Source organism: Anas platyrhynchos, chromosome 2 (assembly GCF_047663525.1).
Source record: "Anas platyrhynchos isolate ZD024472 breed Pekin duck chromosome 2, IASCAAS_PekinDuck_T2T, whole genome shotgun sequence".
Taxonomy (NCBI): domain Eukaryota; kingdom Metazoa; phylum Chordata; class Aves; order Anseriformes; family Anatidae; genus Anas; species Anas platyrhynchos.
Genome location: NC_092588.1, coordinates 45,152,862 through 45,640,448, shown reverse-complemented (window position 1 = coordinate 45,640,448; position 487,587 = coordinate 45,152,862). Strand labels below are relative to the sequence as shown.

Here is a 487,587-nt window from a genome sequence, read left to right as displayed (position 1 = left end):
TCCTGTGCAGGCAAAGTCAATGAAGAAGACTTCATTAACACCAAGCTGAGGTGTGTTTGTGGTGGGAAGTCCTCCACCTGTCCAAAATATGGTGTTTTGAAACAGTGAAACTGTTACAAGGTGAGCCCAGGAAATCTGGCCTGTGCCCTTTTTGAGCGATATCTCTTCAGCGTCATTGTAACTGCTCTCAGAAGAGTCCTGGACAATATCTGTGCTTACAGAAGCACCCTCCTGACATGTGCCACACAACGAACACCAGATACGTTGCTTTTTTTCATTCTCTCTACTATTACACACACTGTACCCATCAGGATTGCTTATCCAAAACTCCATCCATGCAGCTCCCTCCTAGGTGCCAAAAGCAAACCTGGCCCTTTGTGCCACCACCAGCAGCACAGCCTCCATGGTGCAGTACAAATGGGAATCTGTTTCCCAGTCTTCCCCTTCTCCCCTCCCTCCCAGGGCATTTGCTAGGGCTCATACCACCTTGACACAGAGGGCACGTGTCACTGTCACAGCTCCAGCTCGTCCTCCCACCATTAACCGGAGGCAACCCCAACTGCGAGGGTGGTGTTAGCTCTGATGTCCTAACATGAAGATGTCCTAATATAGAAAGACAGGATGGGAGAGTGGCAGCAGGTGATGAAGGACAAGCCACCCCAATGAATGAGCATTAAAGGCTGATGGAGAAGCATGAACATGATAGGGGTGGGGGAGGAAGGAGTTTGAAGAAACACTGATTGAGGTCAAGAAGATTTCTATTTTAAAAGGAGACAGAGGAACATTAAACAGGTAATGACAAAGTCAATGAAGGAATGTTACTGCACAGTACAGCTGCATGATAATCAGGAGAGGTTATACAAGTATTCACTAGCTATTTGCACTGATCAGCCCAGGGACTTGGATCATGATGGAACCTGAGCATGCAACAATAAAAGGAGATTTCCCAGGTGATTGCAGGCATGATCCAAAATGAAGTACCTGCATCTTTGTGGCCATGTTGTAGTGGCAGCCACAGAACACCAAATAAAATGCCCAGGAGTTCAAAGGCATACTCTGCACCCTGTCCACCTCTGTTCCCCAGGAAGTGGAGGAAACAACATTTAAAGAGAATAATTATGTGAAAATCAGTATGTACAGCTCTCTTTCTTAGGGACAAATAACTTCTATTGAGATCCGTGGGGCCTAGTCATAAGGGGTTTGGTCTGAAGTCCTTTAAAATAAATGAGAGTCCGTAGCCTTTCTATCTGCTTTAGCAGGTTTTTGTTTGTTTATTTGTTTTGTTTTGTTCATGGTTTTTATTTTTATTTCCCCCCTGAGTCAGGAAAACAAGATTGCTGTTACTTAAGGTAAGGTCTGGAGAGAAGTTTTATTTGCGTTTCTATTAATGTTAAAATCGCATCCTTCTGTAAGCTTAGAAAAAAAAATAATCTTGCAAACTATACTTCTGAAAAACTGCCTTTTGGAGTAGGCAGGACTAGACAAGTCTACCTGGATGAGGCAAGACAAGCTCATTAATGCTACTGTTTGTGAAAAAAACAAGCACCCCAAACACCACTAAAAACAAAACAACAACAACACAACAAATCAAAAACAACCATTGAACCATCTTCCAGTGCTTTAACATGAAAGTAGGCTGCCCAGGAATATATATCTGCATCCTCTCATCTGCACAACCATACTACAGTAGTGCCTGGCAAATTTAATTACAACACAGCATTCTGTTTTCCCCCAACGAGAAGAGGAATTTGTTTGCCTCTTGCCCTGGGCTTTCACATGTTGTTCAGAAAGCTCATATGCACCAGCACGGTCTGGGTGAGAGCTCTGCAAATGCAGGCCAGCTGCCAGCAAAGCTGCCTCCAGCTCTGTTGCTCTCCTCGCGGAGCTGTCAGCCCCGCACTTCCAGGGGAGCAGAGCTGTCAGGGGGCAGCCGGTGCTGCACCGCGCTGCTGCCCTGCTTGTAATCACAGCACATCGAGCATGCAGGCTGCTAGGAATACCTTTATTAAACATGTGCTGCTGCTGTGGCTTTTGCTGGTGCTGTGTAACAGCGCTGGGCTTTGAGCCTTACTGTTTCTGAAGCATCAGCAACTGCATCAGTTGCTGTTCCTGTTAGCAGGGCAGGTGGAAGGGTGGGAAAGAGCCTGAAGCTGATCCAGAAGAAGGCCTGCACCAATAGTGCTTTTCCTGTCTATGTGATGTGGGAATTGTCGGGATGCCAACAATTCTGCTCCTTTTGAACATCTTTTAGCAGAAGAGGCTTCTGATTTCTGTTCCAGTTGAAATGCTTCCATTGGTTTCTCTTGGTTCCACCTGAAAAAAATAGGATTTAGATCAGATCCTTTGGGCAACAGATTTTCTGCACAAGTTATTGATCACTGGAGCCGTGGTTCATCCACAAAAACCCCAGAAAGACCCCAGTGGAATGCCGTCACAGAAAGGTGAACTTGACCTGAAAATGGATTTCAACTTCAAACATCAATGTTAACCAACATGATTTAACTTCCTGGCAAATCCTCTGCCTTTGCAATGATCACGAAGAAGCAGAACTAGCCAGAGCTTTTTGCAGCCTTTAAACCTACCTCGATCCTTCAGCTTCCGCCCATTTATTAGGCCCACATCCAGCTGGTGCTGTCTGCCCACGGCCTTGGAACGAATGCAGTTAGGCCAGCTACTGTGTTTCCACAGCAGTGCCTCACGTCGGGCAGAGGGTACCAAATGGCATGAATCCTGCAGTGGCCTCACACTTTCTGGAGGTTCTCCAGGGCTGAAGAATCCTCGATGGATTAGTTAAACACACGTCAGGGTTGTTTCTCCCTGTCGTAACACAGATCACCGTGACCAGACTTGAGGATGTGCTCCACATCCTTCACAGAGCCCCAACCCATCACATTTCCAAGTGCAGTCCATTACAAGTGCAGTCCAAGCACAAAATGAGGCTCAGAGTACTTCTGGGTAGTACAGTTATGATTCAAAGAATATTAAACTTTTTTATTAGTTTGAATTTTTTTTTTTTTTTTAAATCCAGCTAGGCGAGTAAGATGGCCACCGTTTAACTTTCAGCTTACAAGGAACCTGCTGGTTTCTGCTGAGTCACAATGCTTCACACAGAAATGACTGTTGAAAGTCAAAATGCCAAATTACTTTCCCATGTAGAGGTAATAAGTACATTTCACAAAGGGCAGAAAGTCTGTTAGGACATTTCTGGTTCTAGGAATTTGCAGGCTAAGGAATTTGTGGAGATATGAAATGAGTGAGCTTAGATAGGATGAGACACTCCAGTTACTTTTACCATTATTAATGCGATCTGGTGGATTCAGCCACTTTACTGGAGCCTTTTTCTCCTTATACAGGAAAATGTGAGTTGGGACTTTTTTTCTGACCTGGGACACACGACAAGCCCTTGTCCAAGAAGGCTGCATAGGGTGGCACTGCCTCCCGCCTGCAGGGAGCACAGTTCAGGGACAGCACCGAGCAGCTTGCTGCAGGCAGCATTTAACCTGTAGAAGTGTATGCAGGGTTTTATGTATACATCTGCTACACCTGCTGTGATTTAAGGCAGTGTCTGCCGTAAGGAGGAAGTCACTGGGCACACTGTACTTTGTGGGGATGACCCACTAGGTTCTGGTCACCCTCAACATCCACACAAGTGAATACAAGGCTACTCCAAGTCCAACACCTTGGACTTGTGGATCCCTTCACTCCCAGGGGCTTTGCCACAGCAGGCTCCAGTCTTGCCAGTAAACTTAATGGACAGCCAGCCCTATGAAATCAACGGGACAACATGTGCATTCACAGCTACAGACACGTGCAGGTGTTTGCAGAATCAGTGTCTTCTACACCCCCACACCTTTCTTCCACCTCACTGTATTACAGCAAATGTGTATGTGTGTGGCAGGCTGCTTTTCTCTGCAACATTTAGAAGACAGCCCCAAGATAGGGCTGAATATCTGAGCAGAGTGACTTCAAATGAGCTTGGTTCAGACCCAGGTTCTGTTTTGCTTTCCACAAAGTAGCGGGGTCTCTGTGCTCTCTCCAAGTGTTGTTGATCATCTGCACAAGCAGCAGCACTCTCCCTCAATTTCTGGCCTTTACTAAGGAAACCATTGATCTAACTAACAGCCCGAATTTATCAAATACTGATCAGATGCACCTTTGCTGGAGACAAAGATCTTTTTCATCAATTGCATTGGGAATTTTACATGGAATTCAATATGTGTATGGTCTCTGAAGGCAAAGATTTTCACCGAGTTTTATTCTGAAGTATAAATAGCCTTTGACTAAACTTGTTTTATTAATTTGCAGTCATGTCTCTTCTGTATGTAGACAGGATTTCCAAGTAAGGGCAGATTATCGAAATCAGATTCTAGCAATGATTATGCTGTTGGTTACTTTCCTGCTTGCAGCATGTAGTTGTATTTCTCTTCCCTCCTCAAAGAGACTTAGACCCTTTGATACTGAAATACTAATTACTCTGTCATCTGTTGTTCACTTATTAATGCAGCTAATTCTCTTCAGGCATATTTTCCTCTTTTTGGTTGCTGCCTTTAACACTTCATTCTGTAATTTGTTTGCTGCTTTTTCTAACCTTTTTTTTTTTTTTTTTTTTTCAGACTAGATTCATAATGTTGGGGTTGCTGGATAAAAATCTAAAAATCATTTTTTTTAAAGTAAAAAAATGAGAGATTTTATAGTTTATTTGATATTTAGAACTCAAAAATTCAAGAGACTGGAGAATGCTTACCGTTAATTAAAATTAGGTTTTAAATTTTCTTTGTTATTTAGAATAAGTATTATAGAGGTTTACTTGATTTGCAGGAGCTCTTCACACCAGATGCATTAAAATGCAGCCAAATGTAATTTACATACCCAGAACAGAGGAAGGGAGACTGGGGGTGGTGTCAGACCTACAGAGTGTGTGGTCACAACAGCATGGAAGAAAATATGAAGATCCTAAGAAATAGGAAGTTGGCAGGAGCTCATGGTGCCTTGTCTTTGTAAGGAGCATGGTGTGTGAACTGGTGACTTGTGCAGAGAAAGGATTTAACCACTAAATGGCTTGTTGGCATCACAGGTATTGGAATATTTCATGTCCTTCTGCTGCTGGTGCTTTTAAAAGTAAATGTGGCAAACAAACAGAAAGAATCCAGAACCAAAAAGGGCAAAGATAGGGTTTGGACGAATGCTTCAAAGGCTGGAAGAAATGCCTTGCAGTGGGAGACAGGGAACTGAATCTGCTTGGCTTGTCAAGGAGAGGATTGAGAAGTGACCTGATTGCACTGTGAGGCACCTTCACAGAGGAGGAAAACAAATTCAAAAGGCTTTTTAATCCAGCTGAGAAGGCAGAACAAGAAATGAGGCTGATGGAAAAAGGGAAGCCAAAGACAGGCAAATCCCAAACCAGGCATGTTTTTAATGTTGCAGAAAATTAACTCTTTGAACAAAGAGTCAAGGGGCATGGTTGATTGTTCTTCTTTTTCTGTCTTCAGTCTTCTCTGGGAGATAATGCTCAGTTAATCATCAGTAATTTTGTGCAATACAGTCTTAATGGGGTAACAGTACACGTCCTCTGACATACCAGGGGTTAGCCTGCACAACCTCAACACTTCTGGTGGCAAACGTTATGCTGCTGTGAAAGAAGTGCTGCTTCAAGTGAAGTGTGAGTCTCAAAGGGTTTAAAATCTGTTTTGTAACGTCCTACTGGCTTGAGCAGGGATGACAAGCATGTCTTTTTCTCCTATTTTATTTATTTCTTGCTTTTCCTTTCTCAAATAGCGGACAATGCCACAAGTTTCAAATCACGTCTGTTGGACAGACTTGATATTGAAGTTCAGTGTGTTTTGAGATCCTTGGATCCTTTCAGTATTCCTTCAGAAGTACTGAAAGTTTCGTATGTGCTCTGACATAAACCTATGTGTACTTACAGCTGTGGTGGAGCAGAAGGAAGATGGAAATATTTGTTTCTTGAAGTCTTCTGCTGAATGCCTTCAGGGTACTGTTCTGGGGGAGAAGAGGTGCCCACTTCTATTTGTACAACAGGCAATTATTTTGACCATAGGAATAATCGTAGGAGTGGGGCAAGCCATCACTGAAATTTTCTCTTTTGACAGTCTTCCCAGGAAATGCACCCATTTCACAAGATTCTGTAAAAAAAAAAAAAAAAGTTTATGTAATGATGTAATTGCTGTAACAGTAGTGCTAGACCATTGTTTCTAAGAGAACAGTGACTATGAGATCTCTTGATGAAGAATTGCCACAATGGAGACTTGAGGTCCTTTGGATGTGTAACTGATGTCAGATTTGCTGCTAGTTTTTTCTCGGCTGTTTACTCTTGTAAATTCTGGTTTCATCCAAGTCCTAGCTAATGGAAGAGCCAAGAGCTATGAAGTTATTTTCTCTTTCACTTTGATGATTTTGCATTGAGGGAATATTCCCCAAGGGGAGGTGAAATCATGGAAACAGTTTATGGGTGGACATTTATTGCTTTCGGTTTATTGCAGGTAGGAGTTCCCACCTACACTACAATCAAGTGTGCAAAAGCTTGCAGGAAGTGCTATTGCTTTTGAGTTCATGTAAAAAGGCTTCTCTGCTAAGACATAATCTACAGAAGAGTATTCCTGCGCTGTTATAATAAAAAGAAGCATGTTTTCAAGCTTTGTAATATTTTTATTTTTATTTTTCTTAATGAGAATTGCCTGTAATGCACACAGTCAGTGACTTGGCTAGTGAGCCAAGTGATTTTCCTGGGCTTCACCAGCACAAGCTGGTCAGAAAGACTGCAGAAAGAATTGTTGTCTATCCTTGACACGTAAAGTTTAAACCAATCCAGGAAGTTTAAAAGCAGCATAAAATTTCATGTTGCCAGCACACGTGGTTTAAAACTTTGCAGACATGTTGACAGCTGATTATGATGAAAAATTTTTGTAATGATCCCCTTGAACCTTGAGGCTGGGGATATGTATCAATGGTGAATTGGGTTGCTACTGGTTTTGTGAGGAGAAATTTCCTCTGATATGACAATCCATAAATACCTGAAAAAAAGGTAGGTTTAGCAAATATGCATTGCACTATACTTCAAAGCAGTTCAAAAACCCTACTTCAGGGAAAATCTCAGGATAGGCCCTTCTTATTTGCATAATTAGTTTAATTTCGTCACCTTCCTAAAGTTTAGTCATTGTAGTTTTAGCACAGACAAGTGTTATATCGGTTTCGGTGCTGCAGTGAAGCATTTCTTATTGGATCAGCTTTGTTTCAGCCAACACGTGGAGGTGTTTGCAACTTGCTGAGCAAACTGCTGCTGTTCTGCGTGTGTTTGCAACTTCTCCTCAGCTCAATGAGAGTCACAGGCTGAGCGCCAAGGGAAAGAGAGCCAGTGAAAAACATCTGACCGAGGCCAGGTCAACACGCAAAAGGTTCCTGCTAAGGCCTCAAATACCTACCTGCAACTAGGTGTTGAGTTTGGATTTTGCATTTAGGTCCCTGTTCTTGTTTTATTGGGCTAGGGAAGACTGAAAGGTTTACTCATGTTTTCAGCTATTTTATAACATTTCAAAATATCCAGATGAATCACGTTTGAAACCTCTAAGAAACGCAGGTTCTCATTACTTTGTTTTATCTTTATTTTCCTAGTCACAAGGAACTTTTTGTGGAAGGCTCCCAAGGGGACCATATACTTGTAAATGTTTCTAAAGCAGGTATGAAAATTGTGGCTAAAAAAAAAAAAAAAAAAAAAAAAGCAAGTTGAGAATTGTAATGTTCTGGATGCTAGAATCCATTCTGACGGATTAGTAGAAAGAAGAACTAGAGAAGGTTACTTCTATTATTGCTTTGGTACTTCAATAACCCTAATTTTCCCGCCTGTAAAATGAGCATTAACCTTCCTCTGAAAATGCTAAAAAAATCAAGTTTAGACCTTTGAGAAGCTGACAGGAACATGTGCAAAGCGTGTTACAGTTTACAACTAGCATCCTTTCTTTTTTTCTCTCTCCAATTCACAAAATGGAAACCACTTCAGTAACATCAATACACCAGTCACCTGGTAGGAAACCCACTCCAAACAGGTTTGAATAATTCAGGGCCATTTGCTGTGTGGACATAAACTGTGAATGGATAACATCTGATCCATAAACACCTTTGACTGTCCCTCCTCTCTGCCTTACAAAACTGCCATGTCGAGTTAAATTTGCTGCATTTCACGAGGAGGAGAGGAAGGAGACGAGCAGCCTGAGCCTTGATGGCCAGCAGTACCGCATTTGCTTCATTCTGCCAAATCCCATTTTCAGCAGGTTGCCCTCTTCTGTTGCATGGAGCTCGCTGCACATACACACAACGTGAGTGAAAGTCGGAGGTGAGAATATCAGCAGTTGAAACCATATTGCTCATTTCTTTATTATTTGTGATTTGCATACAATGTGTGCTTTCCTGTACAGCCAGAGATAAAGCTGACAGAAACCAAGCCACGACCCACAAAGCAGCAGTATGACCACCACGCTGGGGCACAGCCTCAGTGCCTTTGCAGAATGACAAATCTATTTCTCTCTTGTTCAGGTTTTGTTGCACAAGCAGAGATGACAGAAGAGCTACTGAGGTTCAAAGCTTATTCCTTCAGGCAGGAGGCAGCCTGCAGCCCACTGCCAAACCCAAAGAGGGGTTGCAGAAGAGCAGAGCAGACCCTCAGGGCACCTCACTGCTAGGCTTGGTGGTGGTTTCCACATGACAGCGTCTGCTTCTCAAGCTGATGGAGCATGGCCCAGCCTAGCTTTTCTGTATGCCATCTCTGTATCCTGTGCAAGATGCTAGGATACTTAAAATAGCAAATATGAGCATCTGAAAGGAAGAAAACATTAAGGAGAGTGCTATTCCCACAACTAACAAACATGACACTCATTACGTGCTCCATCTCCCTCTCTCCTCCACCTGCACATTTAGACACAGAGCAAGGAAGGGAGAAAAATGAAAAAGCAACATTAAGACCACCAAAACAGTCAGTACTCAGACTTCTTACACATATGCCTGTCAACCATTTGTATGCAATGACACATTTGGAGGAAGGATCTTATGAAACGTGCAGCCTCTGGCAGCGAGTGCCTGAAAAGCATTCGTTATGCCTATTTCTCATTTAGTGCATACTCTTGGTTTTGTGAATGCATTTAACTAAGACCACTGCCCTCTTAATAGCCATCACAGAAAAGACATATGGATGATGACTGAGGCTGTGCATATTTTTTTTTTAGAGCAAGTTCCTTCTCACACTAGAAGTTGATGCCCTTCAGGGGATAGCTGTGAAATCCTGCTTTAACTCTTCTTTCCTTTTTAATTTTCAGTCTCTGTGCTGTGGAGCATCCTAATATATGAAGGTAGCTAGCATTGTATATTATGACTTTGTAATTTAAAACTTTTTATTTTTGTAAACTGATCTTCGAATGTTGAGCTTACATTTCCTCAAAAAATCATTTGGAAATAAAACAAAGAAAATAGACCAAAATGAAAAAATAAAATAAAATCAAACCATACTGATTCGCTTTAACATTTATTGAAGTTACTGTGGCCAAAACAAAACCAGAAAACAATACTTGTCAGTATGAGAAGTGTCCAAGTAAATTGTAGAATTTACAGAAACTACAAGTATTAAGAGCTTCATGTAGGAAATATTCTACAGAATTTGACCGCATGATCAGCTCTCAAAGTTATTCTTCTAAAAGGCCAGAAGACCTTTGAAACTTATTTTCCATATGAACATGTGATCTCTGTTGCTTAGGTGAAATGCACATGAGTAAGAAAACCTCATCACCAAGCCAAGATTAATTATTTCATTTTGCAGCTAATAAGTAAAGTTAACTTTGGGCATTGTAAATAAAACAGATGTACCTTTGCACCAAAAATCAGCAATATTTCCATCATTAAAGTAGATTTCATGAAAAGTGTTTAGCATTATTTGTGCCAATTCAGACAAGAGCTCAAATTATTGAATCACAATGTTTCAGTATCCAGCTTGTGTTATGATCGTACATGACAAAACCAATTTGAGGTGCTGAGAAGCAGCATTGCCTATTTGCAGCACCTCGGTGTGTAGTGCTTCCCATCCAATTGTTTCCTTGCTGCAGAGCAGCCTCCAAGCAGGCAGGAGCAGACATTTGGCTGGAGAAGCAGGAGGGGGTCCTTTAACAATTCACTTTTTCAGAAGCACAATAATATCAAGAAAAAATGTGAAATCTTTAGGTCTGTTTCCACTGAGTCTCCATCAGAACAGCATTTGTTCTTCAGCACAGTTACCTTGGTGAGTTTGGATGGCAGGAACTCTGCAGAAATAGAAGTTTCATAACAGCAAATGTAGGCTGTAAAAAAAAACCTCAGACAATACATATCTTTCTGCACATGGGCTGAAGCTACAGGGCAGATTTTTAAAGTACATTGATCACTTCGGCAAAAAAAAAAAAAAGTTCGATTTCCAATTGGATTTACAGCTGTAAGTCTTTTAGGGAGAGATTTTGAAAATCTATTTCAGGATTGAAATAGGGAGGTTATATTCCCAAGGGCTCTCTGGCAGTTGCAGAGGCCAGCATCTTGCCACTCTGCCACCTGGTGCAGCCCTCAGTCGGCACAGGGCTACCCCCACGGGGATGTGCACTGAGTCGGGGCACTTGGGACTGGGAGTACAAGAGAACAAAGAGCAAGCAGAGGAAAGGAAGCCCCTACCCGAAATACCAGTGAGATGCCCCCCTTTGCTATCCACAGCACAATCATCTTTTTGTAAGAAACAGGGGACAATGACATGAAAGACAAAATGTTTTCTTTTTAAAATGGCTTTTCAGGGAAACATGATTTCTTTTGAATATTCCCCACTTCTCTTTCAAGTATACACTCCTACCATCTTCAAATGCAACTGTTATGTCTCAGTTTGTGTAAAATAGTACTTAATGTTGATTGAAACATATTTTCAAATCCACCTATAACACTTATTATACATGGAATTAAAATTTATTTGTACCTGATCTTCAAATTAAGGTTTAGCATGTTTCTGTCATCTGTCCAACAATGTTTATACAACCAAAAAACTCCTTGCAGTGCTGCATTGGATGTAAACTCCACAACCATTAAAGAATCTGACAAAACCAGAGTTTCAAAACAGATGATTAGTCCATTTCCTAACACGAGACTCCTTGAGTATCCTCTTATACCTCTTAAATCCTCTAGTTCGCAAAACTCTCATACAAACAATTCACATCCAACTTGTCAGTTTAATCACACAGAGACATTATTGAAAAATAAAATCAACATTTTATTCAGAAAAAAATGAATTGGAATAAAGTCTGGTAAAAAGAAAAGGATGAAAACTTTTTCAGACTTAACACGAGATGTCTCCCTGTTTCATCTCCTTTGCCATGTTATGATTAAGGAATGTGAAGTTTTGTGTTGGCAAAATTAAGTATGACAGAAATCCGATACTCCTTTGGCAAACCAAAAACTTAACACATCTTTCTCTATTAAATAATTCCAGTCAGTCTGCAGTTGTTTTCTGAATCATGAATGTGATGAGCGGTCCCATATCAATATTATGCAGCCTTTTTCAACTCGAACATCCCTGAACATTTTCAGTGGAGAAGTAAAAACCAATGAGATGATGTAGTACCAATCTATACAGGTATGTAATGTAAAGCATATGTATATTCTAGATCAGTTATGTTGCACAGACATTTTAAATGAAAGTTACTATTAAATGTAATAGAAAAAAAACACAGAAAGGTGTTATCTAGTCCCTCTCATTGGATCAAGGCAGGATTCGCTATACCTCCTATAGTTCATGACAGTTCTTGCCAACATCCTCTTATTTCACCTATGGTAACTCCACAGCTCTCTCAGGCATCAAACATTTGAGAGCTTTAACTCGCATCAAACCCTAATCTTTCTTACACCATTTCAAAGCCTTTGTTCTTATTTACCATATTTTAAGAGATTATTCCCTTCCTCTCTGAAACAGCATGCGCTTGAAAATTGTGATTATTCCTTTCCTACCAATCCCATATTTTTATTCATAAATTTAAATAATTAAAAATATGTTTTCCTCATAGGTTATGTTCTTTACCAAGGGAGACCATGTAATTCTCCTCTGGATGCTCTCCAAGTGTGCCACATTGCTCTTGAAGAGCAATATCCGAAACCAGCCACAGTGCTCCAGCTGAGGTTTGATCAATGATGGGTGGAAAATGGATTTTTCCATGTGTCTTGCAATCTATATATGTCTGTATCTCCCACTCTTATGAGATTTAGGGGGAGTGTTGGCAACTGCACAGTTGAGATTTATGTTTAGCTATACTCTCAGGACTTATCTGGAAAAAATTCCTCACCACTTGTCTTTCATCCTGTTTTGGAGGGGAATGATCCACTAACCAACGTATTGCATCTTATTTGTCCTTATTGAATCCCAGACGGTATTTTAAAATTATTCTTTCCCCCCAGATATTTAAAATTCTACTCTAATCCTTGGGCACACTTGCAGCCTCTTCCACCTCGAGTCATCTTCAGGTTTAGGTCTCACTTCCATTGCCTAAGTCAGAGACCAAATGGGTCAGCATTAAAACATCCAAGAAGTCTCTGATGCTCCATCACAGCTAAGAGGCCTGCTTCTATGCCAGAGGAAGTAAGGTGGCCTGAGACATTCTCCATGAGGAACCAGAAGAAGTTATTCATTATCTTGCAGTTCCCACAATTACTTACCCTTCTATTTCTGCTCTTCCTAGGATCTGGCATCAGGCTGGCCACTCTACAGCTACCAGTCCTCTGCTTTCACCATTTTTCTGAGAGTACTATCCCATCTTAAATTCTTTAGAACTTCACCCATCTTTAGAAATAATCCACAGTACTCTAAACATGGCTTTATAGTCTGTTTTTAACCTTCCAGGCCGAGCTGATTTCAAACCATCTGGCATAGGGTAGGAGCACTTTGTTGCCTCCTTACTGCTGGAAATTTGTGCATGAACTAATAGTTGCTTTTATAAAAAGTTTTGGAAGAGTCATGCAAAAGCTTTACACTACTCATCAATTTTAATGAGTGACTTTCTGAAAATGTAGTGCATGCCTACAAAGGACACAAAAATACTAGAACTCCATGCTTTCACATTTTAGGTGCATTCAGCAGTTAATTAGTGAGTAAAGGGCACAATATAAGATGAAAGTTAGGAGCTCAACAGAATTCCTAGATTTTGATCAGACCCTCCTTGCAAGAAACAATATGCAAAATTAGCTGAACACTATTCTGAAAGCAGGAACCCAGCTGCTTATTGCCAAATCTATAGCGTATTGATGAGAGCAAAGAGTTCTGCTATCCCACAGCTTGTCCTCCCCCATGCTTATTGATCTAACAGCTGTATTATCACTCATATTTCTTCCTTGGTACAATAACCAATGTCTGCAGCAATTCTGTCAATGCCCTGTGTTCCATTTATGAAAGAAGTAAGATTGGGGTTGTTAACAAGAGTCAAAGGTAACATCAAAACTCAGCTTTTGGTTAATTACTAAAACCCTCTGCTTTGTCTGTTCACTAGAGTAAAGTGATAAAGCCAGCACAAGTTTCTAATGACCATTACTGCTTTCTTGCTCCATGACTGCCCTGAATCCCTCCCCGCAGGTGACCCCGTTGCCTGCCACCACAGAGCACTGGTGGACGCCCGAAGAAGCTGCAGCTACAGGATGCTCCAGATGCAGGGAGCCCACAGAGCAAAACGTGAGTATTAAGCAGTGCCATCTAGTGTAGTGCAGGGACTCATTCGCAGGGAAGGAAAGCAGCCTCCAGGCATTGTTACCCTTTAACTGGGCAAGAACCACAGGATGAAACCCATGTGCACCACACAAGGGCTTTGGTGGTAAGTGAGACCAAAGGATAAGAGGGGTTTCATGCCTTTTAAGTCTTGCCTGATTTGTGCCCTGGATACCCAGACACCCCTCCTCCCCCCTTCTTTTTTTTTTTTTTTTTTTGGATCTTTGCCTGAACTACAAATGGGAGAATGGGAGAGGGCATCTGCATAAGCCTCTCTATAGATTTGAGCATTCGTACTGCCGGATTAAGGGACCCATTTCAGCAGCACAATGACAGATGGCAAGAACTTGTTTGGAGGGAGCTACCAAACCAATTTGTGTGTAGCACCTGGTACTGCAAGGCTTTAATGCATGCTCCAGCAAGATCTGAAGTCCATGATAGTAAAGATGCTTTCAATACTGAACTAACAGAATCAGTACAGAAGGGGTTGACATGCTCTCTAGTAGTTTCACGCACTACCCATCCTATGCAGAGTGATAAACTCTTCATCTTCCTTGTAAGAATTTATAGTTATGGCATAGTTTGGAGATAAAAATATAGATAAAACACTGCATAAAAAACACATCAATTGCTGTTACAAGACAACAGATATACCACAATCAAGTATCTCACAGAGATCTGTAACAATTGCTGTAACATAACAGCCTTTTTATCAGCTGAATGTTTTCCTCTCAGCCCTCAGATTCCCTTGAGTAGGCTGGAAGGCTGGGTAGCCAAACTGAACACCAGCAGCGTTTACCCGAGACTCTTCCTAAAGGGACTGAACCAGTCAGAAGCATAAATCAAAGCCAGGTAGGCCAAATCTTACCACCTGACTCTTCCCAGCTCTCTACCACCACCAGATAGCAGGCAGATCACCCAGGTTTGCATAACAGAGCCTTATCCTTAACATGACCCAGTCTCTTTAACCCCAGAGCAGCTCCCTCCCTTAAGTAAGCTGCTTGTTAGCCTTATCTCATCAGCTGGGAGACAGCTGATTAGGTACAGGTAGAGGCTAAGCCCATCTCCTTAAAACCCCATCTCACATGTGACCAGAAGAATATATATATTTTTTAAACTTGCAGAGAATGTCAGTCTTCCTAGGCACATGCCTAGAGAATTACAGGTTACTAAGAAACCAGATGAAATTACGTGACCTGTATTACACAGAACAATGAATTAGATGAGAAATTGGCTTCTCTCTTCTTGAAATCCGTGAATGCATTTTGGTTTGAGCAGCATGAAAAATGCTTTTACTTGTGTCTGATTTGTAAAACTATATCCCCTACTACATGAGAACATTTATGTCACAGAAAAATCTGACTCTTTAAAGGAAATAATTTCTTTGGTAATGGTTATCTACAGAAACTGACAAATTAAAGCTTTCAAAAGTTTTCAGTTCTCAGTTGGGCTTCTAAAATAGTCACCTCTGCAGATAAATATAACCATGTATGTCTGTCACTATTTACAAAACAAATATTTAGAAGTGTACTAAGAAGTTGAAAAAAGTGGCAGTGTGACACCCAAGCCAAGACAAAGGGAAAGGGGAGGGAGAAGCATGTGGTGACCCGATGCTACCCACTGCTGCCCTAGCAAAGGTCACCTGCAGAAGACATTTCTTCTCGCACCTCTGCTCTGCTCCACTGCTTGGTAACTTTGCAGATTTGCCTGGTCTCCGGGGGGCCTGATATCCAGGTTGGGCAATGTTGTGATAACACTTCTCCAGCCACAGGAAGGGGATCAACAGCCTCATGCAGCAGGTTTTCCAGCAGACCCCGTGTGGTGGCATGCGACCTGCCTACCTGCCCTGCCCATGCACAGAAAAGCACATCCTCGCCTCCTTGCTCAGCTCTGAAATGGTAGGAGAGGAATAGGCCATGTGGCTCCCCAGCGTCAGGCTAATTACAACCAGCTCTTGCTGAGGCTCACATCAATAATACAAAACCCCGGAACAGAGTGGCACAAATTTATGCTGTACGCTTGTTAAATTCTCCCTACTTTGCAGTGAGATCTCAGAAAGGCACGTGGAAATACTTTTGGCAATGTGTCATTTATTCAGGAACCTGGAAAAAAACATCCCATATTACTCCATCATGGATCCCCCATCGATAACCTCACAACAAAGATACGGGGTCGATTGTCCCACCGTGGGCTCTGCTGTGGCTGGAGGCTGCTTCTAGCAGCAGTAAGCTGTGGATGTCCTGGTGCCTCGGGACCGCTTGGTAGCCCTGCCCCTGGATTTGTCCCAGTGTGTGTAGACCCAAGGTGCATGCTAAATGCGGTGCTGATTTTTACATTTTACTGCTGTGCAATTTCAAAATGCTTTTTCAGAGCCTGCGTAAAGCAGCCAGGCATAGCATTCCCCTGAGAAACTTCTCTGGACAATGAATGATTTTTACCGATATGTGCTAGCAGCAACTGAGTTCCCAAAGTAGGCACCGTAGTGGAGGTGGAGGTCTCAAAACAGGCAAACCACTCATACCCAGTACATCTCCCATAGCTAAAGTGCAGGTTTATCCAGTAACAGTGATTTGCATTAGAAGCTGGAGCAAACTATTCACTTGTGAGTTTGATTGCAGAATCACCATATTGAAAAATGTTTTTAAAAGTTAAGTGGTAACTGCTTAAGTGTTAGCAATGCCAGATGATAGCCTACCAGTGTTTGGCCAGTATTGCCCTGAGTGGTTGCTTTTTTCCAGCAACAGAAGAGTTCTTCGTGAGGTTATCTTGAACCTCCAGACCATATTCACCCTACTGGGTGCCTTTCTCAAAGGGATGGTTGTTTCTTGCTATTAGCAAAATTTCTGAGTATATATTTAGTGATCGCTATCAACAAAATTCAGCTGGACAAACGAAATACCAGGACGTTGTGGATGTCCTGAGCAACATTAGCCAGGAAGTCATGTCAAAAGCAGGAACTGTCCCAACATTGTGCTAATCGGGGATCACCCTGTAATCACCTAATTGACCCACTATTTCAAATAGGTGAAGCTCTGATTGCTTTTTTATTCTTCCGAAGTTGCCGTTACCTGTTAAATTACACCACAGATAGCAGCAATTTTCCCTCCTTCTACCTCATCCTCCAAAAAAACACTAATGCTTTCCAATGTGTTGCCATTTATTGCTCATTTTGCCACACGAACACTCACACAGCGCTGACTGACTAATCTCTGCTGTTAATGCACAGAAACGCTAGGCAGATCTCTCTGTATCTGAATCATTCTTACCCTGTGCACACCGAGTCTCATTCAGGTGTTCAACACGTTAGTCTAAGTGTAGCTCTACATTAAAGTCATTTAGTAAATGAGTGATTGTTTCAGTCTTCAGAAAGGAAGGTGGGAGAGGCAAGTATTTTTATTTTCTGTTACAGTGTTGCTGCCACCTAACTTGTGCAGAAAAAGCTTGTGGTACCTGGTGTCTGAACTCTTTCCTTTGACTTTGTTCTTGGTTGGTTACAACTGAAGATTATTATTATTTTTTTTTAAAAGTCTCCATTATATTTTGATAAGAAGTTAAGAAAGTGATTATGAATTGATCTTTCTTCAGAATGAGATAAAATCTCTCCCTGCACATAATCATGTGCCATCTCTATCTGAAGAAAGATCAACTTATAATCACCTGATCATGGATAAAAATCACTTGATCATGGATAAAAAAAATCATAAAGGGATATCTTCTGTGAAATGAGTAACTGGCATGAATAGTTCACCCTGTGGATTCTTTAACTCTTTTTACTGCTACTTCTACAACTTCTGGACCTAGAGTGGAGGGAGAGGGCATTATTTTTATAAAGCGAATATGTCATTTCACTTTGTTAAAAAAGCAAAAAAAGCACCATTGAACAAACAGGGAGAAGATCAATTGGTTTTCTCACCTTTGCTTTAGAGTGCATGTTTAACTGTGTACAATCATTACTTTTGTTTTATTTCTCAGCTCAAGTACGTTGTGCTGCATGTAAGACCAGTTCTGTCACCAACACTGTGTATGCAGAAAGAGCAGCAGCATTGTAGCCACAGTAGTTCAAAGACATGAGAGACAAAGTTTGCAGGAAAAAGTAATTAACCTCTTTGATTAGAACAACTGTATTCATTTTTCCAGCTGTAATAAAAGACATTACTCCCCTACTCTTTTATATAGCTATGTGTGTTGTAATGGCTTCACGTGAGCTGTACATAACTGCCTCAAGCTATGCTTTTAAGCAATGTTTATTTACAGTTCTCCATCAAGTTGGTCTCCATGACTTACCATCAAAATATTGAAAGGTTTCTCCTTTTCCTTGTGAGCCCTCATTTTCTAGGTCAAGTAACATTTGTATTGAGCCCTGCATTGCTCCAAGACAAACACGCTGCTGGGTTTGGGCAGTCTGGTTCAATGCAGTGGCTGGGAAGACCTTGCTTCTTATTTCATACACCTAAGTGAGAGGTGATCAGGAATAGAGAAGTCCTGGTCAGACGGGTCCGCTGGCATCTTATTTAACATTTAGTTTTGCACAACAAAATCCATAGTGAGTTATTAATTGAACTCCTGAGTATATTCATTATGGCAAATGTTGCATCGTTTTGGCTCATCCATTGGAATTCATTGAAATCCAAGTCAAGGTGGTTGGTGGCTTCAGTGGTGGCAAAACCTCTGAAAAAACTGTGGAGGGAAATTTCGTGCTCTGGGCTAGAGGTATACAGGCTAGATAATGCCGTAACATTTGTGAATCCCTATGCCAGACAAAATATCCTAGACAGTAAACATGTAGTTTATGTTATAGTCCTTCACTGTACATTTCCCAAGCAAATATAAATAAAGGCAAAATGTTTGAATCATACTTACTAGGTATACTAAGAGAATATAAGACATAGGCAGCTATGCATTAGATACTTGGTGCAAATTCATAGATCACAAAGCTGGAAAGACTATTTGTGATCATCTACCTTTTTTTTCTTTTTTTTTTTTTTCTTTTTCTTTTTTGTCTTCTGTATTACACAGGTTACAGGACATTCTTGAATTAACTCCTGTACGAAGTGGAGAATTTCTCTGAGAAAATCAATTAATTTCAACTTCAAATGTCTAGGCATGGGGAATCTATTACAGTCCTCGGTAAATTGTTCTAATAATTAATTACTTTCCATGGTAAAATGCCTAGTTTCAGATTTCACTGGTTCTTGTCAGACAGTTTTCCACTTGACTGAAATGACATATATTATTAAATTCTTAGTCCTCTACTCCATGACTACAGGGAGAGTGGAAATTTATAAGCTATAACCAACTCTCCCCTTAACCTTGTCTGTGTTAAGCTGAATAGATCGATCTACTCAGGTCTCCCACTGAAATACCTCCCTTCCCCTCTTGTAGCCCTCCTGTGAACCTCTCTCTGTTCCCCACCAGTCCCTGATGGTGGGCACCAGAACCGAGCACTGCTTCAGTCACAGCTGCTTCTCTGCAAGCACAGGGGCAACATGACTTTACCCAGAGGTATGCTTCAGTGCATATGGGGCACTCACCCTGTGACTCATATCCTTGCATTGAGGTTTATCAGATTATTTATTATTATTTTTAAAATATCTCTCTGTATACTTAGAGAGCCTTTATATGTACAGACAAAATCCCGATACCATAAATACATATACTAAGCCCTGAAATGAGCCTGGAGATCCTGAGCCTAGCTGTGTTCAGTCTGAAAGGGGGTGGATCTGGCAGGAGTGGTGTGCAGCAGAGAACTGGATTTATTTGAAGAAGAACACGTCAGCTACTTCTCTAGAATTGTGCCTACTCTATTTCTCTCTAAATTGTGCCTAAGAGAGGGAGAACAAAATGCAGCGAACCCCCTAATAAACAGATTTTATTTTATGTGTGCTCCAAGATCTTGCAATCGTTGCTTGTTTTTCTGGCCAGAATTAAGGTATCTGGATTTTTCTACAAGGCCCCAGGTAGCTTCCTTGGATGTGTCCCCTTCTGGTTTTTTTTTTGTTTGTTTGTTTGTTTTTTTTGGTGGGGGGAATGGTACCTACCATAGCCAGGACACCCAGCAATATCAGAGAAATACAGACAGAAGGATATCTGGAAAGGCCTTTTCCCTGTAGTTATCCTTTAGGATGTATTTCAAGCTCACTTTTTAAAGTGGCCTGAGGAGGGGATACTTGATGTTGGATCTTTGCTTTGGGAGGATTTGAGAGCAGAAAAGAAGTGATACAGTTTGTCTCCAGCACACCATGATTATTTCCTGCAGTATGTCTGTAAACCAGCTCCTTGTTTTCTATGGATATTGCATCCACTGGTGCAATTGTATTTTCATTCATTCTCAGAGGCCTGTAGCAAGCGATATACTATCAAGGTAATAAAGATGATAGAAAAGAGCAGGATGAACAAATGGGCCAGCCTGCATGAGCTAACTGTATGATGGACAAATTTTGGCTCTAGCATGTGTTCCTTATCTGTTACATCTTGCTGATTGGTTAACAAAATGAATACGAAAAGTAGAAAGTCAGTAATTTGACAGCAGGTTTCTTTCTGCCTATGTTATGTACAATGACAGAGTGGGTGGGCACAGAACCAGACTTCCTGCAAATTTGGAGGCAAAGGCCAAAACGGCATTTTCCTTCTCATCAGGGACTGGGAACACCATGGCAGTACTTGATCTTACAGAAAAATTAAATGCAATTTTAATGTGTTTCCTGCCCTCCACCCCAAAACAAAGCAAAACAAACAAACAAACGAAACAACCCAGTAAAACCATTAGAATGGCTTTCTGAGCTCTCCCATGTATGTCCATGCACATCTCTACCTCTCTCTGATATCTGGCATGACCAAGAGCAGTGAAGGCAAGATTTTGCTTCTGGAGTTTAGTGTATGAAACGATGAGTAAAATTCCCCCACTGAGTCATCATTTCTCCAGCATGTAATATCTGTATAACAAGTTGGCCAGAATTTCAACACTGCATATGGCTTCTTCACACATGAACACGTTTCTTATTGCATATTTGTTTGAAAGGGGGTATCAATTTCAGAAAACAAAGTACACCTCCAGTTTAAAAATGGCTGTGTGAGGTACAAAGAGCTCTGATTTTACTTTCTTCCATAAAAACCATTATGCAAAGTTCAATAGGAAAAACATGAAATATATAGAGCTTAACAACGCAAAGTTCAGTTATGTGTTAAACGGAGTGTGGACTTTGCTAAGGCAGCATTGTTCTCTATAGGTTAGTGGTGATAAATACAAATACTCATGCGATCCTTCAAATTTCAGGTGTACTGCTGCCATTATTGAGGTTTTGCACTAGGCAGTTTTTTGGTTGCAGAGCCTTGAAGCGCTATCCAATGAGCTATTTATTTATTTATTTATTTTTCAGATGGTCTTTCCTTTGGGGAGAGAGAAATCAAATTTGTACAAGAGAACATACTGGTTCAGGTGAATCACTCAGTCTTTAGCAGCAATGGTCAAGCCTCAAAGGTACCTTGGAGACTTGCCTTGGGTTAGCATCTGAAAGATAAGGCATCGGGATCATTTTAGCAAAACTGCTTTTGCATTTCTTATGTTTTAGAGTAGGGTCAATAAATGGTAGTGGATAGCAAGTGGAGAAATCTCGCTGCTCTTAAAAGAAGACTTTCCTGAAAAAACACGGGCATTTTTGCTATTTCTCTTTCCACATACTAGCTCAAAGTGAGGGGCCATATCAAAGAGGTGCATGGGCAGAGTGCCCATGGTGCTGCCTGGTTCCATCATATCTAAAACTTCACTGTCAGATGACTTTGATTTTGGCCTTTGCTCTATGTACTATGAATATGGGTTAAAGAAACACACCGTCATTCCGATAAATAAACCTGCTTCTTACAACAATATCCCTCAACGTCTTGGTATAGATAAATGTGGTGATTCTGGCAGAACTCCGGAGACAGAGAACAGAGGACAGTCCTCAGCTCATACCTCGTTTCATTCCTGAGTGCTGTCGTCTTTCACAGTTAGTGCCTCCTTGTTGCACTGCTTAGTGTGGGGCATGGCTGGTTAGAAATCAGAGAGCCGCAACAGTTTCCCTGTTGTTGCAAACTACTGCAGATTTCAGTCTCTTTCTGCAGGTTTCCAGACTGACAAAAGGTTTTGGGAGAGTCCTGTAGTGATGGGAAAATGTAGAGTAGGAGTTTTGTAGCCCCTCCTTGACTACTTACACTAAATAGAACCTGAGAGGAGGTCTGCTCCCGAACTGCATTCCTAAACTGGGAGATCTGCAGGATACAACAATACCTCCCACTCCCTATCCTGGGCATCTTCCACAAATAATGAATCAAAATTCTCTGCCACCTTTGATTTGTGGCAGTGTCCTGCTCTCCTACAGGTGACAGGGACCTACCTTGGTCAGAGGTCCTCTGAAATGGTGCAAGGAGCAGCAGCAGGACGTGGTAACCTTTCCTACAGCCTCCTCCTCTACAACTGATGCCACATGGGAAGTTTTGGCCATGTATGCCTTGCAGGTGGTGCCTCAGGCAATAGCAAAATAATACGGCCAGCAGTGCAACTATGGAGCAGTTAGAGGATGTTGCATTAGGAGACAATGCAATTATCTGAACTTTGCTAACAGTTACGATCATATAGCAATTCAGGGGTACTAGGTGTATCTATACCTCTAGTTCTGATGATGTCTGTGACCAGAAAAACTGCTTTTGCTGCAAAAGTTTATTCCAGGCTGTTCTCTTCCGTGAGTAACCACAATCAGAATCACAGTTTGTTGGTGTAATGGCATCTGTAACAGCTGATTTTGTCAGGATAACCCCATCAGAGCACACACAGATAGCAGGCCAACCAACAAGCAAACAACCAAGAGAACCCTCCAAAGCAAACAAAAATTTCTTCTTGCATCTGGACCATTTTTATTTTTGGTAAATTGAGATTTACACCCCACTTTAATATATAAATCCCCAGTTATTCTGAGAATACTTTCTTATTTAATCAGTTGTGTCGTTTGTGTTTCTTTCTTTCTTTCTTTCTTTTTTTTTTTTAATTAATGATCTTTTGTTGTTATTGTTTGGAATGGGGTTACATTGAGTGAAATTTATTCAGTATTTTAACAGGAACAAGGAGACCAGCATAAGAAGTGTGCAATAGATGAGCTGCATTTGGTGAGCAGGGAAAAGTCACATGAGGGCACACACTATTTATATTCTTCTCTTGCTTAAAGTTAGTGTTAACAGCATTGATTCAGTGTGTTGATGATAGCTTTATTCAGGACTTTAAAATGGCATATACATGTTACTGAGTCAAAAGCTGGCAGAACCAACATTTTCTGAAAGGGCACTTTTTTAGGACCATTCTGTGACCCTGCCCATGGTCTTTTAGTTTAAAAATGCAGGCACCTTATATTAAGGCTACACCAGCACAAATCTGGGACCACTTTGAGCAGATCTCAACTATGAAGAAAGACCAATTAGATTAAGGGCCTGAAAACCACAAACTAGTGAAGGAAGTGATATTTGCAATGAAAAATGACACTCGTTTCTCTGCTTTGGTCTTGAGCTAACAATCCCTTCAATGTCGTGAAGCGGCAGGAGGACCCCATGCTGCTCGCACTCTCTTCCACATCAGATGCAAAAGTGAAATTTGGATGATATTTTACCCTGGGGATGGATTAATGTTGTGTTCTGCCAGATATTTCAGATTGAGTAATTCTCTTCTTCTTTCTCCTTCCTCCACAGTTTCCTCCTGCTGTAAGGTGCAGAGTGCCAGCCGGTTAATCACACTCCACCCCATGGTTGGCTTTGCCTAGTAGCGCCTGAAACAGTCTTCGTGTAACCGTATCTGAAACTTTTTGGCAAAATTTCCAGTGATCACATCTTATTCCACAGTAAGAAAGTCAAGAATGCTAATAGAGAGAGGCTGCTAGCATTTTCAGCACTGCATTGTTAGTTCTGGCTTGGTTTAGACAATGTGCTAGGTGATGCTGTAAACCAGTAGCTGGTTTATATCAGTATTGCTCTTGCTGAGAAAGATACATCACCCACGGAAAGAATAAAAAACCCTACATACACACACAAAAAAACATTCTCAATTCTCTGAGCACACCTTCTCCTTTAGGATAAAAGTTGAATGTAAGGCATCATTATAACGTTAAAGAACATTTGATGCCCACATAGAAAACTCAACACATTTGAAACACTTTTCTTTTTTCAGCATGTGTCACATATTTACTCCCTTTTCCTCCCTTTATCCTTTATTACTAAGGAAATGAGGACATTTGCATGAAAACAAAGGCTTAGGTTCTTAAAAGTTTGTCTATTCCTGCCTGTATTTTCCTCCTCTGAAGGGATCGGAGCCTTCTGTAGAGAGTACTGTAATTGCTTCCAACCCAAAGAGCTGTGATGAATAAGAAGCAGTAACTTTTAAACAAAGACCCTGTTTTCATGCAAATATTCCTAGTAATAAAGCATAGAGTAAAAGGTATATGTGAAGTTATGCTTTGCAGAACTGCTATTTAAAGCAAAGTAGCTTTGTAGAATGAAGTCGAGTATGAATTTTTCTAACTGCAGTAAGGGAAAGGGAGTTTGTGTATTTTCCATAAGAGATTCCAAGTGTCTCCAAATGAGACTGTTGAAAGGCAAATACAGGATATATCTCAATATTATTCTCATCAGCATCATCAGCATCACTCTGTGTGAAAAAATCCTTACCGGAATTATGGCACACGTCTCCTGGTTTCTATACAAGCCCAGGAACATACAGTCTTCTTCCCCCAAAGACTTAGCAATCCAGTTTGTTCTTCTAATCCATCTCTGAGTCATTGTCTTGGTCTACCTACTCTTTATCTTCCAAACTCAGGAATAACTGAACAAAACCTATTGAAAAAATAGAGACATATAACGAATTTGGAGACAATACAGAATGGTAGTATTTACATTCACATTTACATTACATTTACATAGATCATACATAAACCCACATACATACATCTACATTCAACAATAAGGCTTTAATAGTTTAGGCTTGGCTTCACCATAGGGGCCCCTGATAGATAGATCAAACACCCGGAGGCATTCATTTGCTTGTGGTTTTCGTACATTTATACTAGTCAGAATCCACCCGTCTAATTTCTGATCTTCTCAGCAGCCAATGTCATGGATCACCTACATTTATTACAAACGCCAGAGATGCCAGCAGGTGGAATGGTGGCTATTCCTCCTCGTGGACACTACCAGCAGCGGGGTCCTGCCTCTCCCAATATACCATGGTGCTGGATTGCCTAACTGTAGGGGATGCTGCCAGGCACCTGAGAGCAAAGCAAGACAGCAGAGGCAAACCCAGGCGGTGCGTGAACAATGACTTCTGCCTCCACAGAAACTAGGGCTGCCAGAGCTCATTGTTACTGTGATCACCGGGCTGTAAGAGACGCAACAATAGACCTCCACAGAAATTCCCTCCAGAGGAGAGGAAAGGCACTAGAAGACATGCAGTTAAAGGTAAATCATCTGGAGTTACAGTTTCTTTATTCCTAAGCGTATCGTCTCTTGGCTCTAAGAGGAAGATGTGCAGCCTGCACAGAAAGCAGGCTTTTCACTGGAGCTCATGCACATGGCAAGCTAGAAGTGTTAAAATATTTTTTCTATGTCCATGAATTAGAAAGAAAAAACACAGAAGAAATAAAATTCTTTCCCTCAAAGGCTACACTTAACCATCCAGTAACTCCACATCAAGCACAAACTGCTGGAATATTATGGTGAATAGTTTCAAAACACTCTTCCTTGGCAGAACACGAATGATACTTTTCAACCGAAAGCCTTCTCTTCTCTCCCTCTCTCTTTCTCTCTCTCTCTCGCGTTTTTTTTTTTTTTCTTTTTTTTTTTTTTTAGCAAGTTTTAAAAATTTGAAAATATCTTCTCAGCCTTTTCTATGGAATCAGAGCTACGTCACTGCAATGCTATAATTTCATCTTGAAACACTGGTGGTAACTTTAATGAGAGACATCAGGCCTCATTCTGCCTAAGTCTTCACTTTCTATTGCCAGTGGACTTGTTAGAGCTGATAATTCCAAAAATACAATATTTATAACTTATTCATGATTTATTTTAAACCTCTTTCACAGTCTGATGCATACGAGGCAATTTAAATCACCAAAACTCTGTTTTGCAACTAACACTTCATTACAATGAATGGAAAAGTTCACACATCTGTTGGTGTTGTATTGTTTCAGGCTGGCGGCAGAGCAAACAATACAGCAGTGCACTGATTTGCTGTGCTAAGGCTGTCTCCAAACCAGAGGACAGAAGCTTTCCTTTTCTGGAAAAGGGAAGAGAGTTCTGCAGAACATGGCAAAAGAGCCTCAGTCTGGGGCTTCGAAGGACCGACACGGCCCCATTCCCCAAGGATGCTCAGGGGATTCCCTGAAGTTCAGCTGATTGATAATGGGGTGTCGCTAGAAGTCTTGACAGAAGGAGAATCTGTGTCAGCTCCTTTCATTCATTCATTGCCAGCAGAGTCCCATCTGTACTATTAAACCCTGTCAGAGTTTTGATAAAGAAAAAGAAAGGTGAACCTAACCCCATGTAATTTTTTCTTGTTTAAGGTTCTATTTCCAATTTCAGATTCTTGGATGATTTAAAAATTAGAGATAAAAGATTCTCTATTATAAATTCACCAAATATATTCTGCTGAAATTACTGTATATTTAGGGTCCTACATAATGCCTATAGGTTCATAGAGTCACAGAATGGTTTGGGTTGGATGGGACTTTGAAGGTCCCCAAATTCCAACCCCCTGCCATGGGCAGGGACACCTCCCACCAGCCCAGGTTGCCCAAAGCCCCATCCAGCCTGGTCTTGAACACCTCCAGGGATGGGGCATCCACAGCTTCTCTGGGCAGCCTGTGCCAGTGCCTCACTGCCCTCTGAGTGAGGAATTTCTTCCTCATATGTAATCTAAATCTCCCCTCTTTTTGTTTACAGCCACCCCCCTGTGTCCTATCACTATCTGCCCATCTAAAGAGTTGTTTTCCATCTTTTTTATAAGCTGCCTTTTAGTACTGGAAGGCTGCTATAAGGTCTCCCCAGAGCCTTCTCTTCTCCAGGCTGAACACCCCCAGCTCTCTCAGCCTTTTTCCATAGGAGAGGTGCTCCAGCCCTCTGAGCATTTTTCAGGCCCTCCTCTGGACCCAGTCTAATAGCCCCACATTCTCCTTGTGCTGGAGGCCCCAGCCCTGGACGCAGCACTCCAGGTGGGGCCTCACAAGGGCAGAGCAGAGGGGCACAATCACCTCCCTCCCCTGCTGGCCTCTCCTCTGTTGGTGCAGCCCAGGACGCAGCTGGCCTTCTGCATAAGGTTATGGATGCTATGTAAATATTTTCTACAAAGTACGTTTGGACGAGAGTGAAGTCATATACCACACACTTGACTTCATTCAGATCACCATTTTTTTATGATAGGCATCATTTTTGAGTCCTGTGCCGGTGCATTGTTGGGGACAGTGGAGTTCCAGGATGCTCCTGGGACTTCTGCCCAATTAATTGATGGAACCACTCATAAAACATCCGCACCTTTCACCGTGAATCAAACCCCCAAACTGTAAAACAAAGAAACAAACCCAGCTGAGTATTATGCTAGTTTTGACTCTCCATCCCCACTCCACTCCACACTCGCTTTTCATCTGCTTTTATGTGTTCCCACTCCTATCATTTACCAGTTTCAAAAAAAATAACGAGGGTTCCTGGTTTTATTAAGGCATGGTCCCAACTCGACTGAATTTAGGAATTTGTGTCTGCTGGGAAGGGGATGAGGCTCTTTATGTGATCCAGAGCAGCGCTCCTGGGCATGGAATTATTTTCTGCTGTGCCAGAGTGCTCCTGCCTGTTTCCAGCAGCCCATGCGTGCTATAACCCCGTGTATCACCGCTCAGGGTGTGTGGCTCCCTCCTTCCCCCCTCGGTTTGTGACTGGCTTTGGATTCCGGCTCTGCCGGCATGGAAGTTGCTGGGAGCCCCCCGGCTGGCTGGGATGAGCACCATTACACGCCAGCCCCTTTCAGCAGAGCAGCCTTCTCCATGCCCCGACCCCTTCCCAAATATAACAGCACCCTGAAGTAACCCCCCCACACACACCCCACAGAACCTCCTGGGCGGGGGGCCGGGGGTGGGCTCCCCCCACCCCTCCCTGCACAGCGCATCCTTTGTGAGCGCCCCCGGCTCCTCCAGCGCCGGATCGGGGCCGCCGCGCTCATTTCCCGGCCACACAAAGCCTCGGCCCCCCCCCGGGGCCGGTCCCGGGGGCTTGGTGGTGGTGGTGGAGGTGTGTGGGGGGGGGGCACCGCCGTGCACCTGCACGGGAACCACCGGGGCGAGAGGGGGGCGCTGCGGGCGGGGACCGGGGGTGGGGACCCAAAGGGGGGGGACCCGGGGACGCCCCCGCGGGGATGCCCGGACGCCAAGAGCGCGGTGCCTCCTCCTCCTCCTCCTCTTCCTCCTCCTCCTCCTCCTCCTCGTCCCCCACGCCCCGCGGCGGTGCGGAGGGGGGGTTACGGGGAGGGAGGGAGGGGGGGGTCTCCCGCCGGGGTCGCGGAAGCCTCGAGCCCCCCGCCGCGGCGCCGCGCGCGCTCCGTGCTCCAATAAGCGCTAATTAGCTCCCAGCCTAATGATGTGTCAGCTGAGCCGGGTGCGCGCGGGGAAAGGGGGTGGCGGTGCGGTGATGGGGTGGGGGGGGGAGACACGGCATCGCCATGGAAACGCTCCCCCCCTCTTCCACACCCCCCCTTTCCCCATCCCCCCCTGGCTGGGGGGGGGTCTCCCGTCTCCATCCCGGCCCGGGACAGCGCCGCCCGCCGCCCGCCGCCGCCGTCGCCACCGAAACTTTTGTCCCGGCGGCCAATCAGGGCGAGGGGGGGGTCCGGGGGGGGGCGCGGGGGGGCGCGGAGCCCCGCGGGGCACGGCCCGGTGCGGCGCCGCCGCGGAGCGGGGAGGGGAGGGGAGGAAGCACCGGCCCGGCTGGGAGCAGCGCGGCTCGGAGCAGCCCGGCTCGGAGCAGCCCGGATTAGCCCGGCCCGGCTCGGCTCAGCCCTGCTCAGCCCGGCCCGGCTCGGTTGAGCCCGGCCCGGCCCGGCCCTGGATGCGGGAGGCTCGGGCGGGCGCGGCCGCGGAGAGGCGACGCGGAGAGGAAGCGCAGGGGATGTCCTGCCCGGCGTGAGCTGAAACTGTGGCAAAACGGGGAAAAAAAAAAAAAAAAAAAAAAAAAATCAAGATTTTTTTTTTTTTTCTTCGTCCCCCTCCTTTATAAGAATAATAATAAAAAAGGGGGTCTGCTCTGCATCCGCACGCAAACTTACTTGGAAGCCTCGCAGCCGGCTGAGCACGGAGAGCAGAGGATCCCCCGCAGCCGAGGAGTCCTGCATGGGAGCACCATCACTGCCCTGGCACAGCACCCGAGAGCCGCCTCCTTGCCTTCAGCATCCTCCTGGGACTGAGCTCGCTCTCCTCCGGTCCGACACCCGAGCCTGTCTCCTAGATATCTGGCTGTTTGTTTTTTTCCTTTTTTTTTTTTTTTTTTTTCCTCCTCCATCTGCTGGGATGGCAGAGTAAATAAATTGAGGAAAATTCCTAAAAAGGCATCGAAAATTCAATGGGACTGAACAGGAGGAAGTGAGATGCTCACAGACCGTTACAAAAAAAAAATTGCAAAAAAAAAATAATATTAAAAATAGAAATATATGCACTTAAAACGTGGATCGGATGTATTAGGCTTAGAAAATAGCAGGTAAGAACTTTCTTTCTTTCCAGCACCTTCATGCCCGGAGCAGGGAGATGTAAGGCGGTTTTGCCCAGCCCTGGAATAAAGGGGGAGCGAGGAGAGCAGCTTGCCCTTCAGTGCTGCCTCCATCCTGCGCGGCGGGGCTGCTTTAGGGAGAGGCACAGCCCGCCAGGACAGAGACAGAAAGCCTTCCAGAAGGCTGCCGGGCTGGAGGAGGAGGGTGGGATTTTTTTTTTCTTCTTGCTATTTTTTTATATATATATATATCTATATTTTATTTTTTCCCCTTCACCTGCGCTATCCAGGGTGAATCCGGGCGCAGCTGATGCGTGGAGAAGAAGAAGGAGCCGAGTCAATATTTCCTTTTCTCCTCGCTGAGCCGAGGGATGGGATTTTAATTATTTATCCGCCCGAACCCTCTCCGGGCGAGGAGAGGCTGCCGGAGCCAGCGGGATAGTCCTGCCTCGCGCGATTATTGAAGGGACTGAGCACGTACCGGGGGAGGAAGGAGAAGAGGAGCCTCCACCAGCCAGCCCCGCTTCAGTCCAATAATAACAATTACAATAAAAAAAAAATCAAAAAACACACAAAAAAAGAGGAGAACCTCGCCACTCCACCGAACCGACCGCTGCCCCCCACCCCCCTCCCGGCCCCCCCGGCTCTCCCCCGCCCGGAGCAGCCCCACCACACACCCAAAAAAAAAAAAAGCAAAAAAAAAAAAAAAAGCAGCCGGGCTCTGCCTGCCTGCGCCGGGACCTCGGTGCCGTCCCTCCCCCGGCGGGGGCTGCGCGCTGCGGGGCGCACACAGGTGCCGAGCGCGGCCGGGCCCGGCCCGCGGGGGGCGCGCGTGTCCGCGGGGGTGCGCGGGGGCGCGCGCGGGCACCGGGAGACGATGGAGAGCGGCGAGCGGGACATGTACCGGCAGTTTCAGGACTGGTGCCTCAGGACTTACGGGGACTCGGGGAAAACCAAGACGGTGACCCGTAAAAAATACGAGCGGATCGTCCAGCTCCTGAACGGCTCCGAGTCGAGCTCGACGGATAACGCCAAATTCAAATTCTGGGTCAAATCTAAAGGCTTCCAGCTCGGCAACTCGGACGAGGTCAGTGGTGGTGCTGGAGGAGGGAAGCAAGTGCTGTACGTGCCAGTCAAAACCACGGTTAGTAGAGAATTGTCTTCCTTGTTCTATGTCGGCCGCTGCAGCCCGCTCCGGGAGCGAGAGGCAAAGGGGGAGCCGCAGCCACAGTTGGCTCCTTCCTCCCTCTTCCCCCAAGTCATCATCACCATGTTGCGTTTGCCTGTCACATTAGACACCGCCGAGCTCTTTGTGGTCCTTTTCTTTAAAGCGAGCGCGCACCAAACACACCCCGCCGGCTCGCCGCCGCCGGTGCCCGCTGCTGTCCCCGCTGCTGTCCCCGCCGGTGTCCCGGTGCCCCCGGTGGCCGTGGGGCTCGGGGCTGCGGGCCCGGCCCCGGCTTTTGTCCCGCCGCCGGCCCCGGCCATTGTGCGGGGCAGGCAGCTGGCACAAAGCCCCTCTGCCTGCTCCTCCGGGGGGGGGTTTCCCCGGGAGAGCGGGGCTTTCGCCTTTTTTTTTTTTTTTTTTTTTTTTTTTTCTTCTTCCCTTTATATATATATATATATATATATATATATAATTTATTTATTGTTAGACCGCAGCCCTCCAGACGCCGAGCAGGGGGGAACGCGCCTCGCTGGCTCCGGAGCGCGGCTCGGATGCTGGCGGCGGCGGGGAGAGGATGCTCAACAAAGGGAGATGGGCTCGCACATGACCGCACGCCCTATTTTGTTACTCTTCCTGGGATTGCGCGAGTCTCGCAGCCAGAAAGCCCAAACTCCACCGCTGCCATACGGTAGCGTGGCATCCCCCGGCAGGCTCCGGAGCTGCAGAGCCCGGCGCGGGTCTGACAGCGGCAGGGTTATTATGCTCGGCGGTGGCAGAGGCTACAGATTTTCCTATGTGAGAAGATGGGAACTGTTGGCTCCAAGTAGGTTTTGCCTATTGAACTCGTTATTCTTACTTCTTGTGCTCCGGGTCACGCAAGCTAAGCTTCTTTTGTCTGGGTCTGGGGCGGTTGGGGGGGTGTGGGGAGGTTGCAGCTGAGAAAGGAAACCCGGCAATTAAAAATATTCCGGCTTGGGCGCTGGGCTCGGGTGAGCACCGCTCTCTTTTTTATTTGCAGTGGCAGCTTATCCTGACCCGCCGGGGAGGCTGGTGGGTGGCGCAGAGAAGGGGGCTGCTCGGGAAAGCGTTCTGGGCCTGGCCGTGACGTAGGCTGCTGGGGAAATCTGCTGCTGCTTGCTTCGCCCAGGCCACCGAACTGGGCATTCCCTGGGCCTGGTGAGATGGGGCCCCTTGCCACCATCACCTCCTGGCCATGGGTAGGCTGAGCTGGGGGATCCCTTTGGAGGAGGTTATGAATATGAAGACCGAGAGCGAAGGGGAAGCGCTGGAGGGAGCTTGTCCCAAATCTGTGGCTTTGATTCGCCAAGGCGTTCTAGGTGTGCCTATAGAGCCGGGTAATTCGGTGGGTGTCTGTCTGACAGTTAGGTGACTGATGGTTAATCTTGGACCCCAGCAGGTACCGTAGACCAAATTTATTTTTCCATGCAATTTGACAACAAACGGAAGTTACGTAAAAGTTGTCCAAAACAAAAAGTCTCCATTTAGGTTGGAATTTTTTAATATCTCCTCTGCTTCCTGGGATAATAATTGCAAGGAGCCAGCAGGCAAGACCTTTTATTCCTAAGACTGTTCTTTTCACTGCAAGTTCAAAACTGTAAGCAAATTCAGTGTTTTTATGAGTGAAATTATGCTGACTACCCTGCTAAATAAAAAGGCTATCGTTACTTTTATGAGGTAGAATTTAAAAATTAAGGGCTCTTCTGGGTCTCTGAGACACAAGACTCACTGATGATCAACCTATTTATTTTCTCCCACCTTTGCCTGGCCATGAGAGCTTGGAGTACCTCCTTGCATTCCTTTTTAAATGTTATTTTCAGGTCTTTTTTTTTTTTTTTTTTTTTTCCCCATTATTCCATTGGAGATTTCAGTGAGAGGTTGAGTGCCTTGCTGGTCCTACCTTTGCTCATTTGGAGGATCATACCCTCAACTGTGAATATTAGTGAATGTCCCTATAAATGCATATATGTATTTGTATAGAAATAATTGTCTTAGATATTTAAAGCAACCAAGCAGGAATCATCGTAAATACAAGGAAAGAAAGTTAGCATGAAATATTTGTAAGCATTTTCAGAATACAAGCACATTAGTTGAACAAGGACATAAAACTTGTTATGGGAATGGTCTTGTGTTCAGGAAAAAAATCCCTCTTTCCTTCTGCTGTCCAGCACAGATCCTTTGTCCAGCAGAAATGAGAAGAGGCTGTACTCAGCACTCTTACACCGCAGGTAGCTCTGAGAAACAAATGCCCTCCTGGAAACATGAAGCTGGTGTTGCTATCCAAAAAGGCAGAGGAGGTATTTCTGTTGATCTGTAGCGTGGCAATTACATGTGTGAGCTGCTGCTAGGGCAGGGGCAACGTGTGGGTGCTCTGAAATGCCCCATGGTACGGAGCAGGGGTGCAGTGGCAAAGCTCCTGTTGACTTAGTCAGGGGCAGGATTTCACCCAGCCTGAAATGGTGTTACTGGGGGAAACACTGGCTTTGCACAGGACAGCAACTGTTGGTAAGCCTTTAAAGCCCGTTCTCTCATTTCTTTGACTCCTACTAATTAGTTAAGAGTTTATTAATTTATGATCATTTAGAGACATCCCCACGTACCGGGTCTGTTATTTTTTTTCTTGCTGTTATCACGTACAGTTGAGCTTGTCTGGAGAGAGACGCAACTGGTAACAGGTCCCCAAACTGTGATTCCCTCCCTTGTCCTCTCCCTCTTCTGTGCATCACTTGATCTCACCATAGAGGTAAAAGTAATTTCAATTTAAAATTAATCACTGCTGGCAGCATGAGCGCTCCCTCTGCAATAACAGGATGGATGAAATTACAAGTTGGACTCTAAAGTCACAAGCTGGTCAAAAACAAGCAAATAATATTCAAATACTTTGGTAGGAATTATTCTCTCCTTGAAGCTTTAAGATTTGCTGCTCAGCTTTGCTGTCAGCCAGAGAGATTTGCTCCTGATGGTGCTGTAATCCACTGCTGCTGGTAATTAGACATCATTACTGCTGCGTTAAAGGGAAAGAGAGAAGGAGAGAGGACAGGCTGGGGCTAATTAACTACTTGATTCTAATGAAAGGAAGAGAGCCTGATAGCAACTGGGAGGTTGCACCGGAACAGGCTAGATGTACAACACAGACTTAATTGAAGCAAGGGTATCTTGCAGCCTCACACTAGCTGAGGCTTGGTCTACTTTCCTGTTCTGTGGACAGTAGCATGCTAGGTTTTGTTCTGCTTTTTCCTTGCCTGGTTGGTAAGTAAGTCAAAATCAAAGGCCTGCCTTAAATATGAAGTTTAAGCATGCCAGCAAGGAGAATGCATAGATGATTATGTGCTGGCTTAATCTATTTTTGGGTATGGTCTCCTCAAGAGCAACAGGAACAAATCAATTCCTGAATGTTCACATCCCTCTGTGGCCTAGGAGATGCACTGTTGGTCACCAAGCAACAACATCCCCTGCAAAACAGCCATTTTAGGTCCAGAGTGGGACAGCACACAGCACGCTATTTGTATATGCAACTCGGTGAACATCTCACTTCTGCAACTTTTCTGTTACCGCCACACGTTTTCTTTCATTATGCCCAAGCTCTGCTGTATGCGAATCGTGAGCTGATGCCTAGCCTAGACACGCTGTATAAACGTGCTAAGCCAACAAATATGCCAAATGGCTGACAGCAATTGCTATCGAGTTTTGCTGGTTGGTACCCACAACCCATGAGGAGGTGTGGAGCTAATATTACCAGCATAGTATCTTTTCAAACTGTATAGACAATTTTTATGGTGGATTTTTTGTGTGTGTATTTTCTGCATAGTTCTTTAACTGGAATTATTTTTTGATTGCCAACTGGAAAGCAAATTTATTCTCACCACTGTTTTTTTTTTCTCTTGCTTTATGTCTTCCATGGATATCAATATGGCTCCTAAAATCAAGCTTGACTTAAACATAAGTTACAAAATAATGGCCCAAGCTGTATCGGCAGGTGCTAGGCAGAACTTTTCTTTAAAAAAGAAGGACAAAACTGGTTGTGAGATATGGCTCTGATAAAGAACGTGCAATGAGCAAACTAGCAGAATATAACTTCAAATGCCATGCTTAGATTGCTTTTATGTCTTTTTTAATTTGGAACAACTCCGCAGACCTTAATGAAATCCCAAGCCTAATGTACGATTTTTCCCGTGCCTTCTTTCACATTTTCCAACTATAAGCGTAGAATGGACTTCCATTCAGAACACAAATTTTGTTCAGTTTAGTTCAATCTTCAGATCCCCCAGCAGGATCTGGTACCTCTTGGATAGCCGCGAGCGGAACAGGGAGGCTCTCTACGCATGTAGGGCTGTACCACTCAATCTGATTACAGGATTTAGGGCTTACAAATTATAGGCCAGTCAGTTCTGAGGAACAGGGTGTATCCCAGCCCATCTCTTGTTCTGTTAGTGGTGAAGAATAGTGGATGGGCGTTTGAGTTTATGGTTCATTTGATTTTATATAAATTACTTTGCTTATGAACAATAAAATATAAGAAACAGATCACTCTATGAAATAGCTATATGTCAAAATATGGTGCTTCAAATTATCTTGCATTTTAAATTATGGTCATTATTTGGGGGCATTTTCTAGCAATCTGAAAATACAAAGCTTTGTCTTGTTGCATTTCTCTCTGCTTTTGTAGCCAACAATATCAAAAATGAATAAAAGGGTTTCTCAAATATATATTGGTAGTTCTGTAGCCTGCTGAACTGCCAATGCATAATGGGAGCAAGCACCACAGAAAGGTGATATGAGGGTGAGCAGTAATTTGTCCCAGGGTACGGTTCTGCAGTAGTTTACAGTCGTGTTAAATGCACCTTCCAGGCTCAGCAGCTGTATTCAAGCCCTGCAGTATCTGTCCCGTTTATCTGCCAGCCGCATTTTCCCAGTTCAGGTCTCCAGAGCTTTGCCTTCCTCGGTTACCCGCAGCCTCTGTCCTGCTGTTTTCAGATCTCCCAATGGACTCCGTGGGGAAGGAGGCTGGTGAATCAGACAGATAGTGCTGGAAAATGGTCATAGCAGATGGAACAAAACCGGTTTAGTTGGCAACTCTTAATGTAGGCATTCAGCTCAGTGTTCCTGAATAAGGAGAATAGCTCCGTCCTGAAACTGAAAAAAATGTTAGTGGCCATATGTAAGATGTTATCTCCACACGCGTGTTTGTGTGTGACAGAGAGGCAAGGAGAGAGGAGGATTTGAGGTTTCATGGTAACAATATTGAACTAGAATTTTCCAAAGAAACGTGAGCAAAAGAGAGCAAATTTTTAAAAAGGGATTATTTTGAAGTGCTTCTTCTGTAACACTAGTAAATACCAAAACAAAAACTGCTACTGATATATCCACCCTGTACGGTAATGCATACAGTGAGGGAGAGGACAACAGATTCAGTGCTATCACCTGCTAATGGCCAGGGTTGTAGCATGAAAGCCTAAGGAGTTAGACTCGATGATCCTTAAGGGTCCCTTCCAACTCGAGATATTCTATGATTTTATGACTCCAAGTCTCCCGAGTGATCCGGAATAAACACTTCTAGTTTAATATTCATGCTGCTGTGGAACCTTGCTGAGAAAACTGAGGTGACAATGGACTTGCATCTTTGCTGTGCTTCCATAGCATCTTGCCAGGGAAGCTGCACTGGTTTCAGCCTTGATGCAACATGGTAGAGACTGTTTCAGACACTTGCATGGTGACTGTCTTCAAAGGTAGCAAGTATTGTTTCTGTAGCTGCATGGCTGTGTGATCAGTGAGTGGTAAGAAGACACTTTTCAGCAGGCTACTGCTCAAATGGGCTGATATGCATAGGTACAACATAATGGTGTGTCATCTGATCTTTTAAGGCTGATAGTTTGTTTCTTTCCCTAACTTCTGGGGTGTTCAGCATTGTCCTTGTTCAATGCTCCAGAGAGAGAGGAGATGCAATCTGGAGAGACTATACATAAATACCCAGAAAGACTCCACGTAGAGAGCGCTTATCATGAACATGGGAAGAAGGCTATGTCAGAGTTAATGATTCAAATTTAATTTCACTCAATGGAAACAAATTAAAATGGGCTCAAATCAAACCATGAGGTTTGGTCTGCTGTTGGAGGAGGCAACTAGCAGCTGTTGGTCTTGGTCTAATGGAAGTGATTTGGGTCCTGACTTTCCCCAGTACACATGATACAGCTGTTGAGAGCTTGCTGGTAAAAGAGGAACAATACAATCAGGGCAGATATTGAAGAGAGATGTAAATGAGTTAAATCTGGAGAAAGATCATGAGATTGCATGCCAGAAAACATGAATCTCCAGGCGGATCCTACCAGATTCTGCAGCCTCCCATGCACTGCAGAGCATCACAAGAATCCTTTTTTTTCTTTGTTGAGGAGGTGACCCTGGTCAACACAGCACCCAAAATGAGTAGAGTTTTACAGGATGTAAAAGGTGTTTTGCTCATGTATATGTCATTTTTGATTTGCCAGAAGTCTCTCTGGCTTTAAAAACTCATGAGGAGATGATATTTGCTGGTGCATGGGAGTTTTTGGCATTGCCCTGCAGAAGCAGTGAATGTGATTCCTGTAACTTTCTTAAATTACCTTTCTGTTCTGCTTAAATAGATGATGCAAACGATCTTACATTTCCACTAGCGAGGTATACTTTAATCGCTTGTGAACATAAAATATCCAGGTAGGCAAGAAAGACTTGCTACAAGTTATGGCATTGGACATTCTTCCAGATACAATGGATTTCCTTACAGATGATCACCTTAAGCAAAGGTAGTTGTTCAGGCTTCTAACTGCTTATTCAATGATTTTGCAACCTGCACGACCTCACATTTACTGTGTGCATGTGCAGGGATTAGAGCTAGTTGCTGAAATTGAATTGTAGGATTTGAACCATTTAGTTGTATTTGTGGATGCTTGTCAATTTAAGGGCTATCTGTAGTGAACATTTTACACAATAAATCTGATCTATGGCAGACTGAACCTCAAGGAAAGACTTTTTTTTTTTTTTTTTTTTTTTTTTTTTTAGGAATAAATATTCTGTGTAGACTCGGAAGGGCAATTTTTATTAAATGACCTATTTGAGCCTAGGATGAAACTTATTCAGCCTTTTTGACTTGAGAAGCTCTAATTAGGCTCCTCTAGGAAACGAGAGGTTATATATCTTATATTCTAACAAGGCCCGTGTGTCTGAAGGTTTTGTAAATTTTCTCACCCTAAAAATTTTAATACAACAAGGGATGGATACTATAATATTTTGACTGTATTAAAAAGCAAAAAAAAAACAGTTGAGATCACTTGTGCTTAAATAACATATAGCTGTAACTCACCATACAAATTTTAAATTAATAAGTCTCTCATAGTTGCCTACAGACTTATGCATAGCACTAGCAATACAACCAACTGATTTTGTAGAGGACTTTTGTTTAAGGCAGGCTCAGATCTGAAGTGGCTGACACTAAATCATGACCTATTTGTAGGGTAAAGACGCATTGTCTTGGCACATGAGAAATCAGACTTTTGAATTAATTAATGGTTATTACCCTGACCCGGTAGATAAATAACAAGTAAGTAATTACACAACTATTTGATACACCAAGAGAAGAACAGCTAAGGCATGGCCAAAGGTTTCAGCAGACAGAAAAGACAATCAAACAGGATGAAAAGTTTTCACAAAATTTCATTATTCAGTTGATATCTTCTCTGACGAAATACCTATTCTGGGTTTGCATTTCTTGGGTGATGAAACTGAATAACTGTCAGAAATAAAGAAAAGAAATAAAGAAAAAGGTGATGGTGAATTGAGATATTAAATTGCAGTACATCACCAGAATTAATACAAATCCAAGAACACTTTTGAATTCAAGAATGAAATAACCAAAATATTATAAAAATATATAATTTCCCACTATATATGGTGATGATGTTGGAATAATTAGAAAAATCTATTAGAAAGAGGAAAAAAAAAAGTGGGGAATATAGTTGGTAGAAATAACAGACCAGTGAAACATATTTCAACACCAGAAAAATAAATCATTAAGAAAATCATTAAAAGTAGAGTTGTTAAGTGTCAATATGAACTATCTGGTTGGTGTAACTAGTTTACATTTTGGAAGGGTCCGTTACATTCCTCTTACCCATCATATTTGGAAGTCTTTTAAAAGTCATTTTCAAATTAAAATTTTCTTCTGGTTTCTTTCTGAAATGAAAATAGCCTGATAGTGACTTTACTAAAGCTTTGGCAGTGATGACAACCTAAAGCTGGTGAGAAGTCGTGAAACCATAGGAAGAGAGCAAGAACTATACAAATGCAGTCCAATGTGCACATACACACACATGGGTATATATGAAGTATACAGATAAAACCCAGACAAATAAAGAGGTCTCAACACTGGTCGGAGATGCAAATTAATTAGGTTAAGCAAGTCAAGGAAGGATTGAGAAGGAAAATAGAAATATCATAACAAAGGACAAAAGGAGAAATCATGGCAGGCAGAACTCCCTGCAGACCATTGCCAGATAATTTACATTTTATGCCATTGTAACACTAGCTTTTTGAAAGGAGTGGAAGATTTCAAGCTTTTCAATCACATTTAAACTGTATAGATTTAGCATAACATCTCAAGGGAAATATTTAGGAATAATTTCAAACAAATCAATAAGTGAATATCTTCAATAAGCATAGCAGGGGCAATGAAAATCATCATTGGGAAAAGTATAGAGAATGATATTGAAAACTTATTCTTCTCATTAATTAAATGATATGTCCTTGCCTTTAATAACATGCTTAGTGCATTTGCTTCATCTCCAAAAGGTCAAGACAGATGAAAGGTCCGGGGAAGGTAACCGAGCTAATTAAAGAAAAGGGGTACTTCCGAATGAAATGCATTTTAATTGGTTATGCCACACAGAAAGATGAACATTAAGAAAAAAATGCACAATAGAAAAATAGAAAAAAAAATAGAAAAATAGAATGCACAGAAAAGATACAAAAAGGTAGAGAAAAGTTGAGAGATGTGGTGTGGTGTAAACACTGATGAACAACAGAAAGAAAATTCTGCACCCACCCTTTTTAATCCTATTCCATTCTAGTAAGATTTTTGACAACTATCTTAAAAGGGAAATTCAAGGCTAGGCCATTGTTTTACAGCCTTTAGTATTGGGGTTGGAAGGTCACTGCAGCCTCAGGAGAAACTCTGACCACTTCAGCCAAAATCTCTTCCAAGGATTTTACAAGAGAGCGATAGCTCCATGATTCTTGTAAGGATGCAGTATGCTCTTTATGTCCGTTCAGCTTTGCTGGCCCCAGCAGAAGCGAGGGCAAGGTCATGTTTCTGCCCTTCTTCTGTTCCCCTGGGAGCACCAGCACTGCTGATGGCACTTACCTGCAGCAAAGCACCTTGCAGTTACCCGGTGTTATGCTGCAGCTCTCTGTGCACGGTCCCATACAGAATTTATCGGGGTTAATCATGTTCCAGCCCATATGGTCAACACGAGGAAAGACCCGTAGAGTGCAGTGAAATCCCAGCATTTTCCCATGCCCTTCCCCTTTGTACTGAATTTTTGTATTGCTGATGGTCTCAACCTTTCTGCTCTTGCTTCATGTCTAGTTGTATTAGCAAGTTTTAGGCATGTTTTCTTATGTTGGTTGAAGCTAGCAGAGGAAAATAATCTGGTTATTATTGTACAATGAAATTAGATGCATCGTATTTTGCTTAGGGATTTATTTGTTTATTTGCTGATTACTCTGAAACATCTTTTACGGATTCCCTTGGAGACTTGGACTAGATGGTTTGTTGGTCACTTTGACAGCAGCATTTTCTATGGCTCGTTGCTGTAGGGATGTTACTACCCTGGAAGAAGGAAGGAGATGGTCAAATTTCAGAGCTCCAGCACTATCCTGTGTGGATCAGTGCATGAGATTGCAGTGATTTAGATGGAAAGTTTGCAATCAACTGCCTCCATTTTCCATTTTACTCTACCTGTGATGAGAAGAAACATGTTGATTTCACCTCCATATTTTGCCTACATGTGCAAGCATTTTTTTTTTTGTAGTTATTGTTGCAATTATTAGCAAACTCTTACTGTAGTGGGAAGAAAAGTGGAGGGAAAAAAAAAACACAACAGAATTATTAGGGAATTAATTGCAAATATGAGAGGAACTGGCTCATTCAGGTGAATAAAATTTCTGAAAGATTTTGCTTTTGACCAGCCTGACTGGGAAGAATGGCATAAAGCTAATTAGGTGACTCGTCCCACTGCAAGTCTCAAGAAGCAGCAGTGTAAGAAAATAAAGAACGTAACTCATTCTCTTCTCCCTTAATCTACACAGTCAAATATATATATATTTAATGACATTTTTTGATAACCTTTATCTTTTTATATTCTGAGAGTTCAGTAAAGGCCCACAGCCACAGTTGTCATAATACTGAAGAACTCTGTCTGGAGTGAGCAAACAGCTCAGCCATCTTTTGCTGAATACTCTATTCCAATGCCAGGCATCCATCTAAAACCTGTAGTTCAGACAGACCCCATTCTAGTTACCCCTTTTTGTCTCAAATCTGGACTATCCCACAAGGAGTCAGAGTAGTAAGTTCTGCATAGATACATCAGCAAAAAACAGAACTTCTCAAAGAGATGTATATTGTAAACTCAGTGGACTGTGACACTTTTTTTTTTTTTTTTTTTTGGAAAACCTACCCAAATCCTCCACTTTGTTCCACCAGTGCAAAACGCCTGGTTATCATTGTTTTGGTGTAACTCAGAAATAGGTTTGGCATATGGTGAGCTGTCAGGGAGTTATATTTATGCCAAAGCAAATAATAAAACAATAGAAATTAAGCTAGTTCTAGAACTAAATAAAGCCAGTTAAAATAAAATTACTTCCTTTCTTTTTCGTTGCCTTTCAGTATAGCAAATGCTAATGTTATTCTCTTCAAATCAGCCCAATTTTGGCAAGATATACTGGACTTTGAGGAAGTGGTGGAACTGAAAATATTCTTTAACCTGTATTCCTACTTGAATCCTACATTTTCAGTTTGAACCAAAAGAGCTGCTTTCAAAAATGGTGTTAAAACAAATAAACAAAAAGCTGTCTTAAATAGGAGAAAGCAGGTCAAATTTTATTAGTAGCAGTAAGTAGAACATGTTAATTAATAGAATTCTAATGAACTGTGCCTTCTCTGCTATTTACCTTTGAACGTTAATAAATTTACAGGTAATTACCTGATTTTTATTTTTATTTATTTATTTTTTATAAATTTGATTCTTAATAGATGTTAAGTCAGGAGAATTTTCAGTTAAACAAACTTCAAAAATTTTGACAAATTTGCTTTTATCATGTTTGCTTGAAAGCAGGCAAATAAACAATGCTCAGTGTAGAAGGTTGTGTGAAAATATTCAAAGTGAATTAGCAATTTGTCTGGTGGATCCAAAGAGTGATCTACCAGACCTACAAAAGAGCTGAAAAAATGTAGCTGTAGGAAGCTAGAAGGAGTCAAGCTGGTGAAATCTAAGAGCTATGAAGGACCAATTCTGTCATCCTAAATGGCACAGGATAAAATCCACTTGTGGGACAGGAGAAGCAGAAGGCCTGTGAAACATGTTTTTTGGCACAAAGACAATGCCCTTGTTTCAAAGGCACAATGCAGTCCTTCAGTGATGCTTAGGTTTTATGGTGGCTGGTGCCCGGGGAAGGAACCCACCCAAAAAGCATCTACCTTGCGTGCTCAATGCCCTGGCCAGTCCATACTCTGGGCTGGGTGGCAGTGGCTGGGTTTCCAAGAGGATATGCCCAAAGTTCCTTCATTTGTAAAGAATAATTTACCTATGCCAGCTAGCCCTTTATACCATAACATATTTCAGTATTATGGACAGTGTTTGATAAATGTATAAATGTGTTTCTAAAGCTTATAAAAGTATATACGAAGGCTTAATTCCAGCAAGGCCAATGTCAGCTGTAAATACTGCTAGAAGGAAGCTACCCCCACCTCTCTGGTTGGGATACAATCTTCTGCAATGCTGGGGCTGTGCTCATCACCACAGACAGCTCTCCACTGTAGAAATCCCCATACTCTGTTCAGGGAAGGAGCCTGTTCTTAGACTTTTAAACTCTCCATATATTTAAGAACATTACAAGTGTGTATCTCTCATCCTTTTCCCCTCCCCAACTAAACATATGCAACCCATATGTTTATCCTCAGTCATGCTGTTGAGGTAGTTTGATTGTTTTTAAATATTCTCCCGTTTCTATGGATTTTGCATTAGGACAAGTACTATGGGGAGAATTCAGATCTCTTTCCCTTTTCTGTGTCTCTTTGAACTATATTTACATTAGAGAAGAGCTGCTTCTAATAAGACTGAAAGAAAAGTGAGATGAGAGAACAAATGTGGTAAAGTGTTAAAGCAAATAGCGGATAAACAAACTTTCACTTAATAGCTCCCTGTGAGCTCATCCTAATGAAAGTAAGTCAGCTTTGGGAGAGGTGGAGGCTGGGGAAAGTAAAATCAGCTTGGAAAATGCATATTACAAATTTCACAATAGCAATAATAAAACTAATGAAATAAACTAGGTAAAATAAGGATGATGCTTCCTGTTGATTTGGTAATAAGAAAACTACTGATATTTAAAATCAGTATTTATGTCACTAAGCATGCCTGTTGACCACCTATAAATACAGAACAACCTTAAGATACTAATCACCTAACAATTCAAACTGCCTGGAAAATGTGTCGAAGATGAATCAGATTACTTTTTTATTGCATTTTTTTCACTGAAATTTCATTTCGGCAGAATTTAAAACAAATTCTGTGTATTTTCCCCAGTATTCATTTCAAATTGGGTCTTATTAGTCAACATTTAATTTAATGAGTATCACAGAAATGATATAGTAGAAAGTAGCTAAACAGAATGTTGCTAGACTCTAAAAAGCTTGTCTTTATACAAATATGCAACTAATGAATAGGTGCTGGCTATTCCTCGCAATGTTAATGTGAGTATGTTCACCATTGTACAATAGCCCCAATATCTATCTGATGTCTGCAGAGCTACACATTTTCTTTAATCCTTATCATTTGTCTCTGCTGCTGGAGATTATTATTTACTAATAGGCACAGAACATTTTTTTTCCTTATGTTGCCTTTATTTCCAGACGTCAAGGCCTGCTGTTTCTCATTCTGAATTCCAATCTGATGGCAGGTGCCAAGATTCAAATGTATATTATCTATGGGCAGTAGGATCAGCACATTTGTGTAACATCAGCTGAACTGAACCACTCACTGTGCTGGCTGCATTTTAGTATTTTTTATCTTTCTTTGGAAGGCACGCTATTTTGGTGAGCAACCAAATGCAGTCTAAGCTGTGTACAAGAGGAGATCTACAAATGGGTTTCTAAATGTAGGCTTCTGTAAAATCAGAATAAATAAATAAATAAATAAATAAATAAATAAAAACTCAAAAACATGTAACTGGAGAACCTATTAGGTTCAATCCACCCACAACCATCTGGAGCAATAAGTTATCTATCTTATTTATCTAAACAAAACTTTGGACATGACACGAGCAGAAATGTGGTGAATAAGTTGAGCTGAAATAATTTGTAGCTTAATGTTTTCAAATGTCCGAGACCAGGAAGGCTGATTTTAAGAATTACTGAATGACATTACCATAATAATGTGAAATAGACCATTTTAGAGGCAAAAACTGTTCCTGCTACAGTCAATATCAAAATCCCACTGACTACAATAGTAACGGGATCGGTCTTTTAAGTAGCAAACCATGCTGTAAAAAAATAAATACTTCCGTTTCACAAGGTAATATGGATAGCAGTATAGTTGGATATTCTCAGACACTGTAGTTTGTGGATTTTATCTCTAATAATACAGAGGTTCAGCACCTGTCTTATGAATCACGGAGAGAAAGGCATAAGCTGTTTCCAAGCCAATCCACTGGCCCTGGCCAAGACAGCTCTCCAGAGACAGGATGCACCCTGTGTGCCTCCCAAGCGAAGCGCTGCCTCACGGGAGAAACTGTGTTCATCAGCGCAGGTCTCTCTGTGGCACCGATGGCAGGAACTGCCCATTGTGACCCATCCCCCTCCTCCGCAACGCCCTGAGATGGATCAGCTTTTCATCCCGAAACAAACTGAAAAATACACTGGCAGCATTTTTTTTTTTTTTTTTCATTTTCCTTTTACGTTTCATGTATGGTAGCGTGGATTCAAAACCGAGCTGCATCCCATGCATCACACAAACAAAAGATCCGCACAGGTTTTGGCAGAGAGAGGCACGGGCTTTGGGGAAGAGAGAGCATTTGTACCGCTGGTGTGCCCGCTCTCCAGGAGCCTCCAGCTCGCTGTGTCTTGCTCCTGGCGAGGCCCTGCACTGATGCTCAAAGCAGAGCCTCTGGGGCTTTGGGGCACGCTGTACCCCAAAATCTCTGTCGTCTGTGGTGGTGGCTGAGAGGAAGAGTTACCATGCCCCAAATCGGGGCTGGCATTTTGGGGGAAACTGGGGGGTAAAGCTTTGATATTGTGCACTGGCGAGGCGAGGCGCGACGCGGGTGACTGTGACTCCATCGGACATAATGAGTGCACCGGTTCAGCAACCGGCAGACATTTCCTCCACCCCTCCCCCTGCAGCCATATGGTACAGTAAACAACCACCACAGGGTGTTTTTTGTTGTTGTTGTTGTCGTTTTTATTATTTTATTTTTTATGTTATTATTATTTTGTTTCTTCTTCTCGCCCACCCTCCCCACCCCGGCTGCCCCTCGGGGCTGGGGGGAGGCATTTTCTTCCTCTTCATCGCCGTCCTCCTCTTTCTCCTCCTCCTCCTCCTCCATCCCCGGCTCCGTGCCTGGATCCATGGCCGGGGCTGGCATCGAGGGCACGGGGAAGGGGGGGGGGAGAGCAGGGAGAGGGCGCGGCCGCCCCGCCACCGCTCCCCCCGCTCTATCCCTGCCGGTTCCTATAGTAACAGTGCAATACCTCCGGGACACGCTCACACACACGCTCACACACTCACACACACTCATGCACACCCGCCCCTCACGCCCACTCGCGGCAGGCGGGGAGGGAGGGGGGGAACAGCGGGCACGGCCGCGGCGCCCTCCGCCATCTCCCTCCCTCCCGTTCCCATGGCGACGGGCTGCGGCTGCACCTGGGCGGCCTCTCAGCCCCCCCCCGCCGGGCTCCGCAGGGTGCTGTGGGGTGCTGTAGGGTGCCAGCAGGACCCCAGCTGCCATCCCCCAGACCCAAAGGTCACGGCTGGGCCCCTGCTGCCTGTTAGCTGCAGGGCCAGCTGCCAGCAGCCGAGCGGCTGAGGGAAAATGTCAGCTCAGATGGCTGCTCTGAGGGACCCCGGCTGCCCCCGGGGGGTTTGGTTCTCCTCGCACCCGCAGACATCCAGGGGCCAGCGGTTTGATGTCGGGAAGCCCTTGTCTTTGGCAGCAAGGCCTGCATCCCCTAGGAAATCCACCGTACCGTGGCGTGATGCCACATGAGACCTTGCTGGCAGACGTCGGGCTGCCCAGCGGCGCGGCAGCTACAAATACGCCCTGTTGGCAGTGATGTGCCGTGGCTGGCATGGCTAGAGGTGCAGGGGGTGATCACCTTGCACCACTGTCAGTGCCGGTGTTTGCCCTCGCTTGCTGCTTTTGCTCGAACCCGGCACTCGGGACACCTCTTAGCTACAAACCCTGGTGGTCTTTTGCAGTGTGTACATAGCCGTGTGGCGTATAGCACAGGATGGAGTTACACCTATCGCTGAAGGGTAGCGTTGCTGAACTTATGGCCCTCAAGGTGCTAAATGGGCTGTTATGGGCAATAAAAATGCTTGCATGTGGTTGAGATGTGAAAATGTGAGCTCAAGTCTCTGACGTGCAGTTATTAATCAGTCTGAAGTCAGGTCTGCCCCTCTGCAAGTCCCTTCCTCCACACAGCTGGATGGGGCACCCCAGAAGGGATGGGTAGCAGGAATGGCCATAGCCCTGGGTACCAGAGAGGTTTCTCTTCCAGCAGTAGTGTACAGAAACTATTTTTTATCAGCTTCAATAAATGGTGGTTTGTGTGTCATCAAATACAGCTGGAGGACTCCCATTGTCTTCAATGGAGCACAGCTGAGACCTAAAAGGATAGTAAAGCACCTGACCAATAATAGCATCACCCGTGAAAATAACATTGAATTCCTTTGTGAGAAACTAACCACAAAACCCCATCTGTATCCTAAAGATGTTCATCTACAAAAGAGCAGGAAGCTTTCTCTTCCTTTACAGTTGTTAAAATAGCTTTAAAAGGGAGTGTTATCAACTGTTACAATTTCTTTGTGAGTCCCATGGTGTTTGTCATTTTTCTTGAAAAATCACATCTACAGTCAAATGCTCATGTGAAAATTCTACTTTTGTGTTAAAAAAAAAAAGAAAAAAAAAGTGAAAAACAGGCAAAAATCTTTTAGTAATCCTCCTAGCTGTATAGAAGAGATTGTCAATCTTAGCAACAGCTTCCTGTCAGTTCTCAAGATCTCTCAAGGACCCGGGGTATTTCATTATCAATCTTTTGACTGATGAGTGTATAACCTGCTAGTGGATAGTGTGGTTCCAGAATTCTACCAATGCTGTGCTATCAGTAGAAACTGATACTGTTGGTTTGCAAGCCATGAATGGTCAGCAGGCTGCTGTTAGGGAAATTTGACTTTAAAGCCTGCAAAAGTCCCAAGTGGACCCTGTATACTTAGAAATCAACAGTTTGTTTCCTAAATCAGAAGATTTTTCAGACCAGTTTCAGGATTTTCCTTACCCTATCTCACTAATTTTTAATGCTTCAAATACAAGTTAAATAATTATTCTCAAAGCAAAGGCCATCAGCATGAAAGATGAGAAAACAAAGGATATAATTTCAGTCAAATTATTTCAACATAATGCTTAGTAAGCTGTTTGAAAAAAAGATTCAGAAGGTGTTCAAATTAACAAAAACAGTCTAAAATTTAATTACATAGATAGGAACACTGAATGCATCTTAAATTATATAAAGCTCAGCTTCATAATAGGAGAGTCTAGAAGCGTCAGGTTTTGAAGTTTACAAATCAGATTGTAAAAGCATTATTTGAAAAAAGTTGCATGACTACGCTGCATACAGAAAGGCTCTGGAGAAGGAGAGCACTCTGGTAAATGACTTATTGAAGAGCATACTTCTCAGGTGCCATCTCAACCAAGTTCCTTCTGCTGCAACCCTGGGATCATGGGAGGATCAAATATGAAAGCAACATCACTGCTTTACTCCTTGGGCTTTGTAGTTCTAATAACTTGACTTGTGAGGAACCAAAAAATCCAAATAAATGGCTACAATACCTACATCAATAGCACACAAGAATTAATTTAGAGAATTTATGCAGCTTGAGTTATATGTAGTATTAGAGTCAAGATGAACATAATGGTTCTTTTTCTCTAATAACTCATGAAACCCAATATAACTGATGTCTAGAAAGGATGAAGACAAACAATAAGACACTAGACTGGATGCTGTATCATCTTAATAGTTTTATTTATTTATTGTATTTTGGTGAATAATCAGAGCAGAGGCAGGTACGCTGAGTGAAAAAGGAATGCCCATGACCTAGAAGTGGAAACACAAGGAGACACGAAAAAAAAAAAGAAAAAAAAAGAAAAAAGAAAACAACAAAGCAAAGCAAACTAACCAACCATCCAACCAAAAACCAAAACAAAACAGCAACAACAAATAGAAAAAGAGAGAAGGGAGCAGCTGAGCAGAAAATTTAACAGGAAGAAATGAAATGAAGCAGCCTTTTTGTTTCATCATCCAAAATGTGAGGGAGTTTCAGAAAGATATTTTTTTAATATCAGAAATCATAAAATAAGTCTCTCAAAAACCCTGATGAGAAAGATCTCCTGACCCTGGGAGAAAAAGAGTGAAATGATGGCATTGTGTTGTGAAGTACCTTCAGATGGCAGATACCTGTTAAAAATGACTGAGCAAGATTGGAAATGTTGGCAAATAGATAGAAGGGATAAAACCCCAGATACAGAATGAAACCCCATCCTAAACGCATTGTACCAGCTGCTGACAGCTACCTCAAGGGTCTGTTCGCTTCTCTTAGGCAATGGCTAGCCAGCCTGCCATGCCTGTAACATATTATTAAATCAGATTGAATTTAATTTCACACACACGCATACATAAAAAACAAATACACATATTTACCAGACGTGCAGCTGTGCCTGATGTCTCCCCAGAAAACAAATGCCAGGATACATGCAGAATACCCCCAATGAAAAGTTATGCTGGAAATGATTTGATTTGATGGGAAATTACTGTGTCATTTCCTTTTAAAATCTGTAGCACTCAACATGTAGTACAGTAATAGGCTATTTGCAAGAGCAGAACAGGGCTTGTCTGTGTGGACTTTTTAACGTCTTTTTGGTGACCCATGCCTCTTTGGCCACTGCAGAAGTAGGATTTTGCATTTAGTTTTCTTAGCAAGGGAGATCTGGCCTTGTATGTGGCTTGGGTAGCAGGTGTGATTCATCAGTAACATAACAGCGTATTTCTTAGAGCAGACAGGGCATAAGTGATGTAGATACAGTACATATTCAGTCCACACAGCTGACTCCATCTGTTGGTGCAAGTGCTGCAAAGCCTTTTAGGATATTTGAAGTTAGTGATTGCTATAAAGTGCAAGCAAATGAGTGGGCGCAATGTATTTACAAAGAGAGGGATGTGATACAAAATTTCCTACTACATTGGCATCCTTGATTTTACTAAATGTTTCAGGATACACATGATCTTCTTCTGCAATGTGTCTTGGGAAACGTAGTCCAGGAAGGAGCAAGCCTGATTAAAGGAAAAGGTGAAGGTTTGAGGAAAGCAAGCTGCAGCTTTCTGTAGGCACAGCAGTGTCCCAGAACATGAAGTTTAATGTTGAATTGTTGCAGAAAGAAACAAAAGGTCTCACTTTCAAATTCCATTCTTGATAACATTTTGCTCTACAGAGTAAAAAATGTTATCGTTTATGTTGTCACCAAGACGAAAATAGATGTTGGCTCTCCTTGATTTGAAGCCTTAAACCCTTTGCCATCTCGAACATGGGTGTGAAACTGTGATCTCCCTTGTTATTTGTATCAGCTTTGCTGAGAGGCTGAAAGTGCTGACAGTGTGTCCCTAGTCCTTTGCAGACAGAGCAAGATTTTAGAAAGAATAGAACAACTTGGGAGCTTGAGTCACAGTATATTGCAATCAATGTGAGTCTTCAATGGGATTTTGAATTATGTTATTATTCTAGAAGAAATAATTAGTAATTTTCTGGACCCCCTACAAGGGAAGTTTTTTTTTTTTTTTTTTTTTTTTTTTTTTTTTTTTTTTTTTTTTTTTGGCAGTTTTAGGAGCACAGCAGGGATTGGGAGCTGTGGCAGAGCCCTGGGGAGGTGATCACTGATTTCTCACTGCCACCGAGAGGCCCTTGCTGACTTTCTCTGTGGATGTGATCTCGTATGACACTGAGACTGCCCCCGAATGAGTCCTAGGGAGTGTTTGTATAGTGTCTGTCTTCCAAGTGAACATAACTAAGGGACAGTGGCACAGCAGTTTGCAAACATTTTGTAGCAGGCTGTTGTTGTAGGCTCAGCCAACGATTCTGCATTTACCTCTGCTGGTCTGTAAGACAGCCTCTCAGATGAAGTGATGACTGTTACCTCAGAAAAGACATTTAAAACATGACTGAAGAAAGTAGATCATAAAGAGTAGGAGACAATCCCTATACCGTAGGGGAATGGGCCAAGTGACCAGATGATTTTTCTTTCATCTGTAATATCCCTGAGTTTGTATAGTACTATTCAATTCAAGAAATCCCATAGCACATTGCAAGCTAAACCACGAATTACAGCCGGCTCTAGGGTGGATGGCTGTATCAATCAGTCAGGCTGTACACAACATGTGTACATAATGAGAGGAAGAGAAACATTATTATCATTATTATTATTGAACACATCCGAGCGCCGTATCCCATTATCTTAATACTGCCAGTATACACAGAGGAGCGAGAAAATGGGCAAGTTACTTAATATTGGTGAATTATGGTTTTGCTTCAGTTTGAACAGACTAGTTTAAACTAAGATATTAGGAGCCAGAGCACTGAATTCTAGTGAACCTGATGAATAATATAATCATTATACTGTATTTAATACATAATTGAATTCTAATGCTATGTTTCAACTTTTTCTTCCTGTTCTGGTAAACAGCTGAGAAATTTATAACTTTATTCTTTTTGTATAAAGAAAGCAAATGCAGTTAAGGATACATGCTCGAAGAAAAAAAAGAAGTTAATATAGTGCTGGGTTTGTGTTTTGTTGCACAGAGTTGTACTAATAATTATGAAGATCCTTATAGTTTGCATATTAACTGTTACAGATTTGAAAGAATAATCCTGAACTTTAATTATACAGAGCAGACTGTTTCATCTGCATCTTTCCTTTTCTTTCATCAACTGTGCTTTACGTATACTAACATCAGCATGCAAAGCAATACAGTAGTAAATTCGTGGGCATGCGTAGATTAGGGCAGAGACTTGCAAGCGTTTGATTAATAGGGAGTCTTTAACTTGCAAATACTCCAATTTCCTATCTTCTCTCATGCATCAAATATTGGGGAAATCTGGTTACCTGCTTATTCAATTGAATATTTTGAAGTACTGTTGAGGAAGTAATGTTTTCCTTCATTATCTACATATTTCTTTAATTCTCTTTAAAAAAGAAAAGGGATGGTGCTCAGTATTATTACTGATCAGAGTTGGGGTGTACCTCTTGTCTTCACTAAGAAAAAAAAGAGAAAAAAACCTACTCTTTACCCAGTAAAACAGCATTTACAAATTCAAGGTTTCAATTTGCAATTACTGATGTTTTGAACTGTTTGCTGTTTAGAGTTGTTCCAGATTCAATGCAGGGAAATGTTCTGAGGAAAATTCATGTAACTGAAAATCCAACCCCTTTCTACTTGGAATTTACAGTTCAGAGAGCTATGTCCATTTCAGAATCAAAGGAAATAAAAAAAAAAAAATACTTCCAGTCAACTCTCCTGTTTTTACAGACGATGATACCTGTGCATATTAGGTAAGGTTGCCAAATATATACAAGAAAATTCATATAGAGGCATGTCATTCCATGCCTAGGCTTTCAAAGAAGGGGACTGCATTGGAGAAAAGGCCCAAAGGAAGGACAGAGCAAGCATGAACCCACTGAATTTCATTGCCAGTGGCAGAACAGACACGGCTTTTGATTCCCTGCCCTCCGATGAGTGGTGCCTGAGCATGCCTGAGAGAACATGCACACGGTCCCTGTGGAAATTGCTGACCATAAATCTGTTTTAAGCCCTGAAAAATAGTGTTTGGAGCGCATGAGGTGCAGCAGCTAGACTAAAAGAAGAACAAGGGTGAGAAACAGCAAAAAATAGTGGGGAAAATGCATTTTATCTTAAAGCTTCTCTAAGAAGAACTGATATCACTCCCACTAACATTAAGTAGTGTAATCTCATTGCTTTCAGAAGGACATTAAGTAAGGCGAGGAAGGCTTATATTCTTATAGTGATTATTGACGAAATTGTTCAAAGAGTTTATGTGGAGAAAAACTGAGTCTTCTGGGTCTTGAAAGAAGTTAGGGAGACCGTTTTATGTGGTTGTATTCTCCTAGTGCATAACCCCACCGGCCAAAGAGAGTTTGGTGGGCTTTCGTGAAGGTTCATCATTGGCAAGTGTTATTCTAATACCCAAACAGCTTCAAGATAACATTTGATACAGAAGAATGTTCTTTAAACAGGATTACCAAAAGGGGTTGTAAAGGCTCCATTTTTCAGTCACTGCCACCATTTTTTTTCTTAGTTTCTTTTTAGATATATATTTCGTATGTGTAGCTGTAGCAAAAATTAATCGACATGGTGATATTGCAGGCCAGTGCTGAGCATTTATCCTGAGCAAAGTCTGGCTAACATTGACTTCAGTGTACAGTAGCAGCATGTTTCTGCTGAATGGTGATATGAACCCTCCATCTGCAGATGTCAGCCTCCTAACGATCGTGCTGGTCAGGGCTGAACATATGGCTGCGCAGTGTTTTTCAAAACTTGCTTCTGCTGGCAAGGATTGGCCTCTTCATGCTGTAGATTTTGTTTACAGTTAGGAAATGGAGGAGGAAAAAAAGGGGAAAAATTGGTGTAAATGATCTGTCTGCAGCAGTGCTTCCTCACAGAAATGTAGGGTTTTGCATCTGGCACCTGCTCTTGCCTAGGTTACCCAGGAGAGAAAAGTGCTGTTGTAGGAGTAAAAAAAAAAGAATTGAATTAGGCAAATGTAATTTAATTGAAGACCAAGCCTACAAATAAGTTGTTATAGAGCCCCATGCAAATCTGCTGAGGTCATTTCATTTTGTAAAATCTGATCTGCACACACAAATGCACACACATTAACAACTATTATAAAAACAGCAATATTCTCTATTTACCAACTAATTTAGTCTGATGTGCACTTTGAGTGCACAAGCCCTCCCTCAGGTCTGACACAGGAGTAGAGTTTTATAAATGCATTTCTGGAGCGGTAACTTTTGCAACCCTCATAAAGAATTTTCCTGAAAATCATTGTTGGATATTTGTTCACGACATTTGCTGGCTACACTGAAAACTTATTGCCAATATCTGACGTGACATTTGCTACTTCTGTTTCAGACCTGGTGGGAGCCTAATTCTCCCTACAGCTCCTTGCTTGTGCTCCTAGCTCATCAGGGCTGTAACATCACTGCCACTAAAACTGTCTGTGTGCAGACAGAAATAGAGTGTCATGCACAGCCCCGTGAATTCAGTTTTGCACTAACCTGAGTGAGCGAAGGCCTGTATCCCGGATCAGGTAACATTACCTGCATAATTACAGCAAGCCATTCGTAATCCCTGGCCATTAGTCCTTGCAGAAATCTACAGGCACCTCCAGCAGAAACTGTTAGCTTGTACTGCAGGAAACTCCTATCTCAGAAATATCTCTTTGCTCCCCACAAGCAAGCAGCTTTCTCCCAGTGTGGGCAGTGTATTGGCAATGCAAACAGAGCAACAGCCCCTGTGTGGAGCACAACGTATGCTGGAGGCTCCTGTCCCCTTAGGCACTGGGGCTGGGGACAGCTCTCCTTATTCTGTGCTTTGCCTTGCGAATGAACTTGCTGAATCGGCGCCTGGGTTGTACCAGAACCAAGGTTTTGTGTGGGTGATGTAAAGCTGCTAATGTTTTCTCATCCGTCCCTACCATAAACTGCCTGTGCAGCACCAGTGCAGCTGAAAATCTGATCCCCAGTGCCTTTACTGATGTTGCTAATGAGGTTACCAATTAATGGCACCTAATGGTCTGTTGTAGCGGTGGTTTTGGTGATGGAGACAGCTGTCCTCTGGGAGCTGCGCTGAGACCATGAACTCATTTTGTATAAGCAAGTGAACAGCTGTTGCAGAAACATAGATGGGAGAGATTAGGTCACCCACTTCATCTCCCAGCCACCCCAGGGTTATTCCTTGCAGTACAGAGCAGGTGGAAACAAGTTTAAGGGACAAAAGCCCTTGCTGGAGTTGAACCCAGAGATCCAGACACAATAACACTATATCCTATTAGCAGTCTTCTGATCCATCTCATTCCCCTGACTTTTTGAAGTATTTTAGAAATTAGCCAGGCTTTTAAAGCAATTTATTATTATTATTATTATTTTAAGTTTTGTCACTAAACAATGTTGATCCGTGGTGTGGTATCTTCCTGGAACCTGATTACAGTATGTAACTCTTGGCACATACAGATCACATTATTTATTTAAAAAGCTCCCCCTGGGAACACCCTTGTATCAGACAATTATGAGTATTTGGAATATAATTCAAAAATACACATTTAATTTCACAGGCAGCACTTTTGGGTAATGAGTTGTCATCATTTAAACTTCACTTCAGTGTTAGGTTACTTTTGGCATACAGTAGTTGCATTTCATCAGTCTGAAAAAAGGTGGCATTATAGATCTACATTGCACTCCCCTACTGCTTGAATACCTGTAGCACAATTTAAAATATAATTATGCAATTTTTGAAACATCAAAGGAAAGTTAAAAGTTAATATTTAGTTAGTAGCTTTACCATTTCTTTTTGCTGAGCTGATGACAATGCCAGAGATTGTAATTTAGAAAAATAAAAAAAACAACATATCAGACAGGACCAATCTAGGACCAAACCCCATTAATTTTAATATCCCCTAAAGTCAAAAAATATTAGAAGAGAATTAGTTGTTTTATTCTGGTAAACTTATTTGGGACAAACAATCATTACTATTCTCACAGAAATGCTATATAGATACAAAGAAATGCTCCAAGACAAAAGTAAAGCTAAGTTTTGCATATACTGTCATTTCTAGTAACTTTTAGAAACAAAGTCTCATAGAAATTAGTATGCAATGTGCTGAACTTAGACTGGGGAATATCTTCAAAATATCTTCAAAATATCTTCAAAATATCCACGAGTAGCAGCCGACCCTTCCAGCTTCCCTGTAAGACTGAGATGGCAGTTACCCTGCTAAACTTCTAGCTATCTACTCTGTAAAAGTCTTCAGGTAGCTGTTAACAGTTTGGATGATATAATTGTTACATAAAACGTATGAAGAGCACATACACATGAAAAAGTGTTTAAAGAGACTGTAATTTCAGTATTTGTACTACTCATAGTCACTTCTGCTTTGATGGCTTGCTGTCCTTCTGTTTTGGGGCTTTAGCCTGATGATATATTTACATTTTTTTTTAGTACAATTGAATGGATACAGAAAAATTACTACTCAGAATAACATATCTGAACTTTTTAACTTTTTTTTTTTTTTTTTTTTTTTTTTTTTTGGTTTGCTAGGAGAAATCATATTTTATAGCTATCCTAATAATTACCTCTATGCTCAGTTTTACTTTCAGTCAAAGAATAACAGATTAGTGTAATAGGACAAATTTTCACACACTTTCATCATGTTTCTTGGTAGAACTGAAGCCTGGGCTGTTTTTTAAGCTTAAAAAGAGCCATTTCTTAGAATTCACACAATTATAGAAAATTCTGTTCCTCATTAGTCCTCTAATGAATCACCAAGAGGGAATAAGTGTATTAAAACTTTGATCATGAATGTGAGCTCAAGCAAAAAGTTCGGATGATATTTGGTTATGTTACACTCCGCCTCTGTTTGGTTATCCTTCCTGTCCTAGCTAAGTGTAGTACCTCTCAGCTGCTTACAGAACAAAGGGTTTGTAAAGGGCAAGTGAAATCTATTGAATATTTTCAGAAATGCAATGAAGATAAAAAGAAAAGAAAAAAAAAAAAAGATTTCAAAGACAAAACTTAATTAGCTCTAATAGAAAACTAACTCACTAGAAAACAGACAGCATCCTTCAGAGAACAGGAAATAATACAATCTGGTAAATATTACATGTATATAAAAAAGAAATAGTTGTCACTGTCGTTTTAAATATAGACTTCTGCACAAACTACTTGGAAGCAGTGTAAGATCAGGAATTCTCCTCTATAAGGATAATATAATAATCTATAATTCTGTTGTTTAAAATGAAGAATTCATTCATGAATTATAGCTAAATTCAAATCTATCACAAGAAAAATTGCAATTTGCTGAGTTAATTTGTTTTCCCGGTGTTAGAAATAACCAAAAGTGCAAAGTGCAGTCTTCCTGGAGGTGTTATATGTTATCTTCCTTTCTTTCTGTATAGTTCTAGCTTTGGTTTAATTGGAAATTTTCCATACTTTTCACTAAAAATGATGCATATGGGTTTATTGTTCCTATATTAAATATACCAACTCCAGATAGTTCTGTAGACAGAATACAGCACTAACTTGCTTTCTCTGTCAGGAAACAAAGAAAAGCAAAAGAGGCAAGCTGTAATAAGACTAGTGATGAAGGCTTCATCTTTCATTTCAGCAGGCTAAGCAGGCAGGAATTTGCTGGATAGGAGGCAGGTAGAGGGAGTAACATGTCAAATATGGCCTCCATGTTAGAATATGTGTTTGTTCAGCTTCTTCCTTCCTTCTGCTCTCCCCAGTCACACTGGGGCAGTGTGTGCCCCTCAGCTAGATACGTAAGTGACTTCCTCATCTATTTGGGTAATGTTCATCACATTACCCAAAGTGCATATGTGAAAAATGGTGGTTGTACTAAAGAAGCTATGGCTGCACCTGCACTAGGATTTTGGTTTGGAAAAGGAAAATGCACTTGAAACAGATCTCCTGATCTCACTCACTGCCTGTGCTTTGTTTTACCTCCAGTGCTTTTTCAGTGCATGAACTGGATACTTTCAGTAAAAGAAAACTGGCATTTTTAACACATGCGCACCTGGGTTGCAACCAGTGGTGAGAGTCCAAAGGGACAAGCCAGGGACCAGACTAATGCTAGGCTGAAATATATGCAGGATGGAATCAGCTCATTGGTATCAATTGCTTTGCTTTACGGATCTGCTCCTCTGGTGCCGCTCTGCTTGCTTATATAGATACCGCTCATGGTCTTTGGTTAGCCTGGATCAACAGACTTAACAAATAGTCAAATGCGGCCTGTCTTGTGACTCATTTTTATTCAGAATGGTTGTGTGAATGTTTAAAAGCATAAGAAGAAAGAAAAAAGCCAAGTGTCAGTGTGCTGAGGCAAAACAGCATCCAGACCTTAGTTAAGAAATAGCTCTTAACTATGAAGTCTGCAGTCTAACTTCTGTCTGCTTGTCCATCCATAATTCTCCCAAGACAGAGGAAAAAGAAAAGTTTCTGTCCATCTCCAACATGGAAAGAGCTTTAAATATTTCTCTCAGAGACATTGGCCAAGTTATTATCCTGTTCATGCCAAAGGGACAAAGGGGATTCCAAAGATACCTCTGGAGGTACCTTGTCTGTCATGAAATCATTCCCTTTCCCATGTTACTACATTTCAAGGAAATAAAGGTGACAGACCTTCCTTTTGCTGTTTGGCAAGCTGGTTTTCACAATCCATTATCTGTAACTGCTAGAGCTTAATTTAGTACAGCGAATGATTCATACCAAAAAGATGACCTCACCTGAAACTTCTCACTAGGACAGTCCTTTTAAGTGAGATCTTTTACATTCATTTGGCACTCAGCATTTCCTGTGTTATGGTTTGTTGACAGAGATTTTGTTTTGGTGTTTTCTCATAATCTGGACCAGTCCAAGAGACAAAGGAATACAGGACTTATACTCAGAAATTATTTGGTCTCTCTTAGTATTTATTGGGTCTTTTAAGCTTCCCCATCAGGACAACAGAGGACTTTTTTTTTTTTTTTTTTTTTTTTTCCACCTAAAACTTCCATAAAACTTCTGTTCAGAAGAAACTCATAAGCTTTGTGTCCATTGTTTAGTTTTAGTCTTTCATCTCAAATGACGTATTAATTTGCCATTTTACTTCACTTAATTCTTTTAGTTTTCAAGATTTATTTCCACAATAAAATTTGACTTGATAATGTCACATCCAAGCTTTTAGGTTTATTCTTTATAGGGTTTATTCCTCTAAAAGTTCCAGATAGAGGTCTTGTCAGGTGGTAATGGTGTACATCTGCCTTAATGTAACTTTGATTTTTCTTGTCTCCATCTGCTGGTAGAAGATGATACTAGCTGTTCACATGGATCATATAACGAGTAGCAGAAACAATACATTTCAAATAATAAATGCCCCTTTTACTCTTATAGACACCTCCCATTAGGAACTGGATAGAAATGATCAATTTATTTATTTTTACACCACTTAATAACAGCTAGAAAATGCTAATTTTTTTGATCTATTGTAGATTTACGCTGCGTTGACAGGAGAGTTAGATATTCAAATGGATGTACTAATAACCTGAGAATTCAAATCAGTGTACTTATGAAAATAGATTTGTTCGTTTCTATGGGAGCAAGAGACTTTCTTAAATGGTCATCACTCTTCTTAAATACTAATATTTTTACAGTTACTGAGCAAGCAGATAAAGGCAGTAACAAATAACGGGATTTTCAGTGTGATCATTTAACTTATTTCTGCAGACAGATATGTAAGGATTATGTTATACATAAACTACTGGTTCCTGCTAACGCTTATGATACAAAATTTTTCTGTATTCAGTTCAAAAGGAATGAAATACCTGCACACAATCACGTCGTTATGTATGAGCTAACAATGAGTCTATGTTATATGCAGAAATTGTTGTAAGGATATATAGTGCACTCAGGGTACAGTGTTTCAGTCAGCAAAAAGACTGCTGTCTATTCAATGAAAATGCATATGAAAGACAGAAAAACGTGATACTAGGCAGCAGAGGTGTGATGGCATGAATGTGCTTCACCTCTTCTGTAATCTAAACTGGTTTGTGTCAGAAAAATGTTACACAAATATTGCAGCATTCAAAGGAGTCTTACATTTGTGTGTGATTTACGTAATGTAATTAAATATTTAGGTTGATTGTTATTTCCATCTACCCCTAATGATTTGTAGATGTTTCTGACTTTGATGTTTTTACAAGAGGTTTTTATAGATCTGCACATTTTATAAAACCACCAACCAAGCCTTTACTTTTATTTTCCATTTCCTTTTATCATGTGTTTATAGGAAGATTTTTCAAACATTGTAAAGATGCCAATAGTTATATTCATTCATGAAACAAGAGGATGTTTATGAGACATATTTCCCCCATGAAATTTCAACATGAGATGATGCCAGGTATTCTCAAGCAAGAAACTACAAGCACTTTTGTTTTGGTGGTTTTAATTTTAAAGGCTTGTGTTAAATCCTCTGCAAAGTAACTGCTAAAATGATGGCCTTTTATTTAATAGATGTTTTTGCAGTTTGCACTAAGGTTTTTATATGTTTGCATCATTGGCAAGCTTTGCTAGCCCTGCAGGTTCCACCTCAGTAAAGGAGATGCAAACATCATTGTTCAAAGGGATCCTTAGCAGTTTGCGAGAGGTGAACAACTGTCAGTAAAAGTCAATTCTGTCCAGAAATGTATTCTTTATGTCAATAACTAGAAACAAATAAACAACCTCAATCTCAGTGCAAATGCAATTTGTAGGGCTGAAAAGGAAAAGAAACATCTATTTATTTGTATCCTAAGCACATAGGAAGATGGCTGAATAAAGATAAAAACAAGAAAAACCTGCAATGTAACAATGCAAAGAGTAAAATAAAGTAACTTTTTCACTGGTAGAGACTGATCGTATTCCAGTTCCTACAAGGATGAATTGCATTTTGGCAGCACCTACTACATTGATAACCACAGAGGAATCTTTGGAAACTGATTTAGAATAGGGGCATAACTCTGTGATGGCTAAAACAAATGAGATGAGAGTCAGCCTAAAAGATTTAAGAGTCTAAGTCCAAGTTTTGAAGAGAAACATTCAGTGAGGATTCTATCCTTAAGTCATTTTTGAAAGTGGGACTTGGGCTCTTGCCATGATGAAAAAAAAAAAAAAAGCCTTAAAATACCCCAGTGATTTATAAATATCCTTCTTACTCTCTTAGAGCTGTTAGTACCCAAGTTGCTTTGAACGTGGTCTTTGAGGTTCTCTGTCATGGAGTTATCAAGAAGGGACTCAATTAATATCTGGTCTATCCAAGAGAGGATTTACTCAAACCATCCCTGACAGATACTTGTCTAACCTGGTCTCAAAATTCTCCTGTGACAGAGATCCCATAACCTCCCCAGGCAAATTGTTACTGTACTTGACTATCCACGTCTATAGTAAGTTTTTCATAATGTATAATGTAAATCTCCCTTGCCGTGGTCTAAGCCTATTACTTGTCCTGTCCCTTGTGGACATTTCATAGCCTTTCAGACATCTGAATAACATTATCATGTATTCCCTCCTTCATCTCTTTTTAGACTTAGTTGAGGCTAAAAAAATGTCCCCTTAGGCACTGTGAAAATTTTACCGAAAGCCAGCTTATAAAGTAGAGCGGCTTTGTTAATGCCTTTATAAAATAGCAATTTCAGGATAAAAGTGTAGTGTAATGGCACGTGGTATGAAAGTAATACAACTGCATCCACTTCATAGACATTATAGTTTAAATGGAGATTTGGGGTTGTATCATTTACCCAGCTTTTTCCTTGCTGGGATGTCAGTACTGGGATATCAAAAGTCTTAGTAAATAGCTATCTCATTCTCATTCAAGCTACTCATCTGGTGTATTGGTTCTGCATTTTAAGTTGTCTCTGCAGAGTATTGCATTGAGCCAGATGTACTTCACAGCTTACTTGCAGCAGTTCAGCACCTTTTAAACACTGCAGACTTTCTGAAACAGGATCTACCTTATGCAGCACCATGCGGAATGAAGCCTGACCTACTCATTGCCCAGGCCCAACCACATATATTTATGATGAAGTTAGGAGTATAGTTGCTAAGTAATAGTTCTGTCTTACCCTGAAGGAGTTTCCACTTAGTGTACATCATTTTTTCCTACCCTCTTTGACTGACAAGATTTTGAAAGTTTCTATTCATTTTCTGGTATTTCAATTAGAAGGCATGACATAGGATTGTGTACATTTTATTTTATTTTGTATTTTTTTTTTGAAAGGAGTAGTGACACTTGTTGTTTTATTCAGCTGAAAGGAGAAACACAACTTGAAGAGCACATCCACATCATGTCTACCTGCCTCTTTGTGTCCAGTGAGGGGACAGATGGGACTACCAAAAAAGAGCACTGCGCAGTATGGCCACCAATAGCAGCAAAAAGAATTTTCTTTTTGAGGTTCTTCTTTGAATATGTTCTTAATGTTTATGTGTCAGTTCTGCTGATGTGGCATCTCAGGTTTTAAATTAATATCGTTGTAATGCCTTTCTCTTTAATTAAAAAAGAGAGCTCCCCCGTAGGAAATTTCCTAAAACAAAACTCATTAGTAATAAACAGATTAAATCTTTATCAGTTAATCAACACTATAAACTTCTGAGTGTTCTGAGAGTGGTGTGAGATAACACTGTCGTCATAATAAGAGTGTTTGAAATCATTAGGGATCCCACCGAGCTGTTTGGGTGGTGAGAAAATAATGATTGAGGCTGGGTCCCCCTGCAGAGCTCACGTGTGAATTCCCCTAAAGATTAAAACTGCAAAAATCTGGATTTTGTATTGCCCCATCTCTAAAGGTTTTTTTTTTTTTTTTTTTTTTTTTTTTAAATACACAACAGTGGTGGGCAGTATCAAACAAATTCTTACTGATGCTGATACCAGAACCTGCCATGGTGCCACAGAATTTTCATGCAGGTGGTTAGTGAAATTTTAGGAATTGCTCATGGAATGGGAGTCTCTCCATAAGGGCTAGGTGACACTGTTGCTTCCTGAGGTCTAAATACAAAGACTGAACTGGACTGTAAGTGAATTGGCCATTCTCACTTTATTCCTCAAAAACTTATTTTGTACTGCAAAACACAGCCTGCTTCATAGCTGCTTGCCCTGGAAAAAAAGATTCCCAGTTCTTTCCCCTTCATTAGAACTGAATCCATAGACAGCTGTAAAACAAAAAGTCCTCATATAGATGGTCCAAATTGAACTATGCTGATTAATCTCAGAGCCATGGGGGACTCTTTCTATTTAGAAGCCTTTAGCTGCTATGGCACTGTCAGTTTTGGAAATCAGTTGGTAGATGTCCTCACTTTTCTGTCACTCATTCCAATCTGACATCTGTGTTCAAAAGCACACATCTCAGAAATACCTCTTTCTTTTCCTTTTATTGTGGTATGTCTTCATGCAGTACATTTTCAAGCAGGTTTTCTGGGGCTAAATTGTTTATAACAACTTCCTTTGTATTCATAATTACAGTCAGCTCTGTCACCTGTGAATTAAAACCTTTTATTAAATACCTTTATGAAATGCTAGGTACAGATTTACTGGGAGGGGAATGAGAGGATGAAAGAGTTGTTGCATTCTTATTAACAGCCACATAATGCATTTGTGCGCTACGACTGGGACTGCTTCTGCCTTTGAATGTCATTTGTGCATTTGGAGAAACAAACACGGATACTTTTTGTTTCATTTTTGAAATAATGAAAGATCACTTTCTGTCAAGAAACCAAATGCCCTGGCTTGGCAAAACGGACCGTTTGCAAGGGATAGTGTCATATGATCCTTCTGATCATACAACTTTTTTACCTTACTATTTCTGTCATTCACAGACATGTCTGGGTGACCTTCAGATCTCAGAGGAAGGTCTTTAACTCCTTGCTGAAAAAAGAGAATGTGTCCCATGATTATCACCACTTACCTATTCCTCCTCTCCTCCTTACTTTTTCCTTTCTCTTTTTTTTTCTTTTCAGGATGGAGTAGGTGTAGATGAGAAGCTGTCTTTACGGCGGGTAGCCGTGGTAGAAGATTTCTTTGACATTATCTATTCCATGCATGTTGAAACTGGGCCTAATGGAGAACAAATCAGAAAACATGCTGGACAAAAGAGAACGTATAAAGCAGTAAGTAAAAAAAAGACAACAACCAACCAACTAAAAGTAAACAATAGTCTCTAAAAGTGTGAGTTATTTGGGCTTAGTCACATGGCTTGCAATTTGTGTTTTCTGTTTTTTGTTTTATTTCTTCCTTCCAGCTGGATTAGTGCTGCAGCCTTCACCTTCAAATTTATGTCTGAGATCTTTCAATACTGCATGACAACATACAGTTTAGAAATCAGGAGGGCCACACATCCTGTGCTATAAGGGCCAGATGCATTGGCTTCAGTAGAGATGTTCTTACTGGTACAAGCAGAGATTTTATGCTTTCTATAATGGTTTGACAATTTCTCTAATAGCTCAATATTAATTCATTGCTATTAATAGGATGTATTCTGAAAGAAGACTTATAAAGTATTGTCACAACTTTGCTAAATGAGGTGCTGTACTTCAGCATATGAATGAGGTTTCCTTATAGTTTCTTGCTGCTGACTAAGTATTGTTTTTGGCTTAATGGTATGAAAACTTGTAACTTGCTGAAACTGAAAAGGCCAGACAGCTACTAGGTACGACGAGAGGAGTGTTGAGAGGGCAGCTGCCAAATCTGTATACACTGGCTGAGTAGAAAAAAAAAAGAAAGTATTATTTCTAAGATTTCTAATTGTGTTTTATTGCTTGAACTAAACAGTTTGGCCACTGCCATAAAAGAATGGTAAGTAGCTTTTGTGTTTAGTGGCACAAATATAAACACTTTCTTTGCTTATGGAGAACTGACAAAACATGTACTACTCTTTCCCATGGTGCCTGAGATATGCGTGCTTCCTTAGACTCCAATGGCCGATCCTTCATGCACAGGGATGTGATAGTGCCAGGCAAACTGAATGGCTGAACCTGGTCCACCTGCCCAGCTGTTTACAGCTGCTGGACTTTTCCCCATGGCCCCAGAGGGATGGAGCTGGCCTGGGACTGTGCATGGGGTCCTAAGGTGATCCATCACCTTGAATACAGTGTTCTTAACCTTACAATCAACTTGCAGTCATGCCAACTATTTTTAGAGAAATGCACACAAAATGTATTGGCACTTCATGTTTTTCTATCCATATCTCAAAATCTAGCTAGAAGAAATGTCTTTCTTTCCATTACTGTTTCTCTCCCTGATGCACCCCCCCCCCTCCCCCCAGGTATATAACAATCTTTACTATGTATCTCTGAATCCCTTTACAAATATTTTATTTATAGGCTATTTCAGACAGTTTGTTGTGTGATAAGCTCTTGGCAATGCTCCTTATAATTTGTTCCCGGCAGTATTGACCTGAAAGTAGATGTATGAAGGAAGACACCAGTCATCTGGGTGTGCTTTGTAAGGCTTGGAGTGATATTTCAGGATGAACACAAACTGTCTAAATTAATTTTCATCTAACACCTCAGCCATTTTTATACTTGGCACCGTGTTTTAGAAAGCATTAGAAAAGTAATATTTTCATTGACTTTCTATTTTGTTTTACTTCAGTAAGCTGTTCAGAGATATAGATCTCAAACTTTATAGAATAATATATAAGTGTAAGGAATGTTGCCAAGTATAAATAGAGTGCTTCAAGTCATAATCCTACAAATGCATAGGACATGTATAATATTTACTATTATAGATATTTATAAATAATATTTACTAATGTATAATATATACTAACTATAATATTTACTGCTATAAGAATCTCATGATTCCAGGACAGATAAGAATTTTTTTTTATTGTGAACAGCATGAAAGACAAGTAGTGTCTTTTTCGTGAGAACAATTTGTGCAGATTCAATAGCCTACACCACACTCTTCATGTGATGTTAACTTTTATTGTAATTGAGACATGGGTTTACTACATTGCTATGAGCAGATAATCAAGGTGCCCAAATAGAAATTTCTATATCATTATCAAAGTCTGTAATATTTTTGTATTCATTTTATTGCTTATTTGTTTGCTATGGGCATTGAGTCATATTTCCCAAAGACAGGATTTACATATATAATTTTAAAACATTTCCATATATTAAAAAGAAAAAAAAAAAAAAGAGAAAAAAAAATGACTCGAATGCCATGCAGTATCTCCTTCTGTGATGATGCTGCAGGAAAGAGGTAGTGTCTTGGGCAACTGTCTTACAAAAATTGTACCCTAAGAGCTTTATAAATCAAACTAAAGTACTTTGGCGGGGTTTAATTTTATTAAGTGAATTGGAAACAAGATTAATTTAATCTTGTTTCTTTATTCACAAGTCAAAAATGAATGATCCTTAACATCTGTAAATGTATATAACATACATAAGCCTTCACCAAACAGTTTGAGCTAACAATTTTTACAGGAAGCGTTGTTTGCAACTGTATACTATAACTGCTATTTGTTATTCATAATTCAAGGCATGGAATTCCTGGCATTGCTCATATTCATAATTCCTGTACCACATTGCCTCTGCTCTCTGACTGGATAACTGGAATGTTTTATCAGAAAAACAATTGGGAGAAACCCACCCCACTTTTTATACAAAATTGCTAAAGTTTCAAAATTCATAAATACTGTCATGGATTTTCAGTACCTGGATATTTCTAAAAAAATAGATGGCACAGCCCTAAGAGTTGCAACATAGTAATTTCAAGTAATTAATTTGCTTATATATGTATGGATCTCTATTTTCAATTGTGAACCTGCTCCATTCAAAATTTTGAACAGTACTCAAGCATGATTAAAAAGGTAATGAAATTGTCAAAGGTAACTTAATTAACCGCTGCATTTATATGGAGTAAAAAATTTGGAATTGGTACTGTCTTCTCATTTTTGATAAAGTGTCACCCCAGGTGTTGGAGTGCTCAAATTTGTCAGTATTTCTCTCTGAAAACATGTTCAGAACAGCTACAGGCTCAATTACAAATCTCTATTCTATAGTGACTTGTTTATATTAACTGTGTGGAAATGAATGGTGTTTTTGCAACTTATTTCTGTGGACTTCCTACAGTGGTGCTGCACAGGAAGGTAAATAGTTTGTGGTGCTTGGTACCTCTAAAGGAGCAGTATATTGGAAGGGAGCTTACAAAATTTTCATGGTACAGAGATGTACTAAACTCAAACTTTAGGATTTATTGGCACAAATTCTAAAAAATATTAGGAAGGCATTTGTTATTCAAACTTAATCTTAAGTTAATTCAATTTAAGATTAGAATAAGGTCCATTTTTTTCTTCTCTGTACACTAATACAAGAGAAGGGAATTGTACATATTCTGTGTGGAAGACGTGGTAGAGTAACCTTGAAAATATATGAAAAAGGGTGAACTTCCCATTTAGCTAGCAGGTTTCATGCTCATTTCAAGTGCTTGACTTGTATACAATACAAAACTGATGGGCTATGTTCCTTGCCAGAATAACTGTACTTGTAGGTAGACTTACACCAGCAAAAATAAAGACCTGACTTTGATACGTAAAATGAAATCAAGAGTTGTTATGCTTTTCAATTACATCCAGAGTGTTGCAATATTGACATTCATCAAACTGAAGGAGTACTTAATATGCATTTATAATTTTGGTTAGTTCTGTGGTTCCCAGGGAGGGCCTTGTCTGGGAGATGATTCCCTCACAAAGGCAGGATATGAGACACAAGGCCAGGCCAAGTCTGCGGCTCAGCAGGAGGACAAGTGACTAGGAAGGTGGAAGGAGAGTGGCCCTTGGTGCCAAGGATAACAGCAGTGCTCAAACAAGTGCCTTGGCCGTCCTGTTTTCCCCAGATCTTCTGGGCTACCATGCTCCACAGATGGTGGATTGAAACACATGGCCTAGAAGAGCTGGTTGAGCAGTCAGGAAAAAGTGCAGAGGATCCTCAGATGGGTGGCTCTGCTCACACTCATGTACAGCTCAGTGTCCTAGAGGAACTACTTTGCTTTGGGATAGAACATTTTTCTCTCTGTCCAAAAGGACTGTTTGGATGTGTGTAGGCATCAGACCCTGAGTGGAAGGCTGCAGTGTTGGAGCGGAGACAGGAATATACAGAAAAGAAATGTTCAGGTGAAGAATTTGTAGGGCTTAGTGGGAAAGATGTGCAACAAGTGCATAGCTAGCTTCTCTGTGTCTTTGTTGAGCTACATATCTTGATTTACACTATTCAGATGTATCTAAATTTTAAATTCAAGTTTTGAGGAATTGGAAGTGGCAGCAAATGGGAAAGTTGTGGCTGCAGTAGTAGCAGAGTGTAAAAGTCTCAAGCTGTTAGGAACAACTCTTTGTCACTCACTGCAAACCAGGAAAAACCAGTAGCCTTATTAATTTTTTCAAGAAACGCTGTTGTCTCTATTCTGAAGAAGGGAAATATCTCTGCCTCCTCCCAGGTCCAGCTCTGAGGACAGTTAGGCCAGACTTAGTAGTCAAGCACTGTTTTTAAGAGTAGATTTTACTTTTCTACAGTATTCTTCAAAACAAAACAAAAAATAGATTTTTATGTTATTTAAACAATAAACTATGAACAATAAATCCCTCACCTTAACGTACTACATCTCGACAAAGCTTCCTATCACTAAGTGAAACATCTACCTGAGAACAGATAATGCAAGTCTTGCAGCCACCTTAAACACCTGAAATTCTATGCACTTGAATACTTTTACCTGTGAATCTGATATCTGCCTGTTGAGCCAGCATAGCCACAGTGCAAAGCCTTGAAACATTGCAGCAGTGAACTTGAGTTGTGAATGAGGGTTGCGATGTCTGAGCAGGGGAAATAGGTCAGTTAATAAAATTCCCAGCCCATGAATGAAAAAAGAGCACTAAGATGAAGAGCTGGAAGGGAAGTAGGCATGCAAAACATGTGGGAGATATTTATGTGTCAAGGGAAAGTAGCTAGAGGCAAGACTCTGATCAGAAAGGTAGTACATAAATATATATCATCTGAGGAATAACAGGACTCTCTTAGGTGTGGGGCAATATCTGGGGTCCTGTTCTCCATCCTGCTCTTACAGTAATAAATATTTTTCTGTCAACCTAAGAAAAACCTTCAAATCGTGAAACATGACATGACTTTTTTCCACCCTCAAACCAAGAATGTGCTTGTGAGTCCCCTCTAAGTACCACACTGAACATGTTTTCCTTGGGGAAAAAAATAAAAATCACAGGTTGTATTCCCTTCAAGCCCTTCCTTCCCTTCATCAAACAGGGTTAAAGCAGGTTTGTGCCCTAGCTGGTCTCCATCCAAGGCAAACGTTATACGTGGGAAAGCAGAAGAGTGTGAGGTTTGTGCAGGACCTTAGCACACTAAAATACTTGGATCCACACTACTCCTTTGTGCAAGGCGAAACATCCAAGCCCTGTTCACTTTTTTTCTTCTGACTTGTTCCTGCTTTCTTGCAAAGGGCAAGCTTTGAGTGTCCTGGCAAGGAACCAGCTAACATGTGCCTCCCTCTCAGAAAGCCTGTCTTTTTACATGGGGAGGGAGTGGAGCTGTAAAGTAGAAGTTGAGTATGAGAGGGAACAGCATTTTCCACAATATAGCAGGGTAATGAGCTCTTGATAAAACCTCCAGCAGTAGTATATCTGCTTTCTTACATCAGTCTTCTATTCTGACCTCTTGCTTAGGAAAGGAGAGGACTTTCGTTGGCTGGTTTGCCCTCCTGTCATCAAGAAACCAGTTTCTGCCACCTGGTTTGATGGCTCTGGGCCCAGGACAGATTTCCATCCTCTCTCTCTCTCTCTGTCTCTCTCCTCTTTGAATTCTTCTTTGAGTCATCTCCCTTCACCTCATTACCCTTAATTAAAAAAATATACACGCACACCAAAAATTCTCTCTGTTCTGACACATCGTATCATCCAGACTACACATACATTCTCCATGTTAATGCTTTAGGGGTTAATAGGTTCACTTGCAAAATTTCACTCTCTTTCCTCACACTTGTCTTTCCGACTATGCCATATGTGTCCTAAAATCTGCCTTTCAGTTTAGTGCTCATTAATTTTCCAAATAAAAATGGAGCTCTGAAAACTACATCATCACAACGTCCTGCAATTAAATCGTCTGGACTTTGGGGAGAAAAAAGTTAATTTTGCCCATTTTCTCTGCCCGCAGTAACAAAATGGGAAGGCAACGTAGTTCTCATAGACAGTTAAGGCATACTTCACTTAGCTCCAGTGTAAAACAGATTACATGGTCAGCTACTGGATTACTTCCCTCATAGTAGTTGTGTTCTGCATAGAATCCAATAGATAGCACATAGACCAATTCCAGATTTAGAAGGACTTTTTTGCTGGGCGAAGTTTTGGAAGGGTTAATATATGTCAAAATCTGTTGTACTGTAGACTTCTTATGAACAGTGGAATAAAGTCATAAAAGTTTTAACTCTTATGCTACTGATGTCAACTATGTTTTTACTGTCCTTTGTGTTCAGAGTTAAAACAAAATATATCTAGGCCTGCCTGGACTATATTGTTAGGGAATGTTTTGCTTCCTAACCTGTAACTTTTGGGGGTAAACTAAACGCTTATTATTTTGGCACTCTTTGCTTAATGCTCCAGATGTCTAGTTTCTTCTTCATATTTTTTCCCCTTTACAATATTAAAAACATTCAGCTGTAACAGCTATACCTAGCACACAAGACCTAAACATCGACCTGCTCGAATCTGTGTATTTTCTGGTTTGTCCATGAACTGGACAGTTGTATCCAGATACAATGCATTTCTACAAAGGAACAGAAGATGTACTAATGTGCAATAAAACCTCCAGTAAGAATAAGGAATTATATAAGGCTACTTCTAAAGCATCACATTTGAAGAAAGCATGTGTATAATTTGTTTTTTAAGCAACCCAAGTCATGTTTCCCTCTTTGGATGCACCTTGGGATACTTTATTAATACGGTAAATTGGATGCAATCTGGGATGTTATATCAGCATGATAGATCAGTGCTGCATGTTCTCTGGTTGGTAGAGACATATGCATGACCAGTTTTCCGTAAATGATAGCAAATATATGCCTGTCTGCATCATGAGTGTATGGATATAAACAATGTAATATCCCCCAATTCAATTAAATTAACTTTTCTGCCTTTTTTTTTTCTTAAAATGTAAAAGCACTTTTTTGTTGTTGTTGCTTGTTTGTTTGTTTTGTTTTTAATAATTGCATTATAATAGTATTATTTTATTGCAAGGCATCACTGAATGATATGGCCTGGCTATATTTTTGTTAGCTAACAGCCTTGAGAAGAGAACTAGGAGCAGTGCTACAGAAGACAGTGAGAATAGGACTGAGTCATTATTGCTTTCATTCAGACAGAATAGAGGATAGAAACATTTTTTTTTTCTGATGAAGTCAGACCACTAAGGTATTTCAGTGTAGTTACTTACAAAGTGTCATGGGCCTCCCCATTTTGCTCTGAAAAACACGCAAGCCAGCTCCATGAACTACATCAGTCCAACCTTGAGCTCAAGCTGATAAACTCCACTTAGAGGTAAAATACAATATTTTATGTTCAACCTTGTGTTGATTTTATTAGAGATCTAGGCCACTTTTGGTGCTAAGCCAGCTGGTTCAGAGCATAGCCAGAGCTAGCAAGCTGCTATCTCCATCTTATGGATTAGACGTACCCTTCTTCAGTGAGAAAAGCAAACAGGAGTCTGCACTGCTGGGGGGTGTGAGTAGTTTTTTTTTTTTTTTTTTTTTTTTTTTTTTTTTTTTTTTTTAACTTTCTGCCACTGAAAATTGAAAAGAGATTTTATAGATATATTCAAGAAGCAAGATTAAGGAAAATTGTAGGTCATGTCCTCTACATATCTCTTTTAACTTGATACGTATTGTATTATGGCAATTTACACAAGCTGAAGTCTTGGCCTGAAAGTGATTAAAGTGATTGATTCAAACTACAAAGTAAACAGGGGAGGAAGTTGGTGAAAACTGATGTTATTTAGGGAAGGGCATCCTTAAAACTGTGTTGCAGTGGGAGGTTGGAGACACAAGCATCTGCTGTGTGGAAAATTTAGTTATAAAACCTGGTTCCTTTATAGTCAGTAGAGCATACCTATCAAATCTGGGACTTAGCTCACTTGCTTTCCATGGAGGATTTTCATCTTTTCTGAGCAGAAATGGAATTTCGACAGAGATGTTTGATTAGAATAAATGGAGCATTCCTATCAAATGCAGGCAACTAATGAATCCATGGGTAAGCTCCATTAATTTCAATACAGTGTTAAATGTGTTAAATGTTATGAGAGAGAGCTTGCTGCATATGTGCACTTAGCAATTTTCTTAATGCTAAGTTCCATCTGATTTTAAGTAAGTTCTTTCATTTTATATTCCATAAAGTCTGAGTATAACCAATGTTTTCAAATCTAGAAAGGTAAATAGGCATTTGTTCAGTGGTACAAAAAGAAAACAACAACAACAACAAAAAAAACATAGGTAAAATGATCTGAAATATGTTTGGTAGGATCTCTCATTCAGAAGGGATTTCATTTAGTGCCTGCATTTTCAGATAAATTGTTTTTGGCCCAAAGAAAATCGATACCAGTTCTTCTCACAGAACAAATTTTGCTTTTAAAATAATCCCCTTCTTTTCCTCCCAAATGCACTGATCTCTGTGGTGACCAGTGACAGGACCCGAGGGAACAGCATGGAGCTGGGACAGGGGAGGGTCAGGCTGGGGGTTAGGGAAAGGTTCTGCACCCAGTTGGGCACTGGGACAGACTCCCCAGGGCGGTGGTCACAGCACTGAGCTGCCAGAGTTCAACAAGCGTTTGGACAATGCTTTCAGACATAGGTCTGATTTTGGGGTGGTCCTGTGTGGAGTTGGGAGTTCAGCTCAATGGCTCTCGTGTGTCCCTTTCCAAATTAGGATAATCTATGGATCTATAATTCTACGAAGATTTCTGTTACATATTAAACAAACAAACAAAACAAACAAACAAAAGCAATAAACAGCCTGAACAACAATACCATGATCAGGATGGAATAATCCTTATTTTACAATGTGTAATTTCCCATGTTTTTCCAGACCAAACTCATGTCACATCAGGAAAGCACTAATTTAAATTCCACCTATATTTCAAAATACAATGTCACCGATGAATTTGGTCCATGGGGTTTCAGGAAATGTGACTTTCAACACAGACTAAGTAGGTGACAAACAGGTCAAGAGGAGTGTAAGAGGGACAAAGTAGATCATTCACCCTGCTCTTAACATCCTTGTGAAGAGCACAAGCTTTTTGCACAATATTTAATCCCATTTACATCCAGTTAAAGGAAAGTATCTTGTCCTTTCTGTATGCACACTTTCATACAGTCCACCTCCATCTTTCTGCACTTCCTACGTAGACTTGGATCAACATAGCCTCTTGATAGGAAACTGAATCCTGCTGCAGGTTTTGCAGTTAAGGAATACAAGTAGATATCAGTTGATTCTTCTTTTAACCTCTCTTGCTGGGACTTTGTCTTTTGGGGGGAAACATCTCTATTGCAAAACAGTCACTTTGGTTGGGAAAAGAAGGACTAGAGATTCTTCACACTTGCATTGTTCTGTATATATACACATCCTGTAAAATGCGAGTGTATAATAGAATCACAAAAAGCCATGGCTTTGCCTGGCAATGTCTTGAAAACATCTAAGGTTGGAGATTCTTCTATCCATCTGATAAACCTGTACCCTAGCCTGTTAATGGAGAAGTTTTTCCTCATATCTTGTCTGAATGTCCCAAGCCACAATTGGTGGTTGTTGTCAATGAAGTTGGTGACTAAACTCTGAAGGGTTTCTCTCCACAGTTCTTGTAACTCCAGTTCAGGTAGTTGTGGGCTGCAATTAGATCTTTCTCTGCCTCATAACTTACTCTTTGTCACACAAAACAAATCTCAAATCAAGTCCAAGTCAGTTGCTTTGGGCTTCAGCTTCTGTGGTGGTCTGCTACAAGGCCTTCTCCTGCTTCTGAGCCACCTTCTTGAACTGTGGAGGGGCAAACCAGACATGACATTCCAGCTGCTGCTTTACCAGCACTGAGTAAAGAAGTATAATAACTTTTTTTGATCTGCTGGCCATATGCTTTATGTAGCCAGTACAAAATTTGTTTTATCTGTGATCAGAGTTTGCTGTTGGCTCATTTTCAACTTGGCACCAACCATCACCAAGTCCTTTTCAGCAAGGCAAAAATGTCTATAAAGATATATGCATTCCTAGAGAGAAAGTGGGAAAAATGCAATCTTTCAAAACAGCAATAAGTCCTTCCAAGTCCTTCCTCCTCTCCTTTCTCTCTCTCTCTCTCTCTCTCTTTTTTTTTTTTTTAATAAAAATAAAAATTCCTCCTACCCTCTGACACACTTGAGTATGTGGTTGGAAAGAATGATTGTATTGAAAGAAGGAGACAACCAAAACATATTGTTTCAAGGTATCTCCAGGTGATGCAGAATCTCTAAATTTGTGTGACTCCCAAATTCTATAACTGTTAATAAAAATAATTTATTTGCCCTGCAATATAAGTCACAAGCTTTCCAATACTATCTTCACAAATATTCAAATCATCACTGCTAATGCACTGAATCCTGTATCTGTCTACATGTTGTTACAATCAAAACAAATAGAGCATATAAGCCAAGCTTATCTATCTATCTATTTATTTATTTATTTATTTTGTATTGGTTATAAGAAAAATGATGCTTTTCAGCTTGCTTTTTTAAAAATAGCCCCTCAGCAGGAAGCCAGTTATGTATGAATCTATTTGCTGAAAGAAATTGAAAAAAACTATAAACAGAAAAGGAAGCCCCTATTGATAGGAGTGAAATTTTGTTCAGTATCTACTATTATTAGCCACTAGATGAGAAGTAGGCAGATTGGATAGATGTTTATTGAAATTCTGTATAGTACGCAGAACACTCTTTCATTGTACTTCCTGGCATTATATGAAAATATGCCTTATTTGGAAATATAATGATCAGTTCTGTTAAATCATGTTCAATCATCTTATATAATAACACCTATATTTTGTTATTCTTTTCAGATTTCAGAGACCTATGCCTTCCTACCGAGAGAAGCGGTGACACGATTTCTAATGAGCTGCTCAGAGTGCCAGAAAAGAATGCATTTAAACCCAGATGGAGCAGATCATAAAGGTAGTTTTAGTGTCAAATAGCGGAATGTAAAGTAATTTTATTTCTAATACCCATTTATATTTGCCTAGCTTAAGTGAGGGTTCATAAAAATTTGGTAGACTGGAACAGTTCAATAAGTCAGATCATCTCGTTTACTTAAGCTGGAAGGTAGTGAATCTTCTGCTTTTGCTTAAGGACAGAGCGTAATACCATATGCACCCTCAATAGAAAGATGATTCTATCTGGAGGAAATCATTTATTTTGCTAGGGAAATGTTTATATGGAGGCTTAAACATAAGGAACAGATAGACTGCATGTGCTGTAGTCATTTGGGATAGAAGTACTCATCACTTTCCAGGTTTCAAACTTGATTTCCATTTTTCTTCAGGAGATTTCCATCTGCACAGCCCACAAGCAATTGAAAATGCCAAAGTTAGAACTAAATGACATAACTGTCTGACTTTGACTGCCGAGTAGGCTGAAGTAGCCTCCACAACTAACATATAATGCATAATAAATATTTTTATTACAGATAATGGAAAACCTCCAACTTTGGTGACCAGTATGATTGATTACAATATGCCAATTACCATGGCCTATATGAAACACATGAAACTGCAGCTACTAAATTCACAGCAAGATGAGGTACAAAATGAAACCTTTTAAGTTTTTTGTTGTTGTTGTTGTCCTATATTCTTTGTTGCTTGTCTTTGTGGTAGCCAAGGAACTGAACTGAAGGTTGATGTGGATCCTGTCTTTATAATTCATTGCTAGAATAGTAACTCTGAAATCAAACCAAGGCTGTGTGCAAGTAATCAGTTTGAGAGAAAGTGTCATGACTTAGTGCCCTTCCATGGCTGGGGGTAATATGTTCTACTGCTTCAAAGAACCCGAAGGTGCCCTCTTACTGTCTGAACCACTGGAAATGATAAGGGGGGCAGCATGTTTGCCTCAGACTTAGCGCTATGCTCAGCAGTGACTTTCATTGTCCGCTTCTCGAGAGCAATACCATTGACAGCTGAAATGCATGCCATGATGTTCTCAAGGTTAGTAGCCAGGATGCAACACGTTACGGTGAGATAGATGGAAATCTTAGCAACATCAGCTGATATCTTTAAGGCAAAAAGCTTGATAAATAAGAGTAGGGGGTTCTTTTGAAACCTCAAATAAAAAGACAGTGAAAAAAACAAAAAAAAAACAAAAAAAAAGAGCTATAGCCTGAGAATCAAGCTCCTTAGAGAGAACTGGAGTTGAGTTGCATTTAATTCATTTCAAAAATTATTTCTGTGATTTATTCAGATTTTTCTCAGATATTAAGAGATACTTTGTCAATTGGAGAGCACCTACCAAATCTTTTGCAGTACACTAATTTTCCTAGAAATATGTTCATTTACCATTTGAACTGCCAAATATTTAGAAGCCCAGCCATTTGCCAGCCAAATAGCAGTCCTGCTGCTTGACTACAAGATTAAAAAAAAAATCTTTATTTTTTAAATTTAAATTATTATTTTTTTAAATTTAAATTATTTATTTTAATTTTTTAAATTTTAATTATTAATTTTTATAAAGAGAACCTCCCAAAACTACCTTAGCAGCTGCATTATCCCAAAGACCCTGAGTGACCCTTGACTTTTGTGGAGTCAGCCAGATTTGGTTTCATAATAAGTAGCTATCAGCTACTGCTGGAGATGTATGAATTATTCAGCACCCCACAGAATGAGGATTTTGTCACTCTTGTAGAAATATCAGGACCTTTGTTTCACTTTTGCCTATTTCTTCGGTTTGTTTTTGAAAAAAATTATGTATTTATTTTTTTTGGGAAGGGTGTGTGGAGAGTTCCTTGACTCTGGGTTCTTCACACTCACAAATGCAGCCTAGTGTGTGTGCTGGCCCTTTTTAGGAATCTGGCAGCAGGATTTCAAGCAGCAGGAGGTAAGAGGCTTTATCCCTGCAGTAGCCTTAGGAGTTAAAGGACTCTTTGGTTTCCCCACTTCCCCTCTTTCAGAATTACTCAGCCCACAGTAGGGTCAGGCACTCATGATGGATCAGGGCCATCTGCCACAGTTTCTCTATAGCCTGAATATTTTGGTGTTGTCCTTCTGGTCTGATAACTGATATTTTCATTAAACCATTTTTTCATCTGGATGAACCAGCGGCAATGATACACAGGCAGCAGGAAGCAGCATTGCTTGGTATCTCTGTGCCCAGCTCAGTTTTGTAGCTCTGATGTTACCGAGTATGAAATGTTGGCAATGTTGGATTTATAAAAAGAAAAGTAGTTTTTGATATATTTTAGTCATAATGTGTTTGCCAGGGCAGAGTGGACACAAGGAGAGTTCTCAAGATAATCTTTACATCCTTTCTCAAAGAACCATGGCTAAGAAATTCTTTTTAAACACAGGCTGTACATTTCGTACACTGAGAAAAAAAAAATGGCAGTGAAATGTTACAGTACAAAGCAGGAAGATTCCTGGTGCATACATTCAGATTATGTCATGCACTTAAAAACATGCTTGGGTTTATAAGAAGGTTCTGTTTCCAAGGTTTCATCAATCATATCTGTGTTCTTATGGAGGGGGTGGAATTGAGACAGGAGTGAACTGAGATGCCACAACCAGCTAGCACAGTGATTGAAAACCTCCAAGTTCTCTCATCCTCAGTTCATCATTTTTCATCTGAGGCCATTGATGAACGGGAAACAAGCTTGATCTAACTGGAGAACTCATTCACATGTGGGAATTTACATTTGTGCTGCAACTGGTACAAAGGCCAGCAGCTACCAGCTCATGCTCCCCATGTGGGTACATCAAATTCAGAAAGTGTTTTACACAATGTGTACAGTGAGTTGGAGATGCTCTACAGAGGCAAACACAGGCTGCCCATGTATGGTGTTGCTTTTTTATACCTATGCAAGTAGCAGATAATCATAATTGTGTTATTGGGAGCCCGTATAGATTGCCCAGCCTCAGAAATAGAAAATGTAAGCTGCTGCTTGCTGATCCCTGCAGGGATCAATGAGAAATACCACTGTGCCTTAACACTAGCATAATGTTCCAGAAGATCTTAGGGAATTCGTGTCTTGATCTTGCTTTATGAGAAAGCAGCATGCATTTTCCCTAAATCCCAGAACCAGCTTGTTGTGTACCTCAGCCCCATCTGTCTGGGGTACAAGGCTGGTGGACACCAGCTCCCCGTGCCCAGCTCACACAAAGTCATAGCTCTTTTATTTGCTGTTGCTGTATCTGGGGTGCTTAACACCCTGCCTGGGTGAGGAAGAGAAGTACCAACGATAGAAGCCCTCACTCTTCCATTTCATTTTTTTTTAAATAAAACTTTGAGAACAAGCTGTGTTTGTGCCATTACATGACATTGTCTTGCTGTGATGGTGCAGAACAGTATCACCTTGCATGTTGTTCCTCTCTAACCCCTGGATGGCATTTGGTACTGCCATCCTGGTTCAACAAGAAACACCCACGTAAGCTGGAAAAAACACCAAGATCCAAGAGAGGAATTGATCGAAGGGCCAAGTGCTTAGAAAGAGGAAAGCAATGGTAGCATCTGTAGAAACTAGTTCACAGTAAATACATGGTAAATCGAATTGTTAACTTTGCTGTTTTTCTAGGTTACTTCTGGTAAGCAACCCAAACAACAGTCTGTTATTTGTTAAAACAAATTTTTAATTTTGTTCATTTTTTGTTTGTTTTGATTTTAAAACAAAAAGGCTTATGTTAATTGGAAAAGTATTTTAAACTAATCTTTAAGGGATACAAAGTTATCTGCCTTATTTTTCTGTATGCACTTGAAATGGCTTTTCTTCATAACAGGAGTAATTATCTCAGAAAAATTGTTACTGAAAATATAGCACTGTAGGTTTGTATGTTGCCTCCACAGCTTACAGAATAAGACTTGTGAATACTAAATTTTTAATCCATAAATGGTTGCATGAACTTCAGTGGGACCGAAACAAGTGAAATCAAACACATATTATACACATATTAAACACGTATGTGAACACTCATGGGACTAGATACAAAACTGTTTTGCATGTGTAACTGGGGACAAACTTTCCAATTGTGACGTTTTGTACTCTATTACCATCACTAGAAGAGTCTCTGTAATTGGATTTGATGGATAAGTCATATTAAAGATGTATGAGATGGAATAAATTCCAAGTGATTTTCATGTGATTATATTACTTTGGTTTGCCATTGACTGTCGTTTGAGCATGTTAAACAATCTTCATCATTTTCATAGATGCTTCTGTAAACACAATGGCAATGTAAAGGTGATGTCATGATAAGAGAATTTGGTTGTGGTTTCTTATTAGGTCAAGTTGCAATTTAGAAATATTTTACTGTAAGTGGTAAGCACAGGGTTACCTGCCTTGCTTCAGAAAGGTAGAAAATTCAGGCATGGAATGTGGAGAGCTCTCCCCAGCCATGCCTGAGTAACAAGGACTTTGCATGGGGTCTCTAGTTACAACCCTGTTTTACAAAATGCTATGGAAACAGATATGAGTGTGATTATGCAGTATCATCATAGTCGATCAAATTGCATTTGTCAGACTATCATATCACATAAATGTTGTGTATTCCTTGCTCTTTATGTGCTTTGCTTGTTCACTTATATACATGAAGTATTACTATGTGAATGTATTCCATGTCAGGTATAAGTGAAATGAATTAGAGTGGGTGAGCTCCACATATAATGTGAACAGCATACAATATTTTCTGACATGTCTCTGAAACTTTCAATTTGCAGGATGAAAGCTCTATAGAAAGTGATGAGTTTGATATGAGTGACTCTACTAGGATGTCAGCTGTGAACTCTGACCTCAGCTCAAATCTCGAAGAGAGAATGCAAAGTCCTCAGAATCTCCAGGGCCAGCAGGATGGTAAGGTTCTCTTTTCATACAGAAAATGTGGTATTGTCTTGTCTCTCTCCCATTCTGTGCCTTCATTTAGTACCTGCTGTGTCCTTTTCTTCATAGTGAGTTTCATTAGGTAATTTGAAATGTATGTTCCCTTTGTATCAGCATGAAGAGGATGAAGTTGGTTGTGTTTTTCCTTTCCTTTCCTTTCCTTTCCTTTCCTTTCCTTTCCTTTCCTTTCCTTTCCTTTCCTTTCCTTTCCTTTCCTTTCCTTTCCTTTCCTTTCCTTTCCTTTCCTTTCCTTTCCTTTCCTTTCCTTTCCTTTCCTTTCCTTTCCTTTCCTTTCCTTTCCTTTCCTTTCCTTTCCTTTCCTTTCCTTTCCTTTCCTTTCCTTTCCTTTCCTTTCCTTTCCTTTCCTTTCCTTTCCTTTCCTTTTTTTTTTTTTCTTTCAAGTTAATTTACTTGTTGCTTAGGCAACAGGTGAGTGCTTAGATCACTATATGTAAAGTGTTATTATTTTATTATTTTTAAATATGAAATGTGACTATACACAGGCATAAAATGAAATGAAACTCAAACCTTTCCAGGGCAATCCAGAAAGCTGAGAAAGTTGGTTTTGGTAGTTGAAATGAGAGAGAAGAGAGAAGTATATATGAAGAGCAGTTGTTTGAGAGCTAGGAACGGGATGCAATATTCAGAAAATAGGATGAAAAAGACAAACTCCAACAGAGAAATAGATGTAATAGAAGAGAAAATGCAACCAGCAGCATTGTAACTGAATGTTGGTTATTTCTAGGTTAGTTGCAACATGAAGCTAATTTGTTGTTGAAAGAGATAGAAGTTTTACTTTGCACAGAAGGAGCACAAATGAGTACTCTAATTTCGGCCCTCGTTACAGAATGAGTTAGATAGGCCTGGTTTGAAGTGAAATTTCTCCTTGGGGATGGAGCTCATGCACAGCCTCTGCTATACAGCATGTTAAGGTGGCCCATGGGTGGCACATGAATGTGCAACACCCAAAGTGCAGGTGTGTTCTGTTGCTGTCAAATACAACATATTGATATTCTGTACTGTGTAATTTCCTGAACATGTGTGCCAATTCAGAAGGGCTTCTTATATTTCTCCTGAACACTATATATATGGAATTTGGTGGTTAAGCTGGATTCTTTCCCCTTTTTGCATCATCACCAGTTGTTAGCTTGTAAGCTATGTATGTTAGAAGGTGTGTGTGTTGCACAGTGGCTGATAGGATCTGGTTATGGGCAGGACCTTCTGCTGTGTTGCTCTCCAGACGAATAAAGGAGAAGGATGTTTATTATAATTTCCTAGGCAATTCTGCACAAGAAGCAGGGGAAGCCAGTTTGCTTTCCTGCTGAAGTCTGACTTTTCAGGGCTAATATGTAATAATACAGTTAACTTAGAGTTTTCAGGGATTCTTTGGAAGGTGCCTGTTTTATGTGTCTGGCTTCTGGTGAAAACTGTGCTTTAGAGGTTATCACTTACATATATACTCAATCTGTTTCACATATGAAGTATTTCTTAATAGTAACTGCGTGCATGTGTAACTCTGAAGTAAAACTCACAGCTCAGTGCCACAACTTGGAGAAATGCCTATCATACATGTCTTAATACATTCTACAACCAGAGTAACACTCCACATTGATCATAGAACATATGTACAAAAGATAAAATGCTGCTAATCTGTCACTTGCTATTTAAAATCCGTGGCAAATAAATGCACTATGGTCTTTGAACTACAGGTAGTGTAATCTTACAGAATTGCTTTAAGTCTCTCTGCTTTCCCTCCTCTCCTCCCAGATGGCAGTTGCTCACCTTCTTAAGGCAATACTATTTTTTTGTTACTTCTTCTGGCTAAAGCATCTGCTGATAGAGAGATTTAAAATAACAGCTCTGCCTGGCTCATGGTTTTCCTGTGTTAGATGCTATCAGGTAGCAAACCTGAGTGTGGCCAGTTATAGCAATTCTGTGTTTCAAGGTATTGGGGAAGAGGCTGAAGGAGAAACTGGAAGACATTAGAGAATGGGAGAAGGGGGAGGAAAGAAGAATGATAGGAGAGGGCAGGAAAAAAAAAAAAAGAAAAAGGAAATTAATGAACAATGGAACATAGGGAAAGAAGCAGAACAGGAAGGAAAGAAGACAAAGGGGAGCTTAAGTGAACCTAACAGCAGCATTCCTTTTGCTGTCACAGCTTCTACTGTAAAATTTCACAATTTTAATACTTAATTATAGTGTATGCCCACCCAAATTATCACTTAAGCATAGATGTGTGTCTGAAGCGATTCCTTCTCCTTTCCCTTGAACTATTTTGTATGTCCATGAGACTTTATGTCAGCCACCACATACAGTCTACTGGTAAAGACACCTGACGTGTGGTTTATCTGGAATGTGTTTGCTGCATTCTGGCAGGTGGAAACTTACTGCTGTGTGTGATTGCCCACACACACCTGGTTGGGAATGGTGCCTGTGGTGGAACGGGACGGCTGCCACAAACGTACTCTTGCTGGTAGAATGATTTGCTAATGGGAATCGTTTGCTAACGGGAGTTACTGCTGTCTGAGTTGGATTAGTGACAGATCCAGAAGTGGTGTGTTCTGCCACTGGACATTTGCATGGCTTTCCATACAAGCTGGTGTAAGAATATTTTGGGACATCTAGCATTCTTTTCCCACGTATTTCCACTGATTAATGCTACGATATAAACAGTCAGTGTACCCTAGAGGAACGCAGTGGTGGATCTGGCCACGCTAACAAGGGATAGATGGAGACACTTCCAGTTCAGATTGTCAGAGCACCATGAAATGTCAGCCCTACATCAAGGGAACAAAATGCGTTCGTACCCTCTTATCTGCAGCTATACCTGTATTGTATTCAATCATGTATGTGGCTTTGGAACACCATTGCAGAGATCAAGCTAGAAAATTTGGCCTGCAGTTTCTCAACATCTTCTAGTCTAGTACCCTGTATTCTCTGTTTCTTATGGTTAGGTCATTTGAACCTGAACAGAATTAAGGCAAATATGAGAGCAACCCACAGTACTAGGTGAAAGCACTGAAAGCAATTGACTTCTTCATCCAGGAATACCGTGGTCAGCAGGAAACTGCTGAGGAGGAGGACACAGAGAGGGAAGGTGTGTGTTTGCTTGCAGCGGATGCGTGTTGGTACTGCACAAGAGCCCAGGGCTCAGCAAATGTACCAAGGCTTTGTATAATTCCCTGTATAAAGAATATTAGATTGAAAGGGAATGAAGAACTGAGAAAAAAGTAAAAAGTAGAGAGAGATGGTGAATTCTGGCCATAGCAGTGAAACCATCACAGCACCGTGAAGGACAGTTCCCACTTTAAAATTAGCCTTTGTGTGCTTTTAAATAACAGGGCCTTGAGTCACACCTGCTGGTGGATGGCTGAAAATAGCATTGTGAGCACCTGCAGGGCTGCTGCAACTATGGGGGAGGAGTTGGAAAAGAGCTGCTGCTCTTCCCTGGGGAGTTAGAAAAGGAAAGCATCTCTAATATGCAGTCGGTTTGTTCCCCAGCTGGGAATGGGGTAGGGCTATCTGGTTACCAGTCCCTGGGAGCTGCTTTTTCTAGCAGCAAGCTGGATAATAGGGCTGCAAATTGCCAAAGTGTTCCTTTCTCTTTTGTACCCCCTCCTCTTGTTCACCCCTGTTTTCTTGTTTACCTACTCTGGGAGTCTTGTTTGTGTCCTGTCTGTTTCCTTATAGGTATAAATGCTACAGCTCCCTTGTCCTAAGCTGGTTCTTGGGGTGAGTGCTGCACACTGCTCATCTGCAGGCAAAGCTCCCACATGACAGCTGTCTTTGATTCTCCTTTTTTCTAATAATGCTCTAGGGACTTGGATGCGAGTGGATCAAAACCTTTTGCTCTTGTCTCAAACTGCAGGCAGCATGCAAGGTTTGCCAACTGACTCTGAAATAAAGGAGATACACTTTTTCTTTTTTTTTTTTTATAATTAGGAATTCAGTGCTTCAACCTGTACAAAATGATTTCTGTAGCAAAAAAAAAAAAAAAAAAAAAAAGGATCTCTAGACAGGTCTGTCTGAAGGGCAACAAGATGATCTGCCCAGAGGCAAAACGGGAGTCTGGTTGCCCTTGCCTGCTAGCTGGAGCTCTGTGCAGAACAGCTGAGTGTGCTTTGTTCACTTGTGTGGTGGTTCATTGGTGACCAAGGCAAAGGAGCAGAGCAGGGGGGCTCTAGTTAGAGGAAACAAGAAACACGCACAATTCTGTTCCTAGAAGTAACAAGGGGCTAAATTGGATACCTCACCAGGTGAATTATCGAATAAAAATCAGAGATGAGGCTATTTGTAAGTCCATGCAAGATGGAGAATTCTCCTATTTGCAGTTTTTCTCACTCTACTGAGGTGCAGCAAAACATTTGAATGCTTTGTTTGGATTTGGGTCAAGGGATTATGTTCTCTTCAGTCCAGTTTGTAGAAAATGATAGTTATGTGTGTATACATATTTATATAGAAATACCCCTCACAGACTTTGTATGGAGACTGTGCTTATGGAGTCTAGTTATGACAAAATGTGTCATGATTTAACCTTTGATAGGGGTTGTAATATAACCTTAGACATGGAGATCAGTAATAAGCTTTTCCCATTTTCTTTTTCAATTTACAGAAAATTGAGCAATAGTACTGTAATGTAGTGGAGGAGTATTCCTTCAAGTAGCTTGTGAGCATTTGGATGGTGCCAATTCTTTTTTCCATAGCATGCTTAAGTTGCCAGGCTTTACACAGCATATATTTAGGAAGTGTTTGAAGTTTACTTTAGCTGTTCCCTTCACTCATATGGTGTTTGTGGTAGATGCAAGTTTTGGATCATCTAAATACCTGTTTCCTACATCAAAGATGCAATCTTTAGTCAACAGCTTCACTTGAAACAAGTAGCCAATTAAATTGTTAAATCTGTTTGTCTGTGCAAGAGTGCAGAGTTTATTAGACCCATGCTTGCCATTGTTTTGTTGTCTCTGAACTGAGCCCTAGCCAAGTTTTTAATCCATCTTCCCCTTCTGAATTGGTTATACTGTAGTAGTTCTTTCTGCTTTTATCTTTATTCCACTAAACCTGGACTCTCTGTCTTACAATACTGACTTTTCTTTTTTCACAATGTAATTTAAGTGAGATGCATGGGTTCAAACACCAAGTGAGATGTATGGGTTCAGGCCAAAGTGAAGACAGATTGGCAAAGGAGCATACTGGTGTAAATCCTCCCTGCTGTTGCCTATGTTTTGACTGTGCTATTGATGTAGAGTAAAGCGAGTGGTAACAAAGCCAACATGAGAGTAGAAGGTTCTCAGCACTAAACTCATTGCAATCTTTTTGCTGCTATTTAAGAAGTCTCTGTGGAAACTTATTGTAAAATAATTTTGTAAATTAATTTAAAATTAATGGGGATTGTGCCTTTAACTTCTGTTCAAGCATTGAAAGGTTTTCCAGATAGGCTTGTTGTATATGAGGTCTAGTTGTGCTCAGTTTCAGCAACGGACCACAGAATATTAGCCCAAATGTTTGCAGGGTTTGCTTGTCTTTTACTTAGAATCTTGACATTTTTAGGCTTCAAAACAAAGCACCTGACATTTCTATAGTGCATAGGATGGACTGAAATTACCACCCAAAGTCATAAAGATGTAATAGCTTGTGCTATTAAACATAAAATGAAAAGCAGCCTGCTAGTTTTCCTTCATGCAACCTCATGCACTTGTAGAAAGCCTTTTAATGTGGGGGATTTTCTGTGGCTTGACTGGTTTTATTTGCAATTTGTAGATCATACCAACACAGCTATAATGCTATAAAAGTTGCTTATTATGCTTGTATTTTATACAGGACATTAGGTTAATAAGCATTTTACTCTGAAGCACAAGGTAATTTTTGCTTAATAGTGTGGGTTTGGGCTGATTAAGAGTGGAGGATGTAGCACTGTTAGCTTATAAAGAGCATAGAAAAACAACTGTTACTTTACTGGTTTTTGTTCATTTTCAAAATGGCAGAGCATATAAACTTGCCTTCAAGTTGGGGCCAGAAGAGATTCTTAATTTTGAGATATATTCAGACTTTCTGGTCTTGCTCAAGCCAGTGACACCTGTGACATTTTGGGCAACAATTTCTATTCATATGATGAGTAAGGATGAAACAATAAATACTAGCATTCTGAATGAGATCTATGATACCCGTCTGTCTCATGGAAATGGAAAAGAAGAGACACATAATATCAAAGCAGTGTTGATAATGTAGTACCTTATGCACAGTATTTTGCGATCTTGCTCTAATTTCCCTGGAGAGGAAAGCTCACCTGTATGGACAGGTTTTACCTTTCCCTTATTCTGGGAGGTTGAGCAGATGCAGCAGAGGATGAATGAGGGCAACAAACACATAGCATATCCCAAAGATGAGGGCTGAGACAAACTGGCAAGAGGGAATGAGGAAGGTCTCTGCTTCTGCTGCCCAGCAATCTGTTCTGAGGATAAGCAAAGGTCTCCTGTGTCTGCAGTTGTCAATCTGCTGCCTCTCACAAGCACCAGCTTCATTACCAAATAAAGCACGAGATAGCAGAGTCACATATGCATGTTGCTGAATAAGTCTTTGGGCTGAGCTGAAGTGTTATCTTACTCTTGTCAAAATTACAGAGGTTTTTACACAGGGAATCAGGTATAACACATGTCTCTATTTGAGAAAATTAATATCATTTTCACCTAAGCAGAGTTAAAGTGGACCTGAGAACTTGGCGTACAATAATACCATTATTTTGCTTCAGTGAAGCTACACCTGGGGTGATTTGGCCCATCAGGTTTGCTTTGATGTAACTTGATTTGCACAAATACATTTAAGAGAGAAGTTTAAAAAAAAAACAAAAAACAAAAAAAAAAACCTGAAACAAGAACAGAAATCCAGACAATTGTACAAATCTCATTCCACTGGCACTTTAATGACTTCTTTGGAGATGACACGTTATCAATGTGAAAGGTGCTACGAGTGACACTGAAAGGACTCTTGAACGCTGTTACGATGTCAGTGATAATGCATTGTACTGAGCCTGTGCAATGGCTTGATGTATGAATGGCGCTGCTGTATTAGAAACTTTCAGTCCTTGGGATTATTAAGGGTTCTCTGGAGTACTGGATGGACTTTTCAACAAATGAAGTATGTTAATGTACTGGCTACTTACTTACAAGGCAGCTGATACTTGCACTGTCATCAGAGGGCTGAGCAGATTGATGAGGCTCTTCTACAGTCTGATAGATAAAAGCCTGCCTTTGACTCCTTGTACAACTATATATGTTAAGTATTAAGCAACAGTGTTTCTCCGTGCAGATTAATGATAAATGAATACATGGCTAAGACCAGAGCTCCAGTAACTGGGTGGACCTGCCTAATTCATTTGCTGATTGCAGCTTCATAGTCATCTTGTGAATTGGTTGGGCTTAATGACTTTCCCTGTACATTTTAATTCTAACTGTCTTTTCTTATTTATTTTTTATAATGTGTTCTTTTTTTTGACTTTTTTTTTTTTTTTTTTTTTTAAGGTCTTATACTGTAATTAGTTGCAGAGACTAAAAAATTATTAAATGTGAATTATGCATTTCATAGGCTCTCAGCTACAGTGTGACTGGTCTGTTGCAAGCAGGGAACAATCCCATTTCCCGCACCACCCTCCCAGCTGCACAACTGTCACTTTCCATTACGCTTGCCTTGAACAATTGAGTATGGCTTGTAATGACAATAATTGCCTCAAAATTGTTTGTCATGTTTGGCTTGTTAGCAACAAACTACTAACTGTTGGTTACAATCAAGTTCTCAGCTATTATTCCATAATTACATAAGGGAATACTTTCAGCCAATAATAGTTCTGAAATGAGAATTATCTTCTCACAAATAATGCTAAAATGCTTGCAAGCCATTCACTCTATTCACAGCCACTTTTTTTTTTTTTTTTTTTTTTTTTTTTTTTAATATGAGCAATCTAGTGTTAAGTGAAGCCTACTCCTGTGTAAAAGGCTTGCCTCAGACCTGTATCCGTTTACATCTTCAAAACATGTCTGCAGGTTACTTCAGTGTTGTACAAGTCCTCTGTTAATAGATGTCTCACTTTGGCAATAGTGCTAACCCATCAAGCTCTCTCTTCCTTACGTAGGTACCGAAAAGAGCCAATTTGCTTTTAATTTCAATATGCAACTCCTTGTAACAAAGCTTAGAAAGATTTCTGAAAATGTTGGTTTGGTTTTGGTTGATTCCCCCCCCTTAACTTAGCATTCTTCAGGCTTTTTCTTCCCATTTAATTTTGCTTTCCACTTTATCCTTTTGTAGGTAACAGTTGACTTTAGTAGGAGCTATGTACAGAGATGGTTTGATTGAATTTGGTTTGCTTCATTACAGTATAGTTAGTTTTTTGATAATTATGATTAAAATATATGGCAGACATTGATTCCACATTTTTTTTCCAATTACATTTAATGTAGAAAAATATTTTTGTTTCAGTTAAAGTAATGTACTTTAAAGAGGATTAAATATAGCCATTATTTCTTTACTTAACTATATTTTATTTAAGAAAGAAAGTGTTTTTTTTTTTTTTTTTTGTTTTTTTTTTTCTTCCTGAACAGGAAATTCCCTGAAGACACTGGGCTATCTTGCAATTTTTTTTTTTTTTTTTAATGGAAATTTAAAATGTATCTTACTTGATTTTTTTTTTTCATGCTGAAAGTTTAAAATTAGAAGTCATTTGCTAACTAAACACAAATACTTCATCTGCAAAAAGAGAGCAGTATTTTTTCAGCACTACAGAACTTTGCAATATTTAACACAGAGTAAGTAGATATATAAATTTTCCTGAGATCTGTGAAGCAGTGTTTTCAAATAATTGATTTCATCTTGCTAAATAGTAACCATATTCATTATTCTGAGGCAGAGAGACAACCTATTTTTAACACTTCCTAATAACAGGAAGGAAGAAATATATAATCTTTCCAGAATTTTCAGTATAGGCTGAACTTTAACAATCTCTTCCAATTACTCGTGAATTCTCATAACCTGGTTACTGAGAGAAAGCAAAAAGTGATAGTTTGCAGGTTGACTGGAAACAGAAGAAAAATACACAAATAATTAGACAACATCAAGACATATTTAAATGCAGACAGGCTTTTTTAACAAATTCATTTAGCAGTTGGTGACTGGTTTGCAGCTTACTGGGGGGAGTTTGAGGCTCAAGCAGTCTCTTGCATGCCAGGTGGGCACTGGAGGAACACCCAGACAGACAGACAGGCAGACTTCATCAGCTACTCAACCCACCTGGGGAAATGTTGTGGAGGAAGACACCTCGTTTGTGTGCTTTGTGAATTGCACTTAAGTGATGTTGAGAAACCAGTCCAGAGCCTCAACATTAATGATTGGCATTCCCATTAGAATATATTCAGATAAAAGGTGGCAGCATAAAGGAAGAATCCAAATTTATGTTATTTACAATTTTCAGACTTAGGTGTACAGGAAGGAAAGGAAATTAACACATTATGTCAGCTCCGAGAAACTTTTCTCCATTTCCATCATTAAGCAACTCATTAGTGCACTTCATTGCAACTAGAGCATGGCTCTCCAGCAGAAGCATTTCCCTGAGATCAGTCTCTACTGCAGACTTCCTTGGTCATAGGCATATTGGCATCTTTACCTCTTATGTCCTTCCTCAGATCTTCAGTTTCATTTCAGTTTTTACAAACCAATTTCTCATGAACTGAATCAAGGAGTCAGCTTAACGCATGCCTGAGAGAACTAGTGATGGCATCTGCCAAGCTTCTAGCAGTCCTGATGTCCCATGTGCTTTACTGGGTGGGGCTGTTCCCTAAGAAGATAGTAGAGTGATTCCTGTTAGTAACTGTTCCAGGTCCCTACTGTAAACAAAAGGTTAAACTTGTGTATGAAGCAATAATTATATCTGACTAGAAGGTGCAGTTCAAACCTTTATCTTTAGCTTTGCATACTCTGAAACTTGGATTTCACATCACTATAGACATGGGCAAGGATATTTGAATGAGGTCATAAACAAGGAAAAATGATGTGGTTCATTAGCAGCTTTTAAATAAGGCAAGAGTAATGAGTACTTTGGGGTGATAATTGATTAGAAAATTTGATTCTGTGCTTTGAGAAATGGTGTGATAAAACCGTGATATCAATGGACTGGTTTGAATTCTTAGTAATGATAATTTCTATTATTGGTTAGATGGGAGAATAGGAGATAGAGCAGGGAATATTTTTATTTTTTCTTTGCAAAGACAACAACATAGAGCAATGACATTTCAGTTACATGTAGTTACTCTTCCAAGAAGAACCAAAATAAGAACTGTACTAAAAATTTTAATGACTTAAGTGATAAAGACATGCAGTGGGTTTGTTATGTCGCACTGTATAAGTGTCTCTTGGATGATTATCCTGAAGGCAGCTGAAGCTGCAGCCTATCAAAGAGAGGATGAAGAGACAGAACTACAAGATGTGAGGACTCTCAATGTGAATTACCTGCAATAGGGAAAATAGACCCTCTTCAAGAGGTGTGATGCAAATAGTGAGAGCAGCCAGATGGTCTAGAGAGGCTGAGAGTGAATGTAAGCAAAAAATGTTGTGAAGTGTCTTTTAAAAGGACTCCTTGTTTGTGTATAAGGAATCTATAAATAATACTGAATATTTTACAGGTCTATATCCATCTTCTTGATCAAGGATTTCTATCTGTCTAAAAAAAATAAATAAAAACTGGTCTGAAAACTGGTAACTTTTTCTAAATAACCCTTTCAGTTAACTCTCCAAAGACCATATTTTAATGAAATGTTCAAAAGAACTTTCACCCCCTAGTGACCTGACTTTTGGAAATTGCATCCTGCATGATCATGCCCAAAAAATAAGGGTGCAACTAAAACCTTACTAAAGTCAACAGTAAGAATTTCTACAAAGTCCTGTGCAGAAAAGGTTTCGTTTTTCACATTTTCATAGTAGGTCCCAAGCAGCTGAAGAGATCCTGTAGTAATTAATGTGGATGACAAAATTGTCAATGGTTCTTTAATTAAACCACCAATGCAGTTTATGTGGAGATGATAAGCTTGAGATGATATTTAGTGAGTTAGCCAGGCTCTGCCTCTATTCCTGTATGTATCTTCCTTTCTTCTTTCTGCTACATTTCTGCAATTCTGCACTGGGTGTTATGTGTGCTTTCTAGGAACTATGCAACTGCTTAGATTCCTGGCTCAGACTATAATCTCTGCTACAACCGTAATCACAGACTTGTAGTTGCACATATTGTTATATCTCCTGCAAATAGGCTCTATTTTAATTAAAAGCATGGATGTTGTAAAGCCTGTTAACAAGGACAAATATTTTTCTGTTCTCTGGATCAGCTACTCAGCAGCATGCTTCCATTCATTCCCTGAAAAAAAAAAAAAAAAAAAAAAGGACCTAAGATTGCTTACCCAAAGAAATAAGGAAACGGTGGTGAAAGCATTAAAAGGCATCTGCTATTGGTAGATTTTGAAAAATAAGATGACAGCCTGGCCAAGTTCTCCCCGTTGATTTAAAAAAGAGCGTTCTGAGTGATTTTTGAACATAATTTTCTCTGTTGGCATTGTACAGTGTTGATTTCAGTAGAAGCTTACTTAAATGCAGCTTTGCAAAGGAGAGGTTGGACAAGGTAAAACAATTGTTTTTCTGATAAGTAATTCTTCACCAGCTGGGAAACCATGTATACCGCTGGCCTTCCAGCCTTTTACAAGCAGCTCAGACACTGCTATGGCCACACAGAAGAACAAGTTTCTGTGCAAAAGAGCTTCTACTGCATAGATAATTTACTTGAGTGGGTAGCAGTAGATTATTAGGATTTTCTGTTTCTGTTTTTTAGTAGTGTGATTGGTAGTCTGGGGGGCGGTGAGGTTCAATCTATTCAGGCTGGATTTGATTTTGCTTTCTGCTGTTTCTGTTGTTGCTTAGTATGATCCTCTTTTAGTAGAAGAGGATGCTGCAATAACACTTCAGAAGGGAGGGCTGCAGGGGGTTCCACATCTGATATGTGTCCCACCAAACAGGAATGCTATAATAGAAATAAAGCCCATTGCTTCTTAGTTGAAGTTGAAGGTTGTAGGATCTTGTATAGCACAAGGGCTGGCTAATTCCTGCGGATAAACAGACTAGCTAGTAAGACCCCAAACCTACCTTATCATCAAGCACATATTTATGATGGAGGGAGCAAGTGTTGGTGTTACCAGTATCTTTCCCTTTTTTCTTTGTATACAGATAGATGGTCAATAACTTTGTTTTTTAAACCATTTATGCCCTGCACTGGACCACAATTTTGCCCTGAACTGTTATTTCTCTGAATAGCAATGAGTTTCTGAGACATTCCTGTCTTGTGGATCAGAAAGAAATCCAGTTTGACTACTTCTTAGGAATGGTGGAATTAGCTACACTTTCACTATAAATGAAAAAATAAGGAGAAAACCACCCTCCGGACTTTTCCATTGTTTCTGTTCAGACTGAAAACTGTCCTCCTTCAGCACCTTTCAAGGCAGGAAAATGTTATTTATTCTTCTTTCCTATGTAAGTGTGTGGTGGATACCTTCTCATATGTTTCTGCTTGGCTGTATGCACAGATGTGAACAGGAATCGGTTCTGAGGAAAAATCCAGAGAGCAAAGGGTTGAAAAGACTGCTCAGGGAGTCGCAGAAATTAAGCTTGCCAACTTGACAAGGTTATTTTTCCAGCAGTGTTTATTAAAAGTATTTATTAAAAATAAAGTTAGTATCGAACCTCTGGCCCTCTTGTATATTCCATTACACAATATGGAACAAGAACAAAACTAATTCAAATATACACAGAAGTATCAATTTCTGTGAATAGATTTTATGTTTATATATTCTATACCCCTATTTATAAATCTGTGTTACTGTTATCAAATATATATCTCTTTCTGTACTCATCTATTTCAACAAAATGAAATGATCACTGAAAAGAGATAGATCTTTATGATATGGGAATCTGTTATTAAGCAGATGCTACATTTTTATGTGCTCTAGAGACCATCCCAGACTGTTCAGAAATACCATAGACTTGAATTTCTGGAAGGGTCAGTTCTGTGAATGCCAAATCCAATCAGAGCCAAACACTTCTTGAATTTCCATGACACGCACACACACACAAAAAATTATATATATATATATATATAGCTTTCTTGTTGTTCTGATCTGGGTGGAAAAGATTTTGATTGAATGCATTTTCAGACAAGTCACAAGGTGTGTGCCATCTCAGACAGCTTGTGTTTTCCTGTTCAACAGAAGCAACAGCAAGAAATAGTGGCTGTCAGCATCTGAAGCTCTTATCACAATATTGCAGGTTGTACCTGAGAGGCAGCTGTAGCTACAACAGCTTAACAGTGTATTCTTCTTCCAGGCAAGAAATGTCAAAAATAAATCTGGATGACTATCTTGTAGAAGGTTCCATAGTGAAGCCTATGTGAAACCTATCTACGCATATATGAAACCTATAGTGAAACTCTTTCCTTCCCTCAAAATTCTTTCCTATTATAGGATGGTGCCCATATTAAGGGCTTCCTCCTGGAACTGTTTCTGATGGTGCTTTGCAGGTCAGGTCAGAAGTCTCATGGAGAACACAAAGATGGTGTGCACTTGATACTGTACTGGTGAGTAAATGCTCTCCTGAGGTTTAGCCAGGGCAATTCTTTAGGTGTTTTTGTATGATCATAGAACCATAGAATATCCTCAGCTTCTCGAACTCCAGCAGGCTCCATGCCACGACCACTGCCTTGGGGAGCCTGTCCCAGTGCCCAATGATGATAGTGGTAATCAAGGCAAGGATTCATAAACTCCATACCTTTTAAGGCCTGTGCCAAAAAGGAAAGGAGACTCCTGGCTCATTACAGGTGGAAGACTATTAGTTTATTTTTGCTGCTGTGGCAAAGTGCCCAAGTGAGCAGCCACTAACCTAGCATTTTGAAAGGTCCTAAAATGTAGACTGGGTTGAGTAATTTATTGTTGGATGTTTTTGTTACAGAGAGACCATCAGGAATCAATTCCTTCCTCCTACCACCTTTTATTTGTTCACTTTCATTTTTTAAAGACCATTTTTCCATCATGTAAACATCAAGACAGATAGGGAGAGAGATGGACTGGGGACTGAAAGAGTTTTTGCATTAGTGTCAGGGTGATAAAGAACATTTTTTTTTCATAGCTTCCTGTAGTTATTGGTGAAGAACTTCAAGTTTTTTTTTTCTCTCCAGGGTGAGAGTTACTGCAGAAAAGAAATAATTTTCAAAACAATCCTTAGCTCACAGTCTAAGGAATATTTTTCCTCAGTACTGCGTATTCGGTTATTTGCCAACTGTAACCATGTAATATCAAAGAAGAATGGTAGTAAAGGATGGGGACTGGTGGTTGTAAGACATGAGAGCAGAATGAGGTAGAGCAAATAAAAAGGTAAGATCTCTTCGTGCTGATTTCTGCCTGGGATTCCAAGTATGAGAAGAGAAAGGTAGTTTTAGAAGCAAGCAAAAACAGTTTTCCAAAGAGTTGTCTAGAAGACAGGAAGAGAGGCAGCAGTGAGGGCCTGGCAGAGGCATAACTGGTAGTTAGACATCTAACTCCTGCAGAGATGTAGCAGGAGAGAGAGCGCTTTTCTGCCATTTATGCCTTTGAAAGTGCTGCTCTTGGTGAAGGTTTGCAAGTTCTCTTGCAGTGACTCCATGAAGAAGCTGTATAACAGAGAATTACTTGTCAGTGTGTGAAAGGAAAATGTCAGTGCAGGCAAATGTCTTGCATCATATTCTCAGTGGGCCTACACTACTTTAGAACAAATGAGGTTCCGACCTTGTTTAAAAACAGCTGTTATTTTCTGTCCACAATATTGATTTCTGTGATAGCTGATAGTTGGTTGTCCTTACATCCCTGTAAGTATGAAAAATGTAATGTTAACCTAAGATTAGGCACATTTTATAAGTCCAGTGTACTGGGGTAATACAAAAATCTGCTGAAGTTCACTTGCTTTCCCTTCTGATCTTCAAATGGTGAAGAAACCAAATAGATGTTTGTGGTAAATGCTTGCTTGATTTCAGTACAACAAAATCTGTTCGGGAATGCCAGCTAGTCAGTAACACAGCATAAATGGCATGCTGCGTTATGTTGTCTAAATTCCAGAAGAGATGCTGTCACCTCTTCCACCCACCCTGTACATGTGGAATATCTTTTCAAAGCAATCTGAGGGTGTTTGCCTGTGCATTTAAATTGAAGCCCTGATTCAGTAGTTTTATTGTTCCAAGTAGTAATACTAAAGGAAGTGTTTTCAGTTGGGAACATTTGGGGGAATATTACCATCTTTGTCAAATGTACCCATCCATACAACAAGAGTGGCAGCAAATTCTAATGACTCAGAACATCGTTAATCCAGAATGTTTAGAGATATTAGCTGGGATAGCAAAGCTTAGAAAGGCTACTTTCCTATCTCCCTAGTTAAATCTGAAGGCCAATGGAGCTGAGGAAATGAAATAAGGATGAGATTTAGAAGAATGTCTGCTGCCTTGAGTCACAGTACTATATATCTTTTAGAACCTGGAGGTATCAGAAATTGCCACTAATATGACTGAAGGACAGAACATAGATTGCAAAAATTAAAAAAAAAAAAAAAAAAGCTGTAAAATAATTTAAAGACAATACTCCAAAGGATACATTTCAGATTATAAACTTAGTTACCAGTTTGGGGAATTTATTGACACTTTAAGAAATGTGCCCAAGGACTCTGGTGAATGAGTAAAGAAAAGGAAGAATGTTACTATCATATTGCTCACATGAGAGTGAATGGAGGTGTTGGAGTTTTTTTAACATCTATAATCTGTAATAGGAGTGAGTTACAGAGTCAGTGGAAAAAGTTCTATCCTATGTTAAATCTGCACTATTCTTCAACAAGATTTGACAAGCTTTCAGAAGAAAGGATTGGCCCTGAAAACTACAAATAACTTGTATTCATTTTTTTTTTTTTTCCTGGATGTTCACACTGATTCAGCACTGACTATATATAGATTTTTCTATTCTTTTGACAAATCCACTCCTCTGATGTTATTGAGGAGCAGCTTTCAGACTAAGCTGGAAATCTGAATGGTATTTTAAGATCCACCTACATCTTATGAGATAGTCTTTACTACTCTAAATTAGATTCTGTAAACATGTCAAATATGAGAATGGGTGGATTGGCCAAAGGTGTCTGAAGTAGAAGCCTTTTCTTTCTGCATGCTACAGCTCAGCTCAGCCTGAAGCATGATAGGCACTTTTAGTGACACATTCACACAGGAAAGAAGAGGATAGCTGTGAAGATAGGCCAGAAACTTCCTCTGCTTGTTGTATGACATGGTTACATAAAAAGCCATATGGAAGCTGTTAGATGTTAGAGTCCTCAAGGTAGTGCTGAGGCCTTGCTTTTGCATTTTGAGTCGTGACATTTCTCCTTATATCTAACTAGATCCCGGGCAAACAAGTTTTGACTATAAACACAAAACACCAGTGAGTTCCTTTGTTCTTTGTTTTAAGCACAGTCATTGATAAACCCTTTGAAGTACTCATTAAAAAAATAAACATCTGTGACGTTTAGGTTTGAAATCTGGGCCCAGAAAATGCCTCAAACTCATAGCTCTTTACTACTAGTTTTTAAAAGAGTTGATGACACTCTTAGCATTCTTGTTCCATTTCAGGAACATTCAAAGAAGTATATAAGAGAGTTCAAACTTAGTTTCTATTGAGTTTTCAACTTCATTACCAGCACAGATAGAGATGTGATCATCCCATGCTACTCAGTGGTTTTCAAGCCACACCTAGAGTATTGTGTCTAATGCTAGGCCTCACAATTCAAAAAGATGCAGACAGAGGGTCCAAAGGAGAACCAAAAAGATGATTGAAGGGCTGGAGAACCTGCACTGTAAGGAGGTAGGTCTTTTCACCCTGGAGAAGAGAAGGCTCAGGGGGACTTCATCACAGTTTTTCAGTACTTAAAGGCTGGTTATAAAGAGGACAGAAGCTCTCTCTTCACGTGGAGAAGACCATGGGCAACAGATACAAGTTGTACGAAGAGAGGTTTCATCTTGATACAAGAAAGAAAATTTTTATAGTGAAGACAATCAATCTTTGGAACAACTAAAGATTGTACCTGGTGATCTTCTGAAGTCCCTTCCAACCTGGGCTGTTGTGTGATTCAATTGAAATTATGCTGAGGTTAAATGAAGCTGTTCCCTACTGTGTTCCTTGCTACTATTCTGTTTCCAAAGATTCCATAACCAGGAGCATACAGGAAGAGCTGAAGGTTGTGCAAAGGCTGGCTCTCCAGCTCTTTTGGCTCTGAGAAAGCTTCGGAGCAGTGGAGTAAGGAACAGGAATTTGAAGTGTTTGGATGAAGGTTTGTCTTGGCAGGGTGTGTCAAGAATCATCAGAGCTGCAAACTCATCTCATTTACAGACAGCATTCTTCCTGGGTTTGGAGGATCTGGCTGATACCCTGCCAAAGGAAAATGCTATTTGAATAGAGAATAAAGAAAAATAAATGGTGCACATCCAAAGTATGTTCAGATCCTGAGAAGTGTTAAATACTGGGAACTAGGATATTAAAGTTTCCAGTTTGAGGCTGTGTATACATTCAATAATGCAAAGAATCCTTGTAAATAAAATAACCAAATCATGTGGGACTCTTTCCATTTAAAATAGAAGATATGTATCGCTTTTTTTTTTTTTTTTTTTTTTTTTCCCATGCCCTAAACAGCCTTGCAGTGGCAGGTTATCACTGCTGGCACAAAACACAGTTTTTACAGAGTAATATTGCTTCCACTGTTATCCAGGTTGCTCAGCCAAACTTATCATTAACAAGTTTGGCAACACCCTTAGGCAAAGAGATGATTTGATAATGAACAGCCGTCATCCTATCTCAATAGACAGCTATTGGACACAGACTGCCAAGAGATCATCTGCTGAACTCTTTGAAACTATGAATGCTTAACTGCAAATACTTTAAACGCTCTCTTTTTGAACTGCTCAGCCTAAAATAATAAGTCAAAAATAGCTTCAATGAGTATGTATTGGAAGTTCTTCCTCAAGGGAGAGATTTTGACTCTGGCACACATTTGAAAACATTGTGCTTCCCTGTGTGTGCTCAGATCTCTTTGGACTCATTTCTAGAGTGTTTCATTCATTAAGATGATCTATCTTTGATTATAAAGGCTTTAAATTCTTTTTAAAAATCCTGTGGCATGGTAAAGGTTCAACATTTTGAGTGTTGTATGTTCTGCCTTTGTGTACACTAAGGTGTGTAACATTATACATAGAAGATATTTTCTAGATACTGCTTAGGTTCTAAAATTAAATACATGGTGCAGAATTACATTTTTTGTGATAATTTTAGGTGATTAAGTCATCTTGGCACAAAGGTCCATCAAAAGGCAGTGTTTTCATGCATGGATGCCAGGAGCGTCCTTTAAACAAGATTCAGCTTTACTGATTGTGCTTGATTAATCGGTTCTTCACCAGCATATTAAGGAGATCTCAGCAAAAATCTGTTGAACCCAATGAACAACTTTTACTTAGCTGAGTTCTTTTGATTTGATATTTTCTTGAAGATACACCACTGTGAAGAAAACAAAATGATAGCTATTCTGAATCTGAAATATATCTGAAAGAAATAGTATATGGAAACCGACAAAAGTGGAACCTCTTATATGGTAAAATGGGAGGCATTCTGGCAATGAAAGTTTAAATTTCACACCACTTTCTAACTGATGGTGCAAGATGCCAAGTGTATCTGCTTAGGAATCAAAATCCTTTTGGATTCCCATAGAGAAAAAAGTAGTTAATGGTATCTACACCAGCAATTAAGTGTTTGTTAAGCCTAAATATCACCAAAGCCTTTTAACTTGTCACATGAGAAGAGCATGATAGCCAATGTCTGGACACAGATTTTTCTCTTCATCTCTTTGCCTTTCTGCATTTTGCTGAAAGCCTGAAACTTTCATTTTGGGAAATGAGAAAAATAAAAATTATACATGTGTAGTCAGGTCTCTGTTTATCTGAACCACCTGGTCAGATAATGTAGGGAAATTTCATGTTATGCCAAAAGTTCTAAATAGGCAGTTTGAATAAACAAATTATTAAACTTTTAGGCTTGAGAGTCTTATATTCAGGTATTTAGGCTTGAGAGTCTTATATTCAGGTTAAGCTAATGAAGTCTGATTTTTTCAAAGATCATCAGGGCTTGTCATTTACTAGTTCCTTTACTACAAACCATTGAAGGGAATCTTATCTGTTTTACATCTGCTTACAGGCACTGCAGTGCGATAACTATGCCAAAATTAATAAAGAATAGCTAAAATTTTTATTTATTTATTTATTTATTTATTTTTAATCAAATACCAGCTATATGACTATTTATGGCTAGATTAGAGTCACAGCTAACTCTAGCACATGAGAAACATTGTCCTGTTCCCCAGTTCCTTCTCCAAACTAGGGACCTGTCCCAAGCCATCTGAAGATGACTTCTGACTTGCAGGTCCAGGTTTCTTTCTACCAGTGAGCAAAGTGAGGAGGGACAGTGTATGTGCAGCTGGGACACATGCCCAGACTGGAGAGGGTGGAAGTGCTTTCATGTCCCTTTTGAGACTCAACCTGTAAACACCTCTCTCAGAGTGTTTGACAAATATTTTTTAATTAATCTCAGGAAATTTTAAAGCGTCCACTGTTGACTCAACTCAGATTTTGGTTTTGATGACTAGATTTCTAAAGGTATTTAGCTGTGTAACTTTATTAAAACCAATGAGAACCAGGCCTCTAAATACTTGCTGAATAACAGTTATGGAATTAAATATTATTTTTTTATACTTTAATAAAATTTTGCTTCAGTTTTGCTCCTTGTTTTATTTTATTTTATTTTATTTTATTTTATTTTATTTTATTTTATTTTATTTTATTTTATTTTATTTTATTTTATTTTATTTTATTTTATTTTATTTTATTTTTCTGTATTAATTTCAGAAGAAAATATTGGGGAAAAAGAAAAAAGTAATCACCAATTACTGTAATAGCCACTAGAGGTCTACTGATATCAAAATTCTGCCAACATCAATTATTTCTGCAAGTATTAAAAATGCTTCATCCAGAAGAAAGTGCTTCTCATTAAGGCTTGGTTGTTTGTTTTGTGAGGTGTATCATTTAATTCTCCGAATTCTTAACCTCTTCGTGTTGTTTTTAATCAAGCAGTATTTTGCTGAAGTAGGGAAGAGTTACAGTGTAAAACCTACAACTGAAAGGAAACTGAGACTAAAAAGATCTCAAAGTATATTCACCAAGTGAGTATATTATAATGTAAATCCCTGGGCAGAATATTTCTTAGTGGTAGACCTTGCAGCTAACAGTGTTTTAATGAAATTGTTCTACAGTTAATGGCTTTTATAGCATTATTGGTTTCCATTTGCCTTGGAGGATTATATTTATATTTTAAAAAGTAAAAGAATCTTCAAACCCTCTTTTAAATGATCTTAGTATGATGTTTTTTAAATTTCTATCAACAAGCGGGAATTAGATTACTGTATTTCCTGTAGGCCTAGTTATTTATCACAAGAACAGGAATGTATTTGTTGGAACAAAAGGGTTGATGCATTACATTAATGACTTTCCTCCAGAGACTTCTCTGAAATCAGGTGACAAATATTGCTTCTCAGCCAAAAAAAAAACAAAACAAAAAACAAACAAAAAAAAAACAAACCACAAAGCAAACAACAACAAAAAGGTTGATCCTAGTTGCCCTGTGATTCCTGAGTTCCTTACACAGAGTTTGTAGGGAATCTGTCCAGGCCATGAGAAGACCCATATGAGACCTAATTGATGCATAGAATTAAACATGACGTTATCTGTTCCTGTTCAGCAAAATGTTTTTACATCCTCTTTGTCATGGCACAATCCAGACACAAAACAGCAACGTGTTTGCCTCAACTTGTTAATGCATGGATAACATGCGAAGTTTTCATCCCTCACTGAAGGATGAAGGCTGTAACTGTGTGCTGATTTCAATTAGCCGTCTAAGACAGTGGCAGGTAGCTGGTAGCTAAAGAAAAGCCTATAAAATCTGCCTTTCTTTCAGACTATTTATTATAACAGAAAAAAATCTGATGACCACATCTGTCAGTCCATGTTTATGAAGGTATCCACACATTCCTCCTAGTGGTCAGAGTGCTTGGTGTGAGAAATTTCTTTAATAGGACAGGAAGTCATGAGTGTGACAGCAGAACAACACAGAGGAAATCTTCTTACTATGGGATTTGTAAAACCCTTGTATAAACAGCCACTGTATACATCAGTCATGCCCAAGGCAGTTCTCACTTATTGCCCTTCATGGAAATCTTTCATTTTTCTCCCTCTTTACTTTGAAGTGAAAATACTACATGAAGAGGGCAATGCTTTTCCCTACCTGAAGAAAGACCTGTGAAATGAGTTCTTTTGAGAACATCCTTGCTTTCCTCATTGAACAAGGAGAGAACCAGCCAGGTCCTTTGTGCAGAAAGCGGACGAGCAGATTTATGCAAGGCAGTGCTGGGAGGTGTAATCACGTCTCACTGCACCCGTCCAGACCCAGCACCCCGGCAGGGATTCCCCTCCTGGGAGAGCAGGTGGTGGAGCTGCACTGCCCTCCCTTATGTTATGGGGGGAAGGGTAATTTTAAGTTGCTGTCAGGGCTCTGAAGGAGTCTTGCCAGTGAGGCTGGATGGAGCAAAAGAGATATGGCCAGAGTAGCTGGGATGTGTGAGGACAAAGGGTATGCTCTCCAGCCATTTTCTGTCCTAGTCATTATCATCTATTCATCACTTCCTATCTCAGCTTCTGAATGATTTGATCTATTTTCATCTCAGTGCTGGAAGCTAGAGATGATTATTATTACTGTATTTCTATTATTAGTAGTGTTTCTTTCCATAGTGGCCAGGCATTTTTGTGGTGCTAGGTCCCTGATTACCCATACGGAATTTGTGATGTCCATAGCTTTTGTACAACGCTGAGTAGTTCTCTGAGCACTGGGCAGTGGGAAAAATGCTGGAACTCTCTGATTTTCCCTCTGAGCATCCCATACTTGAGGGGAATGTATACTGAAAATGATTAGTGTGAGGGAGCGAAAAAGTATAAGATATATCATGAGCATGGGCCATTATGTTTTTCGTATTTAAGTAAAAACAGATGTAAACTATATGAGGCTAATGGGGCATTGCTTCCAGAGTCTCAATGTAGCAAAACAAATGGAAACATTTTTTTTTTTTAGCTATAAAATATAGTGTTTAAATGGGCTTATATGGCAGAAAGGGTGGAGCCAGTATGGCATTTTTTCCAGATGTTTGAATTCCTAGTTATTCTTGCCCCAGAACTGGTGATTCACCTTTTCAAAGCTTTATTCCCTCTATCTGTGCCAACAATATGTGAACACCTCCACAATTTTTGTTGTTGTTGTTTAGTATGCTTGAGGGAAAAAGGAAAGGGCAACTTATTTCTCCTTCTCTTGGGTAAAATGTGGCAAATTTTCCACTATCTGCCTTCCTTTCCTTGTGAGGAAAAGATGAGAAGTCAAATGACAGTTTATTAGCACTAGCTATGCTCATCCCTGTCTCAGGCTGGGACCTCAGCCAGAAACATGATTCAAGCATTAGGAGTAAATGAGAGGAATATTGTTCACTGCAAGATTCCCAGCCCTTCCTCAAACTCACAGATAAACCCAACAGATTTGACTGAAATTACAATGAAAGCATCCTGAGGACCTTAAAAGATTCATTTTAGCTTTCATTTATTTTGTTTAAATTTTCCAGAAAATGTAGTTGGTTTTAAGAGAACTGTAAGCAGAAATGCAAGACCCAAAGAAACCTAAATGAAATGCAAAAGCCCAGTTTGGTAAACAAAATATAGCTTTCAGGATTTACTCATATGTACATATATAAATATAATTTAGTAATGATTTTGAGAATTCTGAGCTTCTAATTTGAGGACTTGATACCATGAAAGCGGAACTTATGGATAAATAACAGTTTCTGGAGTACTTTTCACTTTATGTGTGGGACCAGAAATCCTGGCAACATGAAGTATTTAAATATTGTGTTCATATTAACTGCATTAATTAAATATCAGAGATTCAGTGAACTGGATATGGATAACATGCTGGTGAAAGCCATCTATGGTGCTGGTTTTATTAACTGAATCAGTGCACTGTATATTCAATTAAGGGTAGGGTGTCTATAGATAGAAAGCCCTCAGGCCTGTGACTTACAGAGAGGAGTTGGGTTAGTGTGCTACAAGCTGGGTGAAAGCAAGTCTTGGAAAAGGTTTCTCCACGGTATTGAGTAATATACATATAAATATGTGCAGGGAAAAAAATGGCTTTCATATGTACCATAGATGCAGTGTCTGGAATATTAATATCCCTGCATTTGAAGCCTTTACTTCTTGTGACAGCCTAATGAGCCACTGACAGTGGCTGCCTGCTTGTCCTGAGCGAGTGTCCAGCATGATGTTGTTTGTGTTGTACTGCAGGATGCTGAAGTGAGGTTGTCTGACTTCCATCCCCTCGGGAACCTCAGGAAGAGATGTATTGAATCTCCCATAAGGCTATCCTGAGAAACTGTTTTCTATCTAAATAAATACCATCTCCTGGGGATCGTTCAGAATAGTAACCACACTATGACTGCCAACATCTTTCCCTAGAGTCAAAATCTAAAAACCTAAACTACAGCATCTTTAATATGAAGGCACAGTTAAGATGCATTCCCTTTTTGATGCTTTATTACTTACTGACTGAACAACACTGGCTTCCTACCTGTTTCTATGTGTAAGTTAATTTGTATACATTTTGTGTTGTTTGGGACTAACCTTCCTTAGGGACTTTTGTTCTACTTCTTTGTTATACAAAAGCTAGGGTCATCTGTGATGTATTTTTTCTGAAATTTCTTAGAGTTACATGCTAAACAGAGGAGGGAGGAGGTTAAGGCATACTTCTGTATTCCTGTATGAGATTTCTTAGCTGGAAATATATACGTGTGGCCTGTAGTGTAAGTCTAGTCCATCAGCCCCAATGATGTGAGCTTCACAAACAGTTTGTGTGCACAGTAAGTGGGATACAACCCGAATACACCAAGTTTATTATTAATGCAGCAGACATTGTGCAGTAAGTTCAGTGTGTTCTGGCATCACTACTCTTTTTGCACACTGCTGCACAATTGATGTGTGCATAACAAATTACACCAGAAAGCCTGATTTTTTTTTTTTCACCTATGTGCAAAACAATTATCACTGCTGTACCTATCCAGTTTGAATGATGCCTTCTAAACATGTTGGGTTCACTATGTACGCCAGAGTATGTTGATTTCCAGCAGTTTGGCAGTCCAGAATGGACAAACGTCCAGAGTTCTCTGGCTCTGTATAGACAAAATTCTTCTGCAGTAGAAATGTCATAAAAAGCCTTTGTGTTTGATAGTTTTATACAGAAGAGTTGCAGGTTTGAACTTTCAGGTCTACAGGTTCTGAATCTTTTATACATAAACTGATCTCACTTTTGTATACTTATGAAGAAATTTTAGCTAAAAGTCTTAGTTGCTTCTGCAAACTCTGCTTAAACACTACAAAAATGTATAATACAGAATAAGAATTCATTATCATATTATGTTTCTTGCCTTTCCTTGAACTTTACTGCATTGCTATACCTTGAAAACTGATGTTAGAAAATAAAAACTGGTACAAGATGCTCTGGGCTTAGAGGAGACACAATGAAGAAAGACTAGAATGGAAGGCAGTGTGGAATAAAGAAACATAAAATAATTTCTTGGGCTCTTCAGTCAGAAAAAAAAAAGTTGTCTGAGAAAGAGGTATGACAGGGATTTGTACAATTGTAAGGGTTGTATAGAGATAAGCATGGTATTATTCTACATTTTCTTATACTGTAGAAAATTGGGGCACTTCATAAAATGAGCAGGCAGTGAGATCGTAAGAATCAAAAGATGGTTTTGGACACAGGCATCATTAAATTGTGGTATTTACTGACACAGAATGTTTCAGAAGCCAAAAATATGAACAGCTCAGAAGTGGAGTGAATGTAGTCCTGAAGCATAGATCCACTGATGACTATTCAGAACAGCTTCTGAAAATCTTAGAAGCTCATGAAGGATTGATAGCTCGAAGCAGCAAGGATGTACCAGAAGAAGGATTATCATATATTTTATTGTTTGTATGGTCTTAACATCTGTTTAGTATTTGGATACTTAGAAAAATGAATCTTTGCTTGGCCCACTGTGATTATGTATGCTTGCTTTTAGATATCCAGGCATCACCTCTGTATGTTAAATTCTTGATAGCACGTGCGGCATAGTATCAAAGAATCAAAAAAAGTCCTGCAGATATGGGCAGTGAGAGGATTTGATTCCCCTAACAGATAGCAGAGAGAGAATCTGTAGCCAAACAGGAAGAAAAGGCAGTGCTCAGTTGCATGCAGTATTATGAGTCTGCTCTTTGATTTTGTGCATACATTGTGCTATTTATCATAATGAACCATATGAATGTTACCTGAATCTCTATTTTACCAGCCCTAATTGTTTAGTATAATTTTTTGTTTGTTTGTTTTGTTTTGTTTTCTATCAGGTGAAATAGAATTCTTCACTGAGAAATATCAGATCACTTTGTAGAAAAATATTTAGTTCAACCATCCTAATGTCTTTTGGATTTTTTTTACTGTTGACAATATTCCCTTCCCTTCCCTTCCCTTCCCTTCCCTTCCCTTCCCTTCCCTTCCCTTCCCTTCCCTTCCCTTCCCTTCCCTTCCCTTCCCTTCCCTTCCCTTCCCTTCCCTTCCCTTCCCTTCCCTTCCCTTCCCTTCCCTTCCCTTCCCTTCCCTTCCCTTCCCTTCCCTTCCCTTCCCTTCCCTTCCCTTCCCTTCCCTTCCCTTCCCTTCCCTTCCCTTCCCTTCCCTTCCCTTCCCTTCCCTTCCCTTCCCATGCACCAGTGGTTGCAGAAAAAAAGAGGTCAGACAGAAATGAAATAGTACTGAAAAATTAACCTTTATAGGATGGTAGGACAAAATGGCTAAGCAGCCACTATGTAAGTGACCAGTGTGCTTGCCCTGCTCCAATACTGAGAGGAGGTCATGAGGAATTGGGGTTCAGTGGATTTGTGTATGTTTCCTAGTTACCTCTGCCCTGGTCACTTAATTTCTCTTTGTCTCATTTCCTGTCTGGAGAGTGAAGGTGATAATATATCTTTAAATCCCTCTATTTTCTGTCTTGTTTGATTTAACTCTAAGCCTTTGGGCCAGGGTGTTTCTTAAGATGTGTATGTGCAAAGCTGGCAAAATGGTGACCTGACAGCAGTCAGGGCATGCAAATGCTGGTGTGCTTTCTTACATGCATGAGTATGTTATACAGAAATACTTAAACAAAAAGCTAGCCAACCAATAGAAAAACTACTTGGGAAAATAAATATATATATATCCCCATATATATACATGTATATATATGGGGAAGTCCTTAGCTATTCACTTCTGCCCTTTTTTCTCTCTTCCTTTTTTGTACTCTGCTGCCATTCTCTCACTTTCTTTTCCTTAACCTTTCTCAGATGGTGAGAAGGCGGCGTTAAAACAAAAGCTTCCCTCTGTTTAATGGCATACTTTAAAAGAAAAAGTAAACTGTGAGGGAATCACTGCCTGAACTGAGCGTGCCTCCTCCTCCAAACACGCACTTGGGTGGGAACTAGAGCGCTGCTTGATGGCTGCTCTGTGCTGCAGCTGGTCCCACCAGCTTGGCTGCTCGTGCCACCCTCGTCTCCCTCTTCTGTACTGTGAAGAGTGACACACTCGTACGTGCCTTGGAGGCAGAGCTCAGTGAGACGCAGGTGTCACGGGCAGCCTTGCAAGGCATGCCTACTGGCAGCGTCAAACCAGCGTGCCAGCTTTGCAAAAACAAAGCAGAAGCACACAGCCATCCTTCTCGTGGGGGAACCAGTACCCTCTAGCACATGCTGGCTCTAGGAACTGGTGTGTCCATGACCTTTTAGTGATATGGTTTCAGGAAATGTGGAAAGGAATTAAAAAATAAAATAAAAGAGGCTTTTTTTTTTTTTTTTTTTTTTTTTTTTTTTTTTTTTTTTCCAGTGAAAATCATTTCCAGTTTTAAGCATGAGATGTGGAGGGAAAATGTTGCCATTCTCATTTTGATGTGATTGACTCTGAGTGTTGGTGGGTAACTGCCCTCCTGAATCATGTTTCCTAGTGGGAGATTAGGAAGCGATGCCCAGATGGGAGCTAGCAATACCCCACACATCTCACCACTTCTCTGCATGGTTGGGGCTAGGCTGGTACCAAGACTAGATCTCAATGTTAGCCTCACCAATTTGGACTCATATAGGGGAATACTAGGCTTGTTACCGTTTCTATTTTAGAGCTACCAGCCATGGGATGGATTGGGAAAGAAATAGCACTTAAATTCCTCAAGATTTGTCTACCCCACCCTATGATGCATTTAGTATAACGGTGAATATTATTCATTTCTTAAATTAGAAGGTCACAATGCCATTTAAGTCACCCAGTGGAGACAAATTAAATCATGTAGGACCCACATAAACCACTGTGCATGTCTGGGTTTTCAGCCCCTAGTCCTGGCCATCCATATCTCACTGAAATCAGTTTTGCACCATGGGACTCCAAAATGGTTTGTTTGGTCACTACTTAGCTAGACTTTGAGCAATTGTTTTATTGTTTGTCCAGCCTTAGCCCAGGTTGTAAATCTCAGTCCAACTACCCTTTATAGTCATTGTCGTAGCATCTGTCCCTCTGTATCTGAAGCAGCCAGACCCTGATGCAAGCCTGCATGACATCAGTGAGTACCAGACTAGGTCTTAATTAAACAAAAGTTAATCAAGGTATTCTGAAATCTCATATGCAGGATATATTTATATAGTCATGACTAGAGAATACAATTAAATGTGTATCTTTGCCTTTTTTCACGGTGAGCAAATTATTACCATTTAAAACATGGATGTTGCAAGATGCACTCTATGAAAAAATTGCTAAATCATTTCAATAATTCTCAGAGACTTTAAATGACTTTGTCATAGGAATTTTCCTCATTATAAATGTAGTGCTTAATCTCATAATGTACTGCAGACCAACTGTATTTAGTCTTACGGAATAAGCAATAAGGGAAATTTTCATGTGATCTGAGAGTTAAGGACTACATTTATATTTTTTATTTGATGTCTTAGGCTGGACAGTCCATGGAAGTTCACTCAGGTAGGTCCCTCTACTGTACAACCTATTAGAAACTGGCTTTCACAAATTCACTATTTGAATATTTGTTTTTCTCAAAGCAGGAAAGGGAAGAATATACATGTATCAATCATTGTCTTGACGTGATATTTATGATTTTTTTTTTCTGCTACCTCACTGTATAATGTCATATGCTTTGAGCATTAGAATATCCTGTGTATCCATTTTTTCCCACTGTTCTCCTTTACAGTGTATATTCTTAGATCAGTTTTACCATGCCATATCCATTCTGTCCCTGTTAATATTTCTTCAAATTTTATGTCTATTTCTGAGAATTAGATATCAGATGTAATAAGCAGCCAAGGTCCAGCTGCTATGGCCCAGACAATGCTCTCATGTCTCAACTTTTGTTTATTTATTTTCCTTATCTGTAATACATAAACCATTTACTGTAGTATTGGTGTCCCCTCAATAATTTCTTCATCTAATTCTTTGAGTCTAATGCCAGGTGAGATATCGAATCAGTCAACTGCTGTCTCTTCCAGTGAGAACGTAAAATAAAAAATTAAAGGGTGGTCTCATAATTCCTGTCTGAGATCCCCACTCTGGAAACTGATTTTAGCTGTTGCTCCTACCACGCCACCAAAATTACTCTTTATATAGCTACCAGTGAAACTTAACAGAGCTTTGGAACCAGGTGGAAACCAGGTGGAGAAGTTAATTTTTCTTCATAATCTTCTCCATGTCCTCTTAACATGCTGTTGCATCAGCATCTCATACAAGTCTTCCTGTGATGCACTCTGCAGCAAAGTGGAGAACTGAAAGTATTTTGATACAGATCTTGGTACTTAAAGAGTTTTAGCTCTAACTGTGTTAGCGGATGTATGAAAAGCATCTGTCTTACGTCTTGCATGTTCTTTAGCTCCATTTTATTCTCTTCTCCAATTTTCATTCAAGTAGTCATGTGCTATTATGGGTACATTTCTTACAAATATGATGACATTTACTGAACCAGAAAAAAAAAAAAAAAGAGTATTCAACATTTTTCCTGTACTAAAAGTTCCTTGATTATGATGTTTTATCAAGCCAGAACTGTTTGGCATAGCTTTCTTGTCACTTTTTGTAGTTATGCAACAAAACATAAACTGCTTCTCTTTTAATTTTGGTACTCTAGGTCTTACACCAAATAGTCATCCACAGATTTTAAAATAACAGATGATTTTTGTAACTTTGCTGGGCCATTAACATAGTACCACTTTTCTTATTTTTCCCTCATCTTGATTCCTCTGTGTGTCTGTCATAAATGGCAGCTCTTGGGGAAACATCATCAGCCAATGTGGTATACATAAAATTTGTTATTTTCTGTGATGTTTAAGATAGAAATTACTTAAAATATTTTTCTCCAGTTCTGAATTAATAAAGCTATTCAGGGAGCATTAAATAGAACTTCTTGCCTGGCATGACTGGGGAATTGGCAGTTTTTGGTCTTTCAAAGCTATTTGTTTACAGAACTTTCAGTCATCTCACTGTGTTGTTGGATCCTACTTTCAGCTTATTTTTAACATCAGTGTCTTTATCCTGAACTGTAGATTAAATTGATAAATGGGAGAAGACACTACATTTTCCTAAAAGAAAGATCCAATATTATATCAGGGAAAAGCAGACTTCATGTTATATTGAAAACAGACCTAAGCGCATTCAAACATAGAAATGCACAGTAGGTCGGTCATCCAAAGCACCGTAGTGACATGACTTGGAGTACCAGGAAGAAAATTTGATGCAGCTTCTAAAATTAATTTCATTTGAAACCATAAGGACTATAAAAAGCATCTACCGTACTGATAATATCTCTTGCAATTGCATTATACTGTGGGATTTTTTTTTTGAAGTAATGGAAAAGAATTTATTCATTTAGAATGTATGCTCCAGTACAGCTATTTTGGCTGCTGGAAAGGAAATATGGGAGAAATATGCACTGACAAGTGGAGCAGGAGAAGAAAGTCCTAGCATATTTAGTGGTAATCCTTAAAATTTAACCAGTATTCTAATAACGTCATAAATATCAACAATGAAGCAGAAATTACTTTTATAAAGCTAATTAAGATTATTTTTTTTTCTTAACTAGTTGTACTACTTGATTTTTGTTTTCAATAACTAATACTTGTTTTTTAAAAAAAAACAGTTGGATATTTAAAATTAGCTGATAAAGCTGGAGTGGGTAGTTTATACAGTTTAACGTAGAGATATTCCTTTCTGACCAAAGTTATGAGCATTAAAAGAAGAAAGCAATAAATGCACTGGTCATCATGATATTTTATTTATTTGTTTACTTTCTGAGAAGTCCAGTCTGATGCTAGCTGTTTGGGTAGATTATGCAAAAAGACAGGTTGTAGAGCAAAATTCACATGAATAAAGCTAAACAGAAATCAACGAGCTTCTTTAATAGAGTTAAATGTAAATATTTGAAGTAACACATACAGAAAAGAAATTATATCAGGGAGTGTATTTTAACAGTGTATAAAAGACAATAGCACTGAATTTGGAAAACAGATTTGGAAATGGACTCTCTTATTTCAGAATGTGAAGAGGTTTTCCTGTCTAAATTTACATTATGCTAAGTGAGACTTTTTGTGATATTACCTAGATGACATTTAATTTAAATATTTTAAGTATCCATGCCCTGATTTTTCTGTTTGGGAATGTAGAATTTAAAGTTCACACTTATGTTTAGGTAGATACAAATGATCTGACCTTCAAAGCATCTTGTATTGAGAGGGAAGATAGGAAATGTGATTTTTTCAGTGTTACAGCTGGTATCCAGGGAACTGCACATGAAAAAAACAGAGGTCTTTGCAGGTCATGTTGGCAGAAACTACCCTGAAGAACAGGGTTACTATGCAGAAGTACAAAATAATGCAGTGTATAAATACAATGTACAAAGAAAGAGTCAAGAGCTCAAACACATTAAGAGCCCAAACTATTACTATGTGAAAGAGCCACTGAGCTTGTGGCTGTTGTAAAGTACATCTATCTGCTGAAATGGAAAGTCAGGGCTACAAGTCTGAGCACTAGAATGCCCAAACATTCACTCAGTTTAGCAGTTAGGTCTCTTCAAGACCTGTGTTGGGCCATTTCAGCTTGCTTGCTCCAATGTGAATCTGTTGTACAGGAGAGTATCCCTCAGCAATGGGGATGAAATCGTAATCCACATGGGTTTCCTGAAGGCTTTTAACAAGGCCCCTCCTAAAGGCTCTGTAGTGTCTCAGTGGCAGAAAAATCAAAAATGGAGAATATGAATAAATATTGATTTTTCTCAGTTGAAAGAGGTCATCAGTGGAGTCTAACTGGATTTGTGGAAGGATTCTTTTTCTCCATAATATTCATAATTATTTTAGAAAGAGGCTGGAGAATGAGGTGACAGTTGTTTTTGACAAGGCTAAGTTACTCAGGATTAAAAACCGAATCCTGACTGTAAGGAGTACAGAAGAATCTCATGGTACTAGGTGATAAAATAGCATAACAAATTTGTCTGTAGTGAATGTAAAGTAAAAATAATGAAGAAATATAATTCTAAATGTATATAAAGTTCACACTGGCTGTCAGCTGGCTGTTACCATTTTGGAATAATATCTTTGGGGGATAGTAAATATGTCTATGTAAATATCAGCTCATTGCTCAGTAGTGGTTGACAAACATGTTGGTATGAATTGTTAGCAATTGCACTAAAGGTATGGGTTAAACAGGATTTGTAGTTAGATGTTAAATCAACTACTGCAGTTGGAGAAAGTAGACAAAATTTTTGTATACAAATCTCGATGAAAATGGGGATGGAAGGGAGAGACTAAAGACCTTAATACAGATGAAGAACAATGGGATCCAGCAAGAAAGAAATAGACAACAAAACAGTGAACAGTAGCATCTGATTTTTCACCACCATAAAAGACAGAACATTAGGCTAAAGAGACTTCCTCTGACCCAACATATACTCCTGTCACATCCCTGTATAAATTTATGTACCTACAGGGCCATTCCAACCTCCTTTCAAAAAATGGTATTGAAGAAAAGGTACAGGGAAGGGTGACAAGGGAGATCAAACAATTGAAATTGTCTACATGATAGAATGGACTACACACTAAGACACTTTAACCCAGAAAAAAGATGTCTTAAGAGGACATGACTGATGTCTGTAAAGTCACAAATGGCAAGGAGAAGACTAAGAAGGACTGTTTATTTGTTGTCTTTCATAATAAAAAATGTATGATGAAATTACCAGAGGTCGTGACCAGAATAAATAAAACAAGTCACTATTTTGTGCATCAGAAACAGAGGTTGTAGATGCCAAATGCTTATACAGGGTCAAAGAACAGAGAAAGAAGACCAGAAGTCTTGAAGACCAGAGTCTTCAAGCTATTCATTGTCTTTTTGCATTTTTTATATGCAGATCTGATCTGTAGGTGATACACGTGATGTCCTTGCAGTTCACCTTCAGGCTTCTTTTGGGAACAAGTCAGCTAAGTCCCTCTGAGGATTTGGACACCACAATGAAATGTCATTAGTGTGCTTTTTACAACCAGCACTATGGAGGATTGTTTCATCATTTGGTTAATTTGAGTTTACCATGCAGATGAGAGGGTTTCAGCATAATTCACTGTGGATGAAGCTAGTCTAGCCCTGAGCAGCACGGACACAAATCAGTCTGCTGTAGTTGGTCCAAAAGACAGCGCTCACTTCCTGGGGAGGTCCACAAGGCTAAGAATGTAGCCAAAGTATATTAGATTGGGTTTTGGAGGTGTCTGACCTAAAGGTGGTAGGACTGTAAGAGGCATGCTTGCTCTTTTCTCACTCTTGTCTCTATTCTCTAGCTACTGCCTGGTATCAGGGTCAGAAAATTATGTTCTTATGCTTTTTTAGGAGATTGGTAAGGGCTCATTTCTGGAAATAACAGCTTGTATTTTAAAGCCAGTCTTTATTTCTATCCTCTTTTTGAATAAGACTGCCTAGCAGACATAAGTATGGTGTAATCTTTTGTTTTTGGTTTCACTCATCAGAGTTTGTATTGCCTTAAACTAGCCCGTGAAATTCACAGAATCACAGAATCTTTGAGTTTGGAATGGAGCTCTGGAAATTGCCTAGTCCAACCCCATTGCCTGATTAAGAAACTGGGTAAATTATTTTTTAGAAGACAGGTAAGCAACAGATATTTGAAAGTGCATATTTATCTTTGCTAAGCCTCTCTACCACTCCCAGACTGATGAATTAATCCTACAGTCCTAGAAGAAAGAACATTTTACTGTATCTTAACTTCTGACCTTTTCTTCCATTTGTAATTTCAATGTAGAAATAATTTTATTTAATGTTGTTAAATGTTGCCCAAGTCTCACAATAGGGTATCTTATCCTTTCAGTAAGTATTTCTACATTTGGTACTACATTCCCAAAACACAAAACATTGTTTTAAGACATGATATTAGTTTTTTTTTTTTTTTTTTTTTTTTTTTTTTTTTAACTGCAGGTTATTTTAGTTTTTCTTTGTAAATTACTTTGGCTATTTGAAAGAAATCACAATGATTTTTGCATATTTAAATATCATCTCTTGAAATGTGTCATCGCTTACAATGTCACTTGATTCTAACTTGACCCTAATTCTGTTAATACCTACTCCTACTTGTAAACCTTGAGTAAAGTCAGTGAATTGAGAGGAACCAGAGGTGTATAAAAACAGTGTGTTACTGGAAATAGATCCTGATTGCTTAAATGAACTGGTGGATAGAACTACAGGAGGAAAAAGCTAAATTATATGATATCTTTCCAAGAATGAGATTGTGTTTAGAATAGTTTTGTTACCTTCTTGAAGTGCAAAAGCAACAACAACAACAACAACAAAATAAAACAGAAAACACCACCTTTTTTAATTTATATATTTAGGTGTATTCTGATTATTCATTTTGCTCCTTTAGTGTTGTGTTTAAAATATTAAAACTGATGTTTGTTCTCAGAAGGTGGTGGTACAGTTCGCACTGGTGTAGACTTCTCATTCTTGATTTATCACTATATTAGAATTGAAATGTAGTCAGTGTTTCATATTAGGAATTCATCTGACAAATGCAGAATCTGAGTTACCAAGATATTTTTAAAGAGAGGAAGGAACAGATAGGGGATTAAGGGTTTTAAAATCCCAAATCAAGGGATTGATCCTGCAAAGTACTGGACAATGTAGCTCTGTAGCTCTGTTCCAGCAAGACTTACATGTGCTTTTGTTCAGGCCCAGTATTTAGCACTGTTAAATTTCAAATTAATAGTTCTTAAAAAAAAAAAAAAGATTTTTTTTTAAATAAATATCTTTCTTCTTGAAAAAGACGATTCATATTCCCTTTCGCCCACAGATTTCAAAGCACTCTTTGAATAGATATATGTACAGAAACTATAAAATAAGAATGAGAATGTAATGGTGAATTCTCAGTTAAACATGGTAAAGAAATAGAAAGGAAATCAAAACAGAAACCTTCATTTTCTTGTGTCAACTTTTCATATTGGACTCACATAATAGCTTTATATTCCTTTCTTTTTTTTTCTTGTTTATTTTCAACATAACACCCTCAGACTCCTCATTTGTGGCCAAAGCTGTGAATTCATGCAGAAATGAAGGACAGGATGCATCTTCTGAGCTCCCACATCTTTTCCTTAAATTGTGGGTGTCTTGTTGAGAGGAAATGTGCTTGCTGTATATTCACCTCTCATCCCCTTCCCAAACGAGAGGGTAGACAGAGGGCAAAATTCAGACTCTACCCTCATTAAAGGGAAGACTGCTTTTGAAAAAGGTAGAGCAGTGGTAGCAGCTTATTTCTGCTAAGGACCGAGAGCTGGCTCATATATTTTTGAGCCTAACCAACATGTTTCTTTTCTCCCAGTATGTTACAGATACATATTGGTCCCTAGTCAGACTAGATTGCTTAAATACATGCCATCATCTTTAATTTTGTCTCATCCCTTGTTCTGGCAAGTTCTACCTGGTTTTATTAAAACAGTTGACTTTCCCTGGGTATGCATATATGCATGTACATATGCAATAGAGATAGCTGTGAGTTCTTGGATGTTCCAGGAGATCTCTGAACTTTGCAGAGTTAAAGTGCCACTGGTTCTCCACGTGTGTGTGAGACGGTGTGTTCCTGTTGAGGGAATGATATGGATATCCACCAGAAATAAAGTCCAAGAAGTTTCAGCCTGAAATGGGAAGAAGATGTTCAGGATAAATTTGGACCCATTTTAGTAACTGGATATTATGAGTTTAGGGTGCTGGCTGGGGAATCCCTTTGTTACTCAATTGCTAAAGGAATACAGTACTTATATTTTGTGTTTGGTCAAAAGACTGAATTTCCAGAAGAGTAAGACTCAGTGTTATTAAATGTAAGTTCTTTACTTGAGCATTAAGAAATGCTTGTTTGCATTCTAAGGGCAATATTTACTGATTTCTACAGTTATAGTTTGTGAAACAAAAAAGAACCAGAACTTCACTTTCATTAGCCATAATAGTAGTTTAGCTATTTTCACTGCATTAATCTTGCTGCTAACTGTTTCTTTCACACTGTGAGAAGACAGTGTATGACAGGAAAAATCTGTAACATCATTCAACATTTGATTATGTGCCCTTTTTCCTCAAAACCAATTTGCATGCCTACAAATATCAGCGTTTCCCAGTGGAATTGAAGGTGTAAAATATTGTCTCTCGAGCTCAAAATCATTTAGCCAAAGATTCTTTAGTATTTGGGAATTCTGGCTGGATGATTTCAAAAGCAAAACCATATGCCATTTACATGATTTGGAATTTCTCCAGTTGCATAGAACATGAGTGGAAAGTGAAAAAAAAAAAAAAAAAGAATAAAGAAAAGAAAACTCACACTAATTAGATGTTAATAAATACAGGTGCTATACTGTGTAGTGTAATTCATCTTCACAGCAAGCTGTGTGATGAGTCAGAGACAGCAGATTCTGAGTGATACTATTTTGTACACAGGCATGTATATTCTCGATACACGCTAAGATCCAAATTAAGGTAAAACTGAAAGGGTTGTGTAACAGATATTTTTCAAAATTCAAGAAGTGCAGTTCTCTCTGGCCATGGAAAAATAATGTAATGCTTTTCATTTGGTTGGGTTTTGTCTGTTCACTCCTCACTGTAAATGCAACCAGGGTAGTAGTTGTATGGCAATTTGATTATAAATCTACCCAAGAAGATCCTGGCCTGACCATCCTCATCTCCTCATTCCCCCCAAGACTTCCCCCAAATTTCCTTAACCATCCCAGACAGTGAGGTGCCTGTAACAAGAGGGCTCCTTCCCTCCCCAACCAAAACCTTATTCCTGGCCATACCTGGTCTGCTGAGACCAAGTTATGTTGGGACTAACCTGCCAGCTCTCCTGTATGACTTGCTGCACAGGGAAAGCTGTTATATGTCTGCACACTGTTTTCACTGTTTTGCTCCCCTCCCCTCCTCAGTAGGAGATCTGGCTCATGTGCAGCTTGTGGGCTCTTTCTCTTTCACGTGTGAGAAAACATTGTGGAGGCTCCTTGGTTTTAAAATTTCAGAGAGAGAAATGGATTCAGATAGTGTAGATTTGAGTCATCTATAGCTCTTTTAGTACTCAGATACAGCAAGACATTTCTGGGTCTGAGGGGCTGGTGTGTCCTATCTGCTGATGCTATGTTGTGTGTGTAGACACACATGCATACATCGCATGCTCAAGAGAGAAGGCACAAAGGAGAAAGGAATCAGTTCTGTGCAAATGGACGGATAAAAGCATGATTAAAGACTGGCCTTACATTCTCAGCTGATGCTTCTTTAACGTGACAGCTCACTGAGATGTGCTTGTGTCTGAAATAACACAAGAAGGCACAGTCATGCTCCAGCCTCCAGGAATTTACCATAATAATATGTTGTATGGTGTTGTAAGAAAAATGAACGCACAAAGAAAAACCCTTTGCATAAAAATTTGATTGGACAATTAAAAATGCATTAATAATTGAAGCGACTACAAAAGCTTTCTACTATTCTCATTGAGAAAAAATGCTTAAAGCAAGGGATCCACACATTATTCTGGGGCAGCAAATAGCTGGTATTTACAGTATGGATTACTCGATTTTCTTTAGCCTGATGAACAGGGCTCCCAAAGCTTATTGTGGCTGTTTTCTCGTTTATATGAGCCACGTGGCTGCTGTGATTTCCTTTTGTCAGCATCCCCTCCCCCCTCAGCATAACCCCCCGCGCCTCAAACACAGATGTTGTACCGTGCTCTTTGTGTGCATGCATGTCTACGAGTGTAAAACCGGGAAAGAAAGGCTGTGGCTAATGCACTGGAAAACCAAAGCTGAAGTGCAGGACTTGGCTTGAGACTTTATTCCTTTATTACAGTGAGATGTTAGCGTAGACTAAGTGTAGGACTAATGTGTACGAACGAGTAGTGTTTAATAGCAGCCACGCTGCTTAGAAAATCATCAATTTAACGTAAGCAGGGATGGCAGTTTCATTAAATAACGCTACGATCTCTCAACCATATTCTTAACTAGTAATCTCCCCGTAGCAAAATACATAGATAATCAACCTCCTAGCCTGCCAGTAAACTTGCAGGGGAATTAAATCCTGGAGGAAGGAGCCTGTAGCCCCGGAGGAAGGCTGAGTGCATGTTTCGCTGTCGTCTTTTCAGCTCATCTCAGTGGTCCCACTGCTAGAATGTGCTCTGTTGTCATGGCAACCCCATCTCCTGCTTCCTACAGGAAAGATTAGCTCGTACTGTGCACTGGAGAGAATTTAGGGGAAGTCAAGCTAATCCCTGGGTGCACTGCGAGAGAAAGGTTGGACCTCGCCTGAGGGATGCTGTATCTGCAATGATAGAATTGGCCTGCCACAGACACTGGTATTTAAGTTGAAGAGCAGAATTCACAGTAAGTGTCAGATCCTCCAGAGAGGAATATTGAATGAGGTTTTCTAAGTCTTGCCGAAGACTGTCCCATGCCAACAGTGGAATGACAGCAGGAGGCTGTGTGTGGAATACCAATACGTTTCACCCGTTTAGGTGGTATTTCAAATACAGATTCAGAGCCTTAGTTCCCTGGAAACTAGGTGATAAAATTTTAAAACATCATCGTGAGACGCGCACCTAGGAACCTGGAGCATGTCTCATTTGGTGCATAACGCTGAACAAGTGATGATGAGCGTGACTTACAAATTGTGTATGCACTGTGCGGCGTGCTTAAGAATTCCTGTGTGCTGAAAAATAAGCGGGAAAGTGTGATTTGTGTGTGCTGCAAAGTCAACTGCAAAAGTGCTGAACTATCAATATTAAGCATGAAAATGTACAACTCTGATTCAACAGTGTTTTTTCTTCATATTAAAACCCAAACAGAGGGAACATGAGATTTTAAAGGTATAGTCATGATACAAGCTTTTATTTGAGGAAAACTCATTTTAATGTAGCTAAATTAAGGTGGTGTGTGACATGATGCAGCATGTGAAATGTGTGTCTGTTTTATTGCTTGTAGTACGTAAACAGAGAGTATTCTAGCTATTCAATTTCTGGTTATTTTAATGCTTTAGCTGTCTTTGATACGGTCCTGTATTTCACTTTAATAGATGCTCAAGTCTCCCAGCTTTAAACTAGATGATTTGCAATAAGGTTTGAACTGTCTGTTTGTTATTACTGTCAGCTTTTCCTAAACTTATTATTTTTAACAGAGTTTTTATGTTCAGCCTATAGATTTTTACAATGTTAGTATGTATATTTTTCCTATTGAGTTTTTAAGTAAAAAAGTAACTTTATGATTATTTAATATATACAAATACTGTCTAATTTAGATCTATTTATGCATATGTTTTACATGTATAAAATGTATGTATGTGTGTGTGTGTTTCTGCACTACATACATGCATATACATATGCAGACAAATGGGGTCTTTGTTTTAATGAGGCCCGTTAGTGATTCATGATTATATATCACTGGGGAAGTAAAAGACCTGTTTTCACTTTGAAGGATAGGCAATTTTCGCATATCTAAAACCTTTCTTGTTGCAAAAACCTTATAAACACACTCAGTTTGCTTAAAGGAACAGCATATGTATGGTTCTCTGTGTGTCTGTAGAGTTAAAAGGGAGATCATCTGGACTGATATGATGAAAAAATACTGTGTTGCCTTTCCAGTGACCTGGGTCCATGAAATGGGTAGTGAAGAGATATTTGTTTTCTTCTACTCCCACCCAGGGCAGCTTAGAAAGGGTCACACATAAGCCCCAGGTTGGTTAATATGAGTGATCTCAGAAAACTTTTTTTTTTTTTTTTTGTCTCATTTACCAAGTATAAAAGCACTGATAATCAAAGAGAATGTCTGTCTTCTCTGTAGATGATAAAATCAGTAGCCAGTGTATATCTATGATATAGAAGACTATAGAAAAAAGCACAAAATGTACAGCAGATTTATGCCATTATTCAAGCTGGCCCTTGAATCTGTGGTAGACATATGGGTGACAGGGAATCCACACAACTGTCAAGCAAACTGGGGATGGGGGTAAGAAAATTTATCAAATGTTTTTCATTAGAGAGAGCACTCAGAAATTATTCTTCATTATCCTTCCAGTTAAAATATGGATTTTAAAAGCCTATTCTGTGGTAAAATAACATACTTTTGCCAGATAATTCATTGTGTATTCTCACAACCTCTATGAGGCTATTTTAGTTACACCTTTTAATATAGCTATTTATACATTTTTAAAAATTGTGAGTGTTTAATTACACAAATTTTCTACCTTTTGTGTCATTTTCTTAAATTAACCAAGATGTTGGACTTTTTTCTCTCAAGGTCATGTTTTGTTACCTTTCTTTCTTTTCACACCCCTAGTGCTTAATTTTTGTATTGTATAAGGTTGGCTGGTCAAACATTGTCTCAACTTTTTCTGTCTTCTGCAAAATGTGGGATTTTAGGAAGTTGGTCCAAGTTTTATTACAGCTGAATTTTCATAAAGGGACTTGAACTCCTTATCTGTATTTTTGGACAATTTTAAGCACCAATTGTAAACAGGACTAATTACACGTGAGAAAGTGCAATAAGGTTCAAAGCATGCACCTAAACCCATAACCTGTGTTGCATTCTCTTCTAAGAAAAGGCTGCCAAAACTTGTAACAGTGTGAGTGTATTACACACAAGGGCAGATTCAAGTAATAGAGACAGTTCAGAATCAGGAGGCCAGGCCTCCAAACTTGAGGGAGTTCCTATATAATCTCTGTGCTTTGATTAAAGAGAACTCATTTCCTAGAGTTGCCAGAAACTAAGAAGCAGAGGCAGCTCTGATTACTGTATATAAAAATAAACAAATAAATAATTTTATCAGAGTTCCTTAACTCCTCAAAATTACAGATGTAGCCCCTTTTACCAGGTTTCCTCAACTGGACTTTTCCTGCTGTGAGAACTCTTTGCTTCCTTACTGCAGCAGGTTACTTCCCAGCCCAGCCTCTTCTCTTCATTCCTGCTCCCTGCAGGTACTGCCCTCTGCCTGAACTGCCTCCTTCCCACCGTGTCTTAGCATTCAGGCTGTCTGCTGGTTAGATGTTGAACTGACTAACATCATGCATCTGGTGTGTCTTTTACATGCATAAAATTGGTGTGATTTAATGTATATACAGGATCACCAGATCAAATTTGAGAATAATGACACCAATCAGAAAAATATTATAATTAGTGCGTTACTCTCTTTCCTTGAAACATTTCTCACTATTGCAAAAATTAAAATTATAATAACAATTAAAAACAAAAACAAAAACAAAAATATTTATAAAGCACAGCCCCTTCCTGCAACCTGAGATCTTCCTCCATTTGGAATTCATGGATAAAAATTTGTCTCTTTCTCATTCAGGTACTAATTCAGGGAAAAGGAGGTAAGATGTTCAGCACTTCCCAGGTGGTATGTTGCACCTCACAGAACCTGGCCGTCTGTTAACACCCAAAAATATGCTAAAATCACAAACTCTATTCTACCCCAGCAGGAATCTTGCTGCTGGTATTCTTATTAAATCAGTAACAGAAATCACATATTTATACTACATACAAACTTCAGGCTACATTGCATCTTTATATACAATGTATGTGTCTCTCCATATTAGAGATTTATCCATCACATTTTAATAAGAAAACGGCAATAGTGATGATATGTTTTTCTTGGTTGCAAGGCATTTTTTTTTCCTGGGGCTTATTTGTCTCTTTAATTCCTTTTAAAATGTATGTATATATCTCATATTTCCAAAGAGACCATAAATGGATTGAAGGTAGCAAAAGTGGCCTTCAATGAAAGAAGAGTATCTTCAACTGAAACAGAAAGTTTAAATTTATTGGGATTTTATTTGTCTTTAAACATAAGCTCAGATCTTTTGATTTTTATTTGTATTTTTCTTATTAAACAATTCGGCAAGGATTTAAAAATATTTTTGTGTTGAATTTGCCTTAATTCAAAAAAGTAATAGCAACATGGCAATATTTTGGATATTTTCAATCTCCTTTATCTTCCTTTTCTTCCCCAAAATAAAACTCTGAAGCCAGTAGTTGTATGTAAATTGCATTAATTTAATGGACTAAATTATTTCCCAGGCAATGCACACTGGCTGCTATTGACTCTAGTGAGATTAAGAACATATATATCCAAAGGTAGATTTCAGCCATGTGTATGGTGTTCTTCTGGCCAGCTTTGTAGCAGTTAATTAAAAAATGTTTTCTCAGTGTTGTGTTTCTGGCTTTGCTGTAATAAGTATTTTATATTAGCTGAAGAATTGGGCAAAATAACAATGCTAATTTTCAGCAAGGCCAGGTATAAGGGGTGAGAAAACAAGATTTCCTGGGAAAATTCGGTTTCTACTGGTAGATGAAATGCCATGTGTTGTCTGGATGTCGGCCCTAATTCTAATGTAAGTGGAATTGTTGTGACCCTAGTGTTCTTGTAATTTTGTAGGTTGCTAGCCATAGCAAAGTGAATTTTTCAGCCTTCTCCAGAGGCCATTTGTGAGACCATGACAGCAAGGGGCTACAAGGAGCATGAGGGGCATACAAGCCCCCTATTGAGCAATGCAAAGGTTTATTTTACGGGCAGAATATAAAAATGTAAAACATTAGTATGAATAATATGAAAATCACAGTTGAGGTAGAAATTTATACAATGGGAATTCAGGGTTTCTCTTGTTATTTTACCAGAATCGTCCACCTAGAATTTTACAGGAGCTAGGAGAGAAAGTGTGAACCCAAAATTTGAGTGATCAGTATTTTCACATGTAGTGCATTTTAATTTCTCATTGCACATTTATTCTTGATAATACATTAGTTATTGGTGTATTCCAGATAGACCTTTAATGGTCTGTGTATAGATAGGTAAGTCATTTTGTGTTTGTCTTTCTCTGTTTGTTATAGTTCATAATGTTTTCTGAAACATGGAAAGTAGAGGAAGATAAGACAATTGTTTTTGTACTGTAGCAAGTTATGTGTTTCATTGTTTATGTACAAAAACAAAAAATTGTGCATGAGTCAACTCTTAAAGTCCGGGGTTCTTTTTCCCTGTAGATTTCAGAGAATATCTATTCATGGTGGGATACTATCAACACCATAAATCCATTATCATTAAGAACAGTTACTATCCCTACGTACTTTAAGCTGTTTATTTGCTTCAGGTTTCCATTGTCTTATCAGTTTCTTTTCAAAATATGTTTTGTGTATGTGAGTAGTCGAACTGAAGTTAGACATAAGGCAACTGAGATGTTTGGCCCTTGCAAGACTGCTGTTTGTGTGGGTTGATGACAACATCAGCAGCAGTCCTGAAAGCATCTGTGATTTGTGAATGCTTTCAGCCAGAGGCAAACCAAATGGGATCTGATCAAAACTGTGTTTTGGAAATTCAGGTCCAAATGCAAGAGAGCCATGTTATTCACTAATGTAATTCCATTCTGCTCTTCATTGTTATGTAAACTACTGAAGATTGTTTTTAACGGCTCATATTGTGGTTACCACATGATGCAGTGATTGCATTAGCAGTACTAGTCCTTCTATCTGCAAAGTGCTGTTAGCATGACTCTACTTCCACTACAAAAGTTAAGTCTCTACTCCCTGTATTTCATCTTAATTTCCTGCAGCAGCAGCAGCTTTATTATTAAGTTTGTCAGGTACGTGTAGTGTAGGAAACTCCAGACACTGCAGATTTCATTGCTGAAGTTAGAAAGAAATGCATTTTGCAAAAACAGACTGTTTGAGAATCTGGTTGTAAAATCTACATAAAAAGGACTTTCACATCCATGATTTTCAGTACAATTACCAAGTATTTCTTGCCTTTTGTTAGAAATATGTTAAATTGTGGCTGTCCCAAGTGTTCTTCAACAGAAGAAGATAACACTGAAATTAAAGCAGCTCTCACTAAATTTTGATCGTGAAAAGCTTCTCAAGTTCAGCCTGAAAGCTTTTGGACCAAAAGTCCAAAAGCATTACAGGACATTTTAGCTAGGGTTAAGAGATGGAAGTTCAAACCTCTTATCTGAATCAAGTTGTGCAGCAACTGAAATTTAAGTATTTTCTGCATCACTGATAATTGCTCCATCTCCGTCTATATGGATTTTTCTCATCTTTGCTCTGTTGATGTGTTTACAACAGCATATTTGTTGTGCAGGGGACAAGCACTGTCTTTGTATCATGCTGTTCTAGGGCTTCATCTGATTTTGGGGGAACAAGAACTGAACTACTATACTTAGCTCTTTGCAGAAAGAGGAATGCTAAGAATATCTTTGAAGTATTACAAACTTTTCTGAAGAGGAAGACAATATTCTTAGAATGCTTTCTAAATGCTTCTCTATTGAAGCTGCTATAGTTGACACAGGCTAATAAAGAGAGGTGTTTTCTTTTACGAAGATTGCCCTTTGGGTCCTCCAAAATGTCTTTGTTCATGTGTTGGAGAATCAAAGATGACAACTATTTCTTTGCTTAGGCAGCTGAAACTTTTTTAAGTACCTGGACTGGTGTATGCAGTATGATTGGTCATTTTGTGTCAATATTTTTCTGTATGTTGGAGACTTGCACTCACTTAACCAGAGCTAATAAAATTATGCTTTCCCTAGATTGATTTGCAATTTTTGAATTCAATGCAATTCAGCATCTATCCTTGAAGTCTTCTTGTGATTCCAAAATGAAACAGTCTCAGAAGCTGCCAAACCTGGAGCACCTCTGGTGCTCTGGGTATTCTGTGATTCTGGATAACATCAGCAACAAGCTTTTCCACCCTAATTTGTGTTTGAAGTGGAAGTAACAGATTTGATCGGAGTACTTTTACTGTTGCCAACTTTACCTTAGATTATAATTTTTGTTGCATTGGTTGTATTATTTCTTCTGATGGCAGTTATTTACTACTGCAGAAAAGGAAAAATCTGTTCTGTGTAAGAGGACACTCTAGGCATTTCAAGCTGTTGAGTATCAACATTACCGTTTGCTTTTGCACTAAATACAAAAATAAGAGCCCACCTGGACAGTAATAGTTGTTGTAAATAGCATTCTATTCATGATCAAGATTGATACCATATGTTCCACTTTGCAGCATGCGTAACTTTTCTGCTTAATCCAATGGTAATAACTTCCACCCAGAAGTAATAAACTTACTCTGTTCTCAAGCCCCGTTTCAGATCCATGTTCTGCTTCTAAATATTTTAGATAAGCTTCTGGAAGACACAATTCCTTCAGAATTGGTACATACTTATTATTTAGGAAGGAAGGAGATCATTTTATGAAGGTGATGATAGAATTGTATAGCAATGGTATGGGATTTGAAAGAACTTCCCAGGAACCCTGTTGTTTTGATGGTCATTTTTATCTTACTTAAGGAGGAGAAAGCAATGAAACTCATTGTTTTCACTGGTTTTGCAAACACTCTATATTGTCCAATTTCTCTGGAAGCTTCGGAACAGGTTTGTCATACACTAATAAAAACAGTGCTGTTTCTGTTTCTAATGTGCATTTCAGTTAGATTGAAGTAGCCATACAAGAATGATCCCTTCAAGATGCAAAGTGTATTGTGGGCCAAACAATCTTGTTTGCAAAAATATTTTAAAGAGAAAACAAATTATACAGAGGATTTTGCAGTATCATTGTCCTCTACTTTGTGCTTTAAAATAACACCAAGCATTTCCCTGAGTGCTCTTGACCCAAGTTCCCCTTTCCTCTCCTAGCTAGCTTGACAACAGCCGTCAGAACGCTTTGTTTACCAGGAGCAGCCTGCCGCTTTCCACAGACAGGGCAGCTGGGCCAGCTCAACAAATGGTCATTTCTCACAATTTTATGCTGTCCTTCATTCTTACCCATTCTGATATTATAATGAGGCCGAGTAGGTTCTGTGGTTGGATACGGCTTTGTCATTTCCTTTTCTAAGCCATTGAGCTTTAACAACTACTTATACATTTTAGTAAGAATTATAGTAAGAACAAGACTGATTCACTGTGATTAAAACTTTCTCAAATACTCTGTTTTCATCGTTAATAGTTCCTCATCAATGCCGTCAAGTGCAGGAAAAGCAGGTGCTACAAATACCTAGGTGGACTCCCCTACACATGAATCCTGCAGTGACACCAGAAGCCTTTAGTTGAAGTAGAAATGGGGACCAGTTAGTTTCTTTCATAAGCAATATCTCCAGTCTGCAAAGAACTGCAAAACCATTCATGGATTCTCGTGGAAGAATGGTATTTTTGCTCTACTTCCTGGCATTGTTGTTCATTCTGGTTTTGAGTCTAGGTCACGATGATGTTTCAGCAAGGGCAAACTGGCTGTTTTTAAAAGGAAGAAAAGTTTTGAAAGTTACTGATATAGTATTATATCCAAGAACACATAGGAGTGTTTCTGCTGGCATTAGCTTCTCGGGGAGAAACTGAAATCATAGTCTTCATATAAAAGTTTTCAAGTTTGTTGTCTTTCATTCATGCTTTTGTTCAAGACACTCTCTCGTACTTGTTCCATTTCGCATCTAAGTGTACTCCATTGCATTGCAGAGTCCACGGGGAGGAAAAACTTTACTCAGGTGGCTCGACAGTTAAAATTTTGAGTCTGCAGATCTAGTGAGAAATAGCAGTGGATGTACCAGAGCTATTTACCGGAGCCTTTGAGCATTTGAATTTTCTGCTCATTGTATCATAGTAACTTGGTTTACCAGAGGTATTGTGCTGACACTATCTAGCAAAATCATTCTCTTTTGTCTTCAGATACCTGTTATTCTAGTTGATTTGTAGATGATGTGTGAGCAAGTGCTCAGCTATACTTTAGGAACTGTAAGAAAAGTATTGACTTTCATATCTCTGCTGAAAATATTTTCTGAAAATGAAGGAGCATGTTTTAATATTGCTAGATAGATTGGAAGCCAACATGTCTATCTGTATCAGTAGTATGATGCACTCAGGGTTTAAAAGTGGTGACTTTAATGAAGGCAGAAAAGACCTCGCTTTAGTATTAACATCTCACAGAAAGTCCATGGTCTTCTGTCTGGTATCATCCAACTGATGATAGACCTCAAATCATGGATATGGATTTATGGATGTAGTTTGCAAATATGATGTTTTTCAATGAATGTTACGTTATATGATTCAGGATTATACTGTCTTGAGTTATGTTATTGGAAAATGCTAGGATCTACGCCATGCTAGTAGGAAAAAATACTAGAAGTATACTGTCATATAACGCTTGTACATCTCTCAAGGCAATTCTGACATTCACTAAATGAGAGAGATTTTTCAGACTGATGAAGATAGGCTAAGCACTGGTTTTCTTCCTTCTGCTTGGTGTTTATAATTGTAATCAACATTCTGGTGAGAATGATGATGTGGTTATGTCACTTATCTCAGGGGCAATATTTTTGTGTTCAGGTAGAGCTTCCATAGCACTGGTGACTGTTGTCAACTTTTGCATTATTTAGCTGATTGGGCTGGTGTTTTAACTTTGTAGATGCATTTATAACTTATAACTGTAGATGTATTTATAACTTGTTTTTAACATATATAGTGAAAAATAAAATTCAGAAGGCATAATGGATGCATCATTCAAAAATGATTGCATTCGAGTTGGAGAGAGGCCAACAAGTTTGGTATTAAGTGTTGTCCTGTGTGACCAGAATACTGCTTTCACTTAGGCAGTGAGGAGACAACTCACTGTAGTTTCCCAAAGCATGCTCAAATCAGGAAACAGTAACATACATGCTGCCAGGGACATCCCTAAACATTTTGGAGTGACAGGATAAAAAGCAAACCAAAATCAAAGGAGACATGTAAACTATGTCCCTCCAACATGCTTATTTACTCAGGTTTGTAACAGCATCTTCCCAGTCCCTGGAATTCTTTATTAAATTTCTGAACTGCAGTTTGTCTATAACAGGATCCTGCACTTGACTCACTGAGACTCTGTCTTGGCAAAAACATTAATTACATTTAAGTTGTTTAATAAGAAAAAAGCAATAAAAATGAGAAAAAATATTAAAATGTTAGGAAATGAAGCATTTTCTATGTCCTCGCTTTCATTGTACACTTGTGAATAACAATAAAATGTCTTTAGCTTACTTGATGCAAGTCTTTAAACTATACTTTCCTGTGTAAAAGCATCAAAAAATTTGATCAATATTTTGATATCCTGAGAGGTATAAACCTGATGGTGATATGTCCAGTAAGTCCAAACTATTTGTAGAAATATTTTTACTGAGAGCTATGCTATTAACTCTTTCTCTCTCTTTAATTTATTATAGAGAGACTCAAAATATAGGTCTGATTGGGTCAGAATGACATTTTGAACTTAGAACTCTGCTTGGTTTTATTAACCTAAATAGCTACTTTATAGCCACTGAGACTGTAAAACTACAAAAATCAAGAAAAAAATAATTGTAATTCTTCTATAGAATGGTTCTAAAATAAAACTTAAAATATAATCACATTTGTTGAACTTCATCAATACTCTTGATTTTCCTATATTCAGGCATGTACATACACCTCTTCCCAATTCTCTTCTGTTTCACTGGATATGTAAGACTTAGTTTTACTTGTTATCTTCCAATGACAGGGAAAATGTTAAGAGACATATGACTTATTCATATTTCAAGAGGAAACTTCTGCTCAGATTTCTACTAGAAATGCAAGCAGGCAGGCAGATCCAGAAATTTATATTGTAAGGTTTGGGGCCTCAAGTAAGAGTTTGGATTAAATGTTGCTAAGGCTATATGAAGCTCAAAGCAACCATTTGTGTTTGCTCTCCAGGCTTCTCTCCTCTTTCTCTCCTGGTTTTACTCACAGAGTGGGCTATAACAAGCTTTAGGTGTTTGGTCTTGTTGCCTTTATAGAAAAGAAGGTAGAGGTTTGATGAGGGGGTGCAGAGCTGTCAAGCAATCACAGGTCTTGCTTGAGCTTGTGTTAAGGGCTTTACCCTTCCAGAATGAAGTGCAGACTGCTCTCTCTGTGTGAACCCACTCAACACACCAAAGCTGGCAAACTGAACTGATTTTTAAGGGCTTTATTGAAAACACCAGTATTTGGGGCAAGCAGTCTGTGGAGAATTTCCTTTACTGACTCCAACTTGATCTTTTGTCTTTGCTTTTGTCTTCTGGCAGATTCTGATAAAATAGAATCTGACATTGCACATGTGCACTAGATACGAGTGGCAGACAAGTTTAGCATAATTCCTTTCAGTCCCATTTGGGTTGATGCTTAGGAACCAAACTTGAACCTACATGTTACTCTTTGGTCTGTTGCTGGCACAGTACTACGTTGTTTTTGATGTGGTAAACGGCTGCTGTCGCCACTGACTTTAGCTAGAAAAGCACAAGCCTCTTCTAGACTTGGCAACTTTCTTTTCACTTTAAGGAAAAAAAAAATATATATATTTTTTCTTAACACATTTTTGTCTCAAATTTCCTTTTTTTGCAGATGTATTCTGTCTGTAGTTGGAATTTCCCTCAAAAATAAAAGATGATCTATCCCAAATCCTGCTTGCCTCCCTGTCTCCCACCCTCCACCAGTCCCTAGTTTTGTATCAGTAAACTTTCTTAGCCTTTAATCCTGTTTATGATGAGTGCAAGTTAATACATCTGGCACCACTCAAATGTTTGGCTGAGAACTTGTTCCTGCAATGCTTGTCCAGAGATGGAGCTCTAAGCCACAATTTTCAATGCCAGATGACATTTTGCATGTCAGATATATAGACTAAAAACTTTTAGAAGAATTGTAGGTTTTCTATATCAAGAACTGCTTGATAGAGCTTTCACCACAACAGTGCCCTAGAGGCTTCTCCAGAATAAAGAGAAAATTAGAAATTTTTCTCCCCAGATGCAGTGTGGGCCACGTCTTTTGATGTGGAAATGCCAAAGCACAAGTATGAACTAGATGCACAGTGATAATAAGACTACTGTGCACCCAGTGAGCTATTCAATTGCTTATTTACATGTGCAGTACCCTCCTAATAGCCATTCTGCTTCATCTCCTTGTGTGTATGCAGGAGCAGAGCTCTGCAGGCAAAGTAAGCTTGCAGCACTCAAGATTTATAAACGAGCCCTTCTCTAACACTTATCAGTGCCGTGACTGACAGGGAAGTATTATTTTGCTGATAGCTATTGGTGCCATGGAGTGGCAGTTGTTCACCGTTCTCTTATTTAATGTTATAATTGAATAAAATGATCTGCCTGTTTTGTGCCTGCACCAAGAAAATAGAGACATTTATCCACGGGAAACTTGTTAATTACTGGTTTTGTTGCTGTTGCTGCTTTGTTTGTTTGTTTAATAACAAAATAAGATTTACAGCCTGGTGAAAGCTGATTCCACTGTGTATGTGCATGTGTACATCAAACCTATAAAACTTAACTTACTGTAGTTTCACTGAAAATGGCAAAGGATTAGTTTTGTAGTTTTAGTTATTTTTTTTTTTTTAGTTCATTTTTTTCCCACCCTTTTCATAAACTGATACAGTGAGTGATCCCAAAAAGTTATTGTTAACCTAATCTGCCACCACTGCAAACAGCAGTGAGGAGTTCACTGATTGGCATTGCATTGGAACCGATGGAAATTGCAGGCTCAGATTCGAGTGCAGCAAGTTCCATAGTTGAATTCACAAAAGCCAGCCATGTCAGGAAAGCTACATGTATCAAAGGGAGGAAAGAAAATGTTAACGTTAGTAATGTTAGCTGAAGAGGATGACTAATACATATTCTTGCAATGAAGCAAATGCAGTCCCACTGAGTTCTTTGCACATCATCTGACTCCTGTCATCTGAAAGGCCCTTGCCCACCTCTTAATTCCAGCTCCTTATTTCCTTGCCACAATACTGACATTTCAGTGGAAACATGGTGGTAGTAACTTCTGTGAAGAGCAGAGAAGGGTACTTGAGATTTACACAGGTTCAAAGAGACACTGGATATTTGCAAGGGAAATAAGTCTGTTGAGTGTCAGTATGCTCACAGAGACCACCTCCAGCTTAGGAAGACCTTGAGTTGAAAATCATGAGGGGCTGGGCAAGCCATAGGGGGAAGAATTCTATACACTTGCCTTATTCTCTTCCCTAAACATCTCCTAATAACCACTGCTGGAGATAGGATGTTGGACTAAGTGGATTTTTGATCTAACCATCTATGGCCATTCTTATACTTTTTGAAACAGGGAATAATAGAGGGTCTGAAATCACCTTTGTACCTCCAATAATTCACCTGCTGTTCTTTATCATAATATGAAAGGGAATGGAGAAGATGAATAGATATAGTTGATTTTGACTGGCTTTTAAGTTATGTATTGAACTCATGCTTGAAACATGACTTGTGATATAAATGAAGCATAACCGAATACATAACTGTGACAAATTGATATTAAACGGTCATTGTGAGAAGTGGTGGGAGTGAAATGTGACCTCGCTCTTTTGTCAGTTCCTTTAGAAAAGTCTCTATAATTATTTTGTAGTACAGAAGTTTCTGTGAGTCAGTAGTCTATGCTACCTTTTTTTTTTTTTCTGATTCACTGTGTTCCTCTCCCCAAATTGCCTGCCATTGGTTGCCACTAGTAGTGAGTTTTTTTCAATAGCTCCAGTTTTGAAGGATTCGTTGTGTGACCTGGGTTTGTGGAATTGCAGAAACAATGTAACTTACTTAGTTATAAATGTTTGCTTTTGTAGAATATTATTTTAATCAGTTAAATTTTAACATATAAAAAGTTAAAGCATGTGCAATGCTGAAGCCAAAGGTTTAAAGAGAACAGCATTGTAACTCAAAACCGGTCTGGAGTCTGTCACTTTTTGGTCTGCAATATTGTCTGTTGCCAATGGTCCTGTTCAGATGAATCAAATTGCTAAGGGTTTAAGCTGTTGTTTACCAAGACCTGGGATGCTGGTATAAATCCCAGAGATTAAAGCAACTTTCATCATACTGGACTTTGGTAGGCAATCTGTGAGAGTGGCTTTTATGACAGACAGCCTGCACTTCCACAGGCTTCAGTCTCACTCTTCCCACTTAGCTCACTCATATCCCACCTCCTCCTTTTAGAAAGAACCATTACCCACCTTACAGTAACTGCAGCTCTCAGAGATGCTCTGTCAACTGGCAACCCACTCAAAGTGTTCATTTAACCTGTGTGCATGCTACCTTGGCGTCTGCAAGCATCAGGCTGTGTTTGGGCTGCATATGTGCCCTTATCCCATCTCCACTTTTTAGAGCAAGACGAGCAAAGTGGCCCCAACAATAGCCTTCTTAATTTAGTGTGATTAATTAGGCTCATTACTATCAGAAATGGTGCTAGCTTCTATGACCCCCACTCATATTGCTAAATTTGCCTCAAAAGAGCCAAAGCTGCTGTAAGGTTAATTTCCTTTCCCTGTGTTTTTGTCTGCTTCCTAAATAATCTGTCTGCTTTGCTTTATAGCAAAAAAGGGACCTGTGTTAGAGCTGCTTTGGTATCATGGGGTTCTCACTTCATTCTTGGTGTTAATGAGAGGGATCCTTAGCTCCTTGAACCATCACCATCCTTTCAGCAGATCTGAGCATCTGGGAGGTGTATGGTCGTGGGGCTGTACTTTACCGCTGCTGTTAGAGCTAAAGGCAAACACTATAGATTTCTGGCTAGTAAAATAAGCAGTAAGTTTCAGGTAGTTGTCATTACAAATCTCAACTATAGAAACTATTTAAGCATACTCTAAATATTAATTGAATTCCAGCTTGACAAGTAATTTGAGGAAGAGGGATGATTTATTCAGAGATCTGCCTTTATATGGAATGATTTGTTGACTCTCTCCTTGACTTACCTGCAAGGAATATGAAAAGTCTGGGTGAATTATAGTGCAAAACTGTTTATTAACAATAATGCAAGAGATCCTTTAAAACATCTGTAGATTTTTCTCTCAAGGAAATAAGCAACACTTGTATGCATGTACCTTAGTTTGAGGTTCACAGTAATTCAGTGATGTTTATATCAGGGTTTAGATCTTAAATTTGTGCTCTCAGAAAACTGGTGTTTGAGGGACTTGTTATTCTAGTCAGATTTCATGCACTCTTCAACTGGCTTTCCTTTAAGCGAGCTGAGAACAGTGTTGAGCATTTGACATATCTGGTCTAAAGACAGTTCTTTCTGGGTAGAAGAATTGTATTTCAACATGTAACAGGAGAACCTCTAATCCTAGCAAAGTGTGTGTTTTGACCATTCATAAATCTACACATTGTGGCAGGAGAACATAATCCTTTAAATTAAGACCTGATTTCCTGTCTAAATCAGTGTTTTCTTAAATTGTCAACTGTCATGGTAATCACCTGCAGAATACAGTGTAAAATATGAAGAAACTGAGTTTTGGCAAATGTTTAGGCCATGCTAATGAGAATGTTTGTGGTGAATAATTGAAGTGAAGAATGCAACAGTTCTGAGAATCAAATTCATATTCAGAGCACCTGTTTGAGCGTATTGTTTGGGATTTCTTTCTTGGCATTGTCTTATCTTTCAAGTTTCCTTAGAAGTCAGGGAGAGAATCTAACACAATGGTGACTGCAACGAACTTGGAAAGTTCTCAGGCATGATTCTAGGATTTCGAAGTATACAAAAACAAAGCTGGTGTTGCTTTGTGTCTGATTGGCCTCATGACATTATAGAAGGATGAACAGGAAGCTTTGATGTAATGTGTTGAATAATGAGAAACTAACATGAGGTAGGAATATCACTGCAGATTTTGTTCCTAACAAAGAGTACTTGGATTGATGATGCCCAGAGGTGCTGGTCAGAACAGGGGATCAGTGTGGAGCTCTGTGCAAGGCAGGAGCAGGAGACGTTGGCAACAGCAGATTTAAGAATTATCAGTATGTGGGAGAGAAGTTTGTGCTGAAGGCTGGACAGTGCAATTTGGCTCAACAGGAGGCAGGGTACTATTCCTTCCAAAGATACCTTCCCTCTGCAATTAACATCACCCCTTTCTCTGAGGCGTGATGCTCTTTAATCCCTGGAAGGGGTCTCTCTGCGTAGCTGAGGCATCCGCTGACTGTTTCTGAGAAGTGAAACACCTGTTTTGCAGACACTCTCCCTTTTCAGGCATCAGTAATAAAAATGGTCACAGATAGGCCTCCAGCCTTCCAGGGTGCTGGGGTACGGGTTTGAAAACTGCTGAGTTCCTAAAGACATCTCCTGCCTTGAGCAACAGTATTTGATGAAGCCATCATTCACTACCATGGCTGATTGATGCGATGCCTGTGGATGGTGGTGACCTGGGGAGGAGATGAAGATGTGAGCTTGATGTTGGCAGGTCCCAGGGGTGCCACCATGTTCTCTGCCCGCATCTCTCTGCCACCCTGGGGCTGGACCTCTGGCTTCTCCCCTGTGGTGCCCACCATTAGTGGTGTCCTTCATGAAGCAACAGCTGTTGGTGAGCTACTCTGGAGAAACACTCCCGGGCAGCCATAGCTGAAAAAAGCCTCAGCTCCCTGAGCCCTCTTGACCCTCTAGGCCCCTGTTGTGCCCCTGCAAGATGTGATAAAACATATTTGGAAAGGGAACAGGCTTTCCTTCATTTCAACTTACTGTTGCTGAGGTGTGGTGATCAATAAAGGCAAGAAATCTGTGCAAGCGAACTCTGCGTGCAAGCCGTTTCAGGGGTGCAGTGACAGGGTGAGATCTCGCCTCCTGCTCCCTTGAGAGTTGGTGGCCGCCAGTGAGATAAGTGTTCAGGACAAGTTCCCACCAAACTTGCATTGCCCCTTGGTGGCCATGCATCATCCATGTGCACTTGCAGGCCCTGTGGGCACAGGAGCAGAAGGTGTTGGGGTCCTGTCAGGAGAGCTGACCTGCCTTGGGAAAAGTGCTACTCCTCTCCCAGGCAAACCCCCCTTGCCTTTTTCCCCAAACCAATTAGTCCTGATGTGGTCTGTGTTTCTGTACCTCAGGCACAGAGTAACTACAGCTTTAGAGTAGCCTTGTTCTTGGCCAAAACAGACCACCTGCCCAGGAATGAGAAATGCACTAAACCATGTAATTTACTTACCTTGGTAACATCTGTAAGGAACTACCAGCACAAAACCAATATTTTTTTCTTGACCTTTTTTATAGCAATACATATTTATGTTTATTTGCAAAAGTGAGCTTTATAGCCATTGCAACCATGCTCCTGAACATTTTCCTGACAGGCAATCTTTCCTGTTTCTAACAAGCAAGGTTAAAAGACTGTAAAAGCCAGTTATTTGACTTCAAAGTAGGACTGAGATTTACCATCAAGTAACAAAGCTTTTTCTAAGCAAAGCCAAAGTCATGTATCTACTGTGTTATTATTTCAAAGTAATATAATATGTGACGACATTTATTCAGTATAGGAGTTTTTCAGTGCTTGTATTTTAGAACAAGTATAAAAGGTCTGTTTATTTTTTTGTTTCACATTGTAATGGTCACAGACAAACAAGTTTTAGTTGTCAACCATTCTTCATATAGGGAAAAAAAAAAGGGGGGGGGGGGGGGGGGGGGGGGGGAAGAGAAAGCTTTATTGTTTACAATTACAAGCCAAAGCTAACAGCCTTGTTTTGGACTTCAGTGTTTCTGGATCTGGCTCCAGACGCAGATCCCTTCCTACTCCATCATTCTCATTTAGCCATCTGTATCCTTTCAGTGGCTCCTCTGTGCTGTGTGATCCAGGACACTCAGATGCCAGCAGACAAAATTGTCCTAGGGGATCAGATTTGAGTGCTGCAGAGCAGGCAGTGACCCCAGCTTTTAGTCAGATCCTCTGGTCACTCACTTGTTTCTTCAATTGTTCCCTACCATAAGAAATATTCTGAATTCTTCAAAGGGAGGAACATCCCCTACCTGGTGAACAATTCAGCAATTGGTTTAAATAATTTGCAACTAACTGTCACTTGTTAAACCGCTAATCAAGAAGCCAATTTTCTGCTAACTGTCCTAAATACGAATCAGCAGTAACCAAAATGTTTCTCTCTTAAATAAATATATCTTTTTCCTGATATTTCAGAGCTTTTAAAATGAGTAATAATAAGTACAGTTATTTGTTTAAAAAAAAAATAATCCCCCATATTTAAATGCCATTTTCCACTCCTGAATTGTAAAATTGTGTATTTATTTCTGAAGCTGCATTTATAATTTTAACCTTTTTTTAAAAGTGCTGTTATTTTTAATGTATTATTATTAAGGCTGTTTAAGACTTAAGTCACAGGGCATGGTAGAAAGTTTCTCTTTCTACCTCTTCACCTTATTCATTTGTGTCACTGAAGTCTTCATGTAGCCCCAGGTCTTAAAATGAAAATGTTTCCATTGATCTGTTGCAAGTTGTGTTGGTGCCTAGCAGATAAAGTTGTATGCATTTAAAAATCCTATTCTTGGAACACTATTTCTTTTACTGTATATACATTTATAATTACATGCGATGTAATTTAGAAGTGGTACATACCAAAAGAGAACATGATTACTATTATTTTTTTTTTAGCCATTAATTATAAAACATTTTGTAAACTCCAAAACTGTTCCAGAGCAAAAGCATATAAAGTATGCTTTTTATTATATATTTATTATATATTTTTATGAAACTAGATTTTTTTTACAGGTTTACAAAACAAAATCTTCAGAATTTATATCTTATGACATAGTACCATTGAATGAGTACAGCAAGCAAGACACTGATGTATGATGGCTCACCTATGGCTTTCTAAGTACTAAATTGAATTAGAACATTAACTATTTATACAATATTTTCTTCACTTTTTAAATTCTGATCTGAATAGTTGTGAATAGTTGTTTTATGCCATATTAACTCTGCAGAGTCAACACTTTGGTCAATCATGGTTTCAAGTGTAAGTATTTCTGAGCACATCCTTTCAAGAATATATCCTGGTGTCTTTTTAAATTCCATGTGTATGTGAATGTGTTTGCTTCTTTTCCATGGAATATGATTAGGAGGGCACAATAGCAGCTGGTGTATTCAGGTACTAATATATTAAGTTCCATTAAATCCTGTACCTCCAGTTTCAGTCTGTACACATGCCTGGCTACTAACCCCCCAGTTTTGATTCCAGCTTCAGTGTCTGTGATAAACATAGGCTTGTAGAGCCCTGGGCAGGAGTTTGCACCATTAGCTAAACCATGTAAGTTGCCACACAAGAGGTGCTTTGGAGAACAAGTAAGCAAGCTGAGGTCCAGATTCTGCAGTTGTTTCATCAGCTGAAGGATGAATTGTTTTATTAAGTAGCCAAAGGACTGTTTAGCAGAGAAAGTAGCACAGTTGGCAAATTCCAGTGCTTACAAACACCGGATACACAAACCCAGAAGCATGTCAAGACGCATGGTAACCAGACAATTTATCTGCAAAATCTTAATGCTAACAACACCAAATCCAGAGTTTTCAGATGTAACTCTTAGGCTGATAATTTAAACCTTTATTAAGCACTGTTTTAAAATGTATTATGACACATAGCAAATGAGCAAAGTGAATAAACACATGCACAAAATGAAGAGAGCATCACTGCTTCTGGATTTGACTTTCCCAGTATAATCACTACTGCCAGCAGTGAATACATCAGATATATTTACATTGTATCTTTGTAAGAGGATGTTTATGGATACGACATATGCTGCTCTGCACCCTTAAAACCTGAGAGCTAGAGTCTCTCTCAATACCATGTGCATCTCTGTTCACTTCAGAAATATGCAATACTGCAGTAGTGAACATGGTAAAAGAATAAATAGATCTATAGACATATGGACAAACAGATGGGTTAAGACAGACTTTGTCACTTTTTCCCTAAAAATCCAGTGTGATACTTAGCTTTTGTGTACACAACGACACTAAGGTGTCAGCCCAGATCATTTCCCTTAACTTAGTAATATTTTATGGATTTACATAAAGTTTTCACTTGAAAATGTGGAGGGGTGTGTGTGCACATTTTGCAGAAATGTACTGGGGTTAGTAATATAAACTTCTCTATTACTTCTTACTTCTATTTTGAAAAACATTGTGAAGGTATAAACTATGTTTGAACTGGACAGAGATGATGATGTGGCATGTGACTGAAAATATATATTTTTTAATAGATGATTCAGCCGCAGAGAGTTTTAATGGCAATGAGACCGTGGGACACAGTTCCAATGCTTCAGGGGGAACACACTGCAGGGAGATGGCAGAAACCAACAGTAATGGCAAAACAAATCTGGAGCAGGATGAGCAGCCTCTGAACCTGAGTGACAGTCCCCTCTCTGCTCAGCTGACTTCAGAATACAGACTAGATGATCACAACAGTAATGGAAAGAACAAATACAAGACTCTCCTAATTTCTGATCTCAAGATGGAACGGGAGGCAAGAGAAAATGGAAGCAAGGTAAGATGCTTCCACATGCTCCAGATATGAAGTGTGTAGCTTAGAAAAGGAAAAGATTTTTGAGGCCAAACCAAAGATTATTCCCAAGTATGCGTTTATGCAATGTGTCTAATGTTTGTCACATCGTTGCTAAAATGCTATACACAGATGTGTATGCTCTGCTGCACACATATGATGCATAAGTACATTAAGGTGTGGGTGTACATGGGTGTGTACATATAGGCATATATAATGTGCTCACCCTGGAAAAAAATATCATTGCAGTTCTCCATCAGACATAAATTTTATCGGTTCATTAATGGAGAACTGTCTACATTATCCATTTTAAGTATATATATATATATAAAATATGTATGTAATGTAATACATATACATATGTATATGTACTGGGATACATATCTATATGTATATGTATAGATGACCATCTCATTACATGTATTATGTATCTGTAGAATGAATCTGCATGAATGTTAAGTGTGTATACCCAAACAAATTACTACATGTGAATTAACAACATCTGAAAGGAACTGATTTGGTTCCTTCCTGATTGTTTATATTATGCAGGCACCTAACCTGAATTAGAACTGACAAGTTTGCTTTAAGAAGCTGAAATCCCCCGAGGGCTTTTCTCTGTAGTTGCCATTATGTGGGTAAGGAGAAGCGAGGGTGGTTATATTGTGAATAAAGACAGATCCTATGGACTAGACAGCTAGCTTGATACAAATATATTTGTCATGAGGGCATACTGCAGGGAGGGTGAAGAAATGACCTGCATCATAGAAATTATCCATTGATCTGCTCTGCTCTTATTGGTCACAAGTTCCTGTTTTCCCTTATTTATTATTTTTATTTATTTATTTTTTATAACTCCCAACTGGATTACCTCTTTTACAGTGGCAGTAATGAGATGTTAGTACTGGATCCAAATACTATTAATGCTGGTCAGTAGCTTTCAGTAGCACACTACAAAATAACCTGAGAAGATATACTTTGAATTGCCACATTTTTTTTTTGCAGAGCTTTGAAATAGGAATGACATGGAAAATCACTTTTACTAGGTAATTCAGAAAGGGATTGTACATAACTGATGTCTAGAGAACAACAGTTATTTACACTAAAGTTTTAACTCCTGTCTTCATTGCTTGTGGAGTAAAAATAAAAACTTGAAATGTTAACTCAAGTGTCTGGTTTTGGTGGGTATAAAAAAGGGAGACAATATAGGTGATTGTTAGTCATTCTCTTTCTTGGCCGTTCAAGTTGAGCAAATCATATATCCCCAAACTTTCTCCATCAAATTTTAATGAAAACTCATTTATGACTTACTTAAGTGACTTTAAACTTATTTGAAACTTTAGTCTTAAATAAGTTTTATTTAAGACATGACTTTAAACTCATTTAAGACTACAGCTATTCAGAACATTTTTAATAAAGTTAAAATTTGTAGAACAAATGTTCTGAATAGCTGTAGAGTGTGTATACTCTCCAGTGCTGGATTTACTCAGTACTTTGACTATTGCACAGTGAGTTCCAAATTGGTGCGTATGAATGGTATTTTCATTTGCTCTGGGGCACATTGTTCCAGTGAACCTTCTATAAGCCAGTCACCCAAATACTGATAGACACACAGGCTCTCTTGCCTGAGGTACATTACTGCTTCTGCCATTACTCTTGTAAATACACAAATAAGCTTGGTGAAGGAAGGGAGGAATTTTAATGTGGGACTCATTTGTAGCTAAGACAAGAATCTAGCCTAATGTTACATTTCCAATTTTAATCAGTTCCAACTCAGATGAAAAAAAAAAAAAAAAAGTTATTGAAAAGTGTTAAAATCTGTTTGTAATGAGTTGAGATGACAATCAAACCTGTCTCATTCTTTGTTATTCTACAAATTTTAAGAGGCCTGAATCATCCCCCACATCTATATACTCTTTCATCACTCACTGTCATCCTACCCACTCTATACTGCGAACAATATGCAAATTTACCTCCCTTTTTTGTCCTAGTGAAACTCATGTTAATGTTTACCGTTTATTTAAATGTATGATTTATTAAGTATGCAGTAAAGATTATTAAATATGGAGTGAAGACTTCAGGAATAACACTCCTGGGATTAAAAAAAAAAAAAAAAAGTAATGTCAGAGGTTTGTAAGCTAAGTGTAGAGTAAAATAATATTTTTGTGGCTACATTCTTATTTTACAGATGTATTCTTAAATTTAAAAGTAGTTACAGAATGTTTTTAGAAGTAACAAAAAACATTAGTGTGTTAGAACAGAATGGGCTATACAACACCTCAGTGTTTCATAAGCATACATATACACTTACATAAATCATTACTACTGGTTAAATCATTACTACTGGTTTATCTTGTGCAGTACCTTATGTGCTAAAGGGTCATAGAATGTTTTACAAGCCCTAGACCTGATCAAGGAGATCCTCTTGTGCTCCACTGGTGATTCAGGATACTGTGACACTCCAAAAGAGTGTTCTGGCTGTGACTGAGCTGAATCATTTTGAACAATGCAGAAGGTCTGATTCCTAGTTGGTTGCAGTACCCACTGGATGCACTTGAGCAAGGCAATCACAAGGAACTAGCCAAAATTTTGTAATTTTCTGCCAAAAAGGAAACAAAATAATAATACCAAAAAAAGAAAACAGGGTTGACAATAAAACAAATTTACTAGGAGCCACCTGTCAACTACCCTTTTTACCCAGAATACATCAAGTACATGGGGTGTTTGTTGAAGACATGTAGGAGTTTTCCTAGCATCTAACAGCACCCTCACAGCTTCTGACCTCCATCCATTCACAGCTGTACAGTTATCAGACATGATTAGACCTGAGTAATGGCATCATTAGTAGTGATGGGTGAGCAAATGTGTTTAGCGTAACCTCTAATCATGTTTTCATGAGAAAAATCATCTGCAGTGTTCACCAAATATCAAATTGATACGCCACTTACTGTAATGTGGAATTCTTATCGTATCTTTTTGTGGCTGAGCTGAGAAAAGTTACATCATGAGGAACTAGTGATGAAAATATGGTTTGTTTGTTTGTTTGTTTGTTTTTTAATAAGGGGAAATATATTTTAAATTATTGGACTAGCATTGCAGGAAGTAATACATTATGCTTCCTTCAGCTTCTACAATGGCCTATTCAGCCTGCAGAAGATGTTCCTTGCCTGAGCTGGCCAAATATTTCTGAAACCTACAGGCAAAGGGACGGTACTGGGAAGATTTTTTGGCTGATGTGTTTCCTACCTGCAATGTCTGAATCACCTTTTTAGATACTGTATCAGATATGCTTTAATTAACTGAAAGGCACAATTTCCCTCGTCGACTTGCATTCATTCAGGCCTGACTTTAGGTTTAAAGATAACTTACGCTGCCACATCAGAGCCAAAAATAAATAGATAAATAAATAAATAATAATAATAATAAAACATTTCATCATATTTTACCTCCTCCACCAAATCACAGGTATCTGAGCTTATTTTTTCCTGGAAACAATCACTTTTCTTGCACTGCATTTTATGTATTTGGTTGTACAACACTATTTTCAAGAGTTTTTCCTTCACAAGTAGTGGTGGGCTCCACCACTTGCCAATATAGTTCTGATTGATTATTTTGTACATGCTGTAGAAATATGATCAGAGGAATTATTTGGAGAGGGAAAAAAAAAAAGTAGTATTTCCATCATATTTTCTTTGTAAATTGGACGGATAATTGGCAAATGTTTTATGAAAGTGGTTACTTCTCTGTGCAACTTTGATTTGTAGAATATCCATCCTGTCAATGCCCATTTTAAGCAGTTATACGCTTATGCTATGTGGAAAGTTGTCTAGATAGAGACCTCATTGTGAAAGTGATGGAGTACCAGATGCTGAAACAGGGATAATTAACATTTTCCTAAAATCAGTGCTATCTAATGTACGCAGAGAAAATCATTAGTGATTTGTAAGAAATATATATTTGGGGGGAATAAATCAGGTTTCCTTGTCTGAAAAGACTCTGATGAATAACTGGAGATTAGATAAGCCTGTGAACAAATTTTAATTCAACTTTCCAAACTAGTTGGGTGTGTATTTAGTCACTTGAAAGTATGACTTTAAAAACTGATGTTGCCAACACTCCTTAAAAAAGAATTATATTTCAGAGGACAATCTAAACTTTCTCTTTGAACCCTAAGTTTCAGGCAGTGAGCATGTGTGGTAACCTCTTCTTGGTGTAAAAAGACCACATTTTCTGTGCAGTGGAGAGGGTTGACAAATTGTAACATAAGCTTACAATCTGGTCCAGAATGTTTACCATTAACTGAAAAAATGTTATACAAGGAAGAAATGTTTTTTCACAGTTTCCATTATATATGTATATATATGTAAGTACATATACATTTATGAGTGTATATGTAGGTTTTATAAATTTTTATTGAGCTGATATTAGGGAAGTGACCTTCCAGTAAGACCCAGCAGTAGAACTTCCTACAACCATTTAGGGCTGTACTGAAATCAGTGGAATATTGCCTACTTGCAAAAATAGGTACATATATATCTTAACAGGGCTGAATCTCTGTACTAGGGAAGAATTATAAAATTACTCACTGTAAATGTTCTGCAAATGCATCTTTGAATTTAAATACCTAAGCAATGAGATTTTTGATTTCAGATTCGTGTTATTGCTTTTCCTACACCATGTATTTTATCTTGAAAACTCATATAACTTTATCTTTTCCACATCATTCATTTCATGAAATATAGCAAGCCCAATCCTATTAAATGATTTTGTTCTTCCTGCATTGGGATAACAAAGTTATTGTGATATAGTATGAGAAAATAATTTTTTGAGATAAACAGCCATACCTATATTACGCTGTATATTCTACCTAGATTAATAAATACTTCATCATGAGTGTATTGCGAAGGACATTCCTCATGTGTAAAACTTCTATTTGGGATTTCCCAGGTAGAAACATGTCCTGCTGGTCATGAATGCCTAGGAGATACAATAAAGTGAGGTAACAAGGAGACACACAATGCGTGTCCATTTTGTCCACATACCTACTAATTGTAGGCAGTTGGCTGTCTTTTTCTTCTGTCAGACAAAATCTGTGATAGTAAAATTGGATGCCTTCTGTTCCTCTGGATGTATGGTAGGCCAAGCTACTATGCATTATCACAGAATCATAGAATGGCTCTGGTTGGAAGGAACTTGAACATTATCTAGTTCTAACCCCTCCTTCCATAGGCAGGGATGCCACCCACTAGATCAGGTTGCCCAGGGCCTCTTCTAACTTGGTCTTCAACACGTTCAGTAATGGGGCATCCACAGCTTCTCTGGCCAGCGTATTCCAGTGCCTCATCACCCTCTGAGTGAAGAATTTCCTCCTAACTTCTAATCTAAATCTCCCCTCCTTTAGTTTAAAACCATTCCCCTTGTCCTGTCATTATCTGACTGAGCAAAAAGTTGCTCTCCATCTTTTTATAATCCCCCTTTAAGTATTGAAAAACTGCAATAAATAGTTATGGTTATGATTTGCTTGAGTGTGTAACTGGCTGCATGGAGAAGTACACAAGATTAGTAATTGTTCTCTAAGTCTGTAAAGAAAACCAATTTTAAAGGAGAGAACAGCAAATAATGATTGCTGCATGCAGTGACCTTCAATTATAATGTGCAGAGCATTATAGTTACAGTGGCTCACAACACGGCAGATCTTTCATGGGGTTTCTGAAAGGGAGTTCTTGCTTTCTATTACTCCTTTAACACTAGACTTTTTAAAGTGTTTCTTAACTTTTTTCTTTCCTTTTTTTTTTTTTTCTTTCTTTTTTCTTTAGCTTTATGTGAAGAACAGTATTGCTGTCATAGGTCACTGCCAGGGGCTGTTAGTCCCCAGCTATTGAAACCAAACTATCGTTGTACTGGATGCATTTACACTGCTGCAGGTTAGCCTGGCAGGCTATAAGTGAGAAAGATCCCAGTCTAAGATGACATTTAGAGACTAACCTTGCCTGAGATCTGAAAGCCAGAGCATATGTGAGATGCAGAATGAAGAGTTATTTGAAGTTCCTGCATGTCATTCTAGGTTAAACTTTTGTCATCTCTGGTGGTTAGTCCAGCTGTAACATCTTGCAACATCTGTTTTTCTGGGACTCACCATTACTGAAGAAAACATATGGAATCCAGGTGATCTGACTGGGAAAAAAACAAACAAATAAATAAACAAACAAAAAAAAAAAAAAAAAAAAAAAACACAGATAAACCTGTTGTAATCTGATGCTACAAGAATCTGTTTTCCAGAAGTGCATGTGAATTTAGCCATCAATAGACTCTGTATCTCTGGAGTGAGATAGAATGAATTTCAGTGTATTTCTTTCCTACTCTCCCTCTCTCTCTCTCTCCCCAGTTTTATCAGTAAAGTAATATGAAAGGTCATTTCAATGTCCAGTGAACATCACATCTGACATCGGGTTTCTGAGGCATGCATAGTCACTGTCTATCCCTATGATTTTTTTTCTGCAAACCCTGTTTGCAGGTTTGCCTTAGAAAATGCTCAGAATGTAAGGATAAGGATAAGATATAAGATCACTTTTTTATTTTTTTATTTTTATTTATTTATTTTTTTCCCAAAGCAGTGGTGTCCTCAGGAGTTACAGGGGATTTTTATATAGGCCAATAGTAGCTTGTTGAGACACTTAGGATGTAATTAAAAAAAAAAAACCAAAACCAAAAAAAAAACCTCTTGATGAAATGTGAAATGGGTATCCATCTACCTGAGGGGTAAACTGTAGGAGTTTGGAGTGTTTAAGGAGTTTACATGTTTATAGAGGAGGAGTTTGGTGTGTTTAAGAACAATGTTAGAGACATTATTTACCTTTCCTTTCCTCCTTCTATTTATTATTATTTCCTAGCTAAAATGTTTCTTATTTATTTTTTAATTCATCATTATTTTATATTTAAGTGTCATAGTTGGGTTTCAGACAAATTGCAGCATTGTCACATAGGGCTTATATTATACATATGGTCACCTCTTCTCTAAGCATGAAGGAAAGCCGGAAAGGATAAGATAGAAGCATCTCATCTTTCTAGGGTACCCTTAAACTCTGCAGGTTGGCTGTTTTGGTACATTGAAAATACCCTTTTGCCCTTCCAGTTTACACTGCCAAGTGTCCATGTTACAGATTATGAATATGGATTAGGAGTTAGTTAAGCCCTAAGAAAGGTTTTTTTGACAGCAGCTCATCCTCTCCACAGAGCTTCTTGCCTAAAGTTGATTCTCACTTCTTATATTTGGCAAAAGAGGAAACTAGATTCGTTTGTTTTTAATTGTTATATTTTACTTCAGTTCCACAGTCAAATATAAAAAGTGTTAAAACAATGACATATTTTACTGACTGCTGTTTTGTTGATGAAAATATCTTAGGAGTCCAGGTGTTTGACAGCCTTATTTTATGGTTTAAACATTAAGCCTAGGAAAAGGCTCAGAATGAAATTCTTTATGTTATTGTTAATGACTAACCTATGAGGAGGGAAACAGTGTAGGCAGGACTTGTTACAACACTTGGTGACATACCAGATTTTGAGACAACAGACAACAACGTAAGAGTGGGGCAGAATACAAAACCAATGTGATACACACTTTGTGGAGCATCAAGACATCAGCCCACAGTAGGTTGTAGCACTTCAAGGGTACAACCTGATTCCACCATTCCAACCACAGCACCAAGAAGAGGATGGTGACTTCTTCCATCTGCAACTGAATTGTTATCTGATGGATTCCATCACTACTGCTTTTCGTTAAGTCCCTGGAAATAGTTTATACTGAGATTCAAAAGTAGAAGTGATAAAAGAAGTGAACTGAAGGTGAAATCCACCCCTGTGGCAATCATGTGTAGGTGGTGCCTGGCTACATTGTCTTTTGGCTTACATCTTACATCTGTGGTGTGTGAAGGCAGGCTGAAATGTTCTGTTGAACTATGCACATTGCTGTTTCTTTGCTGTGCTTGGATTTGTGCAAAGGTAGAAGACACACCAGTGTTTTCCTCAGTTGCTTGGGAGATACACTGCAGTGGAAACAGATAGGCCCCTTTTATTCTACATATGGAACAAATTAATGAAAATAGCAGAAAGGAGTTTTGTGGCATCCTTGTTTCCTACCAAGTAATCTGCACAAGAGTGAGAGGAAGTAGCCTGTTTTCTCTTTCCTATTGATTCCTACTTCATACATAGGGTTTCTATAGGTTGGTCTCATTGTAAAGACTGAGCCCTTTATATTTTGCTTTAGTATTTTATCAGACACTGTGGGTTTACTTTTCCCTACATTTAGAAAATGATAAAGTTGAGAAAATCACAATTTTTTAGCTCCAAAAGTCAGTTTATTGGTTGTTGGGAGAAAAGCTCATAGTTCTATGAAAAAAAAAAAAAGTCTTTTTTTTTTCTTTTTTTCTTTTTTTCTCCTTTGATAGGAGAATTGTTATATGCCCCTGAGAGTCTTTCTGGTACCAAAAATTTGATGTAATGTAAGGATCCTTTTCCATTAAAGAAAAAGTTTATAAGATAGTCTTTTCAGACTTCTGATTTGGGGGTTACCCATAATAAATGTCTAAGCAGATTATTATGAAGAGAAACAACTACAGGTGCATGCAAAAATTAGTGCAGTGTTTGTCAGAAAATATGAATGCTCTAGGATTTTCTAGTAGTCACATTCATCAAAGCCCTTTGTCTATGATAACATCGGTTCTATGTCTAATTCCTCCCACTGGAAGTACATTTAGTAGCTGTTTTTCATGTTCTGTGAAAACTCTTGAAAATGAAATGGGTTTCCTGCAGGGCATTCATTACAATGATGTAAATCCAGAACAATTAATCTGAAGTTGATGATGTTACTTCATATTTACATATCTGCAATGGAGAATACAATCTGGCTCCATATGCATATGAAACCCCAGTTAATGTATAACTGGCATGGAAAACAATAATTTTTAATGTGACCTTTTATAAATTTTCTCAGATTTTTTTTTTAAAGGAAAAAGTGCACTGTGGTCAAGTAGCAGACAGTGGTGCTGTTGATTCCAGATTGCATGTGTATTACTCATAGATCCAGCTGTCTGTCTTCATTTTCACTCACCTTTGGAGCCACTGGTCCCTCATACTGAAACAGCAGCAGTTGTACCTGGAGGGGATACAGGACTTTGTCCAACTTGTTTTTAATGGCTGGACATCCGTTCAGACAAGCGAGAAAGCTCTCAAGAGCAGCAACAATCAATGAGGTAAGGTGTATGAAATTACTATTTTCTTCCCCGTGTACAGCCAAGCATTTTTTATAATTCAGCAGCCTGGGAACCCATGTCTGTACCTTTCAGGAAAATTCCTGTTGACTTGGGTTTGTTCCTGACAGATACCTTCAGGGCTGGGCCTTGTTACAATTAATAATATCTTCAGTGCCTAACTCTTGCTTTTGTGTGTCTTTTCTCTTTTCTTAGGAAGGAAATTGAATTTGTGTTCAAGTCCTACCGGGTCAAATGGTTCACAGCAGCTTTTTCTTCTGTTATCACAGCTCCTCTACCAACTAGAAAAAGACTGGGAGCAAATCTTGGTCTTGGAAGATTAAATACTCTTTGATGGTAAATTGAGCAAAATATAATGGGGCAGCAATAATTGCTACTCACTGCAACTGTATTTAGTCTTAATATTATTTACAGCTGATGAACTGTCACTTTTTTATTTTTCAGATAACAGAGGTTGAAGAACTGATCCTCAAAGCTGATTTGTGATGAATGGCTTGATAATTGGCTACTTCCTACACACTGCATTTCTCCAAAACTATTCTGTTATTTAAGAAGTTGATAATCTCCAAACTATTCCTATTTTTTTCTTATGATACTGAATTCTTTTCTATAAACCAAGTCAGCGCTGAGGAAAGAAGTCAAGATTTTATTTTCCTTTTTTTTTTTTTTTCTTTAATGACTTTTATACCAGCATGTTGCTGAGGTTTTAAAATAAATATATTTGTTATTAGCACTTACAGACATCTCCTTTTCTAATCTTGTATTTTTGTTGAATGAATGCCAGTAGTCAAATGTCTTGCCACATATTTGACACACCTTCAAACATACTGTGCTTTTGTTTGCTCTCCATTTTCTCTCTATAGCAGTTCCTGGGAATAATCAAGCACAATAGAACACTCAATGCTTCTTTTAGATCCTCACTTATTCAGGGAACTGGATTTGCAAGGTGACATAAGAGTGGTTTTAATAATAGAGGAAAGAAAGAGGGGGAAGTAAAATTCACCTTTAAAACTATTTAATCGTTCTGCTCTCTTTTATCTTTCTTTTTTTCTTGCTTGTTTTGTATCCCTCCTTTCACTGCTTTGGTTTTTTCTGTTAACTATCCTCTATTCCCCTCCATTTGCTTCCATTTTTCTAGGAAGACCTAGCTGAAAGTTTGTGTTTATGAACAAAATATTAGATGTAGATAATAATATCAATTACCAGAAAAGAGGACTGCAAGGAATCACCAGAGTTACTGAGTCCTATCCTCTGGAAATGGCAACCTATGTTATAGACTTTTAGTCCAAGAAGGTCAACAGTTCAGCTCACTAAATGCCACAACATCCAAGAAGTTCTGATTAATAACCTTCAGCCTTCTAAGAAACAATAGTGGTGCAGCTGTAACATGCCATGGGAAAAAAGTGAGGTACTGAAGTCATCACTGATGCCCTAGATCCCTGCAGCAGCAAGTGATTTACTAGGTGAATTTCCCAGATGGTCCCTTTCATTTCCTACAGAAGAGGGAATCAAAACCAACAACCTCCAATAATCTCTATCACTTTGCTTGGAGTTTTGTGTGCCCTACGTTTCATCAAAACATACTGCCTTACATTTTACCTCTAACAGTGACTAAGTTTGAATACCTCAAATACATGACAAAATGCTGCTACGTTATTTACCAAGGCAGGGAGGGGTTGCTGATGCGGGTAAGCAGTGGAAGCTCTGAAATGTGTGCTGTGTAAATTTAACACAACTAAACAGCATTGATCAAATAATCTTTCAAAATACATGGCAACAACTAAGCCATTGACTGTTATGTAGATTAATGAACAGTATTCTTTTGCAAGCACAAAAAATCCTGGAAACTGGATTTGAGAAGTACATAGACAAAATTTACTTTTCACTGGGCACTGATGACAGAGTATGAAAGCATAACCAACTATGAAAATATTCTGCCAAAGGTAGGGGTCTATAACAGTTGTGAGTTTTCATTCCAAACATAGAAGTATGACATAAGATGAAACATTTTAATATTGGGTGAATTCTATATGCATCTGTTAGCATACTAAGCTGCTGCTTCTTGGAACTCACAGTATTTCCGTATACTCCGGCTGTTGCTTGGATCTTTACATGGTACAACCAAGTATTTCCCATACATATGCTCAGCTGTTTTGGTCACATATTTTCATTCTAGGTGTTCCTTCACACCTGTTCAGTCTGTTTTCTTAACTCTTCCTATCATGAAGATGCCATGAGCTACTCCCTGGATCTGATGAGTAACAATATACATGCTGCTCTGTTCATATATATACATACACACACAAAAAAAATACATACATACTTTGATATATATGTGTATATCTATTTATTTATATATCCTTTTTTCCCATTGTCTGATGAGAACAATCCTATCCAGTGGCAATGACTTGAAGTTGAAGGCATCATACAGACGAATCAGAAGCATCCGAAGTTCTCATGTCTCTTGTTGAGGCACCTGCAATGGCACACACTTAATCTTTGTGTACAGGTGCTCCAGTAGACGAGAGTGTGTGATTGTCCTCTTTTTCATTTTAATTAAAGTCAGAATGTGATCTTGTATGTTGCTTCTGACTATTTTGTATTCAGTGCTTGGGTAGAGGTTGTGATGTAGTGTGTTTCCTCCTTTCATATTTCTCATGGTATTTGGGAAGTGTCTGACTCCATCAGGAAGATCCTCTGCAGACCTCTTTGGAATTTCTGCCCTGTACACTTTGCCTTTGCGCACCTGTGCTGTGCTGCATCTCAGGCTGAATGAAGGAATCTGCAAGAGAAACGCGGAAAGGTGAGTTGATTTCCTTAGTGGTTAGCATCAATGGCCCCATTATGGCATGTTCTCAGTATTACACTATGAGCTCCACATGAGTGCTCAAAAGACCGCATAGATGTTTTTTTGACCTTTTGTACTGAATCAGTGATATTTCTTTTTTTGACCCCTCAACCTTCCCCCCCCCTTCCCAACCATCTTTGTACAGTTACTCATAAGCTCTTAAAAAATCTTTTACAGATGGAACTCCGTGGGACAGGGCCTGTACCAAAAGCTGTACTGAACAAAAATAAAGGTTTTAAAACTTCCTGTTTTCCCCAGTGTGGTTGCTTAGAGGGAATAGCTGTGTTTAGTGGAAAAAAGGTCAGATGACTCTGGGGCATGTGTGCCATCTTGTACCCTTTTGTCTTAGACAGGAGGTGGAGGAACAGATGAATGAGATGCAGGCATCTAGTGGAATATGCTTCTTGTGATAATGTGCCTTAAATATGACTGTCTCACAAGGCTGATTCTTCCGTCTGATGTAATTCATCAAATGGTTTTTGAAATCCACCTCTATACACAATAATGCAATTAAATGTCCACTCTGCCTTCAGGCAGAATCACGTACAACTTTACATAATATTGAAAAAAGATTTTGGAAGCTATAGTGAATTTGAATATGTGATAAAACACTGAGGAGCTGAAAAACTTGCTACACAAGGATAGAATTACATTTCTAGAGATAAAGCAAAGTGGCAACTTCACAGATTTTCTCATTGGTTCTTACCAATTAGTAGTTTGTCTTTTATTTAGAAGACAGTTACTAAAAGACTCAATGGATGAAACGTTTATTTTTTTTAATCAGGGTGGAATTGAGATAGACCATTTTTACAATGATTGTAAACAACCATTCATATAAAAGTAGCTGATTATTACATGAAAATATTATGTGTAAGACAGTTGTTCTTCTCCTAAATATTTGTTCTACTTCATGTGCAAGGCTTTGGGCATGGTTGTCATGTAGGAAAAGGGTAAAAGGTATTTCCTCCTGTTCAAAAGTTACCAGGTGATGTTCTACAGTGCAGACTTTCTCTTCTGGGCTTAAAATCCATGAATATGCAGAAGTGTAAAAGCCTTCCATACTGCCAGTTCCCTAGCATAAGCTTTTGAAAAACCTGGTCTCAGTGTCTATATCTCACAGACCTTAGTAGATCTTTGCCCTGCATGCATATGCTTTGGGAAATAAAACCCAGTACAGGATATTTATTTTTGCTGCAGTCACCATGCCACTCCAAGATCATTCTTATTAGTATAAGAGGTAAGTAGTTTTTAAGAATCTCTCTAAACTGTGTTGAGATGTAGAGCTTAGGGATATGGTTTAGTGGGGACTGTTAGTGTTAGGTTAGAGGTTGGACTTGATGATCTTGAGGTCTCTTCCAACCTAGAAATTCTGTGATTCTGTGTGTGATTCTGTGAGATCACCTTTTATCTTCTTTATTTTTCCCTTTCTATTTTTTTCCCCACAGGATATTAACAGAGTATGCTGCTTTGCTTTTACTCCTTTTCTATAGATAGATTTTTAAAATCATATTTAATGCTCACTTTCTAGTTATGTTTACAGTGCTAGTCACTTATATCTAGGTCTGTATATGACAAATTAACAAATTAAAAATGAATTTAGGCTCTTTGAATCTACCATTTTATTGTGAGGCTATTGGTTATCTCTACCTGACCTATTCTGCCCATGAGATGTAGGCAGTGCCAGTGAACTTACCATCTTTTGCTAGTGGAGAATTATGTCCCTTTACATTTACATGATGCTACAGTGTTACTTTTTATTTTTGTCATTTAACATCTTTAACTTATACAATTACTTTAATTTTAAGGATATACTATTTCTAATAAGATAATTATGTTCATAACTTTATACAGCAGTAATGAGAAATCTATACCTTAACTGATATATTAATTGTCAGGGGTTCCTATATCTTAATTCTTTGCATTTACATAACATGTATGGGATTCTAAAAACATCATTAAAATAAATCAACTATTGGATTGCTCTTGTGAAGCAGGTATATTCCATCGTCATCTATTCATTTGTAAATACAGGCATGAACATAATTCACTGACTTTCACAAAGCCAACAAAATCCATAGGAAAGCTGGAAAAGTAATTTTTTTCCTGTGTGCAATTACTGAACATTAATCACAGTACCAATCCTTATCTCCAGACATCGCTGTTCAGTTTTGGTGAAGACAAAGTTTGCTGTTCAGTTTTGATAGACGCAGAGCTGACTTCAGTTGAATAGCTGTTGGAAAGGTTCCTCTGGTTTTGTTAGCGTGGCGAAAATTGAAATTAGTTTTAAATAAAATTTTGTTTTAATTTATGCTTTGTCAGAACTGCAAGGATGACAACTTCACTGATACTTTGAAAAATCTGTCTAGCCTTCTTCATGAAAACGTATGTATGTATATACGAGAGATTTTATGGACTACATTACTGATAGTTATGTGAATAAACCTTACTTGCCTTAAAGTTAGATATTTACATTAAATGTAATTATATACCTTCTCTGTTGGGAGTATTCAGGTAATACAAAAATTAGCAGATGTGGCATTTCATCCTGGTTTAGTTCAGTTCAGTTGGGGTTCAGTTGCATAGACATGGGCTTTTAGTACCTTTGTAGGGATGCAGGGTTAATCTGTGCCCAGCAAGCACCTCTCTAGAAGTATATGTTTGTCACACTGTCATCATGGCATATTTCCCTGCACTGTGTAGTACTCTTATGCCACTTTAAAAGAGAAGTGGAGCTCTGTTGCCTTTAAGGTTGTCATCTGTTTCTCTTTTAGGCTTCTGACTCGACAGCTGTGTGAGTTCAGAGTATTTTTGTACAAACCGCAGTTAATTCCATTTACCTTGATGCTACAGTTGTGTTTTTTTTTTTTTTTTTTTTTTTTTTCTTTTTCTTTTTAATATGTTCCTGAGGACAGAAGGTTTGGCCTCTGAACTTCTTTAAATGTTTTTTTCAGAAGTGGCCCTGGCCTTACAGACAGACAAGGTACAGCCACTATTTTGCTGATTATATCATTGATTGAACTAAGTAATTACTTGAGTAAGTAGCCAAAACTGAGAGAACTGCAGAATAATGAGATGGCAGAAATGTCAGAATGAATCTTTGAAACTGTATAGCAGTGTGATTTGCCAGGTAAATTCCGCTTCATTACATATATATATATTTAAAAAAAAATAAATAAAAAAAATGAAGATAATAGTTCAAATCACTGAAACACTGGACTTTAAATCTAGATTTGTAATTTATGTACAAAGTATGAGTGTGTGTGTGTATGGGTGTACCTGTACCTAAGAAATTGTTTGACTTCCTCCTTAAATGTTACTTTTTACTGTACAATCTTTGTTTTGTGGTGCTGGTATATGTAGCTTGCTTGGCTGAGTGCTCTTCAGATTGCTAAATTTATGTCCTGCTTAATAGGCATATGTACTATCCATGTATTTCTGGCAAATGCTTTTAACAGTGTGCCTTTATGCACACCTTTAAATTACAGATCCTTTTTCCAGCAGACCATTTTCTAAACTTACATACTTCAGTCGCTACAGATGCATAACTAATCTTGACACCAAGAGATCCTGCAGCAGATTTGTAAATGTAAAGTTTTTTACAAATTTTTTTTTTTTTGTAAATTTACAAAAAAGCGGAAGTGTAAAATTTATTCATTTTACAGGGGCTGGGCACCGTGTATAACATTCACTGTTTTTTTGGGCAAATGTTAACTGAAAGATATAACATAGAAAACATAAACAGATTGAAAAAAATTAGAGTGGTCTTTAAATAACTAAGAATGTACACAGCTGGGGACAAGGATGAACCTCTGCTACTGCTTCATTTCTCCTTCAGGTCAGAGGTTGGGTGTGCAAGAGTCTCCCTCTTCCTTCTTTCTTCTTTGAAATGGCTTTGTGTCATCAAGACATGAAATTTTCACTGCCATACAGGCCCTTTATTCCTTTAGTTTATCTGACCATCCTTCCTAAGTGGCATAAATGACCATTTATGTTACTGCCTCCTGTCTCCTGTGTTGCAGGGACCTCTTCAATCTGTTTTACAACTTATTCCAACTCAAATATTTTGTGATCATGATTACTTGAGAGAATTCAGCCAAAAAATGGATCCACTTTGTACGGTGGTCTTCTTGTCATATAAAAGTATCCCAACAGATGTTCTCATTAGTTTCAATATCACTTCTTACACTTGTGCCAGAAGCAGAAGTTTCCCCTGTTGCCTCTGCTACAGTACATGAAAGCAAAACCCAACAGAAGAGTCAGAAATGCTGCCTGTTCTAAACCCAGTTCACAGCCTAAGTCTTACCTTATCACTGCCTTAGCTCAGTGACCTTTTCTTGTCATTGTTCATTTCAGCAAATAAAGGTTCAGAAAGAGAATTTATTGACTAGAACAAGTGATGAGATTGGCAAGAATAGAGGAGATTTCCTATCTGATCTCAGGAGCACACATTTTAGGTCATTGCTTTACTTTTGAAAAAATATCAAAAGGGCACAAAATTCTAAACCTGTGGAGAAACTGGTGTACTATTATGGAGACTTTAATTTAGTAAATGGCACCCAAAATGTAATTAATAGAATTTTCACTGATCAGACTTGCTACAGATTTTGTTGAAATTTGGACTAGACTATATTTTAATTATATATAATTTTAATAAAATATATTTTTATTTTTATAATATTTCCACATTACTGTACTTTTAAGGAAGTTATTCCAACAGTTTTTCTAAGTAAAGAACAAGGAAGAAAAGAATCTTGTGTGTAGCAGTTCAAAAGCAAGAAAGAAATGTGTCTGCAAATGGCACATCAGTACTTACAACAGACTTGAACATCAGCTTTGTCAGGGAGCAGCAAGAGCAAGGCTCCTCCATTAGGGAAGGCAACCAGGGAGCTGAAGGTGGCTGTGACACACAGGTCCTCTCTGATGTGAGCCCACAGCACCCCACAGCCAGTAGGGCAGGGCTGGTGGCAGCAGCGGGTCCCACCAACAGCCCAGCAACTAGCAACAAGCAAGAAGGGATGAGCAAGTCCCTGCTCAATGTGGGAAGGGCAGGCAACAAGGCAGGACAAGCCAAGATGACACTGCCCCCCATCTGCCCATGGTATAGAAAGAGAGAAAGAGAGAAAGAGAGAGAGAGAGAGAGAGAGAGAGAGAGAGAGAGAGAGAGAGACAGAGAGAGAGAGAGAGAGAGACAGAGAGAGACAGAGAGAGAGAGAGAGAGAGAGAGAGAGAGAGAAAGAAAGAAAGAAAGAAAGAAAGAAAGAAAGAAAGAAAGAAAGAAAGAAAGAATAAGTCATGTAGTGCTCCATCTTGGAGGGACATTTTCAGTTTCAACAGAAACTGCAAGTTTGTGTGCAATTATGATCTATTTTCTTTGTTATAAAAAGATGATAAATATGTATTACTTGTTTGTTTAAGATATTAGCATGAGCATATTAGAAAATGTTTTGGGAGTGTTGGTAGGGGGAATATTTACTTGTGATAAGATTTCAGTGAGAGGCCTTTGGTGAGGAACACCGTCTGGAGTTAGTGATGGATCAGAACAGAAGATCCTCCATGTCTTTGAAGTCTTACAGCTGGATATTTTACTCCATCTGTTTTGCAAGGTGAGAGTGGACTTGCAAAATTGCAGTGATGTTTTTTTGTAATTGCACTTTTGGCAAAACACTGTAAAGGAAGGTAGATTTAGTGTAGAAATATGTTCCTTCTTCCTCCCTCTGGCATTTGTCAAGGATGGCTTGCAGGGAATTCTTTTGCAAATGAGAATTCTGAGGCAGTAATACGGGGTGGTCTGGCAAGCAGGGTTGTAAGCTCTTCTCTAGTTTCCTAACATTGACAACAATGTTAAGGACAATAGTTTGTGTTTCTTCACTGACTTCTGAAAGGCTGAATGGTAGATAGTAGAATTTTTTGCTTTCAGCTGATAAACCTGTTTGGGTTTGTGTGTGTGTGGTTTTAAAGAAAGCTAAGGCTGGCCTAAAACTCATGTGGAGCTTTGATGAAGCATATCACACAGAATTTATTTGCAATTAAAAACTACTGAATGGTCCATTTGCCGCATGTAATGTTTTCAGAGCAGGGCCTTCAAAGGTAGTGCATCTAAAGAACTGTGGCTCTGTGCAGACGTATTGCTTCATATATTTGTTAACCTCTCATAGGCTTGATAAATAAAAGTAGCTACTAGGAAAGTTGGATCTTTTTAAAAACATCACCTTATCAAATCATTTTTATGAAAGTTATTTCATGCTTTCAACAGATTTTGTATAACCATTGCTTTACATTTCTTGCCTTCAACCAAACTGTGAAGTTAAATTATGTAAAATAAATAAATAAAGATTATCTCCCAGCCCTATTCAGTATAGTGAACTATGTAATAATGCCACAGAATATATTCATACTTATACATATATCTAAAAAATAACAATAATACATGTTCAAAGCACTATGGAAGTGGTTAATAAATATAGGAATCTTCATGGATACCTCCCACACACCACTTTGAAATTCATTTTACCTAGAGCAAAAAATTTCAAAATACTTGTTAGATCTTTTCAGAGCATGACTTTCCATAAAAACATGTTTGGATGTGAAGTGTTCTTTAGAAATTTTATGCCAGACTGTTCCTGTTTTACTCATGACCCAAGTAAGAAATGTTTTTTTACAACTTGGTTACAAGGAGGAGTTTAATCCTGAAAAAAAATAATACTGTTTTGTTACCCATATGGTGTTGTTTATTCTATCAATGAGAAAATATGTGTTTGTTGGGGTGCTGGTCATTGCCTTGATTTCATTTTCTAAGGATATGTTTTCAGCTCTGTCTGTCTGTCTGTCTCTGCCTAACCTTTGAACCTATTGAAAATTTTCAAATCAATTTCATGAAGTGGGAATCTTGGCCATGCTAAGTTCCTACAAATTCAATGAAAATCTGCATTTGGATTAAGTAGAAATATCCAGGGTAATGCATCTGTGAGGGCCTTTCATTTCAAGAAGTAGAAGGTGCTTGGGCAAACATTACTCTGTTAGGTCTCAACAAGCCACAAGCTCTCTCCCTGTAAGAAGCACGAGAGATATGGAATGAAATGGAGAAGGCATGCTGGTGAAAATTTGGGAGTCTAGGTCAACAGGATGTCAAATTTCTTCCATTCTACTTTTTGAAGATGTTTAAGCAACATGTTTAATCTAAGTGTAATAATAAGCATAATATTGGATATTTCTGTATAGGAATGAGTGAGTGGATATAAATGTTACTCCTTTATGGGATTCACAGAGACAAGCTACAACTGCCAGAATGACTACAGAATCCCTGTATTTTGTTTGTTGCTTCGGCGTTGTTGGAAGAGCTTTACTGAACAGAAAAAATCAGTAGCTTGAAACCATGTCATTGCATTCATCTACAAATATGCAGTTGCAAATTTCTTAATGAGACAGAAGAGTTAAATTTATGAGAGAAATACAATTTCTATATACTGTTATTGCCCGTGTGGTGTTACTGTAGTAATGGAAAACAAAGGTACTATGACTAAGACCTTCGTGTGGATTCCAACTCAGTGTGATTATTGGTGCGGTGCACCAGGCATGAACCTATGGATAACAATTGTCCTATGCCACATGTGAACAGATAGTTGTGTTAGAGTCCTATTATAGGTGTTACAGACCCAGGGTCTGTGAAAGGAAATCCTGTTGTATTTACTTTGTTGACTAGGGGATAAGCAGGTAGTTTAGTATACTGGAATTAAAGTAAAATATACAAAGTAATATTACAAATGTTGCTTTTCAGACAGGTAGATGTCACTATTTTATAAATTCTAGCATTTTAAAGCCTGATTACATATATACCTTTAAAAACTGCACTGACATACATGTTTCGGGAAACCTTCTGTCTGGGGACCATTTTATGAGCCATGAAGTTTTTATTTGGATTTCAGAAAATCCATCTGTAATCCCTTAGCTACAAAATAAACACACTGCAACCTTTTTAGACCCCCTACAAATTCCTTCTGGTAAGCTGAATCACAGTTTCACTGAGGACTTCTATATTTAGAGACTCTTGGCTCCTAATGTCCAGTGCCTATTTAGATATCAGCCGAGATGTTTTCTAGCTGTCTCAAAAACTCTTATGTGCAAAAAAAAAAAATCAGTAAAAAAAGAAGAGCATATGAGTTTGTTTTCTTTTTTTGTGCAGTTATCTTTAAATCCACACAGTTCAGACTGTATCCTAACCCTTAGCACATACACTGTTGAATTAATCAACCATAAGGATCCAGTAAAGATCTTGGGATAAAAACTCTTGACGTCTTCTTGGTATGTACATCCTGGCAGCTAAAGCAGCTTCAGGTACACAGGTGCTTTTTTCACCCCTCATGACCTTGTGCTCAATATAGTCAGCTCTGGGCTGTCTCTGATGCAGCCCACTAGGCAGAAAGCAAGTTTTATGCAGGAGAGTGTTCAGAGAGCTGCAGGGATGCCAGGCCGGCTGATCACACTGCATGCGTGTGGCAGGTCAGGCACACAAAGGGAAAGGTTGCCCAGATAGTGCACGTGCAAAATACATCATTCTGCTTAGGTTCATTAAATCTGGTTACTCATTAGGGGTGGGGAACTTTACCAAACTTACCCTTTTCTTTAAGTGTTTATAATTAATTCCTACTTACAGGTTTCCTGTTCTGTGGCCTGGCAACACCACAGAGCAGTGTCATTGCCACTTCCAGTTATGGTGACAGGGGTGTTCACAGAAAATTCCTCAGTCTCTCACATTCTGTGCATCTTGTATTTGGGTTTAGTAAAATGCAATAGATGAGGGTTATGTTTCCCATGTGTGTTCCAAAAGGATCTTATAGCCTGACAAGATCATAACACTGCATGTGTTGAACTCAAGTAGATTTCTGCGAATGAGGATAATGGGTGAGCTCACAGTGTAGGCAGTTGTATCATAAGAGGGGTGCCACTTTCTCAAACTAGACCTATGGATGACATCGTTATTTTTAAAATTATATTCTATTTTGTCTTCCTCTCTGTTGTTCCTGTTTCATCTATGGAAGCTAGGGACAATGAAATAGTCATATCATATAAGAAAGCAAACAGAAATGGACATGAACTTTTAAAGCTTTAGGCCAGCTCAGATCTGGATGTGAACTTTTCAGCTAATTCTCTGTGTGTGATAAGCTGGCGTGGTGTAGGATAAAATCCCCTTTTACCGAATTGAGGAGGAACAAAGTTTAAATGATTTGCTTTGGATCAAGACGCACAGAAGTTCTTATAGCTGTTCACTGTTCCATAGTTAGGCATTTGCTGTGTTGTGATATGAGCACAAGAATATGCACTGCCTGCTCTGGTTTATTTTATTTATTTATTTATTTTTTTCCTGCTATACTTCTAGCTGTTTTTCCTCCCAGTGATCTTTCTCTATATATATGTTGTGGATTGGATGTGGCTTTTGGAGGAGTGTTCTGCCAAATAGGATTTTCTAGTCTGCTAAAGGAATTTTCCATTGCTGGATGGTGATACAAGTTGAGCCCTGTGCAATGGCTTAGTAAGACAGAGTGAATGCATGTAACAAGGTGGTCCCTAGAATTTACAGCTCAAAATATCTCTGCTAATAGAAGCTAGAAATGAATGAATTTAGGCTTTTGCAGACCAGCTGTACTAGATTACGTTGGAAACTCTGCTTCTTGATGGCTATATGGTTCCCTCTGAGCTCAAAGTACCAATGGGACACAAACATTTTGCAATAAAAAGGGGTTATGCAGCTACAAGAAATTACAGGGAATAATGGAGTGAGGAGTCAACTCAGAAGTGTTCTTCTGTGCTGGACAAAGCTGTGTGCAATTTTCTTTCCAAACAGCAGATGCTTTTAGGTGCATACATTATGTCATGTTATTCTGGAGGAAGAAGGACAATTCTCACAGATCTGACAGTTTAAGAGGCAGCATATAAAATCAGCTCCTTCACAATCAGGCCACCCAAAAGCTTTAGCATACTTTAGTATATATTTTTATATATACTAATATATATATTTATATATATAATAATGTATATTATAATATATAATATATAATTTTTTATATACTAATTTTTGTACAAATGAGAAAGTGCTGTACTATCTCAAGCAGACCAAATTATGGGTTACAGTAAGAGTTTCTGTTTTCTTGAAGATGAACCATGGAAGCTGCAATCCAACAGAGATACTTAATTATTAGGGATTTAGAAGGTTACTGTGATCTCTCTGATTCATCTGGGGAAGAGCATTTGTTCTTCCACACAAGTATGTTGCGTGCTAAAATTGGTTCCCTGAAGAGTTTGATCAGGCATTACTTTTTCTTTTGAGAGTTATGTGAAATACTTTTAATAACATTTTACTTCATTTACTACTGTCAAAAAGACAGAACATATTTTTATCAGAAACACAGGCAGTGTGGCTTTAGGACTGAAAGGTTCTTTTGTTGTTTCTGTTTCTTGGTGCTTTTTCTGTTCAATTGCTAAGGACACATTGGCCTGGAGGACTGAAGGCTGGGGACTGCCCTAATGAGGAGTTTTCCTGCAATATTCTTATGCTTGCTGTCATGTGCTAACCTCAAGCAATAGATCTGGCTTACTCTAATACAATGCTTCTTTTGGCAAGTACAGTAAATGTTTTATTTCTCCTCTAAACAAGGAGAGTGAAACTACAAGCCATTCACATAAATCAGACAAAAGATTTATGAGCAGCAGATAAGTAGGGAACTAAGCAATAATCTATTCCATCTGCTTCGGCTACAGACATCTCAGATGCTCTCCTGTCCGTCAGGCTATTGCAAACCAAGAACACTTCCCACCAGTTCAGGAGCCCTGTCTTCATTTGTCCCCTCTTGATTGCTCTCAAGTTCTTAATCTCCCCACCTGGTTCTTAAGCAATAATTAAGACAATTAGCCTCTGCCTCCCTGGGCTGGTTGCTAATACAATCCAGCAGACTTACCTCCAGAGACACTTTATAAAGATCAGTGAATAAAAAGGTTGCTGCTATAAATAGATAAATGTGAAAAGCCAGAACAAGATAGTCTTTCATTCTCCCTGATTGTGTCCCTATACTCCTCTGTAAGCAATAAACTCCTCTGTTGCATGTGCAACAGATTTGTGTAATGTCCCCATTGTATTCCCAGCTTTCCTCAAAAGAGAGATATTTAAGATGTCATGTGATGACTGAGATCAAGTGTAAATGGCTGTTGTATGCATGCTATTAATCAATTGGCTTTTTATTTTTTATTACTATTTTTGAGTATGTCTCTCAATATGTTACCATTACTGTCTTTTTTTCTCCACTCTGTAATGGTTGGTCAGACTAACATGATCAGAAGAGGAGGAGTGACAGGACTGTCTCCTCTAACCTATTTTGGCATATCATTCTAGTGACTGAGCAACACAAACTGAAGGAGGGAGAGCCTAAATTTGTCTCAAGCAATGGAGGCAGGTGAGTTAGAGTTCCTGCCTCCACTGCTTTCACCAGCTGATTTTTAATGTACTTCCCAAACATTTGTATCTTTACTATGGTCGGACTGGAAAGGAGAAAGGTGGGAGAACATCTGAAATGCCATTACATAGGAATGAAACAGGAAGGGGAGCCAGCAAAGGGGAAAACTTAAAATAAATCTGGAAAAAAGCACACCAAGAAAGGTCCTCTTTTTGTACCATTGTTAAACCATTTTCCTCTCTGGTCCTGATCACCAATTTTAGTCTCTCATTATATCATACTTTTGCTCTCTGCACTGTGTCCTTCTTGCTCGTGTGAATCAGGACAAAAATGTAATTCAAAAATGCTGCTCCTCCTTCCTTATTGGAAAATACAGGTCCACAGCTCAGCATATAACCACGTTTTTAACACATCCAGCTGCTCTGCAGTCTTAGGCAGACTTTATAGGGAGTTGCTGAGTTTCTGACCCTCAAAAACCACCCCTTTTGCTGAAGTCCTAGAAAGAAAAGGACAAATGCATCCTTCATCTTTGTGGCTTTCCTTCTTTCTACCTAGTGAAAATGAATGCTCCTCTCCTTTGCTGCTGCTGTTCTTGTGACACACGAGTCCTGCAGTCCTTACCTATTATTATGCCCTGCATCTGTCTCTGCTGTTACTTTCTGGAAGTTTCTTTTGAAACTTTGTGTGCCTACCTCTCTCATAGCTTCCATCTCTAGCTTTCCTGTAGTACACAGGGACGGGAAAGAAAAAGGGGAGCAGGATGAAAGTAAATGTCAAGTAAAAAAATCCTTATTGCCTGTATTACTGATATAATTTAAACTCTTTCACTTGTGAATGTTTGCTCCTTGGGAATTTTGTTCTACAGATATCAGCTCAGGCATATACAAGCTTTTTCTATGGTGGAGTAGGGAACAGTCATAGTAAAGCTGGTGGAGTAAAGGGGCAGGTACACAGTTCTTAGATTCTCTACACCTGTAGTTGTCTTAGCAAGACCTGTGTTTGCAGCTGACAAGTAGTCTTAGATTCAAGGGGCACTCACATACAAGCACATAATTTCCCATTGTAGATTCTTTGAGCCTTGAGAAAATAACCTTATGTTTTATGTTTGTAACTGAGGAATAAAATGGGCTATTGAACCCTTTTGATGTCACAACATAACTTTGTGGCAAGAGGGAATAGAGAGAAATTTAGGGATGAAGATATGAAGGAAAGAGTATGAGGGGAAAGAAGAGAGCAGTGCAAGAGGCAAACAAAGCAATAAGAACTAAAGGCATAAAAGAAAGAAAAGAATGAAAGATCTTAGGAGAAAGCAGGTTGGAAAAACTGGTCTAAGTTGAATCACAGAGCATGAACAGAAGGAGAAAAAAAGAACAAAAAATTGTGGCAATTTTCTAGTTCACTGTAAATGTTTGGTAAAGGGCCTATGACTAAGCCATCAAATTGCATGTGATTTGTATTCCTTGGTGTAAGCAGGGAGGAAGGAGATTTTTCTACTTAGGCTTTCCAGCAGCAATGTGCTCAGGATTGAAAAAGAGAAGCCAATGATGCCATCTTGACAAGAAGTCCTGCTTTTCTGTGTTTATGATCATTTTGATCATTTTGACTCTAGAAACAAAACAGCAACCTTAGGACAATGAAATTGCTACTCAGTAAGTTACTTCTCAATTTCTGCTTTTGCTGATGACAGCTTCATACCTAGGTCAGAGTTTAGCAGCCATGAATGCAGCTGTAGTATGCAGTAGTTACTTTTGTTTTGAAATCCAGTAGCAGTTTGAGATATTTTTTAACATCAGCAGTAGTGCTGTTAGTACTGAGAGGACTCTTTGAAGGTAGATTGAGTTTTTCAGAGGTTTTAATGGTCTTGTGCAAGAGAGTTCCTGTGAACTTCAACTGTTTGTTGCAACCCTACAGATGCTCTCGATTGTGTCTTATTCTTCTGTCACTTAGCTTAGGACAGGATGCAAAGAGAAGAGTGAGTCTTGAGGCTTGAATTGTTATGACTGTCGTTGTGATACTTGGATTTATATAGCACTTCTCCATCCTAGTTTCTTCTTAAATGCATTTGAATACATTATACTGATCACTGTCAATTTAAATTGAACGAGAAGAGATGAATAGCCCAGTCTTTTTACAAAATAGTTTGTAGCTTTTAGCAGCCAGATGTCTAGCAATTGATCAAAGAATGATGGATATGTTTGAATACTTACTGGTGGTCACAAATGCTCGCTGTCTGCCTGTAATGTGAAACTTGGTAGTCACTGAAGCATATTTCATAAGAAAAAGCTTCTTTAATCTGCATGTAAATTGTTGGTATTTCATTATAAAAACAAAACAAAAACAAAAACAACAACTGACAAATGGAAGGCTGTGGAATCAGAGTGAAAACTGTAAAGGTTCTTGGCAAAAAGTCAAAATTTCACCAAAAATGTTGAAATTGACTTTTTCTAATAAAAGTATTTAATTACTACATTTTCACAAAAGCACAAAAAACACATGGGGGGCTCCCAGGCTTTTGGCTTCACAGTGTGTCATGCAAAGTATGCCAGTGCTATTCTTAGGACACCACTTATGAAGTCTCTTTACTTTGATAATAAAACAGGACTTTTTTTTTATTTATTATTTTTTTTAGTAAGGTTGGATCTTACAAGGGTATAACATCTACAGTTCGATCTTCTGAACTGATTCTGAAAGTACTGTAGGAAATACCAAATCCTGTATGGCCTCCTGGTTTGCAGAAATCCAAAAGCTTCTAATGGAGCTTTCTTGTGTGGCAGCCCCGGTTTCTGAAATTCACAGAAGCTCTGTCACATTCTTTTAAAGCTGCAAAATAGTGGTGTATGATGCCAAAAATAATTTAGGCTTTTATTTGAGTCTGTCACCATTTAGCTTTGACTTTTTAACTCCCACAAATGACATTGTATTTTTGCCAAAAACACAGCAGCCACATTGTACAACATGACCGGTTATTGTGAGTTATATAACTAGTGGTTTTTTTTTTCTTTTTTTTTTTTTTTTTCTTTTTTTAAGTATTTGGCTGAAAATATCTGTCTTCCAATATCAATGGCAGGAGTTCTAGAAGTCATTAATAAAACAAGTTTGTAAAATAAAAGCTTTGAGAAATAGGCTAGTCTCCTGCTCTGTTAAATCAGCTCTGCCTTGGTACTCTTGACACTGGTGGGCTGGGGAGGTTTGGACACCCTTGTTCTGATTATCCAGGAATTCTGCTACTCTAGAATGGCTGGGGAAACATCTTTTTGCCAAGCAGGAGCCTTCCTGAGCATGCTGTGTCAGGTAGGAGGAGACTGGTTCTGGATGAATTAGAAAGAATTCTTCAACTATTGCCTCTAAATATACTTCATTCTTCTACTTGTCTGAGAATTCTCAGTTGCATCTGTTTTTACTCTCTACTTAATTTCTGAGGTTATTTCTACTAGACCATAGGGTTAGATTTCAATAATGTTGGTCAATACCAGTGCTGATAGACCTACAATAGACCATATTTTAGCTAAAAGAGAAAATCATGGGAAATCTTTGTTTCAGAGTGTCTTTCAATTATTTCTTATCTTTCAATTATTCAAACTTCTTTCTATCCAGATATATCCTGCTGGAATGAAAGTGTCTGGATAATTGAGAGTTTACTTATTGCTAATAAATGTGCCTCTGTTGAAAGAAATGTTATAGCAAACAGATAATATGATATAGTATGGTCAATTACTGAGAAAGAATGAATAGTCTTGGAAATAGTTACTATTCTCTGAGTGACTACTGTAAAAACAGTAAGTGTGGAGCAAAGACCATGTCAAAGATAGTCAAGGAGGAAAAAGAAATATATATTCATCGTTCAGTTATTTACAATAGGAACTAGTTGTCTTTCTGAAGCACACACTGCTAACTCAAAGCAAACAGAAAAAAACCTTTTAATATTTCAGTGTAATACAGGTTTTGTGTAAAAATGTCTTACACAATGTACTCCAAAACATTTTACATGTCAAAATAACAGTTTTATAGAGTCAAACCTATGAAACCTATGAAGATTTCATCTCTCTATTCTTCCATTAAAAACGCTGTTATCCTCATGCTCCAAATAGCAAAATTATATACGGTGATGCCTTTCCATTATTGAGGGTGAAGTTTTATGAAGAAGCCGGAAAGACTGATTGTGGTGTAACAAGGGGAGCAAAATGGTTATAGCCAGATACAAAGATATGGGTAACATGAGCAAATATAAGTTTAAGAAAATGAGGTTAATTGGATCTTGAAATAAATGGTGAGATATTGGAATTGTGTTTGAGACTTCACAGCCTTTTCTGTAATGAGAAAAAAATGATGGGAAGTAAAGTTCTACACATATGATAGTATGAAGGTTTAAAGGGAATATGTAAAAAGGGTAATGACAGTAAAGTCTGGAAGAGAGGAAGGCATAGGTTTTACGAAGAGTCATGGAAAAAAATGGGTTATTAATGAAAAATCATAGAGAGCTGGACTTCTATCCATAAAAATTCAAAGAGGATTGCTTAAGATAGCTAAGCATGTTTTTCAGTTCTGCCTCCTTCATTACTGTTTGAACTAAGGGGAAAAAGATTGGGATGACTGAATTCATGATTTCATCTCTTTTAATACCAAAAAGGCACATATGTGCCCAAACTAATTTTTTCTAATGTGTTATTTATTATGTATGTATGATTTAATGTTAAAAAAATAAAAATAAAAGAAAAACAAAACAAAACAAAACAAAAAAGCTCCTGTAAGCAAGTTCCATGCAGTATGGAAAATTCAGTTTGTGTAGGATATGAAGTTGAGCTCTAAGCAACAAATGTTCACAACAACTATCATTTTAAGAGGAAAATGTAGGATATAAGTTTTCCTTTAACTTTACAAACTTAACCTTTTAATTTCATTTAAATAAAAAAAGAAAATGCATGATTCATACTCAGTGAGTTCACTGAAAACCAGTATATCACTTTCCTCAAAAACCCACCATATATAGAATCTATTAAAATTATACTTTAACTTTAAAATGTTAAAGTTAAATGAAAATTTGAAATTACATTCTAATTTAATTAACAATTTTGGAAAAACAAAACAAAACAAACGAACAAAAAAATTAAAAACAATCAAACCTGGTGTCACCAGAATATTCTAATCCCTTTTTATATCATAAGAATAATATCTATAAAAATATGCATACACAGAAGCATACGTGAATGTGGATTTGCAAAAGCACACCTAATTTGCTAGAGCATTTGATGGAATTATATTCTTTTGTATATTCAGTGGGATAGATTGACATGTAAAAAGAGAAGTAAGAAAAAGTTGGAGGTACAACTCCGTCTGAGGGGATGAGCAGAACTCCATCATATTTATATTATGAAAATAATTATTTACTTATTATTTTTATTATTATTTATTGTTACAAATATGGAGACAAATTTCTAGGAAGGAATTAGATATACAGAGTAGTGTTTTCATCTCTACCTAACAGTGAATACTGTTTCACGCTTCTCCTTTCCATGCACTATGAAAACCTGCAGTCTGCCATCTCTTAAAATTTCTGTAGTTTTTGAATGTATAATGTAACAACTGAAAGAATTATACACTATGGAATTAAATGTAAAACTGTAAATAATGAAACTTTTTATTTTATTTTATTTAAATTACACTAGGTTTCCTTCAGAGACCTTTTTTCCTGAAAGGGTGGGGTCTTTTTTTTTCCCTTTTAACATTAAAAATCACAGAGCCGTAGTTTTGTTTTTTTTTTTTTTCAATTTGTGGTCATAACAAATAATCAACATCGATTATTTGTTTGTCTCTGAGTAACATTTGGTCCATTCATCCACAACCTTGTCCATACACTTACTGAGATATGCAGAATAGCCAAGCGACCTTTGATATCTGTTGCTGGGAAAAGCCTCATGCAATGAATTCATGTAGTATCATCTATCAAATCATGTCTGATGGCCATATACAAGGGTCTGAGCCTACCAACCACTGGGGCACTATTGGTAGACTGCTTTTATTCATGTTTTAGATTATTTATGTGTTATTTTTCTGAAACTAATAACACAACTTCTGGTGGCAACATTGGGTTTCTGCATTACTGTCTATTGCATATACTGGGTATTCTTTTATCTTGCAAACAAAGTGATGTGCTCTTTCTGCTATAAGCATACAGAAATCATTCAAGCAATAAATGGATATATTTTTCATAGAAAGGCCTCGTGGAATAATGCACATTAGAGTTTTTGGAATTGCTCCTTTAGAAAGTTTCAGACAAAATACAGAGCTTTTACAGCAGCCAAAGAGAATGGTCAAGAATCTGAACAACATGAGATTCAGAGAATGAATAAATTTTCTGGAAGTGAAGATTGAGGGGAGGGAACATGATAAGAGTCTTCAAACGTCTGAAAGATTCTTGTAAGGAAGACAGAGAATTCTCTTTTCTCCAGGTATACATTGCCATATGGGATAGGTGAAAAAGAAACATGCTTAGTACTGTTTATGAAAGTCTGAGGTAAGTGTTAAAAATATCTTAATATTTCTGAGGATGGTGAAACAGTAACCTAGAATATCTGGGAGATAGATGCATGTTAACTCCATCATTGGAAGTCTTAAGATAACTACCAGACAAATGGCTGTCAGGAACTATGTTGTGACCTTATTCTGTGGCAGCAAGATGTCCTAGATCACAATGTGAAGTCCTTCCAGGTCATTATTGTATGATATGATAACTTCCTTCAGGTTACATTTGTTACTGACTTGTGATTTCATAGAACTGTATAATGGTTTGAGTTGGAAAGGACCTTAAAGATCCCCTAGTTCCAGCCCCCCTGCCATGGGCAGGGCCACCTCCCACCAGACCAGGTTGCTCAAAGCCCCATCCAGCCTGGCCTTGAACACCTCCAGGGATGGGACATCCACATCTTTTCTGGGCAACCTGTTCCAGTGCCTCACCACTCTGTGAGTGAAGAATTTATTCTGAATATGTAGTCTAAATCTCCCATTTTGTAGTTTAAAGCCATCACCCCTTGTCCTATCACTACACTTTCTGACAGAGCTTTCTTGTACGTTCTCTTTAGATACTGGAAAACTGCTATATGGTCTCCTTGGAACCTTTTCTTCTCCAGGCTCAAAACCCCCCCACTCACTCAGCCTGTTTTCACAGGAGGTGTTCCAGCCCTCTGATCACTTATTTACTTATTTATTAGAAGGATATTGGTTATTTCATGTTACAAACTCCTGAAACCAGGTTATTAGGCATTAATAACCTTTGATTTTTGTAATGCAGAAGAGTCTTATACCTGTTATTGCAAGAAAGAGATTGAAACAATGAACTCAGAACCTTCAGAAAAGGACAAAGACAAGATGACCGTAATATATGTATCAACATCTCAGTATTTTTAAGACAACTTCATGATTTTCAAGGAGGCAATGATCCCGGACTTACCATTGGACTCGATTGTTCTCCTTGAATAAGTTCTCTTTACTTTTCTATCACTTCCTTTTTGCACCTACATTTGTCAAACACAAAGATTTCATGTGTGGAACATCTTTTGTCTATCTAATGCTTCCATTCCATAATCACTTTAATCTTGCATTGCTGTCAAGAGATGTGTGTTTCCTCTGTCCTCTGCATGCTCACACCCTCCTGCCAAGCCCAAAGGTTTGTAGTTTCAGGTGGTGAAAAGGAACCAAGTCTTAAAGATACTGGCAAAAGGAGTTAAAATAAAAAAAAGAAAAAAAAAAAAAAGGCCAGGGGTAGGGGGAAGATTTTTAGCTAGGATCACTTCTCTAGTCTAGCACCTGGAGGAACACTTAAAATATATGTATTGAGGGATGCAGAGAAATGAATGAGATGGTACCTACCTGGCAAAAGTGGGAGCAGCCTTTTCAATAAGGGTCAACCTTAAGTCATAAGGCTTCTAAGACTTAGAGACAGAAGTGCTAAGGGAAAAGCTGTCCTCTGCCTCTGCTGTCTTACTCTGTTTACCACTGCAGATGCTTAATAGAGTAGCAAAAGAAAATGCTTATCAGTTTTTGCGCAACTGCAGAGTCAACACAACGGAGAGGAACATCCTCTTCCTTCTCTGCCTAAATATTCATTTATGTGTAAATATAAAAATGTAGACATTTTCTTCTTAACTGAGCTTTTTTAACCTCAGTTTGTTGACCCACCAGCTAGGAAAAAAGCCACGATTTTTTCTGCTATTGCACACAGTCATCAAATCCCCAGTGAATAACTACTTCTGCCATGCAACTTTTGCACTTTTGCAGAGCATGCTACTCTATAATTTTCATTTATGACACCAAAGATGTTCTTGAAATAAATATTTTGGAAAAAATATTGGACAAGTCTCTCTATGCAATGTTTTCTTAAAAACAAAACAAAACAAAAAACTATTGCATTTTCTAGTGACAGCTAATACACTTTGGTCTGAATTTCTTTCCTTCACAAAAGCAAATCTCAATCCTGGTGCATAATTTATGATCTTGGCATCAGCCCAAACATATGTACATGTTGAAATCAGTTTTGCATCTGTTTAACTATATGCACATGAGTAGTCTAATTGGATTTAGTCTGATGAAGTGACTCATATGAAATCAAATGTTTGCAGAACAAGGGTTTCAGACAGTAGGGTTCTTCAGGGCAGTAGCTTCTGCTTGATATAACTTTATATGATGCTTAGCACAGGAAATGGATTTTAGATTATCTAGGAGCTCTCTGCATGTTGTATAGCTATAGTAAGTGGTGAAATAAAAAAGTACCAAAGAGCAAGTCTCAGTCTGAAGTCAGATCTTCTACTGCATAGCATTTGTATATAGTTACAATGTGATTTTTTATTTTTATTTTTTATTTTTAAAATCATTCTTCTCATTCCTTCATAACAGGCTATCAGGCTGCTGCTGTTGGCCTTCTGGTAGCCAATAGTAAGGTTAAATACTGTTGCTCATATATGCTAGATTCTCTGATATAAGCTGTTATAAGCATCTTCTATCAGGATGGAACTGGTCAGGATATTCTTCTTGAGCATAATTATTCAATGAATTCACCACCTCCTGCAAGGAAGAGTGATCTGAATAGGCAGCAGTGTAGATATTCATCATCTGAAAATAAAACATCAGTGTGCCAAAGAAGAAAATTGACCTTTTTTTGGTTTGTTTTGTTTTTCTGTCTCTCCAAAGTCATCTTCCCATACCACCTCATGTCTGTCATCATGAACACTGGGATTAGTGGTAATTTTTTTGCCTTGTAACTGTGCAGTTGTAAGAAGAGGAGGAACTGAACTTACTATTTGTTGAAGATATTTGTATCCAGAGGCTGGCTCTTCTGTTTTCTTTTGATGTTTTTTTCATTCTCCCTTTGTCTATTATAAGGGTTTAGGGAGAGAAGAGACTCTTAAGAAGGGGGATGAGAGAGAGGCTGCAAGATCTGATGTTAGAAGCATTAGAAATTAAAAAGTGGAACTCGAGGGGATTTGTTCTGAGAGAATATAGTCTGGGGAGGATAGATAAGGAAGGCTTGGAGCATGAGTGCTGGAAAGGAAAGGCGAGGAAATGAATGGTAGTGACTGCAAAACTAGTGGTGTACACAGGGCCAAGATGAGATGGAAATGAAAATAGGGGAAAAAAATAGGGAAAATAGGGAAAGAAAAAAAAATAGTTGGAGAAAGAATATAAAGCAAGAAATATACCTTAAAGATGAACGTAGTTTTGTAGGCCTTTCCCTCCTACCTCACTGCCCAGCTGCATTCTGTGGTTGATGAAAACAACACTGAATGAAAGACAGTTTTAGGAGGCTCAGAATGTAGAACAAGATGTGACTTTAACTATGTGTATTTGAAATATATTCTTGACTGACACATTATGCTCTTGATATATATTTGTTGATATATATATATATCTTGATATATATGTTGGTGGCATTTAGACAAGAGGCACCAAAAAAATATAGATATGTGTGAAATTCATCATGTAGTACCTGATACAGGACTCTTTGAAGTTAATTGAATACAGTATGCTTTGAAGCAAGGGAGGAATATCTTGAAATATTACAGGATTTTTATTATAGAAGTAAAATAGAGCTCTGAATTACCTAAATGTGAATCTGATGGCTCTGGTGAAAATACTCTGTGATACTTTTGTATGGCTGGTGCAAAGCTTTGATCTTAAAGTGTTACATTGTAGAAGGCTTTTCATTACTGATGTCATTTTGTGTTTTGTCAGTCTGAAGCATATGCAGAGGAAACAGGTAAATGAGGTCTTGATATTTCACAAAAAAATGCACAGTATTGACTCTTTTGATAACTGAAAACTTTTTGGTCTTGGAAGTGGATAGCACTTTAATGAGATGGTCATCTGATTTATACAGTAAGCTGACTATTCTGCTCAGGGGAAAAATCTGAATGCTGATATGAGGAAAGAAAATGGTTTTGCTACATATTTCTCAGCAGAGCATTCATAAAATTAACCAACCTACGCATTTCTAATTTGGTTTAGGTTTTTCCAAGTGAAAGCTAGAACATGATCATCTGCACGTTTTGAATGTTTTGAACATATATTGGCTCTTGAAAATATTTCATACCGATTGAATAAATATCAGTGTTTCCTACTTATATCTGTTTTGCCTTAAAATGGGTAATGTTTAACACTTTGGAATTTTGTGGAAAACTTATTGCCCCTTATTTACATCTTGGCTAATATAAAGAAGTTAGTATTTGCTAGAAACTTCTGTATGTAGTATTTAAGTCTGTATGGCAAGTATCTTGACTATAATTATCATAGGTAATTTGGAAATTTGTTTACTGAATTTGCATCTGGTCACATTGTTTAAAAACACTAAAGTGAATATTATTGAGATTTGTTTACTTTTTTATTTGTTTAAGGACCGTGAGCATACAACGTTGAACCAAGAATAAAAAAAAACCATGGAATTGTTTAAATGTTTATAAAGCATTTTTGATGTGCAGACCTTATTTCTATGGTGAATTTTTACAGATATATACATATCTATTTTTTAAATCTATTTTCAGTCCCCTGCACATAGCTATTCAAGCTATGACTCTGGCAAGAATGAGAGTGTAGGCAGAGGTGCTGAAGATCTGTCTTTGAATCGAGGAGATGAAGATGAGGATGACCATGATGAGCAGGAAGATCCTGAGAAGGTTAATGAGTCGGATGGGGTAGAAGCTGAGCGACTGAAAGCTTTTAATGTAAGTCCTCTTGCACTTGTTGCTTTGTTTACCTCTACTACCTCCTTTTACATTGCTATTTATGGTAAGTTTGACAATATTAAAGGCACATTAATTTAATTTGCTGGAACTTTTTCGATTACATTAATGCACATTAAAGTCTTGCCAACAGATGAAAGTTTTACTGTGTTTTATTTAGAATTTAAGGCACAGTGCCATCTTTACCAGTGAAGAAAACAAGGCTTTGTTTTGTGTGTGTATATGTGCCTGTGTGTGTGGACGTGTGGATGTGCATGTTCAGTCAGTGAATGGAAAGGGGCTGTAGCTAGTTTATCAGAAGACCATTCCAGTGGTCAGCTGTTCGCTATTGCTTTCCCAGTGTATGTAATTATGCATGAAAACACAAGCAATTGTTCAAACAAAGAAAAGTGAGATTCACTTCAATAAAATGATGTAGCAATCACAGCTTATTGTTAATGATGAAACTTAAGTGGTGCCTATTTTCACAATCTGTTCTGGTTTATCTCACAAGTTCTGTATCCTATAGACTATTCTTTTCTTGTCCTTATTTTTTTTTCCCTTAAATTAGCTCCTTCCCACCCCCCAAATAATCCTTTAAAGAACTGTTTGCTTAATATTTCTGGCTTCCCATTACAAAGCTATTCCGTGGATAGAAAAAAATGTCTTCCTATCAGTAATCAAGACAGAAAGCTAGGAAGAGAAGAGAGCAGCCCTCCAAACCCGTCTCCTCTGTCTCCCTCTTGCCAACAGATGTTTGTCAGGCTGTTTGTAGATGAAAACTTGGACCGAATGGTCCCAATCTCTAAGCAGCCAAAAGAAAAGATCCAAGCTATCATTGACTCATGCAGGCGACAATTCCCTGAGTATCAAGAGCGTGCCAGAAAGCGCATACGTACTTACCTCAAGTCCTGCAGGCGGATGAAAAGAAGTGGTTTTGAGATGGTGAGTTTTGATTTAAAACCCAGCCCTAGTTTCCATCAAAACCCCATATGTAAATCCATGACACTATTTTGTTTTCATCTTAGTGTCTTTTTTTTTATTTTCCTTTTTTTTCTCGTTTATTTATTTATTTATTTTTGGTAATACCAGGTCAGAGGTTTCTTTTTGCCTCCTTCATTCTTCCTGAATTTATTCCCCTTCTTCACTGGTATAAAAATTATTTGAGACACTAGAATTCACAAGATGAACTAGTATGGATCTGTAAGAAATGAAAAACAAAACAAGGTATAAGGAGAGAAACCAAACGATGGTTTATATAGTGACTTATTTCCTACTCAAGATTACACTTAGAGATTTTTGCCTGGCAAAATCTTGAAGTAAGATGGATTTTTCTATAAAATGCTTCTGCTAACTGCATTTGTGTGAACTCTATAAAAATTAGATCTTGCTAGAAATATGCTATATCTAAGCAAATGCTCAGTGTAGTAACATTGCATTGGCAATGGTTTGTATTTTCTTTCTTGCACATTTTATCCTATGAGCTATCAGTAATTGTAACTTTTAAATCTTTCAGTTGATATATAGTTTATATATCTATAGTTTTATATATAGATAACTATATAGATAGAAAACTATATAGATATATAGTTTTATATATCCATATAAAACACAGGCAGTGATTTTAAAGCACAGGTATCAAGTTTACATTTTGAGCAGTTTTACTAATTGTAAGTGAACCAAAGACCATGAAAACAGTATACAAATGGCAGTGTTTTCCAACATTAGTATTTTAATATTACCCAGTAGCTTAAGAATGGGAAAAGAATAGCTCTTCTCACCAATTGGCAAATTTATTATCTTTAAAAAATTTTTATATTTCCAAACTCCAGGAAAACTGCAAGAAATTGAGTATCTACCTACCTTATGCTTGATGTGTCTTAGCTATCTCTCTGGCCTTTAGATGACAATGAAATCACTTCATCATTACAAATAGATATCATTTAGTGATCAAACATACCATTTTTATTTTAATGAATCATCTACAAACCCATTGATTACATAAAAATACTGGGCATGACTGAATTTTACTGTTTCTCTCTTTCTCTCTGTCTTTCTCTTTCCTGCAGTCTATGCAGAATGCTTATGTCCATATGTTGTTTTAAAATGGTAGCTGACAGTTTTAAGAACACAATATCAAGTTTATTGTAGGGTGAGACCATTACTGGATACCACAAACAGCAGAGACAGAAACTAAATTTTTGTATGTGTTTGTGACTGTGTGGCTTTATTATTTGAAACATTGGGACAATGTTGTTTCTGAACAATGGAAACACAGATGAAAATAGACAGGTAGAATAAAGGGCAGCTGTACTGATAAAAGTACCACAGATTGACTGGTGGTGTACATGTCAAATTTTATAGCCCTCCAAAATAAAAGCAGGAAAAACAGAAAGTAAATATTTTCCATGATACAGTAAGTAGAATCAAATTATATCCATTCACTCCAGCTGAGAATAATTCAGCAACATCTTGTTCATCTTTCATGGTGCCAAATATTTTTGCTGTGCTGTACTTTAAAATAAAAATACTTATAAAATTAGCTGATGCTAGCAAGTCTCCTCGCTGTTTCAATTTATGGCTTCATTACTATCATTATTCATGCTGATGAGCAGTTATGTAAACTGACTTTTTTAATTTTTATCATCTGAAAGATCTGCACAACTGCTTTTCTGTATGAACAAGGAGTTTACAGTCTGACCCATAAAAGCTAGCTTGGTTTGACTTTAGTGTATTATGTATATTTGCAAAGGTTACTTTCATATGAACAAAGGTTGCAGGGTCAAATTTATTCCTGGGAGGGGAAAAGGAGCAGTGATTACCAGGAACATGATTCAAATAGGCAACCTTTATAGTTCAGAAATATTCCCTATATTTATAATATTACATTTTATGATGGGCTTTATTTCCTTTCAAACAAACAAATTACCCTCTAAAATATTGACTTTGCTGCCCATGAATAGAAGTGACAAGGCACAGGTGTTCATACCAAAGATTGCAGCTTTCTTGGGCCAGAAGGGAAATCTGTCCTGCTTCACTGTTTGCAGGTAGGAAGAGGAGACAAAATGTTTGGAGCAGCTCCCTTTTAACTTCCCGAGAGAACTACTAATGTTTTATGTTTAAGTCTTGAATAATTCTGAAATGTAACACATATCCATTTGTTGTTTTTAATTACTTTCTAGTTTCTAAATTACTCTATTGGTATCTCATGACTATAAGCCATTTAAAAAAAATACTATCATGGACAGAGGCACTTGACTGTATGATTATTTTGAATGTACTCACCATTTTGACAGTGGAAAAGAATCACTTTGTGTCTGGATAACAACTTTTGTTCAAAACAATCATGAAAGGACATGTCAGTGTTGATTTGAATCAGGTGCTACACACAGCTACAGCAAAACAGGATAATGATCTCCTCAGGAGCAATAGTGCTACTGTTGTTATATTAAATAGGATATCAGATAATAATCTCCACAGGTGGTGCCTTTTACTTTAGACATATTAAACACAAGTTTTTCATTTTGTTCAGGGCCAGAATGCCATGTTTCGAGCATCTAGTTGCAAGAGAAAAAGAGAATTAATCTCATAGATGGCGTGTGACAGTTCAGACTATGTGGAGTGGTGCAGCTATCTACAGCGTCATATTGCAAAGTGAAGAGAAAATGTAAACAATAAGTTTAATTAGTGTAAGATTGCATGGTAAAGATGAAAAAGCATGCCTGAAGCTTGCTTCTGTCAGTTATTTGCCATCTGTAATCCAAATGACAGTTCTCACTGCATAACAGGCTAGTTCTAGCTCTGAGGCAATAGGAAAGGTTCTGTCTCATGAGTTTGTGTTGTTAGTTAATATTTCTTCTTATTATTATTTTTAAGAGATGCTTACAGTTATTCACCTACTTATGACAGCCTGGAGTCTGTGGAATCCAAGGCAGCTTGAATAGATTCTTGTTACAAATATTCTTTTGAGGAATTCCCTTTCTGCATTGAAAATGCTTTCCTCATTTGATCTTTAGCACGTAATTTTGCCACTTGCATTTTCATTCTGGCACAACCATATCCCTCAACAAGGCATTGTCAAAGTTTTTCTCACGAATTGCAAGATCACTTTTCTCCTCCTGTTCTCTCTTGCTTATGGTCTATTGAGAACATTCTCTTACTATATTCTGTGATCTTGCTCATAATTTTCCATTGGGAAGGAAGTTTGCCTAGTCCTGAAGTCACTGAATTTTGGATGATATCTCTGGGTTATACTTCCACTTGTGCAGTGCCACACAACTTTAAGAAGTTCTTAAAGAAAATGTTTGTTTTTCTCTTCATTTGCCCATAAGCAAAAGAAAAAATGAATTATTGCCCCTCTCTTAAGGACTGATGTTAATGAGAATTCTTTTCTATATATTAAATGGTTGTGATCCGTGTATGCTAAACAAGAGTTTTCTCCCTGAAATAGTCAAATGACCTATTTCACTAATATTTTAAAAATCTGTACTTTAGACTTGTCCCTGCCTATGTATCTGTGAAAAAATGCCAACTGAAAAAAAAAAAAGAAAAGAAAAGAAAAAAAAGTAATAGCTTCTGAGTACACATATTTAATTACTTAGTTACAATCCAGAAAATTGTAATGTTTGAAATGATAAAATGATAAAATAGAGTTGAATTAACTTAATCACATTTTCTTTCTACTATCTGCTCCTTTCCATCTTCAGGATCGCTTATCGTCAGACTCAGTTTCTGCATTCCATTTGAAACTGCACCTTACAGTGCCTTTTGCACAGATATGCACTTTTTCCCATGTGTATGTCAAGGCTTAAACATAAAAAATTTGGTTTTAGCAAGAGTAATTCCCCCCTGCCCTTGCCCCCCCTGCTAGGCACTACTGTCATACAAAGAAATACTATCAAAGAACTAAGCGTTACTGCTGTTATATATTGGAGAGAAAAGGCTAGTTACAAATACTTTTCATTGTCTGAAGATGTTTGGATGTGTCAGCGATGATGAAAGGAATAACACTATGAATAAAGATAGCTCCTAAGTAAGAAGGAGCTGAGAAGAACAATAACAAGATCTATCCTATTGATTGTTATCTATCAATAACAAATCAGCAACCTTGATGTCTTTTGCTGCTTCTGTGTTTTGTTTGTGCCAATTGGCTGTAAGAGGTGTTTTAACAATTTGCAACTGTGCACATGCTGATCAAGATGCTTTAAATGCATCTAGTGAGCTGGAGTGCTTTTTTATTGTGATCGAGTGACTTCTGTGGGGACTGTTTTTCAGCGGGTGGGATGTCTTCTGAAATCTGCCTCTTTAAAATGTCTCTGTTTTCGAGTTTCAGCTTTACAGTGAGGAAGCTTTCATTTCAGTAATTTAGTTTTGAGTAGTCCAGCTGCCCTTGCAGTCACTTGGCTTTTCAGTCCTCCAGGCCTATGTTGACAGTAAAGGTCATAAGCATGACTGAAAAATTGCAGTAAGTTATGAAATAGGAACTACCACCAGCACTTCCTCCCCCCAACAACTATTTTAGGGAAAGATTAAAATCTGGGATAAAAAGAATGTTCAGCCTGACTGAAATTGAAGATTGAAATAATGAAATCAGGAAGAAAAAAAAAGTACTAAGTATTTCAGTTTTTCTTGTACCGTGATTCTGACATATTATGACCCCTGCTATAGTGTTACTTGATGATATGGCTTCTGACACTAATTTAAGAGTAGGTGACATAGAACACTGTATTTGAATCAGGAAACAATGGTAAATCAGATTCAGTTGTTCCTGGTCCTCTGGAGTTTTACTAGAAAACTGTTTGCTGCTGGAGTGCCCAGTCCAATCTATCAAATCCAAGCCTATTTCAGATATAGTTCAGCCCAATGAACTATGGTGCTCTATCACTCTGTAATACCATATGTATTTAGGATAGAGGTAATCTAACCTACATTTACTAGCTAAGAGGTAAGGTGCTAGAGAAATTAGGTGACTTGGGCTCCCTCAGCTATCAGTGAATCCCATAGATGACACCTTCCTGAGAGATTATCTCCAGCTGTCTTGAGAGTCAACTTCTGGAGATACCTGTCTTTTAAAGAAATAAAAAAGGAGCCTAGATAACTAGTATAGATAAAATACCCAGATTTAATGCAGACCAAGTTAGATGGATCTTATTTCTGTTCTTTACAACAGATAATTAAATTTTCCAGTAGCCCCACTGAAAATCTTTCTTAAGTAAGTGGGCCCTGTACATAGGGGCAGCAGCAACAGGAGAAAAGTAGTTGGCTGAAAAGTATCATATGGGAATTCCTAAACAAAGGAATATGGATGTGTAAGTTTATATATACAAGTATGTTAGGTATTTAGGCACCGTCAAATCAATGTGCAATATGCATTGTTTCAATTAAACGTGCTTTAAAGCTGAAAACTTTTAAAAAGTGATATGATTATAACTGAACATTTCAAAAAGTCTCCTCTACCTTTAAGGAAAAAAATATATATCTAGTTGTTTCTTTGAATTCCTTAGTAGGTGTTACAATTGAGTATTTATCACAGTTTCACTGCAGGCTGCAAGACTGAGCAAAATACATCAAAACCCAGTCAGAAATAGTTGCTGCAAGCATTAAAATGCCAGTCTGTTTTTTTCATATTTCATAGTTCTCTACAAAATAATTATAAAATTACATTCAACAGACTGCGGTATCATACTTTACTGTGTACATTTAAAACTACTCTGCAGATTTTTTTCAGAATCCTTGTAACTGTGCAGTGTAGGATGGTTCTGTGCCATACAACTGCATTATACTGAGTAAAAAAAAATCATCGAAGATAGTCCATACCCTTTCTTAGAAGGCATTGTGGATATTTTCTATTATTAGATACATGTTATGGTTTTTCACACATTGTCTAAGATCTTAATACATTATTATGAAAGGTTTGTGGCATAATATTTCATTTTGGCAATGGACTGGTTTGCAATGCATAAGGAAAAACTGACATGCAGGAAAGCAGTAGGGAGCCTCGCAATGTTGGGAGCACAGACTGCTTGGGTACCTCTGGAAAAACTCAATAACTGCCATTGAGGCATCTCAGCCATTCATCTTCACCTTTGGATGGCCAATTGCCTTGGAAAATTTGTTTTCATGTTTGAGTAATAGATAAATATGTCCTCATTCACACATTTACATGTATATTAGTTGTTAGAGTCTCTATGAACAAAAGAAATTAGCTTCCATGTTTACGTGCTTGCAACTATCTTATACCCCAAGATTCTTCATTCTGGTGTTAACTGACCTAAACTATAAGGGAGTATTTATGCACAAATGTCAGGATATAAAGTTTTGTGTTTTACCAGGGGTGCATGTGTGCCCATTATTTGACATATTTGATAGCTGATTTTTTTTCAGAACAGAGTCAGACCTGTGTAACATGTGACAAAGTATCTAGACCAAGCTCCTGTATGAAAACTTAGGCTATTATTTAGAAGGAAATACTAGACCTAACAGAAAACACTAATGCAGTAACTTTAGAGGCAACAGTTCTGTAACCACAGGGTAGCACACACAGCTAGTTAGAAACCTCTTTCTGGTGAATACACTGCTCCTAGTGGTTTAGACTGAAAATAGTCCCTGTATTATATCTGTAATTGGTAGACTTGCACTACAAATGCACTTTTAAAATTAGAATATGACTTTTTTACTTTTATTTTTAGATTCCCTATAGAAACAAATTCTGTGAACATTGCAAAAAGGGTATTTTATGTTTCCCATATCAGTAATGAAAAGGCACATCACTTCAAACAGAAGACCTGGTGATATTGCATATAATTAATGTGTGCCACAAAATGGGTATTTCACAGCATATTGAAAGTACTAGCCTCTGTTATGTTAGGGAACCAGAGATTATATTAATAGAGTTATTTTTTAGAGGATCTTGACCAAATATTCCTGATTTTAACTATGGAAAAAATCAGCAAGTTTGCAGAACTACTCCATCCCTCCAGAAAGCTTGTTGTAAGATGCTTTGGTTATTGAGAGCCAGATCTAACCACCACCAATGCCTCTGAGATATTTTCATTTTTATTGTTCTTGAAAGCAGACCGATGGTAATTTGACTACAAAGGAAAAACAGCTGATTTGATTTTTATTGAAGAAATATGCTAAAATATATTTGCCAATAGATTTTTTTTTATTTTTTATTTTTTTCAGAAAGACATAAGGGGATAATTTTGTGAAGTTTTTATATTAATTTGCACAAAAATGAAAAAAATAAATCTTAAAACCATGTACAAGGTCCTGTCCAGTATGATAGTTAAGTGTGTTTGTTTCTTTGTCATCATCATCACCATCATTATCTTAAGGCTCTGGGGTGGTCTCAAGAATCAGATTTAAACAGCCTTGTAAGGCAATTTTTGAATATGAGAGGACTGGAGGTGGTCGGCCATCTCCTTTGGGCTACTGAGGGAATTTCAACCAGCTCCTGAATGTCAGTCTTTTCAAAAGGTGTTAAAAAGAGATGCATCCACATGTACCTGAAAGTTAGGAGATTTCCTTTACATCATTTGTCAAAATGCTCTTCACAAACATTGTGTTAAGGTTGAACATGTGTTGGGTGTCAGCCAAAAAGAAGTACAAAAATGAAGAATTATGTGTATTCAAAACGTGGCTGCTGTTTTAGTGCAGATACAGTCAGTATTTCATTTCTAAATACAGAAGAGTTCTGTATACCACTACTGTGTGATGGACCAAAGTGTATAGTCTTCTCCAAAGGTCTATGTTAAGATGTTTTTAAAGATTCCCTTTTTTATTAATCTCTTCACCTGAAAGTTACTATAAAATTGACACTTTCCTCTTTTCTATCTGTCATTGTTTCAAAAGGACAAAAATTATATCCTGCCTTCTTCTATGTGAGTTGCTTGTTTTGATAGACTAAAGATTAGAGGCTTGGTTCTTTTCTGATTTTTACACATGGGTAGTTCCAGTACATCATATTACCTGAGTTCCAGTAAATCATATTACCTGATTTACATCACTGTGAAGTGATAGAAATACAAGTCTGGGGCTATGAATGTTATGTATCAAACAGTAGGTATGTTCTGTCACTTAAAGCTGGTCAGAATTTTTTTTTAATGCCTCTTTCTTTTTTTTTTTTTTTCTATTTTTTTCTTTCCTCCCCTTTAAGAAATATGAATTTGTCCAGTAAATTGAAACCTGTTTTCCTGCTAGACCAGTGGGGAGGTTGTGGATCTAGGGATTGTTTGTGGAGCCTGCGAGCCCTTGGAAATAGGGACTCTGTGGCTCCCACATTTCCTGCTGTAGTCTCAAACATGCAGGAACCAGAGCTCTGCTATCAGCAGAAGGAACCCTGGGAGCCTAAAAAATACTGGTTTGTCTGAGACCTGCAGGCTTCCTTCTACAGAATTGAATGATGTTGCTTTTGCCACATTTTCCTCAGTCTTTCTGTCTCACCCTTGGATAGGGAGTTTAGAAATTTGCAGAACCCTACAGGGACTGGGTTGGCTTTATAGCTGGTAGTCATGACAGGGGTCATGAATAATCAGAAGTATAGAAAAAGTGGAAGTTAAGCTAAGCCAGAAGGGGGCTTTGAACTTAGAAGATGGGGCAGTGACTTCAGTTTATTTAGAAATACATAATAATAATAATGATAATAAGATTACTTCAAAGTGTTTTTTCCCTCTTAGGCAAGGCTTTTCAAAATTGATCTTTTTGACGTTTCACAGATATGGCATTTCATGGAACAGAAAATCTTTTTAACAGCTCTTCGGAGCTGTTAAAGTGACAGAGGACTGTTCATCTTCTCAATCAATGCCAGACTAGGGCTCTGCCCGAGCTGAGTTGATAGAGCGTGAACCTTAATCAGATGATTTTTCTCCTGTGCATTGTTACAGTATTTTAATCCCCAGGTGACTCAACCATGCATTCATTACATTCTCCCTAGGGTTCATTCTAGATAATTCTTGACATGAACATATCAACAGCCGGCTGCAGTGATGTGTGAGAAATTACAGGTTAACACATATTTCAAGAGAAGTATACTCCATTAGTTGGAGTTTAATTCATTTTTGCAGGTATTAATTTTCAATGTTTCAATGGCGAATATAACCGCTACAGTCTTTTTGAGAGAAATGAATATTTGGTTATAATGGTGACTCATTTTTAATATTAATAAACACTTCAATAAACTCATTCTCTGCCATAAGCAAATAATCTAGGGAATTGAGTTCATTTTACCTTTTGGTCATTACATTACTTTCTGGGCCCATTCATTGCCTACTATGTATCCGGTGTGAACGATTGCTTGTAGCTCCGAGCTGTAACTGTAGCTGGAGGAATTAGCCATGTGTTTACACAATATTTTTTCTGGACCATCATTGTGTGGCCACTGCTAGAGGAACACACTGAGACTTTCATGCAGCTAATATAGTTGATGTACCATAGACGTATATAAAATGGTGGCATTTATAGTGATACTTGGCCACCAAATATACAGAGGAATCTAGCGAGGCTAAGTGATGCAATAACATATTCAGGTCATCATCACCAGCATACCACCATTCAAGGAAGCAAAATAATTTTGTCAGTGAAAGCCTCCCTCAAAGGCTTACTCCCTCCTCTGGAGATCTTGGAAAGGTGTCTGCATGTACTGTAATGTTAACTTTTGTAATGACACCAGGGCTTAACATTTGTGTCCTTCACCTTTTGAATGATTTATTTTCAAAAGTGCATGGAAATACATTGCTGTGCAAACTGTAAACAAGTTCAATAGGTTTTGTTCTGTCAAATCAATCCAAATGTCATATTTTATTGCAGTGTTGCTGGTGATTGTCTTTCTTACACAGCTGTTACTGATGCCAGAGAGCTTGCTCTTGTGTGAGGGGGCAGAATTAAGTCAAGACCACTAGAGATGGAGACCCTAAATCCCTGTCTATTTCTAAAAGCTAGTTCAGCCTCTGGTCCCAGAATGCTGTCCCATGCATTAGAGAAGGTACAGCATGAGATAATAAATAGGCATTCTGCAGAGGACGTTCAAAGTCTATAAACGGATTTCAATTTTTAAAGGTAAAAATGTACTATTAGTAATGGCCTCCTAACAGTTTCTGGAATATTATGAAAATGATAGAATCAGATGAGCCAATATAATGAATCTGTTCTAAGGTTGTATAAGAACTGAACAGAATACTTCAAAATCTGCTTCCAAAACTCAATGACATTTCTCAACAGGTTCACAATTATGTTTTGGGGAATAAGAAAAGGAAATCAAACAAACAACACTAAAAAAACACACACACAGAGCTCCACCCAGTCAAAAACAAAACAACAGAAGAAGAAAAAAAAAAAAAAAAAAAGCTCAAAAAAGCTCCATGTATACAGCCAGTTTCTCAGTAGCTGTAAAGTCACACAGTTCTTTTGAGTTCAATGAAGCTTTGAAAATTTATGGAAGTTCAGAACATGGTCTAATAAATTGCGGTCTCTGGAGTGTGCTTATATATGTGTACATAACTGTATCTGTGATGTTGTCCCGATTTTCTTTATTTTCCAGATAGTTCTAATATATCTTTGTATACTAAACAATAAGACTAGTTTAATATTGTGAGCTTCATCTCCCAGATTGTTTGGTATGTAATTAGGAAAAAAGATGTGTAAATAGTCTTCTCAATGAATGTGTGGGGAAGACCATATTGAAATTCATAACTGACAGCAGACTAAAAAATATATCAAATTATATAAAATATATCATTTTTGTTTTGTTTTGTTTTGTTTTTCTGCTTCATTGCACCTTTAACCAAAAGCATGTAAATGCTGTGAAATTCATAATGGAAGGTTTTTTATGGGAAAAATGAACCATATCTAGTTGAACCACAAAATATCTACATTGTTGGAAGGCTGGCATTATCAAGAGAAAAACAGATTATTTTTTTTAAAGTCATTTTAATCACATCAGTCATTTTGCAGCAAGAAATGCAAATGTTCATATACTACAGATTGAGACTCTGAAATGTTCTGACAATCTGTTATGTTGTGAGTGATGTTTCAGTCCTATCACTCAGGGTTTTTTGTTTTGGTTTGGTTTGTTTTTTATGACGATAAAAAAACAATAGTCATCTCTGTCACATGCTGCACAGGATAAAAAGCCTTTCAGTTTTCTTAACAAGAATCAGATGGCCAGGGTGCTGCTGGAACGCGGAGAATATGCCACTGTCTGTTCAAAGTACAGCATAATGAGCCAGACTAAACACACTGGACAATAGAGCTGTGGGGGGAAAGGGCTTCTCATGGATCCGCAGATCAGCTGCAGCTTTAACATCTAACTAGTTTCATTTTTCATCTTTACAAGTTCCATTTCCCTGTTTTGTTGCTATAAGCTACATTTCAATGAGCAGACTTTCCTGCCTAGGTGATGATATTTGTGTGCTTTGATAAGGATATCATGGATTATGCTAGAAATAATTTCTGTTTCTTTTCTCTTTCATAGTCACGACCTATTCCCTCACACCTTACTTCAGCAGTTGCAGAGAGTATCCTGGCTTCCGCCTGTGAGAGTGAAAGCAGAAATGCTGCAAAAAGGATGCGGTTGGATAGACAGCAGGTACTGTTTTGTTTGGGGGTCTTCCACATCCATATTTATAAATCCACTGGACTCATTTACATTGGGTACCATGCAGAAGGGTGGTGCAATCCCTTATATATTTCTTGCGAGCAAGGATAATGAAAATACAAAAGCTGTAGTTCTTTAAATGATATGCCAGCATGTCTTTGTCTATATATATTTACATAAGCTGTATGAGGGTGCCTGGTTTATTTATAAAGTCCATCTGAATAATGTTACATATTTGATTTTTAATGGTTATAAATTTTGAGGACATAGTGTGCAATCTGCCTACTAGACTTACAAGTAACAGAACATGCAGTATATATGTTACATAGATATCAGAAACTGTGCCTGTATACATGAGTCAGAATGTTTAGCTGTGCACATAATCTCTTTCAAATGTTTATATGTATTTGTAACTGTAAGGTGAAATTGTGTATCTTTTTGAAAATGCCTATTTGCCTAAAACAGAAAAGTTATTATGATATATGTATATATATAAATGCTGTCAGGTGACTTACTAGTGAGTTTTTTAACCTCGTATAAATATTTATTTTTGTATGTGATTGTGCACCTGTTACATTGTGTGTTAGGATTTCAGTGTTTTTAAATTGCTAAGAATCACATGTTTTCTTTCAGTATTTTAAAGCCAAACTGGTAGCTCATTTTACACTGATTATTTAGTTGCTCTGAAGATACAGTGAATGTCTAAAATTTTTATTGAAAAAAACTTTTAGGCTTTATTTCTCTTTGTGATTATCAAAAAGCCCAATTCTAGTAATATCTCAGTTGTTTCTGAGATATGCCTCAGTCAAGGTAGATAAACTTTTTGTTTGTTTGTTTTGTGGAATTGACTTCTTTCAGGTCTTTCCCTAGCTAAAGAAAGGATACTTAATACCACACTTAGATTATTGTGTACTTAGGAGCTGAGAGGAGATATTGCTTTTCTGCTCTTATACTTAAAAAAAAAAAAAAAAAAAAAAAAAAAAAAAAAAAAAGTATTTTCATTAAAGCTGTACATTTGCATTAAGATTTACAAACCACATGTCAAAGCATTGTAATGTTAAGTGTGGCTTAGTATTCATTCAGGTTCTGCAGGTTTTATATGCTGTCAATTTTTCTCTGATTTGTCAAGCAACAATTAAAAAAGAAAACTACAAACTCAACGTGCTTGCCAAGGAGACTAAGAAAAGACTTGTACAAATAGCAGTTACTTTCATTGCATTGTCTGGAGACTAACCTGACTTCAGTAATTACAAAAATAGTGGCTCCTTAGTGCAGACAGGGTAAAGCAGAGTTTTTGAGTGATTTAAATTATAAACACATAATACTCTCCAAGGAGTCAGCTGTTGAAACAAACACATTGAAAAAGCTGTAGACAGAAGTCAGAAAGCGTATTAATAGGATTTTTATTAATTTTATTTGTGGTACTACTATCACTGAAGGATTTGGTAATGATTTTCATTGAGGGTAATGATTTTCATTGATGTTGCTTTACTTTTACTTATAGAATTCAAAACTTGTCAGTAGCATGGCTCCAAACTGATCATGTTTCTTTCAAAGGTGATGTTAAAGTAGCAAAGTTGCCTAACAAGAAGATGCAGTGGAGTCTGCTTTCTTCAGTTCCTTCATCTTTTTGTCAGTGAGTTACAAGAACATTGTGGAGACAGTTGCAAATAGTCCCAGCTATTTGGTTCAGTAAACAGTAAATTAGTTCAGTTGATGTAGATTTGGTACTTGCAAAACTATTTGTGAATTCAGGATAAATTTGCTGAATAGTTTTGTCTGGAAAAAACAATGTGAATGTGTTAGCTAGCTCCATAAAGCCTACACTAAGAAACTTACCCTAAAGGGGGGAATAGTTGACAGTTGTTAAAGAAGTAGAAAACCTTGGTTCTAGCCCCAGTTCCATTGAAATGTAATTATTTATTCCAAGTCCATAATATTAACAAAGTAGATTGAGAACAAAGCATTCCAGAATATATCTGACTGGGGTATTTTAAACCAACTACTGTGTTCAATTCTCATGCTGAGGTGGGAGGTGGACCTGTATCTAGGGACAGTCCTTTATAGATAAAAGGACTCTATCCATCTTTTATTATTTTTATCTTTATTTACTTTTAAATTTCATTCACTTTTCTTATATATATCCCAAATGATTTCTTTTTTCAGTGGATTATTTCTTAAATAGATTAAGTTCCTGCACTTTGGTTACAACAATCCTATGCAGTGCTACAGGCTTGGGGCAGAGTGGCTGGAAAGTAGTGCAGAGGAAAAGGATCTGGGGGTGTTGGTCAATACTTGCCTGAACATGAGCCAGCAGTGTGCCCAGGTGGCCAAGAAGGCCAACGGCATCCTGACTTGTATCAGGAATAGTGCAGCCAGCGGGACCAGAGTCCCCCTGTACTCTGCTTTGGTGAGGCCACACCTCAAGGACTGTGTTCAACTTTGGGCCCCTCACTACAAGAAGGACAACGAGGTCCTGGAACATGTCCAGAGAAGGGCTACAAAGCTGGTGAAGGGCCTGGAACACAAGTCCTGTGAGGAGCAGCTGAGGGAACTGGGGGTGTTTAGTCTGGGGAAGAGGAGGCTCAGGGGAGACCTTATTGCTCTCTACAGCTACCTGAAAGGAAGGTGTGGGAAGCTGGGGGTTGGCCTCTTCTCACAGGTAACTAGTGATAGTGCTACAGGGAATGACCTCAAGTTGCACCAGGGGAGGTTCAGGTTGGAAATGAGGAGACATTTCTTCTCAGAAAGAACAGTCGGGCATTGGAGCAGGTTGCCCAGGGAGGTGGTGGCATCACTGTCCTGAGGGGTGTTCAAGGAAAGGTTGGAAGTGGTGCTTAGGGACATGGTTTAGTGGGTGATATTATTGGTTGGGGGATGGTTGGACCAGATGATCTTGGAGGTCTTTCCCAACCTGAAGATTCCTTGATTCTATGATTCTAAGGTTGCAAAGGTTCAATTCACCCTGCTTTTTTTTTTTTTTTTTTTTTTTTTTTTTTTTTTTTTTACTGTTCCATAGCTTTGAAAACAAAAACAAATTTAAAGCAAAACCAAACCAACAAAAAACTTGTTTTCTTGTTAACATAGCTCTAATTTTGCTTTGTAAGTATAAATTTTTAATATTGAGCATTAAACAAATGGGGTGGACTCAGGCTTTAAGGACTCTTCAGTGGAAGTTTGGGAGGAGAAAAGGGGAAAAAAGATGTAGATAATGAAAATTACCACTTCATAAATTTTATCAAGAGAGTTTCTAACAGAGGACAGACATTTGATGGTTCTGGAAAGTAGATTGTTAAGAGGATCTGGTAAGAGCACTCATTCAGCACTTCCCCTCAGACATGAATGGAAGCATTGCATTAAAGATGCGTTATTGCATGCAGCAGAGTGAAGGATTGCCTTTTATTTTTCCTCTAGAGGGGGTAGATCTGCCTTAGAGCAAGATGTAATTTGAATCCTCATCATCATCTTTCGAAGATGTACAAACATACATACATACATATTTTATGGGTAATATTCTGAAATATATTTTTCAGAATGTGGCAAAAGTACATTTACAGATATAGATAGAAAACCTAATGTGTATGTATGGAGGACTTTCCAAGGAATCTCAGTAATTTGATCAGCCAGATCCTTTTAAAAAACAGGGTGGATATCAGAAGGTCCTGGTCACACTGCCTTGTGTGTTCACTCATGTGTTTTCACACGTTTGTTCTCTCATTCTCTGTCCCTGCCTATAGCTATGCAGAATATGTCTATGTATTTATGCTGCTGAAAAGCGCCTGCTGCGGGTATGTTGTCTCTGGCTTGTGGGTTCTATGGAGTGAATGGTATGTGTTTTAAAGAGTTGCAGTGTCCCCACTGAACACTGCCACCTCCACCAGCAAAGGTGGTTGGTGTCAGCCTACTTTCCCATTCCTTGCCTCACTCAGATAGCTTAGGGACACCTAGCCAGTGCTAGGATGATTAGAGTCTGTGTGTTATGAACAACGAGTCATATGTCCAGTCCAGAAATTAAGATAAAACCTCATCAGTTTCTTGAAATCCCTTTCTTTCTTTATTATTATTTCTCTTTCATCTTCTCCTTTGTTTCTTCTCCTCTCCCTGGCATGACATGGTCTCGTAACAAGAAATTGTGAGCATGCTGTGTGTAGGTCTCTAAGGCAAGTCTGTACACCAGTAAAATAATATGACTTTCCAAACTAAATATGGCTTTGCCTACAGTAATAGTGATTTGAATAAATAAAATATATCTGAATTATTGCTCAGCAAAAATAACCAGCTTAAAAGTCAAAACAATGGAAAATTTTAAGAGCTCAAAGACTCTGACTGCAAAAATCCAATTTTGAAAATAAGGTATGGAAGCTGGTCTCACTGGCATCAGTTACTTATTGTCAATTTTTTTTTTTTTTTCATAACAACCATTTATTTCATAATTGCATACAATGTAATCTTGTCTGTAAGGAAATTAGTACCTTTCCATAGTTTTTGAAACTAACAGTAAAAGCATTGTCAGTTTCTGAGACTTCTGGATAAGGAATATAAATGTGTTTACCAGCTCGTACTACAGTGCTTTGGCTGCCTGGCTGTGTTAGATATTGCTCAAGTGATCTCTTTAGCTTCAGTGCATTTTCATTATCTTGAAATCAAGCTCTGTTGATTGGCCTGTACCTTACATGCTGGAAGTTACATATTTGAAATATATTACTTGACTGAAGAGTTCTGTTGCTTTCACTTTTTAATTCTGCCTGATATTAAAAATATTTAAATTCCATTCCATTAATTTTATAGGTTTATATATTGAAATTTGTAGAGGCTTACTGATGCTACTGCCAAAATATGAAATGCCTACAGACTGGCCTGGATTTGGTTGATTTTCCATCGTTCATATGAAGAATGAGGATGCAAAGGCAATAGGGAGCTTTTGTGTTGTTCTCCATACCATCTCTGCAGAGTCCAGATTCTAAAACAGTAACTCCAGTCTTGAATTTTGAGGGCTTTATTTTTTTATATCACATTTAATCAAACATGTAGAAACAATAACTGGAATGACCTTTTATTACATGCTTTAGTCAGAAATAGAAGAGGCATTATCTGAATCTTTATGGTTTCTTGTGCTTTCTATTGTCTTGGTTGGGCAAAAGGAGAGCTGTTAAATAAATAGAAAAACCTGGAAAAAAGTCATCCTGACATTACTGTACTGGGCAGTGAATAGAGATTGTGATGCTTCTTCTATGTACTGCTGCTGTAGAGGCCTCAGCTCTGTGGCTCTCTTTCATGTCACAGAAATGGAAGTTTTGTTTTGAGTGTTTAACCATTGTCAGTCTCTGCTTCTTCAGAAAAGTTATTTCCATGATGTAGTTTTTATAAAACCTCATCATAAGACAGTGTACAGCAGGCTAGGGTACTATGGTGGTTTTACCTTGCTGGGCAGATGAGCTCCTACACAACTACCCTCTTACTTGCCCTTCTCAAAGGGAAAGTGGGAGAAAATACAATGGAAAGGGTTCGCGGGTTGAAATAAGGAAAGAGAGATCATAGAATCATAGAATCATAGAATATCCTGAGTTGGAAGGGACCCTTAAGGATCATCAAGTCCAACTCTTGACACCGCACAGATCTACCCAAAAGTTCAGACCATGTGACTAAGTGCACAGTCCAATCTCTTCTTAAATTCAGACAGGCTCGCTGCAGTGACCACTTCCCTGGGGAGCCTGTTCCAGTGTGCAACCTAAATTTCCCCTGCCTCAGCTTAACCCCGTTCCCGCGGGTCCTGTCACTGGTGTTAATGGAGAAAAGGTCTCCTGCCTCTCGACACCCCCTTACGAGGAAGTTGTAGACTCACTCAACGATTATCATCTCAGGCAAAAGAGACTCAGCATAGGGAGATTAATAAAATCTATTGCCTATTACTAACAGTTTAGAGCAGTGAGAAATTAAAAGCAAACTAAAACTACCAAAACTACCACCCCCCCTATCCACTCTCTTCTACATCCTCTCCCCGAGCAGTGCAGAGGAAGGTGGAATGGGGGCTGCGGTCAGTCCCTGATGCTTCATCTCCACTGTTCCTTCACTTCTCTGCCCCTGCTCCCCCTGGGGTCCCTCCCACGGGATGCCGTCCTTCCCAAACTGAGCCTGCGGGGGCTGCCCACAGGCAGCAGCTCTCCAAGCACTGCTCCCACATGGCTCCATACCATGGGGTCCATCGCCCAGGACCAAACTGCTCCAGCACGGGTCCCCCACGGGTGGGCAGCAGCTCCCCCCAGATCCCCTGCTCCTGCGTGGGCTCCTCTCCATGGGCTGCAGCTCCGGCCCGGGGCCTGCTCCTGTGGGGGCTCTCCATGGGCCACAGCCTCCTCCAGACCACATCCATCTGCTCCACCGGGGGCTCCTCCACCCATGGGGGGGTTGCAGCGTGGAGATCTGCTCCATGTGGGACCCATGGGCTGCAGGGGGACAGCCTGCTCCACCAGGGGCCTCTCCACAGGCCGCAGGGGAACTGCTGCTGTGTGCCCAGAGCACCTGCACTGACCTTGGGGTCTACAGGGCTGCTTCTCACCCCTCTCTCTCCCAGCTGCTGTTGCACAGCAGTTTTTTTCCCTTTCTTAAATCCCAGAGTCCCACCCAGGATAGCTCCCTGGCTCAGCTCTGGCCAGCAGCAGGTACCTTTGGAGCTGGCTGGAGCTGGCTCTGATCTGACATGGGGCAGCTGCTGGGCTCTGCCCACAGAGGCCACTTCTGCAGCACCGTAGCACCAAGCCTTTGCCATGTAACCACAATACAGATAATCTGTGGAAAAAAAAAAAAAAAAAAAAAGTGCAGGTGGATTAGCCTTGTTACAATTCTTTCTGAAATTAAAAAGACCAAGGAAAATTCTTCAAGGGAAGATCTAAGAGCAAATAATAGTTTATGAAAATTAATATGTTCATGTGAGAAGCACCTGCTCTTTTATTTTTCCTAAGGATGATGAAAAGTTGAAATTTTCCTTTGGAAAAGCAAATAGAACAATGCAAGGAAAAAAATGTCTTTACTTTTATGGGACACAAGTGGTTGGTTGGTAGTTTTGTTTTTATTTTTTATTTTTTATTACAAATGCCTTATGTTTCATTGTTTTGTCCCTTAGAACTGATTTTTATCACGTGCTGTCATGCTGCAAAATTTATGAATGAGCATTTTCCTTCTAACTGAAATAAGGTTTTGGGGATCAAGACACAATGTGAGCATCTGGGAGAAAGGAGGGAGGATAAATAGCAGAAAGTAGAACAACTGAATCATAGAACATTATGTTTCTAGAAGTGTATGAGCCTTTTTATAGACTTTATAGATAAATAGCCAGATCATTTAGAAAACTGATCTAGCTTCATTGGCGATTTGTAGTAGTTAGGAATCTGGACCCTTAAGAATTCGTTATTGTATTTGTAGCTAGAATAGCAGTCACATTTGACTGCAAAACCAATGGACTGGGTTCTCCCCTCAAAGAGGAGAGTCCATGTTATTCTAGCAGTTTTGACCTCCATTTCAGTGAGTGGTGTCATGGAAAGGTTACCACAGCATGCAGAGCTTTTTTGGATATCTAAAGGAGTGAGCTACATACACTTTTATCCTTATGCCCTAGGTAATAGGATATGCAATGTATGATTCTTTTATAGTTACATAGCAAATTACAAGTTAAGATGAAAGAGAGTTTAAGCTCAGAGGAAAATAAGTTATCTTACATATCTCCCATCCTAACAAAGGTATTTCTCAGCCGAAGCTTGTGCTTTTTGAAACAGTAGGCTCTCCACAGAATGCTTGACAGTCATTACTTTATAGAACATACATGATAAGAAAAAAATTACTGCGTTTTAATTTTTTAAAAACTAAATTTAAAGAGTACGGTTTCCTTTCATTCCAGACACTAGCTGAAAATAACAAGTCAGACAACTTTATAGGCTATGAAAGGTGATGTCCTTGTACCTTTGGTGCACAGAGCAAATGGAATAGTACTTTTCTTGTAAAACACACAAGTGGTTTAGTTTGATTTAATTTAACAATTCTTTATCACTACCTACAAGGCAAATGAGAGGTAATACAATGAGGCTATTAAGCCATGTGTACATCTCCATGTGCACATGGGAAACAATTTCCCTTCCTCTGAACAAATCAGTTATATGCAGACTTTAATTCTTCATATCAGATCATATTTGGAGATAGCTGCAAGACAACTTTGCAATTGCAACAATATTACTTTCTTCATCTTTATCTCCGCTTTCATTATTTCCTTCCCTATGAGGTATCTCAAAAAGTTCCCTCAATATAAACATGATATATATATATATATATATATATATGTTAAAATATATTTTAAATGAGGATAAGTAAGATTAGAATAAATGTGACGTGATATTTCTGAGCCCTATGAAAGCTACCAGTTTAATTATAAAAGGTAAACTCAGTAAAAGAATCTTTGATTATTTGAGCTCTTCATGTTGATAAGAGCAAGTCACTGTGACGCACTATGTTATGAGGAAATTATTTAGAATGTAGCTGATAACATGATAAACACCAAAAGCGTTTTGAAGAAACTTCTCAGCAAGGTGGCAGCTATGATCTCCCCCACTGCGATTTATAGCCAGGCAAATTAAATATCAATAATCTATAATCATCATAGTGGAGCAAAAGATAATATCTAGCCCTCAAGGAAGAGAAAGTGTAATGATCCCAGGTTTACACTGAAACATAAATGAGCATAAATTTGTAAATAGGCCCTTTAAACACATTCTTCTTCCCTATTCTAGTTTGGGGGAGAAAAGGAAGACAAATCTAAACTTTTCAATGCTTTAGTAGCATATGAATAGGGGGTTAAGACTATTGCAACATTTAGTAATTTTAACAACATTGCTTTTAGCTGTTACAGGAGTAGGAGTAGGTGGCTATTAGGTTTCTGACAATGCAATTATGGCCTAGACACATATGCTGGGAGTTGACCTGACATTTGCCTCTCGATAGTTGTCATAGCAGCAACCTGAATAGAGCAGCTTGATACAAGTGCCAGTTGCAGACTGGATGCAGGTTCTGTGCTAATACAATACATCTGAATATAAATGCACACACATACTGCCACTTGGAGATCATAGCTACTGTGTTTCCTTCCATTTACATCTAATTCCTAAATGTTCATTTTTCAAGAAACTGAGCTTTGTAAGGAGATGTTAATGATCTGCCTCAATACATTTTCTGGTGTTGTTTCTCTGTATGTAACAAGGGGGTTGACCTAACAAAAGACTCTTCAAGCACAGTTTTATTAACAACAACAAAAAAACCTGGCTGTTGCAGACCAGGAATAGTTTGTATCTCTATTAAGAGGGAAGGAAATTATTGGTAGACAAATTGCAGGTAATTGTAAAACTGTTTTGGAAGAAACTAATTAAAAACCTGAATTGCAGGTTTTGAATTCCTGAATGGACTTTCATTTTCCTGAGTTCCTGAATGGACTTCCATTTCAGGATTACTCTATCTGGTTTTTGGCATTGAGGGGAAAAAAGACCTTTAAACCTTTATATATGAAGACAGAATTTGTGTTTCAGCTGTGCCACTAATTCATGGCTTCTAAATCTTGACGCTGAGCAGTTATTTCCTGTATTACAATTCAGACAGCAGGAAAGAAGGAAGAAGGATATACATTTGTGTCACTCTGTGTGTTGTTCTCCTTCCTGATCAATGAATACTGCCGCTCCTAAGAGGAAGGAAGAAACAAATAGTAGGACTCTTAAATGCTCTCTTTGTTCTGTTATTTATATTGTCTGTTTTCATATCCAGGGCAAAATTGGACAATAATGGTTACAGAAAAGGCAGTTATGCAGAAATGTCTCCTAGCGGAGAGCTGGAGAACGCCCTTTAAGACAGTGCTTCTGTGACAGAAAGCCACGAATTCAGCAAACATGAGGAAGTGGTCTCGTTTCAGGGAGACTGAGTCCTTGCCACAGCTATTCAGTATGCAGGAAGAGCATGTCAGCTATACATACTTTTAAGAGATGGAGGAGGGTACTCTTCCTCTTGGGTTTCATGGAGCCTAATTTGCTCTGGAGGATGGGAAAGAAAAGATGCTTCATCCATGCTGACCACAAATGTCAGCACTGCAGAGGGATGAGGGATGGGGTCAGGCCTTTTTCTGCTGTCTATTTCCAAAAGACCTGAAAAATTCCAACTCAGAGTGATTTTTGCTTCAGAATGGGACGCTTGTAGAGTCTTAGATAATAGAAAAGAGCAAAGGGAAATGGGCGGTTCACTTAACATAAAGCAGACAAATAGGAACTGGAATCCTAAAAAACACAAAAGACAAAAGTCACTTTAACTTGCAGAGTTCAATGACTCTTAACATATGAAAGCTTTATAAATAATATTTTGTGTTCAGGCATCTCCTTGTGATTTGGTATTTAATAGGGACTGGACTAATTTCTGTAGTTCAATACTTATTTTATCTGTGTTCAAAATTATCAGTAAGGAGACTGTGCCGTCCTTGGATACTCACATGCCAGTTTGCATTTCAGGCCTTGTGCACTTCCATCATTTCCCCACCTAATGATTATTTTACTTCTGAGTTGGTCTATGGTTTGCTTTTGTGGTTGCAAATGATATGCTTTAACCACTGAGGCACAAAATGTTATGCAGGCACCATTTAGCTGCATGTGAATTATTGTCAAGAGATCAAATTATGTACCAGTATTGGGAAACTCAGCTTCCTACCCACAATGCATTGGCCATATTGTCAAGGGGAAGAAAATAAGCAGTATGCATTGTAATTTTAAATTCTGCTGCCTTTCAAGTCAGTGGCAAAATTCCTGATTTCAGCAGTGCTGGATAGGGTTGTGCTATTAGCAGATGCAGCTGGAAGGGACTGCTGAGTATCACAGGGCAATCCCCTCCTGCCACACTCCAGCATGACCTACGTTAAATTTGCTACATGTATTGGAAAGGAATAATGTGCAAGGCATGCAATTGCAAATAATTTCATGCCTTGGATTTACACTGAGGACTTAAGGTGAGCAGGTAATTTTTCACCTCGATACAGAGATCATTAAATTAGAAAAAGCTTTATTTTTCCAGGCTCTTCGTGCTTAGCATATATCGTTGAATTTCAGGCTGCTGACTTCAGAGAACATTTTAAACACACAGAGCTGCTGTATGAAGTAAAGTTAATGCCAATGTCAGTGTACTGGTTTGGAGGCTGGTAAAACCGAAAGCTCAGAAATGGAGTGTCAAGATGTTTTTGGACAGTGACTTTAAAACAACCTTTCACTTTTGTACTGCAGGTGGAATGCAAATGAACAGGGACTGAAACAGTTGTCTTCCTTGTGTCTTCTATATTTGTCTCCTGCCAAGGAGACAGAAGAGGAAAAGCCAGTGGAAATGTAGATATAAGTATTTCCTCTTCAGGCCCAAAGATGCAGGGTTTGGAGTCAGCCTTTTTGTTCTTCCTGTTCCCGTGTTGAAAGCCAGGAATATAGAGATTTTTAATTATCCCTCCCTTTCACATGACAAGATGACATTAAACGTGAAGCTTTTTCTAGTCTGTCTGATGTTTCTAGGATAGAGATAAATACATTAAAAAATCTTTTTTTTTTTTTCTTTTCTTTTTTTTTTTTTTCCCTTTCCTTTTCCATGTTTAGCTTATGAATTCACTGCACACACCCTCCTGTTTACAGCACAGGGAGAGGTTGGTCTTTCTGGAAGTAAATCCTTGTTATCATACAGAATTTGATCCAGTTTAATGAAATCAGGGCAAACCAGTGTGTATGTACAAACCCTTATTTTCAAGGGAAGGGTAGTGTGTTTTGGTTTTGCTTAATGAATTAGTAAATTTAGAAGACTTCAAACAATGACAAATTACTACTAAATTCAAAGCATCAGTTGCACAATAGATTCAGTTGTATGCCTCAGAACACTGCAATTCTTCACACAGAAAATATATGTGGAAATGTATGCACAGACTGCTTCTGTTTGGTAGCAGGAACATGTTTGTAATTCAACAACGGGCTTGATGTCCCTAAACTATATTTAGAAACATATTTTTCCAAGGGTAAAAAAAAAAAAAAAAAAAAAAGCTGTGAGAGCAGGAACTGAGTGCATTGCCTGGGAGCAGCACCAGATGCTAAAGAGGCTAGGCACAGGGCAAGACAGCCAGGCAGGCTGTGGCCAGCAGCCCAGGCATCATGCCAGATGAATCCTCCCCTGAAATGAGAATATTTGGGGAACAGATTTGTACTGCAGTGCACAAATTTCATGCTTATTACTCATAGTATTTCATATTAAGCTTTAGTTTTACTGTCTCCATTAATGAAGCAAATCAGACAGTGCATCCTCCAAAGACCGGTCAAAGTTCATTTCTTTGTTTCTTCCAACTGTGGTTGATGACTGTGGAATCAAAGGCCATACCCCAAAGCATCACTTCTTATCTTCTGAATCTTCTTTTAAAACACAGAACTAAAGCCAAAGGACATGCACCAAGTTCAGTCAAAAATTTAGAGTAGGTCTTCAGTAGCAAAGCATTTTCCTGCTACTAAATAGTTTGAGACAGGGTGTGGTGGTTGTTTTTTTGGTGGTAGTGTTTTTTGTTATTTTTTAAGATACCTCGGATTTTTAAAAGATATTTTCTTTTTTGTTGTTGTTGTTTAACTGTAAAAGTCAAGATGTACCTGAGGCAGTGTTTAAAAACAGGCATCGTGCACTCAATTAATAGAAAGAATTTTGGTTTTCAAAAACATATGGTACAGGTTTTAAGGAAGATTTGAAATGGAGTAGTTACCAATCAAATGTGTCAACCACAGGGCACAGCACTTCAAAATATCTGAGCCTACTGTTGAAAACAAGAACCAGTCATTAAATGCATACAGGAAAGCAATTGTTCACTCTGTTTTAAGACAAGAAAAATGTTTTTGTAAGACAACTATTTGTAACTTCCACTAGAATTTACCTGTGGAAGAGACACCATACTGTAAATATGGCAATATGCTGGAATCTCCAGGGTGCTTTTTTTTTTTTTTTTTTTTTTTGGTTGGTGGGCTGGTTTTTGTTGTTGTTTTCTTTTCAAGGCAGAACACAGAGATATTTTTAATTAGGTGAAACTGAGGAACTTAATTCAGTGTTGACTTCAAGCTCTTCATGTCTAGGCTATCAACTTCTGTTTCTAAATAAAGAAGAATTTCATTTAGGATTTAATAGAAAGTGCTTTGGTCCATTCTCCCTGTCACAAAGACTAATATATGTAATATTAAAAGAAAGTGTAGGGCAGAAGAGAAATAGGAAAAAGCTCTAAAAGTCCAAATCATACCCCATAATTTTCCAATAAAACCTTTTTGAGAAGTTGCATTTCCATACCCTAGAGCTAGCAGGTGTAGGGAAAGCTGTTTTGTGTCAAGAAAATATGCTGTCAGTGGTGGGAGTGATATCAGTTGTAATGCACCAGACAAGGGGACCTATAGTGGGAGGTTTAATTATGCTGACCGTGATGATATTGTAGTAATAAATCTGCAAAGCTGGCACTAGCATTGCTCCACTACTCCCACACACTTTCCCCTGCATGTTCCCTCAACATGTGATTCAGGAGTTTTAAAATTTTCTCTGTTGGTGCTCTGGTGCCACAGTCCTCCTGCACAGAGTGAAGTAATGTTCACCTATCCTGGCTGAACATGCTGCCAATCATAATCTCCATAAAATGCCATGTTGGCAAGGGGGAATGGAAAAGTCAATTGTTAGTGAATGGTTTCACTGAGGTAATTTCTTGAGGACAATACACACAAGTATGAAAAACACAGAAAAAAATCTTGATTGTGATCATAAAAGTGGAGTTGCCTGAGGCATGGCAAGGCTTGTTCTGAATGAGAAGAGTTTGCTGCAAAGGAGGGATTTCTCTCAGTTTGCATCCTTCTGGGTCAGCAGCAAATACTGCTACATCTTTGTCATCATACATCAGTTTCAGTAGCACATTGATTCCTTCAACACCATTACCTGCAGGCAAAAGTGCTTGTGGGATAGCAAAAGACAACATTGTTTTCATGTGGTGTATGTTGTTTCTGTTTGGAAGAAAGGTCAGGTATTCAGGCTTCTGTGTTTGTACTGCTTGTCAATGAGAATAAGCAAAAATGATCTGTAGTCATCTTCTGCAAGGAGCTAGCTGCTGCAAAGAATTTGGCTTTGAAAGGGCTCTAGGAGATATGCAGAAGGGTATTAATATGTATTTTTTTTATTATTATTATTTCTTTTTCTGGTCAGAAACCTGTGCTTCATTTCCACTGAAGTTTTACCTTTATTTTCTTCAGATTTTCAGTTAATTTCATTTTAGCAGGGGCATCCTGGACCATGGTGCTTCACATTTGGGATTAGGCACTTACCAAATGAGGTCTCTTAGGAGCTTGCTCTTTAAGCCCTGCTCCCTTGGTCCCATGTCTTGACCTATTTTAGGATGTGAGATTGAGGGAGATGGCCCAAGGAAGGCAAAGATCCTTTCATATTCTTTCTAATCCTATCCTCCATGACAGGCTGAATGACTTTGTGATGGAGTCTCCTATGGAAAACTGCTTTTACTTTCCAGGAAAATGCTGGCTGAGAATTGATGCAGAGATTCGAATAAAGGACATTGTGATTCTCAAGGTCAACAGTTAAAACAAAACTTAAATTGGTAATTTATCATAAGGCCTAAGGCAAGATCCATGCTGTGCTGTGCTTCAGGACAGAGTGAGAATCTGCCTTTGTTTCTGCCTGTCCTAAGAGAAGAAAAAGATCTGTGAGGTCTGGGCCCTATCAAATCTCTTATCTCTGCTGGTAAAATGGGGATGGAGCAAAAGCCCCACATGCCTCCACTTCTCTCATCTTCCTCCAAAAAGCAGAAAATTGTAGTTCTGAGGGCTCTCCTGCTCTTTACATGGTACCTTCATCTGAACTGAAACAGATGGGACTTCCACCATGATAAATGTCATACGTATTTTGTGAAATACACCATGAACATAGAGGAGTTGTGCCAAAACTCAAAGGCATTAGTGCAGTTTACGTAATCAAGCTGAGTCTATTTCCACCTGTTAAGACATTTGTAAATGTTTGTAACCTGGTGCTAGTCACCACTGGACATGTTATTAAAAATTAAACTGAGGAAGTCATTGCTGTGCATGTGCTGCAGTGTGCTATACACTAAGCCCCTGTTTTATATGTTGAGCCATTTCCAATTAATACTGTTAGCTGATAAACCATTAGCTGACTTTTTTTTCACACATTAAAACACTCTAGACGAAGTGTCCTGTCTTGCAGGACACTGTCCAGGGGAAAGAATATGGAAAAAAATCAGCTATCCAGATCTTCACTAAAGAACAGTGAGTTTATCTCAAGCACCATAGAAGAGGGAAAAAGCTATTCTTCTCAGTATGAACAGGGAGAGACCTGGTCCTTTAGAAGAACCCAGTTTCTCTTTCCTCACTGACTTTGAATCACAGTTATCTAAACTTTAACAGTAGTTTGTCCATGCTTCCACACTCAACCAGCAGCACAGGTGACCTCTGAAAGCTCGCGTTGCTCTTCTGCTATCACAGTGGATAACGAACTGGCCAAAGTTGACAGGCTATGAAAAATGATCCCTCTGCTTTGCTATCGCTCCAATAAAAGTGATTCTCTGATGATTCCTTGCAACGGTCTGAGCACCTCTTCCAAAAGTTTTCTGTTCTGTGGGTGAAGTAGCAGTGGTGGAAAAAAAAAAACAGACTCAAATGCTTCTGTGCAAAAACACTAACCTGTTATTTAAGGTTAACATACCCATTCCAGTCTACAAATAATGTGTCATTTTGTCAGAAATAAGGAGACTAGGGTTGATTTTTCCACAAAATAGCACCTTTTTATTTTGATCTTCTTTTTCCTTGTCAGTCTCGAGCTTTCATTTCTTGTCAAACACTGTCTTGTGTCGGTTTTGATGCCTGGTGACAGCCCTGATGCTGGCAGTTCATTCTAGTGTTAATAACCTAAAAGCAAAAGGAACCTAATGCCCTTCTAATCTGCAACTGTAGCATGGTGCTTTGCTTTCTTTGAAGTAAGGCCTGCTTCAGGGGGACAGTTTGGAGATCCTTGAACTTTTGGCAGCCAGCTTAGCATTTTGATAGGTGCTTTTCAAGTTCCCACGTCTCCATTCCTATTCCTATTACAAGGGGTTTAGGTGCATAACTGGACTCTATATTACACCTGATTTAGCTTAAGTAGACTAATCCAGTATTTCCTCACTATCTGAAGAAAACAGTTTTTTTTTTTCAGGAAAGCATGAAACAGGAAAAATATGATCTAGATTTGAATACAGAGGATGGGAAATGGAAGGATGTTCCTTTCAAGAGAAGAAATAGGGTGCATGCATGAGAACAGCAACTAGAGTCCTCTTGATTTCATCAGTAAGTCCACTGCTGAATTGTCAAAACACTTTCCAGTATAAAGAATATCTGGCACGAGTCCTGTGAGATTGTTTGGACTTTTGGACTTGTCTTTGTGTTTGATTTTAGCCATAAATTTATTCTCACTACTTCTGGGGAAAAACCCTGGAGTCTCTCTCCTGGCTGTGCTTAGACCTCATCTATAATTCTATTGCTTTATCCTCTGACAAAGATCTGGAATGTCTTTTATGAAGAATGACTAGATTTAAAGTGGAAGGAATCTGTCCAGAGGCACAGTAATTTTTTTGAATCTATCTGTCATGATGATTTTGGACAAGAGGTTACAGGACTCTCTGTGGATGCGTCATTTTAAAGAATACTGTGACCAGCCTGAGAGGTGAAGAAATACTCAGCATAAGTATCTGCCTTGGAAAACCATTGGAGAATAACTTTGCCCCTCAGATAAAACACCTATACAGGGTGTTTTAAATATTTTCCTAAACAGACTATAAAGATTCTGGCAATTCAATTTTCAGGTTTCAGCTGTAAGTTGAATTTCAGGTAGATGTTAATTTTGGATTAATAATACCTAAATATGTGGATTGGAAATTTTCACAGAATCACAGAATTTCTAGGTTGGAAGAGACCTCAAGATCATCGAGTCCAACCTCTAACCTAACACTAACAGTCCCCACTAAACCATATCCCTAAGGACTTTAGGACTTTACTCAAAATAGTCTTGAGGTATGCAACATAGTAAACAAGTTACATGAATTAACTTTTCTTCACACAAATTGATTGGGATACCTGTGTCTGGAAACCTGTAGCAGCAATTTTCTCATTGTACATTCTGAAACTGTGATGACTTAACTGAACATCTGGCTTTTCCTTGTTGTGCTATAAGAGAAATAAGGACTTCTGGGAAAGGTAATATCTTTTAATAGATCATCTTTTGGGCATAGAAGTTCTTTTCTTGGCCTAGGAAAATGTGTTACCTATTTCTACAAGCCATTCTTTGCCTCCATGCTTAGACCGCAGTTGTAAAAGGACCTCCTACATGTTAAAAAAAAAAAAAAGTTGTTGTTCTTTTAAAGGACTATAAATATTCAGTACTTTAAATATGAAGGTCAGCCAATGCAAAGGACTACCATGAAGCTTCATTTGGATTTTAAACTCAGTGAACTGTGTGTGTCTTAAATCTTATTCAGGGATTCCTAGTCTTGAGCAGGTTTTATTTAGTGGACAGTAATCCCAACACAAACCCCAACAACTCAGGGCAGGGAGAATGTGCAGTGGAAACCAAAACTAAAAGAAACACATCCATCAATTATGGAAATGTCATTTCCATCATTTCTAAGTACAGTGAGTCAACAGCCTTATTGCCATGTTGAAAGAAAATTTACTCTACTGCAATATGCCAAAATACTGTTTAGGTGTCTGGGCTTCCAGGATATTGGTCATAAAATTAAAAGGTGTGTCAAAGACTAGAGAATTAATTTAATGCATTTAAAGCCAATAAAAGGTGCTGTGGTGTTCAGTCAGAACAATATGTCATCAAAGCTATTGGTAGTATCATCATTTATTAAGATTACCTGACACTTTCCATTATAGTACCAGGTGTGCAGTTTGATAATAACTTCATGACCTTCAGCCCCCAGGGGTTCTGTGTTTTACTGTTCTGTGTATCCCATCTATTGAACTCTTTCAGAGAAAACCATCCATTTTCAAGAATTAGGAAAAATTTGTCCTTTAAGGGTTGTATGATTCTTAAATATACTTACCATTTCATAAAAAGGCTGGGATGCTGTTTGGTCTTGACACTACAGAGGACTAGGAGACTGAAAGGAGTCCCAGGAAGAAGAGAAAATCTCAGATGGGACCATCAGTGAATGTGACATTGATGAAATACAAACTAGGAAATGAAAGGACTTGAGTAGCTGAAGCTACTCAGGTATCAGGGAGCAAGAGACTTGTTTGAAAAGGTGTGATTAGGGTTTTATAAAACAAGAAGACTGAGATGGAGGGTAGAAAATGAAACTGGAGAAACAAGGAGGATGGGATGAGGAGTTGGGCATTTGGAAGACACAGTAAGAAACAATTTTGAAGAGACAGTGCACAAGGTATCATGTCGTGAGATGGGGAAACAGGAGCTGTCTCTGGATCTCCATGAAGAGGCCGCCCCACAGACCCAGCATGGGAATCCCATGGCTCACCCTCCTTCAAATGCCCTGCTTCATGCAGGTGGATGCTGAAGGCCTCTTCACCTGGCAGCTGCTTCTCTGTGCAGCAGCTGAGATGTGCAGGCAGCTCCCAGCTCCACAGCCTCTGCAGTTTCAGCAGGGTTAAACTTTGATTAAACTTTGGAGTTTCTTCACATTGTTTGAAAAAAAAAAAAAAAAAAGTTACACAAAGAGAAGTACTTTACATTGATATGCTTGCAGAACTCAAGCATTTCCATGGTAGGTAATGCTAGCTTAAGGTTGCCTTTGTTGCCAGAATCTCACCATCTGAAAAACAGTGATAAAAGTCCCATCTAACAAGAGTATTGTGAGGATTGATTGGGTATGCTTTGAAAAGTGCTGCACAGTTTTATCATATATTTCTGTTTATTTCACTTTTGAATCAAAATTCACAGAAATAAATTGGTGTGGCCCAAATGGGAAAAAATATATGAAGCATTATCTACTTTCTTCAAAAGCCACACTACAAGGTATTGAGGTTGGAAAAAAAAATAAAGCACATGAAAGCATGTTTTCTTTTGTTTTGTTTTGTTTTTCACGTTAATAAATTGATTTTCCTACGCTGAAAAAATGGACGACTGTATGCAAATACAGGGTCCTTGGCTTGCCTATCTGTTTGAAGACTAATCTGCATTTGAGTTTTTCTAGCCTCAAAGTCGTCTTGTAAGAGCAGCATTTACTGAGAAGAACAAAAAGCAATCCACGTTAGGCATTTTAGCATATTCAGAAAGGAAATGTCAGGCAACATGAGGCAAAAATGTGTTTCCTTGTTTCTCTCTTTTCTAACTGAGTGGGAAAAAAAAAAATCACCTTGACATAGGGCAGTTAAAAAGCTGGTATTCTGGGAGTTGTTAATCTATTGATCTGGTAGACAATGTGCTTCATGAAAGCAGTAAGTCAAATGCATGTTACCATTTCTGCCATATTTGGAATATTACCATTTATATTCTTGTAGTTTTTTTAGCTTTTTGGTCAGACAGAATTGTCCATGTGATTATGTGCTTATTGATAACAGTGGAGCAACAGCCAAGGCAACAGCAATGTTTGTTCTTGATGGGAGTGCACAGAATTTCTGATGTTTCTCTATATATGGGAACAAAATTCCCATTGAGCAGCATTGATTTCCTGGGGCTTCTTATTTTAACAAGATATAACTATTTTATTATTTTGTTGGTGGTGAAGGGGGGGGGGGGGAGGGGGAGCGTTGACATTGTTAGAGTTGCTTCCACAATGAACAGATTTCTTGAAAAGAAATGCCTATATAACCTCCTTTAGCATAGGCTGGGAGGCTGGGATGCTGCCAGTGAGTCTTGCTCTTTGTAGCACAAAAGTGACATTCTGCACTAGCATCTGCATTGTTGTGGAGGGTAATTTCTTTTAAACTATTCCTTAGCTGCTCAGAATACATCAGAGTAGGGTTTCCTTGGTATATGGGTTATGTAATAGTTCATTAAACCTTTTCTGACTATATACCGTCTTTAGTAGATTATTTAATCACTACCATGATAAATAAATAAATGCATCTATTTACTCTGTTAAGCAAAAAAATAATAATAATAAAAAAAAAGTGTTCTCCTGGTTCAGACCTGGGCACAAAAGTAAAATATAGATATTGCTGATATATACCAAGTTGTAGATCACAGTGTGTACTTCATGCTGCCACTTTTTCAAGTGAACAGATAACTGCACTTTCACATGCTTTGGTACCTAAAAGGTATTTTTGCATTTCTGTAATTTCCATCATTTTCCAGATGGTATGCTCAAGACCTAAATTACCTCTCCTTCAAAATAAAGTCAGAAGAGAAATATTGTTAGAAGGATGACTTATTTCCATTGCCATATACAAAATGAAGATGGTATAAGTCAAATTCTAGATGGACAAATATTTTATCTGCTTCTTGTTCATGCTCCTTATTAAAGGTAAATTATAAACAGTTATAAAATGGTTAGTTAATACTTGGAAGGTTTTAAAAATTGTTATGAATTGCAACAATATGTGTTCTAGATAGGTTAAACATATTAATAAAAGGTTAGTTAATTGTTGCTGAGTATTATGGAATTTAAATATTTTATAAAAATCAAACTTAAAATCAATTATTAAGCCTTTCTAATACAAATGTAATGTAAGGGGAAAGTATTTGTCAAAAGAAAGTGCTGAACAAGTAACACAGAATGACTGAAAAATCTCAGTTCTGGAACAACACTGTTTAATTTCTACAACAGTTTAAAAGCAAAGGCAATTAAGATGAAAAGAAAGAGAGTTAATCTGTGCAGAATAAATCTAGGGTATACAAAAATGAACATGATATTCATGTTCTCCCTCCCCAAGAGAAAGAGAACTTGGCTTCTTTATCATCAACATGGCTACAAGGAGAAAGTACAAACTTTTGCCTTTTTATTAGATAAGATTCCTGAAAAATGCTTAAATCCCAGAGAAGTGTATGAGAGTTGACACCTAAACTCCTCTGTTACCAGGCTAATGGTTCATCATCCTGCTGCTAGAGCTAACACCTGAGCCTGCTCAGAAAAAGGTTGTCCAAAATGCTACCCTGCTTCTACATTTACACATCATGAAGCACTGAATTAAGCACTTAGGTAAGGTCCAAATTTCAGGTCTGAAATGTATGGTGCCTTATTCAACATTTCAGTACAGGTGATTGGCACTCTTTAAAAATATATGCAATGTTTAGAGGAAGGCACCTCTTGTAGTTGGGCAGGAGATCAGAGCATACGCAGAACCAACAGTCCCATGCTCAGCATCCTGCTCAACCGTTTTCATGCCCCTAGGGAGCGCCTTCCCCAGGGTTACTCCCCAAGCCCCCACCACAGGGCACGTCGTGGTGTTTCACAGGGCTGTGACTGGTTTGATACAAAGTCCTGGGCTCCCAGTCTCAGAGCTGCTTGTGCTAGGGAGATGCTGAATGAGAGGTATTGACAGGGAAGGGAGCAGGGCTGGAAGCACGCTTCTGAAAGGGAACTGAGTCATGCTCCCTTTCTGTTTGCTATCTCTCTGCCCATGAATTGTGCATTTCTTTGCACTCGACGAGTGGCACAGCTTCAGCTATGACTCCCACCACAATTTTGCTTTTAGCCTGGTTGCTAGGAGATGGCAGCATTGAGTTCAGGTCCCTTCCTTGCCACAGCTAGCAAAGACCTTGCATCCCAAATTTGACCCCTCTTCACTGTGTCTTGCAACAAGAAGCTGGCGCTCAGGTCTCCTACCTCAGCCACATGCTCCAGCACGCAGGCTGGCACACATCAATGTGCTGCATCCATGCTGTGCCCTCTGGCCCAACTCTGCTGTGCTCTGCTATGAGCTCAGTGCACCAGCTCTGCAATAAACTCACTGATGTGTTTTCATTTCAATGGCTAGAGGGCCTCTGGAGCCCAGCAAATCTGTGGATCCCAGACAGTTGAATAAGGAAACAGGGCCTCAGATACTCTGCTGAGCCATGGGCTGGCACTATGTGGCTGTACAGTGATTCTTCTGGAGACATCAGTACATTTCTTGCAAAAGATGGGGCAGTCAGTGTACATACAGCTAAGTATTTTGCCAGCTTCTGGGAGTTAGTCCTTTTTGCATTGTACCCTTTGAACACTGTCCAGTCCTTGATAAATTTGGTGAAAATCCCTTGCTGATATTTGTGACAATAAAATGAGGCCCTGAGTGAGTCTACGTCATGAAATGTCGTCTAGTTTTGGAGATAAGAAGACATCTCAGCCTTGACAGAGTCAAGGATTTGGATGATGATTTAAGCTTTGCTGTGAAAGCAGAACTTTACTGTATAGCTTAGAAATATTTTCTCATAGAAAATAATACTTCTTCTTTTATAATGACATTTGGAGATTAAAGGTAAATAATGTTAAAGTTGAATTCCTGGCCAAAAAAAAAAAAAAAAAAAAAAAAAAAAAAAGAAGGCATTGTGATTTTGGCTCTTTGTTTAAGTCTATTATTGTTTAAGAAAATACATAGGAGACCAGTTTGGCTATCTCTCTTAAAAATGCAGAGCTTAGCTTCCACTCATATTAGTGCTCAACAGACCCCATTCTGGTTGTTTATGGAATTAATTATCTGGTGGCTCACTATTCTGTATTAAATATTAAAAGTTTCTGTTAATAATATATGTTCCATTTCATGAGTCATCTCAGTTGAGCCCAAGTCTTTTTAGCCAATAAAAGAGACAGGGATATCTTCATCTCAGAAAAGTTGGTGGCATCTTATTTGAGAGATGGGACTGACTAATGCTAACAGGAAAACTACTTCACAAACGTTTAATTTGACACAGTCTGGGCACCGTTTGAACTCTTTGATCATTCTGTGTTGGTATATGTATTGTTATTATATATATATATAAAGGTTTGTAATATTTTATGATTTTTTGTAACTTGGGTATATTTAGCAACAATAAAGAGGTAATACAGAATCTTACAAAAAGGGGAGATGATACTAAAAAATCATTGTTTAGTTGACTACTTTGAAAATGTCTTTGAAAAAATCTTACTTGTATTTTATAAATACTGATGATCTACACAACTATTTTATTTGAAACTACTGACATATATTTTCATCACATAATAGAGTCAGGCCTACTAAAAAAAAAAAAAAAAAGTCTACACGTTCAAGAGAAACAAAGAAGTTCAAATTCAATTGCAAGCTAAATCAGAAATTCTGAGAAATTCTGGCACTCAAATCCCCGCAGTGGGTTGAGCAGTCATGCACTGATTGTTTTCCTTGTTTCCAAATACTAAACCACGTCAAACCTTTTTTCAATGCTTTCTGCCCCCCAGTGTCATAAGTGAAGTTGCTACTGGGGCATTCTGTGATCATGAGTGGAGGTGTGGTGCTCTCAGCAGTAGATACAGCAATCATAGATGGAGAGATATACACTTCTGAAATGTGATTTTCTATAGGGGAAAGTTGTGGGGCCATTATGCTAAATCCTGTTTGATATTACACAATCATCTAAGAAGTAAATAGGGAGCATGAGAAGAACTCATGGTGTACAAAGAGTCACTGTTTATACACGAGACTACAAATACTTTCAAACCACATTTGTAGAGACATCCTTACCACTTGTGTGGTAAGGACTGTCCTTATGTGGATGGTTGCTCATTCAGCCCTCTGCAAATATAGGAAATGTGGTTGTATTCTGTTCCTCCATTCCTTCTGTCATTTTTGAGGCTGATACATCAAGAAAAGGAGTTGGTGCATTCTGTATTGTTTTGTTTTATAAAGAAAGAGATGGTCCTTTGACTCAGAAGAGTCACACCCATCATCAGAAAGCAATGGCTTCTTTCTATCCTTTTCCATGCTAACAAAGAGTTGGATTTTGCAGGAGACTGTGAGCTCTTCAGGATGCGAGGATGCCTCTTCCCCTTTGAGAAACAGTATTATTGGCTAGTGGTGCACAAAAATAAATAAATAAATAAATGTCTCATATTTGCGGGAAACATCTTTTATTGCTTTTTTTTACATTGTATTTGTTCAGATGATATTCAATGAGAGACACGTATGTGCTTGATTGACATGTACTAAAATTTTGTGAAAGCAACGGATGGGAAGTCTTAACAATGGAAAAGACCCTCTCATGCAAGATAAAATGTAACAATAATTCAAAACCTTTCATTGTTTTTTCAGGATGAGGCTGCTCCAGCTGACAAACAGTACAAACAGGAGCCAGCCCAGGTCACTTACTCAACATCAGCTGTTTCCAGCACACAGGAGGTGTTGTACATCAATGGAAATGGGACCTACAGTTACCATAGTTACAGAGGGCTCGGAGGTGGGCTGCTAAATCTCAACGATGCTTCTAGCAGTGGTGAGTTTCCTTCCTTACAAAATATGCCTGTGTGTATATGTGTTCATGTGTACATTTCCCCTGCTGTACAGAAAGCTAGTCTGAGGGGTTCGATATTATCAGATAATGAGCAGGGACACAATCCTGCAAACAGCGACTGCTGAGCAAAATGGTTGTTCACTGCATGCTAGTCTAATTTTGGTTTCAAGGGACTAATTCATAATAGGGTGAGATTAAACCTGAAGTCCCTAGCAAAGAGTAAAAAAATAAATAAAAATGCTGGGTTAGATCTTCATCAGATTTGTATGACTTTATGGGGACATCCCCTGTTATTATTGTCATCTCCTATACTGATCACAAAAGGAAGCCATTAGTATCTTTGTGACTGGAGTTTGAAAACACTGAGCTCCATATTTTGTGAAATAAATGAATTGGCCTGGGTTTCTCATGTGGTCTCTCTGGATGCTTTAATTTACTGCAGATAAGGATCTGGCATGACAAGTGTTAAATGAGAAATCAGCACATCTATTTCTACCCTATGCTAAAAAATGGTGCAAGTAATTATGTGTCACCATGAGGTTATATGCCCATCTGAAAACAAAACAAAACAAAAATAAACACCTCATAAACAAACAGGATCATTTGTTTAAACAATACTCCTTTCTTATATTAGCAAACAAACAAATGTATGTTAATTGTAACATTTGTTTGAAATGGTCTCCCTTGCTGATTTCACACAAATTCAGAGCAAAGGAAATGGTTTACCTATTCTGATAAGAAGAGTATTATTGTCTGTCTGTCAGAGAAACGTGATTACTCTGGAAAACTGAGGGACTCTTGCCTCCAAGAACAGTATTTAAAAAATGTCTCAGAGGACAGAGAAATCCCTGGCTTGTTGTCCTGGCTGATTCCTCACTGTTTGAGGAATGTGATGCTACAGGTACATGGACTGGCTTTGGCAAGACCATAGTTGTTCATCTACAGCCTCAATTTTCAACATGCTAAGCAATTTTCAGAATGTTACCAGGGCTGCAGCCTGGGATGCGTTAGTGGTGTATGGTGTACTGGTGACCTTCACCTCTGTGAATGACTTACATAAAATTTTCTATAGGCTTAAAAAAAGAAAATATTTTAGTTTTCAAAATTCTTTGATGCGAAGAGATGATTACAATTGTTTCCATGTGCACAAAAAACACATCTGAGATATTGAATATGATCTCTGATCAAATGTTTTCATAAGAGTAAGACAGCTGTGGAAATCTCTGTTCCTGGGAAAATGTACAAGAACTTTCAAAATGCCTTTTACACTGTGGTCAGAGAATGTCCTAATCAGTTCCTGCTGAAAACAGTTGGCGCTTGCTCTTCCATCCAAGTAAGAGCAGGATTAAGCTTCCTATATGATTTGTTTGTCAGCAGAAGCCATCAGAATTGCCACATTTTACATAATCCTAAACTGTGAAGGAATCACAACTCTTTTGTATCCTTGTTCTTCCCTTCAAACATTTTGTAACAGGACACATTTTCATAGCTTCTATTTTTCAGTGGACTGTAAGATTTAGGCAAAAGTATTTTATGGTGCCTCAATATGAACTTCAGTTTTTGAAAATGAGGTACAAATTTGACATCACAAATTAGTTTTGCTTTCTGATTAGAAGCAACATTTTCTTCATATCTTTAATGCAGAGGACTCTAATGCTTTCATCATGATTAATGTTCAAGATGGGTTTTGTAACCACAAACGGTGGTCATCCCAGAGCTACCAGATGATGCACAGCTAATGCAGCCGGGTAGCTGTGCAGTGCACTGTACTCCTCTGCATATTACCGCTGGGGTGAAGAAACCAAAGGATGCCAAAAGTCTATGTGCTAACATTTGGAAAACAGTTAGTGATGCTAACAATCTAGCTGGCCACTGATTTGTGACCCACCTGCCATTTCACAAAGTTCCTTATGGAAGTTTTGGAATGGGAACTCCATCAATTTCTTAGTCTCATTGACACAAAAGCAACCAGTAGCTAAACTGTTTATCTCGGGGCTACTGAGTGTAAAGTGCTCTGGTTCCAATAGCTGGTTTCCCTGTTGGACAAATGGGAGGATTTGGGTGCCAGTTCCTAGGGATTTGACCATCATCTCTGACATGTCCCTGGATATTTGTTTGTTCATTTGTGGATGGAGTTGCAGTTGAGAGGGGTGACAACTTCCCTCCTGACAGACCTCACAGGGCAGTTGTTTGCAGTCATTATTATGTTTCAGGGAGTCATGTCCCAAACATACATGGAATAGTTCTTTGTGAATTGTTTTCAGGACCTAAGAAGTGATTTTAAGAATGCATTTCCTTTTCAATTTAGTAACTCATCAAATGCTTTTATCACCTTTACAAATATTCACCTAGTGTAAAGATAAATATACACCTCAGTCAGAATGTGTGTATAAACAAATACAGTCTGGTTTTACATATCTGTTAAGACAGGAAAAAGGAAGAGAAGTTGCAAAAGACAGCTAAATCTTGCTATTTGAATTTTTATTTCTGGACATTTCCCCACAGTAATATAATGACCATGTCCGATAGCTCTCTTATCTAGTAATCCAGCTGATGTGTGTGTTTTAAATGCTGTGACTCATTTAATTTGGTTATTTCCTCCCCTATAGACTTCATTCCTACTCCAATCCCATCTTAAATACTTAGCTATCTGCTCACCCAACTGTTTTGTAGCCCTGGCTCGGGGACCTCCCTGCGCCTGCCTGCTGTTGCAGGCTTCCCTCCTCAGTCTGTCTTTCCCCATGGCAATTACAGAACCATAATTATTTCCTTACACAACTGTATGGGGTGAGCCTTCATACAACTGCTCAATATGAGCAAGCAGAATGCAACAGATTGTACAGTGACCCTTCCTTCATTGTCAGAAAAAAAAAAAAAAAAAAAAAAAAAGGCAGGAAATGGCTTGGACTTTAAGCATTAAGGTGTTTAAGGTGTTTTGCCATCTAGGCCAAGCCAGCTCAACTTGAAAGCTTCAAACCATCTGCAAGAAATCTATAGGTTGACAGAGCTTCTGTCAGCCTGTACACAGACTGAGGAGAGGCCTGTGGCAAGTAGCCCTTGACTCTTGTAGATGTTCAAGGAGAACCGCTTACTGAGAAGCGTAGATTTCCATGGCTCTCATTTTTTAAGGCTGTTCCTGTTTTAAGGCAGTTCCTGCTACAGAGATGAAAAGAAAAGCCACAGGATGGGGTGAATGCAAATGACATTTGCTTGCCAGTCGCCAGCCAGCCGCAAAGGCTTCAGCTGGCCCCATTCCACCATACCTGGCATGAGCCTGGAGGGATGCCCAGTCCAAGGGCAGGAGGATGAGTACAGGTGTCAGACTGCTCTACTGGGAGCAAAATCCCTTGTTGCCACCATGAGCTGTCAGAGTCCCTGCGTGCTGCTGCCTGAGCCTCTCCTGGCAGAAATGGGATCACCCCAGGTGTTTCTGTCTAACAAGTCATCATCCACCCTTTCCTGGTTACTACCAGCTGTCAGGGCTGGCTTTTCTGAGCCTGGTTCTCCACAGCCACTTTGTTTCCTGAGGTTCATTTTCTCTAAGAGGGTGTACACTGCTGCTGTTGCTGGGCCTCCTGGAGCCGATCTGGGGGCTGTTCCTTCTCTGCTGTCATCTGGTTTTCTAGGCAGAAATGTCAGTCATTCCCTTTGTGTGTGTAAAAAGAGAGATTGTGTTTCAGACTGAATGGCAGACTAGCCGTGCCAGACACTCCCTTGTATCATGACATGACAAAGCAGCTGTTCTGTCTCCGTTTCTCTACACAGATCTGCAGCCACCCTCTACCACAGCCGCAAGTCAGCACTGCATCCCAGGCACCACAAACGTCCAGTCCCCTTCCAACTCAGGTGAGTCGTCCCGGTGAGTCCCAATAAATTCACACTGCAAGCAAATCCTGAGCCCTGACAGGCTGTTCTTGCAGCCCCCTTTCCCACAGGCAGGCCTACACACTGCATCCAATGTCCCCGTTGCACAGCCAGAAGCTGCTGGACTCCTGTTGCACTGCCCACCTCTCCCTGCTGCTCCAGGAGGGCTATTCTCCGCTGTCTACCCATGTCCAAATCAGCCTTCCTGGTTCTTCAAGGTCCTGCGGAATCGACCCCATCAGCCAAGTAGTCCAGGTTGCAGGACTTTTGTAGAATGGGAAGCCCTCGCTATATCTGGTGCATTGTCCAAGTTCACCTCTGTCACTATTTGTTACTAATAAACAGTGGAATTAATTGCAATCCCTGGCACAAATGTTGGTTCACACAGTTAATTTTGCTCATTGATCCCTCACTTCTTTCTAGAGCATGTCGTGCTCCAGAACTGAAGTTATTTTGGTATAGCTGCAGGATCAAGAGAGGTTTGTATGAGCAGGGCAACTGCATGCATGCTGGCCAGTGCAGTGCATCCCTGATGAAGAGGAAGGATGAAGGCTGATGAGCCTCAGTGTTCGGCATGGCTGTGCTGCTCTGGGGCAGGGAGAGGATGGCTGAGCACTTCAGTCTAGTGCTTCATATGGCAGTAGGAAATAGTTATTTCACTGCTCTTTTGTGCAATTTAGGTCAGAGATGCAAGCAATTGCCACAGGGCTTGTCAGTTCACTGGGATACAGGTGCATTAGGTGGGTTGAAAGGTTAGAGAAAAGTAGAACATACTGTGTGCTGAACGGGGTTGTACAATTTATCAGGTGTAAGGTTATACAGAAGCATGTGCTGTGCCAAGCATTGCTCACAGAATGCTGAGGGGTATAAGACCCACGTGGTTCCTTCCCTTTAAGCCACACCACATTGGCATAGATGCAAAGAGAGTACTTTTGACACTAGTATAAGCAACAGAGAAGTTGTGTAGGAATAACAGGTACTTATCGCGGTTGAAGTTGTTATGTAGACTATCTTTTGTGAGGTTACAGTATCAGGGTGCAGGGTGCAATGCAATTCCCATGTGCCTCAGTAAGCCTGTATGCATTCATGTACTGAAATGCAGGGGATGGTCAGGTGTAACAGTTTTTAGAGGGTGATGTTACTGATAACAGTGATGAGAGAATTCACAGGCATCTATGTCTCAAATTTGACAGTTTTCTAATGCAACCTTCATATTAGGTCAGAGGTTGGACTCAATGATCTCGAAGTCTCTTCCAACCTAGAAATTCTGTGATTCTGTGATTCTGTGATGGTAACATGAGGCATGCAAGAGAAAATTGCTGTTATGTCTTTTCCACTCTTCCCATTATGCATTCTTATTTTCTTATAACTTTGCCAAACTTTAATTATTTGAACTGAAGTTTTCCATCCTGAAGTCAGCTGCAGGGTGAATATTTCTGAAGTCGTTTCATCAAAAGTAATTTAGCCAAAGGTTATTGGGAATGCAAGTCATTTATCCTGTGTGTGTGTGATGAGGTCTAGCACCTCTGTGAAATGTCCCAGGAACCATGCTTGGTAGGGGAACTTGTCATACAGCTGGGGACTTTTCTTGCTCTGAGAAAATGTGCTCAAATTTGCTGAAATTATAACCTTATGTAAAATCTTGAACATTCACTAGAGGCTTCTTGGCGATAAAGTAGGGAAAAAAATAATATAGAGTCCAGCAGAGCATATCCAGTATGCAGCTAGTTCTTTGAGTGTCGCATGCTCACCACAACATGGATGGCCTTAATGTAGGGGATGAACAATATTTTCCTTGTGGTTGCTTTCTCCAGCTTTTTATCCCTGTACTACTGCACAGTTTTATTTGTTCTCAGTGCTATCCTGCAGAAATCAAAGCGGAGATAGAAATAAAAGACAAAACAGTTTATTTCTAGTACAGGTGGAGCCTGGAGCATGAAGAGACAGAACAAGACTGATGGAGTTAGGAACCCGGGAGAGCGTGTTTAGTCTCCTTTAAAAAAACAGCAAAATGTTCTGTTGGGAGAAATTAAATGATTTGACCTATGTTGTGGCAGAAGTGGTTGTTTCCCTCTGTGAAACAGAGTATTATTCTGCTCCCACCATAGGAACTGGGATGAAATGTCTGTGGCTTAACTGGACAGTATCTTACTGTTCTACCTTGCACAAAGTTCAGGAGACAGTCATTCAAGCCAGACAGGTGTATGCCATGTAATCCTTTCACTGAAAAACAGTGTGTCAGCTGATTGTTGAAAATGCATGATGCTCAGTGGCTATAGGCATTTCTGTGTTTTCACATCTCTTTCCTCAGGCAACATCTATATAAATATATATATATACGTACGTACATATATTCTGCTATTTAAATTAGCAGAAAATGTGTTTTCCAGAGGAAGAGATGTAGGAGGAAGCAAGAAGCTTAAAAGGTCCAATTCATTAGTCTCTGTTTACTTGATCTGAGATCTCTTGGCACTTAAAACAATAGATTTAGGCACATCTGTTCTGTTTGGAGGAGGCGGACAAGAAACATTGACAGATGCATAATATCACAATAAAAAATTCCTGCAATAATAAATACGTCTGATTTGAGAAAAGTAACATGCTTTGATAGTTGTTTCAACTTAATTTTGTTGGTGTAGACGAGAATCAAGTACAATATTCACTTCCAAAGCCACTCATAGAAAAAAAAAAGGGGGGGGTGGAGAGGAGAATGGATGGCATAGAAAGACACATGAGAGATTTCAAAGCATGGGCAAATGTATTTCCATGCAATGCTACAGGTTTGGGGCAGAGTGGCTAGAAAGCTGTGCAGAGAAAAAGGATCTGTGGGTGCTGGTTGATGTTTACCTGAACATGAGCCAGCAGTGTGCCCAGGTGGCCAAGAAGGCCAGCAGCATCCTGGCTTGTATTAGGAATAGTGCAGCCAGCAGGACCAGGGAGGTGATCATCCTCCTGTACTCTTCTCTGGTGAGGCCGTACTTCGAATACTGTGTTCAGTTTTGTGCCCCTCACTACAAGAAGGACACCAAGGCTCTGGCATGTGTCCAGAGAACGGCTGCAAAGCTGGTGAGCGGCCTGGAACACAAGTCCTGTGAGGAGCGGATGAGGGAACTGGGGTTGTTTAGTCTGGAATTGTAGAATCATTGAAACATTGTGGTTGGAAAAGACCTTCAAGATCATCTGGACAAACCATCACCATAATACCAATGTCACCCACTAAACCATGTCCCTAGGAAAAGAGGAGGCTCGGGGGAGACCATATTGCTCTCTTCAACTACCTGAAAGGAAGGTGTGGGAAGCTGGGGGTTGGCCTCTTCTCAGAGATAACCAGTGATACGACTAGAGGGAATGGCCTCAAGTTGTGCCAGGGGAGGTTCATGTCGGAATTTTAGAAACATTTCTTCTCAGAAAGAGCAGTCAGGTACTGGGATGGGTTACCCAGGGAGGTGGTGGAGTTACCATCCCTAAGGGTGTTTAAGGAAAGGTTGGATGTGGTATTTAGGGATGTGGTTTAATGGGTGATATTATTGGTTGGGGGATGGTTGGACCAGATGATCTTGGAGGTCTTTTCCAACCTTAATGATTCTATGCTCCTATTTTGCTATAAATGAGTTTCATTTTTATTTTTTTTAATATATATAAAAATATATATATTTTTGTGAGAGAGAGGTTAGATGCTTAAACACACATGGCTTAAAATATTTTTTCTGTTCTCAATCATTTTATGCAATAGTGGTAACCATTTTGAGAGTCATTGGCATATTTATTACTCATTTGTTTCAGTAGTTGTTAATTTTAAGACTGGTAGCCATCCAGTGACAACACACAATTCCTAAGGGATTTTTGCTGAGAGAGTTGGTACTGTCTGAGCTATCAGTACAGTACATCCATGTCTGACCCATATTTTGGAATATGATATAAATCTTGTTGCTAATGAGTAGTGTGTGAGGCAATAACTAGCTGCATTTAAGTCTTGCAATTTACAGAAAAGCCATTTGTCCCACAGGGTATTTAATGGCAGATACTACTAGCAGCTTATTTGATAAATGATTGTCTAGCACATGGAGAGTGGGTTTTTAGAGTTCTCCTATTCAGCTTGATTTGGTTCCAACAAGAACCATTTCACCTCACAAGAGAAATTAGGTCTCTGTAACTGGACTGAGGTAGTGAATGTGAAATATTCCTGTGCTAAAGCATCAATCAGGTGGCTTCTCCAAGAGGCAGTGGAGCAGTATCTCAGTCTTCAGAAATAGTATAAAAGAAAGGATCTGTCTCAGGAATTTGTTTAATCCACAGCTCAAGAGAATATTATGAAGCTATAAAAACTTGGGAGGTGGCACTTATGAGTTATAATAATATGCACTAAGAAAAAAAAAGGAAATAAATACACAAAAATTTTCTGTCTTCACCTTTGCAATGTACACTTAATCTTTGCTTGAACACTGTGGAACCTGGTAGTGTTTGCATTAGGATTTTTAATTGTCCTGATATACTCTAGCATGGGAAACAATACGCTAAATCATGCAATACCACCTTGGAGGAACCCAACACTGCAAAATTCATTGCAAAAAAAATCAGGCTTTCTCTGAATTCTCCTTTTTTTCAGAGGCTTTTCTTCTGTTTAAAGATACATTCCCTTGTTCTTGTGAAGACTGGCTTTTCAATAAATACTGTTAAACATATGAAGGAAATACTACTTAAAGTAAGGACAGTCATTAAAAGAAACGACGTATAAGCTGTTCAGCTTTCTCCAGGTTTAGTCATCTGTAGTGATGGCTTCTGAAGACAGAGGTATATGAAGTGTCCACAGTAACCAGTTATTTTAAGAAGCATTCAGAATATCTGTGATTTATTTGCCTGGATAAAGAAACGTGGTGGATATTTATTAGTAAGCTTTAGGTTTGTGTCTTTCAACAACCAATTTGCACTAAAACAAACAAGGAAATCTATACTAGAAGAATAAGGTGCATTTATTCCTTATCTCCTGAAGGGCCAGGTATGACTGATGAAGCTACAGATAAGGCTAAAGCATTTTTAGTAGAAAGCAGTCTTTAATAATCAGTAATATTTGCCAGTGAGTGTCTATCATAGCTTTTCAAAGCTGAATTCAGTATAATATATCATGTGGTGAGTCTCTGAGCAAGGTATTGTCCCAGATATAAAGCTTGACCTGTCATAAACAATATTTGGAGGTGAGGTGTAGGGGTCACATAACAAAATTAGAAGAACTGAAATTGTTTTCCCCACATCAAGCATGGCTTTTCCTCTTTCTGTTCAGCCTTCTGCCAGCACACGCAGCTTCTCTGCCTGGCATGTTCGCTACCCTAAAGCCATAGCCAAGAACACATTTCTGCATGTCTGGATTTCTTTGCTTTATTGCTCAGGGGGCTTTTATTTGAGGGGAAGTGGAAAGCACTGTTACTTGTTAAGAACTTAAGGTAGGAGTTGCAGAGTGAATGAAAATCCTATTTTCCTACTACATAGAAATAAAAATAAATAAATAAATAAATAAAAATATTTTGAAGTATAAAGGCTACGTTAAAATCCGAGATTTCACATTTCCTGTGTATACAAGAACTCAGTATACAACAGAAGGCTCCCACATCAAGAGGATTTTTTAGTGAATGTAGGCTGAACATTTGTCTCTATTCTTACTTGCACAAAACTTTACTTTCAGTTCCTTCAGAGCTTCAGAGATACATATTCCAAAGAGGTAAAAACAAAAAAACAAACAAACACAAAAACCCACTTTCTTCATGATAATTAATCAGCACATCTAGGAATAGAGGGTGAGTCCTTCAGTTGAGTACATCAGTGTGACTCTATAGCCTTGTGAGGAATCATACATCATGCATGCTGGACATCTGGTCTTCACCTAGTTTTCCTTTCAGAGTGGTGCTTTTATTATGTGTCTTTTATTTTTATAAGGAAAACCTCACAAGTGTGAGCAAGAATGCTTCTATACATTTTCAAATTATGAGTGAAATAATGTTCTGTTCGACTACTTAAAAATCTGGATTACAAAGGAAAAACAAATAAAACCCCTACGGTTTCCTTCAGAAAAAGATGTGCTCCGCCACAGCAGCTCTGTTGTGCCCTATATTGTGTGTGTGTTTTTGGCTCTGACATGAATGAGAATCAAGGAAAGAGCATAAAAGTTAAAGTAGGTTCACCTGGAGCACAATGCCCTCAATATGTCAGTGGTAGCTCTTCCACTGCTGCCTCAATAAATATAAATGTCTTTAATGTCTTATTACAACTATTCAGTCTAGCTGCCTTTATGATTTGTATACCCCTCTTCCCTGTGCCAGGTTAAGAATTTATTTGGAAACATCCTCTGAGCTTCTTCACATCGTGATCATTTCCCAGCAGCGTGTGGTCACACTGAAACAAATTCACATAGGATGATTGTCCTTTTATTTATCCTTTGTACACTGGAAGTCATTTAAAGTCCATCCATTTATGCCAGTGTAAAATTGGTTAATACAGTTGTAAGGCTAAGTGGTGTTCATGCTAGTTGCATAGTAGGAAATAGGAAGATCTAAGAAGACTCTTTCTGTTTGAGTAGTTTCTTTTCATAGACCCAGCTCTACTTTCATTCACTCGGGGGGAGGTTTTCATTAACTTCAGTGCATGTGGGGACATGGCAGTCTTGACATTCTTTGTGGTCTCAGCCAATAGTTGCATAAACATAAAAGACAGAAAAATAAAAGTAATGTTTATGACCAGATTTTCAGCTTCTGGAAATCAGTGCATCTCTTTCCACTAGTGCTTAAACTATCATATATGTTTCTGAATCTTGTAATTCAGATGGGATTATTCTCTGGAGTATAAATTGGTGTGTTTGGTATTCTGTAGTTGAATATGCTAAATTTCAAAATTATCCCAGTCTTTTTAGGAAGCAAGGTCTATCAACCTTTCCAATCCTGGGAAAAGTTTTGACACTGAAACACATTTTCCAGATGAAATTGAACAGTGACATTTATCTCATAATAAAGTGAAAGACATTGCTGGGGATAACTTGATCCCAGTTTTCAGGAAAGTATTAAGATTGAGATCAGGTCAGGCTGATCTTTTGCCTGCCAGAAGAATAGATTCGCTACACTGTCAAAATGAATGAACAGTGTTCATCCAGATTTGCACATAATGAACTGCTTCATGGGTATACTTACCATCTATATCCTTCTATGTCCTAAATAGTCCCAAAGCCAATTTTGCCTGTCCAAATCTCCAGGCAGAAAAAAAAAAAAAAAAAAAAAAAAGTATTGTTTTAAGTGGAAAATGCAAACACCTCATCAAAGCACCATATGTCTTAGCTAATAACTGTGGTCATGCTACCAGGGAAATTCCCCACAAAGCTGAACTTCAACATAGCAGGCAGTTTTGCTGATTGCAGTAATCTGCAGATTGCCCTCAGGAGTTCTGTCTTCTGCAGGCAGCATACATGGTCTGGAGAAAATTCTTTGATGAGAAATGCTAGACATAGTGGTACAGTGAAGAAGCTGCCAATGCAACATGGTGATTGCTGCAGATTCTCTTGTCAGTGTTCAGACCTTACAAGATCCTTGCAATATATTGCAAAAAAATGGTAGTGTCATACTTACTATACCAGCCAGATTCTCACCGACCTCCTATCAGTCATGACTAATGATTTAAATAAAAGATCACATGGCATAAGGACTATTTAATTGAAAGGCCATTTAACTACCTCAGTAAGGGATTCACAATCTGGCCACATACTAATTGAAGCACAAAAAGTTGTGAAAATGGATATCTAGAGAGCATGGGCTTGATGCTCTGTGATTAAAAAAAAAAAAAAAAGCAACTGTGTAGATTGCCATGAGGGCTATGACAGCAGCTGGAGCTGGGGGTGCACAGGAGTTGAGCTTTCTGCCTCCTTGCCAGCATCGTATCCCTGGGCAGTTTTGGGGGGCGTGCAGCTAACACTGTTGGGATACCCCTCAGAGGCTAAGCTTCTGCTGGCAGTGGACTTCTGTTATGTCAGCTGAATTTTAAGTGCTTCTGTCATATATAAAAATAAATTGCTGTGGTTCCTGTCAAGGGAATGATAACTGAACAGTTGTTGCTTGTATGTGCTGCTTCTTTCCTGCACTCATTGAGAGCAGGTTTTGCTGCTGTGGATTTGTAGCTACAAACCTGTGGCGCTGAAATGTCTCTGGCAGCAGGATCTGAACCTTCTTTTCTTTTCCTGTGTTATCTGCAGGTCCAACAGATCTCAGTATGAAGAGGCAGTTAGCAACGAGCTCTGGATCCTCCAGTAGCACAAGCTCTAGACCCCAGCTGAGTCCGACTGAGATAAATGCAGTGAGGCAGCTTGTGGCAGGGTATCGAGAATCAGCCGCATTTTTATTGCGTTCTGCAGATGAACTGGAAAACCTTATTTTGCAGCAGAACTGAGTCATGTGAACTACACACTGGCCTGGTCTTATCTCAGAGTTTCCACTAATGACATTTTGATTTCGCAGAGCACACACTTCAGTTACTGCACAGTCTTTTAGGAGAGTTAATTACCATAATGCCACACTGTTCTTGATCCATAAAGTGATGTGTTAAGGTGCTTCAAGTGAACTTCGACCTCTGGTATTTCTGAGGTACTTTACTGTGTCCAGCCTATTGCTTTTGTTTTAGTGTATCAGCATAAATATCGAAAAAGTGGCTAGAAATTAACTCGTTCTAACAAGTGGAGGAAACAGAAGATGCTGTGATGGTTTTTAAAAAAATAGTTCAAGATCCAAGTGCAATATTAGTGGAATGTGATACTGACTCATTGGACTTAAAGCTGCAGTATATGGCAAAACGTTGCCAAATGTCCTGTTGCTACAGGGCACAATTGCAATTAAAAGGATCTTGTATTTTAAAAAAATGTAATTTTTATAAAAAACAAAACAAAAGATTTTTGTTTTCATTCAAGATTTTTCATTTTTACTTTGGTAAACTTTTTCACTGGTCCTGAAAATGTTTTGAGGAGCTATTGTAAGTCCCCCCTTCCTCTCTTAACCCCTCCCTGACTGTGCCCTTCTCCCCAACTTCATATTCTTTCTACAACGAGTAACTCTTGATGCTGGATAATTCTTCCCCCGTGTACTGTAAATTGTCATCTATGGAATACCTTCCAAAGGAAGCATGCATTTCCTGCATTCATACCATTCTCAACTCCATTCTGTAATATATTGCAGCTTTATTAGCAATTAATAAAGAGTTGAGGGTTTTTTAAAAAAAGACATATCATTGAGAAAAAAATAAAAAGAGAAATTGATTTCTTACGGCGAGCTCATCTAACTCCATGATCACTGCTGCTGTCCTATACAAGTCCCTCTAGTTGTGATTGGATGTAGATGATGAATGTTAAGAGGTTGCAAGTGACAATCTGAAAATTTGCACTCTTGTGTGTATTTATTTTGTTTTCCTTAATTTAAACAAAATTCTTATGGAGGAAGGTCACTGACACTTCTGGTATGATTTGTATAATTCCCAGGCCTAGCTAAAAACTGTACAAAAATGTAAATGGATGCAGCTGCAACTATAATAAAACTTTTCTCTCCCCTCCCCCACTCTTCCCAACCCCTCTATTTCTTATTTTATAATATTGATTACACATAAATGGTGTTTTCTTTGTGCACTACGGCAGGCTTATTTTTAAGTATATAGAAGAGGTACTTTAGTTTATGCTTACTGTACTATCTGTTCTGTTGTTTAGCTTTTGTTGAATAACAAGTTTCTTGTGCATTCCTAAATTTGCCTTATTTCATGTACAAACTTTTATGTAATTCCATTTTTGACAATGAGTTTAAGGCATCAGTGATATTTTATATCTACTTGTTACATATAGTTTTCCAAGTAATGACTGTGATTGTGACCAAGTAATGTGCACTTTTTCTTGTAACTGTGGACATTGCTATGCTTTTTTTTCTCTAGTGTTTCTAGAATTACTGTTGCTTACAGTTATGTAAAAGAAAAAGAACTTTTGTGATACTGTTGGTGAATATTAATGTGAAAAAGCCTATGAAATATGAGTATTTTGGAGGTACATAGATACACAAACATCTCTAAGTTGTGGACTGATGTTCACATATTTAAATGAGAATTCAAAACCTGAGGGCTGGAATCATTTCCTCTGTTTTGTTTGGGTAAATAAACAGATTTCTGTGTTTAAATACATGATTGTGAAACATTATAACATTCAAATTGACATAGCATTTTAAACTGTAAATATTATTCTCTTTAAACAGGAAAAAGAGATTTCCAGTCCAATTCATGCAGACAGCCAAAGCTCATTTCTCAAAATTATTGAGTAAATCCAGTAGGCTTATCTAGCTGAAGCTTTGTTTTAATGAGGAATTTCCGCAATAAGAGCAGAAGCGTGTGGTCCATAAATCATGAGATCTGAGTCACTAACATTTTATAGCAGTAAGTTGGCTGGAGGCAACACCATTTTACTACTCTGCGTTTATTTTTAAAAATCTATTGGGTGCCTTTTTAAAGGCACTTATTCCTGGATGTGAGAATATTGTTGCTATTTCTTATTAGTTATTACCCATCACTTGAGAGATACATTTGCTTCTTAGATCTTCTCACCATGTTTGTGAAATCCTGTAGCTCATCTCTACCACAGAAGTGTGGTTCCCTCGACTTCTATCTCTCCAAGCATTCAGAAGTCTGCTAGGAACCAAGTGCCTTTTTCCTCTCTTCCCCTTTCAGATAACTACATCGTATTCTGTCTCTTCTTTGTCAGGAGGGGATGAAGCAGGTACCTTGTGCCAGGCTTCTATGTTGTCTTCAGCCAAAGAACAACTGGCACACATTTTCCTCAGAGAAGAAGGGTGAAAACTGTAGTTAGGTTTCCAAGTTTCCTTAGTCCTGTATTGCAGGGCCAGTATGCCTCAAACTGCCAGTGAAGCAGCGACCAGCATTTTTTTCCAAGAGACTGTTTGCCAGCCAGGAATGCTTCTCAGCTGGGCAGCCTCACTGCCTTTTAAGCCACCCTGCTAAATCCAGGTAAGGACAGTAGGCTAGAGGAAGAGGAGGTAAGAGATCTGCATCAATGTTCTATCCTCTGACTCCGCTTTTCTCTCTATCAATCCTTCCTTCTCTTGAGGGATAAGTAAGAAAGTAGCAGGTCACTATGTGACCTTCACGGCCTCTTGCTAGTTTTCCCTTTTTTCTGCTCCACCCCCAACCTAACTTAATAGTTCCCCAAGTGTGTCTTCTATACCACATCCTCTTCTGTGTTTCTTCTTTGAAAATTTTAAGGCCTTTCTCAATTATAGGAACAATCTACATCTGTCTCTAAATGCTCAAAGAGATACTTAGCTTTCAACCCTCAAGTGTTTTATCTGTGCCAAATTCCAGCAAGCTAATGGGAATTTTACTCTATAGGTGCTTCCACCTCTGAGTACATTTTTTCTTTTTTCATGTCCTCTTTGAAACAATCACAGATTCAACTATAATTTTAACTTTCTGTTCTGTGAGGGTACTGAAAGTCAATCCCATCCAGTGAGGGAGAGACAATAAATCTCAGTCCACTTCTGTGTGTGCAAATATAGACCAGACATCGCAATTAAGTTTGCCCTCTTGGATCCAATATAGCTCTCAGAGCCATCTACTCTCTCCCTGCCTTGAGCCTCCTAAGGAAGGAAGGGCTCAGGTAGGGAAGATCTCTCTCCAGCCACAGGCTGAGTCAGCTATCCAGAAATAAATTCAGAGTTATTTCTTTTCCCTATCCACATCTTCTGTAACCAATGCCTACTTACCTCAGGCTAAATAAATTTTGCTCTTAGGGTAAGGCACATCCCCAAGTATTCCTGTCTAAGACTGCCTTCACAAAAGCATTATCCTTACATCCAGTATCATTACTGTACCAGTCCTTCAAGTTTATGCATGCTCCAGTACACCTCATCAATGCGGGCTGTAGATGTTGGTGTGCTTTGACACAGCCACACATCTTCCCAGCTATCCTGGAGGTTCCTTGGGAGCAGTCCTGTAAGACCTTCCATCTTCTAGGGAGTTTCTGAAAGGGTGGTTTTCATTGATAGGGCAAGCAACTGTGGGTAGCAGCTTAAGAAACAACCTTAGGCTGTGGGTGACTATCCCACCAGCATAGTAACTTACTGGATTTATTTACTGTATTTGACATTGTCAGCGGAGAAACTGGAGCCAGAATTCATCAAAAGAGATCTGGGGTCAAATGGATTCTTACAGATTGGCACCTTGCTCCTTGTCATCAAGGAACACCACCATAAGAGTCACAATGATCACTGAGTATCAGAAGCTACAGAAAACCAGTGCATGGGTAAGCAAGTGTTTGGCAGTTCAAAAGCTGCCCATCCCTTACGGAGAATCTTCTGAACGAGGAAAAGTAGATGAACGTGTACATGACCATAGCTATAAAAATAATCAGAAAGCAGCTATACTGAAGGAATTAGATATTCTTGTTGTAATGATCTGTGGACCTGCCAACTGCCTTTTAAGTGGAGGTAAGTTTTGTGAAACATTGAAACAGAGAAAATTTGTTTCCCTCAAGTTTCTATGCCTGTATTAAAAACTTACTGTAAACTCTGAGAGATTTGCCAGACAGTCATAAGGAAGATGTATATTTTTTTTCTATGTAAAGCTGATCTAAAGAGAGACTGGAGTCAAGATCTGGCCCTGACACCAACATCAACTATTGAAAAACAGTTACCAGCACATGAAAATGATTCGTGAAATAATGGCACAAATCAAGCAATTGATTGGTTACTGGAGTAAGTATAGAAGAATATAAAATGCACTGGATAAGACTGATCTTTCACTTACCCTTGTATCCTGGCTCTGACAATAAATAAAACAGATAAAGATGTAGCAAATATAGCAATACAGAAGAACAGAGCAAGCACATAAAAATGCTTTCTAAATATACAGTCATGGCCTTCAACAGTTTGAGGCTGTCATAGGTTGACCCTGGCTGCAGGTGTATCCTCACCCTGTTGCTCACTCACTCCTCCCAGCAGGATGAGGGGAAGAATCAGAAGGGCAAAGTGAGGGGAAAAAAAGAAGAAAAAAAAAAAAAAGAAAAAAGTGGGCAGCGTTTAATAATTGAAGAATAAAACAAAAGAAAAACAAACAAACAAACAAACAAAAAAAGTGATGGAAAGGCAATCACTCACCACCTCTGATCAGCAGACTAGTCCCTGAGCACTGACTACTCTGGAAAAACTTCCCCCTGGCCTTATTTTTGAGATTGGCATTACATGGTATAGAATATCTCTTTAGACACCACAGTTCAGCTGACCCAGCTCTTCCCTCCCAGCCTCTGGCCCACCTCCGGCCCACCTACTTGCTGGGGCACAGTGGGAAATGGAGAAAGCCTCGATGCTTTGCAGACACTGTTCAGCAATAGCTAAAATGTTGATGTGCTACATCTGATGCTCTCTTAGCCACAAACCCAAAGCACAGCAGCATATGGGTTTCTGTGAACAGCAGAACATCATGGGTTGGAAAGGACCTGAAGGATCTTGTAGTTCCACCCCCCACCATGGGCAGGGGCACACCAGACCAGGTTGCCCAAAGCCCCATCCAGCCTAGCCTTGAACAACTCCAGGGATGGAGCAGCCACAGCTTCTCTGGGCAACCTGCGCTGGTGTCTCACCACTCTCTGAGTAGAGAATTTCCTCCTAACATCTAACTTAAATCTCCCCTCTTTTAGTTTAAAACTGTCCCCCCTTGTCTTGTTACTAGCTGCCCATGTAAAAAGTTGGTTTCCACAGAAAGTTAACTCCATCCCAGCTAGACCCAGCAGAGGCTCATGAACTTCCTTTAGGATGTCTATGTCATTTGGAATATGAGAATATTAACCAAAATCAGGAATCCATTGTGCTATTCACTTTCCAAACATAGTGAGACATCGTGTTGCCCTGAAAGCACTCCTATCTAAATGGATACTAATGAGTAGGAGGAAAAAAACATGCAAAAAAGCAAAATGAGTTGCTTGAGGCCACGCAATCTGTGAATGCCTGAGCCAGGTCCGTTGACTCCTTTCCAATATCCTGTCCCAATAAACAGCATTCCAGATGTGCCAAGTACAGAACGTAAATTCCAAATATTGAATTCTGTTTTTCTAGTAAGCTGTCCTCAGGACTGGATGAAATGCTGGGGAAGAGGATTCAGAAATGTTTTTATACTCTAAACCAAATAACCCATTTAAATCTGTTTTACACCACTGAGAAAAATATGGAGCACAAAGGAGCTGGAAAGACTGTAAAATTAATACCTGCTTTATGAATAGAAACTTTATGTTGCACCACCTTATTCAGTTAATTTCCCTGAGTATGAAGAAAGATTTTTTTATGCAAAGTTTTTTGTTCCCTTTTCTAACAATGAATGTCTGGAAACACAATGGAAAAGAGTTCTAATTATTGTGACTACATATATAATTTATATTGTAAGTATAGCTTTGCTGTGGTAAGCCAACTTTAAAATTATGGTGTAAGGAGAGTTGGGAGAAGGATCCAGTCTACCAATTGTGTGTAGATTGTCCATGTTTTCCCTGAGAGTCTAAGTAACCCCTGACTCAGCAAGGGCACGGATCACAGTAGCTAATTAATAAAGAAAGAGTGTTAGAGTTTTCAAGGTTTTGTAGAAAATATTTTTAATTGATTTTTCTTTCTAAAGCTTCCCTGGAAATTTAAATCACATAAATTTTTGTTTTTGTTTTTCCTGCAAGGCTGCTGTTTTATTATTGTAGGGTAGCTAGTCAGTTTTTGGTGCTGTTTTCTTTTTTTTTTTTTTTCACACTCAGTCATAACATAGTGAAGCACACATAGCAGGAAAAGCACTAGGCTTTTTTTTTTTTTTTAATAAAGCATAAGCATTTTTAATATTATTATTATTTCCAACATCTCTGTTTAACTTTGGTTTTTCAATTATTTTTATTTGTGTTTTCAAATTCAGAGTTCTGTAGCACCACAAGCTTGACCTATTTATTTCCTCTCATCTTCTGTAGCGGGGGGAAGGATTTGTTATATGGAGGAGTAGCTTCTAGCTGAGAAAAGCTCTTACTGCCCTACCCAGCAGGCAGCTTTATTGGCATTCATTTGCTGCCCTTGATACTTGAAAATTGCAAGCTACAAGGCAAGCTTCACTTGCAGATCTGTTCTCTAATAATTAGGAGCACAGGCTAATTTTTTAAACTTCATTTTTCAAACACTTTTCTTTTCAATACAAACATTTAACCATTAAAGAAAAAAAAATACAGATTTAATATCAGTCTTTAATGTCCTACATATAGTTGTAGTGCACATTCAGAAAACCTTAATAGTCTCAGTGCTAAAAGTACAGAATCAAATGATTGCTCCTTTTTAAATTATTATTAATGAAGTAGGAAGAAACAGTGAAGAAAAGACACGAGGGAATTTAGGAAAGAAGAAATATATTGAAAAAAAAAATATGAGGGGAGGGAAGAAACTCTTCAGCTGTTCAGGTGAGAGTTTTTTTACAGTCTATGGAGTCCAGATTTCTACTACTGTGTGGGGAAATCAGTACAGAAGAGGTCCACCTTTTACTTTGGACAAGTGGGTAAAAGAAGTTGGTACATGCCTGTCTACTGTCCCTGCTGATTGCTTTGTCACTCTGTTACCTTACAAACATTTTGCTGATGAAGGGCTTCAAATCACGCTCAATTCAAAAACTACCACATAGTTATTTACTAAAGTTTAGTGTCTTAAATACCAAGTCCTTTAGATCTTGGTATCAACACCTTGACCCATTTTTCCAATATATGTCAGAGTATGCTGTTGGGATTACTGCATGCTGCTATAGAAAAGCTTTCATTCCTGATCGCCTTTTGTCTAGTCATTGCATTTCTAATATTTTTTGGACTGAAGAGTTTATGGAAAATCTCCATGAAATGCTATGGCTAAGGTATTGTTCAAAGTCTGGGGATGTTCCATTAATAGTTTAGAAGATCTTCCAGAGGCAGAGGTCCCTATACCACTGTCAGTGAGACTTTGTGCTGATATTTTAAGACTTGAAACAGAATTCCATTTTCAAAAAATTGAGAGAGAAGTCTGATTATTAACGATGACTGCACATCATTCTAATTGGTACATTTTTATGATGTAAAGAAGTGAAAATGAGTCTGGTTAAAAAGGAGACTGCCCATCCTCACCACTAGTAAAGGTGGTTTTCTTTTTTTCTTCTTAGAGCTGGATAAGGATACTAAGAGGGATAGCATTTATTTATTTATTATTTTTTATTAACCTTTATTGCTCCCCACCAATATTAAGTTATTGCTATGGTTATACTGTGTGAATGACACAGTTCAGTGAAAGAAATCAGTAGGTAGTAGGTGCCCCAATAAGAGCTAAGCCCTGACAGCACTCTTCAGATCCAGATCTGTTTGCCTAAAGTTACTTGAGTCATGACTCAGCTTAACACATTTTGTGTCGGCACTACTTAGTCTATTTGTCACTCTTTTGTTCACGAAATTTCTGTTGGTCAGCTACTAGAAAGAATTACCTACAATTCTAATATTCCAGATCCAATCCCAGGCTGTGAATAACATCAATGGATAAGGGCCACTCCTGATAGGGAAAAGAGATGGCACTTGTCAAACAGAGAGCAACTCTAAGCTTAGAAAATATTTATAAACATGAGAAGCAGTAGCCTATGTCTTCTAGTTTTACCTGATTAAGACTTGGTAAGCCCCATGAACAGGATGCCATTACGACTACTTGGAATTCCAGTCATAACATTAACTAAAATACTAAGAAAATATTAAACTAAGGAAATCACATCATCTTTTCTGGATGAAATACAGCATTGATTGTTTAATAGAGTAGAGTAGAGTAGAGTAGAGTAGAGTGGAGTGGAGTAGAGTAGAGTAGAGTAGAGTGGAGTAGAGTAGAGTAGAGTAGAGTAGAGTAGAGTAGAGTAGAGTAGAGTAGAGTAGAGTAGAGTAGAGTAGAGTAGAGTAGAGTAGGAATGGAATGGAATGGAATGGAATGGAATGGAATGGAATGGAATGGAATGGAATAGAATAGAATAGAATAGAATAGAATAGAATAGAATAGAATAGAATAGAATAGAATAGAATAGAATAGAATAGAATAGAATAGAATAGAATAGAATAGAATAGAATAGAATAGAATAGAATAGAATAGAATAGAATAGAATAGAAGAGAGGAGAGGAGAGGAGAGGAGAGGAGAGGAGAGGAGAGGAGAGGAGAGGAGAGGAGAGGAGAGGAGAGGAGAGGAGAGGAGAGGAGAGGAGAGGAGAGGAGAGGAGAGGAGAGGAGAGGAGAGGAGAGGAGAGGAGAGGAGAGGAGAGGAGAGGAGAGGAGAGGAGAGGAGAGGAGAGGAGAGGAGAGGAGAGGAGAGGAGAGGAGAGGAGAGGAGAGGAGAGGAGAGGAGAGGAGAGGAGAGGAGAGGAGAGGAGAGGAGAGGAGAGGAGAGGAGAGGAGAGTTGAAAGGGACCTACAAAGAACATCTAGTCCAACTGTCTGACCATTTCAGGGCTAACCAAAGGTTAAAGCATATTAATGAGGGTGTTGTCCAAATGTCTTTTGAATACTGACAGGCATGGGGCATCAACCACCTCTCTAGGAAGCCTGTTCCAGCGTTTGACCACCCTCACAGAAAGGACATTTTTCCTAATGTCCAGCCTGAACCTCCCCTGGCGCAGCTCTGTGCCATTCCCACACATCCTGACACCATGGAGCAGAGGCGGTCACCTTCTTTCCTCCAGACTAAACAACCCAAGTGTCCTCAGCCTCACAGGACAGGTCTTCCAGCCCCTTTACCATCTTTGTTGCCCTCCCCTGGACACTTTCAAGAACCTGTATATCCTTTTTATATCATGGATCCTAGAACTGCACACAATATTCAAGGTGAAGCCACACCAACACTAAATATAGCGGGAGAATTTCCTCTTTTGACCATGTGGCCACGCTGTGTTTAATACACCCCAAAACATGGTTTGCCCTCTTGGCTGCCAGGGCACACTGCTGGCTCATGGCTGAGCCTTCAGCCACCAGCACCCACAAAGCCCTTTCTGCTGAGCTGCTCCCGAGCCACTCGGCTTTCAGGCTGTACCTGTGCCCGGCATTGCTCTGTTCCAGCTGCAGAAACTGACATCTTCCTTTGTTGAACTTCATGCCATCAATGATTGCCCAGTTCTCCAAGGTATTTAGATCCCTCTGAAAAGCTTCTCATTCCTCGCATCTCCCAGATTAGTCTTATCAGAAAGCTTGTTAAAGATACAGTCAACTCCATCATCCAGATCATTAATAAACATGTTGAACCCAACTGGCACTAGAATTGAGTGCTGGGGAACACTGCTAGTGACAAGCAGTCAGCCAGAGGTAGCTCAATTTACCTAGAGGTAGCTCCATTTACTCAAACTTTGAGTCCTACCATTCAGTGGGTTTATCACCCAACGTAGCGTGACCCTGTTCAACGCACAGTTGGACGATTTTTCCAGGATGCTGTGAGGGACAGTATCAACAACCTTACTAAAATCCAGAAAGATTACATCTACCATCTTCCCTTCATCCACCAAGCAGATGACCTTATCATAAAAAGAGATCAGATTACTAAGGCAGGTCTTTCCCTTCATGAACCCATGCTGACTATGCCTGATAATTGCTTTATTCTTTGAATGCCGTTCAGTAGCACCCAGGATAATCTTCTCCATAACTCTTCCAGGGACTGAGGTTAGACCAACAGCCCTGTAGGTTCCTGGGTCTACTCTCATGCCCTTCTTTTAGATGGGTATAATGCTGGCTAGCTTCCAGTCAGCTGGTACCTCCTCAGACTCCAGAAATTCAGTAAATTGTTGAGAGAGGTCCAGCTGCAACATCCACTAACTCCTTCAGCACTCTGTGGTGAATCCTTTCAGGCCCCATAGACTTACAAACATTGAACTGATACAGCTGGTCCCTCACAGTTTAGATGGCCACAAGTGGAAAAGTCACTGCTCCCCCAGTCATGGTACTCCAACTTAGAGGAGTGGGCAGCCCAACGTCTATCATTAATATTAAAAACTGAGGCAAAAAAGGCATTTAATGCCTTTGCCTTTTTCTTTTCTTTACTTGTTAGGTGACCATCTGTTCCAAGTATCTGTCCAATTTCTTCCTTTTATCTCCTTTTACTGTTACTCCTCTCCCATGTTATTAAAGTTCTTCCAGTGATCGCAGATGAGCTGGGGGCCAGTACGAAATACCCTGATATGTTTTGCTTTCTAGGAAGTTGACAACTCTAAGATGAAGGGAAAAAGCTCTTTTATTATTCTGATTCTCCTTCAGAACAAAAAAAGGATAAACATTTCGTCTGGGAGCCAGAGACCCTATATTCATCCACTGATACCTGTGATCTATTTTGCCAATATTCACTTGCAAAATTTAGTTGCTGAGTAGTAGACTGAGCACAATCACTAATAAGTGGTAAACCCCACTGAAGTGGTTGTTATTTGTGACAAGAAGGTACACTATGGTAGCTTTTCCTTGTGAATCTTTCACTTTTGATTGATGTGAGAATATTGCTTTGAAATTGAGGACACACTATAGAGAAGTGAAAAAATGTACCCAGCCTGGCACCAAACAACCACACATGAGTTTTTGCAAGCTGCTGAGCAGCAGTAGTTTTGAAAATCAGTCCCCAGAAAGGTACCCAGAAGAGGGTAGCTGCTTTTCTCTATCTTTGAGAAACACTTGGGTAGTTAGGAATAGGATTTAAAGTATTTCCAAGAATGGCTCCTGTCTCTTTTCCCAAAATAAGGTCAGTTAACTCTTATGGTAGGAATTCAACAGAGACCTGACGTCCCCCCAAAAGCAGTATCTGAGATGATAGCAGTATAATGTAGCAATCTTGTCTAGCTATTTTTCCTTCAATAATGCCAGTGAAACAAAGTGGAGGAGTGCTATGCAAAACCCACGCTTGTCAAACTTAAGAAGTTTTATCTTTAAAGAAGATTAAGCAGTTTTGATTCTGTTCTGCAGATGGCAGTGCTTATTGCAGTGCTGTCACATCCGACACTCAAGCAAGTCTTAGGTGTATATTTGCCTCAGGTGATCAGCCTCTCTAAGCCAGAAACATAAGAGTTTCTGTGTAGGCACTTGGTGAGTTATCGCTAGAGATCTCAGTCAAATCTTCCTTGACTAGAAGGCACTCATAGGCCACTCCTAGTGGTTAACCCTTGTGCTTTTCCATGGTGCCTACAACCTCATGGCACATTTGTTCTCGCACTCCTGTTTGGCTTCATTACTATATTTGGTAGGGTTTTCACAAAAAGGAAAGGCATGTTCTTTTTTTTTTTTTTTTTTTTTTTTTGTGTGTGTGTGTGTGTGTGTGTGTGTGTGTTTTGTTTGTTTGTTTGTATTTTATCTGTTCTGAGGAATCTGTTTAATAAGACTCTGTTTATTTTCTCATACTAAGCCTTTCAATTCAGTTGTAAACACAACTACCTTAAAAATACAGTTGTAGCTTCAGCTGATGGGCTGCAAAAATCTTCTAACATACCTAAAAAGGATTCAGATACCCCTGGAACATAGAGCAAGAGCTTTGCTGAGAACATGAAACAAGGATAGGTGAAGGAGGGCTTATACATTTCTAATATGTTATGCTCCTGTTTTTTTTCTTCCCTTGCTGAAGGGTAACAGTCCCTTTCATGAAATGTGTTTGTTATTTTAACCACAGTGTTTATGGACTAATAAATACAAAACAACAACATTTTAGCATGTGCTTTTATTGGTAGCAAGAGACATAATCAGGAGAAGTCATAGCAATCTGATCAAACACTTTATTCCACTGAAGGTGCAACATGCCTGCACAGGCAAAGCCTTGAAAACTGAACACCCTGTCTGGCATTCCTGCCCTTAGCTCACTTGGAAGTCTGTGGGAGCTGAGAGTGCCTTTTGCTCTTCAGTCTTGGTGCGTTGAAGGTGAAAGAAAGCATGTGTCATGCTGTAATTTGTCACAGCTTATCTCAGTGAATGCAGGTGTGTCTATGCTAAAACATTTCTCCCACTTTCTGGTCATTTATCCCACTCTGGAATGTGGATATTAATAAGATCTTCACTTATTTAAAGGTGTTTGTTTGTTTGTTTGTTTGTTTGTTTCATCATCCTCTTAGCAGGAGGAAAGACCAGAGATAAAGTGAGACATCCACTTATGGTCATACTTTGCTATGATCATACATTTATAACTGCTACTCCACTGAGGCACCGCAACATTACTGAGTGGGGATGACCCTATTTAACCCAGACACCTTATTGCCCATCTTACATACTGCCATCACTTTTAATTAATTTCTCACACCAGACAGGTGCTTTTGTTTTGTTTTGTTTTCCTGGAAGGATGAAATGGGGATCATCGCAAAAATGGACAAGACTGTGAGTATGGCTTGACATGTGACAAAAATATCTAAACAACCTGCTCTTAGATGTAGCAAATGTGTGTGGCATTCATTTTGAATTTTGGTCTTCAGAGGAGAGGTTATGAATTTCTTCAGAGGATGACACTCCTCAGTTACTTGCCCACCCCATCATTAGTGTGCCCCACTGAATGGCAGGTATGGTTTCTGGAACAAGAAAAATGGGTATATTCCACAGGTGTCAAAAAGAAATTTCTGGGTAATGACAAAGGTTTTAACCCACAGTGCACCCAAAACAAGGGCTCTAATGTCTGGGTTATAGCATCTGACAATATTAACTGCTATTTTAACCACTAGTAACTTAAATAAATACAGTAATTTAAATAAAATTTCACAACAGTTAGTGTTTATTTAACCACTTCATCCCCTACTAAACAGAGGATTTTCACAGGTTGCTGTACCATGACACCTACTGGTAGAGATAACCAAAATAAATAGATACAGCTCTTATGAATGATGAAATAGATGCTTCTGTTTAAACCACAATCTTGTTTCTCATTGACGTGATTATTGTATATCCACATAGACAACGCCATTACTGTGACTTAGAAATGGGACTTGGGGAAAGGAACGGTGGTTGATCCAGTACCACAGTGTCTGCATGCGGCAGGTACAGCCCACATAAGACTGTCTCAGGTTAGCATTTCACACTCAGTTCCTGTGCCTTGACATCCTTACAAATAACTTCATTTTGGGATTTAGCTTCACCTGAAGCTATATTTCATTTCTGTTTTGTTCTAGTTAGGAGAGCAGAGCAATCATGTAAGACACCATTCCTGCTTGAAAACTACAGCTATTGGTTTAGCTTAAGGTTTTGGAAAGCAATAGCTCATAGAATCATAGAACATTAAAGTTGGAAAAGACCTTCAAGATCATCTGGTACAGCCATACCCCTACCACCAGTATCACCCACTAAATAATGTCCCTAAGTACCACGTCCAATCTTTCCTTAAACACCCTCAGGGACGGTGACTTCACCACCTCCCTGGGCAACCCGTCCCAATGCCTGACTGCTCTTTGTGTGAAGAAATGTCTCCTAACTTCCAACCTAAACCTCCCCTGGCACAACTTGAGGCCATTCCCTTAAGTCCTATCACTAGTTACCTGTAAGAAGAAGCCGACCCCTTGCTCTCCACACCTACCTTTCCAGTAGTTGTAGAGGGCAATCAGGTCTCCCCTGAGCCCCCTCTTCTCCAGACTAAACTACCCCAGCTGCTCCTCATAGGACTTGTGTTCCAGGCCCTTCACCAGCTTCATAGCCCTTCTCTGGACACATGCCAGGGCCTCGGCATCCTTCTTGTAGTGAGGGGCCCAAAGCTGAACACAGCACTCGAGGTGCAGCCTCACCAGAGCAGAGTGCAGGGGGACAATCATCTCCCTGGTCCTGCTGGCTACACTTCCTGATACAAGCCAGGATGCCTTTGACCTTCTTGGCCACCTGGGCACACTGCTGGCTCATATTCAGGTGAGCATCAATCAGTATTCCCAGATTCTTTTCCTCTGCACAGCTTTTCAGCCACTCTGCCCCAAGCCTGTAGCATTGCATGGGGTTGTTGTGGCCAAAGTGCAGGACCCAACACTTAGCCTTGTAGAACCTCTGTCCACTTGCCTTTGCCCATCAACTCATCCTGTCCAGGTCCCTCTGCAGGGCCTTCCTACCCTCTGGCAGATTGACACTTCCCCCCAACTTGGCATCATCTGTAAACTTACTAAGGGTACACTCAATTCCTTCATCCAAACCGTCAGTAAAGATATTAAAGACAGTGGGCCCCAACACTGACCCCTGGGGAACTCCACTGGTGACAGATTGTCAGCTGAATTTCACTCTGTTCACCACTACTCTCTGTGCCCAGCCATCCAGCCAGTTTTTTACCCACGAAAGAGTGTACCTGTCCAAGCCAAGGGCTGCCAGCTTCTCCAGGAGAATAATATGGGAAGTTGAGTCAAAGGCCTCGCTGAAGTCTAGGTACACTACATCAACAGCCTTTCCCTCATCCACCAGGTGGGTCGCCCATTCATAGAAGGAGGTGAGGTTGGTCAGGCAGGACTTGTCATTCATGAACATTCATGAACCCATGCTGACTGTGCCTGATCCCCCGGTTGTCCTGCATACATTGCATGATTGCATGCAAGATGACCTGTTCCGTCATCATTCCTGGCTCTGACAGGCCTGTAGTTCCCTGAGTCGTCCTTATGACCCTTCTTACAGATGGGAGTCACATTAGCAACAGTGAATTAGTGACAGTCCAGCTTGAACAGACATTCTACACAGGCTGCTGTAGGTAAGCTTGACATTTTTTTTTAATTAAGATAGAAAATCAGTTGATGGACTATCCAGAATATATGAAGGATGGGCTGAAGATGCTGTGAAGAGAAGATGTAGAACTGAGCTTTAAAACTTTTATATTGTCATTGTCAGGGTTGTTTAGACTTACAGACATTCTCAACATATATCATCTGTCCTTTGTTGGGGCAAAAATACCCATAAAACAAATACAGGAAGCAGATCTGGTGTAAATAATAGGCAGACACTGGTGGGTTGAACTTAAAAGGCCATATTTTACCACACCACTCCATCAATGGGTGCAGAATTTTCCAAAATGTTTCTAAAACAAACAACTTTTTGGCATAATCACAAAAAAATAAAGCATCTTTCCATTTCTCAGTGCAAACTCCATTGGGCTCTGACCCTTTCAAGCATTTTATTCTAACAGACCCACACTCCTATTTCTGTCACCACCTTGAAAGCCATCTGCTTCACTGATGTGTCTTGTTTCATTACTGAATAGAATTTCCCTATCTGACAGCACACCAGCAGCAGTTTTGTTCCTCAGGATATGGTTTACCAGTGAGCTATTATCTATGTCTACTCAAGCTTTTGAGATCTAGTCTAGGTTTTCTCCTCTTATTAAATTACTGTAGCAATGTCAGTTATCAAATTGTCATCCCTGTTAAGTCCTTCCACTGTGCATAAATCCATTTTCACACTGCACAAGGCAGAATCAAGCAGCTTTTCCAGCAGTTTACTAGCGGTATGTCTGGCCAGTACTTCAGCTGCATAAATCATCTTATGTCACACAGATATGAATGGGAGCTTAGGTATATGTATATAGAGAGGAGAAAAGGATAGTAAGGATGCCAGCATTCATTGCTTGTTATTTTATCTGTCTCTTAGTAATAAGGGGCATAATGAAAGGGATGTTTTCCTTCCACGAGTTCCAAAGCAGTAACAGCATAGTTTCCCAGCTAGAAAAGTACCTTTGCTTTAACCATTTTTGAGAACTCCAGTATGAAATGTCAAAATATTTTACTGGTTTGTGCATACCAAAACCAAAGAAACTAACAACAAAGCACTTTTTCTTCACTTGTATTGTCTTCTTGTGAATGAGGACTTGTTTTTGGATGTTCCTTTCAGAAGCAAATTTCCTCTCACTTAGATAAGACAACATTAAGAGCCTTCTTGGGAGATCAGACTCGTGTGACACCTTTACCTGATGTATTTGCCATGCATTGCAGATGCTGAGCTTGAAAATTTATCTACTAAATCCTTGCAGAAGGTCTTTTTTTTTTTTTTTTCCCATTAATTTACACGAGAGAAGGTGATACATAAGACATGCTTTTCCTTGAAAAAAAGCTTAATTGGGTAATTACAGCTGATGTCACTGCCATCGTCATCATCCTGGGTAAAGTTATGTGCAAATTCACACATACAAGTTACTTAAAACAGAGTTCCTCTACAAGAACTATCTTTTCAGCTATTGAGCAGTTACAGAAACACTTCCCCAGTGCTATGCCCTGTAGTAGTGCTATTCACAAGCTCAATGGATTGTTTGCAAATTCAGCACAGTGAGTCAGTTCCACACCATCCACATCCTCATGCACTGCCATCGCATCCATGTGGCTTAGCAAAAAAGGTGGCTGCCACACTAGACATCCTGAATGTCCTATGAGCATGAAGCAAAGCACCTGCTGGGGCTTGTGGAGTGGAAACGGAACTTGGTATTGACAGCCTCGACTGAAAACAAGAAAAACATTTCTATTTACACACCTCCATTTAACTCTGCATAAAGGCTATAGGCTGTTCTTGCATTTGACTCACCAAATTCTCCCTTTTCTTGACAGTGTTTTCCCTGTATTACATTGGTGACGTAATGTGCTAGATCTAGTGAGATCCAAACTGTGACCACACTCCTCGGCCCCATGCCTGGCTTAGCTCTGGACTCCCAGACCCGTGACAGCTCCCCTGCTTTGGCCAGGTCTGGGGACACCGTGCCTCCTGAGATATAGCAAACAATTTTTCACCTCTGTTCAGGCAATCAAAATCTGAAGCTTATCCTGAACACACAAAATCTGGTGTTTCTTTTCTTCGTGTGCCATTGTGTGTGTAAGAGGGAAGAGTGTGGATCAACAGCTGCCTTTAGTCAACACAGTCAATCGGCTTAAGAATGTAATCATCTAGAAAAAGGAAGGGAGGCTAAACTGCTGTCACTTGCTGCTAATAAAAGTTACAGCATTAAGCAGCAGCGGGAGACAAGCTTTTGTTCACTCTGAGTAAGCATTTGGTTCTCTGTGTGCCTTACGCTGGGGCGACACTGTATGTTGAGAAGGGCTCTTACAACAGAGCAAACTTGGAGGAGAGATTTATTCAACGTGCTACTTACGCTGCCATTCATTTCCAGTGTCCCTGCCAGTTCAGTGAACATTAGAGCTTGAATAAAGCTTCCCTGTCCTCTACCATCTAATTCTACATCGTTAGGCACAAGCCAGTGGTTTTGTTTCTTGGGTTTGGTTGTGGTTTTTTTTTTCTTTTTTTTTTTCTTTTTTTTTTTTTTTTTAACAGCAGCTGGTTGGGTTTGGCACACTAATTACCATTGTGTCATAAATTCAGCATAATGGCTGCACTGCAGGACCAAGCAGACAGGCTGTGAGGCAGCAAGCCCTTACTTAAACAAAGGAGAGCTTTGATAAATAGTAATACTAGCCAGGAAAATTATTTAAAAAAAATGTTTGCAACAAAGTATGGGCTCCGTTACCTGACAGATATCATATTTTAACATGCTTTAACATGCCTTTTCAATATATTATTTCTCTGAATTTATCCTGGGTTGTGTATTTGGAGAGGGTTTTGTCAGATTTACTTCTCACGTAGCAAGCACTAGGAAGGATGCTAGAATAATATTTACACGCATAACGGATGAACATTAATTTGGACTTCTGAATTGCCCAGTCAATGTGCCTAAGGACTGACCTGAAAAATCAGCATCCTTGGAGCCAGTACTTTTCTGATGTTTTGGGTCTTTGTGTCCTTTCTGAGACCTTCAAGGAGGATACCAGTTTTGCCAGTAACCATGATGTCCACTGTAAGATACAGGAAGGGAGTCAAATCTCTTTAGCTAGAGACTGAAGTACCTCCAAGTTACTTCCTTCTGTAGTGCTGCTAATGTTCTGGGATGAAGCAAGAAAACCAGGGCTAGGGTGGCTGACCAAATCTGCAGCAAAAGAAAAGTTCAATATCCAACTGTGAGGCATAAAAAGCTGAAGACAACATATAAAAATGAAAAATATTCTAATTAAAACAACAGCTCTGGTTGACCAACTGGCTACCACTAGTCAGATAAGCTGTTTCTATGAGGAATCCCACATTTTAATGAGATTTCTACATACTTTATAACCTAGGTGAATATTATAATAATGTTACAGCTGTCTACATTGTAGAAGTAAAGATTAACTGAAGCACTTGAATTTGGGGGAAAAAAAAGACTGTCCTTCCTATACAGAATGTTAAAAAAATAAAAAATAAAAAAAAATGTATGTTAGTTTCTCAGTGAACAAAATAAAACTCCTAGACATTAGTTCACCATTTCAAGTTTATTGTTTGTAGCATCATCAATAATTGAGGAGCCGACAGTTTTTTAAGATTTAGTTAAACATCTGTTTCTCTGTTCCTCTGAACCAAGTCCTGCACTCTCCATTCTCTACACACAGCACTTGGGACTATTAAAAGCATTTAACAGCAAGCATTTAATGCGAATCAGCATTAAGTGTATCCAAGACGCTGAGATCAGCCCTTGAAAGAAAGCTAAGTGTGGTATTTCAGATAATGTCGGATGGTAATAGCGGGTGAGCACTGACTTTAATTGTAACTCGCTGCAGTTTGCTGCCCTGTGTGGTGAGAAACTATTGTTTGTGCACATCAGAAGCCACAGCATGCCTCGAACGCCCGGAGGGTGACTGCAAAAGCAGCAACCAACAGCTTCTCATCTGAGTTATACCTGATCACGCACTGCTGGCCAGGTTAACACTGCCCATGAAGGGTGGGCAATGCACCCCACAGTAACACCATGCTGGAGTCCATCCCGTGAGGGACGTACAGCAGGGCTGATGGAAGGGGAGAGAGGGTTTTCTCACTTGAGAAGGAAGTTGTTAATTTCTTGCTGGGTATGCAAGTTAAGGCAGGCAGAGGTAAGGCATTGTTCAGCCCAGAAGTTTAGCACTTAGCCTGAGATCCTGAACTGGAAGTGACAGTCTGAGTCTGCAGAGCCATTCAGGGAAGAAAAGAAGAGCAGTCTCTAAGCCTGACAGTTATGTGCCTCTCCGGTACTGTAATACCAGAAACATGTCATGGGATGATTTAAATAGAAAGTGTTCCATTTAATGGGATTTTGGTCACAGTACTGTGGATCTCTTTAGCAGCATAAAATGTACATTTGAAGCACTGCCCCTTTGCCTTAAACTCCTGGCTCGATTTTCTTTGCTAGTGCCTTAATGGCAGGCACATTTTTTTCAAAGGGAGAAATGATCTGCAGTACATATACCACTTGATGGCTTAACATATTGCACTGCCGGCTGCTGAAGGCAAAATACCAACCACTGCCTCTTCTCTTTATCCATGTTACATGCTAATTGATGTAACTGCCAGAAAAGGGAATTAATTATGGGAATGTACATTTAATTTCATTGAATGGAAACACTACACTTAAGACAACCAATAAGGCATACCTTCAAATTAATATTTTTTTCTCTGGCTTGCATTTTGGTTCCTCAAAACCCTTGATTCTTTGATCCCTTCTTACTATTCTGAAGAAGGTGAGGCTTCATGTATGAGACCTGGGCTAGGGATAACAAAAGGGGTAAAAAAGATCACAAGAGTAACCAGCAAAGAGGACAGAGGAGGGGAAGGAGGGGAAGGCTGATGGGAGAAGTTGATAGGAAAAGAGTGAAGGTATGTCTCTACATTTCTCATGAGATCATCCTTTGCCATCATATGCCCCAGTTCCAAGTGCAAAATTGAGTGATTCACAGAGGAGCTGCCTAGCACCACCTGAGACAACCATGTTAATTCCATTCTACAACCTGCTTTCTTTTTTGAGGCAGAAAGCAACCCAAGAACGGATACTGCTTTCAACAGTGCTGGAAGAGAATGAGAAAGAAAGAAAGAAAGAAAGAAAGAAAGAAAGAAAGAAAGAAAGAAAGAAAGAAAGAAAGAAAGAAAGAAAGAAAGAAAGAAAGGAAGGAAGGAAGGAAGGAAGGAAGGAAGGAAGGAAGGAAGGAAGGAAGGAAGGAAGGAAGGAAGGAAGGAAGGAAGGAAGGAAGGAAGGAAGGAAGGAAGGAAGGAAGGAAGGAAGGAAGGAAGGAAGGAAGGAAGGAAGAAAAAGAAAGAGAAAGAAAGAAAGAAAGAAAGAAAGAAAGAAAGAAAGAAAGAAAGAAAGAAAGAAGAAAGAAAGAAAGAAAGAAGGAAGGAAGGAAGGAAGGAAGGAAGGAAGGAAGGAAGGAAGGAAGGAAGGAAGAAGGAAGGAAGGAAGGAAGGAAGGAAGGAAGGAAGGAAGGAAGGAAGGAAGGAAGAAAAAAGAAAGAGAAAGAAAGAAAGAAAGAAAGAAAGAAAGAAAGAAAGAAAGAAAGAAAGAAAGAAAGAAAGAAAGAAAGAAAGAAAGAAAGAAAGAAAGAAAGAAAGAAAGAAAGAAAGAAAGAAAGAAAGAAAGAAAGAAAGAAAGAAAGAAAGAAAGAAAGAAAGAAAGAAAGAAAGAAAGAAAGAAAGAAAGGAAGGAAGGAAGGAAGGAAGGAAGGAAGGAAGGAAGGAAGGAAGGAAGGAAGGAAGGAAGAAAGAAAGAAAAAGAAGAAAGAAAGAAAGAAAGAAAGAAAGAAAGAAAGAAAGAAAGAAAGAAAGAAAGAAAGAAAGAAAGAAAGAAAGAAAGAAAGAAAGAAAGAAAGAAAGAAAGAAAGAAAGAAAAAGAAAGAAAGAAAAAGGAAGAAAGAAAAAGGAAGGAAAGAATATGCTCACTTCCTCTCTTTGGGCTGGTCATCATCCTCATAAACAGAAATAAACCTTCATAATCCTACTCTACTCCTTGGTTCCCCTTCAAGACTGATGCTCATTTTTCCTGTGGAAAGCAAATCCTTTAATCCAATTCCTTCTCTGCCCCCTCCCTTCTCCCAGGCAGTAGCTTTTGAAGTGGGGGCCTATTGATATCGTTGTAATTCTCTACTTCCTCAACACCACTCACTGGCTACTATACTCTTTTTGAAGACTAAACCCGGCACCTAGCTTTCACTCTGTAAACGTTACCTATTGTCTTCCGCTATTTCTGCATATCCATCAAGTATTTGCTAATATTCTTGCCATTAACAAATGCTACGTGGTCCCTTGATTAAACAGAGAAGCTAGTAGTTACTAAATGTTCAATATTTGCTTACAGTGATAACGTCTGAAATTTTGAAATGCAGGAGGAAAGCTAAGTGGGATCAGTATGCAAATAAGTAACATAATCCAAATGTGATATGTAAATTACACCATCTTTATAAAAATGATGGAATTGCCCCATAAATGCTATTTTACAGAAGCACACACGTTTGGAGCTAAGGGCAGGGGAAGTAATTCCCTGATAATTACTGGTCTGAGAAGAGGATCTGCAGCCATATCTCCCACCTTCCTTTTGTTCTTCCCTACTTTCAACATCTTGCTTTTTCTACTCATGCTATATCTGTTTCACTTTCCCTCCTTTCTCCTAACCCCTCAGCCACAATGGCTGGGCCCCTGCAAATATGTCCCAGCCCAATACATCACTGTGCACATGCAGCACAAGGCACATCTCCAGCACGTCTCTCACCAGCAGCAGTGAGACAAGTCACCTGCCTGTCTACATGCAGAAGACATCTAAATTGCAGTTCAGCACAGGTCTGCGGGATTCCTTATGAGCCACACTTTTGTCCATTGTCCATAGATAATCTCGTCCTTTTGATCAGTTTGGTTTTGTTCTCTTTTCTTCTCCAGCCCAGTGTCCTTGAACTTGTCTGTCTACCCAATATGTTTTGACTTTCCCACCAAGTGGTTCAGGAGCTAGGTCTCAACTTCCTTGGGAGTCCTGAGCTAATGCTTCCTCCCAGTCCTGCAGCCATCCACCCTCCAGCAGAGCAGAAAGGCCATCCTGTAAAGCCAGAGTTATCCTTTATTAGGCATAATAGGCAGAAAAAGAAACAATCCTGTAAACAAGGGATATCCTTGTATGAAGCTGCCTTTTCCTTGGTTTCTTGGTTCAACTGTGATTCTTGCCACCACATGCCTGAAAATTCTGTTTTTATCAATGTGCTCCAACATCCCAGCCCTTATAACTTTGCTCTGGCCTCCACATGTCATTGAGCTGAATTGCTAAATAACTAGAATATTTATATATATAGTATTTTAGGCTGAAAAAAAAAAAAAAAAGCCTTGTTTTTTATGTGTTCTGCTCACTAAACAAGTGATCATGCTTCCAAACTGAGTGCAGGCATATTAGCACCACCTTCCACTTTGATGTGCTGATAAGCCTCCTATCTTCCCACTCAGTTTGATGTCTCTCTCTGCAAGACATCCAGATGTGATCGTACACCAAAGCATTTCACATGCTTGTGATGAGCTGCCTCGCATACCTCCTCATCACCCCATAGGAGTCCCAGCACCCTGTGGTTGTCCACATGTCCTCTGGTAACAGCATTCCTAAAAAAGGGTATTCCCGGGAGCCACACACAGCTGAGCTACATGTGCTTTGTGTTGGTAACAGTTTTCCAGCTTGTCTTTGTCATCAGCAGAGCCCCAGCTGGTGACACTTGCCATTTCCAACAGTGATGCTGCTGAGGGTCTTTGTAGGATCAGTTCTGCATCAGTTGAAACCTTTGTACTCACTTCAGTGGGTGCAGTTTTGACCGTCAGAAAAGGCATGACTGCACTTTGAGGTGTATTTAACGATTCAAAGACTTCCCTCTCTACGCTATGTAGTTCACCCTCCAACTGCTCTCACTTGAGACCTTCTCTGATTGCTTTTCCTATTCTACTTTAATCTCCGTCCTTATCGACCTCTGTTGTTCTCTTTGATACACCATCTTCTTCCAAAGTTTCTCTGTCCTGTTACCCATATTACTTTTTTCTTCTATCTCATGCCAGCAACTGCATTTTCTTGGCCATTGCACAGAAATTCACCTGGGGGCTCTTTTTAAGAACACTTCTTTGAACTTTGTTTAAAAAAATAAAAATAATAATCACAATTCACAGCATTTACTAACACTTGCACCTCTGTACTTACTAGTGTGACACAGATATTTCTCTCCTTAGGAAGGGCTATCAGCAAGAAACCTTACCATCCCACTGAGTTATTGACTTTTTATAGGTCAGCTTTTTTGGCCTGCTTTAATTTACATACTGCCTGCCTCGACTTTCAGTTGAAATCTTGTACCTTCGGCAAGGGGAAATTTCCCTGCCACAGCAAACAAAAAGATCATATATTAGAATGGAATTGTTAGCATGACTTTTCTTAATTAAAACTAAGAAGTGATTCAAAAAGCCTTTTTATATTATTAGAATTAAATTGATGTGTTTTTTGTTTGTTTGTTTCTTTTTTAGCCGTCAAAAGCTGAATTTCATAGGTGAATGACAGGGCAGAATTTCCAAAGTGTAGTAATCTGCAAATTATCCTGTGATAGTCCTGTAAGTGCTACCTTAATCACAAATAGTGCATATTAATGAAGGTCCTAGACAGATGAAAGAGAATGTTAAGGAGTACACGAAGCTTGATGGAATTAATACAGCCGACACTGAGTTGTGCTCAGACTGAGCCAAACAGCTTCAAGCTACATTTCTGCAAGAGGGGGAGGGGGAAATCCCCAGATGACAGATGCCATGCAGAGCAAAGCCCTTTCTAAAGAAAGAAATAAATCATTTATGTACAATATTCACTAAAAACTGCAGGGGGCAAGAGACTGCAGGTTTTACTTTCAATAAGGAAGAAAAATGCATATATAATAAGTGCTCTTGCAAACATACACTGCATATGGAAAGCAAGTTCAGGTAAGAGTCATTCCCAGTGACTGTCTCAAACTTCATAAAGCTGACTGCCCATTTATACTTAAGCAGACAGGAAAAATAAACTCTTAAGGCACAACACATGACAGCGAAGTGAAGAGCCTCCTTGTGGTGTGATTAATGCAGTTATTATTGGTTGCATACTGCAAGTTGAGGGGCATGCAAGTAGCCATGCAAGCGCCCAGGCCTCCCACCCACTCCTCCAGCATTGCTGCCAGGCTTACAGCACGATTGACTGAGTGATGCTGTGCTTCAGCCACTTCTGGATAGTTGATTGTCTCTTGAGGGCTTTTAGTAGCAGACAGTGTGCAGAGGAGCTCTGGGAGACTTCTGATCTTTGGCTGAGTCTCCCTCCTTGGAGATCTTCAAAAGCCACCTGGATGTGGTCCTGGGCACCCTGCTCTGGGTGGCCCTGCCTGAACAGGGGGTTGGAGTAGGTGACCTCCAGAGCTCCCTTCCAGCCTCAGCCATCCTGTGATGCTGTGAATCGTGTCAAAGAAGGCACAGCTTCTAACTTTTTGTCCCCTTTCCTTGAGTTGTGCTCTAAGAGGACTACTGCAGCAGAATATCTGGGTGTCTCATAAACCAAATGCAACAGTAGTCGTCATACACATTCTCAGAAGTGTGTTAATCATCATAAGATATGCCCGTAAATATTTCAAAGAACTGCTTTTTTCTATAGTAGCATCTGTTCTTTCCAGGGGGGCATTTGTGACTAATGACACTGGTTGTACCAATCTCAGTTAAAAAGACAGAGATCATATACGCAAATAATTAAGTGCCTAACCTACAAACATGCCTGCCATGTACATGGAGGCCAGATAGCCCATTCAAAACCCAGATTCCCAGGGGAAAAAACAACCCAGCATGAAAAAATAAGGCAGTGGTTGGCAGGCCTCACTGTGTTGACTGTATTATGCCTTTCTCCTGATGTCAGCAAGAGTAGCAGCAGTCAGCCCACCTAAAGACCTGGGTCTGTGTGTTTAAGAGGGTGAAGTCTGGAGGGGCTGTTGGTCTTTCTCAAACATCCTGGCCTTGCATCTGCTGGAGGTAAGGAAACAGGGCCATATCTTATCTCTTTGAGCACTCCCTGCGATAGCTGGTGTGCACATGTTGCTGTCAGCTAAACCCCCAAATGGCTTAATGGCAGGTACATAATAGCCCGTTAGTACAGGTTTGCCTGGGATGCTGGCAGGTGTTTACATGAAATTTTGCCCTGCTTGTCACAGCATATAGGACAGCCGGCACCTGGCAACCTCCTACCGAACAACACATCCTTTGATTGCTCTGGAGCGGTAGCAGCAGCTGCCGCCAGCCTTGTTAAATAAACAACAGGTTCTGCACCTGCTTGAGCAAAGCCCTGAGCTGGCTCCCAGCTGGGCGCTGGGTGCACAGGTAACCCTGCCTCCCCTGCCCACCCTGGCCACAGGGATTAGCAGTGGGGTGCCAGCACCACTTTGTCCTTTGGCTGGGAAGATTTGCCCTGTCCCTCTCTCCAGAGCATGCTGCTGAGCCACAAGACGTAGAAATCTCCCTAATTAGATTTCCGATTTATAGATGGTTCTTGTCACATGCACACACAAACCCCAGACATAAAGGCACAATGGTAATGAGAAAAAATGACTACGGCACAGCATCCAACTGCCTGTCCCTTGTAGAGCACTTTGAAATAGTGCAGAACAGCAATGAGTCATTTCTGAGGAGCCAAAGGCGTAGTGCAGGACAGGGCTTTTTGTCCTCCAGAGACTGACACTGTGCAAAAGCCAGATTTTTGTTAGGTACAGTCAGCAAAGACAAGGGAACTGTGTGTCCTGGCTGTAGCAGGTGCGATTCTACTCTCAAATCCTGAAATGATTATTTTATCATTCCGCTTTATATCAGGTTTAATTAAATACTGGTGCCTTATTAGATTCTGCACTAAATACACTCATCTGGATCCACAAACTTATCGAAAGCAGAAGGATTACCGGGGAGGGGGTATCGCTTACCTGCTGCTGAGATTCTTCCCCCTCTGGTTTCTTTCCCTCCCCTGCACACAGTTGAGCAAGATGTTCTGGGAGTGACATGGTGGCTGCTCTTCCAGCCTTCAGCTTGTGGCAGGTGCCTGAAGAGGTTGCACAAAAGACACGAGCAAGTAGAAAGGAATAAATGAAAAGGTCCTTGTTATTCATGTGTAAGACAAAAGCCAGTGTAAGAAAAAAATAATTACAGGCAACAAGAGTGGAATTCAAGGTGAATGCTAGGAAAAACAACAAATAAATCAAGCAAACAAATGAAAAAACAGGTGATAAAAGATCAAGACAGTCCATTTAAAAGATGTATGATACTTAGTTTGAGGCAGCACTCTGCGAGCAGAGAGCCATGCTAATTGGGCTCCGTTCTTTTGATCCACAGAGCAGACTTCCTCCATTTAGATGTTTTCTTGAGAATTAAAAGGCAGAAAAAACTTAGAGGCAGCTTTATGCCAGTTTTAACACACAAACACAGAAAGGACCATCTGTTGGGTCTTTCAGCTACAAGAGAGATGAAAGGGAAAAGGTGAAACAGGAGCACTGCATCTATTTTGTAGTCGTGTATCCACCCAGGCATATGGATATATTAACTGCGTTTTGGCAGCATTAAATTCCTGATAGAGACAAGTTGTTTGTTACTAATCGTCCACAGAAGCAAGCTGGCAGAGCAAATCCCCTTCACACAGTCATATGGAGCTTCAGGTCTAAGAAACCAGTAGTGATAATCAAGAGACTATTATTTGCATTTAACTATTTTCCAGTAAATTGCTATCAGCCCAGTTTGCAAACACAGCTGATAAATACAGTCAATGCTGTTGAATCCCAACAACGCAGAAATGCCTGCATGCCAGCAGTGGCCACAGCCTCTTCTTTTGCTTTGCCTCTCAAATGTCATGGTGCCACAATCACTGCAGAACTCTACATTTTTAATAGAACCCCTACTAATTACACATATGAGCGACAAAAAGTGATTGCATTGAGCAGAAGTGAGGGCTTCAGCTTAACTAGTTTTGAGGAAGTGTAACATTTGGCTGTTTGTGTGATCATGTTGCCTTCTAGTGGCTGGCCCCAGCACCCTCGTACCAGGAAGGTTTCACTATGCTCTTCCATCCCTGAAACACAAATGCATCCAGGGTGCAGGATATGTTCTTCATTCCTCCTAGTAAAGGAACAAGGCTCTGTATTGCTTAGGAGGCAAGAAAGTGCCGTCACCAGTAATTTTTGTAATGACACACATTACTGCTTGTTTTGAGTGCCTCCTAGGAAAAATGTTTTGCATCTGTTTTTAGTACTCGACAACCTGTAACAAAGCACTGAGTTTATCATCTCATGGTGCTGAACAGGCCTGCCCCTCCATCTGCAGGCGCAGAGAGAAATAAAAGACAAATAAAGAAGAGTGAAGCAATTTCTTTCAAAATACTGATCACACAACACCATGTGGTGAAATAAAGTAGGACTGGAACTACAGGAGAGCTTGGGGAAGAGGCCAGCTGCAAGGGTAGGCTCCATTTTAGCAAGTGGAGTGACAACGGGCATCGAATCTGTCAGCAGATGAAGGAATGGAGAAATCAGGAGAGAAGGAGGGATGATGCAGCCAGGTGGGGCAGTCAGCCCAGCCAGATCTGCAGGAGGAAGAGTTCCCTGGGAAGGCAATTAACTGAGAGTACTCTGCAGGGGTGGATCCTAAAACGCTTATCTGCAAATGCAAAGAAAGTCATTACAAAAAGAGGAATTAGACATAACTGCAAGGAAACACTGACTAAGCTACATCACTGAAAGAGGGAGCAACATGAAAATGGCCAAAGATATGGACTATTTAAAGAAACACAGATACAGAAGACATTTTTTTTCCTCCTTTGATGTATAAAATTAAGGCTGTGGCAGGGGGCAGAAACAGAGGTTGGACACAAAGAGCAGAGGGAAAGGAAAGAGAATTGCAGCTGAAAATTTAAAGCAGAAGCAAAATCTTCAGAGGAACAAAGACTGGATCGTCAGCTCAGAGGGTAAAAGAAAATGTGGCAGTAAGTGAAATGTAGGAAGCCTGTTACAAGAGTGATGAAGAAAATGAAAACAAAATGGCATGAAATTTGAAGGAAAGACCTACAGCTGTGCAGATTACAAGGAGCCAGTGCTCAGTGACAGACAGCATGGGCCTGGAGAGGAACACAGCAACTGATGTGGTGGGCAATTTTTAAAAATTCATCCCCACACACACACACTTCAGCCAATAACCACTTTACTATCTCAGGAGAAACAGGGTCAGTTCCTCAGTGTTGAGGACTGCTGATTAACACAGCTAAGGAAACAAACACTCAAGTCAAAATGGGATGTCACCATCCAAATGGGATGTTGTAGGCATGTACAGAACAGCATTATATAAAAAGTTAGATTAGACTCTTGTAGTACTCTCTCTTGGCTTCAAAATCTATGAATATACTTGTAACACATGGCTGTGTCATTCCCACCTGTTCTCCAAAATTCGGCACTTGCACACATTGCATACATAATGGCAGAAAAAAGGAGCATATACGTGAGCAGCAACTGCTTTCAGTGCAATCTGCATGAGATAAACATGACAGAGATGAGTTCAGCACACAAATACACCATGTAAAACCCAAGACTGCTTCATCTATTCACAGCTCCGAGTTCCGACTCTTGGGGAACTGCCAGTTCGAAGACAGTATATATATACATATATTCTCATCTTTCCTGAACATCCAAGCAGCAGAATCGGTGGATATACATTTTTTTCTTTCTCAAATCTATTTGTTATAGAACTACCAATCTGAATCGCATGCAACATATGAGAGAATTGATTGGTATACATTTCGCAACCCTTAACCTCTCTTTTTTTTTGTAACCCAATCATCAAAAACAAGAGGCTCCTCATACCTGTGAATTTATATATGTTAAGACTACATAACTTATGATCTCTTTCTCAAAAAGATTATTGCCCAAGTAAGTTTTGAACCTTGTAGAATATTCCTTTCTGTCAGTCCAGTGAAGGCACAGATTCATAGAAAACTCAATTTAACCTGCTAATTGACAGATTTTTACACAAAAGGCCATCAGCCACCTTTTATCTGTTGTTACATTCTTGGGCAATGTCACACTGCATAAGTGCAGAATTGCTTGAAATGCACAAATATAATATTTTGGAATTGTCACCAGCATATTTAAGTCACAAAAAAAAAAAAAAAAAAAATATATATATATATATATATATATTAAAAATGTTGATAGCAACTTCATTTTGGTTTTGATGCTTTGAGAAAGATAATACTGTTTTCTAATGAAATTCTGGTAAAGTATTAGTAAAAGAAAACACCCCAGACTATTGTAATCACTGTGGGTCTTCTGACGAGATGATCCTGCAGGTAATAAGGAACATGGACACCAAGACTGTAGGAAGCATTTTGCTGAAGCAGCCAACACCTTTCAAGTGCAGTGACTTGAGATGAAAGTGTTTTAACATACAGATAAAAAGAGCTTGCTTTAGCTGTGCTAAACAAGCAAATATGTTTGGTATAGAGTGACTAATCACTGCAACAGTGGCTCACTAACTAAAACACCACCTAACTCTAAAAACAGTAACTTATCCATAAACTTGAGAAAATTATCCAGCTTCAAAACAGCTTCCTTATTCTTCAGGAATGATCAAAACCTCCTCCTGCAATATTTTGATAAGCCTGATAAGGCAAACATATTTATATTTAATAATTCTACAATACAATCTTTCCAGAAACTCACAGGGTAGGTCAAATTAACTGTATTCATGAGACAGCATGAAAGTAGAAAAGAAAGTGGAGTTCAGATTTTAAATATAAAATTACCAGGATTCATTTAGATGAAGTTGTGCCAAGGGAGAATTCAAAATGTCTTTAGTATTCTTCAGGTTCATCATAGCACATTGTATAAAAATCAAAATACCTTTTCCTTAATCTTCGAAAAAAGATTAATTACCAAGGTAAGCAACATGGAACAATATAAGCATTTGTGTCTATGAATTCAGATATTCACACCACCATTCTGCGTTTTTAACTTAATTTATTTAAAGGAAGAGAAAAATAAATGCTGGATATTTTACATCAGCATCCCTAGCTATGTTACACAGGTGCACGGTTTCCTCCTCTTGTGGATGCAGGAAAAAGCTTTTTGTTCCCAAGTAGGAAGCTCCATTTTCCAGCATATACAGAGGTACAGCCACTATGCAGCTCAGTGTGTATATAACACTTCATTATTATTCTTTGCATACTGGCACCAAAACAAAAATCAGTCTCCTGGTATCCTGCCCCTGGAACCACATTAGCCTGTCTATTTGCAAGCAATGGGAAGTTCATCACAAGAACATAAACTGCCATCTTAGATTCAGAAACAACATAGCCTGAGGATGACGGATTTCATATGAGGTTCCCTAATCAAGAAGCCTTTCTGGGAGGACTCCTATTCTGAACAGGGGGAGCCAATTCATCCATTTGCTTGATTTTAACTTAGTCACTCACTCTGAATTTGATGTGTTAAAAGAACACCATGTTTAAAAATAAAATCATTGGTTATGTCTACATGGCTTTTTATGTACTGCCATTACCTTATTCTGCTCGTATTTGGAGTTGGTTAGAAGCAAGCAAGCTCAGAATGAAAGCTAGACATGCTTGCAAATGGTGGGTTGCAAATGGTGGGCCCAAGCTAACAAGCATTGCTGAGAAGCAGATTTTTTTGTTGCTTCGGGTTGGCAAGACATTGACATGGCTATGTAGCTTCCAGTAAGATGGCATCAGAGAAGAAAGCACATGTCTGCTCGGGGTATGTGCAGACAATTTTCACAGACTGGGGGAAAAAGAGAAGGAAAACAGAGGGTTTTACTTATTGCAAACAACAGGCTTGGTGCCTGTGCTGCAATCACCTGTCAGCAGAGCCAGTTTGCCACTAGTAAGGAAGCACCAACTAATGCTGCTACACCATGTCTCAGTGAGCACGGCACCCTGTGACAGCTTTCAGAGTCAAAGCTCCATCCTTGCGCAGCTCCCAGGCAGCCCAGCAGCGTCCCACATCTTCAGAGGCCATGTTTACAAAGCTAACAATTGGTTTATGATTAGTCTTAATTTTCTCCTATTAGCCATACATTTGGTCTTTTCTTTTACAAATACTGTAATTAAAGTGAAGTAAATGCTTAGCAATCCTGATTTAGAATAATGACTTATTATTCATTCCTAATTGCTGCCCAATCCTCATCATTTCCTTGGCACATCTACCTGTTCAGATCGAGTTTTAAAGGCAAGAACTGGAACAACCACTTGGGACTTCAGACCACTGAAGACAGGGCAGGAAAAGATCCACTGGAATCAGAGGAGGTAGCAGTGGAAGACAGCTGCAGTACAGCCGGAACAGACACTCCACCACCATGCCTGTGCTTCTGCCTGGAAATCCCGTAAGCGTAACACCAGCTCCGCATCCAATGTTCGAAAAAAAAAAAAAAAGCCACTTTGGAGTGTGAGACACCGCATGTCAGAAGTGTAACGTGAAGCATATGTTCATGTTTTCCTGTTAAGACAGAGTATTTCACATTTCATTTTTTTATATATACTTTAGATTACAGATGACTCTATTGTACCAAAATATTGGCAGCTGCTTTCCAGCATGGAAGACTGCCTTCCACATTCAGTGAACTCTCCATGCTTCTGACTGTAAAACATTCGAGCAGCCTCCTGGATATTGATGTTCATTACCTGTATGGTTTGCGTAACAAACACGCAAACAGCCCAATCAATAATATCAGTTCATATTGACTAGCTATTCCTACCCTGAAATAGGAATGTCAAGCTTCAATTGATTCACGTTCGTACACTGTGTAAACATAATTTTAAATTAAACATGTACAAGATAGAGCACATACTATTATTACCTTGCAGAGTAGCCCAGGGGATGTACTGTAGCACAAAGCCACTGTACTAGACAGAACTAGTCAATAAACATAAGGTATAACGTGCCATGTAAATATCCCATAAACTCCAGCTGCTGCCACAGAGGCTCAGCAATAGTTTGCTCTTGCACTTGCACCAGCAGCTCCCTGTAAGCTGCAGGAAGGGCAGGGGGATAGGGCACAAAACACAGCCAGCCAAGGCAGGGCTGCCCAGGAGGAGAAACTAATGCTGCAGCTACAAACAATAGCTACATGACCATTGTAATGCCAGTACAAATGGTAAAAATGAAAAATAAATAAATAATAAAAATCCTCAGATCAAAGAACTAAGAGTAGCAACTCTCCAGTTCCATGAACAGGTTTCACTGACACTGCACTGGTGATGGGAAGGACCATATTTTATCCATCAGCACCCTGATGCTCCAAGATCTCTGTGCCCTACATTTTTATCTATTGAGGGCTCATCAGCTAGTGTTTTCAAGGAAAAAAAAAAAAAAAAAAAAAAAAAGCAGCTCAATGAAGAGAAAAAAAAAGATACCGTAGAGCAGCTGCAGCTATAATTGGCTGAAGGGCTAACAAATGACCTAATATTCTTCTAGCTAGGATTTATCCAGCTGCTCACTGTTCTGATTAAATAGGACTAATCCATCACATGAAAATTGCTTCGCTGAATCAAGAAATAAACTTACCTGATTCTTAATTTTTCTTTAATTTTATTATTAGAAGATAAAGTTCTGCTTCTCCAAATCTAATGTTTGTCCTAAATTATTCATGGATAATTTTGTAAATTAACACATAGACCTACTCCCATAGAGCTCTCTTATGAAGCTGCTGTATCTGATCTTTATTTAAAGCTGGGAATTAAAACAAATCTCAAGACAAACCACCAAAAATCCCAGACTTCTCTATCAGTGAATATATTTCATAGAAGCTACCGAGTTTTTTTTTCTAGTATTTGACCTCTGAAATAGGAAGCTACCACAGTTATAATTAGCATTTGATTGATCACAGTACATACATATCAGTTGTTCCACTTCTGATAAATGCTTTGCATTCCAAAATAAATATGTCCAATTAAATTGTAATCGGTATGAGTTTTTTTTTTTTTTTTTTTTGAAGTAATTTAGTTCTCTTCATCAAAAGCAGTATAAAAATAACATTAAAACTGATTGAAGCTTTGGTAGGAATGTTTTCTCCTAGGCACTGCCTTTATACTGGTGCTGCTGTCCCAGATAGGAAGAAACAGTTGGTCCTTCACAGGCAAAGAATTTATAAACATTTCTAGAGGGCTAATATGTTAAATCCTAATTATTTTATTTATGTAGCTGCAAATCCCACCCTTTGCTCCTCCCAGCCTGAAGCATTACCAAAGGTTCACTGGTCTGCACAGGGCACCTCATTTCAGTCCTTTCTCCTAATCAATTTCTAACTCTCCTGTCCTTAAATTCTGGCTGGCAGACAACCACTCTTTTCCCCTAAACATTTCAGTGTGAACATGCCAGCCACATACCAACATCTTCTGGTCTTCTACCACAGTAATGGAGCATTTTCCATATCATCTTCATCATTGCAACAGCTTTCCTCATACTGAGGAGACTAATGATTGAAAGCCTTGACTGTGCTGCTATCATAAGAACTAAAACATTTGCTATCAGATAATACACTACAGGATGTTATACATCTTTGGCTAATGTCACTGTGCTTCAGTCAGCATTATAGTTCTACAGCTAATACATGTCCCTTGAAAAGTACAGGAACTTCCACTTAGAGAAGATATTTATTATGAATCCACTTAATGAGCAGAATTTTCTTTTTCCAATGACATTTGCAAAAGCTGATTTCCAACACTGGAAATCTTTTTGTATTGAAATACATGACAAATCCTTCCTATAAAGTCATTCAATAGCTTAACATGCATACAAACAAGCAAAAAATATTCACCGTGGCAGCATTTCCTTTTCCCAGTTACTCAAATGATCCCCATCAATATTGTGTTTCACTTCTGCTCCATATGGCTGAGGTTATGTTTCAGTACCTTGCTCCCAATCAGTTAGCTTCAGTTCTGGGACAGCTTCACCACTGAAATCAGGAAAGAAAATGAAAATACTGAAAAGTTCTTCAGATGGGACTGGTGGAAGGGACCTTTAAAAGAAATAAAAGTAATAATTAGAAAAATATAAAGACTCAAATGTTTATGATCTAACTTCCAAAAAGTTTGTCATTCATTTGCAATAGAAACTTTGGTTTAGCTACCAAAGAAATGGAACAGCAAAGCTGTAAAGTGACTGATATTTCACCAGATGGCAATATCATAAATAGGTTTTATGAGATCAAACTGGCCAGATAAAACATTAGATTTTGGTGGAATGATGTTTGTTGGATCTGACAGAGTACCTTCTACAAGGTGTACATCTCAAAATTAGGAAAGTTCATTGTTTTATGCTCTTCAAATCAGTAATTGTAAACTTACTACCTACAGTTTGTAAGTATACAAAAAAATCAAAAGAGTCAAAGAGTGTCAAAACATTTATTCCTAAGTTTTATTTATAATATTGTTAATGAATCAAGAGTGTGAGTTTTGGGGAAAAAAAAAAAAAAAAGCAAAAAAAAAAAAAAGCGGCCTTGCTTGATCTGCTTTCCCCTCTGCTCAGAAAAGAAGGCAAAAAAAAAAAAAAAAAGAAGATAGTATTAAGAAAAGGTGCTACACACACTAAGTGTGAGTGAATGTTTTTACTGAAATAGCTGTTTATAGATATGGTCCTTTAGCAAGAAATAGAGATTTGAACAACCTACTGACTTGCCTTGGGGACCCAATCACCAACCAGTTCATTTCAACATTTCTGACATTTGGTCCTTAACTCTTTCAGACATCTGGGAGCCCTTGGGACTGGGTCTGCCTCACAGAACAAGACAAGCAGCAGCAGTTCCAGCGAATGGGTTTCTCCCGGGCAGAGTGAGAGTTTTCTAGTGCTAAAATTGGTGGTACAGGGTCAGCTCCCTGCTAAGATCACTCCTGACTTGTCATTTTCATCTCACGGCTTACATGAAAACTGTGCTCTGTATAAGGTTCTAAAAAGTTGATCTAAAAAGAAATGTCAAGGCTTTTACCTATCATAAGAAACAGAGGCTCGTAAAATTGTGAGCATTAAGTCTTTTCAGTCAAGTGAAATAGGAAAAAATAGGTGTATCTAAAGGTTTTAGGAAACACAAGCAAATTTGACATCTTGGATACCTGAGTACTTGCAATAAAGTGTCAAATAGAGACTAATGCATACTTATATTTTACTAATTCCCTGGTTTCAATAAATCCAGTACAATAAATAATAAGTAATAAAATTGATAGATGCTCTATTACCTACTCAAGTGATTCATGAAGGGACTGAAACAGCAATGCTGCAACAGGATATGCCATCTGTGCTGGGATTTATTTATTTAAAAAAAAAAAAAAAAAGAACTGACTGGTCAAGTAGCAGGGACAGAAAATGAAACAAGGAGCTTGCCATTTTACCTACAGAAGTAAGATAATTACCAGACTTGGTTACTATCTCTCTATCCATTGTGTACCTAGACTGTTGTTTCATAAATAAAGGGAAATAAATAAATAAATAAATAAAGTTTAAAGCAAAATCAGATTTTTTTCATCTCCATTTGAAATTATGTTAATTGGCATGCATTTTTAATGACAACATTTGCAGAGAGTAATAAAAAGTCAGCAGGATCTACACATGGATAAATAACAACACACTAATGATAATTACATAAACCTTCTGTGTAGTGACATGTGGGTCAGGAATTGAATTTGCACTCTCAAATTAAATCATCTATCAGGTTCCCACATAATCAGTAACAAATGTCACCAGTAGGTTTCCTTCTCCCGTGTTCAGAATGTTCTTGTACATCTCTTAGTTAACACCTGATAGAAGGTTATATTTCAAGGGCAAATCTTGACACCTACTGGTACTCAATGGGAGTGTTGATTGCAGAAGTGTAACATTTGAGTTTCAAAAAGAGCTTATGGCAGAAACTTAGAGAATGTAATTTCTATTTTATAGTTAGAAATTTAGAAGGTCAACTGTGTTTTTGAGAAAAATGAGCCACTTAAATACATGTGTTTATGTTTACATACTGGCATAACTATCCTGCTGAAATAGGAACTTATAGTGGGTGCCTTTGTCAATGAATATTTAAAGACTGAGACTGAGTGAAGAGTTTCTGAATTAGCACATTCCTGAAATCAGGCCAAGTAGGGAATGTTTGAAGTCAATGGAAACATATCTTTCAATTTTAGAGAAAATAATCTTTATATATATATATATATATATATATATACACAACATATATAATGGGATATGCTTTCTTGTCGTTACAGAATATGCTGACAAAGTAGCTGAAAATAATTCTCCTGAGATCATAAAAACCTGGTGTTTCCAAACAGGACTTTATCCTCTGCTAACAGAAAGCATTTGGCAGAATAAGTCACAGAACGTGGGCTGTTTGAGAGCTCTAAAAATATCATTTGCCCTGCCTGCCTTGCTCTAGGTATGGGGGGGCAAGGGTTTTCTTACAACGCCTATGGTCCTAAGCTACTCTATGAAAAATAAAATCTAATCACATACCTGATGAACTGAGCATAATTCAATCACTGAGCATTTTGGTATTAGGGGGCTTAAAGGTGTCCTGCATTGGAGTAGGGCATGAGTTGCCCTGGTCAGGCTGGGTTTATCCAGCACTGAAACTGGTGTGAGCAAATGCTCACCAAAACTTCCATATCGAAGAAGTACTTGGTGTCTCTGCTCAAATGTAAGAAAAAAGCAGCTACAAGGGAGCAGGAGACACGTGGGAAAACACTCGCAGGAAGATGCATGGGGGAGCTGCAGGGAAGGAGATATTTTTGTGGCCACCCATACTAGAGTACAGACAACCCTGAGGAACTGCAGCCTGGGATGAGGGGCATCCCTGAAGGACTGTGGCCATGGGTGAACCTCAACGGAGCAATAAGCATGGAAGGAATAGAGAGGATCTGAGCATGACAATAATAAAAATCATAATAAAAAATAATAAAAATAAAAGTAATTCGAGATTAAGAAGAGATTGAAGGGTGTTTTTTTTTTGTTCATTTGTTTTTTGCAGTAAGGAAAAAAGAAGGAAAGTGGATTACTTCTACGTTTGTTTGCCTAGCTGTGTTCCATCCTCACCAACATCTGAATCTGAAGATGGTGCAAGTTGGCAATGTATTAAATCAAGTAAAATTTCTCCCTGTTGAGACTGCTTTTCTCATGACATCTCTGCCTCTTCATTAGTAGCTGTTTAAGTAGAAAAGATCTAATGAAATGTTCTGTCAAATACAAGTTATACATTTGTGCTGGTGATGAATCCACCACAACTCTTGGCACCTCAGAAGCTCTTTATCATTTATCAGTTTCCTGTCATTGTTAAAAATATGTATTTTAAATTGTCCCATTTAGCTTCCAACCACTAGATTTTGTTTCACCTTCATCCAATAGAATGACCTAATGTTCCATGTACGAGTCACTTCTTTAACTATTTTCAGTATTTAGACACCATGAACTTTCAGAGTCTTTTATTTTCATGTTTTCTATTTTTAATCATTCTACAGTTATTTGGCAATTTCTCACCAATATTTTTCAGAGCTATTCATTAGTTACAGGCACCAGACTTGGTGGATTTTAGTACTAAAAGATATAATACAATCTCTACAATCCAATTTAAATCTAAACAAGACAGTCTATTGCCAGTAAAAGAGACACTAATTTGTAAAATTCAGTCTATTAAATTTGATGGAAGGGTAACACAACCTTTTAACTCAGTGCCTTTTTAACTTTGTGCTTTCTAATTTTACCTTGGACAAATATGTATTAAACTGATATGCTGTTACTCAGTTTTCATGGAGAAAAAAAAATCCTCCCTTCCCCCCCCCCCCTTTTTTTTTTTAATTCATACATAGTGTAGGTACACAAACAGTGGTGAAATTGTGGTGTTCATGAAAGTTAAGTTGTATTTTTGAGAGTTCAGTATGATTCTCAGAAAGGATTAAAAAAAAAAAAAAAAGGTTGATTATGTGCAATATTAATTTAAGTGCAACATGCACTTAAAGTTAAATAATGGGAAAATGTAGGCATGTGCTTTCTAATTTTACCATTAATGTTGTGAAAAGAAATGCATAAAATCTGGTAATATACTGAAACAACTCTCACCCTTTGGATATTTATTGATAAGGTCAGAATGCAATCAGAATTACGTCTGATTTTGAGAAGTTAATTTTATTCTGAATTTTTAATTCCATATGGCTTGATAAACTTGAGAAGTCCAGGTTAGATTATGTAGACTGGACTAGAAAAAAATAAATAAAATGAAAAAAGAAGTGATTATTCAAACAAAAGATTGCTTTATATATTTCACCTCCATTTAAAAAACTTGGAATCCAGCCGCCTCCCCCATAGCAATAACAAGGCATCAAAAAGAGGAAAAAATAATGAGGATGTTTGCCTCATTCAGAAATGTGCTTCAGGAGAGACAGATTTGGAATTATTAACAATTACAGTGATGAGGTGATGCAAACAGAATTTTAAGTTAGATTATTTCAGTCCTAAAGTCCTGTGCCTTTTTGTTACTTCAGAGCAAGCTTTATTGAAATTTACAGATCGCTGACCTGTGGATTGATTTTCAATTTTAACAACAAAATCTTAAACAAACTCAATTTTACAAGCATTATTCCGATTCCTTCTCTTTGATATATAGTGTTCAAACTGATGATTTTTACCAGAAATATCACTTGAGCACTACACAGTTACCTCTTAAGCATACTGATCATACCTTGGAATCCTCCTCACCAACTGTTCCAAACAAGTATTTTCATAGATCCAACTGGTATTTTCTTACCCTTTTGCAAGCCAACATTTCCTTCTAATGAAAAAGAATCACAGGCAGGGCAAATATATGACTCCAGTATGGAACTGGGATGTGGACAGGGCACCATTGGAACCAGTAATTTTGATGTAAAACTTCTTGACCACGATTGACAGATTGTATAATGACCATGAGAGCAAATTCATTGCCATATATAAATTGAGTAACTATCCTAAGAAAAGACAGAAATTGGATGTTCATCAAAGGAAGCTTTCTTTTTCTTTCTTCACTGAACGTTCCTTTGGCAGAAATGGTGAATATGTGCTTTCACATAGTTCACATAGGTCAAAAATAACTATCCTGTTGGGACTTGTGAGATTGCATATATAGCTTTCTTTGTTTGTTTGTTTTAACTGAGAAACAAGCAGAAGAATACCGAAAAGCTAAATAGTGAAAAACAGGAGGAAAGGTAGACAATGAGAACTAATAACTAGGAAGATTTCTGCTTATATATAGTGATCATTAATTACTAATAACTACAAGAATAATACTATTTTCTTTACTGTAATAAAATTTTAATGTTAGAAGGAAATGATTTTATTTTATTTTTTAATTTTTGATGTATTTTTCCATCTGACAGCTTTGAGGACACAAAATTGCATTAACAGATCAAACAAAGCTGGTGTATGGCTCACACGTATTGTCATATACTGAAGAATCCTTTTCAGAGCACAGAATAAAGAGTCTAAAATAAACAGAAGAGTAAAGGATAGTCCTGCATTGTGTTTAAATGACAAGGGTTTGGTTGCAGGGAGGCTGCAGGGGTGGCCTCCTGAGCAGAGCCCATCAGCAGCCCCATGACAGATGAGAGCCAGCTCCAGCCAGCTCCAAAATGCACCCGCCACTGCACAGAGCCAAGCCAGGGAATGAGATTGGTTGGGCTTCTGGGAGAGCAGATTTAAGGAAGAGAAAAACAAACAAGCAAAAAACACCCACAAACAAAAACCCTTGTATGCAACAGCAGCTGGGAGAGAGGAGTGAGAAGCAGCCCTGCAGCCTCCCAAGTCAGTGCAGCAGCAGGGCAGGAGGTGCTCCAGTCGTGCAGAACAAGTTCCCCTGCGGCGGGTGCAGAGGCCCCTGGTGGAGCAGGCTGTCCCCCTGCAGCCCATGGGTCCCACATGGAGCAGATCTCCACGCTGTAGCCTGTGGAGGAGCCCCTGGTGGAGCAGGTGGATGTGGCCTGGAGGAGGCTGCGGCGCATGGAGAGCCCCCGCAGGAGCAAGCCCCAGGCCGGAGCTGCAGCCCGTGGAGAGGAGCCCACGCAGGAGCAGGGGGTCTGGGGCGAGCTGCTGCCCACCCGTGGGGGACCCGTGCTGGAGCAGTTTGCTCCTGGAGGATGGACCCCATGGTACGGAGCCATGTGGGAGCAGTGCTTGAAGAGCTGCTGCTTGCGGGCAGCCCCCGCAGACTCAGTTTGGGAAGGACGGCATCCCGTGGGAGGGACCCCACGGGGAGCAGGGGCAGAGAGGGACCTTGAAGGAGCGATGGAGACAAAGTGTTAGGGACTGACCGCAGCCGCCATTCACCATTCCCTTGCATGAGGACATGGAAGAGGGTGAATGGAGGGAAGGTGGTTTAGTTTTTTTTTTTTTATTTATTTTGTTTGTTTGTTTGGTTGGTTGGTTGGTTTGGTTTGGTATCTCAGTGGTCAGGGGGACAAGGTGGAAGAGGGTGACTGGGGGGAAGTTGGTTTTAGTTTGCTTTTAGTTTCTCACTGTTCTAATCTTCTAGTCATAGGCAATAAACTATATTAATCTCCCTATGGTGAGTCTGTTTGCCTATGACCATAATTGTTAAGCGATCTCCCCATCCTTATCTCAACCCTTGAGCCCTTTTCATTGTTTTTCTCCCCTTTTTCCTTTGAGGAGAGGGAAGGAGAGAGTGGTTGTGGCTGGAGTTAGCTGCCTAGCAGGGTATACCCTCCACTGTCCATGGGGCACCTTGAGACCCACATTGGGTACCTCTTTAAAACAAAAACTCATTTAAGAATTTTCATCACAATATACTCTTACATCACAATCATCACAGTCTTCACAAAGTCCACTTACACCAAAAAAAAAAAAAAAAGAAAGAATTCATCACACTAAAATAAACATAACATCCTCACAGCACCATCAAAGTGGACAAATTACATGCATTCAATCCCTCACCTCTTCACCACATTATTACAATGCATTCTTCACAATTACTCCTTTATTAAATTCTTTGCAACTATTAAGTTCTTAGACAATATCCAGTCCATGTTTTGTTTATTATTTCTCTCAGTTACCATCCTTATCTCAAACTCCTTAAGCCCTACATAATAGCAGGCCACATCTCTATTTCCCTCTTGAGAATATGTGTGCTGAGCTGCTGAATAACTACTGGGAAACACAATGATGAAGAGATGATGAATAAAAACTACGGCTATATTAATCTTACACTAACATCTTTGCAACAAAACACAGTATCAAGTGATAGAAGAAAGTCTATATGCTCAAGATGAAAAAGACTAAAGCATTTATTTGCATAGATTCAACCCCATGCTTAGGGTTACTATATTATAGCCTGAGATTTTCAGTCAAAAAGAGTATCTACAGTGCATGTGCAGCGAGTCTGGTAAACCAAGGATACATCAAATTTACTGATGGCCCAGTTATGCCCATAAATGTGATGCATCTCAAACTCTGTATGTTTGCGCTTTCACACCTAATCTATGCGACTCATGTACAGGAAATAAATCCTATACATCTTGACAGACTCCTTGTCTGCTTCTATGACTGTAAATTAAGAAGCATCCAGGACTTTTGCCAGCACTTGAACATGATCATGTCTGCTTATAAAATATTGGAATATCCTCTGCAGAGATTCTGGCACGTGCTGAGAAACACCATTCCAGGAAATTCTTGAGGATGGTTCTCAAGTCAGAGCAGTCCGTGCATCATTCCCAGAGGAGTACCCATGCAGACACCTAGTTTTGCAGCTGTGAGAGTTTATTAGCAGAGATATGAGCTGAATTGTGCCAATTAGCCTTGGAGCTCACAGGCATTCCCAGGCATGGTTAATTCAGTAGCTCAGATGGAGCCAATATAACCTGCTGGGTAGCAAGAGATTTTGGGGACAGTCTGCCAGTCTACGAGTGTAATGCTTTCCAGCAGAAAAAAAGAGGACTTTTTCAGATAGATATGCTTTGTAACTAGGACGTAGTGTGTACGTGCAACATATCCAAGTACTCAAAGAGTAATAGTGATTAGTAGTGCCCACTCACTTTGGGACAGTTTATGTCCTTTTGTGCTATGTAACACAGCTGCATTTCCCATTACTTCAGTGTAAATACTGTGGATCCATTTGCATGTTAGTGGGACGATGAGCATAAAATATGTTAAAAACTTTGGGGTTGTAAGCAGGCAGACAACTAAATAACAATAAAAAATATAAGAAAAAGTTATTATGTATTTGGTCATTGATCTTTAGTGTAAGAAAATCCACATCTATAAACCCCATACTATTTAATAATAACATTTTGTACCTACTAGCAAAGGGCTTTTTTTTTGTTCATTTGTTTTGGTTTTGAGACACAAACAAGCAGTGTTTACTTTTATAAATGTCTGCTTAGTATTTATTTCTTCACTCCTGCATCTGCCAAAGCTGAGACCTGTCCTGCTTGGCAGAATGATAGAGAATTTATTTATTTTCTGCAACAGCCACTTCTTGGCAAAGTGACAGGGGTCATTACTGCACTGGGCTGATAGCAGCAACCACAGCATTTGTTTTGCTGCACTTTGTTTGGATGTTCAAATGTGGGGTCCTTCTATATATGCATTCCAGTTCCAAATAAATCCCAATAAGCAAAAAATCAAAACATAACAATAATCACCACTGGATTTCCTCTTCTTTTCTTTTTTCTTTTTTCTTTTTTTCTTATTTTTTTCCCCTGTATATATGCTTTGAATATGAATATGTTACAGACAACAGTTTTTAGTTTGTACACTTGTTCTGCTTTGGAGGTGGCCCCAAACCACGTATTAATATTGGTTAAAAAGTTGTGTTTTTTGCAGTGGAAAATTCCACTAAACTTGCATGTTCAAAAGTGGTTGTACAGGCATAACGGTGGCATAGCTGTGGGGAGTAAGTTAAGCAGATAAGGGGGAAGTCCCACTGTCCCAAAATAAGGAGGATAGTTAAGAAAATCAAGACGAGCAGTGTGGAATCTATAAAAACAAAAATCACAGGCCCTCTAGTCACAAGAGAAAAAGGAAAAAGGAAAAAAAAAAAAAAAAAAAAAAGGAGGAATTAACAGTTGGTCAAATAAAATTGTACATATGGTGTGGATATATATATATTCATATATCTCCTGAAAAGATAGTGTACAGTAAGTAGAAACCTGTAGTACAAGCATGTAAGGATGAAATCAAAAAGGCCTAGCACAAAATTAGATTCAAGCATCAAAGGACATTAAAAATACCAAATAAGTCACTTTTGAAATACATCAGCAGCAAGAGGAACACCAAGGTGGCAGTTGGTCAGCTACTTAATGGAGAGGGAAAGCCATCTCTAAAGAGGTCGATTATAATCAGATAATTAATGCAATTGGTACTGGAGACAAAAAGGTACTATCTCAGCCTTGAGTAGTTTAGAAAATACTTGTATGAGTTAAATGTTTTAAAAATATATGGGCATAATGGATTTCACTGTCTGGCACTTGAAGGGGTGGCTGGTTCAGCCATAGGGACACACAAAGTTGTCAGTCCTGAACTCACAAAAATGCAAGGAAGACTGGAAAAGGAAAACACAATTGACTAGCTTTCAAAAGAAATAAATGGAGGAGTGGAAGGAAATAGTGTCATCAGTTTTACTTCATTATCTGGAAAAATGCTAGCACAAATAAGTATTTATTAATTAATAAATAGAATATAGAATAAAACAGCAGCAGTCAACATGAATTTGTCAAGAAGCTGTGTCAAACCAGTCTAGCTTCCTTCCATAACAGGGCTGTGGACTGAGAAACAGTAGATGTCACACCTTGGTTTTGGTACAGCTTTTAGCACTACTTCCATAACATTTTCATAAGTAAACTGGAAAAATATGGTCTAGATGAAACTGTTAGTCGGTTAATGTGAAGTGGGTGAAAAACCATACAACCATACACATAATGGCAACCACACCAGAGTCAGTTCTGGCGTGGCTCCAGTTCCTGCCAGCATTTTAGTTGATGAATTGGATGATAGGGCAGTGAGTTCTGAGCAGGAGGCTGGGCTTCATGGCCCCCTGAGGTCCCTTCCAACATGAAGCATCCTCTGATACAATGGTCCTATTTTTCTGAATTTCCAGCTGATGCCTCCCTGGGATAAGGTTGGTGGATAAGATTGGAATGTGAGATGATCTTGACAAGTTCAAACTATTATTTAAAACCTTAGAACAGTATTGAGCGGTGATAAACAGAATGTTCTACACAGAAATAATTAGTTTTCAAATGCAGGATGGGGAAGAAGTAGCTAGAAGCAACTTTACTAGGAAGGATGCAGAGGTTACCAGGGCCAACCTGAACCTGAGTCAAACAGGCACGGACAATGAAACACACTGTTCTGGGACACAAAGCACAATTTTAGCCTATAAAGCATACAAAACACCCCTGCTACTCTGCTCAGCCTCAGCTGCGATAAGGTATTCACTCCTGGGAACTGAATGGCAAAGAGGATTTGAACTAACTGGAGAGACTCTGGAGAAGATCAATGAGAACGATAAGAAGTTGGAAAACATGACCTGTAAAGAAAGGCTTGAATATTCGGCTTGTTTAGCTTAAACAATGGAAAACCAAGAGAGACAAATTAACAGCCTAACTATCTAACAGGCAGCTGGAAAGAGGAAAAGAAAAAGTTATTTTCAATGTCTGTGAAGCATAGATAAGACTGAATGGGCTTAAACTGCAGCAAGGAAGATTTGGGTTAAATATTAGGATAAGCTTTCTAATTGTAAAAAAGTGAAGAGCTAAAACAAATTGTCTCAGTGACTTGAGGCCCTTAAGAGTGAATTGAGGACGCCACTGTCAGCAACCATTTCAGCTTACTGTAGGACAGAAGGGCATGCTGGCCTACAGATTTCTGGCAATATTATTTTTGTGGTTCCGTAATACATGAATAAAATCAGCCTTCTTTTTTAGCACCAGAAATACCCTAATATTTGATCTTGATTTAAACATTTTTACGGCCTCCTTTGGTAGTTTTTAAATGTGATTAGTTTTTTCATCATGTCACTTCAGCAACAATCATCAGATGCCAGAGAGAACAACCCCTTGTGACTGACACCTCACATATCTCTCTATTCCTCCAACAGGTTATTTCATTTTCTTCCTAAGTCTCTATAAATCCTTTTTTATTAAATATTCAAGTACCATTGGCATCAGTGTACATATCATTCTTCTTTACTGTCACATTCATGCTTCGTAAAGATATTTATATTTCTCTGAAAATGTAGAAGATGCAAAATGGAGAAGGTTGGTATCTCAAGCTCAGTAGTACTTGATAAAGTCCCTTGAATCCCATGGCTATTTTCACATCCCTTTCATTTAATTTTAAAGGAACATAAAAGACAATTATATATTTTCCCCACCCAGTTTAATTGTTCTAGGTAACAGGACATACTTAACAGGAATATGTGACAGTGAATGCATTTCTAGATTACTTTTTAAACTGTCTAACAAAGGGTAGAACAAAAGTCAGGCTTGTCTGGCAATGCAAGCAAAGATCTTTGGAAACAGGAAACTAAAGCAAGGCTCTGAAATTCCTAGTTTAGGAAACCAAAACAAAGATTCTTACTTTGAAAAATACTGAGCATACAGTAACGTTTAAATTTTCTAACCAAAAGTACTGTAAAATACCATCAAACAGATGTTTTTAAGAACTCAGACATCAAGTTTTATAATGTTATGCTATCAGCTAGATGTGGGTCTGTTTTTCCTTAAATATTTAAATTTCTCTCTCAACTTAGAGCTACAAAAGGTGGTATTAATATTCACAATCCTGCACAGATGTTGAAATTTTAAAATGACTGGAAGGATCCCTTGTTCCAAAAACATAACTAAAGTTCTTTTTTCAATAGTCATATTGACTGCCTCCTTATCCATGCTTATTCTCAGTGACAGACTATCTTGGTTGGCTGTGTTTTCCTGGTACCCTGAGGACATTTATTTGGACTTCCTGAACTGTAAATACTCACTTCTGGATGAAACCCAGGACAAATGGTCTATTCTAGTTGCTATGGACCAGCTGCTGCTCACAATCATTACAAAATCTGAGGCTTGGACTTTTCCTGTCAATAACCTAAAGGAAAGCAAGGAGCATATCTTAGGATTATTACATCTTCACAGCTAATTTTACCTTTATTCTTTTCCCCAAGGGCTCCATAGCATGCTGCACAATTCATAAGCAAACAAGTGGAGGGTGAGGTGCTGTATACAAATCTCTCCACCATGCTCTTTGAAAAGGCAGAAATGTACCCATTAGTTGCAAAGATTCTGCACCATGGATGGTGGGCTCAGCTCACAATGAAGGGTCATGAAAAGTGATTTGCAGGGTGAATCTGAACAGTTGGGAAAGAATAAGAAGCAAATAACTGTTTACAGCAAGACCCAATATTTGCTACATAAAATACGTCTATATTAATATAAATGGGCATTTATTTACTCAACATAGCAAGATTTCCTATTAATTGAAGTCAATTATCCAATATATTCAGCTTATTTTTGGACGTGTTTTTTCTATGTGGGATCCTAAGCTGTCCTCTACCCCAAAGGATGCAGGAGGATGTTCAGAGATATTGGAAGAAAACAGCTTTTTGTTGGAGAGACACCGTGATAAAGACTATGAAGGCTGACCTAAGCTCTAAGAAGAGACCAGGACTAAGGACACAAAACAGAAGGGCTTTAAAAAGGTGACCTGTACACAAAAAAAATAACATTTATCCAAGGTGTCATTAGCTTCTAAAAAAATCCATTGAGGCATTTCTCCCCCCATGGACATACGAATCAACTCCAGAAATCATCAGTGCTGGTGAATCAAGAGACACCTCCCAGCCTGGGCACACGAACTTTCAATATTTAAAACTAAATGGCTGTCTTTTAACTGAGATATAAGAAACTTCTCTCATCAGTGCCCGCTATATATTTGGAGAGTACCAGGTGTCTGAAATATTTCAACAAACATTGCTTTATTTCTATATCTGGCTCAGTTTCCTTAAAAAACAGATATCCTGATAACATACTCTGACTCCACAAGCAGGTACCAGTGGTTACCAATGCCCATGACTCCATCTACCACCTTCATTGTGTAAAGCAGTCTCCATGGTGGTGGTGCACAAAGGCATTGGTATTTGTTGGTCTGCCAGCTGCAAGCTGTGCGATCTGACAAGGGCCAGGTCTGATCACCACACACCCTCTGTACACCCAGCAGCGATAATACCTTCCTGTTTATTTGTGAAGTGCTGCAAATACACAGAGCTGCATTGCTGTCTCTCTTCATCCATGGGTGGCAAAGCAAAGAGCAGAAATAAAAGTCCCGGCTCTGGCCCCAGGAAGAATTATTTACAGCTTACCAATACTTCACTTCCATAGACTGCAGGACTTAGACAGAGCTTGCAAAGGTAGGTGCCAAACTTGCCAAGTGCAGGAAAAGCTGATGCGAGCTTCAGGGCATCGCTCCTATTGAGAGCCAGGTTCCAGCACCAGGGAGGGACTGGGAAAGAGGATTTGTTTTCACTGCGACTACAGCTCCACATGCAGGAAAGAAAAACCCAGAAAATCTGTGTATTCATGGCTAATTTCCTACATGCTATATGCTTTTCCTGAAGAAAATTGGAGAATTAGACATTTTTATTTATTTTTTTTTTCTTACATTTTTTTTCCTTTTTTTTTTTTTTTTTTTTTTCTTTTTTCTTTTTCCCTCTAAGACCATATCAGGGAGCTTTCTCCTGATGCCATCTGCTGGTTGAACTGATATGGTCTCTCTGGGCTGACCTAAGGAGAGCACACACCACACACACAGGAAAGAAATCACATGGCTTAATTTGCTATTACTTATAAGGTCCTTAGGAAACAGCACAGAAAAGACAAATACATGTGTTTTAGTATGAAATAAAATGTGCAGAAACATTTTACAGATTTAAAAAAGTAAACAGAAGAAACATAAACAAAACGTAAATATTTAGCTGTAGCAGATCTAAGAAATTGATTTGAATTCAGTTTGCTAAAATGAAAAATTATAAAAAAAAATAGATTGAAAAGCTACTACTGTCAGAAGCAGACTGGTCCCTGATTTTGCACAGCTCCATGCAAATATCTAAGCAGAATTAAATAAGTTAAATAACAGGCATGACAGTACTAGGTGAAGAGTGTGCTGCATGGGCATCAGATATGAAAAAAAAAGAAAAAAAAGGGGGGGGTGTCACCAGATTCTGAACTACAGACGGTGGTACTGTCTTCTTTCTGGATTATACAAATTTTGGCTGCTAATCCCCATGAACAAGACTATAATTTGCTACCACAGTTCAAATATTGATAAGAGGCTGGGTAAAAGATGATGTTTAAGAGGCACCGTCGTGAGCATTTCTATGCAGGCCTATGAAAAAAAGCTATTTGTTGCCACAATCTACCATTTTCACCCTAAAGCCACTACTACTCAAAGCTGTCTTTGCAGAGTAAAATGTTGAAAACTCTTTTTAAAAAACAAAACAAAACAAAACAAAACAAAACAAACAAAAAAAAGAAACACAAAAAATAACACACCATAACAGGTACTCAATTCCACTTCATTCAGGCAGGCCTTCCAGACTTCAAGGATAAATTACTTGAGATATACAATTTGTCCGGGTCACCCTGCATGCATAACTGCACTGTGGGCATTTAATTTGTTCTGTCACGGGGATGAGAGATGCCAGAGGTGCACACCTGGATGCAGACTTGTTACATGCATTCTGGACAGGGTTGAAGATGGAGGCAAAACACTAAGGTACACCAGACATTAACCATCCGAGGCAATATAATTGTTTTCATCCACAAACTATTCTACTTACAACAACTTAATACACAACACCTAGTTTATTTTACTAGTATAAGACGATAATACTTCAGTTACATCAGACGTCATTCAGACTATGTCGTACATCATTGTCATTTAAAAATCCTTTACAAAGGACTGCTTTTTCTCTCACATTTCTGTTTCACCAACCTGTACATACAATGGATGTGCACAAGCAGGATCTCCTGCCTAAGGCACTGAACTCAAAATAAATAAACAAATGGCAAATATTATTTTATCTCTTTATTTTTTTTCCAGAATATTTTAATATTGAAGCCCAAGTTTTCAAGGGACAGAAAAAGGGGAAAAGGAAAGGGAGAAGAGAGAAGTTATGAAGACAAATTATTTTATTTAATTTATGGTTTTGTGAATGGTCACTTCTGTAGGCAACAAAATGTTTTCTTAAAAAACAAAACAAAAGAAAAACAAAAAACCAGCACCATTAAAGAAAGCATGATCCCTGAATTCTAAACGAAACACTGTCTCAAAACAAAAAAATTGCCAAAATGCTTGTTTCACCCAGTCACATCCAGTCGGGTAACAAAGCGAAGCATAACAGCATTAAACTGTAGCTATCCTGCTGAAATCAACTACACCCCCTTCGGAAGATTCAGAGAACCATTTTCTGAGCTTGTCCTGTGGGAATAATATTTTCTTTGGTAGAGGACTGAAGGAGGGTATTTACTTCACTGAATGTGGATAGAAAAAATACCTATGCACGTTAGGGATCTCCCCCAAAATTCTGTATTTCTCATGCATGTTTAGTATGAGTGGATTTCACATTGCTGTTATACTGCAGGAGTAATACTGCCCTATAAAGGCATAGAATGGCTAATGTTGAACAGATGTAAACATTCAGAATACTGACAAAAAATAAAAATAAAAAAATACATACACACAAAAAACCCTGTACTGAAAATGTGAATTGTGTTAAATTTCCATAAAGCAGAAAAAATATTTTACAGCAGTACAAGAGAATTATGGCAACAAAGTAAAGCACTTTTCTTGTAACATTCATGAACAGTACAAATACAACAAAGTTATTCTACGGACTAAATTATTCTTTAACTATCAAATATAGTACAAAGCGAAATATTATGTGCTATAAAAGAAGCAGCTCCTTAAATTAGACTAAAAAAATGCTTTTGTTGTTGTTGTTGGTTTTACAGTGACAAAGCATGATGACCGAAGACAACAGGATTTCATAGATTCAGAAACATTTAGCTACACAGGTCCATGATAAAGCCACTGAATATTTTGTTGGTCTCCCCCCTCTCGGGTCCTGCAGAGCCCCAGAAGACGACCAGCTGTGCTGCTGCCAGGAGGCTGTAGAAGTCATTCAGTGTTTGGAGCAGGGCCCTTCCCGTGTATCAGCTAAAATGATCCTTTTTGGTGACATTTCTCAGCTTGTCTGGAGTGTTTATCCTGGTACTTCACCACACCTTGGAGAAACTGCTCAACCAGAGGCTACAATAACTATTCTGAAATTGTGCGTGTGTTTATAAGGGGAAGGGGGTGCAGCATAAGGTAATTTTACTTCAGAAATTGCATTATAAAGCACCATATGCACCAGCTGAAAAACTGGGCAAGGAATTGCAGGGCCCTGAAAAACCATCTGCACGTTCTGTAGCTTACCCTGACAACATGCACCACCCTCAAGAAGAAAAGTCTATAGTACAGAGAATATACCTTCTGCTTTATGGCTCAACCTTGATTTTTATCTTTTAAACATTATTTCGTGTACTAGACCTCAGCAGGTAAATAAAATGCAAACAGGGAGCATCCAGTTCACCATCTCTCTTTTTTTTTTCTTCTTCTTTTTTTTTTTTTTTTCCTTTTTTTCTTTTTTACATTATTTCAAAGGGAATTTCTGCTTGGAAAATTAGTTCAGAACAGGAACACACAAACACACACACTGCAAATGCCCTAATGTTATCTGCATATCTCACAGGTATGCAATTAAAAAAAAAAAATAAAGAGGGAGGAAAGAAAAAAAGGAGCGTTTCTCCCTCTCACCCAAAAGTGCTGTTCTAGGGGTAGGAGTGGGGGAACAATTTTGGAGGTTTAAAAAAAAAAAAAGTAATTTATACATGCTGCACATCGGGACACATATGTACGCACACATAAACACAGAGTGTTGTGTTCTTAAGCAATTCTTTCACCACTTTTCAGTGCATAAACTGTTAACACCCATTGGTGCAAACTGCATGGTCATTAGAAAACAGAATGACATTGGGCCTGAAGCCTGGACAATTTAAAAAAAAAAAAAAAAAAAAAAAAAAAGGAGTCATTCAAAATTTACTTTGAAAGGTGACTGTGTTCTTCTTCAAGACCATGGGTCACTTTTCCCCAAGCATTTGTGTGACCTAAGAATCCAGGTAAGATTTTCAGTCCTACTAGGATTTAGTCAGGCTCCTATATCACCGCAGTTGCTTTTACATATTTCAATAACCTAAAACTATTATCTGTAACAATACTTCATGACTGTAGCTAACTAATTGGTCAAATTTATTCCTGGTGCAACTCCAGTGACTCACGAATGAAATGAGTGGTGTAATATAACATAGCACCATTCAGTCTAATGCCACTTTAAATAACATTTTATCATGACCTCACACATGCAAGTTGCAATCCTGATACAAAAATGACGGTATGACATGAATGAATTACCTATCACATTAGTCACACTCTTATCGTTTGAACAAAGTAATTTTTTTTTTCCTGTGGCCAGAATTTATTTCTGTATTATGTCAGTCAATACAAGAAATAGTATGAGATGCAAGTACAAAAAAATACTGACTTATGTGCTGTGGACATGAAAACCTGAGCTAGAAATAAGGATTCCCAGCAGGCTTATATAAACACAGGTTATTAGAAGTCTAAGACTGGTTGCTCTCTTCATTTTAAATAGAAGTATTCTACCTATATCAAGTATAAATACAATGCAATACAATTCCGATACAAAGGCTCCTCAAATACGAATTTGATATGCATTAACTGGTTATACTCATGCTTATTCATGAGTATTTTCCAGTCACTTTTTTTTTCCTTTTTTTTTTCTTTTTTCTTTTTTTTCACAGGAGCTGGCATAGCAGTGAATGTTAATTTTCATATGGTTGCTTTTGGGCTTTTGCTTGGCTGGCATATCTTCCTACCAGAAGACCTGAAAGTGCTGAGAAGCCATTTTTTAAAATCACATTTCATATTAAGGAGCACTTTTGTATAGAAAAAATATATTATTGTATCAGCAACAAATTTGTTAGTGTAATTATAAATGGCCTTTGTATCACACAGTGTCAAAAATAATATTGATATGTTGCTAATTACAATAAAAGAGAACATCAAGGTGCACCATAGAGCTTCCTATGACAGGAATGTATGTTGTAGATATTCCAGCTCACTTTTAAGACAATAAATGGCATTTATCATTTTTGTGAAAATGGTCACACAAGAAAATAAATGTGGTTCCTCTATTCAGTAGAACCTCACTAATACCAGTGTCAGGGAGACCAGTTACAGCTGTTAAGTAGAGACCAGTAAGTACGCAAACCAAGATAACGTAAAAAAAAAAAAAAAAACGTATGGTGTAAAATGTGGTATACTGGTTTCCTAAACTCATTAATTTTCTAAATTCATTCATGATAATATTTCGGAATGCCACAGTAAATGCAGTATTACATACTTAAAATAAAGCTGAAATCCAAACATTATTATAGCTGATACATTTGCTCTCTGAGAATAATGGAAAGAAAACCAGTTTTCTTGAGCAGACTGAAAGATGTTTAGGTTAGTGAGGTTCTACTGTAATGGTAAAAATAACATTTCTCTCTGATGCTCACATTTGGGCAGACCCAACCACATATTGGTAGATGGACAACTTGCACTCCACATTTTGTTTTCCTGAAGTGGGAATAAAAAAAAAACAACAAGGTATTTTCATCTCCCCAGCAACTGCATGTGCTTTATCCCTTTAAATATTTTCCTTATAGGTGAATAGGGCCCCATTTTTATTTTTATTTTTCTCTGCTGTTACGGTGGCTAACACATCTGGAATGCAGCTATAGTCCTAAATGTAAATACAGTACTGGATAAATATTGAAAATCACTTTAAAGATGCAGTATCCCTTAAAAAAAAAAAAGCCTTTTTGCTTCAAATTTCTAAAAGGTAGAGTAAGGGGTCTGAATTCCTTTCAGGAAAAAATAAAATAAAATAATAGTGCTGTAAGTAATTTTAAGAATGACTTTAAATGACAAAACTCTGAGAGATGTTATTTCAACTAACTCATATAACAGGAAAAATGACTGGTAATCTAGTATTCAATCAGTACACGACTAGAATCTTTCCTTATTCATTCATCATAAGAACGCACCAATTTTAGGCCACAGAGAGGCTAAAACATCCAGAATCTATTACGTATGTCTGACCCTATATATATATTTGGGACTGACAAACCAAGTGGACAGATTAGCGAGACAACTATAATTAAAGAATATTTGAGTAGGAAACAGGAAAGAGGTTTCTAAGCCCCAGCAGAGGTTACTTTTTCCAGACTCTACTGAAGGCAATGTGATTCCAGTGCTGGTCCCACTAACCCATCACAGATACAAATCTTTCTCAAGGAATCAATGAGAAGAGATAATAAGCAAGATTTCAGTTCCATAATCCCTGGCAAGACAAGTGAGGAAACTCCTCTAATGATCCAAATTCCTCCTTTATCGCTATGTGAAGGGACTGTATTTTAGCCCTAATAGTGGAAGTCTGTTGAAGAAAATAATTGTATCAGCATAAAAACTGCAAAGCAACTGGGAAGCTACCATGGCTGATGGCCCACACCTTTCCACCTCGCTGCTCAAGACAGGCGGTCGGTGTTCGGCATGCTATTCATTCTGCATAGCTACTCCACTGCCTGTAGAGTTATTCTTCCACTGATCTTTAACCAGCAGGTACTATCAACCATCGAAGAGTGGGGAAAAATGTGCTGCACTTTGTGCAAATAAATACAAGCTAGGGATGACATGCATTAATGCCTTTTTGTCTCTTTTTCTTTCTCACAACATGAGAACTCACAGAAGCTTCAGTGACAACGCTGTCAGTTTTTTTAAACTAATCCTAGAGGTTTCCTCTTCTTTCCTGGGAATGGCACTCATGCCGCAATAGCTAAATTCTGAAAGCACCATGAGGGGAAAAACAAAATAAAAATAAAAACCCAATCGACTAATTGCAAACCGTCATTGGCCTACACCGTTCCAATCCCTCCATCCTGCTCTCCCAGGCTGACAAGGGATACTGCATCTTTGACAGTCTCTACCGTACAACCAAGCAAGCTACACACAGTTTGGAAGGCCCTATGCAGTCATCATGACAGAAGGCTCCGCAGCCTTTGCACACGATCATGGCTTTCAGCCTGCAGGAGCATTTCAGTTCCAGTTCATCGGCATTGCTACTGTCAGCAAATTTCTGAACCGGCATCTGCGCGCTCTGGTTAGACAGGCCCGCGGCAGCGTTCGAGCCACTTCCTAAAATCCCAATCGATTTCTCAATTGCAGATGCTGCCCTTTTGAAGCTTGTGCTACCGAAGTGTATTGTTGGGTAACTTCCACAGAGCTGCTGCTGCTGCGGCTGCTGCGGCTGCTGCGGCTGCTGCTGTGGGTGCTGCGTCTGTATTTTCTGAGCAGCAAGTTGGGTAAAAGGCTTCTGTGGCTCAGAGAGTAAATAGGAAGAGAAATCTGCATTTTTCAATGCAAATGCTTTTAACTGTTCTTTCACTTCATTCTGATCATAGGAAGCTTGCTTCATGCCCAGTTCGCAGCTGCTGCTTAAACCTTCCTCAAAAGAAATGGGTTCGGATTTTATATTGCTACAGATGCTTGCTGGCTGAGGCCAACTAAGTCTTTTAGTGGTTTCCATAGTAACTGTCGGTTGTTTTTGATCAGAGGGGACGTCTGCATTTGGGTGAGGAGGAGGAGGAGGGGGCAGGGGTGGGGGCGGAGGGGGGGGGTGCACTAACGTTTTACTCTGGAGAGTCTGAGAGGCACTGGCAATGTCATCACCTTCCTTAATTTGAATACTGGGGGAAAACACACTTCCTAGCCTCAGCTGGTGAGCCGCTGTAGAAATATTCACGTCTCCCAAGCCCTTCTGTTCCAGGTGTCTGCTAAAAGCAAACGCATTGCAGCCAGGTGGGCCTTTTGAAGTAGTTTGCAACAAAGCTGCCGTAGGAATCGGGCCTCTTGCAGCCATGGACATTTGGTAAAAATGCTGTCTGTGTGAGGTACTAGCTTCTGCGTGAAAGCTGCCGTTTTTATCAATGTGAAACAAGCTCTGTTGGAAACTGCACGAAGGCAACGGCCTCTTCTGCTGCTTGATCTCCGGGCTGTGAGCGATGCGGCTCTGAATGGCGTGTTTGTTCAGCCACTCTTGTTTAAATGGCTGACCATGCCCTAGCTGGTTCATGCTGGAACTAATCACACAAGGAGCCACTTTAACATCTGTGTCCATTGACACCTTCCCAGGCTCACATTTAATTTGAGCGTGTTCCCCTACAGTCCTGGCCATCCTCTTTTTCGGATGGTTTTCACGCTTTCTGATTTGTAGCGGGGCTATGCTGCCTGCTGTAAATCCTTTACCATCTGGGTTAGGAGAGTTGGAAGGATGCTCACCAATATTTCTCTCGGACACTGCTGTTTTACATACTGAGGTAGTTTGCAAAGGCAAGGGAAGCCTGTTAATTTCTAGTTTGGCTCCTGATCTGGGCTGCGGCAGCACTTTCTCTAAAGGCAGATTGCCTTGCAGTAACTGTGTCACTAAAGGATTGTTGGCCTCCACCGATGAGAGGCGACAGCTTGAGCCCCCAGCACTCGTGACTCTTTTTAGGGTCTCTGTGGTCAGAGACAGGGAGTCGTCCATGGAATCTGCCATGGGGGCCTTGGCGGTCTGCGTCGGCTGTGCGCTCGGGGCGATTTCTGCAGGCTGGGCTGCCATTTCAGGGCTTGTGAAGTCCTCCGTGTCCATCCTGAAGCACTTGTCAGACTCGGTGGTTTCTGATTTAACAGGAACAGCTAGGCTCGTCAAAAGACTCCTGGATTGCAGTTCTGACATCTGCGTGTAACTGGAAGGTTCGGTTTTGACACTTTTTAAGCAGTTTTGCTCTGCGTATTCCTTATGCTTACTGGTGTTAAGATGGCTGACCACGGGCTGGTCTGTGCTCATTGCCTCTTCATCATGCCAACAAATTCTATTGTTAGTGTTATACTGACTGGCACAGGCAGCATCTGCTTCATTTTTAAATGCCGAAGGACCTCTTAACTGCTCAGCAAAACCTTGGCTGGGAGTAACCACCTCAATTAATTTATCCTGGGGAGCAAGAGGCACTTCTCGAAGACTTGAACAACCTGCCTGCAAGTTCTTGCTGTCTTGCTTTGTAATGGTGATAAAGCTGGAACTGTGCTCAAGGCTTTCATTAGAAACTACTTCGGGCCTGCTTATTACAGACACCTGAGGACAGGTTATACTTTGTAAGGCAGCTTCTGTCCGTACAGGTCTGCTCTGCAGGTCAGTGCTGTTGTCTGCATTTTCAATAGAAGAAGAAAGTGACAGACTGGAATTCAGATTTGTAGTGTGGTCAACAATGACTTTGCAAGGTATAGACCTATTCATGGCAGTTTGCGTATAGCTCACCGGCTGAGATTTACCCGAGAGATCCACGCGGCTTCGTGCTCCAGAGCTTTTGTCTAAGAGATCAGCGTTTAATTTAGTAGCATTATCATAGGAGCTTATTGTCACCATGTTACCAGTAAACATTGAAATGGGTGGCCTTGCAACAGAATCTGCTACTGCAACAGCCTCACTGCAACTTAAAGCTGACCTAGCAGTAGTGTGGATGGAGACAGTGCTTTGCTCGTTACACCCAGTTATGGCTATCTTATCAGAAGAAAATCTGTTGGTAGTCCCCACTGGTGGAATCAGTACAGAACTACCAGGGAGATGATTTGGCAAGTTATTTGCAATAGATGAAGCTGGCACAGTGGCATAATGACTGGAGACTGCATTGTTCGCATTGCTACTTGGTATTGGCAACCTTTTGTCATCGATGGAGTTTGATAAGACCGTACTGTCTATGGAAACTGGTACGTTACTGTTATCAATACATTTTGGTCCAACGGCTATGCATGGAGTATCAGCCCCCTGGATGGATTTCAGCATATTTATATTACAAGCTGAAACTGCTGTGTTTGCACTGTCAACAGACATTAAAACAGAGGATTTATCAACAGAACTTGCAAAAGAAAGTTCTTTAATTGCTCCAGACATAGCAGTGCTGCAAACAGACACAGAGACTGAATTTTTATTATAAAGCACTGGCACACTGTTACTTTCAGTAGAGGTAGATGAAATAATTTTCTCACACAACTGTGGCATAGGTATATTCTCATCAGAACTGTGAACGGGTATCTCAGTAGCAGTTTCTGGTAATGTAGCTGTGTTAAGCGACTGCTGCAATAAAGCGGTAGTCTCACGGTGATGAGCAGACTTGTTGCTAGGGGACCTGCAGTTAGGATTAACTATAATGACACCGGTAGAACCTTCAATCTTTGTATCAGTAGAAGCTGGTATCTCTAGAGATGAGGTACTTTCCTTTGAGTTGAACTGCGACTTTGATTCTTTATTAGTCTGGAGTAAATGAGCTCTGGCTTGATGCTTTGCAAATAGCTTGGCCTTTGTTTGCTCCTTGATGTGTGCCAGTGTTCTTGTCTTCCCACCTTCGCATGGGGTCCCCATTGCTCCAGAGACTATGCTTGCAGCTGCTGCCACGGCTGCTGCAGCTGCAGCTTCTCTTTGGGCTCTTGCTTGCTGAGCTCTTGCTTTGATATCCGCAAGAGTTCTAGCCCCAGTGTTTCTTCCACTGCTGACTGATGTACTTGGGGAAACTCGAGGTTCTGGTTTCGAAACAGGTTGGCTCTTGATAATAAAAGGCGGTCCAATTTTTGAAAGCTGAATCTAAAGGAAGAAAGAAAACAATAATTCGAATGAGATCATCAACTCACTACAGTCACCATCTGTCTCTTAAAAGGGTCAGAGCAATGTAATGAAGGAAATTACCACTCAGTGCAGCTGGACAGAAAAATGCTAAAAAGTAATGATATTTACACTGCAGTATTTTGTCATCTTCCAGCATGAATATCTGACACCTGTATTGGCCTACTCACACTGATCCTTTTGACAGGAAGAAAAATTGAACTGGATGACAACATGATGCTTATCTGACACAATTTGTCAGACCTGTTTTATCTGCAGTGTATCTAACTGAGAAGATCAACAAGCCTGATGCACCGATACTGGGGAAAATGCCCACTACTGAGCATTTGCAGAAAATGTGTGAAAAAGTAATAGTCATGTAGTGCTTTTGCTCCTTGGTCTCCAATGACTAAGCTGTTAGGAACTGCCAGTCTTTCCTTATATATCAGGTGACAAATCTTGCCTTTGGATAGGATGTAGCCATATCGCCAATGAGCCTGTTTTTCATGTTACACCACAGAGCAGTTTAAAGTAGCGGTATAAAACAAGTGAATCGTCAAGGATACACCGTTCCCTTCCTCACTCCCAGTTTCAAGAGACCTGCTTTAGTATATCCCTGAGATACCTCTTACAATAAGTGTAGGACTTAGTGGTTAGTGCTATCACTTCTCTTCTGAAAAGATCTGAGAAGAAAGGTAGGTAGTTTTTGTAGCTACAGTAGTCATAAGGTATGACAGGAAGTGAGAGCCTTACAGCACAATGATTAGGGGGAACTGGGGTTCTTTTTTTTGCTTTTAATAACAAAGCATTGGGGGTTATTGGAGAGACAACCCAAAAGCTAAATATTTGTTACATTAAAAAAATAATCATAGAAATGATTGTCCAAAATTATTTTTGGAAATGCCTGACATGTTTCAGTATCCTCATTCACTGGCTGGAGGCTTAAGGGAGATTTGTTTGATATGACTGTGCAAGACTGACAGTATCTGATTTTCCTTAAAAGACCAGTGAAAATTGATATAAAGATGGTATTGTAACATATAGCCATTTTTATGGCACAGACCAGGGCAGTGTCTCTTCACACGGCCCAACTGGTGGGCTCATGTGGAGGGCTGGAATACTTCACTCTTCCTAGCGGTTAAATTTCTGGCTAATGAATAAACACTAATGCCTAACACTGTGAGGCTTTGTAAAAGCCTCTTCCAAGGAAACTGGAATGAGATTCACTTCATTTGATTCATGCCACTAAGCACCCATCAGAAGGCCAATTCTGAATTTGGTTATCACTTTTTTTTCAGATGTCACATTACATAAGTCATTATTTTTAACTAATGTCTTGCATCATCATATTTCCTCTTCTGCTGTTTAGCAGTTCAATTAAAAATTATCACAGAATCACAGAATCACAGAATTTCTAGGTTGGAAGAGACCTCAAGATCATCGAGTCCAACCTCTAACCTAACACTAACAGTCCCCACTAAACCATATCCCTAAGCTCTACATCTAAACGTCTTTTGAAGACTTCCAGGGATGGTGACTCCACCACCTCCCTGGGCAGCCCGTTCCAGTGCCTCACAACCCTTTCAGTAAAGAAATTCTTTCTAACATCTAACCTAAAACTCCCCTGGCGTAACTTTAGCCCATTCCCCCTCGTCCTGTCACCAGGCACATGGGAGAACAGGCCAACCCCCACCTCTCTACAGCCTCCTTTAATGTACTTATACAGAGCAATAAGGTCACCCCTGAGCCTCCTCTTCTCTAGGCTGAACAAGCCCAGCTCCTTCAGCCGCTCCTCATAGGACTTGCTCTCCAGGCCCCTCACCAGCTTCGTCGCCCTTCTTTGGACCCGCTCAAGCACCTCGATGTCCTTCTTGTAGCGAGGGGCCCAAAACTGAACACGGTACTCGAGGTGCGGCCTCACCAGAGCCGAGTACAGGGGGACGATCACCTCCCTAGCCCTGCTGGTCACAGTGTTTCTGATACAAGCCAGGATGCCGTTGGCCTTCTTGGCCACCTGAGCACACTGCTGGCTCATATTCAGCCGACTGTCCACCATCACTCCCAGGTCCTTCTCTGCCTGGCAGCTCTCCAACCATTCCTCTCCCAGCCTGTAGTTCTGCTTGGGGTTATTGCGCCCCAGGTGCAGGACCCGGCACTTGGCCTTGTTGAACTTCATACAGTTGACCTCAGCCCATCGGTGCAGCTTATCCAGATCCTCCTGCAGAGCCTTCCTACCCTCGAGCAGATCGACACACGCACCTAGCTTGGTGTCATCTGCAAACTTACTGAGGGTGCACTCAATGCCATCATCCAGATCATTGATGAAGATGTTAAAGAGGACCGGCCCCAGCACCGAGCCCTGGGGGACGCCACTAGTGACTGGCCTCCAACTGGACTTGGCTCCATTCACCACAACTCTTTGGGCCCGGCTATCCAGCCAGTTTCTAACCCAACGAAGCGTGCGCCAGTCCAAGCCAAGAGCAGCCAGTTTCTTGAGGAGAATGCTGTGGGAGACGGTGTCAAAAGCCTTGCTGAAGTCAAGGTAGACCACATCCACAGCCTTTCCCTCATCCACCCAGCGCGTCACTTTGTCGTAGAAGGAGATCAGGTTCGTCAAGCAGGACCTGCCTTCCATAAACCCATGCTGGCTGGGCCTGATCGCCTGCTTGCCCTTCAAGTGCCGCATGATGACTCCCAAGAGGATCTGCTCCATGAGCTTTCCTGGTACTGAGGTCAAACTGACCGGCCTGTAGTTCCCCGGGTCTGCCCTCCGGCCCTTCTTGTAGATGGGCGTCACATTTGCTAGTCGCCAGTCAGCTGGGACCTCCCCCGATAGCCAGGACTGCTGATAAATGATGGATAGGGGCTTGGCCAGCTCCTCTGCCAGTTCTCTCAGTACCCTCGGGTGGATCCCATCCGGCCCCATCGATTTGTGCACATCCAAGTGCCGTAGCAGGTCACCAACCAGTTCTTCGTGGATGGTGAGGGCCACATCCTGCTCCCCGTCCCCTTCCACCAGTTCTGGGTACTGGGTATCCAGAGAGCAACCGGTTTTGCCACTAAAGACTGAGGCAAAGAAGGCATTAAGCACCTCTGCCTTTTCCTCATCTCTTGTAACTAAGTTTCCCCCCGCATCCAGTAAAGGATGGAGATTCTCCCTAGTCCTCCTTTTTGTGTTGATGTATTTATAAAAGCGTTTTTTGTTATCTTTAACAGCAGTAGCCAGATTGAGCTCCAGATGAGCTTTGGCCTTCCTAATCTTGTCCCTGCACAGCCTCGCTACATCCTTATAGTCCTCCTTAGTGGCCTGCCCACTTTTCCAAAGATTATAAACCCTCTTTTTCCTCCTAAGCTCAAGCCACAATTCTCTGTTGAGCCAGGCTGGTCTTCTTCCCCGCTGGCTCATCTTTGGGCACATGGGGACAGACCGCTCCTGTGCCATTAGGATTTGCCTCTTAAAGAGCGCCCAGCCTTCCTGGACCCCTCTGCCCTTCAGAACCGCCTCCCATGGGACTCCACCAACTAGTGTCCTGAGCAGCCCAAAGTCAGCCCTCCGAAAGTCCAATACAGTGGTTTTACTGGTTCCCTTCCTGGCCCCGCCAAGAATAGTGAACTCCACCATTTCGTGGTCACTCTGCCCAAGACAGCTCCCGACAATCACATCCTCCACCAGTCCTTCTCTGTTTGTGAAGAGAAGGTCTAGCAGGGCACCACCCCTGGTAGGTTCACTAATCAGCTGCGTCAGGAAGCTATCTTCCACTTTCTCCAGAAACCTCCTAGACTGCTTCCTCTGGGCTGTGTTGTGCTTCCAGGAAATGTCAGGGAAGTTGAAGTCCCCCACGAGTACAAGCGCCGACGAATTCGCAACTTCTGTCAGCTGCCTGTAGAACTCCTCATCCGTCTCCTCATCCTGGTTCGGCAGTCTATAGCAGACCCCGACCAGGACACTAGCCTTGTTGTCCCTGCCGATCCTAACCCAAAGGGACTCGATCTTGTCATTCCTAGCCTCGAGTTCTACAACATCGAAAGACTCTCTAATATAGAGAGCCACACCGCCACCCCTTCTGTGCTGCCTGTCCCTTCTGAAGAGCCTATAGCCAGGCATCGCAGCACTCCAGTCATGAGACTGGTCCCACCACGTTTCCGTGATGGCAACCAAGTCGTAGCCTGCCCGCTGCACGATGGCTTCCAGCTCCTCCTGTTTGTTACCCATGCTGCGTGCATTGGTGTAGATGCACTTCAGCTGGGCCTTTACCTTATCCTCCGGCCTTGCCATTGCTCCCCCTGGCACAGCCCCAACAATCCTTGCTTCAGCCCCATCCCCCTTCTTACCTAGTTTAAAGCCCTATCAATGAGCCCCGCCAGCTCCTGGCCCAGGATCCTTTTTCCCCTAAAGGATAGGGACCCGTCTACGGCCATCAGACCAGGTGCTGAGTAAACTGCCCCCTGGTCGAAAAACCCAAGATTTCTGCGTAGGCACCAGCCCCGGAGCCACGTGTTTAACAGGTGGGCTTTCCTTGTCCTCTCCGTACCCCTCCCTATCAACGTAGGGATGGACGAAAATACTACCTGCACTCCCGCTCCGTCCACTAACCGTCCCAGCCCCAAATTATGTTAACATATTTGCTCACAATTACTTCAAAGCATTCTGCTTGTTGTTTCAGTAGCATTTTTTTCATTTTCCACTTTGTATCACCAGAACTACTAAAAACTTTTAAGTGTTTGACTGTTTTTCTTATTATAGTCACAACTTTTTTCTCTTCCCTAGTGATCTACTTTCCTTTGTGTTTAGAAAATGGTTAGAATTCATTAGGTTAGATGGAGACTGTCCAAATATGAAAGAATATCACTAAGTTAGAATAGACTATCTCAATTGCATCACTGATCATAAAAATAAATTAGTTGAAATAAGCTGCTGTAGTAGTGATTAAAACAGTTAGCCTATTTGCCCTCCTGGCCACATTAACAATTTTCAGTGATTGCAGCAGTTAAAAATAAATGCAGAAAAGAACATTTCTGAATAATCAGGAACTAGTATTGCAAAGTCAGTGGCTTAAATTCAGCAAATTGGATCTAAAACTTGGCTGATGTCATCATGTAGAAAATTAAAAGGGTCAAAACACTGAGACTATATATGACTAAATCTACAGATCCCCCTGTTTTTTTTTTGTTTTTGCTTTTTTTAAAAAAAACAAACAAACAAACAAAAAAAAACTTTTCAACTGGAATATATTTTCTTACACAAAAGAATAATACATATAAACATTTGCTTAGGTGCTGTATCTCTTTTATCTTTTGCTTTGCTTTGCCATCAATAGCTATTTATACTTATATCAGATACTTGCCTCTGATGGCCAGGTCTCTGCTTCTAATTAATTCTGTAGTGAAATCTTACAATTTAGCCTATCCCAAGCCCTGGGCTTGCAAAGGGATCTCCAAGTATTCTGACTCTAGGTTCTCTGGCTGGATTAAGGTAGTTTCCCCCCCCCCTCGGCTATGGGTATAGTATGGGTATGGTAACATTTGTTATTCATGCTTGCTGAAGAAGTTATCTGTGGGAGAACAAGCAGACAATACAATTGGACAATTAGAAAGAAAGACAAGTAGTACTGTGTAAACAATGGAAGCTCTTGAATTAGATTAAGCCATAGATCTCAGAAAACTTTCCCTCACACAAAAGCTGTTTTATAGCTACGACCTTGGCTGAAAAACTACAGGTATTTACATAAGAAGTAATTTGGCACGGTAGGAATAGTAAACTAAAAGGTCACGACTAAGGCCCCTCACATCACAAAAACCCAACATGCATTTTGTCTGCATGCAGTCAGCAGGAAGGAGAAAAACGTTTAGTTTCCGAGTCAGTTGTTTTTTCATTACTTTACCTTAAGGGGTGGAACTCGGGGTTCTTCTCTGAGTGGCTGATCTTTCTCAGAAGGACTTGTTGATGAAGCATTACGATTAGGCTGATCATCATCTATTCTAGCTCTCTTCTCTTTGCAGATTCCAAAACCATGCTGTTCTGCTGTTTTCCTCTTTGGGATCTCTGGGTCTCTGCTTTCATTCCTCACTTCAGGTGATTTTGTGGGTTCTAATGACTTGGAAGAATGTGAACTCTCCAGTCGGCTTTGGCTGCTGCTTGTTAACTTGTGAGATTTACTTCTGCACACTTCAGAGAACGAAGATTTTTCTAGAGATGAGGTATATAGTTTTTCATGTGGCTTTGATGGAAGCAGCTCAATACTTTTGCCCACTGATCCTTCTGGTAAGACAGCTACCTCCGATGGCAAGAGCGTACCTTTCTTGTCACCTCGTTGCTGAATACTGTGATTTTTAATTGTGATCACCTCTGGAGAGGTGTGGTCTGGGATGGAAGCGATGTAGGATTTCTCCATTTCGGAATGTGACTTACATGGTTGATGACTGAGGTTTTTGCTTTGGGGCTCTTCCAATGCTGAAGTATCAGGCATAATTGTTAGTGGACCAACTTTCAAATTTTCAGGTGCACTCTGAAGTTGCTTTGGCTGAACAACAAAATTCTCTTCTTGAACCACCTTAGGAATGGTAGAGCTTTCTTCTTTCAAAGTGGGGATGGAGTCTTCCAATAGACTTGGTGATTTCCGTTGTTGCAAAATAAGTCTTTCGTTGGTTGGGGAATTAGAAACTGGAGATGTTTCTGATGGAAGAGGCAAACTATTTGCAACAGATGTTTCTGAAGTCAGAAGAACAGAAGATACCGAAGACGTTTCAGATGTTAAAGGTAAATCAGACATTGGAGATGTTTCTGATGTTAAAGGTAAATTTGAAGCTGGTGATGCCTCTGACGTTAAAGGTAAATTAGACATCAGAGATGCTTCCGAGGTTACAGGTGAGGTGGACATTGGAGAGATTTCTGACATTAAAGGTGTATGCAAGTTTTCATCAGTGGCCTTTTGCTGAATATCACCTTCAATGTTTTCAGTACTGGACACTTCAGATGAACAAGCTGTTTCAAGAGATGCTGGAGTACAGGGTTCCTCTGAAGTTGATTGAGTGTCTCCTCCAGGAGACGCAATACAAACACATGGTCCTTCTGGACTTCCAGAGGAAAAGGAAGTCTCAGAAATACAAGCATTCTCAGATGATTGTTCCTCGGGGTCACTTTGAAGCTCCATATCCACTGCAATGCCCCCACCAGTGAACAGGGAGCCTTCCAGAGCAGCATTTTGCATTTCTGGAGCAATTAGCTCTTTTGTAGACTCAGAATCCTTCTCTGCTGTATCACTGACAGAGTTTGTGGATGAAGCTGATCGTGCTGGTGATACACAATCCTCCAGCTGATCTATCACAACTGACATGTCCTCCTGAGGGCATTCTGACTTCAACTCCACTTTAATTTCAACATGAGATACAGTATCAGTTACATCATTCATCATGACACAAGACTCAGTGCTGTCTGCAAGCTGCACTGCCTCTGTTTCTTCATTCGTGCCAGCTGGACTTACTGACTCCTCAGAAAACTCTTGCTCTGTTTTATGGTTCTCCTCCTGGCATTCACAAATACTTGTCTCAACCTCTTCTGCAATCTCCTCCTGAATAATTGATTCTTCAGGTATCAGTATATCCTCTGAGTCTGCCATTAGATCCTTGACAGGAACCTGCTCCATATTACAAAGAGGTGGACAACACTCTTTCTCTGGCAATGGTGAAATTTTAGTGCCTTTCTGCTCATGGTCTTCAACGGTTGCTTGCTTAGAAGGACCAGGTGTGCCAGAAGATCCACACAAAGAATTGCTTTCATCTTCATCATTGTTCTGCACTGCCGTCAGCTTCATAGATTCCCCTCTTGACATTCCCAATCTAAATAGAAAGACGTAAATTAAAAAGGCTTTTTCATCACAGACATGCTAAAGGAATAAGATCACCTTTGTCATCCACATTTTCCATTTACAAAAATTGTCCAGTTTAAAATAGTGGTTTGTTTAAGTGGTGGCTGGCTGATTTATATAGTTGTATATATGGTTTTATATATTTTGGAAAACATACTACCCTACTTACTTTAACAGTGCTAAGAAACTTCAATATTTTAAATAAACAATCTATTCCTCATTATTTAACTATTCAACACTTCAATGAAGCAAAAAAGCAAGTTATACAGATTCACAGCTACTCATATTATGCTTAAATTTTGGCATTTATTTTTTAATATCAGCAATTATGATATTGCTGATATTAATATATCTGCAATGCTAACACTGCCACCATTGCAGAGTATATGGACAACTGTATCTTCTTAAGTCAGTAAAGGTTCTAAAGGAAATTCATTTTTATCATCTACATCTAGGGTCAACACAGTCAGCACTATGGCTTAAAAGCTACACTTATGTGAAAAAGCTGCATCTGAAACCAATAAAGCAGAAGAGGCATTTCAGTTTTGTAATTCAATAGTCATTTCATATTTATCATGAAAATCAAAATCACTCTGCTTCAGCCTCGTTTTACCAGTCAAGAGTTAGTTATTAAGATCTCAATTGACAGATTGTGTGTTTTCACTCCATTTGTCAGCAAACTAAATACTTCATTTAGGATAAAAACTATTTCTAAATAAACATATCTATGTATATATTAGTCATTTGGTTTCACTATAATCAAAAAGAAGTTTAACATTCTTAAGGAGATAAAAGGAGACATTCATAATCTATACATTCATTTTCAGGGATGAAATGCAAAGAAATGATTCCAATATATACCTGCCTTCTGAATACTTTCTTGCATTTGGTCCTGAAAATATTAGTTCGTATACATTGTCATTACTTCAAATAAATAAATAATAATAATAAAGCCAATGGCTGAAAAAAAAGTGGTTATTTTAAAAAACGTTTGCTGACATCCTCATTTCCCTCTTTGGACATTTCAACAGATCTTCAGCACCTTCAGTAAGATCTTCCAAGCAGACTTTGTGCCTTAGCAATTCCACGATAGTACAAAATACGAAAAAGCTTGGTTGGAGGCCTTAAAAAAAAAGTCACTGTCTTAACGATCTTCTAACCTAATCAACAGGAGTTTGATCTCTGTTCTCATTTTGATTAGAAAACAAAGTAACTGAAGAATAATATGGCAATAAGTGAGCACGAAAGATATTTAGAAATTATGGAAGCAGGATAACATGCCAATGTGCAGCCAGAGGGTTCAGAGATCACAAAGGCCTGTGTATATGAAAGTACAGAATTAATATGTAGAAAGATTAAATCTGTGATTGTGAGTTTTAAAAATAGATGCATTAGATGCGTTATTCACACTGATAGGTATAAAAAAATAAAAACATGTGCAGCCTTGAACTGGTACCCGAAAAAAGCACTCCCAGGGTAGTTATTAATATTGCCTACTGCTAGTCACTTAATATGCACAAAGTCTGCCTATGCCATCAACACGTTGAGGGAGGATCCTCCAGAGAGCAATTCAGAACAGCTCATTTGCATCCCCACCTTGAATGCATTTCTGAAGATGTGTGTCTCTTCTATATAGACTTTAGGTTCTTCATATAGTCTAAGTTTAGACTTTAAGTTTAGATGAGTAAATTAGTAACTGTAGGTGAGTAAAAGTCAGTTTACCTACATTTAGGTGAGTAAAGTCCTTTCTCTAAAGTTTCATGTGCAAATGAACAAAAGTTATCTTAGGAAAACAAAGGGGAATGCACTGCATTACTGAAAAATTAAACCAGTGGTCTATTTTCTCTAGCTGTCTTAAATCATGAGAGATATTGCCTGCTAGTTCTCTTTATGGAATGAAAAATAACAAAGGAATGAAGGACAGAATAAAGGTCAATGCAAATGTCACATGGACACTACGCAAATGCACACATTCCAGTAATGTATCAAAAAGGAAGAAATATAAGAAAAAAAAAAAGATAATTCAGGATTAAGGCCAGAAGAATATGCACTGAATCGTAATCAGTTTTATGCAGTACTGGAAGTACTGGAAATAACTACTATCTTAAGAAGACACTGCAGTGAAGAAGAAAATACTTTCAAGAGAAGAAGGCTCAAGATCAGCATGTTTAAGGCAATCCCAGATTGCCAGATAAACAGCTGATCTGTCTTCCTCCTTAGAGAAACAGACATCCAAAGTTTGCAAAACAGCAAAAAATATGAGAACAGCAGTAAACAGCCATTAGTGAAAGTGCTCATAAGGACATGATTCAACTGATAAAGTAAGGGCAGTCAGTTATTAAATAATAATAATAAAAAAAAGTAACTCAAACAGCTACTCAAGGATATATGGATGCTGATACTCTAGTGCTGTGGTAAAAAGGACTGGGGAAAATTAAAAGAAAATTAATGAAGGATTAAATCAGCAATAAAATTCAGAGGAGGTCTACCCAAACTTAAACCTTTGATTTAGTGAGCTGGCAGGGCCATCCTGACACATAACTCTCTGAAGGGTGGGAAAAGAAAATGTTGAGACAATAGAATGTAGCCTTTATAATCCTAGAGGCAACAGCTGGAAAAATGCAAACTTCTGGCAATATGCATCAGCTGATCCTGGATAAATGACTGCAGAATGAAGTTTCTGCTTTTTAAAGTAAGCTAAAGAGAGGTAAAATGAACAATGATGAAAAAGCAGAAAGAGAACATAAACAGATGGAAGTAAACTACAACTGACAGTCCCATGATAAACAGCCTGAGCAGAGAGATGAACAAACACAAAAAACATAATGCACACAGCCTACACGAAAGAAGCACTCTAATGCCATTGAATGCTATCAACTACAGAGCATGTAAAAACATATATCAAAGAATCTATGTCCATTAATGATCATTCTCTAGGTACAAGGTGAAAGTTGAACTTAGTTATGGGATATTTAAAATCAAATGAGCTGAAGTCAGAGTAAGATTCCAGATCAACTGGCAAGTGAGTAAGTTAGACTGCACGAGATCCATTTTGCAGATAGTGCATCTGAGAAATAGCTCAGGAAGCTTTCAAAATCTGCTACTTCCATTGAATCAACATAACTGAAAATAGATGAAGCACAATCATATGCATAGCAAGTTTAAAAAACAGTGTAAAAAAATGGTAAGAGAACTTATACAAGGTGGAAACTATAGCAAAAGCTACCAGAGAGACAGTAAATAATTGGAAATATACTTCAGGACAAGCAAGTGAGCAGCTCTGAGGAGAAAGACCTGGGGCTGTTGGTTGACAAGAAGTTCAACATGAGGCAGCAATGTGTTCTTACACCCCAGAAAGCCAACTGTATGTTGGGCTGCATAAAAAGAAATATGGCCAGCAGTTCAAGGGAGATGATTCTCCCCCTCTGCTCTGCTCTCATGAGACCCCACTTGGAGCACTGTGTTCAGCTCTGGGGTCCCAGCATAAGAAGGACATGGACCTGTTAGAGCAAGTCCAGAGGGCCACACGGATCATCAAATGGCTGGAGTACCTTTCATATGAAGACAGGCTGAAAGGGCTGGCTTTGTTCAGCCTAGAAAAGAGAAGGCCCTGGGGAGACCTTATAGCAGCCTTCCAATACCCAAATGGGGTCTACAGGAAAGCTTTGTCAGGGAGTATAGTGATAGCACAAGGGGTAATGGCTTTAAACTAAAAGAGGGGAGATTTAGATTAGAGGAAATCTTTCTCTCAGAGGGTGATGAGGCACTGGCACAGGCTGCCCAGAGAAGCTGTGGATGCCCCATCCCTGGAGGTGTTCAAGGCCAGGCTGGATGGGGATTTGGGCAACCTGGTCTGGTGGGAGCTGTCCCTGCAGGGGCTTGGAAGTAGGGGATCTTTAGGGTCCCTTCCGACCCAAAGCATTCTGTGATTATAAGCAGCAAAGAAGTAGAAGCTGCCTATATTTTAGCCAGGAAGAAGAATGCAAGTCAAACGACATAAGCTGGGGAAAAGGCAAGAGGGACCAGATTCAACACTGTAGTCAGAAATGGAAATTATGTGCAATATGACATTTTGCGTAACAATGTTGCTGTCAGGAACTTATCATCCCAAATGACACGTATCACTGCAGACTGAGTAATGATCTGCCAACCATTAGTGTCCAGCGATCAGCTAGCATGGCAGGACTGCTGGCTCTGTAAAATTATGAGTATCATTCTCTCTGCATATGACAGTCATTTGTGACTTTACAACAGGCTTCGGCTAGAGTTAAGTGCTCATGCTAAGCTCTTACTAAACTTCTGCATGTTGTGGAAGGTCCTGACTTTTTTTTTTTTGTTGTGGAAGGTAACTGACTTTTATCTTGACATGCATAATGAGAAGCCCTTTTGTTCCTTACCTAAAAACCCAATAAATACTTTTTGATATTAAAGGGATCAATGGCTGGACTAAATTGAGGTCTCAAAGCTTTTAAGTAACAAATGAACCACTTGATAATAAGAAAATCTGCAATAGCAAGACCCTAGAATTTCCATTATATTTGAAGATAAAGTGGTGTAGAAGTAGTATACACACTGGAAGAAAACACCTAGCAAGGATGGGAAAAAATAAAATATTAAAATGTATCTGTACATTTCCTGCTTTGTTTTCACCACATTTCCCAAGGCAGTGGATTGTGAGAAGTAGCATTGTTACTGCAGAAACACTTTAGTTAATGCCTTAATCTTTACATGCAGATTTTCCAGTGTCCCAGATTTCATAAGTAAAAAGCATCTAACAACAAAACTAAAACTCATGTGATGATGCTTCCCCTGGTATATTTTTGTCTACTATGTTATTCATAAATTCCATTCAAAGATACCTGAAAATGAAAAACTAATACATTTTAAAGAATTAGTTTATACTTCATAATGATTAATATTACAGATTATTAGTATCTTTAATAATATTTTTAAAAATGGAGATGCAATTTAAAGTATTGATAGATTAAAAAACAGTTTTTAAAAGGAAGATTTCAGAATTTTAAAAATATGTCAATCTCTTTCAAATTTTGATTTTTAAAAAGAGAAAATTGAAGGACTAAATTCAGCTTTTGCTGAATGTCATCTATGGGTAAGGATCAATCAAATCACAGTGACTCTTCCCTGTTTTGTACATGGAGTGATACCATCTAATTAATTTTAGCCAGTTATGGGTATTTATTTATTCTTTGCATCTCACTTCTAAAGTTAGACTAGTCATATTCACATGACTCTAGCCAGTATTTCTTCTGTTGTGTATTATAATCCCATAAAAAGCCATATCAGTCAAAAAAAAAGAACTATGTGATAAAAAAATAATCCTGATTAGGAAAAAATAAAATAAATATAAACAATCTGCAAAAACATTTCTGCTGGTCTTCTGGTCTGTAGAAGCTGTCTTTATATTTTGCAACAGGGAAGAATTGCCGTAATGCCATCTTTTAAAAGATAATTAGAAAAATACTCACATGCTTAGGCCTTGTGTCTTAAGCCTTCCTTGGAATGAATTTTTATGGATGAGTTACGAACCTTTAAAAATGCAATTGTAATGCAAGTGCAGACATGCTGCTATAATTCTACTCACAACTTCTTATATCAGGGAATGACTGCCTTTGATAACCACTTTATTAAGTTTTACAGCATATGACTGTGCTATGTGAAGCAGAGAATTATATTTTCATTTGCTCCTAAAAGAAAATGAAAAAAAAAAGCTTGTATTTGCTTCAATACTTACTTTTCACCATAAAACCTTTCAAAGAATTTTTCTTTCCAAGGTTCTGTTTTCTTTTCCTTTTCAATCTCTTGTCTGATGCGCAACTGCATTTCTGGAGTAAATTCCCCTAAAAAACAAATACTAACATATTGAACAAAAGTTGTCAAGGATTAGTTTAATGGATAATTATAAACTACAGATACACAGATGATGTACAGTGATTTCTGTTACAGTCATCCAACAATCCCCTATAAATATATTTAAAAAACAAAAGACAGTGTGACATTTACCATATAACATTGCTATCTCAAAGTATATTGGTGGGATTTAGTCACATGCATTTATGCTTCCACAGCTGGCAACGACGAAAACATTTTTCTTTCTTTTTAACTGTCAAAATAAACTGTCACAGCAAGTTGTAAAACGGTATACTAAATTCAAAATGGAAGTAGCAATTTTTCTTTTTCTGTATTATTGCTGTACTACACTTTCCATTTTAAAAGTATTTCTCAAATGTAGAAACAGAGGCCTTCTTCATAAAAATAATTAAACTTTGGTAAATCTGAGAACAAGTAAAGAGTTACCTTCTGCCAATCGTTGTTTCCACCCTTGTGCTGCATATGCGAAGAATTCATTATTTAGAGCGGAACTACTGAGGCGCAAAACTCCATCACTTCCCATCTAGAAAATAAGCCGATGGTAGCAGAAGATACTGTCAGAAACAGTGTTAACCAGGATTACATAAAAATGGAGTTCCAATTAAGGGAAATGGGAAGGGATACAAAGTGGAAATAAAAAAGGAAATCACCTCCTATTACTAAAACAAAATTTTCATTATGGTCATTACTGTAAACGCATATGAGTTAATCCAGCATCACTGTGCTCTCTTCAACAGTAATGTCATCACTATTACTGGTGTCAACTCAGTTTACAACTGATGTGTTTTAATCACAGCTCTCTATGTTGAGCCTAGTATGTCCAGAGCTATGGTGCACAAGCAAAAATCAAGATCGTTATTGTACTTGTGCATCTGCCTGGAATACGGTACAAAACAAATTAATTAAATATAATGAGGAGAGTAACTTTGCTATATTTCTCAATGGTAAACACACTTAACAGTCATGCTAGCTAATGTGCTATACTGACAGAAGAGTGGATGATGAGTAACCTTAACAAAATAACTAGTGTAAATGCAACACTAAAAGCAAAAACAGCCATATGCATAATTTTATAGGCATCAAAAGTGTGAAAGAACATTATAATTATTTTACTTTCTACATCTGTCAACCATTCAGTGATACAACACCATTAAAAGTCTAAATTACAATATTTTCTGTAATAGTTTTGAAAAGCAATCCAAGTATTAAGCTTTCTTCTACCATGAAACTCGATGCTAATTTTCAGTTTGGAAGGATATATTTGACTGTTGAAGGAATTCTAATAACTAATTGAAGGAATTTTAATAACTGGAAAAACAAAACAAAACAAAACAAAACAAACAAACAAAAACAAGTAAGTGGTGATATCACCTCTAGCATAATAAGCAGACAATAAAAATAAAGTAGTAAATAAAGAATGGAAACAGCAGAAGAGAGAACATCAGTAGAACAGTCACTCTCACTACAGGTCATTCTACGTCTTCTGAAGTTAATAACAAATAAATCCTTGAAAATGCCATTGGTAATCTAGTAGTAAAAAAAGATACCATATTTCCAGCATATTAATATGTGTTTTAGCTATGTAATATCCCTTAATTCTCAGTACTTGTTTCATACCAGAGGCAGAAAGCAGCAGATGCGTCAGAACATTTAATGATATTTAGCCATGTCTCCCTCACTGAGGTCTACGTTTCACAGATAACATCGTCTTTACTTTCAGAAAAGCCTTTGCTAATTTACTCATTTCCTAGGTGACATCCTGTCCCGTAATAATCTCATAGGAGTAAAACAGGAAGATGTGAAGTAGTAAAAAGAGAAACAGATGCATGGCCTCTGAAAAACAGGCAATGCAAAAGGCATTTGATTCCAGCCAGAAACCTGTATGTGCATGGTACCAGAGTCCTTCAGTGGGATACACACCTACAGTATTGCTGCCTGTGATCTCCTGCTAGATGGCATTGTTTTGCCAACAAGTCAGAGGACTTGTATTCATTAGGGTGGATAAATAATGCCTCCATGCTTCTCATGATGTGGGTTGCAGAACACCTTAATTATAGATTGCCTATGACTAAAGAAACTGGAGAAAAAATGGAAAGAAACAATGAAACATGCAGCAAAAGCAGCAAGAAAATAAAATCTGTGAAAGACCAGAAACATGTATTTATTGTATAAAGTAAACTGGTTATTTTTTCTCTGCACAGCTGAACTTTTTGGGGATATAGTTAAATTCCCAAATTAGTATATTAAAGTGAGATTTTAGATACTGCTGTCTCTTGCATCTGAATAAACAAATCAGCAGTTGGTCAAAACCAGAATTTGTACAACTTCCTAAAAAGGTAAGATGAGAAGTTATAAAGAAAATAATCACAAGTAACTAAATAAACAATTTTTGTTTCCCAAAGAAGGATTCTGAAGCTACCTTCAATTTCAACATAAAAGAAGATGAAATAGTGACACCCACTCATGTCAACATAGGTTCTACTACAAACTTCAATAAAATCAAATTTCCATCCCAAAATCTAACATTGTTTTGCAGGGAAGAGTAATACAAAAATGAAATTGTTGTCATTTAACCTTGCTTAAATGTAGTCTACCTTGTAAATACAAGGTCCTCCTGAAACCCCATTGCTTAGCTGGTGGCAAACAGTGAAGTCACATTATTAGCCAGATCAACAAATCTCACAGGAAATTAATAATTTACAGAGACAAATTCTCTGTTAAATCAGCAAGATGAACCAACTTATCCTAAACCCATACGATCATTAGACTTCATGCAAAGACGGAATGGACTGCAAGAGGTGGAAAGAGCAGCAATCCACCTGTAGATTGCATTAAATATAATATGAAACTGTAGCCAACTGTGATTGAGCTACTTTACTGGGCTGCATAAATCAAGAGCATTATGAAGACTGCCAAGTTAGATTACCATGTGAATACAGGAAGAACAGTATTAGCTTTGTTGTAACTGTGCTATCATAAGGACTTGAGAAAAGAAAGGTTTGTAGGAAGAGGTACTGCATCTTTTATTATATTGGCTACTGTAGTTGAAAAAGTGCTAAGCTTTTGGTAGCAAAATTTCTTACAAGGTATTCAAAAGGAAATGCAAACTCCAAGCTAAATGAGCTAAATGAGTTAACCTAACAGAGGTTAACTAGACCACATAACAGAAATGGATGGGGCGGAACTGCAGAACTGAAATAAAATGTTAGCAGGGTCACAGGTAAAAGGCTATTAGCTACTATGGACCAGGAAGAGAAACAAGGAGGAAGTACTTGTGGAAGGAAAAAAAAAAAAGAAACTTAGGGGAAAAAGAAACTTAGGGGAAAAAATAAGGGGGGATAAGAGCAAGACAGCAGTGGTTTGCCTGAGAAGAAATACTGGTATAGGTCAACTAGCAGCAATGGAAAAACAGGTCATTTGTGGACCAATTTAGATTATTTGTCACAGAATCACAGAATTGTAGGGGTTGGAAGGTACCTCAAGAAATCATCGGGTCCAACCCCCTGCCAAAAGCAGGTTCCCTAGAGCAGGTTGCCCAAGTAGGTGTCCAGACGGGCCTTAAATATCTCCAGAGAAGGAGCTCTACAGCTTTAAAGTATTAGGAAAATATATTTCCAAGACCAAAAACATAAGGATGCTTATATTAAAAAAATAAAAACAAACTTAAGGAAAAATGACTGCTGACTACATCATTGTCATTGCCTTGATGAACTGTCAACTGGGAAAAGCTATCCTAAGATTTGTGTTCAGGTAGCCACAGAAATCAAGGAAGATTTAAATAGCTGGAACAACCAAAAACTAGACAGGAAATCATATAATGATACAGAAGGTGGAAACACAATAATAATTAGAGGAGAAGCTTCTAGTGGTCTATTTTAGCACAATATGGAAGAATTCAGACTAAAACACGATGGAGGGATGTTGAAAGCAGGCACTATTTTGTAAACATGGTACACATAATTTAAGTTAAGAGAGAACAAATAAGATTAAAATGGAGAATTCTACTTGAATGTAACAAGACTAAACTTTTAAATCAAATAGGATTTGGAACCCTCTTAAATCAGCACATAACTTAGTTAAATTAATGCATGGCAGTCAAAATTTCCTCTTCAAAAATGCAGGAAAATATAGAGTTGGCTGACCTCAGTGACTTCGCTGAACATGCTCAGAAACATGAGATCAAAGAACACCTGTGCTAAGAATGGAACAGGAAGAATGCATTCACTCAGTTAAAGCTCAAAGAGAAAAGGATGACAACAAAAAAGCTAAAGGAGCTCTACGGCTTAAGAAATGAAGTGAATGAGAGAATTTTTCAAAATGTAATAGGGGAACAAAAAAATACTAAGCAGAAAACAGATACACTACCAAATGAAAGAAAACAAAAGCTAAAACAACTACCAAGAAGTACAATCTTTTAGCTATTTTTGATTCACTTAAAGATTTCTACGCAGGAAAAAAAAAAAAAAAAAAAAAAAAGGACAAGTTTGAGCAGTCATAAAACTAGTAATTGTACATCTAGTTATTTTGAAACAAACAAACAAAAACAACAGGGAACACTTGTCTACCAGAAACAATGATACTAACAAAGATGTTCTACTTTTTCTTAATACATTAGTCAGGTGACGTTAGGCTGACATTTTTTTTTCTGCTGTTAAACTTGGAAAGACCAAGTGGTCTTCTTCCTACAATATTAGGTAACATATCCTCTACTGAAATCTTATCTCACTCAGAGAATACACATTCACCTAATCCAAAAAAATTAAGTGGAAACTGAAATTTTTGAAGCCAAAGGGTGTATTTACTTCTCTATCCTCTGACAACGGAGACAGCATAATTAACCACTACTTCTAAATTAGAATTTGTAGAAACATGCCAATAAAGCAGTTCTTAAATACACTATTAAGTTTTATGGCATTTAAAAAATGCTGTCCAGCAGAGACAGTGTGTTAATGAGCTGGAACAACAAACATTTCTTGAGAAGTTTATGTTGTATTCTATTGAGCTTTAAATTCTGATTGAGCACAGTGATAGAATTATGTCTCAGAATGAATACCTCTAAGCAGAACTCACAGTGGCTTTTAGAAGTTCCTCATTTTTATTTAAAGCTAACAAAAAGCACCCAACTCAAAAATATTTGCTAAAAAAACAACATCTGTTTGCATTACAAAGCATTAAAAAGTCAAATGCTGTTCTCAAGGAACTGGGTAATTTTTCCACCAACAGCTACTTCCATTATATTCCTCCAAGTTCTACTGAAAAATCTCTTGTGACAATAAGGCCAGGGTTAATTTTGCAGTTCTACTTGAAGAAGCATACTCGTTTTAGTGAGGATACAGCAAGCGCTGCATGAGAGTATATGAGTAGGTTACCTTATCTTGGCTAGAACATCAGAACACAAGAAATTAGCAAGTCTACTATTTCTGTCTTCCTTTCAAATGATTCAAACCTCTCCCTGTTTATAAAAATAGTAATGACCCACTACATCTACTTGCTATGAAGTATCACATATTTCTTACATGAGAGCTTACATGTGAATACCACATCATTTGATCATACCTCACAACACAAAAGCAAACAAACAAAAAGCAATCAGTGAGACAAGTAAAAATTCATCCAAACTAAGTGTTCTGCATCACTTATGGAATTATAAGCTTTTTACAAACAACTGCTAAACCTCTTTTGTGCTTTTATATTTTGTCCTGAGGGATGAACTGTCCTATAATTCACAGAATTTCCCAAAGGTGTTTAAAAGGAATCATGTGCAAAAGACGGAAGTTATGAGAAAATACATTTTGACACCTTTGCATTACAGATTCCAAAATATTAAAAATGAAAAACTTAGCAGCATTTTTATTACACACAGGAAAAATGTATTTTGTTTCTGTATATGGAGACACACCACTGCTATTTTGTAGCATGGAACAAAAGCACTTCTCCAGTACTGGGCACCAGCATCAAATTGACCTGTGAGAGATGTATATAGTGCAAGTACCAGACTCTGAAGATGAGACAACCTTAGTGACCGACTTTCTTAACATGTTACGATCTCCCTTGTTTCATCTATAGAATAGAGACACAGACTCAGATAAAGCTAGCCCTATAGCAGAAAATCACATATAAGGCACTCATAGCAGCTCATTTTCTCACAATAAAATTTCAGTTAAGGGCAGGAGGCAGGAATCGAGTTAGCACACTCATTATGCTGAAATCTAACAAAAAACTAAATCAGCCACATTTGGGATGTAATGTTACAGAGACAATCACTTTGGAAAGATGGCTAGATGGATGACATGACAGGTTTGGCTCATTTTACTCTTGACAATTTGACAATCACAAAGCAAAAGTCCACATGCAGCAGGGAAGACTGGTATCTGTATTTTCCACCAAAGATCTCTAAAACTAACGGGAACTTGTTCCAAGAAAAAGGACTATTTGAGTACAAGCACACAGAAATAAACACCTATTTAGATGTTCTTATTCATCAGCCTGAAGGAGCTCCTCTGTCTTCACCAACAGTAAAGGAAGCCTAAAGAAGATCAGATTCCTAATCAAGGCTTCTACACTTGCAACCTAAACTAGCCAGCATGAAACAGTGCTCCTCCTACCCCCTCCATCTACATTCAAACATGACATCAGTAGAAATATTTGTGGTGTGCCAGATACTTTGTTGCTCCACACAATCACAAAAGAATTAAAAATTTCTACCAAATCTGCTGAAAAGTGATGGGAAGCTTTAGAACAGATTGCAAATACACAGCTCAATATGCACAAACTTCTACCAAATGGACATCCTCCGAATGCAGACTAGTGTAAACTGGATGAGTAATTTGTAATACATATTTTGATGACTGATTTTTGTGCTTTTCTTACACAACCATTATACTGGGTAGGCCAAACATGCACAAATTCATATTTGTTGATACCACACATTTCCACAACCTCCTACTGGTCATCATGAAGTTTGATGCATGAATTGTCCAGCACGGGTTTTTGTCAGGAAAAAAACAAAACAAAACAACAACCACAGATTTCACAGTCATTATCATCAAGCTAGGTGGTTCATGTTGTAACTGGAGTGAACTGCCTTCTCTTTTAAACTGCCTTCTCTACTCTCAAAACAACAGGCTATCTACTAAGATTACTTTAGCCACCCAAGTACAGGTGCACACAACAACAATTTCTAGCTACCAACTGACCTTAGGCCTGAGCCTATTTCAAGACTTGTGAAGCAGTACGTGGAATGGAAGACGGAAAGTGCACAAATAATTCTGACCCAATGCACAAGCAAGAGCCAGGTGATACTACCAAATACCAGCATACACTGCCAAAACTGCACATTTGTCATCAGTGGCTGTATGCCACTACTGGAAGTGCTTTTGGGATTCTCTGAAGAGGTAAATAGAAAGGGAGAACCATTCATCACAACAAAAACAACATCAAAACTCATACTTTATAGATGATCATTCAATGAAAAAGATCTCACTAGCTCACTAGTACTGCTATTTATACCTACAGTAACAGTACCAAAGGCATGCAAGTCGGGACACTACAGCTTTATACAAATGCAACTTAAAAAGAGACAGATGGAGGGGTCCCTGGCTGGACTTCAGTTTGAGACTAAAACAACTAACGTAAATGTCTAGACATGGCCTACATTTCTTATCTCCCATTAATGTCAGTGGATGTCTAGCCAGTGCACTCAGAGGAGCCTAGAGGACTATTCTGATGACCAGTAAGCTGGCAACTGCTTTCTAGAGAGACAAACAGCTCCCCAGGCTCTGTTTTTCATGCATTGACTACATCTGCATTGTCTTTAAAGGGAGTTTACACACTTAGCACACCTGCACATCCAAATTTAGATGTCTTAATTTGGAGGTTATGCCACCCTCCCCTTGTCAAACAGCTCAGAAATTAGCAAGAAAGCTACAAAGAGGTAATGCACTACAACAAATGAAAACTGTAACAACAAAGGCACTGACCAAATTAATTTCTGTTAATTGCTCATAAAACAACATAAGAGACAAGGTAGTGCATTTCTTAAAGGCCACCTACCTTGTCATTAACTGCTGAAAACTTAAAAAAAATACATACCATGACACACAGAGCAGAACTAGATATGTGCTCCACAGATACATTTGGATAAAATGTTCCCCATCTAACCAGTCACAAACAAGCTCCTGAGGATTGACCTGATGGAGTATAAACTCACATGGCTGTTGCACAAGGCAAAAAATATTACATTCCTATCCCTCTTGAAACAGCATATTAGAAATGGGCACAAGCAAAATTTAAGTAGTCAGTCTCAGGCAACTAATTAGTTTCCATGTGTAAATGTTTGGCAAGTCTAAAATTCAGATACCAAAGAACAATGGCACCCAAGCACATAAACAGAGAATAAAAAGCTCTCTGTGTACTAATCCCTTCAAACCTTCATAAATCTTTATACACAGAGAATTGTAATGTCAAAATCAGAACCTGTTCTGGCAAAAGACAGGAACCAGTCCCAACAACAGAGAAAGAAAAGCAAGTGGTCGCAGCATCCAAGAGATTTACCACCTCAGAATGGATTCGGAGGGAGAAATGAAGTGGAATGAGGACAACAGAGACCCTCAATAACATCTTGGGATGTATGATGACTGTAAAATCTACCCATTTCACTGATTATTAAATTTGGATGTCCATCTACCTTTGATCTGAGAACGCAGTGAGAAATGACAGTGACTGGATCAGAAGTGCCAAGGAGGCTGTAAGACTCATCATGGAGCCTAGGGATCTGCTGATGTTTTTAACAGCACAGACTGACCATGAAGTTGTGGTTAAATAGCTGTTACAGTCAGACTGGCTTTGGCATCTTTACCTATGACAGGATGCCCAAGAATGTTTAGATATAGGGCAATAGGTAAGCAAAGATGGAAAATAGTCCTCACATAAGAAAGGAACATGCTGTGATGATTTGCTAAATCCTTCAAATCTTACTGCTGTATTTATATATGTGGCCCAATAATATGGGCAAATCATAAGGGAATAGTCAAGCCCCCTGGTAAAGTACACAACTAAATCAACAAAACCACACACGATGATTATTAGGTAATGCATCTCTGCCCAAACCAAGTTTATTTATAAAAGGAGGCATTAAAGAAGGAGCCAATATGATGACAGTGGAAACTTAGCCCAGTTTCTAATGGCTGAACACTAATGCAAGTACTACAAATGGTACATAGAAGGTCTTGGAAGATGTAGTTGACAACCAATATTTTGATTTACTAGGCAAAATGGAGATATGGTAATTCATATAACTCATAGTAATATTAAAGGCTAAAGCTTGTTTGTGAAAAAAATACTAATGATAGCAGAATAATAAAAAAAAAGTGTTTCAATTAAGCATACTTTCATAACAGCAGAATTAGTTGGGTGAATCCCCCAAGGACTCTATGCAAGCAAAAAAAGAAGTTAAAGAAACCTCACAGATCTCTAAATAAACAATAGTGGCCATACCAAGTGCAAAGTATCCTACAAAGGATTAATTGGGATTGTACAATGAGACCAGATAGTGTTAGTGAAGACCCCACTGTTGATCTCACATCATGCAGGGAATGGAAATGAGGTCAACTTACTAAGCAAAAATACTACAGTAGAACATAAAGGGCTAAAATGAGATGTGGTTGGCAATGGACATATCAATCTCTGAAAGAAATAATTTTGTAAGTATATTAGGATCAAGAAGATGATGAAACGAAAAAAAAAGTCCACTGTGCAATACAGCAGAAAAACAAGAGAGATGCATAGACAAAGCTAATGCTCATAGTGCCTTTTTTGCCTCCATCTTGACCAGAAATATCTGAGGTGTTTAATAGAATAAACGACATCAACAAAAGGCTAAGATATTACTCTTGAATAAGCAAGAAGCTGAATACTTACACATATTCAAATCAGCTCGGCTTGATGGACCAACCTCCCAAATGCCCAATTGTGAATCTATTTCAGAACTACTAAAGACATATTTCGTGAACACATGGAGCAGCAAAGAGGGTCTGGGACAAATGCAAAAATATACAAGTTTATATAATTTTATGTACACAGCATATATGTGTCACCTGTGTGCAAATAGGGGGAGATAAGCACAGCTAGACTTACAGACCATGCCAGCTTCAGGACACCTCTGTGGCCTACACATAGTCTCTTTTCAGATGACCTGGGGTTTCCAAAGACATTTGTATGGGTTGATCCTTGGTGGACATAACCCAGAAGCTACAGGAGACCTACACCCTTTCGAAGAAGCAGTTAGGTACTAGACTACATACCACTTGTCTCGATAGGTACAAGAAGCCTATGGATACTATGGATAAGTATCTTGCTTGCTCCCTCTGTTTTCACGCTCTGGAGAATTTGTGCCATGATTAAAGCACAAGATATCACACTATAAACAACTGCTTGGAAGTTAACGTAACAGCCAACATAGATTTGTCAAGAACAGATCATGTCAAATCAATTTATTTTCTTACTGACAGCATGAAAGGCCTTGTGATAGAAGAGAAAATGCACAAGTTTTATATCTTGATTTTAATAATAGTGTGTCACATGACATTCTCTTAAGCAATCTAGGATTTATAAATTGCAATTAAGTAGCTGCAGAACTAGTCAAAACTTTTCTTAGTGAACTATTGTTTATTATTGTTTTGTTACTGTTAATTGTTTGTTTATATTATTATTATTATTAGTGTATATTATTTTTGTTAGAAGTGCTGTGATTTCATAAGATAATAGCTTAGCTTTGCCAGCACACTATTTAAACCTTAGATTGTACTTAGCTCCTCACTATCGTAAGTGGATGTCATAGCATGGAGCATTGCACCTTCTCAGCACTGTCTTCTGTCTCTGCTTGTCTTGCACACTCTTGGTATCTGGACCCATCTTTCTCTAACATAAACCTTTCAAATTGGCCACCACATTCATGCTTTGTGACAGCTAGGAGGAGCCTTACCCAGTCCATAAACAACTCCTTTGCTAGCAGGTGACAGCTGATGCATATTAAAAAGCCAGGCAAGATACCATCTATTCTTTAGTCTGAGTGTGATGTATCTGCAGAACAGACTTCTCATCAAGTCTAAAAGCCAGAAATTATAATTTGGATATACATTATAGGTCCACAGAATAGCTGCAGAAAGTAGCATTATAAGGCCATACACTCTGTACATGCCAATATTTTCTATAAAAGCTTGTTACCACTGCAAATTGGAGAAAGCACACACAAGGGAAGCAGAACTTACATGTGCTTGTCAGTCTCTAGACTATTTAATTTCTGGCTGACACATTCTTCCAAAACTCTAACAAGGTCTGCTTGCATTTATCTTAGTCTGAATTCTATATAATACAAAACAATGATCCTCTTGCTCAGTATTCTGGCTAATAATCCAGGAAATCCAGGAACCAATTATGTCAAGTTCTCCACAGCTAAAGCTTTCCCTGTCAAATAATAGTTGGCAACTATAAAACTTAACTCTAACACATTTAAAAATACTTTTAAATGAACCTACATGTATTTCTAGTATGAAAATTGTTAAGGAAGTTTCTCCTATTTCTACAGAATACTGCTGACTGTTCAAGTATGCCGTTACCTATCTGAAAGTCATTTTTCCACTTATACAACTACCATTCAATGAGATTGTGATAAATGGAACCAAACTAAAAGGATGCTGTAACAGTTGGCGAGTCTGTAATAGAGAACGAGTGTGAAAGCGCTTGAGTAAGAGAAGGAAAAGCAGCTGTAGTTGTCACAAAAAATCTGTAAGTTCTGTTAAACACTGGCTGCATTTCTGATGACAGGATTTCTGCTATACAGCTCATTGTTAAGTGAAGATGCTACATTTTTCAGCAGTCAGTAGTATGGGAATGGTACCATATGGTAACAGTATCAGATAAAATCAGAAGTTTGACTGACCCTTGATAATTGCAAGGAACAGACAATGTAGAGAAAACTTGCAAAAGACTCCATAATGGCCAATCATTAGGAAAGCTGTCAAAGGGAAGATTTCTATTTCAGTTTAGCTTAGGTGGCATATGACTGAAAAAGGGGATTTTTATTTCACATAAACATTTCAGCACATTAGATATGTGTGGCTACTATATATGCATAAACCATCTTCTATTTATATCTGATATAGTGTGCCAACAATCAATGCTAACTTTAAGTACACAAAAGACTTCCATGAATTAGTTGCCTACTGGATAAAATACAGCACTTGACTATTATTAAATTTGCTTCTCTTCACATTTAATTTAGTTCTGGTAGATTAAAAAAGACTAAATCCAAGAATTTTGTTTTTTAACAAACGTTTATGGTTCATGTAAATTTTGGTGTACGGCCCATTCTGTAGCTTTTCAACTTGATAGAACTTTGAATTTAATATTCAAGATAACGACCTAATATTATTTATTTAAGTAAAGGGCATTTTCTTTCTTTCATGCAGCCTCCTTATTGCTGCTTAATAGTTGACCAAACAGATGTTTCTGCTGAGTTGTCCATAATTTTGACCATATCTTCTTTACAAGTCTAATTTAGAAACTACCAGTGAAAAAACTCACATCATTATTTCTAGTACAAAACAGTGTATGTTTTCCTACATTTAAGCCTCACTAACGCCATTAAGCTTCAATGTCCAGCTTTGAATGCTTCACTATGGAATGCCTCAGTATCGGATTACTGACATTTTTGGGTAAACCTTACATTGTAGGAGAAATGGCCGCAAATATACAGAGCTCAAGAGTCCACAGGAAGAAACTGTAGATATGATAGATAACCCATAGTTCCCCCAGATGTGGTGGGAAAGCAGAGTCCGGAGATCTAGAAAAAGGAACTGTATGGGGCATCAGTGGCATTACCAGGTCCTAAAAACAAAACAAAACAAAACAAAACAAACAAAAAAAACAACAAAAAACCCTGTCTGAGGTGCCCCAACATGAGAGTTGAAGACAGAAAGAACCATCTTCACACAGTACACTTTAAATAGGGATAGAAGTCAGAGGCCAGGCACAAAACGTGATATACTAACAAAGGAAAACAAGAACACTAAGAAATTAAAGGGCTAGGCTAGCTCACTAATTAACAACTAATGTGCTCTCTTTACTCCTGGTTTTCCATATCCAAACATTGACACACACAGAAAATGGATTTCAAATCCTGTTTAAAAAAAAAAAAAAGAGGAAATAATGCAACAAAGAACCCAGAAGATTATAAAGGAATGAGCCCTAACCAAGATGATTCTCTCAAGAAGAAATCATTTCTCTCAAGAAGAAATCATGACACATTAACCTAAATAAAATTTTCTGACAGGACTAAGGAAAGAATGAGCAGTAGAAAAAAGCTACAGAATCATACACAGGACCTCTAGAGGTCACCTAGTTTTCAGTCATTCCAATTCAAGCAGTTTGCTTAGGGCATTGTCCACATGAAGCTGGAGTATCTCCAAGAAGAGAGCTTCCACAGCCCCTCTGGACACCCACTCACCGTGTTTAGCCATTCACTGTGAAAATATTATTCCTGATAATCAAATCAGATTTTCCCATGTTCCACCTTGTGTCCAGCACCTCTAATGCTATCACTACATGACACCAGGAAGAGTTCTGTCTTCTCTACACTCTACCATTAGCTAGCCATGGAATGACATAATATCCTCCCACAGCATCCTCTTCTGCGTGAATGAATCCAGCTCACCTGTGCTCCAGTCCTTCAACCATCCTGGTAGAACTTCACTGGGCTTACTTCAATATGCCAATGTCTTTCTAGACAGAAAGGCTATCAGTAATCACTTCTCTTGATCTGTTGGCTGGGCTCCTGCTCATACAACTCAGGGTTCTGTCAGGCTTCTTTCCTGCTTCTTTTCCTGTTGGCTCACATACAGCTTGCTTGCCAACCAAGACACACAGGTTCCTTTGTCTTTTTATGAAGATGGGTGCAATGTTTCTGTTTTCCAGTCACTGGGGCCCTTCCTCCATGATGTTTCAAAGATTTAGACAGCGGCCTTGCAAAGACATTAGGAAGCTCTCTCAGCACCCTTGGACTGCAGGCCATTGCTTCTCATATATTTCTATGAGCCAAGTTCTCTCAAGTAATCTTGGCTTGGTCCTTATCTACTGATAGCAATTCTCCTTGAATGCCTTCACTAAGCTCAGAGGCCAGGGAGACCTCGTTGGTGAAAACGGAGGCAAAGAAGGAATTATTACAGTCCACAGTCACTACATCACAAACCCCATTCAGCAGTGGTACCAAATTTTCCTTGTCCAGGCTATTACTACTACTGTTGCAATAGCTGTTCAAGTTGATTTTGATGTCCTTTTCACATTCCAGCTCCACCTGAGCTTTGGCTTTCTTTACACCACTCTTACATGCTAGGGCAGTTTCAAAATTCCTTCTTCAGCCTGTTCTCACTTCCACCTCCATCTGCATTTTTGTGTTGGATCATGGTCATGAGCTCCATTCTTAGCCAAGCTGTTTTCTTGATACATTTATTTGTTTTTATGAATATTGGTATGAAAACTTCTAATTCTTGGAGAATGCTCACCTGCCAGCTTTCATGAGCTTGTCTGTCCTTCAGAAATGCCTCCCATGGGATCCCACTCACCAGCTTCCTTAACAAGCTGAAGTTTGTTCACCTGAAGGGTCTATACTCTGCTGCTGTCCTTATTCACTCACCTCAGGATCCTGAACTCCACAGTCACTATCACTAAGGCTAGCAAGGCCATTTATTAATACACCCCCAACCTATTAAACCCCCAACATGTTATTCCATGCCACTGAACAGCAGATCCATCTGTGTATAAATCTCAGCAGCCTACTCCACTAACCACTATCAAGAAATATCCTGGTATCCTCCAGAAAACTTGTTGTTTGGATTCTATTGTGTTGCCCTTCCAGCAACACGAGAGATGTTAATGTCCCCCATAAGTAAGGCCACACCTATAGTACTGTGTCCAGTTCTGGGCTCCTCAGTACAAGAGAGAAGTAAACATTCTGCGATTCTGAGATAAAAAACAAGTCTGTGACACAGATTTCCTCTAGTTACTTAAAGAAGAGTTTATTGACTTTCTCACCCTATCAAAGAATGGTTGAGGTTGGAATGGACCACTGGAGGCCACGTGTTCCAATCTCCCTGCTCAAGGAGGGCCACCTAGAGAATCACAGAATCACAGAATTTCTAGGTTGGAAGAGACCTCAAGATCATCGAGTCCAACCTCTAACCTAACACTAACAGTCCCCACTAAATCATATCCCTAAGCTCTACATCTAAATGTCTTTTGAAGACTTCCAGGGATGGTGACTCCACCACCTCCCTGGGCAGCCCGTTCCAGTGCCTAACAACCCTTTCAGTAAAGAAATTCTTCCTAACATCTAACCTAAAACTCCCCTGGCGTAACTTTAGCCCATTCCCCCTCGTCCTGTCACCAGGCACATGGGAGAACAGGCCAACCCCCACCTCGCTACAGCCTCCTTTAATGTACTTATACAGAGCAATAAGGTCACCCCTGAGCCTCCTCTTCTCCAGGCTGAACAAGCCCAGCTCCTTCAGCCGCTCCTCATAGGACTTGCTCTCCAGGCCCCTCACCAGCTTCGTTGCCCTTCTTTGGACCCGCTCAAGCACCTCGATGTCCTTCTTGTAGCGAGGGGCCCAAAACTGAACACAGTACTTGAGGTGCGGCCTCACCAGAGCCGAGTACAGGGGGACGATCACCTCCCTAGCCCTGCTGGTCACACTATTTCTGATACAAGCCAGGATGCCGTTGGCCTTCTTGGCCACCTGAGCACACTGCTGGCTCATATTCAGCCGACTGTCCACCATCACTCCCAGGTCCTTCTCTGCCTGGCAGCTCTCCAACCATTCCTCTCCCAGCCTGTAGTTCTGCTTGGGGTTATTGCGCCCCAGGTGCAGGACCCGGCACTTGGCCTTGTTGAACTTCATACAGTTGACCTCAGCCCATCGGTGCAGCCTATCCAGATCCTCCTGCAGAGCCTTCCTACCCTCGAGCAGATCGACACACGCACCTAGCTTGGTGTCATCTGCAAACTTACTGAGGGTGCACTCAATGCCGTCATCCAGATCATTGATGAAGATGTTAAAGAGGACCGGCCCCAGCACCGAGCCCTGGGGGACGCCACTAGTGACTGGCCTCCAACTGGACTTGGCTCCATTTACCACAACTCTTTGGGCCCGGCTATCCAGCCAGTTTCTAACCCAACGAAGCGTGCGCCAGTCCAAGCCAAGAGCAGCCAGTTTCTTGAGGAGAATGCTGTGGGAGACGGTGTCAAAAGCCTTGCTGAAGTCAAGGTAGACCACATCCACAGCCTTTCCCTCATCCACCCAGCGCGTCACTTTGTCGTAGAAGGAGATCAGGTTCGTCAAGCAGGACCTGCCTTCCATAAACCCATGCTGGCTGGGCCTGATCGCCTGCTTGCCCTTCAAGTGCCGCATGATGACTCCCAAGAGGATCTGCTCCATGAGCTTCCCTGGTACTGAGGTCAAACTGACCGGCCTGTAGTTCCCCGGGTCTGCCCTCCGGCCCTTCTTGTAGATGGGCGTCACATTTGCTAGTCGCCAGTCAGCTGGGACCTCCCCCGATAGCCAGGACTGCTGATAAATGATGGATAGGGGCTTGGCCAGCTCCTCTGCCAGTTCTCTCAGTACCCTTGGGTGGATCCCATCCGGCCCCATCGATTTGTGGACATCCAAGTGCCGTAGCAGGTCATCAACCAGTTCTTCGTGGATGGTGAGGGCCACATCCTGCTCCCCGTCCCCTTCCACCAGTTCTGGGTACTGGGTATCCAGAGAGCAACCGGTTTTGCCGCTAAAGACTGAGGCAAAGAAGGCATTAAGCACCTCCGCCTTTTCCTCATCTCTTGTAACTAAGTTTCCCCCTGCATCCAGTAAAGGATGGAGATTCTCCCTAGTCCTCCTTTTTGTGTTGATGTATTTATAAAAGCGTTTTTTGTTATCTTTAACAGCAGTAGCCAGATTGAGCTCCAGATGAGCTTTGGCCTTCCTAATCTTGTCCCTGCACAGCCTCGCTACATCCTTATAGTCCTCCTTAGTGGCCTGCCCAATTTTCCAAAGATTATAAACCCTCTTTTTTCTCCTAAGCTCAAGCCACAATTCTCTGTTGAGCCAGGCTGGTCTTCTTCCCCGCTGGCTCATCTTTGGGCACATGGGGACAGACCGCTCCTGCGCCATTAGGATTTGCCTCTTAAAGAGCGCCCAGCCTTTCTGGACCCCTCTGCCCTTCAGAACCGCCTCCCATGGGACTCCACCAACTAGTGTCCTGAGCAGACTCCACCAACTAGTGTCCTAGAGCTGCTTGCCCAGGACCATATCCAGATGGCTTCTGAAGACCTCCAAGGAGGGAGACTCCACAACAACTCCACAACAACTCTGGGCAACCTTTCCAGGGCTCTGTCACCCTCACAGTCAAGTTTTACCTCACGTTCATAAGAACTTCCCAATGGACTCCCATGTGTCCATTCCTTCTTGTCCTGTTACATCCTCCCATCAGGTATTCATACACACTCATACATCCTCCTGAGCTTTTTCTTCCCTAGGCTGAACAGTCTTAGCTCTCTCAGCATTTCCTTGGAGGATAGAGGCTACAGACCCTTCACCGTCTCAGTGGCCCTTCACTTGAACTCTCCAGCAGCTCCACATCTCTCTTGTACTTGGGAGCCCAGAACTGGATGCCATATACTAGGTGTAGCTTCACCAGTGCTGAGCTAGATCAGATGGTATAACAAACTCCTGTCAAAGTGTCAGCTATGCCACTGGCCTCTTCTCTGATCCTGACCCACAAGTTCTCAACCAGACTGTAATCTACCCCACAGAAGAGCTCCATACGCATACTTTGTTCCTTTACATAGAGTGTAAACTAATCCCCTTGTCTTTCCCGCCTGTCTTTCCTGAAGGGAAGCAAATTTTCATCAATGGTAAAAAAGAAACTGAGACATGTGCAGAGAAATGGCACAGTATAACATTGGAGATGAACAGAAAAAAAATAAAGTGAGGGGGGTGGGGAGTGGAAAATGAATAGTAAAAGAGTTGGTAATTACCAAGTTTAATACAAAATGTTGATTTCAGGTCTGGAGGACACAGATGGTAGGAATGTGAAAGAAGTAATGCAGTTGGAAGCTACAGAACATTTGAAAAAACACTCAGGACTTGCCAAAAACACAGACACAAAAGGATAGCAACTGTTTCTTTGCCTGAAGATAAGGAACATTTAGAGGCTCATCTCAAACACAAGAATGCATACACACATTTACTCACAGAACTATGACATTGAAGAAAAATCTGTCCTTCAATCTCCATGTATTTAAAGCCAACAACAATGGAAGAAATTCTGAGTTTAAAGTAGGGATATGGGAATATAAGAAAATTGCTTCTGAGAAGATGCAACCTTTCACGACCCTTTTGCTGCTGTGGACACAGAATACTAAAGCTGAGAAGTACAAGAATAATAAGATAGATACATTCAACATAAAGGGTTATGGTAGACAGCAACACATGAATCTGACCTAAGAGCTGCTCCCAGAGCAACAAACTCAGCCAGTCTAACTTCATGTTTTAGGTAGATGACATGGAGAAATACTTGCTTATGCTATACCTCTCAACTCATAGCAATACTAATGTAATGCAACTTGAGCGCTAATGTTCACTCTGTGATTTCTCTTCCATAAGTCTCACATTTTAGCAGCAGAGTGACCCAGAATATGGCTAAATTTTATTTAGTCCGGATGATGAAGTTATCAGTCCTTATACATGTAAGTAAAACTCTGTCATTCCCATCTGACCACCAACATAGCACAGACAGTTTGTCCTTGAATGCAAAATGAAAAGACAGATTCTGAAGACAGATGGTGAAAGTAATTCTAAATATTACTTCAGTCCTTTAAAAAACAACCAGACTAAACTTAGAAGTAAAATATTAAAAGACGAAAAAGAAAATATCTACTACCATAGGGATAATTGCTTCAGACAACAAGAGGAGAGGAGAAGAAAAGGAAGAGTCTTTTAAAGAAAGAAACAAAGACCTTTTCCATCTTCACTAAAGCAGGAAATATGCCGAGTAAGACTGAAGAATTGCAAACATATGTTTTCGAAATGAAATGTGACTTGTTAATTTAGACCTTGTCTAAATCAAGAAGACAAGTGGGATAGCTATATTCATTCCAATACACTGTAGTGTCAAGAACAACAATAGAATCCAATCTGGTTGGGCTCAGATGCAAGAAATTAAATGAAGAATTTAAGGAGAATAATGAACCCAGCAAAATGAAAAAGATAAAGCATGTTTTAAAATGAAGCAAAAAGCAAGTAAAATGTAAGGAAAATCAGAATATGCAGCCAAGAGTACCTTCTAACTGCATTCAAATTATGAAAATTTTGACTAAAATTTATTTTTCGGTTACATCCATCGTATGAATACCAATCTCAAGCATGGCAGAACATGTAACAAACAGCAAGTATTTACAAATGCGCAATACACATACACAAAACTTATTTCAGAAAGTAGGCTTGGAGAAAGTAAAAAAAACTATTAAATTACCCAACAATAATGTTGGAGAAGGCACAGAAAAAGCAATATAAAAGCCAGAGTCTACTCTTCTAGCTTCTGATAAAAATAAAAGATTTATGCCTTTGGTCCAGAGAAACAGGAGGCGAGGGGATGTTATATGTAAACATCTAAAATTAGTATATTACTTTGATGTGTCATAAATGAAAATCCTGCATCCTATCCCATTTCTGTAGCCATTAGAAAATTTTGCCTGCCTATGAAAAAAAAAAAAAGGCTGTATGTTCTTCTGGCAGGAGAGAACAAGCTAAAGGAAATCTGAGTTGATGTAACTTACAGACAAAGAATAGTAATATTCTGAAATAATTGGGAAAAAAACCTCAACCTCTTTTTGCCTTCTTTAAACAAGGCAAATATAGTGAATAGAGATGTTGAGTTACAAAGGGAGACAGGCAGGCAGGGAGGGAGGAAGAGACAGAGTTAAAAAGAGAGGGGGAGGGAGAGGGAGAAAGAAAGAGTAAAAAAAAAAAAAAAAAAAAAAGAGGGAGAGCGATTGTAGCAGAAGCACAGATGGATCACTTCTGCTTGCTCATCTTTTCACTGCACGTCCATCCACCACCCTGTTATAAGTCCTCCTCTATCTTCAGACTTGGAATTGCGAGGCATGCTCTGTTTTCCACATAACATCAGTGCAGCCCTACAGTGGCAACACTGGAGGCACTGCAGACCAACTTTATTAGCACTTTGCAAGGAAGGAACAGCTGAAACACTACACCTCGCAGCACTGCAATGCATCCTTAATAGACGTATAATTTGAAGCATGCCAGTCCCTTGTGTCCATATATGTTACCGCTTATGTCCACATTTTAGTTATACCCTCTTTAACACTCATAACACAGCTCGTAGTAAAATGTCTTTTAAAAAATCATTTATGTAAGTACTTCCCTACTGGAAGAGAGTTCAAGGGGAGTTGTTCTATCAATTGTTTTGCCTTTTAAAAGTACTAATAATTCTATCAAATGCAAACAGAACTGTTACAGCACATAAATGTCCTCTTTTTTTCTTCCCTTTTTTTTTTCTTTTTTTTTTTTTTTTTTCCTTTTAAGCACTTAAAGCTGTGCACTGTACTTTATAAAATTTGAAGAGAAGGAGAGGGAAACAACGCTTCATTAGTTTGTATCTGGAGAACAAACATGAGCCCAGGGCCCCTCACACACCAGTAGGAGTCCTGGAAAGAGATATGGCAGAGACAGCCATGGCTCTTGGATTTAGGCTTCCAGCTGGCACGGCACCATTGCTGTGGCCTAGTAGATGGTTTAAGTTGAGCCTTGCATCAGACAAATGCAATTGCAATAGTTCTGCTAACTCCACTGCAATAGTTGTTTGTGAAGGTGAGACATGCTCTAAGTGTGAAAAGAGCTTGTAGCTACAACTTCAGTAGAAAAAATTAGTTCATACTTCTGAAATACAGTGACCAAGCTTACAAAAACAAAACAAAATATGACACAATAAAAAATGTAAAACTCTCTATTTACTTATGTAGAAGCATTGATATTGAGGAGGACCTTGGAGGATTACTGCAAACAAGTGAGCAAGCATTCCATTGCTGCCTCCAACAGAGCAGCCAGATTGCAATGCAATTGCAGTGAGCCCCACTGGACTGCACTAGGGAGGCTAGAGGGGTATTTCTGTAGCTAAAGCAAAGAGGGATGTTGAATTAAAATCCTTCAGCCTTCAATTCATGTAAAGTGAAACTGATGTTTGTTGTTAATTCATGACTGTGAAATGTGCTGATGTATCCATACAGCTGTGTTTAGTAAAAAAAAAAAAAAAAAAGGTATTAACTCCAGCATAAGGACAGAGGGGCCAGCTGGGGGGAAGCAGGCTCTCTGAAGAGAGGTGCTCTCTAGCACAGCTCAGGAATCAGAGCCCCAGGACCTTACTGAAAAGGCAGTTTACATGCTTTGGAATTTCTTCATCCATCCATCCATCCATCCATCCATCCATCCATCCATCCATCCATCCATCCATCCATCCAATAAGATACCTACATTAAAACTACCCTAAAAGCTGTAAAAATAAAGCACATTACAACAATGCTACGCTATCCACATTAACCAAAAAAAACAAAGAAAAAAATGTCAGTTAAAAGGAGACATTTGGCAGAAAATGACCTTCAATTACTACGCACATAGGGATGCCAATTTAACAGCTTTTTAATACACTTACATGCAGAAAACATGTTACATTTCACCTTCTTCCTCAAATGTTTTCCTCTGAACTGAGTGCTTTTGTCATATCCGTAAAACTATTTCAGTGTAAAACTCAAACGTACAGGAACATAATAATAAATATTTAAAAGCTACTGAGTTTTCTGCTGATAGAGAACTGAAAAGGACAGCTAAGAGGTTGCAGTATTAGCAGAAAAGTAAAATAAGGTAACCATTGAGCTACTACTAGACTTTAATAGTAGAGATAGAAATGTAAAAAAAAACAACCTGGGAGTAAATAACACACACAGGACTAATTTCTGCACTGTTTGATTTCCTACAAAGAAAATGCTGGAAAGGTCCAATGGCAAATATCTTAATGCACTGATGAAGTTAAGAAAGTGAACAGGAAGATGGTTACACTGCTACAAGGAAAGAAATATGAAAATAAAGCTCCTCTTCTCTCTTTTAATATAAATCTAATATACAGTAAAACATACACTAGACAGCGTTTATTTAATTCTTTTGAACTCAATGACTAAAATAAATACCAATTGTCAGAATGGGAGATACCAGGCTTCCCTCCTTGTCTTCTATGAATGTATGACATTTTTTGTATTATTCATTACCCTCTCTTCCCTGCAGAACTCAAACTGATGTGTCTGGGAGTAGGAATATTTGGGGCATAACAAAAACAATGTTACTGTCGCTTAAATGATAGGAACAGGTATTAAGCTAAATTAAACTACATGAAAGCAAAGAGGTTTTGAAATGGAATTCTGTGGACAGCTTCCCCACATTTACTTCTAACTATTTTAAATAGAAAAAAGAAAATCACTGGCTGGCATCAACCTGTGCGTTTTTTCACTTCAAGGTGAGAGGGAACCTTTCCAAGTTGATATAATCAACCTGAAGTGCCAGCATCAACCTAAATTGAGTGGGTGAAGACAGAAACCTTGAGCTGACCATGAAATGACAATATGCTATAATGGTATCATGTAACAACAATACTGGCACTGACCCACGAGACAGTAATTATTTAGAGATTCTCTGATTTAGAAACAAAAAAAAAAGAGATTAAGGTGAGTTTTGACCCATTTTAGAATCTTTTCATCTGTAAGTCATGTTTTTCTGTTTAGTAAATTGGCTTACTATAAACCTGAAATACAGTCAATTCTACAATATTACATGGCTTAGGTATTTCCCTGAGAATATTTAAGTTTATAGTTCTGCTTTTAAGTAACTACTTCGACTATCTATAAATTGCAGACTGATTCAGAAAAAGAGAATGCTAAGTTTCTTCCATAAAATAAGTAAAGCTCAGACAGTAAAATTTTTGCCAGGGTATCTTCTGTTGCTATAAAATGCTATTCATGAATAGGTTTGGTCAGGTAGAAGGACACTACAAAGTAACATACTGAGAATTCCTGAAATTCCCAACCTATGTGAGAGGGCAAGGCAGGTGCATACTGTAAGAAGCTCGCAAGAACCCAGTGCTACCAGAAGAGGAAATACAGGAGTTAAAATTTCAAAGATCAGAATTATTTAAGCATTTGTAGGCTCTGTGAAGACATTTTTTTCAGAGCCATCAGGAAAGAACATTTTGTGTAACTCTCTAAGGATGAGCAAAATCACTTAAGCTTTCTGCTACTGTTCAGATAGGGCAGTACTTCATTTCTTGGCAGCTTACTAAATGTACCTACTTGCCTTCCCTTTGCCCATACCCCAGAGTTAAGAGGGGCAATTTGACTCCTCAGCAGCAGCAACATGGGAAGCCGGTGTAGAAAAGATATTGTCAGTTGCCATTCCTTTTCAGCAATCTGCCACACAGACATGTTACTATCCTTGCATGATATTCATTGTTCAATTAATAGTTAGAGATGCTGATGCAACAGAGCATCTAGATACAGACAGAAACTTTCTGCTTTGAAGATAAATATTTGCTGAGAGGTGGTCAGGAAGGCTTCTGTTATACCTACATATCAGATTGATGTATTAATATTAGAAGTAGGTATTTCTCTGAAGGAAATTCCATTGTAGCTGCAGAGCATTCTAATTGGAGCTGATCAGAAAAATTCTTTGCTGGGATTTCTGATAAGTGAAATCTTTTTGCAGGAACTTTGCTTTCTGCATAGATTCTACACCTACATGTTTTATTACTGACAGCTCAGACACCTATTTCTCATGGAGGGATCCCACACGAGGCTTCTGCATCAACTGAGCTTTAAGGTTGTTGAGCCCTTCAAACCGTTTAGGCTGACAAAGAGCTCAAAATCAGGATGTCCAAATTGGAGACATGAAATTCTCTGTATCCAGTGATGTAAAATTCTGGAGTAGCCCACTAAACAGACAAGTCTGGTCATGGCTGCTTCTGTGAACAACATTCACATATTACCTCACACCAAACCCAAATGAAAGCAAATGGAATCCTTGATGAAACATTACTACCATGACTGTCAACATGTTCCAATTTCTTTTTCAGGCATTCTGAATACAGAGAATTACACACAGGCCTCATTGCTACTGAAATAAAATTTAAATTAATATACAAGCTGAAATCAATTTCTCGTACGAATAACTGATGATGTAATTTATCTTGTCTTATGGGAAGAAAAAGACCTTGCACTTCCACTTTGTCAAAAATCTAGATGGAGCAGGAAAAATAATACTGCCAACATAAGCAGAGTTTTTATTATCTTCTTCCATTCTGAGACAACTTTCCTAAAGCTCTTTGCTCCATGTAGCCATAACAGGCTCCCTGACAGCAACTGCAAAACTTGAAAGACAGAGAAAAAACTGAAAACGTTCCCTGTGAAGCTTCTGAATTGAACCTAAACTTTTTTTTGAACATGTTAGTCTAACCAGGGTAGAGAGGAAAGTTATTTATTTATAATTACCACTCATACATACAAAAAAAAGAAAGAAAGCCCCAACTCCCTTAACTAATGGTTTCTAAAAATGCTTATTCAAACTGACATATGCGTGACAAGTTTCAGCTCAGTACGATTTAAGGAGGAGGAGTTATACCGCCCAGAAAAATGGTGTTTATGACAGAAATGACAAAGGATCATTCATCATAGGGCTTTTCTATGTGGAGCAGTAATAAAGCCTAAATGAGACTGCACTTCATTAGTAATTTATTTCACAGATCACTATATATATACAAATAGCATAACTCTATTACATTTTTATGGTGCCATTCATTACAGTACTTCACATACTACATCCACATGACAACACAGAAATGCAGCTCTCTCTGGGGAAGACAGCGGCACTGACTGCAGGGCAGCACACGGAGAGGAAACACACCACAGCCAGAAGAGCAGAAGCAGCAATGTTCACATGAAGCAAGAAAACAACAACAGAAAATAATGAAATTGAATGCTCAGAGACGGGCGGCTAAAACAAGGAATAGTTTTACAGGATTTTTGCTTGACTGATGCCCCGTTTGATTTAGAGAGCACAATTAAAAGAGGAAGACCAAAAGACCCTGGCGTGTCTGGTAAGAACAACTAACATCAGACACCCTCACCAGAACTTCCTGGCTGGAATTTGCTCTTGTCCTCACTTGATCCTTGAGCACCACACTGGTGTTTCCCGCTTACCTTACTTCCACAGGAAGGAAAACTACATCAGTTCAATTGCTTTCATCAGTCTGTATCTAGGATGTTACTCTTTAGGCATAGCAAAGGACACAATCTCAGATATCAAAAAAAGGGATCAAATTCTCTATTACAGCCTTTGCAAAGGGAGAACACTGGGCAGATGATTGCTACTTTACTCCCCACCAGGTAACAATCCTTCAGCTATCACACTTGGAGGCCATACATTTACATTAATCCACCAGAGGTGAAGGAAGACTTCTGCCTTCCAAATGTACCTTAAAATACAGTATGCTGTACAAACCTACAGAATACTGTGAGAAGAACAGAGATAGAAGGACACCTGTACGTGTCGCATGACAACTCTTTTTTGTGACTAGTTCTCCTGGGAAGTAATACTGTCCAATTACATAATGTTGAACCTTTGAAATAACACTTGAAATGTATGCATTATGTAAACGTTTTCTGAAATACTAATTAAAAAGAAACGTATTGCCTTTTAGTGGTGACATAATTAAATTAATTCTCTTGTTTTTCTTGCCAAAATCTGTGCTGTAAGAAACCGATTAAGAAGGGGAATGGCCTGTCAGTTTTAGAGCCTCTGTGTTTTAATAAATTTTCAAGTAAGAAACTTTATAAATAAGGCCACAGTGCCTGCAATTGAATGTCTGAACACTGTAATTTATGATGCTTGGAGAGAAAACATGATTTTAACTAGAAGATATTCAGTAAAAGGTTTTCTGGGCACAAAGTTAAAATCTGTTTTTTGCAGGGGAAAATGTTTTCTTAAAATTCGTCAGTACTGGTTTTGCCCACCACGTGGGAGCTTGAGAATAAATACATTTATATTGTTTCTCCTGAGGTTTTGTTTTTTAATGTTCTCTTACAAATATTCCATTATGAAAGTACGTTATTTTAGTCCATAACATACAGTGTGTAACTGGGTAAGAGGCTGAATAAATGCACATCAATACAATTTTTCATTCTCTTTTTATTATACAATGCTTTCCCTTGTGTTACTGTGGTAGAAGCTACCGAGTAACAGCTTAAGGAATGAATTCATGCCATTTTTCTACTGATTTAAGATCCGGGTTTTAATCACTCTTTTAAGAGACTTGCATCCTCTAGTTAATAAATAAAAAGTGAGATACTGACCATCTGCAAAAAATTCAATGCCCTAATTGGGTAGGTTGCCTAAGAATGTATCTGAAAAAGTACATGAGTAGCCCCCACTGAGATCAGTAACCCTGATTACCCCTGGAAGTCAAACAAATGTGTGACTGAATTTGGTGCTGGCTCTCTGCACTATTTTAACTGCTAGACATGTGGCAAAGATTTCTTCTTGCTCTGGGAAGCCTGCAATCTAAATAACAAATGCACAAAGGACTAAACACTGTAGGAATCTACACAAAGTTGTACTTTTATTTCAATGCTTTTACTCCTCAAATGTTTCTCCATGACATAACTGATTAACAACCAGTATGAGCCAAAAGCAGTGAGCCTAGAACAAGAAGTTCCTTGTAAAAAATATGAACGAGTGAACTTAGTGCACTGGAACTGAGCAGACACATATACAGGCATGTGTAGAAGGGTAGGAGGAGAACAAGCCAACAGAACTAACACTGACCTAGGCATTGCTGGTAGAGTTCCCAGGAAGGTCAAAGATGAAAATATGTAGTAGTCTTGAAGATGAGAAGTTTATTTACAATATTGTAGATATAAAAGAAAGCTAATTAAGAGACTTGACAAGTTTGGAAGATCTGCTGGCCAGTTTCCATTCTGACAAATCAGGGAATAGCAATTTCCAGAAAGAAGGGAAGCAGAATCTGGTTGATGCCGAGGTAAAATTTACACTCATTCTACCTCTAAGAGTTTTACCTAATAAAGTATTTACCTAATGAAGAAATTTTCTTCTTACTCTTTTCTAGAACAATTCCTAGCCAATCAAGACAGCCCATGTAAACACACTTTAAAATAGCCTTGGTAAGAACTTAAAGAAATTTTGCATGCTTCTACTTACCTGCCTGTCTACTTCTGGAAGCAAAAGAAGGAGGTATTGTTGAAAGTGCTGAGGTAAAGAAGCAAAGGTGTGTTTGTTTATTAAAGCCCTCAGGTTGGTGTTCACTAGAATAGATCCTGGTGTTTCTATGTCAATATCCTCAGCTTTGGTCCATTTCAAATGTCCTGGAGTGAATAAACAAGAAATAACTTTAAACATAAATAAAGGATGAGAACAAGAACAATTCCAGTAGTTTAGCTTTTATTGTATAGTATAGCAAGGTCCACAGAAAGAGTACTCTGAGAGAGGTAACATCCTTTTCTAGGTGTGTAACAGCTTCTTTTATATTCCCTGTATTTGTTTCTTGAGCACTTGGTATACTCCAGTCAACATCACAACAGACACATCCTTACTTCCAGTTCAGGAGATCAACTCAACTCAGCAGAAGCAGCGAATTTTCTTGTAATGTCATCAACATAATTCTGTGCATCTATTTCCAAGCAAAAGACTGCTTTACAAGACTGATGCCAATCAATCATTACAGAGAGCTGCTCTTGGGCCTATGCTCTGCATCCACAGAGCACTATGGCCTGCCTAACTCATTCCACCTGCTAGAAACTACCTGTGTGAATAGACTGATCACATAGATGAGAATATTTACAGGGTTAGTTTAGTGTTTGAAAACATGCGTTTCTTAGAATTTTTGCAAGAACTTGTGATCTAAAATGGTAAACACAGAGAAGGCAACAGCAAGAATTACCAGAGGTCTACAAAACAGGGTCTGTGAGGAAAAATAAGACTAAGGTTATGCAGAGGGAAGGGGAAAATATATAGAAGTCTGATGCACAGGGGTAAAGATCAGTGTCTTTTTACTGACCACAGCAGATAGCAAAGGTAATGAGCTTAAACTCCTGCACAGCAAGAAACATTACTGGTAAGATATGGGGAAAATAAAGCTTTTAACCACATATGTCAGGAAGACACCAGATTAAATCCATAGGGAGGAATTGCAATTTCCATCAGTGGAAAACTTTTAAGAGTTTGTAGAGAAATATCTGCCAGGAGTGACAGGTGTATAGCTGATCTTGCCCTGTGACTGACAAACAATTTAGATGACCACTGGATGTCCTGCCTGGCCTCATTTTGATTTATTTCTATGATAATATTACAAGATACCCTATAAAGTCCTTTGAAAAGCAACTAACTAGTGTTGCTTAGGATATATACATACTGCCATAACCCTTTTTGCCTTCCAGTCTTAACATACTGCAATACTCAACACAGAAATGGAAGAAGTGAGGAGCACAGGTGGCCAGAACAACTTTGAGACTTCTAACACTTCCTAGGAAACTCCTCCAGGCTTTGGTTTGTTGTTCTTCCAAATATTTCAATGATGCTACAAAAGGGGTCTTGACTAGGTCATACACAAAATCCTGCAGAATTGCTAAAAAAACAATTGTAGCGAATATTCCACTGCTATCAACACTGATGTTACTCAACATTCACATGGACCTTTGCAGCAAGAACTACAACCGATATGCTCCCCTTCAGTCACAGCCTCCCACAAACATTCTTGCAATTTCCTTTTACTTATTAGCAAACAACAGTAACTGAACTAGACAAGGGTGGCTTTGCATTCAGCATAGGATAACCTTTTCTAACACATATTTTCAACATACTGTATTTCAGTACTGCAAAGACTCCATTACAAACAAATGAATGCCCTGTTAGAAACGACAATTGTGTAGAAGTGCTCATTTTCATGAATGCATCACAGTAAACTGTCCTTACCATCTGTTCCACCCACTAAATATAAATGCAAATAGAACACAATCCCCAAGTGTAACACAAGTAGTATGATGTATCCAAATTTAATGCCTGTATGTATACTCCTTTCTTTAATCAGTACAGAATACACTTCACATTTTTTAAGTAACTCCAAACTGGAGTAATATTTTCCCCAGCTAATGCTTCATATTCTAAGGAAAACCATGCGTATGTAGATGATCAAAACTAAACCAAAATGTATGATTGCAAAGTCAGTAACATCTTACAGTGGTAGATATTTTAATGGCATGAAGAGACCAAGAGAGTAATAGAAACTCAGGCTTAATTCTGTGTGCCAGAGTTACACATTTTCTGATTTATTTGACTGGCTACTTACTTACTTACAGGCTTTTAAGGCAGCTTACCAACTTGTTGAAGAAATATGTATACTGTTCCTAGCATAATAGGTCAGCAGATCACTGTACATAGCCAGCATTGACATGCTCAATCAAACCAAACCAACCAACCAACCAAATACCAAAGGAAAGACAAACAAACAAACAAACAACAACAAAAATATACCACCAGAACAAATTCTCTCTCCTGTATCCTTCCTAGCTTTAGGACCTTTACTGTAGGTCTCAAGTTTGTAGTGAGATTTAGGGAAATGTTTGAGAGTAGCATGGAAAGTAGCCACTCTCTGGAATTTGACCATACGCCTCTACCGCATAGCTACTTGTAACTATGAGGGAGAGAACGTTATGACAGAGCATATGCCAGTGCTTTTCATATTGTTTTTCTACAAAGACAGACATTTTGAATCCTTATGTAGCTGCTACCATAGTCTGGGGAACCACTGGCCAGATCAGAAACAGAATGTGGAAGATGAGAGAGAAACACAAGCTTACAGATTTGGAAAAGAGATTAATCTCCAATATAAAGAATTACCTATGAGAAGTGTGGGAGCACCATGTTTCTACATCAAAGTATGAAAATCAAAATTGGAAAAGGACAGAAATCACTGAACACCTTAAACTTTACACAATGTCCCCTACTTTCCAAAGATTGTGCCCAAAGACTGGAGAATTTATCCTGAAATCCAAAAAAAAAATCTAATGTATTCACTCCATATTTGGCACCAGACGCCATTTTGATGAAATATCTGGGGTTGGGGAAGAACGGATACATTAAATTATGTATCTCAGTTTTACATCTAGAGAAAAGGTACAGGAAATAATCTAAAATTGAACATATCTTTGTGCAGCAAAGTTGTAATACTGAAAGAGTATTTTCAGTTTTGAGTAATGCCATTTGATCAACATAGACACTAGGTATCCATCTGAGATCGATAAATATTCTGCAGGAAGATAATATATAAAAGCAAAATACAATTTCATGGGAGGCTGTGATACAATAAGGTTGCATGAAACAGCTCACCAGGAACTGGCAATAGACTATTTAACAAGCAACCTATGATATTTAGGAAGTAAAATATCTTCAAGCTATTTTACAGAATTGTTATATATAAAAATAGAACTAGGTCAGGTCATTAATAAAGAAAAACAATCTTATCACCACAAAAACAGACATTAAATATTTTTTAGGATTATCCAGCTACTATGAAAAGCTTGTTTGCTAATTTCCCCAATATGGCCACATAGCAAAAATATTTCTCTAAATGATTCAGCAGTCTGCTGAATGCAAAGGTCCTTTGTAAAGATAAAGAAACAGTTATGTAATTATTCTACTTTACTTTAGCTGAGACAAGAGTCTTAGTGAATACTACTGTTTCTGTTCCTTAGGGAACATTTCCAATTATGTTTCATGCAGAGCAGAAAAATCTGCCTATCACATGGAGCTATTGAGAATTTTCTCTTTGCATCTCTTCAGAGAAAATTCTGCATTAATTACAGATCAACATCCATGGATCTTACTAAAAACATGGAAAATAAGAACCAGAAACTATATCTACCACCTCAAGAGATGTAGCTTCAAAAATAATTAAGGATCCAGCTGAAGAAACAAATCAACCAAAGAATCAGAATCAATCAAAAATGATGTACCAAATCTCTATAGGACATGGAATAATGCAAGTGAGGAAAAGAGGGTTAACTTCTAATAGGACAGATATGTAAGAAAAGATGCTATTCTCTTTGGGATTAAGTGTGTATTAGACTGCAAGCAAATTTAACAGGAAGAAAGAATATTTGCTAACCCACCCCTTGCCATCCACCCAAAAATCATAATGCAGCAATCAGAAGCCAACTGCTAAATGACCTCTCTGTCTGCAGTTGGTTAGGTCTGTCAAATTTAAAAAGCAACTACAGAAAAGCATTCTGGGAAGAAAAAAAAAAAAAAAAGCCTATGGATTTTACAGGTAGCCAGAAAGAAAGATACCTTCTTGAGAACGGGTCAACTTTTAAGTTTGAGAAAGGGACATATATAAACCAGCAAAATACAACTTTTAAATAGAACACTGAGTTTACAAACATCTCAACATTAAGATAACAAATAAGATATTTATTCTACTCTTACTCACCTAAACCAGATTTTTTTAACCTCTTTAAGTGCTGGCTTGTTTGTTTCCCAGTTGGAGACTTTTGCCCATGTTTCATCTCTTTATCAGAACCATCTGCTTCACCATTTTTAGATTCAGATCCTTAGGAAAAAATAAAACACCCAAAACATGACACTGATGCACTTGCACCACCAGCCCCCCCTTCTCCCCCTTCCCCCTCCGTAAACAAAGCAAAAATAGGATTAAAAAAAATTGACATCTAGTTGCTCAAAGGCAACACACCTTTCTGGTCACAATACAATTTCTCATCATCAGAGGAAATGGAAGAAAAAGATCAATAAATCAATTAAGTGCCAAAAACTAAAGTTTACTGAATACTACAGTCAATAAAAATGTTCACTGATCTAATAAAAATAATGTTCTCCTATAATGCACAAGAGATATCTTTAAAAATATTTTAACCCCAAGTTATAGGGCAGTAAAGCAATTTAAAGGTAAAAAAAGATCATTTTTCTGTGAAGTAACACTTACAGAAGAGAGATGCCTGGAAATACAATTGTCAATTTGTGTTAAACACAGACATAGAAATCGCTTAAAATAAAGAAACTTAACAACCAGAACTAAAGGTCAAGGTTATGCTGTGGTGATAAGAACAGCACCAGAACAAGAAAAGCTAACAAAAGGATCCTAGTATTGCAACACAGAATTGAGAGACAAATTCACATTCGTAAAGAAGCTTGCCTTTTTTTCCCCCTCTCCTTTTTATGGCATTGAATACCAGCATGTGGTCCTCCATTAGAGTTCCAGAGCCAAACAAAATGTTACTTTGCATTCCTTTAAAGCTGCTGCTATTATCAATTGCCATTTTACTGTGTGCCTTCAGTTCTTTATTAAAATTAAAGAAAAATCCCTGTCCTTGCGTCACAGATTTTATAAGGAAATAAAGATGTTAAACAAAGCCTCCAAGTGGAAACATCATTTTCAGCAGTCCCTAGTTCTGCACGCTACACATCTGACTCAGAGGAAGGCTCTGTGACTAGCACTGATCTTGCAAATAGTCCTTTAGCTATTTACCTGAAGGTGAATCCGACTGCTCATCAGACACCTTTAATGGTGTCAAAACAACACGAGGAACAGTCTTGTTTACCATCATTGAGACTCCATTTCTTCTTTTCTGCTGTTGTCTTAAAGCCTACAAAAATGATAACAAAACATAAAAATGTAACAAAAACACTGCTTGTAAGTGAATTACATGAGACATTTCTCTACCATTACACTGAATCTCTTAAAATAAGCATAATTTACATAGCTACTGACTTGCCAGACTTCACACTCGTCCCCTTTATGTCATTTTCCTTTAAAACATAAAATCAGGCTTTTGGTTATAAAGAGAAAGAAGATGCACCTTAGATCATTTTCCAATACAGTTTTGACAACAAAGAAGCACATAACTGTTTGCTCTACCTTAACAGCACAACATGATAACCCATGGAATGTGAAACTAAGACTTCCAAGTAAAAAAAACGTAAAATAAATGTTTCAAAACCAGAATAAAAATATATATGTCTGCACATCTCTCGCAGGTGCATCCTCTCCAGTATACTGCTCAGTCAATCAAGTTAACACAGAGTGTCATCAGTATGTACAGCATGTAAGGACTACAGTATTGATGCACTCACTCAGCCGTGAGTAGTGCTGCACAAAATCACTGAACATGGCAGGAATCATTTATTTTTGTGAAGGGAATCAGTCCTAATCTTGGAAACCTTGCAGCACTTGGCTTCTGCCTGCTTGACTTTGGGCATTAACCTTCAGAACACGAACATGATGGTGTTCTGGCAAATCTCGGGAAAAATGATACAAGAATAAATCTCTACAAATGGGAGTGCTTTGTGTTTCATAAATGGATTGACTACAGGGTTGATAATGTAATACCAAATATTTAAAGGTTAGAAATAACAAATACCTGCCAGATTGTTTTACGTGGAAAATGATACCTCATTCAAAAGATCTTAAAATATACAAATATGAATGCTTGTCTATTAATACACTTGCAAGCATTAAAATTCTGGAATTAATCAGAATGGGCTGGGCTTAATACCGATCTCTTCTATCCTCCCATTTTCCTCCAGTCTTACTCTGCACTCTCTTTTTATAACTGCGATTTGTGTTACGATCTTGGGGGGGGAGGGAGGGGATTTATTAAAGTAATACTATATCAACAAGGAACATATCTGAAACAAATTATTCCTGCAGTTTTATGAGCATGAATGACTTATGACTTAGAAGGTTAAAATCTGTAACTTCAATTAATCTGCAATATCTTTCCAAAATGTTCAGCTAAAAAATAATAATAATAATAAAAAAAAAGATTCCTGAAAAAAGAAATCAATATCACTCTATTCTTCTAAATAACACACTATACAACATAAAATACACCAAACCACATAAAAGCTGTTTCATTGATTAACCCCTTTTATAGTACACTTCTTAAAAGACACATAAGCACTGTGCAATAAAAAGCAAATTACAACACTCAAAATCAAACAAAGAGAAGAAGCTGGTCAGATCTGCACTGAACCAAAGACGCAAGCAGAAAGCAATAAAGAACAGCCTATACTTCAAACAATTCTGAGACAGAAAATTCACACTGGTATTGGGCAAGGACAGCCAGACTCATGGACACAAAATTCAAAAACATTAAAAATTCTCAAGTAGTAAATTCCCCCCACAGATTCCAAAAACGTACCCCAGTGCACAGTCCTGCCAAGCTAGGTGTCAAACCAGGTGACCCTTGTTCAACAGTAATGCCACTTAGAGCGTAACAAATATTCTACTAAAAATTAAGTGAAAAGACAGCCAATGCTCTAATAACAATATTCTGGTATAACCACAGCCCAGTCATTGTATTGTTGCCCCATGGCCTGATTTACATGATGAAGAACAAAGAGAAAATCATCCATCCTCTGTGACATCCTCCCTAGACAAATGAGTAAGTGCCCACACAATGCCCCATGTTCTCCTCCAGCCTCCTTCTGGTCTTTCAAGACAACTTCCACCTCTACCAAGGACCACAACCTCATTGCCAGCATCTTAGGGAAGCACCACTTTAATGATTTATACCACCACTGTGACAAAAGTAGATCCCTTGCAAAGCCTCGCAGCCACTTATCCGTGCTTTAGACCCAATTGCCATGAAGGAGGGGGAGCAGGACGTGGCACACCTCCATCGTGACAGGCAGGCCGCACTTGTCCGCCCCAGGTGACGCACTCGCTGCCGGACCCAGTGATTGCCAAGCAAATCTCTCACTTACCTTCTCTCAAGTTGTGGGAAGGCCATGTCTTGGCACTTCCAGGCAGCATGCTGTGCTCGTGTGGCTGTACAGAACCAAACTACCCATCCCACCATGTCTTGGGTGAGCCCCAAGAGCCACAAAGGCAAGAAAAACGGTGGAGAGCAGGCGGATGCTGCTACCAGAACCATTCACATTGCGGCACAGCCCACTGCTGCGCTAGGGGCTAAGAACCTCAACATGAGAGACTGATGCACAAACCTTAAATATGATGTTTCCCTTTGATATATATTTGCTTTTTAGGGTTTCCTTTTTCCCCTAACATTCATTTTTTTACTGCCTCCTCCATGTCCACAAAGCAGGGCCCATAGTTAAGTTCAGCTCTGTACAGGATGACCCAAGCTGGCAGAATAGACACATACACATGGACAGACAAAAGTCATGTTGTATAATGGCAAAAAAAAGTGAAAACTATGTGAACATGAAAATCTAAGTCAAAGTTTTATCACAAAATGCCAACAAATTATGCTGTGCCTAGAGAAGATGATAATAATCATCCCTATGCCTCTCTATCTTTCCATTTGTCAAAGGAAAGATATGAGGCAGAAGAGCAGAGTATTGAAGCATCAAGTAAATGATCTAACATTTGACATGTATGGTAAAGAGATGACTGAGATTTTGCCCAGTCATTCTGTTTAGTGGGAGAAATTATTCCTAGAAATTATTCCTAGCTAATCACAATTTTTTTTTTTTTTGGTATCTTTATTTTGGATGTAAAGCTGCAGGGTCCTAATTTGATGCTAGACAAGTCTTTTCATGAAAACAAAACACCAAGAGCAAGCCAGTATATGGAGAAGATGCAGACTGAAGTCTAGTTTCTAGTAAAGCCAAACACCAGAAGGAGTTAAGTATAAACCAAGGACATTGTGTGCAGTCTCTGCTGAGGACGAATATATAACTGCTCTACACTTCGCCTGAGGGATATTAATTTTAGGATACAAGACTACTGTAGGATAAGACAAGAATCTTGTATCCCAAGATTAATTCTACTTAGCTTGGAAGTCAATGGGATTACTCAGAGTGAAACACACACCAAATGCTTTGCTATATTGAGCCTTCAGTGTACCAAACTAATTTAGTGCTTTCCTTGTCTCCACAATCAGATAAATCTCTAGCTTTAGCTCTTCTGGTGAAGGGAATAAACACAAAGTAGATGAGTAAAATTTGTAACTACCACTGAGGAAAATGAGAAATTTTATGACTTATTCCAAAGAAAAATGGTTCCAGATCTCATTGTAGAAACAGAAACAGTAACTAACACAAACTACACCAGCATCTTTTACTGACACAACATTTTGCAGCTCATCTATATTTAGAGATAAATGACCTCTTAGCTGAACTGCCCATGGATCTGCAAGAAAGAGCCAATAACTACCAAATGATAAGGTGTCACTTTTACTATTGAAAGTAAGATAGAAACATATAGAGCATGTATGATAGCTTACATAATAAATATTTGTCTTTAATGAGATGAAACTCTGTTTACTTTTCAAATTTATTCAACCACTTCGTGCTAAATGCTTCAGTTAAAAAAAAAAAAAAAAGCTGTGAGATGTAAATTCCTAGAACAGATCACTGTTAAAGCAGTCTGTAGAACATTCCTGTCGTCCTATCTGTATGGCACATAAATAAAACAGGAGAAAAGGAAAATGAAATGTCATGTGGTATACAAGTTAAACATTAAAATCTCCACCAAAATATAGTACTTACATACAGCTTTTCACAAGCAGATTTGCAAAGGACATCTGTGAATCTCTTGTACATAATGAGTATGGAGAATTCCCAATATTCCCATTCATAAAACAGAACCTGTGACCATCTGTTGAATAACACTGCCACGGTCATTATACAGGGGTTGGCATAATTAATTTGTTTAATAAAATTATTTTATTGCCAAAAACCTATTAATCCACTTTCATTCAAAGAACTCAACATAACATGAAAAAAAAAAAAAAAAGTTTTAAGAAAACACAAACTTGAAAGATACATGCCAAAAGAAAAACATCATGCAATTAACAGTGATATTCTAATTCCAAGATGGTTTTCATAAACAGGTTACAAGAGCAGATCTCCTCATTTTTGGGAAGTTTATGCCCCCGCTGGAGTGTAGCAGTGCATTGGAGGGCTCATGAATGCCATTATCTGTTCTTAAGAACAATCTTTTCATATATAGTTGATTTTGACATAGGAAAGACTTTTCCACCCATGTGACAAAATGGTGGACTCTCTTCAATAATAAATAAATAAATAAATAAAAGTCTTTCCTGAACTAGGAATGAAAGGAAACAATATAGACTGAAAGGCAACTGAAGAGGGGGGAAAAATACACCCCCAAAAGAGCCCCAGAAGCAAAATGTCAGGCATTATGTTTTCATTTTACTGCTGCTTAGGATTTTTTTTAAACTTTTCTTTCCCACATCTTCTCAAATCATAATGAAAAAACGCAGCATACAGATAAACCATTAATGCAGAAAACTACTTTCATTTGAGCTTAAATGCATGACATGCTGAGAATGTTAAAAATTAAGTTATTAACAACAAAGATATGTAACACTTGGCTGCATTAAGCAACATAGTCCCAGATTTCTATTTGTTCCATAAATGTCAGGTCTACATTCTGAAACTCGTATCATGAAACATAACCTTTGAAATTTCACACATTATGGATCAGAAACACAAAGCTATAGAAGTCTTGCATTCTGCCATGTAAAAAACACAAGCTATGATACACTGAGAAAAGTCTATTGCACAAAATAAATAACAACTCTACATTATGGTCATGGATCCTGAATTGGCAAGGATGAAACGAATTTATAGTTTATCACTGATTCACTTAACACCACCATAAAATTCACTCTTTGTCCTCTCTTTCACCCTCATTTTGTTAGTAAAATTAAGACAGACTTTAATTCCCACATCTCTCTTAAATTAAAATCTCAGTGGCAACCTGTTTCATGGATACACAGAGCAGTTAAAATAAAACAGCAAGCACCACAAATCATGAAGAGTAAACACATTGATTCTATAACATTATTATTCTTGCAATGCCACCACTTTGTATAGTAAACATATATTAAAAGCAGTTATAAGCATGCAAATGTATGATTAAAACAATAATAAAGATCTCTCATGGAAGCTACTGCAAAATACAAAGTGTCATTCCTAAAGCACAGAATAGATTAGTACACTTCCAGCAAGACTCATATACCAAACCCAGCCAGACTCATACACCAAACATAACAGCACTGGTGCTAAGTGTACACAACTGAACAGTTGGAGATGAAAAGCAGTGGCAGAATAACTGGAAGTTTGGAGACCTAGGTTTTATTTTCAAATTCTTTTAATCACTTTTAGAATAAGTGTCTATGCTTGTCCAATACAATCCTCCTACCCCGTGACACTTCTTTTTTGGAATAGAAGTAATTTCTTGCCACATATTTGTTCTTTAGGTCCCAATAGTGGTCAGTCTTTACATACAGTTATAGTACACATTAACAACTGAATATTTTTTCTGTGTATTAACCAACAGTGAAGTAAAGTGCTTGGCCATCTGTATGTAGTGCAGAGAGAATACGTGCATTTCTGTGCATGTCCCTACACCTGCAAGCCATTACCATCTTCTATAGGGGTACAATAACAAACACATTCACAGCTACCACTGCTGCATATCACAATCAACTGCAAAGTGTACATTTTTTTTTGTTTTGCTTTCCCAACCACAGTACCAAACGAGAAGGACAAAAGTGCACAATGTGTTCAATGCCTGTTCTGACTTGCATGTGAATGGGAATGACGATGGCACATGCATTGACTCAATGACACTTTTTTTCCGAAGAGAAAAGCATGCTTAAAAAATAAACAAAATCATGTATTATACTAGTAACAACTATCAGCTGAAAGGTGCTTTATGGGAAAGCCTGTTTCTTTGCACAACAAACACATATAGCGAAGAAAACAGTTTGCATAAAGCAGTTAAAAAACAAAATAAAAACCGCAACATCCATAGAAAATTTTGAAACAATTATCAATGTTTTCTTTCAGGTCAAATTTACAAATATACTCTTGCAAAAGGTGCAAAATATAGTGAGGGGACTACAAGGCCATCCTACCATTCTCCTGACAAAAACATCCTCTCGCACTACCTCTCAATGAGACAGGCACCAATTTACATTGGACCAATGTAAGCAGCTAAACTGTAATGTCTTTATGCCAGACATTCCTACTCCAGCCTGCATTCTACATGCCCTATACCCTGAGTACACAGTCTGCTGGGGACCTACCCAAAAGTTCCTATAAAAGCACTGGTACATCACTGCTTGTCAGCATTTTCAGAGGCCTGAAGATTTGTGTGCCATTGCAACTCCTGTCTTTCCCTGAAAAGGCCAACCATTGCACTTCAAAAATTGAGGCCAGATTCATTTCCTCCTGGGTCTATGTTATGTTATAGAACATTCAAATCAAAAGCTGTTCTTTACATACGGCCCAGCGGAAGATACTCACTTAGAGACTCATTGCCAGTGTATGGAAAAATCATGCAACATCATTAGAAAAGCTTGACTACTGTGCCCAGTACCCAACAAAATGCGAGTCTCATCTACAGTGACGGCAGTTGTCATTAGGACAGTAGTTATGACCAATCCATCTTAAATAGTACCCTAAGTTACTTAAAATAAATGTTATCAGAAAAGTGAACTGCTTATAACTTGAGCACTGCCATCAGCTTGGATGACTGAGACTTGGGACAAGAAACAGCAGCTACATACCAGAACTACGCATGAATTTTCAACATGTATTTGGGAAGAAGATTCCACTATGTAGGGGTGGTAAATGTAACCAAAATTAACGTTCACGGGCATATTTTAGGTGAGGGGCTCTGTCCTACAGTGAAGTAGAGTGAGCAACAATGCTTCAACATGGTAGTGATATAAAGTTGCTTTAAAATTCTTAAATATTTCTCAGAGTGATGAATTCTGAAAACCACATTTATTAAAACAGAAAACATGCAGGACAGCTGCAAAAAGCATGCTATGCAAACAACCCCACAGGGAAAACAAGCAGAATGCCCCAGCAACTGGGAGTTAATTACTAAAAAGCGGTACAAAAAGAATACAGGGATCACGTGGATTCCTGCCCCTTCCTTTCCATCACAAGTAAGGGCTGAGGACCATGGAGATGACCCAGAAGAAAGTCCCATATACACTGTGTTGTGTCTTACCAAAGCACTGTGTTGAGCAGCTGGTACATGCTGCCCATGCATAGGGACCTTTAGAGGGACATACCGTGCAGCCTGCCTTCGGGCAATGCATGTACTCCCTGAAGAGCTCCTGCTGGAACTCTTGCTCTTCCAGCTTCTTTTCCCCATTATGCAGTCTCCCTGCCATAGTTTCTCTGTCCTCTTCCCTAGACTTGTCTTGGCAATCAGAAAATCAGTTTAGTTTATCATCTTCAAAATTCCATTTTCCTGAACGCATTTTGTAAATTCCACTGTCCCTTCCCATGTCTCTCTAGTAGTCAAAAAGCAACATGTTTTTCTTGTTTTCCATTTGTTGACAGGAAAATTTGTCAAGAATCGTCACTTATGTTGCCAGACATCTGATCAAATGCTTCAGCTAGGGAGCCAGAATTCTCCAATTGTGTCCTTGGTAAATCTGTAGTATCTGAAATGAAACATAGGAAAATGGTTAACACAGACACTGAGACAGTGCAACAAACTCTCTATTACCAAGGAATTCAGTACAAGAAATCTCTCTCAGTTCACACTGGAATTTCAAAGACTTTCAGGAAGACACCCGGTGCTCAAACTCTTTGTGATCAGGACAAAATCATAACGATCTCCTCTGTCATCTTTATTTCTTCAGGGGAGGAGAAAGGAAAGGAGGGCAGGCAAATATATCAGGCTTGCATCACAACATATGAGTGAATAGTTCTTCAGTGAGTCAAAGGACAGACACCACAGACAGACTCATACTGGATTACTTTCCAAGGACAGCAAAATGCTTCAGGATAACTTGTATTCAAGGCTGTATTCAAGGAGAGAAGTCCTAACAGAATGAGTGTGGAGGGAGCAAGACTGGTGAGTTTGCTCTTGTTCTTCTCCCAAAGCAAGATAAGCGGTGTGCCTGAGGTGAAGAAAGGAAAGCAAATCCACACCAGCACCAAGGGAGTTCAGGATTCTACCACCAGTGCCAACCTAGGCACTTGGATGCCTGTGTCCTTAAAAAAACAAACAAACAAACAAATGAACAAAAACCTGATAAACTAGTCCTGTGAATTTGGGCAAATCAGGGCTAAATTACACTGTTTGCCATTCTGCTCTGAAATTTAGTTTTCTGTTGCTCCAGAAAGACTGTAGATTTGTTTCTAATGATAATAATTATGGATGTGCTTGAAAATTCAGCCTGAAACGTTATTTGGAGCTTTACAGGTCTCATGTACTGTAATTCAGGAGCAATACATGAGCCAAACTGCAACTTCCCCCATAGCTCTCTTACTGCTTGGGGCCTGACAGCATCCAATGTTAAAAAAAAAAAAAAAAAAAAAAAGGAAAAAAAAGAAAAAGGGCATACAGTTGCCACTTTTGCTGTAAGAACAAATTATATGGATGGGTGCTTCCTTCTTCATGAAAAACTGCATCTACCCACTTTATGAATAAAATAGTGGCACATATTACGAACCCAGCCACCAAGCATGCAGACAAAGCCCAAAGTTAAGAAAAACAAAACAAAGCAGCAGCAGTAACATACCTTGTGTAGATTCCCTTATTTCCTGAGCTTCTCTCCTCCCAAACCCACTTGGCTGCTGTCTCTGGAGTTCTGTCTCTACAAAGAGATCTGGATGCCCAGCACAGTCTCAGACATGTCCTGGTCTGTATTCAGATTCTGAGTCTGAATGAAGTATCCTTCTCTTCTCCCAACAGAAAATTTATGGGTACCCTTCTTGGTGCTGATTCCAAAGTGCCAAAAGTGAGGCAGGATTTTCTTCCATGTCTGGGAGGTCTAATATCATCCCAGACATCGTTATATCGCATCTTCAAGTTCTTTATCCTCTCTTGGATACTGCCCCAGGAACCAACTGGCACACTGATGGACAAGGTGCTCTTATACTTGGCTATCAGAGTCCAACAGACACTAACACCACCTCAATGTCCTGGATATTCACACATGCTCAGTGTTACCTACTTGAGGCCAGTTTGCAGGTATGATCGTTTCTTCTGAGAAATGTTCCAAGAACATCTTGATAGATACAGACAAATCTGTACATAGCGAAGACTTCCAAAAAAGTATCACCTCAAGTCAATGGAACAGAAACTGGACCAGAGAGGAGCATGGTAGACACTACGCCATGATTTGATGTCCATACTTGAGTTAGCCTTGTCCAGAGCAAGAATAATTCACACAGTAGTGTGATCATGTACCACTGTTAGCAGATGCAGATGTAGTTCAGTACTTTCCTGGTAAGAGGTCCTGACATGGGTCTGCATGCCAAAATTCTCAAGTGTGAAAATGAGGTAAGTCAGTGTGGAACTGATCAGTACTGATGGGAAATCAGTGCGTGACAGCGTGCCATAAACCCCTCTTTCAATGGTACTAGATAAGCAGCAGCTGGGCACGCATACCCAAGCACTTCCAACAGCAAAAGGGAAACAGAAATCTTTAAAATCTGCCACCAGAAAGACAAGCATAAAAGGCAGCTCTACACCACAGACTCTTTTGTCTAAGCCCTCATGAGTGGGAACTATTTTGTTGGACTTTACACTCATACTATTCAGGAACAAAACTGAAACTTCCTCAAAAACCAAAAAAGTAACATGAAATACACTCGGTGAAACATTCAATCTTTCTCCCAGCAAAATGATATGATGGAAGGTCATGAAGCTAGAAAGTTGCCAGACTAGAACAGCAGCCCAATCTTTCAAGGTGAGGAAATAGGGTCAGAACTGTGAAGCAGACCTTTTGAGAGTTCACTGGAACTGCAAACCTCCCTGGCCCTTGCAAAGTACCCTGGATCCCTGCTACCTGAGAGAAGTCAAGACCAATAGCCTGGGCTCAGAAAATGCCCTGTCATCCAATCTACTAGAATAAGGTTAAGAAATGCAATGTTGTGACTAATTTGATTCTTGAGAGCATCCTAAAATGTTACAAGGAAACGTGAGATTGCTCTTTGCAATCTAAACCCAGTAATACCTATAGAATTCATTAAAAATCACACCATACGTAAATCCAACATAACACTTGAAAGAGAATGGCATATGACTGGAGTGGCTAATAAGTAGACAGAGAAAATCTGCTAATTCTAGTTCTGATCTTCAAGCAATACTTCACATTATCGGCTTGCCTCTCACTTTAATTTTAATGGACAACAAAACAAAAACACACAAAATCAAGCTATTCAAAACTTACTGTTTTTAAATAAGTTGAGTTGGAAAGTGGTTGAAAGACTACCTTGTCAGTTTTCTTTCTGTGAAGACTGTTAAGTAATAGAAAAAATACAATAGCTAGGGAAGACTGCTTTCTGACATTTATAAAGTATATATATATGTTTATACATTACAAACACTTCTTGCTGAGAGTATGCTGATGGCTCATCTTCTGTCACTTTAGCACAGAACTGGTAAGTTAGCAGCAGTTGGAGGAGCACTGAATCCAACTGTATGCAGTTTTTTGTGTATTCAAAAGGTAGTACAGGCACTTCTTTGTACAAATTTTATGTGTTATGTGCATTCATAAAAGCAATAGAAAGATTGCGAAGTGAAAGAAAATCACTGTTGAAGTTTTTTCTCCTCTGCTGCAATATCAAATTAAATCAAATCTGCAGCATGCATATGGCAGTAGCCAACACCTGAAGCTTTCGAGAAAAATTAAAACAAAGGAAAAACCCTCTAGCACTCTGCAATACAATTGTACATTTGTCTAATACTGTACATACAGAAAACATTTTACTGATAGGTGTAATAATCTCATACTCTGAAGTACAAGATCTAATTACCATTAACTTAATTAAAACTGATTTCTTTCTATTGATTACTTAACTTTCCAATTCTGCTCTAACCCTACTGCCTTAGGGAATGTTTTCAAAGATTTCCATCAATGTTATGACTTTTTATATTAATTAAGCTATTTTGATTAGTTTGCCCTTTTAAAAACTATTCTCAGTGCCATATATCTGCTAAGTGACAAATGACAGAGTTTAAACAGCTTACACATGTTCAAACACTCATAGCTTTGCTTTTTTTCCTCCTTTCCCTTCCCCTGCTCCCTCCACACCTCAGAAAGTTTACATATTATAAAAGATCTATACAGAAGTTTCCAAAAAGTTGCGTGCCTTTCTCTGAACTACCCAAACAGCTAGAGAGCTGCTTTGTGCACTGCCCCTGAGCAAGCAGTTGTGAGACCCCAATCTAAGAATCCTCCCCAGTCCTCAAAACCCGCCAGTAAAAGATAACCTTATACGAACGATAAAGGTCTATTAATTTTACTGGATGTACACTTAAACCGCATGAAAAACTAAGCACAAATACTGAAGTGTTTCAAGAAGGAGATGTGGACAGGCTTTGCTCAATTTAAGCCTAAATCAACAACTCTGCAATAAACTACCCCATGAAATACTATACTTCAGTTAAACATAACTAAGAGACCAGTTACCAGAAAAATTAAAGCAACATCATCTCGTGAAACTAACATTTTAGAAAAGTTGTATTTTGTTTTTTTTTTGTTTTTTTTTTCCTGTATTTACATGACTAATACAATTCCTACATATTCACAACTGAGAGGAAATACTGATATATATATTTTTTGAATTATTATTTTTTTAGTTTTTCATTTGCCCTGCTGTAAGCTGAACTAATTTGGCATTGTTGGAAAACAAATTTCACAGTTATGATTTCTGTTAACATCTGACTTTGAACACACGGTTACTTTTGCCAAACTTTACTACATATCTTCCAACCTAAATCATCCAAATCACAGGTTATTCAAGAAACAAAAACAACCTCACTCTTATACACTGTAATGTCAGATACAGTACGCAAACTATTACTAAACAGACCAAAAAGAAAAACTAAAGAGCAAATATACCCAGCTTCTTACCTATCTGCAGAACTTCTTTCAAAATGTTTGCTTTATTTTAAGTCTCACATAAAATTTCCAGTGTTAAGTGCTTACACACAAAAACCTGGGATGTGATTAATACAAACAATTCTGCTTAATTGCAAAGCACTTAAAAAAAAAAAAAAAAAAAAACACATCAAAACCACAGTAAATGGCAGGACTGCACCATTGGTTTAAAAAAAAAAAGGGGGGGGGGAAAGAAAAAAAGAAGAAAAACCCAGCAATACATCACTAAACAAAGCCCTAAAAATCCCATTAGAAATGTCCTGAAATTCTGCTGAAATCATGTTCATATCAAACTGACACCCATGCTAGAGGAAAACCAACTGATGACCAGGCAGTAGGTGCTTACCTGCTTAAGTGCTTTCTTCGTGTGCTGCTGGAAGGAAGATACTAGCTTGCTTTGCACTGGTGCATTTGTAAGGCTCGAATCACGATTGGAAGACATTTCTTCAGATGTCTGCTTTGGGCAAACTATATAAAAGAAAAAAAAAAAAAAAGAATACTGTTATGGGGTTTATCCTCTATGCATCTTGGAGAGCCCTAAGAAAAGCAGGGTGGGGGGAGAAGCAAGTGCCCGGAAAACAAAAAAGCTCACTTCACTAAATTCAACTAATCTAGAGGTCCAAATGAGCTGGGAATCCAGCTATATTTTAAATACATGAATTGCTTCACAAATATTTGTACCTCACCAGCCCCTTTCTGTGCAGCTCAGGAGACTGCAGATTTTGCCTGTCAGGTCCTGAAACGTAACTGAGGGAGCTGAATAACAGTTTTCACACAGAAGCCAGGCAAAAATTATCTTCTTCACCAAGTAATTTCTAACAGATTACTATGTGTCTAAACATGTATTTATACAGAAGACACTGATGACCCTGTATGCTGGATTTATGAGTATGCAACTGCATTCCAGATTGTAATGGCGTCATAGGAGCCAGACTAATCTATTTTGTAAGTACTTTTTGGTAAAAGTAAGAACACACACTTGCCTGTTTAACAGGTAGACTGGAATATCCTGCAAAGAGGAACTCTGGTCTCTCAGGTAATACACACTGCTATTTGTGTACTTTGTGTATTTTGTATTTGTGTACACTGCCTTTTTAATAATACATGTTTTAATGAATAAATACTACTGCACTTGTTTTAAACAGCATCTTGAATACATATTGTCTTAGACACAGAAAAAGTCTCCTGGTTAAAAACATGATTTTTTTTTTTTTTTTAAATCCAGCTTTATTAAACAGATATGAATGCTGTGAAAATGCCTGGAGCATCCTGTTAATCTTGGTAATCAACAAGCTTGGCCAAAAGGGCTGTGAAAACCTTTCCACTTCTAATGCCTGGCGTTACTATTACTCTTATCAGTGTCTTGAGGCAGCCCAGCTAAAACAGACTGAGCACAGATCCAGAAATTGAGCAGTTTTCTTCTTCCCTCCTCCTCTGACTGGGTTCAAGTCTAGGTTCCCGTGCGCTGCCCCAAGCCGGTTTGCATGCTGACACGCTTGCTTTAGAAAGTCCCCAAACTGCTTATGTTTTCCTCGAGATCTGCCATACGTGGCGAACCTATGACAGCAGTTTGAGGACACGCAGAGGTTGCACAAACATGGGCCTGAAAGAATTTTAGCCCAATATTTCTGTTCGCGTGTGGTTTCCTCCTCCCATTCTTCAATGGGGCAAGCAGATAAGTGAAGTGGGATTCCAACTCCCGTGCCTCTAGCAGTGCTTCATAAAATAAATATTGTAATGGCTTTTTCTTTGGGTTTGTAAGAAAAGAGATAGAATTGAGACAATTTATCTATCAATAAGTAATTGCCAGTGTAAGATGCATGGGATATTAAACATTTCTTTCCACACTGAAAGAAAAAAATAATTAATACTTATTTGACAAGCAGAATATATTCTGTTTTATGGTTTTGGCATTATGTCAAGATAATTTTCACATTAGATTAAAAAATTTCATTAGCAGATAAGACAAATCCAATTTTGTCACAAGACTTCTAACTGATACTTTTCACTTTTTTCCCATGTACTCAAAGCATTTATCAAGAATAAACAAAGATGCAATACAAAACAGCTTCTAAGCTTACAGTGTCACCTGGTTAGATCAATGTTTTCCACATGATAAGCAATGCTTACTATCAAAAAAGGCAACTCAGAGGAGCAGTAAATTGTCAGCAGAAAACAAACAATAGCTATTTTATATAATCTAAATCACTATAATAGCTCCTGAGATACAGAACACTTACACCAAAATAAAAACCTGACATTTCAAATTACCCAACTTATGTTTTGATTCTTATTTTCAAGATTTATATATATATATATATATATATATATATATATATATATTACTGTTTTACTGTTTTCTGGCAAAGACTAAGAGTCAAAGAACTGAATTAAAAATAGAAATAATGTAAACATACAAATCCCAAAGTTAAGGAGAACAGAATTGAACAAATTTAAAAATGGCAGAAGAAGGAAAACTATTACATATATAAGTCCCCCTTCTAAGTGAGGATACAACATGAATTATAGTGAAGAATGTATTTCTGTTCTCCAGGATGACTAGAACTCCTAGTTCGTTTTTGACTAAGTGGGAAATTCTGGTTCTCATGACTTTGATTCAGGACATTATCCAACAGTATTCCCTATTTATTTTGGTGATAAAGTTCATCACAGAGAGGTTTGGCACCACTAACTGATGATGCTCAACACTACAGCTGTTAATGTCAAACTCGTGATACAGCATGGGAATAAATATAAACATGGCTCTAAATGAATTTTAGGCTTTAATTCATTTTTATTCTAAGAATAAACCCTTTAATTTGAATTAAAATGAAATCGTGACAAGGTCTGTTAGAGGCAATACTCTTGATTTCTATCATTACCTTAATCTCGCATAAAAACCAGTATCAATGTATTGTTTCCTTTTGCTTCTGTTTCTTTAAAACTTTGACAATGAAGGAACAGGGCTTGTTCTACTTGGTGAAGCAACTGGAACTAAAACCTGCTGAAATAATAAACCAGCTTTCCATATCTGTGATCAGTTCTGCAGGTACCTCAATGTATGATGGTTCAGTTTAGTGCAAACCAAAACTACGTCCTTCAGATTTCTGAAAATAATTGGAGAACAAAGTATTTCTGTTTCCTGTCAACTATAATTAAAGAAATAGATGTATGAAGCTAAAATCCACTGCTTAAATTTTTGTAATGGCATTGTGATTAGAGAAACTCAACTTCATTTATTAACAATAAATATTTCCTTCCTAAGATATATTTAGTACATTAAAAATAGTTTCCTTCACATATCCTGTAGCTTAAAATATTAAGAAGTTATTCTAAATATTGTTTTCCATGATTATTTAAATTTCTATTTCCATTTAAAAGCAGCTTGATACAAATCATGGGTAAAAACCTAACCATCCAGTTAATAAGACATGTCACTGCCTATTTTCCAAAAATAGAAGATATAAACACTAAAAATCTAAATACATTATGTTAATTTATATAATTGCTTGGTAGTTTATACAGTATATTCTCTTGATTAGTAAAAAAAAAATAATACCAAAGAAAATCAAGATATTAATTGTTTACAAAACAATATAAATTAAAATTTTCTTTAGGAAATTAAATACAACTATGAGATTATGAATAAATTTATTCTTTAAAGCAAGTTGTGCTGCTTAGTGATTTAAATCAATCTATGCCAAAATCTCAGTATACTACAAAGGCTGCGACCACAGAAAATTGTATTTATTTGTTCATTCAAATGGATAAGGTCCAACTGCTTTTCTCTGCATGAGTCAGAAGTGAAAAAAGGGAAAAACATGATAGAAAAATATGTCAGTGTTTGAAGTAAAAATTGATGGTCCTAGTGAAAAAAAACAAAGACTTAAGACTGCAGCTATGAAAACCAAAGAACACAGTAAAAGAAAAACAATTTCAAGAAGAGTCAGTGGACTTTGTACATATGTACAACTTTGGAAAGCTGGAACTACTTTGTCCATAAGCACTGAAGATGCATGAATATTATCAGATCCATGTTACCTTGAAAAACTCTATCAGAAAAGAATGCTAAAAATAAACTAGATGTTGGGGAGGAAGAAAAGAACCTTGAAAGAATGCAACAGACTAAGCAAAAATATTTGGGTAGCAAATAAAGAGGATTCACCATTATTGCTGCAGCAGAAAAAGGGAACAAGAGCAGTTTTAAGCCTACAGGAGGCATTTCACTTTAATGGAGAATAATTAAGCTCCATTCAGCTTCTTCAAGGGCCAGGACTGAGTGAAGAAATAAAGCAACTATTAAGCCATAAACTGTTAGGTTACGAGCTGGAAGAGCAGCTGGGTCTCTGAAGATAAGACCTCCTTAGTGAGTGTTCAGGGAGTGTTAACATGAATGATAGAATTAGAATTACTTAACGAAAAGAGGATGTTAAAAATGTTTTTGACAACCTCCAGTTAAAATAACCTCCTCTCTTCCATTTTTCCAAGACCAGTTTTGGTAATTACTGTGACAGGCTACGATTTGTAAAAATCAGCAATGTTACCTTTTAATTTCAAATTTCATAAAGTATCTCAGTATTTTTATACTACTACAACCTCCGTACCCCCAATAAATATGATACCTACTTAAACCATATTAGAAGATACATTTCTTCAAAGAAACAGTCTTTTGTAATAATACAACTTAAAATTATTCTGTCTCAATGTCACAGAAAGTTATTAGGAATAATTATAAACAGATTTATGTAACTGGGTGGACAGAAAATTTCCTGGAGTGCTTTATGGGGCTTATTTTTCCCAAATAAATAGCACAATTAATTCTGATTTCAGACAGACCATACTGATTTAAAATCAAACCAGTAAAATCAACACCAGTTCACTTCCTTCTTTGTTACAGAAACCACAGCAGATGAGAAGGATTGTTTACTAATGGCCACATTACAAAATTCAAATTAATATTGCTACCATATGCTAAAGACTATAGTCTACCTCAAGCATAAAATGTCTGTACACACTCTGGAGATACAAAACTTCACAGAGAACCCCCTTAGGAAAACATACACACAAAAACTCTCTCTGAAATATCCATAAAATTCAATATTTTCTTTGGGTGACACAGATCTATACTTGCATTGACATAAATGGTCACACTTTGCCAACACAGACGTATCAAGTAATTCACCTCCATCACTCTTTGATCTCTAGAGCTCAACTTGCAAAATCTGAACAATTCAGAATGAGACTGTTGCCATCAGCTTTTGAAAATGAAAACCAGTTTGGGAGTTGGTTAATTGCACAAGTTCACCAATGCAAGCAAAACCAGATGCATATATCAAGGGCCCTACGGTGACTGTAAGATTCTTTTCAAAAAGTAATACTTGCACTGTGAAATGATGAGTAACATTCAATCATGTTTTGGAAATAGACATCAAATACCCTGTCAGGATGGTAGCTTGCACTGAATCACATAATAATCTGAGGAGAATTTTGTGCCCAGACATTTAATAAATCTTTGAAAACTGCGAATCCTCGTTCCAAAGGAAGTCAACATTTTCCACTGAAAATGTAGTCTGTCATCACTAAGTCACCAGTTTCTAAGGCCTCATAACTGCTAATGTACAGAAAAAACAAAACACACACACACAAAAAAAAAAGGGATGAGACGATCTCTCCCTCAAGCTCTATGTTATCTTCTCATTCTTATGCCTTATTGCCACAGAGGCAGTGCAACATACAGAAGTTAAACTTAATCTCAGGTATAGTACTTCTGTTTTGTAGCTACTTGTGGTGAAAAAAACAAACAAACAAAAAGCAAAAAACCAGAAAAGTCTCTTTCATATGTGTCTTCCCAACCTCAGTATGTTTGGGCTCCTATTCCTTTACCACTCTACAGCTTAGAGAGCCTACCTAGCATCCAGATATTGCCACATACAACAGACATGCTCAGTAGAAGCAGCGGCATCGTTCTCAAGAAACAATATGCTAAGGATGACAGGTTTCCCTCAACTGCCAGAAATTCTGTTCTCAGAAAGAAACTGAATACATAAACGTAGACTCAGCTTTCAAACAATGGTGAATGCTCATTCCTCCCAATAGGATTTATCCTAGCAGCTTCCTAGTCCAAAAAGCATAAGGCATCCAAGATCACAGCAGCTACAAAGACAAAATTTCAGGATTCAGCAAGAATCTGATCCTCTATCATCCATTTACTACCTCTAAGAAAACTGCCTAAGAGATTAATTCTGCCAGTTCATTTTTATATTGAAGAACTTCCAGTTTTCGGAAGTGCTGCAAACCACGGCGTCTCAAGAGGAAATGATATTGCTCAGCTCTGGGCAAACTTCAGGCCCTCTGTTTGGGTTGGGCCTGGGGAGGGAAGGCATGCTACCGCAGGGATTGCTACCTCCTCCACAGTTAGATCATTGTGCATTCCACTGGCTTGCATGAAGACAACTTTTAATCAACTGCTCTCCGTGGCTGATGGATTACCCCTGGCTTCGGAAACCCTGGGGACCAGTGCTTTTTTGAGAACAGAACATCCTATTGATGGGCAAGAGGATATTATAGTCATCATTTTCCCAGGCAACAGTAATTGGGATTTTAATTCTTTTACTGACTGTGCCTTTACTTGCTGCCCTGTGTTTGAGTGAAATGGAATTTACAAAAAGATACGAGAGACTATTAGAGACCTTCTGAAGAAATCCCATTCCAAACAAAATCAACTGTAATATAAAGCGTTCATTTCACATGTGCCTTGGGAGAAGGTGGGGAAAGAGATTTCTCCACAGCATCTGCAAAATCCTGAGGTGTGGCCTTTCTGGTTATCAGTTTAACAGTACTGATGTGGACTAAGAGCTTTTGCCACGTCATGCATTTATAACTGTGAGAAGTTTGTATTTTATTATGCTAATAGAATTGTTCAGTAGCTTGCATTATACTGTGACTGCTGTTTGAATGTCAGCTGGTACTTTTTAGTCAGAAAGCTGAAGACTGTCATCTAAAAGCCCACGAAAAGACAGTGGCAATTGCTGAAGTTCATGACAGGGTCTCATCCTCAGTTTCCCGCTAACTAACTTTAAAGAGGCACTTTTAGACCCTTGCTAAACAACTTCTCTTGGCATCTGATCATTCTGTTGGAACTAGGGCTTCTGGACTCTATCACACTGGAAACGAGAGCAAATTAAAAATGCAATCAGACAGTTAAGAATACAACATGAAAACAATATCTATTGTTTTATGTCTCATACATATTAAGGCTGAAAGGAATTGCTGTATCTATTGACCTTTTCTAAAACATCAGCCAGAGCATTTCACAAAGCATTTCTTATACTGGAACTTTTTTTTTTTTTTTTTTTTTTTTTTTTTTATGCCACAGAATACTTTTCTGTAATCCCAGTTTTAGTATGCATAGCTAAACTGATAGGCATCTGGTTAGGTTTGTTCTGCTAGACCAAATATTTTCTATAGAAATAACTTTTTTTAAATATTTACAAAATGATCAAGTCATCTCCTCATCTCTGATAAACTAACTAGACTGGCTTTCTTAAATTTCCCAGAGAAATGGAGGTATTTGTTCACTCAGGAGTTCTAATATCTGTTTACTAAATCCTTTCCTATTTTCCCTAATTCTTTCTTACAGCTATATTGAATGCAGTACACCACTAATCATTTAACTAGTGCTATACCCAAAGGAAAAATTGCACCTATACACTTTAATCAGTATTACCAGAATTATAGTCCAAAAACTGCATTGGACTAATTAGCAAAAGCATCGCATTTATGTTGAATTAATTTTCTACTGTGAAATCTGAAAAGCATTTCAGATTTACTGATTTTATTGGAAAAATATCTCCATTTCACAAACATAACCTTTTTAATTTACTTTAAATTCTAATAAAATTCATGTTGCTCTAATCATTTACAAGGCTATTAGAAGGCATCTCAACATTTTTATTTATTATCAATAAATTTAATCAGGAAGGATTTTACACTTTTCAAAAAGTAATGACAAATACCTTGAATGAAAAAGGATCAAATCACGTCCTCAAGAGAACAGCAAAAATACCTATTTTGGATGGTGATTCCTACTCCTCTGCAGATCTACTAACTTGCGATTTTCAATCCACTTAGAATTGGCTGCATTTCTTGGTCACGGTGCTGTTTTTAAGCCAAGCATTACACACTGCAAACGTACACTTACAGAATTCTAAATATATATCAATAGATGCCTTTATCAACTAAACTTCCAGTCTGACGAAAAGCTATTATCAAACATGTTTAACAAAACTAAATCCCATATCAGCTGGCTGATACAAGATATGCTGTCTTCAATTCCTTATTGATTACACCCAGCCTTGGTCTTTCTAAATACAATATAAACTCACTATTGCCATCCCAGTTACTCTTTTTTTTTTTTTTTTTAATATACAAACTTCATAACACTAGAAAAATTAAAAAAGTCATGTTTTCAAAAAATTAAAAATATCACAGTTTGTTAAAGAGGAAAATATGAGGGAAAGTTCTCAGCTTTAAATACAATCTAGGTGTAAATTACTGCTCTACCACAAATATTTAAAAATGTTTAATTTTAGCAGCTGCTCTTTTATGCCACCCTAAGTGCTAGAATGATTTTTATCACTGTAAACTGTGAAAATAGTATTCAGCCTCCTCCCAGTCCAAACCCAACAATTTTCTACTTCTGGCATTGTGGCACTGCTATTTACATCCTACCATCCTAAATAATTGCCAGGGTTTTGCCACTATTTTTGTTTGTTTTTAATTAGCAACATAAACTTCTGCTTTCCTGTCTATGACTTGAAATGCGACTATTTACACTGCTTTTCATTGCTGGATTCTTCCTGTGACTTAGGGAAGTGTCCATCAACTGAATATCGGACAGGAATTGTTGAAGAACTACAAATATGTATGTTCACTTTATACATGTACATGCAGTACAGACTACATAAGCATAAAAACACAGCGCTTGCAGTATTTAACTTTTAAACATAAAATATCACAAAGAAGATGTAAAGCCGTTTAATAATTTGTGACATTTGTTTTTCAATCAAGCTTCATAACTTCACCGGCAGATTCAAAACAACCTAGGAACACAGAATCACAACACAACCTGAGTTGGAAGGGACCCAGAAGGACCATTGAGTCCAACTCCCAACTCCACACCGGACCACCCCAAAATCAGACCACATGTCTGAGAGCATTGTCCAAATGCTTCTTGAACTCCAGCAGGCTCAGTGCCGTGACCACTGCCCTGGGGAGCCTGTCCCAGTGCCCAACCACCCTCTGGGTGCAGACCCTTTCCCTAACCCCCAGCCTGACCCTCCCCTGTCCCAGCTCCATGCCGTGCCCTCGGGTCCTGTCGCTGTCCCCAGAGAGCAGAGCTCAGCACCTGCCCCTCCGCTCCCCTCGTGAGGGAGCTGCAGGCCGCCATGAGGCCTCCCCTCAGCCTGCTCTGCTCTGGGATGAACAAACCGAGGGACTTCAACCTGTCTTAGGCAATCCCATCACTCCTATCATAGAATATTTTGTAATTTTTCAATGCTGTAATGAGCAATACTTAAACAACAGTATCAGTCCTGTACAGCTCTAGCATAGAAGCCAAGTTAGCCACCAAAGATCAAAAAAGGCAATCTGTAGTAGAAAAAAAAGGCATGAATCTTTTCATGTCCTAGTTACAAACAGGACACCCTCTCACCATACACAAAGTGACCCAGAACAGTCAGCTGCAGGCAAGCAGTGGGACAGGTTCTGAGCAGGTGGGCAGAACTGATTAAGGGAAGATTTATTTCAGAGATCCTCGAAAGTTTATTTTATTTTTTTTAATAAAACATTTTCTTTACAAACACTACATGAGTGTACCTCTAATAAGAATATTAATTTCTATTACTTGCAAGTTACGTTAGGTGACTGAGGAACTGTTTTTTGTTTATGAGCAATTATACCTTTCAAAAATAAAAACACTGATTTTCTAAAACTGTTTGAAGACATTTTAAGTGCTTGCAATGTTTCAGTTTGTTGTTATTTGACGAAAAGAAAAGAAAAGAAAAGAAAAGAAAAGAAAAGAAAAGAAAAGAAAAGAAAAGAAAAGAAAAGAAAAGAAAAGAAAAGAAAAGAAAAGAAAAGAAAAGAAAAGAAAAGAAAAGAAAAGAAAAGAAAATGCACAGGATTCAATACTTCAATATGTCTTTATGCCAAACCAACATGGCATCAAGGAGAACCTCTGACTGAAATAAGTAAAAACCTCATCTTTGTCCTGTGCCCAGAACACTACTGAGAGACCCCACAGGTCCATGCTTAAATGAGTGGGGTATATCAGTATCTGGCCACTGCAAGTTTGAAGCCTGGTAATGCAAATTACTCATTAGCTGTAAGGCCTAGAACAATGATAAACCATGAAATTATCTACTCAGCATACACCTAACAGCACTACTCATTGTCTTTTACAAAACGAAATCAAATAAAGGCACTTGGTGTTCCTGATTTAATTATAAAGGCAAAAGAGAGAAGCTACTAAAAAATAATTCTACTGCGCAGAAAACATTACTCTATAGAAATCACACCATGAAAATCTTATGTAAACAGTACTTTATCTTTTCCCCAAATACGTCCTCTAACACTGAAATTAAAACACCTACCACCATTTTCTTCTCCATTATTATTGTTTGTCTCAGCCATTTCAGTGCCATCTAACTCAGATTCACATCCTAAATCCAATGTTCCATCAGTAGGGCATGTTGATTCTTCTTTCTATGGTTAAAATGAAAAAGAAAACTAAAATTAACAAGAAAAAAATTATACATTATTCCTGCTGCATCTCCAAAAATAGATTGCTGCAGTATATTCGTATGCTTACATTTCAAAACACAGAATAAAATTAAATATGCTTGTGAGTTATTTCAGAAAAAGACATAAAAAGCGACCTTCATGAAACAACTTTCAAAGCAAAACCAAAAAAGCTACTCTGTGAAGTCATAACATTTTTATTTAAAAACTGTCAAATAAAATGCAAGTTTTTCCACTTTTTATTTTTTATTTTTTTATCTTTTTAACAGAAACAGACTTGTTTGGCTGTTAAAAATCCTAGTCTTCCAGTTGAGTGTCCAGAATGCTGCAGCAAAACACAAATCCTTTAATGTTTCTTTTTAGCTTGTGCCTGTTTCCTGAATTCAAATAGCTAAAGCAACCTGGAGCTCACAAGCATGGGAGTGACTGTGAATACCTGGATTTGTGCCAAGAATATCTCCACATTTAAAGCAAAACAACAGCATTTGTTTTAGTAAATTAGGAAATGGAGCTTCTGAAATCTATTAATTCAATTTTGCATAAAGAATTTTTAATTATCAGGAACAAGCAAATCTTTATGATTTTATGTTTTTAAAACCTTTATACATATTTTTTCTGCCATAAATTACAAAACATCCTTTCCCTCACCCCTCTAGCCCCAAATTTCAATTAACTACATTTAGACTGCCAAACATATAATCTCACTCTCTTGTTTCTCACCTCCACTTCACATTCCTGCACTGATTGTGAAACCACTCTAAATTTGATCATGTACAATAAAAGAAAAAAAATCTATCTATAGAAATCACCAGAAACACACCAAAAAAAAAAAAAGACAAATAAAGAGGAAAAGAGAAAGCATAAAGACAAAATTCCACCACTATAATTAAATTCCCTGTCAAAAGTAATGACACAACCTGTACATTTAAAGCTGATTTATATTAGACTTGCAAACAATTTTCCACTATGTAAAAATAAAACATTAATCTGATTACTTAACAAGAAAGTCTGTGATTCTCTTGAGCTCACTGCTCATAAAACAAAGGCCTTTCTCTGAACAACTCTGAAAAATCAGCATTTTAGCTAAGCTACATGTTTTTTATACCATATGCTAAATTCAAGAACATGTATATGCTTTCTAGGATAAAACATTCAATGTTTACTTTCCTTATAAATCCTTTTAAAAGACATCTGAAAGCAGTTAGAAGGACTATCAGGTCATTTCCTCTCCAAAGGATCTAATCTGTTTACCTTTCTATCTATTGAGACATTCATAAAATGGATTAATAGCACTATGTACTTTCTATACACAAAATTTAAACTTACTTTGAGAGCATAGAGTCCCGACTTCCCAGGGATTTTGAAGAATGTTCCATCACCTACACGAGTGTTAGTATGAAGCATTGCATTCAGGCAAGCTAATGGAGAGGTTCCACTGAAAAATAAAATTGTGCAAAAATAAAGCAGTCCAAGATTGAGTGCCTCTTGTAAAACTATTCCCTCGGTCTATTTTTTTTTTAAACTCATGCTTGCCTGGCTTTTTTTTTTTTTTTTTTAATTCTCTCAACCCTGAAAACATCTACATTACAATAACAGGCCAGTTTCAAACTTAATCATATGCATCTGTCCCCTAGGCTCGAGGCAAAAAGTCTGTGAATTATAATTATGCTTTTCTTCATACAGCAACCAGCTCCACATTTGAAGAGAACCAAAGTCCAAATATTTATGTGAAATTACTTCGTAAATAACACCATGAAGCCTCATTTTTAAAATGTTACAGACAACGTGGCTGCTGCACATGAATGATCAAAACAGTACCAAGTTCAAGGGCAGCTGCATCCTATAGGATGAAAGGCAACAAAAGAATAATAAAGAGCCCAGGAAGAACACATTAAAATTAAAAGTGATATATAGTTAAGCCTTCTCCTGGCTTAACACGGTCAACATGGATTACTATATATAAATATAAGTACATTTATACCTTCTGTAAAGAACTATCTTTCCAAATTATAATTGTTTTAAAGATTAAGAGATCAACCTACTCAAGATAGTAATTAAATGCAATACCGTTGTGAAATTACCGTGCATGTTAAGAGACTATTTAAAAAGGAACACAACATGTTAAAAAAAAAAAAAAAGAGTACTCGTACACAAACCTCCCTATAATAAATATGTTTTAATACAGCAGAAAAAGAATGCAAATGTTTCTACTCTAAATAAACCTATACACTATTTATACACTATTGTGAAAAGCTGATCTCAGAAACCTGGGGATGTAAGTATTCATAAATTGTTTTACTTCATTTTATTTTTAAAATTAAATTGCTGTACAAGATTTAGAGAGGTACTATAACATCTCTGTCCCCATTTACTGACTACTGTAAATGGCGTACTCAGGGACTGAATCGGAAACTGTGCTTCTTCCCTGGGGTCGTCAGCCGGCACACGCGCTTATCTTTAGCCACGTAAATATATTCCACTTGGTTAAGTGGAACAATGCCTGCGCATTAAATTAAGTGTGCTGCTGAGTATTTCAGGTTTAATTATATACTCAACTATAAAGCAGGATCAGGCCTTCAAAAGTCCATTAAAAACTACTGCTCTTTATTATGCAATATTTTAAGAAAGCATCCAGTCCTTGTTGAAAATTGCAAGACTGATCTTTTCTTAAAAATAAAACTGGACTGCAATTGTCATCTTTCATATGATGATGGTGCTTTCTGTTGCATTCCATGGCTCTGTAACAACAAAATTCGTCCTTACTATAAATATATTCCTTTAATGGTAAGACAGATAATGTGGTAATTGCTCTTCCAGTAAAAATTGGACGATGATAAAGTGTCCTCAGGACTGGAAGTCCTGTCCAATATAATGTATTTACTGTTGGTCACATTACTACATCCAAAAAGTACAGGTAAAAATGCTGCTAAAAAAGCATCAGATATTTAACACATATATTTTAAGGATTTTAAAATGTCCACATGTCCAAACATGACCATGCAATATTCAAATTTATCCATTTTGTTTTTTTCTAAAAAAGAAGAAAAGAAACTAATTCCACATCTGTTTTAGATATAATACTGTAACATAATATAAAACTAAGTATTGCAGAAATATAATGATATTGCTAGCAGTAGCAAAGAAGATATTAACAGACTTCATTTTAGTTAAGTTTAACAATTACTTTAAAAAGTTTGGGAATAAGTAGTATACATCTCTTTACACATTTTCCTTATTGTATTAATGTTTGACAAGCAAAGACACAAGGCGTTTAATAGAGCAGTTCTAGTTGCATAATTTCTTCCATATGGTAGCATACATAACATGAAGCAATTTAGACCCTCACAGTCTTGGATCTTTTTAGTGAAACATTATCACAGATTAAGATTTCTCTGCAAGATAGAAAGAACTTGCTGACTCTGCAGTGGAAGACAAACTCAATACATCAACAAGAAACAAAACTGGGTATGCTTGCATGCAGTGATCTGCTTCATTCTCTTATCCCTCTATAGAAATTCTGGACCCCTCAGTTACTTTTAGGTATCATTAAGCAATTAAAATGATACATGATGAATGAACCCAAACTAGAGGATTTGGCAATATCTCATGACCACTACTGTGTTCACAGCAGATATCTTAATCTTCGAAGTCTAGCCAACTGGCAAGTGGACAATAGAAACTACTCTGACTTACAAAGAAATCCGTATCAGCTACTGAGCCAAGAGGTACTTTAACTACTGTTATGCTTGTTTCATAAAGATATGTGCAATTCCTATGTAATTTGGCTGTAACCAAATTACTTAACCAAATTACTGTAACCAAAGGGCTGTGTCCACCCTTCTTGAAAAGTGGACTTGCATATGTCTATAACGGTTTACAAAACAAAACACAAATCCTAAAGTTGCAAATGAAGTAGTAATCCGGATATTGTGGGGTAGGATTTATTTTGAGCTTGCAGCTCAAACTGAAATCCCATGGTGTCACTGCTATTTTGACCCATATTAACCAGTCACTTGCCTATTCTTCTGTCAGTACAGGCAACTTTAAAATTCCCAGACATTACCCACAAGGGATGCTGGAAATGCCTGAAGTATACTCTATCACAACACAGGGAACTGCGGTTAGAAAACCTAGCAATCAAAGGTCCCATGGTGCAGGCTGATGTCTGAATCATAGGGTAGTTTCTAAAGGATCCATACTACTTATTGCATGCTTTCTAAATTCTCCTCAGCCTAAGGCCATATTCACTCTTCTCAGAACTGCTGGCATATATTAATACAGCAGCCAAGCACGGCCAAATACAAGGCTCTAAGTATCTTTGAATGTGAAAGGTTATACAATTTGACCTAAGTTCTTGAAGCACTCCACATCAGTTCAACTTTGATTCCATAAAATCAAATTGCTTACAATAACTTTTAACTTTGCAACTCAATATCTGTGAATTTTCGCGGCCACAACATATTCAAAACCAATATGCTGAGTTTTGTTGCCACAGTCTACATATGAGGAATATGTTTAACATTTACAGTCTTCAGATGCAGAACTTCCATACTATTTATCATCTCTCAGGTGAGATCGCTTTAAACCACTGTGATACTCTTAAAGTCATATGTAGAGTCACCTTTTGCAGCAGAATGTCTTTAAGATTGACTGTTTTCTGCTGGTAATTTATTTTATATATACATGCTTCTTTTTTTTTTTTTCCTGCTGGTACGTTATTTTATATATACATACCTACCTACATAAAAGCAGTATACTTATACCTGCATGCTTTCAAAAAGATTTTTAAAAAGTTACTTACTTTCTGTAAAGTTGATATGGAGTCACAACAACCAGCGACATAGGAAAGAGAAAAAATGACTGATTAGCCTTCCAATATAAAAGTTCTTAATAAAATTTGATCATTTAAAAGACATCACACATTTCAAGTTTCAGATACACTCTTCCCCAATCTCACTGTAAGTTGGCAGTAATCAAGCATCCTTCCAAATATCACAAAATTCCTGCACATTATAAAAGCAAGCTTTTCACCCCAACTCCTCCAGCCAAAACTATCTCCAATATTTTGTGATTCTGGGCTCCCTCTACTGGTCACGAAGCCGGTGATACCTAAATCCTAACACCAGCCTACACAGCTTCTATACACAAAGCTGTGCAAACACATTTCAGGCAAGTACAAATTTCTGTTACTTTCTCTGCTGATACCTTCCCCCCAAAACCAACAAAACTCTGTGAAACAGAAGTACAAATACTATTTATTTTTATATTTAAAACTTCTCAAACACACAGTTTTATCAGAAAAAAAAAAAAAAAAAGAAAAAAAGAGAACTTCTGTAGTTATACTTTTAATTCTAATGGTCTTCACTAGACTGCTTGCCAAGAGAAAAATGATGATGTTGGCAAACAAGATGTTTTAAATATGGAAAATAAAATGCCTAAAGCCAACCTATCCAGACAATATAGTACGGCAGACAGTGAAAGTGCCCTGCCGCTTGGCAGCAGGCAGCATTTCAGCCCTTCAGCCCCCATGCCTGCAGTGCAGCCCCTTCCCAGAGCTTCCCAGGGTTCCCACTGTGCTCCTAAATAGGACGATGAGTGCTGTAAGAGGAGCACTTAGCTGTCATAAATGTGATTATTATTTGTTTGAAATCATCTGCTCATCTCATACAGATCCATAAATAGTCACAAGGCAGCAACAACATTTTCTGCACTGTTGGAAACAAAGTGAAGGGTCCATAACTAATTTCTAGACCTGATATGAAGTCACATAGAGAAAATAGGCTTATTGTGCATGTGAGTTAAACCAGTTTGGGGGGAATTGCAAGCCCTCTGGAAGAAAGAGTGTAAATTTAGAGGTATCTTGATGAACAGGAGACAGAAATTAAAATCAACATGAAAGTCAGTCAACAAAATAGTAAGTCCTATGCAATAGAACATGATATCAAATACTGAAAACACATATTTTCATGGCAAGTCAAAGGGACAGACACAAAAACACAGAGAAATGGGTCAGAAAGTAATGAAAGCACCACTGACTGTATTAACAGAATGGGTCGACTCAATTGCCATCAACTTGATTCTGGGCCCATTTACACAGAAATGTAGACAATAAGTAGAAACACTGAAAAAGAATGAGTGTGATAACAAGTAAGAAAATACAGCTTATAGGGAAAAGCTGTAGAAAACCCATTTGCATGGTCTAGAAGAGTACAAGAAGGCCTAATGGTAATTTTTCAGAAGAATTTAAAATGCTGTTGGAAGTCAGCAGAGACAAACATTCTTCACATTCTTAACTGGGGGAAGAAAAAGAAAGTTGACAGATTGTCTAAAAGTGTGAAAGTAGCTGTTATTGTTTTAATCAACACTATAACAGGACAAGGAAGTTTGTAAAATGATCTTCATCAGAGGATTAAATAAACACCTCTCCTGGCTGGTTCACATACTGGAACCTGTCCCAGTGATAACATTCATATTGAATCACCTCTTGAGAATTATGTCCAGCACTGCATCCTAGGATTCTTCACCTCTTTATTAAATAAAATTTTTAGCCTGAGACTAACTGCATGCCCAGACCAATGAGAGGCTGCTGACCACTCCTGAGCTGCTCTCCCCCACAGCCGTGCTTGACTGAGCAATGCCACAGCAGCCCTTGGCACTGGGGCTCTTCCAGCCCAGAAGGAAGAACCTCGAGAGGTCTAGTGAACAGGAGACTGAAAAAAATAAAGACATTGTACTGTATTTAAGTGGTACAGCCACAGGATTATTCTCCTGGCTCACAGAGAAGTAGAGAGCATGAAGTGAGTGGCTGAAAATGATGCTGATCAGCACAAAGTTTCCTGTCAACCATCTACAAACTTTTCAGCAGCAAAAGCTTCAAGTTTGTCTACATGTAAATAAATCAAATCACAGGATGCTGAAGTCTTGCCCTCATTCCACTATCTTCCCTGGTTATTTTGTAGATCTCTACACAGGAAGACTGAAAGTAGTATATTCCCTTTCTCAACCAATGTAAAATATAGACTATGTGTTCCAGGTGCAATTGCATTCAGACTCATTGTCCTTCTTTCAACGGACAGCAAAATCATGGGCTAAACATGTTAATCCAAACTAAACCAATTTAAAGTATCAAACAGAAAACTTGATTTGAACAATTAATTGAAATCTTGCTTTGTATTCTTTTCCGTTCATTTTCCTTTGAGAGGTTAATTCTTTCATTGCTCAAAATTATTAAAATACCTCAATCAACAAATAGACATTTAATGTAATATTACTCTTTGCTAATCAGGAGACTATATATACATTCAGCAATTATCTAACTTACCTTACAGAAGCTAATCTAAATTATTGTATTTTCTTATCTTAAAATAGCAATAACATCTAATTTACTAAAAGCTTAAAAATGTACTTATTTGTGGTAAGCTGTTTTGGGAAAGAAACTGGCATTTGATTGGCTTTTAAATACTGAATGAAAATACACTACATATATGTTGGATAGAAAAAGGAAAAAAAATATATGAGAGTTTTCAAAATATTACATATCCAACATAATTTATTAAACAATACAAATATTATCTTTTACTATGTAAGTAGTAGGTAGCTAGGGAACCATCTATTAGTTTTCTGTGAAGACTAGTGAAACTGCAGAGCTGGTAGATCTCAGCTTCTCACGCAAACTTTTTATTCATAATTTGGAACAAGAAAAAAGCATTTTTCTTTTTGAAGTTCCGATTGGCTTCTGAATTTTAAAAGGACTACTAATTTGCACTACAGAAAATTCTCTTGATACCTACAGTAGGTATGACTGTCAAAACGAGTTATGTTCTAAAGTCTTAACCACTTAAATAATATAGTCATAATAAATAAAATCTTAACCCTTAAGCAGTTCTTTCATATGGTTTTATAGGAACTGAAGTACATATGAGTAGAATATATGTATATTTGAACTTTATATTTATACCATTTGAATAACAGTTGCATGTAAATTTTAATCTCCCAATTGGGTACTTACATATATTCTAAAATAAAGTTTTGAAAAATCTTAAAATAAATTGATATTAATATTTAAGCTTATTTTTTGATCTGTTTTATCCATGTTACCCAAAATTAACATCAAATTTGTTCTCAATCGGGCAGTACCCTAAAGAAAATGTTTGCATCTCTGGTCCTATTCATGCTTCACACTTGGCACTTAACTTTCAGCCTCAGAATATTACAAATATAGCTACTATTTTTGAACTGAGTAAATAGCCAGAAAGCTTACAGCTATCAAGCAACAAAACAGACTGAGACAGCTGATTTGACCACAAAGTCTCATAGACTGCAAACAAATCCCAGAAGATGATGGGGAAAGAGCCCATATATATAAATATATATATATTGCTGACATCACTTCATACCCAACCCTTACACAGATTTCTTGGTTTTCTAGACCAGCTGAAGACAGAGTCAAGAGTACTATTAGTATGATGGGAAAAACACAGACCAGTACAGACATGCTAAAACATAACACATTCTTCACAGATACCCCGTGTCTGCCTCTAGCTAGCGGAGCATACCTCTCAGCTTTCACTGAAGTTAACCCAAGTAGTGACTCACAAATATCTAAAGCAGAAGAACCAGTGATGAACTCGAACCTTGTCCGTTGTAGCTTGTGAGGGAGTTACAAGCAGCTGGAATCACGGTTGACTGAAGTATCTGACATATCACCAAGAAAACAAATCTTTTCATTGTCCTTCAAATGTGAAATAACCTGCAGCAATACTGGAGAGAAATTCAGCGTCGATACCAAGTTCAAGCCAAGTATCACGCAAGGATATTTTTTGCATTCCTTAGCAGGATAATAGAAAAAGCTGCTTGAAATCTCATTAACAAACTCACCTAGTCTGGTTTTACTTTTTGAGCTCAGCAAAACCTGGAATCAGGCAAGGAGCCAGAACTGGAGCTGCTTCCACAGAACTAGCAGGTGTCCTCTGTCTGTTATCAAACCGTCTCTGAAGTGTAAAACAACTCTGTCTTTCCTGGGAGGAGTGGCAAGCAGCCACCCAGAGAGACAAAATATTATTCAAGTCTTCTGTGAAAGGATATATGTAATAAACAAAAACTGGAGATTAAGCCACTACCCTTAAGACCTGTTTCTACCACTTCTAGGAGCCTCCCACGTGAACCAATCTCCCTCCCTGCCTTTTGTACATCTACTTAGAGCCATTGTGGGCAGTGACTATGTGACACGAGCACACACAACACAGCACAAACCTAATGAAGCTCTAGCCACGTGTCATCCTATAAAAATCACGGTGGACAGACTGGTGGATGAAACTGCTGGAAAACAAGACCAAAAGACAGGGGATGCTGGTAAGAAAAGGATGTTTTGTTTCTCTGTTTAGGAGTTTGGCAGACTGGTTGCCTTCACCCACAGACAGTAACAAGTGACCAACTGACCACACAATCCAAGATACTTAGGTTCCTGTGTAAAGCAAATCTCTTATACATGACTACCCACACATTATTCTTCTACGACTCGGTAGCTAAGAGTTTGGCTTACTCTTACAAATAGTGGCCTAGCTTTAGTTGTTTTTCTTTTTCTTTTATCACCTCTTAGTTGTATTGTGGCACTATAGTATATCTATTTTTTCTTTCTTTTCCTGAGGTAAAGACTACTGAAAACACATCAAATCTGCCCTCTGCTCTGTAAAACAGACTTTGATAGACATTTCAATCAAGTTCAGCATTTCTACCCCTACTTTAGAGAACACTCCGTGGTCTGAGGCCACGACATACGTGCTTTCTGGTACTCTACCACACTGATAATGAGTCTTTCTAACGTCTAGAGTAAAATGTAGCTCCTTGTAGTGGCAGTCTGGAAAAACTTCGGATGGTATCAAACCTGAGGACAACACCCATAGCAATATTCCAGAAAAAAAAATAAAAACTGTTCTGTGGTGAAACCAGAGCTTTGTCAGAACTCATCTAAAACAATGAAATGAAAAGCCCCAGGAACTAAAGTTCATCACAAATCTCAGTGCTCCTTGCGTCAGCTAGGCTTCTTGCTTTTTAATAAATTGGTTTCTCCTACATAAAAGCCTTTATATATAGAAGTTCCAGAACCTGTCTAAAATTTAGAGTGTACCTGAACACAATTTTACACGGCATGTAAAAAGAAAGAGCTATTGCCATAGTTTCCTGAAAATATTTTTTTCTTAAAAAACAAACAAACCGCAATACAAACAAAAAACCATAGAAAATACCTTTGGAGACATAGATTTCCTCAAGGTTTATATAATACATATATATTAAAACAAGATGAGAAGAAAAAATTAAAAGCACACAAACCTATCCTACCAACAGCAACTTAGAAACTGCAGACAGAAGGATACAAACATGCTTTCCTGAAATTTAGATATTCCTAGCTATTATTTTTGCTGATTACCCTTGCCCCTTGGTCAGCCATTCCTCTGAGTAGGTCTCCCTAAATATATCTCCCTTTTTTATTGTTCTAAAAAGTATGCTTGTAACACCATGACACCTCTTTAAATGATATTCACATGTGGCAACAAGCATTCCTCAACCACAAAGGAAATGAGACAACAAGTTTTACAGAGAATGTTTACACTTCTCTGTGTTCTGAAACACCTGGGAAAACCTCGGCTTTCTCTGCCTTGAGAAGAAAAATCTCAAAGAAAGTATACACAGTCAAGGCATTTCTGTACTTTGAATCATTCCCGTTTTGTTAGATGTACTACAGACAACACAAGAATAAAGCAATGCTAACCAAAGAGGGAAAGAAAAAAAAAAAAAAAAAAAGCATTTAAATGTGTTTTTAAAAGACACAGGCAAAGATTAGAAGAATATCCTTTGAAATCATCCTAAAAGAAAATGTTTCAGAAAGAAAGTTATACCAAAAGAACAAGAAATCCACATGTATCAGAGATGGTCACAACAGCTAAAGTGTTCTCCGGACTGAGAACACCCTCCTCATTCAATTTAACTTGAAAGAAACTTTTTGATTTCTTTGTGTAGCAAATTCATATGCTGGTCAAATAATATAGTTCTCTCTGGCAGCTACTTCCTACACAAGAATAAGTTTTTTCTTTTCTCTTTTAATAAAACATTTCCTTTTAATAGTTTTAACTGATTTCATTAAAAAGCAGTAGTACATTTTTCATTTTCTACTCTAATACCTATGATCAGCACGAAGGACAAAATTATAAAGAAAGGAAAATATGAATTCCTGCCACATGAAAGGCACTCTGGAGTAGAGGTTAAAACACGGCTTTCTTAAAGAAACCATGGTTTTGATATATACGATGTCTTATTTTAGTATCAGATTTCACAAGCCCTTGTGGGTTTTAAATACATATGTTTAGAAAAATGAAGTAATGACTGTGCTACAATCAGAAATGTACTAAGCCCAAGAAAAACATTGCCACAAAATGTGCAATATATAAAATGAAAAAGAAAAAGAAGAAAAAAAAAAAAAAGAAGGGAAAAACTCTCTTCCAAATATTCTTGGCTTCATGTTGGGTGAAGCTTACTCTGAAAAAAAATAATAATAAAAAATAAAATGGTGGAAAGTGACTATGCTGAACGAGAAATAGTAATCACCAAATGCCTTTTGGCCTCTAAAATTTAATCATCCTACACAAGGGACCTCTATGAATTTATCCCAAGTTTTCTTGTTTAATTTGGCTTTTTAACTGGCCAGTCGCCACAATGACAACTTTCTTTTGGAGTATCTTCTGTGTGTTATTGAGATATAACTGGTTAGTCAAAGGCAAAATAAAATATATACACACACAAAGAGCTATTTTTAACAACATTAAGCTCCACCAAGGTTCACACTCTCATATCACTGTAGATATTTTATAGTGGAAGGAACTTCCAGAAGTCATCTAGTCCAACCTCCTGCTCAAAGCACAGCCACTTGGATCAGGGCCTTGTCCAGCCAAGTTTTGTGCAGTCTCCAAGAATGAAGACTTCTCAACCTCTTTGGACAACCCCCTCCTGTGCTTAACTGCTCTCACTGGGAAAATATTTTCCTTAGTATCAAATCAGAATTTTCCATGTTCCAACGTGTGTCTGTTGTCTCTCATGCTGTCACTCTGCAACCTCCAAGGGAAGCCTGACTCTGTTTTCTCTACACCCTCCCATTAGTTAGCTGCAAACTGCCATGAGATCCCCTTGAGCCTTCTCTTCTCTCGTGTGAACAAGCTCAGCTCTCTCAGCCTCTCCTCACACTTCACATGCTCTAGCTCCAACCATTTTGGTGGACTTTGCTGGACTCATTCCAGTATGTCAATGTCTTTCTTCCACTAGCAGGCCCAAGACTGGACATATCACTCCAGATGTGGTCTCACAAGTGCCAAGCAGAGAGGAAGGATCAGTTTTTCCAACCTGCTGGCTATGCACGCTCGTTCTGACATGGCCCAATGCGAACTTGGCCCTCTTTGCTGCCAGGCCACGCTGCTGGCTGACATCCATCTCCTTAACCACCAGATTCCCAGGTCATTTTCTGCCAAGCTGCTTCCTAGCGAGTTAGCTCCCAACCTGCACTGAACTGTGAGGAACAGAACTGGACACTACTCCCGAGTGTGGCCTGACAAGCACTGAGTGTGATGATCACATCTCTAGCTCTGCTAGTAACGTCTCTGCAAATGCAGTGCAGGATCTGATTTACCTTTGTTGCTCCAGCAGCACGCTACTGACTTATGTTCAGGTTGTTGTCCACCATGACCCAGGTTCCTTTCAGCAAGGCTGAAGGGCCTTGTTCATCGCAGCCTGTACTGAGCTTTTTGGTTACATCGTCCTAGGGCAGGAGAACCTGCCACGTGAGGCAAGACTGAATAGAGCATCTTTTCATGGTATAGAAGAGAAGGCTCAGTGGGCCTCACCATACTTTTCTAGTTTGGTGAAGGACAACTACAAAGAGCCTCTCTCTTCTCAAGAAGCCAGATGGAGAGGACAAGAGGAAGTGGGTACAAGTGGCAGAGGTTTTGTCTTGGTATCAGGAAGAAATATTTTATAGAGAGAACAATCAATCACTGAAATACCTTCCTCAGGGACATGGTAGAGTCTTCATCACTGGCAGTTTTCAACATGACTGAACAGAATGCTAGATAATCACATCTAGGTTTCCTTCTCCGCATAAGGTTGGACCTTTTGGTCCAAAGGATCATCGATCCTTTGAGGTCTCTTCTAATCTCTGTTCTGTGATTCTGTGCTGCTGCATGGGTTACTGTCTCCCATACGAAGGACTTTGCTCTTGCCTTTGTTGAATTTCTTGAGGTTCCTCTTTGCACACTTCTCTGTTGTCTCAGTCCCTCTGAACAGCAGTCGTCTTCCAGTGCACCAGACACTGCCCACTTGAGGATCATATCCAAACGTGCTGAATGTGCACTCTATGAGAGACTCTAGGTCTTTCATAGCGACATTCAATAATAAGTTTCAGTACCAATGCCTGAGCAACACCACTTAGTAAGTGGTCACCAAGTGGACGTTGCACCTTTGATTAAAACACTTTGGGCATTACAGCCCTGGCAAATTTCCATCCAACTTATTGTCGTTTTCCATCCACCTAAGTCTCTATCTCAACAATTTGACAGTGAGTATACTATGGGAGACTATGTCAAAGGCCTTGCTAAAGTCAATGTGGACAACATACTGGTCTTCTCTTATGCACTGAACCAGTCATCTAATCATAGAAGGTGATGAGGCTGGTCAGCCATGATTTGTCTTCGCTCACTCTTAGTGGCTTTCTGCCACCTTTGTTCAACTTGAAGAAAGGCTACTGAGACTGTCAGCAAAGATGCCACACTTCATCTCATGGATCCATCCCATGGATCCTGTCCCTGTTCAGCAGTCCTTACTCCTCACAGAAGGTACCACAGCCAGCCATGCAGTTACATGTTGACTTGAGGGATGTATCCTTGCTACCTCCATCTTTTCCCCTCCCTGACAGGTCTGAGAACACTCCCTGGGCATTTGTGCCACATACCCTGCAGTCTGTAATCTCTGCAGTCATGATACACTCAGGTTCACCACAGTAATATCATGGTGGCAACATGGAAGAACAACAGATGAAGTTTGAGGGCTGGACAAGCTTCAGATGTGTCCCTCTGCAACATCTGCTATTTGTATACACACGTAAACATCCAGATACAGCAAGATAGCAGGTTGGCAGATGGGTGCCTCTGTCTCTGACAGGATAGGGTCTCCAATAACTACCATCCTCTTTCTCCTCTTCATGTACATGTTTGGTGAAGCCTCAGCTGGGTCTCATGTCTCCACTGACAATCTTGCTCACCTCTTTCTGGGCACTTATGCCTGTCTTTCTCTGCAGGCAGAGCATCTTCCTTCTATTGCCAGAAGTCACTCCTCGCTGCAGCCCAAGGCCCAGCATTCTCGCCGCGTCACGGCTTCTGATGTGTCAGGAATAGTTGATGGTGACCATGTCCTATGGCACATCATTACCATCAAAGTCCTAAGATAAGTCCCACATTGTCCTGAGCTGATTTTCTGTGCCTCATTGTGCTGTTCTTGCACTAACTGCTGTGACAACTGCTAGGTCTGTCTTAGCAGCCTGTTTCCTGGGCTCTGGGAGCTGTACTCTCTGTACCAGTTCTACAGCTGCTTCTCAAGCACTCGGGTTCTTGATACTGCTCCATCGAGCTAGCTGAAGACAATATGCATAGGTAGTCCATAATCAAAAGGTAGCCAACAGAAGTTGTCTGTAAGAGCTGACAGAGGCAAACACCTCCTGGCTCTGACCTGCAGCAGCAACCCACCAGAAGTCCCCAGAAGCAGCAGCTCCCAGAAGATGTTTACTGAAGCTTCCTGAAGAAGCCTGGAAACTGCTGCATCTGCTAAGTCTCTTGTTAGCTGTCTCTGCTGCAGATCTGAAACAGAGTGGCAAATTGTACTGCAGAACAACAGCAGGACTTCAGAGCTGCTTCACCACCCACAGAGCAAGCCCATGGAGCATCTGAGAGCAGCTTCATTAACTTTGTTGCATAGTGAAAAAGGGGAAAGGAATCAGAAAACTTGCCAGAAAACCATTGTGGGCCAGGTCTAGTTCAGAAGGCTGAGCGGGACACCTACTTCAGCATGCTACAACAAGAAAAGAAACCCTGATGCAGCCACAGCTCCTAGCCACTCTCCTCCACTGACCGATTAGAAGAGCCTCCTGCCTTTCCTAGCAGCCACAGCAGGGGGTTTTGTTACTGCAGCTGTGTCAGCAACAAGACACCACACTAGAGTTAAACCAGTGATAGTTCATCTGCGTACCTGCATGGAGTAGTTTTCATTTTCAGCAACAAGCACTGCATAATACTGGGCTCATGTCACTTCAGCCAGCTCTGCCACTCAAAGCCTCACTTCCCTCTAAGTCAGACCTCACGTTCCTGCCTCCATGCCTTCTCTCCCACACCTTTTTCCCTTTAAACCTTGATTATCTCCCCAAACAGCCATGTGCATGCTTGTGCCAGCACCCAAGGAGGTGTGCAGCCCAGAACAGGAAAAGCAGCTTGGAGAGAGCAGCATCATTCTTTCAGCTGCAATATTGGTTTACAGTAACTGGAGAAGGATGGCCTCAGCCTGACACAACTGGTTCCCATTTCGGACTCCTCAGAGCAAGTCCTGTATTTCACCCTCTGTCAGCAAGACAACATGCTACCTCCTTCGATCCTGAATTTATGTGCCAGCTGCAGCTGTGAGCAACCCTTGGTTTGCCACGTCTGGCCCATGAAGGCACATAGGAGGGAAGAGGTGGAGGTACCAAGGCAGGATGACCAAGGAGCCCCAATACACACATTCCTCTGCTCAAGCCTGAGGTTGTATCCCTGCTCTCGCATGATTTCACTGCAGTTTTCCAGTGCCTGCCATTAAAACCAACTGCAAGCAAGTTTATAAAATTAGAATAGGTGCTCATGTACAGACATCTCCCACCCACACCTCAGGAAAAGAAAGAAAACACAAGAAACAAAACAAAACATGCTGTTAAGTGGTATTAGAAAGCAAGTTTAAAAGATAAGCATATTTCAGAGAAAGGGGTTAAGCAATACCTATCCATTCCAATGAAATAACAACCCATCAGTGCTGCTGAGCAAAGTTCACTAACTACTCTACAGTTTTAAAAGACTGCTTACATTTTATTAGAATTATGCTTTTTTTTTTTTCAGTTCAGAAATCTTTAAATCTTGTAGAAGTTACTCAATGTTGAGCAACTAGACTGTAATACGAGATTATTTTATTAAAAAAAAATATTTCTCCCTGACAGGACAGCATTAAAACAAATTGCTATGCAGAACTTAAAAGTGATTTATTTTCTTTACTTTCACTAGCAAGAATCTTATTAAGCTTGGATTATCCTAATTAAATAGTTTTATTAACTTTGGCCAGTCTTTAAAATTGACATGTGCCAACATGCCGGCCTGTTGGAGCTTGTTGTATTACGCCAATTTAGCCACACCATCCATCTGGCTAAGTAACCAATTTTCTAAATCAGTAAGAAAGTTTTTACTTATGACAATTCCTATGGAAGGTTTTACGTGGAAAGATTATTATCTATTCATTCAACAGCAATGCTGAAACCACCAAGGCTGAATTATTTTAATATAAGGATTTAACTGTTTTTACTTGCTAGGAAGCGATTTCCAGGGTCTTGCTTACCACAAGCTAGTACCGAATACAAGTTCTTCCAGTCAGTTCAAGTTTTTGATTTTGCTTCTAACACTATTAAGCTATAAACCCCTAAGCCACAGTGGAGTTTCTTGGATTTCTTTCCTTCTAATTATTTTATTTTTTCTCCTTCCTTTTCCTTCTTTCTTCTTCCTCATTTATTTATTCCTTTTTTTCCCCCACTCTTTTCTGCTTTCTCCTTGCTTGTCTCCTTTTCTCTTTCCTTTCTCTCATTTTCTCTCCCTTCCCTCCTTCTCCCCTTCCTCTAGCTCCCTCCTTTCTTGTTCTCTTTTCTTCCCTTCATTCCCCCCCCCTTTTTTTTTTTTTAACTCTATCCCCTCTCTGTATGTTCTCTTCTTTCTCCTTTCCTCTCTTTCTGTTCTTTTCTCTTGTCCTTTATCCTTTTATCCCTTTCATATTTTTTCCTCTCCTCCTTTCCTTTTCTTTCTTTGTTTCTTCTCTTTTCTCTTCCTCCCCCTCACTCTCCTCTTGTGATCAGTTAACCAAGTGCCCACCCAGCCACCCACCTAATACTCCTCCTCAACAGAAAACAGGGAGAAAATAGGATGAAAAGGGTCAAGACAAAGACAGGGAGATTGTTTACCAGTTACCACGAGATGCAAAACAGACTCGACTTGGAGAAAATTAATTTATTGCAAATTAAAATAGATTTGGGTAGTGAGAAACAAAGATAAACAAACAAACAAAAAACCCACCAACAAAACCAAAATGCTTCCTCCCAGCCACTTTTCCAGGTTCAAATTTCCTCCTTCAATTGCAGTTCCCCTACCTCACCCCATACTGAGTGGTGCATGGGGATGGGGGATTATGGTCAGCCCGTAACAGTTCCTTTCTGCAGCTCTTTCTTCATCACGCTGTTTGCCTGCTCCAGCGTGCTTCCTCTCCATGGGCTGCCGTCCTTCAGGAAGAATCTGCTCCACTGGGGGCTCTCCATGGGCTGCACTTCCTGACAAGAACTCGCTCCGGTGTGGGCTCTCTGCAGGCCACAGCTCCTTCAGGAAATACCCCCATGCTACTGTTTCACATGCTCTGCTTTCCCCCCCCTTCCTCTCTGTGTAGCTTTTTTGCCCTTTCTTAAATATGTTATCATAGTGATGCCCTGTCACAGGGCAGCCCCAGCCTCTCCTCACAAAGGCCACCCCTGCAGCCAACCCACTACTAAACCCTTACCATGTAACACCTCTTCTTTCTTTTCTTTCCCTTTCATCTTTGTTGTTCCTCTCTCTCTCCTTCCTCTTCCCCCCCCCTTTTCTTTCATCTTCTCTTATCTATTCTCCATTTCCCTTCCCTTCCTTTCTCTCCTATTTCCTCACTCTTTTTTTCCTCTCTCACCTTCCTCTATCCCCCCACCCTATAATACACTGTATCTGTAAAAACTATACTTTTAAATCAGAACCATAGCAATAAATCTTTTTATGAAACAACAATAAATGAGAAATGAAATTAATAAAATTCTGTTCATGTCTATTCAAAACAAAGAAAGGGTAACACTTCATATTCCTTCTCACTAACAAAACTTGAAGGAAATCTCCACAGTTTCTTTCTCTTTCCTTTATTTACAATTAGGGCATGACATCTAAGAGACAGAATTTTGAATTTTGAAACTAAGCATCAAATTATGGGGTAATTATGCAGAGGTGTTGTATTTACTTTGAGCATCCAAAACATTGCTTTCAGCCCAAAAGAAAAAGGAAGCCAGAAGTTATAAAAACAACTCACTTCTACATCTTAAGTTCATACTCAATTGACCAAAAAATTACTTAAAACAATTTTATAAAATCTATTATGTCACATAGAAGAACAAATAAAAAGAAACGTTCATTCCCTTTCAGAAGATTTTCCTCAATGTTCTTGTACTTAAAGAGTAATTCAGCACGTGAATATGTTTTACTCAACCACCAGAGGCAGGGAAAAAAAAAAAATCAAACACTGATATAAAGAATGCAGACAGGGAGTAATCATAAAGATTTCATCCAAAAGCAAATTATTGTTTTCTAGTAATATTTATTGCTACAAAAATATTTCTGTAAGCAAGAAAATACTATCATACTTTACATCAAAATAAATGCCACTACTATAATTTTGCTGCCTAATAAGTGTCAAGTATGTCTTTAAAATATTTTTGTTAAGAGCTTGTATCTGTATTCAAAGCCTGGAAATAAATATAGAACTGGCAATCACAGGAATTTCTGTATCTTTAAAAAAATATAGCAATGCAAGATTTATTTTATTGGTTCAAATTAAAATATTTTGGTGGATATAAAAAGTTTAAGTTATATATTTGTTGTGCATAACAGTTTAACTTGGCAAAACAGCATAGCAAAAGGTTGGTTCTTTCCCTCAAAGCACCAAGCACATACTTTTATTTTTGTTTTAACTTAATCCAGCTGTTGTTGCAACTCGTGCTATTAGTAGATCTCCTTATTCTTTTTTGACTTAAAACAGTTCATTAAGACTGGAACTGACAGACTTAAATGTCTATTTATCGTATAATTAAAAATTAATCTTATTTTAAATGTCACAGAAAACACTTTAAAATTATAAAAATAAAATTATAAAAATTCCATCAAATAATTTGTGGAAGTGAGGCATTAGTAACTAAAACAAATACATAAAAGTTTTAGATTAGCCATACTCGATAGGCACACTGCATTCCATCTGAAAGAAAGCTTGATTCTGCTGAAGTCATTAATAAACTCCCTTTAAAAGTAGGGGCTGAGATACACACACAAAGAAAGAGTCAGAAAAATGTAATATAATGTGGTATCACAATCAAATTTCAGTCTTAATGAGAAATCATTGTCTTCTATCAGTCATTCTGATCACGGTCTCTAAATATTTTTTTTAAATAAATAATTAAAAGCCTAATATAATATTAAAGCAATTGACAGCATCAACCATGTCATCAATTCAAACTCCTACCTTTTTAGAGTTTGTACTCGGAGATTGCTTTTATTCGTATTTCTTCAATAATGAATTTAATTTGTACACCCAATAGCTGTAAGTTCTAAGACTTTACTGGCAACGCTCAGTTTCACCCACCACAGTGTCAGAAGCATAGAAAAAATCTTCCAGCCACAGCCTATCAGCAGATTTATTTTCCCCTGTGTTGTATGAAGAGGCTACCATAAATGAGAGAGGATCACTACTAGTAATGTTTTACTTCCAAAAGGCAAGTTGGTGGCTTAAGGTGGCTTTTGCAAAATCTTTGCTCTGAAAATGTTGTATGTACATGTTAGCCACCTATATAATTTTCCATTCTCAACTAAAAACATAGAAAGTTTGAAGGTTGGGTTGGGAGTGCTAGTTTTGGGTGAAGGGGAGCAGACAGGTGAGTGAGTGAGTGAGTGTGTGTCTACGCTGAAAGCCAGCAGTCTTTTTAAATCTTCCCCTTTGTCATGTATTTTTGAAGATTACTTCTCAAGATGTTTCTTGTTGTCCTTTATTGGCTGTTTGTTTTTTTTTTTGTGATTGTGGAGGCCAGATACCTTTCTTGACACAAATGATTCCATATCTGATATGGCCACCTGAAGTATTTAAAAATTTATAAAACAAAACTCCCAGGTACATTGGTAACATGAGAAAAAAGAAAAGAAACAATATCAAGTAACAAGGGCCTTTTGCAAGAGAGAGTAATAACTGTTTACATCCCTCACCTGTTTTATTTGTGAATGAAATATAAAAGCAGGCAATTGAAACTCTTTTAGAAAAAAGCTACAGAATCTTGATAGCAGATATTTTAAGCAATCTTATTGGAACACGTAAAAGGTACAGAAAAAGATGAACATATAAAGAGATAAACATGTAAAAGATACAGAAGTAGTTATGGATGCTTTAAGATGCTAAATAGGATGACTATTGATAGCTATTTTTGCCCTCCTCCCCCCCTTTTTTTGTAGTAAATAATATGTGCCATCAAAAAGGGCTACTATCAACCATTTATTTTTTCTCATATTAAAAATATAAAAAATAAAAGAATATAATAAAATATAAGAAAGCAATAAGAAAAAAAATAAAAGAAATGGGGGAAAATACCTTTGTCGTCTCTTAGCTATTGAGAGCTAACAGCAAAACAGTTGTTAGGAATGTTTTGAGCTCTTTCCCATACAGTCTTTGCTACTGGAATATTCAAATGTGTCCTCTGCTCAGTTAAAGTTCTGTGATTTACAATTTTATATGTATGTATAAATAAATGTGAATATATATCTGTAGGTGTATTTACACACTCAAGCACATAAACAGTTTGATACAAACAGCATTGAAGTTCTTCTATTTATAGTTTGATTTGATACATATACATGTATGTTTGGCTTCTTAGATCTCTGTTGATACTGTAAATATTTGCCAGCCACACAACTGCTGGTTTTAGCAAGCAGCTACAATAAAGCAGCCTGTCTTCCTGACAAATTATATGAATTACAAGCAGAATATGGGGGAGTTTCACACTCCTGAAAGAAAATCAGATATTTCTTAAAACATACTTTTCCTTCAGATTATACTAAGTAAATAAGCAAAAGAAGTTTAGGCACTTTTCATAATAATTCTGTTTTGAAATGAAGACCGTGTGCATCATATAATTCTACATTAATTAAGAGAACTATCTATGAGACTCAAAATAAAATAAAATGGAATTGCTGGAAAAGGAATCCACATCTGTAACAAATTTTCTGACTATTTATACCTGATCTTTGCTATAGTCCCTGGACAGTGGAATTCTGAGGTTTGTTTTGGTCTTCACTCTACAAAAACATACTTCAAAATCTTAAATAAAATATGCCAATGCATGACTAAGAGAACTAGTAAATTTTCAGTTCTTACAATATGAGGAAAAAAATAAGAGAAAATAATTATGTTCAGATATTTTTCCCTTCAGTTAAGAAATGGTTTAATTACAGGTAGGCCAAACCACATACCCATAACTTTTCAGAAACATAAAGACATCCATAGCAAACTGATCCAGAAAATAAATTATTACTAGAAAATGATGCTTTCATAGAAAGCCTGACAATGTTTTCTTCTTTCACATTCAAGTAAAATGCATTTAATTCAGTCTGCCAGAAATGGCTATGCTTCTGCTCTATGAAAAATATGCTAATGATGAAAATAAGTACTTGACAATTTACTGAATACTGAGCGGAAAATCTGTAATGAATTGCCTATGTTGTAGTGTTCAGTTTAGGCTCTTTTTTTCCCCCCCCCCCAGTTGCTGTGGAATACTAGAAATAGCATAAAAACAGATTATACCATTTTGTGGGATGTTGAGCATGTCCCTTAGGACAGAGTGCTTAGAAATAAAGACAATAAAAGTCAGCTGTGGAATAAATGAAATTCAAAGCAATAATAAACAATAGGTTTAAATACTAACTCTTCAATTCAAAAGAGAAATGCAGAAACCAAAACAGAAATGCAGAAGAAATTCAACCCCAACAAATAAATCTAAATCAGCAACTAGTAAATTGAAACCTAGAATAATTAATCTTACACCTGCGAGAGAGAACAGCTACTTAGGTTACTTGGATGTGGCAAGAAAAGCTCGTAAATCCATTAAGCCAGGCATGTGTTCAAGTTACCAGCCAGATTTGAATGTTCACTGCAGGCTTCAAGTCTTCAACAGATTAAATTCTTTTATTAAGAATATTTTAAAAGACAGTTCATTCAAAAGATGACTCCTTCTAGCTAGGCTCCATATCATTCTCTGTTTGAAAGTTTCATATATATATATATGGCTGCCACTATCACGCTTTTGTGTTGAGTCACTTTCGCCCAAATAGTTCCTAAAGGAAATATAGCAGATTATTCTTGCCTTTTCTAAGCACAAGTGAGCTGAACAAGCTTGCTAGCTGGTTAGTAACTCTTACTGCATTTTGCCTCTAACTAGCACAGACTGATATTAAGCTCTCTCGCAGGTCTTGTTTCTGTCTTTTACTCAACAATGCTAGTTTATTACCTGTATGACAGATCTTCATTTCAGAGCCAGGATGGAAAAAGAACACATTCTGTCAAATCTCACCTTCACAACGATCTTTGAGAAAGCTTTGGCTCTGGACAACAGTAGATGCATACTGCTGGAAGCTCTGCTATGTCCTGGTTCCTCTTAAACCAAAAGATGCTGGCAACACAGGCCAATAAAGGTATTAAAACCAAAGAATGTATCTACCTTCCACATAGTCATGGTTCTGTTTATACAGTCACAGGCCAACTTTTAGAAAAAGGAACAGAAAAACACCATGTAGACTGTGGAAGATCTCATCTCTTCGGTACTTGAAAAAAAGAAATCAGACTTAATAAAGCACTACATTATAGGAAACACAGTATACTCAAACAGGAAAAACAAGAACCAAAGAACAAACAAACAAACAAAAACCTTGCACTGCTGAGGATGGATTACTGATCTAGTGAAACTTTTCTTACTTATAACTTCTGTAAGTATCTGATAATTTTGAATGTGTTTATATCTCTTGGATATCCCTATTTAGTTTCCCTTTCTGAAAAAGAGAAGGAAAATTCAATGCAGAACTACTACCTGAAAAATAGAAACATTAAAGAAAAATAGATAGTATACTTACACATTGCTAAAAGAAAAGTTACACTTTCTAGGAAAAATGTGGGAAGCCAGGCTTGACGCAATATATAATTTAGGATAATTTTATACATATGGCAACACCAATTTGTAATGCAGGAAGTTCCTCTTTTCATCAGCCTGAACTAGATTATCACTTTTCAGTTTCTTTCAACAGCAGTCTACACTAAGATGCATGAAATAGGAAAAAGAAAGCACAAGTTAAATTCTTACATTAAACATTAAAATATGTTGAGAACGGAATTATTACAACCGTGCAAAAAGTCAGCAATGAATTTGTTGAGGAATTTACACTATTTAGTTTTCATAGCTGATGCCCATTTACTTCAAAATAAAATGTCCTCTAATAGGAAGTTTGTTTTTTATCGTATAAAAAAACTAGATCTTACAAGATCATCAACCTCTGTATTGCTATCCATTATTTGTTACAGTTAAGCCGTTGGATTTACACTTTTATTAAAAAAGGAGTACCTTTAATACGGCTTTAACATATTACATGGATCTTAATTTCAGCAAATTAGAGTGTGATAAAGGAGAGTTGGGCATGCATTCAAAAGATAAAATATTTTTGCCATACAGACTGTTAGAAATTGAAACATGTTTATCACATCACAAAATTTAATCACCACCATTTTTTCTGTTACAGTAAAACAGATTAACTTTAAGATGTCAATGCTTCCACTGAATTATTAAACTTTAATATTTAATGATCTTATGAGTCAATCTCCCTTACCAGTAAAGGGTCAAACAAATAAAAGAGCATTACACTGGTATAGTGCTCTTTGAGAAAATACAGGTTAGGTTTGGGAGGAAGGTGCAGAAACCTAAGTAACTGCACAAGTAAAATAGAAATATTTTTAATAGTACTGGGGAGGCAGGTGTCTAACACAGATTGCATTCCTATTTTCCCAAGCTTTGCAGACATTCTGGAGAGAGCTGCTAATAGATTTAAAACAAGCAATTTTATTGCAGATCTTAAAAATAATAATAAAAAAATAAAGCAGCAGTATTTCCCATCATTTCCATAAAAGGTGGAAACATGATTATGATAGATGTTTTAATGCCCAAACATATAGATCTATTGTACCAGTGCTCAGTAAATGAAAAAAAAACCAAAGTGTTGAACACTATATGTATTAAAAAAGAAAAAGGAGAGAATCAACTGAGCATACAGGCACCGGCCTCAACACTATGACAAATGAGGGACAAAGTACAAAAGGGGAAGCCATATGAACTTTTCTAAGCTGTTAAATAATATAGTGAAGATACCAGACATGATAAGAATGATGGGATTGGGTTTTTATTTTCCTATAACTTCTCCTGGAACCAAACTAAAGAAGAAAGCTAAGTTGGTCCTGAGCCAGAATATGAAGTAGATAACTAAAATCTGAGATGTCGACATTGGAGTCCTTTAATAATTTCAGCCACACAGAAGGGTAAAATGAATGGAGTTTGAGTCCTCATACGTGAGAAGGGATGACAGCAGATTGGGGTAATAGGAGACCATGGAATTGGTGACCTAGTTTGAGAAAGAGGGAGGGGAGGATTCATGCAGCAGCAACTCTTGGTACAAGAGACTGCACATTGATGCAAAGAGATGTTGCACCAAGAACACCAATTTAGTAGACAGGATATTGGGAGTGGAGGAGCAAAGGACCGGGATATATTCTTAGCTTTGCATTCACTTTGAAAGAAATTACTTAGCTTCTCTCTCCTCCCTCTTCTTACATATGCTCAATTAATATTCATAACAGTAAGAACAGTATCCTCCAAAGCATTCTGAGTAATACTCAAAAGATTCTTGTTATTTATACTGTGCCAATTATCATCTGAAGTATTTCCAAAATTAAATCCACACCTTAATAAAACTAACAAAGGCATCTGCATTTGACGTAAGTATGATGTTTAGCCTGCCTGTAACATCTGGGGTGCACATTACTACATGCACCATGTAAAAAACAAACTAACAAACAAAACAACAATAAATCAAGTAATCTTATCAAACACGCTGAATGCAGACTGATTTTACTGGACTGTTTTATTGAACAGACTCCATTGTCCTATGAAAGGAAGAGGAGCAGCATTGAAACAAAAAAACAGCCGCAAATCATTTCTAAAAATTGAAACATGAAGCAAAAATGAAGCTAATGGTGCTCAAACAAAAAAATGCATTCAGCATAGTTAAGGATCTTATATTGAAATTTATAAGTATACACAATGGAAGAAAGATGATAACTAATAAATAAAAACGCTATCATCTGTGCAATTAGCTGATGGAATATACTTGAGATTTTGTAATTTTGTATCTGTTTCATTAGCACAGAACGACAGTTTTCCAAATCAGTGCAAAGACAAAATTACCATTGTACAGACATAAGCAAGTTACCTTCATACTCACTGTAGGGTAATCATAACGCAGCAACAGGGAATTGGGAATTACCAGACCTACCCACAGGGCTACTTTTAAGCTTCAGTTACTACTGCAGTTATTTCAGGGCTACATCACTATCAAAAACTGAACTTGTTATCACGGATAGTATGACTATGGAAGTTACAGTCCCAACTTTGGAACGCAGTATGTAGGAAACCCACCAGTTTTTACCAGGTTAAATTGTACTGTGGCATAAACCATGCTGGGAGCACCCAGGCAAGAAGGAGCAAGCCTGAGATTTTCAGCCGCTGTACTGTAGCTATCAAATTGGGTGGCTTGTTGTTACACCATGAAGAAAAGTGTTTCAAAGAGGTGTCTGAAGTGAACTTAGGTAGAAAGACAGGTAGTACTGAAAGATTGTTTCTTTCACTGCTCTGCAGCCAAAAGCCATATCTGTAGTTACATAAGGGTCAACCCTTTAATGCTAGGCAAAAAGAATGTGAACAGCTGTCCCTCTCTTTTCCCATCAAGGCTTCCTTTCAGCCCATTGCAGGGAATAACTACCTTCAAGACAAAACAACATATTCCTTCAGCTGGAAAAGCTCCCAAATAAATTCTATCAGACATACACAACCACAGAGGCCTTTCAACTGTCTGTGCTCTTCCTTTAACAATCAGAGCCTTGAGACAAAAGCTGTGGTTCTTTCAGTGAAATTTTAAGAGCCTTTGGTTATTAAAGGGCACTTTTTTTTTTATTTTTTTATTTTTTTTATAAATGGAAGATAAAACCTGTAACTTTTGAATAATTACAGATCACAGTGACATCTTGGAATTATTTCACAAAGAAAGGAAAGAAAAAAATCTGTCTACGTGCATAGACAATAAAACAAGGAACTCAAGATAAACAACAGAAGAGAGCTGTCAGCTCATTTAGCCTATTTACAGAAACAGCAGCATTCAGAAAGGGTTTTATTTTTAAGTCAATAGCTCTAAGGATGAAGTATTCAAAGGCTTGAAGAGACACTGTCAAAGAGATCAAAGGATTCAAAGGTAAGGGTAAATTTTTCAGGAGTATGATCTCACTTCAGAGATAAAGACAAACCCTGTACAGATTGTGTGTTTTATTTCATTGATGACTGTTCAACAATTCAAACTGGTTTTAATTCTAGCTAACCCACTATTTTAATATTTCTGAACAAAGACTGTAAATCTACTAAGAGTATCTTGAGATTTATTAGGGTCATACTTTGCTGCTTTCCTGGGCTCAGAAGACTTAATATGTTATGATATAATTCATGATAGATATTATCAACAATCTGAAAGAGAAACAGCACTATTGCCAGTGGCAAGCATCTCTTCTTAGTCTTCTGAAAGACTACTGTCACAACAATAAATCAATAAGTAGTTTAATCTTCCATAGGAAAATACAAAATATGCAGAGGAAAAAGGAGGAGAAGTTAGGACTGATGCCGTGATTCTCATAGTTGAAATAAAGATCAAAGAAACACCAAGAAAAAGAAGTTTAAGATCCTACTAGAAAATGGAAAATGGACCTGGAAGAGAGCATTTTTTAACCTCTTCCGGGAACGCGGCACTAAAGGACATGGCTTAGCGATGGGATTCGGTAGGTCAGGTTGATGGTTGGACTTGATGATCTTGAAGGCGTTTTCCAACCTAGATAATTCTATAAAAATTCCTTGACAAGACAGAGGTCAGTTGCTCCAGCTGAACAGCAAAAATGTTATGAAAAAGATCCCATACCAGGGTACACAATCTTGAGTTTAATGGAGGAAGAAAGTAAATAGCTAGCATAGCTGTGGGCTAAAGTTGCACTCCAAAAATTAAACATTTCTTCTCCCATTTTGAAAGTTTATTGGCTTTTAACTTGTACTGAAAATCTTTGGCTTTAATCTTTTCCAGACATGAAGGCAGACAACGAGTCAATTTCCCAGCCTTACCAAGCAAGGGGAAAGGAAACTACAGAAAAGCCAACACATAATCTATGGCTATTAGCATCATACATCTATCAGAATTTGGCTTGATATTTTCCTCTGGGACTCAAGCAATATGTATGGCTCCAGTACTTCAAACTGATCTAAAAACATTCATAGAACAATATGAATCAAGGGATACACTATTTCATTCCCCTCATTCAAAGCATGATCAACCAAACCTACATAGCTTCTGACAGATTAGTTACTTCTGTAACTAAATTGTTCTTAGACAGATGTACACGTCACATCTTTCTCACAGCTTATGACAGAACTCAATTATAGCCATTAGAAAAAAATCTTCAAGTCTAATCTCAATCTTTCCTCGCTACAATTTAAAGGCCTTATTTCTTGACCTGTCCATATCAGATGGACAGGGTAATTTATTCCCTTACTTTTTCCCCCATCTTTTACGTATCCAAGGATTTGTTATGTCAAAACCCAATCTTATCTTCCTTAATCCAAACACCTAATTCATACACACTTCTGTCCTATTTTTATCTGCCTGACAATTTTAAACTGTATTCTGTCAGTCCTATCCTCCTTGAAGTGTACTACCCCAAACTGAAGAGAATAGAGAGATTATTTCCTGTGGTCCTACAGACAATTTCAAGAGGGGAGAAAAAAACAAGAATAGTATTAGGATCTTTCTTTTTTACCAAGAAACCAAGAGAATTTGAGAGAAGGAAACTTTTTTTTTTCCTGTGAGAATCAGCAGGTTTTTTTAAAGAACATGGCCTACTTAAATACTGCCATTATGACTATTCAGGCATCCCTTGGGGGGAAGAAAAAAAAAAAGTCATGGGCAAAAAGAAACATCTGGCAACTTATGATTCTTCAATTTTAGGAAAATAAGGAAAAACACAAAATGAAGAAAATAGGCTTCAGGTAATTAAACTTCAGGCAACTCAGAGAACTGACAGGCAAAGTCTCCAGAGAAATCCCTCACCCAGCAGGCACAAACACATTTCTGTAACTGCACCAAGAGACAGGAGACTGGCTTGCTCTTCACTGAAGGGGCACTCACCCCCAAAACAGAAGAGTGCTACTACGTTTTCTTTGCTGGCACACAATTAGAAAAATGTCTATGACACCTAGTTAAAGCAATATCAAGCACAGAAAAAAAAAATGATTTGATAATTAAATAAGTTAGATATTCTTATATCAGCAAAGTCTATTTGAATTTACTCTCAGGTGTTTAGAGCTGACTAGATCAGTCTCAAAATTATTAAAGCTATTTTTGAAAACTTGTAAGAGCACAGCAGCGATCCAAAAGACTGGAAGACATGTAGGGACTAGATTTTAAAAAGATGGAAAAAGGAAGAGGCAGAGAATTAGAGACAGTACTTTAATTCCAATTCCCCTGAAATACGGAATAAAAATTTGGAAGGATTTATCAGATAAGAAATCGTGTAATACATAGATCTGTCAAGAATAAGTTACTTCAGATCTATGAAAAATAACCTTTCTGACACAGTACCAGACGCTGTAGATAAAGGAGAGTAGGTATCATATACCACAGCTTCAGTAGGTTTCTGGACCTTGTTTCTCACGTATCCTTCATAAGAAAAGGAGAGAAATATAATGCTGCAAAAGGAAACAACTTCCAATATATATGCAAAGATAAACTTGGAAGGGATGCATTCATGTTGAAAGACAAAACTACTTAATAAAGCAACCTTAATAAATTTGAGAAACCACATGCAGAAAAGCTGAATATAATTCATAAAGACACGGGGAATTCTAAACCTTGAGAGGAATCAGTAACACCACAAATACAAGATGGAGAATTACAAGGAAGGTTGCAGCACAGTGGAAGATGGAAGAGAAGCACGGAGGTTAGAGGTGCCCATACTCAGACCAGCAGTCTATATCACAATAGCAAAACGGCTAAAATCTCATGCTAGGGTGCATAAACAGCAGGCTGCAAGTCCAAAGAAACCTACAGTGGGACATGGAATTGTTCCCAAAGGAACAGGGACAGTGGAGGCAGGGAAGGGAAATCCAGAGTGCTGTGCACAGAAGTTAGCTGCTGTTTATCTTTGTGAAGAGATTTCAGTGTCCAGGACTGTTGGCTTGGCACTGCACACTAATGCCACAGGCATGAATGTTAAATTAATACTTCTCACCTGTCTCCACCTCACCCCAAAAACACCATGTATTTTCTACATCCCTGAAAGGTTTGCCTTAAAAGTTTTTAATACTTCTAGGTAGCAAAAGAACTACTTGCCTGCTGGCCATTTGGCAACCAACCATCATAGCAGGAAAGGTATTAAAAAAACAAAATTGAACCATACATCCCTCAAGATATATGAATCTAGGTAGGTATATAACCTCTCACAGTATGTTAGTAGCTTTTTATTTTAATTTCTAACTTATATCTGCTTTGGAATTTTCCTCCTATTGTATTTGATTATTTCAGTAATAAAATATAAATGTGGAACTTGATGTCTTTATTGCAAACAAACAAAAGAAAAGGCTGAAGAGTCTGACAGTGTCTTTTAAAGATTACATGTAACAGCTACAATGAAATTGCTGAAAATCAGACATTATTCATTCAGATTTACTACCACAGCAAAAAGCTTTAGATTAATTACTGCTGCAATATATTTGAAAAATGACTAAGCCAATTAATCTCGTTCATCTATAAATGGAACAGCAGAGACAAGAATTTTTAAAGAACTTCATTTAGGATTGCCAAGGTTCTACTGACAATGATAATCAGTATAAAGGAATTAGTAAAGTATATTAATGTAGTAACATACTGCTGGCACAACTCCAGACTTGAAAAATACACAAATCATTACAGAATAAAATGTGCTAGTGCCATTTGAGTGCTTATGACCAGGTGATTACATATCATAAAACATACACCCCTCACTCTTCTTAGTTGGCTGCAGCACAGACCAAAAAAGATCATCTTTGGTAATGGCAAAGGGACCATGCTGGTAAAAAGGTACTAAAAGAAACTGCAGAGCTTGATGAAGTAAATGGGTGCATTAAGATTATGTGGCAAGGGTTTGGTAGCAGAGTAGGGCTGCAGGGGTAGCCTCTGTGAGCAGAGCCCAGCAGCTGCCCCATGTCAGATCAGAGCCAGCTCCAGATGGCTCCAAAAGGGACCCGCTGCTGCACAGAGCCAAACCAGTGATCAAGGCTGGGTGGGCTCTGGGAGAGCAGATGTAAGAAAGGGGAAAACAAACAAACAAACAAACAAAAACACTGCTATACAACAGCAGCTGGGAGTGAGGAGTGAAAACCAGCCCTTCGGCCCCCAAGGTCAGTGCAGCAGGAGGTGTATACCTTATCAGATCTTAAGAGTTACGCACTCAGATGACTTTGCAAGTTTGTGCCTAACCAGTATTAAAATGTGGCAGAAACACAAGTTTTAAATGAAATCAGAAATTAAATGAGAAACCAAACACCTCCAAAATCAATAAACATCTTTGATTTATTATTACAATATTTTTTACAATTGCAGCATCTAGAATTTCTAGACTAATCAATTCAGAATGACCTACCTTACAGCTTTATACAATTTTTCACATAAGAAATAAAGAATGTTGAATGTTATCCTTTTTCACTTATCCAGACACTCATCGCCACATATGGGATCCTGCAATCAGCTATACATTCACACATACCTGCACATACCATGAATAAACATCAGGCCAGAATGAATCTCAGTTTCCTTCCTGTTTGCCTGAAATCCTCAGTTTCTTAGTAACTGAAGTAATGAAAGAGAAGATCTGGTTTTGAACCTCATTAAAGGAAATTTCATCCTATTATTTATTCTGCAGCAATTAAAAAGGGTTTCTACATTTTCTATATTTAAATCAAATAAAAATGCTGCCCTCACTACCTCCCATAGGTTTTACGCACACAATTTTATTTACATACTTTTTAGGGAAACAAGAATTTTTAAAATTACAAAGAAATGCTATTATCAGGCATGTAAGCTTCTCCCATGTGGTTGCCTCATATCACAAGATGTAAGAAGAAAGCAATCTATGCACTGCTGTGAGAAACAGTATCTTAATGAAAACAGATTTTCAAATGTGGTTGTTTGGTGTGTTTCTTTTTCTTTATGCAAATCCTTGCAGCATAACACACGTTTGGTCATTCGTTTTCAAAAGTTTTCATTCCCTTGTTTCTTTGGCTCTGCCAAATACACTTCAAGCAATTTCTTGGCAGGAACTAAAGCATTTCATATCTGTAAAAGGTGGCAAATTCAGCTTCACCTTGCACTCCATCTCTTTTGCACTGTTACCAAAATACAGATATTATAACCATGTTATATGGGTACCAACAAAGCAGTGCATGGCCACGCACTGCAAATGATCATGCAGAGCGTTTCTGTTCCTTAGGAACAACAGCGAATTCAGTAAAAATATATCCCCCAGTTACTTCTGGCTCAACAGAGTACATTCAGAAGTAATGGAAATAATGCGTTACTACTGCTCTACTCAGGCTTTTTGTTCCCTTTTTCTAGATTTTAAGTACCAAATAAAGGAATATAATTAAAAATAAAAACAAATATTTCCCTTTGAGACAGCAACACATATTAGAATTACTTATCATAATAGCAAATTTTTATTTTATAATTTGGAGAAGAGGAAATTGCATCTTGTAGGAGTCAACCACTAAGCAAACGGTTTTTCCTTATTTTATTTCCTGCCCAAATTTCCATCTGAGGGTCACTGGAAGACCTACCAAGCAGAAACCGGATGGAGCATGCTCATCTGAGTAAACCATACTTATCTGATCTCAAAATACTGGAGTCAACAAAAGACAACTATGATTTTCATGGGCTCTGGATAATCCACCAAACCTCTAACAGCCTCACGATTATAGCTGAAATCTGCATCCAATGTATACTGCTATTCAGCAACTCAGGATCCAGGCGCTGCAACCACGCAGACTAGCTCTCAGTGCTCAACCACTGCTCTCCATCCATTCCCAACCCTTTATCAGCTCAACCCCCACTGCTGCAGGCAACACCAGCATGTCATAACAGCTACTTAAGTGCCAGACCACAAACTTAAGTGAGAGAAAGAGTGCTTCCAACTCCACCTCACACATTCTTCACACACATGATGGTATAGGCAACACAGCCACCAAGCCTAGGGCTTTCAGCAAAAATGAGAAGCAGCTCTGAGCTTTCTGACTGGATCTCACTCTCTCTGTAAAGAAAGGCTACTGGACTGGAGCTAACCAACAGAGGCCTTTTGGAAGGTACAAAGGTATGCCAGTCACTTTCCATCTTAAAAGCCTAGAACTAATGAACAAACAAAACCCCTCAGCTGTATTTCCCACTGTGGTACCAGAAATTACTTCGGCCATTAACCAACACACTGTGTTTTGTGAACCATTCCTAGATGGTTTTCAAGAAGACAGCAAAAATACAGAATATATGACCACTGACCTTGTTTCTTTTAACCCTTCTTTCTGAATGACTTCCAGTATTTGTTTTGCGGTCATTGGTGAGTTGGGGTACTTTTCCAATGCCTGAAAAGAAATAATAAATGGGTAAGTGTCAAGACATAGCTGTCCCATGAATCTGAAAGGTTGTGTCTTCATGCAGTCTTTATATAGTCATTTGTGAAAGGCAGGGAATGGCAGTGTTGAGACTGGAATCCTTTGGCTGTTGGAAGGCCAGATACAAATCAGGAAACTGCAGCAACAGTAAGGTTTACTTGTTGTATCTACTGTGCTGCCTGGGAAAAATTCTCAGCAGGTTCCAGATAAAGAGTTGAAATACGCAACTAATTTTATGACACAGCAACAGAATTCCTTTCAAGCAGAAAGGAAAAAAAAAAAAAAGCAAGAGACAGCTAATTGTGGTCTTTCTCCCACCCTCCTTTTCAAAATTATAGATAAATAGAACTATCTGAGGTCATTTGAATATTCGACACTTAGGTTTTACTGTGACCTCAGGAACAAAGCAAAAACTAAGAGTTTCCATTCATAGAGTAGGAGTTTCTATGAAAATTGACACAGGTAGGTTTCAATTTTCAAATGTTCTTTGTTTCTAGAAACCATGAAAAATGAAGTAGTCAGAACAGTCACAGCACACGAGATGCTACATGACAGCGTGCAATATATTTTTCCAGTTCAGCTCAGTTTTCCACTCCTTTGCCTTTTCCAATCGAGCCCAAAGCAACCCACTCTTCTTTCCAGATACAACCATCTTGAACAGAATTTTCTGGTTTTCCACTTCCTTTTAGTCCCAATCAGTTTTGAGCTGTTAAACAAACAGCTGCTCTTGTTCATTTAAAGTGCCAGACTGACAGCCCTGAAAAAAATGAAACCTTTCAATCAGCAGTAAAAGGTGCAGCACAGGCAAGAGCAATGCAAGCTTCCCAGAGCATCTTGCCAACATCATCTGAGCCAGACCTTGCATTTCTACCATGAGTAAACAAGAAATCAGTTTGGTCTCCGTACTCATCTAATCCTGAGCTTCTCTCTAGTATTTACCAAACAGTGGCAATTGTGAAAGTAGCTACTACTATGTGGATATGTGCCCACTAGGAAATAGAGACACCACCAAATCATGTCATGCCAGTCACCAAACTGTAAAGGGTGCTAACCAGAGCTGTAATTCAAACAGCTCACAAAGCCAAAGCCTCCCTGCTCACTACCAATTGACCAGCTCAACCTTCTCTTGCCATTTTATAATTCTGACTTGCTACCTGTTCTCCCCTTTCTCATCGAAAATGGTTTACCAAATCCTTTGGCTGTTTTGCTGCAGGTGAGCTTCTTATCCTTTATCTTTCAGTTCCACAAAAGGAAAATGCAGAAGTGAGGGCTGCGCTAGAAAGGTCTGGGAGCTGAACTGAGCTTATCTCATGTACATCGATAGGCAAGATTCAAAAGGGACCTGTCAGGAAAGGAAAACCGAAAGGTGATTTGAAAGGAGAAAGAAGAGTGGATAGGAGAGCATGACAAGGAGTAAGGACAGAAGGAACTGCACAGAGCTGGGAAAAGGGCCACTGCACAGCAACGCATGAGAAGTGATACGAGGCATTAATGACGGAACCACATAACACATTGGGAAAATGACAATGAATATAAGGACTAAGACTCTAGGATGAGAAGAAGTTGATGTGTGGGAAGATACAGAAATGGAAAGTTTAACCTTTGAAAAGACAACAAAGAATAGGGACAAGGTCAAATGAGAATACACCAAAATGGAGGGAAAAGAAGGGAACGGAACAGAACTGGGAACATTCCAGAGGGCAAACTGGAAAGGACAGAAGAGGAAACTACACTGTACTGGACACGGCTATGAAGGAAACTGTGTGCACTTGAAAGTGGGGTTACTCACTGTGGAGGATTCCCTGTTTCTCTTCCTGAGTACAGGCCCCTCAGCACACCTGGGCAGCTCCTCCCTGCAAGTGAGAAAATTTGGGTAGCCCTGTCCCCTTCTCTGTGACATCACATCCTACTCTGCAGAGTCAGAAAACGTGCCAGGTATTACCACGTGGATTTGACAATAATGGGAAGGAAACAATAACACTACATAAACATCAGAAGTCCCCTTGTTCTGGACAATGGGAGAAGGGAGAGCAGTTTGTGCTGAGGAAGCTGCACTGAACTGGTTGTGGAAACAATGGCCAGACATACAGGATACGGAAGATCATCTTCACCAAACAACAATGAAACCAACAAGCAGGATGCATAGCACCACTACAGAAAGCTTAATCAAACCCACAAGGCAGATTTCAAATACCACAGTATGAAGTGAACACATTCAGGGTATAATGACAAACTGAAACACAGAGTATGTTAGACAGGCTGAATGTGCTGGAGCAAACAATTGCTCATTGTGTGGATTTATTTTACTGCTGGACATGTAGCGTGGGCTGCAGTTCATATACTCTATGAATTTAATTCTGTTCATCTAACCCTTTAAACAGAGGACTGTTATTTAAAGAACTGTTCATACCCAAACTGAAAAGCATAAATTCTCCAATTCAGACACTACTTAATTTGAAAACCATCTTACTGTGCACTTGATTAAGTTTTCTTTATCGTAATGAAGATTAATCTAGCGGAGAACCTTAGCAAGGATACCTTCTTCTGCCCTTCCTACCATCCTGTGCCCTCCCCCAACAACTTTAGCCTAACCATCTATCAAGAGGGAAAAAATAAAAATAATTACTTGGAAAAACATTTTAATGACAATCCCATTATTTTCTTCCCCCAGTTATGGAAAATAGCATCTGAGTATTATTTAAGAGACTGTGAGCTAATGAATACACTGAACTGATAATTGCACAAGCGACTTTTGCCTCTGTATCTCACCATTAGCATTGCTAAAAGCCCACAAGCCTTTCTGCATTTATAGACTTTTAAAAATATTAGAAATTCAAATTGAATTACTAACTGTCCCTTAAGGCAAATAAAATACTAAAATGCAGTAGCATACTTAAGTCATAGACTCCTTGGTCAGACAAAGTAATCACATCCTTTATCTGTTTTGAATATCTTTCTCCTTCCTCCCACTCCATCCACCAACACTCATGTCATGTACGGGTAGTGACTAATAAAGCTGGAATTAAAATATGCCAAAGTACTGTCATGAAGACCACGATTGTTTCGATGCGTTTTGTTGCAAAGGACAATGGCAGAAGAATGGTTTGCACTGACTGCAACCTCTATCACAGAGGATCAAATATGCTCTATTTATTCCTGCCATTCAACCACAGCCTCAAAAAGGGACAGCCACTACATAACTAGGACAAACGATTTGATATCCATCAGGACAATCTGGAAGGGAACTGCAGCAGTCATTGCACTGAACACATTCTTGGTGTTCATTCAAACACTGGTTAATAGCTCAAAGAAAGGCAACTGACCAAGCACAAACAGTGGAAATCAAAACTCGCAGCAATGGTTGCAGCCAGACAAACTGTTAGAGGTTTGTTTCACCTACACATATCAACCCACAACTTAAGCAATATTTAAGCATAATAACTGCACAAATTCGACAAACAGGGACATTCCCAGTTCCCTTTCAAAAGTCTCGTCAGTTACATATAACAAGAAGAAATCCCAATTCTTTTTCTCGGCAGGGTATCTATCTTGTATACATTTACACTGCTCAAAAAACATCAGGTGCTACGCCAGGGAAAAAAGCATTTTCCGGTGAGCTGTAACAGGAGAACTCTGGAGCAGAGTCAAAACTCTCAGCTCTGCATACGAGGGAAATCCTGAGTGCTCAGCTCACCTACGAAATCAGAACAGAACCTCTAGATAGTGGACAGAATGATTAATCTGTACATAGAGCTGCTGGAAGCTGATCTGCTCAACCACTTGCACTTCGGCCACTAGAGGGAACACAAAGAGAGGAACAGCACGAAGAAAGGCAAACTAGAAAGTAAGCTTTATTGCCCCCCATAAAGGCTGCCCTGCAAAACTGGGAAGCTTTGCCAGAGAAGCAGCCACCAGTGCTGCAGCTAAGAGTTATCATGTTAGCAGAAAACAATTCTTCTCAAGGTGAACCAAGTGTGGATAGAAACAGCGCCATGGTTCAACAGCGGCAAGCAGATCAGTCCAGTGGTCTTGGTGCTGCTGGTCCAGCCACGGTACAGTAAGCTGAAACTGAGCTGAGCCTTTTTTTTTTTTTTTGTAAGCTCCCTGCGAGGATCTGAAGGTCAGATAGCTGACAAAAATCAGGATCATTTTATCCCATCTGCTTGGTCAAGCTGTAGGCTGAGCCACACAGCTCACAAAGCGGAGCAGTTCTCTGTAGAACGTTTTTAAATAATTCAGCAGGAGAAAAAGGAACAGTACGGCTATTGCCAGCGCTCCCACTCAGCAGCTAAAATACAAGTCTGGCTGAACTGCACAACAGGCAGACATTCTCTACTGCCCAAAGAGAGCGGGGTGAACAGAAGAACAGAAAAATATCTTTCCTTCTCCTAAGCAGTAAATATATGATCTTTCCTAGCCACCCATTACTAAGTTAATTGAAAGATGGAGTCCCAAGCAGGGTACAAGAACAGCGTCCTGGAATAAATCCAGCATTGTCTTTTCCAGCTGCTTGTGTGAGGTTAACAGGAGGACTGACTTCTATTGTGGGAAATGCCCCACTCAAATCTTTTGTATTCATTTTTGATTAACGGCTTCAGTCATTGGGGAATTATCAGCAGCCTGGTAAAAGTTCAAAGCCCTTTGTGTGAAGAAAGATGGGTAAATGGTTAGGAGAGGAGAGGGTTGGGTAGGGTAGGATACAGAGTGGGGGAAGAAAGGAATTGGATAGACATGGGTGAGAAAGAAAACAGCAAGACTGAGAAGAGGGAGGGTACGTAATATTGAACAGCAAAGAAGGAAGAAAGTAACAAGGGAAGATGCGCTACAAGCTATTTTAAGAGAAGTTCTCAAATAAAGGTTCATGGAGATGGTGGTTAAGAGAAAGGTAAAGACTAATTTCCAAGTACTAAAACATTAAAAGAATAAGATGGGAGTAATAACTCTTCTGGTAGGCCTTTTGTCTGTAAGCTAGTGCAGCTACTATAAGGAAGTTATAAAATTTGAGTGGAGGTAGATGTATTTCATCAGCGATGTCTTTCACGATATGCTCTATATTATGAATTTGCCTTCATAATTCATGCATCATTACAGATAAGAAAGAAAAGCAAAATCAAGCAAGGAAAGTAGCAAAGATGTAATAAGAACAAGAAAGCAACATGTGAAGATGCCTAAACTTGCTGAAATACACGAAATGTCTGATCCTCATTTAGGGGATCTGTCGGTACAGATCCATGAACACTTCAATGACTGTAACAGGATGAACCCAGAGTAAGCAGAATTCTTTCAAATCGATGTGGAAGGTCAGGATCAAAGACACACATCCCAGTGAGCAGCTTTCTACCCTAGTACGGGTACCACTGTTAGCAGAATTACTATGAATATGAGAGTGACACTCTCATCTTTTGAGGTATTGCAATACCTGTAGCCTCCGTATCTCCCACCTTTCCACATCCCTACTGAAACACCTTTCTTCCCTTCCCTTTACCACAATACATTCCTGCAGTACATTCCTACCTCCTCTACATCCTGATGCATTAACACACCAATACAGAGGCTGATCATTGCTGTGGGTTCCCCAAAACCAACCACAGGCACCCAAACATTGCCTAGGTAGCCAAAATGTGTGTGCGCCAAGTAGCTAGCTACCAGCATGCTAGCTCCGAGTTGCTGACAGGACAAACTGCATTGTGAACCTCCCATGGCTCGTAGAAGATATTCTCTGCCTATTTAGTTTACAAAATGAGTGTAGAAGTTTCAATCTCTGTATCAGTGCAGTCAGCTGAAAAACACAGGCCAAAGCTGTATACAGTTAGGAATCATTATTCCAGGGAAGAGACCAGGAGCAAAAAACAGCTCTGCCACCCAACAAAATTACTCCAATCTCCACTAGCTCTACGGGATCAAACAGGCCACAATCCTGAAATGCCTCTAATTCCAGCAGGGATCAAAATTCCCCTTTGGCTCTTACCCCTGTACAAAACGAAGAGAGGCCATGTTTAGGTGACTGGGACTAACAGAGAAGAATGGATGCAAGTGCCCTGCCAGCTGCCTTTGTGCTACTGATAAGAGAGGGAAGGACCACCACCAGTGTGAAGTGCGTCCAGCACTACTCAGGGAACAAGGCAGAAATACTAAGAACCACTGAACCCCAACCATATTCACTTCATATATGCTGTTTTCAGTATTGAAAGCTGATATAGATTTTTTTTTTCTGACACTGGTTATGCAGCAGTGTTTTTTCAATGTTGCAGCATAGTAAAATCAAAAGAAACATGAAGAGTAAAACTCCCATAAAAATCAATAGAGAGAATGAGTATGTGCTTGTTTTAAAAGCTTTCGTCGCTTAACTTCCTCAGGCAAATGTAATGTGTAAGGGTTACTTTTAATGTGAGAAATAAAATTCCTACTGGCTACTCTCCGAACATACCAGATGTAACAAGAGGCGACAGTTATGCCGGTTTTGTTGCCATTGCTTTATTACCAGAGCTTATCTTGTTTGACAGTGTCCTAAAGATACAGACCTAAGATTTCCAGAAGGTGGAAAAAAAAAAGAGATAAGAAAAATAAAAAAAAATCTAGAATCTTAGCAGAATAAAATATTTTAACTATGTACTCTAGCTAAATATTCTTACATACCACTTTTGACAATTTTAAAGTATTTTTTCCAGGTAAAAATCACCTACTAAATGGATAAGACAAGTGGCATTCTGCAACTGACATTGACTCCATTGATGCACCATGGATGCACACTTAACCAACCAAGAAGCACTCCTCTTCATGTTTCGAAAATATGGCTAATGACAACAAACATATAAATAACACTGTTAAAATTATGCTTCCATTTTAATTCTGTAAGAAAGGTGGCATGAGACTACCTCACAAAACCTGCAGCACATTTTGATGCTTAGGTGAAAAGCCAGTAGAAGTGCCAGTTGATCATCTTAACCTCACAGGGCACGTCCATAAACTTCACAACTCACTTGTTTGCTCTGTTACTCACTCACAGGATGATACACAGCATTGCTCCCTTTGGATTAATAAGTAAGAAGAGATGCAGAAAATTACTAAGAATCTGTCTTAGCAATATTATTCCAGAAAAAAAAGACCAGAACGCGTCCAACACATAGACAACCTGGAAAGAAAATTCTGAGATGAGTGAAGCAAATGATAAAGCAAAAAACAAAAAACAACAACAAATCTCTTGCAATTACAGAATTACAGCCACAACAAAAAACCCACTTTCAATTTCCTGAGCCCACCTGTACTGGAAGCAAAATGGAACACAAAAACCTCCATGAAGGAAAAAATGATGAAAGCTCTGCTGGGTCTTTTTTGCTTTGTTTTTAATTGGAGTTATTTGTTCTTGTCAGAACTCGCAATTCAAACCAGTAGAGTCTTATCAGTCCTTGTGCATTATGTACTTTTTTCCCCCCAAAGTTGCACAATGATTTCGCATGAGTTTTCATTAGTCTGCATCATGACATCATTGCGTGCAGAACTCAGTTCACTGGCACAATGCAGATCCACTGCTTATATTGCTCTGAGAGCAGATAGGGTAAGTCGTATTTTTGAACTAAAGAAATACAGCTTTCTTAGAGAATGTGTAAAGAGAGAATTCTTTTGTTAGCTGTCAGTGGGATTTTGCTATCTCTGTTAAATATATAATGGTTAGTGTCATAACAAAGATCAGCCATCATGTTATGGCATTTATCTTCATGAGTGAAGAGAGGAAGGGCTACTGTGATTTATTCCATCTCTCCTCATGAGACGATTAATGTCATAAGAGATCAGCCTTCAGTACTGACTTGTACACAGCATAAAACATAGGGCTGGAGTGGGATGCTAGGCAGTTTTAATTGCCACACGTTTGGAAGCCCACATTACTTACAGATGGCACAGTTGACAATTACTCATCTAAGATTTTCAAAAATAGAAGAATATTTTGTGGTTCACTAACTCATATCCATTTTATGTTGCTTACTTGTTCAGCCCTCCTTACCAGTCCTTCCACAAAATCCCTTTTCCCACCTCATCACCCAGGTCCACCCACAGTTGTCCTGTTAAACACAGAATTCACTGCAGAATTGAAGTGCACATTGGCAGTCTACAGTGATATTTGTAGCATCTGTTTAAAGCCTTGAAAAATATACTATTTAACAACTATTACTAAGAAACATTTGTCACAATACAGACAGATTACAAAGAACATGTGATGGCTCTGTATCTGAGTTTGTATGTATATGTAAATATATATAAATAAAACTTTGGATAGAAGGAGCAGCTTTCCTCAAGTTTTGAGAAAAGTTACACAATCTCTTGTAAAACAATCTGACCATTCCCAATTTACACAAATAATCTTTCAAAACCCTATCGCTTCAGAAAAAGCATACACATATTACACTGTTTACATGCTCCCAACTCCTTCTCGTAGAAAAAAAACAGTCTCAGATTATATTGTGGTGTTGAAAAACATGATAAGCAAGAGCTCTGTTAAAGAGGAAATAATTATTTTTCCCCCAAATGGAGCTAAAATTAGTATCTGGATTTTCTCAAATTCTCCTTTTCTGGATATTGATAAATCATGCCACACTGAGTAAAATTTAATTCTTGATTTCTTTTTTCCTGTTAAAAACAGCAAATCTTTACCATTGGTTTGCATCAACTATAATAAGTTATTAAAGAGCTCTCACCAGAAAGCATTATCCTTATCTACGTTTATCAAGTATTGACTCAAACACTTTTATCAGGCTGTTAACTATGTCCACATATAATGTAATCAGCACCTGAGGCCAGCCACACCAGTGAGAGCAGCCAGGTAACAGCGTAACATCAGGGCAAGAGAGAAGTATTATGAAAGCTAAGGATGTTTTTTTTTCTTGATAGGAGGAGAAGTGGACAGGAGAGCAAGATCAATGAGACCTTATCAGTACAGCTGTCTTCCAACTGGATGTTTGTTTCCCTTAGAGATTTGAACCAACAGAAGCAACTGTTTGGCATAGGTAAGCCGATTTAATCGCGTCTGCAGCCTATAAAGAAGAAAGATGAACTTTCTTCACAGAACTGGACTTGGTAAGGAGACAAAATGCTGACTGTTAAACCAAAAGTTTGTAATCAAATCTCAACCCAAAACAGAGAACATGTCATCCTCTGTGAGGGAAAAACCTGAAAATGTTCAGGATAATCTGTAGTTGTGGAGGCTGCCAACTCCTGACCCTTTTGGAAGGTATTATTCCATGCTACAGGGCCAGACTCCCAAAAGCCTATCTGGCGGATCAGTGGATAGGTTGCAGTGGGAAACGACCATCACACAGCTGCTAATGCCGAGCTCTGGAATCACAACAAAGTAATTGGTCAACAGAGATGAAGGGTTTGCTAGAGGAATGTAAATACAGAGACTTCTTATAAAACTAGGCTTCCTGTTCAAGGCAAACCTCTATCTTTAAGGGTCATTAACTTTACAGCATATTTCTTACCTAAGACACTTCACTATACATTCAACAGATTAAACTGTTAACTGTCGAGAGAATACCCAAGAAAAGCCATGCAAGGGCAAAACACGGCTGTTAGATAGTATATTCAGTCATTAATTTTATTTTTTTTTCTATGAGCACCAATAAAAATATATGTGAGTTTTCCCAAAGTTGCATCTCCTCTGGAAATGCAGAAGTAATAAATTGTCTGCTCCTAGGAAATGTTACTGGCAAATAACTTCAATGTCCATGGGGCTTAGACACAATGTCTTAGATGTAATGTTTTAAAAGATGATAATAATACATGTTTTTGCTCCATCTTCTATTTCCTCTCTAAAATAGCAAGCAACAAAAAAGTGAAAATTGTTTCATGTGAAGTTACACTGCCTCAGCTTGGGCTTCCAGTGTAACTACTGAATGCACACCGTGCCTTTGAACCAATGTGAGGCAGTAACGAGATTCGACTCAAATCCTGGAACGCAATCTTCTTTAACTATGCCAGACAATCCCATCCAAAGACATAAAATTATACAGAGAAGATTTAGGCACTATGTTCTCTAAGGTTAAAGAGAAAATAAACCATGGTGTCCAGAATCACAATAAGAAAACTAGAACAGTCTCATCATCAAGCATTGTGTCGGACAGACTTTAGGAGATTTTCGGAGATACGTATGTTTTGCTGCTCTAGAAATAACCTTGGCAAGGTCACTTGAAACTAATTCTGAAAATTCTGGTAGGAGATCTTATTACCAAACAGATGAGAGAAAATTTTAGAAGATGAATTGGCCTCTTCCATTATTTCAGAGAGATTACTTATAATTTCAACAATACCATTTTGGCTGAGATAGCCCCCATATTGGAAATTGTTCTAAACAGAATGCAACATAATAAAAACACAGCATTTCATTTCCAAAACAAAGATTTTGTCTTTTACAGAAAAGACATTTTTTGGTGGTGGTGATGGTGTATTGTTCCCCCCCCACACACACACCACTTTTTTCCCCCCCCTCTCCATTTCCACCCTTGAACTACCAAAGTTTGAAAAGAATCCAATCTTGAAAGATGAATATTTGTTACCTAATTAAGTGAAATGGTGAGAGAATAAATAAACAAATGAAATGCAATTTCATCCTAGAATTCAGAATTATTCTTTTCTGTTTCTTTCACTTTCAGTCATAGATTGTCTCATCCATTACATTCACTATACTATTTCTCAATGGTAGAAAAATATCTCCTCTTCTTCACCATTTCCCAATGCAGCACTACCATCCTTCCCGCAGGATTACATCAGAATTACTCAGGCACGCTCTCTTTTTACCACATGACATGCCAGCAGACACAAACCCAGTTTCATTCTCTTCTACTAATCCCAGAAAACATATGCAAGTACTAAAAGTAACAAGCATCATAACTATTATGTATGCTTGTAACATTTAAAAAAAAAAAAAAAACAAAACAACACATTTTCAGAACATTAATTGTCAGAATGCCCTGCCCAGATCCTTTCCCTCCCCCACCACACCCATGTTTTTCTCTAAAATTAACTCCAACATTTAACAACACTTTAACTAACACATGAAACTTCTTCCCATAGCAACTCCAAGAATGCTGATAACAGCAAACAGGTGCAGGGCTTTTTTATTATTATTTAAAAAAATAAAATAAAATAAAATAAAAAACTTTCAGTCTCTGCAGCTCTTCGAGAAGCATTTCGCAACCACCATGCATATATACCAGCCTCCGTGATCCAAGCAGCTTCTTTTACAGTTCTGGCTCTGAATGAGAATAGGAGCATTATTGTACTTTATTTTAACATTACTTTAAACTGTTTGAAACATTCTCCTACAGCTCAGACACAATACATTAAGTTTGCATATGGAAATTACAGTACGAAACTAAGTCTGTCCTCATTAAGGAAAGTCACACAGCTAGAGACTTTTTATTTTACTTTTTTAATTAATGGAATCGTTAAAGGTTTCAGCAATTATAGAAAGATAAGAATGTTTTGAGGATGTGTCAAACAATCTATCTCCAAGCAAGGCAGATAACCCCACAAATGAACGGAGACAGAACTGTTCTCTATTGGAACATATCACTTCTTTCATTAGAAACTAATCTACAAAAAAAAAAAAAAAAAAAAAAAAAGTCTAATGTGTCCCTGAAAAAAATCATACTTAAAGCCATCTAATTTGAAAGATCAAGACCTCTTAAATTTTTGGTTTGCCAGTTTTTCAAACAAGTTAAAAGACAGCAAGACAACACTCTTCTGGTCCACCTTCCAAAGCTACACAAAATAATCCTGGTCAACTGCCTTGATTTCGTTCCTTCAGAATCTTAAATGTTTCCTAGTTTCTTCTTCTACTGCTGTAGGTTTCAAGCCCGTGGTTCACAGACCAGTTGGAAGATTACCCTTCTGGAGTCCATGAGGCAGTACAGCTCAAATGATTGCTCAGACACTGACTATCTTTAGCATCTTTCAACATGCCCCCTCCTCTTATTGCTTATCTCTTGCACTGGATCCTGCATCCTTCATTCACTTCTCCCACACTTATGCTCTCTTTCACTGTACACCTCCCCAGGCAGCCCTAGGTGAGTTCTGCAGTCTCCTCCTCAAGTGTTGCTGCTGCTGCAGACCTGGAGGCTAAATTAACAACCCACAATGAACGTCAGACACTTAGTGCAAAGGACTGCTCATTGCACAGGCACAGAGAAGTTCCTGTGGAGGTACTTTGTAAATGCAAGAATCATCAGTGATGGATGAGTAATGGACATATACAGCATGCAGTAACTTGCACAGTCAGACTGATAAAAATCTCCAAATTTACCTTGGCAAGTCATAGCACTCCAGCTCTTAAGTACTTCTGCTACTCTAAAAAAGAGCATGTTTTAAGATCACAGCCTCTCAGAGGGGCTCACTGAGTCCTTGGAACACAGTGTCACAAAGAGCACAAAAGATCCCTCTTCATAGGATAACCACAGTGTTCAAGCAAGCTGAGAGCAGTAATTCCATTTTCTTTCAGCATCTACTCTTTGAGTGCTGATCCCGTGCTCTGTAAACCATAACATTCACCAACAGACTTTTACTAAGGAAAAGGAGCACGACTCCACAGCAAAGACATAGGCTCGGTTATCACTGACAAGTTTCACTCAAATGGGTAACTCTCATTTCAAAAGTGACAGGGGAAATTGGCAGTGAGTCAACCGATCCCTGAGCACTGACTGACTGGAGGAAACAGTATTTTAGTGCAAAGAATTTAGTTTGCAAGATGAAAAAACAAACAACTGGACCAACTCAGGAGCTGAGAGCAGTGTCCATTTCTTGCTGGTGCTATCTGTTTCCCCAAAGGATGCTGGGGCTCATTACAAGTAGACTGAATGTCCCAGGCATGCAGACTTGTGTCTTTGATTCTCCCAGCCAGTCTCACAGAGCTGTAACCCAATACTTAACATCGCATATAAGATTTGGGCTGCTAAGTCAGGAATTCGAGGGACCACATCAAAACAGGAATCCTTACTCTATCCTCCCATCAAATATTACTTACAGGGATACCTGTAAGCTATTGCTCACAAGGCTACTGTTTGTATACCACCCACATTCAAAGCCCCCAGCTGCACACATAGACTGGGTACAGTGAAGTAAACCAATGTTTTAAAAGATCGGTAGCCTTATAAACGACAGATTACTCTGCATACTGCAGTTTCCCCTTTCTTTCCTATGATCTGGCCCAACAGACCCAAGCACTTGCTGATTTGTCCAGCCATGCCACTGGTGTGTGCTTAACAGACAGCAAATGTTTAATAATGCAATGCAACTTGACAGCACAGCATCCTGGAAGCAGGACAAAAGGAAGACAAACAACCTGTTTGACAGGCATTGCCAATTTAGCAGAATTGGCTACACAGACTTTTTTTTTTCCTCTTGGAAAAAAAGAAAAAAAAAGTTTAAAACAGAGAGCTCAGTACAAAAACAATCCATGCAAATACAAGGTAGTCCCTTGTACCTTCAGGACGCTACACCCTGTCACTGGTCACCTTGAAACCAGTAACAAAAAGGTCCTATCTCCAGAAAAAGGACATATCTCCAGAAGTAACTTATTTGAAAATGTCTTCAACAGTGATTATGTCTTCAACAGAGCTTATTCCACAGCTACACAATGAGTCCTACAAAGTTGTCGTACTTGCATTTTAAAACAGAAGACGATTGATTGCAAAAATCTCCATTATGAATGAAATAGCTTATGAAACAGACTAGAATGCACTACTGACTGCTGCTGTTAAGTATGAATCTGCTGCAGCATTGCTATATCAAAACTGCTGAAAACATCCAGAGGCTTTAAGTACTAAAAACCCTCAAAAAAGACAGAGGAAGTGACTGAGCACCATTAAATAAATACAGAATTCTCAATCTGAACAATAAAACTGGTGCTTTCTGTCTAGTCACTGTCAGGAAAATAAAAAAAAAAAATAAAAAAAAAAGAGGTAAAGATACATTTGAACTCTAAATGACCTCCATTGGGTCTCTTCAGGATCACTTTTTTCTCCTAGTTCTCCCATTTTTAAGTAGGACATGAAATTCCACAAAAAGAGTAGATGCTGGCAAAGTCCAGAGAAGTCCTAGCTCAAAAAAATGGGTAAAGAAAGTTACCAATTGATTTTGTTGATTTCACAAACCTAAAGCTAATTTTGGGCATCTGATTTAGTTTTAAGTCTGACCAGACAATGTGACCTTGAGGCCCTTTCCAAACTCACTTTCTTTGATTATCAGTTCTATGATTATCAAACTAATAGTTTAATTATGATGAACAACGAACTCCACAGAGGTTCTGTTTGGTCTAACCTGCCTAGAATTTTGAAACAAGAGAAAAGCCCAATGAAATGAAAGAAGCTGATGTGATCAGAGAACACCATAATTTTGAGATAGCTGCTAGAATCTTGGTCCAAAAGAAAGACAGCCGGCTATGGCCAGTGACTATTTACTCCCATTTATCTTGCTAGGTAGTACTGGCAGACGTGGTGACATGCAGTATCATGCAGTATTCCTCGTACAGCAGTGCCAACAGACACCCCAGCAGCTGGTTGATAATTGGGAATTTTGAGACATAAAAAGAATCAACATTTATCAAGGAATAGACATCAATAGATCTACTGAAGCAACTGGGTGTGGAATTTATCCAGTTACAACTGATGGGACTAAAAGAAAAATAATAGAAACAAAGTTATCACTTACTGAAGGACAATGTTACATGCTTAGGCAATACAATGATTGAGGCAGAGCCTATCATAAAAAAGGTTTGAATCATAAAACATGAGAAAAATATTGTATGGGACTTGAAGATTGCCTATGACTTACTAGATTTTGTAGACATATCAAAAGAAAACTCACCAACCACTACAGGATTTAGGTGTGTTCTCCAGGAAAGGGAGAAAAAGGCTCTTTTCCCTCTCTAGACATCAGGTTATACAAGGAGCTGATCAGGATGACTGCTTTACCAAATTCATGGCTGCATCTATATTTGTCCAAGATCTCAAGAAACAAAGAAAATACCTTCAACAGTAAGTTCACCGAATCACTCACTAGCCCTAGATGTGTCTGTCAAGGAACACTTCTGAAGTTGTAGATAGCAACATTATCAAAACATGCAAGTTAAGCCATCCACTACAGAATGGGATTTTCACCCACAGGATAATCATAGAATCATAGAATCATAGAATATCCTGAGTTGGAAGGGACCCTTAAGGATCATCAAGTCCAACTCTTGACACCGCACAGGTCTACCCAAAAGTTCAGACCATGTGACTAAGTGCACAGTCCAATCTCTTCTTAAATTCAGTCAGGCTCGGTGCAGTGACCACTTCCCTGGGGAGCCTGTTCCAGTGTGCAACCACCCTCTCTGTGAAGAACCCCCTCCTGATGTCAAGTCTAAACTTCCCCTGCCTCAGCTTAACCCCGTTCCCGCGGGTCCTGTCGCTGGTGTTAATGGAGAAAAGGTCTCCTGCCTCTCGACACCCCCTTACGAGGAAGTTGTAGACTGCGATGAGGTCTCCCCTCAGCCTCCTCTTCTCCAGGCTGAACAGGCCCAGTGCCCTCAGCCGTTCCTCGTACGTCTTCCCCTCCAGGCCTTTCACCATCTTCGATAAGGTCCAGCAGGATGGGGCTCTGGGCAACCTGGTCTAATGAAAGATGTCCCTTCCTATGGCAGGGAAGTTGGAACCAGGTGATCTTTAGAGGTCCCTTCTTACCCAAATCATTCTGTGACTCTTTGATAATGATCTTTACATAGAGCCTCTACAAACAGTGAGGAGATACTCATCACCACTGACTCAGCTAGACCAATCCATGCATGTAGGAGGGCCAGTTTTAAAACACAGTATAGAATTTCTGCCTTTTAAATAAACCATTTTCTGCTGCTCTACATCATGAACAATCAATTAGAAAATGTTCTGAAATACCGTCTACAGAGAGCTACAGCCCAGTCCTCTCAATGACTCAGTGAATGTCCCTGGTGCTTTGAGAGCACTGACTGAACTGTGCTTGTTGATGACAGCAAAAGTTGTCGAACAGAAACTACGTTCAATCGAACTACACAGAACAGGTCTGCCTCAGAGAGCTGAGGTGCAGGGTGCCACATCAGATTCAGAACCTGCAGGTTAACAGCCAGACCCCATATATTAGAAACCTTACCTAAAAGTTCCAACAATACTGAGGGAAGCTACATGTGAGGCACCACAGAGACTTCATCCTGCTGAACTCAAGCCGTTAAAGCGAGCTGAAACTCTTACCATTCACAGGATGAAAACAGAAAACACAGGACTGTCCCCGCTTCCTGTTCCGATGCCACAAACACCAGAACTTGCTCAGGCCAGCCAGTGGTACTGCCCTAGATCCCTCCTACACTAACTGCAGTCCCCAACCCCTATCAGTGCACTTACACTGAAGGCAACCTAGGGAGAAGGCATGCACTGCCAGATGGCTTACTATCTATCTCCTGATACTCTTGGTGTCTGCGTTAAGGTACCATAGCCCTAAGTGGATATAACTGGGGACTGGGTGGCTTAAGGTACGGTATTTGGAGACACAGGTCATTCCTCTAAAGCTTAGCTTAGCTGCAGGTAAGAAGGGAAGCATCTCTCCACTATGTTTACATTCTCAGTTTGTACATCTCCTCCCAAGGAAGTCCAACAAGAGGGAACTACCTCGCAAGACTTCACAAGGAAGGAGCTGCCTGAGAGGACTGACCATCAATGGTTTGGGTTTCTTTGTGTAGGGTGACTGCCACTCGAAGTTGGTAAAAAGCAGATGGGTCACCTATGGCCAATCTGTTGTCACTGAGCACCGTGGTGATTTGCTACCTGAACTAACAGGATGAGCAAGTGGGCTGAACGAGGGTATGCTGCTTAGAGCAGGCTCTGCTCCCGGTTGTTCCTATGACTTTGCAGGGGAAACTGACCATTCCAGAATGACAACTAAGGTGGTTGATTCCATCTGCAAGTCTGTAAATTCCTCAAAGGAGGTTTTGGTCAGTTTCAACTGGAACCCATGGAAACACAATGAAATATTTTCTGCTAATCACACCTCCTTCTAGGTCCCGATAGCACACATAGTGGAAACAGAGACTATTATTTAGTTACTGCTAGTTACAAAGCATGCCAAGATTATCATCAGATAACCAGGAAAATGGAAATCGTTTTGAAACTTGCAACGTTTCAAAAACACCTTCTGCTCCAAAGCCAACAGCTAAAGTTTAGCAAATGACTGTCCAAGTGACTATAACCCCTAGTCACAGTATAAAGAACAAAGCAAACGCCATGGCAGGATGCAGAGTGAATTTGGCTTTTCGCCTTGAGGAGAGCATGCTACTTGATCCAGGCTAGGTTGCTGCAGTGACACAATTTGATCCAGGGAAGTGGTAAATTGGACTGGCAGATCCCAAGCACCCTAGCTGTGAATAGTAGATACAGCCTCGGGTGTGGTTACTGGAAACCATTTCATTGTGATTCAAAAGGTTTCAGGTGAAACTGATCAAAGCATGCAGCATCACAGGAAAACATTGGTTCTTCTCTACAAAGAAATATAAGCCAGGAATCATTCACTGTATCAGTAAGCATTAAATCGTACCTTCAGGCACTGATAACACTATCTCATTGTTGAACAATGCTCATATTTAGATTCCTCTAAGAGTTTTCTCCTATTTTACCCTGATTTGTAGACATATTGTAACTTTTCTCGGAACAAGTTCCATTCTCAGTTTGGGTTACTGCTTCCCAAAAGGTCTGTGATGCCACGGATGAAAGGGCCATCTCAAGAGTTAGAATCTCTGTTCCTCTCAATCTGCCTTAGAAGAATGTAAAGGATGAGCTGAAACAGGAAATTTCTATTTTTTTGACCAACTTTTTAAGTAAAAATAAAATAAAATAAATATATAATTATATAAATATATAATATAAAATAAAATAAAATAAAATAAAATGTACTAATTTCTGTAGTATTTTATACTAACCAAATGAAAAACGCAACCACAGAAGGTAAAAAAAGAAATGCAGGTTCAACCTTGTCTAACAAGTGCAAAAATTACTTTGAGTAAAACAAATTGGAGGAAACCCTAGAGCAAACCAAAATAATACATAGTTCTTCAAAGCAGCATTGATTGTGGATCAAAGGGAAAGGCCATCAAAACTTCCCAAGCCACAATGTTTCTGCATGTCTGAAAAAGAATTAACTGAGAACAAACGTGGAAATAATAGTAGGTCTGTGCTAACCCAACAACAAAGAAATCCTTAATACTGAAAAACAAAGTCATGTCAAATCGCCTATTTTCAGAGATACATGAAGCTCCTTTCACAATGCTTTAAAATTTATTTATAGTAACAAGAGTGAAGACTTCAGATAAAAGCCAAAGGCATTATTATCATCAATAGTCTAACTGCACAGAAGTTACTCTTCTATTTTTTTTTGTTTGTTTGTTTCATTTGTGGTCTTCAAATATGAAGATGTAATGCAAAAATAGTTCCATACCACTGTATTTATTTCAACTACACTATCTTAGCAGAGCAGATGAAGCAACAATCAGCTTTTGGACAGCCAGCCCCAATAAACAGTAACATGCAAGCTAACAATTCCGGTGGGCTTTTGTTGCTTTTTCATGTTTTCTTTTTTTTTTTTCCTTCAACATCTGTTTCCTTAATTAATTAGCATAATTTTCTTAAAGTTTACAGGAGCAACAGAACAACTTGTAATTAAGAGCTGGATCCTGTCAGGAGACTAGCGCAAGAAATACAAGAATTAAGGAATGAATATTAGTCACCCAACATTCACACATCAGAACCATGAGTGCTCTATAGCACCATAAAACACACATAACCATCAGTAACATAAGAAAACCTTTCTCTTCTCTAAATTTAGTTTTGAAAGAGAGCAAAAATACTGGAGAGGAGGTGGGGCAGCCAACACATGAGTAACACAACAAATGCTGCTTTTCTCATCCTTGCTACTCTTCTCATTTTCTTCTGCTTTATTGTCAACTAGGGGTAGTAACTTAACTCAAGTGTGATTCGAAACACCACTTACAGGAAAGACAAGAGGGCAATAATAAAGATGAGCTATCCATTAAAAAAAAAAAAAAACTTTTAAAATGTTATCATAAAATGTTACTATCACCTTTCACAGACATTCTGTGCTTCATGCATATGCTGAGCACTGCATTCATGAGGTGAGCAGCCCGAACTCATTTTGTTTAGGCTTTTTCTGCCCTCTAGATCACAAAAACCTGGCAGTCAAAATCAATGATACAAGTTGAATCGCTGCTGCCTGTTTAAGACTGCTAGCAGTTTCTATGTGGCACAGTATGCTTGGACATATTTTCTTCTCAGTAATTTTCATTTTGATATTTCTTACGCAGTATCTTATGGCATGAAATTGAGGCAGAATTCAATATTTCAGGATTTTGAGAACCACTTGAGAGTCCTAGTGAGCTTAAGAACAGCTGAAACTCACCAGATACAAGTTTTTATTTCCAAGTGAATGGGATCGTTATAAATTGAACTTCTCAAGTGCTTAGCCTTTCTGTTCAGTTTTTGCAAGAGCCACATATGACCAGAAAACAACAGCTTCATCACGTTGGGATCAACAAGAAGACAGAGGAGAAACAAAATTTTCTTTTGTTCTTGTCAAGAGTTGTATCTTACTCTATCTGACACAAAAAGCAAAAAACTGGCATGGAGATAATGTCCAGGTTGTGCACAAACACTGCTGTAGTCTTCTAAAAGTACCTGAGAGCTGACATACCAGGTCTAGAAAGGTTTGCCCTTTGGCAGGTTGCAAAGACAGGTTGCAATTTTGTCCATAAAAATGTGTGTTGTACAAAATGGGTTCTGTAACATGAACTGTTAGAGGTATGCCACCATTCCACTGATCCTGCACATGCGTTCATTTCTCAGGAATGCTTGTAAGCTGGGTTATGCCTTGCCCTGAGATAAGCAGACTTGCGCGAGGAAAAAAAGCAGCGTGTCGCACACAGAAAGATTCAACTCTCTGCAGGAGACTTCTTCCACGAAACGCAAGTCCCAGTACAGGACATTCCAACAGCTCCTGTTTTACCGCCTATGTCACAAACATGGTATGTACAGCAAGAGCTGAATATAATGGGAGTCCTTTCCTGCTTCGGTTCTAAAAATTGAGGGAGTATCTTGAAAAAACACTGCATTGCAGGAACTTGGGTTTTCAAAGACCTTTTTAATCAAATACAAGAAATGGAAATGCAACACTGCCTGTCAGTGTGGAGCCGCACCACTTAGGCTTACACATTACAACGTATTTTAAGACTGTCATGTAATATATTTTTCTAAAGCACTTCTCTTTCTTTCATTGTGAACGTGGGAAATGGAGAGCTGTGTAATGATTTCAGGCTTGAGTCCAGTTTTTGTACTCCTTTTTATCCATGACAACTATTACATGGTGCATTATGAGTTTCAATATAGATTGAATAGAGACATGACCATATCCATTTCTTTCATAATTACTGTGAGAGAAATAGTAAGAGAGTGAATGAGGCAAAAGTGTAGCCACAGAAGGAAGATGATTTTATGACTAAGAAACAGGACTACTACCGAGACACTGTTGGTACTATAACTGCCTCTCCCACAGATTTCCTGTACAGCTTTGAGTAAGGTACTTAATCTTTCCGTGCCTCAACTCTGCATGGGTAAAGCAGAGGTCAAAATACTTAACTTCATAGGCATGTTGTAGGTATAGAAACATTTGTGTTTGGGAAGCTACTGGGTGTTGCTAATAATAGCTACATATGTGACTGAAACATAGGAGAAAAATGTATCTTAGCACAGACTTTGAGAGGTCTACAGAAAATAAAGTACAGCACCTCACAGCAAACAAAGAAAATTAAAAAATAAGCAGGTCTAGTGAGCAGGCTAGAACTACTCGGAAAACTAGCATACAAGTACATCATTCAAAGTCCACATTGTAACAGATGCACATGCACAACAGAGTGAAAAAGCAACATTACCTATCTTCTTTTATACCTTTTGAGCAGTTCACGTTGAAAGCCCAATACTGATGTAACATAAGGGCTTTCGTGGAAAATTTAACACAAAAATTTCCATATGTTTGCTGTGTGAATTAATTCAACCTCTTGTTTCTAAAAATAATTCAGTACTATACAATTTTACAGCATATTGATCTAGGTAACTCATGAGTCGTTTTTCATGAGTGCGTATCAATCACTTCATTGTTTACTTGTCGTTGGAAAGAAATTGATTTAATCAAACCTTGCAGTAATACATTATTGATGCATCCCAAGAAAACGAAGTCATAATGAACCATCAGGGTCCTAACATAAAACACTGTAAGGACCGGCAATTTCAGCTTCGATCTTTCACTGTGATTTGCAAACATATGCCACTATGTTAATAAAGCTCTGTACAAGACTGGCTGCTCTGCACCGTACTATGCGTCATTCACATAACAGACTTGGGACAAGTTCTCTGTAACACAGGGACCCCAGGGAGACTAGACAAAACCACACTGTGGACCTTGTGCATCTCCACCACTTATATACAGCGATGTATCATTTTTACAGGATTTTTGCAAATCATGACCCTTCTGGGGGGAGCACTAGGTGGTATGACATCACGAAAATGAGAGACTTCGCCTTTCTCCTCAGCACTGGCTCAGCCTTTGTTCTCCAGGGGCTCTTAAACTTTCCACATATTGGACCACATGGGAATAGTAATTTTAATAAATACACATTAAAATTCTTTTATGTACATTCATCAAACAAAAGACAGCTTACAGTGGCATCTGCTGCAGTCACTTAGAAGAGGGAAGCTAGGAAAGCAGTTGATGGATTTTATAGACTTTTGAACACATTCTGATAGTTTAAAGCTTTAAGAAACAAGCACTGTAGTAACACGCCCTGCCACCGTTATTTTGTCAAAGATGAGTGTTTTACTGCAGATAAACTTTTGTTACAATTACAAAAAATGGGAGAAGACAGCGGGGACGCTGTATCAGAACATCTTCACTAAAGCTGAGTTATTAGAAAATTCTGTAGGACGTACAACGAACCGTATCAGAATCTAGCACTGCCCAAGCGTATGAGAATATCTAGGTACAGCTTACAGAGACATCTATAGGTAGTGCCTGTCTAATACCTCATAATTATTTACATGAGAGAGCAAGGCTGAACTTCTACGTAGGAATTCACATACAGCAAGGTGAGAAACATTTTTACAAGAGATGTCTAGTTGTGAAGTACAACAGTAATAAGACATCAAAACACATTACCAGGAACAGATGCACCATTATCACAGACACTTTACTTAAGCAATTAAGTCTGTATCCGAGACAGATAACATATAAAGTTCATGTGGATGCAAAAAGGCAATATAGCCAGTAGCATAAATCCCTAGCTTTCTGATCTTTCCGTGCACCCAGTTGAAGCTGAGCCAGACGCAAGTTTGCAGGAGACACACACAGAAACGTGCACAACCACGCATGCTGTACTGTGCATAGACTATTTGTTGTAAAATTCCTAGAACGAAGCGAACTCACACACACTCTGAAACCGAAAAACAACATAAACAATGTGGGCTATTACACTGAGCAAACAATAATACGGAATCATGAAAACAGATACAGTAGGGAAAAGGAGACTGCTTCCTAATGAAGTGGGAATAGACTAGGTCTCCAGAGCCACAGAGCCTTCAGAGAAGCGGGTCTGATTGCCCTGAATATTTCCCTGCTCAGCCGGGAAAGTAGAGAGGGTGAAGAGAAATCCCAGTAAGAGTTCTCTCTAATGTCCTTGCCCCTCACCCCAGTCCTCCTGTCCGCGCTAACGGGACGAAAAGGCAATTCCCGGATATTTCACTTTTCTCTGCACTTTAACGGAGGGATTTTCTTGGGATATCTGATGCATGAACTCACCGAGACAGAAACAATCCCTGGATATTTACCCACACACACGCGTGCGCGCGCAAGAGGAGAAAAGCGCAGGCATTTCCTCACACACACGCACTGGAGACGGGCCGCAGCTCTTCCTCCTCCTCCTCTCGGGCCGGGGACGGGAGGAGGACAGCGGGCTGCTCACACCTCACGCGTGTCCGCTGCATGGGCATCGCGGGCGGCGGCAGCCCCTCGACACCACGGCCCCACAGCGCCTCAGCCTCACGCTTCGTGCGGGGCTGCCTGGCCTCGCATGTCACCCCACGCCCTCACACGTGCCCTCACACACCCAGATGTGCCGTCACACATAACCCCACGCCCTCACACACTCACACGTGCCCTCACACACCCAGATGTGCCCTCACACACCCACACGTGCCCTCACACCTAACTCCATGCCCTTACACACCCACATATGCCCTCACGCTCACAGACACTCCCTCACACACACGCGCGCTCCCCGTCCCGCCCTTGCACGCTCCCTCACACTCACGGACTCGCTCCCCGGCCCTCCTTGGCACACTCCCCTCACACACACACACACTCCCCTCACACACTCGCCTCACACACACACCACACACTCCTCCCCCCCCCCCCCCCCCTTACACACTCGCGCCCTCTCGCGCTCCCTCTCCCCAACGGCCGGCAACAAAGCGGCGGGCAGCGCGCGGGGCGGGACGCGCACACGGGCACACGCAGGCTCACACTCACACACACTCACTCACACATTCACACTCACACAACGCTGCCGCGGCACCTACCAGGCGGGCAGCCTCGGCCCAGGTGCGGTCCTTCTTCTTCCTCTTGTCTTTCATGTTTGCATCTCATTGAGGTGGTTCTGAGGGGAGGGGTGGGGAGGGGGGGGGAGGGCGGGCCGGGGAGGGGTGTGTGTGTGAGTGTGTGTGTATGGTGTGTGTGTGAGTGTGTGCGTGTGCCGGGGGGGCCCGCAGGGGTTCCGCACGGACAATGATACGGTGACACCGAGCGCCGGAGCCCCCGGGGCGGGAGGGGCGGGGGCGGAGGAGGCGGGGGCGGAGGACGGAGGGAGGGGGGGGGAGGTTGAGGAGAGGAGGGGAGGGAGGGGAGGTTGGGGGGGGGGGGGGGAGCCGGGCGGGTTCGGCTCCGTTCGGCTCCGCTCGGGTGCGCTCGGCCCCGGCGGGCTCCCCGCGGCGGCGCTCAGCTGACAGCCCGCGGGGCGCCCCGCCACGCTCACAACAATGCGCTGTGACGTCACGGCGGGCAACGGCGCCCGCACCAAACATCCCCCCCCCTCGCCCCCCCTCCCCTCCACACACACCCCCCCCTCCCCTCCCCTCCCGCTCCCGAGCAGCGCGCCCGCCGCCAAGCCTCGCGAGAGCCGCGGCCGAGGACTACAACTCCCGTGGTGCCCCGCGGCGGGAGGGGCGGCTCCCTGGGGACAGCAGGGGTCGGGGCGGGTGCCCGGCGGCGCCCCCGGGTCCTAGCGCCCGCCCGCGGTGCCCCCCCCCGTCCCGCAGGCAGCCCCCTCCCTCCCCCTGCCGTTGGCTCCTACCTGCCTGCCCGCGGCTGGAGGGGGCCCGTGGGGAGCGGGGCGGAGGCGCCGCGTCCCCCTGCGGACAAAGGCGGCCGCGGGGCTCGGTCCATGGGGCGGCCGGGGGACGGGTGTGTGTGTCCGTGCCCTCCGCCGGGCGGCGTGGGGCGGAGGTGCCCGGCAAAGGGGGGGAGGCTGCGGATTCAGTCGGTGCCCCTTCCTCAGCCACAGGATATGGCGGGGGGGGGGGGGGGGCTTTCTCCCCGATCTCTCCTCCCCTCCCCCGAATAGTGAAGTATTTTTGGAATACTACCGAATTTTATTTATTTATTTATTTATTTATTTTCAGGCTGAAACGAGTTGGGAATGACTGGGGCTTTGTCCAGTGCCTCCTGCGTCCCTCCCCAGCCGTGTGCCCTCTTGGTTTCCCTAACGTTAAACGTCTAACGTCCGTAACGTTAAAACTCGCACGGCTCACTGGAGAAATAAAAAAAAATAATAATAATTAAAAATATCAGTCCCAACTAGCACGATGTTCACAGAATCACAGAATTTCTAGGTTGGAAGAGACCTCAAGATCATCGAGTCCAACCTCTGACCTACCGCTAACAGTCCCCACTAAACCATACCCCTAAGCTCTACATCTAAACGTCTTTTTAAGGCTGTTTTATTTAGAAAAGGACAGGGGACAGCCCTAGAGGAAGCCAAAGTGGCTCCCTGATGGCGCTCCCTCAAAAAGCACTCAGGTGGTGTGCAGGGTTCCAGCTGTTGACACATCCCCCTCATCCCCCTCATCTTTATATTGGAAATGGTACATGGAAGGTAATTCCTCACTGTGACGCCTCTCCAGATTTCATATTTCATTTTCACACTCAAAACCATTAACAAAACAAACTCTATTAAAGCACTTTCTTCTGAATTTTGGGTTGACTCCACACTGTGTTGACTCCACAATTGACCAGGGTATTTGATGTTGCCTCAGAAATGTTCTTGAGAAAAATGGTGTTGGAACTGGGAATTTTCAGGTTCAACGGAGCTAGGTAATGTGTAACAGCTATTAAAATCATCCAGTTGTAGAAACAGCTACATATTCCTTAACTTTGATATTTACTGAATATTTCATGTCACCTTAGAAACAGCTAGAAAGGAAATGCTCGCTATTAGGATAACTTCATTGTCTACGCTTTGTTTCATTGACTTTGCTTTCTACCTTTTATGTCTCTGTCCTACTTTTCTTCTTCCTTTTATATTTCCTTCCCTTCAGTAACTTCCTACTCCTTTATGATGACAAAAAGGAATCATTCACATCTCACCCCCATTCTAAAGACTAAATCTTTAGTTATTAACAACTTCCTTACAGCTGCCTTTGAAACGCCCTGATTGTTTTCAGCGTTGAAACTGCATTAAAACTAAAAATGCATAAGGAAGTTTATCAGTCCTTCTCATCGTAAGAGGCTGTTTTCAGACTAAAATAAATGTTTGCATTAGATTTCTGTCCGTTCACAATTAGATGACAATCTGGTTGCTTTTCAAGTTGCGTCACATCCCTAACATGAACTGAATTTCCATTACTCTGTTGAGCTGGAGAGCTTTGGTCCTGACACATTGGTGTTGAACAGAGGAGGACACTCTTTAAGTAAAGAGAAATCCAGGGATCCTCTATTTTTTTTTTTTAATTTGTGTTTGTGGGTGTTTAGTGGTGGTGGTTTGGTTGGTTTGTACTATTTCCTGTTGCAGTCAGGATCACACTTTCATCTGGTATTTCTGCAGACATGTGGAATGGTCTTTACAGTATTGCATCCTTTATACTTTACATTCAGCTAATGAAGAAATTGGACCAGTTTTTGTACTGCAATTGAATTCATCTGCTTAATTCCTACAAAGTTTGGGTGCTCTTAAGTTCCTCCTGTTGTTCAAATACAAATAATTGGAAATCATATACTATGTGTCCCTGACCTTGCTGGAGAAAGAAAGCCATTTATGCTGTTTACTGTATCAGAGCAGAGAGCTGGTGTGCATTCTGCATGCTTTCCCTCATGATAAAAAATAAAATGAATTCATGCTGCTGCGATGTCTGCAATAAATGTAGCTGAATCCTATAAACACTGCCAGAGTACCTAGAAACCAAGGGAATCAACAGCATGGTACACGGCTGCTTTAAGGGAGTTGAAAATCACATGTAAGTCTTGAAGCACAGCAGAAAAGGGTCAAATTTAGCTTATGGAAGAAAGCATTTCCTATTGATTATAGACAGCATTTACTGCATGAATTGGACCTGACACTACAATAGATTGTAACCATTGCTACTCTAACTGAATTGACAATAGCAAAATTGAGAATGAGAAGTGGTGAACTACATTCAAACTGCAACTGCTGGAGCTACGGCTAAAAGCTCAGCATGTGTAACACACGTCTCAGAGCCATGATCTCGGGGAAGTGTGTCCATGTATGTGCGTGTGTGTGAGATGCACACACAAATGCAACGCTATGCAAATACTGCAGAAAGACGTTATATTAAAATCCATCATGAAATTATAGCTAAGCAATATTTGTGTGAAGTTACAGTGCTGGATGTTACTGTGTTAAGTGTGCGGATAGAAGCAGTTATTTATTATGGATGCATTTGTGTCCAGTTACCTTTTCTTCTCGCAGAATAATGTCCACAGGCTGCTACAATAACGTTGGACACCAGCTTCTGAGTTTCAGTGCTCAGTGAATGAATTTCCCTGCAATGCTATAGAAGCTCGACACTTGACATATCTAGTGAAGCTACCTGAAGAACAACATTGTTCTTCTTGTTCCCTGCATAGAAAAATGACTTTTGATACATATCGCTGAATTCTTTATTGTGTACAGTAATATTCTTGCCAAGCAGAAATCTGTAAACTGCAGTAAATACGCAAATACATATTGGGTACAGTGCTTCAGTACAATCAAACATTGCCGCAATACAAATTCCAGTTTCAGCTGTTACAAAAGAAATAGTATCAACTATTACATGGAAATACCAGATGTGCAGAAGGGTTTATTCACAGCATGAAAATTCAATCTAATGTGCCACTATTACAATGGAAATTATATTCTCTACAATTGAATGAGAGATGCTGAGTCACAAGATAATTAAAAAAATAGCTTGGAATGATACTAATGAAGACACTGCATTTTCTGAATTAATTTCAGCACAGTGGTAACAAAAAGCAAACTGGAGTATTTAGTCTTGTGTGGACTCAAGGAAGCCAAAAAAAAAGTCATTGTGATTGACAGTTATCTATTTACAGATACTAACACAGTATTTGCAGAGTATGTTTTCTACTCTTGATTTAAAGAATGCATACTACCAAGCATTCAGAATGCATGAGTTTCACAGCATTTACTTAATGCACTTTTCTCTTTTATTCATATGCTGTACAGAATTGAATCAACATCCAGAGCTTTTCAAATATGTTCGTAATTCTTAATAACAAGTTTGGAATCTAGTATTATCTGGATAATGTTGCTGTATTTGGAAAGACTCCTGAAGCTCATGAAAAAAAAGAAAAAAAAAACAAACCCTACAGGCTGTACTTCAACATGTCAATACAGGAGGGCTGAAGTTGAATTTTGCTAAATACTAAATTGGGTGCACAGAGTAGTCTTTTCTTGGGCACACCATCTCTCCATTGGGACTGAAAGAGGTCACAGAACACATAGGAGGGCTCACCTTTCTCTGGGGAAAAAGAAAAAGAAAAAAAAAAAAAAAAACACAAAAAAACCATATTTTTCAGGTCTAAAATCAAGATATACATTGTCTATTACTAATGACACAACGGTTGTAGAACCATTGTTGGTTGGAGAACTCCTACTACTAAGAACAGTAAATTGTAAAACCTAAAATTTAACTGGGACAAATTTTGTCAGAGCTGATTTTCTGCCAGTGAAAGCTTTGACTGTATACAGTCAGTAGTTAGACTGCTCACTTCAGTGTTCACCACAATTGTCATTACTTTTGTCTCAGGCCAGAAACGGTCAACTGCTACGAGGGGAGGGCAATCTCTTTTATCTCATAGCCCCCAAGAGTTCAGATAAAGGCTTAGGTTCGTTTCTGTGGCATTGGAGCTGATCTAATAAACCCAACTGTTGCTAACTGGAGGTTGGCTTTACCATCCCAGCAGGTGCCTGGTGGTACCCCAGTGTGGACAGCCTATCAAGCTGTCACCTTCAAATTGAACTGCCTTCCAAGCAGCACATCCCTGGGACACACTGGCCAACACTTTTTCACACTATGAATATGAGATTGCTTTTACACAGATGCATGGAAACAACTTCTACGAGAAGTCCGTTGTATGTGAACCAGGAACAATTTACAAGGTATCATAAAAGTGATAGAAAGAAAACATTTATTTGTGCATCCACTACAGAAGGGAAGAGAACTTGCCTCTGAGGCATCACACTCAAAGTGCGTCCAGATCACACCTCCCTGGCAGTTCTGCTAATGGCAGAAAGACTCAGAGGAGCAGGAACCGTCTGCAGATGGCTAGCAAGATTGCTTTCATTTTTATATAGCCAAATCAAAAACACAGCAGATGATAGTTTATCTCATCTGCTCTTTTTCAGATGCTTATCTAGTTGATTATATAGAAGTTGTTGCATGGATTATAAATATGACTGCTGCAATTACAGGAGAAGAATTTAAAGCTGTTATCTTGAAGTGTATGATTTAACAGAAATTACATATCTTCCTGTCTAGGAGGTGATCCACGAATCCTGAATGCATGGATGCTCTTCTAATACCATGTTTTAGCCTACAGAATGAACTTCATGCACAGGACAGATAGGTAATAAAATGTCACATCAAGTTATTTGGAATTTTAAAGAATTATAAAGGTGTACCACAGAAATTACAAGCAAAACTTATACGTTGTGCTCATGACAAGTCTCAGGGGATTATCAGAACAAATCAAAAATGACAGGACAAATATTCATGGCTAGAATGACACGAAGGACTGCAGTGTCCTTAAAATCACTCACCAAAATGAAAGCAAGTGACTCATGCACTACCATACCATTACAACCTACTCTTTACTTTTTTTTCTCCTTGAACAAATAACATCAGAGTCCATTTGGGCAGTTACTCTGGCTGTCTAGCTATCTGTCTGTGATAGACAACATCGTAAAGTGACCAAACACAGCATTTATATTGTGTGACATCTGCTGCTATAATCACTTTCTTTTCTGTTTTCAGCCAAGAACAAAAGCTGTAAGAATTAGTACTGTTTAGCTTCTTACAATGTGGAATTTTTCCAACAAGGAATATATAAAAGACTGACATTAAGTTACCTTACAGCCAATGAAGAACTAGAACATTCAGTAAAATTTTGGAAGCCTTCATAGCTAACCTGGAAGGAAAAGCTTGGGATACCTTCTCAAAGAACTAATTACAAATTTAGAAGTAACATACTGTGTAATCACAGAAATTGCTTCCTAAACTAATGCCTGGAGAGCTACACATACTGAGTTAAATGTTGCTAGGTTGAAGATCCTAAACCCGACATAATAGCACAATCAGAGACAAAACAAGGAGTCCAACAGAAAGAAAAGTAATAAAGTTTTCATTGTTGTACTATGGATCTGCAAGTCAGATTTGTCTTTGTAAGTGCAAAACCCTGGCAACCTATGAAAAGGGGAGTCAGTTTATGTCGTCTCAAGATGGCTGGGAGAAAAAGACTACATCTATAAGCTATCTTTTGGATAAGTACATACCTGCTTGCACCTGCTTGCCAAGGGCAACATAGAAATACTTTGAATTGTTTCCTTGTAAATGGTTTTTACCTTCTCTGCATAACAAAGCAAATGACACCAGATAGTCGGGTCAGTCTTCTGCTAGTTGCAAATGAGTATCTGCACACATCAGAAACTTTCAGATAACAAAAAATAGCACAAATATAAAATGTTAGTTTATTAATGACACTAATTACTCAAAAAGGAGAAAAATATGGTGATGCAGTATTGGTGATAAACAGCAGAGTGCATTTGTCAAATGCACCAGTGTGAAAAAAAAAAAAAAAAAAAAGAAGTCTGGGGACATCTCTGTGTTTAGTCCAGATTCTTGCTGAATATATGGTGGGGTGGTTTTCTTCCCTTTGTTTCTCCTTTATGGAAACACACTTTGGCTCTACCACATAATATATGATACTTTGACATAGGACAATATGCAGTTCTGGTTTAGGTGTATTATCATAGAATCATTAAGGTTGAAAAAGACCTCCAAGATCATCTAGACCAATCATCCCCCCACCACCCATATCACCCATGTCTCCAAGCACAATGTCCAACCTTTCCTTAAACATCCCCAAGGGTGGTGATTCCACCACTTCCCTGAGCAATGTGTTCCAATGTCTGACTAATCTTTCTGAGAAGAAACGTCTCCTAATTTTCAACCTAAACCTCCCCTGGTGCAACTTGAGGCCATTCCCTCTAGTCTTGTTACTAGTCACTTGTGAGAAGAGGCTGACCCCCAGTTCCCCACACCTTCCTTTCAGGTAGTTGTAGAGACCAATTATATAGAGTATGTAGAGAATATATAATATTTTGCCATTTGAGTTGTACTGAGTGCAGGAACAGTGAACATTTTTTCTTTTGAATTTAGCAGATTATTCTACATTGATTGCAAGAGCCCCTGCTCAAGCAAATACTTGCAGAATTAGTGGTTTTTTACATAATCACTTTTATTAGCTATTTAAATCTAAAAAAAAAATAAAAGCCAAGTGAAAGCTGAATAAAATAGTCCTTAAAATGACAACTTTTTTATTAACAGTAAATCTATGTGTTGTTACTTGGGGCAGGGACTGATCTTTGGCAGTATGTTTGCAGTGCAGCTACCACATCAAACTGTGGTCTGTAGGCATCCCAACAATAACAACATGTATATTTAAGATAAAATTACACACATTTGCCTTATGTATATTGGACTTTAAAAACTGTTAAATAATATGTTACAAAATTATATCACACGAGAAACCAGGAGCCTTAATTAAAAACAGGCTAGTCAGAACAATGAGGTTAAAAATCTTAATGTCAGAGTATTTGGTGTTGGATTTCTTCAGTCTTCCTTCTGTTTTGGGTTGTTTTGTTGCTGTTACTGTTGTTTTGTTTTTGTTTTGCTTTTGTCCTCATCTACTCTTTGATCTGTCTCTCGGATAAACTTCTGCCCACAGAAGGATATTCTAAATTCTATTACAGTGAGCCATCCGTTTTCTATAGTCCAGCCCTCCCATGACATATCACTTATACTCAGACCTTTAAGAAATAAAGAAAATTAATATTTTAGATCACCTTTTACCTTCTGTAAGAATTTCCCATTATAGGTGAGAATTAAATCTTTCATTAATATTCTGTATATACAGTTCACAGTGCTTATTACAGGCTGCAAAAACAAATTAAAACATATTGTAATATTTAACATGGTACATGTCACAGTGCAGCTGGCATGTCCAACAATATTTCCAATGATATTTCAAAGTTTAAAGCAAGCTGAAGTATAAAACCCTTACTATTCCTAGACCGAAACATTCTTCAATTTAAAATGTGTTCATGAAGTTCATGAGACTAATCATGTTCAGGAAATGCTTAAACCATTAGTAGAACTAGGCTTCCAGCATGGCACAAGGTGGTACGGGCATTGGAAAATATTTGGCTGGATTGCCAAGGGCACGTGGAGGAGATGCATGCCTGTGATGTCTGGATCTGCTTTTTCTTTATAAGCCATTAAAAAATGGAAAGAGAGTGTAGCACTTTTCTAGCATGCCTTGTAGATCTTGTAGTGAGATATGGGAATAATTAATAGAGATTTATTTTTGATTTTTTCAATCTCCATATATTTTTTAAAGCATCCTTTAAAAAATGTAAATTTATAAATTTAATCTTGGCTTAAGAAAGTTATTTTTAGATAAACATTTAAGAATTGGACACACCTTCGGATGATTTTATATGTTCCTCTAGAAGAATAGCCATGTATGGATGTTCACTGTCAGAACTGCAACTTACCTACAAAACTGAATTGGGTTTTATATGGCCATTGTGAAGTTTATGGATTGGAAACACCTCCACTAAATTATGACAATTTAGTGAAAGGCTAATTTGGAAAATTTAAGGATTTGCATGGCAGATGACTCCTCTTTTTAGAGCCTGAGGTTAGGGCAGGGACAGGAAGTAAAGGTTACAAGGCAGATTATAAGTGTGCAATTTGTAATAAAGGTTTGTGGACTGTGAGCTTTTTAGATCACTATATATAGATGGTTTTTAGGTTATATTCAACAATTATGGGGGGGGGGGGAAGCCTGTAAGGAAGTTATTTTGGGAAATGACAGAATCTAAAACACGTTATTAACGTGAGAATATCACTTCTGATCAACTGCCTTTATAGCTGACCTATTTGGCTCACTCAATTTGCATTTAAGAGAGTTATCTATATATTATCTGTATATTATCATAGTTTTCTACATTCATTCTGCTAGAATTTATGACATGGGAAAGAAAAAAAGTTATGCACAAATACTGAAAATGGTTGCAAAAAATAATATGCTGCATGCACAACATGCCTTTATCAAGGCTAACCATCTATGTACATATGGGAGAAGTAAAGGGAAATGAGACTTCTTGCACAAAAAGGAGTGAATGCCTTTCTTCCTTTCTTGATTTGATTTAAAATATCTAAACTGGCTATTTATCAAAACCAAGGTAACTGGTACAAGGAGGGCATTATAAGCATTTTTTTTTCTGAGCATTAGACAATGTTCCATGTTAATAAGCACTAAGGAAAAAAAAAAAAGTCATTTATACCAAACCATACATAAGGATATTTCAGATAGATAAATCTGTTACAGATCAGCAGCAAAAGGCACCCTGTAAAACTTCCTTAAACAAAACACTGCATATGCTGCCTAAAGTCTTAAGACAGAAGTTTGCCATTGAGCAAGGGACCAGCTCACAACCTATACATCATTTACATGGCATGCAGCATAGCAGTATACGTTAGCTATTGTGCAATAGAATATTCTATAGGAAAAATACAAAGATGTGCTTTTAATCTACCACCTGATAGAGATTACTGCTCTTGTGCAGATGATCCAGCACTCCCTGAGCAGTCCAAGCATATACACTGCAGCTGCATCCAGTCCCAGGTGCGTGCAGCCTGTGATTAAAAGTGTCCTTGTGATTTCAAAGAAAAACTGTTCATTTAAAGTTTTCCAAATGAGGAGCAGACTAAGGTTACTAACAAGTATGTGATGTCGTCCCTTTAATTAAATAACTCTTTTTAAGACAAGTTCTGTAAACATTTGCATGGAGGATTCATTTTATGCATTCATGAGGTGATCACGAGAAAAATTTCTCATGCTTGCAGGCCAAAAAAGGCCAAGATGCCTGAATTAGACTCATGGAGAAAAATACATTTATCCAAGGACACAACCCCCAAAGCTGTTTAAGATTTTCCCTGTCTGGAAATGCTCGAAGTCCCTGGGAGCCTGCCCGTTCTGCCGCCAGTTCCATGTGTGCTTGCTACTACACAGCTTCTGTGCACCCCTTCCTTGAGTGTTCTTGCAGGGTGCCTAAAACTACCTTAAGGATAATAAGCAGAGTACAATGGGACCCCAGGTTGTGTTTAGTATTTATATCTACATTAATACAGTGAAAGAAAATGGTCTACCTGTAATTGAATCCTTTAACAAATGCCTAGTACTCCATCTCTGTTTTTGAAAAAATAGGAAGGCATTGTTTCATTTCCTTATGTTGTAGTTATATTTTGAAAAGAGCCAGTAAGCTAGCTAGAATACACAGCTTTTCTTTGATTAGATCAAGTTTCACTTAAAATTACTCTAGCTTTACTCTTGTGGTTACCCATATGTTATTAAAGCATTTTTTCTTTTGGCATTTCCTTTGTGGGGAAGAGATTGGAACAAGAGTTTCAAGTTCCAGAGTAAATGGAGGATGGTTATTCTGGTCTAAACAAGAAAAACTGTGGTTGCTGTAGTCAGGATTGCAAACCAGCTTTGGTTTAAAAAATAAATAAATAAATAAAAATCACATGTCAAATCCCACTAGGCACAGAAGGATAGCATTCATATTGAGATGCTGCACCATCACAGAAATCCAATGCTCAGATCCTGGCTCTGAGCCCTCTTTGAACCCCTGGCAGTCAGATATATATATATATATATATATTTTCACTAGCACAGTTCTCCAGACTACAGATATTAATATTTCATTTCTTCCTCCGTTTGTCTTCCTTGCTTATTCAAATTGAAAGCTTGTCAGAACAGGGACTGAAAATCTCTTGGTATGTATACATCATGAAATAAAGTGGAAACCTGATCTAGGTTTGGTCTCTCAGGCTATCACATGAAAGAATTTATATATATATTTGTATATATATTAAAATAAATGGCAATTGTATGATATTTGAAAAATACAATTTTCCCAGTGTAAAATTATTACCTCATGCTTTTTTTTTTTTTTTTCCCATACAGACATTTGGAGAAAGCTGAATGTTGACATGGGAATGGTCCACTGTGACACTGACTGAGGGGGAAAAATTGTCCTCTGGTGAATGAGTACAGCTTTCTGGATATTTTGCACAACTAGAAAATCACAAAGATGTGAACAAACAATAATATTATCACAAGGCAAAACTGACTGAATTTGGCAATTCTATACAAAGGGATTTTCAGCACAGATGCAAACATCAGAATAAATTACTGTCCTAATGGCAATATATCCTTTCTACTTAGAATTGTTTTGATTTTTATATGAGAAATATGAGAAATATAAATTGCATGTCGTCTTTTCTTTTCTTTTCTTTTCTTTTCTTTTCTTTTCTTTTCTTTTCTTTTCTTTTCTTTTCTTTTCTTTTCTTTTCTTTTCTTTTCTTTTCTTTTCTTTTCTTCTCTTCTCTTCTCTTCTCTTCTCTTCTCTTCTCTTCTCTTCTCTTCTCTTCTCTTCTCTTCTCTTCTCTTCTCTTCTCTTCTCTTCTCTTCTCTTCTCTTCTCTTCTCTTCTCTTCTCTTCTCTTTTCTTCTCTTTTCTTCTCTTTTCTTCTCTTTTCTTTTCTTCTCTTTTCTTTTCTTCTCTTTTCTTCTCTTTTCTTTTCTTCTCTTTTCTTCTCTTTTCTTTTCTTTTCTTTTCTTTTCTTTTCTTTTCTTTTCTTTTCTTTTCTTTTCTTTTCTTTTCTTTTCTTTTCTTTTCTTTTCTTTTCTTTTCTTTTCTTTTCTTTTCTTTTCTTTTCTTTTCTTTTCTTTTCTTTTCGAATAATTCCATTTTCTGAGGAGTTCAAGGATCTGAAAACAGTGAGGCAAATCATCATGATTCTGTTCAATTTCACAGGCCCCCTTAAGTCAGACCTCCCCTACTGTTACAATTTTGTGACTGAAAGCCACAAAACCGACACTGTTAAATATAGTCAAAAGGCATAAATTTAGATGACATTGGTCTTCAGTTTTAACCAAAGATAGTTATCCTTCAGAAAGGTATTATTGGCTAAAATATGAACTAGAGAAATTCAGACATAGATTTAGACCTGCTTTCACTACCAGAAACTTTGAAGCCAACATGGGTTGCCTAGCTTATATAGCCCTGTATTTCAGCTTGCCATTACTAAGACCTCACAAGTCTAGTAGAGGTAATGAATAGGTCTGCATTACTTTTCCATGATTCCAGTGAGACATATACAACACTTCATGCTGCTTATTTTGTCCCCAAGTAAATATATATCATTTTCCAATACAAAGGATTTATTTTTCACCATCAGTGAGAGGGAAAAGGTAAAAAGACACTTCCCAGACTTAATATCTTTTTGTGATCAAAAAAGGGGAGCATAAAAATACAGATAAAATGTGATATGGTGACTCTTAAGGCATTCTTTTTTTTTTTTTTTTTTTTTTCTGTTTGTTTTGTTGTTCTTGTTTTCAACATGTTATTCTTCTAAAATGCATGTTCTCAGTATTCTTTGAACACTGACACTAATGTTCTACATTCTACATTTATGGATTTCAGCTTTTGGAGTATTATTCCTTCTGGAATGTATAAGTTTTGACCTTTTATCCTGAAGGCCCGATTTCAATAGCTTTCCAGCTTTCTATAATCCACGTGGTATATTTTTTACATATTTTAACAGTCTCAGTGTGTTCTATAATTGGTTGATTAAAAATGCAAAAAGTTTGAGATTCTGAACAGTTTGCATTTCATGCACCTATGATATTTATACTTCAAACAGTTCCTTGACATTTTATTTGGAAACTGATACATTCTTCTTCCAAATAAATAATTCAGATAACGTATTACATTTTTGTAACTCAGGAATGAAAGTCAATACTATTCATAGTGCTGTTGACATGTCGTCTAGTAATTTATGGAATAATTATGACCATATTTGGGATATGCCTATTCCTTACATTTCTGATCTGTCCTCCTCCAATACATCTTGACAACGTTGTTGTAATTCATGTGTACTGTACAGACTGAATATATTTGAAGACAGACAATTCAATCCAGACAAATACATTAAAAATATAACACAGTTGTTTGGAGCTGATATTCTCCATGATAATTTAACAGCAGACATTTTGTTAGCAATGAAGGAATTCTGTAATTCTACCCTTTATTCCTAATCCATGAGACCATGAATGCTCATTTTTACTGAATTGTTATCTAAATCTGCTTAAGCTTCCAAATAATTCAATCGATATACATATGAAATACTTTATTTTAGAAAGTGAGTGGGGGTGGGAGGTAGCACTGTACATACTTGAAAATAATTCCTCAACATCTTAATCCAATTTTATACAAACATCTGGCCTTATTTATAATTTTATCAGTTTAATTTTATCAGTTAAAAGAACTACACAAATAAGTAAATGTATTTTCTCCTTAGTATTTTTAATAATTCTCCTTAAGACTGTGTTTTACATGTGTTTTCATCTTAAAAACAACAACAAAAACAAAAATAACACCACTACCACCACCACCACCAAAACCAAACCAAAACAAAACAAAACAAAACAACAATTTATGTTGGAAAGAGAGAAAATATTTCAAAGAACAAGACAGAGAACTTTCAACTGATATTAACACAAAATAGAGAATGGGGAATTTGACTGAAAAGAAGAAAATCATTGGGAATTTTGCCATTGACTTCATGAGGTCAGGATTTTTCAGCACCCCTATATTACCTGAGAGTGTTGATTTTATGCATCTTGTTGAAATTCATGTTTCCATAGTACATGGCTATTATTCTATGAGGCATAGAATTTGCTAGTGTAGCACTATTAACAGGTAGAAAGCACAACTAATGCAAGTCAACACACGTAACGTATCTTATAAACCTATATGCATATTGTGATTCATTGTCATATAAAAACAGTTCCATCAGAAGTGACATGGCTATTCACTTTGTGAAAATAGTTCATTTAAAAATTTTATCTAGAAATTAACATATTTGTCATGTTCTCTGAAATAACTGAAAATATAATTGAAATATCATGACTGGGTTTACTGAGAGTGATAACTACCAGGCTCCCTTTTGTTTAAATTTGCATTTTTCTTTAGGATACCATTGATAATTTATTTAAAATAATTCCTTGAGAAAATTAAGTATTAATTATGAAATTACTATTTCATAATGGCACCATAGAAAAATGCAAATCAGATCCAGGAAAAGATTGGCATGCTTAATTGTTTTTCTGTAGTACTCATTTTCTTTCATCATAAATGAACACGGGAATAATTTCATTAACAAAAAATATTTCAATAATATGAGAGCATTTAAAAACCTTGACTATTGATAAAATATATCTTGTCACAGTTACCTGATTATGCCCGCAATTAAGAGAATAATCAGTCTCTGGCTGTTGATCAAAAAATAAGCCCAGAGAAAATATACATAAAACAATCAGATTGTAATTAGATATTTGGTAAGCAGAAGTGTTAGCAAATCTGGAGTGGCAGAATGGGGAATTTTGACTAATTTTATTGTAAATATTTAACGTAATATTTATGTTGTAGGAATTGTTTCTATTTATTTTTATCTCTGGTCAGATTTTGTTTCTTGCAGAAAGCCATAGAAGAAAATATCTGATCTGGAAGGATGGTCATTATTTAAATGTAACAGAACATAGAAAGTACAGAAATATCTCTGCGCTCCATGCATCGAATATATAAATATATAAACTTCCTGTACCAGTGAATGTTTTAGATTACTTCCATATATATAACCATTCTAAAAATTACCAACGACAGTGTTATTATGGGAACACTTGCCTATTTTAGAAACGGACTGCAGAGCAAATGTTATTAATAAATTGTGAGCCCCCAAATGAAGATGTGATAGGTACTGTATTTCTTTGCTGAATACTTTCATAACCAATAGAACATTATTCTGTGTAGGTTTTGGTTTTGCAGATTGTGAAGTCATTACAGAAGAGCTCTTCAGAGAAATGAAAAGTTAAATTTGAAATGGAATATTTTTATTTTCTGAAAATACCATTTTGGTGTTGAAGCAAAAGAGGTCTACATCATCAACAGGAAACTATTTCCTTTATTAAAGGAAAAGGTTTCAATTTGATACAATACATTTTTTAAATACCATTTAGCGGAAATACAAACAGTGCATTTGTAGATTCTGATTTAGAATGACATTCCCTTCCCCCGTTTGCATTCTATTTGAGATAAAAAATAACAGTAGCTGCATCTACTTTCTCATTGTATTTCAGATAATTCTTTCATCAGCCAAGCACCTCTTCCCAAGACTCTGCTGTGCTCCCTGTAGATTGAATCCCTCTGAGATATAACTTACACTCCAACAAAGTAGGTAAAAAAACAAATGATAAAATAGTGAACTTAATTTAATTAAAATACCAAGTATAGCACTACAGAGCTTCTGGGAAATATTTCCATTGTCAAGGTCTAAGCAATGTTGGCACTTTCTGAAAATTCCAAGTAGTGTATCAGTTAGTTCTATTTTACTCAATTTATAACATCTTTTATTTAATCTCTTTCTGCTGCAGTATTTTTAAAATCAAAGGTCCTGGGAGGATCTTGCTATAGAGCCTTTTTATCCAGAAAAGGAATTTTGTTTGATATATGGGGATATTAGAAAATACAACAGTGTTATATCCAAATGTATGTGCAAACTACTAACTGCATTTTTAATTACTGCAAAGAAATGAAATGTCTCTTTTAAATGTAATAAGCTATTTCTTGACAAGTCCACATGGCTTCATTTTCTACTTTAAAATAAACATCTGCAGTTACTTAGGAATGTATTTAAGCAAGTATTAAAAGCAATGATAGAAAGGTAGTAGTTTACATGCTGGCACAGACCAATATGATTAGGGAATCCATTTTCTCCTTTCTCTTTCGCTTTTTTATTACATATACTCCTAAGCAATTTAGATAGCACGTAAAATCATTCATGAGCATAACAGACAAAATAAATCAAAGAAAATTCTGCTGCTATTTCTCTACAATGTAATGAAAACCTTAGAATGCTTTCTCAGAATCTGTTACATATATATTATTTAGTCTTGGGCTCTCACCAGATATCATACCATGAAAATATACTGCAAATAGAAAGACATAATTTTTTTGTTCAGTAATATCCATGATGATAATGATGCAAAATAAGAATGTCACTTTCTTCAACTAAAACAAATGTTATCAAACAATATGCATTTACAACTTATATGAAATGTTAACTAGATTAAAAATTCATTAGGTCCATAATAGAGATCTCTGAAATTCAGAAGAAAAAAAAAAACCAAACATCTCTTTAGTGGATTTCTTCAGACTTGTCCAATGAGGACCACTTTAATAAGAGTTCAAACAATAAAGTATAATTAAGGGCTTAAGAGTATTGCTGCTGTGAGTACATGGGCTGTTGTAAGTATACAAGATTTAACCCTTTACATTATATAAGAAGCACGCTGATAGTTAGAAAACACACTTGCATTCTCACAAGGCAACAAAATATAAGCTGTTTAATCTGCTTTCTTTTTGAAAGCCAATCAAAACTATGCAATTTTAAGACCTTAGACCTTCCGTGACAAAACTTTTGAATGACAGTTCAAACAGGGGAGATGTGGTTTGAGGTGTATTGATTGCAGTCTGAAAATAATTTTAAAAAAGCAAACACAAATATAATGTTATGAGAATAATTATTCTTTTTATTCATCTTCAATTATTTAGTTGAAGTTTCATTTAAGCTACATACTAAATAGTTAAAAATATTGCTTTCCATACATGACATATAAGATAATATTACTGGCAAGACTTCAGTTTTAGGCAGCTTCCAAGTTGCTAAACTTCTGGTTGCCAGCAGTACACTTTGGAAGATATTTGCATTGGCTCTTTTTCTCATGTTCATCAGAAATTCCACAAAATAAATAAATAAATAAATAATAACAATAAAAAATAAAAAGCATCTCAAGCTGACACCACTGCTTTCTGCTGCTGTTAGTACTATATTGTGTATAAACTTAACTTCTATCTAAGATACAGTCAGGAACCTCTTCTGGTTCAGTTTCATCTCATAGGAGTACTCATGTAAGAAAGGGATCTCAGGAGAAAAAAAAAATTAACTGCTGTTATGATAAACAGGAAATTATATGGTGAATATCAAAGAGGGTACAAAATATGTCCTTTGTCAAAATATTTGAAATTATTTTCATGACAAATAATTTGAGGTAATACTTTTTTTGAAATTTTCAGATATATTATTTTTGAAATTGTCAGATTTTTCATCTTGAAATTTTTGAGATAATATTTTTTGTTAAAAATAAGATTTCGAGCATTTTTACAGGAAATGACAATGGAACACGTATAAAAATATTTCTCCAAACTGAAAAATCAAAACAATTAAAAAAAATACATTTCTGTTTTGGTACATAAAAATTAACGAATGAAACATTGAATGAATGAATCATACAGAAGAATTATAGAATAATTTAGATTGGAGGGGATCTCTGGAGGTCACCTTATCCAACCCACTGGTCAAAGCAGGGCCAACTTCAAAGGTAAACCAGGTTATACAGCCACATCTAGCTGAGTTTTGGACATTGCATAGAATCATATGATGGTTTGGGCTGGAAACCCAAGATGACCTTAAAGATCATCTAAGCCCACCCCCTCTGCCACGAGCAGGTAAACCTCCCACTAGACCAGGTTACCCAAAGCTCCATCCAACCTGGCCATTATTTGCATTGATAGAAATATTCGTAGACATATGCTAAAGAAATAAATATTAAGAATGTCTTCTTTGAGGGAAATAAAAACATTAACCAAAACCAAAATCTTCACACAACTAATTCATGTGAAAAAAGCTGAAGTGGGTGGCACCAGCATTTGAAGACCAGTTAGGGAGAGTGTCTAATAAATAAGATACAGTAATGGCTGGCAAAGCCTGTAGATGGTAAAGCAGGTTGAGTATCACAGTGCACAACCAGGTATTGTTTTTCCATTGTGAAACAAACAGAAAAGAATATAGAAAATTTTCTGTATTAATTTGAACAAAGTCTCTTAGGTTTAAAAATGTTTGTGTTTTCTTTTTTTGTTTGTTTGTTTGTCTGTCTGTTTCTCCCTGTGGAGTTGTTTTTGAATGTGGGGGTGTACATTGATTAATTTACAAACTAGTAGCCTGTAGAAGGTTTTTCTATGCCTTCAGTGGTCTTTGGATGCCATTGTGCATAAAGATTCATGATGCTATATTGCTGCAAAGCGAGAATTTTAAAAAGGGAAGTAATGGCAATGAGTCAATGAAACAGCAACTGAAATCGGCTTTGCTAATGGGTAATTTCTAGTTAGGAGTGCTGACAATCATACTTTAATGTGCATATTTCTGGATTATGTAGAAACACAGATCCATATTTTAGTATTTCTCATACACAGATGTATTTTGGGGGAAGAAACAAAGATCCAAGCCCTCAGCTGGTTTAAATCAATATTTTGTTTTTGCTTATTTTGTTAAAATTGATTTTTATGTCATTTCTAGGTCTTAGATTCAGCATTTTCTAATCCATAACTTACCTTTAAACGAATATAAAGTCAACCATAGTTTTACAAACAGTATTATTTCCCTGCCACGCAGTGATGCATTTCCATATCTATTATTAATGTCTTGGTTGCTACTGTCTCTTTTAAATTACTGTGTGCATTAAGCCTCTAGCATGTGTTTGTGTGCATTATCTTCACATGCCTCATCTTGTTCTCATGCTCCGATCTGAGTGGGGAACTCTTCTATTTAAATTCAAGACAGCAGCTTCTGAGTTATTAACAACTCTGTCACAAGAATTTGCATCTGCTGTCCCGTCATGGTGGGAAGACAATGTCTGTCTCACTACACCATGTATTTTGATACTAGATATGATCTTTATCACTTGTTCAACACAAACTAACTAGGCTCAAGTGTGTAACTTCATTCCTTTACTGACAGTTTCTGTTAGACTTACAGGAATCAACAGCAACTGGCTAGATAGAGGTACCCTGCAAAATTCCTGTCATAGCTAGCTAATTCAACAGAGATGTCACTTATGTACATAGAGACACTAACCCTATAAAATGTTTCTGTTCATCACAGAACTTGTGTTTCAGCACAAAAAAAAAAAAAAAAGATAATTTTGTGAGAGCCATGATAACTTTCATGTGCAAGGGTATTAATTTAGGCAGCTAAGACACCATTTCTAAGCATAATATTTGGCTTTTCAGCATTGTCATAACTGCAGCTTGTTCTAGAGCATTGCATGAATAATTGAATATTTGCTTTCACAGCCAAAGTGAAAAATATGTGTGGTGGGAATGAGACATAAAGAACCAAACTGTGGCTTTTCACACTAAAAATAAAGGAAGTTTTATGCTAAGTTAAACATCCTGCTTGTTCTGTAACAATATTTTTTATTTCCAGGCACTTAAAGAAAAGAAAAGCATACATATACCCACATATACAAAACTGTTTCACTTCAGTAAGCCAGTACTGGAGCAGCCAACCCAGATGCAAGACTGCCATATCTAGTGTTTTCTTCTACCTTGAGGAGCTCAAGCTTTCATTTTTAATCCCATGAGGATGCCTCAAAGAAACTGTACCTCAGCAAATCTTACTCAAATATTTCATAATTTCACACAGAATCACAGAATGGTTGAGGTTGGAAGGAACTTCTGGAGGTCATCTGGTCCAATCTCCCTGCTCAAGCAGGGCAACGTAGAGAATATTTGAGACCATAATATAAACCCTGGAAAATATGAAAATTGCTGGAAAATGCTCTTCCTCCAATTTTCATATTAAGATCTTCTCCATTGCTACTAAGTAATGATCTGAAGTGTCTTGTTCTGATTACATTTGACTAGTATTTCTCCCTTATTAATGTAATTTAAATAATTACTGCACACCATTCTAAAAATGACAAATACATTTGGTAGAATAACCTATAAGATTGCAATAAAATTCTGCATAAAAATCTCTCTGTAGTGTTCTTCCACAATTTTATATAAAACACTGCTTCTGCTAAGTGCTCATTTTAATGATATGGCTTGTTGCAATGCAATTGCCACAACCAGGGATGGGGTAGTATAGTATATCCTGCAGTACACTTTGTTTTCTCCCACCCTACTTATTACATGATGAGCTATTAGAGTGTTATAAGAAGAGCTTAAGCATCCCTCCAACACACTAGGAGTTCTTCAAAGTTGTGGAATGGCCAACTGGTAATGTTAAATACAATTAATTTTGCACTGCTTGATTTGTTGAAAACAGACAATATGAAATGAATCTGGGACTCATTCTTTTTCCTCACTTAAGACAATACTGTATTAATAAAATTTTGCACAAAGGCTGAAAATGTAAAATCACTTTAAAAGGCAACCTTAGGGACTGCTTTTGTTCTGAAAATGTACTTAATGAAAACAGCCCACTGCTAAACAAGCACATTCTCTCATATCCGCTAAAACAATTGTAATGCATATAATGAGTAATTGGGATGGAGGTTCAGCTTTATGTATCCCTATTAGCATGGCAGGGTGAGTTGGACTGTCTTGCTGTTTGCACATTGCCAAAATTAGTGCTAAGTTACAGACAGTTCAATTATCCATATATGTAATTAAGGACAAAGTTTGGACAGCTAATAAAATTTATTAGTGATTAAGTATGAAAAAGGAGGAGAAATAAAAAATAATAACAAAAAAGAAGGGAACGAAAGATTTTATGTTACCAACATTTTGGTTGAAAGCAGTTTCAGCCAGTTACATGAATCAGACTGGGCAAATCCTTTCCATTCATTCAGATGTAACACAGAAAGATAGCACAGAAGGGATTTTGTTCGGGGCAAACTCAGGTCCTGAGGTTTTGAGACTGGCTGATTTTAGGTACCCCATTCTGGATGAAAGCACTGCGTTAAGTTCTTAGCTACCAGTTAGGTGCAAAAATACTGTTGCGGATGCTGGTTAGGTGCCTCTTCTGACATGGCCTAACATCTCCCCAGTATTTGTTATTTCATCTTCTTCATTGCTGCAGAAGATACTTTAATTCTATGTTTGCTTTTGTATTTTTTATTTTCATACATGTAAAATATTCTCAATTACATTGCAGAAAAGATGACTAAAGAAATAGACACTGAATTTCCATATTGCAACTCAGCATTCAATGCTAAGACCAAGGCTTCTAACAAGGTTCAGTATGCCTTGCTGCAGTGTGTGCGGGCTGTAATAAATGGCAGAATTGGTCCCACATTTTCAAAATTTCCTAGTAACTAAGAGTTCCTAGTTTCCTTGTTTTTCAAGGACACACCATGCAGACCATCTCCTTTCCTTTACAGACTCATCTGGTATATGTTTTACTAACAATAACCAAATAAAAAATAGCAGTTGTGGACAGTGGAACAAGCCTATATAAGAGTGAAATGATCCTTATTTTAGAGTAAGGTGCCTTTTCCAATATTCTTTATTGTATCATTTTACATTCTGTGGACTATAAAATAAATAGGTGAAAAATTCTCAAAGCAGTGATGGGTAGTACATGTTCAGGATTTTTGTTGTTCTGTTAAGACCCTGATCAATCTTTTATAAGGGTGAAACATTACAAGAGAGGTGCAAAGAGATGTTCACAGGAGATACTTACTGGTTATCACACTAACGAGTAGTTAGTGATCTATATGTTTTGTTTTGTTTTCTTTTGTTTTGTTTGTTTGTTTGTTTGTTTTCCATGTTATATACACCTATAATTCCATAATTGTAAAACTTAAAAATGTTCCTTGAGATACCCATATGTGAGTAAACATTATGTGCTTAGTCATGCTTCTTTTGAACACTGATCCTACCTTTCAGAGCATACAGCTGTAAGAATAATCTTCATGCTATTCTAAAAGAAAAAATAACAACTTTCTGTAAAATTAATATTAATATATTAATATTAATGTGTATATTAATTAACTGTTGTATACACAACAGTGTATATTAATACACTGTTGAAGCTTTATTCCCAAGTATGAATAAATTATGGACCTAACTACAAAGACACTCAACTTTTGGGTAAATCTAGTTTTTACTAACACTGTCTACCTTTTCCAAATGTATTAGATAACCGGCAGCTATCTAAATGATTTTTTTTTTAATTTCTTCAAGAAATTCTACAACTAAGGATGACCACAGAAGTCTTACAATAGCAATCAAAAGATTAGACATGTTCTTTGTCTCACAATAGCTACAAAAATCAGTAACTACTCTGCAAGATCAAACACAGTAACAGTGAAACTTGTATATTTGTGAAGCTCCCTTCACTGCTTCCAGAGTTGTTTCTTTTTTCCTTGCAAAAGCCTAGAAGAAGGCAGAAGTTGTGTGTTGCCAAATGAGTAGTGATAAATCATAATATAAGAAATGTGCAACAGTCTGAAGTCCTGGATTTTGCCTGAAAAAGTAAAAATGCACTATCTTCTCCTTTATGTATCTCCACTCTTCAGCCTTGGTAAAAATAATCATCTCAAGGTTAAAATTATGATTTCAAAACCTGCAAATAATCTAGGAACATAGTATTTCTTCTGAAAATTGTTGTCCCATAGTTTTCTTCAGTAATGAAGAGTATTTTTTTGTTCTTTGTAAAAAGAGTAGTTATTTTGAGATATCTATCTCAATGCAGTACTATTAGAGAGATAAGAGTACTTTTGAATTCCAGTGTGCCAAAATTATTAATCCATCTCATTGCATGAATCAGACAATCACATAATGGTTGAGGCTGGAAGGGATGCCTGGAGGTCATCTGGTCCAACCCCTTGTTCAGGCAGGGCCACCCAGAGCAGGGTGCCCAGGCCCGTGTCCAGGCAGCTTCTGAAGATCTCCAAGGTGATCTTCAGCCTCACTGGGCAACCTGTGCCATTGCTCCATCACCCACACATAAAGCAGTGCTGCCTGATGTTCAGAGGGAGCCTCCTGGGGGCCGGTTTGTGCCCATGGCCTCTTGTCCTGGCACTGGACACCACTGAACAGAGCCTGGCTCTGTCCTCTTTGCTCCATCCCTTCAGGTATTTACAGACATTTATGAGATCCCCCTTGAGCCTCCTCTCCTCCAGGCTGAGCAGTCTCTCAGCCTCCCCTCATAGGAGAGGTGTTCCTTCTTCATCTCTGTGGCCCTTTGCTGGACCCTCCCCCGTATGTCCAGGTCTTTCTTGTACTGGGAGGCCCAGAACTTGACCCAGCACAGCAGGTGTGGCCTCACCAGCACTGGGCTTAGGGGAAGGATCACTTCTCTCAACCTGCTGGCAACACTCCTCCCAGCACAGCCCAGGATGCCATTAGTCTTCTTTATGGGGCACTTTGTTTTTCACCTGGTCCACTTTTACTAAGGTAAAAAGCATTTACATCTTCCCTTCTCTAAGATTATACTGAGGATGTAAGGTGAGGTAAGGCAAACACTTCACCCCCCACTGCCCTTTATTTTTCTCTTCAAAAACATAGGTGTTGAACATACTAAAACACACAGAAAGCACAAGGAAGTGATGAGGACACACAGAGAAATGGATTTTTTGGTTGTGTCCTCAATTTTTCCAACTTTGTTTGTTTGTTTTGATATGGTACAAGGTGTTAAAATAGAAAACAGCGGTTATTTTAGGAGAAAATATAAGCCTGTATCAGTTCCAAAGCACCCTTTTCCTACTTCCCCATCTTAATTTTGTGCTCCTACTCTAAAATGAGGGAGAAGTACAGAAGGCTGAGAATACTTCTCATGAGGGAAACCCAGATTTAATTAAGTCTTATAGGAGCCGTAGTCTCTAGTCAAATTTGAGTGAAATAGCTTCTCACATCATTATACCGCTGTGCAAGAATTTGCAGGGGTCGATTTTAATGACCAGGACTGACAGACAGCAGCCGTGGGGGGACTGCTCAGGACCAGGCTGGCGAACGGATAATTGACACGGGGATGAATTACACGGGCGAGGATCATCTTTATTCTCCCAGGCAGCGGTTCCCGAGGATTTCTGGACGGGAGCGGGCTGGGGGGCACCCCAGCGGGGGGTCCCGTTAAGCCGGCCTAGAGCCAAGGCCTAGAACCGAGGCTCCCCGCTGTCACTCCGTTACCGAGGAACCGGCCCCAACAGACGCCGCGGCCGGGGCGGCGGCGGGCGGCTGCTTGCCTCCCTCCTGCCCGCCCGGAGCCGTGAGTATCCTTTTTTAATTCCAGACCATGCCCTCTTGTCCTATCATTAGCTACCCAAGTAAAGAGTCCCTCTCCATCCTTTCTGTAAGACCCCTTTAAGTATTGAATGGCCACAATGAGGTCTCCCCAGAGCCTTCTCCAGGCTGAGCACCCCAAGCTCTCTCAGCCTTTCGCCATAGGAGAGGTGCTCCAACCCTCTGAGCATCTTCATGCTCCTCCTCCGGACCCGCTCTAACAGCCCCACATCCTCCTTGTGCTGGGGGCCTCAGACCTGGACGCAGCACTCCAGGTGGGGCCTCACAAGGGCAGAGCAGAGAATGGAGTCCCATTGTTTCACTCCTTAGTAACATTTGAGTAGACTTTGAAAAAAAATAATAGTTGAAGTAGATTTTGAAAAAAAAATAATTTTGAAAACCTTACAGAAAGTAGGGGTGGCTGTTACTACAATGATGCTAACTGGTCTCTAATTTCTGTTGGTCTTGCTATTTCTTTGGGAAATAGTTAATGAGGAATGGGGGATTTTGTGACAGGTTTAGTGGACTTGCCTTAGCTTTCAAGGTTGTGAAATTTTGGTCACACTCCAGTGGTGGGAGCCTAGGTGAATATATTGAAGAAATATATATCAGAAATATTATAAAGTACTGTAGTCTTGGCTGTTGTGCTTCAGCACAATATACTCCAAGCAGCAATTATTTCTTGTAAGCTTTTCCGTATTGGTCATATTGAGATGTATTTTGGAAGTTGGGAAGCTGATCATGATCCCAAATGAAAAGCCAGAATCTATTTGTTTCGGGTATAGGTCTAATCTTGTTCTTTCATGTTGTTTTGCTTGGAAAATTGAATACATTTGCTAACACAACGAAATGCATTTTGAATATGCTTCCAGGAATTTAGGTGTTTGGAGGTGTTTGGTCTGCCGTCCTTTAAGATTGCTCCTTGTGGAGTTGCAACCCGGTTATCTTGTTAGTGAGATAGTACCATTATTAAATAAAGAAATCATTTGATTACAAAATTGATACATGTGTTTCTTAAGTTTTCCTCCCTACTGAGGGGCTTTATTTATTTTTATTTATTTATTTTTTTTTAATGTTCTCATCTTTTCTCACATATTGCCTATGTGAGGTAATAGACATTGGAGTTTTCTGCTGGTAAAGTGTCTGACTCTAAGATCTATGTTTATGATGTAGATGTGATGGTCTGCATTTTACCTAGCTGTTTTGTAAGGAGCTTTTGGAAGGAGTTCAGTAAAAAGAGGGCATGGTAGCAGTAATGACAACTAGACAACTGTCTCATGTTTCATAACTTACATAAAGGACAAGTAGGTCAGAAACTGTCAAGATGGAAGACAGAATTAGGGAACGTTTCCCCTATTGAGGGGTGATGTGAGATTGTTTATTTCAATTTGGACATGAAATTGAGAACTTTTCTATTCCTCTTTTGGTACTTGTTGCAGTTTTGGATGAAATTACCATTTGGAAGATTGTTATCCACACTAATTTCCAAAGTTAATACTGCAATAGCTGCCCATGGATACTTTGTATCATGTCTTCAGATCCCATAGAAATTATAGTGAAATCAATCTAAATGAATTTAGATGAATGAAATTATTCCTAATATTTGTAAGATGCTTACTGAAGCACTACACTTGATGTTAAAAGAGAGACTGGAGTAAGAATAGAAATTGAATGGTTAAAATGTTCGTTATTTGTAAAATGATAAAAATCTCATAATAGAGAGAAGCCTGCCATTCCAGCTTTCTGTGGGATTCCTGATTTTGCATACTGTTTTGATCTTTATAGTAGTTGCAGCAGGAAGCTATTGAGATTAGGCAGTATGTAGGAAAAAAAAAATTATCTGCTTTTGAATTCTGTATCTCAAAGCTGGATATTAGACAATTTGCAGAGTAATTATAGTTTTCTGCATCTTTTTCCTTCACAGTATAAGCAAGAAACAACTTAATAATGAATACTGAGAAAATTTGGATCACTCAGACTCTTCTTATTTAACCTCCAAGGACTTGGCTATACCCAAAACCTGTGCGGTGAACTTTGGTGAGGTATATATAGTGCATACTGTAATTTTCTTAGTACTGTGCTAGCTACGTACTTGAAAAAGGGCTTTGTTCATTCCTCCTATGAAGGAGAATAAAAGCAAGGATTATGCTAGTCTGTGCATGTGAATAAGAAATAAATCTCTCTGCCTAGCAAAAAGTGGGTGTTTACATGAAATTGCACATTTACATTACATGATCTGTGTATATTGTGTTAACTTTTATGTACTTGAGAACAATTCTGTGAGCGACAGAATGAATAAATCTAGCCCCAACCCCCCTCTCCTGCATTCTTGTTGTTCAAATATGTAATAAAGCCTCATTAAATGTTGCTTTTTTTTTTGTTTGTTTTGTTTTATTATTTTTTTCTTCATTATACTGAGTGATTTTAGCTTTGTCTGAGAATTAAGTTGAATTACTGAACAAAAACTGCTCGAAGCTAATAGTCACATTTCCTAAATTAAAAGATTTATGGTTCAGGATATCTCACTCTTGGAAGGTACACAGTAAGGAAGCATTGACTTGAGCAAGCAGCACTTCCAGTCAGCCTGGGGGTATTGATGATTTCTTAACTATCATCAAACTTTTATTTTTTTTACACAAAACTTTGACTTGGAGTTGTCAACTTCTAAGGGTGTATTTCAGGACAAGTACAAGAAATGTGGCTGCATTGCATTGCATAGGTTAGTCTTTAATGTTGAATGCTTATAAAAAGGTAGTCTGAAAATGTATAATTAAAATCTCTCTCTTAATTTTCTTTCTTAACAAGATTTTCTATTACTTTTCCATTTTATTTATTTATTTTTTTTTAACAAGAGAGCATCAAGAATTAATTAGCTGCTAACATCTCAGCAGTGCCACAAAATGCGTCTTGCACCAACTGAACAAAAGAATGTGTTTATAGTTACTCAGCTCTTGAATTGGAGTTTGGCAAGATCTTCTCTTCAAACTAGAAAACACACAGATGCAATTTCATATTATTTAGTAGTGTGTTGTGTTCCTTTTTTAAAATTTTAAATAGACTGTATGAACCTGCCAAATTTTCAACTCATTTTGTTTCTTTAATCTTTGTGACTAAACTATTTATATAATATACATAGTGGCTAAAATTACTACTTAGCCAGGAGCTCCACTGAAACATAAAATGATAAAGTGCATACAACCTAGTGGGAAATCAAATAAAGATGGATCACTGTTTTAGAATGTTTATTTCTCCCCATTTATTTGCTTATTTATTTATTATTTGAAACAGCATGGTATTGTCATATGAGGCACAAGCCATGTCTAACTCATGTCCCTGAGGAAGAATGGAGACACTCTGAGTAATAGGGACAGCAAGGGCTTGCCACATGATTCTTGCACAATGTGGACACAGTTCCTCCCTGGGAAGAGCTGCAAGTACTGGAGGACAGGATGATCTACAGTTTGAAATGATCTGGAGAAGTCAGAGAATAGGGTGTAGATAAATAAGAACAAGTACAAAGTAGTATGCGAAGTAGAAATTATGTGTACAAAGAGAAGAAAATGCTAGGTAAGGTAGTGAAAGATCCTTAACTTACAGTGCTAAACACGAAAAACAGCATCATGCTGTAGTGACAGAACCAAGGGTTGTATCAGGATACAAAGCCAAAAGCATTGTGTAATGCATCCATTCTTCTTAGCACTGATGAGGTATCAGCTGGAAGGCTGTGTCCTCTTTAGGATGCGTCCGGGAAGACCTGGACCAGCTGCAGAGAATGTGGGGGAAGATAGTGGAAAAACAATAATAACCTTGGGGGCATGGAGGATTGGAAGAATTTGGTCTGTTTAATGTAGAGAAAGGAAGAGAGAGCAGTTCTCAAATATTTAAGAAATTGTTTACAAGATGAAGGTAATCCATTATTTTCTATGTTCATAGAGGTATGACAGATTACATTATACATTAGGAGAGCTGACTAACAGTTTGCCATGATGGCTGAGTTTGGTTTAAGTTTGCCTGCGTATTTGGTAGAAACTGTCTCTAAAAGATTTTAAAGTGGGTTTGACAAGCATTTGTCAGAAATGGTTTGGATTCAGTTGAAACTGCTGTGGATCTTTCAATTCATCTAGGCATTATTTTGAAAATGGCATCTGTTTTCACGCTCTGCTATGCTCCTGTCATTATTAGAGAGGAAATAAAGTTTCTGCTTAGTTTTACGCCTTATGTTCTGCTGAGGAACTTGGTAACTGCTTAATTAAATACACAATTTCTTTTTTTGCTTTACAGATCCTCTGTCCTTTTTTGCTTTTATCGTCCCATCCCAGTTTTAGCAGCATGTCTTTGTCAGCCTCTTTTCCTTTTAGATTTCTCATTTATTCTGTGTTATCTTTGGATCTTTTTAACGGTTACCTTTCCATACTGTGTAATGTGTTTTCCAGCTTTGCCTTGCAAACACCTGCGTTCCCATGAATGCCTTATCTCTCCCACTTTACTTCAGTATGCCAGCATCCTTGTACTTTGTTCTTTTTTTGTCTTTTTCTTCCTGTCATTCTTATCTTGTTTGTTTTTTTTTTTTCTTTCTTTCTTTTTATTTTTTTTCCTTTTTTTTTTCTTTCTTTAGCATATACAAGATGATGTCTCTTTTTCTTTGTCCTATATCTACATTACTTCTAAAATATCAATTTTTAAGATCCTTACAAAATACAGTTTGATGGAAAGACTATGGAAGAAGAGAATACAGTCACTTTAGGTAGCCTCCACTTAAAGAGTGGGTTTTGGTATATCTAAGGAAACAAGGTCACTGTATATGGTCTGTCACTGTATATGGTCTGTCAGTGCCTGTCCTCCAGAAGCTTTTGAACATACTGTCCAATTTCATCCAGATTTGACAGATAGGCGGGAGTCTCAAAGTTCTTCCAAGTTTCATGAAAATTGGCAGCAGAGCAGGAGGAAGAAAGACCCAAATTATTCCCTCAACTGTAAGAAAGGAGTTACAAATTAGCCCTTTACATATTCTGTAGGGTAGCGGTCAACTGAATAATCCACTGTGCTTTTGGTTAGCAAGCACATGTCTGTAAAGCTCCCATCCAGTGTGCACACCCAGAAGGGAATACCAAGGGAAGCTGTGCTGGTCAGGCTCTGTGTCGCTGGGAGGAACTGGCTTTCTTTGAGGGAATGTTGCACAAAATTCCAGGGGAAACCAGGCTCTATTATTGAGTCTAATGGTTATGGGAACTGCTGGCTTTTCTGAGCTGTAAAATATTTTTAGTGGCTTTTTTTCTGTTCTTTGCAACATCAGAGAGCCCATTAGGTATTAAATAGTAACCATTTCTAAATACTAAAATGATCTTTCATTCATCTCTTATCCTTTTTTTTTTTTTTTTTTTTTTTTGAGAACCTATTATATCCTTCTAAATTTGACTGGATCAGTTCCATCAGTCCCTTGACCCACTAATCTTTTAATGATCTTTTAAGATACCAGGGAGGTCTGAGGAGGCAAAGTAGACCAAAGCTATATTGTTCGTAGTTCATGCTAGGAGCATGACAGCACGTGCTAAAGAAATTCTTGGACTTTTTCTTTGGGTCCCTTTGTTGCAGCGCTGATAACTACAGATTCTTGTGCAGTTTAACAGATTGAGAAAATGCTTTAAGTCACCAAGAATTAAAGTTTTTGACTAGAGATGATGTCTGTGTTTGTTTTTAAGCAAGATCTATTTGCCTGTTTATCTGTTCGGTATTGCCAAACTCTCTGAAATTCCAATATTTGTATTTCTGAACATTGAAATGAAAGGTATTGATGGCAATGAACTTGGTAAGTATAAGGCAGCTCTGAAACAGCCAGTACAGAAGTTACTGAGCAAACAAAGCTAGGAATCGGAAAGAACAGAGGAGTTCTAGTGTTGAAGTAAAAACATACAACTGTACTGTTCATCTGACTGGCAAGGTTGTGGTTTTTTTTTTTTTGTTTGTTTGTTTGTTTTTAGATGCTTATGATTCATTCATTCGGAGAGCTGATAAAGAAGTAAAGAGGAGTTTGTAGCTAATTCACTGGCTAGTTGAATTAAGTTGTTCCTGCTGAATGCGTTTTTAATGCTGTTGAGACAATTAGTCTGTTGTAAGACTAAGTGTCAGCATGCCTAGAGCACTTTTTCCTTTTCTACTATTTCCTGAAACTAAAGAAACAAGTAAATTCATCCTTATTCAATGTGAACCTCATTGCAAGTGAAAAGAAATAAAATAAGTTTGTCACAGGCTGTTTCTTTTTGTTGTTTGTTTGTTTTTTCTGAAATTTCTCTAGCCATTTCTGGATGTTTGACTATTTATGTATTATTATAAAATAGTATTTTGAATCTAATAGCAACAACAGAACTGGCTTAATTATAAGTAAGTAAAAAGATAAGCAGTACTTAATGGTTTGATAAAATGCAAGATCTGTAAATATTTGATCAATTCTTTTTGTTGTTCCTTCATTACTCTATTTTTAAAAAAATGAAATTCAAAAATGTCTACATATCTAATGCTCAGAATAGGAGATGTGATTTGTATGAACATATGCGGCAATTATGCCAAAACTAAATTTCTTCAGTTCTGTGGTTACTATGGTAACCAATATTCACTGTATTTCATTTAGACGTATACAACAGAAGAAAATGCTAGGTTTAAGGTTTAATAATCTTTTCAAAAATATTGTGCTATAGTACGTGATATTTTAATTATGGATATGGGGATGGATCAAATAACTAACACGCTTAGTAGCATGAACGTGGGTAGTAATCATCTTTAAAACATATTTGGATGATTTTTCTGGTAATGGAATTTCGGATGCTTATTTCTAACAATTGAATTGAATTAGTTTTTTGCTTGAGCAGAGAGATTGTTCCTACAACTGTCAGGTCTCTTTGACCTTCCAGGAATAAGGAAGAGATTAATAATTCTGTTGTTTCATTTCTGGCCTTAGAATGTGTGAGGAGGAACATTGAAATAACAAATTAGGTAGTGCCTTTAGTCAAAGGTAGTTGCATTTTGTGAGAATCCATGTCACAGAATGTGAGAAGCTCTTAAGGCATTTATTTTCTCAATGCTGCTTGATAGGAGAGTAATTCCTCTTTTCTGATTCATGTCACAGAGGTGGAACTCGAGAATATATAATGACAAAGTGCATCATTCAAGACTGTGGCACAAAGCACATGGATTTAATACCCTTACCTCTTAGAGATTTCCAGTTGTTTTTCAACTTGTTTAATTGTCTGGTTTTTATTTTAGAGTTCATATTTACACTAAGGCCTTTTATTCCAAAAGAATAGGAATTAAGCTCATTTCCGTTGTAGACTATATAGCTGCAGTGAACCCTAAGAATAGTGGAATACTGGACTAAAATTCAAATTGATTTTGATACAGAACTATCAAAAGTATTTGGATATTTATATGATAGTGGTAAGATCTCAGATACAGAATATATAGTTGTGGACAACAGTAGAAGTTTGTGAGAGTACTTTATTGATTTTATGTCCCTTCTTAAAACATGTAGTGGCTAGTATGAGGGACAATTTCTTTTACAGAGATTTTTTTCTGTGAAAGAAATAATTCTGATTTTTGTTATTCCCTTTGTTAGTATTGTTGGTTTATATTAGACTGCCTACAAGATTGTACATGAAGTCTTGTTTTCAAGAGTGAGACTTTGGTATCACTATAAAACATTTTAATGTTGCAAACTACTATTTAAAAAACACTGTGTACTATTTTGAAATACCACACTAAATGTAGCTTGAGGGAATAATCCTAGGGATATTAATCGTTTCTTGCATATTGTGAAGTAAACCTGGGCTACATTTCAGTGATTAAAATGATTCACTGCATCGCTTGAGGACAAGCAGAAATTGTGCAAGAGGTCCTAGCACCCTAACACCAAATGATAAAATGCTGTATTTGCAGAAAGCAAGCACTTGGAGGTCAGGAAATAATAGGATAAAATGAAGATTGTTCACGGAGTGTTAGCTCCTTTAAACTATGTGTTAGTTCATAATTTTTATTTATGCTAACTGCATTTGGGGAAAGGAGAAAAAATTCCAACACAAATGGCATGCCCACAGTGAAACAGGAATCAGCAAAAACACTTCTAACAAATTTCTCCTGTAATTTGGCCATACCTGTTAGTCTTATGAGATAGATAATTTCAATTTGCACATAGTTTGCTTAATGATGAATGAGAGTTTTGGTGAAGAGGTAAGTATCGGAGTTGATGAGAGAAAGGTTCATATGGAATAGGCTATTTATGGAGTGTATTTATGAATATCCCCAGACTCTTCCTGGGGAATGGTTTTTATGATGAGAAATAGTAGTATTAATTTATGTTACATAGACAGTAATTCTAACGTCTGGAGTCTAATCTCTTTCATAGAAAAACATTTGTTAAGAGTTTTACTTTTAACAGAGTTGTTAGTTCCTCATCTTTCTATTTGAGATGTTGTCATTAAACATTTGTTTTTAGCAGCTGACCAATTATTTCTATTAAAGTACCTAGAAAATAATTTAAGTGTTGTATTTTTAATTTAGCTTTAGTCATATTTAATAATATATCTGACATATATTTTTAATAAGTTTATATACATACCTGATGAAACATTCACAATGCTTTTTTTTTTTCTTACTCCTTTATGAAGTAGCATACAATGGCTTTTGAAAGGTATGCTCTAGCCGTGTGGCTTAACATAGTGGTTATCTTTGGCAGAGTGAGAAAGTCAGTTTGAATGCTGTAAAATTATTTGTGCAGAATAACACTTCCTGGAGGTTGGAGATACATATTACAGAATTACAGTGCTAACTCACTAGATTTGGCTTACTAGTCTAGGTAGGATAGTATTAAAGAAATTTGTTCATCTGTATATTTATAACTACAGCTATGAACATAAGTAGTATTTATATACATGTATATGGAAGCTAAGATTTTCAAAAGATACTGAGTGAACTAAGTGCTGACTATTTTTTTTCCAAGCCTCAGACAGATACAAGACTTTTGTCATCAAGTCTGGATTTGTCCAATATAGTTTGAGCAGGTTGTCATGCACGGTGAAATGAGTTTTTCGTATTCTGTGTAATGTGAACGATTCTGCATCAGGCAAATGATGTTCACACCTTGTTCCTAACAAGGTGTATATCAGATTGTATAGTAGGTGTCTATAACTTGTATATCAGATAATAGTCTGTTTTGTACCTCCTTCCTGATGCATTGCTGGCTTTATAAGAAATGATGAACTGGAACTGTTTCTTAAGCTTTTTTTTTTCTTCTGGATTTCATCCTTTTGTATATATGTTTTTTCTTCTCTTTTTTTCTTGCTCTAAAGCCATTCTGCCTGTAGATACTTATTTTCATTGACTTTCTGAGAGTTAAGAGTCTTTTGTATTCCTTGTTGGAGCTAGTGTGGCTAAGAGGCTAAGGTATTGCTTTGCTGAGTCCAAGAAGCTGACATACTATCACACGTTGAGTTAAAAGTTCTTGCTTGCCAAGTTGGCATATTTCTTTAAGCAATGTTGAGACCCACCAATAATTGTTTCAGGCAATAATTGTTTCAGGAAATGGAAAAAGCTACCGTTTTGTATGCAAAATAGATTGTTTTGTTCTGTGTTATCTATCCGTTGAGTGGGCAGTGGTTCAGTTGACAGGTTTATGGACTTCCACTGACAGTTTTGTAATGAAAATTCATCTCATAGGTTATCCACTCTACACATCTGTCCAGTTAGGGCTAATTTCTAGTGTTGTGGAATTCAAAAAAACTCGTGTAATTTAAAATGCTGGGACACATGGGTTGAAATCTGCCTGTCTCATTTCTATTTATTTACGTATATTTATTTATTTTATTACAATTTCATTACTTATGTAGGTTCCACTGGGCAATTTGTAATGCCAAATGGTTAATTGTTGTCTCTCTCTTAGTAGAAAAAGGGAAAGCAGATTTGCTAACCTTTAAAAATACTACAGATATATGTCACTGATAGGATGAATTTTGTACTGATGAAAATAAGTGTTTAAAAGGTGTATTTATGTATATATGTATTGTTATTTTTCTAATTATTAGGCTGCAAAGCACTACCAGCAATAATGTTTGAAACACAGATGATTTCCTATTCTAAGGACAGTGGTGAGGCACCCCACGGTATGTCAGATGTCTTCTATAATACAGTTTTCAAGTAATTTAAAGAAGGGCTTAGATTTAAGACATAATTAAATATTGTATATTTTGTATTTTAATAGCGTGCAATGCTAGTCGTCTTTCTAGGTTATCTGTCATGCTGCTCAAAATCCTTCATAACAATTATGCATTTGTATGTTTTGAGTGTCAGTCATTGATGTCGCTCGTTCATACTTCAGTTTTTCTATCTGGAAAAAGTAAAATTAGCTGTATTTCACATCACATAGATTTATTTTTTTTAGATTGTAAGAAAATGGTGAATGGTTCCACTTTCTTACTGAGTTGTATTTCTAATGTGTTATTACAAATGGTTTAGAAGACTCGTAAAATGTTTGCATTTACCTAGGAAAACCAAAGAAGTAAGAGAAAAATTCTTTTTTTATTATGTTGTTTATAAGTTCCAGATTTTGTTTAAATTAAGTTATTGTTAGTTACATTAATTATGTATGAAAAGAAATAATTTTTACGACAATATTAATGTTCATTTAGTAAAATGTGAAAACAATAGCAGTAGAAACAACTAAGTGAAACTGAAGTAATATTGATCTGGAAACATGAACTTGTATGTTGTGGATCAGAGTGTAAGAACGATCCAAAGTCTTTATATGCTTTGTTAGGACAGTAGGCATCCTGTGAAGGCTCTAGAAACAAGCAGAGGGAGATCCTGTGAGGTTGTTTTCAATATCAGTTTTAGTGGGTTCCTTTTCAAATAAAATTTTTCAAACCATCTTTTCCATTTCAGTAAAGTTCTTTACATAAAGGAGTAAGGTTAGAAGGATGTTATGTAACCTACAGACAAGATGCAGATCAAGATACTAAGAGTTTATTCTTAAAAAGTAAATAAATAAATAAACACAACCACCCACAAACTGTATATGAAGGTTGTCTGTAAATCTATCTACTTTACTGTGTAATCCCTATTATTAATATTGCTATTTTTGGTTAATCTCCAAGGCCCTTATAGCATTTTGTCCCCTTGAACATAATTAGGTTAATGTTCCATCTTTGTAGGACAGCTGCTTATATTTTTTTCATAGATTAGCTGCTAGCTTTCAGTGTCTTGTTCTGATTCCTGACACCTTTCATTAATGATCTCTGCAGTCAGATTACCATTCTGTGTATTAATTAGTTAACATTAATAGTGTGACACAGTATAATTTAATTATGTCATTATAAGGCTAGCAGAGTTTAAGAAATTGTTCATCCCTTCAAAAAGTTGAAGCAAATACTGGCTGGAAGTAAGTATTGTGTGCATAAGAGCAGCCTAAGCTTGCCTCTTCAGACCTTGAGACGTTTTTGTTTGTTTGTTTGTTTGTTTGTTTTAGTATCTGACAGCTTTGCCTTTTTGGTTTCTGATATTTTTTCTGGTTGGACAAAATCTTCACTGAGGACTAGCCTAAAATTATCAAATTCAAATAATTTGGGATTAATTACATAAAATTAATTATAACAAGCTGTATTCTGACCTTCATCCATTTTTCTCATCTTTTTGAAATTATTCCTTCATATTCTTCATTCATTTTTGAGTCTTCCTCTCCTCATTTTTGAGATTGTGTTGAAAAGGAACGATGTTTTTTTGCATAAAGTGTGCAGCATAGTAATAGATGCAGCTGTTACATTCTCCTAGTCAATGTCAAGACCAAAGATTATCGAATCCCAAAGTAAAGGAAAAAAAATAACGTATCAGAAAATCTGATATCAGCTTGCATGTAACGTTTATCAACCTTCTGTATTTTCTTTCTTTCTCCAGGTAAGAACGAGTGGACCACCATAAGGCAACGTAGCTGTGCTTTTGTAAACACTCCATTACCATGTATTAATAAAGCCATTTATCACATTCAAGAGTTGGAAGTAAAGCTGTATAAATGCTTTCAACAGGTACATTTATGGTTGAAAATGTCCAAGTGCTTTTTTGTGTAACAAGTATATTTTTAAAGTAAGATTACTATGGTGATTTCTATTTAAAAATGTTACTTCAGTTTACTTCAAAACAGTGCCCAGCAAGTTTTTTTTACTAGTTATGATGTATTATCTGCTTAATGGTTTAGGCAAATCAAACTGTCTCACAGCATCTTAATATAATATATCATATATATATTAGTAAATTCATATATGACAATTCGGATGCACACAGAATCGTTTCGATGATGTAGATAGTCTGCAAAATATTTCTTGATACTAATCTTGACTAGATACTCAGATTGATCTCTGTGCCATTTTATGTCACTTATAGTAAGCAATGTTCTTTCCTAAACAGTACTTAAAAATTCCTTGATTAAATATTCTTTACTCTTATGTTCTGTGAACAGAGCTGTAAATTTGAAAATACTATGTTTCTGTTTCTAGCAATATATGATGTTTTCATAGCCTATACAGATTTTGTATGACTAGAAACAAGAATAAGGGGGAACTACAAATGGGTAGGCAGATGAATAAAAGTGCAATATATTCTGTTTTAAAGTATAGTAAAATCTTCCCATTAACTTCTTTGAGAACATGATTAGTATTATTTAAATAATTCACTTTACTGGAGGAGTGTTTTCCAAATGTTAATAAATTCTGTATATATCTACACTGCAGTAAGAAGATCTGATTGCTACTTTTGCAGACAAGTTATATTTAAATAATTTAGCTCTAGTATCGACCATAGTGCCATCATAGCAGCACATCAGGAAGACTATCTTACATTAATCTTCCAAAAACATTGTTAAACATGCTTCAGGGAGATTTCTGCAACTGCAGCATAGGTAGTAGAAGAATCCAAGGTGTATGAACTATAGTAATATCTCAATTTACAGCATAGACAGGTAGAAAATTTTATATGGTCTCATTCACCTGTATTTAAAATGACGTGAGAACAGTGAAATGATTTTAGTATTATAATTTTGTCGACAGTATACATGAATTAGATGGATAAACACTAGATACTCATTCATATTAATGCATATGCAGTCTTGTGCATGTTTTCCACCTCTTCTAACTTTGTGAGCATACTTAATACACAGAGCTTAAAAATAGTTTAAGGCCTTTAGACAGTGACATCGTTACAACTATGACTTAAGATGAAAAAAAGACAGGGTGGCTTCAGCATCTGTATTTCAGGAATGCTTCTAAAATTCGAAATTGGGAATATTTATAGGAATGAATATACTGCTACAAATATAGAGAGCCTTTGACTTTACTAGGATAAATATGAATTTATGTACATCTCTGATAGTCAATTAAATATCACCACTAATGTGTCCAGTAGAAATGGAAAACCTCATGTACTTATTGTTAAATTCGTACCCTGCAAAACAGGATAAACAGTGTGCACACTGCTTTGGGGACTGGTTTCTCACTCTTTCCAGTTCCTGAACTGTGCTTGGAAACTGGGAATGATTTGCAAATATGGTAATTGCAGCAATAAGATTTTGTAACAATCTAATGATGTAGGTGATAAAATTGCTGGGCCCAAACAGCCTAGTAGTTTTTTACTGTTCTAAACATAACCCTAATGAGGAAAAAGCATACAAAGTTCAGACAGACACTCTCCAATAGTTTTGAGATTAAAAACAAAGTATGGTGGTTAAAAGAGCAGCAATGGTATTAACAATATAAAATTAGTTTTAAAAAATTACGTTACAAAATTAAGTAATACATGACACTTATCTACAAACATTTTGTTTTATTACCAACCTTTTGAGATCACAGTTTTTAAAAATTCAAAAACTTCGTATTTATTTTAAGATGGTAAGAAACATACATCTGTATGTACACTGATTATATCCTCTTATGATAAAAATGTGGTGGCCTTTTTATTAGGAAAGAGGAAACGTATGTATTATCTGAGATGTATGATGGAGTTTTTATTTTACTTTTGCAGTATGACCATGTGTTTAAGGAAGAAAAAGTGCCACGGTAAGAATTGTATACAAAACATACAAAGAAACACACAGAATCATACAAAATGATGTATTTGATTTAATGTCAGGTAATTAATTGATGAGAAGTTAGTCTGACTAACTTTATAAAGTTATAAAGTCTTTATAAAGTCTGCTCTGTGAACTATAGACTATACTAAATTCTTCTGTTGCATAAAATTTATCTAAAGTATTTTTAGTACCTTCAGGAGCTGGTTATTTCAGGAGCCCTAAAGTATTTATGGAGTATTTCTTATATCCCTCCTATTCAGTGTTTAATTTTCAAAGTGATCTCATGTCTCAAGACCCACCTAGATGACGAATTTCTGTTGGTAAGAGTTGTTCAGTTTTTGGTACTTCTGTAATTGTGCCTAATCTCAGGTACTTAAATACAGCTCATTGCCCTTATTTTAGGCTCTCATTGCTTCAAGTTAGAAGATACCCAAAATAAAGCTGATTGTGTGACCTTAAATTGTATCATTCATAATGCAGGCTACTTTATAATGTAGTTCTTATAACAAAGATTAAAAAGAAGAATTTGAAGAGGAGAAAGTGTCTCATGCACACAGCTTGTTGTCCTGACTGTTTTGCTCAATGAACGCTCCATTTCTCTGTATATTTTCATTCTGTCAGATATGCTTACTGAGTTACTTTGTGGTCAGCCTACTTAACCTGTTCATTGAACTCCTGCTTCTGCATCTGATTTGAAATCTCTTCCATCACCTAGTCAAAGTTTTCCTATCAAGAATCTTTTTGTTGTTGTTGTTCTCTTCCCAGTACTTTATATGTATTTTTTGTTGATCTAGGGATGCTTCAGTTCTATTTTTGACATCAGATTTTATTTATTTATTTTTTTTTTCTTCATAGAAACCCCAGATTTCAGTGCAGTGCTTTCAACTCTGCACTTTCACTTTATGCATGTATGTGCGATGTACCATGAAAACAGATTTCATTGTTGTCTTAGGTGCATGTGACAGACCTGTATGTGCTCTTTAACCTGCACATGTGGGCATAAATGGGTGGTGGTGATCTTTCATCCTCTTTCTTCTAAACTCCAGCAGGCTAATGAGCCTCGTGAGGTCACATGAGAGCTGTGGTTCGTTTGTGTTCTAATTTGTCTGTTTCAGTTATTTCTTTCCCTCTGTCACTTGTGGGTTAAACTTGTCCTGATCTCATTTTAACAATGCCCTCCTCTTTTCTGCTTTTGAGTCTCCCAGGATTTCAAAAGCTTGTCTGTTGGAAACTGATGAAGAACTTCGTATCTCTAAAAAATCTTTAATACTTTTCATTGTGACCCTTCAGTGATGACTTACCTTAAACTGATAAAAGTGAAACTACATCTAACTTGCAGTGTAAAATATGTCTGTGTCTCATAGTGACCCTCAGTGCTTCTGCTGTTTAGAAGAGTTTGGAAAGTATATATTGCTCCGCCAAGTTCAGGGCTTGGAAAGAGTAACAACTTTTCCAGAACAGTTTCTCACAACAGTTTCAGATGTTAAAGAAATCTCTTTCTTGTATTTCTATAAAGAAATGTGAGAAAAGCGTTTATGTGGGAATTGTACAATTAAGAATTCTTCTGTATGACTTGCAGAGTTTTTTAGCAATTATTCCGTTCACCTAAACCAATGTTTAAATGTATAAGACTGAAAAGATACACTTTTGACTTAGTGAAAATAATATTTATGTAACAGCGTTAATTTAAATTCAGTCTAAAATTTTAGTGGCGGGGGGTTTTATCCACAGGATAACAAAACAGGTCAGTGCTGAATCTAATGAAGATACCTGGTTGTCACTGGATTTTCAAGAAGCTAATGTATCTTGTGAAGGTAAAATGTTTTATAGTATTCAGTCTGAGTGGTTATAGTTACTTACCCTCATTTAATATATGCTTTGCATTTAATAATAGTTGTTAATTACTTGGTATATCTTATGTAAGTGATGAGTGTGTCCTTTGAAATCTGTCTGTGTATTCTCTGTCAAGCTGAAAGACATACATTTAAAATGTTATATTAAGTATTATTAAATCATCCTGTTTGCAAGACAGTAATTTACATTTCTGTATTTAGATTCATACTGCATTTTAACACATGTAGGACTTGAACCGGTAAAACTAGTTACACTGGTTGCTGGAAAATCTAGATTATTTTTTTTTTCCATTTAATTTCAGTAAAACAAATATCTGCACCAATGTTGCAGGGTTTTCATAATATACTCCTGAGACAGAGTTCTATTTTTTACAATTTGCTTCTTTATTCAGATTATACTTTTTAAAATTATTTTAAGTATTAGAGAGATTATGTGCACTTTTTAAGCCACACTACATTTTAATTACTGCTAGCCTGAGGCAATCCTGTCTGCAGTAAATTGTGTGATAACATTTTTGTTGATGCCAGCAAAGCCAAAAGTTCTTTCCAGTGAAAGTAGCTTAAGTAGTTATCTTTTTTTTTTTTTTTTTTTTTTTCAATGCTCACAGTTTTAATCAGAATAATTTGGGAAATTAATGATTATTGACTGTGGGATCTAAATGTAAAGGTCTTGAATTCTGTAGCTTCTTTAGATCGGGATAATGGAAGACGGCCTCAAAAAATCTTGTATGGAAACAAATAACTCAGGCATTCTTGATAGCCACATTTCACAAAATAAGATGACCCAACATTTTTTTGTTGTTTATTTTTGAGATATTACACTGAATATTGTTAGAAATCTGAAGACTTTGATACTTCCTGGGGAAAATAAAATAAAATAGAGCAAAGCAAGTATTCTTTAAAAATTGAGATAATTAGGAACTTGATTACTGACCCAAGCAACATGGCAAAAATGAAAATTTGGTACCATCTTTATTAATGTATTTTTGTTGTACTCTGCATTTGACTTAAGCCAGAGGAAAATGCTACTGAAATTGCAAGTTTTATTTGCAACTAATTGTGCTTGCCTTGATGCTAGCTTTCTATTGAGAATGAAGCTGGAATAGAGTATATTTTTAAGCTTTCACAAGAAGTAATTATAATGTATTTTTTAAAAGCAATGTAACTAATTGTGCTTACCATGATACATGGGGATAGGCCAACTTTGTGTTGAGAATGAAGCTGGAATAAAAAGCATATGACTAAGCTTTCATTAAGAAAATAATTTTTAATGTATTTTTAAAGACAGCAAGACATTAACCTTGAAGCGCGAAACAGAAGCTTTGCTATTGGAAGTTACTGAGCTAATTAAGCGACTGGAGGCCGATCGTGAGGAGGCAGAAAAAGCTTTGGAGAGAGAGAGACAGCGAAGGAAAAAGCTTGGCATGGAAATAGATCGTATATCACTCTGGAGGCTGCAGCAGCTCCCTGCAGCTGTGCAAAAAGGTATCAGTATTGAAACTAAGAATATTTGTTATTTTTCAGTAAGTATGTTACCAAGAATAAGAATTATGACTATAGTTGTGTTTAGTGTAATAGAACTACAATATTTATGCTTCTGAATTTTGTATGCTTGAATATGTATCCATGGGAAGACAAAACAAAACAAAACAATACAACAACAACAAAAAACCAACAAGACAACAACAACACAGAATGTACATTAACAGAATAGTCAACATTGTTTGAGAAATAGCTTAAGAATAAACAAGACACTGAAGATTATGGGAGATACTCAGCTTGTGGCAGGGAATAAGAAGTTTAAGAAGAATTACAAAATAATGCAATGTGCTAAACTGTATATTAAACCATAAATTAAAAAGATAGTTTTTTTGTTTTGTTTTGTTTTGTTTTTTAATAAAATGTGATAAATTTGCATAACATATTTACATGAATGGTTTGATGTAACCATCAATAGGTCTCCTTGAAATCTCAGACTCTATGGACATTCTAAGATATTCTGTGATTAACTGACATCTACACTATAGAATTAAAAAAGAAAAGGAAAAAAAAAGCAGTTACTTTGCAGCTGTTGTTGTCTTCTGAGTCACAAGGCATACCGGAAAATAGGTAGCATTTGAACCTAGACTTATAGCCTGTTGCTTGGGGGAAAACATATATCTAGAGGAAAATTATAAACATGCATTAGCATTATCAGTGTTGTATCATGTCAAAAGCCATTCATATTCATTGACAGTCATAGATGCTATGATTGGGGGCGGATTACTCTTTCCAAATTCTCACTTAACTATTACAGCTTTTGTGTGTATGTGTTCTTAATATTGAAAAATGATGACAGCAGTCTTAAAATCACCTCTTTTTAGTTGTGATAACTTTTTTTTTTTTTTTTTTTTTTTTTTAAGGTTACTATCTCTTTGCTCTTGAGACTTATTCCCTGATCTTTCTTTCTGAGTACTGTAATCTGTTCTCTATTCTTTGACCATGTTTATTACTGTTTTTTATTGAAAAGATGTGTATGGTTCTGCAACAACATTTCACCTTGGCTTTTTTTCTTTTTTTTTTTATTTTCTATAGATGTTAATGTTGGTCTTTAGAGCAAATATGATCAAGGTAGTCTAAAGAATCTCACACAGCTATTTATCAAATCACATTAGGTGTTTGTAGGAAAAAGGAAAATAATTTTGAGAGCTCTTACTGGAATTACAGTTCAGTTTCTGAATAATTTAAACTTTTTACCAATAATGAAGCACTTGCTGTACTAGACCATTGTTAGGAACTACCTACGCTTGTTCCAACTAGGAACTACCAAAGAACTACTTAGGAACTACCAAGGCTTGTTCTTCTCTTGTATGCCTTGTGAAACAGATATTCTGCCCAGTTTAAGATGTTAAGAGAATCAAATACCTTCCATCCCAGTGTTTAAAGAAACAAAACATGGCAACACCGTGTGTAAGTCACAGTGCAGTCTACCAGAGCCCTGATTTTTTCTATCAAAGTTCAAGCTTTAATGAATCCTTTTGTGAGTGAGTATTAAGGAGAGCTTCAGATGACAGCTAGCTCCTGGCCTCTGAGACTGTAAAGAAACTTAACTGCACAATACTCCAGAATAGCCAAGCAAAAGAAGAAAAGAAAAACAAAGTTTTGAAACAAAGCTTCTGTGAAAAACTGTTACGTGTCTGCCTTCTGTAGTTGACACTTTGGAGTTTCAGACCTGTATGGACACAAGCACCAGCCTCAGGTGCATGTCAGTCTTAATGGTTTAAAGAAAATGAACACTAGAGGACATGCTTAATGATTTCATATTCATGTTGTTAAACTGAGGAGTTTGTTATAGTGAGAGAAGAATGGAAGCTCTGAAGAAGCTTACAGAAGTCAGTTTAATGCAGGATCCAACATAATTAATTTTCTACTTCATTTAGAGGAGTCTTTTTCTAACAGAGATGCTGATGATAGGGCAGTCAACAGATGTAAAAAAAAAAAAAAGAAAAAAAAAAGAAAAAAAGATGACTGGCTGTCTTGGAGAACAGATTCCATAGTGGTGGATTACTTTTCCTTTCAGAATATGTTTTCCTGCACTGAATTTAGAAAGTCCGTTAATTATGATGAAAAAACTGCTCAAGTTGTTGTTCTGGGAATACCATTTGTCTGTATATTTCAAGCTATTCAGTGCCAAGAGAGAATGGCAAATATTGATGAGCAAAATTTTTGATGTAGTATACCTGAGTAGTGTCATATTAGGTTAACCACCAAATTCCACCAAATTCTTTATTTTTTCTTGGGAAGAAGGGTATGTATGTCATCATGGTAGTGAACCCATGGTTATGGACTCTAAAATCTCTAAACTTTTTTTCCTTTGTATTCCTCTTAGCCTTATTGGTTTGAGTTGCTTGGCTTTGTTTTGCAATGTTGTTAATGAATAAAATAGGCTGTTTACTTATAAGGAAGTCTTAATTCCTCTTGTCTAATTCACAAAAATTCACAAAAAAAAAAAATAAAAAAATGAAGGGGATGATATGTGTTTCATTAGTAAAAGATAAAGTTTCACAATAGTGGAAATGGCTGGTGTGTGCCAAAGTATACCAAAAGATCATGTGGACAGAATGATCCTCCCCTTTAATGCATAAGAATGCACAATATCTGTAAAATCAGTAAATCAACATATTGTGGCTGGCAACCCACATACCTATTTGACCATTTTGACTATTTATTTTAACACACACCCTCTTTTTTTTCTAAATAGTTCATATTCCTAACTTTTTATTCATATCTATATATTTACATATATAGATATATATGTATAGTTTATATTCCTATAGCCAGGGAATAAGCAAGAACAACATCAAACCATCAAAGTTATCAGCTTTTTCTACAATATGTCACCATAATATTTCAAGATACCATGTTTGTTTATTATCAGTGAGTAGTGGCTATCTTGGAGGCTGCCAAATCAGCCTTGGAAGTATAGTATCTTTATTTCTGATTTTAGGGTCCTGTTCTTAGTTCCTTTACATTTGCAACACATCACATTATGTGAAGGTACTGCACAATTCTCTTAAGTCTTCCAGTTGACAGCTATAAATCTCCCAATTCCTTTTTACAGAAATGCCTCAGGTTATCCTGTAGGTGCTGTGGGGGTAGTTTATTATTTTTATATCCAGATGTCTAACAAAATATACCACAGCAGCAAACAATAGTAAGGACCTTAAAAATAGGAAATGAGACTTTAAACTTTCTATGTTAATGCTTATTTTTTGGCTGGCAAATTATCTTTTATTTTCATAATGAAAACTGTTGAGTTCTGACAAAATCTAGGTTCTTGACGTTAGAGATGCAGTGGTCAATGTGTCTTCACTCAACTGGTTTTCATGTGATTTGTAACCATTTTAGTTCTATAGAGCTTCACCTTATCCTTTCAGTCTACAGTGCTTTTCTTACACTGAGAGCAGTAGAGCAATATTTATAACTATTCCAAGAAAAAGGCCTCAGAGAATGTCAGTCCAATCTTCCCAGTTGTGTTTTTGACTACTTTTTACTGTCTTGTTTAAGTAAGTCATAGAAGAGGAAAATACAGGCTCTGAACCATCATGGTATTCCATTACATCTGTTTGTTACTGTGATGCTGCACTAAAATTAGAGGTGGTGGAACACCTGTTAATATTCCCAGACACTAATTTGAAAAGCATAGCAGTGGTTTCTCTACAATCTTCCCATCATTTTCAGAATGGTATCAGGAGCCACAAGAGATATGAAGATGGAGAGGAAAAGAAGTGGCATAATTTATAATAGTAGGTTCCTGGATGTGAAATCATAGTCAGTACTAAGGCTCATACTCTGGTGCACAACCTCCTAAGATTTTGACAAATACCTCCCTCACAATCCAGTAACAATCCATATGGTTATGGAGCAAGAGTCTTTCATAACTGTGTTTATTGATGGATAAACACTGCGTGAAAATGAGTGCATAATGAAGTACTTTTTTAGTCCGAAACATGTACTTTTTTTTTTTTTTTTTTTTTTTTTTTTCCCCTAGAAAGACAAAATATGAAATTGGACAGATAGATCCCTGACAATATGTGAGAATAATTTTTTGTTTTATATTTATTTCCTTATTTATTTGTTTATTTTAGCCAGTAACAAACTCTAATTGGAAACAAGAAACATGTTAAGGTTTTACCAGTTTGCAGAGATTGTTTTTTTTCTTTTTCATTTTTAATCAGTTTCCTCTAAAGGGCAATTTATAACATCCTGAAAACAAAAGAAGAGATTGAATAAAGAACCAGAATTAAAATTCATTCATAGGGACGTTAGAAACTGCTTGCAGGAGAAAATCCTGTGGCAACTGAAAGGTCAAAATTATAGAAGCAAAAAAAGCTTCAAGAAGATAAGGTCAATGATAGAGCTTCATTCTCTAGCACAGTATTTCATGATTTGAACTGCAGAGATGTTACAAGTCAATTGCAGTGATGCAAAAAGCAGTATATATATATATATATATATATACACACACATATATATGTGTATATGTGTGTGATACTCTACCGATCTATTACTCTTACTTTGCTGTTTAACATTATCTGCAAATATAAAAAAAATCAAAAGTTTGGAGTAGTAGAATATACTGAACACATTGTGTTCAGTATAATATATATGTTCATTATGTTCATATATATAATGATACACCATATCTATTAAAACAAACAAAAAATCACAAAACAGCATGAAGTTTGTCTGTGAAGATTAACCAACTCTCCCCCTTGATTTATGAGTAGACTATGGTAGTACAATGTTGTGTCCTTGGAGTAAATTTGTCATTTTCAGGATTCTAATATTTCACACTATTATCTATAAGACAAAAATTATGTTAAAACAGAATTGAGGATAAAGGGAAAAGACCCTCAGGGATGTTATAATTATCCCTAATCTAAGTATTACAAACCCAGGAGATTCTTAATTAAGAGTTTGCATGACCCATTCAGAGTAGGCACAGAATCCTGTTATTTCTTCAGACTTCCTTTGATTTCCATTATTGCTAGCTCCTGCTGCCTTTTTGTACTGTAACACATTCAACTAATTGCAGTGACATAACCCATCTTCAGAACTGACCTTCTCTGAAATATAACAAAAATCCAGTGTAATACACATTTTATTCATCTTACTGTTAGGCATCACTTAGTATGACATAGAAAAACCACTTATTCATACGAAGTCCCTTTAACTTTTAGTGGCAATGAAATAATAAATATCTAAATTTGTGATTTATGTCTTGTTAACGCAGCAAATTTTATCCAATGTTAAGGGATTACACTGGATATTCCACAGCTACTTCTTAGAGCTTGCGAGCTGTTTTTCTCTGTGAAATGTATGCTTTCTCTCAGATTTGGAGCAGTTTACTCCTGCTGAGATATTTTCTGAATATATATATTTTTTCTTATCTGATAATCTTACTTTATTTTCCTTAGATTCATGCCAATACTTTTTCTCTATGTAGAACATGAACTGCTGCATGACTGTTATGACACAGTCTGTAATAAGCCTTTTTTTCTGAGCAAGATAAAATATATGCTGTCATTCAGCAACCAATGGTCTAGTTACATATTTTCTTGTAAGGACCCTTAGGAAATTTATGCCGGAGTAGGAAAAGTAAATGCAATGAAGTGAATTAAGACTGACACAATTCTGTGTGGCAACATGAACATGATCTATCTGATGGCTTCAAATGTGTATCTTTAGTCTAGCTTTTCTGAAGCCACCTTAATTCAGGAAGTGTCCCTGAACTGAAAACAGTTGACATATTAGGGTGATCTAGGATATATACTCGTCCTGTTCTTCTGCATCAACGTATGTCCATTGTTGGTGACAGAGAAGTTCTGTACAGCTGTTTTTGTGTGGTAATACCCCCTCAGGATATAAGTTGATGCCAGGTGTTTTAGTTTCCTTCATAAACACAAAAACACCTCTCACTTTGACAATTTGCTTGAATGATGTAGTGAAATTATTAAGTATGAGTTTCTTAACAGTTCTACTGCTAACGCAGTATTTGGTGATGTCGTTTGTAAGCGATGTCCTCTGTTGGCCTTTAAAGTATTTTACAGCAAAATTTTGCAAGTCTTGTACTCGTTGTTATAACAACATATTTCCTAATCTCACTAAGTATTCATGGTTTCCCTCAGATACACATTTTGTTATGCTAATTATCTTTTTAACAGAATATGAAATGTGTGCTCAAGACACCTTGGAGCTACGATGGCATTTTGATTGTAAAAGCTGTCAGCTGCGACAGGTAGAAACCCAAATACTTAAGATAGAAACAGTCAACAGAAAGATTCAGGAGGATATAGACTTCATGAAGAAACACAGCCCTCTGCTGGAAGAAAAGCTAAATCTGGAAGGTGAAGCCGTGAAGGATGTATTACTGGCTTATGAAAAGGTGAATACAAATCATGCAAAGACATTTCTATTAGGACCTTTCCACTAGATAAGTGTATATCCTTTTAGAGAACAGCAGTATTTTGGCATTACTAGTCTGTTGTAAATTTTGTACACAAAGGCTGAGAATTGTGTGCCTGTACATACAGGCCATTACATACAGGTACTCAGTGTAGACAGAATCCAGGGAGGATAATGCTGTTGGCCTTTAAATGCTTCACAAGCATACGTGTAATATAATTCTAACTTTGTAAGTTGATTCCATGTGGATTTTTTTTTTTTGAAAGAAATATAAATGTCATATATCTGATGTCTGCATAAATTCTTTTCAGGTTTCTCACAGTCAGAGATTTTTTTTTTTTCTTCCAGCATGTATAGGTGTTAGAAGTTGTAAAACAAACTAAAATTTAATTCTTTTCAAGTGCTGGTGTCTCTTTTTTTTTTTTTTCCCCCTAATTTATTTGTTGGCAGTATTTATTGATAACAATATCGATAACCATATCTTATTTGTTGACAATAAATGCCAAATTAACTTAATTTCAGACTGAACAATCAAAGTTTAGCAATGTTGTAGGTAGTTTAAAATTGGTGTCTGAAAATGAGAGATACTGTGTTAACTCAAGTTTAGATTTTAATACTAATTACTTTTGATATATGTTTTATTGTTGCTTTATTTGCAAACCTAGAAATGAATCTATTTCAAGATGCTATATTTACATTAAAAATGTTTTATGCTTGTGGGTGATTCTTAATAAAAATTCTTGGTCTAAATTATTATTTTTTTAATTCACATTTTGAGGAGTCAAAAAACATGTAAATATGCTTCTAAAATTAAAAAGAGTTAATTGCATATTACATCGTATAAATAATATGATAATTGTTATAAAGTCCTTCTGATTCTTTTCCTTTTTCTTTGTTAAATATCAGCAGGACTAGATCATGAGACAGTGTGAGAATTACAGCTTGAAAATTCCTTATGAATTACAGCTTGAAAATTCCTTATATCTATATTTTTGGAAAAAAATTTCTACACACTAAAACTTACACGTCATTCTGACATTTAAAATGTCTGGTAGTTCTGATATATTGATATATTTTCAAAATACTGGCTGATATATACTGATATATTTTCAAAATACTAATTGCTATCTTAATACTAAATACTAATACAAAATACTAATTGCTTAATAGTAAAATGTTAGTTTAAAATCAGTCATTTTGATTTTTATTTTATATAATTTTTTTCTTATCTTTGAGTACATTTTATGCAGTCAAAAATTGAGCTGTTCTAAAATACTACTTAGGAAACTGGCTTAAAACATACATACACACATATTTGTAAAGACTGTTTTAAATGAATACTTTTTCAGTGTTTTTTTTTTTTTTTTTTTTTTTTTTTTCCAAAAAGTGACTATAGGTCTTAAGAATATAGATTTACTGTTCCTGTATCTCATTTGTATATTTAATTTCAACAAAACCTCTAATTATTAAATGAAACATTTATGATTCTTATTGTGCTCTAATTAATATGCTGTACATTACTCTTTTTTTTTCATCCTATGGCCTTAAAAAAGCAAAAAAAGCAGCTAATACTGAATTTTCATTGCAAGTAAAAAAATTTACTCTTGAAGCTCTCGTTTTTAAAATCCAGATAACTAGTTTGAGCAGGTAAGTGCTAGATTGTAATAAAGATTTTATATCATGTCATTTTTTGACATTTGTAACATTTTCAAAAGCCAAGACAATAGGCTTGTGCATAGCCCAAAGTTGATAGGAGCACTGCTGTTTATACTAGTGAAAATGTTCATTGTCTGCATTGTCTCAAGCCCCTCTTTTACACAGGTGTCTGCAGGGCTTGTACATCCTCTGGGATATACTTAACTAATGATTCTGGCAGTGAAACTTCTATGGCTTCTTTCAGCTTTCTTTCTTTCTTTCTGCTCCAGAGGTCACTATCTTCCCGTGGAAGTAGCCACCTTTTCACAATAACTTGTAAGTTTTGCTACAGAGCGAAAGGCCTCTTGATAACACTTCTTGATGTCATGCAGTTTTACAATACACATTCTGTTGTCTTGGCAGACCATGCAAAATTCATTGTTACGGCATCACAAAATACTGCTGCAACTTCAAACTTCAGTTTTAAGATTGCAAAGAATCAGACAAATCTAGATTTTTTTTTAATATTATATAGTATTTTTATATAACATCTTTCAGAAAACTTATTTAATTTTGTTGCTTAGGCATCAAAAATATATAGCGATGTTCATTCTGAGCTCATGGAAATCCAAAAGACAATGAAGAGAATTGATGAAGAAGGGAAAAAGAAGATAAAATCTTTGTATGAGAAAATTAAATATTCTGGGATGCTACTAAGTCAATACAAGTAAGAGCTATTCAAATAGTCAAATCGTGTTACATGCTTGTGTTAGTTTTTAGTAGTAACAATGAAACTATAGAGAGTTTGCATGTAGAAAACATTTTAATTTTTTATTTTTGTAAAATTAAAGTTAATAGAATCCTACATAAAATATGTGTTTGCTTTGTCTTAGTTTATATTAGCAAACTAGGGAAGGGATGGTGTCCACAAATATACACAAATGTAAGGTTCCATGAAGATCTTGAAGTATATATTTTTGCCTTATTTTAATTAATTATGATTTTTTTTTCCCTTTCACAGGATTTTTTTGCTATAATTCTTATTGACTACACAAATTACTTGCATTGAACAGCATCACTTACTGAAGTGTCATAGTACCATAGCTAATTTTGAATTTGCATGTTAAATAAAACAATTCTAGACAAGAAGTACTTTTTACCTTATCAAAATACATTTTTTTTTTATCCCACAAACAAACACCATTAATATAATTTAATTGGCTTGGAAGGTAGCTTCTGTAAAATGACGTATGTTGCAGTCTCTTCACTGTCACCTCTGGTCAGATTACTAACCCCTGATTTATCAAGTAGAACTATAGGGACACTCGCGGCTGGTTGCTGGTTGGTTCTTTTAATCACTTAAGACCAAGAATATCTGTGCATTCTAACATTTCAGCAATTTAATTTCAAAAAATAATTGGTGTTCAGGAACTTGAAATGCCTCTTTCAGGCCCGTAAAAGGAGTACTTATTGCCTGCCTTAGAATTTTGCAAGTCTTTAAGCCTGCATCTGAAACACCAACTTTTGCAAAACGGAGCGGTCTCACAGTGTATTTTGGGGAAGAGATCAACCTCAGTAAATCATTAAGTTGCCTAATATGACTGGTGTTTTTGATGTCTGCTATTCAGGGAAATCTGAGCTTGCCAGTCAGCTGGAACAGAGGCCTTACTGACACATTCTGAGAAAGAAAGGTTATTTAGATGTAATCATTCTGTTTCTTTTAGAGATATACCACATCACTGTGGATCTCTTGGTCATTTTTCAGAACCACATCAGAATCAAAGAAAGATCATAGCTCTTCCTGTCATATGTTTATACATCATTATAGGAGCAGAAGGAATCCCAGGTCACATGTATTTCCCCGAATGACATTGCTACTCAAGAAATTCCAATTGTAACACTCACAAAGTGTTTGTGTCTTGTAATGAGATATAACTGTGTGACATCAGTGAGGTCTAGTCAGAGTAGGATAAAAATGTATTTTTCTTTAAGATTAATAGTTTAGCTATTCAATGCTAGAAAAAACAAGTCTCTTTGTCTGACTTACTTTTTTCGTCAGCACGTTTTTTTTTTTGTTGTTGTTTGTCTTTGTTTTTTCCTTTTTTGATTCTGACCTTTACTATGAATTTCTCACAGTAAAGCTCTTACTTTACTTGAGTTCAGAATAATTTTGACACTATATTCTTTTCACCTTTATATTATTATTTTATGCTAATTAAATGTTATTTCCGATCAGAATAAAGGGATTCACATATGTTTAGTTTAGTTAACTAAGGCTTAATGTTTTTCATTCCAGAGTCTAGTTTGCAATCTAGAATTGCAAGAATAATAGAAAATGTGGAAAGAATATATGAAAATGAAAATCATATTCAGAAATATAGCTAAATCCCAAATATTTTAATATACAAATCCTGAGACAAGATTTCTGTAATATCAATACCTGTCAAAATTGGTGTAACTTCTGGAAATCATGTGATTCTCCAGTTAAAAGTCACTATGTGTGTACAAAGGAAGAAGTGTGTGAAGGGTAGGAGTCAATACTTATTTTTGATGGGTATGAGGCTGTGAATGCAAGCTTTGGAATGTCTTCACAATATTTGGAATTTAATTTTAGCTTAAATATAGAGAGATGTTCTGATCACATGCTTATTAGCTTCTCCGTGGGTTCCAGTTGAGAGAAATCTGGCAGCATTGGCCCTCATTCTGCAACTGGTAAAGTTCATTGCAACCTCATGTTGATTATGGGAAAAGTCAGATCCTAGGTAAGAGGTATTACTAAAAATATAGTGTGATTTATTACTATGTATTCAGATTCACTGCAAATCTGTTTAGTATTTCACTTGCCTATTTAATGTTCTGTTAATGTTCTTGTCTAAGTTACTAGCTGCTGGCAAGAATTGTTAGTGGTTATGGTGATCCACTGCTGAACATGTTTTTATTATACAATATCAGAGCAAACAATATGTGACTTCACTTTCCATCATATATATATATATATATATCCTCCGTGACTTTGTATTTTTGCTTTGTGCCTTCTTCCTATCTCATTTCTAAATAAACTTTCTCTATTTTCAGTGTGCTTTCAGACCTCTCCAGGGTGTCTTCTGAGTTTTTCATTTCTGTGATATGCTTTTCAGAAATGGGTTAAAAGCTAATGCAAACAGTATTCCAAATGAAGCCATACCAATGACTTTAACAGGGATGTCTTGCTTTCATTTTTTATTCTAATGTTTTTCATTCCATTTCCTAATCTAATCCCTTAGCTTCTTTATATTTGTTAAATGTTGAGGAGAGCTTCAGGGTGTTTATGGAAATGTGTGCATGTCTTTCTTAATTTGAAATAATTAATTTAGAATTTTGATGTGTACGGATTGTTCAGCCTCTCCAGTCTTATACTTCTTTTGAGTATGGACACTAAATGCTACATGCTGTTGTTCTCCCCAGTTTAGTTTATCTCGATTTTTTTTCTTAAGCTTCATAGCTCTTTTGGCCCTGCCTATCATGTTACATGCAGACTTTTAATTTCACTACACCTTGCTCTTTCAGATCATTAGTAAATATAACAAAACAGCAGATATAAGATGTTGAGATACCATGTTATTGACCTATTCTTTTAATGAAAATTGACCATTTAATTTCACTTCTGCATTTTTTTCATTAGTATTAGAATTCTGTAGCTCGTGTTAGAACTACTTTAGTCTTTAATAGTCTTTTATGCAGGATTTTATTCAGTTCTCTTTGGAATTCTCTCACTGTATCACAGCTGTTGGCTTATTTAGTAGTTTTAGGACAGTGTGGGCAGTTTTCAGGTTTTGTTTTGGTATTCTTGGTGGAAATCAAGACTTTGAATTTGTTTCACGTTAATGGAAAGAAATTGTGGCATTAGTCTAGATCATCAGGTAGTTACTGGTGAATTGTCACTTGTCAGTTTTCTTGTCACAAGCCTGTGTTCTGAGGAGCATTAACATTGCTTTACAGAAAAAAAAAATAAAAATCTCTGTTCATTTGAAACAATCATAATGAAGTGAAATCCCTATGGTAATGGCAACAGGTAACTAATACCTCAACTTCATCATGTTGATAGAAATACACCATGTATGTTTTCTGTTTCACCTAGTTAAGGGATTTTGTATTTGTACAACATAGCAATGATGAGGACTGTTGTGCATCCTACAGCCCGTCCTGTTTGTGATAGCAGTGATTTTGGGAATATCAGCATTTACAAGAAAAAGTCAAGAATATTTTTTTCTACCCTTCACTGAAGAAATTAATTTTTTGTCTACTGTATTTTTTTCCATCCATTTGCTAGACTTGTAATTAAAACCAGAATGCCAGAATTAATTAAAGAATGGCTTACATTCCAGAAGAAGCAGACCCTTCAGTTGCTGTCTAAGGAGGATTAGAATAGTATAGGTGTGAGAAAGACAAATTTCTGATGGCATAGTCTTGAAAAGACTGCTCTTCAGATGGTACCTTTTTCTTTATGTTCAATACCATAAGTGAGAGAATGATGAATGATGAAACTTGAAATATTGAGGCTGGGGTACATCACACAGCACAGTCTGTTATTTTTGCACATATTCACTGTGGCTGATAATAGTGTATTTTTCCATGGGATTGTACTCAGAAAAGTTGTGGCTGATAGGCAGTATGAGAAGAAAATTACAGTCTATGTCTGTTAAATTTCTGTTATCAGAATAATTCCAAGTGTCTTTTATATGTCTATCATGACTGGTGGGACCTGAGAGAGTAGACGTGTTTGAATTGTTGGTTTCGTGCTCATATTCTGTGACCTTTGGAATGTGATTTTGCAGAGTAAGTCTTTATCACTGGATAGATACCTTGGAAGCAAATAAAGGAAGTGTCTATCAAGTAATCTTGTAGGAATGGCTCTTGAATTACTGACTGAAGTCTTTTTGTCATACTGTTTTATTTATTTTTTTACTGTGTTTAGGTATGCAACACTTGTTCAAGGTTTTTTGTGGGGTTGCAATGCAGTAGATGTTTGTAAAATACAGCTACTGTTGGCCTTAGTTCTGCTGTGGTGGATTTATTTTGCCATTTAAGGTGTGCTTGCTTAAATCATGTTATTGGCTGAGTTAGTTCTCTGGGGAGCATGGGAGAGACTCTTTTCTACCTGATGAAACAAAAATAGTGGAAAAACATCAGCAATCATTGTAAAGTTTTAACCTGACATCACTCTATTTCTTTTGCCTTTCACCAAATCCATTCTCTTACACAGCTGTAGCAAAAGACCTGCGCACAGCCTATAAAGAGGCCTAACAGTGTCTCCTGGGAGTGTTGTCCTGACTATTGTTGTAGTTACTACTACCTCTTTCTGTAATTATGAGTAGCTTTCCTTGTGATAAATGCAGTGTGTGCTGAGAAATCTGCTATTCAGAGCTAAATTAAGGTCTTTATCCCCTCCTTTGACCTTGCTTACTGTATGCAAGTTCCTTTTTGCATGAAGAACTGGCATTTTACTTGCATGGTGGCACCAAAGATACTGGTTACAATACTGGTTACAGAAAAAAAATATTCTTCACAAATGACAATTGTCCACAAAATGACAGTGAAGTAATTTGATTAAGTGAAAATAACTCTAAATTACATTTAGCCTCTAGTAGAAAAAGAAGTTGACTCCCATTTTGTTTAATAAATATGTTGAGGTATGATGGAAAGTCTTCTGCTCAACTACACTGATACCTGTTTAGAGGTCCAATTAGAAGTTTCAGTGTTGGCAAACGGTTTCAAGTACAAGTGAACTGGTAGCCTGATTAGTTTTGATTTCTGACTGAAATTGTGTGAACCTGCCAGGGTAGATATTTTGAAAGTCTCTCATGCATACCTGTTCAAGAAACGTAGTAGAGAATCAAAATAAATCTTTACTAATTCAGATCTGCTTTACATTTTCCTTTATAGAGAGGGACTACCTTGGAATATTTCCAAATAGATTGATTCACTTTCTGTGTATTTCTATTAGGAATGAGTTAAAGCATTCTGAATTTATTTGGACCGAATACTGTATGAAGTTAAAAGAAACAGAGGAGAAGATTATAAAGGATGAAAAACACCTTGAGGAGTTAGTGAAGCAAAAAGCAGAAATCCAGGAAGATGCAAAATGTTGGAACAGCAAAGTGAGTCTTGAATATTTATAAACAAGCAAGTAAATGAGTATCTTTTATTGAAAAGTACATGAATGCCTGAATATTTTTGTGTGTTTAAGAGTTACGGTCCTCTGTAAAAGTAAAAATACAAGTATTGATTTAAAAATAAAAAATGGTAGAATTGTATAAAACTCTCTTATTCATTCTTGTGTTTTTTTTTTTTATCAGTTTTCAGCATTTTTTTAAGAAAAATGTCGTAGTCATCTTATGTTGCTTTGAGTGACCTGTGCATTTTTAGTTGTTGTATGCATATCTGCCTAATATTGCTTATCTTCTTAAGTCATCTGGAAGTGTGTATTTAGCAGTACAACATGATTGTCCTATTGAATTAGTAGATTTTTTGTCTTGAGTTGGCATATCATACCCTTTTCTACATCATGCAGAGTGATAGTTTCTTTTACTTAAAATTCCTATTTTATCTTATATTTGTTGGGCATCCCTTTTTTAGTCTTGTATTGCTGTACACAGCAGTTTGAAACATGAACTGGAGATCCTTATGATGCTTGACGAGGAGTTTTCAATTAATTTACAGCTCCATGTGTGGGACCACTAGAGAAAAGGATGAATCAGGCCCAAAGCAATGTTCAGGTGCCTAAAACAGGATTTATATGCACACAACAGAACTTGTAATTTTTTATACCTATGCGTACATGTACATACATGTATATGTATAAATAAAATAACAGTAAAATAACAATAACTCTAAAAATAAATATTTGGAGTTTCCTTCACTGGAGATATTCAAACACTGTTTGGCCATGGTCCTGGGCATCCTGCTCTAGGTGGCCCATCTTGGTCTGAGATGTTTGACTAAATGACCTCCAGAGGTCTCTTCCTACCTCAAACATCCCGTGATTCTGTGAAATTCATTCTCTTGTGCCTGCCCAATACTAATATAATTTGTGCATCTACATTGTGAGGTCCAGAATCTAAGTGGAGTGTTTCCTGCATTCCCCAAGAGACTGAAACTGCTTAGCATGACCAAAAAAGGTAGAGATATACAGGCATATTAGACAGATATTTGATAGATATGTTCTTTCCTTTTTTTCCAATACTCAACTGTGTATTACAGTTTACTTACTGTTACTGGCACTAGCAATTGCTACTGGTATGTAGAAAAATGCTTTTCTCAAATTGAACCAGTACTTATCAGTAAACCTTTTCCCCCCCACCCCCCCCACCCTGTATTTCTTTTCCATCTTTTTTTTTTTTTCCTGGTCTGATACATTTCTGTGGGTACCAATTGGGTATTAAAACCGAAACAAGGGAGAAGGTAAAATGTGCAACAGGGATAAGGTGGAGCATGGAACTGTTCCTTTTGGTGACCACTTCTGGTTTGATTAGTTTATGCTGAAGATAAGAGTTAGGCTTAGCACACAGTTGAGCTGTTATTGTCAGTTTCATTCAAAAACATGGCTAAACCTTTACAAGCTAGTAAACCTTTAGAAGTAATTGAGGATTTTCAGAAAGCTCAAAGTGATTCTTCTGATCATCATGGAAATATTTGTGGGAGAATGGAATTATTTTGGGAGTAATGAGAAAATATTGTGATTATTTTTAGCAAATTAAGTGGTGTTTGAATTGGATCTAAATTGCAACATGCTAACTGTCACATACATCATTATTTTATTATCAAGAAACAAGTCTGAAGACATAATTAGTGATGTAATATTTTTCTGTCTTTTTTCCCTTGTCTTGATTAATGCTTTTTTATTATTATTTATTTGACATGATCTAGTAGGAGTGGTTTATTGTTTAGTAAATGCTACAACTTTTAGCAGTACAAGGATAAATCTGAGTGTTATTTTTTTCCATGTTGCTGAGGTTTGTGATAAGACAGGCATCTCTATGCATCAAAACCACCTTTCTCTATCTGTATGGGCATAGCTCTTCAAAGATGAGAAAAAAGCCTCCTCATAAAATTAATCTCACATTTACCTACATCTCCATTATTCTGTCACCTTCATTGGTGTCCAGCAATTCAACAACACTTTTTTTTTTTTTTTTTTTTTTTTTTTTCCTACCCTTTAACTAATGGAAGAGGGTTTGGAATCTGAAACTTGGTGGAGACTTAAGATTCATTCATTTGGTAGCCTGCCATCAAAATATTTTTCCAAGCACTGAGGGGAATCAATGCCCTCCTAATACAGTAATGCAGCAAAATTAATGCTCTTTTGTTTCCACTAGCAGCAGAAAGAGATTGGGCATTGAATAATATAGTAGACATGGTTGAGGCAGACAACAGCCCATTAACAAATTAGTTATATAAATATAGTATCTTCATACCCACTTCCTTATAATGCTCTGTATAACAAAAAACAAACAAACAAACAAACAAAAAGTTATGAGGTAGGTGTATATAGAAAATCAGACTTAGGAAATTTTGGATGCTGATTTATTTGCAAACCTACTTTTAATGATCTGTACAGGGAACGTCTAGAGATGTTTTCAAAAAATAAAGGTTTATCCTGAGATACTTCTTGAGAAACAAAGGAAGTGATAGAAAAGTATCAGATACTAAGTATTACTTGGTTGTAGTTAGTGTCTATGTGGCTCATATCTTTGTTGCATCTATGCAAAGGCATAATTTGATGTTAAAAAACTTAAGAAGTCTTAAGATTTCTTCATCTGAAGGTGTTACTCAATCTACAACAAATTATTTGGAGTAAAGGACCAAGGGATTTGTATCTGAGTCCCCTTCAAGTTGGTCTTCTGCCCTTAAAAATTCTGAAGGACATTGTAAATCCTGCATAAGCAGGATACAGATGCTCTTAACAGTTAAAAGAAGCATTTTTTTTTCTAATATGCTTTTGTAAAATTTGGTCTACTCCTTTTTTTTGTTTGTTTGTTTGTTTTTTGTTTGTTTGTTTTTCCTTGCTACATCAGGTACAAATAGTAGATTATTCCCTTTGTTGCTATGACCATATTGCGTATGCCTGAAGATTTGTAATGTCTCTGCTCTGCCATCCCTGCTCTAGACAAAATAAATTTGTTCAGTCTGATCTTACATCTTCTCAAAGACTTTGTTGCCTTATTCTAAGTCATTATATACACTATATCTTATTGTGAAGAACTGCAAAGTAGCTGTGATTCAACAGCTTCTTTTGGACCAGCTTGAAAAGTGTGAAAAAAAGAGATAAACTGTTGCCTATATGAAGTGCAAAGATTTAATGACTTCAATAGTCAAGTTATTCCAGATCTTTACTTCTGTTTCCAAGAATGTTAACGCTATCTGGTCTTCTTACACAGATTTAAAAAAAAAAAAAAAAAAAAAAAAAAAAAAAGTGTAAATTAAGTTTTCAAGTTCTTTGCTATGTGGAGCAGTAAATCTACATCAAAACAGTTGAAAGTAAACAACTATCAAGGAGAGGTTTTAGTTAGAATTTCCTTTCTTTTTATCTGGAGTATGATGAAAAATGGAGAAGGAATTAAGAAAAATGGATTCTGTAATAATACTTCATAATATAGTTTAAAAGAGGACAGATATAATAGAATCATAGAACCATTAAGGTTGGAAAAGACTTCTAAGATCATCATCTAGTTCAGCCATCCATGTACTACCAATATTGCCCACTAAACCATGTCCCTAAGTACCTCTTCTACCTTTTTCTTAAACACCTCCAGGGATGGTGGTGACTCCACCACTTCCCTGGGCAACCCGTCCCAATGCCTGACTGCTCTTTCTGAGAAGAAATGTCTCCTAATTTCCAACCTAAACCTCCCCTGGTGCAACTTAAGGACATTCCCTGTAGTCCTATCACTGGTTACCTGTGAGAAGAGGCTGACCCCCAGCTCCCCACACCTTCCTTTCAGGTAGTTCCAGAGAGCAATGAGGTCTCCTCTGAGCCTCCTCTTCTCCAAACAACCCTAGTTCCCTCAGCCACTCCTCATAAGACTTGTTCTCTTAGACCCTTTACTAGCTTCATAGCCCTTCTTCAAACATGCTCGAGGGCCTCGATGTCTTTCTTGTACTGAGGGGCCCAAAACTGAACATTGTACTCAAGGTGCGGCCTCACCAGAGCAGAGTACAGGTCCTGCTGGCTGCGCTATTCCTGATACAAACCAGGATGCCATTGGCCTTCTTGGCCACCTGGACACACTGCCAGCTCACGTTCAGGTGAGCATCAATCAGCACCCCCAGATCCTTTTCCTCTGCGCAGCTTTTGAGCCACTTTCCCCTAAGCCTGTAGCATTGCATGGGGTTGTTGTGACTAAAGTGCAGGACCTGTCACTTAGCCATGTTGAACCTCATCCCACTGGCCTCTGCCCATCGATCCATTCTGTCCAGGTCCCTCTGCAGGGCCTTCCTACCCTCTGGCAGGTTGACACTTCCCCTCAACTTGGTGTCATCTGCAAACTTACTGAGGGTGCACTCAATTCCCTCGTCCAAATCATCAGTAAAGATATTAAAGAGGGTGGGCCCCAACACCACTAATCACCAGCTGGATTTAACTCCATGACTGGATTTAACACCATATTTCACACATAGTGATAGAAAACTAAGAGGCAGTTATATGATGAAAAAGAGATGTAACAACTGAACAGTATTCATAATGCTCAAATGCACAGTGAGCTTTCCATATAGTGGTTTTATAAGTCTGTATTTATTGTCTGAATTGACAACATATACCTTTATACCTTAGATCTCCTTTGGAAAGACACATAGCACATAAAAGATCAAACAACAGTTCTGTGTTGTGCTCCAGAGACTGCAGTTAAGCATATTACTCTCATGGTCATCCTTCACAGATATCCCTAGTCGGGTCTTTCTAGATTTCTGCTTTTAATTTGTGAGAAGCTTACAGACTTGCCTTTGTTTTTGCAAACTACCTAACCTGCTTAAACGACAGACAAATGGAAAATGAATAAATTTAGGAGATGGAGGTCATTATAAGTTTTTATTTGTTTGTCTGTTTTCATTTTTGGTTTTGTTTTTTATTATGCTGTGTATTAAAAACACTGCTTTATTTTTGAAAGTACTAAAAGTGTTGTGTTAGAAGGGATTTCAAGAGACTATCCTGAAACTAGTCACACCATATACCTTGCACAGTGTGGTAGTATTTATTGTCATTCTTGTCAAAATATTTGCTCTAAAAACATATGAAAAGGGGAAAAACATTTCTAAATTATTCTATGTACTAGCAATTTAAAAATTGGGAAATTTTTCTCATAATCTGTTTCTTTTTCCCCTATAAATGTAACCAGTTTCTCTTTTTGTTCCCCCAGTGCCTTGAAATATAGTTGATTTCTGTATATTTTTTAGAATATTTTACATATTGAAATACACTGCTTTTTGATCTGCTTTTTCTAGATTGCTAGAGGTGCTTCTTTTCAGTCTTTCCAAATATACCATGTTTTCTAATCCCTAACCATTTTTCTTTCTCTGTGGACTTTCACAGTATATTTATATCTTAAATTATGGAGCCCTGAAATATACGTACTGCTTCAGTTGAGGACTTGCTACACATCAGGCTTTAATGAAGTAGTTTTTATTGATTTCTATAAATATTAAATAGATTTTTTTGACCTAGAAAATTATATGATTATTTTGTATTTGATAACGAACATTTGCAACCGTCTCTCTTGTAAAACTGGTCTTTCTACAATTACTTTCTGTTCTGAATTTCTCTGTCACATGCTTCCTGAGTGTAACATTTTGTATTTGTTTGGATTTAATTTCATCCTGTTGATTATATACCAGCTTCTAGTTTATCATATGCCAGTTAGACCCATATCTCTATAGAGAATGTATAGGTAGGTTTTGTCAGGATAGCTCTGTTATTTCAGTCTCTGCAGAGGAACGAGGGAAAGAAAGCACAGTTTGTTAAGCTCAGTGTGAACAGGTATGCCTTTACCTACTTAAATCCACTTTAAATGTTTTCCTTATCCGGTAGATGCTTGCTTCCCTAACATCCTCATTTTGCTTTAGTTCCGTTGGGTGGTCCATCATTGAATCTCTGTATTAATCTCTGTTAATTTGATAGATATTTCAGGATATTAAGGAAAATCTTGAAGCTGAGAGGAATTAAAGGTATTTTGTTCAATTGCACACCATATGTCATGTATGAATTTGCAGGCTGTGAGTGTGTTCTTACTGATACCGTGAAGTCCAAAGATTCTGCTTGGATACATAACAATTGGAATATGCATATAAATAACAGAGCATGAAATACCTCCAGTTACTCTTTAATAGCCTTCCTTTTAAATTTTAATGTAAGATATATTGTTCAAATTTTACAAAGAAATGCAGGAGATGTTTGTATTAGTAATTACTTAATTGTTTAAAATATATTCTAGGTAGAAGACATGAATAACAGAGTAGCTGCCCAAACTGATGAGAGCATAAAAATATCAGATACATCTTCTGAAGTGGTTAAAGCTATGGAAGAATTAGTAAGTTCTTTATTTATTTTTTATGTAACTGAAACAAAAAGGTTTGCATTTTTGTTTGCAAACTTTTATTTTCTGTGTTGACCTGACTTATTTTGACTTATGTTAAAGGTGTCTTAATGTTTTAATGATCCTTAGAAATCCACCAGAGAAAGTGATCTACGGAATATAAAGCAAAAGCTTCTCAAAATTGATGAAGCACTGAGTGCTTTGAAATATGAAAATGAAGGACTTGAGGGAGAAAATGAAGAGCTTTTGCAAGAATTCAGAGATAGGTAATACTAACAATATAAACATTAACATAGGAAACAAGCATTATTTTTTCACTGAAAACATGCCCATTAAACAGAACCTTGCTTTTATTTTAAGTCTGTCTATAATTAATATTTCAGTAATTTCAAGTCTCTTCAGGCAGAAATTTATCATTGAGATTTTTTGACCTTGACTTGAAAGAAAAAAAAGCTAAAATTCTGCCAAAGAGTATGTATATAGTTTGACAATTAAAATTAAACAAGGAAGATTCTGAATTCTCTTTGTTAGAAAAAAACTCAGTCTTAAAAACATTTTGGCAAAGCTTGTATGGATTTTATTTTTATTTACGATCTTTATAAAATAGAATCTGAAATACTACATTTCTCTACTTTCTTTGAGTTCTTGTTAGACATTATGCACATTTTTTTTAGCTCTTCAGTTTATTTATTCCAAATAGCTGTACTTTAAACTATATTGTGCTTAATATTCTCAGTGCATTAATAACATAATAGAAAATAAATAAAACCAATTTTCAGTTCCTTCTTCATCTGGACATCAGGTGTATGCTGTTTTTAGGTATTTGACACATTGCTATTTATCCTCCTGATCTTGTGATCTTTTGGATCTGCAAAGTCACTGAAAAGAAAAAAATATCAAAAATAATTGTATTCTCACAAGTACTGTAAAAATCAATAACTGAGTTCAATAGACATACTGTCAGCATGAAAACATTCCTTACTAGACCCCAACAATTCTATACAAGAGATGTAGGAAAGAGGGGAGGGAGAGTATAAACACAAAGATGCAAAAGGGAAGGAGGTATGTTCCTGTCCCTGTTAATGCTCCCAAGTTGGAGCTCATACCTTACACAATCAAGCAAATCAGCCATAGGACTCAAATGGGTATGAAACCAAGCTTCATTAGAGTTCTGATATTCACAGAACTACTACTAAGAACATTTTAGAATTAAAAGTTGGTCATTTACCTTTACAAATTTGTTAGTTTCAACTGCATTTAATCTTTTTTAAGCATTATCTTTTTCATATATAATTAGCATTGTTGTGAGTGTGTCGTGATTATCGTGTCCTTCCACACGTTCAGGAATTCAAGAAATTCATGCTAAAGTTTGGATCACAGACCCAGACAGTCAATATAACAAGTACCTAGTAATGAAGCTCTCCAGGAACTCAGTCTTTTTATTTTTTCAATGGATGAGCTGAAGACATTCTGAAGGGGAAATACCTTTCTAGACAGCTATTTAGTTTAGTCCTAGAAACCAACGAGAGGAAGCTTATTCAATTTTAAATATTTTTTACAGAAAAGTGTTAATTCACTAGGAAAAAAAAAAACAAAAAAAAAAAAAAACACTTTTAAAATATATCTTGCTTTAGTGGAAGAAAAGGATTCTTAGTCAGCCTAACACAATCCCTGATCTCTGTATATTGTTTTCCTATGATTAGTTAACTCTTAAAAGGATTTTCTGAGATACTTTATTATAGAACCCTTCCCTATTCTCAATCCTAATTTCTTGACCAGTAACCTCACATGAGAAGTATTAATTCCTAGAGAAAAAGGAGTTGCTAATCCATACTAAAATTTCAGATAAATTACATTCCTCTTATTCTACTGAATACAAGCAAAACAGAAAGGAATAATGTTGTTAGTATGGATTTTTGTCTGGGTAATACAGAAATTGAAAATCTTTTATCTTATTGGAGTTCTTGGCTAAATAGGTGTGTTTTAACTAAAGGCTACAAATAATTATAGTTCTCTTGGTTGTTTTGCCATTAAATATCATGGAGGAAATAGGATGTTTATTCTCAGAAACCTTTAAATTCTCTCATCTTCTATTAATCTCTTGCATTATATTGGAAATATTTTGCATATCAGATCATTAGTGTGATGGTCTGAGCATTTTGTAGCCTCCCACAAACATTCTCAATATAATTGTGCTTTGTTTTTCACATTCATTTCTGAGTATATTGTGATATCAGTATGTTCTTTTGCATTAGGGTAGAATTGCTCCATTTTATGAAATTGCTATAGAGTTTCTGAAGAAATTAGGGAAGGTGTTAAGGTTAGTAAGGATCTTGTTTCATAGAGAAAATTAAACTTGTTGCTCATGAACTTGATGGGGACACCCTTTAAGCCATTTCTGATGTGTTCACTAATAGCTTTACCTAGGTCCTTGGGAAGGTGACGGAGCAGCTAATACTGGAAACCACTTTCCAGGCACATTTTACAAAGACAGGAACATCACAGAATCATAGAATCATTTAGGTTCAAAAAGATCTTCAAGAACAACAAGTTCAAACATCAACCAGACCTACCATGTCCACCATGTCCTATCATTAAACCCTTAATGCTATGTCTACATGTCTCTTATATACCTCCAGAGCATCAGGAGTAGTCAGGATATATTCACCAAAGGGAAGTCATGTTTGATGTACATGATAAACTATGATGAAATTACCAGCCTCGTAGATGAGTGGAGAGCCATGGTTATAGTCTTCCTAGACGTCAGTAAGGCTCTTGGCACTGCCTCCCATAATACCACCATATAAAAGCTGTTGATGTAAGGGCTGGGCGGACAGACTGTGAGGTGAACTGAAAACTGGTCATATAGCCAGGCACAGAGGATGGTGATCAGTAGCATGAAGTCTAGCTGGATGCCAGTAATGAGCAGTGTAGCTCAGGGGTCAGTACTGGGTCCAGTCCTGTTTCACATCTTTGTTAGTGAGCTGGATGACAAGGCAGAGTTTACCGTCAGCAAGACTCCAGATGATACAAAACTGAGAGAAGAAGCAGACACACCAGAGGATTGTGCTGTTATCTAAAGGGATGTAGATAGTCTGCAGAAATGGTCTGACAGGAACATCATGAAGTTCAAGGGGAAGCTGATAATTCTGCACTTCGGGAGGAACAACCCCAGGCACCAGAACATGCTGGGGGTCACCCATGAATCAATATGAACCAACAATGTCTCCTATGTTCTTTGTCATTCTCATAATTTCTTTGTGCTGTTTCTTTGTGCATTCCAGTATTCAATATTCAACCTTTATGTTTTCAATAGGGAAAAGAAAGGGGGGGGTGGGAAGAGGGAATATGTGCTTGCCTTACCTCATTTTAACTGTTCTGTATAATCTTAGAGAAGGGAACATTTAAGTAGTTTTCATCTTAGTCAAACTAGAGTAGGTGGAAGCCAGTATGCCCGAGCCATGAAGAAGGCTAATGGCATCCTGAGCTGCATTAGGAGTGTTGCCAGCTGGTTGAGGGAGGTAATCAGTCCCCAAAGCTCAGTGCTGGTGAGGCCACACCTGGTGTGCTCAGCCCAGTTCTGGGCCCCCCAGTACAAGAAAGACCTGGACATACTGGGGAGAGACCAATGTATGGCCACAAAGATGAGAAAGGCACTGGAGAACCTCTCCTGTGAGGAAGGTCTGAGAGCTGGAGCTGTTCAACCTGAAGAAGAGAAGGTCTGTGGTGGATCTTTTTTAGGAATATAAATAAGTGATGGGAAGGTGCAAAGAGCATGTAACCAGGCTCTTTTCAGTGGTGACCAGTGCCAGGACATGAGGCCATGCGCAAAAATGAAAACACAGGAGGTTCCCTCTGAATATAAGGAAACAACTGTTGACTGTGTGGGTAACTGAGTACTGGCACAGGTGGCCCAGAGAGGCTGTGGAATCTCCCTCCTTGGAGATCTTCAAAAGCCACCTGGACATGGGCCTGGGCACCCTGCTTTGGGTGGCTCTGCCTGAGCAGGGGGTCAGAGCAGGTGACCTCCAGAGGTCATTTCCAGCCTTAAGCATTCTGTGATTCTGTGATGAAGGTTAACAATATGGATATGTAGGAAAATAATAAAAAATAGGTACTTACAATTCTTTGATATGAATGAGCAATCAGGGCTTACAGTCATGAATAGAGAAGGCTTAAAGTTTTGAGGAAGAGCTTCATGTATTCAGCATCAAATAAAAGGGTCTAAAATACTGCTTTTGGTTTTGATTTTCAAATATTTTTGTTTTACAGTTTGATACTGGGTTTTCCATTTAGTTACTGTATTTTATAAAAGGTTATGTATGATAATGTCTGTGTTATTTTAACAGTTCAAGAAAAAAGAAGTTGTATCAGTCACAAGTCCAAACTATCTGCAAAAACATACAGAAGACTGAAGAACAAATAGAAAGGCTAAATGAAGAGCTCTGTAAAAATGAACTGTCTTATAATGAAAAAAAAGCAAAGTATGAGGAAATCCAAACAGAAATAACTGCAGAAAAAATCTCTTACAAGGTTGTGATTTTTATTATTATTATTATTTTTAATTTAAATTCATTTTTAGATTGGAAGACTAGGAAAAAAAGATCTTTGTAACAGAGAAGTATTGAGCAAGCAACCTAATATTAAGCAAACAATAATGTAAAATTTCTGTGTTTTAACATGTACTTTAAAACACTTGAAAATGTGGAAAATAATAGCCTCTGAAAAAGAAAATAAATTGGTTACTAAGTGGTCATGGGTAATGACAGGCTAAGAATTAAAGTTGACAAATTTTAAAGACTACTAAGATTTTGTTATTCATAGGTGATTCAACATAGATAGTAACAAATAACCATATTGTTCTTTTGTAACTACATGATTACAAGGATTTGCAAGTCAACATATTTTTACTTGTTAGTAAATGTAAACATTGCAAATGAAATTATTTAATTATCACTTGGATGTCATTAGTTATCTAGAACTGAAATTGAAATTCATCCTTATGAAATTCATCCACAAGTTTTGACATGATTGTGAAGGCTTACGAGACTGAGAAGTATTTTTCTGTCTTTTCACTTTACATAATTTTTAATAGATAACACTGTACATATCAGTGTTATCAGTGTTATTGCAAGGTGTAAAATTCAGCATTCAGAAATACAGAAAAGAAATAATCAGGGGAATTTTCAGGGGTCTTTATGCCAGTGTGTTTTGTATATTCCTCATTAGTGTTCTACTGTATGTATAGTATAGATTGCCTGGAAGAAAAGACTTTAACAGTTTTATTCTCTGTAATAATTTTAAGATTTCCTGACTTAATCAGTAAAATTAAGAACATCATAGTATTTTCCAGTTTATAGTATAAATTGGCATACTAGGCACTCCACATTTTTCCTGCATTCCTTTTCACCTAAGTTCTTGGACATCCAAGTACCAGACTCTGTTTCTAAAAATAAACGAGGAATTGTTGGATGTGATTTAAAACCGAACCAGTTGAAAGACGTATGGAGCCAAAGCAAAAAAATGTAAAACATAGGCTAGAGAACCTTGGAGCTGTTAAGGCCTTGCACTGTACCAAGTTGTCTTCTCTTGGATTCAATTTATATTGTAGGCGATACCTGAATTTTCACCATGTAGTTTTGGCCTATAAATCATCTTTTTGGTATATTATGCTGTTCTGTGGACATGCATTGTAATGCTAAATTTGCGCTGTTTTGTTTGTGTATAAATTTGATGAGCACCACTTTCTCTACATTCTCGGTGTTGTGTGCTGAAATTTTTACACAATTAGATGTTTAACTGCACAAGCAGGAGAGTCTATTATACTCTTTCTTATTTGATTTTTTTAATGGTTATTTAGGAAATGATTAAAAATTAGTCTGAGAAATAAGAGTTTTAGAAGAATTTCAGGCAAAGCCCCTGTTTATTTGCTGTCCTATGTCTTTTTTTTTGTCTTAATTTATCTTTTTCATGTAGCTATTATATTCAGTTATATTTTGAATTTTTAAAATCTGTAACATTTTGTGATAAAGTCAAATGTTGTGTGACAATTTTTTTTCCCTTATTTTCTGCTTTGGATGCCCTATCCATGTAAGGCCCCAGTTCTTATTTTCAAAGAAGTAATAGTCAGTCATTCTATATTTACTTTCCACTTGTCACACATTACTTTTATTATATTCTCGCTCTTTTTCAGGCTGAAAACTCCTGATCCATTAATTGTTTCATGAATGAAAACTGCCCCATATCTGTCATCATTCTATTTGCTCAGTACTGTTTCCAGATCTATTATTGTGGGGGAAGAAAGCAGGACTAGAACTTGCATAGAACACTCAATAAGTAGACACACGGTGGCATATACATGTACAGTGGTATAAAGATGATCTCTTTTTTTGTCATCTTTCCCTTTCTTAATAGTTCTTAACGTTACATTTATTCTTTTAAATGCAGTGGAGAATTTTACTCACAGTGTCATGGAACTGTCTGTTTTACCTTCATGATATTGTTCCTGTTTGATTACTAGCCACCTCAAAATCCAGTCTTGTATAAAAAAATACATTTTAAAAAGTGTCCTAATGTATAAATCTACATTTACATTAACTGAATTTTGTCTACTGTTAGCAAAACCCAGATGGTTTTACTAAGTCATTCTGCAAAATACCCTATTTTCCATATTGTCTCTGAATAAATTGGAAACCACAGGATCCAGCATGGACCTTGCAGGACCCAATTGTAGCTCTGATGCTATGAAAACTGATGATTTATTTCTACCTTTGAAGGTCTTCTACCTTTGAATGCATTATATATTCATGTTAGGACTGATTTCATATGAAGTCATTTATATTCTGTGATATAATACTTTATGAAATACCAGCTAAGAGTCCAGGTAGACTGTATCACCAGACTCTCTTTTCCACATACTTGTTACATCCTTCAGAAAATTGATGACTTTGCAGCACTGCTTTCCAGTCATAAATAATATATATATTTTTTTTTCATAATAATACATGTTATCAGTTTGCCAATTAGGGCTTTTAATGTTTTATTTGCTTTGGGATTTAGTGTTTTTTTTTTTTTTTTTTTGTTTTGTTTTGTTTTGTTTTGTTTTGTTTTGTTTTTCTATCATATTTTGAATGCTTCATGTTCAAATATGTATGTCAATGCTTTTGATCATCTGTTGGTTTTATATTGTCTCTAGAAGCCTTCCTACTCAGACGTGTTTGGAAAAAGACTTGTTACTAGTTCTAATGTTCTTTGTAGGTTTTCTAAAAACTCTTACTTGTGTGGCATTATTTTTAGATTTAAATTGACAAAGTTCAGGATCTTTTATGTTTTTCTTCTTTTAGACATAATTTCAAATTTTGGAGCATACAGTCAAGCTGCTAATAGCTTCTCTTCTGTGTGATTTTATTTTTGATATTTCCAGACTGTTTGTGAAAACTTGACATGAATGTGCTTTTGGTCTCCAATATTATATTAATTAAGATATATAAGTAATCTCTGCCTGACATGCAAATAGTTGACTGCCTCTTGTAATGCTTTTAATAAAGTATTCAGAAAAAAAAAATCTTTTTTTTTTTTTTTTTTTTAAATTGACTACAGCATTACTTTTTGGATTTTGTTGTTCTTTAATGTCCCTTCTCGAGTCATAAATAGTGTTGGAATCCTGGACAAGTAGCCAGTAAGAAATGTATCTCAATGCTTTACACTTATGGTAAGGGAATTTAATTTTGTATGTGTTATCATGACTTAACTTCTACATTAAACCATTGCTAATGGTCCATCTCCAGTGATAAGATAGCTTTCCAGCACCACTCAAGTAGATTCAATACCCTTGTTGTTGAATACCTCCATTACTAACAGTTGCAGAATGATCATTCTGTTATCAGCTTTAATGTTCCTATAGTTAGTCTCAGCTACTGTAACTTAGCAAAAGCACTGTGGTTATAATAATTTAACAGCATATGAAGACACACACAGGGAAGGTGGCCAGAAGTTGCTAGTTTAGTGGGAATAGAGTGCAAGAGAAGCTAAGATACCTCTCTGTCTAAGAAACAGTTGAGCAGAGACGAATTTTGAATATGGTCATATAAACAAAGGTGCAATTTATATTTATATTTATATTTATATTTATATTTATATTTATATTTATATTTATATTTATATTTATATTTATATTTATAATTTGACTGCCTGGTCTCTGCTGTTATTTTGTTAGACCAATCAACCCTTGGTGTGTTTGATAAAAGTGTCTGTCTGTAACCACCAGTTAATCTGTTTCTGTGGGCTACTGAACAGACTGAAGAACGTATTCACACAATTACCAAGTGTTATTGTTAGTCATTTAAAATAATGCTGCATTTTGGAGCTAGACTCCACCTAGTAGACTAAGTAGACTTAGATTCAGAGAATCTGTATGCATATGTGAGGGGAAATGTAGGGCCATGGTACAGGTTGTTGCTCAGTTTTCCGTGGAGCAAATGTATGAACTGTCATCTGGAGAAAAAAAGCTCATTGATTAGAGGATTTCCTTGCAATGCACTTTCCACATGAACACTGATCTCCATGTCTTCTATTCCCTTGAAGTTTCTAATAATCTTTGTGATTTGGGGTTTGAGGATAAATGGGGTTGTTTGTCACCTGCTTCTGTATTTTGCTATGTATGTGGCATCTGGGAAATGCTTATGACTTGCTTATGCAAGAACCTCCCTCTCTGAGTGTAGATGGCATATGCGCTCCTATAATGCAGACATGGATGTGAATAAAACATCTTCAAGAAGTACTTTTCAAAAATAGAAGTGATTGAGCCATGTTGCACCTAGTTTTGCTTAAGTAATCAGTTTTGCAGTCCCTTAATTCACTTAACAGCCCTAATTAGGATTTGATTTAGATTATAATCAGGTATAGTTATGATTGTCTGCTAATCTGACACATTAAACTAGAGGTTTTTGATGTGCAATCTATAATAATTTTCTATATAACTGTAATCCTAGAAGTGGTATGAGTAGGATGCTCATATAAGAAAGGCCTAAAATGTTCCAATTTTTAGTAGAAATTAAAAAAAAATAATAAAAAATAAAAAAAGTTCCATCATATAAAATACAGAAGGTACTGAGATATTTTTAAATTTTAGCATTTGATATTCAATAGCCAATTAGGTAAGCCAACTCATTCAGCTCTTCATGCATTTAATTATCTTAAGGTGCCAAAATTAAATTAAATTATTTTTATATTTACTCAAATTAAGAAAATATTTTTTCTTTTCATGTAGTATAATCTATATTTATTTACCTATTGTGCCTGAGTTGGTGTTGTAATTTCCTTTTTTGTATATTTTTGAGATACTTGAGAGAAAATTTAAAATCTGTGGTCATCCTTAATGTGATGTTAGTGTTAAATTTTTGTTGTTGTTCATTAATTTGTTTTCTTATGTGTTGCTTATGGCTTTTTTTTTTCCAAGAATTTAGAATGGAATCTTAAAAAGGAAATTCAAGATGAAAAAGAAGTTTGGAAATTGATTCAGGTAAACATGACAGTAACTGGTTTATTTAAATCTAAATTCTTCTACATTCTTTTTAATTCCAATCACAAATTAGCTTAGAGTAACTTCTAACCAATTCACATAGAAAGCTAATAGGTTTTGCTAAGTAGTAATGTTTGCTGTTTTTTGTTTTCAGCTAGGAAAATTTTAATACTTATGAAAACATGGTATATTTAATTATAACCTACTTATTCACAATAATTTCCAATTTGCTAGGAAAGAAAACAAACAAACAAACAAACAAAAAAACTTCCAGTAATAATATATATATATATATATGCAGCGACACCGTAATTTGAATTTGTAAGTTTTTCTTACTTCAGTTTCTGTAGAAAGTGCAATCAGACTTACTATGCCTTATATTGACACACGCATATATAAAATAGGCTGCCTTAACACCATTTTATATTCTTCTGGTGTGAACTGCTGAATTTGCACAAGACATGCTTGTATTACTTTTTTTTGGTAGTCAAATATAGAATCATAGAATGGCTTGAATTAGCCGGGACCTTAAAGATCATTTAGTTCCAACCCCCCTGCCATAGTCTCTCACCAGACCAGGATGGGATGGGGTGTCCACAGCTTCTCTGGGCAGCCTGTGCCAGTGCCTCACCAATCCCATAGTAAAGAATTTATTTTTCTCTGGACTTCAGTAATGCTCTTCAATAATCCTCAGGCAAGTGTTGATACTTCTTCAGCTTTTCTGATTGAAATCCCAATAATGGCATCACCAAAAAGGATATTCCATCTATTTCCATCCTTTGGCAAATTGATTCCTTCAGGTGTCTCCTATGAGAGCACGCATAATGGTCATACTAAATGTGTTGTAGTAACTATAAAGTATTATAGCCTTGAGCAAGACACTGAGTGGAAGCTTCAAGACTATTTTCTGAAGAAATCCTAATTTTCTGCATTTAGTGTCACCAGCAAGAGACAGGAGGACTTAAGGTGGGGTTATCAGAACCAAGCTCTAGCTTCTGTGAGATCTCTGGTAGTCTGAGAAACTTTCCTGAGCTCATTACATAATCCCCTATTATGCAAGAAGATGAAAATCAATGGTTTTTTTCAAAGTTGCAATCCAGTAACACAGAGACCTCCATGATACAGACAAAAATTAGCAAAATGCCAACTGGCTGTTGGTAAAGTCCTTGTCATTGTTGCTTCCTGCTGACAAGAGAATAGAAAGCGGTATATAACCAATTACAGTTGGGCATCTTCTATAAGGAGATGGGATACAGCGATAATGATCTTGCCAAACTTGAACCACCCTACACAAACTGAATCAAATCCCTTGCAAGCAGTACAAGAATTGCCTTCTTCTTAGTTAAAATTGGTAGCAGCTAAGGAGCAAAATTAATCAATTTCTTCTTATCCAAGACCACTTTGATACTGGAAAAGATCTCTTATGATGCATATTTAGCACAGCAGTAGGCAAAATATCCAGACAGCCCTTTCATAATTGGTAAATGAATGCCATTGAGATTCACCTCTTCCTTCCTAAGAAGGAGACTTGTAATACTTCTGTGAAAAATATGTCTAGTATTAATATGCACACCCTCACTATTGTGAGATGCAAGATTGTTTGGTTCCATTGATCCTTGCTGCTCATCCTGAAATGAATATTCACATGCTGTGAGTGTTCTGATGTTGGATTCTGATCCATGTATGTAGATACTAATCTAAAGAACATAGCCAGAACTGTTTGGAGGCATTGCAGTCCTTTACTGCAAGTCCTCTTAACTCAGAATCCCTTTCTGCCTTCTTTTGCAGTTGTCTCAGACAGGAGAGATGTAATTTGAGAGGTCTTGAATGCTTTTCTTCTTTAGAAATGAACCTTGAATTTACTGTGATGACTATATCTCCTTCTGAGACTTTTATTCCCATTTAATTTTTTTGAGAGGTCTGATCCTTTTTTATTTGCTTGTGGATATTTACAGTCACCATCTTTCTTCAGTTACAAAGCCTGTTCTTTACCATTTTGTGACTTCAATTTTGCAAGAGCTCAACAGCAGAATCTAGTATCTATATCTCGCACTTCTAGAAAGACAGTCTCTAAGAGAGATTTTGCAGTTCCTCTCCATTCCTGACATTAGCAGGAAGTGCTGAATGCTCCTCTTCTAAGCCATGTGTTGAACAAGGTCTCTGCCATATGTACTTGTCTTTGATGCACAGCTTCCTTTTGATTCAGTCTTTGCTTAAGAGAAGGCTGAAGGATCTGACTGATGCATCATGACAGGTTTGATTTGATGCTTCCAAACATCTTCCTTACTTTTTTTTGAATTAGTGCTGATAATTTTGATTATTTGTTGGAACAAAAAGTCTTCTTCTTCTCTCTCAGTCTTGCAAAGACCACTCAGTGGCAATTCTAGCCCACTTCCCTTCTACAGATGAGAACAGAACACTTCCCTAATGGGAAACAAATTTGCTTCTCAGATCTGCTTTTGTCATTGTAGTCCATATGTTTTCAGAATAAAGAGGTTGATCTTTGTAAGTATCTTATAATTCTTTTAAGGAGATTTTTAAGTTCTTTTTTTTATACTAAAACAAATTTTTCTATTTTTTTTTTTCCAAAGCTTAATTTTTCTGGGTTAGATGAACTTTATATCCTTTATCCCAAGCACATTTTTCTTACTAATAAAACAAAATTATGATGTGAAAGGCTGTTGAAGAAGCAAAAACTATCATTAACTAGTGACTCTACAAGTGCACAGCAGTTTAGATGAGGGTCTGTTCTAAGATAACTAGAAGGAATCCCCTAATGCCATCTGAGTGTAAAGCACCAGAGCTCCAGAAATGCTAATGGTTTTCTGGAAAGCTTGTCCATTCCAATTACCAACCATGTTGTCATCTGGAACTTTATCCATAACTTCATCTAATAGTGTGCCATTCTATAGGAATTCAGAAATTTTCCTGCATTTACTACTTGAAATACTCCCAGTAAGGATAAATAGGTAGACTATGATTTAAAACTTCAAAAAGATTAAGTCATATGTATGGTCATTCCCAGACTTCTTTTCAATTATCTTCCTGGCATCTTTCATTCTGGTTCTACAGATGAAAGGAAGTCAAAATAGTACCAGTTTCATTCCACTTGTATGTTATATATTATATATATATATATATATATATATAAAACATATATAATATAACATATTATAAGTTCACTCAGTGCTAGACAGATAAATAATTATTTGAGTTCAAGTGATGGTGAATTGGATGTATTAGAAATTGAAAATGTATGTAATGCCTGCCTGCACTTCCTGAAGAACACGTCTTGTATATAACATTTCTCTTTCTTTATTTATTTCTTTGGCAGGGAGAAGGTTCAGGTGGAATGTAGCCTGGTTGTTGTATTTTGTATTTTCCAACATTGAAGGGCATTCATTCATTCATTTATTTATTTATTTTCCACTCTTTGTTGTCTTCATTCTCTCTCTCTCTCTTTTTTTTTTTTTTTTTTTTTTTTTTTTTTTTTTTTTTATTTAAGAACACGCCTATGGTGATAAAATTTCCCCTTGGAAAAGATTTTTGCTCTTGGCATTAGCATTTGGAATTTTAATCCATCTTTTATGGAATTCTATTCTACTGTTTGCTTAAGTATTACTGTAAATTCATTGTCTGCTTCAGTGTAATATTTGCATTTCATAATATTCCTTGCTGGTTCGTCTGCTGTGTTTGTTTGACAGTAGTGCTGGTTATTCAGACTATTCATATGCTGACATAAAGGCCAACTTTTCCTTAATTCTGAAGATGTTTCTAATCATCTTATCATATATTTGTTAAATTATTTTTGTATATGGATTTTTTTGGTCTATTTATAGTATTCACTTGATGTTCTTTCAGATTCAGATTTTTCATGTTTAACTTCTGCTTCTGATTTCATACTGAAAGCAAATTCTATATATATTTTAATAAACAGGCCAGGATTAAAACAATATATGATGAGCTAGAGGAAGAGCGAAAAGAGAAACTGAGGAAAAGAGATGAAGATATGAAGATGATAGGAGAGAGGGAGAGAGAAGTAGCTGATCTAGAAACAAAGTACAAAAGAAGTAAAAATTTATTTAAAGAAAACCATGAGGTAAAAGTGTTAAATTCTGGACCATTTTGTAGTGTAATTTAATTTGTGCTATTACTTATTGAATATAAATATATAAATAAGAATAAACTGATGCTTACAGGGACCCATAAAGATCATTTAGGTCCAACTCCACTGCTGTGGGCAGGGATCCCACCCACCAGACCAGATTGCCCAAAGCCCTGTCCAGTCTGGCCTTAAACACTTCCAGGGATGGAGCATCCACAGCTTCTCTGGGTGGCCTGTGCCAGTGCCTTGCCACCCTCTGAGTGAAGAATTTACTCCTTATACCTCATCTAAATGTACCTTCTTTTCATTTAAAAATAATACCCCTATCACAACACTCTCTGATTAAAAAACCCCTCCACATCTTGTACTAATACTTGCATATCCTTTTTGTAGTGTGGGCCTCAGAGCTGAAAGCAGCACTCCAGGTGGTGTCTCACAAGAACAGAGTACAGGGTTAGAGTCACCTCCCTCAACCTGCTGGTCATGACTCTTTTGGTGCAGCCCAGAATATGGTTGGCTTTCTGGGCTGCAGCATACATTGCCAGCTCATATTCAGATTTTTGTTCACCAGTACCTCCAACTCCTTCTCTGCAGGGTTGTTCTCAGTCCACTCATTGCCCAGCCTGTATTCATGTCTGGTATTGTCCTGACTCAGTTGCAGGACCTTGAACTCGGCCTTGCTGAACTACATTAGATTAGAAACCCACCTCCCATCAAGCCTGTCCTGGTCCCTCTGGGTGGCATCCCTTTCAAAGGGGGCAAAGGAAATAAGTGGTTTTTCTTTGTACCTGAACCTGAAAATGTAATAATCAGTGTAAAATGATTTATTTCTTAAGTATCTGAAAGAGGAGGGCATTACTGTCATAAAAGCAAAAGCAAAATACCTTCATTTTTGTTTCAAAATCAACGCTAAACAAAACTAGCTATTGATGGTCTTTGTCCAGAACAGAAGTTGGAGTTTTCTGTAATCCATATACATCTTCCATATCATTCTCACAATCAAGCAAGGTCAACATCTTTTGAACCTATTTAGTTTAGATACAGGGTTTTTTATTTGGGGTAAAAGCCCAGACAGAAGAGTTTCTGCTGCCTCATCTATAAGAAGCTGTAGCAGCATCACTCTGTAGGTTTATGATTGAGTTATCTGCCTACTGGTAAATAGCTTGCTACTGGAGATCTTCTCCAGTTTTTATTGTTATTCTATTTACAGGGTTCTTGATATAGTCTGCAGGTAGCAATACTTCAATTCTTTTGTAGATGCAATGGAGAATGTTGAATAGTTTTAGTTGAGATAATGAATTATGTGATAGTTTATTTTTGATTCAGGTTTAATAAGTCAAATTGAAAAAAAATAATAAAAAAAATAATAAAAAAAGATTCCTCTAATAGTTAATAGTATTTTCAAAACAACACATTGATGGCAGTGACTAATATTGTTAGCCCTTCCCCAACTAAACCTGAGTAGAAACAATGTGACAAAGATCACATCATTAGTTTCTTGGAAACCTAGAGAGGTGTGGTATAAGTTATATATCATCGTCTATAGCTATGTATTTGCTTCTGTGTTAAAAGCCCAGAAACAGAATTTGCCCAAGCAGATTTGTATGTGAATGATGTGTGAAAGATACTGGTAATTTCAAGAAGGAACTTTCTTATTGATTAAAGGTTCCAAGTGTTTCAGAATGGAAATACTAGTACTGATTTTAATGTTTATTATTATAGAAGAAATTGAATTTAAAGCTTTTAATAATGTATCTATTATATGATCTATATAAGTATACTTCATAATGTAAAATTGTCCTTATTACATGTATTAATAATAATTTATATCATTTAATATTTGGTGCTCATACTAATGATGCAAATGAAATTAATACAATAGACAAGAACTTCTGTTTTGTTTGAGGTACTAATTAATAACAGAATGGATTGATGAAAAATATAAAAGTGAGATATCCCAATCATTTATTTTCCTTCTTTTTCCTCTTCCCATTAGCTGTCTTTAGCTGTATTTTTCATGAGCTAGTGATAATAAGTAGTAAACATTTCTTTTGTCCTTTATACAACTTCCATGGAAGCTATTCAAAATATTTGTTTTGGTTACAGAACTTTATATGTAGCTTCCTAACAAAAGGAATGTAAAGACACATGGGAAGAAGAGTAAGCAGTGATATTTTGCTGTATATTTAATATTTATAAACACTGATAAATATTGCAAAGCTGCATTTTAGTTGTGGATTTTTCATTCAAAGTGTACAGTAAATAAACATACAAATAAGCATACTGTTGATGGAAAAATAGGGTTTTAGGGGTAAACAAAAATAAGCTTAAGTATGGTGACTGTTAAAGTATTTAACAACTAATGTATTATCTGAATTCTCTGGAATGAAAGACAATAACTTTTGAATACTAACACATCGCATTGTGAATGTTCTCTCCAGAAGCTTTCCTATTTAGATCGGAGACTACAAGAGCTAGATAAACAACAGGAGCAAACAGAACAACAACTGGAGAAAGAAAGAGCTATTCTGCTGAAACAATTAAAAGATATACAGGTGAATCATAAAGCTTTTATGGCTTTTTTGACATACATTTAATCTCAAAGGTTAGACCGTCATTTCTACACAATTGTTTTGGACCTATATACATACATATAGCGTACATACTGCTTTCAGTTTCTTGCTGTACTAACCTATGAGGTCCATAGCCTTGAGACAGGGTAAAGTACAAAGCAGAATTGATATTGGGGTCATTGAAAAGTCCTTTGCTTTCTTCATTTGCTGCACTGGCTCAGATTGCTTGAGGGGCTTTGGAAACACAATGAAGAAAATCAATAAAGGACGAAAAGGATTCTAGTGTAATAGAAAGTGCCTGCTGATTGCATGTTTGCTCAGCAGATGGCATCTTTTTGTAAATGATGGCTTGTATCTCCTGTATCAGATACTAAGCTGTATAATCCACTGAGGGAATTACTGAAATTCATTACTGAACACTATGCTGTATATAAATATGGATATAAGAATTACAAGAAACAAGCATTTTGTTTCTAAGAGTCTGTTCATTTTTAATACACTTATATTGTATAAACCTAAGTTAGATATTACAGTCTCAAAGATGAGTCATATAGATTCAAAAAAAAAAAAAAAAAAATGCTTTCACGTTGTTCAGAATAGAAATATCATGAATCCAATAATTTCTACTGAAAAAACTCTGAGACTTCCTATATATGATAATCTTAAATTAGGGATTGAGGAATTAATTGATTCAATAGGTTTCTAAATTTGGCAGGGAAGACAGAATTTATACATCCATTTCTGTTAAAGACTGTGCTCTAGCTAACTGCAGGTTAACCAACATATCTTAGATTATGTGGAAATGACTCATGAGTCAGCATACCAATATTCATTAATTCTACATTGTTGTTAAGTACAGTTCTTTTCTATACTTTTAAAAATTAATTTTAAAGCTGCCTTTCCTAGTAACTGTAAATAACTGTCTCCATTAGTTGCTTTAGCAATATCTAAGTTAGTGTTCTGCGTAAGTGGAATAAAATAATGCACAAAGCCTATTTTGTGAGATCTCTAGAGTACTGAACGAGTAACACTACTTGGATACCTTAAATACTACATTTTTAGAGCCTGATGAAGTTCCTTGATTGCAGCAATTGAAGTTTCATAAGAGGAGTGCTTTATAAAAGCGTCTGTCACATTTTTAAGAATAAATTACATTTCTAACTATGCTGGGGCACGCTATATTATTCTGTAATGTTACATTGTTTATAAGGAAATTATTTAAAGATATATTCAGAGATTTTAATACTCTCTCAGGAATACGACATTGTCATGTTTAAAGCTTGTTCAGTGCTTGGTTTAAATGATTTTATGGAAGAAATGGCAATGATTCCACAGTATTCATAGTACAGGAGCAACATAGAGCCTCCAACTTCCAACTGATCAAGCAATTCACCCAGTCCTTCATAGTTTATCTATCTTAGGACAAGATAAATCACACACTGGAGGCTACTGCATCTTACCATGGAATCTGAAGTGATTTAGTTTGTTCTGCTGACATTTAAATGTCTAAAAGCTGGATATCATGATAAGAGCATATGAATTCTACCTCATAATACACTGGTAGTCTAGTTCAGCAACTGAGAAGAATGATGAATGGTGTTCAGTTGATAACATCCCAGTGTCAAAAGACTCAGTCAACTTACGCAGGATGCTGGACTGTTATCCACTACAGAAAACCCTAAAGGGTGGATATTCAGTCCATCAATATTTAGATTACAGAATGTAGCATAACTCATTTTTATTTGTTTGTTCTAAAATCTGATTGCAAGTTCTCTGTCTTCTGTAATAAGTAACAGAATGTACTGATACTGAGTCAATGGCTATTATTACCTATGCTTGGAAGGTTTTCCAGTTCTTATTTGCCTTATCTGCTAAAAAATCCTGAAATGGGTACAGGATGTCAAAGTAACAAAACTCGTTTTCACTGGCAGTTTTGTTCTAACACAGACTTTTTTTTTTTTTTTTTTTAATGAAACAGAATAATTAAAAACAAAAACAAAACAACTCATCATGACTTCTTTCTTTATATCTGACCCTCATACCTCAATCATTTTGGATTTCATAATTTGATTAAGTTTAAGGCCCAAACAAGTAATCTGCTCTGACATTCTATATATCACAGGCTACCACATTTCTTCACCCCTGATGCTGAGCCTAAAACTAATATGATTTTCCTCAGAGGTTTGAGACTCTCTATGGGCGGTTCAGTTGCACAGGGATTTGCATTAATTACCATATCTTCATTTTCCTTCTAATGATTCTATGTTTCTGCAGAAAACCTGAAATTTCCACCTAATCCTATACAGATGCATATTACACTTCAGAAAGTTCAGAGGCCTTTAAAATTTCATGTGCATGTGGTACCTCACACACTTCTGTGCTATGTGCTCACATCTGTTACAAAAGCTTTGGTTACTGGCTTTTTCAGCTACCTTTTAGGTATATTTTTATGAAGCACTTCATTTATAAGGAAAAAGATAATTAGACTATGCACCAGGCTACTGATTCAGAAAAATGGTGTGGCATCTAAAGAAAAAAAAATTAAAATACTGACCTTGATTTAAATACTGACGTGCATTCTTTGTCTACTAAGTTGTGATTTCTTAAAATTCTGTATTTATACGTGTGCATATGTAAATTATCTCTATATATGTGTATGTGTCCTTATAACATAATCAAAAGGTATTTTCCTCCCTCTTACTTTAACTCATTTACATAGCGGCATACATCACATTAGTATGTGTTTCAAAATCTAATGCAGTAAGACCACTTTAG

General features: G+C 38.2%; 3 protein-coding genes and 2 long non-coding RNA genes across 14 annotated transcripts in view; 2 read left to right on the top strand and 3 right to left on the bottom strand.

The window, feature by feature from the left end:
• Positions 1-963: 963 nt before the first annotated feature.
• LOC110353362 (uncharacterized) lies at positions 964-29,241 on the bottom strand. 2 transcript variants are annotated; one of them, XR_011807520.1, is made up of 5 exons: positions 29,070-29,241; positions 24,437-24,601; positions 18,038-18,203; positions 5,925-6,143; positions 964-2,313 (listed from the first exon to the last, which is right to left on the bottom strand). It is a non-coding gene; the product is annotated as an uncharacterized lncRNA (long non-coding RNA). The 2 variants fall into 2 exon arrangements; XR_005263618.2 differs by lacking the exon at positions 18,038-18,203 and having other exon boundaries at positions 967-2,313; positions 29,070-29,231.
• A 1,087-nt stretch (positions 29,242-30,328) lies between these two features.
• On the top strand, positions 30,329-223,082 carry NOL4 (nucleolar protein 4). 5 transcript variants are annotated; one of them, XM_072034644.1, is made up of 12 exons: positions 30,329-30,593; positions 63,016-63,165; positions 74,125-74,236; positions 74,748-74,860; positions 78,977-79,109; positions 136,947-137,230; positions 171,825-172,004; positions 172,755-172,946; positions 184,471-184,584; positions 208,845-209,025; positions 212,809-212,889; positions 221,132-223,082. In XM_072034644.1, exons 1-12 carry the CDS (start codon positions 30,384-30,386, stop codon positions 221,323-221,325), a joined length of 1,944 nt encoding a protein of 647 aa, XP_071890745.1. In that variant the 5' UTR covers positions 30,329-30,383; the 3' UTR covers positions 221,326-223,082. The 5 variants fall into 5 exon arrangements, with proteins under 5 accessions (XP_071890745.1, XP_071890744.1, XP_071890746.1 ...); XM_072034643.1 differs by having other exon boundaries at positions 30,329-30,650; XM_021271447.4 differs by lacking the exon at positions 30,329-30,593 and adding an exon at positions 31,190-31,497.
• Positions 223,083-234,660: 11,578 nt separating this feature from the next.
• On the bottom strand, positions 234,661-248,920 carry LOC140001870 (uncharacterized). Its single transcript, XR_011807519.1, has 3 exons — positions 247,649-248,920; positions 239,580-239,820; positions 234,661-236,695 (listed from the first exon to the last, which is right to left on the bottom strand). It is a non-coding gene; the product is annotated as an uncharacterized lncRNA (long non-coding RNA).
• A 21,649-nt stretch (positions 248,921-270,569) lies between these two features.
• Positions 270,570-406,774, bottom strand: ASXL3 (ASXL transcriptional regulator 3). 3 transcript variants are annotated; one of them, XM_027452167.3, is made up of 13 exons: positions 406,101-406,774; positions 382,304-382,386; positions 372,530-372,532; positions 350,574-350,682; positions 349,100-349,211; positions 338,794-338,915; positions 326,057-326,174; positions 325,004-325,123; positions 320,719-320,882; positions 293,765-293,861; positions 293,202-293,307; positions 285,467-287,420; positions 270,570-279,566 (listed from the first exon to the last, which is right to left on the bottom strand). In XM_027452167.3, exons 1-13 carry the CDS (start codon positions 406,152-406,154, stop codon positions 275,874-275,876), a joined length of 6,735 nt encoding a protein of 2,244 aa, XP_027307968.3. In that variant the 5' UTR covers positions 406,155-406,774; the 3' UTR covers positions 270,570-275,873. The 3 variants fall into 3 exon arrangements, with proteins under 3 accessions (XP_027307968.3, XP_071890743.1, XP_038030492.2); XM_072034642.1 differs by lacking the exons at positions 372,530-372,532; positions 382,304-382,386; positions 406,101-406,774 and having other exon boundaries at positions 349,103-349,211; positions 350,574-350,731; XM_038174564.2 differs by lacking the exons at positions 338,794-338,915; positions 349,100-349,211; positions 350,574-350,682; ... (1 more) ...; positions 382,304-382,386; positions 406,101-406,774 and adding exons at positions 333,615-333,992; positions 335,079-335,719.
• A 23,527-nt stretch (positions 406,775-430,301) lies between these two features.
• CCDC178 (coiled-coil domain containing 178) overlaps positions 430,302-487,587 on the top strand; it is a 179,005-nt gene continuing 121,719 nt past the window's right edge. Inside the window, exons 1-16 of one of the 3 annotated variants that reach the window (XM_072034639.1) lie at positions 430,302-430,504; positions 432,443-432,555; positions 440,586-440,663; positions 442,450-442,577; positions 444,565-444,599; positions 446,345-446,427; positions 447,751-447,951; positions 454,173-454,393; positions 456,633-456,775; positions 462,032-462,185; positions 468,513-468,608; positions 468,744-468,880; positions 472,964-473,147; positions 478,072-478,134; positions 482,072-482,233; positions 484,681-484,794. In XM_072034639.1, coding sequence (XP_071890740.1) covers positions 440,609-440,663; positions 442,450-442,577; positions 444,565-444,599; positions 446,345-446,427; positions 447,751-447,951; positions 454,173-454,393; positions 456,633-456,775; positions 462,032-462,185; positions 468,513-468,608; positions 468,744-468,880; positions 472,964-473,147; positions 478,072-478,134; positions 482,072-482,233; positions 484,681-484,794 — 1,776 coding nt within the window. In that variant the 5' untranslated portion in view covers positions 430,302-430,504; positions 432,443-432,555; positions 440,586-440,608. Of the gene's footprint in view, positions 430,505-432,442; positions 432,561-440,585; positions 440,664-442,449; positions 442,578-444,564; positions 444,600-446,344; positions 446,428-447,750; positions 447,952-454,172; positions 454,394-456,632; positions 456,776-462,031; positions 462,186-468,512; positions 468,609-468,743; positions 468,881-472,963; positions 473,148-478,071; positions 478,135-482,071; positions 482,234-484,680; positions 484,795-487,587 lie in introns of all 3 variants that reach the window. The other 2 variants (XM_072034640.1, XM_072034641.1) reach the window with 2 other exon arrangements.

Excerpts from the sequence above, each read along its gene's own strand:
- ASXL3 (XM_027452167.3), bottom strand. The coding sequence starts at position 406,154 with ATGAAAGACAAGAGGAAGAAGAAGGACCGCACCTGGGCCGAGGCTGCC. Across the intron at positions 338,916-349,099 it reads TAATGGAGAAGAAAATGGTG|TTTGCCCAAAGCAGACATCT; the intron begins GTAGGTGTTTTA and ends TCTTTTATATAG. Across the intron at positions 326,175-338,793 it reads CGAAGAAAGCACTTAAGCAG|GCTTTAAGACAACAGCAGAA; the intron begins GTAAGCACCTAC and ends TCATTTTTGTAG.
- NOL4 (XM_072034643.1), top strand. The coding sequence starts at position 30,384 with ATGGAGAGCGGCGAGCGGGACATGTACCGGCAGTTTCAGGACTGGTGC. Across the intron at positions 79,110-136,946 it reads TCTCCAGGGCCAGCAGGATG|ATGATTCAGCCGCAGAGAGT; the intron begins GTAAGGTTCTCT and ends ATTTTTTAATAG. Across the intron at positions 209,026-212,808 it reads CAACGATGCTTCTAGCAGTG|ATCTGCAGCCACCCTCTACC; the intron begins GTGAGTTTCCTT and ends TTCTCTACACAG.